The following is a 576716-nucleotide window of genomic DNA, read 5'->3' on the forward strand; positions in this document are numbered from 1 at the left end:
TTAATCATGGAAACTCCAGTGAAGTCTGGAGTTTAGTGAATAGAAATGTATCAGTGTCAGTTTTTTAGTTGTAACAAATATACCACGTTAGCATAGCTGTTAATGTTGGGGGAATCTGAGTAAGAGGTATACAAGAATCTTCTGTACTATCTTTGTAACTTTTTTGTAAATCTAAAATTATTCCAAAATAGAAGGTTTTTTTTAAATGGGTAAAATATTTGAATAAACATTTCACCAGAGAAGATATACTAATGGTCTAACACAAGAAAAGATGCTCAACATTAGGGAGTTAGTTATTAGGGAAACACAAATTAAAACCACAGCTGGATATACTGCACACATATTCAAAGAGCTAAAATTCAAAAAAAAAAGTAACAACACCTAAAGCTGGTAAGGATGCAGAGAAACTGGCACACTCATACGTTACTGGTGGGAATGGTAAAATAGTAAAGCCCCTGCAGAAAACTGTTTGTTTTTTTTATAATATTGAGTATAAATTTACAGTATTATTTAGCAATTCCACTCCTAGTTATCAATCCAAGAGAAATGAAAATATGTTCATGGTAGTATTGTTCATAGCAGCCAAAAAATGGAAACAACTAAATGCCCATCAACAGATGAACTGACACACAAAATATGGGTTATCTATACAGTGGGATATTAGTCAGCCACAAAAAGAAAGAGGTACTGTTACATCCTAAAAGCAGAAGCAGTTTGCTGAATGAAAGAAGACAGACACCAAAACCACATATTGTGATTTCATTTATATGAACTGTCCAGAAAAGGTAAATGTAGAGACACAGTAAATAACTGGTTCCCAGGATTAGGGGTGGGAAATGGGAGTAACTACAAATATGTACACAGTTTCTCTTGGGCATGACAGAAATGCTCTAAAGAGGATTGTGACGATGATGGTATAATATTTGTAAATTTATTTTAAACCATTCAATTGTTCTCTTAAAATATACGGATTTGTTTCATAGAATTTATACATCAATAAAACTGAAAAAGCATGATTTTTGTATAAAATTTAGATTCTGAAAAAAAGCATAAAGAGAAAATACTCATTACTGATAATTCTATCACTTAAAAAATGTATTTTGGTATGTATCCCTGCAGTTTTATTGTTTCTGATTAATTTTAATTTTAAGCCAAGGCAAGTCTTAAAGAAATTTATTTTCTCAGTTGATGTATATTAACTTGAGAGTTAACAAGTTAGTTTATATCCTGGGAATTCTGTTTACAGAATACAACCATCCCTTTATACCACCTGGTTTAGTCCTCAGTGATGTGACTGCCAGGTGGCACTGACTGCTGGTCAAACCGGCCTGGAAAGTCTCACTGCATCTTGCTCTCCAGTAAAGCAGGAGCCATAGCTGCTCTTCTAATCCAATTAGAAACAAAAAGCTCTATTCCCAAAAAACCAATTTAGGAGATCAGGAAGGTTGTACACTTGATTTTGGCTTTTCAGAACAGGAGGGAGAGGGCACTTTTCTTGTCACAGGAAGAGATGAGGATGGCAGACACTGTCTGAGACATTTGGTGGCCATGCTGCGCAGGCAGCTGCCTGCAGGTCTAAGAATGTTCAAACTGAAACCAACAAGGTTGTTCGGGAGATTTTTTGCTTTGTTTCATTTTCTTCTTTTTTATTGTTTTTGTTTTTCCAAGCGGAAAGAGAAAGCTCAGATATTTCTAAAATGAATAATAAGATCTTTTATCCCAGAGTAAATAACCATCCAAAATACTTTTTAGCTGATCCTGAACCAAATTTTTAAGCATATCCCATAGATGCAACTAGCTTTATTTTACCCTGTGCCTAAAAGATACAAGAACAAGTTTGCAGAACAAAAGGACCTTGCAGGAAACCTACACACACAAATGTGACTTTAATTATTTCATTCAAATCACCTGCCCTCCTACACGGACTGTTTTCTCAGATAGGATAGTATAGGTAAGTCTCTGCCCTAACAGATAAAGTAAATGAAATTAGAATATCCCAACAAATCTATATATTTTTACTCTTTGTCAACAAGCAAGAAACACTCATAAAATTTCTCTTACTGTCTGGGTCTTGATTTTTTCTGTCTGCTGTGAAACTATGCAAAGGCATCTTTCTATAAGTCATTAACTTAATTCCACACGCCCTAATTAGAAGATGCGAAGCACCATTAGAAACATGCCCACAAGCACTAGAGGGCAATGCTGGACAAACATTTCTGAGAGCCGAGGAAACACAAGAGAGGATGACTGGATACTCAACTGATTTCACATGAACCGAACTTCAGATGCAATGGTGAATATTCTAACTCTATGAGCAGGACGCAGTTTCCAGATATTGCCTTCCAACCTGATTACAGGAACAGACAAAGAAGGTAGGGTTTTCTTGGTAGCAATCAAGTCAGCTTCCTGGCTGCATAAGGGCATTTTACTCATATTGAGACTAGGCCAGTGAAAGAGCAGGTTGGCAGAGTGAGGAGATAATGGCCTATGTAAAATCCAAGAAAGTTTCTGGAATCAGAAATCAGAATCAAAGCCTGGAATATGCAGGAAAGAAAAAAAAAAAAGGAAAAAAGTGCTCTCCACTCAGTCGTCTCTCACCATCTCATATGATGTAATGAGGCCCAAGGAGCTATGAGAGAGTGAGAATTGTTTATATAAGCTAAAAAAATTTTTTGATTAAAATCTAGAAAACAACTTGCAAAACCGTAAGATGATATTTTGTGACAGGAGATGCAGTGGTGGCTGCTGGCTGCAGCAACAATGCAGGATTAAACTCTCCAGCTTATTTTTCATTTCTCTTCTGCTGTATCCGTGTGCTGTAGAATCATAGTGCTGCTCAATATTTGGATAAAACCCCCCTAGTACAGATTCAGCAAGAGCTGTGGTTTTCAAAGTGTGGTCCTTGGAGCTGCAGCATCAGCCGTATCCAGGAACTTCCTAGAAACCGAAATTCTTAGACATGACCCCCAGGCCCCCTGAGTGAGAATTTCTGGGGTGAGGCCCAAAAATATGCATTTCAATAGGATCCATGTGAAAGCTGGAGAACCACTGGACTAGAGTGAGGACAGAACCGGCTGTATTTAGGAAACAATAACTATTATAACTTATACATTACAATCATGCAGTATGTTATCTACTACTCTTTTACACTTGCTTCAGATCATATATGCAAAAAATATTTACATGATAAAAATTATTTGCCAGAATACATAATTTTTATGCCACTGAAGATGTATTTTACATAGAATTGATATAAATATTGATGGCTATATTCTAAAACTAGCCCAGGAATTCTTCTTAAATTTCTAATAGTAGTGCTGATGGCAGCACATACGAATGTGTAATACATTACAAAATAGTCTTCAAATAAAGGATATAATAGACTTAAATAACTTGCTGAAGGGCATGCAATTAGCATTGAGTAGAGGGCCAAGCATGATTTGAATCCAGAACTTGTAACACAAAGATCAGTGTTCCTTCCATGATGTCTGTAAATTAAGTACTTCAATGACAGAAAAGTGACACTGTCACCATAGTATGATTAGGCAAAATGTTATTTTCTTAAAATGTGCTGGTAGTTGAGGAAAACCACGTTTCATGAGAGAGAAAGAAATAGATGGTGTTTTCTGGAGAGTGGAAGGCAACTTTTGGATAACTTGCAAGAAATAAAGAGGGAATCCAAGTGCGGAAAAGAGCCTGTGTGGATAAATCTAACTGAGCACTATGCTGTGAAAATTAAAATCAGGGGGGCATGGAGTGAGTGCCCAGCCCACCTGCAGGGGAAGAAAGGAAACCACGGGATATGTTTCAGTCAGGAAGCTAGTTGTTATGAGAGATGGAGGATTTAGCACCACTGAGATTGAGCAAGACATGAGAAAGTGGGACTTGCTTGTGACAAATCAAAGTTTATTGAGAAGCAACTACCTGCCAGGTACTGTCCCAGGACTAGGATGACGTGAGTGAGGAAACTGCTTTGGATTCACAAAATCCAAGAGAGCACAGAAAACACTCGGCAATCCAAGACAAATAATATTTAAATGCAATACTTTTAAAATCACAATAAACACAAGAAATCCATGATGAAGAAAATGGCAAAATTCCCAATAAAGATGGAATCCACTTAATTTTTTCCTTCTGTTTGAGCTTGTCTTTATTTACAATTTTGATACTTTGGGTATCTTGGGTATTTTTGTGTATTAATTCTGATTTTGAAAGATATTGCTGGAAAATATTATTTACATTGGTTATTAAGTTTTTAACACTTAAATTTTGTACCAGATGCCTCTAGCCCTGGCCCTACACTGTGCTGAAATCTTTACATTAATTATTTCGAGGAATCATCACAACTCGTAAAATACACAATTTGTTAGATATGCATATTCAGTGTTTTTTTAATGCAGGAAATAACTTTGTGTTTGAAAATATATACAAGCATACAAAAATACACCCTGACACATAAACATCCTATTCTATTTGAGAGATAGCATGTATCAACTAAATTTCACATGCCAATTTCTATTTGTAAAAGGAATAGTGCACAAACTCACAATTCCATGTGTTTGACTCACTTGTTATGTCTTTTGGAATTACTGTCCTAATTTTGTATGTGAAACATGCTCAGATTTTATTAGTCCTATAAATTATAGGAACCATTGAACCACCACTGAAAGAAATGCTTCTCAAAATCTATACCTCAAAATTCTAACCAAAGATTTATACTGGCTGCTTCCTGGGATAGAGAGATCATCTGAGTGAAGGGATGGGGGGAGTGGGACCAGGTAAAAGGAATATGAGAAAGAAGATATGGCAGAAGCACTAAAAAGAAACACAGTCCCCGCTCAAGTAGTTCTTGACTTTCCCCCCTTTATCTCAGAATCACCTAAAGCCTAAGATCTTCTCCCCTGAGTTTCAGATTCAGCTTGTCTGGGTTGGAGCCCCAGTATCTCAGAGAACGCTACTGCGCAGCGAAGCTTGAGAACCACTACGCTAGGGAGCCCAGGGACTCAGCCTAGATTGAGTCAGTGTGAGTGGGACTCTCCAAGGTTCTGATGTTTAGTGTTGGCATCTCCTGTGCTCTTGTTGGGTTGTGAATGGGTTTGTAAACTGAGGGAACTGAACTATTTTAAAAGAGGTGTGTGGTCACACAAGGCGAAGTGAAGTTGAGAGAGCTGAGAAAGGGGTTTTCAACACTTCTGTGGTGTGTACTGCGGTATATCAGTCCTCCTCTCCACGTACCACGTAATCTTCAGCAAAACATTTATTTCTCATGCTGGCCTTTGGCAAAGGCTATAGGAGTTGATGTTAAATGGTTAAGGACTTTCCAAGAATGGAGAGGTACAAGAACAGGGACCAACCACAAGAGATCTTTGACTCTTCAGTTACAAAGTTTAATAAGGAAAGAACAAGGAAGGAACCCTGGAAACCAAAGGCTAGAGGATCCCAGCTCCTGAACTTGGAGGGGACCCTGTGCTACCATCCTCTCTAAATGACCTGGAATTTCACAGGAATGGTGACTGGAAAGCATTTCTGGAATCACACTGTGGATGGGATCTGTACTTAAGGTCCTGGGTATTGGGCTGTTACTACCTATTACATTCTTTTCATAACCTCTTGCTGAGGTGCTCCCTCAGTGTGAAAAACGTGAGGAGTTGGTGTGTTATCTTTTTCAAGTTGATCTCAACAATATGAGTCATCACAACCCCTGCCCGCTCACGTCCAGCTCCTGTGAGGCTTACACACATCTGCCCTTGATCATTTTCTCTCACAAGCAGAGTTAAATGGAATGCATTATAAAAGAATTCTGTGAAATGCCAGCCTCATGAGCATCTTAAGGGCAAGGACAACAGTTACTGTTTTAAGACGGTGTAGCCCAGACATTTGGAGGCAGAACTGACATTCCATAGCTGTATCAGCTTCATTTCTGACCTTAGATAAGAGATCTAGACTTCTGTGCTCAATTAAAGCCATTTTCCCAGTTTTACATATTAAATAAAAAGAGATCCCGTGGCATCTGAAAAAAACAGTCACAGCAACATTTCTCTTTCACAGGCTGTCTTCCAAAAACTTCTTACATTATTTATTCCTCTCTCCTTGAACCTGGGCATGCTCGTGACTTTTTAGACAAAAGTTTGGCAGAGCTGATGTTATGAGACTTCCCAGACTAGGACACTACTGCTCTCTGGCTGATACATAAGATATTTGGTTGCCCTCAAGCTGCCAGGATGAAGAGATCATATGGAGAGAGCCCACAAAGACAGAGAGATGCCTGAGGAGCCTCAGCTATTCCAGAGTCTTCCCAGATCAGATACTAGGTACATGAATGACTGAGTGAGCTTTGGAAGATCCCACCCCCAACCTAGGAGCTGCCTCATCTGACACGAAGTGGAGCAAAAAGGAGCCGTCCAGCAGATGATGCACAAACTACAGGTTCATGAGCAAAATACTGTCATCGTTTCAAGACATGTTTTAGGATGGTTTGTTACACAGCATTAGATAACAGAACAGAGGCAGAAAATCTACTGGTGACAATAAATGCCACCAATGAAAGGACTATTTCCTGACTATCTATTATCAAATAGTAACCCTCACCTGCCACTCTTTCTACCTCTTACATATTTTATTTCTCTCCATAGTAATTAACACTATCATATATTCACTTTATTGCTTATTTATTTCCCTTTATTTACAATAATAATTAGGTTCTACTTGGGCAAAAAGGGACTTTGGTTGTTCACTTTTGAGAACCTAGAATGTTTTAACACATATGTATAGTACTATAGTTAGAATGAGTGAAAGATACTTTATGCAGTAAACATTCCTATCAGAATAGTTAGAAAATATTTTTTATCTATATTTATTTCATACTACTTATGAGATCTGGGTCAAATATTTGACTTGAATATAATATTGTTCAACAAACTTACTTTCATTTTAGCAGAAATGGCTGAATTAAGTTTTCAAGTATTTTCCCACCACCTCAACACCAGGAGAGACAAAAGCAGCATTTGAAATGTTGTTTCCCCCCTTTCTTAAAGAAGACTGATGAGCTATGAAACATAGGTATGCCCAAACTTTTCAAGAACCTAATGAATGAAATCTGTACGAAATGGTTAAAGAAATTAAACTTAAGGTGAGATTTATATCATATTTGTAAGGGCTCTATAACATGACAGTTGATGCTTCCAGAACATTAATCACAACAAATGGTTCAGAGCATTATTCAAGTCTGAAACTCATGGACATAAATCAGCATAATGTATCATTGTGGAAAGATAAAAAAAACTCTAAACAGTATACAACCTAATTCAATGTGGACACAAATCCAACTCTGGTTTGTTTTTTTTTTTTGGTTCTAATTTCAGATTTCTCAATTTTAAACTCCACATTATCAGGTGTTTGCTGAAAAGAATCTAGTAAGTAATGCTATTAAACAGGAAAGGAAAGGCTACTTTGTGTGTTTGTGTGATCCAAATGAGTTGTTTTTAAGCTCCACCCAGAGAGAGTAAATGAAAGGGTCAGGGCTTGATGCAAAGGGTCAGATTTTAAACTTGAGCTCTAAAAAGATTAAAAGTGTGGGGATATTTTAATAGAAATAGTTACTTTACTAGAATAGTCTATGACAGCTTCCTAGTGTGTTACTATAAAAACTTTCTTAATTTTTCCATATTGGGATCTAGCATTACTTAGTAAAACAGTTATAGGAATTGTGTCAGAGAGCATTGAGCATCATACATGTAAACCTTGAAGAAACTAGCATCTTTTAGACACTGTAATTTGATAGCAGAAAACAAACAGAATTAACTCTGTTTTCCAGCCATAGAACCATGACCCATCCCTGCTTTCCATTAGGAGGTTTTAGGAACACAAACCATCCATCTCCTTAAATGCTGAAACAGCAAAACCAGCTCCTTCATGTGGGATATTAACAACAACAATACAATAAACAACAACAAAAGCTTCAATGAACAATTAATACATAGAGTCATCTTCAGTCAAATTAATTCCTTAAGGGAAATGAAATTGCTGAATCAATAATTAACATTCTTAAATTCTCATGTGTATTTTCATATTTCTTTTCCGAAAAGCACTGTGCACTGATATTCTATTATCATGATGTTGGAGTATTTACCCAACTCTGCTTTCATCACTATTGAGCATCATGATTTTTAAATCTTTGTCTATTTGCTAAGTGAATAATTTCAATTTCTTTGCTTAATAGTAAGGCTCAGTATTTTAACCTATTGGCCCCAAATTACTTTTTTATTGTGGTAAAATATATATATAACATAAAATGTACTGTTTTACTCATTTTTGAGCATACAGGTCAGTGGTATTAAGTATATTCACAACGTAGTAGGGGAAGTAATTTTTCCACCTTTCTGAATTCTTGGCTGAGTCTGCTATAATAAAGACAGATTAATAAGAGAAAAATAAACAGAGTTTAACATGTATACCTCATGTATACACGGGAGAGACCCAGGGAAAAATGAGTAAATCACCCAGGTGGCTTAGAATGCAGACTTAAAACACCGTCCAAACATGGAAAGAGGAGAAGGGTGGAGGGGCTACATAGACCTTTAAGAGGAGAGTAAATGATTTTATGAAAAATGAATGGGTGCTTATTAGAAGAGGAGGTGGGAAATATCATAGTTTGTGAAAATTTGTCTGAGTATGATGTCAACCCCGAGTCTCCTCCTGTGATAAAAGTCAAAGTTCCCAGGTTGATGAAGCTGCCAGGGAGGGGATTAATTACTGAATTCCTTTTGAAGGATCTTCCTCTAGGCAGATAGGGGAAATTCAAAGAAAGCCTCTCCCCACAGCTCAACAAAAAGCCAGTATGCCAAAGTGGCGTATTTTAGGGTGGCGTATTCTACCACTCTCCAACAACGCAGCCATCACCACAATTCAACTGCTGAATTACTTCACTGGCCCCAATATAGGCTCTGTACCGTTAAATAATAACTCTCCACTCCTCCTTTCTCCCAGCCCCTAGTAACCTCTCTTCTACTCTCTGTCCCTAGGGATTTGTTTCCTCGAGATACTTCATATTAGCAAAATCATACAATATTTGTCCTTTTGTGACTGGTTTATTTCACCTGCATGTTTTTAAAGTTCATCTATGTTATAGCATATATCAGAATTTCATTCCTATTTAAGATGGAATGACATCCCATTGTGCATATAAACATATATATCATATTTTGTTTATCCATAAGCCAAGGTACATCTCATGAGAGGAGAAAGGTTGCTTCCAAGAAGTAAGGAGGAAAATGAACAAAGCAGACCATCTTAGGAGCAGAGAAAGCAAGAGAAACAGGGAAGGCTGGTACCAACATATGGTGAAAGACAAGGTAAATGTCCTGGTTAAAGGATAACCAGTGGGCATTTTATGAATGTGGATATCCAACATTCATTTTTAACTTGACTACCTGTAATGAAATGCCTCTTCCAACTTATTTCCATATCCTCACTAACAGATTCAACACATTACAATCAAAAGTGCACAGGAGGAGTGATGCTATTCACTCATTTATTTATTTATGATTTATTTGTTTTCTGGCATCAATTGAGGATGAACTGAATTCTATGACTGGTTCTGAAGAACGATTCAGAATCGACCAAAAATGATTAAGTTCCTAGGAACCCACTGAAACATTGGAGAGGGCTTTAAACTCTCGTTGGGCAAGCATGAACGTCTAACCAATGACATCAAAATTTCAAGGGGCCTAGGCATTCGTTCTATCAGAGAACTGGTCTGGGTATACTTCACTGCATTTTCACTTGATGAAATGCATGAAAATGCAGTGAAGTACACCTAGAACAGTTTAATGGAGAAGTTTGAAAAATTATTCCACCAACCAGACTGAACAACTACCATTCCGTGATGGTGGCAGTAGCGTGGTACTACCTCCACATCAGTCCTCAGCTCCCCATCAGTCACATCATCATGAGAGTGAACAACTGACACACTTAAACAATGATTTGGTACCTAGAACAGGCATTCTGGTTTTCACTTTCAGTACAGAATCTCATAAATTATATGAGTGTTTCAATACTTTATCATAAAATAGGCTTTGTGTTAGATGACGTTGCCCAACTATAGGCTAATGTAGGTATTCTGAGCATGTTTAAGGTAGGCTAGGCTAAGCTATGATGTATTAAATGTATTTTGACTTAAGGTATTTTCAATGTGTGATGGGTTTATCAAGATGTAACCCCACTGCTAGGAAGATCTGTATTTTAAAAAAGCTTTCACCTTAACTCTCAGAAAAAAAAAATTCTCCTGTTGGTGTTTATAATCTTTCAATTGAGGTATGAGGCCTTCCATTCAATTTCTCTTTGTGCATTTCAATTCCCATCCCCACTCCCCCCACCCCCAGTCCCAGCACATAGAGTTCACTGTCATTCTCTAAACTTTTTGGCTACTTCGTGCTATGAGTATTCTCAAGTTAGATAATCTTCCTCGTAACATTCCTCTTTTTTGAACAGGGAAAAGAAAATCTGTGAAGATATTGATTTGGACATCATTAACAAGCAGTGGTGGCTTCAGTGACTGATACATTTGCTATAATATGTGAATCCTTATCAGCAATCAGCCTGATGAAGGAAAAAGTCACTAGGACAAATAAACGAAGGGCCTCATGACACTATGAGGAAATAGGTTTTCAAGCTCTACTCCCAGCAGGTTTATTACAGGGCCATGTCCCATATTATGTTCATCATTTGCTACTCTGGAATCACTGATTTGGGTTGATGTCACTCCTGCCCTCCCAGACATATCTCTGAATTACAAGAAAGATAAACGGATCAGATAGAGTAATCAAACTCTTTGTCTAGTGTAATTACTTGAACTCATTTTACAGGTATTCTTGTTCATATGACCTTGTTTAATTCCCAGTATACAACGTGATGTACCTTTTAATGACATGCACACTGAAGAATTCTAGCACAGGGACTCATGCACACTGCTTGACACTGTGCCTTCTCACTTTCTGCACTGCCTTCTGATACCATGTGGTGAGACAGAGATGAGAGAAGGCAGATTCAAAAAGGCTCAGATCTGCCTTATTTATGTAAATCAAACTTCTGAAAGTGAAATTAATAAATAATTCTCAGTGGGATAGTTTGTTTCTTCTTTTCCTCGTTCAACCAACAAACTAGCCATTCTAAAAATTATCCAGCACATTTCCTGCCCTTGAGTATACTTTTCAGGAAGGACTGACATTTACATGAATACTACAAACAACATGAGTGGAAAAGTGCTATGACCGAAAGCCTACGCAAAATGCTTCCAGGGCTAGGAGTTGAAGCTGAGCCAATTAAAAAAATTCTTCAAATAGACAAGTTCATCTTTCTACATGTCATTCCTATTTACCTTTTTGTTTTATAGCTCTTTATATTTATTATATTCATGACTATAAATATAATGCTGAACAAGACAGACATGGTTTCTCCCAACATGGAGTTTATAACCCAAAGATTACCATACTTTGTCTTAGAGGGACTTTGTGTTTATTAATAATTTCATCAACAACAAAATAGCAGTTCTAAATAATAATAATAGCTAATATTTCTTTGACAATTGGTATGGGCCCTGGCACTGTTCCAAGTGTCACAAACGTTATTTAATTCTCACAGCAACTCTGATTCTTATTATCAGTCTTTTTTATACACGAGAACAAAGACATTAAATAATGTGGTTGTGGTCATGTAACTAGTAAATGGGAGAGTCACGCTGTAAAATGAAACTGCCTTACACCAGACAGTGTTCTGCACTACCTTGCTTGCAAATGTCGGGTGCTAGTGTTACCCTTGAACCCAAGTTCTTGATTTTTCTCCAAGTTCTCTTCTCCCTGAAGGAGAGTAAGGGCAAGTGGAGCCAGTAAGAAGTCTGTAAACTGAGAGAACAAAGAGGGTCTTGGGAGGACTAGGAACTCTCAGTACATAAAACAATGCAAGAGGGAAAAGGTGAAGAAGGGGACATTAGGAGAGATTTGAATTTAGACAAAAATCGAAAGATATTCTGCTGTATCTTTAAGCAGTTAATGAAGAACATACATACTCCAAACTTTTCTCCATAAATCAGGGATAACATTATGAACAGTGACAAATTTATCAAGGATAATCTTAGTTATGTAAAAGTTGGAGGCATTTAATTTCTTATAAACAAGTAGAGGTCTTGAATCCATTGAAAGCATTTTCTATCACTTTCTTTTATACAGGTTTCCCTGTTACCAGTTTGTCCTCCTTGTAGTAGAACTTCCTCTAGCATTTCCAAACATCTTAATTATGGTAAGCTGGTAGGCACGTTTTTAGAAATATATCTAAAATTCTGTGACAAGATGGAGCTGGAGCTTGTTCTCCAGTCAATGCATCCTAGTCTGGTCATCACTCATAACTGTATGGCCATCAGGTGCAATTGATATGGATCAAGATGAATGGCTATCATTGGAGGAAGCAATGAATCCACCCTGAAATTATTCAGAAAAAAAAATTCAATTTTGACTATGAATGTGTGTTAAAGCAGAAAGTTGATGCATTTTAAAATATAGGTCATTATTTTCCACTTCTGGGGTGGTTAAGTTGGTTTCTTTTTACTTGCCAAATTTGATGCAAAATTAGAAGCTTTGTGGAGAGTGGGTTGAAAAGAAATATGAGGCAAGAATACATGAAGATCAATTTGCAATGTCTGCAATAGTTTCTGGAAGGGGTAGCGAGTGTATGTGTGTGCGCGCGTGCGTGTGCATGTGCACGTGGTATTTGCTAAGCCAATTCCGTATCACCATTTCAAAAGAAACGCCCAGCCAAAATATGTTTATGGACAGAAATGGGAAACAGCACACATTCTGTCCTGCTTCTGTGTCAGAGATGGGAGGACAAATGAAACTGAACATTTATCAAGATGTTTGAGGAGTTAGAAAATTTCAAAATGGTTTCTTTGTGCCCTAACTTGCTTATCTCTGAGGCTGAATAAGCATATGGTTTCTTGGTTACTTAGGAAGTCCTCATGGAAGTGAAATTTAGCCTTTTTTTGGTAGTGGCAGCCGAATCAATAACTGGAATCTATGACTATTCTAAGTATTTTGTTTCTAGATTTTTAAGATTAAATGCACATAACGAGTTATCTCAGCTCCCTAAGGAGCCATAGAAAACACAACAAAAGCATTAAAATAACTAAAACTTTCATAAGGAAGCCCACATTACAAGTCCTATAAAAAGCCAAATAGTAATGCTTGAAGAACTAAAAAGCAATGAGCAAATATACCTGAATCTTGTTTAGATGTTGGAGCATTATCAAAAAGAAATAAAAAAAAAACTTGACAGTGTGATTTCAACAATTTCCATTTTATATCACTTCTTTTTACCCACAGAAGACTCTCATTTTCTTGAAAACCCAAAAGGCTTAAAATATGCTGACTTAATGCCTAGGTGAAGAGTGACTGTGGATGTAATTGTGACATTTCTCCAGATCTCTGGCATTTTGTCCATTTGTATATCATCACCATGGCTACTGTGATAACATTTAAAATAATTCCAATGTAAATCTGACAGCACCTCATTAGATTTTCTTAGAATTGTGTAATTAGGTAAGAGAAGACCACTGATTGAGGTTAGAGATTGGATTACATTTCACGATTAACAATCACAACATTCCTTCTCAAAAGCCCTCCTTAATTTTAGCAGATGCTCCTTTCAGCTGGGATTCAGGAGACAGTGGTTTTAAAACTTAAAGGTTTAGTGAAGGGAAAAAACAATAACATTGGGAGACCACTTCCTATCTGTGAGGTGTGGCTAACCAGAAAGAGCTGTCACTGCGGTTCTCTTTGCTTTTCAAAGGACTCAGACATGCTTTGATGCCGGCTTCAGAATAGCTTAGAAGCCTATAAAGGTTAAGTCCCTGGATCTTAATATCATGATTTCCCATATTTATTTTTCTCTACAAATTGAATATAATTAAGGAAGGTAAAAGTGCCATTAAATCAAGGTTCTCTCAGGATGAAAAGCTGCCTACCAATAGAAATGACACAAATCTGATTCATTTGCTTAATAATCTTTAAATCTATGGCTTAGTCCTGGGCTCAGAGGTGAAGTTGAAGTTAAGCATAATTTTTAAACAAACACAATCTCTGTTCTGTAGAAGTGAAAGCTATTTTAACTGCCACCATAGACGCCTTGTCTGCAGAAAGGCATCATAAAGGCTCAGTTTGACATTCTTCACGGTTTTAACTGGGGGAGAATGTTTACACTCTTGAAATTTTCTATAATGAGGAAGAATTTAGACTAATTAGCAAATCTAATAGGAGAGCTGATTAGTTCGTACAAATAGCTCAACTGCATTATTTGACACAGACTGCACAACTGTGGCCTTTCTTAAGAGAGCTCTTCTCAATTTTATAACAGAGAGGGGAAAACAATGCAGACAAAATCAATTTGTTATTGTTTTCAAAAGTGTTGCTGTCCACCATGGAATTGACTTATAAAATTTGTGCTAAGAATCAAATTATCCAATCTGAGAGAGGAATCTATGTAGACGCACGTACCATACCAAATAAGCGAGTAGGGAGACAGCGGTCCAGAAGTAAACTCCAGGGCAGAGCACCTGCACAATATTGGTTATCATGTGGTGCTGGTGTAAAACTGATGTTAACAGAGAATGGAATCCTCGCCTATAATATTATGTTATTCTCTCTGCTCTTCCTTAAAATGGAGTATTCCCAACTATTCACCAAATTTAGAAAAGTAAAGGTTGACAACTTTAGCAGTTTACCATTTCATCTGACTTTAAATCAGTGATTACCAATTGGGAAGAGGAACATTTGAATTTCTGAAGACACATTTGGTTGTCACAACTGAATGTTGTGCTACTGGCATCTAAGGGATAGAGGCCTGGGATGCTGCTAAACATTCTGCGATGCACTGGATGGATCAAAACATGAACAGTTCAAAATGTCAGTGATGCTGAGGATCAAAAAACCTCCTTAAATAGACTCACTGATTATTTTTTCCTTAACATAGTGAATAACTAAACATTTCTTTAAAAATCATTCATCGTTCAGCATTCCAAATTTGTTCATTCAGTCTCTTTATGAAAGAGGAGATGCTGATGGGCCTGCAATATGTAAAGAACTTTAAGTCTTTCAAAGCAGTTAACTCTTTTTGTTCCAGAAACAGAGCTTATCATACAGGATGTGACATTTTCTTGTGAAACCACAGGATAGACTCTCTTCACTTTGCTGTTTAACACACATGCCCAAAGGTGGCCTTATAATCTGAAACTCTGGGAGGAATCAGCAATCTTCCAGCCAAGGATGTTCCTTAGAAAAAGTAGTTTGTGCCATGGTCAGCTTTACTGCTATCCTGAAAGAGGACATGTGCAAAGCCAGTTCTAGGCTAAAAGCCAGAACAGGGGAAAATTCCTTACAATGGTCAAAGATGGGCCCTTGGGTAAATGCCACCAAAAGTAGTGGAACACACAAAACAAATCCAAAAATGTCCTTATTTTTAGACTGAATGAAAACATTGCTGAAAAAGCGTATCTGAGCTGCCTGCACAATCATTCCTTCTCCAAGACAGAGATGAAACTGATTTAAACAGAAACACTGAGGGAAATTGATGGTGTATGTTTCACAACAAACATTAAGTCAGAACAAAAGTATTCTTTACATAGCAAGTTCTGTACCAGTGATTAAATGTCTGTTGCCACAGGTCACACTGAATTAACATAAATATGCAAGTATTAAGGTATTTCAAACAGCAAGTCAAAAGCTTTTCTAGAAATAGGCTCTTGGATCATATATCTACCTATCTCACCTAACTCCATGACAAAACGGTTTGGAGTCCACAGGAATTATTGCCCCATAGAGAGAAAGCTTATGAAGTAGGTTTTTAAAATTCAAGACTGCAATTAACTTAGCTCAAGTTAATGTTTCAGGATTTATGCCAACACAGAATTCTGGAAAAAGCTGAGATCAGACTGCAGACTGCATTTATTACTCTAGTATATGGGGACAATAATTCTGAAAAGACAAAGCATTCCTCTTCAAGCTATAATCAAAAGGAGATGAATGGTGTGAATCTAGTTGAATTTTGGCGAGATGATTCGATGACATATTGTTGCAAATTCTGCAAAAGATCAAGTGACTTTCAAGTGACTATTAAACTAAAAATTAAACCTGTAGTTTCTGCTATTTAAAAATTAATGGAAAGCCAAAGCTTAGAGATTAGCAAAAGTTTCCAAACTATGCTTTCCATAAGAGTATTCAATTCTCTCAACTTATCTTCACTGGCTTCTCTTGCCACAGCCTCTACAAGTTACGACTTTTCTGATTAAAAAAAAAAAAAAAAAAGGCCAGAATCTTATTGGAAATTTCATTTGGTTAAAGAATTAGCATCCTAAAGATGCATGCAGTCTTGTTTTTATGTATTCCAATTCACTACTCTTTTTAACACAGAATGATTAACAATCATATTTTCTTTACCCATTTATCTGACAATTTCTGGAGCTGTGAGGCAGGTGCCAGTCTGTACATGTAGATAACAAAGAAGAAAAAAGCAAGGGCTTTAAAAAGGAAGGAAAAGATTTCAAAAGCTCTTATAAATCCTACAGCCATCAAAAAATCAAAGGTTTACTCTCTCTTTCTCATCCTATGCCAGAAATACAGAGGAGATTTGACATCCAAATACACATCAGATAGCTTATATTTGTGCTATATAGTGGTTGTTACTCTTTTTCAATGGACTTTATCACTTTAACGGAAAAAAGGTAAAATACTTAGAAGTTGAACAAAAACATTACAGCTTATTTTCCCCCCTCTAACAGACACTACATAGTGCCTGGGTTATCTCACATGATGGGGTCTCTGTGCATTTCACTGTCTTTGAGCTATTTTACAACTCCATAAGCTGTAAAATACTGGTAACAACACAAACACAAATGATTCTTGTCCATAGAAATGCAAATTGTTTCCAGCGGAGAAACAGTAGTTGATTATTATTGCCCTATGGATACTGACTGAATTTACATGAAGTAAGCAAATTCCTTTCAGCAATCCTGATTGCCTATATATGTGTCTGCTCTTTGGATTCTCCTTGGAACTAGCTGGAGCATCTCATTGTTTTCCTTATAAATCAATTAAGTAAAATAGTTTATATGTATTCACTGTATATTTGTATAAGTCATAATTATACTCTTTTTTCAATTATACTTTAACATAACCAATGTTTTAAAGTTGGAAGATAATACCAAAAGTCAAGTTCATCATTTTCTCTTCAAACAAAAAATTCTGGCAATTAAAGGTCGGCGTGTCTTAATGGTCTCAGTTCTGGAGGAGCAGTGTGGGCTCCTTTGGAAGCAGAATGCACACACCTGTTTTCCACAGCCCCTTAGCAATTAAGTTTGCAAACCCTGGTTTTACACATAATCAGGACATTCCATTCCCTTTTTTAAGTTCTATTTATTGTTTACAAGAAATCCTTTGACCTGAAAGTACACAGAATCAAGCTGCTTATTACATTTATCAAATCGTGGCACAACAGTCACCATGACTCCAGCCCCTCTTTTTTCTATTCAATGTACATATGTGTCTCCACTGCCAGTTCCCTCCCCTTGCCAGTGCATCCTCTCTAGTATATTGAAAAATGTTCTTCCAATCCATATTTTATAGATTTATTTAGATATATGGCTCCTCTGAAACATTTATTTAGATCTATGGATTACTGAAAATATACAGTGTTGATCTGTATGTTAAGTTACAAGAATAAGAATTTTACACATATCTGCTTCTTTCTTTAGGGAATTTCACTTCTGAGATCCATACAGCCATGGGTAAGTAAAAGTTCATTAGTTAAGAGGGTTGCAGAGCATTCTATTGCATGTATAAGACATGTCTTCATCCTTTCTCCTGATAATAGAACCAAAGTCACCTCCAACTATCTGCTACCACAACAGTGCAGCAAAGACCATCAATCATCCTAGTACTTGCATCCTGTGGATCTGGGAGCCAGACATGAACTTCCGGGTCTAGCATCCATATACTTGGTTAAGCTCAGCACTGCCACATGGACCACCATTAAATTGCAACTCCTCTCCCACCAGCACTGTGTGAGTCTTCCAGATCCCACAGAACCTCCAATACTAATACAGCCCTTAAAGTTCTGCCAAAGTTCTGGCAGAGTGCTATCTTTGTCCCAAATTATCTTAATTCGCATTTTCTTTCTTATGATTTATTTTTTTCCTCAAGGTGCCCTTAATGTTAAGAAAATCACAGCTACAGAAGAAGAGAGAGAACAAATGAAGAGATAAAAGAATCATATTAAAAAAAATTCCTTTTCCTCCAGTCCACAAGAAATGAAATGAAGAATCACTAATTTCATCTTTTTCAGATCAGATCCTAAAAGATGTGGGCTATTTGATTCAAATATTGAAAAACAGACAGAAAAATACACGTATAATCTTAAAAGGGAAACAAACTGATCAAATTTTAAATTTTTTTTACAACTAGCAATTAAAATTTAGAGATGTCTCCATTTCATATGCTGTGTATACTTATCTAGGATACTATTTATGCCTGTTTCACATGGAGCTGACTTCTTCAGTCACAGTGGACATGGTACTGAGGGCTCACAGTACTTTTAGGGGCCCACAAAACCTTTTTATTATATTTGTTATTCTCTGTTTTTATGACATCCGTTTATATATTACATACTTATGCAATGTAGTCCTGAATGTGCTCAGAACAACAGGTTCACACTTTGAAACTTTAAAGAATGAACACAGGTAATTTTGTCTTTTATTTTTCTTTTTTGGGGCTATTACTAGAAAGATAAATAATACAGGAGCTCTGTGCTGTTCAGTGTGAGAGTAAGGTCATTTATAAAAAATAGACAGTGAATGCACATTGTCATGAGGAAGCCAAAGCAGCCATTCAGAGTAACACTAAATCCATTCCAAGTGTCATCTCAGGATACAAATGAGGCTGGGAGAGCTTCAGCACTCTCTCTCTACCACTTACTTCCTTCTTCCTGTCCTCCGTCTAGACAATGCTCAAACTTCCTCTTTCATCTCAAATAAGATCCTGCATCCATCCTCACCCAGTTACTGCTCTTTCCTGAGCCTTTCTTCTTAAATCTCTCGAAAGAATTGTCTACACTCTCTGTCTCCACTACCGCAAGGTCACTCTTTCCCTTCTTAAGCCACTTCTATCTGGGTTTCCCTTCATTACTCAACTAATATCATGCAAAAGAAGTACAACAAATAGTTTAAGAATTCCTTTACTTTCGGACATTAGATTGTTTCCTATCTCTAGTCATAAAAAAAAAAAAACACTGCTATGAAGATGTTTATAGATTCTCTCCGTGTACATGCTGGGGGTATTTTTCTGAGATGATTTCCTGGAAATGGAATTGATGGGTCCAAAAACAAAAGTTTTAACAGATACTGCCAAAGGGTCTTCCAAAAGGACTGAACCAATTAATAACCCCTCTAACGGATCTCTCTGGAGCAAGTGGCATTAGACTATTTCTTTGCATGAAACTCTCAACCCTTCAGATTCTCAAATTCAAGTGTAGATGAGCATAATTTGGGGAGTGAGTCAAAATGTAGATTCCTGGACCTCACTCTTGACGAGAACTTTTAACAAGCTTCCCAGATAACTGATATAGAAGATAAGAGTTTAAAGAAACTATCCATGTCCCTTGGCCTTCCTCACAACTCTCTGTATTTTCCATGGAGTTTTTCTTCTATGCTCAGCCCTTAAACAGGCTTATCTCCTCTCCCTCCACATAATGTTCTGCAGTGATACTATTCACTCACATGGTTTAAGTTACCACTGACATGCCGGTGAATCCCCAAAACACATCTCCAACTCTGACTTCTCCCGAGGACATCACAGCACATATCCAACAGTTTGTGGGCTATATCCACCTGGACTTTCCACAAATTCAAAGTCACCCAATTCAAAGTGCATCATCATTCCCCATAAATCTACTCTTTCCATTTTCTGTTGGTGATGATCATGTTAGAAATATCTTTATCTGCTACTTCTCACTCATTTCTCATTTCCTATCTATTATCAGGTCTTGCTGATTACACCACTTAGATACTTCTCCAACTCTTCTGCTACCCTCTGTACCTCATTCTTATAATCATTTCTCTCCTAGACTCTTCCAGCAACTTTCTAACTGGTCTCCAGATCTCCCACCTTCCATCTTTACCTTTCTGATCTACTCCCCACTGAGCCAGAACGAGCTGTCACAAAGACAACGTGACCAAGTTACTGTCTTCCCATGGTCCACCATAAAGATGGGTGTCCAAGGGCTTCTCTGGCTCCATTCTCACCAGGCTTCCCCTCTCAGCTCTCCTCATCCTGCACATCATCCCTCATAAGACAAAACTGCGTCTATTTTCATGATGCAATATGCTGCCCATGACTCTATGCTTCCATTATTTCCTTTGCCTAGAAAGCATGTCCCCTTCTTATTTTATTTATTTTGTCCAGAGAATTTTTAGTTTAAGACTTAATTTAGATAAAATTCCTTCTAGGGAGCAGTCGTTGAATTCCGCTCAGATAAAATACATATCCTTTACATTCCATAATCAGCATGTTCATCTTTTCATGTTTCCTTCAACAAATGCTAACAGAGCGATTCTTATGTATAGGGGACATAATAAGCGTTGGGGACACAGTGGAGAAAAAAACAGAACGACTTCTGTTCTCACTGAAATGTCGTAAGACTTATTATATTACAGTAAAATGTGGTTTTATATCTGCCTCTTCAAATAGGCTGTAAGCTCCTAAAGCTAATGACAACATCTAACTATCTTTGTATCCTGTTTCTTTGGAATAGGTCCTCAATTAATACTTTGGGCAAAAATGGACAGTTTTTCACTCAAATGGGATGATTATGACTTAGAAATTACCTGCAACTTCTAATTGGTATTTGAGATGAGCCTTGAGGTCAGTTTTCTAGAATATTGTTTTAATCTGAGATTAGAAAAAAGTCATTTTCCATAAAATTATCTTAGAGACAAACAGGCTAATGAATTCTAAGGAATCCAGAACTATCAAAATCTGAATGTCTTCAGGGCCTTGGGAGAATTTCCACAACTATAAAAATCTACTTTTAAAAGGGATGTTTCACCTCCTTTACTATGTAGTTCAACAGATACTTGTACTTAAAATTTCCTTGTAGAAAAGAAACAATTTAATTAAAATCTACCAGAGGAGATGTGTGTAGTCTGTACTGCTTTACTAGTTTGTAAACTATGGTGGCTTACCAGAGATACCCACAAACATCTCGAATGAAACTGAAAGACCATGAGCTCTATTTGAGTGTCAGCAACTCCCTGGACAATAGAAAGGCTTGGTACTTTCATAGCATTTCATTTAGAGGCTTGAGAAGGGTTTGTAAAGTCAGCTCACAGCTTTATCAGGAATACCAGATGTTTCCTTACTATGACAGTATTCAACTCTTGTAAAAGAATATTTAGCTGAATTAGACTTCTATAACATGAGATTTCAGGAATACGACTTTCGGTTCAGGAAAGCAGTATGTGGTCCTCTTGAGGTTTAATTGTTTTTAAGCATAGGTGTTCCCTAAATTGCAAGACCTACACAGTGTTTTAAAGGTGTCTACATTCCATTCCAAAGTGAAGGCAGAACATACATCATGTCTGTGAATTACAACACTGCTTCACACACTTTTGGCTGAGAGTTTACAATAGTTCTCTAGTTACTAAGAGTGATGTCGCAGACGTTAGCACAAAGGAAAGAGCAAATGAGATGTGAATTACAGGGTGACGAGGCTTGTACAGATCTCATTTGTTTAACCATCTGAATGCTACACTCCAGGTATTAAATGACTTAGATACTACTGAACACAATTTTCTGAATAGCCAGGAAGACGGTTTAATGAACTATGCCCTCGTGAATGTCCTCATAGCATCTTGCCTTTTCAACTAGCCGTAGCTTAGCTAGCTTTCCTCCCCAGGTCTTTTAAAGAAATGCTTTGGATGATTATGACCTTGTCATTCCATTCTGTAGATAATGTAACACCAGGGATTATTATTACATGATTAGTAATTTAATTAGCAGGGGTATTAGCAGAGATTCTTTTGCAAATTAAGAACTTACTCTTAATAACCACTCGACATCAAAGGAGTTGGCAGTTTGAGGTGTGCAAATTTAAATCACACTGCTTCCTCATTCCCACCCTGGCTACTAGAAGCTGTGATAACCCAACTTCCTAAAATGTTACTTGTCTGAAAATAACTTCACAGTTCTCCCTCGGCTTTCAATTGCTTAATGATGTGATCGTATTAGTGATGTAAAGGTATTGGCCCAGGATAGCTTCTCTTTTTTCTCTTTCCTGTCCCTTCTGAAACCAGGGGAAACCACTTATTCTTGAATAGAGAGTGAGACTATAATTTAGTTTGCCAAGAATAATGGATAGTTCTGCCATTCATTTCTCATTCACTGGATGTGTTTCCCTGTTCACAGATGAGAATTCCAGTGAGCTGGTAGGATAAGTTAATTTTAAAGCTCACCCCACAGATCTGCTATTCTCTACCTACTTCTGGGAAATAACTGGATAGGGAGTAACACTTGAAACAGATAATACTTTCATGGCTGCAAAGTCAACAGTTCCAGGAAATTTTTCTGACTTCTAGACAATGTGGGTGTTTTAGTTTTTTTTTTTTTAATGCTCTAATTAAAAGTAATTTGACTTATGCCATAAATGTCGGGGTAGTAAACAATTTTTTTCCGTTTTGTTAACAGTTACATCTGTTTAGGAATGCATAAGCCTTATAGAACCGATGTGAGAAATACAAAATTGATATTTTTTTAAAGATTAATATTAAAATATGGGTGAATCCACATGCTGTACTTTAAGTATTATATCCTGGGACTTGGAGACATATTTCCCCAACATGTACCAATCTATTTTCTGAAATGGAGAATTATCAGTGAAAAAACTCAGGGGTAGAGGACATGATTCACCCTGAATGCCAACTCTGGTCTTGTATGGTGACCACCCAAAGCACTGTGCTGAGGCCAGGCAATGCCATGTGGTGGGAAGAGTCAGAGGGCAGGGCACAGGTGCTATTCTCCCACTCCTCCATGCCTGTGCCATGAATACGACTTTCTTCTCTAATCCAGCTTACTCAACATGACAGTTAATTGTATGTGCCACAGGGTACCCAGATAACTGGTTAGCATTATTCTGGGTGTGTCTGTGTGAGGGTGATTCTGGGTGAGATTAACATTAGAATCAGTAGACTGAGTAAAGCAAACTGAACTCTCCTTTGTGGGTAGGGCTTATCCAGTCCATTGGAGGCCTGAACACAATACAAAAAACTAAATAAAAATAAAAAATAAGAGCGATCAGCTCTCTCTGCTAAGTGTCTTTTGAGCTGGGACATTGGTCTTCACCAATGGACTTGAACTAGAATTTAGCACTCACTGGCTGGACCATCAGCTCCTCTGGTTCTCAGGCCTTTGGACTAGGACTGGCATTGTGCTACTGGCTTTCTTGGGTCTCCAGCTTTTTGATGGCAGACTGTGGAACTTCTCAGACTCCGTAATTATGTATCATATGAGTCAATTCTTTATAATCAATAAATAGATAGACGACATAGATACAGATAAAGACATAGAAACAAACAGATAGAGATATATCCTATTGGTTCTGCTTTTCTGGAGAACTCTGACTAATACACTCATTTATACATTAGTATGGGTGTCCCAGGACTCCTGGGTAGATTATATGAGACGATGTATATAAAGCAGGTTAGCAAAGCATTGAGCATGTTACTTGGTATAATTAAGCTATTACTACTGTTTCATAGAGAACAATGATACTGGCCATGGGCTCAAGGGCACGTGGAGGCAAGTGAGAGGCAAGTGCATAGATGACATGTATTTGTCTTCCTTGATTCAATTTGATAAGACACATGTTGATCATTGTTTGAAAGTTCTTCAACTACTATTTGAACCAGATTCATATTAATTCTGATTCTCAGAAACCTATACTGTTGCAAATAGATAAATGATGTCTAATCATCTCTCTTCTTCACTGCATGTATTATAATTGTAATACATCATATTAAATACACAATACCAATAAATAAACTTTTAAGTAAAAAATAAATGAGACCTCTTATAGCATTGTTTTTCTACAACAATACTGCTTTTCTCACACCAGATGTCCCATTATATTTTCATGACTTTGTATCTAACTGATTTAGTTGATCTTATTTTTTTTTCTTGTTGTTAAATCTATACACTCTAATTTACAATAGAATATTTGCTAACACTGTGTAAATATTTTTGGAAGGGCAAAAATTATTTTAATCAAACTGTGAAACTTTACACTGTGTATAAATCTCACTTTGAAAACCAAACTTTTGTATGAGGCTTTACGCCACAATTTTGTCCTCTTGTTTTGTATCAGCATATCTTGTAGGTCGTTAGGATGGTAGCTGCAGTTGTCACCAATCTATTCAAGTGTGAATCTTACATGTGGTACTTTCTACGGTTGGGTGTAAAAATGCTGTAAAAAGTTGAAGGTCATTCTTACCGTCTGTTCATTTTTAACTGTAGGAAAATGCATATATTTCTTTGAAAACAGTGCTTGTATTCTCTGGAAATTAAGTATTGATAGGTTGGCAGCCCACTAGCTTAGAACAGATGTATCTGAGTTCTAATAATTTCAGTGCTTGATATTATCAATTACAATATTCATATTAGAAATAATCAAACTTGTATAGGATCCTTGCCCATTTGCTTACACTTTACATTTTTGTTCAAATCAACACCAAACTGGGTCATTTTCATTGAGTTCTCCTAGTTTTCAGTGGCACAAGTAAGATCTTTGGTCAGAGGTGGACCTAGATTTCGATCTTAATTTGTGCTACTATGTCATCATTTACCTTTTAAGTTCTGTTTTAACATCTATAAAATGGGAAATTAGTATGTACTGCCAAGGGACTTAGTGAAGCTTGAATGAGAGAATTATTTCTTCATTTACTTAACAAATATTTATGAAGTATCTACTAATCCAACACACTCTTCTAGATGCTGAAGGTATAGCAGCAAGGAGCAGTCTCATTTCGATTATAAAACATGCTACGTGGTGCTTACCATAAAGTGGATCATCAGTGTTGCCTTCTTTCCCTTTTAAAGTCCAAATTATTTTACATTATATGCTCTTATCCACACCAGATTATGTATAATGCCTTATTTTATTAACTTTCCTTTTCAAGTGTTTATGTCCTATGTATCTAATGAGATATTTAAGGACAGGGAGTGTATCTTACAACTTTTTCTGTACTATATAATGCTGGGCAGTTCTATGCATGTAGGTGATAAACAGGAAAGTGCACTGCTGCAATCACCAATGAATGACTGTCATTTCTTCTGAGGAAGATGGAGGGGAGAGGAGGTACAAAGACCAATAGCATCACTCTAGCTCTTAACTTCAAAGGCTTATTCTTTGATGACTTGACTCAACTTCCACATTCTTCTGGATACCGTAAAGTGTGTTTGCTGAAAGACTTACTATTTTTGAGGCATGATTGAGAGAGGAATATCCTCTGTGTCACTGGCATTTCTTTGCACACTCTGGCATTAAATATTAATGTTTTATTTCAGGAAAAAATTAAAAGCCTGAGGAAACACAACTATTTTTTAAGTATCAGTCTCATGTATCTCAACATATTTCATCACCACAGAACTAACTTTTTCTAAATACTTAATTATAAAATTAATTTCCTTTGGATGAGAACTAGAGTAAACTCATTTAAAAATTTTCCTCTCACACTTTCATATGTAAACATTCATGTATACACACACACACATATGAGCACTTTCCCTAGATCATAAAATTGAATACTTATTCTTACATTATTTTATTTTAATCCCAGAGAAAGAGACATTATCTTTGCTCAGTATTGTGTGAACTTTGGTTCTAGAATTTTTTGAGTAGGGCATATGAATTTTCAATATATTATGATTGAACCAGCATTTTGGTAGATATGTAAGAACGTCCTCAAGAATGTACTTAATTGTTTTCATAAATGCAAAAGAACGAATCCTCTATTTCCAAATGTCCTACCATTAAGTTCACGAGAGAATAAAAATTGTTTAAAGGAGAGAATATAAAGGGTCTTCAAAAAAAAGTACTTTCACTTAAACAAAAATGTGACATTCATTTAATTTAAACTCTGTCCATTATGACTACAGAAATCTAATTCCCTATAATGAAAATATACTGGACAAAGGAATTTAATTTATTTCTATAGGCTGAGATGAATGCTTTTTTTCTTGAATAATTTAAGTTTAGAGAGAGGAAAACATGGTTCACTTATAGGACTAACAGGTAGAACTATAAAACACATACATAAATGTATCCAAAATTAGTCTGTTTGAATTACTAGATTTTTGGATTTTCTTTAATGTAATAATCACAAGAAAATAGTCACATTTCATGTAGTTACAAACTAGGTCTTGGAAAACCACACTTGCTCTCAGATGATGTCTTCTATTGTTGATTTACACTTTCAGCTGCCAACAAGACACTGACACTTGGAACATGATTTATCAATTCTTCATCATTGCAACCACATCATTTTTTTTAATTCACTCTTACTGCATAAACTTCAGAAGTTATGTTTGAATCTTTACTTTTTTTTTCCCTATTACTTCTCACTGCCCAACTACTGATTTTTCCTTCATATAATCCTGTCTTTTCCTTGCCATTGTCTGACTGGAATCATCTTACTTGATGCCTGTGTGACAGCCAAAATCTTATAATTGGTCTCATTGGTTTGTATCTTTTTGTTTAAATCCTTCACTGATTTATACCCTCTGTTTATACTCTTACTGATTTATACCCTTCATTCCAATCCATTCTACACAGTGTCACAAAGACTAGATTTTCTAAACAACACTGTAAAAATATCTTTATCTTTTCAATCTGTCTTTGACTTTACAAGGTTATAGAGACCCTCTACAGTGGTTCTAATGTTCTGCTAAGACCTTATTCTCCTATCTCACTGTCCTGGATATACTGAAACAATAAATTAACATTAAATGAATGCTTACTACTTATGCCAGTACTGTTACAAATATTAGTTCCTTAGATCAAAAAAACATTCTTTTACTGACATACTTAGAGAGAAGGGTGTATAACTGAAGAGCTTGATAAATTTTCACATAAAAAGACCCCTGTATAACCTGCATCCAAATTGCATTAGTTCTTTTAACCATTAAAATTATTCTATATGATGTTGTGATCCATCTGTGGGAAGTCAGTTATAAATGAATGAGCTTAAATGTAATCCAATCCCTCAAAATCCAGAGCCTATGCTCTTAAAGCCATTTGTAAGCAGTAACTACATTTGATCCAAACAAATCCATATAATCACTGTCCACCAAAGACATTCTATACTTTTTTGCCTCTATTTTTGTTATTTTTTTATAACCCCCAAACATTCATTTCTCTTTTTTCTCCTTTCTTAACTCTCCCTCCTTCTATCTCCTACTTCGGTTTTAATAATCAGATCAAATCTTACTTATTTCCCAATGTATTTTGTCAGCATGAGGTATAAAACAGAATCCAAGCTTCAAATCCAAATAATTGTGTTCAAATTTCATGTGGGCCCCTTATTAGCATTTATTAAAAGTCTGTGTGCAATTCTTCATGTAAACAGTAGATTTAACAATACCCATATCAGAGTTTTTCTAAAATGAAAAACATCCAACAGGGAATGCTCAGCACAATGCCTGGCAGGTAACAGATACTCTTTAAAAGATAATCTTTAACAGACATAGGAAATAAACTTATAGTTACCAAAGTGGAAAGGAGGGGAAGGGATAAATTTGAAATGTGGAATTAACAAATACATACTACTATATATAAAACACATAAACAACAAGGACCTTCTGTATAGCACAGGGAATTTTATTCAATCCTTGAGATAACCTATAATGAAAAAGACTCTAAAAAAGAATATATTTATATATATAAAAAACTGTATCACTTTGCTGTACACTTGAAACATTGCAAATCAACTATACTGCAATAAAAATTAATAAAATATAATTTTTAATGTTAATAAGCCTTCAGCATCTCACTGTCCCTCCAATAACTGTTTCCACTCATTATGTGACTCTTATCTATGCACAGTGGGTGACTTTCCATATATTTGTCCTAGATTATTATTGATTTCTTTTATTCTAATTCAACTTTATTTGTATATATTCACTGTTTCCAAATAGATCATAAGCTTCTTGCAGGTAGAGAAAGCATTTCATGTTTATGTGTACAATTAATTCAAGACATGTTCTGAAGCCAACCTATATGCATATATTGGTTTATAAACATTTCTGTTCATGGCAACCAATGGGTGAAAAATTCCTACCTGACAGATAAAAATAATGTCTAAAAGCAACTTGCAACAAATTTAGTATTTTCAATAAAATTATTTCCGCAGTTGCATTGATACATACTTATAGGGGAGAAAACAGCTGACATGAATTGTGCTTCTTACTTTAACTTAATTACCTGTGTCATCATAGTTCTGGGAAGAAAAAAAAAGTATAATGCAATTCTAGCTCACTAATTCCATTAAAAGAAAGAAGAATTCAACTCTCTATGAAATAAAACTTCTGCTTTGAAAAATCCACAGGATTCAGTACTATTGTCTTTAAATTAATTATCTATTCCCTTGGCTATAAGTAGTTACCTTACAGGTGTAAAAAGAAACAGAAGCAGCCATGTAGAGAAGAAATAACTGCATACTTGGAATGGAAAGTAATCAGGCTGGAAATGTAAGAAATTAAGCAGGAAATGAAGGAGAATCTTAACAAATCATCAATAAACCGATTCTTGCCAATTGTTTTGAATGTTAAGGCAGGTAGTGAGTGTTATCATTTGGAAAATAATTTCCTTTGAAATTTTTAAAGGAGTAGTAGTGTGAAAGTTGCTTCTATCACAGGGTCAGAGTTTCTAGAAGCTATCCCACTGTTTCTTGCTAATAATAATAAGCCACTGACAGAAGGAAAAGACTAAATTATAAGTGTTTGAAATACCACTCATTGTTTCTGAGAAGGAATCATTCTTGTTCACTTAGTCAGATCCTGAACACTCCTGAGTGGACAGAGTTCAGGTAAGAGGAAATGAAATGAGAAGGGAATTAGCAAGGATATGTGGCTCTATATAATAAAGAACTTATCCAGAGAGTTTAGAGAAGAGGTTGCAAGGAAGACTAAGAAGGAGAGGTTAGGAACTTTGGAACGAAGGAAGGGAAAGATTTAAATCAGCTTCTTTGAGCTTGAGAGCTCATGAAAACAAGAGGGGTGAGGAGAACATTAATTGCTAAAAAGATATGAATATATGACCCCACCTCTTCACCATTTTTGTGAGAGGCAAATATTGTACAAGGGCAGTGGTCAGTGCAAATTTCATGATTTGAGAGCCATACCCTACGTCAGGAAAATAAAAAAAAAAAACTACGTCCTCCTTCTCTCAATACCCCCCTAGCTCTTCTTAGGTATCTGTTTGGGGGTAACTTAGTTTAGTAGCAACAGGAGTCACAACAGCTATTAATATTTATTGAACACTTACAATGTGCCACTGGGAAATAAATGAGAATGAGTCTCAGGGTCATTTTATTTTGTTATCACACAAATATTTTACAGTAAATACTTTTATTATCCACAAATGACAAATAAGAAAACTGAGGATCATAGTAGATAAGTAATTTTCCAATAGCACATATACTCAGCTAGTGGTAGGCGCACCCAAGACTCTAAATCCAGAAGTCTTAACTACTACAACATCCTATAAAACAAAAAAGCGAACTCTGTGATACATTTATTGAGTGCCTTTTCAGTGCATCAGGAAGTATATCTGGCATTTTACACGATTTATCTTTTTAAATGTTTATCAGGAAAACAAAATTTAATTAACGTTCCGAAAAGTATGTTCTTCTAGCCTCAATCATTAATGCAATTTGATACCTAAAATCTGGAGTTTTGATTAAGTGTTCATGAAAGTCTAAACTGTTTAGTGATATAAGTGTTACTAATTTACAGTAAATGGAGCTCTAATTATAAACAAAAACAGGAGGAGAGTGGCCAAGATGGCAGAGTACAAGAAGCCCGAGCTCATCTCCTCCCACCAATACACTAAAATCACAACTAACTGCAGAACAATCATCACTAACAAAGACTGGACGCTACCAGAAAAGATCTTCCATAACTAAAGACATCAAGAAGGAACTACAACAAGATGGGTAGGAGGGGTGGACTCATGATATAACCAAACCCCATACTCCCTCAGTGGGTGACTCACAATCTTTAGAACAATTATTTTGCAGAAGTTTGCAAACAGGTGTGGGAATTTCAAGCCCCGTGTCAAGCTCCCCAGCCCAGAGGCCTGGCACCAGGAAGAGGAGTCCCCAGAATATTTCATTTTGAAGGCCAGTGGGGCATAATTGCAAGAGCTCTACAGGATTCGGGGAAATAGAGACTTCACTCTTAAAGGATGCACATAGAATCTTCTCACGTGCACCAGGACACCTCACTTACATCAAGGAAAAGATCATCCAGACAGAAAATCAATAAGAAAACACAAGCCTTAAATGACACATTAGACAAAATGGATTTAACTGATATTTGGAGAGCGTTTAATCTGAAAGCAGAAGAATACACATTCTTTTCAAGTGTACGTGGAACATTCTACAGGGTAGATCACATGCTGGCCCACAAAGCAAGCCTCAGTAAATTTAACAAAAATTGAATTCATATCAGGCATCTTTTCTAACCATAACACTATGAGATTAGAAATCATCTGTAAGAAAAAAAAATGCAAAAAACACAAACACAAGGAGGCTAAACAATATGCTACTAAACAACCAATGGATCACTGAAGAAATCAAAGAATAAAATAATGAAACCTAGAGATAAGTGAAAACAAAAACATGATGATCCAAAACCTATGAGAAGCAGCAAAAGCTATTCTAAGAGAAAAGTTTATAGTGATTCAGACTTACCTCAGGAAAAATCTGAAAAATCAGAAATAAACAACCTGACCTTTTATCTAAAGCACCCTAGAGAAAGAAGAAAAAACAAAACCCAAATTTAGTAGAAAGAAAAAAATCATAAAGATTAGAGCAGAAACAAATGAAATAGAGACTAATAAAACAGTAGAAAGATCAATGAAACTAAAAGCTAGTTTTTTGAAAAGATAAACAAAATTGATCAACACTTAGCCAGAGTATTTGTCAAAAACCTGCAGACTTACACTAAAAGAATGGCTAAAAGAAATTCTCCAAACAGAAATGTAAGGAAACAAAGAAATAAGCTTGGAACCTCAGGTAGAAAGTAGATGATAATCAAAAGGATGGATAAATATAATAGACTTTCCTTCTTTTCTTGAGTTTTCTAAATTATGTTTGATGCTTCCACAACAAAAAATTGTAACATCATCTGATGTTGTTCAAAATGTAATCAGAAGAAATATTTAATAAAATTATGTTATAAATGTGGGAGATGAAGGGGAAATAAAGGGAAATAAAATGTCTTTGTTTTTACTCTAAATAGTAAACTGATGACACAAGCAGACTGCCATGAGTTATGTGTATATAATGTACCACCTAGAATAACCATTAAAACCTCTGCAAACAAATACACTGAAAAATACTACAAATAAAAATTAAAATACATCTATAAAAATATTTAAGAAACTCACAGGAAGACATAAAAACTGAACAGATTTTTTATATGGCAGGTTTAAGTCCCATTATCCCAATAATTACATTAAATGTAAATGTAAATAGTTTGCATTCACCAATTAAAAGGCAGAGATTGGCAGACTGAATTTAAAAACATGACCCAACAGCCTATTAGAAACTCATTTCCAAAATAGTAACATAGGTAGCTGGAGGTAAGAAAATGCAAAAGATTAATCTAAAGACTGCAGGAGTAGCTATATTAATATCAAGTAAAGTACACTTCACAGCAATGAGTATTACCAGAGACAGGAAAGAACACTGTACAATGTTAGAAGAGTTCCAAAAAACATAATACCCTAAATAAGTATGGAGCAAACAAAAGAGATATAAAACATGTGAAGTAAACACTAGTGGAACTGAAATAAGAAACAGTCAAGTATATAATTACAGTTGTAGACTTCAATGACCCTCCTCAATGAGTGATAAAATAGCAAGCCAAAATATCAGCAAGAATAGAGAAGGACTTAACACCATCAACCAGTAGGGCCTAATCGACAATTATAGAATATGCTGCAGAAGAACAGCAGAATACACATGTTTGCAAAGTCACCATGGACATATACCAGGACAGACTGTATATAGGGCTATAAAACAAATTTCAACAAATTTCAAAGAATTGAAACCATGCAGACTATTTTCTCTATGATGTAATCAAACAAATAAAATAACAGAAAGAGGAAAAAAATCTCCAGACATTTGGAAACTAAACAATACACTTCTAATAATCCATCAGCCAAAGAGAAAATCTAAAATGAAATTTAAAGACACATTGAACTGAATGAAATTGAAAATACAATTATTTCAACACATGTAGGACACAAACAAGTGCTGAGAAAAACATTTATAGCACTAACTGCATATACTAGAAAAGAAAAAGTCTCAAATTAATTGTCCAAGGTCCTGTCATAAGAACCCAGAAAATGAATAGCAAAATAAATCCAAATCAAGCAGAAGAAGGAAAGTAATAAAAGAACAGCTAAAATCAATGAAATTGAAAACAGGAAAATAATTGAGAAAAATCAATGAAGCAAAGAACTAGCTCTTTTCAAAGATCAATAAAATTTGCAAAACTAACAAGACTAACAATAAAAAAGAAAGAAGACACAAATTTCCAATATCAGAAAAAAAAGTTATGACATGTACTTCAAAAATCAAAAGAATAAAAAGTAAATAGTACAGAAAACTCTGCACACATAAATTTGATAATTAATAAGAGATGGACCAATTTCTCCATAAACATCAATATACCACACCACATTTAATATGAAGTAAATCATTTTAATAACTCTATACCTATTAACTAAATTGAATTCATATTTAAAAACCTCACAAAGAAAACTCCATGCCTAGGTGGTTTAACTAAAGAATTCTACAAAATGTTTAAAGAAGAACATCAATTCTAAAAACACAAGAGAAGGAAACATTCCCCAGTTCATTTCATGAAGCTAGTGTTACTGTGATACCAAAAATAGACAAAGAATAATAAAAAAATGACATATCAACATTCCTCATAAACAGACAAAAAATTATTTAAAAGGTTAGCAAGTAGAATTCAGCAATATAAAAAGAGGATTATACACCATGACTAAGTGGTACTTATTCCCTAAATGCAAGGCTATTTCAAAATTTGAAAAACAATCAGTATAATCCATCATATTACTAAGTTAAAGAAGCAAAAATTATCAGACCACATGAATCTATACAGAGAAAGGATTTGACATAATTCAATACTCATTTAAGATACAAACTGTCAGAAAAATAGTAATAGATGGGTGCTACAACAATTAAATAAAAAAGCATCTGCAAAAACCTTCAGCTAACATATTTAAAAGTAAAAGAATAAATTCTTTCCCACTGAAATTGTGGACAAGGTAATAATGCCTGTTCTCACAGCTCTGAACACAGTGTTGAAAGTCTTAGCTAGTGCAATAGGACAAGAAAAGGAAATAAAAGTGTACAAACTAGAAATAAGAAATGGAACTGTTTCTTTTCATTTAACTACATTTGACATAATTGTCTATGTAGAATATTTTTAAAAATCTACAAAAAGAAAAAAGGTAGAACTAATGAGGAAATACAACAAAGTCACAGGATATAGAACAAACATACAAAAGTCAATCATATTTTAATGTATTAAAATTAGCACTTGGGCATAAAATTTTTAAAATATAATACCATTTACAATGACTCAAAGAAATGAAATACTTATGTGTAGGTCTAACAAAGCTTATAGGTTGGAAACTATAACACTAATGAAGGAAATCAATGAAGATGTAAATAAATTGAGAAATATAACATTTCTTGGATCAGAAGATTCAACATGGTAAAGCTGATAATTCTCCCCAAATTCATACACATTGATGCAATTCCTATCAAAATGTGGGTACAATTTTTTTTGTAGATATAGATTTGGTTATTCTATAGTTATATAGAAAGATAAGGGCACTAAAGTAGCTAAAACTGTATAGAAAAAGAGCAGAGTGGAAGGAAATATTTCTTCTAATTTCAAGATTTATTATATATGTATAGTAATACAGACCAAGTGATACTGATGGCAAGATAAATCAATGGAGCAAAATAGAGGATTTGGAAATAGAACTAATTAAATATACAAAATGATTTTTGAGAAAGGTGCAAAGTAATTCAATGAATAAAAGATAGCCTTTTCAATAAATGGTGCTTGAGCAACTGGACAGTCAGAAGTGTTGGAAAAGAACCTCAATCTAAGTCTCATACATTATACAAAAATTAACTCAAAACAATCACAGACTTAAACATTAAATGTAAAACCAAAAAACTGTTAGAAAACATAATAAGAAATCTTCAAGGTGTTAGGCTTATTAAAGAGTTTTTGGACTGGACACTAAAAACTCAATCATAAGCTGGGCTTCATCAAAATTAAAACTTTTACTTTGTAAACAACTCTGTAAAGAGGATGAAATATAACACTGTCAGGAAGAGGGAAAGGCAAGAGAATTCTAAAGGTCACTGTTGCAATATGATATTTTGGAAAATTTTCAATTAAAAAAAAGAAGAAAATAGACATTTTATTACAATCTTTCAGTTGTCTCAAAGCCTAGAAATTAGTATCTTTGCCTTAAAAAACAGCTTCATTCTGTTCAGCTGAACTGCTCAACTTAGAATCATAGAAAAGTAGAACAGGAAATTATTTTAAGTGACTAATCCTTCCTTACAAATAAACCCTGAGGAACAGAGAAGCCAAGTGACTCCCACTTTTTCACTGAGCCAGGACTAGAATCAAGGTTTTCACCTTTCTAATCTGGGGTTCATTCTACAGTAGTACATTGATGTGATCAGTAGAGTATTTACAATACTTCATCTTCAACACTGCTAGAGACTTTCAAATTGAAGGCAGCCCTTTTTAATCTACTAGTCACAGAAGATTCCTACCACAGACTCCAGAGATTTTAAAAGGTGACTCTAAAAGTTATCAGGTGCACAGAATGGGAAAAAATATTCACAAACCACATATCTTGTCAGGGACTAGGATTTAGAATACATAAAGAACTCTCAAAACCCAACAGTAAAAGGACACACCATCCAATTCAAAAATGTGCAAAAGATAATGAAGAGACATTTCCCCAAAGAGGATACAGAGATGGCAGATAAGCACATGAAAAGATGTTCAATATTATTAGCCATTAAGGGAAATGAAAATTAAAAACACAATGAGATATAACTACACTTCTATAAAAAAGGCTAAAATAGTAGTGAGAACAACAAACGCAAGTTGAGGTGAGGAAGAACTGAGTCACTAAAACATTGCTGACGTGTGTGTAAAGTGGTACTACTACTATGGAAAAGTTTGGCATTTTCTTCAAAAATTAAATGTGCAACTGCTCTATGACTTGTAATTGTACTCTTAAGCATTTACGCCAAGGAAATTGAAACTTATGTTCACACAAATTCTGTACATGAATCTTTACAGCAGTTTTATTCATAATGGCCCCAAACTGGAAAAACCCATATATCCTTTAATGGTGGATGGTTAAACAAACAGTGATACATCTATACCCTGAAATTCTACTCAGCAGTAAAAGAGAATGAAGTATTGACACATGTAGCAACTTAGATAAATTTCCAGAGAACTATTCTGAGTGAAAAAAGCTAATTCCCCACAATTATACACTGTATAATTCCACTTAACATTCTTGAAATGGAAAAAAATTCATAGAAATGGAGAAAAGATTTATGGCCACCAGGGATTAAGGGAATGGGTATGGGAAGAAAGTGGCATTGTTATAAAAGTCTACATGAGGAATTTTATTTTAATCACCCCCTCTTCCCGCCATGAATGAAGGACAGATCCATGCCCTAGGATTATGGGGTTGGCCAAACACCCAACACCCAACCCTGGACAAATGAGAGCAAATCAGTGAGCTTATTACTCACATTCACTTCCAGCCCAGGGAAGGACACTGCACCACACTGGACCACATGGGGGTAGCACGTGGGAACAGAGTGAACATCCAGAGGCTGTGAGAAAGAGGCTCTGTATCAAGAGGATGGGGTGATCTTAGCTCCAATGGAAAGATATGGTTGCCTTATTCGAATATATCCACTAGCTGCCAGGGAACTGAAGCTCACTGCTCAGGGATAAGCAGGAACTGTGCTGGCCCCCATGTTAAGGAGGGTTTTTTGGCTAACAGACTTTATCTGCTGGAGTAGAATGGAGAGGGAGCTTATGATTAGGTCACTTGAGGACCTCTGTTTTCCCTGATATAAAACACGATATTGGGCCTTAATTTTAGGACCTATAACACAAATCCTCTGAAAAAGGAATCGTTCTATAGCTTGACTGCATCAATGCTAATAAACTTGTGATGATGTACTACAGTTTTGCTAGATATTACTACCGGAGGAAACAGTGTGAACAGCGGACTGGTGGCTTAAGAGGAGGAAGTATTTTCTATAACCTGGACTTACTCCAGAAAGAGGAGAGTTGGTTCTGAAAAGATTGGTAGGATTTGAACAGACAGCCTCTAGAACAATGTAAGATTGCAAATCTCAAGACTATTAGAGAATTCAACAATTCCTCTTTTTATGAATTCTTATGCTACCTCTATAGTCCATTTTTTTCCCTGCACAATATAGGATGTGCAAAAAAAAGGAATGTGTAAAAGGAAGGAATGGCCTTCACTCCTGGGAAGCTCCAGCTTAGCAGTTTTTAAACATATGAATGGATCAGAGAAAATACAAGATAACACAGTCTGGTGTGGTTCTGGTCAGTACAGTCAAAAGTGCTCACTGAGTGTGAGAGTTTAGGTTTGGATGTACTTATACAGCAGGGAGTGGTAAATGCACTCTCATAATAATACAGTTTGAATATGCAGAAAGAGAAAAGGACAGCCTTTGAAGTGTAAATAAATACAATTTAAAATGCATAAATATATATAGTGTGTGTTCAGCAACAATTAGGTAGCCCAGCCAAAAGAAATTACCTTGCAGAGTATTTCTTGGTAGCTAAGACATCACATTCTCTTATTGAACTTCCTCGTTACAGACATTTTACTTTGGGGGAGTTACCTAACCTCTCCAAGCCACATTTCCTCATCCATGAAAAGGCATAAAAATGCCCTTCTTTATACGATGCCTGTGATGTCTAACAGTGGAAATGGGCACAAAGAGTTTGTCATAGTGCCTCAGAGGTAATATGCACTTGATCATTTTTAATGATAATTTAAAAGTTGCATAGGTATAACTGGGCCAGATAATAAGGGGTTTAAAATTTCTGGATCAGGACTTTCAAGTTGGTGGGTCCAAGAGGCAATGAGGAGCCATGGAAAGTTTTTCAAAAGAGTTTACAACCGTTAAATAACATATATTGATTGGGATGTGTATTAATGTGCCAGAACTCTTCTATGTGCTGCTCTGCACAATCATTCTGTGATACTGGAGCTATCATGTCTGTTTCACAGATGAGGAAAGTGAGGCTGAAAGAGAGTTACTCAAGTACAAACAGCAAGAAAGAGCAGGGCCAGGCTTTCTAACTCCTGATCCAAAGCTCCTTCTGTTGGTCAGTGATTTCCATGGACCTGACCCTCCTATGAAAGTGGTAAGTTCCTCACTGGCAGAGAGAATGAGGGGTACACATGCTAGGAGGTAAGGACGTAGAGTAATTTAAAAGTTTATTATTACAAAGAGTGAAAGTAATCATTTAGAAAAACTAATCTTCTAGTGGAATGAAAGCTGGATAGGGAGAGGCTGAACTGGGTGACCACACTGTCACAATAATCCAAGAATATAACAAAACCTTCTCCCGTGGTGCTGGTAGTTGGAATGGACAAACAGCTGGAACATCTAAAGGAGGCGCCTACAGGGAAATCAATGAGTATTTTGAGGCAGATGTTTTAAATCTTATAACAGTGACCTCTATCCTTTGATATTTTATATTCATTAATTAACCTGTATCCTTTCAAAATGTCCCAAATTAAAAACCATCTTCAATATAATTATGAAGGGACAAAGATCCTAATGTCTTTTTTAAATTGTAATAATTATTGTGAAATGCTACTATTATCTCCCCTTTGGACAGAGGTCCTTGACACATACAATTTTTTTGAGAGGTTTTTTGTTTAATTTTCTAACCACAAATTTACCAAGAGAATGGTAATTATATGGTAAACATTTTGCTTTGCTATTATTGCTAACAGTATTGTAATTTTCTAACAATAAACCTGAAATTTTCCATGAATTATAAACACAATCAGCTGTCAAAGCCCTTTTTTAATTTACGGAGAATTCTAAAACATTATTCTTGGATTTTACTCAAGAATAAAAATTAGCATTGTGATAGCTTTGTTCTTCTTTTCAGTCTTTTAATGAATATTGTCTGTAATTTCCAACTCTGAATATTACTGCATGATCACATTTTTCTTGTGTTTTAATTTATAGGTGAATTCTTTTGTTTGACAATTAGAAACACAATTAACTGTAATTTCAAAGCTTAGCTTTGATTTCTAAGAGGAGCTATGCTAAGATTCAGAATAGTACATGAAGTGAAAGTGAAAACAATGTGATAAAATCTAAAGCAGACTGGAAAACAATTTAAGCCCAAAGACCTAATTTAGTTGTCTAACAATCACAGAACTAGTTCCTCATTCTGACAAAACTTATTTTACTTTAAAATTTCACTGACACATATGCAAAAAAGAATGTGGTTGGTACCTCGGAAATGAAAAATCTAGCCCCAGTGGTGAGAGTTCAGAATTTCTATATATGTAATGGGACACAAATTAATGGGGGAATATTCAGGCTTTCCACCTTCTCCCAGGCCTCCACAGAGGGTCTCATCATTAGCACAACTATCTTCTTTCCCTTCCTAAAGAGCCAATATTCCATTCTGCTGGAGTGAAGCTAGGTCAATCTATGGGATACAGGAATGAACTGAGAGGGAGCATAGGAAAGATATAGAAAGCTCTAGATGTTATGGGAATGGTAGAAATCCTGAAAGATATGTGGAAAAAGAAACTGTGGAACACATAACAGAAGTGGGGAGAAGAGATGCTAGATTCTCCACAGAAAATGCTCCTACATCCCCTTTTAGTAGGGTTATAGAAAGATATAGGATGTTGTGAGATCATAGACAATATTGGTCTCTGCCCACATTCTGGCACAGAACTTCTGAAATTCTTGGAAATCCCCAAGTGACTAGAGCACTAGGAACATCTATTTTTCTAATATGTGGTCTTTGACCCTTATCCTAACTCAAGGCTCCTGAAAAGCTTGTAGATTTCTAAGTGATAAGAGGACAAGGAGCATCTTTTGTTCTCTTAAGCAACTCTGGGTGGGTCCCTGAATGACTGACTCCTAGGAGGGGGAAGGTCACCAGAAAGATGAAATCAAGATTAGAAGCTTGGAGTTTTCAGCCCCACCTCCCATTCCTCAGAGAGGTGCGAAGGGCAGGGAATGAGGTTAATCACTGATCATGCCCACCTGAAGAAGACTCCATAAACAGTCCCCAAAGTACTGGGTTTGGAGAGCTTCCAGGTAGGTGAACACATCTGCAAACTGGGAGGGTGATCCACTCCAATGCTACTGGGACAGAAGTTGCTGTGTTTGGGACCCTCCCAGACCTCACCCTATTTATCTCTTCATCTGGCTGTTCATCTGTATCTTTATCACATCCTTTAATAAACTGGTAAACATAAATGTTTCCCTGAGTTCTGTGAGCAGCTCTAGCAAATTAATGGAACCTGAGGAGGAAGTCACAATAAACTGAGAGCAATCAGAAGCATAGGTGACAACCTAGACTTGCCACTGGCATCTCTAGTGGGGCAGGAGTGGGCTAGTGGTCTTGTGAGACTGAGCCCTTAACCTATGGGAGCTGATGCTATCTTCAGGTAGACAGTATCAGAACTGACCTAAATTGTAGAACTCTCAGCTGGTTCACGAAAATTGCTTGGTGGGGGAATAATCCCCCCAAACGTATTTGATGATGAGAAATATCAGAAGTGACGTGTTCAGTGTGAACGTTACAGACACACAGGAGAGAAAATTGGGTTTTTCCTAATACCAATGTCCACTTAAATTTGAATTTCAAATAAGTAACAAATAATTTCTCAGCATAAGTATTTACTAAATGTTGGGTCATCTGGTACTTTCCAACTTTTTTCTTTTCTTCTTTTCTTTTTTTTCTTCTAAATGTGTCAACCCTGCTTTACATTATCTATTAAGGGATAGATTTTTTTAAAATTACTTTAGCTGTTGGACTAAATGTCTTTGATATGGCCCTATTTTGGGATACATTTAGATGGATTTAGACTTTAATGAGTCACATTTCAAACAATAGGCATCATGGTGTCTTGGGAACTTGTTAGAAGTTAGGTAGGACATGAGTCTGGAATACCTTGAATTTGCTGCACTATACCTTTCACACTGAAAGATCTGAGTGTTTCAGCATGAATAAGAGATTAGTAATAATTTAACAAAACCTCAAAAGTTCACAAAATGTAGTAATATAATCCGTTCCAATAAAATTTTTGTTTCCTAGGGGTTTTACTCCATAATCAAAGCAATCATGGAAAGAATCAGATGTATACAGTAAGGTCAGCTTTACTCTAATTATTCACTATCATATTTTTGGTTGGAATTTTTAAACACAAAATTCATTCCCACAGCAGAAGAGAGAAGACATGTGCTATTGCAATTTCACTTACTTATTTAAAATTTAAATTTGGGGAAGAAATTACATACACAAAGCTGTTATTTGGCTGTCTCTTTGAGTACGCAGAAGTGAGACAGAACTCTTCATGTGATAGAGGGCATTCAATTAGGTGCTATAATTAGTCATAAGTTTTTTCATGGTACTGGAAAGTAAAGCATATCCACACTATAAGCTCTCAGCTTCAGTGGCTTTATTTTATTATTCTAGTAAACAGGTATCTGATGAAAATATAAGTTGAAGGGTTTTTCTCTTCTCTTTCAGTTTTGCTAATGAGTTTCTTCTCTGACCCCCCCTTAAAGTTTCTGCTTTCTAATATTATGCTTATAAACTTTCAACAACCTCTCATAATTTTGGGGTAAGGTTCTATATGCTTTTTATGTCCGACAAGCCCAAGATACACATGGCCCAAGATATCCTCTCTAGCCCCAAACTCCATGATCCTGACATGATGGTCAACTTTTGTGAGATATTCCCCAGCTCCCTCTCGGTTAAGGGACTTTGCACATGGTGGTCCTTCTGGGTGGAAAACACTCTTCTCCACATCTCCACTTCTACCTGACTAACTCCTACTTATTCTCCTTTTATCAGCCAGCTTAGACACCACTTCTGAGAAGTTCTCCTTAATCAAGATTGACTGCGTGACCATTAACAATAGAAAGTATTACACTCGATTTTAAATATTTATTTATTTGTCATACTATACAGAAAGTTCCTTCAGGATTGATTCTTATTTATTACTTTATCCCCAGTACCTATCACATTCTTCTCACAAAATGGGTCCTCCATAATTGTTGCTGAGTGAATGAACAGATAAATGTTTGTGCTGCTAGGAGTTTAATTTTGCTAGGGTAGATTTTCCAATGGCAAACTGGTTGCATTAGCAAAGCAAACAATAGGCATTCCAATGAGAAACCAATGAAAATTGCTGCAATTTGCAAAAACAGGTGGAATGCAGACATCTGCTTTTAGTACAATCCATTCCCTTTGGAAAGCACAGAAAATCAGTTCACTTTAGGTGCAGCCAACTGTGCTCCAATCCTAGGTCACACATCACATCTTTGAAACTGTATTGCTCTCTAGCATTAGTGAATATGAGTGATACTACTCTCTCTTAAATCCTCCCCTTTGGGAAGTCATGTGGATGGCTCACATCCCCATGCAATCCATCAGTTTTTAATTTCAGTCCATTTTTGATTTCAAGTCATATTCTAACAAAGGCCAGGGCTGCACAGTCAATATTTGACCACTTGAAGCTTTAATTGTTTTCCAGGTTGGTAACTATTCAATTGGTCGATTGCGCAGAAAATAATCCCATTGACTGTCTTAATAATTGAAAAACTTGAAGTTATACTCTAAAATGTTTTTAAAACCTTTTGAAGGCTGAATCAAATAAACCAATTAAAACCTGCTCATTTGCTCAACCATCACCCTAACAACATCAGCCTTATATAACCATATAGTTTCAGACAACAGTGGTGAACTAAGATGAAAAATTTGATGATTTATGTGTATTTCTAAAAAAGGGAAGATAGTAGAACTGGAAATGAGAAGGCTCCAATGTTTGAATCAAACAACAAAGCAGAAAAATCAAAAATGTAATTTCAAACTCGCTTTTTAAAACAGAAGAAGAGTATTATTCCTGCCCCTATCCCAATAATGAATAGCTTAGCATACCAGGATAACTTCAAGTATTATATACATACTGGTTAGAAGTAATCCAAGAGTCAGGAGTTACCCTGTAATGCTCTAGTCTAACAGTAGGCATTATACACACAACCATCATTCACGGACAGCTTAGACAATATTGAGCAATTTCAGCAGTTTTCATACTTTACTATATTTGAGGGGTGGGGCAAGATGCAACAGCCAGTGATTACCTTGTATTATTGCTTCTCGAATGATTTGGGATTTAATGCCAGAATGACTTTAAATACCAGCTAGCTACCTTAAAAGTGTCTGGGGAGCTGAAGTAGCTGCATCTCTGAGCATCTGCACCAAAGAGGATCAACCTACTAGATTTGATATAAGCTTTCCAATTTATCCATTTTATTCTGAGTGCTACCCATTTGAAAGCTGTGCCATGTAATTTTAAAGCAGGTTATGAGAAATTTATTAGACACTGATGGAATATGTTGGGCCAGATATAATGGGAAAAAAATACCTAGGCTTCACCTGGGCTATTTTCTTGGATTTTATAAAAGAAATTTAGAATACTTTATGTTGCCTTGGGATTTAGTGTTTCAATCTGAGGAACTCTGGACATAATTGATCCTTACATCTTCATTTGATTTATATTGTCTGCTTTCAGATGAACATGTCTGTTGAGCAAATACCAAGTACTAATTATAATCTCAATTAATTCATAAATATGGCCTCTGAGCCTTCAAATTTTCAGCCATTTTGCTTCCATGAAACAAAATGCTTTCAACTTGCACTGAGAAAGTGTCATCTTTTCAAACATTTATACCATCTCAGACTCTGACAGATGTATAACACAAAGCATTTAAAAGGAAATGTTTTACTTAAGTAAGTTATGATGCCACAAAATACTGTCAAAACCCTGCAGAATACTTCCCTTCCAATAACTGACTCAAGAAATTCTAGGATAGATAATTTCCTAACACATCAACTAATCTTTATTTGGGGCTTATTGGTAATCAACTAGGACATAGCCTTCCTTGGGAGTGATTAAAATCCAAAAGAAAATGACCAAAACCTGGCTGGAGATGATCCATTAATATCTACTTTTATTGCCAGTGCAACACTGGCCTGAAGTATTTGAAATGGGATTTCTCTTAGATATTCCAGCTGGAGAAGAGCTCCAGTCTGGAAACCTAACTTCTTAACTCTCCCCACTTCCATGATTATTACATAAAACAGAACAATCAAATGTAAATAAATTTCTCCAAATGGTCAGGGGTCTTCCTTACTTGGCTGTGAGCATTACTTGTGTTCAGCAACCATAGACTTCACGATTAGAGAAACCTCAAGTCTCCACTTTCTTTCAGGCTCCAAAATGTAGAAATAACTTAAATGGACCCCCAACCACTTTACTTAAAAACGTAACCCTCCCAATCTAACTCAACCCATCTTTGTGCTAGATTTAATTTTCTCCATCGCATGAAGGACCATCCAATTTATTAAATATTTCACTATATATATCTGTCTCCCCCAAACCTGAATGCAAGCTCTAACAGAGAAGGGACTTTGTTTGTTCACTGCTTTATCCCCAGGAATGTACACAAAGGACAGACAGAATAAATGGTTGTTGAATATAAATGAATAAATATATAAACAGATAATAATAAACCACTCATTAATCAAGGCTGTCGAATGGAAAACAAATCTGGACTTAGACAAGGAGAGATTTGATTCAAAAATACTATTGCAACGTGGGGAAGGCAATCACTGCAGTTGAGAAACGGGTTATCACTGTACGAGGGTGAGCTTACAAGCTTACAGGTGGGTGAACACTTGGAGATGCTGGGTGAGTAGCACACTTGGGGAGGGCATGGAAGCTCCAAATCCCTTCCCTCATACCTTGTCCTATGCACCTCTTTCATCTGGATGTCTGTCTGTATCCTCTATCATATTCTTTAACAAACTCGTAAAAAGTGTTTTCTTGAGTTCTGGGAGATGCTCAAGCAAATTAATCAAACTGAAGGAGGGAGTCGCTGGAATCTCCAGCCTAGAGCCAGTTGGTCAGAAGCCTGGGTGATTCCCTGGGCTTTCGAGTGGCAGGAGAGGGGAGCAGTCTTGTAAGACTCAGCCCTTAACCTGTGGGATCTGATGTCATGTCAGAAATGAGACAGATAGTGTCAGAAGTGAGTTGAACTGTAGGACACCCAGCTGGTGTCACAAAGGAATGCTTGGTGTCGGGAAAAACCTCCACACATTTGGTGACTGGAAATGAAGTGTTTTGTATGAGTAGAAAAGGAGACTTGTACAGAGAAGTAACATACAAGTCAGGAAGAACTGGGTTTATTCTCTACACAAGTAAAAAAAAAAATTGAGGTTTTTTTTTTTTTTACTTCCAAGGTGTAGTAAGAGAGTTGCTCAAGCCTTACAAAGGTGACTCTGAATCTAGTAAACTTTCCACTCCTTCATTCAGCCCAGAGGAAAGAAAGTCTCAATGTCGCTAAGATATCTGCTTGAAGGATATTAAAGGATGACCTACAGACAGGAAACAAAATGACCATCCTAATCTTGGTATCCAATCAATGAAAAAGCCTCGGGAAACCAGTAAAGACTGTAAAATGAGGGATGGGTATCTCAGTTTCTGCCCATCAAAAGCTTCTAGAGATGAGGTGAGTCAACTACATGATTTTTTAGTGGATGAGTTCTGTACTTCGAAAGGCAAACATCCTTCTGCAGATTAGCATTCATGGAAATTCTGCTCCTTTCTTTTCCTGGTCTACCGACATTAACAGGTTTTCATTATTTTGTGTTCTCTTACTTTCATCTTTAAACGCTGTTTGCTCTCTCCACAGTACAGTTTAATAATGGTAGAAACTAAGTTTTAAAAAAGCTTCTAAGCACAACATTTAAATGACTACAACTTCTCCAAAAGTAACATTAAAAAAAAAAAGTAACATCCTACTCCCCTATTAACTCCAATAACATTCATTTACTGTACAAAGTGCCAAGCATCTATTCAAAAGTGTTTTTCCCATTTGGGAAAAGGAGCCATGCTCAGAAGCCTTTCCAGAATCTGTCTTTAATTAAACACCTTTAATCTATAATTCAGAGTAATTCTGGCACTAACTGTACTGATTGGCTCAGAAATGGATGCTGAACCTTCACTGATTAACTGGATATAGTTTGGAAACTTTTACTAGAGCTAGGTAGGAAGAGACACTTTCCTCATGACATTTCTGAGCGTTCTTTCCATTTATAATACATATGAAAGTCTGATAGACTTATCAGAACTTTATATTATCAATCTTTGCCTTTCAAGTGAAGAAAAAGAGACAGCGTCCTGACAGGATTTGATCAGCTGGATGCAACCACACCTGAAGCTGTTACACACATTAACCTTATTTTTGGACTATAGCCAGCTTGAACTTAAGTTTTTGGCAGTTGACTAATACACGTGACATTAAACGGCATGAAGATGTGTGCTGTTATTATCCACTACTTAGGATGGATAGTGACACATGGCCCATTTCCTTGAACATATAACTTCAAAAGGCCGAAAAGAATCAACTGAAATTACCACAAAGAAGGGTGAGATTTTTAGGTTAGGAAGTGATCTTCTTTGAAGATCTTCAAATTATGACTGGAAAATGGAGACATTTCGCTCATAATTTTCTTTTACCTAACACTTGAAATAGCCACCTTTCTCTATCTGCCATTTTCATTTTCTATGCTCATATTTAACTGAGTAACTCAAGTTTTAAGTTGATACATCTTAATTGTTTATTTTCTTTTGTGAGACTTCATAGAGACTTTTGTTTTTCTTCACTTTTCACCTATGTCACAAGGGGGAGGAATTTCGTTTTAATTGCTCAATAAGGTCACACATTTTATACCTATCATGTCACTTTCTACACTTTCATTAAAAATCTGAAAAGATAGCTTTACTCACTTTCTAAGGCTTGTGTAAATGGAGATTTTTGTCAAACTTAAGTAATTTATCCAAGGTCAAAGCTCATAAACATCAAAATGAGAACTGAAGCCCAGGTTTCCTGTGTTGGTACTCATACATACTCACTAATAAAAATAGTAATAATAAAAAAAATTATTAAAAATACTTAATTGTACTATGTTTTAAGCATTTTACATAAACTAACAACACTATAAGGTAGATATGATTTTTACCTCCACCTTAAGGATCAGGCTACTGAAGCACAGAGAGGTTAAGTTTCTCTCTCAAGATCACACAGTAAGTGATGACGTTTCCAGTCCATCCTGGTCAGACATCGGGAAACCGTGTTTTTAAATACTCTGCTCTATTGCATCTAATTCAATGATTTTTTTCATTCTTTAGGTCAGGGCAGTGTTTCTCAGGCATATTTTTATTATCCTATCCCTAAGCTCTTCTTGGAGGTAAAATCCTTCCATGGAGAATGCAAGTTCTAGGGTATATGTTCACTGGGAGAATGGACCATGTCTCCTTCATCTGCATTGTTTCTGCTAACCCAAAGGAACCTCTATCCTTCATGATCTATCTTTATCTTTGCTCTGTGGTTCTGCATAGCAGGCACTTGGATACTTGAATAAGCAGTATTCACCCCAAAGCAGAATATATTTCACAGCCTTGGTCAACAGTACATTTTCAGCAGGAAAAAAACAAACAGAAATACCACTTCCCAGCCGCACATCCCTATTTCCTAAAGGTGTAAGAAGTTGGCATTTTTAGTTTAAAGTTGTGATCTACAAAAAGATGTTCCAATGGAGAGCTCGAAAAATTCCTTTTTGGGAACCCTTAACGCAATGGCATTTTCTGGGGAAAAAAATGTATTTCTATTTGTAACGTTGGAATGCAATCTACAATCTAAAGCTTTTCTAAAGAACTTGCTATTGGGCTTTCACAGATTGTGAGAGTGGCCGTTTGTTTGTTTTTGTTTTGTTTTGTTTTTTCCAGACTCTAAAAAATTGCCTCCCAGTTCTCTAAGTAAAAGGAAACTGTTTGAGGGAAGAAGAGTAATTTTTTCTCCACTCACATTTCTTTTCTGCTGTGAAGTTACCTGGTGGTCCTGTGAGAAAACATCTGCTGCTATTTTCTACCTTTGTATCTGTTTTGAAATTAATTTATGACCGACGCAGCCTTTGTTGTGTTTTATGACTACTACTAAAAGATGACTTATGAGTTAATAGGGAATTGTTAATTTCAACACAATCAATAACATCTTTAATAAGTGAGGACTGCCCATAAAGAACCAATAAATTATGCTAAGCATTAATAACTTACACTAAGCTCAATGAGACCAATATAGAAAAAAATATATTGGAAATTTCTCACAAATATCTAGAAATAAACCTATGCTCACCTTAGGTCTGAATTATACTTGTTGACTCCAATCCACATGATAATGAGAGCTATTTTCAAGGCCTTAGGAGAAGGTTTTTATGCCAGAGACGAGAGAGTAAATTTAATTGACACTTCCCTGATATTCAGACTTGCCTCATCTGTATAGCCTTCACATGAATTTTCAATTCAATTTCAACTTCAAATGGAAGCTCCCACAAATCCAAACACCTTGTTGAAGCAGCAGAAAATGCATTATGTGGATAACAATATTTCATCAAGCTCGAAACTCAGCCGTGTTATGTCCAAAGCAGTAAAACTGTATAAATAAATTGCTAAGTCACAGTGAAATTGATGACTTGTGTCTCATGTTTTAAAACCAGGATGACTCGTTAAAAAGAGAGAGAAAGAAAAATCATTCCTTTCACTTGGCACATATTATTTTTATTTTCAAGTTCAAATGAATGTTGGACCAAAAACCTATCCTATTAGACCTAAGTAACTTCAAATTAACAGTAAGTTCTGTGACTTATGTGTGTGCATTGGGACTTGTTTTTTTCACTAAGATTTTCCTACTCAAAGATTTTAAGAAAAAAATTATGTGATTGCACAATCATTGTGCAGGGGAGCAAAATTTGTTACTTCCAAATTTATTTCTTTGTCATGAGGATGAATCTACGCTGATTATCTTTAAGAAACAGAAGACTCATGAAGTTCTTCTTGTTAGCTATCAACTGCTTCAAAGAATTTAGACTGAAGGCCAGTTCCCATAACAGAGGTACCACTAGAGATCTGCAAATACAGGCTAGATCTGACAGGGAAAACTGGGCGGAGCCTAGAGATCACAGTCCACTATGTTTTCCATTATCTCTGCAGGGCCAACCATGCATTTGCTTTTTCATCTCCATGTGAATTGCCTCCCTCTCCTTTGAAGTCTCAAAGCCCTACTCCCAACATCCTCTTTTGTCTTAAGCTGAAGATGGTATTTAAGGTGAGCTTTTCAGCCATTTCGGTGAGTTACTCAGTTTTCCAGGGTCTCTCCCATGGAGACATGTTATTAAATGTTGGTTTAATTTTCTCCTGTTACTCTGTCTCATGTCCATTTAACTCTTAGACCAGCCAGAAGAACTTAGGATAGAGAAAAACTTGTTCTACCCAACAACTATTCTATAATGAGCATATTATTTTCAGCTGCAGGGATTGGAAAGCATTTCCTCGACATTCTTAGGCTGGGTCGGAAAGTTAAATTGACAGACAGATGAACAGGAGAAAAGCATGCAAATGTTATGAATTTTTACATCTACATGGGAACCTTCGCAAGAGAATGGGGGCCTGAAGAAGTGACCAGGGCAGGAAGCTTAACACCTGTTAGATGGAGAAACAATACATTTGTGAAGAACTGACAAAACAAAAGGGTTTGGGCAAAGGGTGGTTGTGGCTAAGAGGTGACCAGGAAGTTAAGGATTAGTTTAACAAGGTTTATTGGTATGGACTTCTCACTCCCGATTCCCAGTCTCTAGTCACAAGAATGGTACATCCTCTCCTGGTACAGAGAGGATGTCTTTCACATGGGGATTCTGTGACTTGTTTCAGGGAAGAAGGGCTTAGGGTGGGTGTGGGTGATCAGAGTGACCTTCCTGCTTCTGCCATTTTCTCAAACTCCTTCTGCTTAAGACATTCAATATGTTACAGTCCCATATTTTCTAGTTGATGGATCCAAATTCTACCACAGTAAACTGTCAATAGAACTTAAAAAAATGTCCATGACTAGAATATCAATTTTGGTACACAGGAGAACGCTGGCAAGTTAGGCTTTCTACCACCTGTCGCACATTTTAAGCACCTCTCCCCAGGCAAATTCAAACATCAGTATGAGGAATTTTTTAAAGGGCCAAAGTCAGAGACCTGTGAACAGCAGCTGGCAAACAAACAAAAATCATACTTAACAAGAGATAATAGTAGCACCATCTCCTTCTCTAAGGACCCTGAAAACAGCTTGAAAAGCAATGGAGAAGGAAGGAGAAAGGTATTAACTGTCCCTCTATCTAGAATCTTCACTGAAGCTACAGCTGGAGTGTTTTGAGTCTGCACTAGAACTCCTACATCCAGAAACTAGAGTGGGTGTATTACATACTACAAGTCTCATTTAGCCAAAGTACTGCCTTTTTAGGTCCCGTGCACCATATTAAAACATTCCCAGAGGAGACAGAGAGAGACAGTGTCAACTACTTTCCCTTGAAGGCTACAAGGAGAGCTGGCCTGGGAAGGTAAGGGTTCTCAGAAGGATGCTGAGATTTGAAAGGTGAGGGAGACTAACTTCTATCAGAGGTAAGAGACTAGTCAGGAACAGTATGGGAAATAACTGTCATTTCCTAAAAAGAGCCAAGAATAGCAAGAGTGGAAAGCTCCCTTTCTGAACTGGAGGGAACTGTTTTCCTTGTTGTTTTAGCAAATTCCATCAAGATCAACATGACCCTTGCTGCTTTGATGCTGGTCTTCATCTAGGCAGCCTTTCCGGCTGGGCTTCGTTGCTCTTAAGTATTAAGGAAGTATTTCTACATTGGGTGGTGCCCAGTACCTGATGATTCTCACCGATTCCTTTATGGACCACACCTACACTAGCCCGTGACCTTCTTATTCAGAGAGGTTATCTATAGCAACATGCTTGTACATACATCCTTATTTAGGATGGATCAGTCCTTCCTATGAAGCTTTACCTTTTTGACAGTCCATAAAATTGGGGGGGATGGGCTGAGGTTAGGGTTAGGTTTGGGTTAGGGTTAGGTTTGGGTTAGGGTTAGGTCCTTCACTCACTTACTATTGGTCTTTGTTTATTCTTTTAGTCATTTCACTGACAACTAGGGATGGTGCACAGAGAGAAGGAAAGGATTTAAGCTACTGTGTTCATTTTACCATCTTTACCCAGAAAACTAGTTGGTTTTTGATTATTTGAAACTGATTCTTTACCATTACATATTTTATTCCTCTTTTAGCTTTTCGACAGAAACTAGAAGTCAAGATAGATAATGTTTTCAGAGACTTGAGATGGTTCTATTTCATTTGGGGATGTAACAATAATAGGTAATATTCATTGAGTGTCTACTATGTGTCAGGAATTGTTCTAAGCTCCAAATATGTATGAATGTAAGTTTACAACAGCTTTGTAAGATAGGTACTATTATTATCCCAACTTTATAGCTGGGACACCCACCTAAGAGACTTGGTTCCTGAGGCCAGGCTTTTATCACCAAAATGCACTGTCTCCAACTAGGGGAAACTGTGACCAGATCCTTCATGTTTAAATAAAATTCATACATAATTCTTTGTTTTCTTCATTCTGTCCAATTTAATATTAAGTAAAAAAACAACAACAACAAAACAAAACTCTGTACCAGTCTTCTACCCTACCTTGCATTTAGAGACTTCATGTTTTCTGAATCATGCCTATTGAAGGTTTTTCCCTTACATGTCAAAGAATGAAACTTGCCAATTTCGATATGCTGCACATCAGGGGCAGAGAAGGCAAGACCCAAAACCTCTATCATATATAAAATGTCTACTCTAAAAATCAAATTTCTCATTTGCAATGATTTCCCTTTCTTTAACCTGTCACCAGTTTGTAGTCCAAGTTTTTCTCCTTCAGGAAATCACACCTTGGCCTTAGAGTGGATGGAAGTCATCAGTCCTCAGGTCAAAGTTCTTTTAACAATTACGTGTACTTATTTTACAGTTCAGTTATCTCTTTCTACATATGCATGTGCTTAGATTCTTTTCCCTGCCACATGTTCACCGTCAAAGGACTAAGTTCAAATGCAAGAGAAAAGTATTTCCTGGGATTAGCTCCGTCAGTATTCAGATAGGAAAGACAAATCTCTCAACATCCTTTTGTTATTCCAGATTGTTTCAATTGAAAGTGTCTCTCTAAAGATTTGTTTTCCCTGGTCTCTAGAATGCTCGCAAAATGTTATCACTCTCACAGTTAAAACCATTCCACGGCAGGTTGACAACTCATGGCTGCCACAAGGTTGACATTAGTGCTATTTGGCTTTGCCATTAATGGCTCATGACTGAAAGTCTTCATTCTATGTCATCTTTGGCTGTCTTACTGACTTTGTGGGCTATTTTGTTGCTGTCATAAATCCCACCTTTTAAGAACTCTTTAGTTGATCATAATTTTTGATAATCACAAATTGGGAGGTTCACTTTTTTTTTTTTTTTTGCTAAGGAGATATTCTACAGTCCTTGCACAAACTCACATAATCCAAGTCTCCCTGAGAGCAGTGCTGGCTGGTTCATGGGCCTCTTGACTCCAGTGCTGCTCTCACATGGCAACAACCTTTGCCCAGTCAATAGGTTACTCAATATGGACATTCTGCAGTTATGAGAAATTTAAAAATTGTAGACTCACTTTTCTTGAATTTTTGAAATACAGTCAGACTTTATTAATATTTTCATGGTACATGCTTTTAAATGTCAGAATCCAAACCAGAACAAATAAAACCATACTGTATTTTATTCTCTCATCTACATTTATGGAGACAAATAAATCTAAATAAAATTGAATTTTGTTCTTGGCTGTACTCTCCACTACCAAAAATGCAATAGTGAGAGAAGTGAGAAAAGACACTTATTCCTAGCACAGTGAATGGACTATAGCTGGGACTAAATAACTAGTTGTAGGAAAAAAATGAATGAATAAATGAATGAATTCTTACTGCCCCATGAAACTATTTTCTTAATGTGCTCTCCCTGGTCATAGAATAAATTTTTATATTTAAAGCCTTTTAAATTTTTATAGGCATCTCTATTTATTTTCTTGGCATTTGAAATGCTTCATTAGATAGATGTTACTTATATCCTTAGTATTATTGATTCCAAATGGAATGAGTGCGAGCTGACTGATGTAGGTGCCAACAAAACCCCTTCTCTCTAAGCCTACGTGGGTAACACTAGTTTTCAGAGCAAAGGGGGACAGGTGGAATCTAGCTTTGCCCCACCCAGCTAGCTTTTTGCCCCACCCAGGCAGCATCTGGCCACAGGGCTCCAAAACTACTGACCTCCATTTCCAGAGCACAAGCCACGCCTGAGGCACTGTGCTAAAGGGGCTGAAAAATTATCCTCTTGATTTCCCCACCCACCTGCATGGAATACCTACCTCTCATGACTATCATCCATTTTACATATCAATACACATAAGATGTTTACCCGGGCTTCTCAGCTAATAAATGACAGAGCTCAGATTGAAACTTGAGCTCAGACTGAAACCCCAATGGCATCTTTAGCCACTTTGCTCCACTGCCTCACGATATAGGCTTTCTCAAAGAAATGATCGGAGTGGGAGGGAAATCAAAACACCATTTTTTGAGTAATCAGTATTACTCTGGGAAATTCGTCTGGATGTTTAAATACATGGGAAGACAGGATAACTATTCTCAACTTTCTGAAAGGCTACCACGCAGTAAAAATTAGCTTAGACTTTTCTATAGAACACCCAGTATTAGATGTTAGGGTTAAAAACGGAAGTTTCAGGGCAAGCAATTCAATCTCAATATATGAGAAACACTAGCAATATCTATACCAAATAAATTACAGGTTGCTTTGGCAGGAAATAAAAGCTTTAACCAGAGGCGTGATAATGACTTTCAAAGATGATAAAGAATGGTTTTGTGGATAAACAGCTGCACCGAATGGCCTTAATGTCCCTCTCAAACTAAAGATTTTATGATTTTGTGATTCAATAGAAGCTAATAAAAGGAAGGAGAAGGGTGGAGAAACATTTACTAGTCTCCTAATTAAGAATGCTATGTATCATCTGAATACTCACCATGAGATCAAGACTGTCTAGAAGGTCAAAATCATCATTTCCATCCTATGTACAAGAAAAAGCTGAAATAATACACTCATCTCACAGACATGAAAACTGAGGTTTAGAGTATATAAATGATATGCCCAACAATCACACTGCTGTACAATAACAAACCTTGGCTTGAACTTCGCATCTTTCTGACTCTAAGCAGAGATACTAAGCAGAAGGAAAAACTGTCAATATATAACTACTAGAAAAGAGAAGGATGACTGTTGTAGAGAAAAGAATATTTAATGATGCTGGTTACAGAGGATAAGGCAGACTTTATTCAAGACCATCGTGATAGGTATGGGGACCGCTGCAATGGGATTTTATAGTTGCGGGGCTAGAGATTGGCCTCAGTGTTGAACACAGCATGGTCAAGTGGGGATGACTAGCCAAGGAGCAAGTGTGGAGGTCAGTAGATGGGAAATTACTAAGAGAAAACTCCAGGGGTAGGAAATTCTGGCTAAACTGACCTAAAAGAAGTCTTGCTGAAGACCAGCCATGGTAATCAGATATTGCTGGTGGAGGGTGAGGAACCTGATCAGATATCAAGGGTGGGAAGGTCTGATTAAACTGATTCAGCACATTCTTGCCAAAACTTGGTTTTACAAGGAAGTGCATAGCCTGACCTAGGAGAAGGTTCAGGAAACTGGCTCAAGTTAGGTCAAGCAAAGAATCTTTGTTAAGACCAAGTGTAAGACAAATTCAAAGAGATAAATGAAGTCTGAAACTGGTGCCGTCCTTGGAGGAGGCAGGAGCTGCAGAACCTGCCCTTGAGGGAAGGGCTGGCAGTCCATGGGAGTGTGGGACGGGAGGAGAAAAGGTATGAGATGGACTGGCAGAAAACCTTGCCAGGAGAGCCTCAGTTTCTCTAAGGACTTAATGTTACTGCTTCAAGTATATTTAGTTTTACATTGAACATAGAGAAATTTGATGTCTCAAAAGAGATTAGAGCTGGGGTAGGAGGATGATGGATAAATACTTCACGTATTTCCAATCTGGGAAATTTACTAGCCACTAGCAAGAAGCACAGTGGCTAGTAAGTGAGTAGTGTTCAAATACTTTGGCTATGATTGACTTCTTATGGGCAACTTGGAAGTCTTAAGGAAAATTTCTGTATATTCATTTCTTCAATGAGGATATTCTAGATGCCCAGTCTCCATCATTGGGAAAAAAGACATAAACCCCTATCCTCATGGAGCTTTCATTTGGGAGGGGAGGAGTGATCACAAATGAATACATTTTCTAGCATACTGAGAGACATGCTATGAAAGAAACAGAGCAAGACCAATGGGTTCAGAGGGAGGGAGGGGGATTTACATTTTTAAATCTAGCTGCTGAGAAACAGGCATTGGAGAAAGGCTGGCAGCAGGGGGAGAAATAAGCTGTGTAGATACTTCAGGACCCATCATTCTAGAGAGAGGAATAGCTAAGACAAAGGCCACAAGGAAGAAAACACACCCAAGTGTTCCAAGAGCAGTGAGGTGTGGAACCGAGGAAAAAGAGATGAGGTCAGGGACGAGCAGGAGAGGAGCTCGTGTAGGACCCTCTGGTTCACTGCCAAGCCATCTGCTTCTCCTCTGCTAGCCCTGGAGAGCCACTAGAAAGTCCTGAGTGCAGGGGCAGCATCACCTAACTTATATTTTTAAATTACAAAAGAGATACCAAATACTCCATCATGTTCTTGAGAGATGGATAGTCCATTAGAGGTGCTATAAGGAGACAAGAGGATTCCTCCTGCCTATCATGTAGAGGAAATTCATTAAGTTCCCTTCACTGAGCTGATCTTCACTCACCCTAAAGACATCATTCTCTCTGCTAGTAACACCATCTCTCTCCCCTCTTCCTGACAAAGCTCCAAAACTCTTGCCTACTGTTCTCAGCTCTTGTTTTCAGCTTCTGTACTTCACTTGGCAAAACAAATGTTCTCTATTTAACTCTACAGCAAACTTTGATTTTCTTCCCCTCAAGCATGCTCCTTGAAAGGATCCACTCCTTAATCCATCCGAACTTAGCAAAATGTTCACCCAAGAAAACCGGGTCCTTCCTTTGGGATAGTTTGGCTGCTAAGAAAATAAAAATTTCTCTATATTGTTACTGTTATGCTGACTATTTTTAAAATACACTAAATGGGGTTTGAAATTTGATTTAGTACACGGACTAAGGTGTGTTTGCCCTCACACTTTATTTCAGAAGAGAATACCATTGTGGGAAGTGGTGAAACAGCAGTACAACACTGAACATACGGTAAAGAAAGGAGGTTTCATTTCCAATTCCAAACTGAAGACTAGAACATTCCTGAAATAGCCATCAACAGATCTGCCCACCAGGGGCTGATTAAGAGACTCATGCTGTGGTGTGACTGGAGGAAGATGATGTTGAGACCCAATATATTCAAAATTATATTCTCCATCAGTTAAAGCCCAGGTTTCAGAAGTAGAGACAGCCTGCAGGGAGGAGGAGGATGGCTGGGTCAGCCAACCAGAAGGAGGAGAGGGAAAGTGCTAAAAGAGGGGGTGGAGGTATGAAAGTCAAGCTTTGCCGTTTGGTCCAAGGCTTTCCCAAATGGAGACCAGAGGCTGTGAAAATCAGCAAACTCAAGTACATCAAGTTCTTTCTCCCACTCTGCAAAGATGGGACCATCCACAGGGATAACAACTTTCAACAAGTCTTCATTATAACAACAGAACATCCTCCACAGGTCAAATTGATGATCACAGACATCCACAGTGCAAGAGATGTCCACTCTTAAACTCTTAATTCCAGATGGGAAGTGACTGACACTAGAAAATTCCCTCATTCACAGTAACTCCAAAAATACAATCTATGCCCCCGAGCCCTGCTACTCAGTATGAAACTCACATCAGCAACTTCAGCATTAGCTGAAAAGTTAAAAAATGCAGAATCTTGGATTGCACCCCAGGCCTACTGAGTCAGAATCTGATTTTAACAACATCCTCAAGTGATTTATATGACCATTAAAATTACAGAAGTAGCGTCTTACAGCAATTACTCTCAAACTGTGCACCTTAGACTCACCTAGAGATATTTTTAAATATCCCTATGTGCAGGTGGTACCTCAATATCATATCCTTCCCTTATTGGTATTTTTTTAAATCCGCAAGTGATGCTGATATGCAGACAAGTTTGAGGATCAAGGTCTTAAAGATGGTAACAATATGTGCATTCAAATGGAATATGACCCAAACTTTGTGCTACTGAATACCACTTAGGTTTTCCTGGTAATTTAGATACGAAAATCATTAATAAATCCTAACACATAAAATTCATGCTTAAATTTCCAAATTCTGATGATTAAATTTAATTTCTAAAATTCTGATGAGATTCATTTTAATTTGCAATAGACCCACAACTGACCAATGGTCAGAGAAATCCAGAAAGACTGCTGAGTCTCTCCACCCAGAAATGTTAATGATTCTCTGTTTTTACGTATTGTTTATAGTTCAGTTTTCAGATGTAATGATTTCCCCTTTCTTATTTCTCAAATCATTACTCAGTAAGAGAGATAAAGAATGCTAACTATGCCCAATATTCAAAGCATGATGATTATAAATGTTTTACAAGTTAGCTTCAGGAGCTGAAAAGATTTCTCAACGGCAAGTGATACTTTTGTTGAATCAACAAGATTGACTGGTCTCATGGTTGATGTTTAGTGAGTCAATCATTTTTTCACCGCACAATGGATGACATTGAGAGAAAATTTGATTTTATTCATTGGAAGGCTGTTTTGTGATATTAAGAATAAAGAAAATCAACTCTGCAGGGAACCAGAGTCAGTCTTCAAAAATGTAACACATCCATTAGGAGAAAAAAAAAGAAGAATGTCAGATGAGAAACAAATTGGCTAAATTGGTTGAAATATCTCTTTAAAATTAAGTTTATGTATTAAAGGAAAGATAAAAAAGAATAAGTACATCATTTTCTAACACACAAATATCTTCTGATTTTCAACTATTTCATATTTCAAATTTTGCCTTCTTACATTTTTAGCACTTTTGTTTATGAGCAGTAGAAAATGAAATTAAATTGAGTTTAAAAGAAAGACGATGAATTTTTTGGGGGTGCACATAACTAAAATATTCAAGGGTATATCTAGCTTCAGGCACGGCTGTATCCAGATGCTCAGAGTACACCAGAGTTAGTCTTTCTCTAGCTCCAGGCCAAACTTTTTATCTGTACTACCTTAATTTTTAGTTAAGTTTTCACTGCATAGTGGGCCATTATAGTCAATAAATTCCCAGTATGTATTTCACTGGCTTTTCTTGCTTCAGTTGAGCATCCCTGAATCAGATTCCTTGGTGAAAGAGATGCTTCTTGGAAATACCTTGGTTCTGTGCTCAATCTATGGAGACAGAGATGCCAACCGTGTTTAAACTACAAAAACTGATTAAGAGAAGGGTGGAGGTTCCCTGAAGGATAACCAAAGGATTGATGTCAGAAAAGTGACCACAAATTCTGGGGAGGTAAAAATAATACTCCATAAAGGTTCTGGTATTATTTGCCTTTAGAACAAATATATGATATGACAATTATATTTAAGAACTCCAGGAGAAATAGGCTTAGAGAATAATCAATTTCTTCACCTTCGTATTATGTGGCACAGGCTTTCAACAGATCTATGTGGCATTAACTTCATGTGAGGAAAAAGTGTCTGATGTTCCCAACCATGAATCCTGGAAGTACCATAGTCCATAAACAGGAAACCAAGGACAAGGGAGGGTGGGGCAATCAGGCACACTATTAATAAGTGTTTCTTTATTTTATTGGTTGCACTGCTACATTGTGAAATTCATCTGTTTTGAGCATGGCAAAGTGCTAATTTTTACATGTACTATCTCCTTTACCCATCTATTGTTGATGTGAAGATACTTACACTCAGGGTTTTTAAGTAACTTGAACAAAGAAAATCAGCTTCCTATGGACAAAGACTCTATTTTCCAAAATGCAATACATTCAGGGATTCAAGGTGGATTCCTAAGATTCAACAGCTATCTGCTCTCTATCAGCATAAACACTAGCTCCCAGAAATTCAGAGTAGATCCAGTCAAACAATAATTAGTATCAAAGCTACAAAGAACAGGAGCTTTATTTCAGGTGGGGTGGGAGTCTTAGGAATTGCAATTCTGGAGATATAAATTCAAGTAAAAGTGAAAGGATGCTCTGGGGAAGAGGAGTCAGGAGCTTGTAAAGGTAAAGCCACAAAGTTGCTGAAGTTATCCTGCAGGAATTATGATTGGCTATGAAGCAAAAAGGAAATATTTGTCCTTAAGGGATAACCTGTCACAAATTATTTAGGATAAGGATCTGAAAAATATCTTGAGTTTCTGCAATATCGTGCGGACATTCTGAGTGCCTGCATTAAGATAATACGTGGCAGTCATATGGAAAACAGTATGGAGATTCCTTAAAAAAACTGAAAAAAAGCCTTACCATATGATCTAGCAATCCCCCTCCTAGACATATATCTGGAGGAAACTTTAATTTGAAAAGATACATGCACCCCAATGTTTACAGGAGCACTATGTCCAATAGCCAAGCTATGGAAGCAACCTAAATGTCTACTGACAGATGACTGGATAAAGGAAGTTTTGATATGTATACATGATGGAATACTATTCAGCCACAGAAAAGAATGAAATAATGCAATTTGCAGCAGCACAGATGGACTCAGAGATTGTCATACTAAGTGAAGTAAGCCAGAAAGAGAAATAAAAATGCTGTATGATACCACTTATATGTGGAATCTAAAAAAAATGACACAAATGAACCTACTTACAAAACCAAAACAGACTCACATAGAAAACAAACTTATGGTTACCAGTGGGGAAACGGTGGGGAGGGATAAATTGGGAATTCAGGATTTGCATATACTAATTATTATATATAAAATGGATAAACAAGAAGATCCTACTATACAGCCCAGGGAACTATATTCAATATTTCATAATAGGCTATAATGAAAATATGAAAAAGACAGTAAGTGATGAAAAGTTCAGATTCCATCTAGGACTGAGACTTGCATAAGTCTCACTTCCTCAATGACCTCCCAGGTCTATTTTAGGGGGTTCTCTTAGCAATACTACCATTTTGATTTTCTTTTCACAATCCAAAGACAGCAGTTGCATGACTAAAACAGAAACCTTATCTATTTCTCAGTCTTACATGGCATGCTTTTTTGTGAGACAAGTATAAAAGGGAAAACATTTAGAAGACTTAAGTGAATTACATAGAGGATTGAAATAGTTAAGAAATACTCAAATATTCTGATGTGGAAAGTACATCTTTTGATGACTTATGGGTGTACAGAGTAACATACTAGATAGATGTCTAAATATCTTGTCTATCTTCTGTCCACCCCACACCAAGAATTAGAGTATTCAGACCTGTCAATGTGTCAACCTAGAAGATTCACAGTGTATTATCGTTCTTAAAACTGGACCACAGTTGCTTTAAAGTACCATCTCACAACCTTAGCACCGTGAACATTTGGAGCCAGACAGCTCACCACTGTGCAGGACACTCTCACGCCCTGGAGCATAATTAGCAGCATCCCTGATTTCTACCTACAAGATGCCAGTAGGAGCCCCCACTCCATTTTTGTAACAACCAAAAGCATCTCAGACATTGCTAAATGTCCCCTGGGCTGCAAAACTGTTTCTGCCTGAGAAATACTGCCTTACAATCTAAAATGAAAAGAGTGAAATGCATAGAATACTTTTTTATCAAGATCATGTGAAAGCTGTAATCCAGCATAGGAGAGAAAAACTTGCCACCTCAAAATGTGTCTCCTTGACGGGAAGATTATTTTAGGCTGTTTATTTTTAAAAAAATGGAGAACTCAGGAGGTCTTTCTTTTTACCTCCTTCGTAACGGCCTATAAGAATTTAGATAAAGGCCCCAGTCCAGGAAAGTACTATCTCCAGAGATATCTACAGAGAATAGGCTAGGTGTGGGTAGAGGGAACTCAGAAGGGTCTGGAGACCAAACTTTGCTCTGTGTCCCATTGTCTCTGGCACAGCAAACATTTGCTTACAATACATTTTATTTCCCATCTCCATGTGAATTGACTTCCTTCCCTTTGAAGTCAAAAACACACACCCTCCTCCTTCTCTCACATGACCTACAAGCCTCAATTGCCAAACTTGTCCTTGGGTCTCATTTTTCTTACAGGGGCCCCATAGGCATGTAATTAAACTTATTTTCTCCTATTAATCTGTCTCATGTCAATTTACTTCTTAGACCAGCCAGAAGAACCTAGAAACAGTAGAGTAAAATGTTTTCCTTCCCCAACACCACCAGAATATAAATACCTTGTCTCTTCTTGTCCCTTAAATTCCAGCATTGTTACAATTATTTCTTTGGAATCATCCACAGACCTATTTTTTAAAAGTTGTGAGAATAAAATCTCAAACTGTAAAAATTAAGCTCCCCTCACCACATTAACCTTCAAAGGTAAAAGTAAAGAGAACTGCTGTTTAAAGCAGTGCCAGATGGACATGCTTGTTTAAATGAAGAGTCCTCCTTTCCACTTCCCTTCTGATTTCTGCTGGTCACTATAGCAACGAGAAGAGGAGCGATTTAGAACCAGGATACATGCATTCCAGCATGACAAGTTCAATTTAAATCTAGATCAGCAACATAACCAAAGCAAAAAGCAAAAACCCCCAAATCTCTGGGAAACATAATGAGTGCACTTATACCACCAAGTTGTTGACACTTTGCTGTGGCAATTCCAAGAGTGACACTCAGTTCAAGAACACCCTTGGGATTGAAAGTGAGAAAAACTCTAACATTTTCATTAAGGCATCACTTTGTCAAATGCTTCCTGGGAGTTTTGGATCCCTTGAATCTCAGGCAAGCTTAACATAGTGTCCTTCCTTAGCACTTGGAGATTTTTTTGTCCATAAGGTAGAATGATGATGTGTCCAATGATAGTGAGTGAAGAGAATTTTGAATATTTAAATATAGGCTGGAATACTCATATGTTCAAAGTAAGGAACTAGCACAATATCACTGAAGAAAAGAAAAACTATTCTCCAAAGGGATTTTTTTTTCTTTTCTATCCTATCAAAGTTTTAAAAATATAGTTAGAATAATGTTTACCGCCAGAAATATCTTGCAAAATTAAAATCCCAGAGTGCAAAACAGAAACAATAAACTATTTCCTAGTGGGATTAAAAGTCATTATTCGGGATATATTATTTCCCAAATTTTATCATTGCAAACTATTAAAGAAAATGATGCTTAAAGCTTTCTTTTCTTAGACTTTGCTATAGCTTGGGAATTGAATTTCTTACTCTCATAAACTCAAAGTTCTAAAGGTGACTTTAATATACCTAACTATGGATTAAGTTTTGTGTAGAACCAAATTTAAGATATTTTAAGCAAGTGATGCCATAATTTTAGAAGAAAAAAGTATTCTAAAAATAAGAAAAAATTTATAATTCACCCATTCCTTTCAAGATGGTAGTTAATTCTTATACCCAATTTAATCCCTCATATGCATCTAAAGACCATTCTTTTCCAGCAAATGAAAGAGGCTATGACTGTGCCTGCCCTGCTATATGATTACCCTTCAAACATGACTCAGAAAGTACTGGAGTTCCTTTTTCTCCAGGTTAGCTTTTATAATTCTAAAAGTATTTCTTAGAATTGGTTTTAAGCTTTAATTTTTTAACTAATTTGCAGTCTTTTGGTTCAGTGTAACTTTGTAAATGTGGATGTACTGAAAAGGAATACAGAGTTTAATAAAAATGCAAAGCAAAGAGAAACTTTTAAATCTGTATTAATGCAATCTGGGTATTATGTTTAAGATTTATATATTAAAATATATATTAAAGGAGTAGCCAGGGTTTAAATGATGGAAGACTCTGGCTACTTCTTTAATGTGCATAGATTCTTTGGAATTCTGACACACAGTTTTTTCCTTAAATTATCTTCATCTACACTGATACAAGTGGTAAGTTAGTTACCCCTTATATGTGATAAAAGCAAGCCCCCTGAGGCCCAAGATCAACAATGACATAGGCAATTTGTGAGAGTTCAGTGGCTGAGGTCTAAGTGTGAAGAGGAATAATTAATGGAACAGAAGGATACTGAAGTATGCTCTTTGATGGAAGAGTAACATAAGCCTGTGGCACTTACCACCAGACAGCAATCTGATGTGAGTTTGAAAAGTTTTTCCCCTGAGGAATTTGTAAAGATAAACTTAACAGAAATTTCAAATTAATTTCCTCTTTCATGTTCAGAATGAAAAAAATGAAAAAGATGGAAGAGTACTTACATTTGTTAATACCTCCCCTTTTATATAAAATTCAGTTATATATACAAAAAAACTCCTGAACATTCAGTTATGTGGAAAATGATGCTTTCTTGTCAAATTACAAGACACATATATTTAGATTAATTTTTAAAAAGCCAAAATATACGTTTATGTATATTTATTTGGTTCCCTATTAACTTTAGTTTAACTTTGGAAACTGCAGTAACTCTAAAGCTAACAACTGGCTTAGATGCATAGCTCAATGATTTAGCAGTTGTTCAGCAGCTTAAAATCAAAATATAAATAAGTAAACAAACAAACAAGAATCCAGAGTCTTACAAAGCATCTAAGGTCAGAATAAATTATCTTGAGAACAACAGAAATTAGCGTTCCAGAATATGCAGACCCATATTTATTTCATAAAGAAAATGATATGCTAGGCCAAATAACCTGTTTGTAAAATTCCTAAGAGAAAAGCATTATATCATTTACAGGAAAGAAATCACTTTTAATCAGAGATTAGTTAATTTATTTTCTTTAATAAAATAACCAATCTGATATTGACATACAGGGTCAGGCATGAGACCCAGGATGAAACTACTGGGTAAAATGATACTTGGTGTCAATCAGTAGATAAACAAGTTTTCCTCCTGGTTAAGTCATGAAGTGTCATATTCTCTCACACAGGGTGAGGCAAGTGAGGCATCTGCCTTGAGTAAAAGTTTAAGAAGATGCCAAAATTGCCAGTAATCAAGATAAACAATGCTTTCATGCAATATTTTTACAAAATCAAAATTGATGCAAAAATCCATGGTGCTGCAAATATCACATATTTAAATAAAGAGAGATTCTGTATTGATTCTAAGTTAATATTGGCAATAGCTGTTAACCATTTGCTGTGTGAAAATTTTTTTTTAAAGATTTCTTTTTCAGATCCACTCTTTCTCCACTCTACATTTGGAGAAAACAGAAATGAGCCTTACATTTTTTTTTTAATTTGGTCTTTATGTTATGTGGTTAACTAGGAAATATTTTCATTTCAGGCTCATCTATGTCAATATGTAACTTAGAAATATGTTGACTTAGAAATATATTGCTCTTTGACAGTATTTTACATGCCAGGAGTAGGAGTCACCAAAGAAAATATCCTGTTTGAAAATATATCAAGGGGGAGTTAGACTTTAAAAGCTTCTCTTGTATTTCAATTATTTTTAATCTTACATGGACTTAAATATGACAACTAAAGTCTTTTCATACAACAATATCAAATATTACTCTTTCTTTTAAATTTCTGAGATATGAGGGTCAGATGCTATCTGTGAAGCTGATGCCAAATTATAAAGCACTATGCAAATTAGCAGTGAAGCTTTAAAAAATAACCTCTAAAGAACTGAGATCATTTGATTAAACAAAAAAACTTTGAATTTTGAAATAAGTGTAGGCTCACAGGAAGTTGTAATAACAGCACAAGGAGTTTCCCTGAATTCTGCCCCTAGCTTCCCTAAAGAACACTTTACGTAACTGTAGCATTAACAGCAAAACCACAAAATTGATATTGATACAATCCAGAAAGCTTATTCAGATTTCACCAGTTTTTATATTTCCCTGTGTGTGTTTCTATGTTACTTTATCACATGTATACATTTGTGTAACATTCTTGACTCTTTTCTTGCCCTTGACCTCATGTTCCAAAAATTGTACCGTTAAGACCCATTTAACCTTTAAAAAATTGAAAAAAAATTTTTGCACCCGCCTTCTGTCTATTCTCACTTCAGCTGCCATAGGTGTCCTATCTGGTCTCTATTTTTAATCTTTCCCTGTTCGAATCCATCCTTCCCATTATCATTTCAGAGATGTCTGCACCAGGCAGCTCCTCTTTAAGCACACTTGATAGTTTCATTTAGGCTAGAGCACAGTTCACCTATCATTCAGACATTCTTGGCTCGAGTCCTTAACTAATCTCTACGTTAGTGTTTACAAATACTCACAGCTGTCTCCTTAAGATCCTGGTAAGAATGCTCTTCTGCTGCTTCTTGAATGAAGGTGAGCCTGTGGGGCTTTTCTGACTAATAAAATGAGTAAAAGTGAAACATGCAATTTGGGAAAAAACTCTTCACGACTCAGTTCTAGATTTATTTTATTTTATTTTTTCTGTTACCAAGGTTTCTCCAATGGAAAGCAATGGAAAATTCAGCGACCCTTTATGTTTATCACTCCTCTCACCTCTGCTCCCCAAGTATCTGCCATTCTATCTTGTATCTCTCTTTGTTGTCTCTTTCAAGGAGGTTGTTAAACAGCATTGCTGAATTTATGTACAGAGTGTCTCTGTCTGTGGGTCCCAGTTATCACTCATCATTTAGAGACACAGGGTCCTGGAACTGCTCATATTTTGAGTGTTGCTATCCAGTAAGAAAGCTATGAAGACACAGACAGTCTTTCTTCAGTTTCCTAACCGTACCCTGTTCTATAACTTGGTTTTCAAGTCATCTTCCCTTTTTTTCTCTTCTAGGGTTTGACTTTTCTCTTTGATTTAAGGATCTGTGTGTTTTTAATGTAAGTGACCTCCAACCTTTTATAGGAGGAAGTTGGTTGTCAGTTACAAAACTAGTGAATCGACTGTTCCTTTCCTACTTTGTTGACTGTCTTATGTATTCCTGAGTCCATTCCACTAATAATCCCCATTCAGTAGCTTCCTTTGCAATCATTCTTTCTCTTACATGCTTTTTAGACTGTACGATGCTGGGGCCAAAATTGATAAGCACAAATGAATTACTCAAAATCAGACATCAGACTTGCACGTACAACTGCAATATGCTGGCTTTGCATGAACTATGATTCCATCTGCATATCAGAATGCCTTAGATATGTGCATTTGCGACTGACTGCTATCCAAAAAATCTCCCAAAAGATGAGCTACTATTTTTGTGTGTCTGCAGCTATTCAAGAACAAATGAAATAAAAGTCCTACAATAATATAAACAATAGTAGTTTCAAAAAACACTTCTCAGATCAGCACTTTCTCTCAATTGACACTTTCAGGTTAAAATGTGTTTAGTGTACCATTTATCCAAGAGTTATGTGGCCAATAAGTTTTAAGAGATCACTAGAGGTTGTGATCCTTAAGAGTAGATACTGTGCCTTCCTGATTTTGGTATCTTATGTAGGGTCCATCCCTGAGCACCTACTCATTCCCTGAACAAACATTTACTCAAGACTTCCCATGGATTGGGTACTGTGACTGCACCTTATATACACCAGGTGCTCAATTGACTAACTACTGAATTGAAAGTTAGGGTAACTGCTCTGGTGGTGTCCACTTTCCATCTTTCTTTGCTAATCCCAGTTATGCACCTAAAGCTTATAATCTTTCCATTTTTTTGAAATGGGCTACAGAATATTGTTTATAATATTTTCTATATAAACCTATATGTTAACAGTAGTTGTCTACAGCTCAGGGGTTGACACGGTTTTCTTTTTTATTTCTTCTTTTATATTTTTATATAATAAATGTGAATTGTAGGTACGTATTTAAAAAAAAAAAGGAAGAGTACTTTGAAATAAATCACAGAACATACTCATACCTAGTGTTTAATTTTAATGAGCCAGGATATTTACCCAAGCCAAAATGTAACATCTCCATCATACTTCTAAATGACTTAGCTTAAAATGTTCTTTGATATTCTCAAAAATAAGAATTATCATGCTAAAGTAGATGGTGTCACCCTGATTTTTTTTCTTTTTAAATTCTTTTCCTTTAATATATACAGAAATTAAGAAGAAAAAATTAGATACCCAATTCATGGAAAGATCCACTATACCTTAGGAATTTATGCTTTTCCAGAGACAGACATTGCCCCTGCTTGTTACTTGGGGGTAAAGAATATTACTACATAGAGGTGTGAGAAATTTATATATATATATATATATTTTTTAATTTATACCCCATTCACCCATTTCTCCCACCCCTTCCAACCCCCACCTATGACAACTAATCTGTACTATCTATGAGCAAGCCCCCCTTTGTTTTTCTTCCAGATTTCATATATAAGAGATCACATGGTATCTGTCTTTTTCTGTCTGACTTATTTCACTTAGCACAATACACTCAAGGTTTATCCATATTGTCACAAATGGCAAGATTTCATTCATTCTTATGGCAGAATTTTATATATACATACGTGTGTGTGTGTGTGTGTGTGTACACATACACATACCACGTTTTATTCATTCATCCATCAATGGATATTTAGAGTGTTTCCGTGCCTTAGCTATTGTAAAGGGTAAAAACCCAAATATGGAATCCTGGATCATATGGTAGTTCTATTTTTCATTTTTTGAGTACACTTACAGTGGCTGTACCAACTTACATTCTCACCAGTTGTGTACAAGGGTTCCCTTTTGTCCATATTCTAACACTTGTTATTTCTTGTCCTTTTGATAATAGCCACTCTGACAGGTATGAGGTAATACCTCATTATGCTTTTGATTTGCAGCTTCCTGACAATTAAGGATGTTACCATCTTTTCACGTTTCTGTTGCCCATCTATGTCTTCTTTGGAAAAATGTTTATTTAGATCTGCCCATTTTTAAATTAGATTGCTTGCTTCTTTACTACTGACTTTTATGAGTTATTTATGTATTTTGGATATTAGCCCCTTACCAGATATATAATTTGCAAACATTTTCTTCCATTCTGTAGGTTGCCTGCTCACTTTGTTGATGGATTCATTTTTAGTATGATACAGTTTCAGTTGTTTATATTTTGCTTTTTTTTTTTTAGCTTTTGGTCTCAGCCTCAAAAAAATCAGTCAAGACCTTTATCAAGGAGTTACCACCTATGTTTTCTTCTAAGAGTTTTATGATTGCATTTCTTACATTCAAGTCTTTAATCCATTTCGAGCTAGTTTCTGTGTATGGTGTAAGACAGTGATCGAATTGCATTCTTTTGCATGTGGCTGCACAGTTTTCCAAATATTATTGAAGACACTGTCTTTTCTCCACTGTATAGTGTTGGATCCTTTGCTATAAATTAAGTTTCCTACATACGTGGGCTTATTTTTGGGCTCTCTATTCATTTCCATTGGTCTATATGTCTTTTTATGACAATATCATACTGTTTTGATTACTATAGCCTTGTACTATAGCTGAAAATCAGGGGGAGTGATGCCTCTGGCTTTGTCCTTTAAGATTGCTTTGGTTATTCAGGATCATTTGTGGTTCCATACAAATTTTAGGATTATTTATTTAATTTCTTTGAAAAATGTCAGTGGAATTTTGATAGGAATTGCACTGAATCTATAGATCACTTCTGGTAGTTCTGACATTTTAAAAATATTTATTCTTCCAATCAGTGAACAGAAAATATCTTTCCATTTATTTGTATCTTGGTTCAATTTTTTTCATGAATGTCTTATAGTTTTCACTATACAGGTCTTTCACCTCCTTGGTTAAATTTATTTCTAGATATATATTTTTTGATGCAATTGTAAAGAGGACTGTTTCTTTACTTCTCTTTCTGATAGCTTGCTATGAGTGTATTGAAACACAACAGATTTCTGTGCATTGATTTTGTATCCTGCAACTTTATTAAATTTGTTTATTAGTTCTAACAGTTTTTTGATAAAGTCTTCAGGATTCTCTATATATAATATCATATCACCTACAAATAGTGACAGTTTTACTTCTTCCTTTCCATTTTATGTACCTTTTCTTTCTCTTTCTTTCCTAATTGCTCTGCTGGAACTTTCAATACAATGTTGAACACAAGTGGAGAGTGGGCATACTTGTCTGGTTTCTGATCTTAGAGGAAAGGCTTCCAGCTTTTGGCTGTTAAGTATGCTAGTGCTCAATTTAGCATGAGCCCCTCTTCTGCTGCAGTGACAGGCTCATGTTCCAGACAGTGGATGTACCATTACCTTCTTTAGATCCCTGAGAAAATTTGAGCCCCTGCAGAACTGAGACTGACCTGTATCATCATCAAAAACAAACCTTACTAGTTTTAAGCCAATAAAGTTTTGCAGTTGTTTGCTAGTACAGCATAACTTTGCCCATCCTGACACAATTCTGTGGTTCTCTCTACACGGAATTTTCTTCTGTGTCTGGTTGGTGAATGCCTATTTAGCCTTTAAAGTCTTGTTCAAATGCTATCACCCTTCTCTGATTTGTCTTTTCTACTGTACAACTAGAATTCTTGTTCCTCTTCCTGTATCTCTTAGAAGTGTGTGTATGTATGTGAGTTTGTCTGTGTTGGGTGCATACCGACACACGCATTATACTATGTTACAAATATCTGTTTATTTAACTATATCCCTTGTTAAACTGTGATACAGTCAAGGACAAATCTACACTGTAGCAGTAAGACTAATTTTCTCTCAGGCTTCCTTTTCATGACTGAACTATCTCCCTTACATTTCAGAAAGATCCAAGCTGTCCAACTAGAGAGTACATTTCTAAAACTTCCTTTAAGCCAGTGTGAATAGGTTGTTACCAAGGGATTGTGAGGATAACTGATACTTGCAACATCTCTCTCACCTCTTTTAAAGAAAATTATCTGCCCTCCGTTTCCTCCTTCCCCCTCTCAATGGGCAAGAACATCAATGTGGTGGGAAGCCAGCATCAACTATGTACAGTAGGACAATATTCTAAAGCATAGGTCGGCAAATTACGGCTCATGAACCAAATCTGGCCTGCGAACTGTTTTGTAAATAAAGTTTTATTAGAACATAGCCACACCCATTCATTTACTATTTACCTATGGGTGCTTTTGTATTAACAACTTCAGAGTTGAGTATTGCATCATAAACTATAAGGACTTCAATGTGTAAAATAATTTACTCTCTGGTCCTTTATGGAAAAAATCTGCCAGCCCCTACACTAGAGGATGGTGGAGTAACAAGAAAGAAATCACCTGGATCCTGAATGGCCTCGGAAGGGAAACTGCCTCTCCCTGCTGGACAATCTGCCTACTTCTATACAGTTATCAGGGAGAGAAGTAATTGCTCGCTTGTCTAAGTCACTGTATTATCAGGACTAGGACACCCTATATTGTATCTTAGGGCACAGGTTAAATAGTTATAACAAATTAATACATGTACCTAACTCATCTTGTGCCACACAGGTTAAGTGTTATGCTGAGCTGAACTTGTTGAAAGAAAAATTTTCCTTACAGTTTGATGATAAGAAGACTATAGACATAGGACCATAATGTAATAGAGCTGAGCACTACGTGAATGAGCATGGATGGGTTTTTATTCATATGTAAGTAAAATTTTACAAAGAAATTAATAATGAATTCTAATCACATACTCTTTGAAATGTGCAATTATTAAATGCAAACTGGAGACAGGAGAGGATGGGTTCAAGTCTGAGGTCAACCTCTACTAGCTACGTGTTGTGAATTATCACATGGGTCATCTCTACCAACCTTTCTGGGTTATTGTGGGGATAAATGAGATAACATAAAATACCTAACAAAAAGTAGGGGATTCTTCAGAAATCACTAGAAACAACATCATGTTTGTACTGAAGTCTGACTGCTCCATCCAAAACAAAGTAAGAGTGGATTAATCAAATACCATGCCAGAAGTAATCTAGGGCTGCACTGGTGGCACTCCACAGTTGAGGGTGCTATAGACTTCTTAATGTTCTGTCAGCTTTGATGGACGGTTTCTGTCCTGTGGTCTGAAGTGGCTGCCCAGATCCTACTGCCATGTTTACCTTTCCAGAACAGGAAGAAGGGGCCATGTTTCTCTGCTTGACGGCATGACTCAGAAGTTGCACCCATGACTTTCTTTCTTAGCCCATTTGGACTGCTATAACAAAACACCACAGGCTGGGAGCTCATATACAACAGAAAACTTATTTCTTACAGTTCTGGAGGCTGGGAAGTCCAAGATCAAGGTGATCAAGTTCTGGTGAGGTCAGGTTCCAGTGAAGGCTTTCTTCCTGGTTCATGGTTAGCACCTTCTCACTGTGTCCTCATAACACTCTCTGTGGGGTCTCTTTTATAAGAACACTAATCCCATTCATGAAGTCTCATGATCTAATAAGCATCTCACAAAGGCCCCACATCCTATAATACCATCATCTTTGGGTCTTAGGATTTCAACATATAAATTTTAGGGGGGAACACAAATATTCAGACCACTTTGTTTTGCAGACCAGAGCCAGCATTTCTTTGTTTGACCATGTCTCTTTGAAAGAGCAGCTAGTAAATATAATGTTTAGCTGGATGGCCCTGTGCCCAATAACAACTTGGGAGTCCTATTACTAAAGGATAGAATGGATATGTGAGGTAACCAGCATTTTCTGCCATAAGCATTAATGTAGGTAAAAATGTGAATTTTACATCAATTGACTGTTGGATATTTCTCCATTATCTTTCTTTCTAGATCACTGAGCCACAAAATTACACGCATATGCTGAGAACTGTATCACACATGAGATGGTTCAGATGTAAAATCCCCATGAGGACAGCCAAAGGCCGAAGTAGTGACTTTCCAGTGAATAGAGCACGGTTGCGATATAAAAATTAACCAATGAATGGCTCCAGCAGAAACTGGTGAATAGGAAACAACTAAGCAGACAACTGTCGATTCAAGGAGAGTGGGCAGAGTGAAAGAAACCTGGTCTGAGGGTATGGGATAGAGAATGTATATACTCTTACCATCAGGCTAGGGTGTGGGGTTCCAAAAAGGAAATGGGGGTAGGGGCCAAGAAGAATGCCTTGAGCTGTGGGAACATGTTGTGACCCCGGAAAACAGAGAAAACACTATTAGGAATTTAAATAGACCTCTTGGAAAACACGAAAAAAAGTAAGTTATCTGTTCTTAAAAAATATGCAGTCTCATTGGTGTTTGCAGAGTTAACACAGGTGAAAGAATAAAACAACAATGTTCAGGGGTAAGATTAAGTACTAAAATCAGCAGTGCTTAATTAAAATATAAGATATTTTTAAAGAATGTCTCTGGCTGATTGATTTGTAAAAAGTGAGCCAGCCAGAACACTGATCAACTATATACTGATTCTTATACTAGGCACTGGTTTTAATGCTATTTAAAAAATTCGTAACATCCTCTAAAATACACAGTCTGGGTATGTGTCCCCAAAGTTCTTATTTTAAACCTTTTAACAAAAATCAATTGATGAACCGTTTGTTGAATACTAAGTAATACAATCTGCTATGTAGTGTGATCGAGATGCAGCTGTGGTATTTGAGATGCTTGTGAAATGGGGCAGAGGGAGGAGGTCGGCTACTACAAAGGTGGCAACACCACACTGTAACTTTTTTCTCACCCTAAGATGCAGCACAAAACAGCATGCTGGACAGAGTTCCCTCTAACTGAGAGCAGATTTCATGGGAAAGGTAGCATTTAAAAAATGTCTTCAAGGAAGCAAAGATTTAAGAATCATTATCAGTGGAATAGAAAGGCAAGAGCTTGTAGTGGCAACACTATGTATCAAAGAAGGGAAGGAAACAGGCCATATGTGAGAAACAGACGCACGTGTTGAGTTCTACACAATGGTGTGGCATCCATTTATTCCGCCAACAATAACATGCCCCAGACTGTATCTCTATTCTGCCTCTTGTTCCATCTACAATGCCAGCACCACAAGCTAAGCATCCAAGACTTTGTCATCTTTTATCTGGCAACCATCATGGCCTCCTGTTGGATTCAACTCTGACCCTTGCAATTCATTCTCCACATGACAGCCAGGCTTCTTTGTAAAAAGCAAATCCTATCCAATCTCTACCCAGCTTAAAACCTTGCAACAGCTTCCTAATGTGAATAGGGGAAAATCTGACATTTTTAACTCAAACTATGAGGCCTCCAAGACTTGGCCTTGTCTGGATGCCCAACAAATCCACCCCAATCTCATCTCTGCTTTTGATGCTCCATTCACCTTGCCCCACTCTGATTTCCTGACTCACAACTCCTGAGCTGTGAGTTTCCACCTCGAGCCTCTAGAATCAATTTTATTGGTCAAATTCTCACTAATCTTTTAGGTGACATCTTAGATGTCACTTTCTCAGGAAAATGTCACCTCCAATCTCAATTGTGTTTCTTTGTTAAAGTCTCTCACTAGTTCCTTATGCCTTGTAGGATGTATCCCAATTTGTAACAGGTGTGATCATTGTCTAATGTTTGTCTTCATTATGGCTGTTAAACTCCACGTGAGTAGAAACCATGCTGATCTTATTAAATGCCTTGTCCTCGGTGACTGCCACTCAAAAGGTATTCACTGAACAAATGCATGCATGAATGAGCAAATAATTAAGGACTTTCACCATAGGTATACCTTAACATTATTTTTAAATCCTCCTGATGTTTTGTCTTTACAATGTATTGAGACCCTTGAAACAATGACATTTCTGTTACAGGGTTTCTAAGGATAAAAGTAAATAAAATTCAGACAGGTAAATGAAAATGCAGATTTTTAAGATTGCGCTGCTGATAAAAAGGTAAAAATAATTACATATAACAATCAAAGCACATACTGTAAGCACTGTCTAAACAAGCTATACATTAACTAATGTATGCCCCATACAATGGCAACTAGTATCATCCCCATTCTGTAGACAGGGAAAGTAAGACACAGAGCTGGGAGGTGATTTTCTCTAGACAGCCCAGCCATGAGGATGTGCAAAGCCTGGAAACCAGAGAGTGGCTCTTGGTCATACTGCCTCTTGGTTAGTTTGTCCATTAAGGAAATATACTAAGCTGACAGCACTCTCTCTGACATTTTAGATTTTTACTGTCCAAAGTAATGATTCTTTTAGCATAATTAAAATATAACCTAATCAGTAATAAAAAAAACATAATTATAGACTTGGAATACACCAAGACAATCAAAGCAAAGTATGGGTTATATGTAAAAATATATCCTCTATCATGTAATTCTTTGAAACCACTAAGAATCCCATTGTTTTGGTTTTCTTTAAAGCTCTTAGTGAATTTCTAATTTTTGAAAGCATTTATGTTCTCATAAAATTATATCATATCTTACCCTGCATAGCAGAACTTAAGACCCCAAATAACAGCACCAGTTTAGAGAGAAAAATATCTGACAGCAGTTTAATAATTGTAACAGATGGATCTTGTTAAATAGAAGAACTTGAAGATTTAACTTTTTTGTAAGGAATATTATGGTAAGATAATTTTATTTTTAATACAGTAACTTGGTATAACTTTCACATTACAAACCATGCTTTTTTTGCCCAATGTATATGAATCTAGAATTTTATAGATAGAATTATCCTCTACTAAATCTTATTCATACTTTTACTTAGGGCAATACTTCCCATATTACTAAAGAATGAAGGCATATACGTTTCGATTCAATTTGTTTTAAAAGAATCCTAATCAATATCTTTTAGGTCTCTAAATACTAATTTTTAATAAATGCATCAACTTGTCTCTTTTGAATGGCAATTTATACACTGGTTTAAGTGACCTAAATGGCAATATATTACTATTTTGAACCTTTCTCTGTTAATTAGTTATGCTTCTTAATAGATGTTGAGAAGAGTGTTCCTAAGTTTGCTATATACACACTTAAAAACTTCTACAAGTTTAAACATGCGAATGTATATTTCAATTAATGCAATATGCATTCCAATGAATATCTACAGCTTAATGGCTAAAATCAAGAGTTTAAATAAAAGTTACCTGCATTGCAAAACCCTGACTCACCATCTATTAACTTTGTGATTCTGTGGCTTAGTAAATTCATTTATAAAATAGGGATAATACAATTGCATATCAGATAGAGCTTTTGTAAAGATTAAATGTGATATGACAAACTTTTAACAGAGGTCTTACTGTAAATGCATTTTCAATAAATGTTAACCACTGCAATATAATTTTAAAACATTTGAGCCCATTATAATAGAACTTTAGAAGTAATTTAATAAAAAGTAAAAAGATTTTCAACCCTGTTATTCTATAGGATTTTTTTTTAAAGCTTTGGTGTATTTATAAAGAGATTTTGTTTTGTACTGAGAGGTTCATTTAAAGTAGTGCTATTTCTCATGTTCTACTGGATCTCTCATTTTGATTCATTTTTATCTTGTGATGTAGAAGGAAAACAACATTCAACACTCAGTGAATATATCTAATCTCAATCCATTACTCACCACTCTTAGAAATCAAAATCATTCTAAGAAAACTATACTTACAATGAAGAGTGATACTTTAAGCCTTCAAGAAGGAAAGATTTAAGCAAAAATACAAATCAGTATTCAGTGAAGGGTCTGAGGTTGGGTTTTACCAATTGGCACTCTTGAGCTGAGATTTCGGCATATGGACTTTTCATTTGAGCAAAAAAAAAAATGCATCTAATTGTGTAATTTGCATCCCTTAATGAATGCATGGAGAAAGCAAGAGTAAATAAAGAACATTTTAATTTTTGAAGTGAAAAATATGATTGGCCTTTGTGAGGCAGTGCCTTCTAAGAATCTTCTTGGCTTAGAGTATATTAATGAAATTGTAGAGGAAATGAGAAAATGGGGTAAGTTGACAATAGATCATTAAAAGCCAAAGAACTTGGAGATACAGATGCCTTAAATAAATATCTGTAATTTATATATTCTTAAAACTACCTCCCCGAATTTATCGTTCACTATTAAGTTTAATTGTTTAATTTTGAATGAAATGATAATGGAATCACAGAGGGATGCTGGAAGGTTTACTAAATTTTTTCATTCATCCAAACCAGGAAAATACAACATTTACATTTCAATAATGTAAAGAATGTAAAAATCCTGTTACTATCACCATCACTCTTACAGCAAAATGGAAAGTATATCTAAAAGTAATGTTCTGATATTTTCACTTCAAGAATTTCATACAAATATATGCAGTTACTTATTTCTGCATAAATATTTATTGAAATTAGTATTACATATCAGGGCATATCAGGCATATATATGCATGCATGTATTTAATAAACTGATATTTCCTCCCTTATTTTTTATGATGAGGCAAAATAATGTAGAAAATAGATTATCTTCACAATAACCATTTTATCCTTCTTCCTTGATTTGACCAATAGCCTACCTTAAAAACTGCATTGCCTTGCATTCACTGCCGACATGCGTGACCATGCAAATAGATTCTAGCCTATGAGATGTAAGAGGAAGTAACTGGATGGAGTCTCTAGAAAAGCTGTTTACAAATAGAGAAGGAATTTATTATGCAAAAGCCTTTGCCCCCCGTCCCAGTCTTGCTACTTACATTCCCTAAGTACCATGAAGACATCTCTATCGAAAGATACAGAAAAACAAGTATCTGGAGCCATGTCTCCTAAAGTTTTTGTGTAACGACTGTATCAGACTTCAGCTTCTGGGCTTGTGACATGGGAGAAAAATACACCCAGTTCTTGTTTAAGTCATTCATATTTAGGTTTTATGTTATGAATATATAAAGACATTCTAAAAATGACATTTGGGGACCTACATTCCCAAATTCATTTTATTAATGAATAGTGTAAGTTATTTAAGTTCTACAAATTCAGTAGGCAGTATAAGATCTTGAAAACATACTATATGTGTGAGAACATCCAAAGCAAACATTATTCTGAATGGTGAGACATTGAAAGTTTTTCTCTTGAGATTAGGAACAAGACAAGGAGTGTTCACCCTTACCACTTCTATCAATACAGTATTGGAAGTTTTAGTCAGAGACTTTAGGTAAGAGACAGTAATTAAAAGGCATCTAAATTGAAAGGCCAAGAGTAAAATTATCTGTCTACAGGTAACATTATCTTGTATGTAGAAAATCCAAAACATTATACGCGCATGTGCACACCACCTACACACACACAGAGGCACAAACTGTTAGAGCTCACAGGCAAATTCAGCAAAGTAGCAGAATGAAAAATGAAAACACAGAAATCAGTTGCATTTTTACACACTATCAATGACCAAGGCAAAAAAAGAAAATCAAGAAAATTCCATTTACAGTAGCATCAAAAAGAATAAAATAATTTGGACTATGTCTAATTACAGAGGCAAAAGAGTTGTACAGTGAAAACTACAAAACACTGCTGAAAGAAATTAAAGACCAAAATACACTCAAAGACACCTAGCATTCATGGATTGGAAGACTTAATATTGCTAAGATGACAATACAACCAAAAACAATCTATAGATTCAATGCAATCTCTATCAAAATTCCATGTTTTTTGCAAAAATAGAAAAACCCATCTGAAAAGTCATATGGAATCTCAAGGAACTCCAAATAGCCAAACAATCTTGAAAAAGAATAACAAAGTTGGAGGACTCACAATTTCTAATTTTAAAACTTACCACAATGCTACAGTAATCAAAATAGTTTTGGCATAAGGACAGACATACAGACCAAAACAATAGAAAAAAATCCCAGAAATAAACTTTCACATATATTGCCAATGATTTACAACAACAGTATCAAGAATAATAAGCGGGAAAATGAACTCTCTTAAACAGTGCTGGGAAAACTGGATATCCACATGCAAAAAAATAAAGTTGAACCTTCCCTAACACGACATGCAAAAATTAATTCCAAGTGGATCAAAGACCTAAACTTAAAAGCTAAAACTATAGAACTTGCAGAGGAACACACAGGGAAATTTTTCATGAGAATGAACTGGGCAATGATTGCTTGAATATGACACCAGAAACACAGATGACAATAGAAAAACTGATAAACTGGACTACATCAAAATTTTAAAACTTTTGTACATCAAAGGAAACTCTATTAAGAGTGTAAAAGGCAACACACCTAATGGGAGAAAATATTTTCAAGTCATGTATCTGATAAGGGATTAATATCTAGAACATATAAAGAATTCCCACAACTCACAACAAGTATAAAATAAACCAAATAATCTAATTCAAAAATGAGCAAAGGACTTGAAGAGACATTTATCCAAAGAAGATTCACAATGACCAACAAGCACATGAAAAGATGCTTAAGATCACTAAGTCATTAAAGACATGCAAACCAAGTCCAAAGAGATATATAATTTCACATTCATTAGGATCGCTATTATCAAAACATAATAATAAATAAATAAAAGATAGAAAACAACAAACGGTGAGGATGTGGAAAAACTGGAATCCTTGTAAGTTGCTGGTAGGAATATAAAATGGTGCAGCCGCTATGGAAAACAGTTTGGTGATTCTTCAAATAGTTAAACAGAATTACCATATGATCCAGCAATTTCACTTCTATGTATATACCCCCAAAAAACTTGAAAACAAGGATTCAATGAGATGTTTGTATTCCAATATTCATTACAATGTTGTTCAAATAGACAACAGGTGGCAGTAACCCAAATGTCTTATTAACAAATGAATGGACAAACAAAATGCAATACATACATACAATGAAATATTACTCAGCCTTAAATAGGAAGGAAATTCTAACACATACTACAACATGGATGAACCTTGGAAATACGCTCCATGAAATAAATCAGAAAGGGACAAATATTGTATGATTCTGCTTATATGCAGTATCTAGAATAAGTAAATGAATAGAGACAGAAAGTGAAATAGAGCTGTTGGGGGCTTGTTGTTTAAAAAATAAAGTTTCTGTTTGGTATGATAAGAAACTTATAGTAACTGATAGTAATGCTGATTGTACAACACAGTGAATGTACTTAAGGCCACTAAATTACACTCTTAAAATGTTTAAAATGATAAAGTTTGTTATCTGTGTTTTATCATGACTTTAAAAATGTACCACAAGGATTCCATAGATTATTTTTCATGGTATAATGCATTAGAACAAGTTCAATAATTTTTAAATGTAAATATATGTTTATTATACTCATCTAGGAAAATCATCCAAAATGTCATAAAAATAAGAGTAATTTTTCACCCAGAATTTTTTAAAGATTGTTATGAAAAAAAATCAATTTAATCTTATTATCATGGCATCCATCCTTATGTATTTTAATATCAAATAAAGAATCCAAAGCCATAGAGATTCTATGGTTAAAATCTACGTGAGCAAATCTAACACTAGTAGATGAGTGATTTCAAACTAAAATGAATCAGTTTCCCCAACAACTCTTGCCACCTGCTACAATTTAGGGTATACAAGTGTAAGATGAAAATCTCAGGTAAGAATCTACACACTAATTATGATGTCCAGCCTTGGATTTGTGAGCTAATATAAAATCTATTTTGAAAATAAAAATTTTTTAAACCCACACTGGATTTTCTTCCTAATTTTAAAAGATCTGTCTTTTGTTTCTTTACGAGTTTTACCTTACAAGAGAGAAAAAGCACAATGGCTTAATGCTTAAAACACAAGCTTTATTTAGCCTCATTATAAAGAATTCTAAAGAGCATCCTATTTTATTTACTTTTTGTAATATGCGTAGGAGGAATACCAGTCATAGCATTTCCAAAATAAAGGAATTAAAAATGTGCAGTGTGACTAATTCTATGATGTACATTCAAAATAATTATTTAAAGATTAAGAATATGGTCACTCTGTTCTGGTGACTTTGAATATTAAGCTTCTTTTCTTTGATGGAAATCTTGCGTTTATCTCTGAATAGCAAAGCACACCTTGCTTTGGGAGACAATGGATGGAGAATGTTTTTTCACAGTAAGATGGGATGGGGCAGAAAGTAATACAAGGATATTTAATCAAAAGTCAGGGGGAAAAATGAATATCCTCAAAATTTTACTTCCCCAATAGTCCAAATCTGCTTTATAATCAAAATCAATTCTGCCAATCTGAACACAAAGTTTCTAAGTCTGAGAACCAAGTGGCCTCACAGTGAAAAAAAAATGTGACAACGAATTTATGTATATTCATGTATAACTGAAAAATTCTGCTCTAGACTAGAATTTGACACAACATTGTAAAATGACTACAACTCAATAAAAAAATGTTAAAAAAAAAAAAAAGCGAGCAAGAGAGAAAAAGCAGCAAGTGGCTAGAAGATGGATACCATGTTCCTTTTCCACACTGGCTCCAGAGAACTGTAGTCCTCAACAGCCAGATTTCCTTAAGCAGCTTCACTTTCAGCTTTTAGAAGACAAGTTAAAAATGAAACGGAACCGTTTCATTTTACCATTTTGGAAACAGAAGAACACGTCTGCTTTATGGATTAGAGTAAATTAGGAATCATTTATTTTTTGGAGAGTGTTAGGCCACTGGCTTTGGGTACAATCCATATTTATCAGAAATTGTTTATAATGCTCTGATAAAAACACATTTTATTCATTCTAGCTCTTGACTTTCAAAGACAAGCCAATTACAAAAGAAAGAAAGATTGGCAAAGAAATATTGCAACATTTTGGCATGCCTTGCATTCTTTCAGTGGATGGATAGTTTTAGATTACATAGTAACAATTTAAAACCCCCAAACTATGATTGTACCACAGACATGGATTAAAAAGTTAAAAACGAATTCCTAGCACTAAGGCAATCATGTTAGTCCCATATATTTGCTTACAGATAGGATAGTTCAGATCAAATGCAGCAAAGTAGTTTCTTCAATAGCTAAGGGTCTGAAACTGAAAACCTATACTATTGGCTCATTCATAAATGCTACCTTCAGAATCCCATCACTGTTTGAAATTGAATCTCAGCCTTATAGTTAGGATATTAGCGTATTAGATACAATATAGCACCTTGACTGACAATAAATGTTTTGATATTTTGGCCTGAAATATTCAGCTTATTTATATGAAAAACTGTTACCAATTGGAGATCTTGGGTTGATAGTTCACTCATGTACCCTTTCAGAGTCCTCTGAGGGTTCCACTTGGGAAAACCAGTTGCTGAATCACCTAAAGTTAATGAAGCCCTAATTGCTACAGCATAAGCTGGTCTGCTTAACTTAGCCAACTTCAGGACAATTACACATCGTTAGTATTATCCACTGATTCACTGATTTATAAAATAAGATATAACACTTCACCCTCAACAACTGTTAGGTATCCAAGAAGAAAGTACGTTATGACAACAATAGCTTCTGGAAAAATTAAATTCATGAGTTAATAAAAAAATAAGAATTCTGATGGCTTTTCAACTAAGTGATGTTCTACATATGAATTCTAAATAACATTCACTGATATTGAGATTCAATATTCAAGCATCAATTTGCATAGGAAGGCAAATTTTGTCAAAATTAAGACTTATTTTTAATCAAACTTAAGTAGCAGCATCATGACAAACTATGTATTAGTGACTTCCACTCAAAAGTAAAATCATTATCAGGATACCAGAGCTCACACCCCAAACAACTAGAACAGTAATGCAGATGATCTGAGCGACACTTTAAACCTAATTTGACATTCATAGATCACTGCACCCAACAAAAAAAAGAATATAATTCTTTGTGAGTCTACAGAGAACATTTGCCAAAATAAAGTATGTGACAAGTCATCAAATAAATTTAAACAAATTGCACATAATTTAATTCATTCAAAATATGGTTTTGGAACATATGGTGATTAATTAATTAGTCCAAGAAAAAAATAGACTATCCTCCAGATTCTTAGAAATTAAGTCAAGAAATAAATCACAAAGAAAATCATGAAATCTATGGAACTAAATGCTAATGAAGGTATAATATATCAAATCTTCTGAGACACAGCTGACCCAGTACTTAGAGGCATGTCTATTGCTTTAAAATGCACATATTAGAAAATAAAAAAGATTGAGAATAAACTAAGCATCCATCTAAACAAACTAGAAAATTATACTGTAAATTAACGCTAAGAAAGTAAAAGGATATAACAAAGAACAAAAGATATATTTGACAATTTAGATGAAAAGTACATATTTCTTGAAAACTACTATTACCAAACCCAACATAAGAAACTCTAAGTCCAGATGGTTTCAGCAGTGTTTCCACACATTGAAGGAAGAAAATGTGAATTTCAAAAAAGAAGGGCCACCACCTCCTTGTCTAATGAGATCAGCATAAATTTGATATAAAACCTGATAAGGGCATTAGAAGAAAGAAAAAGTATAGACAAATCATTTTCACCATATGTGTAAAAATCCCCATAAAATGTTATATCAAATCCAGTTTACATACAGAAATGAATACACCACATCTAAGTGAGGTTTATTCTGTCCATGCAAAGTTGGTTAACATTTGGGGAAAAGTGTAATTTGACACATTAGCCACAAAAAGAGAGGCAAACCGTATGAATGCAAGTAAAGCTTGTGATAAAATTCCACACTCTTCATTAAAAACAAAAATACAAGTACCCTTAGCCAAAGTGGGATAGACAAGAATTTTCTTAATATGATAATGTCTTTTTTAAATGCAGCAAAGATCATACACAATAAATTATTGAATGTTTTCTGCTTGAGACAGAGAATGAAATAAAGATGACAGCTATTAACCCTTCTAGTCAACACTGCACTGAAACTCCTTTACAGTGCAATGAAGGAAGGGGAAAAAAAAGAGTTAGCAAGGAAGAAAACATCTGTATTCACAGACAATATGAGAATACCTGTAGAAAATCAGAAATCATCCATAGATGGAATAAAAAAAAAAGCCAAACTCATCTGTGATAAAAAGTCAGGTTAACAATTACTCCCAGGGAGGTGGAAAGACCATGTAATAATATCTTGTTTCTTGATCTCAGTGCTATCTAAACTGATACGTTCACTTTTCGAAAATGTACTGAGCTATACAGTAAGGTTTGTATACTTTTCTTTAGGTATGTTCAACTACAAAAAAATTTCCATTATATGTTATCAGTAATATTTATCGAAGCACTGAGATAATCACATTTCAAGCATTATGGCATTTAATATTGAAAACAATTTCAGGAGGTAGATCCTGTTTTTATCTTCATCTTATAAAGAATTAAGTTCCTGAAGGTTGATGAAACTACTCAACTCTATACAACATAAAGAATCCAAAAGTTTCAACCCAGATCCTTCGATGAGAAATGCATGTTCTTTATCACTAAATTTAATGTTTTCAACGCTTCTTAGTTCATTTATTTTTCAAACTCTCTTGACAGTTCTTTCTGTTCAAGATTCTGGGCAACAAACACAGGTTACTCTCTAATTTAAAATGATCATGAATGCACAACAGCCATGACCTCAAATAATTACATGCCAAAAAAACCCACGCATGCTTAGGGAGATAATGTTAAGTGCACACTGCATTTTACTTATATTCATGCAAAACTAACTCAACCTGTCAAATGTTTAATCAAACCCAGACTTATGGCCCAAACATATATTAAATCACGTGCACAAATGATTCATAACAAAGGCAATCTACCAGCCTTGCGCTGGCCGCCATGAACAAATCACGGTTATTTCTCGTATATTGTTAATGATGAGATTACAAAGACAGCAAAGCACAGGAGATGAATGGGTGTTCACAAAATATAAGGCACAGTCCCCAGTAAGACCCAAAGTAATTGAAAGAAATTAGATCATGGTGGTTCTTCTTTCTATTCCATCTAGCTTTTGCAATCTCCCAGCATAAGCTGGTATAAGGAAAGGAAATATTTGCTGGTTGATATACAAGGCAGTGAAACCTTCCCACTTTTGTGCAGATGGAAACTAGCTTAATCTGGTTCATATGTTCTAAGCACATCTTAAAATAAAAACTGGGGGCTGATTTTGCACCAAGAAAAACTGTGCATAAAGCTGCAGAGGAAGGCAAGCAATTTACATTTCCAATATGTCACTGCAATTTTTTTTTAACTTCCAAGGGGGTAATAATGCTACCATTTGCACTTCATCATTTGATTCCTTTTGAAACCCACACTTACACTTCAAATATTACGTCTGACCTAATTATTTCAAGAATGTTGAAGTTGCTCTCAAAAATCAATTACAATACCCAGTATGTTTTGTTTCCACTTACAAATTCATTATTTGAACTTGCTGTCAGAATTCATAGCAGTAGAGTTTCCAGTTATAATACATATCTGACATCTGCTATTTTTCTCTTGCAAGTGAAGTCCTGGAAGTACTTTGGCAAACTTTGCTAAGAAAATATACAGTCATCATTTATTATCATCCTACGTAAATGGACAGGGCTTATCTAACAACCACCTTTATAACTTGATTGACTTTTTAAATAATGTGCTACTCTTAACAATATATTCAATTTCTTTTTCCAGAGGAAACAGAAAAGCCAAGCACTAAATTTTAGTGAAGTGTTCTGTTAAAAGGTTGAGTCATTTATTTACTCTTTTACAACTAGTTGGCATGTTTTCCATTTTAGAAAAAAAATAAATATAAAAGAAAGGGCATATTTAAAATAATTTTGTATTTCAATCCTTGTTGAATCCACAAGCTCCACGAAGGCAGGTGCCATGTAGGTCTTAGTCACAAATTTATTCTCAGATTCTAGCACAGTGCCTACTGCATAGTAAGTGTTCAGTAAATATCTACGGAAAGGATGAATGAGTCTGCCATACAAGGTCATCTCTGAAATCTAGGAACAAAGGTACAGAAGATTATACTTCGGTCAAGGGTCCCGAAGTCCACATCCAGGTTCCATGACTTGCTAGGAGGACTCACAGGACTCAACAAACAATCAGTTATGCTTTATTACAATGAAGGCTACAGAGCAGACTCACGGGGTGAAGTCCCTGGGAAAGTGGGCACAAGCTTCCAAAAACCCTTCCCAATGGAGTCATGCAAACATGTTTAATTCCTCAGCAGCTGTGACAATGTACGTGAAATGTGCCTCCCAGGGAAGCTCATCAGACTCACAGCCCAGGGTTTTACTAAGGGCTGGTTGCATATGCAACTGCTGCCTAGCATGTACCAAAATTCCAGACTCCTTGAAGAAAAGCAGATGTTCAGCAAAAATCATTGTTTGCATAAATAGTTTAGGCACAGTGAGCCATCATAACCTCTAGGCAAGGTGGGAACTCTTTCAAAATCCCGGTTCCCAGATGTCAGACAAGAGTTAACATCACAAGCAGCTCTCTCTATGGATAGTGGTCTCAGGATGGCTATGCTACTATATTCTACACAAGATTCATTTCAACTCATCATACAAATACAGTGTTGCTCAACTTTTCTATTTGATTCCTTTCTTCCATTGTAATGGAACCTTGTGGGAAATTCCATTTATCCAATATCATTGATTGTTAGCAAATGTATTTTAACATTAAGCAACATAACTAATAATATGCACCCTCCTTAGTGGAAGTTGTGATGAGAATTATATTACACAGCACAAAACAAATATAAAAAGTTAATTTCCCTATTGGACTTCTATACTGTTATGAGTTATTTTGGTGGGTCCGGGGAGGGGTCATTTTTCCAATTGTGACTCATTTTAAAAGGCAGAGATACCATCTTATTAGTATTTTGTTCCTTAAAGCACTTAGGCTTTCTGTAAATTATCAGCACCACAAATATTTGTTGAATGAATGAATAAATTTATGAACACATATTTACACATGCTCTTTGAAAGATAAATTTTGCTATTGGCGGAAATTTTAATACTCAAAATTCCTTTAAAAAGATTGCTCTGCTGCCTCCTAAGTAATTTGTTCTAGTTAAGGACATAGATTTTTTTTCCTAATGAATTAATGAAAATAAATCTTAGCTTCAAATGGAAAATGTGTGTTTAAGAAGGGAGTGTGAAGTAAGAAAGTACTATCTTCTAATGGGAAAGTAGGAGGATTATGGTTAGTTGCGTTAGTGACACCAATTCTTCACTCTCCGAGGACATGCTATTGCCATTTAACTATGCAGGTCCTCCCAACAAAGGGATGAGTATATTGTTCAATCCTTTGAATCTGGATTTGATCATATGACTTGCTTTGATGAACACTGTGTTATCAGTCATGATGTGAGCAGAAGCTGGAAAATTATTCTTGAGATTGGTTTTAGGCTCTTGTGTTTCTACCACTTCCAAGAGAAGGATGTTCCTGGACTGGCCCATCACTCCCAGGGGAGGATGAGAGACACATGGAGCAGAGCTGAGTGTTTCCGTCCAAAGGCCAGTCTGGAGGGCTGACCTCCTGCCAACTCCTGCATGTCTGAGTAAACCAAGCCAAGACTCGCACTGACACAAGAGAAATCAATGTTTATTTTTGTATGCCACCTGACTGCTAATAAAAGTCACGTAAAAGTCATGGAGGCAAATTATAGGATATCTTTTGCCAAGTCACCACGAGGAGCATTTGTAACACAAAACACTTATAGCTGACTAGAGGCAGATGCCAGGCATTTCCTGGAAATGGTATTTACAGTTTCCAAGGATTTTTTTGGATCAGTTAAAACCAAAACATAAGAAATATTTTACAAGGGCCATTTTAAGATAGGTCTTGAGTCATTCTAAGTCAAGGATTAAACGTTAATTTGGACATTTTATATTCATAGTCTACATAAATCTTGACTCCCTGGTTATACTCTGTTCTTTAATTAAATTTTTATTTAAACCTTGAACCAGTTTCAGTGTACAATACAATCGCAGGGCAGAGTGAACAGAAAGAGAAGTAAACAGGTCTCAAACTATTCTCAAGTTGGCCTTGAGTTTCACCATTAGTAGGGTGAAGAGAAGGAGAAGAAACAAAAGTTGAACGCAAGAATTCTTACCTTCATCTCGTTTTACTTCTCTCTAATCAAGGGGCAAATAAAGGCTGGACATGGGGAAAGGAAGTAAGAGCTGTCTTATGCTGGCCGCAAATTCTCAAATTCCCAAAAGGCTTGACCTGCTCAGACACTCCCGCCAGCTCCTAAAAATAAGGCAACCTGCAGCAACAAGTATTTTCTTACAGACCCTAAAGTCAGTTAGGGCCAAGTTCTATCTGATTATATTAATTAGGATTAGTACTATCTACTGTAACATATTAATCCCCAAATATCAATGGCTTAAAATAGTAAATGTTGATTTATTATTTATGTAACAGTCCAATATGAGACACTTTTGTCTTTGTCATTCTTCAAGGAACCAGGCTGTGTCCATTTTGCGGTTCTACCCTTTCCTAGGGCCTGAGAGTCCAACGCAACCAGCCAAGGCACAGGAAAGAAACAATGAAGAAAGTATACCAACCAGATACTTTAAGGGACCAAAAGTCACATTTTCTCTGATTTTCCACTGGCAAGAACTAGTCACATGGACATGTCATAGGTGAAAACGAGGTTAGGAGATATTCCAGGGTATACAGCAAGCAGGCTAGCAAAAACATCACACAATGGAAGTGTGAGCAGGAATTTGAAGCAGATAAGTAACCATCCCTGCATGCTTATACAACTGTGGTTTGCCCAGGGAGACTGGCACATCCTTTCAATGTAGTAAGTGAGGCAGGCTGGGATCTGGGACCTGGGACCTGGAATTCTCTGCTGCAGTGTCTGCACCTGACAAATGTGTCCTTGAGCAAAAGAATATAAAGAAACTATAAGGGGCTAAAAACAACAGCATACATGTGTAGTTAGGGCAAATTATGAACAAGATACAAAAAGACCAAAAACCCAACTGCCAATTCTGATGTGTCAGGAGCAAAAGCAGGGTACAGAGCATGATCCCTACACCAGCAGGGTGGGTGGACCACCTAAGCCACCCCTCTGGCTGGACCCACGGATCCGCCCCTACCTTCACCCCATTTAAGGGACCAGCTTGCTCCCTTGTTTTTGTTCCCTCCTACTGTAGCAGGAGTCCCAATAAAGGCTTGTCTGAATTTCTCTTCTGGCCTCTTACAGATTTCTATTGATTAAGGGAGCCAAGAGCCTTGGTCAGTAAGACAGGGGCTAAATATATGTTGGTAAAATAAGTGAATTAATGAACTATCTTAACTCATGAACCCATTTTGATCCTGTAGTGTTGATACAGCTGTTATCAGTACATTTATAGGCTTTCATCAAATAATTGCTCCAGGCTGATGGCTAAGCTCATTAACACACTCTTTGAAGTAAGTATTACCAGTATCCCTGTTTTGCTAGGTGTTGAAATCAGAATTTAAGCCTAAGTCTGACTCAACAACTGACACGTTTAAAAGGCATTTAATGACTCCTTCACAGTGCTAGCTCAATCACATGCTGATTTGTAATGTAACATTTTCCATGCACAGACATCTCTTTGCTAGTTATTGCAAGCTCTTGGAGGAGATAATCTAAGTCTTTAATGATTTTTCCCTCATACCCTCCGCTCCCTCACAACTAGCATAAATTTAATCTTATAACAATCCATATTGAAACATAAAAAAAAGTTGAATCATTTGTTCCATGTTGCAAATTGAGTTTATTTTACTACATCTAAAGAATGTATGATAGTGTGTATATTTTATATGTATGTATGTATAATACTGCATACAAACATATTTATATATAAAACAATGTATATAACAGTATTTACACCAGTAGGTAAATACTGTTAAACCAAATCAGTTTCTCATCCTTTCCTGCCCTATAATCTGATTTCAATTTAAGGTTTAAAAAAATAAATGGAAAATATAAATTGAAATAAGATTCCTGTTCTGTTTGGAGGGGAAGAAACAGATCCAAGTGTTTCAGGGCTACAAGGTGAAAGGAGCCATTAATATAGAGCCAACTTAATTATGTTCTGAAGATATACCTGAAACATCAAAATCACAGGTACTGACTGAATCTATCACTGATAAATTGTAGACCTAATTCTTAGCTCCAGCAGTTAGGAGAGCAAACAGTGAAAGGTTTAAGAAACACAGTATCTCCATTTAATTATTTTGATAAAAAGAAAAGTGGTACTAAATTATTAGTTTTATGGAATTAGAAGTATTTATTTCAAGCACCTGAAGGTTTTTTATGTTGAAGTGAGTGAATGAATCTTCCCATCTTTTACCAAAACTTGGATAAATTGTGAAGGCCTTAAACTGTGGCTGGAGAAACCCAGAATAAATAACAAATGTTTGTGAAAATACAGTATTAAATTCTTTGTGAGATCACATTTGAACAGATGTAGTTCTTTACCTATGACAGTTTAGACCAACTTATTCCAAAGATCTTGGGCTGGCAATTTACTAACATTTGTTTTTACCTAACATTTTCAAAGGAATGTTTCCATTTTTGAATGAAGCAAGTAGTTTATCTTCATATAAAAGTTGAAGAGAAATAGGATTCATGATTTATGTTCTCTGTATTGGTGGATAATATTAGCTACCACATCAGACAAAACTCTAAAAACCATAGTGGCTTCTAGATCCTTTCCTCTGACATAATGAGGTCATAAAGTCTAAAGAGGGTTGGGTGGCCTTCTTTATCTTGTAGCTTCTAAGGCTGTAAACTCAGGGATGAAGAAAAAGAGGCAGGAGACACATCCTCTTAACTGTCCCGGCCCCAGCTGACATGTCTTCTGTCCGTAGTCCACTGGATGGAACTAGTCATGTGACCACAGCCTCTAACTACAAGGAAGACTGGGAAATGTAGGGAAACACAGGACTATTTGATAAGCACTGTTTCTGCTACATTCACAGCAAAAACAGGTACCCAACAATCCTGAGAGCTAGTCCAGAGATTTTACCCAGGATTTTAATGCCTGGGCATCCTGTACTGATGGAGCTCTTTTTTCAGCTGTGTTCATCACAGCTATCATTTAAATAAAAAGACATTTCTGAAAGAATTGTGGTGGCAGACATTATCATAACATTCTCAATCTTGTGGCTGTGAGCTTGAATTTCTTAATGTTTACCTAAGAAATTTATTTTCTAAGCTTCAAATGATTCACAGCTGAAACGAGGTTACCTGAAATGTGATGATTTAGTAGGCTTGCACAGTAGTAGAAGTAGGCATGCATATTTGTAGGGGCAGGTTTGATTTACTAAGGTCCTTCTCATAAAGAATGGTATTTTTCTTCTTTGGATATGAATTCTGTTTCTCAAAGTCTTCAACAAAACCAAAGCAGCTTGTGCCAAAAGCTTTCTGCATGTATACACTGCAGGTTTTTTGTTTTCTTGTTTTTTTTTTAAATACTAACTGAAAATATGGAATAAAAGTAATAGCCAGCTATTTTTCTTTTCTTTGATAATACGGATCCTGCAGAAAGCATTACAATAAAATATGGAAATGAATGTTTTTCAGCTTTAAAAGTTTTTTAAATGAATGCCATGCCATGCAAGCTAGACTGGTATTTTCTAGTCCTGTTCCTGAGAAAATAGTGACAGCACTGTAGTTCGTAGTAATTTGTATTTGTTATTCATCATGGATCACTCAAGTATTTTATAAGCAAAATATTATTTTTGCAAAGCAGAGCTCCTCCAACTCTGCTCACATTGATTAGTAAAGATTGCCTAAGGGAGTTTTGTAACTCTCCCTAATGTTCTTGTATGTTAACCCCATTTCATTGTAATGAAATACAGCCTACTGGTCATATGCACTAGTGGACAAGAGAGGTTATTTTAACGTAGTTCTAAATCATGAGCTCTGGAGAAAACATTGTAACCAGTCACCTACACCAGATTATTCCAAGCATTTCTTACTGTGAAATAAGTTTATCAAAAGTTCCATTAGAATGATATTACACTGTACCTTAACTAATGCTTGTTTTTCCTGACTCAAACACCAGATGATGTTATTAATAGTCACAAAATGACCTCAAAAATAATTCTATTTATATATTATTTGGAGTCTACATTTCCTAGACTCTAAGGGAAGATTTTAGGAATTTTGATGTCTTATGTTTTGTCTGTGCCTAAAAGGAGGTTCTAGCTGTCTATTTTGAGCAACCTAGAAAATGAGCAGAATTCCATTTCAAAACAAGAAAGGCCATTTCAAACAGCCCATGACAAGTGGCATTCAGCATGGAGAACCCTCTCTTCTTAAAGTCCTAAATATTAGTAAGTGAACTTCTAATATTTATTGGCTGCAAATATATACAGTGGCAAGTGTTTCAAATACGAAAAATTACAAAAGAAAGTTGTCTGTAAAGTTGAATCATACACACAGTTTACTTAGACAAACTAAAGACCTAAAAGCATGAGAAAGTAAAGGAGAACAAATTTTTAGTTAGAATTGGCAATCCTTCTCACTCTTCCCACTCAATAAATGATATGCTGAAATGGTCAGGGGTTTGAAGAAATGAAGGTACTTGTCCCTTGGTCTCAGTTCTCAGTGGACACCTTTCTAGTGTGAGCATCCTCCTGCCCTAACAAAGACTCTAGTGAAGAAGGTTAAGTACCTGTTTACAGCATGCCCTCCTAAACACCCACCAACATCTTCATCCATTTCTCAACCAACAAATCAGCACTGAAGGGAAAACACACACGTTGAACCTACTGAGGAATAATACGCCTGTACACCATGCTTTATGGGAAATCAAATAGATTTTCAATGGTAATTTTAACAATGCATACTTTTCTCTTTACTATCTAATTAAAGAATTTGAGCATCTGAGAAGTTTGAAGAGAGCATGTTAATTATCACAGTAGGTTTCATATACACATCATTTCTCCCTCCTGGTGGGCAAAAGTATTTGTGGACACCTGGCAGATCCTCTGAGGGTTTCTCCAGAGAATGATGACCAGGAGAGTGAAAACAGTAATCTAGAGATTAACACTGAAAAGACCCAAATCAACTGATTGAGCATGTTTAAAACCCATTGTCATCCGTTGAGATTCAGCCACCTTCTTAGCAAAGCAATTCAATAACTTACGTATAAGACATTCACCTCCACGTGGACAGGGGTAGATAAATCAAAACGAGCACTATTCTCTGATTCAGCCAATATGCAAACAATAGCATGCAAATTACCCACTACCAGGGTGTAAGCCTTGGAGGAAGAGAGGCAGGGGGTCCAAACTCCTTACCTTACACTTAGCACTTGAAAGTTAAATTTGGCAAACTCTTCCTATAAATGCACAGATAAATATTTGTGGGGCATATGGTTTCTGTTGTGAACCCTCCACTCTGATGGAACACAAAAGCAGCCATAGACCATGCAAAAACAGATGGGCGTGGTTGTGCCCTAGTGAAGCTTTATTAGAATGATAGGCAGCAGGTCAGATATGGCCTGAGGGCTGTAGCTTTCCAGCCCCCTGCAAAGGCAGGCCCTAGAAGACATCTTCTACATCTCTGGAAGGCTCCACAAGATCCCAGGGCAGCTGCTGCCTCTGGGGAAAATAAACTAGATGCGTGAAGGATAAGAAACAGATTTACTTTCCATCATCTAACTCTTTATAATCTTGAATTCTGTACAACGTACCACATTTCAATAATAAATGAATTTACCTTTGGAAATAATCATTGTTCCTATGTAGCAACTTCCCAAGGCACCCACTCTATCTTCCATGGAAAAAGGATGTAATACCGCCTCTCCTTCTTCCACAGGGCCACTGTGGAAATTAAATCAAACACTGGATATAAATGCATTTTATATAAACCTGAAGTATCACCTAAAGGTACAGTGCTGCTTTCATGATTTTCTAACCGTTGCTTACGGGAAGGTAGCACAGCTTAGCGGCTAAGACCCCAGGGATGAGAGACAGGCTGGTGAACGCCAACCAGAGTACTTTCAGTTACCTTTTCCTCTCAGTACCTATGTGCTCAAATAGCACCCAATTTCAAATCAGCACTAGACTCAAAGTAATTTAGACAGCAAATGTGGCATACTGAAAATTAATACACAAAAATAAGAGTTCTAACTGGGAACCACACTGTTAATAATTTATACTTACCATTTTCTTAAATTACTAGAATTTACTAAGAAAGGAACTGAGATAAGTAATATGTTTCCTATTTTTTTTTTTTTGACTTTCCAAGTCAATTTTGAAGTCAATCAACTCTGGACCCTGTCCTGTTGACATTCACAGTCTCTGTAACTGTTGTACAACTGGAATTTATCAGGATCAGAATAATAACCCTAGCCACAATAAAATACACGAACATTAGGTAAGATTTAATTATATTATGTAAATATATTATGATAAAGCAAGAAAATAGAAAAACGTATTTTAAAATCACTTTCCACAATAAATCTTAAAACTAAAAGAAACTTCAGGTTAAGTGAGTTAAATGAAACAACCTGTTTTTAGTTAAATATGTATTTACAGAGATTTATTTCAGAGGCAAAGATTTTTGGATTATATCCTCTCTAACGATTGTTTATAATTGCTGGAATAGCTAAAAAAAGAGATGGAAACATTTTAAGAGATGTGAAGAAAAACAAGTAAGATCAACATAATGAAATAAAGCACTCACTATTTATAAAAAATATTAGCATAGCACTTTGGTAGTGTGAAATGTGAACAAACACTAATTGGTAAAAGGTACACTATGTAATTGCATATGAACTATTTAAAAAATTTGAAAAGTTCCTCACTCCTTTAAAGATACTTTAGCTACAGAATTCACAAAGTAATGAAAGCTGGAGCTGAAATGTGGAGTCTTTTGGGTATTTTTTCCAACAATGAATCCAATATTGAAGTGGAAGATGCCATATATGTCATTGAGTCTTAGACCCTGAGGTAAGGGAGCTTTAGCAAAAATATAGGTATGCATAATTCTCAACTCAAGAAGTAATAAACTGGATGGGGAAATGGATTTTGAGTAGCAAATTCTCTAGGCAGCCAAAGATGAAAGACTTTCCTGTTTACAAACAGAGGCACCAGAGCAAAGAAAAGCTTCAGCGATGCGAGAGCTAATTAAATCTTTGAGAAATTGTTCCAAGGCATGGAAGATAGAGAGCGAATATCAAAGGGACTAGTTTAAGAGGACTGCCCTAAGGATAAAGGAAATAACCAAAATGAAAACTTCTTGGGGAAAAAAAATGGAAAGCAAATAGCTATCACTGTGGGCCACATTCTTGCTGGAGTAGGTGGTCGGAGAAGTTGTAATACTGGACATTTCTACTAATAGTGAAGCGATTTATATTCCAGAAACCAAGTATCTGAAACCAAGTACAGTTACAAACTATCTCATGAGTAACAGAGTCTGCTGAAGTGGTCTCACTAGTCCCAACTGGAGGAAAACCTATAGCAAGTGCCTGAAAACAGAGTCATAGAGATGAAAGCATGTACAATTTGGGGCTCCTCAATAAATGATAAAAACTTACTAGTAAAAGCTAGTCCATCGGGGGATGCTTATTTGGAATGACAAAAGAAATCACAACTGATTGTTAAAAAAGCTAATAAATGATACAGACATCATAAAATCCAGAAAAAAACCCTCATAATATTTAATGAATCTTTTTATATTATTTATTTATTTATAACTTTTTAAATAGAGGTACTGGGAATTGAACCAGGACCCTGTACATGCTAATCATGCATTCTACCACTGAGCTATATCCACCCACTGATGAATTTTTGATATAAATCTGACCCTGCACCTTTTTGTCAAGATGTCAGGGAAAGTGGCAGTCAGAATACCATACATAGCTATTCCTAAGTCAGGATGGCTAGCAATAATTTCATAACATAGATACACAGAAGTGACTTTGAGGCACATATTTAGTATATCCCCCCAAGTGAAGCTGAGTGTATCCTCAGATCCACCTCCTTCAGCAGATCCTATATACAGTCATGGCCAAAGTCACTCAACAGGAGAAGAAATGTGATGGGAAGCAATTCAGAGGTGAGAGAGACTGGGTATAAATGACTGAAGTCAAAATGTCTTATTTTTACAAATTTTACAAGAACACATGGTGGTCAACGCATTGTGAACACTTGCCTGGACTATTCCCCGAACCTCATGAAGGCCCTTCACACAGAGTCCTGCAGCTGAGTTCAGCCTCCTTCGCATCATAGCAGGTTTGACGCTGCACATCCACTGGTGCGTCTCAGCTGCGTACTGACGGCCACCAGTAGAGGCAAAAATAGTGCAGGTCAGTGTGGTGTAATTGCCTGACATTAAGTTTTCGGATGCTGAGGTATTCATTTCAAAGATAATCCATCTCAAATAGACGCACTTGCCAAGTGTATAAAACAGTTACTAGCACAACAGCCAGATAAGGAACCAGGCCACTCCCAACCACAAAGTTCTCCTTTTAGGAAGCCCTGCCCTTGGGTGACCTAGATAACTGACCACTTGAGTAAGTGACCCTGCTTTTCCCATCTTGTGCTCCAATTTCCCTCTCTTATGTTTTAAATTTGCCAAAAAAAAAAAAAGAGAGAGAGTGAATCCACAAAATCTTAGGCATTTCACCTTCAGACGCCAGCAAAGGCAGAACCTCAGGTTCTCTCTCTCTTTCTCTCCCTTTCCCTCCTGCCCTCTCCCCTCGCCCCAAACCCATAACCATGCTATGTGACCCCTGATGTGTCCTGACGCCCCAGGACTTGTGAGTAGTCAATCTTGCTCTTTTAAGTCTCCCTGATGGTTGTTGCTGAGCTGTCTTGCAATCATAATAAGAATCGTAAGGGCTGGTCCAGTCACAACACTGGCTCCTGTTGGGAAACGAGTGTGGGGCTGACCACAGGTAGCACAGGTCCAGGTGAGTGCCTTAGGCATTGCTAGCCAATAGCATCTCTATCATCTCTATCGCAGGCTGTGATGGACACAAACCAGCCAGACACTAAGCTTTCATAAAAATGATGGGCAAGATGCAACAGAATTTACTTTCAACTACTCTGCTTCTACTTTTTAGTTGTAAAACTTACCCCAAATGAGAACACTACCAAATCCTCAAAAATATTTAAAGAAAAATTTTGCTTCTTTGAAGAGCCCAGATTCTTTCACAGGAAAAATTTTTCTGCTCAGGAAAAATCCACCCAGGAAGAGGATGAAACCTCTCTCTCAGACACTCATCATTGTAGAATACAAGATAACGATTCAAAGCCATCCCTCCATCAAAATTTAAATTCTTCTCTAGTACAGACTAAGAAATTTTGCCACATTATTAGCCCTCATGAACAATCAGTACATTGTATCAGAGAATCACCAACCATGTGTCCCAAAGAACATTACCCAGGAAAGCTGTGTTCTGAAGGTGTAAGGAAGAACAGAAGTAATGAATTTGGACAGAAAATGCTCCCTTCCAGGGAGGGTGTCTGCTTCTGGAAGACAAGCCATAAGAGGACTTTCAGTAAAGGGTGGACAAGGGAAGCTAGAATTTTTGAAGAGGTAAGAAAAATGGAGAAGGAAGAGGCAGAGTGATGGATGCTGAAGTTAAATAATTTTTCTGTTGTGTAGTTGTGCCAATAGCCTGCTTTGCCCTTAGTGCCTGACAGAGACCAAGGCTGCTCATGTAACACTGTGGGATCAAAACTGTGTGTGTAACTGAAGAGGTCAACAGTCAACTTCAGTGAGTGAGCAGATGACCCCTTTTCATGCCAGAACTTTCATCAGGGGAGGTTTGATAGAGGGTTCTTTCAGGTGACAATCTCATGCCAGCATTTCCCACAAGGAAGCACAGGTCCCACCTCCGGTGCGTCAGGTGATGTAAGTTGAGTGGCCATAGCTACTAGATACTTTCATTTCACACTTCATTTACCTTAATGTGGTAAAGAGAAAATATACATATGTACCCAATGAGTTTACAGAAACTATAAAGTTTCCTTTATATATTAATCACTTAACAAGAAAAAGTGGATCAATTCAGAATAAGTAATATTATTTTAATTAGATGGTACTTAGATGTGACAAGAATTATAAGGGTGGAACGAGATTAAAGGCATCTAGAAAACAGTCGTGTCTAAGTGTCTCCTTTCTTAGGAATCTAGAGAAGAGGCCATGTGGCAAAAGACTAAAAAGAGACAAAACACATTTTTACACTAAGGAGGCCCACCCCTCAAATACCTAAAATTTTACCAAACAGAAATGGATATAGTTAGAAAACCCCAAATGTAGCTAAGTTCTTTAAAATTTTTATTTGAGCAGGGGTCATGCTCCGCATTTTTTCCTATGAAGAGTTTGAGGTACAGTGTAAGTACCTTAATTCCAAAGGTGCGCAGCACTGAGTGAAGGCTGAACACAGGTTTGTTACCTCCAGGTTACACAGTAACCATTACCCTAGCACTAGTTCCAGATGGCATTTTGGAAAAAATTTGATAAGGCAGAAAATCACTGTGGATAGGAAAATGGTAAAGGTCTCAGGTACAACTAGAATATATACTTCACTAGCTATTCCTAGCTGAAATTTAACCAATTCCTAGAGAATTGTTAACACCAAGTCTGCAGTCAAGATGTTCAACCAGAAAAATACTACAAGAATGATGCGTGAAAAAAATTATTTATATGTACATACGTATATGTATGCATAAATACATATACTTCCGTTACATGCATATGTGGCATGGGAGTTCACTGATAAAAATCAACATTCTATTATGCCTTAGTGGTTAAGAATGAGAGATCTGAAGCTTCATTTTTTTTAACAATCAATAAAATTCATTAAACACTTATTATGCTAGGATAAGCAAGCAGTCTTCCCAGAAATATTAAGAGGCTGTTGCTAGTATTATACCCACTTTACAGAAGAGGAAACAAACAGATAAAATCTTTTTTTCCAAAACCACAAGTTGATAAGTGATGGAGTTGAAGCTTTATCTTCAGGACTCAAATCCTGTACCAATTATGTAATTGTGGGCAAGTTTTCCAACTTCTCTAAGCTTCAATTTTCTCAGAACAGAGATAATAATAGTAGTCATCTTACACAGTTGCTGGGAGGATTAAATGAGGAATATACAAAATGTGCTGAAAACTATCGTAGAATAAAATCAATGGTAAAATAATCATGACACTGTTATTCATATGATGATGCAATTTAAAATACACACAAATACGTAAATTGACTCTTAACTCCAGAGTTTATCTTTTTCAATCTCAGATTTACATATTAGATAGAATACTAAAATTATCTTCATACCAACATTTGACACAAAAACTGAAAAAAGTACTGAATTGTTTTAATAATACAGGCACTTACTGTTCTTAAAGAAGACCCTGGCCTGGAAACTTGCTATCACTAGGGGTAAGTAAGGGAGTAAATGTTCTATGTGCCTGAGAACTTTCTTGCTACTTATGCACAATGATCCTATGGTTTATTGGTTTTTTACCAGGACGTATGTAACAAGAGTTGGGGGTGCAGTGGAAGCCCAAGGAGGGGGGCAGCTAGCTCAGTCTGGGATGGAAGTGAGTCTGAATCCTAAAGGATGATTAAGAGTCCACAGGCAAATCGGCCAAGACCAAGACACAGCTCTTCCTGGCATGCGCCCACTGTGTGAAAATGCCCAGAGGTGAGAAGATGCTTCTCAGTCAGAGGACTGCGTGTGGTCTACGATAGTCTGAGCTTCAAGGACAAGACAGGGAAGCTGGAGAGCCTGAGCCTGCTCAGGTTACAATAGGGCCTGGGTGTCATGCTCAGGACTTCAGACTTTATCTCAAAGTTGGGAGCAAGGAGAAGGCTTCAAATGGGAGGATTACATGGTCACCTTTGCTAGAAGGCTACCAGCGTAGGATTTCTTAATCTGGAGTCCATGGACACCTCTAGAAATCCAGTGGGTCTATGAACTGGGATAGCAAAAGTAAAAATAATAATAATAACAACAAAAACAACAACAACATATTTTACGGTGTAATGAGTTATTCAAGAAGCACATATTTCTAAATCACAGATCTATTTATAACATACTGAAATTTTTAGTATCATGGGTTTCCTCTGTAGCCCTTTGCAGTTTATGCTTTTAGAAACTATTCTGAGAAGGGGTTTATGGGCTTCCTCAGACTGCCAAAGGGGCCAATGGCATAAAAAAGGTTAAGAACCCCCAGAAAGGGTTACCCACATATATACAGAGACTCTGAAAGGTTCTTTCTGACACGTGCACAGGAGAAGCCAGGAGTTCAAGTAACAACCATCAATCCTAATAAGGCATTAATTAAACTGGCTTAATTAGAAACCCTTAATACTGATAGCTCTGGTACTTTGCTGTGTTTTCTAGCAAGAAAGCTCACAATATTAGCTTGTCTGTTTCAACACCTGTCACCTGGCAATCCTATATGCACTAACCCTGCACGCTGTTTCTCACTGCTTCTACACATACACAGTGTCACAGTATGTGTTTACTAGAGTTTTCTCCCCGGATCCTTCTCCCTCCTTCTTGCAATAGCGAACAGTTAGGGGGTTCTCTCCAGAAGTAGGGTCTTAGGGATTTTCACATCCACCTACACACACACCAAATCTAAACCAATCACATTCCACCAACCACATAACCTAAACCTGCCCAATCAGAGTAACTCTCAAGATTTTGCAGGGACTAGCAGACAACATTCTAGCTGTTACCATCAGATTTGAACCCGAGGGGTTGTGAGAATGGAGCTCTGGTAACCACTTTTTCCTCAAAGTGGAGAGGCTGACATCAGAGAAAGTAGTTAGCATGCAGACAGCAGAGGCAGGAATTAGGGAGTCACAGTTCTGGTGACATCATTTAACTGCTGAAGACAGAGCTTAACAGTGGATTTTAAAATTCATAAGCCAAGTGGTTTTTTTCATTAATAAAAATAAACTTGGAGTGATTTAAAATTTTATTACTAAAGAAAAAGAATCCTCACTGACATACCCGATGCTCATGAACTTCATGAGAAAATTCTATGTACTTCGTAGTGTAATGTGGAGTCATTTCTCCTCAATTCATTTGTGACTGTATGAAGTTACCACTGTTATAATCATGCTTTGGTGCCGAGGTTGTGCGGATGGTGTTCCGTAAACAGAATTTTGTCAGGTGCACTCTGTGAACCCACGTGCAGCAGGACCATTCGGGTTGTAGGCTAACAGCAGACATTCCTGGGTACAAGGTCAAATGTATTAAATATCTGGGGAAAACTCTGAGGCCAGAGAATATGCATTTTGCTCAGACATCTGGTGATGGTCACACACAGAAGGGTCTAAGACCCTCTTCCTTCATGGTCACTAAGGCTGCAGAGCAGACAGAGCCACACCATAAGGGTCTCTAGCATGACACTGTACTAATTCTTCACTAGATGTTCTCTAGTTTTTGTTCTAAAGTTTCCTATTATTGATTGGATGTTTTGCCCTGTGATTTGTTGTGCTCAAACGGTATCATGTGTCATAATCTCTGAAGATCCTGGTATAAAAGTAGATTCCCAGGACTTAATTCTGGATCCAGTTAAGAATGAATGGAAGGAGCCCTGGAAAATCTGTGTTTTTTAAAACCAGGGTTCCCAGGTAATTCTGACACATCCTGATGTTTAAAAACCATTAAATTGGAAAGATCAAGCAAAAACTGAATTCTGAGCAGAAGAAAAGGAATATTAAGTTTGAAATCTTTGAATTCCCTTTTTACCTGATCAAGCCAGGAGACATGTTCACTTTTCTCTCTTTGCTGTAGGTTTTTCCTTTTTCAGCAGACCTCATCTTCACCTCTACAGAGGTGTGGAACTCATGGTGATCTCTGTGTAGAACAATTCAAGGCACCTGCAGGCCCCTGCCAGTTTTTAATTAGGAATACCCCTAAGGAAAAGACTGAAGCACTCTCGGGAGCTCTGCTGTGCCCACATCTTGCTACTACCCAGTGGGGCTGAATGCTTGATGAATTTTTGGATATTTTTAAAGTAGGAAATTGAGCATACAATTGAAAATGTGGAAACGCTGCTGCATTCATCAAATAAACTCACTGTGTGCTCTGAATTCCATGTTTGGCCCTTAGTCAAATTGAGTTTGGGTTATGCACATATTTCAGGAATAGGAAAACTATTATTTATTTCTTTTTAGATATGGGTTTTGGCATCTTCTTCAAACTAGCTGTAGAAATTGAGTTGCACATAGGTGAGAAGAAATGTTGCCATTTCTTAGCGATTTTTTTTAACAATGGTTTTAGGTAGAAATGAGAAATGAAAGTTTCTACATTATAAACTACCCACTATTAGGAAGAGGAAGGGAGTGGGGGACTGCATTTATAAAAATTTTTCACCCTACCAAATGTACAGAATTGCCTTAATTTGTTAATTCAAGGGCTTTCCCCTATTTTTCTCTGTGTAGAAGATAATAGATTAGAGACTGGCGGGGAGAGAGAGAGCGCAACAGAGAAAGGTTTGCTTAATCAGATGCCTATCTCTATTAGGAAGCCATAAGGAAAACACATTATTTATTATAAGTGTATCTATTATTTCTTTTAATTAATAAATCAGAAGAGGAAGCATCCTTTAATATAATATTTCTACTTCTTTTTCATGGCTGTTTTAAAAAGTTAATGCTTATACATTTTAGTACATGTTTCTCACATGTCACAACAAAAAGGCAAAAGGATCTGATCACTTCCCCTGCCTAAATAAAGGCATTTTAAAAATAAAGTCATTCTCTTGCAGCAACATGGATGGACCTGGAGACGGTCATTCTACGTGAAGTAAGCCAGAAAGGGAAAGAAAAATACCATATAATATCACCCTTATGCAGAATCTACAAAAATAACAAACTTATTTACAGAACAGAAACAGACTCACTGACACAGAAAACAAACTTATGGTTACCAGCGGGGGAAGTGGATGGAAAGGGATAAATTGGGAGTTTGAGATTTGCAGATACTAACTAATATATATAAAACAGATAAGATCATACTGTATAGCACAGGGAACTATATTCGATGTCTTGTAGTAACTTATGATGAAAAAGAATATGAAAACGAATATATGCACGTTCATGTATGACTGAAGCATTATGCTGTACACCAAAAATTGACACAATATTTTAAACTGACTATACTTCAATAAAAATATATTTATTTTAAAAAATAAAGTCATTCTTAACACTGTATAGGGCACAGATACTATCCTTCAAAGGAACTTCCAAATCAAGTCTTGGAAATAAAGCTGCACAAAGCATTTAACTTCCACTTAATCCAAGAAACAAGCAACATGGAACACAAGAAGTGCAGTGTTAGAATTTCCTCTTCCTAGTCACACAGCAGTAATCCATACTAAGATTTGACTCAACATTTGACTGAAGCAAGAGCCTATGTAAACCTCTGTGTTGCTTAATGGCTTATTTTATATAGAGAACCATTAGGTGTTTGTTCTCATTAGGCACTATTACCCAATAGAAAATACTGTACACTTGGTTCAACCCCTTTCACATGTTCCCATCCTTGTGCATGAGTTTAGTCAAATATATCAGTGAGGGTTTGGTCACAGTAGGACCACTATGAGCGATGTATGAGGAGATGGCATTATGCAAATGTGGGAAGTAGTAGGGAGGTCCATGCAAGGCCATGGCTTCTGCATCTGGTTTTGGGTCTCACAAGCTACCAGTCAGACAGGCTGGCCTCTGGCAGGGGAAGCTAGATATGAACTAGAGCATCAATGCTGAAAGGATGAATTACAATCGACCAAGTAACTCTCTTAATTTCATGCTGTGTGACATGTGTGTAACAAAGTGCTCTGCAAATGATAGACAATGCCCACCACGGTACTTTTTCCCCCATGATCAATGATTCTGCTTCAGAACTCTTCTTCACACAGATATCTAGGTAGTCATTTCCAATGAAGTGAAGCTGAATGAAGAAACCTATTTGCCATCTCTAGCATCAACACAGCATTCAAAAAAGGGGTGCCCTCCCCAATGTTCACAGCAGCACTATTTACAATAGCCAAGACGTGGAAACAGCTTAAATGTCCATCAACAGGTGACTGAGTAAAGAAGATGTGGTATATTTATACAATGGAATACTATTCAGCCATAAAAACTGACAACATAACGCCATTAGCAGCAACATGGATGTTCCTGGAGAATGTCATTCTAAGTGAAGTAAGCCAGAGAGAGAAAGAAAAATACCGTATGAGATTGCTCATATGAGGAATCTAAAAACAAAACAGAAATACAAAACAGAAATACAAAACAGAAACAGACTCATAGACATAGAATACAAACTTGTGGTTGCCAGGGGGGCCGGGGGTGGGAAGGGACAGACTGGGATTTTAAAATGCAGACTAGATAAACAAGATTATACTGTATAGCACAGGGAAATATAAACAACATCTTGTTGTAGCTCATAGCGAAAAAAAAATGTGACTGAATATATATATGTTCATATATAACTGAAAAATTGTGCTCTACACTAGAATTTGACACAATATTGTAAAATGACTATTAATAAAAGTTAAAAAAGAAAAAGAAAAAAAAAGGGTGTGCCCTTTTATAAGCGTCCCTTAACCTCTTGATCTCAATCTTCATTGACTTTATGATTTAGAGAGGCTGGGGAAATAATTAATCAAGATTTAAGACATGACATTTAAAGGAAAAATGAATTTCAAGGTTCACTGACCAACTTATGACTGCTATGCTTGGTAGATTCCCTAGAAAAGAGTTTTATTAGCAATAATAATAATAAAACCTACACTTTTAAAGATTACCCACATTTATTTTTATTTGATTAAAACTTTTTCTTTGAGTCCATGTAAACTTTCTCAAAAAATGAGCCATCAGATCTTGACAAGTAAACCAAAGTCAAAAGGGGCCATGTTTTCAAAAGAAACAGACTGGGATGGACCTGGCCACTGCCTTCATCCAGCCTCTGTGGGAACTCTTCTCTAGGGACCGAATTCATAAATTTCACAAGTGTGTGGACTTTAATTTCCTTCTGCTCTTATTCACATTTAGTTTAAATCTGCCTTTCCTTAGCTTCACTCATTTGATCTGAATTCTGTCCAAACTACTTTCCTTCATACAATTTTTCAGCTCTTATTTTCTCCTCGAAACTTCTCCATATCTCAGATCCAGAAATTCCATAAAAACTCCTCTTTTACCATAAAGTGTTATTCTTCACCCATTCATACACTGATTGTTCTTCGCCAGAAGCATTCTGGTTTATTCATACTTCTTCCAGAGTTGTAAGAGTCATACTATATTTAACACAGAATGGAGCCAGATTATTACAACACTTGTTCTGGAATACACACTTCTACAATAGCCTTAGAATTTAAAAGAAATTCCTTCTTATTTTTTTTTCTATCCTTATCATACTACTTCTCATATCGATCTTCTGGTTAACTACACTCCTTAAGGCTTCCCACACAGGGTGTTCTAAACCACAGTGCCATTCTAAATGTCACTGCACAGCTGGAATATTTAGACTCAGTATCTCTCCTCTCTCCCCCCTCCTCCCCCCACATCAGATCATTGTATTTGTCACTGTTATAGTTTACTGGCCTCAAAAATATAAAGGGAGTGAGTTGAGTCATCTGTGAAACTTTTCATTGAAACTACAATCACTTTAAGCAATTGTTACTACCTTTTCTACCCGCTCACAAGTCAACCTTATGCAACATGAGTTTGGATTTTATCTGGTCAAGTGGCAAGTTCACCTGTATACCCTGTACCATGTGTTCAACTTGTTAAGAGCCTACAAGATACACAAGAGTAGGAATTTGTCAGCTGCTTTGTTCACTGATACATCTCTAGCAATAGGCATTCACCTGAATTTGTAGAATGAATAAGTTAATGTAACTGTCCATACACTGAATTACTTAATCTGTTTAGCAGCTCTAAGAGGTAAATACTATTTTTATTCCATTTTACAGATAAGGAAGTGATGCATTTACTTCCAAATTCAGAGAGGATATTGACTGGTAACTGGAAATCAGCTCTAACATGTATCTAGAAAATAAAAAGCTATAGCCCAGGAAAGAGATGGCCAAACTTCCTACAACTAATTAGATTTTCTTTATATACAAAGTCTAGCTATTCATTCACTCGGGCAAATTTTGAGCATGCTTTTTGCACCAAAAACTTTGTTGGGTTCTAGGTGGAATAGGAGATGAAAGACAGCCCCTAGCCTCAAATAACTGTCAATCATGGTCAAAATAGTAGAAAATGTGTACTAAGATGAGAAGAAATAGTGCAGAGATGAGGGACCACTCACATACCCATATAAGTGTCTGAGTGGACTTGATCCAAACTCTCAAACAGGCAATTCAAAAAAAATGACCAAAGGCCCAAATGGGAATCACAATAATGGAATCAGATTTCAAAATGAAATATGACAGGAAGCCCTTCTGAACTGCATAAAAGCTGAGAGGATGGGTGCCACTGTAAGACCCAGACCAGGATTTATACGAAGATGTCATATTAGTAACAAAACCACTGATGGTTTATTGTCTCATTAAGTAAGAGTGTGGCTGACTGTATATGTACAAAATGAAGGTTATTCCTTACTCATGTGGATGGAATTAATTAACTGAAGTCAAGCAAGGTTTTAAACTGGTCTAGCTTGACTAGTTACGATTTGTATCTATTCTCCGTTCTTGATCTCAGAAAAGTTCTTTTGTCACAGGACTTCCCAAATTATAAAGACCTTTTCTGGTTTTTTGTTTGTTTGTTTGTTTTGCATCCAGCCTATTGATTTTCTTTCATCACACATAGCAACAATGTACTCCAACAAATAATCAGTTTAAATAGTTTGGAGCCTGACAGTTCTAAAACTCTGAAATTGTAATAATCTATAAAGCCTGTGTCAAATGCTTAATACACATGGAATTCCAACAGAGTTGGCATCTGTCATTATATACTTATAAACTACTTGCCTTAATTTGACATGTTATACTAAGAATAAGCATATAATATGATAGATTAGACTTAATTTTGGACTGAAGAATACTGGGGAAATGATTTATGAAATGATACAAGCCAGAAAAAATATTCTTTTAGATGATTCTATTTTTTAGATGGCATATTAATCTCACTCTCACTGCTACTTGTAATTCCAGTCAGCAAAGTCATGGTAAAAGCCAATACTTCTTCTCTTAATTTCAGCCAGAAACCTGACTTTTACTCCATTTTTATTTCTATACTTTCTACTGACAGAAGAAGCAATTTGGGCTTCCTAGGTTTCTGATGAGAAGTCCACTATTAAACTTATTGAGAATCTCTTGTACTTCATGAATCCTTGCTGCTTTGATTTGTTTTGTTTTGCAACTTTTTTAAGATTTTATTTTTTTAGAGCAGTTTTAGGTTCACAGCAAAATTAAGAAGGTACAGAGATTTCTCATATACTTCCACACATGCATAGCCTCCCCCATTATCACTCTCCAGATGGTGTATCTGTTACAATCGATGAACCTACAGCGACACATAATTAATTACTCAAAGCCTATAGTTTACTTAGCATTTACTCTTGGTGTTGTATTTGGGTTTGGAGAAAGGTACAATGACATTAAGCCATCATTAAAATATCATAGAGTATTTTCACTATCTTGTGTTTTGCCTATTAAATCCCCCTCCTAACCACCCCTGGGAAACAGTGATCTTTTTACCATTCCTATAGTTCTGACTTTTCCAGAATGTCATAGAGCTGGAATCATACAGTACATAGCCTTTTCTGATTGGTTTATTTAATGTAGTTATGTGTATTTAAGTTTCCTCCATGTGTTTTCATGGTTTTATAGCTCATTTCTTTTCAGTGCTGAATAATAATCTATTATTTGGATGCACCATTGTTAACTTATCCACTCATCTAATGAATAGCATTTGGTTGCTTCCAAGTTTAGACAATTATGAATAAGTTTGCTATATACTTCTATGTGCAAGATTTTTGTGGACTTTGTTTTTGACTTTTGACAATTTCACTATGATGTGTCTAGCTGTTGATCTCTTTGAGTTTATTGCACTTGGAATGTCTTGAGTTTCCTGTATGAATACATCTATGTTCTTCATCAAACTTAGGATTTTTGAGCCATTATTTCTTCAAAATTTCTTCTGCCTCCTTCTCTTTCTCACCTACTCTGGAACTCCATTAATGCATATGTTAGACCACTTGATGATACACCACAGGTCTCTGAGATTTTGTTTTTTTTTTTTCATTTTTGTTTTGTTTTTTTCTCAGACTGGATAATCTCAATTGATCTATCTTTAAGTTCGCTGATTCAGAACTTGCCGACTCAGATCTGCTGTTGAGCCTCTGTTGTATACGTTTCATTTCACTTAATGTAATTTTCAATTCCAGACTTCCTATTTCTTTAAAAAATAATTTTAAGCTCTTATTTGCTGAGGAATTATTTCCTGTAATTTTTTAGACATAGCTTCCTTTACTTCTTTGAACATATTTATGATATCTGATTAATGTCTTTGTTTATTCCAATGTCTAAACTTATAGATATTTTCTATTGACTGCTTTTTTCCTGTTTGGTGGACATATTTCCTTGTTTGTATGTTCTGCAACCTTTTATTAAACAATGAATGATTCAAATAATTTAATGGGACAATTCTGGAAATTACATACTCTCCTCACCAGGGTTTGTTGTTGTTACTATTGCAGCAGCAAACTTACATAAAGTTTGTATTTTTTATCATATGCCACTGAAATCTCAGCTCAATTAGTGGACAGCTAATCAGTGGACAAAGACTTTCTTAACAGCTCTAAATGAGTAAGTCTCTTATCCTTTGCCAAATGACTCTGTGTGTGCTGGGACAAACCTTTAGAAGTTTGGCAGTTTATAATCCTGTTCTGTCTTAGCATTCACTTTCCCCTTGTGCAGAATTTCAATGTCAGACAGAGGTGCAAAATCACGGCTTTCTTTGGTCTTTCCTGAGCCTGTGAACAGCTTAAACATATGTATGGCCTTCTATATTATCCAGAATATATCAGAGCTTTTCAAAGCCTCCTCTGACATATCATTACTCAATTTTCCTTTTTAAGTCTTTTTGGCCATCTTCTTATTTGCACTAACTAGTATCACTGCCTCAGTAAGCTTTAAGGTTAAACAATTGTTCCTAATTATTTTCAGCAAGCACCTTGAGGAAAAAGCTTTTTCTGCTGGGTAAGCTCTAAGTCAGTCCAATAAAGACAAATACTGAAAATTAAGCTTTTCTAGGAGCTGTCAGACAGATCAAATAGTGAAGATTCTCTAGGTGTATGATTTTGGCCGGAGCTCTGAACCCATTCTGCCTGTCCAGTTACTGCCAGGCCACTACTTTCCACATATGTTGTGTTTGCAAGGTTGCTGATTTTCAAGTCTACCAAAGACCTAGGGAAGAGGGGGTATAAAGAGTGCAAACTTAAACGTGTGCTGTTCTTAACAAGATTCAGCTATTTTTTTCTTGGATAAACTCATCCTGTTGTTGGAAGTCTTTGATTAATTTCCTGAGCACTGAAAAAGTTTTTTTTTTTTTAACTATTTTTAAGGTATTTTTATTACCCTTCTGTAGGAGCAAATTTTTAGAGGGCTTTATGGTGCCATTCTAGAAGTGCCTTTACTGGTTTTCTTTTTCATTTTTGTATCAGATTAATTTTTTACATTGTTTTCAGAATATGGCTCTTTATAAGCACCCTATTCAACTAATACTTTCACCATCACTTGATATAGAAGTCAATGAATTCAAACTATTAAAAAAAAACTCCCATGTATATGAATACCATGAAATTTTTATATGACTCTGATAGAGCTTATTATAAACAATTTTTTCTACAGTGATAATGGTAAATACCCAAAAAAGTACCTCACAAAAGAATAATGATAAATCACAGGGTTAAGAACTTTGAAATGTGCAAAATAAAGGTTAGAACATTTTGATCTATCTAAAAGGGTAATATTCATTTTAAAAGAATCATTTAGCTACACAGGAAAAATCACAAAAAGATAAAATAATTACAATGATTCATCATTTTCTCTCAGGGAAATGCACATCAAATGTCATTTTAGTTAAATGGAATTAACCATGCACCAAAGAAAGTGGGAAAAAAAAACTGTGTGGACAATTCTGCTCAACATGCATGAGTTGGGATTGTTAATATGAGTTGGTTCAGGTCTTACAGCTTATAATAATTTAAGTGTCTCATTATGTTGCATCTGATTCTAGTGTTTAAAGATACAGCGCTGGAAAACTACATCTTGCGAGATCATTTTCTTTTGGGTGCACATCATACATGTAAATATTCCTTTTCTCATACAGAGTTATATTTACCTATGATACCACAAGTAGTGAGTTGAATAGGGTTCCCTCAAAATCATGCCCAAGAGAAACCTTAGGACGTGACCTTATTTGGAAACAGCATCTTTGCAAGTATAATTAGTTAATATGAGGTCATATAACATGAGGGTTGGTCCTAAATCCAATGACTGTTATCCACATAAGAAGAGGAAAGGACTCACAGAGATACACAGAGAGAAGGCCATAGGAAGACAAAAGCAGAGTCTGGAGCCATGCAGCGGCAAGCTAAGAAACTCCACAGATTGTTGGAAGCCACTAGAAGCAAGCAAAGGGCCAGGAAAGATTCTTCTCCAGAATCTTCAGAGGGAATGTGGCCTAGAGAAATGTTCATTTTGGACTTCTACCCTCCAGAACTGGGAAAGAATAAATTTCTATTGTTTAAAGCCACCAGTTTGTGACACTTCACCTTAGGAAACTATTACACTAAGTATCCCATACTTGGGGGGAAATATAAGGAATTTTCAATGGTAAATTGAACTAGACACAATTTGGCATTATTTTCACAGCAGGCACTGACTTAGAATTGCTCCCTCATATGAGTTATATGACTCTACAAAGAATGGAATAACTGTAAATGCACAATTTCTTTTGAAACTATTTAAAATATAATATATATGTACTAAAATCCGATCTATATTATTGCTGATGTCATTCAAATGCTGTGGACTTTAGTTTTTTCATTGGTAAAATAGGACTTCATATTTTAGTCTAATCTAATCTATCTATTTTTCTATGGGTGCACAGAAATTTGTGTAAACACCTCTGATGAAATTTAGACTGTTAATTGAGTATGTAAACTCTCTGAGTCTTGAAACCTTATTTTATTGTCTTTTTACACAGAATAGTATCCTTCCTGTTTTCCAAGCACCCAGATATTGCCAATATCATATCAGGCATTCAAAACTTTGTAGAAAGGATACTATTTGCTTAAAAGAAGAATACAAATTAAAAAAATTTTTTTCCTTTCTAGTTTTATTGAGCTATAATTGACATACTACACTGTATACTTTTTTGGGGGAAGGGGGAGGTAATTAGGCTGTATTTACTTATTTTAATGGAGGTACTGGGGACTGAACCCAGGACCCCTGGACCTTGATGCGTACTCTACCACTGAGCTATATCCTTCCACCAGAGGAATACAATATTTTTTAACATTTTTTATTGAGTTATAGTTATTTTACAATGCTGTATCAAATTCCAGTGTAGAGCACAAATTTTCAGTTATACATGAACATATACATATTCATTGTCACATTTTTTTTTTGCTGCTACCACAGGAGCTTGTATACATTTCCTTGTGCTATACAGTATAATCTTGTTTATCTAGTCTACATTTTGAAATCTCAGTCTGTCCCTTCCCATCCCCTGCCCCCTTGACAACCACAAGTTTGTATTCTATGTCTATGAGTCTGTTTCTGTTTTGTATTTCTGTTTTGTTTTGTTTTAGATTCCACATATGAGCGATCTCATATGGTATTTTTCTTTCTCTTTCTGGCTTACTTCATTTAGAATGACATTCTTTAAGAACATCCATGTTGCTGCAAATGGTGTTATGTTGTCGGGTTTTATGGATGAATAGTAGTTCATTGTAGAAATATACACCTTCTTTATCCAGTCATCTGTTGATGGACATTTAGGTTGTTTCCACGTCTTGGCTATTGTAAATAGTGCTGCTATGAACACTGGGGTGCAGGTGTCACTTTGAAGTAGGGTTCCCTCTGGATATAAGCCCAGGAGCGGGATTCCTGGGTCATATGCTAAGTCTATTCCTAGTCTTTTGAGGAATCTCCATACTGTTTTCCACAGTGGCTGCACCAAACTGCATTCCCACCAGCAGTGCAGGAGGGTTCCCTTTTCTCCACAGCCTCTCCAGCATTTGTCATTTGTGGACTTTTGAATGACGGCCATTCTGACTGGTGTGAGGTGATACCTCATTGTAGTTTTGATTTGCATTTCTCTGATAATTAGTGATATTGAGCATTTTTTCATGTGCCTATCGATCATTTAGTTTTATGTCTTCCTTGGAGAATTGCTTGTTAAGGTCTTCTGCCCATTTTTGGATTCAGTTGTTTGTTTTTTTCTTATTAAGTCGTATGAGCTGCTTATATATTCTGGAGATGAAGCCTTTGTCAGTTTCATTTGCAAAACTTTGCTCCCATTCTGCAGGTTGTCATTTTGTTTTACTTATGGTTTCCTTTGCTGTGCAGAAGCTTGTAAGTTTCATTAGGTTCCATTTGTTTATTCTTGCTTTTATTTCTATTGCTTGAGCAGACTGCCCTAGGAGAACATTTTTGAGATATATGTGAGATGATGTTTTGCCTATATTTTCTTCTAGGAGGTATATTGTATCTTGTCTTATGTTTATGTCTTTGATCCATTTTGAGTTTATTTTTTGTGTATGGTGTAAGGGAGTGTTCTAGCTTCACTGATTTACATGCTGACATCCAGTTTTCCCAACACCATTTGCTGAAGAGACTGTCTTTATTCCATTGTATGTTCTTGCCTCCTTTGTTGAAGATTAGTTGACCAAAAGAAGAATACAATTTTTAAGCTAAAGAAGAACCTTAAAAGGACAGTACAACTGGCCAAATCTCAATCTCTCCTTTTGGAAATTGAAGCTCAGAGATATTACAGCTACAGTGAAACTATAACCCAGATTCTCAAACTCCTCCTCTCATAAAAACTGCTGTTCTTATCAACAGAGGTTGCAACAGGAACTCGCACCATGGTTAAGATGGTACGCTTTTGAGGCTGACTTCCAGATACAAATTATGGCTCTACCTCATACTAACTTTGTAACTTCAGCATAATTCCATCTCCCAGGAACTCAGTTTCCTCATCTGTGGAATAAATATAATCATCATACCCCCACATGACAGAGTTATATAGAGAATTAAATGAGTTAAGACATAAAGGCAGATAAGAGCACTATGGTCACAACCAAACCTTGTCTGGGCCTTTGTAAATAGCTGCTACATAACGTTAACGTACCTTGTGGCCTAATTCTGAGTGCATTTGCTTTATTCCCTCATGTAGCCCAGGGTTTCTCAACCTAGGCACTACTAGCATTTTGGGATGGATAATTTTGGGTTGTTGGGGGCTGTCTTTTGCACTGTAGAATGTTTATGGGCATTCCAGATTACTACACACCTGGAGCACATTCCCTCTCCTAGTGTGACAACCAAAAATGTCACCAAACATTGCTAAGTACCCATGGGGGAACATTACTTCTGATTAAGAATTACTGCTCTAGTCTTAAGTTCTTTGAGGGACAGGAGTAGTAGGTCATAGGTCGTTTTTTAACTTCCAACTATCTGGCCTCAAGCCCTTCTATAAATACACACTTTATAATTAATTTGTTATATTATGCAATAATTGATATACAGACTATAGAGAATTAAAATATTAGAGTCTATAATAAAAGAGTTTTTCCACTTTCAATATCCCTTCAACACATATATATCTGGTAGCTACCTGAGTGCTTGGCATATGAAAGGTTATTTCAGGAATGATAGATGAATGAATGTTGGTGGGAGAAATTGTTCCCTTCACTGAGAAGGGTAAACATCTCTCTTAAGCAATGAAACTTTATCATGTATTAGGTACTGTACGTGATACCTTGTACCTTATAACAATTAACCCTTAGTTACCATATGGTGGCAGAATCCCATTTTGTAGATAAGAAAACCAAGATTTGGTTCAAAGTTACACAACTGGTAAAAGACAGAAGCAAAATTCCAGTGTCTATCTTCCTAAATTCTCATCTATATTTTTCATCCTTTTAATATCATGGAGTTAAAACTAAGAGTCCTAGAATGAACAGAAATATACTTACAGTATCAACCTTTTGAATTTGTTCCCTAAGATTATACAGACACAGTAGAAAATTTCATATCTAAATAAATGCAACAGAAATAGAAGCATCTAAGGGTGGTTTTGAAAGAAAATTTTATAGCGTAAGGTTGAGGGAAAGCAAGCAGGCAACTTCCCCAAAGCACTTCTTCATCAGTCATGAGTCCAGACCAACTTATCTTATTTGACAGACATCTCATCACTGCTACTCATGCCTGTACCTCTCATTTCACGATGGTATGTTCACAGAGGAAAGTTAGTCTCAAAAAAATGTGTTATGTCATTAATCCATACTGAATGCCCCAGGGTAAATCAACTACAAACATGCTGAATCTGCCAGTTCCACTGTCTTTAATACTGTTGACCCAAAGTGACTGAGATCTGAGTCTGCTCATTCTGGGGCCTACAGTGTGTACAAATGCAGTTACACCAGCAGAGGCCCACCTCAAAAAATTAAACACTACTGAGTAATGGCTTACCACCTTTCTCAGACATCTTGGATCTCACCATATTTTCATAAATTATAGCCAGTCATGTTATTTTTTAAATGGGGTAAAAAAAAAAATCACATGTAACCCCATGCTGTAGGAATATGAAGACTGATCAATGCATCTTAATGGATTATGCTCCCTTCAAACTTGTGAGGTCTGCAACAAAAGTCAAATAAATCAGATAACAGGCATTTCTGTCTAATGACTGCTGGCCATTACATAAGTTTTATTGTTTTGTGGGCAGAGGGGGAACTTTTGGTTCCTTCAGACATAATACTATAGGTGATGCACTAACAATCATGTATATTCAAGCTTGGTCATTTTAAACTCAGTCTTCAGCTATACTGAATAGGGAACTGCATAGCACTCTTCACATGTGTTTGTTGCTTTTTAGGAATATTTAAGAGTTGCTTAAAGTATACAAAGTGCACAGTAATAAAACAGCTAATTTTTTCCACCTCTCCCCCTTTGAAAGGAAGAGGATTCTAGTTGTTCCTACACTAGCTAGAACCACAACAAAAAATGTGCCAGTAACTTGCAATTTAACTGTTGTAATATCTTAGTAACAATCTTTCAGGTTTATTTCTTAAATTTTATTTTCTTTTGATCAGTTTAGTGTACTGCACTAATTGTTTTAGGTATTTTCATTACATGAAATCTACTATGTGTCAGAGATGATTAATCTAGTTAAGTGTTGAACTGCTAGTGAAACTTGTACATTTACAGTAATTCAGAATTAGCAAGGGAAACAGTTCACCAGTGTTTAGTTTTATATTAATGTGCTCAGGTTGAAATAAAGTGGTACAAAAAGCAAAACCAATCAAGCAAAAACACTAACATATATAAATTTATTCCCCAAATTCCATTCAAATTAAGATTATTTTTGGTCACATATAGTCAATCAGAAATGGTTATAAATAAATTACATCCTAGATACTCAACTTTAAGGCAATTGTATGCTGAAATGCATTTTTCACTTTATCATTATAGGTTCTTTCTATAATCTATACAGCTCTAACTCATAATATATATTATATATAGCTAAACTATACAGCATTATTTCAACTATAATCAACCACTAATTGTATAATTTTTATCAAATATATTTAAAACTTTTGGGAAAAAGACTTCAATTCCTTAATGGTGATAATTCAGTGGTAATACTGGAATCAAGAATTTCACCAGTAACATAATGCAGAAAAATATCATGCTACTGGATATTGAAAAGTTTTGTTACCTTTTTAATTCAGTTCAAACTTATTAAATACCTACTCTATTTTGAACACAGGGATACTACACTCTAGCTGATCACAGCTTAAAACAGGAAGCAAATAAAACTATAAATAATTGCAATAAAGTGAGATAAGAATAACAACAGACTGGATACAAGTTAGAGATTATGTAGAAAGAAGAAGTGGAAGTGGGGATGGGGGCCTAGGGTTTAACAAGGGATTCACTGAAGAGGAGATTTCCAAGATGCATATATAAGGTCACTTAGGTAGAACATACTAAGGGGATTTAACCCAGAAACAAAAGATATGATTTTACTTCCTCATCTGAAATTTGATTAACTCACCTGTAATTCTACCATTTCTCAGATATAACATAATTCTTAGAGAATTTGGTAATTAGATTATATCACACCATAATTATGAGTTATATTATAACTAAATTTTTTTGTTTGTTTTGCATTGTTTGAGTCTGAAGTTCTGAGAAATAACCTTTTGGAATTCACATTTATAATAAGAATAATGGCCAACATCTGAGCACTTACTACAACCCGAGAATTATTCCTACCACTTTACAGATGTTATCTTATTTAATCCTCACAACATGCTTATCAGGTAAACTCTAATTGTTTCCATTTTGTAAATAAGGAAAATGAAGCACAGAGTATTCAATAACTTTCCTAAACTTGGAGGGCCAAGATTTGAACCCAGTCTAATTCTAGACCTAATTTTACCAGAATCTCAGACTATTTCCCAACAACTGAAATAAATAATGTAACTACATTCTACTTTGATGTTTTCCCAGTTGCCATTTTATGTAAGTTCACACATCACATTGCCATTAAGGGGACTTAGCCCAGATGCTTCCATTAAAGTTATCTCTGCTTTGTATCTACTACATAGCCCATGACTCAGGAATCCCACTTTTAGGATTACACCCATTATATCCACACGTTAACACGTTTAATAAAAGGATAGTCAAAAGTCCACAGCAACATCATTCATAACACCTTCATATTAGAAAACAGCAAAATGCCTTTCTGTATTAAAATGGATATATAATCTGTGGTAGACTCATATAATGGAATGCTATACAGCAAGGAGAATAAATGGTCTACAACTACACACAATGTGGATGAATCCACCATATGTTTGTAAAATAAATCAGACACAAAAGAGTATGTACTGTATGAATCCACACATAAATAGAAACAGAGGCAAACCAATCTAAGCTGCTCAGTTAGACTAGTGGTTTCTCCTTGGTCTGCCAGGTGACTAGAACAGAGAATGAGAAGGCTTTTAAGGACACTGAAATGTTCTTTTTAAAAAAAAACTATGGGTGTTAAACACACAGGTGTTTTTATTTTGAGAAAACTCATTGTGTTCTTAACTTATAATATGTACACTTTTTTGTATGTATATTACACTTTGAAATAAATTTTTGAAAAAAATCGAATAATATAATGAACTGACCACTGAAGAGAGTAGCTATTCAACAAATATATATCAAAAGGAGGAAACATAATAATTCAACATTGTCTTATTTCATCAAAAACACTGGTTTGGACACCCAACGTTATATATTTAGCTCTCCAATTATTTAAGTTGACATTTTATAATCTTTCAGTAAAGTAAGCTAAGAATTGCACTTTTCTGGCTTGGATGTGGGAAAAGGGTAGAAAGTACACATGGGCCAGTCTTATCAGTAAACAGGACAATGTTTTGGGGGGATGGGAGCAGTGAGGTGCAGGAAACAGGTATACCAAATGAACATCTGTAAGAAAATTCTGGATCCCATTTACTAATCGGGCTCTCAAGAAATAGAGATAGCTCATTCAGGCATGAGTCTATAAAGGAGTGAAGGAGGCTGTCTTTGCTATGACTGTGGGGTCAAATTCAAGTGTGAAGGGCAGTGATAAAACGTGACACTTGCAGTAAACAGTGACACTTGCAGTAAACAGTGGTTCCAGGCACAAATCCACAGTAACCATCTTAAACATGTTCTGTTCCTGTTGGTCTTTACAACTGCACAAACTATAACTGCCTTTAAAGCCACTGCACAATCTCTGAATATTAAAAATTAGATATATGACTATCCAGGGCCAAGGAGTTACAGGGGTATTTGCTCTGTTCCCCCACTAATGGCTCATAACTAAGTGAGAAAGCACATTAGTCCTTCCATAGAATGGTAATGTAAAATATTTAGAAAGGTCACATGTTCGCAGCTGTTAAGTATGAAAATGTGAATAGTTGTCCTGAAGCACATAAAGCATTATTACAAGTTAGAAAATATTAATAAATTATCAGTTGAATTGTGCAGCCTGTGGTTCCCCTAGATGGTGAAAGTCGAAGGGCTCTTATGTTGGGCTGGCCAGTCACCTACTCACTGGTAGAAGATAAATAAGTAGACTAATCTCCTTTGTGTTTGTGCTCACTTATCTCCTTGTTAATCTGTAATTAATTTAGGGAGAAGCATATATGATTTGGGACTAGAATCAGTTTTATCTCCAACATCAGAATGGTAAATCCCTTCATTAACAGGAACAGGACATCGAACAGGTTCTACTGGATATTTGTTTCAGATTGCAGTTATGCTTGAATGGATATCATATGGTGCTTTGATGACCTTTAGAAATTCTTCTGATTAAATGCTGTTGTACTTCATTATGACATTTCTCTCTCCTTGTACTACCAGATTTGATGTGTACGGCTTAATAATGCAAGTAGACACGAATGTTAATAACTTCACAATTCATTGCTTTGCTATTTTTTAATGCACATGAAATTTAGCACAAGTTTCGCTGGCTGGAGGCTTACATGAATCATATAAATTAGAGGTTAACAAAAGAACATATTAGCATTTGTTAGCCTAGATGCACGAATTTTGTACTAACCATTTTAATATGTACTACAACTTTTCCACCCTCAAGGTAAAAAGCCTTTCAATTTTTCAACCAACATCATAATTGAATTGGCTCTCTTTCTGCCTAAAGATGACAATTTTATACTGATGGAATCTCTATTAGATTCTAAGGATTATACTGATGGTACTGGTTTTTCTAGTTAAACAACTCCACCCAGGGAAAGGGGTATTTCAAAATCATGGTTGGGGTGGGGGGAGTCAAATTTGTCTTTCAAGGGAAAAATGCCTGTTTAATTATTATTTCAAAATAAGCTGAACAGGCACCTGATAACTGATTCTCAGGAGAAATGGCCACACACTAAGAAGGCTGTAAACCTTAAAACTTCATAGAGTAAAACTGGCCCCAAACCATAACTGTATTTCACACTAGGTGGTAGTGTTATTTTCTGATGAGTGCATTTTTAAGTTAGTATCTGAAGTAGAATTTTAGAAGTCATAAGATAGAACTTTTCCTTTTATAGCTGACAATTTTGGTTTGTGTCATCTTGATTTTTTTTTTAAATAGGATTTAAATCAACAACTTCATACGGAGTTTTAAATATGTTGTACTTGATTTTCAAAGTCTGAAAAGTGTATTGACAATGACCTGAAAGAAAAGCATCACATGCTCCAAAATTTAAAAATCTAAAGTTACACCTGGGACATCAGAGATGCCCTAGATAGGTCCTTGTATTTTTGAACAATGAATCTGAAATTTAGGAAAAAATATATATACAGTAAAACCAGGTCATTTTGATGGATCCCTGTGTATTTTATCAGACCTTTCTGTTGCCTTTGGTTTTTGACTTAAATGTAGGAGAAGAGCAAAAACAAGGGTTGCTGATCATACAGGGAGAACTGAGGAATAAACAGTCACTGGAAGGAAAGCAAATTCATGTGACTTACTTGACTGCAAACCACAGGAGACTCCAGCCAATAGGTGCATGGACATGTATACACACACACATACACAAATTGGAAGAAAATAGGATGATTCACATAATCAAAAGAAGAATGACTTCTCCACACAAAAAAAGATAAATCAGGGCAATTCTGGGATTCCAAGTAGTACGAGCTAATGGGCATATGCTTCTCCTTTCCAGCTTTAATGCAATTTTCTTCTGGTAAGTGTACCTAGATTTTTCTCTCAGTATCCAACTCTTTCCTCACTTAGCGCAAGCATAGATCAAGTGAGTCTGGCCTAAGCCAATCAGAGCATCACATTTTCTTAGCCTTGGCAACTGTCCTAAGTATGTGCATGTAACCCAATAAGTAACACCCTTCTGAGACTTCTAAGAAATACTATTATTCTTGCCACTACAAATATAAACCCTAGAAGATGAATTTTCAGGGTTACTGTAGTAATTTATTACCACTGAAAGCAAAATCACTGAAATTTCGCAGAAATTTGAGGGGAATATATAGACATATGGACAACAAAACCATTATGTGATAAAGTAACTAATGTAGCAAAACCAAGTCAGACACTTGCTCATAAGCCTCATAACTAATACAATTTTAATAGAGTGAACGCTCAGTAAATGATGCCTGACACTGCTCAGAAACTAAATTCACAAAAGGTCTTCACTTAAAACTAAGCCCAACCCAGCTAGCTGAAGGCCTCCACTTCCATTACAATCTTGGTGATTCTCTGGAGAGGGTCCCTATTAAGCCTCTTAATTCTTTTATCTTTAGCAAAATTGTTGTTTAATTAAATCTAGGGATGAAATTTAACTAGAATATAAGTAACAAGTTGAGTTCTAAAACACAAGAATTATTAAAGAAGATTTAAATCCCTAAATAAAATAACTATCAATAATACATACAAATGTAAATTCTTCTACAATTGAACTTTGACAATGGGCCAGTCTCTGTTCTAGACTTATTGCATAATTTTCTCACTAAATCTCCACAAGGACTTTTTCAGGTAGGAATAATCCAATCCCATTTTCAAGTCAATAAGCAGAGGTATAGCATTAATTTGCTGGGCTGGATTCAAATCTAAGTCATCTGAGTTAAACCAACATCTTTTTTTCTACCGCCAGCCCTTGTCCTACCTATCGATATATCTTGATTACATTCATATTATTTCAGTTTTCATACTGAGGGTTTTTTAAAAATCTGTAAGCTCAAACTGAATCTCTTTAACATATTTAGAGTTTATTACTGACCTCTCTCATATCAGGTCCCCTCTCCAACAAACAAAAACAGTGTCTAGATCCTACTTTTCTAAAGCATGTGACAGTGTGTCACAAAGGTTTAAAAGTTCTTGTACTGTTTAAAAGAGCAAGGTTAATTCTAGGAATATTTTCTAGATGGTTGAATGTGATCAATTTGTTACATTTCAGTGTAACTTGGAATAGTAAAACATTGGAATGCAACTGAATGTCCAAAGGAGAATTGGGTAAATCAATTATTGCTTCATTACACAATGCAATACTTAGAAGCCATTAAAAATGTTTTCACAGAATAATATATAACAAAATGAAAAATGTCTACAATATACAAAACAAAGCAAGACACTAAACATTGTGTATAATGTGACTCTTCAGTTCTATCTTAATATATACACAGGGAAATTTTCAGTTATCACCGAATAAAAGGATCCTGGGAATTTCTCTGCAAAGGCTGTTGTGATTGCAAGGAGTAGAAAACTACTGGATCTAGCTTAAGTGAAAAAGGTGAATTTATCATAAGGATCCAGGGGCATCTAAATGAAATCAAGGGTAGAAGTACAGTTGGGCTTCAGGAGAGATGGGATTTGAGCACTGGAGAACTGCTGCAAAACAAGGCAATGGCTTGCTTGGAATCTCTCTTTTTCCTCAAGACTTCCTGGTCAATATCTTCTGCTCCTTTGAACATCTGTTTTATTTTCCTCTTTAGACTGGCCTTCTTTGCTTCTGTGTGCACATGGCAGAAGCTGAACACCCCACTTTATCCAAGTTCACATCTTCTCACTTCAAGCAACTAGGGATGGCTGACTAGTCCCCCTGAATTCAAAATAATATGAGCATCTCATTGGTCTACTATGGGTCACATATCTATCCTGGTGCAATGCATGGTAACCAAGGGGACCAAGTCTCAGTGTAGGAATCTGAGTGTTAGTGCCAACTCTAGGGGTTGGGAGTGGGAAGTCAAGGCCTGGGACATTATCCTACATCTTTTCTCTAAGAGGAAATGATATTCTTGATTTTGTGTTTTTATACTTTTCTTGATTTTTCAATGCAAAAGCATGCCTCTTTTGTGCTGAAAACAAAACAAAACAAAACACATGTTCTCTAGGTTGAAAGAGGCAATGAACATACCAGGTGAGTCTTCCCACGAGGGCAGCAGAACCATGGGTTACTTTCACCTCGCTAAAATTCTCATAAAGGGTAGGGGACACTCTAGCTAAGAACTCGATGCTAATCTTCCTTCATCACTACACTCTGCATCTCCAGGTTTCATCAAAGATCCTGAAGGTAAAATAACTAATGGCAGAGAGAAAGCTCAACACAAGTTCCAAGGGGCCAAGACTGCTGAAGGCCTCAGCTTCATCTGAGGGTTGAGAGAAGGTGGGTAAGGAAAAGAAGATATGACGTAAAGTTCACCTCTCCCCAAGAGAGAGGTGTTTCGAGCAGGGTGGTGGGGTGGGTGTCTGTCCCACCTTTAGAAAGTTACTCATATTCTACTGAGTTTTAATTTGGTAAAATGAATGGGCTTGAACTGGGTAATCTATAAATCTAAAAACATGCAGTTCTAAATATTTGGTAAGAGTAGTTCGCATAAAATAATGAGCTTCGTATGTTAACGCGGTTGTTTATGACAGCTAAAGTTTATCTTCAAGCTATTTTGGCCTGTAGACAGGAATTTTCAATATCTGGGGTCTTAGTCATTTATTACAGAATAACCCTTGTCATTCAGGAGTCATCAGGTATGCAATACACTGAAACTTTAATGGGTTTTTAAACCTTCCTTCATGGTTCATTAACATGGATGGACATCACTTCAGAGGTCATAAAGCATAATAGCTTTCCTACACTTAGTTGATAAATAGGTCAATCAGCTTCCTTTACAGAGTCAACAACATCCAAGATAAGCACAAATTGAAACTCATACACAACTAATTGTATATGGGATGACCAAAATGTCAACTCAGAAATAATGTCCACGCATTAAACTACTATCACCTATATGAGACTGTCTACACGTCACAATGTTCCCATTAAGAATGTTTTGACACTTTTGTCATTTTGAGAGACAGAGGGTAAGAAGTCATAGTTTTGCATATCCAACCAGTTGAACCTTCCTCTCAAATATGTTTATTATGGGAGCTAATTCTCAATATGGAACACTCATTTTTCTGCTCTGTTTTCCTACTGCCCCACAGCACAATATTATTTTGGTTTCAAGTTAATGTGGCTCTTTTTTAAAAAGATGTACTACACCACATAAACGTACTTGAATTCCTTCCCTGATAATCAAAAGTCTGTCAAGAGGTTTGCTGGCATTCGACTCTGATATTATACTGTTTGACATCATTCAATAACGTGTTGCACACTGAACAAACAAGTGTTACTATTTAGTGTCTAACACATGTCAAAATGAATGGCTATTTCAGTTCTAGTTTTCACTGAGTGACATTTCTATATGGTGTCATGCTTTTACTTATCGACTTAGCTTCCCGGAATGATGAGCCTCAAGACCGAATATTAGCTCCATTGTTCCCCTGCCTATTTTTAACAAGTTGTCAAACCCAGAGATCCATTCCAAACAATTTCATAAGACAGACTGTCATGCCTCATCTACTAAATTGCTTTATTATCTTCTGCACCACTGGTATTAGACTAGACCCTGTCTTCAAGTTCCTGCTTTTATGAACCTCAGTTTATATTTCTATGTAACTTGTTTTTTTTTCACCATAGCTACAGCTTTCTGAATTGTTAATATACATTGACAAGATTATGTCTGGGGATAACTGAAAATAACTGGGATTATTTAAAAGTTATCCTTGTAAACTGCTTTATAGACAGAGTGGAGGCTTATAAAGGAAGAGATTCAAAACTGAATTATAGATGGATCTATGCCAGGCACTCAACTTCAATGCCAAAGTCTTACAGTGGATAAGTCAAAACTACTTTACCAATTTAGTGTGAATTTCTGTGTTCATTTATTCTCTCTTGGAGTGCACTTTGCAAAAGTTAATATGAAAGATACTCAGTTACATCAAAATTTCCCTTTTTTCCTTTAAGGATTTTATAGTCTCCCTTTTGTTAACATAGGGTCTTTTAGATATTTTAGGTAATGTCTTTGTCTTCCCCATATTTCTTATATATTATTTTTGCAAGTAGGTCAAGGTGTTAAGAGGAGAAAAAGTGGGTATATGAATTCTGGAGAACTTTCTTCAAAAAATCATGTGAAAACAACTCACATGTTAAGAAATCAAAGTATTAAAAATGAAGCTGAGGTGTCCAGCTCTACCACATTCTCCACCCTATCTCCAACCACAAAATCAACCACTTCTAAATATTTGATATTAGGTATTTTAATGATTACTACCAAATCCTGAATAGTACACTTACAATGATATTTCTAGATTTATCGATGTGAGACACTATTAAATACCTAGTTAAAATATGAGGACTCCGTTCCTTTATTCTGCCATTCATCACCTTACCAACATGTAATCAATACTGTAATGAGCATCTCATCGTCACCATCAGGGCCAATAAATTCATTGGTTCATTCACCTGATAAACATGTGTTGAATAACTACTATGTGATCAGACCTTTTAAAAATGCTAGAAATACAGCAGTGCACATAACAAACCCTGCTCTCATTCAACTTCTATTTTAATGGGAAAAAGGAGAAAACAATCACATAATATATCAGGTGCTTGCTGATAACAGCTAAGAATAAAAGGTGAATGCAGAGATCTGTTTAATATGGGATCATTTGAGAAGGCCTTTTAGACCAGGTAACACTTCAGCAGAAACTGGGAAATAATGCAGAAGGGAGCCATGTCAATATCCAAGGGAATATTAGGAACAAGAGCAAATGAATAATAGAGTAACTGGCTTGGAAAGGACTCACAAGAAGCTCAATGCAGATGGACACTGAGCATGGGGAGAGCAGTAGAAGAGGAGAAGGGAAGGCCAGTGGGCAGGGAAGAGGGAGTGCTGCTGTGCATGGAGAATGCTGTCAGCTGATAATAAGGACATATAGGATGTATTGGGTGATGTGAGGTCCCAACAGCTTCATGCATCATGATGAACAGATACAATGTCATCAGCCACTAGGTCTCAGGCCTGGGCCGTGTCAGCACAGCCTGTGTACAACAGAAGCACCTCTAGGTTCTTCTAATAATATAATACTATTCTTAACAATATTACAGAAAACCCGCTAAAGGGACAAAGCAATGTTAAGAATAAATGACAATGAACTTGTGTAAATCTATGTAAGGTGGAAAAAAGCCATGAACGAACACAGTGACGTTAGGTCCAGAAAACAGTAGACACACTTGAAAGAAATTTCGTGAAAGAAATTGGTGGCTACTTAAATGTAAAGTTGAAAAGGAGTCACAGGACGAGAGACTGATTCCAAAGTATCAATATTAGGAAATAAAGAGGTGTAGCTGAGAAATTCAAGATAGGAGGCAGGTTGGCTGAGGTTTAAGAAAGTTTCTTATTGGACATTTTAGGTTTTATGTATGGGTTGGGTATTTGTCTTCATAACTTTAATGTGACAACCATCATTTCAGGGAATGCTTTTTAAAGTTCTTCTTCAGAATTGAGTGTGTATTATTATTTGTTGGAATATTAATTCTCATTTAGCTTTCTGGCATTAAAACTGAGTCATGCATTTTGAAAAGGTGCTAAGGTTAAGGCCAAAGGTTACACATCAACAAATTGACAGAAATTGGCAGAACTGTTCTGGTCATTTAAAAGTCTCTACCCAGGAGGTAAACTGACCTTAATATTCCATATCCTGTTGCTGCATTTTACTCATTCAAAAAATATCTGAGGACCTACAAATTTTCCAGATGTTACACCAGGGAGTAGGAAAAACATGAATAAGACACAGTTTCTACCCTATACTTTTATGACAGCATATTTCTATTAAAATATTATGGAAGGGCCAATCACAGTCCTATTGGCTGCCAAAAAAGCACTTTCAAGCAACACGAGGAGGCCAATTTTAAAATCATCTCAACTTTTTAGTATCACTGAATATGCTTTTCTAAAAATTTTAAATAATCTTTCAATGGGAAGTATTTTTTAATTATTATTTTTTCCTTCTTTCTTTATAACAATCCATATTAACATTTGCAAACGCATGACATCTTCTCTTACCCACCCAAGGGCAGAAATCGCCTGTCTAATGTAGACCTCTTTCCAAATGAATCCTAGCAAAATCTCACAAATACATTCAATGATAGAGCACAAGAGAGGAGCAAACAAGGGTTTATTTTGAGGATATGAAATGTAAACTCATTGTCACCCAAGACTTGAGCAGGCACTTCACAAAAGAGGGTATGAAAATAGCCAACACACCTCTGCAACAAGACTCAACTTCATTAGCCATCAGGGTAGTACAAATTAAAACCACGATGAGAGACTAATGGCTAAAATGCAAAACTCTGACAAAACCAAATGTTGGTGAGGATGCAGAGAAACTGGATCTCTCACTGTAAATTGTTTAGATTGTAAATTTGTTCAACCACTCAGGAAAACTGCTTGACAGTATCAATGAGAGATGAATGTATGTCCTCCTTTCTACCCAGGAATCCACACCTAGGGTCATACCTAAGCAAATGTGTCCATATGTTCTCCAAAAGATATGTGCAAAGTTACTCATAGCAGCATTTTTCAGAACAGTCAAAAAACTGAAAACCCAAATACTCCCCATCATTAAATAAATATTTTACCTGTTTTATTATGCATCACATTTATGTAATACTATACAGTAGTGAGAACAAGCAAACTAAATAATGTGCGAGGATGAAACTCATAAACATAATACTAAATCAAAGAGGCCAGAAACAAAAGAGTATATGATACCAAATTTTGTTTATGCAAAGTTCAAAACACAAAGATCATCTATGGTGTTGGAGGTTAGAATAGTAATTAGCATTGTGACTAGCAGAGTGTCAAGGTCACTAGCAGCTGATGATATTCTAGGTGCTTGTTACATGGCTGGGCTCATTTTATGGAAAATAAACTGAACTACAGGAGATAATCTGTGTACTTTATCTTATGTATGTTGTAATATATTAAAAATTATTTTTTAAAAAATGACAAGCTTTTGGCCATCCTTGAAAACTCAACAATATTGAAGTTTCTACCGTTTCCAGTTTAAAAATCCACTAATTTTGGAATTTTCACCTCACAGGATCATCTATGATTCCAGTGTTAGACACTGCTAAAATCAGTTACAAGGAAGTTGAAAAATAAAACTTCAGCTCCTGAAAAAATAACCCCAGGTTTCCAATAAAATTAATTTTCTTTCTTTCTCTAAATGAGCTTTGTTCATTGTTCTGTTCCCTTGATTTTGTCTTTATGTCAACATTTTATTGCAAATTTTTTTCAAAATAAGTAAGTAAAAAACTGGAATAAAATACTTTAAAAAAACATAAAATCATTAACAGTATGAGTCTGAGCATCTATTAGAGCACTTCATTTCATGAGTGAGTGAAGGGCAAACTAAAAAATAAAAAATACAAGATTCAGGTGCTTTTTATTCTTATTATATAATCTGATCATTTCATACATGTTCCCTATGAGTCATCTAAAACATTTTCTATTTTTATTGATTACTACTTCTTTGGATGACAAATGTAAGCCATGTGTTACAAAATTTATTTGATAAAATCCCAAATATTTTTCCTTCTATAATTTTTGTACATAAACCTGTCAAGTCATCTCACTAGGTATATAACCACAAAGTTAAAAGCTATTAAAAACAGAGAGCATCCCTGACATGATTTGTTTAATTCAGTTGTGGAAACTTCATTCTCTTTGATAATGATTGATGCAGAAAAATAATGGTGATCCCATTTTTGACTAAGGTAACAAGTGGGGAGGGGCTAGTGGGGCTTGGGTAAAGGTTTTTCTCTGCTCAAAAAGAGGCACTAGGAAAAGTGCAGGTTTCCTTTCTCTACCCCAGTATCTGGGCAGCAGCAGCAAATATGAGATCAGTGAAAGCCAAAACTCACAAACTTCATTTGACTATGATAAATAAACTTGTGATTATTCGTGTGTTTACAATTAACTTAATCTGTATTACAGAACAGAGTTTACAGGATTAGAATGATAAGCCTCATGAAAGAAAAGAAAGATGGAACAACCTATGTTGATGATGCTATTGATCTACTGAAACTGTTTCACTTGGAGCTGACATATTACTGGACATATCACTGGAGATGTGGTAATAAATGTCCTTATTTTTTAACCAATTTTTATTAAAGTTATATAAGGAAAAATCAAAGCATGCTAAATAACTTAGAAGGACAAGTCTATTCTCTTTAAGACTTCCCCACGTACTCAATACACTACTCCAGACTTGACAGGTACCTAACAAATAACTTTCTAAATTTGCAATTTGCAATTTTAACTCACAATTTCAGCTCTTTAAACCTATATCTATTAGAGCAGTGTTTCTAAATCTTTTTCACTATCAACTCACCCCTCCACTTCAAGAGAAAAATTTTATCACATTTAAATTTATTTAAAATTGATTAACTTAATTGACTTCAATTGAATTTCTCCCTAAGGTGAGATTGTCCTTTTGAATGCAATTATCTTCACCATTTCCATTAAAAATACATATGCTAGCTAGCCCCTGTGTTCACTGCAGTGTTATTCACAATATCCAAGACATGGAAGCAATCTAAGTGAACAACGAAGGATGAATGGATTAAAAAAAAAAAAAAAACATGGTGTATGTAGACAATGAGATATTATTGACCCATAAAAAAGAATGAAATTTTGTTATTTGTGACAACACAGATGGACCTTGAAGGCATTATGCTAAGTGAAATCAGTCAAAGAAAGACAAATATTCTGTGATCTCACTTATATGTAGAAACAGAGTACAAAGGAGGTTGCCAGGGACTGAGGAGGCAATGAAATTGAGAGATGTTGGTCAAAGAGTGTAAGTTTCTAGTTATAAGAGGACTAAGCTCAAGGCATATAAGGTACAGCAGTTAACAATGCTGTATTATACTCTTGAATATTGCTAAAAAAGTAAACATTAAATGTTCTCACCACACACACAAACACACTATATAACTATATATATGGTAATCATGTGAGGTGATGGAAGTGTTAACTGAGCTTACTGTGGTAATCATTTTGCAATGTATGTGTATTGAATTATCACATTCTACCCCTTAAACTTACATGATGTTACACGCAATTTGTATCTCATTTAAAAAAAGAATACCTGTGCTAGAGGATATCTAATTATGGCTGAATTTTTACCCAGGACAGTGTATGTGGTGGTGGTGTGTGGTGGTGTGTGTTTGGGAGGAAGCGGGGCAAGATGGAGGGAGAAAGAGGATAATACCTCATTTAATTGCTCAGTCGTTTCTGACGTAAAAATGACAAGGACTATGGCTCATTCTCCTAATACTATAAAGTACTGTTTTGCAATACAGAGTAAATAGACTTGCACAAATATAAATATTTACAAGTGTATTTTATCATATACAAGTAACTATGCCTAGATTATAAGCCTTTTTAAATATATATATATATATTTTATTTATGTGTTTACAGAAACACACATTTGTTGCATTTCTTCCTTGGGTGTAGTCATATTTTCTGAAACTTGTTTGAAACATTTTTATAAGATGCATTATACAACACAGCAGCAACTAATGAAGAAGAAATAATGATGACTGTGCACTGGGAAATATATTAGAACAATAATTAGACTATTGCAGAAATGCTTACTGATGTCTTTTAAACACCTGCTTGGTAATTTCTAAGCCTGGGTGTTACTTCATTTAACAATACATGCTTAATTAGGAGACCGAGTTAAGATTAAATAATAAACCCAAGACGGCCAGCATGCTCTATGCTTTTAACTTTCTACCTCATCCACAAAATTTAAGGAATGATAATTCTATTTACAGGGAAAGCCATAGAATAGATTTATCTGTTCCCTCAAGGCAGAGTCTAATGGCAATTATAACTACATTTCAGACAATGGCAGAGCAGATTTAGGGATGAAGAGGGTGAACAGGGATATAGGAAAGACACTATGTGGAGCCGGGAGGGAAAAGCTGGTAATTTCCAGGTATGATTTCTTCTGAGGTCTGAAAGCCCATCTCCCTGTGCTCAACAGAAACAAAGCATCTTTCGGGCTTCCGTCTTGGTGTCCTGCAGTGGGTACCTGGTATGTTATGCACATGCCATCTCACCTGCATACAGACTTCATTTCCCTCTACCTGGACACATGAGTACAGTAGCAGCTTCCATGCTAATAAGCATGACAGCACCCAGCTGGCCACACTTGGTGAGTGGGCTCCTGCTGCTGGAGTGTTCCATGGACCAGGATATTGACTTCATTTGAGAGATCATTAGAAGCCCACAATCTCTTACCCTACCGTAAATCAAAGTCTGAACTTCCAGAAAATCCTCAGATGATTTATTTAAATGCACAGTAATTTCTGACACACGGCCTTAGAGTACCCTATCGCTGACAGCCTATAAGTCAAAACTTTGATACCCTGCAATACTTTTCTGGCACTGTAACCTATACCCTTTGTCTTTTGTCTTTCAGCTAACCTCAGTGGGCTTCCGCTACCTGCTACAAGCAGACCCCAGAAAGCCCCACTTTACCTATTCAATTTTATTTCTTAAAACAAACTTTAATTTCCAAACAATTTCCTTCCTTGAAGTAGAATGAAAATAAACAGTGAGGAATATTCACATTGGGAAACCCTGAAGAATCATTTGTGGAGGTTGAAAGAGTGATTCAGCATCTTAGAAAACAGGTCACTAGTCTTGTTTAGTGGCTGAATTTATTAGCAGGAAAAGCATGTCACTACCTGTAAAGGATGGCTTTAAAAATAATATTGTGCTGATAAAATGTAAGGGAGAAGGAGGACAGAGAGAGAACCCATAGATTAAGAGAGACTTATGGTATTAAAATAAAGAGGCAAGACTAACTGAAGTGTCTAGGCTGCCCATCTGAGTGGTTAAAAAAAACCATTAAAAACATTTACTGTGAAGTCAAGGTAATGGCTACTTATGGGAGAGGCAAGGAGTTGTGATTGGGAAGAAGTACCGGGAAGGAACTGGGGTTGACGGCAAAGTTCTATTTCTTAGCCTGGTGGCAGTTGCCATCAAATACTTCATCAAGGCATACACTTGCTTTGTGTGGATTTTCTGTAAATGTAATTTATTTTACTATAAAAATATATAAACAACAAGGAAAAGTCTGGTAGGAGAGTTTGGTTCTACCCAAGAGCTGAAATATTAGCTTTATTACACACTAGGCTCTTTGCAAACATATCTAAGGCATCTGCTTTACCAGAAAAATATGAAAGTCAAATTAAAAAGAAAAATGAATACATTAATTTAAAAAACAAAGAAAAATAAGTATTGGGTATGTTTTTAGGACTCATCAGTTTGGACTCAACTGTTATTGACTCATTTTTTTAAAGTGGTTCCATTTTCCAATTTTAGCATTGTAGTCACTGTTTAGTGCTTTAACACGGAAGCTCTGGATCCTTGAAGCCCAGATGCTAACAAGACCTCGATGTGTTAATATTTTCCACTGACTCATCCTCATCTGGAGAAGGGGAGTGACCACAGGATCAAGCTTAGAGCTTTCATAAGGATGCAAGCGTTTGTGTTAAATCACTGAGCACCGTGTCTGACTCATCTATGAGATTGAGATCTGTTAATTTCTAGAAGTTGTGAAAAGAGCAGGGCTTACGGAATCTAATGATCTGGACTGAATCCAAATCATTTAAGCAGAGTAACTTTTCTGCCTGATTTCATAACTCGTATAAAGGTTCATTTAAAAAAAGTACATTTGTATGCCATTTTCTTTTGATCTTAACATTTGAAAAATAAGTTATATTCAAATCCTAGGTTTCTGTTTTAGAATACCCTACAGGCTGAAGTGCAGGGTTCAGTTTTTTAACATTGTAAGTCTTTTGATATGTACCATACACTTGTGTCATATCCAAGATTAGGTCATAAAATTTTTAAAAAATGTTTTTGATCAAAATTGCTTTCGAATCTTGATAAATGTTGAATATAGTTAATTGAATATAGAGAGATTTGCTGTATTCATCTCTATTTTTTATGCTTGAAAATTTCTATTAAAAGTACTCAACAAGTTATCTACATTAAATAGGTACATCTTTTTGTATACGAATAATACCTTAATGGAGTAGTTAAAAATATACAGGTAGGAAAAAAGAAATAAAATTGTAAAATATGTATATTTTTATATATATATGTATATTTATTTACACACACACACACACACACACACACACACACACAGCTGTTCTTAAAAATCTCTTCCGGAAGGAAGTATGCTGAAGAAAGTCTGACACGTCATCTTTTTAGAAGTTCAAACCCAGTGAGTTTTTCCAACTGGGTTGAAATAGACCATCTTTTTCTTTAGTTAAGCACCAGGTGATGGAAAGGGCTTGCCAACTTGACAGGCAAAACACTGCATTTTTCTCTTTTAGTTTATATTTCTCAGAACAGTAGTGGAGTTGGCCTTGTTACTTTTACATTTTTTAGTCCTGTGAAAATATTCTATTCATGTCTTTGGCTCATTTTTCAAGAGTCATCTGTCCTGTTATTATTACTAAGAATTCTTTATACATTACAGATATTAACTTTATTGTACAATATATGTGCCAAAGTTTTTCTGGTTTTGTCTAATATTTATCATATTAAAAGATGTTAACCTTTACTAAGGTACATATATATTTTATATAGTTATATATATAACTTTTTCTTTTTTTGTCTTTCTACTTAGGAAAAACTCTTTCCATATATCTGTTACCTATTTACATACATTTCTCTCCTTATTCATGTATTATTAAATACTACATAGTTAAAGTATGTATTTTGTGATTTAGTATTTTTTCCATTTGGCACTTAGATACACTTCATGAAGTAGAAATCTCAACTTGTTTTTTTCCCTCAAGTGGTCGAGTATTATTTATTCTAAAAATAAATCCATCTGTACTAATATACTTGAAGTATCACCTTTATATTATAATAATTACACAAACAAGATGCTTTGTGCATACAGAATCTCTTTGTTACAGCTGATCATTCAAAACTTGAAAACAGGCAGATTTAAGTCTCCATAGCTGGAAATATTATTCATTGTTCACAAAGAGATGTACTTTGAGAATATCAAAGAATGAACCTTCAATGTTCCTTTTTTTTTTTTTTTTAACCAGGACAAGTAGGAAGGAGAGAGGATTTCAACTTTTCTACAGGCAGTTCTGTGGCCCTTCTCTGGTGCATGAAACCTAAGTTTAATGACACTACCATGTCATTATGGAGCACATAATCTTGAAATTCCCATGAGAGGGGCAAAATTTTTCATTTTTACTTTGAAGAGAAGACTTAAAATTTCAATAGCCTTGGAAGAGTCTACATCTTGACTTCAGTGAACTTTTGGTGTGACTGTGATAGGCGTCAACCTTGAGAACAGGTACTGATGAGTGACTGGGGAGTCTTGTGCCTGATAGGACATACTGGATATGAAAAGAAGTTAAAGAGAGAGTATGAAAAGTGGAGGCCTGATATCACTACATCCTCCGTTTCTAGAAAGCCAATCATATCCTAAGTACAGTCAAGCAATTCTTCTCTGGAAGACAGGAAAGTGAGTCCAAGGGAATTCTCTAGGTTGTACATTTCACTTGACCCTTCTAATGAAAACTCTAAACCATAGGTTGATGAGAAAGAAGAGATAAACAAGGAGACTTATAGACTCAAGATTCAAACGATGTATCATAAACACATATCACACCTATCAATCACCCCTGGGCTGTATGGGGAGCAACCTAAATTCCAAAGAGAGAAAAATAATTGTTCCTACAATCTGAGTGGGTGAAGCTTATAATGTCGGGGAGAGCAGGGATAACATTTGGTTGACATAGGTGGTAAGTTCTCCTGACCACAAGGGATGCAATGATTCAGTGGTAAGACATCATAATTTGGGTGTGTATGCAGAGGGAGGAGTTAACCCCTCCCAGAAACACAATGACCTGTACTGACACAAGTTGAATCTATCAGTTCCATATAAAGCTAAGAGGTTAAAACACCTTCAATGCAACAAACTTAGTATTTAACTGAAAGAAATACACAAGAGTATGTTTATCCTTCAGCAACAAAATGATCAAGAGAATATATTTTCCATTACAGAGAAAGAGTACTTTTCTTTTCAATTAATGTTTGCCCTCTTAAATCAACAAATTCCAAGCATTCTCCAATGTGAAATATTCTTTTACAAGACAGTGAAACACAGCCAGTCTGTAATATAACAGCTTGTTTTTTCCCCCCTCTGCCTGATTGTGCTTACTTCCGAATATTATGTTTTCTCATTGATATTGTCCTTCCTTGGAAATTGACTCTGTTTTAGGATATAATAGCAAGTCAGATTTGCACATGACTCAAAGCCAAAATTAGAAACATATTTACAGTCTTTATCTAAGTGCACTGCTCTGTAGATTAAGTGTTAGTGTAGAATTCTTATGAAACAGTATCTCTATGATTGTCCCATTACTGATATTCTTCTACTTTTTATGTGGAGGTTAAATTGGACTGTATAGATATTTCCCCCTACTGATTTAATCTCTTTTTTTTGGTGGTGGTGGTTGTTTTATTGTGTGTGTTTACCAATTTAATGATACTCATTATATGGATAATCACCCAAATCAACATCTCTGAACTGTCTTCTTAATTTGAACAAACACCTCAAACTGCCTGTTGGCTGTTTCCACCACTTCTCACTTTGACCTAAAATCTAGCATGCTGAATGCCAGCTGTGTAATCTCTATCTCCAGTGCATAGACTCCTTTCTTTGCTGGTTACATTATGCACAGCAATGATTGGTAGCAGAGTAAGAATTCAACATTAACAGAATCAACATCTTCTAGTTAAGATGAGGCTTGAAACCCTTTATCGTCTTTGCCTACTTCCCCACACTTCTTCCCCTCACATCCAACTATCTCCTTCATGTGGTTTTCTTTCTGTAACCTCCCCCTTAGTGCACAAAAGAAAGTAAAGACACTGGACAATACAAACTACATCTGTGTCTCCTTCTTAATTGCCAGCTCTGTAAGGTGTTTCACTACTAACAGGGTCTGAGAATGTTCTTGTTCGCTCTGTGGATTCCTAACTTACAGCACAGGTAATGACACTTTTCTGTATAGCTTAGTGTTTCATCTAGCTTTCTTTTACTCCACTCTGAAATGTCAGCTTCTTCTTTTTTTTTTTTAAAGGAGTCATCTTTATTTAAGTCAACACATTTTTGGACCAGATAATGCACACCCAGCACAATAGCAGAAGCGGTGCTCACGTCCAACTAAGGAGCCTGGACAGCGCCTTCCTCTCAGAAACAGAGGAGGGCAGGTTCCTCACTGACACTGCAACACAATAGGTTTATGCTGAGGTTATTCTCACAAAATACCAGCAGCCAAGACTGGTGCACAATCAATCGGCAAGATTAAAAAAAAAAAAAAAAAGAAGAAATGTTTCGGTGATAACTGACAAAAAGGCTATCCTCCCTTAGGGAACAGGAAGATTCCCTAAAGAACACCTAAAATGAGGTAAGAATGAAATAAAATGAAAATTCAAGCGTGGCCCATCAGATTGCAGCTTTCAAGACGCATGACAGAATATTAAAGGGGCAGGAAGAAGAGGACAGGATCAGCGAGGAGTGTGGCTCAAGGTTAAAAGCCCGAGTGTGATTTTTCAGGCCTGACTGGAGATTGCGAGGCTTCCGCTGGCCGATCTCAAGCAGAAAGCTGCCCTCTGGCAGCAGATCTGGGCAGAGCCAATGAGGTCTCCGAAGAAGTGCAGTCAAGGACTCAAGATCCCTGGGTGGTCATGCTCTTTACTTCTAGTCCCAGAGCGTTCATTCCTGGGTCTCTTCAGCTGAGGTCTCGTGCACAAGCCTTCCTCAGGCACCTCGCCTGCCGAGGCCCCATTTTATGGACGGGTCAGCTCCCTGAGACTCAGTCCCCAGCATTTTTCTACTCCCAGATCTTCCCTCTCCCACTCCCCTCAACTGCAGGGTCCATAAAACTGCCAGAGCCTTTGGTTCCAGGCTCCCTCAGCAGGGAGAGGGCCCCCGACCCCTCCTTGGTGCTGATCGCCTGACTTTTCAGGGGTACTCAGCTCCACAAGGAGAAATGGAACAGGGGGAGGGGCTGCTGCCTCTGGTTTTAGGCTTCCACTGTTACTATCACAGAAAGTGATTAAAGGCTTAACGTTTTCATTTTTGTCCTGTTGCTTTAATAGGGAGGAAGGCCCTGCCAAGTCCTTTTGTGCAAATAATAATAATAATTTTAAAAGCCCTCTCTATGGGCAGATAATTACAAGGAAGCTCCTTCTCTGGGCAGATGCCTTCAACAGGTTGCTCTTCCTACAGGCCCATGGGGCCAGGGCTTGGGGCCAGGGCTTGAAGCCAGAGCTCAGGCTGCATTTCACCCTTGTCTAAACTGCAAATCCACAGGGGTGGGCCAGGCCCTCGAGTGACAGTGTTAGCAAAGCACATGGAAGGAGGAGGTGATTTTCTGCAGCAGTAAAGGGGTGATTTTCTGCAGATAGTAAGGCTCTGGGCAGACAACATACAGAGTCCACCTCCAATGCCACAGGCTGAATTCAGCAATGGCTGCATCCAGGGCTGGAATTGGGCCTTTAGTTAAAAGCAGTAACAGAATGTACTCAAAGTGAAGGAGGCAGAACACTCTTCAGTTTCCCTTCAGAAGGCAATAGGTGAACAGGCACGAAGATAGAAATTCACCAAGGCATAACACAATAGAGGTGAACATAGTTATAGGTGAAAAGAAAATTGCTTAAAGGAACAAAGGCTCTTTAAAAACACTCCAGAGTTCTTACACTCATTGTGTAGTTGGACTGCACGATTAATAGCTTGAGATGAGCGTATTTATCCAAAACTTTGTGCTTGTTTGTTTTTTCTCAACAAGTAAAGGCTTGGATCTGTAGCCTTGAACTTTCTATTTCTATTGCTAAGCCATAATTTCTATGCACATACTAAAGAACAGATGAAATATAATTAGAATATCTTTCAAGAAGACAAAGGAATATATAATAGGAGCTTTACATCAAAACAAAGTTTGAGTTTGACCAGGGATCAGTACCAAACACTCTGAACGTTTCTCTGATGCATGTGGTGATGTTTGAATTGGGACCCCTCATTGGATAGAGATGATTCAAGTCTCACTGAATTTAAAAAATGATCTGAAAAACTATATTTATCTTTCTTATTTGAAAAGGATTTGGAATCTAATCTTTACCCTCTAAGTATAATTTTTCAAGTAAGCACCTTTTGAGGACAATATAATGACCCTGAGGTTTTTTTGTAGATATGTCCTTTCCAGGTAGAATAATAATCTGATTTCTAAAGTGCCTTTAAATAGAGCAGTACCATTTTATCTACTTTTAATAATTAATATGAATGTAATCACAGATCTTATTCATTATTACACCTCTAAAATCCATTTTCACTATCCTAAATTTTAACAGTTACAGTGAATACAGTAGACCACTGGCATTCCCAGATTTGTATTTTATGATTTTGACAATTAGCAGTGACTATCAATGTCTATGACATGGAGTAATTTGTAATTTTCTGGAGTTCTGCATTTGAATTGCCTGCCGGGAGGTAGATGCTCAAGAACAAGTCACTTAGATAGTGACTCACTGCCCAGCAGCTGAGTACCTCACAAACGTCTATCTGCGTTAACGTAAACCCTAATCCAAGCTGCTTAAAATTGCCAGAGGTGACCGCACTCTGATATGTGAGGAGTGTGCTTATGATCTCACACAATGACTCTCAAAACTCTGGATGCGTAAGACTCATCCAGGGGACTTAAAACACAAATTTCTGGCCATCTCAATATGTCTAAGTTGGCAACTGAAAATGTGCATTGCTAATGCATTCCAAGAGTTTCAAGGTGATGCCATTGATCTAAAGGATATTATCCATTTTATCACTAAGACAAAAATGTTTAAATTGAATTTTCCCCCAATAGCAGTAGTTTTATCAATACAGCTTGTTATACCAGATAATTACAACTGAGTCAGAGCTGATATTTTGCTGATAACACTATCTATACTTGCTGGCAAAATATAAAAACACTTCTGTACGGGGTGTTAAAGAGTCATTTCACTGAAGCAAGTATAAGTTCTTCCCTTCCCTACATACACTATTCCTTTCAACCTACCCATGAACTTAGCAATCAGATGTTAATACCTAGCAACGCAGAAGACCTCCTCAAACCTTCCAATGGGTTATCACCCTTGGTTTTAGAAAACAAAACGTAACAGGAACCAGAAACTTTCCTTTGTCCAAAACCAATCAGACCTCACCTTCTCAGGAGATAGGTAGGCAACTTGGAGACATACAATGAATTCTTTTTGATTACAGAAGAGTTGGCAAGCTTGTTTATACTTGTTCTGTCATGGCGGCTTTTTACCATGGAATAATTCCAACTATCTGTGAATTCTTGAAGTTCTCAAATAACCCAGGCTTGTTCAATTGTGTCAAAGACCAGAAAGGAATCTAAGAGAACTCCACCATTAGGAGGAGTGCTCCACATTCCAGGGTGCTCTCTGTACCTTTAGAGAGCTGGAGTGGTGACACATTAGGATTCTGATATGGGATGGAGCGATTCAACTAGATGAAAATGTCAATGATAATTTGAAAGTTGTCTCATACATAAACATACGACAAAATCATGAATGCATAAGAATTTATCATCACCATATGTTTTTATATAATCATTGGGTTTCAAGATGTTCTGAAGTAGCACTAAAACAGATATCCAGGGGAATGTCTTAGTCAAATCTTTGACATATTTTCCTCCTGTCTCTGTTGGCTAAGTTCTTCATGTGTAAATTACTCTAGTTTAAATTTAATCACTTTCTTCATTTGGTCCTTAGAGCAACAACTGATGTACCTCAAAGAAAGCTTCCTAAATCTGAAGCTAGTAATCTACACATTTCTATCACCTTCTTTTTTCTTTCTCACTTATTCAAATCATTAAGCACCTATAGCAGAAACTAGGCTGGGAGCCAGAGGTACATTTCATTCTATAGATGAATGAAATGTACCTCTTGTCCTCAGGACCAACACAAAATATGTGGGAAATGACAGGTATCCAGGAGAGGGCATAAGAGTGGGTCAGATTTGAACTGTAGAATCATATGGGGGAAAAAAAAGCATAAGAAAGCCTTGACTTGGGACACTATTTTGTATAATGGAGGTGGGGGGCCACGTGGCTGGGGGAGAGTGGGAAAGGTGGGGGAAGGGAATTGAGGACACAGAATTCATGAGCTTGTGAAGATTTAAGAACAGTAGAAATAATCTGAAGACTTACACATTAGAGGTGTCATGAGCAGTTTCCACGTCTAAAAAGATCTCTTGGGCCACAGTGTGGAGACAACCAACTTTTGAAGTTATTTCATGCCAGACAAGATGGTGGCCTGAGCTAAAATGATGTTAGTGAGTACAGGGAAATGTGCATAGATCTAATGTATATAAAAACGATAATTTTGTGATGATGTGAATATGAGGAATTATGGTAGAGGGAATTATAAGGGTTATGAACAGTGGTGGCCCTTCCTCCACGTTCAGGGACAGGGGAGACCAAGGGTTCATTCTCAGTTTGAGATGCCTATCAGCATTCTCAAGGAGATGTCACTGTTAAGTGGATCTAATTATATGTCTGGAGTTCAGAAAAATTAATCATGTTGGTCATTAATACTGGTAGAAGCAATATAGCATAGTGGTTAGTTTAGGCTTTGGGTTCAAAGGCTTGGGGGGCAGAACCAAAGAGAACCTGAATTCCTAGAAAAAGACTTTGAGCTAGCCTAGGAACTGCATTTTTTTTTTAAATGGCTTTCTGGCTCCAATCCATGAGTATCCACACAATAATAGTAAACTTTATCTTATGGTTGACTTAGTCTTTATCTTGAAAACAAAAGAAACATAATGGATTTCCATTTGACTCTGCTCAGACTGACCAGAGGCTGGATAAAGAGGGTAAACTCAACAGGATCAATAATCAAAACAAACAGTAGCTCTGTCTTGCTCTGGAGAATTCTTTATATATTTTGTTTTTTAACTCTAATTGCTTGGCACCCTAGTTAGTGATTTCTATGGGATTAAACTCTATGACAAATAGCACTGATTCTAGCAACAATCAACTCTGTAATAATTCCTGCACCAATCTGTTTGCTCAGATGTCATCAGCAGAGCTGGTGAGCCCTGTTTCTGAAATATACATTTCATTTCAGGCTGAAGCAATAAGCAAAATTCTCAGAATATTAACTCAGCGCCCAAAAGTATCCATTCTAAGCAAAGAAAATCATTACGTTTCTCATATTTGTATATAGATCTTGCTTTCCCCTGTACCAGCCTGGGAAATTCTCTCCCTTTGCTGAAGGAGAGTTTTATTTCATAGCAAAGTCACATTGAGAAAAGAGTACCTTAATAGAAATTGCTAAATTGGCCATAATTAGTAAAAAAAAAAAAAAAAAGTTTCTCTAACATGTTAATTTTTCTTCTACTTTAATCCCTGATTGGAAGAACTCACTCTGTCTTCTGCCTTGTCACTTGTCAGACCTACACTTCACTGAGAAATTACTTTTTATTTACTACCCATTATGGTACATTCTTTGCAGTGCATTACAACTTAATCCTCAAACACTTTGGTAGGCAAGGTATATCTATATCTACATTCTATATCTACCTATATCTACAGATAGGCATATATATTACTTTTATATTACAAACATACCCAATATACATTTACTTACTTAATTTATTTATTACACTCAAACAAGCTGTTAGTTTATGCTCAAGTGAAATGCTGCAGTTATCCAGCTTATTAGGTAGCAATTCTAAGATTGAACCTTAGAAAGTGTGTTCCTGAGTTGTTCTTTTTTTTAAGCACTATTCATTTATTTCTATTGATATACAGTCAGTTTACAATGTGTCAATTTCTGATGTACAGCATAATAGTTCAGTCATACAAATACATACATGTTTTCATACTCTTTTTCATTATAGGTTACTACAAGATACTGAGTAAGTTCCCTGTGCTATACAGTATAAACTTGTTTATCTATTTTATATATAGTAGTTAATTATCTGCAAATCTCAAACTTTCTTTTTTTTTAAGATTCCACATATAAGTGCTATCATATGGTATTTTTCTTTCTCTTTTTGGCTTACTTCACTTAGAATGACAATCACCAGGTCCATCCATGTTGCTGCAAACAGCATTAGTTTATTCTTTTTATGGCTGAGTAGTATTCCATTGTATAAATATACCACAGCTTCTTTATCTAGTCATCTGTTGATGGACAGTTAGGTTGTTTTCATGTCTTGGCTATTGTAAATACTGCTGCTATGAACATTGGAGTGCATATATCTTTTCAAACTAGAGTTCCCTGTGGATATATGCCCAGGAGTGGGATTGCTGGATCATATGGTAAGTATATTTGTAGTCTTTTGAGGAATCTCCATACTGTTTCCCATAATGGCTGCACCAAACTACATTCCCACCAGCAGTGTAGGAGGGTTCCCTTTTCTCTACACTAGCAATATTCAGCATTTTTTATGTGCCTGTTTGCCATTTGTATGTCTTCACTGGAGAATTACTTGTTTAGGTCTCCTGCCCATTTTTGGATTGGGTTGTTTATTTTTTTCTTATTAAATTGTATGAGTTGTTTATATATTCCGGAAATAAAGCCCTTGTCAGTCTCTTGCAAATATTTTTTTCCCATTCTGTAGGTTTTTTTTGTTGTTCTGCTTATGGTTTCCTTTGCTGTGCAAAAGCTTATAAGTTTAAGTCCCATATGTTTATTTTTGCTTTTATTTCTGTTGCCTGAAAAGACTGCTCTAGGAGAACATGGCTGAGATTTATGAAAGATAATGTTTTGCCTCTGTCTTCTTCTAAGAGGTTTATCGTGTCTTGTCTTATATTTAAGTCTTTAAGCCATTTTGAGCTTATTTTTGTGTATGGTGCGAGGGAGTGTTCTAATTTCATTGATTTACATGCAGCTGTCCTGTTTTCCCAACACCACTTGCTGAAGAGACTGAGTTCTTGACCACGAAAAAGCTAATACTTTGAGAATTCACTTACTTGTGTGATTTCACACTACTCATGGCACTGCATATCTCAGTGAAATTAGAGATTTGAGTTAAATACCAAAAGGTGCAAGACCACCTTCACAAAAGCTTTTGTGTATGATCCTCAGTGTTTTGAGACATACACAGCTGAGTCTTCAAAGAAAGAATCATTTTCTCAGACTAAATCCAATGAAGAATTATAGCCACTTGTTCTGCAGCAGCATTTACTAGCAGTGAAATACTTGTCTTTAAAAATGATCAGTTCTCCCAGACATTCAGTTCATTTTCCAACTGTAAATTATTTAGGAAAGGTATCACCTATGCAGTTCTAATAAATCCTATGGACTGTTTCTCAAGACAGTACATTGATATGAGAATGTGAAAAAATTTCCATCTTCTTCTTTTGAGCCAAAATAAAATATAGCAAAGCCGCTAAAAACTTACATTAAAGTACTGGAATTACGTTTCCAAAAATAGGAAATATTCAAAAAGAGGTTTTTTTGGTATGTAAGTGAAACTGATTAAGAGTCTAACTTACATATTTGTGAGCCGATGGGGATGTTAAACCAATGGTATAAAAGGTTTCAAGTAGGTGTCTACTTATTTTAATCTGAAAACCATACCACTCACTGTATGTCTATTGTTTTAATGCACACGTCTTCCTTAATGAGTTCTAAGTAATAAAAAGAGAATTATACCAAAAACTTCAAGTAGAATTATGTAATGCAATGAACTGGGTTTGTATAAGGTTTCTTTTCTATCCAGGAAGTGAAGTATGTAATTCACTAAAACCCTGGATATTAACAGCTACTATATCTGGACTGAACAGCCTTAGCTACAAATGAAAATTTCACAGAAATATAGTCTAGTTTAAAATGTTGTTCTCAGAAGTTGGAAAAGGGAGAAGATAATATTTTTACTTAGATTTGTTTCTTACCCTATGTGGACAAGCTAAGGATGGTTAGATTTTTTCTTTTTTATGTAAAACACCAGAAATATTGCTAAAGGGTATCATTTATTTTGTCTGACACACAGTGATTTCACCTTCTTCTTGGGAGTCACCTTCCTTTACTTAATCTTGATCCTATGTCCCAAAGTAAGTATCCTGAAACATTTTAAAAGTCCTTCCTTACACCACCTGGAATACTGTCCACTTAAGTTCTAAAGAGCTTCATCTTCAAAGCTCATTCTAGGGACATAGTCTAGCAAAATCTTAATTACTCACATAATCTTTAGATCTTAGGGTGTTGCCGAAGTGAAAAGTGTTATGAGGTAAATCATTTCTCAGATAAATCAGCCAGCAAATCTCAAGTATCAGCACTGTTAAGTGAACCCTATAATTCCACCATGCAGTTCTTTCTAATAAGAAATTGTAGGTATCACTGAAGTGGAAATTAATTTTCAAAAATTTGGGATTTTAAGAGTGTGGTTTATGTGTATTTGTGTGAATGAACTCTGTACATTGTATTGTATTCACGTCTGTAAATTCTGACTTATACTAACATCCACAGAGAAAAAGGAGACTTCAGTACTCGGACAATACTTGGGAAACTTAAACAGAAGATGGTATATTCTAGAATTCAAAATACAAAGGTCCTTTCATTTTGTTTCCAAGATCTGCTGAATGGCCTCACTTTTCTCATGTTTAAATGTTAGCATGGTACTCCCTCCTCAAACAATTCAGGCCTAAACTCATTAGGTGGGGGTGAGCAGGCTAAGTGTCCAGGTGGGGTTCAGGGGACAGATGGGAGGTAACCAGAGAAAAGATGATCAGAGATGAGGAGCGGTCTTCATGAGTGAGTGTGGGATGGGATGGAGGAGGCAGCCTGCTGTAGTGTGTCAGAGTACAGGCAGGGTAATGGCAGGCTACCTGGTGTAGGGTGTGAGAGCCCAGGACGGGTTCAGAGGTCATCCACATGGAAGACTATTTATCACAGAGTTTTATCTGAGCTCAAGCAGAGTGAAGGTGTCATGTATGTGGGAAAGAAGCTTGGCTCAGGGTGTCAGGGCCTTTTCTGGGTGACGAAGGCATCCTTGCAGGGGGAGAACAAGTGAGGTGGTGGAGGGGGGCACTGTGCTCAGTACAAGGTACAGGGACACGGAGGGGGAGAGGAGGTGCAGTGAGTGTTTTAGTTGGCAGTGCTCTCTTGGTTACACTCAGGGAGAGTGGTCAAATAAGTAAATCCTTTAAAGGACATGGAAGCTGGTGTTCTCCTTGTCAGAGAATGGAGACACCAAAATGCCACAGATACGAAGAGGGTGTCCACAGAATCCCTTGTTTGAGAAGGCAATGAGGAAGCACTTGAGAAGTTCTGGTATCTGATTACTCGAGTCAGTGAAACGACACTGTTAGCTGACAGATGAGTCTCAGATGAATCCTTAGACTTTCCTGAGACCCAGTGCATAATTATGTATCATAGGCTTAAAGGCATGAATTAAGGGTCCAATTCACCCACCTGCAGACTGAGGAGCCTTAAACTTGATAATGGTGGGGACAGGAGACGCTTCTCATCCATAAGACATAAAAGAGCAAGTTACCGTGGGTCTCCTGGGACCAGCGCAGGAAAAGGAGGAATGGGTAATACTGGAACCAAGACATTAGCATATGCTGAACTATGATCCATGCTTTATAAGTTTCGTCTCAATTCTCTCAACTCACTATGAATACTGGGACTATGAATATTGTAAGACTATTTTGCAAATGAACAGTGCAAAGCTTCAAATTTAAATATACTGCTAGTTGGGACCTTGAGCAAGGATATTAATGGGTCAAAGATCTTAGTCTGATTTTGAGCCTGTATTTTTAGCTTTTTACTTCCACCTTAAAAAGAAAAGTCCTCTCCCAGATACAGTAGCCTTTCTGATATTGCATCATTCCCAAACTTTAATAAATGTTACAATAAATACCTTATCAGTATACACTAGCCTTGTATATTCTAAGGGGAAATTTGTGATGAAATGTTTATGGCTGTAAGATAATTAAGTGTTTTCTAAGGTAATGATTTATTGATTTTATCCCAATAGTGACAATTTATACATTTTATATGAAAGGTGAGTTTAATTATTGTTTCTCTTATCTCTACTGGCTTTTACTCATGGTGCCTTATTTTCTTATGTGTTTATCGATTTTTTTAACTGCTTGCTACCCATTTTATTTGTAAACTTACATATGAAACTTCTTTGAGCCACAGGTGGGTACCTCCTGGGAGGATCTGCCATCTGGTTCTGGTACAGGTCTTAAATGTACTAGGACATGGGAAACACTTGGATCTAAACTCCTGGCTTGAAGTGTTTTGGGACTGACCACATAGTATGAATTTACATTGTGGACTTGTTCAAATGTCAGCTTCTGCTTACGTTTTTTCAGGTGACATAATTTACTCCTTCAGTCAGTACCAAGTCTGCAGATAGGAAACTTCCTCATTCTCATGTTGCTACACAGCTATTTCTAACTCACCTTTAGATGGACAGTATAGCACCTGTGAGTCCCAGCTGTAAGAAAAGAGGACCCCTGCTTTGACTTTCCCATTTTGGCTCAGCCTTAGGATTTTTTTGGCTGTACTAGCACCTACACCAGTCCTGGGAAATATCAAAAAATGGTACTCAGTAAAACTGTGGTTCGCATGTGCCCTCAAGGTCAAAGCAGGCAGCACTGTGCCAATTATTTTCAATTTCTTGCCTTATTTAGCTATTGCTCTAAATTCTTCACTTTCTTGCTCGACTACATGCACATTTCTTTCTTTACCATTTTGTTTATTGTTCTCAGAAGAAAGATTGGTCCTAAATCCTCATCTGCTACAATGCTAGAAACAGAACCCAGAGAGCAAGATTTTCATTATTTATTCAGTTATTTAAACTTCACAGTTCAAGGATATGTAGTGCTAAAATTCATCTGGAGGAAAAACCTTTTCAGATGACATGGATTATCTCCCAACTTTAAATTTAAAGCAAAAAATTGACATATTTTAATATTCCCCCTGTTACTGGATTGCTTCTCTTTTTATTGAAGATCAATAATTTTCTTTCAATATTTTAAGTGATAATGATTTACTGACGCACCCACAGAGACTTGCACTAGCTTCCATACTAAAAAAGCTGCATTACTTGGTAAGTGACATAATCTCTCTAGACTACAGTTGCAAAGTCAGTAACCTCAAAAGGAAAGTTTTGTGTTTCCTGCAGTACTTAATCATGGACAAGAGTAATACCTGGATGTAAAGATTAAGTCACAAAGGGGCTGTTCTGGGACTAAAATCTCATTTGTAACCATAAGATCCCTGAGTGTGTTGATTTTAAATCAATGTATAATTTCATATCAGACACTCTGTACTTATAATTCTGGTGTCATACGGTCTCACAAGACCTGATCTAAAGTTGGTAATGCTTATTACATTAAAACTTCCTAATGCCACTTGGAAAAATTTAACTATGTTAGTTAATTAAAATATGCAGTATTTAATATGGTGCTTCTAATTATTACAGATTCTTGACAGGTGTACAAGGGCTTCAATGACTTGTCTTAGAATTCAGTGAGTGAAGCTGCTTCTTCTCATCTTATGTACAATCTCTTCACAAGCGAAGCACACTGGAATCTCACAGTTTATTTTTATATCTATTTATTTTTTATGAAATACAGGTTTTTAATAATCACATAGGCAAATTCTCTTGTTTCAGTCCTGATAAAAGTCAGAAACAATTTTCCTCTTGTTAAGTTATGATAAAAACTAGAAGGGATGATGCTTAGCGAATGCACAAATGTTATGAATTTTATGACTGTTGAAGTAGATTCAGCAAAGATGCTCGATTGATTGGTTTTACAACAAAACCCACATGTTAAGTAATCATATCAAAAAACATTGTTTTTAGAATAATAGTGTTACCTGGCACAATGTCTGGTGCAAAGGAGCATTAGCATTTGGTAAAATATGTGTGGGATAAATCAATCACCAAATGAATAAACTGTATAATAGATTTATATATTCAAAATTGCTCATAAATATCTAATATCACGTTATCATTAATCCTATCAACTCGTCAAATAGCTGGTCTAAGTCAGGGCTCTTAGCTCCCTGGATGGACTCAAGAGGGTCCCAGTGCTTTTGGAAATTATGTGCAAAATTATGAGTTAATGGCCTAAATGTATTGTTCCCTCCTGGGGAAAGGATCACTGCTTCCAGAAGATCCTTACACTGTCTAAAATGAAAAAAGGTTCAGTGTCGCTATCTTATACAGAAGTGGATGTATTATTTTGGTTCAAGGTATTTCTCTAATCAACACAATGCTCTTTTAATAGAACAGGAAAAAAAATACTCTGATGTAGCCACATCTTGGGATTTTAAAAGAACAAAAGCATTATTAGGTTCAATCACTGCACTTCCTGATATAACAAAACCTCACAAGAGTGTGAACTCCTTAAGAGAAGGAATTTTTTTTTTTTGCCTTGTGCATTGGATATATTTCTAGAGTGGCACTTGGATTACAAAAGATGGTCAAGGTTTGTTCAATAAATGGGTTAAAATTCAAATAAAAATTGCTTTCTTAAAAAAAGTAGAGATAGACATTGGTTTTATTTCAACAATTTAGTGATCTATCATTATAATTATTAATAAACTCAAAGTAGAGACTGTATCCTCAAAAATACCAAGTTATACACATTTTAAATTTTATGTGAGAGTTCTTTTATGTGCTCAGATTTTGAAAAGGCCCTTATTAATTAAGTTCAGAAATACCTCAAGTTATTTTTAAATGACCTATCATAATTTTTGAAAATCTTGCTGGTGTTTAGTAAAAAATAGGAAGAATGTGGCCAAGTGAACAATTATTTATAGTATCTGTGATATTATATTCAGATTTGAAATCAAAACTTAAATAATAATCTTCTGGTTTGCTCTATGGAATGGTTTCAGATGTGAGAGCCAAGCTGAGTCACACAATTTATTTCATTTATCCATCAAAACCTAGAGTGATAATAGAACACTACTCAGCTGTTAAAAAAAATGAAAAAATGCCATTTGAAAAAATGTCCATATGGATGGACATAGCAATTATCATATTAAGTAAGGCAGACAGAGAAAGACAAATATTATATGATACTACTTATATGTGGAATCTAAAACAAAGATACAAATCTTATCTACAAAGCAAAAATAGATTCACAGACACAGAAAACAAACTGTGGTTACCAAAGGGGAAAGGGCAGGAGAAGGATAAATTAGGAGTTTGGGATTAACAGATACACATTACTATATATAAAATAGACAAACAACAAGGACCTACTGTAAAGCACAGGGAGTTATACTCAATTTCTTGTGGTAACATATAATGGAAAAGAATCTAAAAATATTTATGTATGTGTATAACTGAATCACCTTGCTGTACATCTGAAACTAATGTAAATCAACTATACTTTAATAGAAAAAAAGAAAAAGAAAAAACCTAGGGTGAACTGCAAGCACAATGTGTTGCTGAACAAGCTACATGCCCTTAAAAGCTTTCACTCAAGCACGGGAAAATTAGAGATCCAGCCCTCTGATTTGTGTTTCCTTCTAAAAAGATTAAATCACAAATAATTATATAAGTAAACAAAATAAAACAAAGCAAAAAAAATTAAAAAGCTAACAGTGATTAATACATCATTCAGCATATCCATATTTGCATTATCAATAAAACTTAAACCTAGAAGAGCACTTAGGGATGACCTAATTTCAACATTCATTTGACAGATGAGACACCTAAGACCAAAGAAGTGAACTGGCTTGTCTGGGACTAAAAGAGGCAAGGCAAGAAGTCAGAAGTTGGAATAGACACCTGCGTTTTCTGACAGCCATCTCAGAAGACAATTCCTCACAGAATGAGAACCTACCTGTCCCCCAATACGGTTACTGAATAAGTATTAGCTGGATTCATTAATTAGCTACATTTTAATTTTGCATATAAAAGTACATATTATAACATGTTAAAACCATCCGTGTAGTAAAGAACTAAGATGTAGGTCTTGCATGTACTGATGGGTGAAATATTTATTAACTGATATGCTAGTGATTCAAACTAAGGAACTCCCCTAAGAAAAATTAAACTGTGGGTAAATGGCTATCCTGGTAAAATGTTACTGGGAACATTTTGATACACCATTTTGGTAGGTCATTTGGCAGTATCTTCTATTATTAAATATACTTATCTTTGGAACTTACACTTTCATTTCTACAAGACAAGCCTATAAACATGCACACAAATTAGCCAGGATACTTATAAAAGTGACACTTGTAATAAGAAGGAGAAAAAAGCAAATGGCTAGCTTTACTCCATTTTTAGGATTACACTGAAGTGACCATTCAAAAAGTTTCTCTAAAAATTTTAGTTCCAGAATCTAGGACAGGTTTGATATTCAGCTGACACTTGAATAGCACAAGGGTTGGGACGCCTACCCTCCACCCAGTTGAATATCCATGTATAACCTTTAACCAAATACAGAGGTACTTCTGGATCCTCAGTTTCTCCGAATTTTAGGTTCTGATTCAACCAACCAAGGATCATGTAGTACTGTAATATTTACTATCGAAAAAAAAATCTCTGTATAAATGGATCCCTGCAGTTCAAAACCACGCTGATCTAGGGTCAACTGTATCTAGCAGGAGCAAAATAAAATTCAGTTTAAGGAATTTTTCAAAAGCACAGTACCTGACACAACACCTTGTACAAAGAACTTCAATAAGTGTCCTTGGTCAGTTCATTCTACCCCAAATGTACTCATGCAACCTAGTGGGAAGCACCACAATGTTGTGGCTGAGGGCCAGCACTGGTGGTTTGTGTCAAACTTTCAGATTCTCATCTAGGCTGCAAACTCTTAACCACACCAAACCTGTTTTTCTTTTGTTTCTTTTTGTAAATCAGGGATAATAGCACTAACCTCATTACACTGTTTTAAGCAATTATCCCAACATCAGAGGCATAGTGAATGGTCATCACCATCATCATCTCTATATGCACGTAGGTGTTATATACTCCAAGCATCATATCCTCATCTAAGAAGTAGTTAAAATAGTGTCTCCATTTTATTGGGTTGAAATGAAGCTCAAGGGGAATTTTGCAACAACAGCCTCTGTGTTTCACATAATTATAAAGTAGTATTATTTAATAATTGTATTTTAACAGAAATCCTGAAAATTTTTCATTGAGGTATGTGTCTAATATGATAATTACAGTGGACTGTGACAGGGCTATCTATTAAAGTAGAAAGTCTCTAGTAATAAATCTATTTTTAAAACTATACTAATATATCACATGCTTATTACAGAAAAATTCTGAAATAATATAGAGTTGAAAGGTCAAAATTCCTTCCTTTCCTCCACAAGTATAACCATTTATTAAGCTTGGTGTATTTTTTGAAGTATATCCAACTGCTGACTAAGAGTAGGCTTTATATTTTTAAAAGGGACAGCAGTCCCTGTTTTGCTTTGCAAACTGTGCCTTCTACAGCCCCTCAAATGATATGACAAACATCTTGAATTTAACAAAGTATATAAGGTCAACTAGTATATATTCTTGTGATTACATAGCTTCAAAAACAGACAACTTTATTTAGATAGGAAGTCAGCAATCTTTTCTCTATAGGGCCAGATGATATTTTTAACTTTGAGGGCAATATGGTCTCTGTGGCAATGACTCAGCTCTGCCACTGAAGCATGAAAGGAGCCCAAGGCAATATGTAAACAAATCGGAATGGATGTGTCCCAATAAAACTTTATTTACAAAAACAGGCTGTGGGTCAGACTTCACCTAAGGGTCCTGTCTGCTGAGCCCTGTTTCAGATCACTTTTTAGTATCCAATGCTAGTTCCTGGCCCCCTAACCCAGACAGCATTTACATGAATTTATATAACCTTGTGCAAACTCATGCCAATTGGAGATTTCATGCAGACTTTTAATTTTTAAAGGCATACAACTGTCAAATGATGAGTTAAACACAGTTGTAGGGCAAATGAAAGGCATCTAGAATAGAACTGGTCCCCATGGATAGAAACCCACTGGAGAGAGTTTTAATTTATAAAGAGAGAATAGCACATTAGTTACTCTTCATTAAATGAAAAAACAAAAGCTACTCAGGAAATATTAAAAGCAAGGGGCAATTGAGTGAAAAGAGAAATAGATGAGGTATGGTAGCAAAAAGAACCATTTCAGTGCATTTTATTGATCATTAACCTTTTGCTTTAGGAGACATTTGAAAACAACAGAGAAGTGTGTTATTGGTTTGGCACAAAACTTCTAATGATGCATGAGAAGATATGCTCAAAAATGTCAAAGGTCACTGGAATCACATATTGGCAGACAAAACGTTGTTGATATTGTGGTATGCAGAAGTAAAAGGGCAACAAGCTGACTTTTACTATAGCACCAGCTCTGGGAGCTTTTGTGGTATTTAGTCAAGTTAAAACTGAATGTAGTACAATAGAAGCTGCCCTTTTCCTTTCTAGACACCACCAGATAAAACTATTGCTAAAATGTCAATGTCATGGATATATTTCTTTTCAAGTATGCATTAAAAATGTCAAGGATTTGACCAAAATTGTTACATATAATGGTGGTTCAACAATTAACCAGTGTAGATTTTCTGTCAAAAATTGGAGAATTGACTCATCTATAGACAATCTTAGATAAAGCTTTTCCTCCATTTTACTCTATGATTGCAGATGTCTAAAATATTTCCATGAGTGGCATCATTATTAGCTATTAATATTTTAGAATTAATTTGATGAAGCCTATCTTTTTCTAGAACAAAAATAATCTAAAGAAAACAACAAGGATTTGAAACATCTGCAGTTTTGTTAAATTACATATTTTTTATACATCACCCAGTAAATATCAGTATGCTAAAAAAAATCCTACCATACTCAGAGCATTATATGTGTAGGCCCTCACCTGAATTTATTAAGCTGTTTTGTCTGAAAAATAATTCAACACTATCTTTTAAAATAAACTCAATTTGCAAAATTAAGCTTTGCAGGTGTATTAATTTCACAGAGATTAAAATAAACTTAAGACCAAAAATATTAATGTGTTATAAGGGTAGGGTGGATTTCTTGATTTTTGTTGACAGTGACATGCAATCCATCTGAAGAGAAGACAATATTTATAACATGTGGCATAAATTAAAAGACCAGGTACACATTAAAAGAAAAAAATGTTCATGTATTCTCCTGCAGGGAAATTTTTAATGATCTAAAAGGAGATGGCCTGAGAGTTTAGAAGTTGTTGTAGCTGAAATGGCTCAGAGAGGATGTGTAAGGGACGTGAAGACTACTCAGAGCTGATCTCTGGGAAACACCAGCTTCTAGGAGATAGACTTCAAAAGAGAAGTTCCCCCAAAAGATAGACAAGGAGCAGATAGAGTGGGAGGAGGAGAGGTAAGAGAGTTGAACCAGGACATCAGAAGAGAAGTTTCAGCAAAGATGGAGTGGTCAACAACACCCAATGTGACTAAGAAAAAAAAAAAAGGCTAGAAAGTTCCTGTTGAGTTTGAGCATTCAAAAGTGATTGGTGACCTTCCTTCCTGAGAATATCCTGTGGTGAAGGGCATCCGAGTTGAGGACGGGGGTGAAGTTCTTTAAGTAGTCTTTGCTTTCAGCATAGCATTAGCTGTCCATTCTCCTTGCTTGGCTCTTGCAATAACTCCAAACTCTGACATTTTAGTTTCACCTCACATGAACCTGGATTCCACAACAGTCTCAACTCCTTTTATGGTTAGGAAATTCTCATCCTTTAGTTCTTGGCTGAAATCTCCTCTGTCAGCAAGTCTCCCTTTCCTCCTATTGCCATGATAAGTCCACACACTGTATTTCCACACAGTCTGTAGTCATTCAGCTCATTTCTTGATCACTTGCCTAACGCCTGTTACTTACTACAGAATGGAAGCTTCATGAGGACAAAGGTACTGTTTTTCTTGTTAACACCTAGATCCCAGTGTCTAAAAAGAAGGCCCACTCAGAACAGATAATCAGATACTAATTAATGAATGAGACACACATGAAACATGAATGTTCTGCAGCTTCAAGAATAAAATTATAACAATTTAAGTAAAACACACATACAAGATGTTTTATCATTAAAGCCTCAAGTCCTTACTAGGCATTTCTTGAAAATATTCTAATTACAATAGGAGATTAAATGTGGGTAGACCAGGTAGGAAAATGTTATGGTCAGAACATTTTAAAAACCCTTTTGTTTATGCTAAAAAAGAACAAGAAAGCTTCAAAACAGGATGATTTTGTTTATGCAACTGATTTTCTGTCCCGAAATTCAATAGGAGCCTGACCTGAAGCATCTCTCTATCAAAATGTCAAGTCTCAGTAAATGACAGGTACTTATTGCATTCCTAACTGTACCAGAGTATGCACTGAGCTTTAAGTGTGTCCTAGGTTAATCCTCACAACAACTTTATTGAGATGCTGGGACCACCATCCTCATTTTGCAGAGTAGGGAATTTCAAATCTCTTATCTCAACAGGCGATAGAAATAAGAATATCAAGTCATCTGCAAGGCTTATAGGAAAAAAGGCACTACAGATTTTACCACTGTGCTTAATCATTTATGAATCTTAGTTTAACTTCTGTCTCTTGCTGAAGGATCGAGAGATTGTGGAATGCTCGGTTAATTAAGAGAAAAGACATTTCATGTTTTCCCCCATGGTTCATGCAGAAATATCAGTTATCAGAGACTGGTAAAGGAAGCAACAGGAATGGGAAGATTACATCTGACTTAAAGACAAGAGAGAATGTTCCAGAACTCTTATTAAATTATTTCATGAATTCTTTTATTTATTGATTGTCAATCAATTACCCAGAAAAGTGCTATATGCCCGATATACGAAGACGAATAAATGCATTCCCTGCCTTAGACCCAGTTATTGTCATCTGAGTACAGAAGTAAACCAGTAATGAAACTACAGTGTGATAACTTCTCTAATAGTTGGTATTTATGGAACCTCAAGAGTTAAATATATAGCTAACTTCTGAGTAAATGAAACTGCCAGAGAAGCCAGTGTCAGATACTTTTGAGACAGTAGAGAAACAATGAAATCAAAATTCATTAAATAAATAATTAACTGTATATACACATCTTAGTATATAGACACATAACAGAAAAAATTCTTTCAGGAGAAAATAGAAAAATTCATGTTACTGTGAAATAAGAGAATGTATTTTCTTAATGTTTGTTTATAAACCTATCCCACTCCCCCAAATCATACTGTTCTTTATTTTAGACATAAAGCTGTCAAATTAATGCATGCTCTCATGCAAAACTTCATCCTAGATTGCCTGAAGTTAATTCCTAAGTGCCACTGCCCAACAGATGGTTTCAACTTTTCCATTCTCACAATGAAGAGACCTCAAGTTTACCCTTTTCAAGAAAACTATCTAAATTTGATTTCCAATAATTCTTATGTATAAAATTAGTGTCTAGACAAGATAGCTGTAAAACATGCAGCTTGTCTATGCAATATTTTTGACAGTCAATTGTCTTGCAATCCAAGTGATATTTGTACACCGACAAGTCAAATTGAAAGCATCTTTTCAAATTGACATTGCTGGAAGTATACACACATTATTGTAAACACAAATACTTGACAAAAGCATTTCCATTCATGAAATATTTTTTGTTTTTACTTAAGACATTTACAGTTTATTTCCTTTCTTACCCTTTATTCATATCTATTTCTCTTCTTTACATTTGTGTAACACTAATTATTATATACTCCCACACTTAAAAATTTTAGTCAAATTTTATTATAATCTCTATGTTCAGTTTGCAATATTCTCTTCTTTTCCAGCTATGCTATTTTTGTTATTCTAGATTTTCAGAGATTAAAGTTCTAAAGGTTAAAGAATATACATATTATATAATATGTACATAAGATATATACCATGTATATTATATAATGATATTATGTGTATCTATATATTCTTTAGAGAAAGAAAAGTAAAACAGAAAGGTGTATACAACACTGAGATTTTGTAAAAACACACCTAAGCTCAGGCTGTATCTAGTAACCTTAATTTAATTTCAGAACCTCTTCCCAAGCAAGCAATTCACAACCTTCTCTCACTACTTCTGATTAATCACCCAATCTCTGCATGAGGAACTCCTCCATTCGCCACTTCCCTGCCCCAACTTTGCCTAGAGATGCAAATTTGGCCTGCACTTTATTGTTATTCAGATTCCAAGTCCATCACTGTCCTATTTATTTGGCTCCAAGAGTGATTAAAGGTTAGAAAAGGAAAACTTTCCACTTACATCCTCAAACATTTGTCTGGGTGAATCAAGGAGGAAAACCTGCATTTTAAATCTTAGCTCAGTCCACCTTGCTGGCTCTCAGGACGAGAGAACAGTGGGTGTTCTTCCTTAAGACTCTCGCATGGATTTGCGTTATTGCACCCACTGCCAGTCCTGTAGCCCATAAAAGAATACACGCTCCAGCCACCCTTGATAAGACAATGCTACGGTAACCGAATCTGAAACATAAGTCTGACGTGAGGCCTGAGGACAACAGAAGCCACATTTTAGAGTGTGGTGGTCAACAACCATATGAGACTTGCAAAACAGAATGGGGCAAAACAAGTTTCATGATTCAAACTTCTGACTCAAATACACATAGGAAGTTTGGAGGCGGAAGCAGAGAAAGATCTTTCACAAATAAATAATATAGCTGACTTACAAAGTAAGTTTCAGGTGTACAAACAGTAATTCAGTATTTATATAGAGTACTTTCCATAAAAGTCATTACAAGATTTTCTGAAGAGGGTTTAGGGTCTTACTATCATAACTACTCATTCCCATGAAGTGGAAAGAAAATGATTTCTTCCTCTTTATCTCAGTTTATGAGAGAGGCTCCAAGGAGACCTGGCAGTTGGGCCAGGGAAATGGTAAGAATTTAAACACTAAATTAGCCATAAGGCGTCACAGAATCTTTATTTCCTCCCTGAAATACACAGAGAACTGTATTTGATGCATACTCTTGAGTTGTTTTACTTAAGGCACTAAAATCCCAACCAAATGGAAGAAGTTAACTACTTGAGGACCACGAGCACATAGCCCCCATACTGGCTGGAGCCAGATTATGTTAACCCCTGTGATACCACCTTGTTATAAGACCATCAACCAATCAGAGAATTGTGCACAATTTACCCTATGACTCCTCTCCCTTCACCTTGCTTTTAAAAATGCTGCCCTGAAACCCAATGGGGAGTTCAGGTTTTTAGAGCATGAGCTGCCTGGATGCCTCGTATGGTGCCTACAATAAACACTGCACTTTTCTTCACCACAACCTGGTGCTGGTAGATTGACTTTACTGTGCATGGACAAGTGGACCAAGTTTGGTTTGGTAACATGTTTCCCACACACAACTATGTGAAGGGCAAGTTGTCCAGCCTGCCTTTCTGAGCTGGAATTAAATAAAAGACTTCGCTGATGCATTGGTATAGCTCATAAATCTGGAGTTTGTCAGGTCAGTCAATGCCCAAGTGTTCACAATTACTTGGATAAGATGTGCAGCATGTGAGAGAACACTTGGTGCCTTTAATCCTGTCCCCAGATGCCACCTGGGGAGCCAGCGTAGCTCAGCAAAAACAAGCTGGCAACAGATCCAAAATGTCTAGCGTTACGAGAAATATGGGGGCTTGAAGCTCCTTAGTCAAGGTATTTATTAAGGATTCCTGAGGATGGGGAAGTGGGGGGAAATAATGTCTCCCAAAAACCCAGGAAAGTGACCTCAACAAACTCTTCTTGGACCTTGGGATCCTCACAGCATGCTGTCTGAGGACAGTCATTTCTTAGATGGGAATACATAGGTCCAGGAAACCACAGTGGAAAGTGTCAGTCCTCTTACAGTAAAGGCCCAGAATTGGCCCAGTGTCATGTCTGTTATATTCCACTGGTTAAAACAGTTACCTGCCAATTCAGATGGAAGAGGAAGGGAAAGAGACCCCATTCCTGATGGGGGTGTGTCACAAGTTTGCAGCCATCTTTAATCTGCCCACAGTCAAATTGAGGAAATGAACGCCAAGTAGGTGGTGACACACCAAGTCCCTTCCTGCCTCCTTAGGTTTTTCTCTGATCAGAGACCATGGTTAGTGAGAAAGCAGAGAAAGAAGTTCCAGGGAAAGGAAAGAGAGAAGCTGTGTCCACTTCTTCCTTTGAAGCCGATAGGCTGCAGAAGATAGGAGACAAGAAAGGGGACAATTTTATACTGTTTTGTTTGGATTGATTTAGGCAGGAAAGGTTAATTACTGAACAGAGCATTTAAAAAAAAAAACATGAAAATGACCTGACATGTCATTGGACCTGATATAAATCATATTCAGGAGAAGAGGAAAAAACAGCATCATAAGATACTTAAAAGGGTGATGAGCCTATTAGAACAGCTATCATCAGAAAGATAAGAGATAGCAAATGCTGTGAGGATCTGGAGAAAAGGGAAACTGTTTCATTAGTGGGTTTCCAAACTGGTGCAGCCACTATAGGAAACAGTGCAGAATTTCTTCAAAGAAATAAAAATACGATTTACCATATGATTCAGCAATTTCAATTCTGGTAATAAATCTACAGGAAACAAAAACATTATGTTGCAGAGATGTTCACAGCAGTATTATTCACAGTAGCCAAGATGTAGAAACAACCAAGTGTCCATCAACAGATGAAAGGATAAAAATGTGGTATGTGTATACACACACACAATGAAATATTCAGTTATAAAAAGCGAGGAAATCCTGCCATCTGCAACAACATGGGTGGATCGTGAGGGCATCATGCTATGTGCCGTAAGTCAGAGAAAGACAAATACTGTATGATCTCACTTATATGTAGAATCTAAGAAAAAAAGAAAGGAAGAAAGAGACCAGATTTGTGGTTAGAGAAGATGAAGTATGGGGGTGGGGGAGAGAAATTGGACAAAGGTGGTAAAAAGACACAAACTTCAGGTATAAGATAAATAAGTACTAGGGATGTAAAGTACCACATGATAACTATAGTTAACACTGCTCTATGGTATATATGAACGCTGCTTAGAGTAAATCCTAAGAGTACTCATCATAAGAAACAAATTTTTCTTTTTTTTCGTATTTATATGAGATGATGAATGCTAACTAAACTTGTAATCATTTCATGGAATGAGTCAAATCATTGTGCTGTACCCCTTAAACATACACTGTGTTTTATGTCAATTGTATCTCAACAAAACTGGTAAAAAATACTAAAAAATAGAAAGATGTTAAGACAAGAAGATCCTTTACAGTTGTAACCCCTGAGGCTTGCTTATCCACCACAACTTTACAACACAATTACACAATTTCACCACTTTGTTTTTCACATATACCTCAGCAAATTATAAAGTATGCAATGCATTATTTTAATTAAGGTATCTTAATAGAAATAGCATGGGAAAGGCTATATATACCTCTGACTACAACTCTTAATCCCAGTACTGCCATTTTATTCCAGAAGTAACGACTATCACGGATTCAATGCATTTTCTTCCAGTCCTAGGCTTTTAAAAATGAAGGTATACCCATAAAAAACATAATTTAAATTTCCAAATAAATAGAAACAAATTCATTTTCTCATGTTATATTTGCCTGTAACATTCAAAAACCCGCGTTGGAGGAGGTAATCAAGAAAGAGTGACTGCCAGTTAACTTTCAGCTAGATCCAGGCTGAGCTGTATCCAGGCAATTGCAGGCTCCCGCCTGCCACCTCCTCACCTCCCTGTCCTTTGAGAATGTGTTCAGCTTGCGCTCCCTGCTCTGAGAAGTTGCACCACGGATACAGCCTTCAAAGGGGATGTGGTGTTCAGGCTATCTGGACTGGGTGCGTGACTAAGTCCAGTTAAGGGCTCTATATAAACATTTTCCCTTTGGCTGGTGGGAGTGGAGATACACTCCTCTTGCAGCAGCCCAAGACAACCTTCCTCTAAGCACATTCTCTTGCTCATTAAACCTGCAATCTAGCAACCTGAAGTTGTCTGCCCTTTCCTTAGATCTCTCCTGCCCTCCACTTACAGGAACCTGTTTCAGATCACACCCAGGAAGCTCTTGGGGAGGTTTTGAAGCAACAACCTGTCCTGCATATTTTTTACTTGCAAATTTCTTTTCAAGTACTGCATGCTAATCCCTAGCATCTATTTATCATATTTAATCTTTTCCTCTGGTGGACATTTAAATTGTTCTTAATATTTTTCTCCTTCACAGACAACAATTCCTTCTTATACTACGAACAAAGAATTTTGATGTAAATCTCAGTTTATAAATTCTTAAGTCTAAAAGATGGTGTTTTAATTAGATTCATTCTTTCATAGGTCTTAATCATGATGTCTGATTTTACTTTACACCTTATTTATCTACTAAGGAATGGTTTTGTCCTGCAGCAGTTATTTTTTATTCTTTCATACTTTAGAACATTGGATACGAAATCTGATTGTTCGTTTTAATCAGTTCATCAGATGAAAATCTGTAGATTACTTGCCTCATCCTGAGAGACTCTGAGTCAAGACAGCTGGGGAGAAGCCCAATTTTGATACTTTGGTTTGAAAAACTCTAATCGAGAAAGAAGACCTAAAAACAAACTCCTCCTTCTTCAATTAAATTTTTCTTAAAGAAAATTCTCAGGATACATTATTTCCATGTGTACCCCATGCTGTACCATGGCAGCAGCATCTAGAAAATAACCTGATGTTCCAGTACGGAAAACTGTGAGGCATGCTGGTATCTCTAAAACTCCGTATCAAGATTATCTACAAATCACAAACAGCTGTGCGCAGCGTCTATCTCGGCCTAGGAAACACGATGTTTTCAAGAAAAAGCCAAGAAAAGAATCCCTAGTAGGTATTGAAGGGAAGGCCCTCCAAGATTTTCTATCCCAAGTTTAGTGGCTGAAAAGCTTCCTGGGATTTTTCTGCTCTAAGGAAAGTGACTAACCTTTTAGGAAGCGACAAGTGATTTGTTGATGGAAAAGAAAAATATCCAGCTTAATAGGTTTAATTAAGAGACTTCTTTAAATCACCCAAACTCATTGGTTTTCATGTTAGAGTTTTATTCAAATTCTTAAAAACATCCCATAAACATGACTGAGGCCAAAGATAGTCCAGGACGTCACGCATGTTAAACTCATAAAAATCTGAAGGTATCTAAGAGTCGGGTTTTTTTGTTTTATCTTGGTTTTTTTTTTTTTAAACTTGATAGAAAGGCTTTACGACAACCAAAACACTGAGGTGGAAAACGCTATTAGAGAAGAGGGAAAAAAATTGATATTTTTGAGGTAATTTTTCCCTTAAAAATACCACTCAGTTTCAGGAAAAATAATTGAAGTCGAATGCCTAGTGACACCGGGCCCTCAAATTATTTACATATTGGGAAAGTGTGCTGAACCAGTAGAGGAAAGAAGGCCACTCTTCCCTTTTGGGGCTTCCTTTTGAACGCAAGAAAACGCTACGGTATGTCCTTTCAACATGGCGTTTTCGTCGTCAGTTTTCGCCTTGAGCGGCAAACAAGCCTACAAACGGGATCCATGAACACGATAAAACATGGGATAAAATTTCAAGTATTAAGAAATGAGCACTCACCTCATTCCTGCCGTGTCTGGGACGGGAGAAGAGCAGAGTTTTGGAGTCTGGCGTGTTGAGGGCTTCCTGCCTGAGGTGGCACCTCACCACATTCTATTACTATTTCGCTTAGTTCTCGCCCATGAGCGGGAGGCAGGTCTCCCCTCACCGCCTCAGCTCGCAGCGCCGCGTCGCTCCCTTCCCGCCAGCGGCGCGCACAGCCTGCGGCTCCGCCCCCCCCCCCCCCCCCCCGCCGCTGCCAGAGCCACTTCCGGTTTCCCGCGAAGGTTCTAAGCTCCCGCCTGTCTCCTCAGCAGCTGGGGCTCATGCGCATTGAAACGCAGCTGTTGCCTATTCCTCAGCACGGGCGCCGTAGGCAGAACGCTCGCCACAGAGCTTAACACATCTCTGGGTGCAAGTATAGGTATGTGTGATTTTAAAGAAAATTCTCATTGAGTTATTGAACGATCTTTCAGAGAAAGGTGCATGCCGTGAAAGTAAGTTAAAAATGTTTTCAGTTAGCATTACTTGGAAAATATACCCACCACTGACTCTCCCCTTTGCCCTTTGTTTAGACTCAAATCTTGATCTACATCTACTGTTTTCTCTCTCTTCAAGATTATTTCATTACTACACGATGCATCTCCCGAGCTATGGCATGAGGCAAGTAGAATTTATTGTTTCCCGGTTCTGCCTTGCTTAGCATCTGCTCTTAACAGAAGTGGGGAAACCCAGAGAGTGGCTTTCTTTCCTACTGAAAGGGCCCGGTCCCGGGTTGCAAATGAAGAACAACGTGCTTCCTTCCTGGAGGAAGAAAGCTTTTCTTCACGTGTAGCAATAGCGAGAGAAATCTCCTTTGGCGCTTCCAGCCCCAGCAGGACTTGGATTGTCACTTAGGAGCAGCGGTCGTGGCAGTTGGTGGTAACCTGCTCTAGATAAGAACAATAAACTAAGTACTGTTCTCGAAACGGGGCTCTTGGACACTCTTAACATGGTTTCTTTCCTTTTACTCAACACATTTCTCTCTGCCCAGGCGCTCTAAAAATTCCTCAGCCCCTCATGTTCTTCAGACTAACGTCTAGAACCTTCTCTGTAACCCAGACGAGCTCTACCAAATCAAGGGACACTGGTTTCAACTTAATTACCGTAATTCATGAGGAACAAGTGTGAAGTTATAAATAGGCTATACTGACTTATGGCAGAAGCTGTAAAGCTGTTAGTCTGAGATTTACTATCTTTCTGAATAACATCCTCTGAATAGTATTTCTGGCTTTGATTGCGGTGACGCTCTGAGCTATTTGCCATGTGGATGGATCTTGTTTTGAGAGAATAAGGATTGCAACCAGCAGAGGCTGAGGGCCTTGCATGTGCCCAGTATTGTGCTGCAAGCTCTATAGGCGTGACCTTGGTTCTCACAGTTACTTGAGCATATATTCTAAAACATCTTTTTCATCCTCAAATTACTCTCTAGTCCCTTCCTCTGCTTCACTACTTGCCTCTCAGCTCCTTAAGGGGAGACATCTTGTCTTCTATCTCTTGCCCCAAGATCAGCATCTGAAACTGAATGAATTAATGAACGACCCTTTGAGATTTAATACTATTATTATGTATGTGTATTTTATACATAACCCTTGAAGAATAATTCAGCATTTAAAACATAATAATAATAGTAATTTATTAGACTCTGTTATTGAGTACCCATTAGCCAAACTATGATAAAAGCTTTCTATGATTATATCATGTCCTCTACCATGACAATCTTCCAAGACAGGTCCTTACATGGGTGCCTTGTTAGAGATCAGCACTGTGTCTTATAAGGATTAACCTGCTTGTCCAAGGTTACACTGTTATTTAGGGATATGGCTAGAATTCCAACCCAGATCCATGACTGGGAACAAACATCCTTAACCACTATGCTATACTGTCTTCTTCCCAATACAGATGAACTACTGCTTATGATTATTTCAAACACATTTTGAAATATCCATTATTCTCCTAACTATCGTATCTTAATATCTCTAGAGGCAGCTCAAGAGCAAAAGTAAGCAAGCAAAATAGGAGAGGGTAAGACAAAATGGTGAATAATTCATAGATTTCTTTCGACAAATATGTACTGAACACACAGGAGCCACACAGAGTAAGTGTACTTACTGTGCCAGAGTTCATGGTCCCAATGAGCATTTCCATATGTGATCTTGAAATGTAGTCTTGGAAGGGCAGCCATCCTTGGGATGCTTTGGAAAGGCTAATACCATGATCACCCTGAATGGACCTGTCACTTCCGTATTAGCCAGTCTAGATAGACATTTTACATCAGTATTGTCATTTAGAGTAGTCTCTCCCATTCTACTGTCAGTTGGCAAACTAACTGCTAATTTGCTGTTCTTATCATTTGTTCCTGTTTTGTTTTTTTTTCCCCCTGTTTTTTTCCAGGTAACATCCAATTATACAGGATATAATTCTTTCTCTTCCCCATAGTATTAATGATGATCAGGGTAGAATCATCAGGCTCTAAAATAATTTCAGCAGGCAGGTTAGGAGTAAAGAATAAGAATAAACATTGACAAATAATAGAAGCACCCTTTCTTACAAATTTAAATCTGTATCATTGCATTTATTTCTTGTGTGAGCTCAAGAGGTAATTATCACCAGTATGTAAAGCAAGACATTAAATTAGGGCACAGGGTTCAAATGTAAACAATAGCAGAAAAACCTAACTGTGTAAATGAATCATATTCCTATTTACATATTTTCTTCCAAAAGAATGGTACCATTTACTAATTGCCAAATTTGTAATTGCTGCTGTGATTTTTACCTACAATATTTACTGAAGTGTATCCAAATTATAATGAATAGCAGTACAATTTTCATTTTTGAAAAGGGTAAAATACTTCTGAAAAAAATGAATTCAATTAAGATTAATTTTAAACTTAAAAAGAGATGGCATTATAAGAACATGAAATGGCAGGGGTGATTTTAATTGGAAAAAAAGAACTAGTGACGTTCTAATCATTTTTCTTTTTTTAATTGAATTATACTGTTAGGTTTTCATTGAACATGGTAAAATCACTGAAAATCAACAGAAACCTGGTAACATCACTGAAAATCAACAGAAACCATCTTCAAAGTTAAAAAAAAAGGTATGGTGAAAATCAAGCATAAAGCCTAAAAAATATTTTCAAAACAAATACTTTTATAATTTTTACGTAAAGAACTCTGAAGCTGGGTCAGTTTTAACTTGGAAAGCTTCCCATGTAAGAATTAGAGAGTATCAAAATTTACTATAGCCAAAAGGCTTCTCAGGTGTTTGGGTCTCCAATTTGAATTATGACCAATAATAGAGATAGAACAAATGATACTACAAATTGCCATTAGAGATGCTTATTCACAATCTCTAAGTCTAATGGATCTGATTTTGAGAGGGATTAAAAACCCAATCCTGCCTCAGACTCAGAAGCTGCATCCAGATTGCCTGTGTTAGAATACCCTTTGACTATACCCTTGCTAGGGTGACCTTGTACAGTGTCCTTAATCTTCCTGAGCCTTGGTTTCCTCATCTGTAGAATGGGCTTGATAATAGTACCTAACTAATAACGATTGCTGTGAAGATTAATTTAGCAAAGGCAAAGTGCTTAACTCAGAGTCTGGCACATGGAGGGTCAAGATCAATGTTACATTCCTATGAAACATAATCTGATACCAGGATCATTTTACCCTCTCCTCTAGGAACTTTGAGAATCATTTACCTTTCTTGTTAGTAGAATATGATCAAAGTGGAGCTCTAAACATACAAAGCAAAGCCACCTTCAGATATTGTCTTCTGTTGTCCAGTGTCATATACTTACCTACTGATGGCAAGACTAATGCCAAGAGCAGGGTTCTACGCACTCACACACATCAGCTTATATACTAACTGCCAGTCCTTTAAGTGAGAAGCACCAATTACCTCAATGTCCATAGAAGAGGAAACTTCAGCACAGGGGAGTTTAGCAGTCACTGAAGATCTGACAGCTCTATGAGGGAAATACCACCGTGGTCCCATTCCACAGACAGAGAAACAGAGACTTAAGAGAAGTTATGGAACTTGAGCAAGACCACACGACCACTAATTGGTGAAGGTGCTATTCAGATCAAGGCAGAACATCATTGCTGACCTGATTCTGCCATGTCAAACAGCCCTGGCTCTTGGGGAGAGGACACTGGGCTGGTTTGGGTGGTATAATCAGTTTCCGCGTATTTCCAGCTCTTTGTCCTTCATTAGGGCACACTGCTGCACCTCGTATGACTGTACTTAAATTTCACATTACCCCCACACACACATTCACACCTGCTGGCGCAACCCCTACACACACTTTTCCCACTTAATTCTCCTGCCTCTAAATATATCTGTGAATTTTCATGTAAGAAAATGAATTACTATTTTAGCTCTAATTTTCCTTACACCAACAATAACATTTAAAACTCTTTACAAATTAAAAACTAGTCTTTTTATAGCATATGTTTGCAAATATTTAGACTATATCATACCACAAGGATTGTTTAAAAGCGAGTCTCTAACATTGGTACCAAGGAGAAAGTCAATGAAAGAGTTAAGTCGATATTAATCTTCAGAAAATACGTGTCAAAAATGTGGGAGTAGCCAGAGCAACCAAATAGTCAGAAGAAACTAGATACCATAATTCTATAAAGGGAATTTTCTGCTCCTCTTTCCTGCCCTCCCACTCCCCAGACATGAAATATCTTTAATATAAAGGACATTGCCTCAAACTGCTCATTTTACTCAGTCTTCAGTCAATAGGGTATGAGAAAATCATAGGGTAAGAATTGGAAAGACTAAAAGTAGGCTGAAATATATAAGAAATAATAGCATCAGGAAAACTATGATGGTGCCCTCTTATTTCCCCCTTAAAATATTCTTTTTGACCATAACACAATTAATCATGCATAGGCATTTGATTTTTATACATTTTATTAGAATAATAAAAAAAATACATACAGATAACCATAGGATACACACACAGGAATTTAAAGATAAATTTTATACTTTTCAATATGAAACAAAGTACATATCTCATGGAGATATATTTTTAGAAATGCCATGAAACAATAGAGTAATTGTCTTGAAAATAAAAAGTATAGGAACATATTATAGGAATCACTAAATCATAAAAAGGTACCACTCCATTACATGTAGCATAAAATACAGGTTTTGGAGAAAATGTTTCTCCAATTTTTGACCAGAAATAACAATGGTCATATGAAATCTACTTGTCATTCAGAATTTTTCTATATATATATATACACAGTATGTACAGTCCTTGCAGAGAAAGCTATAAATATTTTTCTCCTTTGTGTCTAATGACTTGATCTTAAAAGTAATCTCTCAATGTAAAGTAACACTTTATGGTGATTATCAGAATTTTGCTAATGTATTCTTCTTTGATATCTGAACTGTTGGTTTCAAATTCAGATATGTTGGCAAAGAAGAACAAGTTCCTGCAAAATGTGAAATTGGGAGTAAAGAGGTTAAAAATGGATTTTGCAATGTCTATAACACTCAATCTGCCAATTTTCATACATTCTTTACATATTGCTATGAAGTCATGTCTTGGGCAACTCTCTGAACAGCACACACGGAGAGAATGAGTCATACATATCGAAGTCAGCAGCATCACCATGGTTCTACTCCAGATATAACTCAGGAACGGAAAAGCCTGCCAGCCTCACTCTGACTGACAGGTGGATTTCATTAAAAACCCATCTCCCCCATCCAAAAAAGAGCCGGTCACTTAATAGAATCAGAAATTGGAAATGAAGGATCATGTGAATTTGGGTTAAGATTCAGGTTGTTCTTTACTTTCTCCACCATCTCTTAATAAAACCTGAATGTTCGTTCATAGGTTTGAAGAAAACTATTCTTTTTTATGTTACTTTCCTTTTTAAAACTTTTGAGAAGGGATAAAACATGATCGTTTCAATGATATAATATCATTGAATGAAAAAGAAAAAGCATTTCCTAGAATGGAGTGGAAACTTTAAAAACGTGGTGATCCTCAGGACTTTTATATTAAATAAACCCATACTATTATTTTGTACAGATTGAGCACACTAGGGGTAACAAAGGAGTTTCACATTTCCTTCTTTAACTTTTAGCAAGTAATTCATGGGGCTGAGGCAGATAAGACCGGTATTATTATGTCCACATTTTATGGACGAATAATTGAGAAGTAGAGGGAGCAAAGTGATTTGTAAAGAACCTCACAATGATTCAGCAGTTTGTCTGAACAAAACGGCCTCTTCCCAACTCCAGTGTAACATCTTCCAACAACACTCTTTTGAATCACATGCACGCTCTCTCAAACAGGGTAATTTTCAAAATGTATTTTTCACCCTTGAGGATTTCAAATGAACATTTCAAAATAATACTCCTTGCGTCTTCCAGTGATGTTATAACGGGAACACAGCATTTAGATTAAATGAGTTTTTCTGCATTAACAAAAAGAAAAGTACATGTGCACGTGTGTGTGAGTGTGTACATGTGGGACCATGTGAGTCTTTATCCATAGGCAGTGCTTAAAACCATAGCTTAAGAATGTCTATATCAAAAATCTGAAGTATGTAATATGTAAATTCCTTTGGTTTATCAAGTAAATATTAAGGCATTTCAGAGTCTCCTAAAAGGATTTATGGGTTTTTAAAATTCTATTCATATTTTACCTATGTAGAAAGTTAAAAATACAGAGTTGGAAAAAAACATGCATAATCACTGCATTTCATGAAAGCACTTTTTTTGTAACCCATTGATTTTCTAGTAAATAATAATAAAAAAAATGTTAGTATCACCACAGGGCGTTTACAATAAAGAACAGTACTACAGAGATATAACTTGACACAGGGTGGACATTGGGGAGGGCGGAAGTGCAACCTCTTGCATCCACATCTGTCAAAGATGATAAACAGCTTGTTAGTAAGGATGGTACCACTTTCAGTAATCAGGGCAAAAGCAACGTTTCTTTATCACCATCAAATCATCTCAAGAGCCTAACCCACTATCTCAAGTTATCATCAGCCCTCATTTTATTTATCAGTGTAGCATATATTATGTGCCAAGAAGGTCTATAAAAACCCTGATGTACTTAGGCTTCTTAAGTAATTCTGGGCCTTGTTCATCTAGTACTATTTAACTTTAATTGAAATAGGAAAAACAACTTAATCATTCTCAGAACAATTATATTCCATTACAGAGAACTCTGAGATAATTCAATGGCTTAATTAAAGAAAGCTTCATTGGAGACGGACTCAGGAGATCTGTGTTTGTTTCTCTTTTGTGCATTTCTAGATACAAATTATTATGCATAATATAACACATCATCCTAAAAAAGCAATCAGTAAAAGCTCCATCTTCCTAGAGGTGGACTTGTCTGCAACAATCTTTGCAAGCTCAGCTAGACGACAGATGTCAGAGGAAAAGGCTACTCTAGATTCAGCAGCCCTCAAATATTAAAATTGTGCCTGCTTCTGCAAAAGCATAGAACTTATTCCTTTTAACAGCTCCATTTTGGCCATATTGTAATGTTAACTCTGTACCTTGCACTACCGCAGGAACAAGACAGCATGTCAATTTTAAAACCTAAATAATAATAATAATAATAATAATAATAATAATAATAATAATAATAATAATGTTTCAATTAACTCCTGGTTTTGCTTTACTGAAGTGCATACAGTTATGTCTGTAGCCCTGAATGGCTGTTATAGATTTTTACATTGTAGTACTCCGTTAGGAGATAACTATTTCCGATTTTCTCCATACAGATACTTTCTAAGTATTGCCGTCTTGACGATTTTACGAAAAGATAAAATTCCCCCAAGTTTCCACATCTCCCCTTCTCTTTACTTGCTAATGATGGCCCTCATTTTGTTTTCCAAGATTACTGATAAAATGTTTAATCTTGACTGCCCAGGACTGTAGACTAGGCCAAGCTCAATGAAAAGAAACAGGAAACAAAGTTATTTAGGTTTTAAATAACCCAAACCAGATATTAGAAATATGAAGACAAGATTGCTTTTGTAGTACTTAAATTGAGGCCCTAAAACTCCAGACTTGAGATTTAAAAGAAAAGATAAAGTTTTTTCTACCAGGGTCACTGATAAAATATGTATGAAAAATCTGTTTCCCTTAACTCTAAAAGTAAAATTTCTATCATGAAATAGGCTTAATTTGGATTTTGAAAGGAAAAGTTACTGTGAACCTGCTTTGAAATCAGAAAATAAGATACATATATTTTACATTTTCTTTTAGTTTGGCCAATTGGGTTATGACCTTCATAGTGTTAAATTTTCTACTTGGTAAAGAATTATTAAGATTCATCTAAAATTTCTAGGAGGCAAACAACTGGAATAGTAGAGATCTTAAAAACAGTTTGTGGGTTCAATACTGCCCTTGAGAAATGCTTAAGGAATTCTGTTTTTATGACAATCTAAAGGCAAATTTATGCATAGCTCAGAAGGAGGAAAAAATAAAATTAATGAAGTTTGCTAAATATTTCTCCATGTGTTTTTGGTCTTTTCAGCTCTTACCAGTCTCCTTATTTTGCACCACTAGTGAGGAATCCCTCCTGCCCTGATCTCTCAGACTCTAGAACCTTCTCAGCATTCAGATGAAAGATATGGTGGGAAAAAAACAGTGGAGGGGGGTCACTGATTGACTCCCTCTTGGGGGCTCATCACACCGATGCTGGGAGTTAAGGAAAGTGTGGACTTCAACCAACTTACTGGTTATTCTTGGAATCCTGATCTGTTCACTACTGGTCCCATCCCCTCCATCCGTTGTGGCCTTAACTTCAATAATGTAGTCCTCTTTAATGGGCAGCAAAAGTTCAGCTGAAGTTTTATTTGTGTTCAGCACTTGCACATTATTTTGACTGCTAGTCCTATAGAAAACCTAAAATGCATGAACAAATAAATTTGTTTTATATCGCCCTTTTATTTTTTCATGGAACTTATTATTCTGATGTTACTTCATGTCTATCATTTGGTTTCCTGTACCCACTAGAATGTATGCTGCATGCATAGCTTTCTCATAGACCTGAGACTAGGCTGGGGATCAGCGCATGGTACAATCGTCAGGTTCTTAAAATCAAGGACATGGGAAAGAGTGAACTTCTTCCACGGAAGGGTTCAGCTGGTTAGAAATTTGTAAGGCTGGAGAGATGGGGCAAGGCCCTACTGTACGGATCCTGAACCAGACTAAAGAATCAGAGCCAATACTGTGAGTTGTTTTTTATGTGGTATACAGGTGAATATTGGAAATCAGAAACTAACATATAGAACAATTTACCAACATTTTGTCTAAAATTCTCACATGAGCAGAATTATTGCAGGTCACTTCAATTTACATTTAAGGCATCAGACATTTTTGAAAAAAACACCCTTTTTGTAAATAGCTTGATATCTGTATGTCAAATGTAGTTTATAGAAACCACGTCATCAGTGTTTAGAGAAGCTGTTCAAATCTAGCTTCCCTTGAAAAGTACTGCCAGAAGTAGGAAAAGAAAGCACTGCAAATGATACAACTTACTTTATATCCTGTTACTTCTGATTCATTCTCCATGGCTTTAACTTGCTCCCAATTAAGTAACACTTTCGTGTCTGTAGCATTCCAAACAACATTTCCTGGTGGCTGACTGGGAGCTTGAGATGCAAAATGAGAAATTAAAACAGATTTGAGCGTGGAGCGATATTTTACATAGAACAGATAAAGGAGGATCATAGAAAGCAGCAGAAATAGAAAAAGGAATCTCTTTGGGAACGCGTAGTCTATAGGCTGAATCAGAAAAAATAACCCAGTAGCTAAATTTGCTTTGAAAAAGGCTTTTCCATTACATTATGAGAATTTATCGTATTCATCACATACATTAGGGCATTTCTTACTTATTACAATGGTTTGGAAAACAAGTTGATAGTGGAGAGAAAGAAATTCCTTTCTCCACCACTAGAGGAATAACTGTTGATGGACCAGGAAAGGAAGGCAGCATGCCCTGTTTTGACACATACAGAGAAATTGCCAACTGAGCAGATCAGAGTGGCAGGAAATGAAGTGTGGATGATTTTTAAGCCAGCCATGTATGATGAGATGAGCAAAATGGGAGGCAGTCAAAAATAAGGATTACTTTGATGTATTCCCATGAAGTAATAGCTACGCACATGAAAAATTGCAGCAGAGAGTCTATATTTTAGTCTTCGTTTTGCAAGTTTAAATCAATTTTTGAGAAAAATCAAGCAAAACACTGAAACGTTAATGAGAATTCCATTAGATAATTAATGAATCCCTCTGAGGTTTAAATACTTGGATTCATGGTTTACTTCTCATGAACACTGGATGCTGGAGGCAGGGGGTTCAATAGCATTTATCAGTAGCAACATCAGACACAGAAAATTCAGTTTCTCATCAATCCCAAAACAACAGACATAATACTATCCATTTGGCAACAGCATTACAATTGCCCAAAACAGTGCTGAAATATGTTGCACTTGCAGAGTTAGCCACAGAATGTGATGTGGCTAACTGAATTGGTAACGGGAAAATGATATTAAAGATTGGCTATGCTGCAAAATTTCTAAACATCATTGACTGTTGCCATGAGGGAAAGACGGCTGGACTTACAGATGGGAAGAGTTTTCAGATAACACTTATGTGACTAATGACACTAAACAAGACTGTGTTCCCTGCAGATTCTTTTGCTCACTGTCTGGTCTTTAACACGATTCTACACTGCCTTTAACATTTGTGATCTGGTATTAACGAGTTTAGGTCAGCTCAAAGCCTTCAAGCTGCAATGCTTTGATAACCAAAAATATATAACAGCCGTTGCTTAGGGGTGAAATACTAATGACCATGTGCTGGTGGCTCAATCCAAATGCTATAAATGCAAAATCGTTAGAACATTGTCCCAAAGTCTGTGATTTCCTGTGGCCTGGCAGCACTATAAAAGGTCAGGTTCCATTTGATGCAGCTCAGATGACATACTTCAGCATGGTTTGTCCTGCCAAAAGATGTGCGCTTGTAGATTATAGAAAATTTGAGTGATTTTGGTTGAATCATTTATTCCAACATTAGTTCCACAGAAGCAGTGACTGCAAGTTTAACACTGGGATTTATTTTGTATGAGTCCCAAAATAGATGAGTTGAATGAGTCCAGCCTGAATTGAATACTTTTAGAACGGACAAAAAGAAAGGAAAAAAAAACTGGAAAAGAGAAAGAAGGGGAAAATAAAAGCTTTGTTCCAGGGGCTGATTATACTCATTTTCCTCATTGGTGTTTCTAAGTATCAGATAGTCATGTCCCATTTTCACCATTTTTCATATTAAAAACAAAATGAGCTGGATTTAGAAACATATATATATATATGTTTTTATATATATGTTTATATATATATATATATATATATACACACACACACAAACATCAACTTTAGTCTTGTCCTAAACACTAATATTCATACAGTCGTGAGCTTGATGTGCTAGTTAACATTCTTATGATACTCTATAATAAATGAAGCATTAAAAATTAAAAATATATATATTTGTGGACCATTCTAAAATCATCCTTTACTACTACTGGTAAAAATAACATCTGGAAAATCCTAGACCAGATAAACCTTCCACATTCAAAATTCTATTATTGTTAGCAACAAATGCTTATTAAAACCTATAATATGTCAGGCATGGTAGAATGTGCTTTTATATAATAGAATTTACTTAATCTTCATTACACTGCATTTATAATGCCCATTTTGGTACATGGGTAATCTAGATGCAGAGTTTAAAAAAAAAGATTGTACACTCATATTCATAGCAGCATCATTCACAATAGACAAAAGGTGGAAGCAACTCAAGGGTCCATCAACAGATGAATGGGTAATCAGAATGTGGTATATCCATACACTGGAACACTATTCAGCCTTAAATAGGAAGGAAATTCTGACACATGCTATACCATGGGTGAACCTTGAGGAAGTTATGCAAAGTGAAATAAGCCAATCATAGAAAGAAAAATTTATATGATTCCACTTATATGAGGTAGCTAGAATAGTCAAAACCATAAAGATAGAAGGTAGAATGGTGGTTGGCAGGGGTAGGGGAGGGGGGATTGGGAAGATGTCATTTAACAGGTACAGAGTTTCAGTTCTGTAAGGTGAAAAGGGTTTTGTTGATTGGCTGCAGAATAATAAATCTTAACACTGTTGAATTTTACATTTAAAAATGGGTAAAATGGAAATATGTCATGTGTATTTTTATCACAGTTAAAAATTAAAAGCAAAGAACATGCTAAGATGTACAACTGGTAAGAGGTATCATGTGGATTCAAACCAGCTCCGGTTACACTGTGCTAACTACCTATGACCTTATTTAACTCTTGAACAGTTGACAACAAATTTGTGCATGTCATAGAAATGAGTAAGAAACAGGTACATCTCAAAGTAAACTCAACTTTCACTTTCCCAGGAATGCTTTTCCTGACTTCTCAAACTAAAGTGCAACAGGGCCTCTTTTCATGTACGAGAGTGGCTGCTGCTTCATTCTGGGTCCTGGAGTGAAGACAGACTAGATCAAACTGAGTCTCACTCGTGATGGACACGAAGTGTGAATGAGAAGGAAACACTCGTAGCTCTCTCCTCTGAGGTTTGGAGGTTTTGGATACTTTGGCCTCTACTCTACTCTAGCCCATGCTGGCCCAATCTGACTGATACAGCTTTTAACCAGCAGCCTAAATAGCTCTTATGCAATACAATACATTTTTATAAAGGCACTGGGTCAAGTACTGGTGTGGAAATGGGCAGGAGAGAGTTGACAACATATCTCTTAGGACTTCCGATTTCATCTTTCATGTTCTATCCTGTTGGAAACCCAACAGGGAACGCTGATTGACTTCCACACTTTATTAGAACTAACTTGATATTTGGTCTACATTGTGAAGTTTTTTGTAAATCATATCTCAACTTTCATACCATATAGATTTTTTTCTCTGTCAACTCAACTTCTACTGTATTGACAGTATGCTAAAACAGAAAAAAAAATGATAAAAACTAATTTAATTCCAGTGGAATAGTGGTATATCACTGTATTAATGGCACAACACTAACTGACAGGCTATAACATTATTTCAACAATTTCAAATGTTATGTGGCAAAAATAATATTACATCAAAGGCTTTTATTATTATTATCATTCTTTCAGCACCTATCCTGATATGCTCTGTGTATTTGATTATAAGACTCCTGAACATCAGCTTTATAGATTCTATGAAGCCCACAGCCACTTGACCGCAAATAAGTGTTTACCCAAAGGCTGTTGATTGGACAAAGCTGGGACTATAAGACATGTCTACTGATAGGAAAATGGCTAAATTACGGTGCATTATCACAACAGAATGTTATATCTACACTAACACATTTATGAAAAATTATTAATAATATTTAATCATGATTAAATGTCATTAGGGAAAGTTTTGACATCAGGTAACTAAATATATGGCATAACCTCCACTGTCTAAGAGAAACATTTTATAGAACATAAATCTAGAAAGAAAGACCAACAATTTTAATGATGGTATTTCTGAATGATAGGATTATGGGCACTTTTTATTTTTTCTTCTATTTGCCCCCCAAAGTTTCAACAATAAACATATTTACCTTTATATATAAAAAATAGAGATTGATAAAATTGAGAATATTACTATCCAGAATTTTCAGTGATGATATCTTCAGAGTGGTGATGGTGAAATTGGCATTTACTTTCAAAATATGGAATTTTAGGAATACATGCTTGCTGTGACTAATTATGCAAAACTCAACAGATTTCTTGACTACATGATGGTAATGAGATGACTCATGTGATAAGTGGTAGCATGAAGGTAGACTTTCCATTTGGACTTCACTTGAGTCAGACATTGGCATTTATAATTAAACTGCTTAAACGTGACACTGTGTAGAAAACAAGTCACCAAAAGCCAATTTCTCCCAAATAATGAGATATATATGTCTTGGCATCACTGTAATTATTATAAGTAAATTAATTAATTATAGGAAATTGACTCAAATTTTTAAAAAACACAGCAAAAAAGCCTGCTTCTTAACTCATCAGAAACTGAGGAAAAGACTGTACTTGAGAGTCTAATCTAGAATGTCAGTGAAAAAAGTCTTTCTTTGCTTTAAGTGCCTGGTAATTTCCTTGACCAAAATCTCTCCTACTTGGGGCAATAAAACTATGAAAATTCATAAACTATAATCAGAACACTTACAAGTTTCTACAGAACTCATGCGCAAGTTGGACAGATTTTCAAAAAAGCGCCAAAGCTCCTACAAGTAAAGTTCATCAGAGTTATACATATGGCAAGAGGAATTACTTGATTCTATATTAGCTGAAACTTCCTGATTGAATTCTGGTCAAATTTAATATTATATTGCTGTCTTGCTTCAGAGCTTACAAAATCAGGAGTTACTTTGTTGAAGCCCATAGACAGGGAAAAAAAACCCTAAATCTAAGAAATGCACATTATTAATAAACAGTGTATTCTAGCGTTGATTGTGTGATTTGTGGCATATCATAGCCAGATAGGAGTAGGTGGCATACATAATGTGATATGTGACACACAGAAAAGGTAAAAAATAACATTCAGTCACCTAGGAAGGAATTCCCTTTCAGTCTTCCCATTAGTTTGAAGCTATAGCTGGATATGGGGGCTACTAGGTCTTTAATATCCCTTCAATGCTAACAGCACGAAGAGGGAGCAGGTTCAGATGTTTGAACAGACAAGACTATGTTGGTAGTATTTAAAATGGAGAATAGCTTATTTTTTCATTGTATTTATTACTGTTGTCATTGTTAACTGTTTACTATTTTGTTAACAGCTATTTATCTCAATGATAATGGTTTCCATACTCTGAAAATCAGTTTCCATTTTTTCTAAGTTGATTTAAGTAAAAGTAGTAAGTTAGCTTTTAAGAAAAAATAAATTAGGTATGTATTACTAGAGAAGGCTCACAGAGATGGCAAAAACTGAGAAGGCAGATCACATAAAATTTGGGAAACCATGCATCGGTATGTATCCTGAGTTATAAGTTAGAGTGGATGATAATTTAATTAAATTGTACATATGAAAAACCTAGAACTTCCAAATTATGTGTTTGAAGCAGGAATATTGATTTTATTGAAAACCTCTGAAATATTCTCTAGTGCTTATTTTACTCACATTTCCTTGTCTTTTCCGGAGGATATGCTTAACTGGTTTCCTTAAACTCAGGTAATTAATGTTGGCTCACCATACATGCATGAGCATTCAATTTGGAAAAGCAAACAATCCAGTGAGAAACTGATTTCACTGTTCAGTATTACTGTTTTCTCAACAGACACACATGTATAATCATATGTGAAGGCACAAAAAAAGATAGGATCCCTTGTTCTAGGGGAGAGTCTTGGCATGGGATTCAGGCCAGGCAAATCAACGTTTTCCACCAACTGGCCATAACAATTGGTTCTGGATGAGCCAAGAACCCTACTTGGCTCTGAGTGGAGTAATCAGGAAGGAGGTGCCCAATTTTCCCAGCAGTTTAGTTGAGAGAAAGAGGCCATGAGGTGCTTCATGGCAATACTGCTACTTGTGAAGACAGAAGCTGGTGAGAACAATGCTGCCAAGGACAGAGCCATGAGATGGCGAGAGTCTTGCTTGCTCAAATAATACTTGTATGGCACCAACTCTGATGACTCAGACACTGAAGACAGAGCTCTGGAGATAGAGTAATGATCAGAAGAGGCAACATCTCTGCCCTAAAGGAGTCTGTCCTCCAGTCAAAGCAGGCTGGTGAGACAACAATAAAATAAATAAGAACATGTTATATAAAGCATATGTGGTGGCTCCAAGTGCAAGGCCCCAGAATAAAGCAGGGAAGGAGACGGAGTGTCGGGAGATGAGGTGTTGTACTTTTAAATATGGCGGTCAGGTGGTGTTGAGGTCATATCTGAGCATGGGGGAGTGTGCCACATGGACGTCTGGAGGAAGACCCTTCTGTGTAGAAGGAACAGCCCAGGTACACACCCTAAAAGGAAAGTGGAATGAAAATAGTAGGAAAGTAGTCTAAGTGGGATTTGGAGGATGGATTGTATAGGCTTTGCTAGGCATTTTAAGGACTTAGCATTTATCTGGAGTGAAATGAGAAGTGACTGGAAGGTTCTGAGCAGAGAAGTGACATCATCAGAACCACTCTGGCCTAAGGGAGGCAAAGGCTGATGGGCTGAAGGATAAAAGGCCACTGACCTGACCCATGTGAGGGTTGTACCAGCTTGTACCAGGGCGACTGCGGTGAATGCTGCAAGAAGAGGGAGATTCTTGGAGAAGTCAGATTATGGATCAGGTGGAGGGTATAAGAGAGAGGAGTTGAGGGTGACCCCAAGATTTTGGGGCCTAAGCAAGTGAAATAATGGGATTAAATTTACTGAGATGGGTTTTAAATGGGGTAGATAAGGCAATCAAGAACTTTAGTCTTAGAAATATTCAATTCAAGATGTTAGATGATTCTTGAGGATGTTGAGTGCTAAATCTATCTATACTGAAAACCAGAATTATCACTTGACTTTTCAGTTATACAAAGCAGAATATTTGCCTTCTACATTCTTTCTTGCAGTCTCCGAACATAAACGTCTCAACATATTTCCTTTTAGAAGCCATCACATTTCGTCATTAAATGCCATCTGCAATTTTTCCTCATCAGTGCCTTTAGATAAAAGATGTTCTTAAGAATTAGCTCTCTTTGGGTTGAAAGTAACAAAAATCCATCTTAGATTATTTCAAGATTATTTCAAGAGGCTAATTAGTGTTTAACTTCGAAATGCTTTAAAAAAAACACAAGTATTTAGATATCAAAAATTAAGTGTTTAATGGAAGCTACAGTACTTAACTTGAGAATCCTTGTATTATTTACATTAATCAAAAATATCACCCAAGATCTGTATGGATGCAAAGACTTGCATACAGAATTTCATGATTATAAGTACATGAAACTGGCGCATTTTAAGCAAGATGGTGAAGGACTACAGTAAGTGTTCTGAATTCACCATGTTCAGTCAAGAGGCAGTACACCTGATTAATACAGTTCTTCAGGCTGGCCTGCTCCTTTAGCTTTCATTCATCCATCTAGCTACCCTCTCAATATTTAATGAGTGGCTCCCAGTGCCATGCTGGGCACAGGGGCTGGGTGAACAAGACACAGAAGAACTTCTTCCCCATAAAGATTATAATCTAGAGGGGAAGAAAGATAGCAAGGAAGAATTCAGAGATGTTATTTTAGGTCTTTATGTCTGAGGCATGACAATAATTCTCTTTGAAGCGATAATCACAAAAGCCTTATCAAAATTCCTAAGTAGGATTTGAAGCTAACACCATGTCAAAAGTTAGGATGACTATTAAGAGCAGCCAGGAAAAATATTAGAAATAACCTTAAAAGACTATCTTACTTGTATTTTGGTATGTTTAAAAAATTATTAAAAATTTAAAAATTAACAATGATCTTTATATACAATGTTTGAATAATTAGGGGTTTTAATTTTTTTTGTGAATTTTCCAATTAATGTAGGAAACCTTTCTTCAGTAACACGTACAGCCCCACATACAGACTCCAGTTAAATCATGGCAAAAGAAATGCATCATTTTCAGGGGGATTTTATTCAATTTTGGGGATTCCCTTCACTCTGGCTCCCTGAGCACAGAGATCCTTTCTGTCTTGAACAACCTTACTAGGTTCCTAAACACAGAGTAAAACCCAGTAAATACTGGTGTTAAATAAAACATGAATATTCTAATTATATGGGTGAAAGTGAGGCTAGTACAGTGGTTCAGACAATGTCTGGGTTTGTACAGCTCTCTTGCTACTTACTCTGTAATCTCAGGGAACTTCCATGTGCCTCAGCATTCTTATCTCTAAAGTGAGACTACTAATAGCTTCCAAGTCATGGTGTTGCTGTGAGAATTAAGAATCAACCTAAATGTCCGTGGACAGATGACTGGATAAAGAAGCTGTGGTATATTTATAAAATGGAATACTATTCAGCCATAAAAAGAAGAAACTAATGCCATTTGCAGCAACATAGATGGCCCTGGAGATGGTCATACTAAGTGAAGTAAGCCAGAAAGAAAAAGAAAAACTCAATGTGGTATCACTTATATGTGGAATCCAAAAACAGAGGACAGAAATGAACTTATTTACAAAACAGAGACAAACTCAGACACAGAAAACAAACTTATGGTTACAGGGGGAAATAGGGTGTGAAGGGATAAATTGGAACTTTGGGATTTGTAAAGACTAACTACTATATGTAAAACAGATAAACAACAAGGTCCTACTGTACAGCACAGGGAACTATATTCAATATCTTGTAGTAACCTATAATGAAAAAGAATACAAAAAAGCTTATATATAAATGAATCACTATGCTATGCACCAGAAATTAACACACTGTATATCAACTATGCCTCAATAAAATTTTTTTAAAAAAGAATCAATACATGAAACATACTTAGAACAGTGACTGGAAATTGCTCCATAAGTATGTTAACCATTAAAATCATCATCATCATCATAACCTCAAATTTCTACTTTAGATTGGGCATTGATATACTATCTCTGAATTATAAAGGGGTTTTGCTACTTTTTAAAATTTTATTTTACTTGACATTACCACGATATTCTCTCCCTTCCACTTAACCAATTCACTGAGTCCTTGACTGATTCCATGATGATGTCACAGGGGCTTCTACAATCATAATTTCCTAGCAAGTAATCACATCAATTATTAAGTCAGAGGAAAAAGCCAGATACACATGTTTGCATATATTTCTGCAATCAGAAATTTTGATTGATGCTGTGCTTTGAATATATAAATAACGATGCATAATTAAATCTTATTAATTCAGAATTGTTACTGGGAATACCAAAGACATTTAGTCAGAAGTTCTAAATACAGAATATTTTCAGTTTATTGCCAAACCTACATGCTGCTTGGTCTAACCCCAACCATGTGTTACGAAAAAGAGACTGGGTCAAGCTTCCTCTACTAATTAGTGAAGGATAGTATCTAATTACCACATTAGTTGGTTGCTTGTAAATGTGTACTACTAAAGGGATTAAAATAGTTTGTTATTAAACGTTTGCTCTGCCAACTTACTACACTAGTAAGTTGGTAACCAAACTCTCTTTTCTATAGATAATGAAAAGGTAAACATGGGAATTTCCCTGATCAAAGTAACACTGGTTAATTAAAATCCAAAATGGTAGAATTATGTTTTATAGAGATTTTAACTTACCCACAACACTAGCCAACAATATTCAATTTCATACTGTTGTTGTTCTTAGGAATTTTACACAGCCAATGTATGTTTTCATAAAAATTCGGGGATTATACACAGAAATAGAAATGCATTAATGAAACTGGAAATCAAGCAAAATTACTGTCTCATTCCCATATAAAGCCGGTTAAGAAAACATTATTATTAAATTAATTTTGAAAATAAGAAGAAAAATTTTCTGCAAGTCAAAGTAATGCATCATTATATTAAAATTAAAGCTAATCCCTTCATGCTCCCACATTCTTCACTTTCAGAAAAGAAGTAAGAATGGTACCTACGTCATGCAGTAGTTATCAAATCTGAATGTAGGAAAACACGTACAGCATATGAGACAGGTATGCTACTAGCTATGATAATGACCATGACAATGCCAGTTCAAATGGCTGCACTGTAAGAAGGCAGCAACACAACACAATGAGTAAATATATACTGGTCCTATCAGTTTCATGGAAATATACGTAACAGACAACAAAATGGCAAATCACTGATTTTTCTTGTAGGCAAATTTAAAAGCCAAGTGAATGTATAGGAGTGCTTAGCTCATAACTGGTGCTTGTGAATTTATCTGTGAATATACAGCGAGCAAAGACTCTGCTTTGAAGGCAACACTGACTGACATCTCTGGTCAGATTTTTTAAAGTATCAATATATTCCTGTGGACAAACATCTTTGGATGGTAACGTTTTATTGTACATTTGTACATGGCCCTCTTTTGAATAACGTAGGAAATAAAAGAAGAAAAAAAAAAAAACCTCTTGATTCATTGGCCTGAACTTTAACTTTCTCATGCTTATCAAAAACTGTCAAAGTTTGGAGAACTAAAAATACACAAAATAAACCAATTAAGTTGATCACATTTAAAAGCCAAGTGGATAGAATTGACTTAAACACCCCACACTAAGATTTTTCAAATGGTGCCCATTTTCACGTGGGGTTTCTACCTAAAAATTCAGAGATGTCGGGAAGATATGTATGTTTGCCTCTGAGTTTATGAGGGTTTGGAGTTGGATTTACATCATTCGTGGGCTTAATGACTGGGTTGCCCACTTAAAATGATAAAAAAGGCCATTATTTTCAATGCAAAGCTTTTTTTTTTCTTTTTGCCATTTAAAATATCAGAATATACATACGAGTTTTCTTGGTGGTTGCGTTAACTGTGGCGCTAAAGGGACCAGCACCAGCGCTGTTGTAAGCCCGGACAGCAGTGAAATAGGCCAAGTTGCTCTTCAAGCTGCGGAGTCTGGCCGACGTCACATTTCCTGCCACTTTCACTTTGCTGGATGATTCCTCTTCTCCTCCATTAGTCCAGTACCGCACCTGGTGGACAGAAAACATAAAAGATGCAAAGGGCTGACAAAATAGCATCCTCTACATTAAGTGATTTTCTTTAAGATGGGCACTGTAATTTTTATTTATCTGATTTCTTCAACAAGTAATTCTTAAGGACCCACTGTGTGCTGGGTGCTACATTAGGCTCTGTGCCACAGAGGTGAAAGAAAATGGACTCCAGGAAAAAAAGAGATAATAAACAAGTATATAAATAAATCAGATGAACTCAAAGAGACTAAGTGCTAAATGCTACTAGACCACGGTCTTCTAAATGGGAAAATGAAGGAGAAATCTGCATATCTAATGAAGTGATCTGCTCCCTCCTTCTCAGATTCTAATCCCGCAGCCCAAGCTCAACTCCAGGAGGCTGGCAGCAATGCTCAAACACCGATGGATCGTGAAGATTCCTCCTGTGAAGAAAGTGAGCTGTCAGAGCAAGGACCATCAAAAAGCCAGCTGGCCACTGGGCTGTCCTACAGCAATGGCCAAGTGTCACCAAGCCCACCTGTGCACGCACAGCTGCTGCAGAGAACAGGAAAGCAGGTAACATGGGTAAATATACCTATATATTGAAATGTTTTATTTGTATTTCATACAAATTGTGCACAATGATCTGAGACTTCTTATAAAGATATATACATACACAGTTTAAAATACAAAAATAAGATAGTATTTGATAATGAAAAGAAATAAGGGTAGAAAAAATGCAATAATAAGACATGTTCACCAATGAACTCCAATTTACGGTATAAAGTTCTGCTACACTTCACTAGAAAGTTTGGATTGTTCATAAAGTAAAAACAGAAACAAAACCAACATGAGCAACAAAACAACCAAACAAAAATGGCTCATGAGAAGTCCAACTGTTCCTTCTGTTGAGACCAGATATCACCATCTGACCATCCAAAACAGGAGTTAGACACTTAACATATATTTTTTACTTTAATAAATAAATAGACATTTTCCTGTTTTCCTGGTAATATGTGCCCTTTTAGTTTGACTTTCTTTTTTTTTTTTTTACTTTTAGCTTTTGGGGGGGGCGGTATTTGGTTTATTTATTTTCAGAGGAAGTACTGGGGATTGAACTCCAGACCTTGTGCATGCTAAGCATATGCTCTACCACTTGAGCTATGCCTTCCCTCTCCACCCTGATTTGACTTTCATTTTTGTATTTTGATAGCAAAATACAAATCAGGAAACCATTTCTATAATTTGTGTTAAGTAAATAGCTGCCTGAGCACAATGAAAATGGCAACCAATCCTTAGCCTTCAGAGTCAGGAAGACCACAGAGACTTGTGGAGACTGTGGCAAAGTAGATGGCCAAGTTTCATCTTAGTAATGGCACCTCTATTCAGCTCTTGTTGATGGCAGGACAGGTGGACCCAGCATTTACAGGTCTTTTTTAAGAAGAAAGAAGAAACCCTGATTTTAATGTGAAATGCCCCAAATTTAGAATTGGTTTCATTTTTTAAAGACAATGTGTGGGCCAAACAAAATGTGTTCATGGGATGCACAAGGTCAACCTGCTTCAGTCATCTGAGAAAAATACACTAGAAATTACTGTTTTCTGGGGAAAATGAGCAACTATAAAATTATTTCTTTAAAAAAATAAGTAGCAAAATGTAAAATCTCAGATTTTTGCATAATGATCTGAAATTAGTGCACTAATATTACACCAGATCAATATTTTCCCTCTATATGTACATATATATGTGTATGCATGTACATTTACATATAGTTATACTTATATATAGGCCCCTTTAAATTCATGCAAAATGCTGGATTCATATATGTGTGGATGTGCATTTTTCCTGGAGGAGAGTTATTAATTTTTTATAAAAACGGATTGGTTTTTATAGAACCTCAAAAGGAGGATGTGAACTCAAATTATTAGGACAAATTAAATATGCAAGCCCTACAGCTTTAAAGCATCAAATTAACACTAAAACTTGATAACATTTTAGCAAAAAAAAAAATCCATATAACTGACAGACTCCATTTACTATTATCAAAAAAACCACATAGATTTTATTCATTAACTAAAGATTAAAATGCCAAATTGTCTTTTATAAAGCCACAGCTGAGCAAATTGTTATTGGATACTGAAAAACTCACATATATATTTTAAATTCACCAGTTGTAAACATGGAATGGGGGTTGTTGCTAGGTTTAGATGACTCAAAAATGATGACACTCTCCCTGCCCTTGAAAGCACTGTCTAGGTATTAACAAAGAATGACACATAATCAATAATTACAATAAAATGTTATAGACAACCTGAAAACTTGTGGCCTGGGATATAGCAGAGATTGGGGAAAAGATCACATCATTACAAGTTATAATAACTGTCACTTAGCAGAGGGAGTGACAGAGGCAGGGGGTACTTAAGTAACTCAGGATCATCTGTGATACACACTGGCCTCTTGCTAGGTTCCAATCCAGGTGTCATTCCTTTTGTATCCAAATCACCTCAATATAAGTTGCCTAAGAAATCATTCCTTAGGAGACTGATTTAAAGAAGAAATAAAAATAACTTTTGATTGGCGTACGGATTATCTTGTATAAATCATTTCACAGAAGGTGCTTGAAGGTTCTTGCTAGCAGTTTGTTTCTGAAGTACTCTAATCAATCTCCATGTATCAGAATGAGAGATTTATTTTTAGCTATCCATTGCTCACAGATATTAAAAGTATGTAAACATAGAGAAAATTTGTGCCAAAATTGAGCATGATGTTACTTAGAATGGATTGTGTAATCTTTTAAAATTACTTTCTTTAAAAAAATTGAATAAATATGCATAAACCTAAAACATAAGGTAACAAAGCAGTGACATGAATAGTTCCAATTTTCTACAAGTAATGAATCAGTTATTTTCTATATGTAATATCAGTTAGGTTCTATAAAATTTTGCTCAAAAATATTTACATAAGGATATTAAAAAAAGATGGAAAAGTTAAGAATAAAAAGACATCATTTTTTCTCTCAGCTGTGCTCTGGGTTTAAATGGTAAAAGTTCCCCACCTGAGAGAACAGAATATAACTCCACACTAATTTGGATTTTATAGGCACAACCACAAAACAAGGATGAAGAAAGGAAATGTGTCTAGACAGAAGGAACAAACTCTGCAAGTATAATTGTGCAGAGAAGAGTTCATTTCACATTGACAGAACATGAAGGCAGCATCTACAAAAGATGAGCAGAGAGAGAAATATTACAAAGCACAAGAAGAACCCCGCTAACAGGAAAGAGTCAGCCGACTGGACCACAGGAGACTAGGTAAAATACACTTATCTGCAACGGATCTTAAAATAAGTCTATTTAAAATGTCCACCTTTACTAAAGGGACTGAATTTATAATGCGAGAATAGGAGATAAAGAAAAAAGATGGGGCGATCCTGAAAAATATCAAGCAGAATTCCGACATGTGAAAAATACAATATTAAAAAATAAGAAACCCGAGATAGAATTAAGGTGAAGGCTGGAAGGGAGAAGAGAGAATTAATAAATCCAGAACATGGAGGAAGACATAAAAATTATGGAAGCCAAGTTAAGAAACACTGAGGATGAAATGAAATTTTCCAACCAGTTCCAGAAGAAGAGGTAACAACAGGATAATAAGAAAAAGGCAACAGTAAAAGTGAAAACGCCTGAGAATTTTCAGAATGGAAGAAACACAGAAATGTTCACGTTGTAGATTCACTCTGAGGTTGGGGTGGGGGGGATAAAATGCAAATCCAAAGGAGAGGGTGATTAAGACTAATTTGTGGCTCTCAACATTTTTCATCTCCTGAAAGGTACAGGCCACTCCCTCCATCAGCAGTGGGTCACTAGGCTTGGTTTGCTAGAGTGGCGGCGGGTGCACCTGTGAAATCAGCTGCATTCCTTGGCCCAGCAGAGAGCAGGAGGGGCAGATGCTAAGGTGGAATCACACCGCTGACGCGGGTCTGTCTTGGTCACCATCAGGGCTCTGCCACTCAGGACAAAGCCTGTACACACTAAGCACCCAGTGCTGCTGAATTCTTGAAGGACTCAAACACACAGTTTAAAAATGTCTCCCTCCTTCCCACCACAGAGGTTCCCTGTGACATAATAAGACACAAATGTTTGGTCTCTGCCAGGGTTTCCTAACATACAGCCCCCACCAAGACCCTGGAATCTTTTGCACGCTAATGAGACATCTGGTGGCTCGGGTTTCTGCGTAGCTTCCGGATGGGGGCTGGTTGCCAGGGTAACCAACCAGGTGATTAGAGGGTTGGAATCTTCAGCTCCACCTTTTGACAAAAGGCTGGAGGTGGATTTAATCAATCCTGCCTATGCAATGAAACCTCCATAGAAAACTCCACCTGGAGAGGTCTGAAGGGCTTCCAAGTAGGTGATTAGGAGAGTGGGGGCGCTGGAGAGGGCATCGAAGCTCTGTGCCCCTTCTCATGTACTTCGCTCTATGCATCTCTTTTGCTTAGCTGCTCTTTAGTTGTATCCTTTATAACAAATGGATAATAGTAAGTAAAGTGCTTGCCTGAGTTTTGTGAGCCATTCTAGTAAGTAATCAAAACCAAGAAGGGGGTTGTGGGAACCTCTGATGTACAGCCAATTGATCGGAGTACGGGAGGCCTGGACTTGTGACTGACATCTGAATTGTGTGTGAGTGTGTGTGTGTGTGCGTGTGCGTGTGCGTGTGCGTGTGGTAGGGAGGCAGTCTTGTGGGACTGAACTCTTAATTTGTAGGATCTGAACTGAACTCCAGGTATAGAGTGTCAGAATTGAACTGAACTTTAGGACACCCACCTGGTGTCCGAGAACTGGTCCGTGTAGAGAAAAAACCCCACAAGTTTGATGTCAAAAGTGTTTTACGGATAGCGTAGAGAGGAAGAAAAATTTTTTTTCCTTTTATTCACCAAGCTGGTTAATCAGGTCATAATATTCTATGTGTCTCTAAAACACTGGAACTCCAATTTCTTGATGAGGTAATATAATTTTCTTTTCTTCAGAACCATAACACCATTTCACAAGCCAGTATATTTTTATCTTGGCAAGTAAACAGAAAACAAACTTGAGGAATGTCAGGATTTAAAATGCTATCTCCATTTCTGCCAGTAACTTGGTTATTCCAAAAACTAATGCCCCTGCTGTGAGGAGTCCTTAATATCACGGCTTCACAGATTTCACTTAACCTTAAAACGTAATGCAGTTTGTAAAAATAGCGTACTGAAAACTGGCACCTTTTTAAGCCATTAAAGTACAGGTATTAAGTCAGAAATGCTATTTTAATAGATGAAAATAATTTCATTTATACTTAGAGGTTTTCAGGGAGGCAAATATTTCACCTTAGCTGCTAGACGAAACACATCTTAATAAACATCAGGCAGGCAAACGCATTCAACGGTGTTTTGGAAAACAACCAGATCTACCTTCTCCTCTTCTTTACTGGGCTCTCATCCCGGGAGGGCTGAGCCGTGTGAACTCCATGCCAGGCTCCCTGATCCTCTGGCTTCACACTGGATGGAGAAGCCAGGAGATGTGCCGGTGGGTGGAGAGAGAGGCTGGGGTATGTCTTGCCCTGTATCCCTCAAAGCTGAGCCATGGTCTGGTGGGGACTATCTTTGCTTAACAACAAACGACATCATTTGGGCAACTCTCACTCACACACATACTCACTGCTGTCTCCAGCAGAACAGATCCTTCCACCTCTAAAAAGCCTGCATTTTATTCACTCAATTCATTTTTACCTGCTTTCTATGTATTTACATGTGCCTGAACTGCCTCTGTCCAATTTTCCTATGTATATGCGACTTGTGGTGGAATGAAGTTAATTCTTTGCCTGAGAGTAAGAATTTTGATTCTCTCTCTCTGTGTCTTTGTCTTTTTCCAGTAGAATTTTCATATTCTCAAAAAGAGTATTCAAATAGTTGACATCTTTTTCCATTCTAACTAAAATGTGAGAAACTACACACATGCTGTACAGCTGTTTAGAACAGGAGGCTGGAAGAAGATACCAATGAAGATGTAGTCTGGCCTCCTGTACACATTTTTTTTCTGCTTTTTTTTTTAATTGAAGTACAGTTAGTTACAATGTGTCACTTTCTGGTGACTGGGACAGCATCATGTCCCAGTCATTCATATATATACATATATATATATAGACACACACACACATACACATATTCATTTTCATATTCTGCTTCCATACACATTTTTAGTTATGTTCCCCTGCCAAACATGAAAAAAAATCCAGAATCCCCCCATATGCTAATTGGTATTATTTCACAAGTACAGATTTTTGTTTCCATCACTTATTAAGGTCATTCTCCTAAGTTTAATTTTCTCAAGACACACAAAGACTTTAAAGAAACTGTATGTCCCATACTAGAACTTTGGAGCTTTAGACTCACTACCCAAGAATTTAAGCCATCTGCAGCCTCTTCATCATGCCTGTATCTCTTGTTCCTATTCAAAGGGCACAAGAAAAGATCTGAGCCTGAGCGTTAATGGCTGAGAAGATGAAATAAATTGGAGCCCAGGGACATGAGCTCCTCGACGACTCCTTGGTCAAATCAGAAAGGAAATTAGTCGAGATGCTAATGATGATGCGTGCTCAGCACGCCACGTGGCACCTGTTCAACCCTCACTGAGATGAGAGAAAAGCAGAAGCTATTAACAATTTTAAAGCCATGTTGGGGAAACTGCAACCCTGAAAGTTAGCCACAAGACTGCGAATTAAATTCTCTGCTCAGTCATTTATTCTTCCAGATTAGTGTTTAAATCATGAAAACATACATTTTTATTTTGGTATAATCATATAAATTATTTCTTAAGATTGCTCCAATTAGCACATCTTTTCTTAATGTTACCAAGGCAAATGCCCCAGAATCATACTCCTGCCCCTCCCCTGAATGGAAACCAACTGCCCTTTTCTGAATTTTAGGCTCAGTCACAAAAGGAGGAAGCTGCAAAGAGACAAGAACGGGTTAGAATTAGCTGAGTCCAAGGTGGCCGAGAACCTGACCTCCAGTAGACCTTGAACCTTATTATAAGCTCGCTGTAATACATTAGCATGCTAAATGACACACCCACCGATGCCTGGTCCCTTGATAGTTGTCATGGCAACAACCAGAAGGGCCCTACAAGGACTGAAAAGGAGTGTTACCTTGTTCTAAGTCCAAACCACACTCCAGTTCTTGGATAAGCCATGAATATTCCTCCTTCTCTTTACTCTTTCCCTCCCTTGTACCTCCACCCTCTTATATATACGGTGTCTCAGCCAGAGGCAGGGTGAGAAGTTGGTTGGTGAACTGAGTTCCCACTTCTCCATTTTTTGGCCATTGAATAAAGCTTGTGCTGTTCCAGTCTGGGGCTCTGGGCTACGACCCTGGTGTGGGGCCAGACTACCAAGTCAGTAATATTCCCTTGTTTTCCTTCTCTTCGTGCTTACAAAGCACTCGTGTAAGAAATTTTCACTAGCTGCTTCCTTTCAATACTGTATTCAGGCTCCCTTTGATGTGAAGTTTGCCACTCCTTACACAGATAGGCAAGATATCATGCATTCCAAACCACAATTAATTTCAAGGAAAGTCCCACTTGCTCACTGCCCCCTCATCTTTTTGCCTCTCACCTAATGGCAACATCAACAGCAACACAAACAAAATGCTGAGTCACATACTCAGATTGTGTTGTTTCTACATTTCTTCACTGGATTTCACAATTTTCCTTCCAACAAAATCTCTTCCCAACGACCAATATTCAAAATAGAGACAAATAGAAGCTCCCAAAGTCTCTCTGGGCCATTTTGACAATGGCTGCCTTATCTCACTTAATTCTCCAGTGATGCTGTGAGTTATTTACTGCTATCATTTTTATTTTAACTGAGCCTTGGAGAGCTTTCAGAACATGCTCAAGGCCACACAGCAGTAAGAAAATGGAGCCAAAGCTGCATTTATTCAATCATGTATTTTTGGCGTGCCTCCAGTGTGCCAGATACTGCTCTTGGCACTGGGGAGACATCAATAAACAAACAGGCAGAGTCCCTGTCCCTGGTGGAGCTTATATTCTATCCTAGTGGATTTGAGGACAGGTTTGTTTAATTCAAAAATGGTGTGGACTAAACTAGACATTATGCTGGCTTAATTCTACTTAGATTCTTTGGTTGTCTCTCTTATTCAATCAACGTCTCTTTCCCAGAGGGGTATAATTCTACTTTCTTAAACAGTATGCTTATGTGGATGACTCCTTATTGGCTTAAACTGGTAAATTCTAAAATCAACATCTACCCGCCCTCGTGTTTTCAAACAATCACCAGTGACTGGCAATCTTCCTGTGGTGCCTGGAACCCACGAAGCCCATTCGTACACAGCCTCTTGTTTATTTCTCTTACCTACGTCACAAGCTACAACCAGGCCAGGAATTATGATCCTGTCACATGGTTTGTAAAGGACCAAGTTATGAGTGGGGGAGAAGCTGATCTCACTCTACTGTCTGAGGAATGCAAAATGTGTTCATTCATTTTTATTCAGTGAATTTGATTTAGCATTAAATTCCATATACTGCTCACCTAATGGGAAAATATGACTTGAGTCACTCCTGGGGCTCCCTTCCCAAAGCCTTGCTGAAGGAATTCACCTTGACACTGATCTAATCCCTTTGGTCTGGGCCGTTCTGCCACACTTGGGGAAGGAGACGTCATTGCTGAGCATAGGAAGCACTGCTGTCCCCATCTGCGGTCTTGCCCCCAACCTGGGCACTGCCAGGGAGAAAGGTGTGGGGTCCATGAGAATTTTGTCAGCCTCAAATCTTTGTTTCCTCCAATGTCACCTGAAGTTTCTCTTTTATTTTTCCCTCTGTGGCCTTTTCTCTGTTCTTACCCTCCAGGATACATGGAACAAACTCCTTAAAGGCTTGAGTTCTGGAAACAAAATGAGGAAGGAAGGGATCCTGCAGATGACTCCCTTTGATAGCTGTCACCAGCTCTTGTGAGGCAAAGGAGCTTGAAGATGAGGAAGTGCTTGAAAATATTTCCTAGGGAGAAATCTGTAAACGAATATCTCAAAAATTCTTTGGAGACACGGCTCACCCTTATTCATTGCTTATTATTATGAGCCAGAAACTGTGAGAAGCACATTAAGTGTCTAATCTCATTCAATCCTTTCAAAATCCTAATTCACTTAGGCCTCTAAGTGTTCCCACTCTGCAGGCGAGGAAAATGAGGCTCACAAAATTGATGTAACTTGTCCAGCACAGTGGGTGGCAGAGTTGAGATGTGGCCTAGGTTTGACTTCAGAACTAGGCTCCTTCACATCTGTGCTCCTCCTATCCCACCTGTGTTTCTCCAGTGACTGGGAAACTGCTATGGGTTGCCTACCATCTTTCATTGCTTTCATTCACTGTCATAGAATTAAAGGCATTTTCCATCCAAATGTGCTTGGCTTCCTTTGAGATGCTGATCAAGTGGCTCTGCTTTATGTATGTGGTGTTTCACTCCTTCAATACCACTTCGCTTTCCTTATGTCTGGACAGCTCTGTCCATGATCAAGTGTCTCTGTGTCAAGACCAGTGCTACCTATACATCAGTGTGCAGGAAGACGTTTCTCTATGGGTACTCGGTGAAAACGTGCATTAACAATACCCATATCTAGATGTTTGGGTTCAGTGGGTCCAGGGAGGATTCTGAGGGCTCATCTTTAGCAAAAATTCAGGTAATTGTGGGGAACGTGGCCCATGGTGCATCCTTTGAGCATCACTGCTCTATCTTATCCTTTCTTTATTTTGTCATTAACATTTATTCAAGTCTCTGCTTATTTGGTTACAAAGACCAGAAACACTCTTAAGTTCAAATGTAAAGAGAGTTGACTGAAAAGGAAGACAAGGTAACATGAAGAACATAGCCAGTCCACTTGAGAATAGGGCAACAGTTGAAGAGCTGTTCTGTTTTGCTCGTTAAGACTCCACGGCCTTGTCTCCTCCATTCTTCAGGGCTGCATGAGAGTATGTCCCCTCCATTCTCATCTCTGCAGACGAGCTTTGTCCTATCCGCCCACAGCCTTTGCTTGAGAAGTCTGAAATGAGTCCTACATTTGACATATAATGGCACTGCACTCACTAAATACACTCTCTATATTGCTTACTTCAACACAACAAACAAGAATCTGACTTGCTCAATTTAACTGTCCATGAGTCAGCTGCCTTTGCTCAAGTGGCCACCCTGGTGCAGTCACTGGGGGTTATGTTGACAAGTGGCGGGGTACAGGGTCCCATGTCGCAAATGTGCCTGTGCAAGCCTGCCACTGAGTCAGGAGGGGAGTTTCCTAAGAACATGGCTGTGGGTGGGGGTGAAATCACACCTCTGGCTACTACAATATCATTATCAGAGGAATCTTCTTAAGACTCTACTTTTCATCTTGTCAGTTCTCAGCTCAACTGCTCCCAGTTCTCTCCAACTGCTCCCTATGAAACATGAGGTCCAGTCAAATGGTTCTTTGTAACATTCAAAGCTGCCTGTGACCTGCCCTGCTGTACCTTTCTGCCGTCACCTCTCCTACAGGAACCACCTTCTGCAGCTGGATTCTACTCCTTCTACTCCTCCAATGTACCATGTCCCATCTGCAATGTTTCCACGTTCTCTACATTTAGTTACTTTTTATTTAAAGTCCTGTTAAGCCTTACTACCCTTATGACATCTTTCAAGATCGCTCATCCTTTTTAACCATTATCTGTGTGACCAATTTTGACCTTCGTTACATTTGGTCTTGTGTTTTCCTGTTTCAGATCTTTCATCTTATTTCACCAAAGAGAATTCTTGGAAGGCAAGAATTACATTAGACACAGCTGACTTCTCCAGAGTCTCGAAGTAACAAGGCCACCAAAAAAATAAGACAAAGCAGGAAGAAAGTGATTTACTATTGGCACTACTGGCAGAAATATCCTAAGAACTGAACTCAGACTTTAGCTAGGATATCATTGTTAAAAAGACTTTTAAGAGACAAGGCATCACAGCAACATAAAAACATGAGTCAATTAATTGTAAAAGAAATTACCTCATAGCCAAGTAAATGTCCATTGCTCAACTTCCAAGGAACGGTGTTCCAGGAAACCTCAATTTCTGAGGAAGACAGGCTATTTGCAGAGACTTGAGACGGAGCTACTGTAGGCTCTATTTGGGAACAGAAAGTGAAATACAATTATAATTTTTACAGTTAATTAAAAAATTTAGTGAAGTTATTGTTTAAAAAAGCATTTTAACAAATTTGAAAGTATTATAAGCTATTCTGTAAAAGTATTTGACATCTTGAACCATGTCTCGGTCACTTTCCATTTCTCAGGAAGAGACGGCATCACAGCCATGAGCGTTTACTTGTGAACAGTCAGAGCAACTCTACTTCCCTCTCCTGCACTTCCTTCTGGGACTCCCACTTTCCCTCTCTTTTCCCCTTTGTTCTTTCCTCCCTATCATTATTTCTCGCCTCTCCTTCCCACAGCCCCATGGGAAATCCTATGCCCACATATGCTACTTTTTTTGTCTTGCCAAACAAAGGTCAAGGTCTACAGAGTTCATTTATTCAATAAGCATTTAGTGATTATCCTGTCTAGCTAGGCCCACAGGAGGGGCAAGGTTAAATGAGATCCTATACTCTTGTGAAGTAGATAATCATGCACACAGCTTTCTGCACAGTAAAAAGATCCCCTTTGCCGGGGAAGGGTATAGCACAGTGGTAGAGTGCATGCCTAGCATGTACAAGGTCCTGGGTTCAGTCCCCAGTGCTTCATTCAATCAATCAATAAATCAATCTAATTACCTTCCCCAAAAACAACAACAACAACAAATTTTAAAAAGATCCCCTTTGTAATGGACAACTCTTGGGGCTCACAGTGATTCTCCCCTCTCAGAGCACTGCTCTGAGCAGAGATGCCTCCTCCCCTATTATCCATCTCTGTGATAAATGATGCCCTGGCCATGGCTGATTGATGCCGGCTCCAAGGATGGGTCTATTAGATTTTTTTTTTTCTCCTGAGAATTTGGCAATTGGTTTGGAGAAACAAGGAAGACTTGGGGCCAGTCAGTCCAGCTCTGGTGCCGTAGAGAGGCCCTAGGTTTCTGAGGGCCCAGAGCTTCTCTGACTAAGGCTCTTCATGAGGTTCGTTGTTTACTTCTCCTTTGATTCAACAAACGGTCTGAATATATTTCCAATAATGCCCTCACTTTTTTCAAAGACAAGTCAAATCATTTTTTGACATTTGGAACAGAAAGACCTTTAACCAACTCATCAGTGGAGGCAGGAATGGCAACAGGAGAAGGAAAGTGCAGGAGGCAAGAAGAGTAAAAGGCTCTGGCTGTCCCTCCCTCCCCCACTGCCAGCCCTCCGCATTGAGGATGCACAGTGAAGGCAGTGCCTGAAAACTCCTTGGTTAATTGCGATCACTCCCCAGACCCCTGAACTGCCCGTGTAATGAAAATCTGACTGGCAACTCTTGCAAATGGGGTCTGGCTATGAATATAAAAGTTCTTTCTTTTGCAAAAATTTTTATAACGCCAGTTCCTTTTTCTCTCAGAACTCAGTGGAAAAAGAATAGAAATAGAGGGAGAGGGTACTAAGGAAAACTGAGTCTCGTTGTTTTTAGGAATGAGAATTGTATGCCAGTGTTTGCAATTTCCTGTAAGGTTTGGAGGGTAGAGGAGATACTGTGAGATCATATTTCATGAGCTCAAATGTGTCAAGAGCAAAGGCCCTGCATTAAAAATACTAGCTCAATATAAGTCTGTATGGATTTTGGCAAGTTCATTAATTTTTTTTCATCAAGCTTCCATTTTCTTTCCGTTTGTGTAAATGGGAAATAACAATAGTATCTCTATGGCACTCCTCCTTGGAAGATTCATATTAGGTAATGTCTGGCTGATCGTAAGCATTCAATACATGTTAGCTCCTGCCATTCTAATTAGGTAGAACCACATGAGATAGCCGATATTCAGCTGCTCTTGAGCTATAAAACGGCAATTTCATAGGATTGTCCTAACATTGTTATCTTATAAAGAAATGCAACATGGATGCACCTGGAGAATGTCATTCTAAGTGAAGTAAGCCAGAAAGAGAAAGAAAAATATCATATGAGATCGCTCATATGTGGAATCGAAAAACAAAAACAAAGCATAAATACAAAACAGAAATAGACTCATAGACATAGAATACAACCTTGTGGTTGCCAAGGGGGCGGAGGATGGGAAGGAATAGACGGGATTTCAAAATTGTAGAATAGATAAACAAGATTATACTGCATAGCACAGGGAAATATGCACAAGATCTTATGGTAGCTCACAGAGAAAAAAATGTCTCAATGAATATATATATGATCATGTATGACTGAAAAATTGTGCTCTACACTGGAATTTGACACAACATTGTAAAATGATTATAAATCAATAAAAATTTTTAAAAAATAAAATAAAATAAAGAAATGCAATATCTGGGAGAGGTATAAAAAAAAGGCTGAGAAATGGAGAGAGTCCAGAGTGGAGTTGGTAGGAATTTACAGCATCTGGAACTGGGGAGACACATTCTCAAACATGCACATTCCACATTCTCCAGTGTCACACTTCTAGTCCTCCCTCTCCATCCTGTTACAACCATTTACTCAGGGATAGAAACCATGATAAAGCTTGAGACTAGGGCACTTCAAAGATATCTTAATCTTATCTCCAAGAAGAAAGCTGTGGAAGGCCATGTTGTCCCTGCTTCACAGGCTGGGACTCAATGTGTTCCTTACAAACAGCTTTTTAACTAATTGTTATGTCAACTATCCACTGAGTCTCAAGCAGGCATGGTTGATCTTCATTACCTGGACAAGGAATCTAGCTATGACTTGATTCTTCTTTTGAAGAAATATATCTGAAGTCACAAAGAACTTCCAAATTGGTTTTTGGAGCCCAATGGGCTTATTAGTTTGGAACTGATATGCAGACCTTCCTCAGCTTATGAAGGGGTTACAGCTCGATAAGCCCATCATAAGTTGGAAATAGCGTAAGTCAAAAATGCTAAAAAATCTAACTTACCAAAACAGCATAGCTTAGCCTAGCTTAACTTACACATGCTCTGAACATTGGCACTGGCCTACAGTGGGGTGAAATCATCCAATACAAGGTTTATTTTACAATAAAGTGTTGAATATCTCCTATAATTTACTGAATACTGCACTGAAGATGAAAAGCAGAATAGCTGAATGATACAGAATGGGCGTAAGTGTATCCATCGTTTACCCTTGTGATTGCCTGCCTGACTCGGAGCTGTGGCTGCTGCTACCAGCATCACGAGAGATTATTTTACTACATATCGCTAGGACAAGATTAAAATTCAAAACTCGAAGTACAGTTTCTTGTGAATGGGTGGGTCACATGCGCATCACTGTAAAGTTGAAAAATCTTAAGTCGAAGACCATCTGTATAATTGTAACGTTTCTGTACCTTCTTCTGCAGAGAATACTGTGGTCACTGGGCTAAATGGTCCTTCACCTTTGTTGTTATAAACACCCACTTTAACTTCATACAGTGAAAAGGGCAGGATGCTTTCATTCCTGAAGACATATCTTGGGGTCTCAGGAGATGTGACCACTGTCTGGATCCAGTTGGTAACTCCAAGTGGGCGGAAAGCAACAACATAACCAAAACCTTCACCATTCTGTAGTTCTTCAGGGACTGGCTGTAAAGCAAAGATATATTAAATCACGCTTACCCCTGAGGAAAGACGAAAATAAATGCAGCTGTAAAACAAAATCTTTTGTAAAAGCCATCAAATAACAGTCTATGTTTTATTAAGTGGTTAGATTAAAAAAAGAGAAACAGGTCAGAGGAATAGTCAGCTGCTTTTAAATAGACACATGACACTCTTTCATAGCCATCCAGATAACTAACTGAAATTCTCCAAAATTATTCAGATTTTTTGAGCATCCTGCAGCCCCCATTTGAGTTGTGAGTAATAAAGATATACTTTCAGTTGAATATATTGCACCTCTAAATCAAATAAAAATCATCTAATCCCTAGTGTTGACTTCATGGGGGAAAAATCACACATTGATATGATGATTAAGTGCAAAAGAGTGAAACTTAAAAAGAGGAAGTAAAAACAATGTATTAAACTCAAAACTGTATTTGCATCACGTCAGAAATTACTACTGACCCACCATCATGATCTATTGATTTTTAAATTTTTTTCCCTGACATCGTCAGATAAAATAGATAAAGCCAGTGCCTTCTGACTGTGTTAATTAACATTCTTTCTAATTATGATGTAAAGCAAGGGCTGAAACAATGGCCAGCAAACAGCACCTGCTGGAAAAGTGGGGTGTACACCATCAGCGGGGGTGCAGCTGCAGGGAGAGCCCTGAGGGCAGCTCCCAAGTAAAGAGCCAGGACTTGACTCTCACCCCACATTTATTATTTACATGAACTTGGGTGAATTATTTAATATCTCTATGCCTTAACGTTTTCATCTAAAAAATGTTGCAAGAATGAAGTGAAAAAAATACGCAAAATGCTGGGAACAGTGATTAACACAGAGTGAACGTTCCAAAATATCAGCCTCTGGTACTACCACCACCATCGGCGCCACTAGCACCAACAGGAAGCCAAGATTGTGGGAAGAGCATCACCCTGAGGGGGAAGACTCTGCCCAGACACTTACATCCCAGGTTATCACCAGTTCAGACCGGCTTCCACCTCCTCCACTGACTTCTGAAGGAGGCACTTCTGGAACTGTATAGGTTAGAGAGAAGAGATGAAACCCGATTTGCATTTGGTAATGCTTGTCTGAAAGAAGACTCAGTGCGGCTTACTTTTAAAATCTGAAGTAATTTGATCATTGGCAGGTTACACATGTGTAAGTGTGTGTGTGCACAGGTACATATATATGCAATATCTATATCTATATCTATATCTCTATCTCTTTAGGGGAGATCATCACATTTCTATTTGCATAAAATTTTTAAATATTCAAAGTATCTCAAATAGTAAGAAAAAAATGACTCAGTATGAAAGTTAATAAAATAAGAAAAAGCGAGTCACCAGAAGTGATGGTAAATCAAGCCAGCACGAACATGTAACTTGTGATTATTCCAAGTAGAGATCTAAATCTCAGAACATTATTGACTATATATAAAAATGACCCAGACTCAAATCTTCAAGACCTGTTATGAGATGTTCTCTATGAATCTTGCAGAGGCATCAGACTTCTCACTGACACTGAGAACTTTATGCTAGGTAAATCCCACGGCACACCTAGAAGACAGGTTCCCTGAAGGCTGGTCTTTGTTGTATTCACAGCTGTATCCACCACACCTAGAAAGTGCTCAGCACACAGCAGATGCTCCCTAAATATGTGTTCTGTGAATAAATGAGCAAAGAACCAAGACAGACATGGTTCTCCAATTTCTCACAATACCTGACATAGGCATTATATGCATGGTCCTGAGTAAAAGCATCACTAAAGTTATTGAAATGTACTCCATAACGCTATCTTGGCTTCATTCCTGAAGTGACGTACTGGCTGTATTTCAAACACAAGTCTAGTCACTTAGTTGATACTACAGATTCTGAAAAGGAAAGTCTTCAGATCTTCTCTGATACCTCAATAATGTGATAGCATGTATACTTTTACTTTTCAATTTTAACATTAGGATATTTTTAGCATTATAAAGAGTCTTATGGTTAATATTAATAGTTGCCCCACATGGAAAGTTTCAACAATGATTCTCTCTTATTTTACTACGTGAGGGGCCAAAATATACCTATTCATCAATCGCTGAAGCTCGTTCACTGTGCTTGGTGGCAGAATGAGATTTCCTAGCAGTAGAACTCCCAAATGTCATTATCCTACCAATCTGTCAATGCTTGTTGTAAATGAAAACAACGCTTCCCCTGTTAACAGGGTGACTATGTCAGAGAGTAATTATAACCTGAAGTGACAAAAACATATTCACTCCACATGCACTAATGAATGCTGATGATGCACTGAACCCCTGCAAATGTCCTGCTACATCAGAATCACTTACATATGAGTCTGTTGACAAATGCCAGATGGCCAGTCTGCCATTAGATGGGTCAGATAATTCCAACAATGGGTCATTCGAGGCTGAACCCCTGCTGACCTGGAGACCAAGGCCAGGGGAAGTGGAAACACATACCCAGGAAAACCTATGAAACCGTTACTCAGGAAACAAAAACACTAACCTGCCTCTTCAGTCCTTACTTTTTCTGAGGGTAAACTGGGTTCTCCACCTCCGATTTTGTTACTGGCCACAATTCGAAATTCGTATTCCACCCACGGATTTAACTCGACCACCGTAGCTGTGTGCGTTTTCCCATCAATGACCTCAGGCACTGCAAAGGAGTATTTCACAGAGGTGAAAGTCTGTATGTCTGAGCACTGACCTGAAATCCGTTTATAGTACCAGTGGCATCTGTATCTCCCCCTTTACCTGTTGAGGCCGTCTGCCAACCCACAGAGAACGGTGTCCGCGCCTGGACAGAATAGGCGATAACCGGGCTATGGTTGTCTGTACCTTCTTTCCAAGATAGTTGAGCTGTTGTATCTGTAATTTCATCTACCTTCACGTTTTCCGGTGGTCCAGGTGAACCTGAGAAAGGTGATAATGCAAACCACGGCGAGCAATGCCATAAATGTCATCCGCTATCAAAGTGGAGAACAAGTCACGTGACACTTTAACATCGCCAATGGATCCCAATTTCAAAAACACTTAGGGAACAAATCCAGATTTAAAGCCAGAGCTCAAAGAAATAAACAAGTGTGTCTGAAATAGTACAGAAAATAAAACCATAGCCTATAGTGTTTAATAAATTTTTTTTTGTACAATTTGATTAATTTTGATAGATGGATACACCAGTGAAACCACCACCACAGTCAAGTTCTGACCTTGGTGAGGGCCACTGGCCACAGCTGTGCAGGGTGCCTGACACAGGGAAGCCTGGCCAGCAGGTGAATGGAGGCTCTTTATCAACATGAGCCAAGAGGAAGAGACTAGGGGAAGCCCTTTCATTAGAATTACACAATGATGTAAAAATAAATTTGAGATTTGTACAGTCTTACTTTTAGGCACTTGAATATAGTGAGAGGAGACTAAAACACAGAAAAAAATACTTAGAAAATAAAGGACATTTACCCTGCAAGAAAGCTACTACTTTTTAACGTTCACATTTCTGTTGTTAGATATTAAACCTGGATGTGAGTCAGGGATTCCAAGATCCTAATACTCTACAATTGCGAATGACATCTGCTTTTTGAGTCCTCTGTTCAGCAGGATTCCTGCACCTTTCCAAATTCAACATGCTTTACTTTTGGCTTGATGCCTTTTGCATTCATCTACTGGTACATCTCTGTAGTTCCTAGTCTGTTATCAAAGCTGTTTTATTCTATGATGCACTCTGGTCATTTTTCAGCCCAGCAGCAAATCAGTACTCTGGACAGGAGCTCAGATTGGCAAATTTTCTCAGGCATGCTGGATGATTCTGGTTTCTTTGGAAGGAGACACACACACACAATATCACTATTCTCCTTCATACTAAACATCGCTGAATTAATGGCATGCTCAAAAACACATCAGCTTGGCAGCAGCTGTGGGATGCTTATTACAGTGTGAGCTATTTGAATGGCAAAGTTGAGATTTTTATTTCTTTGAATTAGCCATCCGTATTGTCACGTCTTCTGGTCTATAGTGGGGGATGGGACTCAAATCAATACTGTAACTCGTATGCTCATAAGCTATCTCATTATAGTCTTTCCTTCCGTAAGAAATGATCAGTTAATATGCAAAATTAAAAAAAAACACATCAAGCCGTTAATATTTACCTCTAACTATGAGGTCGGCGGCAGATGAAACACTGTCTACCCCCGTCTGCACCATACAAACATATTTTCCACTGTGTTTCAACTGAATGTTTCTGATCATTAAATCGCCTGATGAACTCTGTTGGAAAAAACAGGTAATGAACATATCACTATATTGAAAACACAAAAAATCTTGAAGGCTATGGCCAATAACACCATTGGGATACAAGCTATATTTAGAGAGAAGACCAAGGTGGTTATAAGGCAGAAGACTGCAACAATGGAAAGGATAGAAACAGAAACACATTAAAAGCCATACATGACTGCAGACACGGACTTCTGTAGCTAAATAAATGGCACGCTTTCCCCTGGGCATTTATGGTTTCAAAAATAAATAAGGGCAGAGATTACAGTCTCAGAGTCATTTACTTCCACCAGGGTGACAGTTCTTTTTATATCCACTGCTCAGCACCAGCTCGACTTTTTTCTCTGGTTCCAACCTCCTTGCAATTATCTGCCTGAGAAGAAGAGGGAAGCATTTAGGTATCTGCTGGGAGATAAACGCGGCCCGACAAGGGGATTATCATGGTTGAAACACTTTTCTGAACACACTGGAGCATTTAAAAAGACTAATGCTATTTAATTCCTTTGCTATAGAATTTAGGGACAGTCAGTATGAACCCCTGAATAAAAAATAAATTAAAACATTTTAAACCAAAAAATAATAGCTGTCCATAAAGACATTGGTGGGTGCTCCGCGAAGCCAATTAATGAAGCAAATGTATTTCTAAAAGCTCAACTTCAAATGGTCCTCGTTTTAAAAGAATGTAAAATCAAACTCATAAAATGACTAACTGCAGGCCAGTGTCATGCATTAGTAAAAGTATGGATTGAAATAAAATGATGTGGAAAGCAAAGCCCTTGGGAAATGATCACTTACTGGAAAATCTCTAAACTGGTACAGCAGAGGAAGTGATCAGTGATTTGTTTTATTAATTAAAAGGATAGTTTTAATCTTGGGTTTTCCAAGTATTTGTTGAAAGATAGATTCTCCTATCATGCTTTTAGGTCATTTCCTAAGATCTCCTATAGGGTAATTTCTTAAATATTGCTTCCCATCCATAGGATTCTTAATGGGGTATCTATTCTCTGTTGGTTGGATTGTATGGCTTTAGCCTAAACTTCGTGTGTACTGGGAAAAGGCAGATGTGAGGTGATTGATGGCTGTAATTAAATGATAATCCAGAAACTGTTAAGCTTGCACATTTTACTTTCATCAAGTTAAACTTTTTCCTTCCCCTCCCTCTCTTTCTCCTCAGGGCTATTTACAAATTTATCCCCAGGACAAACCCTTCAATGCTCGCTGACCTTTAGAAACTCTTCAGGTTTTATGAGCTCCATATACTCACAGGAGGTTGATTATCATTTCTATAGAAATCTCTTATTTTCAGTGAAGTAAGAACAGTTACTATTAAATTCCATCAAGGCATTGGGGTGAGTTATTATCCTTCCCTGCATTTATTTGCTTATTTTGAAAGCAGCTGGGTAAAAAAGAGAATTGGAACCAGGACTTTCTTTATGTCCTTAGACACATGCATATAGCTTTTAGGCATATAAGCTGGTTTTTGTCTCCTGAAGGGGTAAGGAAGAGATTAATGTTGGACTTGTTATTTCTGTTCACTCTGGTATTGATGGGTGAAGAGAGACATAACTTAGCTACACTGTATAATAACCAAACCATCTTCCTGAAGGAATGCAGCTAGGCTCACCATCAGGGGAAATATAATTTTTAATTATTTTTTACACTGTAGGGTGAAAAAGGAAGCAATGAACATGTAGACAGTAGGAACCACTGATTTTTTTTCTGTACCAACATGAAGTAGAGCGGATCAATACATTTAAGGAAAATAACAAATTAAGATGGAATTTGTCCTTAATTATTGTCTCTCTCAATAGAATACATTCGTGTTGTTTCTCTTCTAAGTGCTTTTTTGCTCTCACCCTATCTACTGCTGTTTAATGGAACAATATATAGAATCAAGATGCATCTTAACAAAAGGTCATTGAACACTTGCCGTATGAGATTCACTTGAGCGTAGAGAAGTGTTTTATACACGATCTCTGCTCTCTCGATGTAAACCCAAGTCAGGGTAATAGATATACATGGGGAACAAGTTATTTTTACAAATTTAAAATAAGTTTATTTAATAAAGGTTAAATAAAGTCGCATGGCACACGCCATATGTATACAATGAAAGAAGCAGGAAATTCCCAGCCCTGATGAGGACATGTAACAACCGAACTCATATCATTCTAATGCCAGTGTAGACTGGCGCAACTACCTTAAAATCTTGTTTAAAAAATACCTACTAAGGCAGGATATGTGTGATCTACAACCTGGCAATTCCATTCCTAAGTATATACTTTGCAGAGATATGTGCATGCATTTATCAAAGACATTTACAAGAACGTTTATAGCAGGACTGTCCATAATAGCTACTGAATAGAAACAGCCTAATGTCCATCACAATAGATTAGTAAGTAGTGGAACACTCACTTAAGGAAATACTGTTAGGCCATGAAAATCAATGTGCTATAACTACATATGTCAACATGGCTAAGTCGCAACATAAAAGATACAAATCAGATAGAAAAGATTACAATGATACTAATCGATTATGTAACAAACCTAGACTGTAGCTACCTTTGGAGGGACAGTGTCCTGCAATGAGGCACCTTGGGAACTTCTGGAATATGGGTCATGTTGCTTCTGATTTAGTGTTGGTCACTTGAGTGTGTTCATTTTGTGAAAATTCACTGGGCTGTAGACTTATGATTTGCGCATTGTTTGGTAGAATATAATGACTCTCAAAATGCAGTCATTATTCTTTACAACTATAGCTCTGACTGCTTCTCTTTAAATAGGACCGCAGGCTGAAGTGATCAAATAACGCGACTGTGGTTATAAACTTCAATTTCTTCCAGAAGAATTAAATGTTTAATAACAATAGAAGTGCTATTAATTAGACCATCCTATAATTTCTTATTAAGATGCAATTGATTATGCCTAGGCATTTAATAAAAGTTAAAAAAATGAAAAGGAAATTCCAGAGGGAATTTTCACTTACATCAAACCAGTTTCTGTCCCCATCAATTTTCACTGTTAAAGGTTAGAAAATAGTTCATTATTGATTAATTATGATAAAGGGGATAGGACAGGAATGTCCAAAGAAAATACAAGTAAAATTAGTCTAAATGTGGTAAACAGTACTTAATAATTTTTCAATACATTTATCAGTAAAACTGCATCTATTCTTTACATATAATTAGAGGCATGCTTGTCATTGTTTAGAGTATAAACAGAATTCACATAAAACAATGTATGGACATTACCAACATGAATAATCTTCGAATAAATTCTTAGGAACACTGATAACTCTGAATAAAAATAGCTTCTACTTTATTGTCCATTAAACTAGTTAGTCTTTGTACTGTTTTCCTACATCCTCCTTTCTCCCTGTTCCCTCAAATACAACAGACTAGAACTGGGAAGACGCAGAAGCAAAGCTTCGTTTTCTGTACTTCCCTGTCTCCCTTTCCCTTAAAAAGTCCCCCTCAAAGTGCAGCAGTGTAATTCCCAGTCTTTCCAGAAAGTAAGGCTTTCTTCTATTCTATGTCTATTCTATTCTATTTCTTTTCACAGAATTATTTGAAAATAGAGCTTTTGGCAGTGGGAGAAGCCTACTCCCACGACTTAAACACAGGTTTAAGAAGAGGAAGACATTCCCTATGTCGTATGAATTTTAGCTCTTTCTCAAAAGTAGTGCTATCTTTTTAAATAGGATCGTTCATTCAAAATTATTTTTTAAGCAACGGCTGTATCTGGGGATACACTGGTGTTGGAAGAAAACCGTCTTTATGTTCATGGATCTTACAGTTGAAAGACAGCCATTAATCAAATGACTACAACAAATCAAAGTAAAATCACAATGTAATGCAAGTTCAGAGTACATAGAGGAATCTATGATTTTCTGGCATCTCAATGTGTTGATAGTTGAGCTAAGATTTGCAATATGGGTATAAGCTACCGAGCAACAGAGTATAAGAAAAAAATGGTCTACACTAGAGGTTCATATTCACATCTTCACAACAGTAATTTTTCTTATATTTGAAAATATTCTTAAGCTTTGCTAGAATTACTTAATTGTCTAATTATTTTTTCATCTAATCATATAGATTTCTCCTAGAAAAGATCACATTTCCAGACCATGTTATAGGTATAAACAGTATATGGATTTGTAAATCAAATCCAGATTTAAAAAAAATGGCAAGAGAAAATCCAGTGTGCATGAAATGAAATAGAAGAGGAGCTTATTAGCTTTTCCCTATATTTTCTTAGGTAATGATGCTAATAGAATTTTTGATGTAATTTAAAAACCACTGTGCGTTGAAAGAAAAACACTACATGATGTGCTAACCCAAGCCAGGTGAAAATCAGTAAGCAGATGGATCATTACTAATTACAGGTAAGCAGAAAGCACACTGTGATATCTACCATATGCTAAAAATCAAGGTATAACTTAAACCCTGGAACCCACAGAAACTTCTTGAACAGTGCAAATGTAGCATGAACTTTCAATATCACAAACCACTGGCAGAAACCAGTTTCCTAGGAAGCACTCTTGATGTAAATGCTGCTGCTGGGCTGCCAAGAAGCATCAATTTTCCAGTTTAAGGGGGGCTGGAGACATTATGACAACTATTTGGAAGGCAATGTAGAATAGAAGCTTCTCCCGTCTTTTTTTTAAAATCACTTTTCACAGCCTGTTATTGTATAGATTCCAATATTAATTATTCATCCCAACACCAGGTTGCCTTCCAAGCCCTGACACTGCATGTAAATCATACACAGCCTTGCAAACAGTTGAACACACAGGTAACTTCTGGAACCTGAGTGGTGTTTTTCTCTGTGAAGGTTCCTGAAGAAACTGGTGGTAGACATGACTCACCTCTGTATTTCTGACCAACCAAGTGAAACCTTGCCCCCCACCAAATGCAAATGGCTGCAACAAGACCACCTATGTTACAAATGTACACAGAGCGCCCAAGCAACAGAAATGACTGGCAACCACTGAAACATGAAAATGGGATCTCACTCCGTGAACAGTTTTAATCTTTCTGACTGATCAATAATTTTATCAAAATTACAATGAGGTATCACCTCACACCAGTCAGAATGGCCATCATTCAAAAGTCCACAAATGACAAATGCTGGAGAGGCTGTGGAGAAAAGGGAACCCTCCTGCACTGCTGGTGGGAATGCAGTTTGGTGCAGCCACTGTGGAAAACAGTATGGAGATTCCTCAAAAGACTAGGAATAGACTTACCATATGACCCAGGAATCCCACTCCTGGGCATATATCCAGAAGGAACCCTACTTCGGGATGACACCTGCACCCCAATGTTCATAGCAGCATTATTTACAATAGCCAAGATATGGAAACAGCCTAAATGCCCATCAACAGAAGACCAGATAAAGAAGATGTGATATATTTATACAATGGAATACTACTCAGCCATAAAAACCGACAACATAATGCCATTTGCAGCAACATGGATGCTCCTGGAGAATGTCATTCTAAGTGAAGTAAGCCAGAGAGAGAAAGAAAAATACCATATGAGATCGCTCATATGTGGAATCTAAAAAAACAAACAAACAAAGCATAAATACAAAACAGAAATAGACTCACAGACATAGAACAGAAACTTATGGTTGCCAATGGGGTGGGGGGTGGGAAGAGACAAACTGGGGTTTCAAAATCGTAGAATAGATAAACAAGATTATACTGTATAGCACAGGGAAATATATACAAGATCTTATGGTAGCTCACAGAGAAAAAAATGTCTCAATGAATATATATATGCTCATGTATGACTGAAAAATTGTGCTGTACACTGGAATTTGACACAACATTGTAAAATGATTATAGATCAATAAAAAATGTTCAAAAAATAATAAGTTTATCTGAAACTGTCTGAGGCCTGGTTGTCCGAACAGGTGATGGCTAACACAGTTTATATGTAACCTGTTCACATCAAAAGTTTTTGACTTTCTTTGATTCCAACAAACTGGAACCACTACAAGATTTAGGGTCCAGCTTGTTTTGCCATAACTGTTTCGAAAGAATGATGCATGAAAGATAAAAACTTGGTCAAAGATCCTTCATGCATATTTAAAATTGTATCAAATGCCCAAGTTACCTTAAAGGTATGAGCTTTTCTATTTTAACATCAAGTTCATATTAACAACTTAGGGATTTATTTTTTTCCAGCCAGTGCAGTGTTTGTGGAGCATCTTACTGGAAGCTGATGATTTCACGATACCCAGTGCTTGTTTCCACAGTGATGCGACCTCAGTGTTTTCTAAACATCAGTCATTAGAGATACACCTCTGTAATTTTTTTTTTTGCTATATTCCAGTACTAAATGCTCTATTTAATTTACTTAATTCTTTCCTAAGCTGATTAACTTTCTTAAACTTAAATTATATGTAAGTCAATACAGAAAATGTGTACTTTTACCTAGCACAGAAAACTGCTAACGGTTAACTGTCAGAATGAATACAGTGAGTAAAAAATAATGCAAATGGACACTGTCCAAAATAATATAAATGGACACTAGCTGGATGCTGTCAAAGTCTCTGAGACTGGGACCTTTGCCTTCTTTTAATTAAAAAAGGAGATTAGCAATAATTAGAGAATCGTTAGTGATAAACCTAACACCATACTGAATTACTCTCCTTGATTTAACCTAAAAGACTGAAACAAAACTGAAAATAGAATAGGTCTCATTCTGCCTTATTTAATACTGCCTATTGAAAAACACAAGGCTACCCAGTTCACTAAACCCAGTAGCTCTGAGTGTTCACTGTACAGTAAATTCAGCTAGAGAGTCTTTAAAAAAACAAACAAACCAGAAATGCCTAGTTTGCTTCACAGAACAATTAAACCAGAATGGACTAGAAAGAGGAGACCCTTTAGCTGATACTAATGATCAATTAGGAATAAAAATCTTTAAACCTTCTGAGATTTTATATTCTTCATCTTCACTCTTGAAAATACAAGGTTCAGGATAATCACTCAGATCTTCCCTAACTCTAAAATTCTGCAGTTAATAAATGCATAACTTTATCATTAAGTTAGGCTGTTTAGTGCTGGCTTTATAAGCTGAGAACAGCACTCCTGTGTATATTTTCATTCTCGAAGATGTGTAAGAAAACTAATATTTGGGAAACAGGTACTACATGTCAAGCACAAGGCTCATTTCCTTGATATTAGACGGCCCTGATGTACTTGTCATTTAAAAACAATAGTTACTGAAATAACTCAACATGGTAATAGATTTCTATAGGTTCATATAGATTCATCATTAGTCAATGTGACTCACCCAAGGGTTATTCTGAATTGATCTAACAATTCTGACATAGAATGAAACTATTTCAAGTCCCAAGAACCTATCCCGAGTAACAATTTAACTCATAGATCAAATGTAATTTTGTTTTGTTTTGTTTTTACCCTCATACTAGAGGTTTAAAATATACCTGGGGTAGATTTGTCCCTTGTAGAATGATAAGGCTAGTATATGAAAAAGAAAGTCCACTGATACAAAGGAATAAAAAGCCTTGTTGAAACTTGACCAAGTTGTCCCAAATGTCTTATGTTTACTTTTAGTCCCAATTACTCTTGGTATGTAACAAATTACTCCAAGACTTCGTAGCTTAAAAAAATGATGATCATTTATTCTGCTCAGGAATGCACAATCTGAGCAGAGCTCAGGGAGAACAGCTCATCTCTGTTGTGAACGTCATCAGCTGGTGCAGCGTGATTTCGGACAAGCCAGCCAATCTACATGAGAGCAGTGTTGGCTATTGGCTGGGAGTTCAGCCACACCTACGGGCTGAGGACCTTAGCTCCTCTGGAGGTAGACCTCTGCACAGTCTACTTGGGCTTCTTCATGTTATGGTGGCTGGATTCGAAGAGAAATTGCACCAGTGGAACAAGGTGGAAGTGCAGGCATTTTTATGAGCTAGCCTCAGCAATCACAGAGCATCACTCCTGCTGGTCTTCACTGGTCAGGGCCCTCACAAAAGCCTACTAGGGTCAAAGGGAGAGGCATACATTTTGCCACTTGATGGAGAAGAGTGTCAGTCATACTGAAAGAAGAGCATGTTGGGTAAAGTGTGTTGTTGCAGCCGTCTTTGGAAAACAGCAGGCGCCACAGCCCTCCAGATCCATCCTGTTCCTGTCACACTGTCTCTTTTGCGGGCAGCTGACCCATATGAACTATACACAATGGGTTTCCTTCCCTTCTATCTTTTCCTCGGGTTCCTCCCATCAGGAGGGAGAGAGGGAGAACAGTCTGCAGTATTTAGTAATCAAGATGCATCTTTGTAGGATCATTTTAAGCTGACTGTGCCAAGAACCCAATGTAGATTTTTAAAAACCCCAATACCTCTGGTCTAGATCACCCTTTCTTTCATACCAGTAGCTTGTATGTGAGCCAGAGAAGGGACACACAAGCAGTCTGAGAGAATAAAATTATACTCTCTCCCAGGAGAGTATAAGCTCCCAAGGAGATCACACTAACTTTATTACAGCTGCAGACCCATGTATTTCAACACTTTTCCTGACATTCCAGAAGCACAGATTTTGTTTTTAAATCTCAAAATCTTATTAAAAGAAGTTGCCAAAAACAGTATGCTGGACATCAAATGTGACTACCATTAGACTATTTTTCTGGTCAAGAGCATGATATAAAATTTTAAAGTCAGCGCTAAAAAATGGTTTACAAAATCAGAGTGTTTACTGTAATAATAATAAAAAATAATAATAGAAGTAATAATAATAATAATAAAAACAGCTGAAATTCGTGAGTTTCAGGTCTAAAATTTTAAATTGTCCTAAATGACCCATTTATTCTTCACTTACTTATTCATGTCCAGCTCAATTAAATGGTGTGATTAAATATCATGTCTTGCAAAGTAAAATAATTTTCTTTCTGAAACTGGAGCATAAAATCTAAGTGACTATGGACAATTACAACTAATAATAAAAAAGGCATATAACCAAGTTAAAAATGGGCCATTCACTCTGACTTCTGGTTTTTGGTCTGTGTTTAAGAATTTTAGCTGTCACCATTCTGTTCTGACAACAAGCAAAAAGCTGAACAAACTGAAAAATAAACGATTCTTCTTAGATCTGACAGAGAAGTGGGATCCCAGAGAAAACCACTGCTTCCAAAATTGGAGAGACAAACAGGTAAACACAGAGGGCCACAGCATACTGGAGCAGAAACCCACCTGCAGAAACTTCCAGGGGAGCCAGTCCAGGGGTAGAGAAACCTGAACTGTGAGCGATGAATTGTTGGAGGCTCAGAGTGGACAAGTCTAAGAGTGAACACTCCAGGGACTTCAGACATAGGTAGCCCCCAACACTTTAGTGAGTTTCACACCCAGCACCTCTACCAGGCCCTCACCATGAATCGTAGATGAAAATCCCCTCATTTTTCTGGCAGGGGACGAGAAAAGGAACCATTATGAAATAAGGCAGAGCATTCTTTTCTTTTTAACAAAGGTTGCCTTCAGGAGAAACTGTTTCACTATTGTCTAACCTGCTGGGGTTTTGTAAGAGCCTAATACTTCTTCCAAGGAAAAATACCCCAATCCAGATCCCTCTAGCTGCACACATGGGTGAAGGAAAACTTACAGCTCCAGTATCTCCAGTCATCCTGTCTCACCAGACTGGTAAGGGGGAGACATGGAAGCATGGGTGAGTTTCACAGTCCAGAGGCAGAGGCTCACCACAACAACGAGACCTCGTTAGTGGACTAGAGAATACTCCCCCACCCCGACACCTTACCACCGTACTAGTAAAGGCCCGTTCTTTTCACCTGGTATGTCCTGTCTATTTTTCAGCAGAAGAATGATAAGGCATACTAAAAGGCAAAAAGCATAGTGTTAAGAGGCTGAATACACATCAGAACAGGCATCAGATATGACAGGAATGATCAGACCAGAAATTTGAAAGAACTATGATTAATAGGCTAAGGGATTTAATGGAAAATGTAGACAATTTACAAAAATAGAGGGTAATGTAAGCAGAGGGATGGAAATTCTAAAGGAAAAAAAAGGTAAATAATGGCTTTGATGGGCTCATTATTAGACTAGACATGCAGAGAAAACAATCTCTTAAGTGTGAACATATGACAATCAAAACTTCCGAAGGTGAAAATCAGAGATGAAAAGACTTAAAGAACAAAATACCTAAGAACTATGTAATAGTGATATGAGAACAAGGAGAAAGAGAAAAAGGGAACCGAAGTATTATCTGAAGCTGTAGTGACCAAGAATTTCTCCAAATTTATATCAGAAATGACACCACAGGTCCAATAAGCTCACAAAAAAAAAAAAAAACCAAGCAGAATAAATGCCATAAAAATTATACCCAGGTACATCACAGTCAAACTTCAAAAAATCTAAGGTAAAGAAAACCTCTTGAAATAAGCCAGAGGTAGGGGATAAAACACCTTACTTATAGAGGAACAAAGATCAGAATTACATTTTACTTCTCAGAAATCATGCAGGATAAAATATTTAAAGTGGTGTGAGAAAAAAACCCCACTAATCTAGAATTCTGTACCCTGAGAAACTGTCCTTCAAAAGTGAAGGAGAAATACACACATTCTTAAAACTTTTAAGGAAATTTGTTTCCAGCAGACATGCCTTGCAAAACATGTTAGAAGTTCTCCAGAGAGAAGCAACATGATATAGGTCAGAAACATGGATGAGCATAAAGAAAGGAAGAGCATCAGAAAATAAATAAGTCAAAGTAAAATAAAAACTTTTATCTTTCTTATTCTTCTAATAAATTACAGTTTGTTTAAAACATCAACAATGTATTTTATTATGTATGTGTGTGTGTGTATGGATACATGTAAATGAAATGAAACACAACAATTATACAAAGGATGAGAGGGAGAAATTAGTAATATTTTGTTATTATGTTGTAGTCACACTACCTGTGGAACAGTACAGGGATATCTGAAAGTGGACTTGGATTAGCTGTAAAAATATACTGTGAACTCTAGGGTAACTACTAAAAAGCTTTAAAAAATGGTATGCTAAGAAAGAAAGAATTACAAAAAAAGGCTCAGTTAAAACCACGAAAGGCTAAATAATGTAGGGAAGCAAAAACAGGAACAAAGAAGGGCAATAAATAAAAAAGAGAAGAAATATGGTAGATATTAATCCAACTACATCAGTAATCATCTTAAATGTCAATGGTAAATACACCAATTAAAAAGAGATTATCATTGTTGATCAGAAAATAAGAACTATATATAATCTACAAAAGACACAAAAAGATATAAAAGCATATATAGATTAAAAGTAAGTGGATGGAGAAAGGTACCATGCTAACAAAAGCAAAAGAAAGTATGAGTAGCTATATTAATTTCAGACAGAGCTGATTGTAAAATAAAGAAAACTATCGAGCATAAAGGAGGCATTATTCAATGATAAAGGGACCTTTTTAGGTCTAAGAAGACATAAAAATCCTTAATGTATACATACCTAACACAAAGTGGCAAAATATGCAAAAAGTAATGAAAGCAAAAATTAACAAGTGGAACTACATCTACGTAAAAAAGTTTCTGCACAGCAAAGGAACCCATCAACAAAATGAAAAGGCAGTTCACTAAATGGGAGCAAATAACTTCAAATCATATCTGATTAGGGGTTAATATCTAAAATATATAAAGAACTCATACAACTCAATAGCAAAAATAAATAAACCACCCAATTAAAAATTAGGCAGAAGATCTGAATAGACATTTTTCCAAAGACATAAAGATGGGCAGTAAGTACATGAAAAGATGCTCAAAATCACTAATCATCAGGGAAATGCAAATATAACCACAATGCGATACAAGTTCACACCTGTTAGAATGGCTATGCTCAAAAAGACAATAAAAAACAGGTGTTGGTGAGGATGTGGAGAAAAGAACACTTGTACACTGTTGGTAGGAATGAAAATTGGTACAGCCACTATGGTAAACAGTATTGAGGTTCCTCAAAAAATTAAAAATAGAACTACCATATGATCCAGCAATTCCACTTTTGGGTATTTTCTCAAAGAAAACAAAAACACTAATTTAAAAAGATATATGCACCCCCACCTTCATTGCAGTATTATTTACAATAGCCAAGATATGTAAACAACCTAAGTGGTCACTGATGGGTAAATGGATACAAAGATGTGGTACACATACAATAGATATTACTCAGCCATAAAAAAAGAATGGAATTTTGCCATTTGTGGACAACATGGACGGATCTAGAGTGTATCATGCTAAGTGAAAGAAGTCAGATCAAGAAAGAAATCATATGATTTCTCTCATATGTGAAATCTAAAAAATAAAACAAATGAACAAACAGAACAAAATATAAATAGACTCATAAATACAGAGAACAGGTGGTTGCCAGAGGGGAGGAGGGTAGTGTGTGGTGGTAAAGGAAATAGATGAGAAAAATTAGAAGGTAAAAACTTCCAGTTATAAAATAAATGAGTCATGGGGATGAAATGTACAGCATGGGGAATATAGTCAAAAATATTGGAATAACTTTGTACGTCAACAGATGGTAACTAGACTTATTATGGTTATCATCTCATAATGTATAGGAGTGTCAAATCACTACGTTGTGCACCTGGAACTAACACAGTGCTGTAGGCCAATTATACTACAATGGAAGAAAAAAGGAAATAAAACTGTCCTTTTTTTCTCAGACAATATGATCATCTACTTAGAAAATCTGAATCAACAAAATAGTTTCTAATGTGATTATAGCAAGGTTGTAGAAGCCAATGGCTTTCCTATATGCCAGCCATAAACAAATGGAATTTGAAATTCAAAACACATTGCTATTTACATTAACATCATCCAAAATGAAATAATTTGATGTAAATCCAACAAAACACATATAAGAACTATATGACAAAACCCCACAAAACTCTGATGAAAGACATCAAAGAAATAAATAAATGGAGAGACAGTCCATATTGATGGATATAATGACTCAGTACTGTCAAGATGTCAGTTCTTCCCAACATGAGGTACAAGAGTCAATGCAATCCCAGTCAAAATTCCAGCAAGTTAGTTCATGAATGTTGACAAACTGAATCTAAAATTTACAAAGAGAGGCAAAAGACCCAGAATATCTAACTCAATACTGAAGGAGAAGAACAAACTTGGACTGGCACTTTCTCACTGAAGATTTACTATAAAGGCATAGTAATCAAGACAGTGTGCTGTTGATGAAAGGACAGACAAACAGGTCAGAATAGAGAGGCCAGAAACATGCAAATCAATATAGTCAACTGACAATGATACAAAAATGATTCAGTGGAACAAAGATGGACTTTTCTACAAATTTTCCTGGAACTAGTCATCACCAAACAAAAAAGAAAAAAAAATCTAGACACAAATTTTACACCCTTCACAAATAATACTTCAAATGGATCACAGGCCAAAGTGTACACAGCAAAATATAAAACTTCTAGAAGATAACATAGGAGAAAACCTGGATGGCCTTGGATACAGCAATGGCTTTTTAGATTACAACATCAAAGGTACATTTCATGAAAGAAACCATTAAAAATGTCTACTCTGTAAAAACCAAGGTCAAGAGACTGAGAAGACATGCCACAGGCTGGGAGAAAACATTTGCAAAAGACACAACTGATAAAGGATTATTATCCAAAATACATAAGGAACTTTTAAAACTCAACAGTAAGAAAATTAATAACCTGACTAGAAATGGACAGAAGACCTGAGCAGACACCTCGTGAAAGAAGATACAAAGCTCACAAGTAAGTAAATGAAAAGTATGTTCAACATCATGTGTCATTAGAGCATTTCAAATTAAAACAATGATGAAATAACTTCACACCTACTAGACTGGCCAAAATCCAAAATGGTGACACCACCAAGTACTTACAAGGATGTGGAACACTAGGAATTCTAATTCACTGCTAGAGGAAAGCAAAATAGTACAATCACATTAGAAGACAGTTTGGTGGTTTCTTACAAAATTAAAAATACTCTAGCCGTACGACCCAGCACCCTCACTCCCTGATATCTACTCAAATTAATTGAAAACATGTCCACACAAAACCTGCACATAGATGTTTACAGTAGCTTTAGTCATCACTGCAAAATATGGGAAATAACCAAAGTGGCCTTCAGTAGGTGAGTGGACAAATTATACTACATCTGGTCAATGGAACAGTTTTCAGCGCTTAAAAAAAACTGAGCTACCAAGTCATTAAAAGATATGGAGGAAACGTAATTGTATAGTTCTAAGTGAATGAAGACAATCTGAAAAGGCTATATGGCCATGTACTACATGATTCCAACTACAGGACATTCTATCTTTACAAGCTATGCAGCTAGTCAAGATAACTGGCTCCCAAGGCTAGGTGGGGGGAGAAGAAATGAATAGGTGGGGTACAGAGGATTTTTAGGGCAGTGAAACTATTCTGTACGATACTGAAATGGTGGATACATGTCATCGTACATTTGTCAAAACCCAATGAACGTACAACACCTAGTGAACCCTAATGTAAACTATGAACCCTGGGTGATAAAGTTGTGTCAGTGTAGGTTCATGGAGTGTAACAAATGTACCACTGAGATGCAGGATGCTATAAGGGGGTAGATTGTGCATGTGTGAAGACAGGGTTTGAATGGGAACAACTTTTTGTACTTTCCACTCAAATTTTCTGTGAGTGTAAAACTCCTCTAAACAGAAAATGCATTAATAAAAATAAGTTAATTAAATACTTACTATGAATAATTAATAACAGATAAAATAAATTAATATAAATTTTAAAAGTCACAAAGGACCACACACTGCATAATTCCATTATATAAAATGTCCAGGTTAAGCAAATACAGAGAGACAGAAAGTGGATTAGTGGTTGCCTATGGCTGGGAGTAGGGGAGGTAGAGGAGTTGGGGGATTATGGCTAATGGGCATGAGGTCTCTTTTTGAAGTAATTAAAATATTTTAAAATTGATGATGTTGATGGATGCATATCTCTTTGAGCCTACTAAAAGCTATTTAATTTTACACTTGAAATAGTTGAATTATGTAAATTATTTCACAATCAAGTTGTTAAAAATTAGCCATCATGAGTAAAAATAATGCTATGATTAGCAGGTACCATTTGCTTCATTTGGTTTGATTGGTTTGTTCATTTATTGGACTTACTAGATTTAAGCCTCTTTTTGACAAGTCCTCTTTTTCAGAATGTATTCATGAGCCTTAGCCCCACCCGCCTTTGCCAAACAAAACAAAACCGAAATTATAAACTGCTAGTTCTTTCCTCCCCCTCCAGAGATGAGATGTTTTAAATCTGCAAATCACAGATGCAGGTAAGTATGTGTTATGGAAATTAATAGTGTGGAGGATCTGAAGGAATTGTAAGCAATATCGAATGAATTATTAGTGACTCTCAGAACTTTCTTTAGAGATTTTTTTTTTCAAGTATCTGTACAAGTAACTGTGGATTTTCTTGTGCTGGTATGCATACAAACATATTGTCAGGTACACAAACATACACGTTAATGTCTCTTTCAAGGTAGCTTACAGTTTTCAACTGGCTAACAGGAGGGTGGCTGCAATGGTGGAATCCCAGCATGTCCTAAGATCAACAGCAAACAACTGACACCCCCACCTCAGGAAAAAAGTCAACTCCTAAGAACTGGAGTGATGTAATTTTATGGAAGTTTTGTGGGAAAAGAAGATGAAATTCATGGCAAAATCTCCCTGAATTTCTCCTTAAATATCTGCATCTCTCCCAAAGTTTCTTTCCCAGTGGTACCAGCCTCTCTAACATTCCCAAATGTTCTTATGTAACCCCCTGGAACACTAGTTCTAAAATCTCCATAACCCTCTTAAAATTCCCACAGCTTGAATATCCCATTCAACCAAAGAAAAGTTATGAAAACTCTTAGGAAAAGAAGATAGATTTTTTTGACTATGTGCAAATGAAAACTTTTATTCTACAAATGATATAATAGACCAGTTAACACGAAAGTGACATATTAAAAGAAGATATTTCCAGCGAATTAACTAAGATATAAATAATAGCTTGACTACATAAAGATCTACTGTAAATCTGTAAAGCAATACAAAGTTCTGAATTCTGATGGAAGAAATGAGCAGAGAATACAAATTTGCATTTAATGGATACGGCCAGTACACAATGTGAATTTGTATGTAAGTGATGGATTTCAAGTTGTGATCTTAAGGAGAATACTGTCCAATGGACAGAAGAAATAGATGAGATGAAAATCTACTATACGTAAATGTAAATTTCATTACGTTGTTTCTAGAAAAAATAAAACAGGTCTTATCTGGCCAATGGCTGTCTTGAAGCTGTGTGTGCTTTGTCACTGAAACTTTTTGAAGTCATTCTCTATTGCCAGATTTAAAATAATTTGTTGAATATCCTTCTGTACAACAATACAGGCAGCTGGGCTTTTGTGAATTTCTCTAGGTAGAAATTAGGCAATTTTTTTCTATTTTCTACAAAAGTAATCTTGCATTTCATAAGTCAGTATTAAGCCCCTAATTTTCTTGATTTGGAGGAGTCAGTTATAATTCTGAATCATTTCTTAAGTATCTAATTTGTTAATAAGCAAAATGGAGAGATTGTCATTTTACTATTAATCTGAGAAATGAGAAACTGGTGATTATGAGATACCACTTCTCAACCATCTGTTTGACAAAGTATTTTAAAAAAAATCATGCGTGGAAAAGAATTCTCCAAAGAAACAGACGCCCTCCTGTTCTGTGGACGGGCACATAAATTGCTGCAGCTTTCCTGGAGAACACTTTAGAAACAACCCTACCACTAGTGACAGTAGGAGTAACAGTAATAATAATATCAACAGAAACAGCAGCAGCTAACTGTGCTGTTCTAATTATTTTATACATACCTCAGAATAAAGTACTGTGATCGTCTCAGTTTTACAGGTAAGAAAACTGAGACAAAGAGATAAACATCAACAGTTCATAAGAGAATGAAATAGCTTTCAAAAGCTGAAATTCTGAGTTCAGATGTTTTAATGCTGCAACTATATGTGTAATTGAAATCTTATCTAGCAATTCCACACCTGAGCAAATATCCCCAGAAAACTCCCTCGGAATTATTGACAAGGTGTCATTATTCTTTTTTCAAAATACTTTTACCTATCCTTTTCCTTACCTGGTTTCTTACTCTAAGCACTCTCAGAACTGTTTGAAGTGGAATCAGATTGTGAGTCATTTTAAAACCATGGAAGAAATCTAAGAAAAATTAAAAGTCTTACAATATACAGCTGTTTTATTTCATTTAGGAGCACTGAATTTTTATAATTCTTTCCCTTTCTCTCTCTCCATCTACCCACCCTTCCATCCATCTTGAGAGTACTGTAGTTGTCTTTATTAAGCCGTACGTACTTGTGCAAATTATTAACATGTATTTTACCTACCTTTTGAGGAATCTTTTTGCCCCATTATACTTTTTTATTGCTTACTTTTGATACATAAATAAGTTATTTCTTTATGTAAATTTATCTTGTACCCAAGCAGTTGTCTTAACTCTGATATTTAAAAAAAAATTTAGAGTTGATACTTCTGGGTTTTGAGTAGCCCCAATATCATTTCATCCTCAAGTAATGGTAATTCTGTTTCCCATTTCTAAAACCAGACTTTTTATTCTCGTTCATACCTTACTGAATTGGCTCAGACACCTCCAAATGGTTTTACCGTAATGGTACTTCTGTGTATCCTGTCTTGTTGCTGATTAAAAATATTCTTGGTATCCCATTTAAAGATATTTTTGAGACATGATGGAAGTAGTTTTCTGTTCCTGCAGTTGGTCATTAATTTTACTGAATGTTTTTTAAGTGCCCAGAGAGAATATAGTGGTCTATTTTATTATATTTATTGGTATGGTGCATGCATATTTCCTAGAATATCACCTAGCACTCATGAAAGATTATCCTTTTAATATGATGCTCAGTCATTTTTGCTAAAATTTCATTTAGGTTTTCATACTATATTCATGATATCGATTTAGATTTACTAATTATTTGCTATCTTGCCAGGTTTTCTCCTCAGGGATATATTAGACTTACAAAATAAGTTAAAATATTTTTAACTTTTTATGTCATCAAATAGTTTATATAACAACTTATTTGTTTCCTAAAAACTTGAAAAATTTTACCAGTAAAATTCTAACCCTAGAATCCTTTTTTGGGGGAAGGTGGTTTGATTTATAGTTTCTCATACTTATGGATCTACTAAGGTTTCCTGATGCTTGTTAATCTTGATAGTTTATTTTAACCCCCAAATTTTCCATTTAATTGAGTTTTCATATATACGACTTGGACATGGTACATTCTTATTTTTTTTGAATTCTTTGTTATCTGTTATACTCTCTTTCTCACTTCTAATTTTAGTTATTTTAACTTTTATTCTTGATTAATATTTCCCAGAGCTTTTCTCTTACTTTTGGACATTCCATCCACCCATCTATTTCTTTTTCCATCTCCTTTCTATATCATTTTTTGTTATTTTTCTTTCCTAAAATTTATAAGAGTGTGAAAAGAATAAAAAAGAAAGGTATTTTCTATTTTTAGGGCAAATTTTTTGTGTGTATCTTTTACTTCCATTACAATATAGTACTAAAATTGTCTTTTTCTAATTTTTGGTAAACTAATCTGTTGATGATTGAAAGAGGAGGTCTCAGACTACATGACAATTTTGTTTCTCATTTTTCTCTGCTTTTGACTTAATATATTTTAATGGTACATCAATTGGAGTATTATGATATATGATTGTTTTACCTTCATGGCAGAGCAAACTTTTCCAAAATAAATTTACCCTTTTTACTTTTGATGTTTGTCTTGAATTAAATTCTTTTAATTAACAATTGTCACTCTTTCTTTTTATTGAATTTGACTGATAAATACTTGCACATCTTTTCATTTACAGCCTCAGTTTTTATTGTAGCTCTGTTGTCTTACGGGTTTTAGTTCAAGTTATGTGTTACTTGGTTTGACTTCTGCTAGTCTTATAAATTTAAAGCTTACAGGGTTTCCATTAGGGGTGGATCTGGTACATTTATCTTAATAAACCTTGTATTTAATAAACACAGCCCTGGGATACCAATCATACTTTAAGTAGAAACTGAGCCTCTCTATGCCTGGCTGAGCAAATAATGAGTTAGGGAAATAAACTCTACTTCAACTACTTTGTGCATTTCCCTTTTTCCAACAGACATTGGAGTATCCTTGTTTTTTTAATCCCCAAATACCTTTTGGGAGGGGCTGGGCTTCAGGGATGTAGGCACAAGATGAATAATAATTCCTCTGGTCTAATCCCTAATTTTTATGGGCTTATTACTGGATATACTCTCTTAATGATCCTTCCAAATCAGTTGGTATTTTGAATTTGGACAAGATATAACATTTGTAAGATACTCTAAGTGGGAGATGTTTAGAAACGTGGCGTATCGCCGCATGTAGTGTTTGGAGAGTGCTTTCACCCCAGATCTGTATTTAAAATGCACATAAAGAACTTTTACAGAATTTTGTGCTGTAAAAATAGCTGTTATTTTCAAACTTTTAGTCCTCATATCCAAATAATTCTATGAAATAAATCCAATCAAAGTGACCAGATTGTATTATTACACACAAACGATTTCTTTCAAAGATATTCTTTTCCACCACAGAGAGCTGGGAAAGACATCAAGCCTCAAGCTCACATGTAGCTGCTGTAGCTGGAGTGAGATTGTGGCCTGTGGGAGATAAATCATGCTGAAGTCAGCCAGTCCAATGAATAGCAGATTGGTTGTCACTGCTAAATCTCTTATTGCTTCCCGTGACTTTTATCCACACACATTCTAATTCATCATAGATCCAATTCCATAAAACGTCTGTGAAGTTGTTCAGCTTGGCTCTATACATGCTTCATTTCTAAAGTATCTGCCCCACATTAGGCTTATCAAAGCATATCCATTTAAACAACCTTACAATATACAGGGAACACCTGATGTGTTTTGGTTCAAAAGTTTTTATCTACACTGACTTTCCATTATATAATATGTCTAAGTCCAAAAGTTAGCTCATCAAGGCAAGTCAAATTATTCCTGAATGTCCTTAAAAGCATACTTCAACTGCCAAGCCCTTAGATCCTCAGGTACCAAATCATAATGTTCTTTCATTTCTCTTGAATTTTGGGCTATTATTTCCTCTTTCCTGTCAGTGGAAGCTTAGGTATATTTAAAAGCAGAGAAAGATGTTATATTGGGTACTGGGTGAGTGATACAATCTCTTTCTCTGTCTCTCTCTCTCTTTTTTTTTTTTTTGGCTGAGTGCATGGAGTGGAATTCTGTCGGTTAAATTAGGCTATGTTAGAATGCCACTGTGTATGTATTATTGGGACTGTGTCACTTCCTATTACTGTGCATGTTTGAAATAAAAGTGCATACATGTAAGTACATACATTCTTACCTACATATGCACAACTATATATGAAGATATCTAGACACAGGCTGAAAGGAAAGAGAATACTGTTCCTGGAAGAGGGACCAGTACGGGCAGAATCTTGTGGTGGCAGGGAACATGGCAAATACTAAAAACTGATGTAAAAAGAAACCAGAAAATGGGGAACAGAAAGTGAAGTGACTCACATGAGGACATCATCTAGCAAGCAAGAGAATCTAGAGCTCATGTGTATCTGAACACAAATCCCCTGCTTCTCTGATTAAACCACACGGTGCCTATAAGCATGATTTGCTTGACAGTAGACCTAAGTGGAAGCCTTTTACTGCTGCCTTATTTAAACAACTTTGATTTGTCCCGTGGAAACCGGCCTATCTTTGACCCACACTTCGCCTCTGTGATGTGTCAATTTGCTTTAGACAGTTGGTTTAATAAGCTTTTCTGAATGTTATGCGTTCTGACTTGGCAGAAACCTGTAACTGCTGTTGAGACAGGAGGGAAAAGGGCAGGACACAACTGTCAGATAAATGAAGAAGGGGCTCAGCCGTGAGGATGTGATAAAAAATGGCTGGAACTGGCTGAAACCAAGAACACTGAGAACAGTCTGGTCATTGACCCTTAGCTCCTTCCACCCTCATTATAATACTAAAAATCACTCCCCCTTATGCCATGACAGCTCCGGGGCGAACCATAAAAGGCCAAAAAGTGGGCAGTGGCCCAATTCCTGAAGATGCTCACCCTTTCCTGAAAGAGCAAGAATATTCCTCCTGCTCCTTAGCGTATGAAATTACTCAGCTCATTAAAACCAACAACCCCATGTCCTGGGGCCACGCCCACTTTATCTAAGAAGGTCTGCATTCACCCCACTTAATGTTTATCTCTCTAAATAAACTTGCTCTCACTTTACCTTGGCTCGCTCTTGAATTCCTTCCTGTGTGAAGCCAAGGCCCCTGACTTGGTGGTGTGCCCCTTGGTAGTGGACTTGCACGGGTCCTGGGATGTGACATTTCCCCCTCCTGTAACACTGCCGCCACACTGCTGGCATGATGTACAGGTCCTCACAATGGATCTTATCTAAATTGTTGGAGCTTCTTGAGCTTTTTGGATTTTCCCCCCAAAACGTTTTTTCAATGAATGAATGAGTACTGAATACGCAGAGTACTCTCAATGACAAGTGGCTGAAACAGTTGAAAGCTGTAAGTCGGATTTTCCATTTTCTGAACTACCCCTCCCCCTTTAAACCTGGCTCTTACACTACCCAGCTTTCTAGGCAACTTGCCCACTTCCTGGCTCCTCCTCACATTTTGCTGCTTTTGAAATCAGGGGCTACATCTATGAACATCCTGGGATAAAAGAAACGCAGACTCTCTAGGTATTAAGTGAATGCTGCAATGAATACACGATCAGAGGATAAGAGTTGTTCTAAGATTCCCTCCTCATGCAACAGAAAACCAATTTACTTAATTGCCTGTGCTTAAGGGTAATGTCATCTTGCATGGCTTACTGTTTCATACTGATGAGAGAATATTGTTACTCATGACACAAGTCAATAAAAAAATTCACAGGCCATGAAACCACATGTTAGAAAAAGAACAGAATTGGCAAGTGACAGGGTTAATTCATGAAATTTCATGTTGCAATATGTGACTTCCGTAGAGATGGCTGACCTTATGTAGAATCTATCAGTAGTGCAGAAGCAGTTAAGTTACATTATAATCTTGAATATTCTTAATTCCAAGATCCTCTTAAAGCAAGCAGCCATCTAGCTCAGTTTTAATTAATGTTTCTTTAAGGATGTTTAATGCATACTAAAATCAAACTACTTTGGGTTTTCAGTCTTTCAACATATATTTCTTTAGCATTAGCTCAGAGGGAGGACATTGTATTGGATTAGATACTATCAAGAATTTAAAATCCAGGAGATAAATGAGACACAGTTATCTACATTTTACAGCAAAGGTAACTAATGTTTCAAATCAAATTCCTTATGGATTAAAGTTGGGACAAGAGCTGGGTTACAGAAGTCTTTCCCCGATGGGATAAGAATCGTTTCTGAAGGTAACGTTCTAGACTTTTCTGCTTTCCCTTGCTTTCTCTCCGAGGAAAGGCAAATGATAAACCCTAAGTCTGGAGAAAAGAGTTGGCTGAGAATACTGGCATATGCCCTCGCCTGTTCTGATAGAAGAAATAAGTGACTTTAAAAAAAAAACCAAACATTTAAAGCGATAGTGAAAGAAATGCTAATGGGTTGTAGCAATGGGTGAAGTTCTTGAAAGCCTTCCATCAGTGAGAACAACACAGAAAACTAGAACTTTGAAAGTGGAATAAGCTGGATGACAGAAAATAGAGCTGGCGCTGAAAGTGCACTTATTTGTGGCTAGGGATCCAAGTGCTTCTATCCTAGTGGAGTTGGGTGCACCACTCATCCAGCACGTAGATGTGTTCACCCAACCGAAAGCTCTCGTGATGAAAAGCTTTCTATTTTGGGGATTTTTACGGAAGATTCATCACAGAGGCCTCATCCGAGTTAACTCAATCTCCAGCTGCTCTCCTCTTCCTGGAGGATGGGGTAGGATGGGGGGTGCTGAAGCCTCCAGGCTCCTAGCTTGGCTTGGTCATTCCCATGAGCATCCTGAAGCTATCCAGGAGCCCAAAGTGTCACTTCATTAGAACAAAAGATATTTTATCACCCAGGAAACTCCAAGGGTTTTAGGAATGCTCTGCCAGGTACCAGAGGCAGAGACTACTAGAGTCTAATATTTCACAACTAGGCATTTGGATTTGAACATATCTTTTGAAGGGACAACATTCAAGTTCCGAAACCACCCTTTTAAGCTGCACACACTCCTTGTACATTGATAGCCCTATGTATACACATACATACATTTAATAAGAAATATGTATCAAATGCATATAGCAGAGTTGACCATCATGCCACTGTGTCCTTAAGAAGAAAACCCAGACTCTCCTGTGATGCACCACTGACATCTTAGCCAACATGAATGAAGCTAACTGCATGAGTGCAAACAGGCCTACAAGGGAAACTGGCCCTGTGATTCTAGAGTCACAGACATGTGACCAGGTCTGAGGCCTACTGTTAGTCTGTGTGGTCACTGAGTGTCACTTCTTAACAGTTCTCCCCAAGGTGTCCACTTTTCTTTGAAATCTGTAACTCTTGCTCACGTGGAACCATCACTAATGAGAAGACAGAATGGAACAATAGGAAGTATTTATTTGAGGACTCACAGATCTCAGTTTGAATGTAAGTTCCATCACTAACTAGCTCAGCAACCCTGGGCAAGTTAACAAACTCTACAAATCCTTAGTTTATGCACATGGAAAATGACAATTCTTACCACTAACATCCTGGGCAATTGTAAGGATTAACTAGGATGAAGGGCCTGGCCTGACACATGGGAGGCACTTAGCAAATGTGGCTTCATTCGACTTCATTAACATGTCATGTTGAAAATAACCACTTGCAGAGAATATTTTCCTTCTATGGAATCCTAACAACAAAAATATTGTGCAAAATAATATTTAATATAAACACAGCAAACATCAATTTTAATTAAAATTGTAATTTATAGGTTGAAGTAAATGTGCTCTTTCTGGTAATTACAATAATAAAATTAGATCACAACAGAATCGAAAACCTCGATTCACTCATAGAACAAATATTACTAGAGTATCACATATGTGCCAGATGTTTCTTTAGGGACAATATATCAAAGACATGTGTGAAAAGCATGAGGAAAGCGTCACAACTTACCCCACCAACTTTCTCAAAGTGAGATCCATCTTTCTTAAAATCTGTGAGGGCACCATTGAAGTACCAGGTAAACATGATGTCTAAAACGGGGTCGTGTTGCACCTGACAGGGCAAAATGACACTTTCGCCCACTGATACATCCATGTTAGATGGTGCCAAAGTTATTCTCGTTGGTTCTATTGGGGAAATAACAAAGTTTTAAGCACAACTTCAGCATTTTTTTATTTTGATGAACGCAATTTTCACAGATTGTTCATCTAAATTACAGTATTTTAAGTTTGTAGAGATATCTATATGTGTATGTGCATATATACCTCTATATAATTAAAGGCCTTCAAGATTAAAAAAGACATTTTGATGCAGACCCATAACATATTTCATTGGATCCACAAATTCTTGTTAAAAGAATTAGGTTATCTAAATTTATGGGATATATAAGTCTAAAACTTGAAGTCACCTGTAAACAAGAGTTATAATACCACTACAAAATCAATTTCATCTTAGTTTTACTGCATCATGAAATACAGGAGTAGAAATAGAATTTTCACCAACTTTGAATGACTGGAAAGTGCATCACTACCAAAATTTAAACAGACTCAGACTTCTGAAAGACTACATGGAAGACGTTTAGAATAGGTACAATGAGAGGAATGGTAAGTTAGAATGTAAATTGACTTGTTTTTTCCCCCAATGCAAATGTCCACGTGCCCATTTGCTGTAGTTCATCCTTTGTGAGTTAAACTTCTCTTGATTCCTCTTCTCCATTGCTACTCCCCATTTCTTTGCTCCATGTTGCAACAAAGGTCTTCAAAAAAAGTCATTTTTTATGTTGTCTACAGTTTCTCTACTTAATTTCTTCTTTAACTTATTCTTGGCAGGCTTTAGTACCCCCATCCCGTCTGCTTTCATCAAGGTCCTCAGTGATCACTTTGCTGCGAAATACAGTGTTAACATGTTTTAACCTCCTCTTACTTTACTGACCTTTTAGCAGCATCTGCTACCGTTTTTCATTATCTTCTCCTTGGTACACTATCTTTGCTTGGTCTCTGGGACACCAAACTCTCTTCAATTTCTCCTACCATGCAGGACTCTCCTTTTCTGTCTCTTCTTGAGTCCCTCTTCTTTTCCTAAATCTCTCAGTGTTGGACTGTCTCAAGCTCAGTCCTTGATTTTTCATATTCTTTAACTTCACTCACTGTCTTGGTGATGTTACTGAGTCTTCAAGTTAAGTACCTAACCATATGCTAACAGCACCCAAATGTATATATCCATCCTGCATTTCTCTCCCCAAATTCAGATTCATTTATCCAACTAGCTACTTGGCACCTTCACTCAGGTGTTATGACAGACCTTACTGTTCACCATTATTCCTTTCAGAGCACACAGTAGGATTAAATTCTCAATGCTTCTGAACTCAGGTATAGCCAAATGCTATGCTTTGGCCAATGAAATGTAAGTAGAGTGCTATTTGGCACTGGTAGGCAGAAGCCTGGAAGGACTAATGGGCAATTTGACACATCTTCTCTCCTCTTCCATGATGAGGCGCAAGGTGCCAGATGGTAGAGGCACTGGGACACTTCTTTCCTGAATAAAGACAGCAGAGTTGATCCCCCATGGACTTGGAGCATTAGCAAAAAGTAAATCTTTGCTATTTCAATCCACTATCTTGGATTTATTTACTATTGCCAAATACTGTGGTCCGAATTACAGATGGAGGCTAATAAAAACTTTACATGCAACACACGCAGACAAATCTGACACTCCTCCTCCTCCCAAACCTGTACAACTTCGGCCTTGCCCATCTCAGTTGTTTTGACTGTTATTCTTCCTGTAGCTCACCAAACACCCTGCAGGCATCCCTCTCTTTCTGTCTCTCTGACCTCACATCCAATTTGTTAGCAACTCCTACTGACTATGCCTGCAGAACAGATGCAGAATCATACACCTTCCCAACAACTGCTCTGCTGCCACCCACATTCAGGCCATTAGCACTCCTGCCTGGGTTACTGCGATGGTCTCCTGAGACCGCCCTGCTTCCACCCTTGACTCTCCACAGTCTCTTCTAAACAGAGCAGCCAGAGTAATCCTTTAAAAATGTATTTCCCATCTTTTCACTCCTCTGCTTAAAACTTGGCACCAGCATCTACTTCAGCTAAAACCTGAAGTCCTAATAAGGTCCACGAAACCTCTACATGACTGTCCCCAAGGAATCTATTAACTCCTCCATGTCTGAGAAGTTTTTGTTCACACCTCTCCTTCTCAACAAGGCTGATTCTCATCACTCTGTTTCATGCTTATGTCTCCCATACACTTCTCTGTATTTTCTAATTATTGGCAATTTTTTCCCTCCTAATAGTTTCCTTGCTTTTTATTCCTACTGCTTATTTTGCTTCTGTCTCTGGTAGAAGGTAAACTTCACGTAGGCAGCATCTTTGCCCCTCTGTTTACTGATTAGCCCAAGTACCTGGCACGTGGTAGGTGATCAATTTCTTTGAATGAATGAATGAACAAAATATATCCACAACTCTAAGTGACTCTTATAGTAGCAAGGATTATTCCATGGGCTTAAACATCTCCAGGAAATAGCAAAGACAAGAAATAAGAAAAAAGTGTACCCAAAAGATGTGACATAAAAGAACAGCATAAGCTAAAAGCAGACCAGCAGCATGTACTATGTGTAATTCTATTGCCCGTTACGCCTGCAGAGGTTCAACTCGTGTGTTCCCTGGTGCACACTGCGGTATATAAAGAAATACCAAGAATCGTCTCTTGACTTTCACTTGTTAAAAATAACACAAGTGTAAATACAAGTCCTACCTTCTTGGCACACTGCATGTTGTGAAAAATATTTTGCTCTGTGATGTTAGGAACATAGCACCCAGTGCATCCCTACATAAGGCAATCTTTAAGAGCTGCACCTACCTGTAACCACCAGGTGTGTTGTGCCATTTGCTTTCCCAAACTGGTTTTCTGCTATGCAGGTATAAATTCCAGCATCAGCTTTGGTCACATTGGTAATTTTGAGTCCTCCATCTTTTATAAAAGAAATCCTAAAGGAAATACAAATGGGGCTAATAAATGTATAGTCATCACTTTTTTTTCAAAATGCATAGAAAAAAATTAACAGAAGTATTGCCTTAAGCTTCTATTTTTAAGGCAAGATAAACCAGCCCTTAGACTTCTTGGGAATAGAGCAAATTAAAAGAAAACTTGTGCACACATGCACATAGATGACTTAAATAAGACGCTTTACCAATTTATTAATGCTTCTTGACATTTTCACACAGCTTTACTTCACAGCATTACTTAACAGTACACCTGATATGGGGGATGCCTTTATCAAATAACTGTGAAATGTCTTCCAAAAGCACATGGTGAAATAGATTACTCATGGGTTAGCCTTATCAATTTGGAGGAAAAAAAAAAAAGCAGATATGACACTGTTTCCCCTAAATCTGAAACAGCATATGAGAAATAAGAAACTCACTGGCCTCTCATTATGAACCAGGGAGTCACATTTAACCTAGCATAAATCCAAAGTTTGCAACAGAACATACGCATGGTCACCCACGAGCTACAGCAAAGAATCTGGGCAACATAAATGCACATCATATTAGAGTTTCTAAACATACATCAAAAGTACTTAAAGCTTTAGCATCTAACTAATTAACTAAGGGGAATACAAATGAGTGTCTTATATGTGCTAGACGCTATGAGAGTCCTTGAGAGCACTGGGTGAGCAAGAAAGTCCCCACCTTCGTGAAAAGGATGGTCTAGTGAGTGGCATTGACAGTAAATGATTAAGTAGGTAAATACAGTAAGTTCAGATTTTTGAGAAGTAATTAGAAGGATACAGACAAAGTAATACAACAAAAGCAAAGGCTACAGGGAGTGCTTCCATGATGAGGTGCTTCAAAAAAGTTGCCTCTTAGAAAAGGTGCCATTTGAACTGAGAAAGAGTTGTCCTGTCCTCAGTCTGATACAGGAATCGTGACTGCCATTCTTGTCTACTCAGCATTATTTCTCTTTTCTTTGAACTCCTAAAATCTTCATTATTCATACCATGCATTTAATGCTTAGGATGCCTTTTATCTTTTATGGTTCATATCTTTGACAGGTGAGTTTAGCATCTATCTAAATGGATGGTAAACTTCTGAAAATGTTTGCAACTCCATGGTCAGCATGACATGACATGTGTCAATAAATGCCTCCAACTTTTGGGCCGTATGGTAGAGGAGACAGAAAAGATGCTGAGGACATCAGAATAGACTTGGAGGATCTCAACTCAGTCTCTAAATACTATCCTATATGCTACAAGATTTTTAGGTGTGTGTCAAAAATGTGACTACTAGTACAAGTTTATGTATCAAAAATACAGAAGATATGAATTCTATGTTACATGTATATGTGTGAATGTGTGTGTGTGTGTGCATGCGTGCAGGTTTTTCATAGCTTGTGATCCATTCACTTTCACATGCATCCTGGTTATATTTCCTTGAGTGAGAAAGTCGCAGTGGAATGAGAGCTAGCACACAGGGACCTGTTCATGATGCTAGACATAGCTATCCGTGAATGTTAGCTGCTCATGTGTGTGTGTTTTTTTTTTTAACATGTCAAAGTATATTTAAAACACAAGGGTTTGAGAACAATGTCCTAGACAGCTAATAAGAAAACACACCACTGTATTTCAACTTGAGGAACTAAGCTGAAGGGTTAAAAAGTCTAAGAACTTTCCTAGGAAGATGTTAAAAAAAAAAAAAAAAGAAAGAAAGGTGTTATGCCTGGTTTCCTTCATGGAACCCTGACTACTTTGTTGGGTGTGAAATGTAATCTGATCACTTTTCACAAATAGATGATCAAAAAAAAAAATCTCTTTAGATCTTACCTTATCAGAGAACAGAGATTTTTCTCTAATCGTGTGTGATGATAAACAGAAGAGGAAAGCCTGCAGAGAGGTGCACATGAATGAGAACTTAGGAGATGAAGACGCTTTTCAGAAACATGGGGAGTTAGTGTAAAGAAACAGAAATCTGATCACTAATCCTGCTCACTCCCTCCTGCCCAGCCTGTGCTTAGACCCTCTTCCCTAGCATCGCACTACCTGGAGGACAAAGCCTGTATCCTAAGCCTTAGCCACATTCTCCCATCAGGACCTTGCCTCTCTAACTACACGAGGTCTCCTGAATTCTACCCTTCGTTTCCTTTTCTCTGATTATACAAGCCTTCTCTTAATTGCTTTTATGCTTCTTCCTATCTTGGGGCCTTTATTAAACCTGTTTTTCTATGTCTACTCAACTTTCAGATTTTGATCACTTCCCTGAACCCCTGGGTTGGATTATGTCTTCCTGAACTGATTATACAACATCGTTGCTTCTGTCATAGCATGTGCCAACTGGCTGATTATGTACCCTATTTTTGCTTGTCTGATAATACTTTTTTCCTCTAGTAAGCTCAGAGACTGTGAACTCTCTGGAAAGGCAGGGAGAGTGTCTGGATAGTGTCTGGATTACTCACCACTATATTCCTAGAGCCTTCAACAGATCCTAGCATAGAGGAGATGCTAAAAAAATTATGCTTGTTGAATGAGTAAATGATCGTACGCCCTAGAGAGTCACTATAGAAGAGATCGGGTTGGTGAAGGAAGGTTGCAAGGCACTTTACAAATTATAAGGAAGTAAATTCAGAAAGTGTGCAGATCACTCTATATTTCCACATGTTTAAATACATATGTACGTTAATATATATGTGGAACAAAGAAAGACGAGGCATTAGAGGACCCGATGAAGAGAATTTAGAAATTCCTAGGATAAGAGGACTGCAAGTACATTTGTACTATTAAGGAAGAAGTCAGTGATGGGGAGGAAATGAAGATAAGGGACAGAGAGAGGAGTGGAGGGAGGGAGGGAAAGAGACTAATAGAGAAAACTGGTTGAGGGAAGTCTCAGAGGAGGAAGGGTACAGACAAGGGCAGAGCTCCTGACCCATTCTGATTGCTAATACTACTTGTAAAATTTTTGGTCCTGATCCCCAAAGAACATAGTCCTTGACCCACAGCATTATTGCTCAGTAAATTTTATCTACCACTACTGTTAAAAAGAAGTGCAGGTTTGCTGGAGGTTTTCATATGTAAAGAAAGCAAGCTGGAAGATGGTAACCAAAGGTCTTGAAGACATTTAAATGGTGAGGCAACCTTATCTGCTCTGCGTTATCAGGTGGAAATAGAATTGGAAACTCCAGGAGGCTGTGCAATCAGCCACTTCTGAGATTAGTAAGCAATAAAACACAGTGAAAATGTCTCTTGTTGACAGAACAAATACTCAGTTTAAGCTCAGAGCTTCTGATCTGGGGGCCACAAAGCAGAAGCGGGCAATTTCAGATATCTTCCCAAGGTATGAATTAGTGTAACAGCTAACCTTTCACTAAAACATAAAACTATTAAGAATGTTGGGAGAACTAGAAATCCTTTAGTGCCTGAAGTTTAATGATTCTAAAAGAGCAGGCCTAACCTCATGACTAAGTTGAGATAAGGCATAAGGCATAAGATAAGTTTCAAAGGCAAAGCTAACACCTCAGGAATCACACAAAGACGCCAAAACAAACATACTGACGCTCAAAGAATGCAAACGCTGTACACTGTAAAATTTTGAGCTAATTGGATATTTTCTTCCTAAATTGGTTCTTCCAGTAAGTTCTAAGATGCCCACAGGGCATTTCACACAACATAAAAATAAACAATATTCAGCAAATGGATGGAGTAATTGTTTCTCAACAGAAAACCTTCAATAACCCATGCTTCCCTACAGAGATCCGAAGTGAAAATTTTATACCACTTCACCATAAATGAAATTGCTTTCTGCACTTTCTGGGAACACGTTCTTCTGCAAATAGGTAGAGCTGAAAATGTAGATAACAATGGGTGACTTTAGTCTTGGCACAAAAAATTACTTGAAGATTTATAAGATTAGCATTCAGAAATGTGGTGCTCCATTTTGCTTTGAGAAATGTGCAATTTTAATCACTGTGGCATTTTAAACTCCTCGATTTGTTGTATAATACACCTTTATATGTACCCTTTTACTGGTTTTGCCTTTTGTAGTAAAAGAGGTTAATTATTTCACTTAACTTTGTGCAGTCTATGGTTAGTTTGGGATAAATAACTTAATTGCTCTAAGCTGCTCTAATGGTCTATGCTGTAATTCAGAGATGGCATTGAATTTACAACTCTTTGCTCAGAAAGTAGACTGTTGTCTAGGCAACATTGACCTGTACTGTATGATGACATTTAAGCATCCATAATAACACAGGCTGTGTTTTAGAATGGGGAAGTGTGGAGTATTATGCATGCAAGGTAGAGTTTCTGAAAACATTGTTTTTCCCCTGCCTATGCCCTGAATATCACAGTAATTTATTCAAGTTTGAATTTTAACAAACACACTGCCAACTCTACATTTTCTCAGGAAGCTCATCTCAGTGGAGATGAGATCACATGAGACTGTAATGATTAAACTGTTCTATAGAAAATAACAAGGCTATTTTGGACTTCACTTTCCGAGTACATATTGTAAGAGATGGATGCTCACAATTAGCTGTAAGAAAAAGTACTCACAATGCATATATTACAGGATAAATAATGATGGTGAAGAAAAGCAAATATAAATTGATGAAAATGCATGAGGAAATAAATGTCAGAGACAAAGAGCATGTATTGTATGTTTTCATTTACAAGCAATCGCCCATATGCTTGGTGAAATAACTTCTCCCCCTTGAGTTCAAAGATAACCTACAAATAGTATTTGGGAAAATAATATCAGAATTTTCATTCTTTCAGCTTTATCATTTTGAACTTTCATCTTATAAATTCAACAGTGTTAGCTTAGTGATTTATTGGTTAGAAAATCTCCAAGGAAAAGAGAGGCAGAGTTAGAGAAGATTCAGCAGTTAATTATCATATCTTTGACTAAGCACCAGGCTAATACTGTGTGGCTCCATTATTTTGTTGGACACAGAATACATGAAACAGGCACCTGAGGTCCTAGAGAAATAGGGTGTGGCTCCACTTTACTGCCAAGATAAATACACATTTTTCATATCAATTAATATTTCCTCATATTCATGAGAATCAACAATAAAGGAACATTTTCATCACATTTATAATACCTTTTCAAATGCATATCCACCATGACAAATATATCTAGAGCTACATTTACTGTTATGACGGGGACTCAACAGTCTTTCCTTCTAAAACAGACTCAAATCTATAGAACAAAAAGGCCCTTAAAAGTAGGTTTCCTGTTTGAATGATTATATAAAACTATTTAAGTAATTCATGAAGCCCAGACAAGCATCCATTTCAAACAGTTAAATCCTCATACAATACAGTATCTGCAAAAATTGTAAGTGTTCAGATGAGTGAGTCAGTAAAACAAACAAGTGAATATGACAAATCAACAATTCTCTGATGGCTCGTGGAGTCAAAGAACTCCTCGAAAGGAATACTTAATAAGATGCAAAGGGGCCTCGCACTTGACACTCTTTTTCTCTGCCTGAGAGATAGACTCACGAGTCAAATCAGTGAAAATCAAAATGCCTGTTCTATTACTTATATTACAGGGAAAGGTGATGCAAAACTGCACAGGTGAAGCAATAATGATTTCCTGACACTTAATCCCAGAATTAGGCAGACCTAAGCCTCCTGGCACAGGTCGACAAGCACAAGCTCCCTTACTGAAAGGCAGAACAGCAGAACACATTCCTTCTCTGTAGGCGGGCAGACATTGAAGAGAAAAAGGGAGAGGGCTGAGCTACAATGCCAAGGTCTTCCAGCCAATTCCAGGAGTCAGACTCTTCCTCCAGGGAGGGGCTGAAGAGAGACACAGTGTTACCCAAATGGGCACCTTCTTCCTAGAGACTAACAGGCCTGGATTGGGGCTCACCTCCAACAATAGCGCTAAATAGCCAGATACTCACTTTGTTTGCAAAAGGAAAATTTCATTCACTCAAGAGATGTAGAAGGTGCTGGATTTTTTTTAGCTGCCCACAATCTACCTCCATTTCTTTGGTACTCAAGATTGACCTTCCTTTGGAGAATTCTCTTGCACTACTGGATGCGGTCTTGGTAAGCATATGAGTCTAGGCCCCCATCCTATCCTAGCCGAGGAGGAAATACGGGACACAGGCCAGTGTTTCTCCAGCTGTTCTGTGCACCAGTTCCCCGGAGGACTCACTTCCTCAAATACCCGTTGCTGGGCCCACCACCAGATTACGTCTGGGATGGGGCCCAAGGACTTACAGTTCTAACAAGTTCCCAGGTGATTCTGATGCCGCTGATATGGAGATTACACTTCGAAAATCAGTAATTAAGCTACGTCCTTTGGATTCTCCCTCTTCAGACTTTGATCAGTGACACAAGGACAGAAATAATGGTTAGTTCATTCATTTCAGCACTTGCCCTGACAAGATGGTGCAATCCTGCTGCTGGGATTCCAGAAGCCCTCCAGTCCCGTCCTTTCCTAAGTCAGTTTCTGCAGCTCATTTAGTAAGTTTGTGCAATATCCTTGAATTGCTTCTCAACGAGAGGGCCCCAATCCCTATAGGATAGAAGCTACTAAAAGCTGGTACCTTGTACATAGTATTTGTTCAATAAATATTTGTTGTCTCAATCAGTATGAAGGGTTCAGAGACAGTTTTCTATATAGAGAGGACAAGGTTTTACTGCAGATCAAGAATGGCCCAATACACACCTGCCCTGATGGTAAAGTCTTGCAAAATAGAATGGTTTGGGGCCCACTACTCCAACCCCAGGTCATCCTCTTTGACAGATGTCTGTCAATATTTAAATGGCTCAATTGCAACCTTAGGCAGTGTTTCTAACTTTTCTGTGCCATGAAGCTCTTTGAATATCTGAAAAGTATGAGGACTATGTGCGCAGAACAAATACACACACAGACACCCATGACAATAACAAGAGATCTGATACGACTCAAGATGAATTATCTAAGGTTCTGTGGACACCAGGTTAGCAACTCCTGCTAGCAATTAACTCATCCGATGACACAGGAGTGCGTCTGGAATCTCACTGTCTTGGATGCTTCAGGGTGAGCCTTTTCAGACATGCTTTATTGAGTTTTCCTTTTATGATGACTGTGTACATTTGATGACCGGCTCCTTAAAAATTATTTTGCACAAAAATTGAGTGTTAATATTGCATAGCTCAAGAATGTAGAGTCTTAGTTGATACATTCATCCATACCCTGGAGTAAGTCCCATGGTTTTCTGAGAAAAAAACTCAGCCCCAATAACATGAACTTTCTTGTCCCATCTCCATGCAAACATGTAATTATCATCATCTATTCAGACACAGAGTCTGGTGATGCACCGCCCCTTTAATAAGATGATACATACTTTAACACTACTTCATTTGACTCTTTAAGCATTTGACTCTGCATTTTCATAACTGTGCCTTCTCTTTACCCCAAATTCTTGACACCGAACATAACCTCAAAATAGTTTCTATTTCCAAGCTTATTAAAACATACATGTGAGAAATAATATTCATGGAAGATTAGCTAAAAACAATGCCTATCTATTCCTCAAGAGTCTTAAGTCTTAAAATTCAAAGTTACCTTTGGATTAAGGGAAAGAATAAAATATTAATACTCATACTTTATTTTAAGGACACTGACTGTTAGCCATCATAAGCAATTGAATTTGGACATACCTATTTGCATACTTTTGCTCAGGAAGAGTTGCACAGCTCTTTATCAAATGGCTTCATTTAGTCTTATAGGCAGTGTGGACTGTGTAAGTAGCAGTATTTTTCTCTGCTCATTTGTTGAAAGCTCTGAACCAAAACTGTGGACAACTAAGTGAATGGATCTGTTGGTGTATGTTTTGTAAAGCAACTTAAGACAATCATTCTACAAGTATTTATGGAACATGTACTATAAACCATGCTCTGTAATAAGCAAAAAGGATTCACTGGTAAGAATTTATTCTGTGCTAATGAAAATTACATTCTAGGCTATTGGAACTCTGGCGTATTTTTTTTTTTTTGCCTCAGTGTTAACCTGGTGTGCGTTTGGTTAACTGTCTTCAAGTTCCTTTTGGAATGAGGCATGATGTAAGTAAATGAAATAAACTAAAAGATACAAGTTATTAAAATGAGGCTAGAGTAATAAGAAAATAATAAATAATACATTTAGCAAGCTATATGGTGTTTCAAGGACTTAAACTAGGAAAATGTGTAATTTATATCAAGCTTCACAAACTATGATTTTCTCAGTTAAGTAAATTAATAAATACTGCAGAACATTAAACACCTAAGAAAATCTTTAAGTTAAAGGTACTTCCTTCTTTAGCATTTGAGTGTAAAAAATCAGAACATCCATTTTTTCCCAAACAAGGTAAGACTTTTATATATTCAACCTCCATTATAGATTTTTTTTTTCAGGATTACAAGACTCATAAAGGACTCTCGTCCCCTAACAGAAACTGTTCTAGCAATGAAAATCTACATTAAGTCAGAATGATAAAATATCACAAATAAGATTAGGAAGTAGAAAACAGGTGAAAGTACAAAATGATTTTTTTTTAGTTTGTTAGGCAGAAAGAAATATAACCCAGTGTACTGACGCATTAGAAAGAATATAACAGATCATAAATTATGAACAATTCCTTTCCACCATCACAATGTGGGAGGCAGCAATCATCACTAGCAATGCACATGTTTATTCCTTTCTCACAGAAGTTCAGTAGCACCTCATCTGACCACCCAGTCAACCATCCATCCATCCATCCACCCCTATTTCTGTTAAAGGCTTCAGGGAGGGTGAAGAATAAACTAAAATACAGCACTTTTCATATATTTTAATAGGAAGCCTCAAGTAGAAATCTATAAAAAAATCAATTTTATACATTTCTAAGAAATTGGTGCAATACATTAAATAAGAAAATTATAGGTACTTGTCAGACACGGAAAACTATCAAAAAAAGAATGAAATTCACTTCCATAAAGATTTGTTGAGTACTTACAATGCACTAACAGTCTTGAAAAATACCAGTATGACTAAGAACTAGCCCTCAACCTTTAGAGACTTAACAGTCTAATGGCCAAGGGGGATTCATATACTTCATGCACAACTCACGATAAAATGTGATGACCTGGTATGGAATTTTGTATCTGGGGTACAAATTCATCCAGCTCTACCTGAAAAGACACAGTATCCTTTTCTCCATTTCATCCACTGTTGCCCTATGTCAAGCTTCCAGCAAATCTGGCCCTAACAACTCCAAGCTGCCTCCTAACCAGATTCATTGCTTTCCTCCTTTCTCTCCTCCACCCCCTAACCACATGACAGTCAAGAGTTATCTTTTAACCAGATTATGTAACACCCTTGCTTTAAAATATCCAATGACTTCTTATTCCATTTAAAAGAAAATCCAACGTTTTTATCCCGATCTTCAAGGACCCCATTTCTGGACTCGGCCCATCTCTAGGACCTCATATTTTATTATGGTCCCTTTCTAAGCATGACACTTCAGTCACATGGGCTTTGCTCCCAATTCTCAAATAAGTCAGTTTTATCCCCATCTCCAAGACCTTGTTCTTACTGGGGCCAAATCCTGGAAGGCACATCTTCCCATTCTTGGCATGACCCCCTGCTTCTTACTATTCAAGTCTCTGTTCAAAAGTTACTTCCTTAATGAGGCCTTCCTTGAAACTCCTTATATAATTATCCTTTTTTTTTTCTTTTGTGGCTAAACAAATTATCTTTTCACTTTATTTGTATTCTGTCTCTCTCTTCTGCAAGCTCCACAAGGAAAGGACCACATCTGTCTGTTCACTGTGGTTTCCTCTGAGCCCAGCATAATGCAGGGCATGTGGAGTGGGGTGTCAGACCACATTTCCCAAGGGTGGCCACAATAAGATTTCCCATCCCAAATGTGCCCCTAGAATCTTGCCACTCTCCCCTTGAGACATAGAGTCAGACTCTCCTCCTCCTGAATCTGGCTGGGTGGGTGATTCACTGGTAAACAAAGAATGCAAGGAAAGTAAGGTTTTGTGTCTTCTGAGTCTAGCATTTCAACTTCCACCTTCCTTGCTTGGATATTTCCTCCTGAAGCCTTTAGCTGCCATATAAGCAATTCAACTCCCCCTGAGGCCACCATGTTTTAAGGGAACCCAAACCATCCCATATGGAGAGACCACATGGAGAGGTCATGGGACTGTCAAAGAGAAAGGAGCGACAGACAGCTCCCAGCTGCTCCAGCCCCAGCACCTGTCTGACTGCAATTACACGAGACACTCTGAGCAAATGGTGCCCAGCCAACCCTCTCCCCAATTCCTGACCCATGGAAACCATGAGAGATAATAAAGTGATTGTTGTTCTACACCGTTAAGTTTAAGGGTGATCTGTTATGCAGAATTGGTCAATGGGAAGAACAGGTGCTGAATCAACATGTGATAACTAAATGAATGGTGAAATAAATACCATGTCTGGAACAGAGACCAAGGCTGCAAAGATCGATACGGTGAGAATCCAGGTCAGATGGCCTTCTGCACAAATAGCCGGAATACACTGTGTTAAATGATAAGAGTTGGGCCTAAAGAAACCACAAGGGCAAAGCAGAAGAAAGAGCAATTAATCTCGCCTGTTGGGCTTGGGGAAGGCTTCCCTCGGTGACTAACAATAAACTGGACCTTGAGTGATCAGTAGGGGTTTTCTTGGTTGAGAAGAAATGGTATTTCGGCCAGAGGAAATCACAAGAGAATAAATGCAGAGCGCAATGAGAATTTGGTTTCGTTCTCCTCTTTTTAAGGAATTATTCAAAAGGCAAAGGTACGTACAGCAGATAATGCTAAGGGAATCAATATTCTTACTTTGAGAGAAAGCTCCTGTTTTTTTCTACCTTCAACATTATTGCCAGAAAAAGTGCAAAGGCAGTGTGTAATGACATCACAAAATCCATAAAAGAATTTTTTTTCTTTGACTTTTCAGTGAGAACAGTGGTACAGAGCATTGATTGGGCTACATGATAATCCACATGGGTTTTTTGGGCTTGAGTGAGAAATTCTATATGATCAAACGGGTGTGGTATGGGGAGCAACATCCAGTAAATAAAACACTGATGTTGAGCGTAGATGTGCATTAATGTCTCTAGTTCTAACACGGAACTGGCTTGAAGTGGATTCCAATGCCCAGCACACTCAAATTCATTAACCTGTTTTCCCTACCAAAATCCTAACACTTTAACAAAACATTTTTAAAGGGGTCTTAACTTTTATAACCCATAAAAAAATCAAATTTAAAATATGCATTTAAGAACCACATGGTCATTTGCAAAATCTAGTTGATTTAATTTTAGAAATCATTCAAAAGCTGCAAATTCTTTAATAATATTTGGGTAGAATTTATTTATTTAAGAAAGTTTAAATAAGGTAAAACTCAATTGATTATCGTAAGAAAGGTCTTTACTCACCTTTCTTTTTAACCCAGTAAAGAGTAAGCAGTCTTGTTACTCTTAATGTATATGAGCAACATGATGAAAGAAATTACAATTCAAAGCAATATGGACAGCAGCAGGTACCTTCTTCTGACAGGCTATGTAGAACCTCCCATAGTAAATGCTTCACACACTTTATTATTTTTACCTTTGCAACTCGGGTCTACTGAGAGAAAGAAAGAGGCATTTCAGAATGTGAAAGAAATGGGACAGGACAGAGATGGAAGGAATTTGTCCAAAGGAAACTTTGTCCTTTCTCTGCCTGTCAGGGAAGACCAGTTTTCTTTCACCAACCTCTTTCTAAGAATTGGCTATGCCACCAAGAAAGACCACCTAACCCTGCAAGGTGAGAATTTCTGGCCCGGTTGCATAAATAAAGAATCCAAGATTCAGGGGCTACGTAACTTGCCTAACATCGCACCTAGATGGTAACTGGCAGAGCCAAGATTTGACCCATCTTTTTAACTTGGATGCTCTGCTCTTTCCATGTGCTAAGATTAAATCAAGAAGTAAATAAAACTTTCATTTAACTTCATCTGACACAGTGAATAAACTGCACAGTAATGAGGATACTGCATGTCCATCCGGTGTAAGTGATGCATGGAAATAATGATACAAATATGCAGAAAATTAAGTGGCCTGTGGTTAAGAGGGGAAGATCTGTACGTATGTGTTGGTGGCTAGAGAATGGAGAATGGAGGAGGAGAAGTGATTATCATGCTCTCCCATGAGCCTGTTTCAAACCCGAAGTCTTGAACTGCATTGACATCTCTCTTGATTATCTTCACTCTTCTCTTAAATATTAGCTGAATCCTCTCACAAGGTGTTGGGATTATGGGGCAAATGCACCCTTTCCTCTTCTCTTTCCAGCCAGAAGCATGAGAGAAATGGAGGCACAGGTAGGGGGGATGCAGATGGAGAAGGCGTCTGTTTTCTCTGAGATTCTTGAGTATTTATCTAGGTATCTCAATCTCCCCTTCAAGGAAAATGATCTTCCTCCAGTGTTCACCTCCTTTAAAGGGGAGAGATGGTTCTCTACCTGGGGAAGAACTCAGGTTAGACACTCTTATTTTCATGATCATATGGGACCTTTACCACGGACACAACCAGAATATATAACCAGTTTCATCTCCTGTCTATGCAATCATTTTGATTAGATGGTGCTTTCCCTACTTTTTTGCTTTGCTTGGTTTCACAGATTCTTCAAAATGCATCTTCTTCACCTTAGGGCTGAGACGGCATCACTTCTCTGTGCTTCTTACTGGTGTATAAACACTTCCATGATAGGACGGCAATGTCCTGTTTCCTTGGGCTGGTCTTGGTTTATACGCGCTGTCTTGGTGGGAGTTACTAATGGTGTCCCCTTTCTCTTTCAAAATATCTCAAATTACAGAATAAATTATATATGGTCACCTTAATCATACTGTCTATCCCAGAGTAATTGATGACTAGGTTTTCCACATTCTAAACAGAATGTGTGGACTCCTTGAGGGCTCCTGCTGTTTCGTATTCATCTACGTATTCCTGGGCACAGTCCCCAGTGTGGAATAAAGATAACAAACCAGTGGACAGCCTGAGTACCTTCCCTGCAGCCAGAAAGTCAGGATATCAATCTCTATGCAACTAATATTCAGGTCCTGAATTTGGCAACATCACACTTACTAAATAAAATTCTCTTTTGTTCTTGTAAATCTACCAGTGAGAGATTAATTTGGAGAGAAGGGTACAGGAGTAGAGGATTAGCTGAGTTCTGGACTGTGTGCCCAAGGGGAGATGAACTGAAACTCTGAGCTTCCATGCCTATCCGATCGTGGCCAGGGGACAGCTGCGGAGACGTGGAGACCACGGAGGACGGAGAAGATAATCCAACCTGGCTTTCTGGTGAAAGGAACAAGGGCAGGCAGGGAGAGAGCAGCAGTTTGAACAGTATGAAGAAAAATCAACTCCACAGTGAGAAGAGAGAGAGAAGCCAAGAAATGTGAGGAAATGGGGAAGGGATGGAGACAGAAACATTTTGGCGAAGGAATCTTTGTTCTTCCTCTAAGAGCTCAAGCCAAGGGAAATACCACCTAACAGATTTGCCGGTTAGCAAGAGTTCCCAGACACATCTTTACAAAGCAAGACTGCGGAGGCTAGCAGCAGCAATGGCAGACATGCCAAGTGGTTCCTGCTCAGACGGAGTTACCCTGTTCACGGGCCAAACTTTAGATTCTGCTTCAAACTACTGTCGTCGAATTACTCAGTGCTCCAGAAGAGGCAAAAATGACCTGTTGGGGGGCATTTCTTGAGCTTTTAAACTCCTCTATGAAGCTACTCATGAAAGTACGAGATGAATGAAAAATTGCATGTAAAATGTTGTTTAAAGAGTTAAGGTATAATTCATAGACAGAATAATTCACATTTCTGGGTACAGTTCTTCGGGTTTTAATAAGTAAATGTAGTCATGTAACCACTGTCATAATTAAGATCTAGAACAATTCTCTCACCCTCCAGAACTCCTCCATGTCCCTAAATAGTCAACTTCTCCACCTACTCCCAGCCCCTAGCAAACAGCGATCAATGTTTTATGCCAGTAAAGCGTGCCTTTATCATGCTTGTTTTTTATTATAAATGGAATCTTTCAGCACACAATGCCTATTGCTCTTTAAAGGCAGCCTCTAACTGTATGCAAAAAAAAATACATTAAGAATTGGTTACTACACTTTAAAAACATCGTCTGGGTTACGACTATTAATATTTGGGAAAAAATCTTTATTTCTTTAAAAAGCATTTAAATTTCTATAGCATTAAATGCTGCATAGAATCTCTGAAACAATTTTAATGTGTTTAATTAGAAGTAATGGGCCATTCTTTGACTCTCTTCTGAATTGAGGCTATTGTAATAAAATATTTACTATTACAAGCAGTAGCATTCCAGTGAAAGCCCCATTTTTAAAGATAATTGGCTAATGCATTTTAAGTACCACTAAGTGTTACAGAAAAGCTAAACATTCTTTAAAATATGCCAACTGCCTTTTTTTTTTTTTTTTTGCATACCATGCCTGACTCCATTGTCTAGGATTTTAAAGAATTTTCCTTGGCTTAAAGGAGACAAAATATCTCATTTTAATTCAAGTCCTTTGAAAACATGTGGGTTTAACTGAATGAATGCAACAGCACTAAAATGTTGACACTTAGTGAAATGCCACTGGATGCTCAAAAGGGTAGAGCATTTCTGTTGAAACAGAAATACCTACTTTCTGCAGGGGAGAAAGCACAATTGTTCTCTACATTCAGTGCCTGATACAAAGATAAAACAAAAAAAGGAAAATAAAAAACCCTTTACTCAACATGAATGCTAGTAATTTCAAAGGTTAAGATATCTGTATTCCAGGTGACTTGAGTTGACTTTTACTTAATAAATCAATTACTTATTCATTGTGACTGTCAGTCACTTAAATGATACTGTACAAAAAGGCACCCTCTACTTATATTTAAGTTTCCATCAGCTTCACAGATAAGATACAGACTTCTTTTTAATTCAATGATTTGGCATTTAATGATATATACCTTCCTAGAGAATTTCATGCACTGTTACGGTTTCAGCTTCCATATATATATACTCATAACACCCACATTACATTTCTATCTGTAGCTCAGGCCTTTCTCCTGATTTCTAGATTCACAGAGTCAACCTCTATATATACACAGATATATCCAGTTGGTTTGTCAACAAGTTCTTCACACTGAAACAATTCCAAACGGAACTGAACATATGTGCCCTGATCCCTGCTCCTTCTGTAATGTTCCCCATCTCACAGGACAGGTCTACCACACTCCTGATGCCTGAACTGGAAATTTAGGATTCTGCCTTGACTTGCATCTTCTCTTCAAATCCTTAATCAACTCTGCCTTACTGATTAAACTTTTTCACAAACCCCTCACTACTTCTCTCCATTCTCATTGCTATTTGTTTTGTTTAGACAATAACCCTCTCTTGTGCAGACTGGGGGTCTTGCCTCAAGTTCCAACCACTCCAATTCATGGGCTCGACTGCCACCATTATGATTTTTTTTTGTTAAACATCAATTTGATCTTTTAACTCTGCTACTTTATTTTGTTGCTTTCCAGCGCCTGTAGAATTAAGTCCAAACTCTTCATTTAATTTGGCTTACCAAGTCATTCACAGTATACCTCTATGGCCGGACTGTCTTAGCAACCATCCCTCCTAAGGTACTTTACACATGGAATGCACTGAACATTTAGTTACTCAAATGCCTGCACTGTCCTTGCCTCTGTGCCCTTGCACATGCTGTTCCTCTGCCTGGAGCTCTCTTTTCCAGTGAATCCTAGTCATCCTTCGAGTCTTGCTATAGATACTACATTCTCTAGAAAGTCTGCTCTGCACCCTAATCTGGAGATGGGGTCTGCTCAGGTAATCATGCAACATCCTGTACTTTGCTAGTGGGGTTTTATTATAACTGTCTTATGTTACCTGTCTGTATACCATGAAAAGCTACAAATAACGGGGTGGGCTTCTCTGATGAAAATTAAATACCTAATACCTAGCACATGGTAGGTGTACAAAATATTTTTAAATGAACGAATGAGCACGTCATTTTAAGAGCTCAGGAATACTGTTTGCATTGGAAGCCCTTGTTATCTCTTCCCAGCAGCTTTCCTAAGACTTTTGTCGGAAAGTAATCCTTTTATTACCTTAGTTTGAAATGCTCTCTCTGCTTGAAAGCAGTAACACTGATGTCTTCAAAACTTTTCTGTAATTGAGGAGTCTCACTGACTTAGAGCCACATGACTATGGCTGATGCAAGATTACAAAACTGTAATTGTGCTGATATAAAAACTTACAAATCAGGTAGACTAAGACCACTCAAATGTATTGTGTGGTTTACATAGTAGACATGTTTATCAACTTACATAATTTTTAAAAGACATATTTAATCTTTGAATTTGTTTTTCTATTTTAGGCTTTGAATGACACTATATAATTTATATAAATATATAAGATATCTATGTATTACATACAGATATCTATGTATTACATCTATATCTATAGCCTACTATACATATAGGCTTAATCAAAAGTGCAACCATCAACAACCCCTATGCTAGGCTAGAGAAAGTTTTCCTGTTTGTCATGTTTCTTATTCAATGACAGACCCACATTGATCTACCAAAAACAAACAAAATAAAACAAAAACCAAAACACAAACAAAAAAAAACTAATGAAAACAATTATAGATTTTAAATCTTGCCATAAATACCCCATGAAAAATGTTTGCCTTCTCCTATGTTTTCAAATGCATCAATGAATTCACTTGTCCCCAAGATGAGATTTGAATCTGCATGTTTTAAGTTGGAATAGCTGATGATTGAACAACCACAATAAACCTATCATTTAAAGTGCTTCCCCAATTTGGCTTAAGCCTGCAGACCAAGAGGGACAGACATGGGGCTTTTGTTGCCAAGTGATGGCTCAGACCCACTCTGATTTCACATGAACTTGGAGAAGATTCAACTCTGTAACTTGTTCCGTAATTGCTTCTAGCAGATTTTCCCCTAAGCATCAAGGCCCTGGCTCATCAGTGCTTTGACTGTCCAAAGAGATAAAAGCAAAATCCAAACCACCATATTCGTGCCATGTACTGAATATCTGAGCCCTCGCAAAATTTATATGTTAAGTCCTAATCCCGCATGTGATGGTATTTGGAGGAAGAGCATTTAGGAAGTGATTAGGTCATGAGGGTAGGACCTTCATGAAGGGAATTAGTGCCTTACAGAAGAGAACCTGGAGAGCTCTCTATCTCTGTTTCTACCATGTAGATAATATAATGAGAAGGCAGTTGTCTGCAACTCAGAAGAGGGCCTTAAGCAGAACTCAGCCATGCTGGCACCCTGATGCCAGGTTTCCAGGATACAGAAGAGCATGAAATAAATTTCTACTGGTTAAACCACGCGGTTTATGGTATTTTGTTATAAAACCTTGAACTAAGATACCTAGGAAGGACTGTAACTCTGCGGACCCTCTCCTTAAATATGCTTTCTCTTCTTAACCCTATTTTTATACTCGAAAGCTTCCTTATTCATAGGGGAGATGTTAGAAATATTTAATACAAAGTAGAGGATCAGTAGGCTTGAAAAGGTTAAAGAAATATCATTTATGAACATGAGACATTTGCTGGAGTAACAACCATTTTTCCCCCTTTCTTCTTAAAACATAATCCCAATTTCTCATTGGGCACATTTTCACCTACGAAAAAAGTCCATATTCCCAACCTCTCTTTCCGCTGAGTTGAGTGGGGAACTAACTAATTTCTGATCAGTAAGGTGTAAGGAAAATCACTGGATGGGACTTCTGGGAAGTTTCTTAAAAGGGAGGAAGTGTACCCTGATTTTTACCTTCCTCCTTCCCGTAATCGGTAGATAACATTGCAGTCATATTGGGAAGGATGTCTTTGCAAGGCTGAAGCCCTAGCAATCATCCTGCTTCATAATGTGAGGACACAGGAGCAGAAAGATAAAAGGGGTCTGTGTCCCTGATGATTGTGGACTCCAGGCAACCTTGACTGCCTACCTTCAGAGAGACCAACCAGCCAATGAGCCATCCAACCAACAGACAAAAAGCTTCTATCTCTTCTAGTCACTGTTACTTCCAACATTTTATGTATAACATAACCTCATTCTTACAGATCAGCATTTCTACAAATATCAGACATCATGTAAATTACTTCACTCATGTAAATTGCTTACTTCATAGCAACTGTAGAAGGTAGGAATTATTATCTCTGTTTCACAGATGAGGAAACTAATGTTCAGAGGGGTTACATAACTGACCTAATGATAACAAGGTAGTAAGTGGCCAAGTCAGAAATCCTTGGTGAGAATCTACAATTTAAATTTTTTTCCTGTATTACCCCACCACTCTCTAATGCGGGAGTAAATCTCTCCTTGTGTGCCTTCACCTAATCTCTTAATCTTTTATCCCCTTTTAAAATTAAGATTAAAAACCTCTGCCTACTATAGGAACTACTGTGAGGCCAAGCGGGCTTATTATTGTGCAAAGCACTGAAGTCCTTGGAACATAATCACTGTTTAATTTACGTATACAAACAAAACTACTTAAAATGTTTTTGACAACAAAGGAGTCAGCAGTTAAATAGGAAGATTTAACTTCCAGCATAGACAAAATTAACTATACTTCTTTAAACTGGCTTCCACAATTAAACTCCAAATCACTGATTTATTTCTTCTTCCAGAAACCTATTCTGTGTGGCCTAGCAGTTTGCTGGATTGTGTTTTGCAACCACTCAGTCCACAACGTTGCGTTGTCACCTTGCTGGGGTTGCCTTTTAAGGAGGTATCTCCTGTACAATTTTGGAGGAATAGATTGTGTTGTTACAAACAACTCATAAAAATAACTTTGGGCCTATAACCTAGAAGCAGTTCAACTGGTTGTCGATCTGCAATAAGACTTTGAAATTTTGGAATAGGAAATCCACATTTCTTGGTCTAAGGTTTTATTGTTTGTTTTGTTTTCCCTCCATCTCCAAAAAGAATAATTTGAATTCCATGACTCCAAAGGCTGAGACCACCCTCAGATTCTAGGCTCCCTGTAAAATGTGGCATTGAAAAAGCTTCATGGTCATGCCCTCGCTATGTGACTAATTCTGGCTATGTGATTTTAGGCAAATTACATAATTCCTCTAAGCTTTAGTTTTCTCATTAGTAAAATGGAGATCATAATATGATCTAAACAACACAGAGTTGTGGAGACCTTTAAAGGAGATAATGTGTGTAAAGCCCTGTGTTAGTTTAATTTTTCTTTAATAACAAATTACTATAAAATTAGTGGCCTAAAATAACACAAATATATTATCTTTCAGATCTGAAGGTCAGAAGTCCAGTATAGGTCTCAATGGGTTGGTATCAAGGTGTAGTCAGGCTTGTGTTTCTTTGGAAGCCTCTAGAATCATTTCCTGCTCCTTCAGGTTGTTGGAAGAATTAGTTCATTGCGGTTACGGGACTGATGTCTCTATTTCCTTGCTGACTGTCAGGTGAAGATTTTTCCACTGTGGAGAGGAGTCTGAAATTCCTTCGCTCACTGGCCCCCTTCCACCACCCTCAAAGCCAGCAATCCAGATCAGGGTCCCCCTCATGCTTGAAATCCCTTCTGCCTCCTCTTTCATTCTCAGACACCTCTTTCAAACACTTCTGTCCTCCTCTTTATCTTCCCCTTCCAAGTGCTCAGGTGATTCTTTCAGTCCCTCCAAATAATCCAGGATAATCTCCCTATTTCAAGGTCAGCTGGGTAGCAATCTCAGTTTCATCTCCAACTTTAATTACCTTTTGTCATGTAACGTAACATGTCATATGTCTCCAGAACAAGGACAGGGACATCTTTGGGGCTATGATTCTGCTTACCATGAGCTCTCAGCTCCCAGCACATGGTAAGTACTCAATAAATAACAAGAACAGCCAATACTTACGTTTACTCTCTGCCAGGTACTGACCTACTGCTGTAGAAGCAGTTATATGTTTTATCCACATACCAACCTTCATCACATGAAGTATGTGCTAGTATCATCATCCTCATTAACAAACGAGGACAGGAAACACACAAAGAGTAAGTGACTTCAGTGAGCTGCAGAAGAATAAAGATTTGAATCTAGGCAGCCTGGCTCCAGAATCTGTGCTTTTAACTGGCCCCATTCTGCTGCTTCATTTTAAATGTTATTATAACAGCCAGGAAATCAAGAAAGCCTTTGCTTAAGCTAATACCAGTAATGCTAAATAATTTCCATAGAGGGCGACGGCAGTGTTGGTATTCATCTGGCAAATGCTGTCATCACATCTTCTCTCTGCCCTGAGATGTTGGGCCACCAGGAGCTGAGGAAGTCCAGGGCTGACTTTCCTTTATCATTCCAGTGGGAGGCTTACCAGGCAAGTGGGGAGGAAAATCTTTCCTCAAATAAAGTATTCTATGTTGGAAGAGGCGAAACATATCCCTATTTTTAATACCATTTTGAGAGTATTACAGAAGAAAAACACTGCTATTGTGGTCTCTGAACACCTTGCCTTTTATTGAAATGCAACTGCATTTTCATTTCATACCGAAAACCTACTTCGGCATCACTATGGAAAGCAAGAGCAAATAAATCACCACCTTTTTGGACAACACAGTACCTTTCATTCTCCTGAACGAGCACATCTCCTCTCTTCCAGGAAGAGAGCGCCCTGGGGGAGGCTCTGGGTTTACAATCCAAGCTGACATTGCTGCCCACCTGCACCTGAATCAACTTTTTCATTGGAGTCTTTGAAAAATCCGGAGCAGAAGCTGAAAGGAAAGAAAGGATAAAGAATGAGAAATAGACATTTTATTTTCTTTAAATTCCCACAAATTTCAAAGGTTGACTTTATAATGATTTTTTTTCTTAAGTTTCTTGACACATAAGGTATCAGTATTTGATTTATTCCATTGACTGGGCACCACATACAGGGCGACTTCAATGCCCAAAAAGTAATCCCTACTTACTGTGTTTTCTGCCAAGTTCTAATTCTCAAGACAATTTATACAGGGATTTAAAAAGTTTACTATGAAGTTTTAAAATAGCTCAATCATGAGTTTATTAAAACTAAAAATATTTATCATAGAATGTTCTTGAAAGTTAGTTCCATGAAGGAATAGTAGAGCCAGGCTCTCTTGTGACTTCTAGGACACCACAGCTGGTACGTGCCTGGCACTCAGTACATGCTCAGTGATGTTTTTAGAATAAAGGCTGAGTATCGAATTCTTATTTGCTTGTATAAAAGTGATCAAGATCTGTTATAAAATTTTCATGTGGTTAGGTTTAACTTCCAAGTTGGCCAAATATATTATAACATGCATTATTACATTGTTACAATATTACCTAAAATATAATATGTAGCAAACATTATGTTTGCTAATAATGCGTGGAACGCTGATCTTGAAACAGTAGTTGATATTCAAGATAAATAATAATGTATGCTTTGAATGAAACTATATATTAACCTGAAAATTATCCTTCTTTTCACTACAAATGTGGAAAAAAGGTAAGAATTAAGTGCATTTCCCCAAATATCTAATCCTCTGTCTTTTGGTATATCCCAGTGAATATATTTTTTTTTTTATCAGTGGAGATCGTACAATGAGTTAGACTACATATGTAATTGAAGATAAAGAAGACATGGTGTCCAGAGGTTGCTGGTCTGAAGAATTAAGATCCTAAGAGAATAATTCTTACTAAAAGAAATATAAAAAAAAGTTCATATATATGTATATTTCAATTTTTTAAATTTTTTAATTGAAATGTAGTTAACTTACAATGTTAGTTTCAGGTGTACAGCAATGTGATTCTGTTATATATATATATATATATATATATATATATATATATATATATACACACACACACACACACACACACACACACACATATGTAAATATACATTTCAGATTATTTTCCATTATGTTATTACAAGAAATTGAATATAGTTCCCTGTGCTATACAGTAGGTCCTTGATGTTTATCTGTTGTATATATAGTAAGGTGTATCTGTTAATCCCCAAAATAGGTTTATATTTGAACAAAATTTTTTTTTAAACGTAAGTCAAATTTTCTCCCATACAAACACCCCATGAAACATGGAGTAGGGATCCATCCATTCTAAAAATTAATAATGGCTTGTAAGGGTAATTTAATACAAGTACAGCAGTGCTTCAACTTAATATATATGCAAATTCCACTTCTCTCGGTCAAAACACCCTACTTCTCTGTCTTGGAAAATACTAATCAGATTTTCAGCCAATGATCTACCCTCCCAAAGGTTCAGTCTTGCTAGTGCAGATGATGTGTCTCTAACTTCCATGCATCAAGAGAGATTTGTTTTTCTTACATCAGTGTTTTCTGATTGGAACACTTGACATTTTGAGCTAGATGGTCATTTGTCCTGAGAGGCTGTCTTTTGCACTGCAGGAAATTTAGCAGCTCCCTGGTATCTGCCCACAAGATGCCAGGAGCACATGCTGGCTTACTCCTTCCCAGTCCTCCCCTTAGACTATCACAGCCAAAAATGTTTCCAGACATTTCCCACTATTTCCTGAGGGCAAAATTGTCCTCAGTTGAGAAACACTGAGTTAGAACAATCAGGGCCTTTCAACCTTCTGGCCATTTGGGTTGGATGAGCCATGGGTATGTGACCCAAATCAGGCTACATGGGACCAATGACACGTAGGACTGTGACTTCTATTTGAGCAAATAAGAAAGCCATCCTTCTTGCACTATGTTGACTGTGGTCATGAAAACTGAAAGTGCTGGGACCATCATGTCACACCTCATGGTGGTGATGATGTTTGAACCCTGGGTCAGGTCAGACTGAAATCCAAATTTTCCATTTTAATTACACTGAGCAATAAATTTCCTCCTCTTCTCTCCTCTTTCCCTCTCTTCTTCCTCTTTCCCTTCCTCCTTCCTTCCTTTCTTCCTTCTTTCTATCCTTCCTCTTTCTTCCTTCCTTCCATCCTTCCTCCCTCCCTCTCTTTCTTTCTTTCTATATATTATGTTATACTCTGACAAATTTTGGTTGGACTTTCAGTCATTTGCTCCTTAAAGTGTTTTTCTGGACAATTGCCCTAAACATGATATAACATTTTCTTTCTTCTCCTATACCTAAAGTACAAGAAGAAGAAAATAATTAATAATTTCAAGGAGTTGACCCTTGGTTAATTAGAGCTTCAGTGTGTCCAGCGCTGGGTGCTTGCAGGGTTATTTAAGACAAAGACAACTCCTTTTGGATCAATAAACTATTGATTTGAATTCTGATATTCGCTTTCATAGACCAGCAAAAGAGAACAGCAGAGTCACTTATTCTCTTAAAAGGTATTGCTTGGTTCGTACTATTGGAGTTGGATGAGGATGTCTTAGGTCAACACTTTCTCCCTATGATTTTTCTACTTCAAACTTTGGGGCTGAATTCTGGCCATAATTCCTGCCTTTCCTTAGGAATCATTCAAATGTATGCCTTGATTAGAAACCTTGCATGATTCTGCTGTAATACTGTAGATGTTATTAGATGTAGGAATCTAATATAAAAAGTAAATATTTCAGCTTCTGGGAAAAGTGGAGGATTTAAGAAAATAAAAAATTAAAAGGAGAAAGTTAGTCTTACCCACAACCTTGAGCTCAGCACTGGAATAGACGAGACCATGTTTGTTTTCTGCTATGCACTGGAACATGCCAGAATCAGTCACATTTAGGTTTGATATTGTAAGGGCTCCATTTTCTATCTGTATTCTCTCCTAGATGATAACAAAAACGTCTTGCATATAAACATACATACCATTTCAGAAGATAAGTGGTAACCACTGAATGTTATTTCAAACATACACAAACCTTCTTAGTTTCCCTCTACATATTAGGCAATCTGACTTAAAATTTAAACTTTTCCCTTATTTGCAACTATGAGACTGATTCTACATAAAAGACATTGGAAATGCTAATAAACACCCTTCAGCCAAAAAGTATATCTGTAAAATAAATAACAAAGCAAGATGTACAATACTGCAACCATTACATTTTTTGCTGTAGATAAATTTGTAGACTTAAAAGAAGATGTACTATGCTTTCCCCACTATGAGCTAGAAAGGGGTTTTCACTGTTTATAAAAATCATGCAAATTAAAGACATTATAAATTTTGTGTATTAAAAAGGGTTCTGGGAAAGACACATTCATTAAGGGTTTGTAGATAGTACGAAAGGTTATGTGTAGAAATTTGAAGGAACATAATTGACTTAGTACACAATTTTTAAAAAGAGCCAAAATCACATGGCTGAAGAAGAGAAGTGATTGAGAAGATAAATACTCAAATAACAAGGTAAACAGGTAATCAATACATGTATCCTCCAGAGGCCATCCAAGCTATCAAACAGGAAAAAGGAAATTACCTTTTAAAATTTAAATTAAAGTAAGGCCTTCTCTAATTTCAAAAAAAAAAAAGTTCAGTTGACCCTTAAACAATACAGGTTCAGACTGATGCTGGGGTCCACTTATTGGCACATATTTTTTCAATAGCAAATACTAAAGTACTACACAGTCCCTGATTGGCAGCATCCAAAGATGCAGAAGAACCCAGGGCACAGAAGACTGACTGTAAATTATATGACAATTAACTCCTGCATTGTTCAAGGGTCAACTGTATATAATTTTATGGACTAAATTCATAAAATCATCTTTTCCCAATGAAATTCAATGATGAAAATATTTCCTCCTTGGCAGACTTATGTCTTTTTCTTCCTTACCACTTCTTAGATGAATGTGGTATGAACTGTTCAGGTGACTGTGTGCAAATGCAACAGTTTACTTTGGCTCTAGGTACTATGGAAGGCATTTATTTACCACAAAGTGGGGAGAGGGAGGCTAAATAAATCAGGCACACTATCTTACCTCCAGCACAAGGGCTTCTCCATTTTTCAACCATCGGTAGGAGGGTTTGGGCTTACCGCTGGCCCGGCATTCCCAATAAAGATTGTCCTCCACTGCTATTTCCACATCTTTTATGAGTTGAACCCAATGAGGCTTTGCTACAATAAAAAAAAAAAAAATCAAACCACTCCACAAATAAAAAACAAATACTTTATCCACATAAATATAAATGGATATGACTATGAGCAATAGATTAATATAAGCATAGTGGCTAAAATTGTATTTAATTCCCTAAACATCTACTAAGTGGATATATGAAACATTTCTAGATTTGAGGATGGATGTTGCAATCTGCCCTTTCCTAAGCCAAACTCATTACATTTTCTCTGTTTTCAAATTTCTGGGCATTGTATTTCATTCTTCAGATGTCTATTAGTAGAGAGGAATGCAGGTACACAAAATAGGTTTTCTTGTCCAAGTGCATTTTTGAAATATAAGATCACAATTGATGATAACCTAATACGTGAATGACAGCAAATACTAGTCTTAATTATGCACTAAAACTTACCATCCATAGAAGAGAAACTTCTATAGCAGAGGAAAAAAATATTTCCTTCAAGTTAGAAATAACTCTTAATTAAATACAAACCAGTGAGCATCTTATAAACCTCTGTGCGAATTAAAATGAAAGTAGCGAAAGATGGATAAATTGGTTCAATTTGAATCATATGATTTTTTATGAAAAAGAAGTAACTCAGGCAACCTTAAATTATGCATGCAAATCAGTTGCATCAAGTAGACTTATCATTTTCACTTACATTTTAGAAGATGCTTGGAAAGTTCTTTTACAGATGAAAGCAACATAGCACTTACAATGAAAGACACTCAAAGCTCGCAGTATATTTGGCCAAATCTCAGCTTGTGTTTTAGATCTGAGACTAGGAGGTGAGATGTCTTCCTGGTTTCACATTGCATTATGCATGTGATGTGTACCGCGGGGCTCACATTTGCATCCTCCATATGGAGAAACAGTTTATCTATTTCTATTTAATTTCAGCCATGGGAAGATTTGTCTTTCCCTTTCTATTTCATAAAATTGCTTTTTTTAAATAAATGAAATTGAAATGAAAATATAGCTATTTAGCTTTTAGAGAAAATACACCCAATTAAGTTTTACCTTATTTTGTTTTTTTAAAAAACATCAGCAACCTGCCCAGTCTGAAGTGTAGTTCAGTCCAAAATCACTTCTCTCTCTATCAAAACAGATTTTCCTCTTTCAGTAATTATCAGCCTAGGTGCAATGAGACCACAAAGAGTCTCACACATGATCCCTTGACTGAAGTTTCTAGCAAAAAATGTCCACTGGCCGGGAAACTTCAACTTGGTGTTACGTATTCTAACCTAATAATGTAACCAGATGGGGAGAGTTACAACACAGAATGACTCATGCTATTAAGCCAGGCCTCCACTTTGTTCCTAACAGATCTTATAAGCTTCCAACAAAATAAGTGTTAATCTAATCAAAGGCAACGCACTCGTAAACTTCACCTTCTTTTGAGGGAGATCATAATAAGCTTTATAATTTTAATATTTGTCTTTGCAAACGTTTTCCTCCCTGCAACATTGATGTATGCTCTTCAAGTTTGCATTGCCAACTACTTCCATTTCCAGTTTCTAAAATAAATAGCAAATGTTGCAATTTGCCTTTCACAAGTGGCCAATTCCCACTTATCTTACAATGTTTCTCATGATGAAACTGCAAATATATATTTACTGGGCTTACATCTTGACATACTTTATAGTACATTTTGTAAAACCATTTATTTATACTTTCTAGATCATGCTTTAAAAACCTAGTTTTTTAAATAAAAGGGATCTGAAAACAAATTTTGAAAGAAGAGGTAATCTAAATTTCCTACAAATAGACTGTAAACAAAGGTAAAGTTATTAATCTATCCTTATCCAAATTGAGCATCCATCAAATAAATATGATTACAAATTAGAGACAGCAGACACAGTACACATACATTATTGGAAAGGAAGAATAACACTGAAGAAGTCAACTGAGCCTGAGTTTATGTGGTTTGTCTAATGCAGTAATTGCAAATTTTCCCAGTAGACAGTTTCCTTCTGCTTAATAAAGATCATAAAGAAAGATACAAAATCCCATTTTCTAGAGGTGTGGGCAGACAGAAAGGAGATCTCTCCTTGATATGGTTAAGTGGGTAAGTGTATTCTTAGAGGGGAAAAAAGTGAAATATTTCATTATCATATGAAACAGCTTAAAATGCAGGAAGAATAGATTATGGCTCCAACTTCACTGTAAAATTGTATTTTTTTTGATTCCTTTTATGATAATTATTTATCTTCATTTAACAAAATGTAGAATAGAACAAGTCAGACATTGGAATTCTGCTAAAAATCTTCTAACCACTTCCCCAACCCCAATAACAATAATTTATAGAGAGCGCCAAAGTAAAAAATCCAATATACCCAAAGTGAAGGCTCACCATAGTAGGTAAGACGCCCCCTGGCGACATTTCTTCCCCGTGAATTCTCAGCGATGCATTCATAGGAACCGGCATCTTCCTGTTGGAAGGTGGGGATTTCAAGCACACCACTGAACTTCCTCAATTTAATTTTACTGGAGAAAGGCAGTCCATCACTTCTTCTCCAATTAATCTGAGGTACAGGACTAAGAAGAAAACTGCCAAGTTATTTGCTCATGTAAACAGATGTCTGGAAGCCTTTTAGGCTTGAAAAAAATGAAACTTTTGTTAGGATGGAGCAAAAAGGGCACAAGTTTTCACATGGAGAACAGTACCTCTACTTGTCTGTTTATTACATAAACCTGATGCAAAGATTTATCTCTTGAAGTTGATATTTTAATAAAATAAACTATGCATTTTCTCGAGTTAATTCATGATTTAGAGAAAGAAGTCTGAATCATACCCACCATATTATAGCACAACAAACGAACAAGCAAACGAAAAACAGCATCAATTTAGTTTATGAAATTAGGCAGGCACAGTCATTTTCTGCAAATTGCCTTTAAAGTTTCAAACTAAATTATATATGTGCATTTCCCCTGTATTTTACTTTTCTTTTGCTTCTAAATGAAAGAAAATTTTAGAAAATAAGGAAAAGAAGAGTCTGTCAAAAGCTATCTTGATCTCTTACGGCAACCTAATATTTCAGCACATTGGAGTAAACGTTATAAAACTTACTTTCCAAGGGCAAAACATTCCAATTTCACAGTTGAACCTTTAGCTGCTGGAAGAGTTTCTGGAAACTGAACTTCTATTTTCGGTTCGTATTCACCCATCACACCTGTAAATCCACAATACAAAATTAATAATTTCAACGTTTCCTTTGGAATTGCTCCATTTTTTTTTAAATAAAACTTTTTTTTCCTTTATTCCATTTTGAACTAGCTCGTCCTATTGATTTAAATTACTAACTACCCATTTGGTAGGTACTTTTAGGAGTAGTGCTACCTTGGGCCAAACATGCAACATTAATAAACATTCAAGAAATTTGGATTCCAGGATTCATAACTTACTGCTTACAGAGCAGTTCTGAGAAAATCACTAAGCCTTTTACATTATATAAAATGGGAGCCTTTTTTATCCTGTATTCAATTTGGACATTTCTAGTCATATTGAAATATACAATGTATTATGACTTCTTAAAATATCCTAAAGAGCAAAAATTATGGGAGGAAATTTACTTAATGGTATCCTGGTAGCACAGACACCAATCTCAAACTTATTAAATGGCTCCCTGGAGACAAGAAATGCTAACTTAATAAATGGGAAAGGACAAATTCAATTACAACTGACTGGAAAGCAGTGCTTAGATACTGTGCATTCATGGCATTGCGTTGTATCAGACATGGTTTTGTGTAAGTGGGACAGTTACCCTGGCTTACAAATATGCTTCCTCTGCAGTTCATGGGCTCCCTTGAAACAGCCATCAAGGGGCTGAAGAAACAGGTATTTTCCCTTTTTCTCCCCTTCCAGCTTTATTGAGATATGAGTGATAAATAAAAATTGCATATATTTAGGTTGTACAATGTGACTTTTTTAGGGTGTACAGTGTGATGATTAAACACACACACACACACATTGTGAAGTGATTACATTAGTCAAGTTAACATATCTGACATCTAATATTGTTACCATTTTTAATTTTTAAATTAAATTTTTTTGTAGTGTGGACACTTAAAATTTATTCTCTAAGCAAGCTTCAAGTATACAACATAGTGTTACTATAATTACCATGCTGGTGGGGGTAGGGGAAAAGGGGAGAATGTTGGTCAAAGTACACAAGCTTTCAATTATAAGATGAATATTTTATTTAGAAATGCTTTATAGCCTATAACAAAATACCCAGAACTTTAATAATCTCAAGCTGGCAAAAGTCAGGACACGTGACTTCATGGGAAGGCAACGAGAACCCCAGAGTCAGAGGGCTTCACACTTGCTTTAATGGCCTATTGCCGCCATCTTGAAATTCTATACTTTTTGAACAAGTGGCTCCTCATTTTCATTTTGCACTGGTTCCTACAAATTACGAAGCCGGTCTTGAGCAAGAATTATGTACATGGACCTATAGTTGATGGAATCATTTTAGTTACCATACTTATAAATATTTTTTGTTCTGAAAAAAATGGTAATTCTTCAGGATATACTTTTCACTTCTCCCTATTTCTTTCTTCGTGTATTCACAACACCATGTCCACTTAGAATTGCCCCTTGAAACATTTCCTACCATCAGAACGTAGCACCAAAGGAGTTGGGGAGCCCAGCACTCTGGCGTTTGTCACTGTACTTGTCACCACACAAGTGTAATTTCCTACATCAGACGGCTCCACCTTCGCTATGTAGAGGTGGCCGGTCTCTTGAGACACAAATCTCCGACTATCTTCTTCCACAAAGGATGGATACTCATTGAAGATCCAAGCGTATGATAGTTCTAATAAAATTTTTAGAGAAAAGAAATTCCATCATGAAGGAAAGTTTTCCACAGTATATTAAAATACACAAAATCACCTTCAGTGCAAAGCAATGCTGGGTGTTTTTATTGCAGGTCATGAAGAGAAATGGCTGTGTGAAATGACTCTGTGTTCATTCTGCATTATTATGGAGGACACTGCTGATTAGCCCTCTTGTGGGAGTAATATTATTACTGTCATCATTATCACTACTCCAGATACCTCCTAACAAGTCTCTCTGGTTTCAGTCTTGCTCCCTTTTAATTTGAATCTCCATACTACATGGTCTACGATCTTTCAAAATTACCAATCTCATCACGTCAACTCCCGACATAACACTTCCAGCAATTCTCTGTAGCCTCTGGAATGATGCAAAACTGCTTAACTTGAAAATGAAACCTTGCGTGGTTAAGCCCCAATTTAAAAGATTTTTGGCATCTGAGAAGCCCAATCCTCTCTTTTGCATCTGGGACTTAGCATATGCTGCTTTTAGAGCTTGCAATGTCCTTTTTACTCTGTCCACTCTTTGGCTTCTTCCCCTTTCAACATCAAACCCCATTCTGTCATAATAACTTCCAAATGTTTCTCAAAGCTTGGTTTCAAAACCAGGAATTACCTCCTCAGAGAAGTCCTTCTTAACCCTGCCTTCTGAGTAAGAGCTTCTATATAAGCAAGTCTACACTTACATTACTTAACATACTTAGCACTTTTTATGTAATGATCCATTTACTTACCTGTCCTCCCACCACTTGGTAAACAAGTGATGTCATTTTTTTTATCCTGCCTGTCTGCCTCTCCCTAAATTAGTAAACTGAAACATCCAAGAACATTTAATAGCCTTAGATAAATATTTATTGAGTTAATTAAGATAAAATTATGCTATCTTCTATGTAAATTCTAATATTAGTGTTTTCTTGAACTTTAGGATCCAAGTAAATCAACTTTCTCCAAAGGAATTGTTGTTCTTCTCCTCTGTGATAATGATGGCTAAGTACGATTATGCTGCTTTGTTCTAGATGCACGTATTTTTCAGGAGCAACTTGTTATTTACATATAGTTACTGTGGTATATTTGATTTCCTCTTTCTGTGGCTCTCTTATTTTTTTTTTACATTTTCAATAATCTTACTGCACTGATTCATCTCATAATGTTTCTCCAAAAGAATTTTTAGAAAACATAGGTAATAAAGATCAATTTAATGAATAACAAGTTCAATACTATACTTAAGGCACAATTCCAATAGTGAAGGGTCTCTCCATTCAGTAGAGGGGGACAGTAAGTCAGTCTCCAAATAACAATGGACAATGTGTCAGGACTGGGTGAGAGTGACTACGGGTTTCAGAGGAAGGAGAGGGGATATTCTCATGACTGAAGAACAAGTCTTAAGGGACAGGAGGTCATTCTGACACACAGGGATGAAAGTACTCCAGGTGGAGTGAAGTGCATGCCAAAGGCAATCAGGGTAAAGAGTATGCTAAGCACCTGGTGGAAATGAAACGTGACTCTTCCTTTCACCTTCAAAGCAAATGTGAATGTCTGATGATTCCAAAGGTTAGCAAGTCCACGGCATATTGTGCAGATGTTCAAAAACATTGATTTGTAATGTCAACCTGATGTTTGTCATGCTTATAAAGGTAGAGTGTTTCATGACATTCCAGTCAGTCATTTGATAGGTTGTGAAGTCTATCAAGTTGCTTGTTGGATGGTATGAAAAATGTGTATCTCAAACATCCACTCCACATGTGGCCTAATGCCTACCCTGATGGTGCAAGAGCACTAGTATTAAATAAAGCACACAGTTAAAGAATGCTGGTATGGAAAGGTTACTTTGTTCTGCAGTTGTTAAAACTGACAGCTATTGAAAAATAGTCCTTCAAGCTAAGGATGACTAAAACTCTAGAAACTCTTATCAGTGAGGAAGACAAGATCTTAAATCTTCACAATCACCTTACCCTGGTTTACTGTACTTTTCCTGATCAGCTCCCACAACAGCCCTCGCACATGGGCCCCCTCCCTCAAACCCAACATTTTCTTGTCTTTAGCTGGAGATGTTATTTAAGGTGGTGCCTTGGGACATTTCAGGGAGTTAAGCTGTTTTCCTGGGTATCTGCTATGTATATATGAGATATAAATGTTATTCAAATTCTGTTTGTTTTTCTCCTGTTAATATGTCTTTGATTACAGGAGAGGTCTCAGCCAAGAGCCTGGAAGGGTAGAGGGAAAATTATTTTTCCTCCTCCACAGACTTCTGACCTGAAAACTGGAAGACAATATTTCTGTGTTGTTTTGAGCCACTAAATTTGAGGTGATTTGTCACAGTGGCAACAGGAAACTAATACAAATGATGATGACAGCTAACACTGAAGGGTTCACTATATGTCAGGTACAAAACTGCAATCTAGCAGGACACTGTGCCTCCCCCCGCCCAAGCGAGTATAAATCCTTTCCACACCCCCCATTTCTTGTTTGTAGGAAATTGGCTTCATTCAGTCTCTTTGACCTTCCCTGAGTTCCAAAGAGCAGATTCAAACAGTGGCTAATCAGGGAAGGGAGGAAATGTATAAACAAAGGAGGAGCAGTCACAAAACAATAGTGCAGCAATGGGACAGGGTCCTGGTTCCTCCTCAAGGAACATACATGACAATACTTTTGAGTTCTTCTGCAGGAACTAAGGCCTCCCATGCAGGTGGAGGATGGCAACTTCAGGCTGAGCACAAGATTCCTGTAGCACCACCCTGTTACCTCACCACCAGCCAATCAGAAGAAAGTCTGCACACAGTGGAGGATAAGGAAGACCCTGACTTTCCCCAAATGATTCTTCCTTTAAAAACTTTCACCAGTGAGCAGAATCATTGGAGCTGGTTTTTGGACATGAGTTGGCTTTCTCCCCAGGTTGCTGGCCTCCTGAATAAAGCAACCTTTTCTTTCCAACCAACAGCAGCCTCTGGGGGTATTGGCTTCTGAGTGGTGAGCAGGCAAACCTGAGTTCAGTAACAGTACTAAATGCTGTAGACACAATTTTCAAAGAAAAACAAACACCCAGAGACAGAAGTGGAGAAAGCCTGCACTTAGAATGCCTAAGGAGGAATCAGATTTTATATAATCTGTTTATCAGATCAATACCGTTTCAGGGAGGGGTAATTCCAAAAGAGATGTCAAACAACAACCAAAACCCCAAAGCAAATGCATCAGCGATTGATTGTTTTGTACAAAAGACTCACGGAAAGAAATCAAACTGTATTTACTATGGTATATGCTGTCATGAGAGGTACACAGAATTTTGTAGTACTGATCTAACTTTCTTTACAGACTTTCTCGTTGAGATGGAACAAAATATAACTTCTACGTATTAGGGAGAGGAGAGAGAAGATTTGCATTATTTCATTTATTGCCTGCATGTCTATGTTAAAATATATACAGCATCACTCTGATTGAAAACATTAGAGAATTATGTGATTTATCACATTCTGAATAAAGTAAAAAATACCTGCTGTAATACTATCAGAGCTTCTTCACCATAAAAATCTGCATTTGCAATAAATGTTAATTGCATACTGCCAAGTAAAATATATATCAAATCAGCATTCTTTGGAGATTTTTCAACATCATTTTATGCACGATGATAGATACAAAGCTATAATAAAATGATAATTTTATATACTCAAACGAGCTAGGCTTTACAAAACCTTTCACAGCCTCTTGTATAAATCACAAGCATATTATGCCAAAATTTCTTCGCTGCTGGGCTTTCTATTAACAATGCTATATGAACATTAAGAATGGGAAATATTTTTTATTAAAGAACAAAGAGGTTTTGCCAATCAAAGCTATAAATTAACAAAATGGAGTCCTGAAACTCTGCTTTCTAAAAAATAACGTTTGATAAATGACATCACTCCTCCAGCCACATCCCTTTCCTGGTCACTTCAGTGGAAGGCCAGTCAATTTAATATGAAATATGTCACTTTAGTGTTTACCTGAAGATACATTAATACACATACCACTGACATTTAAGGGTTGATTTCTAGTTCCATTATAAAATTCTATTATGAGTGAGATTTAATCCTTTCTATAGGCTTTTTCTAGAAGAAATTCTGTCAAAGAAAATAGCAGTTGGGCAAATTTGTGCAAGTAACTTTGGTGACTTTCTGTGGTGCCAAGTGGAAAGTTTGACCTACTTTAAAATGAAACATATTTAAAAGGGTGTGAGAGCTTGCCTGATGTCACTCAAGATTTTTATCACTGATTCACACAGCTGGGAAGGAAGTTTTGCTATGGAGTTTACACATGACACCACGTTGATGGAGGGTCTGGGACACAGTACATATTCAAGTAATGTAGAAAACTGAAGACAATTTAAGTTTTCAAAGAATAACAGATCAATGGTTAAGATTGAAAAGTCTGTACCTCAGAGCACAAAGCATCTATCACCACCTCCAACATTTCAGTGTCTTGTCTTTCAAAAGCTATTTTGTGAGTTGTTGCTTTGGTGACAATATTACTTATGTAAGTTTCCTCGTTTAGCCCATACGTGTCTGCCTAATCTCTCCTGATGCAGAATCCTAACAAGCCTGGCTTGTGAAGGTCCTAAGATTAGGAGACCAGTGATCAGGGAGGGAAAACACTAAGAAGGACATTTATTTCCTCCTATTAGACTTGAGGGGCCAGGGGTCAGCAAGTAATGGTTAGGGGGTCAAGCCCAGCCTGCTGCCTGCTTTGCAAACTACATCTTTTGGGACAGACTCACGCCCATTCAACTGCTCTTGTCTTCGGCCACTTTCATGCTGTAAGAGCAGACTGAGCAGCTGCAACAAAGACTACAGGGCTCAAGAAACCTGAAATGTTTATCTGACCTTTTCAAGAAAAAGTCTGTTGACTCCTGGTCTAGGTTAGTATTATCTCTAGACCGAATTACAAGTTTGGTGATCCCTTAGCCATCTTACTTATTTATACTCTTGTTTATAGGGCCGTCATGCTGTCCTGCCTTTGTGAAAAAATATTTCACAAAGCTTACACGAGCCTGTTAGCCTTCCATACTCCGCATTTCTTTGTTTCTCTCTCTCGCTTTATTCACTACCATTAGGGAGCACATGTGAGCCACTCCCATTGCCTAATAGAAGTGTCCAAGAAATTATGCAGCTCTGTGACCACCGCTTTTGGTTCTACTATTTTCTTTCAGAAACTGGACTGTCTTTAGTGGGCACTTGTATCTTCCATCACATTCAGAATTGACTAGGCACTGCCATCCTTGTCTTCATTTTTAATGCTTCTGCCAGGGCAGCCCCTCCCCTCACAAGTGCCTTCATCTCTTTCCTGCTACCTTGGCTGCTAAAACTGACATGGGGCCAAAGTGAAGCTTTCTTCCGTATTTGTTGATGCAGAAATGCAGAGCGCCCTCTAGAGGTTATGTTGTACTTTCACTAGTATATATGCATTCTTCCTTTTTCTCAAGAAGAACTTTTATTTATTGTTCCAATGAACCTCCCCTCTCCCAATCTTAGTTTCAGTTATTTAATGGGATTGTCTCCTTGCTGCAAGGAAATCTCAGGATGAGGAAATACAGATGGGCACTGATTTCAATGACACTCAATACCCGATGCCCAGCAATGATTTGGGGTAATGGAGGAGGCAGACTAGCAAAAACAATGGCAAGGTATTTACCACCCTACTTCCTTTGCAAGGGGGGTACAGAGCAGAACATTGCCACAGAAAGTGGTTCTGAATTTCATTAGAAAAGATGAGCCCTAATGAGGACAGAATGGAGTTACTGTGATGTTTTATGAAGACATGACAAGAACTTCATGCCACGGACCCAAATGGCAGTTACTCATCCCCCAGTATTGTATATGGACCTGCTGGTGTAGTGATGAGGCTCAGGAAGAGGGCCCCAAAATGGGAGAGTCAGAACTTAAGACAGAAGAGACTTTGGAAATACAACACATTTCTTCTAGGCTTCCTTGTTTTTATTATAAAGATGTACTTTTTCAAAGGAGTTCAGAGACCCTGAAAATGTTAGAAAGGAACTTTCAGATTAGCTCAAAACCCCAATGCAGCCAACACTGGAAGCTTCAATGCCAAGACCTGCATCTAGAAGAAAGTGCTTTGTAACAAGCACATTTTGCACAATGCTATGCTTGATACAATGTACATTTTGGTGCACAGATCTTAAATATATGCCAAATCCCTCTGGCCAGATTTGTACTTCCTTCATCACTTACACAGAATAATGGACCTTTTTTATGACTTCAGTGACAGTAAATAACATTTTCTTTTCAAGTGCAGTCAGGAAAAGATAGAGAATCCTATAGCTCATGGGAGTGCTAATTGGAGCCAATTATAATTTGATTGACCTGCCTTGCTTATTAAAATGATATGCAAAATTTACACTGCCCTTGCAAAATGGAAATTTTCTTCAGTACGAGCTAACTACAGGAGGCCCACCCTTTAATGAATCTAAAGGTGGTGCTTTTGGGTTATACTTCCCACATCAACTCTCAGAAGCTAATTTCAGAAAGGGACTTCACTGAGTTGCAAATGATACAAAAGAAGTCTATGGATGGGGAAAACGTGCAATAAAATACATGAAATAATTAAGGGCTAGTGAATAAAGGAGCAGCATCACAATAAGTCTGTCCATTCCTCATTAGGTCTCATTTGCTTTTTTGAAAATTAAAATTATTTCCTTAAGGAATGTCACTGGGGACTTGATATTTCTCTTCTTGCTATGTGGGTGATTTTCTAAAGCAGAATAAATGTTCATTTTCACTGGTAAATAGAAATGAGGTTATTAGCAGAAGATGAAGTCATCCTATCAAATCACAAGGGTATTCTTACTGGAGACAATAAATGAATTCTCAGGAAGCTGGAGAAATTAATGTTTCTCTCTCTCTGACTCTCAAATACACACTCAAACCCACACTTAATCACACACACACACACAAAGTACTACTACTTACCATTAGTAACACATATAACTATTCATCAAAATAGAGTTAAACATCATTTAAAAACTTCTTTTAAAACAAATCTTTACCCTTTCTGATTTAGCTTTTCTGAACAACAGATTTTAAAAAGGGATGATTTTGTTATAAATTATACTATTAAAATAGCCTAAGTCACCTGACTGAAAAAACAAATCAAATAAATCAAACCAAAATCAAATGAATCCAAATCAAATAAATATTTGGTTATGGCAGGATGTGCAGTTATACCTGAATATCTGAAATAAACATGATAACAAAAAACAATGTCCAAAGAAACTAATCATCAAAAGTAATTCCCTTCCTTCAAATCTGTAGGGCTCTACATGTGCCGATTTCTTTAGGTGCTAAACGATATGCTCTGGAGATTTCATGGCAGCCTCAGGTTCAAGCCAAGTATAGAGAGTAGTTTGCAGGCTTTTTGAAAAGTGATAGATCATAGAGTCAGAAAAATAGCTTTTAGCCTAACTCACATTGCCCTGCTTGCTATGCTAATAACACATATATAAAGGCATACATCGTTTTATTGAGTTTCTCTTTATTTTGCTTCAGAGATACTCCATTTTTTCCAAATTGAAAGTCTGTGGCAACCCTGTCTTGAGTCTACTGGTGCCATTTTTCTAGTAGCATCTCCTCACTTCATGTCTCTGTGTCACATTTCAGTAATTCTTACAACATTTCAAACTTTTTATTACTATTATATTTACTATCATGATCTGTGATCATTGGTGTCATTACTATCATTGTTTTGGGGCACATATATAAGATGACAAACTGTTGGGGCGCAGGGCAGGTCATCCCAAAATACACCTCAATAGCATATTGATTATTTCCAGTTAAAGTTACTTAAATGGCCAAGGCAAGAGGTGTACTCTGGCCCTCCTTTCTTTCTCCTGAAAGCAAGAAATCAATTTCTCATGTGAAAGATACACCCCCTGCATCTGGAGGTAGAAGAACACCCTATCGCTAGAGAGAGGGAAGTCAGGCCAAAAGCCTACATACAGAAACCTTGCGACGTCTTTATTTTACTACCCCAAGCCCAAACTTTGTTTTGATCCTTCATTAATTAACCATCCAAGCCAAAGTTTCTTTGTCCTGTCAATTCCTCACAAACGTATGGTTTCTTTTTCTAAAAAGTATGAAAGCTGCCCACTTTGGCCACTTCTTAGGTCCCATTTAGGTGAGGAGGCTGCAGAAGAAGTCTGAAGGTAGCACAGGTTGTTCCAGGAAGTTTAATAAAAGAAGGTGTCTCCATAGCATGAAAGTACAAAGTGAAGCAGCAAGTGCTGATGTAAAAGTTGCAGCAAGTTCTCCAGAAGATCTCACCAAGATAACGAATGAAGGTGGCTCCACCAAAGAACAGATTTTCAGTGTAGATGAAACAGCCTTGTATTAGAAGAAGATGCCATCTAGGACTTTCACAGTTAGAGAGTGGAACAACAAAGCCTGGATGACAGCACATCTGTTTACAACATGGTTGACTGAATATTTTAAGCCCATGGTTGAGACCTACTGCTCAGAAACAGAGATTCCTTTCAAAATAGTACCACTCATCAACAATACATTCAGGAGCTCTGATGGAGATGGACAACAACAATACATTCAGGAGCTCTGATGGAGATGGACAACGAGATTCAGGTTGTTTTCATGCCTAATAACACAATGTTCATTCTGCAGCCCATGGATCAAGGAGTAATTTAAACTTTCAAGTCTTATTATTTCAGAAATATATTCTGTAATGCTACAGTTTCCATAATAGAGATGTCTCTGATGGATCTGGACAAAGTCCACTGAAAACTTTCTGTAAAGAATTCACCATTTTAGATATCATTAAGAACAGTCATGATTCATGTGAAAAGGTCAAAACATCAACATAAACAAAAGTTGGGAAGACGTGGATCCCAACCTCATGGATGACTTGGAGGGATTCTAGACTTCACTGAAGGAAGTAAGCAGATGTGGTGGAAACAGCAAGAGAACTAGAATTAGAAGTGGAGCTGAACTGCTGTGATCTCATGATAAAGCTTTAACAGCTGGGAAACTTTATCTTAGGGATGAGCAAAGAAAGTGGTTTCTTGAGATGAAATCTACTCCTGGTGAAGATACTGTGAAATTGTTGAAACAACAGCAAAAGATTTAGAATATTATACAAACTTAGTTGATAAAATAATCTTTGAGAAGATTGACTCCAATTTTGAAAGAAGTTCTACTGTGGGTAAAAATGCTATCAAACAGCATTGCATGCTACAGAGAAATCATCTTCGAAAGGAAAAGCCAATCGATGGGGCAAAAGTCATTGCTGCCTTATTTAAAGAAATTGCCACAGCCACCCCAACCCTTAGCAACCACCACTGTAATCAATCAGTAGCCATCAATATCAAGGCAAGACACCCCACCAGCAAAAAGATTGCAGCTTGCTGAAGGTGATGTTGATGGTTAGTATTTTTTTAGCAGTAAAATATTTTAAAATTAAGGTTAAACTTTTTTTTTTAGAAATAATGCTATTGCACGCTTAATAAATGACAGTCTAGTGTAAACATAAATTTTATATGCACTGGGAAACCAAAAAAAAAATGGTGTGATTTGCTTTATTACAATATCTGCTTTACTGTGGTGGTTTGGACCAAACCCACAATATCTCTGAGGTCTGCCTCTATGACAATCTACTGACTGACAGTTGTCCCTAAAATTTAGTAAATTTTATGTTTACTCCTTTAATTTATTTCTTTCCTTTTGCATTTTTTCAAACAATAAACAGTTATAATATAAGCTTTAAGAGTACAGGCTCTTGTTTTTTGGCTACAAATGTATTTGTCCCCGAAAAAATACAAAGAAATGCAAAACAAAGCCACCACCTGCTCACTCTTTCAACCATTTCTCTATAAAGCTCTATAATAAAGGAGATGGGTTTCCTTTTGAAAAATAACAGCAATCACATGAGTATTCTTCAGTCAACATGATGAAAAGCTTTTCTTCCCAAGAAACTAATATGTAGATCTGCAGTATGAAAGCATCAGATCGGGCCCTGATCAAAATCAAGTATAAACTTATGTAGAAATTTTAATCTGTCTGATATAAATGCTCATTGATCCTCTTTCAACAGGAGGGATACTGAACTTCGTTCCTTCAACTTCTAATTCAATATTACATCTTCTATTTATTCTCAGTAACACTATTGCACTTTCATTTTCAGAATAGATTCATATTAAACAAGTTGTCCTGCTGATTTACCCTGCTTATTTTGATTCTGTTCCCTTCACATTACCTGGGGTGATAGAAAGATCTCGTCTGTCAAATACATTTCAGCAGTTAATATTCTGTTATAAGCAAAAGTAATGCATCTATTTTAGCTACCCTGTGGGACTCTAGTCCTCCGCTTCTACACAGTTTTTCTGTCTTTTTTGAGGCCATATGTTGTATAAGGTTCTGGGAATTACTGAAACTGCTCAGATTTGTTTTATGCCACATTTTATTCCAACAACACATCTGGGAAATTTACAAGCATGTTTACTTTTTTCATCCCTTTATTTTATTAATTCAATTAGTTGACCTTCAGCAGGCATGCAAGGAAGGGATTTTCTAGCTTCCCATTTGAATGTGTTAAATCAAAGAGTGTTTAGCGTGCCATGTTTCAGATGGAGCAACCTCACAGCTATATTTTATTTCTGTCACTCACAGACACTATATTTGGGCTCTGGCAGAATTAATACATTTTATCACTTCTCTTTAGAGAAAGATGTTCGAATTCCAGTTAGAGAAGCTGTTTTTGCGCTACTTGTTCACCAAAGGGAATGTAAAAAGGCAGTGAGATCAGTCTTAGCATTACTTCTCACAGTGGTGGTCAGACAGAACATGGAACCTGTTGCACCCTTTCTCCAAATTTCCTTTCAGCCTCTGATATATGAAGATACAAAGAGAAGCTTCTCTACCACTTAACAGGGAGAAACAGCAAAGATAATGTGGATAACAGAAACTAGGAGGGCTTGAAGTACTGTTTAAGGATAGAACAGTGCTGGACCAAGCTCTGCCTGTAAAAACAACCTGGAATAAGCTTTTGGGGGCATCTTTGGAAAGAAGAAGGATTTCTGCACTGGACTCATGGGTTTTGAGATTTAAAGTTGATTCTGTCTCATTCTAGGTATGTGTTTTAGGTAAATTCACTTAAAATCTCTGGTCACAGCTTCTCTTACCTGAAAAATAAGAGAATTGCATAAGATGGCCCTCGTTGCTGACCTGTGGGCTGTATGAGATTGCCCTGGTTGCTAATCTATAGGATATACATTCTCTGGGATTGTGAGATCGCCGTTAAGATTAGAATCCATCTGCGGGCTCTACTTGATGGAGAGACTGTATAATTTATGTTACAAAATATATACACAGGTCCTACTATTTAAAATGTGTGAGCTACACTGTGATGAACAAAACTATATATTCAATTCAAAAGTGTTACTGAATTCACCGTGACTCTTGGACATCATGTATTTTCTCTCTCAAAAATACAAAAAGCAATCAAAACAACTGAGTTCGTACTGTGAGCCAGACACTGATCTCAGCAACTTAAACGTATTACCTGATTTAATACTCACAAAAGTCTATGGGCAGGTGCTATTTTCATACCTTTTACACAGACAAGACAACTAAGACAATTAAGGAAGTCCGAAGTAACAAAAAGTGTGCAAAGGATTGGAATGCAGGCAATGTGGAAAAGAGCCTAACCCATGACACAGGGCTGCCTTCTCTGTAGCTTCTCAATTACGTGAATGATAGTAAAATTTCGACAGTTAAGATGAATCCACAAGTTCAAAACCGTTGAAGAATACTGGTGGTTCAGATTCTTTTATCCCTAAAAATATTGACTCTCTTTTACAAGTTTCACTTCTTAACAAAAGACAGCCTCAGGTAGTGGTTAAAAACAAAAATGACTGGTAAAAAGGAAATAAACATCAACAATCAGCCTTGACTAGGATCCATCCCTGGTCCTGGTACCTACAGTTATGTCACCTCAGGCAAGGTTGTTTTCATGCCTCAGTTTCCTCATTTCTAAAATAAAGATATTAATAGTACCTTCCCCTTAGGTTTGATGTGTGGATTACATAATACATACATGCAAAGTATTTACAGGCATGCATGACAATTAGTGAGTGTTCAGTAAATATTTGTGGTCTGGTCATTGTTTCTGTTGTTTTGCTCTTGTTTGATTGTCCTCTGTGGGGATCCTACAAAGACGCTGAATATGTGAAATGCAGATTTTGTGGAAGAAGCAGAAGCAGGGCTGCATGATACAGACACTGCAGTGAGCCAGCCCACCTTGATTCAAGTAGTAAAGATACACTTTTCACTGGCTGATCTGCGGAGAAGACCAAACCAACTGGAGGAGCTTAAGATGCTGGTAGCGGAGGGCATGGCAAACAGGCGTCAAACAGGTTTCCATGCTTTGTTGACTGTGAGAAGGAATGATGTGCATGAAGACATTTGACTCCTAAAACCAGCTCAGCTGAGTGGTGGGCGATGCTTTTTGACAGGGTTTTGGTGTACTATCAGGAGATACTGAGATATATACTTCTGGATATATAATGACTATTATACATACAAAACAGAAGGGAAACTTGGCAAGAGTATATTTTCATTAAACAAAAACAACTGAGAGAACTGAACAGAGCAGAACAAAATCATAATATAGCACAACTAGGATTAAAATTCTACTCTTATGAGAAAATGTAAGTCAAGAAAAGTGTTCTGAAACAAATCATCTGGTCTCACTTGAACAGAAAGCTAGTAGGACCGAACAATGACTCTGAGAAATATTCAAAATGCAGGCATGACAAAATGCAGCATCCTTCTGGCTAAATTAATCAGATGAGCTGAAGTTTGCACAAAAGCAGGGGTTCACAGTACACGTGGTGCCAAGCATGCTGGGGAGTTGGGTATGAGGCTCCACACAGAGCTGAAAGCTAGCAATGATTTGGAGTTCTATTTCTAACTTGCTCTTGGAAATGTTTCCAAATTGGAATAATCATTTCTAAATGTCATTTGACTATCTGTGATCTTAAGACACAGAAATATCTCCCATATCTCTATGAGGATACTGAGAGAAGGCATTGCCTTTAAAATCAGAAGGGATGTTAATTAAATGCTCACCTCTGTGCCATTGTACTGGGAGGTATACAGATATTAAACGAAAAGAAGAACAGATTCCCATCCCACTTAACTTCTGAACCTTAATGATGACATAATGACAGAGGTAGAAAAAGAAACTTAATTTATATTCAACATTCTAATATCATAGATATAAAATGGAATCCTGGTAATTAAGAATGTTCTCTACTTTTCTTTAGTTGATAAGTTGTCATCCTGGGGTTAAAAGGAGAATGTTTAAACGCAGATGATCAGCCCAAAGTAGCTGTCCTGGCTGATGGCTGAGTCAGAAAGGTTTATTCTAGGCTCCCTGAACAGCCAGAAAATAGTTCATCCCAGGGCCAGGAGTTTGTGATAAAAACCAATTCACTGAATTAAAATTATCATAGTGTTTCTCCAAAGGTGGGCACCTAACAGACTGTAAAAACAAATAATACTGACAAATTTAAAAAGGAATGTGAATCTAAATAAAAGTCGATACTGCAAATATTTATGAAAACTTCACATGTTAGAAGTTTATTAAGTATATAAAGCACCTTGGAAACATAATTCCATAATTTTTATGATCAGATACACTCAAATTCAGCAGCTGTCAAATCATTGATTTTAGAATTTCAAGTTATTTTAAATATGACTCAAAAAATCAGTGCCAGAAAAATTGTAGCATATGAATACTCAGAGATGTTTTGTAATTGTTAAACAAAGCAAAGGTACCCAGAAAATAGTTTTTACAGTTAATAAAAAGTTTATTAAAAACTTTCCTACTCCCCCAAAAGCTATAAAATAAATTTTAATCATCACACTCATTTTGACAAGTATTTCTTGATAAGTTACATTCTAAGGGGCAGCTAAAATCGTCTTTGGATACACAAAGACGTCTACCCATTTTCCCTCACAGAACATCTCACAAAATTGCCCACAGGCCCAAAAGGCAAGAGAAGAGTGTCCCTTCCAACTCAACAAAGAAAGCACTCTTGTAGGCCACGTGGTATAAAGTCCTGGATAAAATCAGGGAAATCAGAGTTTATAAGGCTTTATCCTTTACTTAGACTTACTTCAGAGAAAAGGATGGCAAGTCCAACCCATCTCCTTTTTTTCATCTCTTAGGTTGGTTACCAAGTTTTAATTCAATTACCGAAGCTACTTTCCACTGTTCTCCATTTTAGAGATCACTATATATACTCCAGACATTTGTCCCAAACAACCGAATAGTTTTTTTACTTTGGATTCCCTCTGTCAACATGCAGCTTCAACCAACTTTGCAGGCAAGTTACTGACAGAAGATATGAAGGCATTTAAAATATAATTTTAGTTATTAAAACTAAAGACCCTTATCACTCAAATCCTATAAGTTAGAGTAGATAATTTACAGACAAACTTATGCAGTTACACTGGCTTTCTGTATTTGTAGAAAGACTAAACGACAGCAAATCACCCTGATATTGTCACTGAATTAATAGGTTAGATTAATTTTGGAAATTCACACACTGCTCAATAAAGTAAGGATTTGCAAGCTCCCTGAGAGAAAACAGGTATCACCCCTTTCTCATGGGAAGCATATGCCTGCCTCTTACAAAGTCTATTTAGAAACTTTTTACAAACTCACAGTTATAAATTTTTTAATAGATAAAAATAACTCACAAAAGGACCATGGCATTATTTCTGTGCTTTATGTTCACTTTGAGAAGTATGGTATCTGTGAGAAGAGTATCTTACAATAATTTCAGTCCCATTTTACTGATGGGAGTATTTAGGCCCATAAAGGTTAACTGAGATCTCACATATGTAGGAAGAGAGGAAGCAAAGCTGAATCTAGCCTAGTTCCTAAGTCCTGGCTCTGACCAAGCAGTTTCGACCCCACCAACTCAGACTTGCCATCATTACCGCCTCCCCGCTCTTTAACACAAGATCTGTTCCATATGCTGGAGATAAAAGAGAGAAACTGAAGGCCTAAAATTTAGATCCCAGGCCTAACAACTTGGAAGGAAGCCTTATTATTCTCTCTGAACTAAATAATGAGCTGCTGACAGATATAATTAAGATTCTGGGGAATAAGCATGATAATAACTCGTAGGAGTCCACACCCACCCCTGCCTTTCTTCAATGTCTTGTTTTAAATGGATTCCCCAGCCCCATGTCTCCCTCACCTCTCCCTGTAGCCAAACAGTGCTGGGAATTACATGCCATGATCTTCAAGAAGTACTCTGTGAGGTACTGAGAACAAAACTGTCATTTATTAGCCAGGCAATCTCATTAAGGGGCATTACTCCGCCCGTGGGCTTCGAGCTCTAACAGAGCTGGATTCCCAAATCCTGCAGTATTTGACCTGGGGGGACTGAGACCCAGAACTCCCGCTTTTGTTAACGGCTTTGACTAAATAGAAAAATGCTAAACAGCCCTAAACAGGCGCCGTTTTATACTTTATCTCTCTGCTGAGAGTCTGTTCTTTTTGAAGAAAAGGCTATTTCATGACAGAATAATTGTTTCTGATTCCACAGTTTTCTATGTCAATGTTCTTCCTTCCATGAGGCCCCAGAAAGCTTTGAGCTGCGTTGGGGAAAAAAATAAAAATCAGGAAATAGACTCGGCCCATTCTAGGAGCCCCATAGCCCCATCTGAAAGTTGGGCACATGGGAAGCAAAGCAGAAGTCACAGAAGGAAAGGAGTCCTTCCTCAGAGAACTGCACAGGATCCTTGCAATGATGCAAGCAGCCTAAGCCTGGCAGGCGGCCGGCTCAGCCCAGCCCAAAGCCTCTCCTCCTCATCTACAGCATCCACACACTCACACATTCTTCAGGTACTACTTAGCACCGGCAGATGCTTTCCCAACACAAATTACACCATTATACAGGTGGTAATGGAATAACAATAAAAGTCAGATTTAGGTATTCAGACAAATGGGTAAACGTCACTAAGCAATCAGAGTTATGATACAAAGGTTAATTTAGGCGAAAAGGTAGAATTATAAAGGCACTGTGTATGCTCTGAAAGTATTTTCTCTCCCATTTATTAGTCTCTCTGCCACGACTCTATTTATCAAAGGATAATAAGAACCCATTCATGGTCATGAATTACCGGAGATGGGTCTTACCAGAGGAATTAAACACGTAACAGCCTGTGATATGAATGAAGGTGTTTTAATAACTTTGAGTTTGGCAGCCCAATAAAACATTATGATCATCTTGGGATTTACGCTGAAGTTAGCAGCCCTGCTTAATGGAAACAGGCTCCATGTGAATAATCTACGCTTGCCTAACTGCATGCTTCCTCCTTACCATGATACGGGTTCAGATTAAAGTAGAAAGGAAGGCAGGTCATATCATAGACATAAAACTGCTAAGAAGGCGGACATTCCGTAAACAGTAAATATTTGTTTCCTTGGATGGGAGGCAGTATTAAGTTGTGCTCAAGAGCATCAACGCTGGTCTGACTCTATTGCCCATCAACAACATGACCGTGAGCAAGTTACTTACAGCTCCACTGTCCTCACTGTGAAATGGAGAAAATAATACCCCTGACCTATATGAGGTCCTTGGAAAGATTAAATAAGTTAATATGATCACTGTGGCACATATTAAAAGCTCAATAAATGTTGGTTATCAGTATAGTTTGTTACTTTTATTTTTTTGCATAATCTCATACTTAGATTTGTAAGACAGTGCCTTCTAATTTCAGTGAGGGTCATTATGTGACTTTACTTATGTAAGTAGAGACTGAAGGTGAAATGACAAAGAAAGATGAGAAGGAATGGACAAGGAGATGAAGAATCAGGAAGAGGAAGAGGGGAGTGAAGGAAGGAGAGGAGGGAGGAAAAAGGGCAGAGTCTAAACCAGGGTCTAGGAATAGAGAGTATTAATTAAGGGGGATTCACTAAAGACCATTACCCCAGTAGAGGGGCTACGCTTAGGCAAAGGAGGGTTATTGGTGGAGAGAATTAGAGATGACAAGGCAAAGGAGGAGGTCGAGGGCTCCACTTGTTCTCGACTTCACTTTCCTTCTCCCCCCTCGCCCTCTGCTTCCTTTTCCTCCTTTCTTATTTGTTCTTTCCTTTTTTCCTTTCTGCTTTTATCCTACTCTCCCTCCAACATTTCTTCTCTCCTTCCTTATTTCCTTCCTTCTTTATTCAACAAACATTTATTCAGGAATCATTAAACCCTTAGAACATCATAAAAGTACATTCTACTATATAAACCCCAATGACAAAAGTCAAAAGATTAGATGTCAGGGAGAGAGGATACTGCACAGCTGATCAAGATAGAATTCAGCATGAATATGTGTGAGTGGAGTCACTAACAAGTTAGAGGAATTCTCTGTTCTCAGCAACTCTGTCAGAATAAAATCATTTGATGGGAGCTGCCATGAAGAAAGTGTTAGAAGGATGATGCAGTAGACATGGATTTGAGAGCACTCCATCGCGCAGGGTAGTCAGAAACAGGGCTTATTTCTCTAATTCTAGAATTGAATTGTGAATTAATACACAGAGTGCAACATTTTAAGCACACAACTTGGTGAGTTCTGACATACGTCTATACCTGTGCAAATTATCTATCACCCAGATCAAAGTCTAGAATGTTCCCAGAGATTTGGTTCATGCATTTTACTTTTTCCTAAATGACACTGTGTTACATATTTAATTCTCTTAATTTTTTCACCAGGCACTAATTTAAGACACGTGCTTATTGTACTTTTTACCTATGGCTTCCAACCTCTGCACATACCCTGCAATGTGCATCAACCACATTTTTACTTATCCTCTAATCTAGCAAAGGCTCTAAGGTTGCTTCCAACATCCTAGAGGTCTAAAGAATGCTGAAAGAAACATCCTCAAACATGAATCCTTACTGAGCTATATGACTTCTTTTTTTTCAGTTCACGTGTAGAAGCAGAAAGTCATCATTTGAGTCTATGAGAAAATTAATTTGACTTACAGACTGCTTTCCAGAACGTGCACCACTCTGTGGTCCCCCCAGCAGTGCACTTCTGACTGTTGTTTAAATTTACATGCTCTGACATCTCATATTTCAGAAAATCTTTTCACACAATTCTAACTTCTGAATTTCTTTTTCTTACATTCACTGGTCCTTCCCTCGGCACATTTTTCAAAGTGTATGGCTGTCCCTTTCTTGATGACTTGCAAGAGGAGTGTTAATAAGGAGGTAACACAAGCTGAGATGTGATTAAGAGAAAGGAGCAGACCTTGCAAAGATCAGGGAGTTCCAGGCGGATGGAACAGCCAGGACAGTGGCCCCCAGGCAGGATGGAGGCTGTGTGTAGACCACCAGTGTGGCTGTGACACGGTGGGAAAGCGCGCAGGAGTACAGATGAGGTCAGAGACGGAGGAAGGGCTGGAAACAGCTCTGTGGTTCAAAATCTGCCAGACAGAGCAGAGTCTTCCTGTTCCATCTACAGAATTTTTAACGTTGAACCTGACCTCTTACCAGCCATCAATGAATGGAGAATGACAAGCACAACTGTAGCTGATATGCCTCTGAGAGTTTAACAGTAATAAAAGTAGATCAACAATTGTGATTCAAAGCACTTAGAATATCATAAAAGTACATTCTATAAAAAAACTCAATAACAAAGAGGTAAAAGATTACATACTAGAGGAGAATTTGTGCAGCAGAGTAAGACACATCACTGAGAGAGCTCAGAAGATTGCTTACTCCTCATGGGAAAAACCAAAAGGGATAATAATAGTAATATACTTGTTTCATTAGAACAGTCTGTGGAGATGTTCATCCCAAATTACTATAGAAATGAGTCTACACAAGGTAAGGAATTTTGCAATTTAAATTTAAGGACAAACTGTTTTCATTTATTAAGTAAATAGTCAAAAGGTAGTCAGTTAATAGCTAAAGGAAAGGAATTTTGCAATTTAAATTTAAGGACAAACTGTTTTCATTTACTAAGTAAATAGTGAAAAGGTAGTCAGTTAATAGCTATAAAATAGAAAGAAAGAAAAAAAAAAGCCTGCAACTGATTAAAGGGAACATTATAGAGAGAGTTTTAATAAAATACATAAACTTTTCAGATGTTAATAAAGTATGTAGCAATACAAAAATAATGTGATTCTAAAGCAATATATTTTAAGGCTCTTGGAGAACAGAAATAGAAGACATATTGTTTTAAACCAGTACAGAGCAAAATGACAAAGGATCTCTTGTTTGAGTGGCACCATGGTGTGCATTTGATTGTGACACATGATACCCAACTTCAATTTGTCTGTTTGGCCAACAGTAAAAAGTCATCAAGAAATGATAATGAGTGTGGTTAAAAAAAAAAAAAAGAAAAGTAAACACTGAGGAAAGTGTATTTATATTTATCTAGAGATAAATAAGATTTTTCAAACATTAAAAGGAAAATTAATCTCTCTTTTTAGTCATGATTTGAAAAGATGGTATAGAATAACAAAGCAAGGGTGAAGCTAGTTTCCAAGCTTTTGCAAGAACTGTTAAAATAACCATCACAATTAAGAAAACCTTTGATTCTATTCTGTATCAGTGGCTTCTAATTTCAAAAGAAGTTCTCATTTAAATCACTCCTTGGTACTCGGCTGTGTTGATAAGAAATTTGATATGCATGGAAGGGCTTTGAACTCACGGAAAGAAAGAGTCTGTATATATAGAACTCTCATTCTTTAAAATAAATAAATATATGGAAATGTTTAATGTGCAATGAAAATGAAATATATGTTAACAAAGTATTAAGATAAAAGTGCAAATAATAAAAATTGACACAATGATTAAAACAACTGTAATTCACTGAGTCGCCTGAGAAGCCTAGAGTAGATAGATTTGCTTGCACACACCTATAATGTTCACTGTTTCCCTGAAAACTGTTTATATTCTTTTTTGTTTCTCCTACTGGACTGTAAGCATCTCACAGCAGGAATATAATTTCACCTCTGTGTCTCCAGAGTGTGGGATGGTGTAATAGGTCAGGAAATGTATGAATCCATATACCTGAACCACCGCACCTAATCAGCAACCGTGGGAAACCCACATGCTTCAGCGAATAAAAATCAAGATTTGTAAACAGATCGGGTAGAGGGTCCCCAGAGAAAGAGAATTAGGCATGGCTTTCCTGACATAAGAGAAGCCAATTTTGGCCTCAGCAATTTTGTGATCTAAGTCTGGCCAAAATGCTTGTTCTTGAACAGGTCTCAGTAATAAATGATTTTAAGGGAACAAAAGAATGCAGAAACATTGTCTGTTATCAGGCAGGAAGAGTAAAAATAGCAAATAATACATCAGTTGTAAAGACCTCCAGTTCTGTATCAATGGTAAAGATTAGCTCAACCACTAGATCAAATGGAACCTAAAGGATGATGATGTTGACCTTTTCTGACCCTCGTGATATCACTCAAGTAAAGCTTGGACTCTGTGGACCACCCAAGCCCCTTCATTACTGTGCATGTACCCTTAGCTTAAAATTTTCCATTTTGCTGATGGGGAGATATTGTTTTGAGAAAGAGCCCCAGCGTTCTCCATATTTGCTGCCAATAATAACTCCTCCTTCTCTTGATCACTGGCTTGGTTGTGTCTTTTGGCTCAACATCCATCAAGAGGGAAACCCAGCTTTTGGGTAATAGATTGGCTTGATTCAGCTCATCTGTAACCATCAGTGTGCTAAGTATTCACCATTGCCTGCTATATCTTTACACACATACACACACACACACACACACACACACACACACACAAATTAGAAAAACCCTGAAATTAGAGCAAGACAGACTTGAGTCTCAATCCTAATAAGTACGTATTTATGAAACATTTATGACAGTGTCTGGCATTTACTAAGGTAAATAAATAAATAAATAAATGCTCGATTTATTAAAAACAAAACCCAAAAACCAATCTAGGTCATATCTATGCTAGCTATTACCTTGTCAATCCTGGAAAACTTATTTTACTGCGCTGAGCCTGGGTTTCTTTATCTGAAAAATAGAATACTTCCTGTTTCACAGGGTCTTTGTCAGGAGTAAATGTGAAAATGAATAGAAAAGTATTTAGCACGCAGGTGTTCAAAAAACCTTACTTCATTTTCTCCACTGCTCTGGTCTACACATTTAAAACTGATTTAGCTCAACTGTTTTAATGTGTGTCTCAAACTTTATTCTTAAATAACTTACTTTTGATATAGTAAGTTTTGATGATACAAAGACATACAAAAAGAAAGGTGTGAGAGATTGTTAAGTAAAGGTGAAGTACCTTGCTAACCTGTGGTTCCCACTTGTTTACCCCCAGAGCAGTTTGTATAAGCCTCCATTTATTGCTTATCATATAGCTTATGGCCTACTATGTGCTTCTCCCTCAACAGACTATGAGTAGTATCAATGCAACAGAGATGTCTTATTTATTCTGATATCCTTTGAGCACAGCATGGAGTAAAATAAATGCTTGCTGAGTTAAATGAACAAGTTGCACTGGAAGAATCTCAAAAACTCATGACCAGTCTGCTTATGCCTGGCTGTGTCATATAAATCAAAAAGTTCAACCGCTTTGGATAGAGATGTATAACTGGGCCTTAAATGGTTAAAAATAAATTTCTGAAAGAAGTGTCTAATTAAAATTTGTCAGCAAATTTTACACAAAGAAAAGACTCTCCAAATTAACATAAGGCTCTTCTTTTCTCCTTCAAAGACCCCATTACTTTTTCTTTTAACTCTCCCATTTGTTTATCTTCAAACAGGAGGTGTTCATGATCATCTCCATTTAACAGATGGGAACACTGAAGTTCAGAGCTGCTGTGAAATTGCTTTCTCAAACAAGACCACCATCCCAGTTGGGGTCATGATAGAAGTCCTGCATCCTCCATTACTCTTTCAATTAGAATCTGCTTCCTAGTAATTAACACATTTTCTTTAGCCTGCAAAATAATCATCCTTTGTAGAGCTCCAGTGTGGAAAATTTCTATTTGAGAGAGACTTATTTTGGCAAGTTTTATACGAACTTGCAATTGCAGACCATTGTGAAAATCACCATGCCATTTCAGGTTTAAAAGTGTAATTGTGATCAACAATTCTCTGCAACCATGGCAACACAAATGTGCCCCTTTCTAGCTGTTTACTTTTAAGGAATTAGAGGACTATTTAAGAATTAAGATTACCAGGCAGCCTGTACTGGGTGACCTTTACAAAGGATAAGATAAAAGCTCTGGGTACTCAGCTTGGTTAATGAGCGCTGGTGATTACTTTGGGCAACGTGGGTGTACATGAACATTTCAGCTCCTGGGAACCATTTATGGGAATCCAGCAACAACTATGACATTTTAAGAACTGGTTTGCATACCCAAGGAAACTTTAATGCAGCATTTGTTTCCCTAAGTTTGTGGACCAGTGTTTAATATCAGTAATGAGATCAAAGTGAAGGATTCCCTCTAACTTGAATTTCCAAATAAAAAGACATTCATGACTTTCACTACTTCTTTTAAAGATAAATTAATGATTATGTAAGAAGAGGAGGAAAGAAAAACTCAAGAGGGATTAACTGGTGACCTTGTAATAGAAAAATGCATCTTAACCGACAAGTTATACGTGCAGGAATACGAGGAGACTCAACTTAATTATTAATGAAAATATCAAAAAAAAACAGTTTAATACATTTGGCTTGTGAAATAAAATTCCTATTTTATGACAAGGTAAGAAAAACTTAAACATAAAAAAATTCTCTCTGCCCTTTGGCCTTCTCTGTCCCCTGACTGTGCAGTGTTTATCTGCATTATGCATCAACCAAACCTCCCTCATCAGCAGGGATACCTGCTCAGCCGTAAAGAGCATCATTCTCCCAGCAACCACAAGACAACTCCTTAAAAGATAACAGTCCTTCTTGATCTCGTAAGGGGTCACATGACCCACCAGGATGACGCTTAGATCTGGATTATGTAAACTGTGAATAATACCTCATTTGATGTACAGACCTCTGTCTCAAAAACTTTGCCTTGATTTGTAACCGGCGGAACAGTTCTCAGAGCTTTCTGAGATGCTCTTTCCAGGTTACAATCCTCAAATCTGGCTCAAATAGAAATTTCCATTTCTTTCTTACATGGATTAATTTTTCATCAACAAGTTCTACTATGTAAAAAGATCCAACTTAATTTACTCTTGAAGCTCAATCATTACACAAGACGAGTTTTTCTTTAACCACAACTTCTTAATTGTTCACACTAAAAAAGAGATTCAAACTGTCCTTACTGTCACCAAATTAGTTTTCATAAAAGCATGAACTCAAGATAAAAAAGATAATAGGAAGTCAGTATTTACAGAAACTTCTTTTTTTTTAGCCAATTCACTTCTAAACCGCAGGTCTTCAATCCCTCTAGTTGAATTTGAATGCTTTATTCATACTTTCATGCATCCCTCCCCTCACCACGCCCCTTCCCAGTTATCTGAAACAAATTGATTCAGGGGTCTCGTTAAACATTAAAAAATAGTATTCATAAGAACCATTCTAAAATGTATGACACTTCTATCTCTTAATACATTGTATCTGAGGAACATAATTTAACATTTTCAGCATAAGCAGCATGAGGCAACATAAGTTAATAAACTGATGCCAAGAGATAATCCAGGGAAGCCACAGGGACAAAGATGACGATTCTGTGATGACTGCTCCCCAATCCCTTCTCTCCCTCATTCTGTTCCCTCCACATACCCTAGGTCTCTGCTCCTCAGTGAGTCATTTTTCCAGAACAGCCCAGTCTTCCAACCACCTTCATCTCTCTCCAATAACTAAGCTTTTACAGTGGCAAGATTTTATACCTAGCTTTAAGCAATAGGCTTTGGCTGGGAAGCTCTTAGGAAAGAAGCCCATCTTCTCCTAAGAGTAAACTTTGTAAAAGATACCAGGTCTTTCATGTTTCTTGGACTGGAGGGTATGCTTCCCTGGAGCAGAAGCCTGGGTGCTGAGGATACGTGAGGCCCTGGGGTGCACAGCACACATCTTTCAAGGCCGTTCATTTTACCACGTGCACATGCTATGGGGTAGAAGGCGCCAACTGCAAGAATCTTCAAAGTAACATGTGAAAACTTCAAAGGGTTCTTGGGCTGATAGTTGGTCTCCCATGGTTATGTCCCAGAACCCCAAAGGTCTGTGATTTTTCTCCCCAATTCCCGGGAAAAAAAATACAGAGGCACTGCTGGAGGCATGGATACGGAATTGTATCAAGAATAGATGAAGTTTCTGGTAATCTAGCTGGGTGGGGTTTTTAATGATGACTTTTTACTTTTTTAAATAACAGCGCACCAAAGGAAGCCTCATCTAAGTTCAGAAAAATGTTTGGAACTGACCACTTTCTACGCTGCCTTATTTAGAGCCACGCTTGTTTCTCCTTCTTTTATATCACAAACTGTATCTGGTTAATCTGTGTGATACAAACTTCCTAGAGCACATGACCTTGAATTAGTAGGCAGTAAATAACATTTCCAGTGCCCCAGCAGTATTGGGTACCTGTTTATTGGGGGTGTGCTATATACTAAGCTTTATTCTTGGCTCTGAGGATACAGGGTGAAAAAACTTAGCGAAGTCCTAACTCCCTTGGAAGCAGATTCTCACTGCTTTGACAAAGGGGAAACAATTTTTTAAATATACAAAATAAATGAGCAGTAAAATGGAAGACAATGATAAATGTTATGAAGAAAATAAATCTGGGTGATATGAGAGTGACAGGGAGAGGAGGTTGCTTTAGATGCAATGGTCAGGACAGAGGTCACCTCAGCAAAGTCATCAACAGAAATAAGATGTCAGCCATGAAAAGATTCGGAGGGGAACACTTGAGGCAGACAGGACAGCAGTGCCACTGCCCTAAGTGCTAGGGCTTCTGGGAGGAGCAAGAGGACAACAAGTCTCGGGGAAGGAGAGGCTGGGAGAGTGGAATGAGGGGGGATCCTGAGCTGGGCTGATGCCAGATGCTCTGGGACTCGGGAGCAGGATCAGGAATTTGGATTTGACTTTATCTATGATAAGCAACTGCTAAAGTGCTTTAAGCAAGGGAGTGAGGTGATGGAACATACATTTTAAAGCCATAACTGTCTAGGATGGGGACAATGATTGTAGGGAGAGGCTAGAGTGGAACTGGGAAAGCACCATGATGGGGACCAAATTTAGAGAATTGCAAAACTGTGCGAGAGTTTGCTGAGTGGAACTGCTGACAGAAAACAAAGGAAAGCGAAGAACACAGCATGCCTCACATGCATTCCCACCTGCGCTCCTCCTTACAGCCTGAGGACTCGGGGCACACTTAGTATCAGGATGGAGACCAGAATCTGGACTCCATCCCACAAACTCTGCAATGTCAACTGATTGGTCAGGGAACTCCAGTACTTCAGAAAGCAAGGTGAAACGTCAGAAAGAGGCTGAAGGTTGAATCCGATCTGCCTAACCGGGTGTTTGATGCCCCTCTACAACATCCCCCCACCACAATATTTTTAAAATTTCAGTTTTTTTGTTTGTTTGTTTTCAAGAGTATATACTCATAAAAATGCTACAGGAAACTGGGGGGCCTGTTCAAGGTGATCATGAAACCAAACAGAACTTTCTGGGCATTAAGAAACATTCTGACCTCCTTATCCATTGTGTGGCCATAAAACTCATTAATAAAGGGAGTTAAATTAATTCTCCTCTGATTCTCTTTTCTCTAGATTTATTGATACTCCATGCTCTGCCTCTAGAGGTTTTCTCTGCTGGGAAACTCCTATTTATTATGTAAAACAATCTTTCACAAGCTGCCTCCTCCATGAAGTCCTCCCTTTTCTACGTTTATAATACTTTCATTCATTTGGCTCTTGTGGGATTCACCATTCTCTATTCTTTCCTTATTTAGAGCAAAGACTAGTCCTCCCTCTTACACACTACAAACTGCTTCTGATTTACCTCTTTGATAGAATCCCCACCCCTCGTACAGCAGGTACAAAATAAATCTATACAAAATAAACAATTACCTAAACTGCGAGGCTAAGGTGAACATTCTACTTTAGAAAAAATGCCAAGGAATCAGGGATTTTCTTTTTAATTTCTATTTGGCGAAAGTGAAGTTATAAACATTTGTTAATTTAATAACAATTTATAAGCCTTTCCAATGTGCTAGGGATGTTGTATACATTGGACAAATAGGAGAAAAAGAGTATGGCCAAGTCTTCTCAATGTCCGTTACTCAGGTTTCTCAAACTAGGAGGCCTTGAATATGATAAATCATTTCCATATCTGTCTTTCTTTGACTATAACCTCACCTCTTCTTCCCAACTGAAACTGAAGTCTGCTTCTTTTTAAGAAGAGCTTTAAAAAAGGATTTTCCTTGCAGAACTCAACATATTCTTAAAATAACCTAGAAAATAGCATGCTCTAGTGAAAAGAAGGATTAGAGTTACTAGGAAACCTGGTCTCAGTACAGTCCTGCCATATACCACATGATTTTGCTCAAATCAATTGACTTTGAGGTCTCAGTTTCCTCATCTGTAAAATAAAGAAGTGAAATTAGATTTCTCCAGTGTGTTTCATGCCCAGCACACTACTGCAAAACACTGACACAGTTATAAAACAATGGAGTTTGCCCGAGATACTGATTTTGCTTATTTGTCTGTAGGAACATTTTTAAAGTAGGGGAAAACAACTGAAAAAAAGATGAGTTAGATAAAAGTGGTTCATATTCCAACTACAGAAATTTTATTAATAGCCCTCACTACTTGTTTGTGCTCTTAAAAGAGATTTCAAACAGAGAAAAAACCTTTCACAATAACCCAACAATGAACTGAACTCTACACTCAAAGATATTCATCATAGCATTTTAACAGCATTAGTCCAAGCAATCTAAACGACCAAAGGAAAAAATAATGAAGAATAACGGGGTTCTTCCTTCAACATGATAATGATTATGTATCAGAACTACAGAGAACAGTACCTTTAGTTCCACAAGACCAATGAAATTCTCCTCAGGTGTATTTCAAAAATGGCTCTTGTGATTATATCTTCTGGGAACACTTGAGTGTCACCCAAGAATCTACTGACACTAGAAAACTTGCAAATAAATGTAAAAAACTAGGTATTCTTGTATCCAATCACCATGTTTAAAAAATAATATGTAAATGGCTAAACAGCAACACAATTTAAAAAGATATGTGGAGTTCATTTGTGCAGAAAGAAACAGAAATATACTGCAAAACACCGTGATTCGTAATGCTGAAGATATGTAACATATTTGTAAATCTGAAATCTCAATATTTTAAAGATATCAAGTTTCTCAAAATAACATGCTAATGTCAGATAATTTCAATCAAATTCTTAAATTTTTTTAAAATGTGAAGACTCTGAGTTTTGATGTGCATTTAGAAGAATGAGTGTATTTGAAAAAATACATACTTTTTCTTTTTTGGCAAAATGAGTTGTATAATGGGGGACTTGTCCTACAAATTATTAAAACATTATGGAATTAAACTAGGTATAGCATTTAAAGTATCATAGTGGCACTGTAGGAATAGAAGAATAACATAAGATAAAGAGTTCATAAACTGACCCATGCATGTATATATGTATGCATGTATTTATGTCTATACGAATAAATCTGTATGATTAGTATATGATTGAGGTGGCATTTCAAAGAAGTAGGGAAAGAATGGATTATCCACTCAAGAGTGTTGGGATAACTAGGTATCCATATGACAAAAATGATGTCATATCCCTATCTTGCATTTTACATAAAACTCCAGATGAATTAAAATTAAAATTTAAAAATATCACAGAGATACTAAAAGAAAAATACAGTTGAACATATTTGTAATTGGAGACTTTATTAATAATGACCAGGCAGAAAAGTATATAGAAAAATCAGAGATTTTACTATATAAAATTTTAATTCTCTAATAAGGCAAAATAAACTAACATAAATGAAGTCCACTAAATAAAGTAACAAAAGGTAACAAATTAGAAAACAAATGTGCCATGTATAACAAACAAAATGCTAACCATCTCAAAAATATAAGGAATGATTTAAAGGCACTGTTTTTATAGTTTAAGTTCTTTTTTCTTACAAAAAAGATTATTTCTGGGGTCTTTATAACAGGGAGATGCTTACACTGTAACATTAATAGAAAAAAAAACCAAATCTGTCTGTAGCGTAGCTATCAATTATGAAAAAAAAAAAGAATGAGTAACCAAAAAATCAGGCAGAATACACAGACTAAAATGATGGCTAGTTTGGCAAAGTGGTACTATGGGTGATTCTACCTTTGTGAGTTAAACCTGCTAAGTTTTCTACATGCTCTATAATAAGCATCATTGCTTTTATCATCTGTAAAAAAAAAAAAGCAAAACATCACAAATTCTTTTTTAGTTTAAAGTACCTACAAGGGAAAAGCTTGGCTTCATTTTGAAATCTTAACTTTTTATATGTTCCTCAGTTTAACTATATACAGAGACTGTGTGCCAATAAATACCTCCTTTCTCCATGTGTGCAATTCTCCTATGTCCAAACAGTTGTCCTCCTTAATAAATCTATAATTTTGCCAAAAGCAAAAGAAGCTACACTTGTGCACATATGTGTATTGGAAATAAATTGCTATAATATAACAGCTACATTATTCCTCATTGCTAATAATTATTTGTTTCTGCTAGAGGAAGAAGGCAATAAAGAAAAGATATACAGGAGAATTTCAGCTGTGAACATGTACTTACTTCTTTTCAGGGATAAAATGACAACACCACCTCATTTGTTACACTGTATCTTTAAAACTATACAAAGGACTAAAAGAACAATGAAAGTTCTCTTTCTCAGCATCCAGTTCTTAGACCGGAGGTTTGGAAGAGTGATGTGGCAGAATCGAAGGGGTCCTGTATTCTCCCTGACAAGTGAACACTGAAGTCGTCTTTTGGTTTTAGTATTCAACTGGGATTTGTTGTATTTTTCTATGTAATGTCCAAGAGAAAGCAATGTGGAACTGCAGAGACACAATGAACCGAGGAATACATAATCTTAGTGGTAGTAGAAGAATCATAACTGAGAAAATATGAAGGTGGGAGTGAAATATAAGTGTGGCAAATGTTCTTCGCAGAAGATCCAGCATTTTTTGTTTTGTTTTGTTTTTGCCCCTACAGAAGCATCTTAAACAGCAAGTTTAGAATGTACTGGTAAATAAATACTTGATGGTAAAATATCACACTACATTGCAGGCATGCAATGATACCTCAGTGTGATAAAATATAACACCTTGTTGACATTTCAAGAAACCATTTTCTCTGTCCTGTTTGGAGAAGGCGCATATCACAGAGGCCATATAAACATGGGATGTTCTCCAATGAGGGTTGATGGTTGTGAGCAACATGATGAGCCTCTAGTTAATCTTTATTTGATCAGATATTTTCCAGCTTAGCCAGAACGGTCCAGGCAATCACTGATTTCCTGCAGTCAACTTATAACTTGGGGTAGAAAGGACCTTAAGAGGTCATTAGAAATGCTTGAACAAATTCTGCTCCATGGTGGGAGGCTGCAAACTTCAAGCTCATGTGCTTCAAAGGAAATTAATTTCCCATTGGTCTTGCAACTCTGTGTTGTATAAATCCCTGGATTTAAGACTAGGAATATTTCTGATGTGCTTTTGAAAATCTGATCTAACTGGCGTTTAAACAAAGGGAAACAAAATTCTCCAGAACACAGCACTGTAGGCCTTTAATAAAAGGTTTGTGCTGAGTAAATCTTATCCCTGGATTATCTCCCTAGTACAGTAACTGGTTGGTTTCTAAAAGGTATCACGGAAATAAGAAAGAAAAGAATAGGGCATACTCAGGAGGCAGTACATGTTTTAATTCCTTCAACTGCACTTGGATTTGGAAGCTGTCCCTGTTCTTGGAAAGGACATGACTGAGGCCTGAAGCTGGCTTGCAATTTGAATGTCTCTTGATGTATTTCCAAACTGGACCAGATTGCTGGAGACATTCTCATATTCATTCACACCCAACCCCCTCAATCTTAGCAGAGATCATGCTGAAACTTTGTAAACTGACTTGGAATTCTTCAGAAAATGTCCCCTATTTTCCATGTGGAATCTTTATGCAACTTTGTTCAAGAATTCCTTTCTCTTCTTCAGGAAAATTACCCTGTAATTCCAAAAGAATGTTCATAGAATTCACCTGCCCTTCTGTCTCCCAGTGAAGCCTCCCACTGTTCCAGAGACCATTTGAAGGTTGCTTCCTTAAGTCTTACTAGTATTCTACTAGCACTAAAATAGAATAATGATTGTCTATACACTTATCAACTCTATTATATTTTTTTCAATTCCAAATGGAAAGGTTCTCAAGTCCTCCTGCCAACACACTACACACAGCTTAGAAGCAGCAGTTTTCCATGACACAAATAGTTCAAGAATTTTGCATATGTGTAAGGGTTGTATGTTATGTCTCCTATCAGGATGTCTTATCAAAGCCCTAATAACCCCATTGCTAGCTGTCCCAATTCCTATTAAAATAGATTCAAGGAATCAGTCTCTAATCATGCGCGTAAGACCTGGAGTTTCACAAATGTAATGAAAAGATATACGTAGATCCTGTTCTTTGGGCAGAACCCTCCCACATTTTCAGTTCCACGTTTTCTCTACATAATCCTCTCAACTGAAATTTCCAGCCTGTCTGTTTAAGGCTTGCTTCCTTTGATGAGGAAGTCAATTCTTGACTTGTTTTCAAGTTCTCCCAAGTTGGAGATATCTGCATATCCAGCAAGTCTTGCATTTCATCGACCCCTTTTACTTCCTGGAGATTTCCTCCACTATATTATGATGTTCTGATCATAATGACTTGGTTTTAGCAAGCCAGCATTTCTTTCAATTTAGTTGAGAATTCTTAATGATGTCTCATAGCTTGGAATACATACCTCCAAATATAACTTCATTAAGAATCAGAAAGACGTCATGGATATTTTGATGCCTTTCAACGGCTTTTGGAGATATGGGATTCTGCTTCTGCTATTCTTCAATAATAGAAAGATTAACAAAGCCTTAATTTTACCCTCTGGATGTTACAATTCTCCTTATGTGTTTGTATCTTGTTCTAATAGTCCTTTAACTTTCCTTATTCTCTACTCTGGTACTATAGAGGACAAAATCGTCTCACTGCGTGGCTAAGGACTGTTGAACTTTGATCTCCTGCCTAATCTATGGTGAGGAATCCAAGATTCACAACCACAGTTATGGAAAACCACAAAACAATTTAGCCTGCTTACCTGCACTGGATTAAGAAAACTCATAAAAATTCTGTGTTATAGCCATGGGAAAAACAAAATATATCACATGAGCATCTGTAAGGGGTTGGCAATATTAAGTATGTGCCAAGAATTAACATTTCATGTTTATACCAGATGTCAGGCATACCACTCCTCTCTCTGGGCTGTCAAAAAGCATAATACAGAGAGAAAAGGTCAAAGAATCCTGGGAGATGCTAGTGGTGCTTAAAGGTTATAATGATTGAAAAAGATTGCTTTAAGTCTACATATATCACCACTTCAGCTGTCATTCCACATCTCAAGTGGAAACAGAAGAGGCCTTCTTAAGAGATGTGTGGAATACGATATATTTTGGCAACAGTGTTGAAAGCATACTCTGGATACTATAAGCCAGGCACCATGGGTCCCTTGTCTGAAGATCAATGATTGTAAGCTGATTGATGGACTAGTTTCCTCACCAGAAAACACCAGCCTGTTGTTATTACTATAACAGATGTATTGTGATCCACACATAATTAATTGAATTTATAAAATGCCAGAAGTATATTAACTAGTCAAAGCATCCCTTAATTTTCTTCCCCAGTTTTCATGGTGATATAATGAAGAAACCACTCCCTAACACATCCAGAATTCTACAGCCAAGATGAATCTGAGCAAATTCATGTAAATGACTCCACTTGTTCACTGACAAAATAAGATATACTTGTCCTCTATCTCTTCCCCTTCCTCCCTCCTTCCTTTCCTTCCTTTATCTTTATAATTTGTCAGTACAGAATCCTATCTTTAAAGAATATTCATATAGGATGACAACATTTAAATTATGTAAAAACAGAACTGTTCTACTTGAAGAGAAGTTGGGGAAATTCAAGGTCTGTACACTAAGCTGTCCCCTGTCACAAACTCTTGGACCATATGGTAGACGATTTTTTGAAAATTACTGGTGTGCATGATTTTCAACCTAGGTGAGCATTTCCTGAAGTGTACTTCTCAGAACACTTGGTCCTGCAAGATGAGACAGAGACAAAGGGTCCTCTTGTCAGGTAAATTTGGGAGAAGCTGCACATTAGACCCCTCCTCTAGGATACATAAAACTATTACTGTACTAGTCAAAGCTCTGAGAAATTTAAAAAAAAAAAAAGATGCTTTCTTTTGCTTTACCCAGCATTTTTGAAAAAGTGTTTTGCTTAAAAAACAAAACAAAACAAAACAAAATCTAACTCTTTTGCATGATGCCTATTACTATTTCAAAAGAACACATAGTGAAAAATGTTGCTCAGTGTCACACAAATGGTCTGTGAGTAAAAGTAAAAGGGAAAATCAGGAGTCTGTGGTAGGAACACAGACTTTACCTTCACCAACTATATTTAATGTACCAACCCACGTATTAGCCGGTCTTGGCAGGGAGACAGTGCACAGTAAGGTCCCTTATTGGTGGACGGTGATCATTACTAGGCAGTGCAGAGAGTATGAGGCATGTCGTGTGAAAATCGAAGGGGAAATTAAAAGGAATAAGAGCAGTGGGTTGCAAAATGCATAATACTTCCAAATATAATAATGTCACTGAACACATTAAGATTATGTTAGGAAAATGAGAAAAAAAATCCTTGAATTTCTAGATTTACATAAAAATTTACATTAGGAACAACAAATTATTTACTTACAACTACAATAAAAGAATCGGTTATGTTTCTGTTTAACTACTGTGCTTCCTCTTGGGAATGCGATGCTTCTTCATGGGAGTCGGGCTTTAGCTGACACCTATCACTGACCTTCCGAGTCCATTCTTTTCCAGATAAAATCGAATGCAGTCTCAAAAATGAGGGAGTTTGTACTAACATATAATAAAATCTCACACGTGAGACACTCACATGACTTTGTTGTGTTTAGCTGATTGGTTTACCCCAGCTTTGGGGGCATTAAACATTTGCTAAGAAAAGTAATAATGTAAACTGGACGAGAAAGGGAGCATGCTTAATTACTTCAGAAAACAGATGTAAAATGTATTTTGAAATTGTCTCCAGAAGGATTGAGATGCCACTTTCAAAAACTGCAGGCCTCCAGAAGCCCGCAACTAGCGGCTTTAACTAGGTTTGTTTAGAATTATTTTATGTATTCCTGAACTTAATAAACGTGAACTTTTAAAGGCTATAAACAATACTCTTAACTGTCTCTCAGATTTGTATTCACTTAAACTGTTGAGTGAATGAGCCGTTTTTTTTTTCAGACTAGCATTAAGTAAATGTCCTTGAAGAAGAAATGTCCTTCTAACTATGGCCCACAGGCTAAAGGTCACCCTCAAACCATGTTCTGTTTGACCCACATTGTTAACATTTTGGAAGATTTTGCCAACATGTAGTTTCTAGCTCTTCTTGCTTTCTCCATGGTATAATCAGCAGGGACTGAGTAGCATTTGAACCCTTTAGGTGGTAGCACTTTGGGAGGACCATTTTTCATCATGATATATTGTCGTTCTGATGTTTTCTTGTTGGAAGAGTTGGGATAATATAAACTACTTATTGCATCCAGATTTCTTTCAAAATGGGGAAATCCAAAGAAAGACTACAAAGGCCAAATGGCTAAAGAGAAAAATGAGAGAGAATATAGAGTCAGTCATCTTAATTATTAAGATTCTTTGTTGCTCCTCTCCGTGACAGAATGGTTTCTGGCCATCTGATCAGCGCTGGCCATAATGCATGCTTTGCAAAATAGAATGAAAGCAGAAATGATGTATATACCACCTGTGAAAAGACTGAACGGTTCCGACAATTTCCTTCCTTCCTGCCGTGCAAATGGCATATCCCAGAGAGGGGCTGCTTTTTCCCCAAACAAAGAAGTCATGTGGAATATAGCTGCAGCCAACCCACAGCCTAGAGCCTACCAAATTGGAAATAAATCCTCATTATTATAAGCCATTAAGACTTTGGAGTCATTTGTTACTGCAACAGAACCCAGTAAAATCTGACTGATAAGGAGCAAATTTCATATAAATAGTGAAAAATAGCTCTGTGTGTTTAATATGCAGAATGTGTCTACATCTAATGAGTTTAACTTAAGAGGACAACAGGAAAAAAGCCACAGTAAGAACTGTAACCAGCAAATGGAAAATATGTGTGACAAAACTCTTAATAAACTCAGTAAAGAACTGTATTTTCTATGTTTTAAAAAATGCATACAAAGTAAATGATGCTGTTAAGTGCTTTCACTATGTTACTGGGAGAAAAAATTGCCCAAGTCTCAAAACTGGCCCTGCTCATTTCTCTGAATCACTTGGCTGGCCTCTGCAGACCTCGGAGGAAATGGAAAGGTGATCACTGGGATGAATCCATGGATGCATTTAGAAACGGATTCCTGTAATCTTACTGAAAACTTCAGATGATTCATTTCACAATGTCTTAGTTTTAAATCCTGGTATCATTTCAAAGCCCAACTTCCTAACGTTAATAGGGAAGAGATTTTAAACAAGAGCGAGGCCTCAAAGGGAAAAGAGAAAGTGATGGGTTTTGAAACTCCCATCTACGCGATCCATCTGTGTTTTACTCCAGAGAGGCACACCCTCTTCAGATGAACACACACACAAGCACACAGACACAGTGACAACAATAAACAAGTCCGAACTACTCAGGGATGAGATGGCAAGCAGTGCCCGGGGATTAAAAGCTGTACAAACGTAATCCATGCTCAGTCCCTGTGATTATCCACAAGCCCAGCCGACTGCCAAGAACCCGTCAGACTAACTGCTTGACACCTGGGAGGGTGGGTGAGCACCAGGGAACACTGAGCTGTGCACCTAGGCACACCAGCCACCATGCCCCCTAGGGCAGCTAATGTGAATGAGGAAAAAATTCAGTGGAGATAGGAACTGCCTGGCTCGTAAATAAATGAACATCAATGTCCCACAGAAGCTCAGTTCCACTTCCCTGTTAAAGACCCAAATGTCCTACTTAATAAAATGCAACGCTGAAATATTTGAACACTTCTACTGGCTCCATAATAAGTGACATTCCTCTCTTCCTTGAAACATTTCTTTAACACATTTAAATTTATATCACTTGATGACAGTGTGTATCAAAGTGTGGCTCGAGGCCCAGCTGGGTTGAAAATCCCCTGGTTCATCTATAAAGAGTGTGGATTCCCAGGAAAAAACCCCACACTACAGAACCAGAGTCTCTGAGAGTGAGATTGTGGAACATACTTTTCTAACAAGTCCAGTTGCTCACACACATTGCCCCTTTAGACACACTGTCTATGTCTCCGGTCCTAACGTGCTTGTGCTTATTTTCAAAAGCACAGCTCTACCTAAGCATGGCAGAGTGCGCCAGCTATACTCCCAGTCCATCCCCACTTCTCCCTTGGCACAGAGTGGACCTCCTCTGCTCTTGGTGTGACATGCGACTGACGACCAATCAGCAGAGTGTGCACAAAGGTGACAAGTCCAAGAAAACCACCCGGGTGACTTCTCTCCCCCTTTTTTCTCGATCAGCTTGACTAAGACAGAGGCAGTGACCATGGATTTTAGATGCTGAAATGAAGAGGCGTTTTCATGGATGGAGCCAAGATCTAGGATCAAAAACACTTAGTTTGGACTTTGAGCAAGAAACACAGTTTGGTTTAAGCTAATATATTTTCAGGTTTCTTTGTTACAGTAGCTCATGCAATCTTAATTAAAACTAAGAATATGTAAATGCATTTGTATGGCAAAGCAATGAATGTTTAACTGTTCCTCTTGCTAGTGGAGGAATTGATTCTTAGGTTTCACCTAGTGCTACTATGGTGTTTTGTTTTTTCCCTGACAAAAAGCACCAACTAATAATCATCCTTAATTTCTGCTTAAGATGTTAGGAATCAAAGCCTTTACCACCCTTAATTTGTACTAAATTAACAATGCAATTTTTACTTACAGCAGAAAACATCAGTTAGAGCTCTGCTATGTTTAAGTCAACTCTTGTTGAAGTACTATTGCTGTAACAGTGGATTTAAACTTTCAGCTTACGCATATAAATGTTTTTTTTTTTTTGGATGAGCCTAAGGCTCCTTCTGACTTCTGTCTGCGGGTGGATGGAATCACAGCAAGGAAAACTCGGTGGTCTTTAGAGTGGGAGAAAATGATTTTCTCACCAAACTATGGCAGACCATTTAAGGGATCTGAGGAGAAAATGGAAGGGGTGAGCACGAAGCCACACCGCTGTGATGAAATATTTGTGGAGTGGTCGGTGGTAGCCTTGAAATTCTGGAGTAACTCACACTCCCAGGCTGAATATGTAAGTAGTAATGAATGCACAGTTTCTTCAAATTGTCTTCTGTGACCCTGCCTCCTTGCAGGGCTATTTGTGCTGTGTTCATTGCTGACTCCAATCATAAAAAGATGCCGGAACAGCCCAAGGACACTTGTTGAGACCTGCAGCCTCTGTTCCTTTACTTTTTTATATTAAATTTCCTATTCTCCTTACATCAGTTATGTTACTTACCCCCTGACCCCACCACCCACCCCTACTGGTGTAGCTCTAACAATAAAGTCCTTTGCAGTAGCTATGAGGCTTTGGTTGTTGGAAACAGAAACCACCAGACTCAGTTTAAAATAAAGAAGGTTCCAGAATATACATCCACATCCTAGGGCTGTTGCATAGCACCCAAGGGCAAGAAAACAGCTGCCAAGGGAGAAGGGTGGAGAGCCTGAGGCTGGGCAGTCATCAGTCTTTACTCTCTGCCCGGTCTGTTTTCAGCCTCTGCAGGGCCACTTCTCTGCTCCATGCGCACCAGCTTTCTTGGCATGACAGAAGGAGTCTACCTCAAACTCCCAAACTCAAAAATGTAGCCTGTCACCTCAATTAGCAAATCTCCTGTAGAGAGCATCTCATTGGATGCAGCTCATATCAGGGGCCCTCCTTGGGCCAATCAGCTGAGGCCAGCTGGAACTGCCTACATGTGTGGGTCCCGCCTGTGGAGGGGAGGGATTTTCCCCAAGGACAGACCGTCATTGATGCTTGTACAGGCCGGGCACCTCTATCTCTAAGGGTAACTGTCGTTAACTGTTGTTAAACAAAAAACAGTCAAGTTCTTAAATCCCCAACCACAGATAATTCAACCATTATGGTTGGAGGAAGGAAACCCAAACGTTTTTTAGAATCATGTTGTCTAAAATGGGGTACAAATATTCCAGACAAATGGACAAATTGTACCCTTGGGTACATGAAGAAAATATAATAAACCCTCCTTACAGATTTATTTATGTATTTAAAATTTTTCTACCTAGTAAACATATTAGGAACACATATTTTTATCTATATAAAAATCAAACATTTCAAACCATTCACATATATTACCTTCTTAAATCCTCACAACCATCCTTTAGGGATAAGTTCTGTGCTATTCCCCTTGTTTACACGTAAGAAATAGAGATTCAGAGGTTAGGCAACTTGCCCAAAGTTTGCAGTACTGTCATTTAGAACTGGAACTCAGTCTAGTCCCTAGATGCCTGGCTTATACTCACTATGCCTCCCAGGTATGTTTGAGTGTGTGCACCTGGGTGTGTGTTGGGTGCTGGTGCTTAAAAATGTTTTAATTGTATCAGTGCATCTACCAGAGGATTTCGAGAACACTGTCCTAGAATGCAGAAAATGTGTAAACCAAAAAACTGAAGCCTATAATTTTTGTAAGCACGAGAAAATTTTCCATCAAAAAGCAACAGATCTAGGTCTAACGCCCAAATTTACTGATGCATGCGTGTCTTTGGACAAATTACCTAACCACTCTGAGCCTCAGCTTGTCCAGGTTGAATGAGAATGATACTCCCTTCCTTGATGGTATGAGCAATGAACCCAGTGTCCAGATGAATAACGGCACATACTGCTGAAATCGCAGGGTTAACCAGTCACCTGCAGGCCCACCTTTCTCACTTCCTGTGGGGCCACGCCCCTGAGGACAGAGGGATTCCTAGTTACCTTTCTATTTCCTGCACCCTGAGGGAAGTGCATTTCACTTGGGGAGCACTTTGGGTGGGGTTCAAAACATAATGATTTGAATACATTCCTATCAAGTTTATCAGCAGTGCTCTCAGTTTTTTCTCTATTAAATACTAAGATCATGCAAGTAAAGGGCCATGTTTATATTACAGTGAAATAGAATTATAAGATGTAAAACATCTTCTACACATCAACTGATATTTGATGGATGCATGAGTAAATCAAAACAGGAATACAGTGGGTGGATCAAAGGATGGATGGATGGATGAAAGAAGGAAGCAAGGAAGGAAGGAGGGCAAACTCAACTCAGAAAATATTTTAAATTCATAGTTTCCACATTCAACGACTTTGGAGAAACTTAGAATTCCTCATCTCCATTTCCAACTACAAAATGGATGTTCAACAATTAAGATTATTCACTCCAATAGATACTCCCTTTAGAGATCAAAATATTTTGATGTTATCCACACAGTAGCAGCTGAGGTGTATGTGTCAATTGATTCAGAACATACCTGTCTGAATGCTACTATGAATCTGTTAATATTCTGGAGCCTTGTAAATGTCAACAGTCATATCAGCACCGGCATGTATTCAAAAAAAAAAGTTTTACAATTGTGATATATTATTTACTGAGTCTGTAGATGGATTCTCTAACTCTTTGCCACGACATGTTAACATACCCCTAACTCCTAAGGTCAGGAGCAATAAATTAGGAGCGATAAATTAGGAGCAAAATCCTGTAGTGCAGAGGGATGCTTATTCCTCAGCAACCCACCTGCTTTACCTTTATCTTACAATTTGTGATGATACAAATGCCTGCTACGATGCAAATTTCAGATACTCTGCTTTAGGGAAGGGGAAACCAGTGGTGCAACTATCATGAGAGCCATAAAGCACATTCTGCCCATGAACACATTACGTATTCTTTACTTTGAAGTTTTGTAAAAAGCTACTGTTTTAGGTTTGACCAAATTACAAACGTGAACAGGAGAGGAGTGTAGTTCAAGGAAAAATGAGTGCCTAAGACAAGACGGTACTAAGCTTATACATGATTTGGGGAAATTATCGTTTTGAATAAAAACCACATCCAAGAACACTAGCTAATGTCTCGTCACCTTGACGAAAGGTCTAGCAACTGGACAAGTCTTTCTAGAACATTCCTACTTAGCACCTTTTCTTCAGGTTCCCCCATCTTGGCTACCTGAGATGACTTTTGTTTTTTGGTCTTAGGGAAAGGAAAAAAAAACAAACAAAAAAGATGTTGATACAGTGGGTGTAAATCCCATGCCATCTGGTTATGATGCTAACAGTTCTCACCTCGGTCACACCGGGATTTACAAAGCAATTTTTAGCATGAAGTCGCTTCCTCCTCTATTACCTGCTGTTTGGCCTCTCACATTCTCCTTTTCACATCCCAAAGGCTATGTTGTTCTAAGTGGATGGCTGTGTCCAGGGCTGTCATTGCCAGAAGAGTATGCATAGGAGCTGAGACCAAAGTTGTTGGCTTATGAGGCACTGGGAAACACTAAGGACCATTCTTTATTCAGAGTGAATCTCAGCAGCCATCCTTGGACAAAAACCAATTCCATTATCATGTGTGTCTTCAATAACCTGATTCACTTACGAATCCCTATCTAATTAGTATCTATCACGCAGGGCCCACACACTAGTCTTGTGTCCTTATTTACACGCGGTAATTTTTCTTGTGCACCTTGATTTCTAACGATCTTGTAGTGATGTCACCAACTGTGCGGTAATTACACAAATTCCCAGATTTCCACACTACTGGTAATTCGATTAATAATTAAGCTACAGAGAATCTGTGCCTGGTACCTTATTTTAGGCTTGTCAATTTCTGGTTTCCAGCTAATTTTCAAGAGGATGCTAATTCCTTTTGCGTTAGAGAGGTGCTGGATTATTCTGCAGGGAAGACAATGAAAAGGAAGAGGCAGAAAATGTCACAGAATGAGTGGGAGACAAGACTGCTCTCCAATGACAACAACCTGTGTTGCTTAGGAGTCATTGGGACTCCCAGGAAACATTTCTAATTGTCACCCATCATGAAACAATTTTTCTATTTTACAGCATCAAATAAATGGCGACTGCTCTTAAGCAAAGCAGCCCCAGGTTGCTGCTACTTCCTTATAAATAATCTGCATAGACAAGTTAGTTAAGGGAGTATGGATAACATAGGCAGTTTTCATGCTTGGGACTTCTATATAGGCTCTTTCCTTGCCCGTCCCCCTTGTCACTTATCAGTTCCCTCCCATACTTTTAATTAAAAGAATCTCCTAGCAGATGATTTATTTCTGCCAGCACACTGCTTAGCATCTAAGTAACACTCAATAAATAGAAGGCATTATTATTATTATTTGCTATTATCATTATTATTTTGCCCTTGTGTCTACTCTGTGACTTTGTTCAAAAATTTGCTGGATGAATGACACATGATGGTGTCTTCAATAATCAGAAAATAATCAAAAACAAAATTAAAAATTTCCAACCACTGAGAAGGGACGAAGTAGAACTGGAGAAACGTGACAAAGTGAATAAAAGAAATACAGTGGTGAAGATAGAGAAGGACAGGTCATGTCCTGCAGGGATGGTGGGACTTTGTGAGAAGAGGACAAAACGGATCACAGCATGGGTTGGGAGTGCCACATATCGCATGTACCAATAAACCCTGCAGTCACGGCTTCACCTGCTCTGTGACCCACATCCTCCACTGATTTAAAAGTTCTTCAGTCAACAAGGGGTTGAAGCAGGGTTGGTGCCAGCTGCTGTGGTCAGAGTTCACTGTGATCTGTCAGTGTCTGCACCTGTTTGCTTGGCATCCAGGGCATACTGGCTGTTAAATGCTTCTACCTCCAGAAACAGAGTTTGCAGTGCATTCTCAAAAAGCATTTATAACTGGTCAAATCTAAAAAGGATTCCTTTATTCACTTCATGAATGTGTTCATTTGTTCAACTGATATTTACCGACTGCTTGTTACAAATCAGCTTTGTGCTGGGCACTTGGGTGCAGAGCAAACAGGGACCTAGGCTCTATCCTCAAGAAGCTCCCAAGCCAAGGAGTCAGGGCAGAGGATGTAAATTGTGACTCTCTCTAGGTAGACTTGGATCAATGAGAATCATATCTTCAGCATCTCAGCCTGATGTTCTGGCCCTGATCATTTTCTTGCACAATCTAGCACTAAGGAAAGGATGCTTTTGTTCAGTTATTTGCTCTCCGGTGCATGCACCATGTTCTTAAAAGCTAACGTGCCATATCTGGGGAGATTTCTTCCCTTCTTCACCTATAATTCTACTTGACTTCCATGGTCAACCCATACTATGAGCTTTAAAAATGAAAAGAGAACTATATGAAGTCCCCAAGGGCAGAGGTAGATCAGGATGTCATTACTTAGGAAAGCTGTGATTGGCCAACAGTTCTCCAATTTCATGAGAATAGAAAAGATTAATCTTTTGGAACATGTTTTATCTGACAGCTTTTTAAGCATTCTCACTGTGTGCATGTCCAGTCAACTAAAAGGTCCAGTGAATAAATCTAATCATAAAAATGTTTAAAGAAGATCCCTTAGTCAGACTCTTAAATTGGATCAACATTTTCAAAACTCATCATAGACAAGACTGTCCAGCTATTATTTTGTGTTGATTTATAAAATATTAGTTATTTTGATGCCTCCTACTAGGTGTAGTTCTAACCATTATTAGTTTCTATCTAATATATCACTCCTTCTTTTTTTCCCTCATAATAAAAACCCTTCTTTTCTTTTGGAAACTCCATCTTTCTCATCCCAGTGCTTGTCTATAGATGGAGCTGACTCTGGTCCTTTGCTGCAGGGAAAACCTCATAAGCAAAGCTGATCCAATTAAAATCAGGAGCCACTAAGCAACAGGTCCATTAGGATCTTTAGGATTAAGGACCATAAGAGCCTGGAGTTGCCAGGGGCCACCTGTGCCACCAAAGGAGTCCACAAGACAGTGTAATCAATAAGGAGGGAAGCAGAGCCAAGAAACACCAAGAAAGACCAGTTGCTTATGAAATTGGTTGAACCACTGAGTCCAGTAGATAGGGTTCTCAGGGAGCAAATATTAGAGTTTAGAATCAAAGATTTTATCAATGATCATGATCAAAACCTGTGAAAGCAAGGAGGCAGAAGCAGGATTTGAGACAAAAAAGAAGTCAAAATGTGATGTGATCCAACAAAGCCTTGGTCATCCTGGCAGGAAGCTCTGGACTGAGTACTGTCCACCAGAACTGTCTAGTGTTGGAGAAAAAGGGCTGGCCCCTTATGTCACCACCTTGCTCAGTCACCAGATGTGGGCAGCCCTGGAAGGGTAAGACCACAGGCAAGTGGCTCTCTGCAGCCAAGGCAGATGGGGAAGGAGCTGGGGGCTGCAGGCCACCTTCTGACCCCGTACCCACAGTGAGGCGGCGAGTCCCCCTGGGTGGCACATCTCTGTGTCCACCATACAGCTCTACTAGAAACCACATGATCACCCCAGCTATGTGAGCCTAGAAACTCCCTGTTTTCTTCAAGCCAGTTTGAGCTCAGTTATTTTTATTTCTAATCAAGAGAGTCTATGGTTCCCTTCAAAGTGAAAGTTCCTCTGGAGCTTTAAGATTTCAGCAACACATACACTATTGAAGTAGACTGGGGATCCCAATTTACACCCATACCCACCAGCACGAGGGCAATCATGGCTGATGATCCAGTCCCAGAACTGCAGTGTGCAGCTGGCTCAGACATTCCAAGTGATCAGATACTGAAGATGGGAAATGTTGATTTTACTGGGCTGAGGGCTTTGTGATTAAAACTACCAAGTCTCTGGGGGAAAAGGATTCTGGTTTGTCCAGAGAACAAATAAAGTCCAGCACATTTTCATCTGAATAAACTTTACTATGGTGGGAAGAAAACTCAGTTTCGCCTCTGGTCAGAAGGATCCTCTCTAACCTACTTATCTCTCAGTAATTCTCATCCTTTCCATAACAAAATGATTTTGCTTCTCTGAGAACAGTGATTCGTACACTAATAACACCGCTCTTTGTTCCTACAAGTGACGAAGTTCACAATACTGAGCATGAGAGGAAAATCAAACAAGCACTCCAGGCTCTTCCTGGGGAGTGGCGCTTATTAAATTATTTTCATGTGTGCTGAAGTTCATTTTCACTCTTGGTAGCTATTTTGTTAAGCTTCTGAATTTCCAGCCATATTTTAATTTATACCAATGAGGCACAAAATTTGCAATTCCAACAACTCAATAAAAATGATGGAATATACATACATATATCATTTTCAATATATATTATACATATATCAAGGGATCCAACAGCATATAGCAATAAGCATGTGTAAGATTGTATGTATGAGAGAGGGAGGGGGAGAGAGAGTGAGAGAGAAACCACAAAGACTCCATCCTATGTCATAGCCTACAACTAAATGATAAATGATAACAATGTAAGGATAAGGCATTGTTTAGCACCATTAGGTAATTGAAATGAACTTGAACTTGCCTGCCTTTAGAACCTTCCTTGTTGGAATGGGTAAATTATGTTTATATACTTCTCTGGATAGACAATTTTTTGTAGAGTTTCTCATATTGCAGCTCAGCTGACAGAATCCAATGCTAGGGTTATCAAGTTTCTCGGGGTAATTTATGGAAGCAATAACAGTATATATGCTGTGGCTCTTGCCCTGAAACTTATTTAATAAATACAAAAAGCCAAAAGAGAGCACTTTTTACCTCCAGAGTGTGGTGGGGGGCCGCAGAGCAGGACGACTCCCTGGCCTTCACGGACTGACACTGTACTTCTCATTTTGGTCTTAAAATTTTCAAGATCTGATTCAAAAACAAAACAAAACAGAATTTCAGAAAGGACCACACATTTAAAATGTTCACACAGAGATATTATTTTGTAGAACAATTTTCTTAAAATCCCTTCTCAAGAACTTCAGGGGGAGAATATTCAACATTTGTTTTGAGAAGGAAAAGTAGAATTTTGACTTCTTTATGAAGGCTTCTAGAAATTCAGCAATAGAATAAAAATACATACACACTAATCTGGTAAATTAAGTCTACATATTCTTTTTTATCTGTAGCTGTGAAAAAATACAAACTGCTTTTATTTTTGCCCCCCAAATTTTTTCAAGTGTTTAATAAAGTAATCAAGGCAAACACGATTTTGATCACCGATATTTACTTAAAAAAATTAATTTCTTCCAGTAACAATCCCAGGACAGCTAATTACAATTCACACTCTCCAGCTTAAATTATAGCATGGAGAAAATTCTATTGGCTTCATTTTGAACAAAGCTTAAGACTATGGGGAAAGAAAAAAGAAAAATCTACTGTTTCTCTGAACTTTGATTTAAAAAAAAATACTGTAAGTTCCATAGTTAAAATACTGAGTGGTGTCACTTTCCATATCAGAACAATTGCACTGTCAGTTTGTGAAAGGATATACTCATTTCATAGCTTTTAAGGGTTGATACAAATTGCCTGTAAAAAGCAAAGGCAGTATATGCATTTTAGAAGACAACTTGAAAAATTTCAAGTTTGCTTTGAAAAATGCAAAAACCAAAATCATCATCTTCAGATTCATAAAACTACAAACTGCAGACACAAGAACATTCTAAGCACCATAAATCAATACATCAGAGGGAAATAAGAAGGTCTACATGTTTCATTTTATAGTTACTGAAAAATAGTATTAAATTGTTAGGTTATAAGCATGGAGTAAAAGCAATTCAGCAAAACTCACATATGTGCAACTACAAAAGAAAAAAAGTTGTGCTTATTATTTTATCCACAAGTTACCCGACCAAAATGACACAACATAGCATTATATCATCTTAAATCTGTAACTAAAATGCAACATTATCAAAGCATGAAGGCCCTTGAAGGGCAACTGAGTAGGAACTGCAAACTATATCATCCAAATGTTTCCCAAAGACTAAATGGAGGAGTACATTATATCAGAATGCAGCCCATCCATGGAAAAATTAATTTGAAATTAGTATTTTTTGACAACAAAATACGTATCATAATTACTGATTTCCTATCCAATTCATTGTTTTCTTCCATTACATAACTTAACACCATAGAAGATACTCATCATTGATTTTACCTAGAACATGCAAAAAAAGGATAAAAATAATTTCTAAGGAAACTAATAATGTCTCCTCCCTCCCAAAGATGCAAATCTCTTTTGTCCAAACACTAATATTGTCGGTCACAGGTCTGCCCACTGCTCGAGACACTTGCATTGATACTGTCTCTACAGTACATTAAGGGCAAGGAACATTCTTTTTTGGATATATGATGTGGCCAGTTTGTAGAGCATACGAATCAGGAATAGCAAAGAAAAATCACTGTAGTGGACGTAAGTGTTTTTCAGGGCTTTTTCTGTTGAACACTAAGGACAACAGAGATGAAAGTAGTATCAATATCTAAAAAGTTTCAGATTACCGACATACCCTTGCAGATTATATATGTAACCCAAATTCAAGTCAACACTGCACATGGTCCAATCTTGGCAAGAACTATATTAGAACAAGCCCTGTTTAGGAGTCAAAATAATTAAGAAGTCATTCCAGGTATTATTTGGTAGAAACTTCTCAGATTTTTCTTTCTGTCTCCTCTCTAATTCTTGCAAGCTCTGATATTATTCTGGAACCTCTAATTAGTCAGACGTTAGGAAAAAAAAAACAATGTGATAAAGAGCATCTACAAAGAACTACAACTAGTATCATTTGATGGTGAAAGATTGACTGCATCCCCCCAACATCAGGAATACAGCGATGTTCATTCTTGCCACTGGTACTCAACATCACAACAGAAGTTCTAATCACTGCAATAATGAAAGAAAACAAAATAAGAAGCATACAGTTCTGAAAGGAAGAAAATAAGACTACCCAGATCATTGTTTGCCGATGATATGATGGTTTAAATAGAAAATCAGAGAGAATCTACAAAAAACAAAAAGCAAACAAAAGAACTTCCACTACAAAGTGAGTTAAAAAGGTCACAGGATACAATTCCTAGATAGCAACAAAACATGCAGAAACCAAAATTAAAAACACAAAAGGGGAGGTGCCAGGATGGCGGAGTAGAGACACAGCTCGCCCTCTCCCACAAGTACACCAAGAATTACATCTACAAACCCACTGAATTGCACAGAACACCTACTGAACTCTGGCAGCGTGTCTCTTGCTTCAAAATGCAGGAGGGTCCTCACAAAACCCGGTAAGAGAAAAAAAAGAAAGAAAGAAAGAAAGAAAAAAGAAAAAATCGGTGGGGGATTGGTCCTGCAGGGAGAGAGCAGCGGGTTTTTTGTTCTGTTTCGTTTTTTGGTTTTTTGTAGATACAGACAGGCTTATCCTAAAATTTATAAATAAAAGCACAGACCCTAGAATAGCTAAGATAATCTTGACTAAGAAGAAAAAAGTGGGAGAATCACTCTGCCTAATATTAAGGCTTATTATATAGTCACAGTGAGTGAGACAGCATGGGACTGGCAGAAGGACATACACAGAGATCAATGGAACAAAACAGAGAACCCAGAAACAGCCCCACACAAAAATGCTCAACTGGTTTTTGACAGATGTGCAAAAAGCAATTCAATAGAAGAAAGACAGTCTTTCAAGAAATGGTACTAGAGCAGTTGGGCAACCATAGGCAAAAAAAAAAAAAAAAAAGGAACCCTGTCCTCAACCTCATTCCTATATGAAAATTAACTCAAAAATGGATCATGAACTTATGTGCAAAACATAAAAATAAAGAAATATTATAGAACTTTAAGAGAAAAAGATAGGAGCACATCTTTGGGATCTAGGGTTAGGCAAAAAGTTATTAGGCTTAACAATAATAATTGGACCTCATCAAAATTTAAAACTTTTGCCTTATGAAAGTCCATGGAAGACAATGTAAAGACAGGCAACAGATCAGGAGAAAATATTTTCAACCCACATACCCAGTAAAGGAAGATAATCTGGAATAAATACTCTCAAAACTCAATAGTAAAAACCAAAACTATCCATTTTGAAATTGGGCAAAAAAACAAACAAACAAAAAACAGGCATTTCATTTAAGAAGATACAGAGATGGCAAATTAAGACATGAAAAGACGTTCAATGTCACTAGCCAATAGGGAAATGCAAATTAAAACTGCAACCAGGTATCACTGTACCCCCATTAGAGTAGTTTTTAAAGTAAAATACAGGGACAACACTAAAGCTGGGAAAGGAAGGATGTGGAGAAACAGGGTCACTCACACCTTGTTGGTGGCTGTGGGAGTGTACAGCATTTTACAGCCACTCTGGAAACCAGTTGGGCAGTTTCTTAAAAAGCTAAACACGTGAATACCACCTGACCCAGCAACTGCATGCTTGGGCATGCATCCCAGGGAAATGAAAACATATACTGTCAAGAAAACCTTACAAAAAGTCTGTATAGCTTTATTTGTAATAGCCCTGGACTGGGAACCACCAAGCTGTCCTTCAGTGGATGAACAGTTAACCAACAGTGGAGTTTATATACTGTTGAATGCCACTCAGCAATCAAAAGCAGTGGACTAGTGATACACCCCACAACCTGAGGAGACTGGAAATGATGCTACGTGAAAAAAGCAATCCTGGAAGCTTCCATGCTTCATGACTCCATGTATATAATAGATTTTAAATTACAGAATTTCAGAAATAGAGGATAGATAAATTAGTGGTTGCCAGTGTTTAGGGAAATTGGCAGCAGGCACAGAGGTGTGGTTATAAAAGGGCACTTGGAGGGGTCTTGACCATAGGGTGGATACATGTAATACACTTGTATAGAACTAAATACACACACACACACACACACACACACAAATAAGTACATATACAACTGGGGAAATCTGAATTAAAAAACAAAGATAAAATCCAGCTCTCCATACGCTTTTACTTTCCTTCCTCTTCCTCCACACCCCCTACAGGCAGGAAGTGACTCACCTCTACTGCCCTTCTGGCCACCAGCTATGCTGTGATCCTCTAAGATATCCCAGAACACTAGCCACATCTGGGGGACAGGATTTCCCAAAGTGACATCAAAGAGAGGTATAAAGAGCTAAGAGAGAAATACATTACTCATTCTGACTGTTTTCCCTGTGAACATAAACATGGACCATTCCTGGTGTATAAAACACTCTACCTTGACACTTGTCTGTTGATTTTCCATATTGGGCCAAGTTTCTATGTGCTGTTCAAGCACATCACTTTCAGGTATCAATATCTTAAAAGTCTCAGATTACTGAAATTTCCTGGCAGATTACGTATGTAACCCAAATCCAAGCATGTAACCCCACAGATGGGAAGGCTGTCCTTATAAGTAAACAAGAGTGCAGCACTATTACCTCCCCCGGGGGAAAAATGAGGACAAGAATGCAGCACTGCACACAGAGTAAAGAGACAGGAGACTGATCCCCTCTGATGCTCACGTGCTCAGTTGGGAATGTGATTCCACTGGCTACATATTGCTGGCATTGGTTTCTCCATGTGGATTGATCCAGGTAGGCTATCAAGCAGGGGGTGTGAAATGTCACACAGTACAGCTACTCTGTATGACTTAAAAGTCTACTCTGTATGACTTAAAATCAGCCAAAGAACGACTACTATTTCCCAACAAGTCAGTTTGGGAAACACTGTGTTAAGCTAAGCAAAGTGAGCATCTTTCTGTAGAATAGGCCAGAGACCCAAAATATAACACGTGCTGATAAGGTCTACTAAGGTGGGATGGATGTTCCAAAATGGCCTGAACATCTTTGACCAAAGAATTCTGTGTAGATCATTTTATAAGAAATGCTGGCAATGGGCATATGTTGGATTTGGTACACATGTGCAATTGGGTATGTCATAAATATAAAAAAGATGACAATAAGAGTTTGCAAAGTAAAATAAAAATACACCCCTAAGAGAATTAAAATGGCACACAAAAGTGGCAATAGTTCTGAAACTGTGGTCAGCTGACTAAATGGTCCCAAAGTTTAAAAATTTAGAGCTCAGTCTAAAAACACCTTGAGATCACTTACAATTCGACTGAGGAACTAATAAAATCATTATCACTTAAAATTGCATGTAAGCTTTACTACTTTGGTAACACAACCCTGTTTTATGCTGTGAGGTAATGTGCTACCTTTTCAATTAAAATGCAAAATATTGCCCACTAGTGATAGTAAATATATTGTAAATGGACCCAGAAATAAGCAGTGTAATAGTCTCCCATGCATCATGCCTTAAGTGTCTTTAATGTTTAATGTTAAAATGCTTAGTGGTTTGTAGTTACCAAATTAAATCATTATCCAAATAGTGGTAAATGACAAAACTGACTCTGAACAAATCAGAGAGCTTCCAGGAATAGAAACTTGTGCACTTCTATAAAAAAAAGCTTAGACAAAAACCCCAATGAACACACCTGAAAAGACCATAAAAATCAAGACTGCAGTTTGGTTAAGGTTTTCATCTTAAGCTCCCTCAGACCAGATGTTATAAAAAAAAAAAAAAAAGAATCCCACACAGTGATCCAGCTACCATGATCAAGAGGTAAAATTTCAATTAGTTGGACATTAAAGCATGTCCTACTACAAAAAGAAAACAAAAACAAAACTTTGGTTCAGTGGATGATCATGACTTTTCCTTTTTTCTGACACAGCTGAAGCTTCTGGAAGGTTATCTCGAATTGGAATATAACACATAGCCAGTTGAGTCTTAATCATCTTCAGTATTAGCAAGACTTAAATTTAACTATCATTTCCTGCTCTATATTCCAACCCCCAAATTCAAACTGTCTCCTCTTATTTTGTTCCTTTTCCTACTTAACATGTCAGTCCAATTCTCAAAACATTTAATCAACAATGTAGTTTCTAAGGGAAAGTTCTACCATGGCAGGCAATAGGTGCATCTTAGGAAAATTAGAATGTCCCCTTATGTAAAAACAACGGCTTGTTCAACAAAGGTCAACGGTATCTTAGTTTTTTTTCCCCAAAAGCAGAGCCTCAGAAAGGACTTGGGTGACCTAGTTTATATGGCAGGTGATCTCAGGAGGTAGGAGGGAGGGACTGAGGTGAGTAAAAGAGGGATGGAAGAAAAACCATCATCTGCGTCCATTACTGAAGCTGCTGCTGTGGCCAATGAGGGCTAGACTCTGCATGAACCTCCGATAAGTGTACAGAATCAGCAAAGATGGGACTCTGGGGCATTTGTATCCAGGCTCCCAACCTTAACAGTGGAGGGTTTTCCCTGGAGGCAACAATACCTCCATACTCACCAGTGCCCTGACTGTGAACTTTCCTGGAACTGTGTACCCCCCACTGCACATCAATCAGAGGTGGGCAGAGGGGATATAATAAATTTGGGGGGTACCAAAAATGTCTACTGCAAACAGATTTCCTACTTAAAATCTGGTCTTTTTAGAGGTTTTAAAACAGGTTTGTATTGGAAGCTTCCAAGCAGAGTTAAGTATTCTGTATTTTCTAAAATTATTTAGGAAACAGGGAAGCATTTAGTATGTTAACATCTACAGGAACTGTTTTTTTGTTCTTTAAACACATTTGAAATACGGGTACAACAGGTGACCTCTGAGCATCTAAGCATACTTTACAAGGCCCTTCCACATGAGTAACCCACAGTTCTGCTTCCTCTCTGTCTTCCATCACCCCGTTGCTCTAGCACCCCCAACTCTTAGCCACACACACTCAAACAATAACAAACACTTGGATTTCCTCCAGCACAAAATGCTGGCCCAATCATGCAACAGTGTTCCCACTCCTTCAATGACAATGCACACTCTTATTCATCTTCCAAACCAGCTCCATCCACTTCTCCTTCTTAAAATTCTTGAAATTACCTCCATCCTTTCACATCTGTGTTTTCTATACTTTCATATTTTTCCATTTTTTCTTCTAATCTGAGGGCTCCACCAAGATTACAGCATTGTCATTTCCATCTTTATATTTCTATATTATAGCATATTTTTTGGCATTGCATGGGTCATCAATAGACGTCTGAAATGAGTTAAATTATCTCTGCAACCATCCTATCATTTTCCTTGGAATTTCTACAGTGGGTTTCCCCACCAAAGTTAAATCCTCTGTGCCTGGGTTGCAGATTTCCTCACTTCCTACCAGTGAGATTTAGGAAAAGAACACAGGAATGGGCATACCAGGAGACTCATCTTTGCTCCACAATAATCCAGACCTGCACAAGTGGAGGAGATACCACTTGATTGGTTTGTGCCTCCCTGCTTTTCATTTGGAAAGTGAGGACAACACCTGCCCTCTGAGCCTCACAGGAGTTTCTGAGAGAGGAGCTCTAGCATCACAGATCTACAAGCCCTTTGAAAAATAAGAATTATAGGAGCACAAGGTCCTTTATTTCTTCTGAATCTCTGATTTTACAACTCTCCTTCAGTCTCTCTCATCTTTCCTTTATGGTTTGAAACATGCAGAGATCACCTCATCTAAAAAGTAAAATACAACTTCCAATAACTTGCAGGCTCCACTTTTCTTAAACCAGCATCCCCTCCCCCCGACCACCTCTCTGTTTCACTCCACTTTTTAACTTGGGTTGAGCTCATGTCTCTGTCCTCTGGAGTCAGACAAACCCAGCTACAAATCCCCTTCATGACACTAACTATCAGACACAGGGCAGATACTTCACTTGTTGATCCACAGTTTCATCATCTTTCAATTCAGGATAATAATATCAATTATCTTTGCTACTGTCGTGAGGAAGAAATAAGATAATCTACACCTATTACTTAAAACAGTGTCTAAGCTATAAGTGTTCAATAAACACAGTTATCATTTTTCTTTACATTCTCTCAGAAACCTAGCCAAGTCTGAAGCTTCTACCACTGTGTCTATACCAATGATGTATCCATCAAAATTCTGATTCAATATATGCATTTTCTGCATGCCTTCTGAATGTATTTTGGATTTCCAGTTGCCATTTCATACTCAGTATTTCATTTTCGTACGCTTACAGTGGCCCTTACGAAGCCCTATCACTTCCATTGTTGTGATGTTCATCTCCAAGATTCCCATGTCTAATCTGTCACTTCTCATTCCTGCATTTGTTCATTTCATTCAATTGTATCATGTTAATTGCTTTGCAAAGTTCAGCCTCTCTCTCTCCATTTCTCTCTGATTTCTCACTACCACCATTTTAATTTTACTGGAACAATTTTATGATGCAAATTCGTCTGGCATGTATTAAGCATATGGCTCCAGTATGCTTGTCTGTCTTTATATCTCAGCATCCCCAGTGTCATAAGAATATGCTTTATCAACACTGACTAAATTGATATATGCAGGACTTAATGGATGAATGGATTTGCTAGGCTCTGTGATAGAATTTCCTGGAATTTATCTCATTTAATGTTCATAAAAGCTCTCTTATAGAGGTAATATTTTTTTCCATTTTCCAAGAAAGCTGTGGCTCAATGCAATTATGGACTTTGATAAAAGTGACACAGTAAGTGATGGTGTCAGTTCCACTGATTTCAAGTCCAGCTCTTTTTATCTTTATACTATGTGCTAAGTCCATCCAGCCTTTGGGCTGGTCTCTCCACCTGTGGTCTCCCCACTCCCAACCAATCCATCTATTCTGTACCCATAAAGTTGAGTTCAGTTTTTTTTTTCCATAAAACACACTTCTAGTCTTCAATGCATGATCAAAAATTTACAAGAATTTCTCATTTTCTAGATGATGAAGTCCACTTTCTTGTCCTAACATTGAGTCATTCACTCAACAGCTCTGTATGTATTTGTACATGGACATGCACGTTCATATATATGTGATACATGTACCTATGGTTCCAGGTATTGGGACAAGAGAGTTGGACTGTCATTTTGAGTATTTCTGCTTCTAAAACTTTACTTATGCTTCACCCTTCCCCTTTCAACTTAAGTTTATATATCTCAAGGACTAGTTAAAAATGGTCATCTTTTGTGAAGGAAAAATTCTCCGATAATTCTGAACTGTATGGTCACTGTGTTTTAGATTAGGCTGTATCACAAGACCAAGGCTGAGAGCTGGGCCCACCTCCATCTCCTCTTTTTGCCCTCCACAGACCTCAAAAAACACCTCTCCAGTACAAATGGCTTCAACTCAAGCAGTCCCTCTATAAAAGATGCCATCAGCTTCCAGAGCACCCAGAAAGCTTGTGCCTCATGGCCACTCTCCAGCACCTCCTTCAGCTTCCATCAGTTGAATTCCTTATGTTTGTTAACAGAACTGAACACTCCTGTTACATTTTTTTGTTAAAATTAAATTACTAGAGAAATACTAAAAAAGTTGATGAAATATGTATATGATAAGAAAGAACAGTTGTTTATAAAAGATAAATTTGAAGATTTTTGAAAACCTCAATAAAGGAAATTCACTCTTTCCCCAAAACTAAGGCTAAAATAGGTGGGACAGACAGGGCAACATACCATAAAGGCTTACAAACACAAAAATAAAAATCTCTAGACTATTTCTGTACCAGGTTGCTCCAGAAATATTTTTAAATTATCATTCAAATTAAAAAAAAATATATAATAACCTTCCCTCAAAAAAGAGTGCTTGGCCCTACACTGAAAAACAACAACAACAAAAAAAACACAAAAAGCAGAAGACACATATAGTTTCATATTTGAAGCAAAAATAAAATTCTTAGAATACATAGGTACTTTTTAAAAAAATTATTACCTGTTTTTAGTAAATTTTTCAATGATTATTGCTGGTCCCATCTATTTCAAAAAAAAAATCCCCTTACATATTTGGAAAAAATAAATACAGGATTCAAACAAGGTAAATTAAGAATAAGGTTTCTGATACTGGCAGATTTGCTCTCCTAGCACGTTAAATCTAGGAAAAAGAAACGAACACAAAATCTTCCCATTTGATATTTTCATCTGTAACATTAAATTTTAAAACATGAACTGTTTAATGTAAACTGAAGAGTAATATAAATCTTTCTGAAAACTTTTTCCTCTTATACTTCATGTATATTTAAAAAAAGCTAGTTTTGTCATTAAAACCACATTTAAAAAAATGGATGCGGCAATACTACAAATCATTTTCCTTCTCTTTGAAATTAAGATCTCCAGGTATACCAGAAGTTAGAGATAATTCAGAAAATCCGCATGAAAACCAAATTTTAAAAGTCAATTTGATTTAAATACGGCCATGGAAAGAGCCAGCATTCTTATACCAAATATTACCAAATAAAGAAAATCTTTTTCAAGACTATTTAAGGACATTATATTTCAAAAACTAACCTTCACTAGGTATGTCACAGAGTTCTAATGATGAATTATACAAAGGTATACTTAAGTCTTTTTACTTAGAAACATCTACTTGCCAATTTGGAAATAAAAAGATCACACAAACTGACAATATTCTGGATATGTTAACAAATCATACCACTTCAATGCAGTTATCTTAATTATACTCTCAAACATTTTAAAAAAGCTTTTAAAAATCTAGATTAAAATGTTCCAGTGGCTTCTTGAGCAAAGAATCTGAAGTTAGATTGTAGTGAGAGTACCTGCTTCTAAAACTAGCTCTATGGTTTTCGACAATTTTCTCCGACTCTTTGATATGCAGATTCTTCTGAAAAATGCACATAATATGACTTGCGTCAGAAACCCGCTGAGAGGATTCCATGAGAAAATAAATGCGGCATTCTTGACGGTATTAGGTGCTCAGTAAGTATTGGTAAGCTTTCCTCTCCCCCGGGCAAGGATAAGCTCACATGTCTATCTTCATCTATCTGGAGCTGTGTCATTCAAGACCAGCTGAGTTTTCTTTCTCCTTCGAAGCCTTCAATAACTACTCCAGTTTATTTATATTTAGCCTCTTGCTTTTTATAGACATGTCTCTCTTCCCAGGAACATCATAATTCCTCTTGTTTTCCCCCTGCAATTAGTAGAGTAGTTGCTAAGTAACATTTGTTGAAATTCAACACATGAAGGGCGTTTTCAAAGCCCCTGATATTTGCTACACTGGTTGAGTGTATCAGTCACTGAGGCTGTTTATAAATTTCACAGAAGAGTTGTCACTAAGACACATAATTTTAGCAATGAATATATGGTGTTAACTATATGCTTACTTCTATCTAACGTAGAAATAATGAAAAATAAAAATAAATTAGCATAATGCAATAATCCTCCACACTACAAAAAGAAACACCAAATATTGAATCCTTATCCTTACTTATAAATAGTTTAATTTTAATGACTCACTCAGCAGCACACTTGTAGACTAACAGCCTGGCTCACAGGTGATGAGAACTCCTATGGTCTGGCATTCAAAGATCACCCTTGTCACACAGAAAGAAGCAAATTAGTTTTATTTTTCTTTAATTACATGAGCACTTCATACTGAAATTTTTCATCAAAATATGTGTGTGAAAGACAAAGAGAGATATCAAAGATTATTTATGGATTGCATGAAAAAAATACTTAGCTAATGCAAGTTAAACGGAGATTACTTTCTAAAGGATCAAAATAATTTATTTATGTAAGAACATCTTGAGATTGTCATATTTTATCTCATATGATTCTCAAAAACAATCTGTGAGACAGACTATATATATTAGTAGATATATATTACTATTATTCCTAATTTTAACAAGAGCAAACCAGGTTCACGAGAGGTTAGATTTTGCCCAAAATCACACTGCTAATTAAGTGTCAGAGCCAGGTTGATGACATTCTTTGATTTCTAACTTGGAGAAAAAGGAAAAACATCACATCCAAACTAAAGTTTAAGCTTCTGACACCTTCTCAGTCTTTAGAAATTCTACCTTAGAAAACTGAAACGAATAATTTGCAAGTCATATTTAAGGTATCTGTTCATTCTTTCAATCATTCATTCAATTATTCAACAAATGTTACTAAGTGCCAACAAGGCTGAGTGAGAGGATGTGTTTGCCCTTCTGAAACTTGCCTATGCGTTCCTTAACCACACGGTGCCTTGGCTTCCTCTTTCTCAACAAGGAAGGATAACACCTGCCCAGGAATCCCTTAGGATTTGATATAACGATCAAAGGCAATGATCAGTGAAACAGAGCTTTCAAAGTATACACGACAATACCACATTTAGTCATAAAGGCTCCTATTTGTCATCATTCTCTACAGTTTTATGCAGTTTTACGTTTCTTCCTAGTCATGATTCAATATTGCAGAATGTGTTTACTGTTTATTGATTTAGTACCCACCCACACCCCATCCTCACTAGAAGTAAGCTTCATAAGATTATAGTCTTTCTTCTGCTTCACTCTTACATCCTGGGAACACAGAACACTGTTTTACATACATTATCTGTTAAGTATATAAACAGATGTTACCATGATTTCAGTAAAAGATCACTCTCTTCTGACCCTATATTAACAACACAAAACAACTAATTTCTGTCTTTTGGTGGAAGATTGGTAATATCTTAGATCACTACCTTGTGCACAGTTGATTTCTGTAGTTCTGCTGCAGATCTCTTGAATTATGAACTTAAAGCTTACAAAGCAAAACAGCTATAGAAAAAAAAAATCTCCCACAAAATATAATTGTGAAATCTAAAGAAATGTGTATGAGTGTATTTCTCCCCAACTTTAATACTTGGTGAGACTTACTATGTCATGTACATCAATTTCAAAACTTTTATAAACAATTAAACACATGTAAATAACTTAAAACTAATGGAGAAGAATAAAAGTCTACATTTGTAATCATGACTTCCTGTTAATTTTTATGAGGTCTTTAAAAATATTTAACCCAGAAAAAAAAATCAACCTAAGGTAAAATTATTTAAGAAGATAAACGTGTATATTATTTTGTCATTTTAACACCATACCCTAAAATAAACTACCGTGTAATAGATGGTTATAAATATTATGATATCCTGTTTGTTGCCATGGAAACATCACCATCAGTAGACCTCTGAACATGCATTTGCCTGTGTTTCTCTGGCTAAGAAAATAAGCACAAATCCACACTACTTGTTTTCTTTATAAGTTATATCTGATTTCCTGAATAAGCAAAGAACAAGAGTGCGATTTTGTGCTACAGAAATGCATTACACATGATGCTAGGTGACACGCGGCTCCATTAGTCTTGTAGACTCCCCACACTCCAGTACTTAAAGAGCCTTTGTAAAATGTTTCTTGGTTTAAATTTTTTAAGCACAAGCATGTATACAAATTAGAAAGCAATTAGGGCAAATGTTCTGAGGCAGAGGGTAAAATAAAGTGAAAATGGAACAAATGTAAATATATTATTGTTAGAATAAATGTGCCAACTTATCAAATGGGTTATATTATCCTTTGGACCTGTTTATTCAAAGTGGCAGAACTCATGAAGCTGGTAGGAGACGTACTCCATCAACTCTGCGTATTACACACAACATTGTAAACTGACTATAACACAATAAAAAATGTTAAAAAAAAAGAACTCCACGTATGATGTTTCTTTCCATAAATACATTCTCTTTTGCTTTTAACTGACACAGTAAATTAGGCTACTGTTCTCACAGAAAATACTTCCCCTAAGTATATATTCTATAAGCTTGAATTTTTCAACACAAGACTTCGATACTCCTATTCAATTGCATTTCTTGCTTCATGATTACATAAGCAGGTAGGAGGCTGTGATAGTAAAACAGATGAGTTGGCAAACAGGTCCAAATTAAGACTGTAGAAACTAGATAGAAAGAGAAATTTCAGGAACACCTCTGAGAGGTAAGTTAGGTAATTGATACTGTGTGGAAATACTAAAACCAAAAAAAGTGCTAGAGGAAAACCCAAATTCCTCTGCGTGGCTTCTGTGGGCCAGGGGCACCTGAACCTTGTCGGTCTCCTGCACTGCTGCCCCACTGCCCGCGGCCCACTCCACACTTCAGACAGATGGAATTCCTTTCTCTAAGTGGAAGGTACAAGACTCCTTCCTGATCAAGCCTTCCTTCTACTCCCTCCCCGCGGCTAACTACCATTCACCCCCTCAGTCTCCGCTGAGACGCTGTGCCCTACCCAGGAGGTCTTTGTTACAGGTTCCTTATCATAAGGGTTTGACCTACTATGTACCATGTCAGCTTCAGGAGGGAGGGAACTCTTGGTCAAGACTCAGCACTTAATAGGTGCTGTATTCGTTTTCCAGGGCTGTCCTAACAAATAACACCAACTGGGTGGCTTAAAACCACAGAAACTTATTGTCTCACAGTTGTGGAGGTTTGAAGTCTAAGATCAAAGTGTTGGCAGGGCCATGTTCCCTTTGACATCGGTAGGGGAGTCCTCCCTTGCCTCTTCCTAGCTCTGGCGGCTTGCTGGCAATATTTCTTTTTAAAAAGAATTTTTTTTTATTGAAGTATAGTTGACCTACAGTGTTTCAGTTGTACAGCAAAGTGATTCAGTTACAGACACACACACACACACACACACACACACACACACAGTCACACATGTTCTTTTCTAGATTCTTTTCCATTATTGGTTATTATAAGAGAATGAATATAGTTCCCTGTGCTATACAGTAGGCCCTTGTTTATTGTCTATTTTATATATAGTAGTGTGTATCTGTTAATACCAAATTCCAAATTTATCCCTCCTAACCCTCTTTCCACTTTGGTAAATATAAGTTTATTTTCTATGTCTGTGAGTCTGTTTCTATTTTGTAAATAAACTCATTTGTGTCATTTTTTTAGATTCCACATATAAGTGATATCATATGCTATGTGTCTTTCTCTGTCTGACTTATTTCACTTAGTATGATAATCCCTAGGTCCATCCATGTTGCAGTACATGGCATTATTTAATTCTTTTTTATGGCTGAGTATTCCTTTGTATATATATACCACATCTTCTTTATTGAGTCATCTGTTGGTGGACATTTAGGCTGCTTCCACGTTTTGGCTATCATAAATAGTGCTGCTATGAACTCTGGGGTGCATATATCTTTAAAATCAGAGTTTTCTCCAGAGGTATGCCCAGGAGTGGGATTGCTGGATCATAGGGTAACTCTGTTTTTAGTTTTTAAAGAAACATCCATATTGTTCTTCACAGTTGCTGCACCAGTTTACATTCGCACCAACAGCGTAGGAGGTTTCCTTTCCTCCACATTCTCTCTAGCACTTATTACTGTGGACTTTTTGATAATGGATATTCTGACTGGTGTGAAGTGATACCTCATTGTGGATTTGATTAGCATTTCTTTAATAACTAGTGATGCTGAGCATCTTTTCATGTTCCTAATGGCCATCTGTGGCATTTCTTGGCTTGTACACACATCACTCCAATCTCTACCTTTGTTGTCACATGCACTCTCCCTGTGTGTCTCCATCTTTACATGGACGTCTTCTTATAAGTACACTGCTCACATTGGATTAGGGGCCTACTCTACTCCAACATGACCCCATCTTAACTATTTACACCTACAACGACCCTATTTCCACAAAAGGGCATATTCTGAAGTACTGGGTTAGGGCTTTCACATGTCATTTTTGGGAGGACACAATTCAACCCACAACAGGTAGTGAATAATAGTATGAATAAAGCAAGTGAAAGTGTCATGTCTGGGGCAAAAGGCGGATTTAAGAATACGGACTCAAGCATTTCTCACACCACCTACATGGGTGACAGAATGCTGAGCAGCATCCTACTGAAAGTCACACTTCCTACATCTTGTTCCAGAAATTTTCACCTCCAGACAACTGAGCCTGTTTATTCACATGCAAGATCATGACATATTTCTTTAGATTCTTCTTGCATCCAGCAGAGATACATCTGAGTTTTCAGTAAATATTCTTTTTCTTGGTGTCACCTACTACCAACCCAATGGGCATTTTAAAACTAAATGCGTCATGTTGTCTCTTAAATTATTTTTAATTACCACTTTAACTAAATCTTGATATACTTCTAAGAAAACCATTTTAATTCAGGTACTTTTAGCAAAAAAATAAATTTTCTCAATTATAATATATATATATTCATATATATAAAACCTGTGAAGAACTAGCTGGATATGACCTGTTTCTTTACTGCTCAATTAAGGGACACTGCCAACATAAAAAAATTAATCTTAATTGAAATCCACAAATGGTTAAAACTAGGTAATGTTGAACATAAATTATTCTGAATATTTTTACATACTACCAAGATATCTTACTCATGATGCCACATAGGCTAACACAGAAAGATGATAGAAAACTACACACAGAAGGAATTAAATACAGTTATCTTTCCTGAAGTTGGCAAACAGAATAGCTTCAATAAAGTATGTAGTGTCTAAATGTCTACTGCATTATTACTCCATGATAAATACTGCCTTTCAGCATGCTTGATGCCACAAACGGCATTCATAATATTTAATGCACTAATGATATATGTTAGTTACGAGGTTAACTGATGTTTGCAATGCAACACTTTATAGAATGTCACAGTCTTCTGACAGTAACATATGAGAACATTAAAAACTACTCTTGTTTTATGAGTGCCTTCTACTAGGCTCAATGAAATTAAAGAGAAATGCTTTAATAAGATATGTATTTAACTATGACAGTAAGCAAAAGTAGCGCTAGCAAGGCATGCATTTGGAAAGCAGTACATTTTATGCAGCTTCTTAATGTGTTACTGCCAAAGCAAGGGTACCAAAAAATGAGGAAAGCTCGTGGAGAAAGATGTGCTCCCTGCCATTAGGAATCACAGGACAAGACAGGGCCTCTGTGATGGCATCAGCATATATTCTTCACGTAGGTTAGAAAAAAACAGGAGAGAGTTTAGTAATTTGCCTATGCTTATTGGTCCGGGGCCCATATGGACCTGAAGTCAGGGCTGCCACCTATGCCACCTATGGTTGTGTACTGTGTAACTCAAGTGAGCATCTTTCACATGGATATGATGTGAATGGCACCCTGAGGGTGTGTGCTGGGCTCAACTGTCAATCACACAAAGAAGTTCTGCTTAAATGCCAGGTCTCCATGGTCCTGATCTTTACACCACACTGCACCAACTCACAATGCTGTGGCCTAGGGCAAAGGCAAGTAAATGCCAGATCTGAATTTCTCTCCTTCCTACTGTCAACCCCTATGGGTCAACCCCCGCCCCTCCCTGTCAGACCTGTAGGACTCATATCTCTGACTTCTAGTGCATTGGTTTTAGAGCCAGAAGGACTGGATATGAATCCATGATCTGTTACTTAACAGCTCTGTACCTCTGGGCTAGCTGCTTATTCTTTCTGTGACTCAGTTTCCTCATCTGTAGAATAGGAATTCTCACCTGGACTACTTCAGAAAGTCTGTATGACAACCAGCAACAAAAATAACATATATGAAGTTTTACCATGCACCAGGCACTGCTCTAAGTGTTTCACAAGCATGAACTAATGCAATCCAATACCATAGCCACTCCCCACATGTGGCTACTGCACCTTAGAAATGTGACTGCTCTGGATCGGAATGTGCTGCAACTGGATTTCAAAGACTTGATGTAAAAAATGTAAAATATTTCACTAATAATTTTTATACTGAAGACATGTTGAAAACAAAACTTAGGATATTCCATGTTAAATAAAATGTTATTAAAATTAATTTCACCTTTTGTTTTTATAAATGTGGCTATCAGAACATTTTAAACTACAAATGTGACATAAGTTATATTTTTACTGGATGGTGTTGTCTTAAGAGTATTTTGCCTCTGGAAGCCAAAATTCTAGTACATACCTTTCCAGAGACTGGGGGTCAGAAGGTATGGTTTTGACCTTTAGACAGAAAGATTTGCATTATAGGGCATGCTGATAAATTTCACTCTAATATCTTCTGTACAAATATCCCATACCAGGTCATATTATAAGTGAATATAATTCAAGGAGTTAGAAAGTTCCAAAGACATTTTTTTCCTTCATTTGTTCCATTTACAATTATTTCATAAATGTGTATTTACAAGGCTTCTAGCAGGACGCAGGTGGCACACCTCAGTGGGGTAACTGGAGGAGAGAATGACAAAGAGCAGGGGACAAGGAAGCCAACAAAGGATGGAGCAGGACTATGGGGCTAGTGACAGTGGGGAACCAGAATGTACTTGGGCCTGAAGGGTGAGGGGACAGGAGGTTTCCAGAACCCAGAGAAGGGAGCTATTAAGGAGAGGGTGCTGTCAGGAGTGGTGGCCTGTGGTAGGAGGACTCCCAGACAACATCGTGATCTGGAAGGCAGAGAGCTGGGCAAGTAAATTCCCTGACCTTTCCTCTTCCCACTCCACAACCGCCTACCATTGCCTCTCATTGCCAAAACCACCCAAAAGCCAGACGGCAAGAGAATCCTCGGACGCGCTCCATGTGGGTCTCTGGGGGCCGAACAACATGGTGGAAGGCAGATCTGGAAGGACAGATGGAAGACATCGAGCACAGCTTATCTTTTTCATTGTTTTCTTGTCAATGAAGTGAATAAAGGGATCAGTAATTACATGGAAAAGAAGACATACTAAGAAACTTCCCCATTTTTAACTGAATTTAGTTGAAGGAGCTGGCACTTTTGTCTCCAGTGATGTCATAATATTCTCACCATCTGTCCTATGTTCAAGTTCCAGATTTACCATCGACTTTCTCTTTCAGAATGAATGATCTGGTTTATGGACGTTATTATCCCTTAGGTGAAGATTTCATAAGACATTACACAGCTCCAAGTTTCTCAAAGCAAGAGAATGGATGTTTTGGACCCCAAATTAAATTGCTCTATTTGAAAAACATGAACCCTTTTAAAATGAAGAGGTGAAAATAATCTCTATCGGTGAATTTTTTCAGCTCCCTGGGGAATAACTCATTCTGGCAGATCTGTCAGGACACAGCCCAGCTTAAAACTCAATGATCCACTATAGCCGGCTGCCTGATCTCATTTTAGGGATAAGGCGTTCAGCTGGGAATACCTGCATTAAGCCTCGTCTTTGATGCTATATGGGACAGAACTCTAGAGTTTTTAACCAACTTCATTAACCACATGCTTAATATGATTCATCGATCTTCTATGGACAGAGAACCTTTGTATGCTATTTCAGGAATTCCATCATACACATCCACACTGAAGCGCGTTAGCCCAGTATCTAGGTGAGAATAAGAGGGAACTTCGTCTTCCTTCCTTGTTTATATGCCTTCCAAACCCACATTTTTGCTGTGTACATGGCCATGAAAGACAAATAAGCAGATAGGCTTCTTTTAACCAACAACACAGAATAACCACACAACCACTAGATACTAGTTTCATCTCAAGACACTAGATAAGCGGATTAAGACATTTGCCTTGACCTAGAAAATTAAAGACTGTGATAATGTAACTACTAACTCTCTAGTCATCCATTTTGTCCCTCCTGTGCAATTTATTATGTTAGTTTAGGGCATCAGCAAGCAAACCACGTGGACGAATCTGACAAGTATGAAAGTATAAAATGTAATAACAGGCTCTGAAGTCAAGGTGCCACTTGCTGACCTGAGCAACTCAAGTTGCTTAACTTTCCTATACACACTTAAGGTTCTCAGCTGTAAAACAAGGAATACATTTCTGGATTTTCTGGTGAAGATTAAATGAGATACCAAACACAGGGGCAGGACAAACATAAATACTACAGGTTATTATAAGGTATCAGACCAACCAGAAGTGTCTTTCATGGCTACATTTAATGAAAGGCCCTCAGAGTCTACCAGAATGGTACACAAACATTTCTCTCTATCTTTTGCAAAACATTCCTCATTTTCTTTGTTTTGCAATATCCATCCACTAGACATCCACATTCATCCTTGCTCATTTAGTTCAAGGAAAAAATGTAGCCTCTTCTGATCATCATATGTAAATTCTATACCAAAGATGAAAAATTTATAAACCAACATGCTTCATTTGGTTGTAGCTATCAGGATACTTCCCAGCTGTTAGAATCAACATCTCCCTGGTGCCTCTAATTCTTTTAAATGGCCTCCTTCAATTTTTATCTGTGACTGTCCTATGTCATATTAATTTCCTTCTGTAAGCCAATTCAAGTCTTTTCAGAAGCCATTAAGTATAAATCATAAAGAAATATCTATGTATTATACAATAAAATCTAATGGAGATTCACTGTGGCTTCTTATTGTGCCTGCTCTGGGGCCATTTCGTTGCCAGCTGACATCCTACCACAAGAAAGACAAAGTAAGAGAAAAGGGCTGAAAATTAAATTAATCATTTTAGATGAGGTTCTGAGTCTTAAGTAAATCACACCATTACAGTAAAGAGTTTAAATCTGAATTATTTATATGCTCTTTTAGAACACTAATCTCTTTAGTCATCTTTGCTCAATTAAAAAGAAAGCCAGCCATCATTTTTAATAGCGAGAAGAATAAAATCCACTTTGGTTTGTAAATCAGCAGGGAAGCACATTTAAAGTGAAGATTTCTACGCCCCAACTCTAAAGATTCTGATTCTGCAGGTGGGAGAAGGGCTTTGGATTTATTAGATATGAAACACACATAAAATACAAATATAGAATAGATAAGTCTGGCTAATGATCTGAGGCCTACACATTTTAATATTTCGCACCAAGGGGTAGTCTATCTGATAGGCCGAAAAACCATCTGACATACTTTATCCTTCATTAAAAGGTAAGCTTGTGTTGACTGAAGTCATTTTGATTCTAACATTTACCAAAAGCCATTTGGCATTAATTGGTCTTTTCCCAAATATTCAGGAGAATAGCTGCCCACTCCATTACAGAGTAAGTAAAAAAATATTTACCCAGGACCCTAAGATCCAGAGGAATATCCTTGGAAAATTGTCATTAAACAAGAGAAGTAGTTTGAAAATTCTGGACATAAGGCAATATAATTTCATGTTTCTGAAAAGAGCATGCAAAAGTACATTTGCTATTTTTATAATAATTTTTTGTGATCATATGTAGTTACATAATCATTTAGTGCCAAGAGAATGAATGAATTACACTGAGTCTATTCCCCTCACCCCTTATCTAAAAGATGAAAATAGTCCTTTGCTTGCAAGCTCATGAAAATTGAGTGACCCAAGTTTCTAAAACATAGTACAGACTTTTAGTAAATAGTAGCTATAAGCATCTTGTGCTTTGGTAGGGAGGGTTTTATATTATGCTTTGTAATTATTTGAAATACAGTTTACATATATACAGTTTTTTGAAACAGTTAAAAACAAAGGCTTTGAATCTTCCAGTTATAAGAATATAGACATACCCCAGGTATTCAATTTTCTGAGCACACCAGGGACTTAATATTTTAGACTAATTACACACATATGCAGCCTATAAATTATCCTGAATGTGAGGACTTGCTCATTCTAAGTAGCTCAGTTCCAAGTTGGTTTGACTGGAGAACCCAGAACACAAAATACTTAACTTTAAACTTATTATTCTTAAGCAACTGTCTCTACCTCCACTGCTTTGCGAGTGCTAGATGCCTAATAGATCTTGATCAGCCCTTGTTTTAGTTGTCCACTACTGCGTAACAACCAACCCCAATAAATTAGTGGCTTAAAATGAAAACAATATATTTTTCTTCACAAATATGCAATGCAGGCAGAGCTCAGCAGGGAAATCTAATCTCCGTTCCAGGTGACATCAGGTGGAGTGGCTACTTGGGACTGGAAGGTTTTCTTCCAAGAGAGTAAGTTGCGGCCGACTGTCAGCAGGGAGCACAGCCAGAGCTGAGAGCCAGCAGCCTTGGTTCTCTCAATGGGTGGCTTAGGCTTCCTCTTGCCATAGTTGCTGGGTTCCAAGAGGGGGTTTCAAATGAAGATCAGGAATATTGCCTCTCATGGCCTCATCTTTGGAAATTATATCGAGTCCCTTCTGCCATAGTTATGGGCCTGCCCAGATTCAAGAAGGGAGCACAGACCCCCACCTCTCTATGGGAGGATTGTCAACATCACATTGTAAGATGGCCATCCTGAAAAACACAACCTACTGCAGCCCCCTTTTAATTCTCTCCTACTGTAATCACCTACCTACCTCCAGGATCATTTCTGCCCAGTCTTTTTTGAAGGTTTTTTCTCCCTGACAGATCCTCAATCTAGTCTTCTCTGCCATCCACTTCTTACCAACATTAATTTTTAAAAGCTACAAAAAATAGAAGAAATCAAGAAACATCACTTCAGGAATACTACAGAAAGTCTCACATAACACTGATGGAACAGTTAAATTGGTATAACTTGAGAAAGCAGTCTGACAAATTTCCATCAATCTCCTTATAAGGTCTATATACAAAGATCTTCACTGCAGCACTACTTATAAAAGAAAAAGGTTAGAAGAAAATCTAAATGATTCTTAACAGACATGATTATAAAGAAGATGGTTTCATCTGAAGCCCTGATTCTCAAGCTACAGTGGACATCAGAATCACCTAAGATCTTTGTTTAAACACTGGTTCTTAGGTCCCACCCAAAAGTGTATCATGCAGTAGGTCTGAGGTAGGGCCTAAGAATCTGGATTTGTACTAAGTTCCCAGGTGAAGCTGATGCTACTGATTTTAAGTAACCACCCTTGGAATCTTCTGCTCTAGGGCATGGACACACACAGCTGTGGGGGAGAAAAAAGAGATACATATTCTGAGATGGAACAATGTCCGAAATACGATGAATGGGAATTGTAAGGTGCCGAACAGCCTGTTTGGTGTTACTGCTTTAAAGACTCTACCTACCTATACATGCTTGACTAGTAAATAGGACTTGCTGCCTGGCAACCGAGTGAATGGGGGCGGGAAGGACACATCCTCTTCATTATGCATCTTTGAAGACTTACATGCACATATACTATTTTTTACATTGGTCTTGGTAATATTTTTTCTTCCATCAATTATTTTTTTATTTTTGATTTACATATAATCAGTTTAAAATGTATAAATTTCTGGTGTACAGCATAATGTTTCAGTCATACATATACATACATATATTTCTTTTCATATTCTTTTTCATTATAAGTTACTACAAGATACTGAATATATTCCCTGTGCTATACAGTATGAACTTGTTGTTTAACTATTTTATATATATATATACGTTAGTATTTGTAAATCTTGAACTCCCAATTTATCTCTTACCATCCCCTTCACCCTCCCCTGTAACCATAAGTTTGTCTTCCTTGTCTGTGAGTCGGTTTCCATTTTTATATGCATATATACCATTTTTTAAACGAAAATCTATTTACTGAACAAAAAGCAACTTAACAATGTTCAACTTTAATTACTTCTCAGCTGACTTACAAACCCCACATCACCTTCCCTGCCCAGGAGCGTCTTACTTCAAAAGTACTGCAGTAGCATAAAATTTGAAATCTAGAGAATCCTAAAGCCAGCTCCACTTATACATTTTCTTGGCAACGTATTAGAATCATGTTGCATTAATGGGCTCAGAATGAGGGGTATGAATATGAAAAATGATGTGTTTCTTTTAGAGCAGTAAAACACAATACTAAAATAGTAACACAATGTCAGCATGTAGGAACAGATGAAAACACAGAAAGAGATAATCTGCTCATTTACCATTAGGCGGTATGTGCTGGTAAAAGCACCTGATATTCATACAGGTTTCAGAGGTGGAAAGTAAATTGTCAAAAACAGTTGGGTTATTGAACATTTCTCTAAAAGGAAGCCAACGACTGGTAGGAAGTTTCATTGTAGGTAATTTTGCATTGGCAATTTAAAGAAACACAAAACTTTCCGAATTTTCCTTGTTACGACTTAGGTTAAACTCTTCTGGCAGATGAACACGTGGTGTTCATTTCTAGCTGAGAGTTTAAAATGTTCCTTTTGTGTTGAAATAGCAAATTACTCAGAGTACATGCAAAGGAAAAATAAAATGTACCAAGAAATTTTTGTATGTACTTTGCATACTACATAAATAGAGCAAATAATTGTTAGGGCCAATAAACACAAAAGTTATAAAACTCCTTCTACAAACATGTTACATGTTAGTGACAGAATTTGTTTAAATGTTATTAAATACTGTATTTTGTAAATTCCTATGATGACATTAATATTCCAGGAGGTAATAATCTATTTAATTTTATGATTATTAAAATCTGATTATTTTGTAGAAGCCTGTGATAAACAAGATTATATAATTCACTTAGGCGGAAAAAAAGTCATCATTTAACGTAAGAGTGAAAAAATTAAAAAGTGTTTTGATTGTTTGCAAATGTTTAATGTATTCCAAACGGGTAATAGTTTTCAGAAAATAACTCGGCATTAGGACAGAATTTTACAAGTCAGATATGCATAGATTAACAGACTTTCATTTACAGGTAAGTAGCCAAGGTTTGCATTTCTACTTCATCATCAACTGTGTGCCTAAGGCAGATCACCTAAACTCTTTTGAGTCTCAGTATTCTCATCAGTAAAACAGGAATAATAGAATAATATCATTTACTTCAACCAAATTAAGTAAGATACCCGTCCCAGAAACAACCCCAACCAAAAACAACAACAACAACAAAAAAAAACACCTACTATTCAAATTTAAAACATTATTTGCAGCATAGAGGGTAAGAGATGTTGTGGAATTATTCCTACTACCCTTTTAAAATAATTAGGTTAATTAAAAAACATTGCTCCTTTTACTCATTATTAAAAACAATAAATCTTTTACTTTCAATGTTTATAAAGAAAGTCTGATAGAACATAAAATTCATTAACTTTTTAATACCTTGCGCCTTGTTTAAGAAAACATTTTGCAAGACTCAGAAGGGCAGATAAAACATGACAACATGCAAACCAGAAGGATCTAAGAAACTTAAAAAGTAAAAGCAGTGATATACAACATATAAAATAGAGCCAGGAACTGCTATGAAGTTCCACTTCCTTAAACTAGAGTCTTAAATTTCATTCTGAGCTTTCTAAAAATCATCAAGAAGACAAACATTTGGCTGGACACACTCAATAGACACTCAATGCACACTCAATACAGCACAGCTTTGTCTCTTACCACTACTGTTTTCTAACAGCTGGAAGCTACTGACCAGCTGAAAATCTCCTGTCTCAATTCAGGTATCTTTCAATACAGGAGCTGTATTTCATTCAGCTCAAGATTGCTAAACTCATCTGCCTTTTGTGAAGATGAGTGAAAGCCTTTCTCCACTTGACTGACCTAATGCTCCATAAATCCTACACTGACTGGGCTCCTCAGGGCTCCTTGGATCATCAGCTTGTATCAGGATGCTTGTGCAAAGTTTCCTCCAGGGTGCTGGCTGTCTTTACTCCCTGTTGTCTCTTCATGCTCTCCTTGCTCTCCCAGACCCAGAAGGATCTCACTAGCATGGCTGACTCGCCCTTCTAACAATCTATCAAAAAGTTGTGATAGTTCTATCTCTAAATACCTCCTGAGCCTTTCCTCTTCATTTCCAGGGCTAAGATCCTTATGTAGGCCACCATGATCAATGCTTTCTACCAAAGAGTCCCCACAATCATCCAAGGGCAAATCTCACTCCCCTAATGCCCAGCTTAAATCATTCCAATTTCTTCTCACTGACCTGACTTTTTGACAAGGCTTGCAAGATTTCTACCTGCCTGCTTCCTCAGCCTCATCTTTTCCACTAATCTCTGTAAATAATAGGGTTCAACCATCAAACTTCCCTTGTGTCCTTGAATGTCCTATGCTTGCCGCTTTCACAACCACTAAACCTTTACACGTGCTGCTCCCTCTGCTGTGACTCTTCTTCACCTTTTCACTTTCCTCTTCCAGCCCCTACTCATCCATGAGTTCTCACTTTAAAGCTGTCTTTAACCTTGAAAGTAGCTTGCCTGAATGTTCCCGAACATAATTATACCTGTCTTTCACTACTTCCAATCAGACTTTTAGTAGGTTTTATAAATTCTACTTTTATATTTTTTCTGTAGTACTTTAAAGCAAATCCAAACAGCTCATTATTTTACTTTAAATAAAGTCAGCCCTCTGTATCCATGGGATCTGCATCCTGGAATCCAACCAAGCACAGATGAAGAATATTTAAAAAAAAAAAAAAAAAAGAAGTTCTACAAAGTTCCAAAAAGCAAAACTTGAAGTTGCCTCGAGCTGGCAACTATTTACATAGCATTTTATACTGTATTAGGTATTATAAGTAATCTAGAGGTGATTTAAAGTATGCAAGAGGGTGTGCATAGGTTATACCCAAATACTACCCTGTTTTATATAAGAGACTTGAGCATTTGGGTTGGAAAGGGGGTATTTTGGTGTTTGGGGTAGTGTCTTGGAAACAGTCCCCTTGGGATACAGAGGGACAATAGAACTGCAGTGTTATTTCTGATAGCTAGGACCTTTTTTAAATTCACTTAACAAAACAGCTTTGCCACTACCACACAGTGTTTGCAATGTTCTCTTCCAGTCTGTAGGATATCTTTTCATCCTCTTCCCATGTTGTTTCATGGAGCAAAAAAAACCAAATTTTTTTTCTTAATTTTGATGAGGCCGAATTTATAGATTTTTCCCTTTTATGAATAATACTTCTGGGGTCCAGTCTAGGGACACTTTATCTAGTCCTAGGTCTCATGAATTTTTTCCTAGTTTTTAGAAGTTTTAGTTTCACATTTCACATTTAAGTTCATGATTAATTTTGAGTCAACTTCTGTATAATGTATGAGGTTCAGGTCAAGATCCATTGTTTTTCTTACGCATATCCAATTGCTCTAACACCATTTGTTGAAAAAGCTATCCTCTCTCTCTTGAATTGCCTCTGCATCTTGGTCAAAAATCAGTTTAGAATATATGTGTGGGTCTATATCTGTATCTTCTATTCTATTCCTTGATCTTTGAGTCTATCCATCCTCCAATGTAACAGTCTTCATTACTATAGCTAAACAGTAATCCTCAATATCAGGTACAGTGGTTCCTCACACTTTATTCTTCTATGTCAAGATTACTTTACATACTTTAGAGTCTGTGCCTAGTATAACAAAACAAACCAAAGTAAACCTTGTTGGGATTTTGTTTGGAATTACATTAAACCTATCAATTTGAGGAGAACTGACATCTTCATAATGTTGGTATTCCAGTTTACGAACATGGTAAGTCACTCCATTAATTTAGGTATTCTTTGTTTTCTTTCATCAACTTTCACCATAAAGGTGATGAATACATTTTGTAGAGTGTATACCATAGGATTTCATTTTCTTTGGGGCACCTGCAACTGATACTGTGTTTGTAATTTTGGTTTCAGTGAGTTCACTTGTTATCATGTAAAAACATTATTATTTTTGGGAAAGACTTGTTTTCTCTGATCTTGCTGAACTTAGTTCTAAGATTTTTAGAGATTCCTTCAGATTTTAGATATATCTGCAAATACAGTTTTTTCTTTTTACTTTCCAATATGTATACCTTTTATTTCTTTTCCATGCCTTATTGCAGTGGCTACATTTCCAGTACTATGTTGAATAAGAAAGGTGAGAATGGACATTTTTGCCTTATTTCTGATTTTATGGAGAAAGCATAGAGTCTCACCATTAAATATAATGTTACCTATTAGTGAGGTAATACCCTTGTATTCTTGAGATTTTTATTTTGTATGACTTGAGATTTTATCATGTATAAGTGCTATATTTGTTTTAAATGCTTTTTCTGTGTCAATTGACACGGCCATATGATTTTTCTTCTGTAGCATGTAGGTATGATGTACTATACTGATTGGTTTCACCCCTTCCACCATATAAGGATGTAAGGAGAAGTCTGTGACCCAGAAATGAGCCCTCATCTTACCATGCCAGCTCTCAGATCTTCAACTTTCAGCCACCAGAACTGTGAGAAATAAATATCTGTTGTTTACAAGCTCCCAGTCTGTGATATTTGCTATCACAACCCAAATTGACCCAAATGGACCAAGACAACAAGCTTTTTGTTTCCAAAAAAAAAACCAAAAAACAAAAACTGATGTTATTTTTCCTACTCTTCCTACTCCTTCTCTTTTTTCATGTCATTTATTTGTTGAATAAAATCAGTCATTTGTGCTGTTGAATTGATTACAATATGAACTAACCACATCTCTGTGGTTTTTTAAATTTGAACTTTTATCTCCTAAACTGGAGTTTGCCTTATATACTTGATTAAAGTTATTATTTATTTATTTATTTATTTACATTAACCATTGTTCATAGGTGTTGCTGTATATTTTCTATGGCATCAAATCAAGAGGCATCTAATTCTGGTTGCCTCTTTCTTGGTGATGTTAAAATTGACTACCAGGTTGAGGTATTATGTTTCCCCACCTGGGCACATTAAGCTCCATTAATTTGGAGTTTTGGTAAAACTGCAATTTCACTTTTCAATTTATTTGCCTCTAACTTGCATCAAATTATTGGATACTTAAATTATCAATCACTGAGATGGCTTGACAAAAAAAATTAGGAGTGGGCATAGTTGACACTAGGGATATTACTAAGGAGGGATATTTCAATGTGAAATGCTTTTATAAATGGTCAATTCATTAATGAATATTTTCTTGTCAAAAATCACTTTGCTACCCAATTGTACTTCACAACTATAAGGAATCAGATAATGACTACTTGTATATTAAGAAGGCATCTTATCCCTTAAATGACCTATCTCCCATGCCCCTCCATTATAATTCATCCTTCTAATTTAGAATATACTGAGGCAGGCAACAACGTGTCCTTTCCTTATACTACATGTAAACTTTTCTCTCCCCTAGTACATAACAACTAAAATATTGGCTGTTGAATAAGATAGTAAACTTCTCAAAGAACAAAACCCTTTTTAACCCAGTCTTCTCTATCACAGCACTATTCAATCTTATCGAAGGCTAAGAATTAAAATTTTAAAAAAAAGCTAAGAATCATTTTCAGAGTTATCTTGCTTATTTATTCATTACCCAAGTCTACTCGAGACTATGTTGAACATGTTTATCCTTTTCCTATTGCCTCTATCCACATCCTCTAATTAGCTTTTCTTTTTCTAATTACTTCCCATCCAAACCATCATACAATCCTGCCAGATTAAACATCCTGAAACACAAATCTAGTCACCATGTCAACTCTGACTTTTAATATCTCTCCATACCCCAGAAGGTAGGTTTCTAATTCCACACAGTATCATATGAGACCTATGTCATCCAATCTTATTTCTCACCATTCTCCTCTGTGTACTCAACAAAAAAAACTATTCCTTTGTAGCCATATGTCTTTATTTTGTTTAAAAGGACGACTGCCTAGAATATCATCTCTAAAAATTGAAAACAGTGTCAATATTCAAAGTTTTTGATGAGCTGTATGACATGGGTACCAACAAATAGACTATCAGCCGATAAATCTTACTGGTTGGTACAGGTTTTACAGCAGTCCTATTACAAAGCCTTAGCTTTCTTTTGAAAAGTATGTACTAGGCTCCTTCCTTTGCAATATTTCTATTGATTCCTCTGCACTCCAGTAGTCCTGTTTAGATGTTAAAGTAAGGATCAAATCAGTTCCTTTTCAATAGTAATAGCATATGTCATTTCCCCTTTTAGTCTGTAAACTTCCTGAGGTCAAGAGCTCCCAGGTTCATCTTTAATGTCCTTACTCTACCTAGAATAAAGCCATTCTTTTATTCATCTAAGTAAGACCTATAAGTTTTTGAAGTTCAAGAGTAACTGGCATCTCCAAAGTACAATTTTCCATATCCTTCCTGAAGTTGTTAATCTAATCTCTCCCTACCTTGCACTTCAATGATTTCTTCAAATTGTTATCTGTAAATCAGTCTGTCTTTCCTGGTAAGCTGTGGGTCAATTAAAGGCATGGGAGCATGTCTTTATGTCCCTCCATATTTAGCACAAAGACTGGCACGTAGAACTTGCTAATAAAGAATATTAATTTAAATAAAGCATCAAATCTGCTCAAGTAATCACTGGTTCAATGAAGATCTGTAAAAGCTTTGATCCGTTAAGTGTTTGATTCTACGATGTCTAGACTCGGCTAGTTTGCATTTTGTGTATGTCTCTTTTCTGCAAAAGGCTGGAAACCACATGAGCCTGTCCCTCTTTTCTCTCCCATAATGCTTAATAGCTACGAATATCTGCAAATAATTGATAACATCAATATGAATAGACACAAATTTAGTTAGTAAGTAAAAGTAGACGGTTAAAAGCTCGCTATGTAGGATTCTGGGCAGCCTGGAGAGGGAGTGAGGCATACCTACTCTAGTCTCCTGCTGTTAGAATCCATGGTTCTTTCTCTCATTATGAAGCCGACTCCCTTCGTGAATGCCACGATGAGGAACTAATTGGTTTTCTGGATTCCAGATTTCCTACACAAGATGTCAAATGAGTTTGCACCTCGTGCAGACATATCTCACAGCAGGGACCAGACTACCTCAGAAACATTACATGTTTTCAGTTTAACACTGTTCTGGCTGGTTTCCTGGTCGATCATTTAGGGAAACCTGAAAAACATGTCTTAAGTTGTTGTTCTGTTCTCAGGTCAACATCTCCTGGAGAGCCAGCGCATCTAACTTACACCATTCACTTTCTCTCAAATGAAATGATGCTGTTGTCTAAATAATCTTCTGTCATGTCCATCAGCATCTTTAAATCATTCCATATTACACAACTGTTGAGTCTAAAACCAAAAATCCACAGGGACATGAAACAGTGGTTCCCAGCCAAGGGTGTATGTGTCTGGTTTTTTTTGTTTTTATTACATTTGATCCAATTGAAATTTGTAAATAAGCATTCTCTAAGAATCCCTTGACAATGTCAGTTTCCCATTAAATCTACCTGGGCCTTAAATGTTTTCCATAATTCTTTTCCTCTAGAGTCAAAATCTAAGTAGTGGTTAAAGCATGGACTTTGGATGAAAATATTAGGCTTCAGTGTGCGTGAAGCTGTGTGACTTCATGGAACTGTTATAAAGATTAAATGAGATGACTACATATATGACTTTATTAGCACTGTGGAGGTCCATAATAAATGCTTAACAGATAGTATTTATCATTTCTAGATCTCAAATATATACATGCAAAAAATCATAAAATCTGCGCTTCTTTTAAGCAGCACTTAAAATTCTCAGGTGAATGTATTGACCTCCAGATAAACTTGGTTATAGGACCCAAGCTAATGCATTCTGATTTCTTCTTTGGTGAAATACTTGACAGTATATGCAGATATAAGAGCAAGAGTGTAGAAAAACACTGCTAAGACATGACCTAAGAAGAGGGATTTAAAGGAGAGAATGCTGACAGCTTAAAAACTAGCTGCCAAAGGCCATAGTACTTACATCCCAGTCCAGAGGAGGCCTATCAAAAACACTTACTGAAGAGCTACTGAACCCAGGGGACAGCATGTGAAATGTGCCAACTCAGGGAAAAAAAACTATTTTATATAGTAAATCCATATTATACAACTGTTGCATTTGAAAACAAAATCCACAAAGAAAAGAAATGGTGATTTCCAGCCAAGACTATAGGTAACAGGTTTTACTGTTTTATTACATGTGATTCTGTAATTCACATGAAATTAGTAAACAGATATTCTCTAAGAATCCCCTGACAATCTCAGTTACCTATTAAACCTAGTTGATCCTTAAATGCTTTCCAAAATACTCAGGAAAGCAGCTGGTATATAGGAGGCCGTAGGTAATAGCTAGCTACCAAAAATATTTTCTGTCACGCACTGTGTACCATTCTGGGGACAGAAAGTATATAAAATGATCCCACAAAGGGTGCTAGGTACTGTGCATATAGACAAAAAGCACAAAAAATAAAGGTCATTAACATTATTATTAGGCTCACAAGTCAGTTAAGGGGGATGGTGATTGGTACACCATTTAAGAAAGAAAAAAAATAACCAGATAGTAAAAAGTTGTAATAGTAAAAAAATAAAAGCAAACAGTTGGACCACAACCTCAATTAACCAACTACCTCTGAAATGGTTTCCCCTGCTGCTTCTCTAAAAGAAAGAATCTAGAAAGCACTGTAAAGTAGCGATTGTTTCCAAGGGCATTAAATACTTCCTTATCCTTGTCCAGGAGTCATCTTTGCACACACAAAATATATTTCTCTGGCCAAGAAAATGGTTACAGTGGAATACTCATTTTTGTCCAGGTAGGATCCATCACTTTTGGTAACAGAAACTTTAATTTCCTTTCAGGTCATTTAACCTTGCCCAACACCCCTCAGTGTAAAAAGACTGAATGAAGCTTATCAATTGCTGTATTCCAGCTACTTGGTCAGAGTTGATCCAGGAAAGGTAAGTCTCCTATACCAGGTGGTAAGGCTTACACCTGGGAGCCATGTCTGAGCCCTAAAGGAGAAGCAAGTTCCTTTCTCCTGAGATTGCTAAGCTTGGGATTTTGGCAGTGATCCTGATATGGAGCAGGCAGAGGATGACCCAGAGTAAGGCCGACAGAGAGGAGAATAGGGATCAGAGAAACCAAGGCCTGGGGCATGACTGGAACCCTTGGATACAGTCTTGACTATAGTCAGTTTACCTAGGACCTTTCAGCTGCAGGAGCTAAAAATTCTCTTTGGAGCTTAAGCCAGTTCTTTTTTGAGTTGCTATCACTTGTCACTGAAAGAGTCCAAACTAAAAGAAGTGGGGCCTGCACAGATACAGAAAGATGCTACCAGCAGGAAAGAAAGATGAACGCCAGGGAGCTTGGTGGGAGGGCGAGTGACTCCCAGCTGGAGCAGAGGCCAGGTAGGAGGTAGTAAAAGAAATGGGAGAAGATAAAAATGTTAGGTGGCATAATATTAGTCTTACTGGACACTGAATTCATTGCTAAGGAACTCAGGGCATGGTCGAGACAAAAGGATTTTGAATTGCTGACAGCAACAAAACAGTCTTAGGAAAAAAAATGATTAAAATATTAATAACAAAGCTATTCATAGTCAAAAAAGAAAGAAAAATAATGAAATTGAGATCAATTCCTAAAACTTGTGCTGTAAAACTATTATTATGCATTAGGAGACATAACTATTTTGATAGTAAGAAAAGTAAGAATATGCATAATTATATGCCTTATCATTAATATCTATTCTAATAGGAGCTTGAAGCCTAGTTGTCACGGAGAAAAATTTGTCTACAAACTCTGCGTTGAGTGAGACATTTTATTAATAAGTTGTCTACTGGACAACCTGGAGCTAAAGATAGATTTTTAGGAAACATTTCCAGTGTACACATTAAAACAAACTTAATAATTTGAGAAGGCAGTTACCACAAAAAAAAGTGAATTTGATCATCAAAGTCATAATCAAGATATTAGGATAAAAAAAGAAATGTGAAAGAAATAAATGTTGTCTATTGATTTAAAATCATTATATAAGTGTTTTTGAGAAGAAAGGAATACAAATTCAGTGGGAAAGTGACAACATTGTTAGTTATAGTCTGTACATATATAGAAGAAAAACTGATTAATGTTCATGGTACGAAATTTTCATCATTAAGTTTACCAAATCAAATAACCAAAGTAATGAAATATTCTATTTTATAAAGCACTGTCCTTTGAGATTTTGAAATTGAAGTTCTGAAGAATAATTTATAATAAAAAAGAATTTTTAAAAAAAGACATACTGTACTCTTGAGTAGCAAATTCTTGGCTTTATCACAGAAGGATTAGGGCAGACAATTCACAAAAGGAAAAGAAAAGGTAGTATTCATATGTCTTTTGCAAATCACATCATTCTAAAACTGACAAACATGAGATACCTTGCCAAATGTAGAACTATGAAAAGATGTACAGTGTGTATGTGAAAATATGTAAAGCATATAAAAGCTATTTTGATTTTTAAAGCCATAACTCCAAATTGAACACAAATAAGGGAGAGGGGGAAGAAGAGAGAGAGAGAAAAAAATCCTCCGAAAGAGATCATTACTCTGAAAATTACAGGATTTCAGGTATGATTTTAAAGACATTTTCCAACATTCGCAAAATAGAATCACTGCTGTATAATGGATGAGCTTTAAACCAGGACTCAATTAAATAGATGCTCCCGTAGAAGAAATTACAGAATATTTTTAGCATGCTGCAGCAGGAGAACACAACAGCCTAAAAATTATGGTACACGATACACTATAAAATACCATACGTATACTAGTGCCTTAGCCTAAATTAAAGGGTTGAGTTCAATTCCAGCCTTTTCACAGGCCATTTGGTTTTAACTTTAAATATACCACCCAAGCAGCTGCTTCCTTCACCAGGCAACACTTTCTTTCACAGACAAGCCATAACAGTTCTCCTATAGACAAGAAATTGCTTTTAGAGTTCTTAAGAAGAAATGATAAAAAAAAAAAATCCCAGGAGAGCAGCAATAAAGGAACACTCCTACAGTGACCAAAGAGGGAAAGTAAAACAAAACAACAGGCAGATGATTTCAAGGCAAGATTTCAACTTCAAGGAAATAAAACTGATCTATCCTGAGAAGTATCCAATCTACTACTGTAATGGCATTATATTGGAAAAGAAGAAAATCCATATAGAAGAACGCCAGTTAATCAAAGGGCCAAAAAAGGCTGATGATGTTGCCAACTTTGGGAAATTTTCAAGTCTCAGACACTGGATTTTGATTAGACAGGATTTCGTGTGCATTATATATGTATACAACTGCATTCAAATTGAAAGCAGTCAGAATCAGTTTCATAAAAGAATAAGCAGCATTTTTTTACTTTTTGGGGGGGGTAGGTAATTACGTTTATTCATTTATTTTTAGAGGAGGTACTGGGGGTTGAACCTAGGGCCTCATGTATGCTAAGCATGTGCTCTACCACTTGAGCTATATCCTCCCTCAGCACTTTTCTTTGATCCCTACAATGATATATACATGTTTTGTATTAAAGAATATTTATAGGAAGTTAATAAGATATTATTACTACTCAAGTGAAATCTTGGGTCTAGAAGTTTCCCATGACTGCTAACTGACAGAAAAGGGAAGGGAGCCAAGGTTTAACATCAAAGGAGATCTAATTTTTTTTTTAATGAAATGGAGTAAACACTAAAATGTACATGTAATTAATAGATCAGAAATCTTTTAGATGCTCAGACCTGAGACACACTGTCATCATTACCAAAGAGTCTAACTTAATGAATTTCATATAATACCCTGTGTTTGGCCCATATTGATGGAGATGACTCCATTCTAATACCAACATATCTGAGTGAGATGCCCTAATTGAATTCTTCAAATTAATCAATTTTAATGATAGAATTAGCCAAGCCTAATTGGATAACACAAACTACAGCCAGATAAAAAGCAAAATGAATAAATACATAAACAAACAAAAAAACCTCAAAAAACCAAAAACAAACAAACAAACAAACAAACACATTAACAATTAACTGGGTTTCCATGAATGCTACCACATTTCAACACTGGAATAGGGAGGCTTCTAGACTCTCCAGAGTAACAATCGTGTGGTTATAGCAAACGAGAGCCACTTTCAGTGATCACCATCCATGTGACAGATGAACCTCTTTCAGATGACAGATTTTGGAGGAGTTTTTACTCTCCAAACTGAATTACATCATTTTCTAGAAACAGAATTTATAAACCTATCATTTAGTTGTTAGTTTCAACAAGTACTCCCTTGAAGAGAAAAAGGTGAGAGGATTCTAAGGACCATTGTACTCTGATATCTGGAGAATTTTCAGCAAAAACAAAAGGGGAAATATTCCATCCAAAGCTCTTAATTGTTTCAAAGTCTTGAAGTTAGGATCTTTGCCTTGAAAGGAAACCTAGGTTCATTCAATTCAGCTTTATTTTTAAACTTAGAATAATACAATGGTAAAAAGGAGAGTATTTTCATCTGCAGTATTTTATTTTAACCCTGCTAATTGACTCTCAGCCTTTTCAGCCTACTAATCACAGATTTCTACCACTGACCCCACAGATTTAAAGAGGTGATTCAAAAACTCATCTGACAGAATGTTAGGAAACATTTGCATGTATCTGGCAAAGGACTTGTATCTAGACTGTATAAAGAATTCTTACAACTTAATCAAAAAAAGACAAATAACCTAAATAGAAAATGAGCAAAGGATATAAACAGACCTTTCTCTCAAGCAGAGAGAAAAATAGTCGATAAATACTTCAAAGCATGTTCAACATCATTAGCCATCAGGGAGATGCAAATCAAAACCACAATGAGATATCACTGCATACCCACTAGGATGGTTGTAATCAAAAGGACAAATAATAACAAATGTTGTCTAACAAGGGAAAAATTTGAACCCTCATGTACTGCTGGTGGAACTGTTAAGTGCTGCAGTGACTTTGTAAAACAGTATGGCATTTCCTCAAAAAGTTAAATATAGAGTTCTCACATAACCCAGCAATTTCAGTCTTAGGTATAAACCCAGCAGAAATGAAAACCTAGGTCTACGTGAACACTTGTACACAAATGTTCATAGCAGCATTATTCATGATAGTCAAAAAGTGAAAACAACCCTAATGATCATCGACTAATGAAGAAATAAACAGCACTTGGTATAACCATATAATGGAATATTATTCAGCAATAAAAAAGGAATGAAATATTGATATATGACAATATAGATGAATCTCCAAAACATTATGCAAAATAAGTCAATCAAAAATGGCTATATATTATCTTATTCCACTTATATGAAATGTTCAAAACAGAAAAACCCATGGAGATAGAAACTGTATTACTGATTTCCAGTAGCTGAGGTGAGGGGACGCCTGGGAGGAAATGGAGAATGACTGCTAATGGGGTAGAGTTTCTTCGGGGGATGATGAAAATGTTCTAAAATTGTCTGTGCTGGTGGTGGAGTTGTAAATTATATGCAGTATACAAGAGTGCATTTGTATACTTACAACTCTGTGAATATAGTATAAATCACTGAGTTATATTCTTTACATGGGGAATCATATGGTAATGTGCATTATATCTCAATCAAGCTGTCATAAAAGAATATCATCTGAACCTGTCCCTTGTCTCGACTCACTATGCCCCTAGTTATTGGCAGAACCATTGTTAGCACATATAGTGCCTGTGTGAAAATTATACAAAGCCGCTTTCTCTGGGCAAGAAAATTAGAAAGTCACCTCTTTCTCCATGCCGACCCAGCCAGAACCAGGGCAGGCTGCATCACTGGAAAAAGAACCCTTGGCTGGAACTCATCAAGGAGCCTGAACAAACATGCATGGTGGTGCTGACTGATATATCCCTCTGTTATTAACAAACCAGATGGAAGAGATGCTTTTCAGGTTACTTATATATGATGTCATCAGATTAGTCTGCTTAATAACAAATACATGATTTCCATGGAGCCGACAACTCCTCCTATCAACCCCTACCCTACAAAATATACTGGTCCTCTAATGTTGCTTATCTTCATGAACTGTTCTACCCTCCATTCACGTCTATGAGAAAAATATTCCACAGTCCCCACGTCCAACTGCTTACCAAGTTATATTATTTTTGTCTCAAGTTTTCAAAATGTTATCTCCCCTTTAATACTCATCAGCTGTCTAAACACAGGGACTCGTTTCCTATGGGTCTCCTTGTTTGCATTCTTGATACCCTTTGATCTACTGCCATAGAACAGCCAGCCATTTGATCCTTATAAATCAAAACATGTCACCCTGTTTATCGGCCTCTAATGCTTGAACTAGGATAGTTTACATGAACTTGAACGATCTAGCCTGTGAATACTTCTGTGCATCATCTCATGCCATTCTTCCCTTCACTGGCTACACTGAACTGACCTTCATTCAAGTCTAGATCATACTGAGCTCTTTCCCACCTTATGTTCTTTGAAGCTAAAGAATGAAGACTGAAGTGGAGAATTTCAGGTAACAAACAAAGATTATGGGAAAAGGTAGGCTTTTGTTTTCCTTCATATTAGGTGGTTAGTACATATTTTTGCATTAATTTGATGACATTCTATTCTCCACGAGACCCTCAGTTCCATTTAAATAAGATCTTTCCCTGAATGCCCAGCCTCCTGTAAAATGTCTCATTAACAGCAAATACTCAATAAATGCTTAATGAATAAATGAAGGAACTCCAGCTGTGGAGTCTGTTACCTCTTTTGGTGACTGACTCTTACCATGATAAACTTTACAGTGAAAAAGCTTTGTTTATATTTGGAAACTATGTTATCATGATTGGGCCAACTAATTGAATCATGGTATGCTTATACAATAAAGATCTTGATGACGAAGATTTCAACTGCAACTCAACCTCAAAGGTGAAGATAATACTGTACTATCCAGTATTCCAACACAATGGAATGTCCTGGGATGGAAATTCATATCAATATGTTTTTAGGAGAAAGTGGACAGGGAAACATTTTGATTAAATCCGATATGTTTGTCATATGTGTTCTGCCAGTTCCATCCCACCATTCACATATAAACATTTCAAAAACAAGAAAATCAGTGGGTAAACACAGCAAACTCAATGGAAATTTAGACTAAGATACTTGTCAATGGAATCTCCACCATCAACTTTTTCCCCAAAAGGCAGAGATAAAATAATATTGTCATATAATGAATATCTTAAGATAATTGCAGACATTTTACAAACTAAAACATTTTTATGATTCAAAAGGCAAGCAACAAATACATTCCACTTATACTGAAAAGCAAAAAACACACATACTGAGAAGTTACTAAAACAATGTTGTCTTCTAAAGAATCTTAGCTTTAAATATCACAACCTTCTTATGTGACTGGGTTAAAAAAGTATTGTGTTTGACTGAAAAGTTTGGTTTTGTTTTTCAAATTTATACGGAATGAATAGTATACTGATAAAGTTATAAGCTTTTGTTTGAAAGTCAACTTGTTTTTAGACCATCAGAGCAAAGCAGCTTTGAACTTCATCAAAGTCAATATATTCAAAGATGAAATTTGTGGTTTTAGCTATATTATTTAGTTATGAGAAACAGCACTGCCTATAACTCACAGCAAACTAAGCTCCTACTAATTATAAGACAACAATTTTAGTTAATTAGTCTTTAACATTTTTCTTCTCAGATACAACCAGCCACTCTGGGATTCATCCAAAGAAATTTCTGTATTTCTTTAATCTTTCTTCAAACTTATTTTTCTAAGTCTCTATGTTCTTTTAAAGATTATAATCTAATTAAAGTGAATAATGTTCTACCCCCTCTGCTGGTAAAGGAGGGAGTAACCCTTTGTAGGGGCAACATGGTCAACCTCTGCTTTACATGAAGATTGCAAATGGACAGCAGCAAAAAAGGAAGGAACGAAAAAGGAAAAAGCAACCTTGGGCTTAACAGATGTGCTGCCTTACATATCTTTTTTGAGAGAAGGAGGTAGGACCATTCATATCCAATGAAATCCTTTTAAATTCATAGTCTATGTGCTCTCAACATCTAGGTTAGAGGTCACTAATGATGACCCATGGGTGATACCTGGCCTTCAGACTTGTTTGATGCCAACAGGGTTGGCCCACACAGTGTTTTCATAAAAATTAAATTTAGTAAAAAAGTCAAGACATTGCACATAAAGAATGGATTTTGGTTTATCCTGAAAGTGATTAGCTTTAGCTTTGGTAACACTACTCCTGAATTTTCTCATTCATCATTTCACTCATTGAATAACTACTGAAACAGTGAACAGCACAGTCTATCAGTTGCATAAGAGAGACACAAGTAAAAATATACAAGTAAAAAGATGTAAAATGTCAGGTAAGGACCAAGGCTACGGGAAAGATACAGAGGATAGTGATCTGCTTCTCACTTGTCTTTTTTAGGACTTCATTAAAGCAGTGACCTGGATGAAGTAAGCAAGCTGTACAGATCTGACAGAAGGCCCCAAGGTGAAGGCCTTCCTCGCATAGTGAGGAAAGGCCAGGTCAGTGGGGCTGGTGGTGAGGAAAGAGGAAGGCGAAGTGTGAGGAGACCATGTACGGGAGGCAGGACAGGGAGAGAACCAGGAGCCAATGTAATGAGTGAGATTTGTTCTTATTCTTATGGAAACCACTGGAGGTTTTGAGCAGAAAGGGACTGATTTGGCAAGTATAAAATTCAAGGAATCATTCTGCTTGTTGAGTGGAGAACAGAAAATTGTGGGCAGTGCCAGGGAGAGGAGGAGAAAGGTGGGGAGTGACACTAGGAAAAGAGATGAATTAAAAGTCTATGTTATAGAAAACAAACTTATGGTTACCAAAGGGGATAAGGGGGGAGGGGTAAATTAGGAATTTGGGATTAGCATATACAAACTACTGTATATAAATCAGAGACATAACAAGGTCCTCCTGTATAGTGCAAGGAACTATATTCAGTATCTTATAATAACCTATAGTGAAAAAGAATATGAAAAATAATCTATATATGTATAATTGAATCACTACACTATACATCAGAAACTAACAGAACATTGTAAATCAACTACACTTCAACACAAATGAAAAATAAAAGAAATAAATTTTAAAAAGGCTATGTTGGGGAGATGGTATAGCTCAGTGGTAGAGTGCATGCTTAGCATGCGTGAGGTCCTGTGTTCCATCCCCAGTACCTCCATTGAAAAAAAAAAAAGGCTACATTAGGCTGTTGCAGTATGTGAGATGAGGCGTGAACGCGATTCCCATTCAAATGGTAGCAGTGGAGGGGCTGAGAACAGATCTGCTTCTTGGTACATTTGGAAGGTGGAACGAACAGGACTGACTGGTGGATAGACGTAGGGGGTGAATATGAGAGAGACTGCGTTCAAGGATGCCTCTGGAGAGAAGCAGGTTTACGGGGAAAATTAAGATCATGGTTTGGAAATCTAAATGTGAGATGTCTACTGATATCCAGAGGAGAACTAGCAGGTGGTTATTTGAACCTTAAGTTTCGGGGATAGCTCAAAGCTGCAAGAGTGACTTCTAGGAGTAAATATTGGGCACTTGAGAGTGGGTGCCCCCTACAGGAAGATCATGCCATCCATCTGGTCCACCCCAGATCTCACTGCTCCTTACGGCTTACGCAGAGTGGCTTTGCTTATTAACGTTATCTTCCTAAGTAATCAAACCAAATAGAAATATAAAGAAGCACAAGAAATGGTAGGAGACTTCTAGTGCTACAAATTGTTCTGCAATGTTGGTTAAAATACAAATTAAGTTGAATGCATAGCTAAGCAAGCAAAGTAAGCTGAAAAGCAGAGCAATAATTCTAGAGCTGGTGCTGCAGCTGCTGGGGTAGCAGAATGAGGGCATAGGGAATGGGAGAATCAGTCTCGGCAATCTGGTAGCTGAGGCTGAATTGTCCACGTGGAAGCAGGAGATGATGAGGAACTCAGGAACTGGCATTTAGAAATGAGCCCTTTTGCACCCCGCTGCATGCCTGAAGGGCTGCACTCACATTTAAACCCACCCATGGACCCAGGGAGAGGACTAGGGAGTAACCTGTCCATCTTTTCCTCCTTGGACTGAGGTTGTGGTGAAGCCAGGGGGCTTCGAGGGAGCAGATATTTTAATAAAGGATTCACTAGGTGGGGTCTATACTTCACAGGATTTGGGGCTTCACATGTATTTAACAAATAATTGATCTTCATTATTTGTGAATTTATTTGTGAATTTACCTACTCCCTAAACTATTTGTAAAGCACCAAATCCATATATGGGGCACATAAAAGGTCATTTTCAGATACGCTCAAAGTGGTGAAAAATTTGACTCAATCCACGCACATGTTCCCAGCTGAAGTTGAATAAAGCAATGCTCTGCCTTCTTGTTTCAGCTCTCAGACTGTAAATTATGGTCCTTTTTGCCATATATTTAGTGCTTTTTGTTGCTGTTGCATTTTTGTGCTTTTTGTGAACTTCGCTATTTAAAGCAGACCCCAAGCATAGAAATGCTATCTAATTTTCTCAGGCACCAGGAAGCTGTGCCTTCTGAAGAAAACATGTGTTAGATAAGCTTCGTTCAGGTATAATTTTGAGAGCTCTTGACTATTAGTTTAATGTTAGTGAATCAACAATGTATATTACATAAGCTGCCTTTAAATAGAAACATTCATAAAACAAGGTTATGTACCAGCTGGTTGACAAAGACGTTACGACCAAAGGTTTGTAGGAATCTAACCCTGTATTTTCTAGAAGTGATGGTGCAGTATTTGCTAATTCAGGTTTATCAGTGACTTTATAGAAGATAATGACCATGAATAATAAAAATTGGCTATACACAGTGGGCTACATTAAGCCAATACATTAACACAAAACAGCTCCCAAGTTGGGTATATCCCTGAGATTCCAGGCAAAAGCAATGAAAACTGCTGGGTATGGGCATTTCTTAAACCAAGGCTAACAAGAATCTTATGTTGGCATGGGAGGGGGAAATTCTCCAAAAGATCAAATTCACCTGAAAAATTACCCCCCAAAAAAGGTAATACTTACTACAAATGAGAGCCAACAGATCAACAAATGATAGGTTAACATCAACAATATCCTGAGCTAACAGAACAGCATTATGAAAGAATATCTCAATACTGAAGACTTTAAACAATTAAAGTTTTTTTTTAAATGTGGTTGGGTGTCAAACCATCAGAAAAAATAGGATGCTCTGAAGTGAGAACAGGAATACATGAAAAAAGAACCAGCGAGAATGTCTAGACATGAAAAAATAGTCAATGGAATTAACAATGTAAAGGATAGTTTAATAGTAAATGAGACGGAGATGAAACGAGATTAGTGAATTACAGACTAGAACTAAGTAAGTGGAGACAGAAAACATGACAGACAGGTTGACAGAGATCGTGAGAATGAGACATTTAAAAATACATGCAGAAGTAGTAAACAGCAGGCATGGGGATAAACAACCCTGGAAGAGGTAACAGCTGTAAAATTTTCAGAATTTCCATAAGATGTGTATTTCAAGACTTAGGAATAATATCCTAGAATGGTTTAATAAAAGATAACAGCTTATCCTTGCACAGCACACACTGTGTACCAGGCACTGGTCCAGATGCTTGACGTGTTTTAGCTCATTTGATTCTCACATCTGATGAAGTAAGTTCGACTGTTATCTTTGCTTTACAGATGAAGAGTTGGAAACAAAGAGAGGTTCAGGATTTGTCCAAAGTCATATGGCTGCTAAGTGGTGGAGCTGGGGTTCAAACCCAGGCAGCCTGGCTCGAGTCTCTGTGTCTTGAACGGTACATTTTACAGCAGAATTATTTTTTGAAGAATAAGGGCAAGTAACACACTCTCAGATCAAAGGAGAAAAGAGAAGAAAAACAAAACAGTACTGACTATAAAGAAAAACTTACTAAATGGATTTCTAAAAGATGCAGATCTCCAACCTCGGACAGGATTCAAGAATGAGGGTGCACAAAGGAAACAGTAAACATGTAGATAAATCTGAAAAAATACTGATTATATGAAATAAGAGTAAGTCTCCTAGGCAAAACACACACATATACTTTTTCTCTTTCTATGAGATGTTCCCCAAACTAAGACTTGCTTGCAGTAAACAGATACTTTTTGAGACACAAACCCATGAAGACAGGAAAACAGAAAAAGCCAAGTGCAATAAAATTTTGGAAGCTAGAAAACTTGAGGACATAGTACTTTAAAACAACGAACATCAAGATAGAAGAGGTGGAGGTGGAATACTGCTGAAGGGAGATCCTGCGAAGACAGTTTTGCCCCCGATGTTCAGGAAAATCAGTGTAAACTGAAACATACAAAAACTTTCAAGACAGATTTCTCCCAGAAGGTAAAACTGACAGAACATCTGACACCTCTCACAATTTGAGAGGACATCAAGAAAACTGGCCAAAATTTTGGCTGACATAAGATCACAGAAAATTAAGAAATCAAAAAACAAGATTACTGAATTGCAGGAAAAGAAAAATTAGGCAAAGAAGGAAAAAAACAATCATTATTATAGTCTGCCACAAAGTCAGCTCTGAATATAATTTACAAAGTCATAATAATGTAAACACTGAATGTTGACCTAATTCAAATTTTGACCCAATAAAATCCTGCAATAACATGCCCAGAATTAATGCATATTCAAATATTAATCAATTGGCAACTGGCTTCTTCCCAGCCCCCCAGTGTCAAACAGAGGCAGGTGAAAATGTTTATTCTCTGTGGAGGTTTGGATGGGGACAGGGTTGGGAAACTAATTGGCTTGTGATCACTTGGACTCTATCCAGAGTACAAGAAGTGAAAATATAGTGGGGACTTCTCTATTTTTAATTTTATGCTTTTGTAAGAGCTATGACTAAAAATGCTTTTTTTTTTTCATAAACCTCATAAAAAGGCAACCTCACATTTCTGAGGTGCCAAGGGTACCAGAATGTTTGATGGCCAACAGTAATGCTTAAAACAGAAAAATCAAGCAGCAGCAGTATAAGCAAGTAATTAAAAAAACACACACACAAAAAATGCTGAGATAAATATCAAGAGCCAGTCCAAAAGTTGGAAGTTGTTTCCTCTAGGAAAGGAGAAGTAAAAAGGATTGAGCAGAAGTCTTGAAAACTTTTTCTAAAAACAAACAAAAAACCCCAAAACTATGTAGAACTTTGCATATGTTTACATTATTTTATATATAAAAGGAAAACTAGAAAATTAAAGGAACAGTGGCAATAATACCTAATACATGGTGTTAAAAAATTCAACAAAATTACTGGACAACAATAGCACAGTATCCTGGAGGAGGGAAAAAAGTTTAAAATATTGCAAAGTCCTCTACTAACTTTAGACTTTGTTAAAGATGTGTACTAAAATTTCTAGGGCAATTAATATAAGAAAATAAATAGAGTGTATAACTTTCAATGTTACTGAGGTGGAAATAAATTTTCAATCAGTCCAAAGAGAAGAACACAAATACAAACTTTTTATATTACTATATTAATATCCAAACAGTAAGGCAAAATGCTTTATTAGAGACAGGGTGTCACCTCATATTGACCAAAAGTATACCCACTATCAATTCTTAGATATCAATAATTTACTAATTATAAATAATTTGTAATTGGTAAATTAATAAAGAAAATTAGTCAAAAATACCAGGATAAACTGAGAAATTCACCATCACCATGACAGAAATTGATAGGTTAATTGGACAAAGTTTCATTAATGAAATATATGATGTGACCAACACAGTTACCAACCTTGACCCAAAGAACATATGGAGGACACCTCTCTGGTCATTGGACCACTAGGTTAGAAATCAGTAACAAAAGATGACTAGAAAAATTCCGATGTTTGGAAATTTTAGAAACAAATTTTGGTAACTCATGGGTCCAAGAGAAAATTATGATGAAATCATAATATTTATAGAACTGAACCATAATAAATATACTCTATGTCAAAACCCTGGTTTATAGCTAAAACTGTGCTTTTGAGGAAATTTAAAGCCATACATATTTAAATTAGAACAGAAGAAAGGTCGAAAGGTAATGAGTTGACCATACAACTAAGTGGTTAAAAACAGAACAAGAAAATAATCCAAGAAGCTGGAAAGAACAATAAACATAAGAGTAAAATGAATGAAATATAATACAAAGATTCAAAAGTAAGGAATAACAACATCAAGTCCTGACAAGTTTGATACTAAAATAAAACTTAGAATGAAACAGGAATGTACGTGTAGATAAAGCACAGACAAGAAGGATAATAAAAGAAAATGTTCTGAAACTATTTTCTGCTAATGCATTAGAAAACATAAACAAAATGGATGGAATTCCTAAAAAAAATAAAATTGATCATAAAGAAGGAGTCAATTTGGTTAGCTTATAATGATTCAAATTATTCAATCACTATTTAAAATACTTCCCTACTGAAAACTCCAGGTCCAGTTTTATTTGTAAGTGTTACTTCTTATTCAAGGAGTAGATAATTCCAATATTTCTCAAAATTTTATAGATTTTATAGGGAATATAAAAATAAAGAGTACTCTCCATCTTATTTATAGAGATGAATATAACTTTGATACTAAAGTCAAAAAAAGGATAGTATGAGAACAGAAAATAAAATCCTCTATATTGATATACATGCAAAATGCTAAAAAACTGACAGATAACATCCAAGTATTAAAAAACTTACATAAAAGCCAAGTTGAAACTAATTCAGGACTAGAAAGTTGGCTAATACTAAGAATTGTTCACGGCATTAACAGATTCAAGGAGAAAAACAGCATGACCATCCCACTAAAAGTACAAAAATAAAGTATTCGTGATACAAACTAACTTAGAGAAGAACTACCTTAACTTGTTTAAAAATATCTATAAAATCTATAGAAAACATCATATCAAATGGTGAAATGTTAATCTTATTCATTCTTTAAAATCAGGAGCAAGATAGGGATGAAGTTATCCAAGCTCAAAACACCTATTCAACACTATATTGGAAAAGAGAAAGTGCGCTCATACAGAAGATTCTAAAGGAGCAAACAAAACTCTCATTGTTTGCGGATAATACGATTCTCCAAACACAAAAGCCCAAAGAAACCAGAGGTGATGATCAGACACCGCATTTTGGCTGCTTGATAATTGGCCTCCATACAATTGAGCTAGTAGAGTTGACTTCCCATCCTGGGATAAAATAAATGGGTACCTCTACCTCACATGATATACAAAGTCAATTCCAGGTAATTAGAGACTTACATGTAAACAGGAGAATATTAAGTTTTTATAAGCACATTTAGGAGAATGTCTTTACCATTCAGGACAAGGAAGAAAAAAACTTTAAACAACTCATGAGAGAACATAAGCTACAAAAAAATCAATACTTTATGTAAAATTAAGAACATCTGTTCATCATTTGACAGCATCAGGAAAAAAAGTAGCCACTAAAAAGAAAATATTCATATATCTGACAGGATTAATTCAGAGTATACAAAGAACTGTAAGTTTAAAAAAAAAAAAAAGACTACCATACAGTGAAAAGTATATAGATAACAGAAGCATAAATGGTCAACAAATATATGAAAAAGAAAAAAGAGCTTAATTTCACTATAATTATAGAAATGCAAATTAAAACCAAAATTAAATTTTAAGTTAAAAATGAACATGCAAATTAAAAAGTAAAATACAACTTGAAATTCACCAGATTTGCACAAATTAAAATACAGAACAATAACAAGGGTTGGCAAGTATGCAGATCAACAGATACAAATATAATGTTGAGGGAAAAAAGTTGTAGATGTAGGAGTACAGTATGATGCCATTATATAAAAGTTTAAGAAATTAAGAAGGTAAACCAGGTTTCCACATTGTATAGAAGCACATACATATGTATTCAAAGGATAAAGAAAACACATTCAGTTCCGAACAGTGAATACCTAATGCAGAGGGGACTTAAGAGAGAAGGACAAGTCATCAGGTGACTTACCAGGTAGGTTTAATTATACTTTGAATCTTTAAATCTTAAGTCGTGGCTGCACAGACAGACTTTCCTCCAAAACCATTTGTATGTCTAATTTATGATGAAAAATATACTGTACCTCAAAAATGGTTAAAAGAAAAAATTTTTATAAAGACTGACAGGAAATTCAAGAATAAGAAAAGTAAAACTAAGTATTAATTAAGCAAAAATACTTGGGGTTTTGGAGGTACTATCCTGATCTTTTGGGGTTAGAATTAAGAATCTAAAAAAAAGATTTTCAAATGTATTAAACAAGCTTCAAAAATTATACACATGTAACATAACAGCAAATAATTGTGAAAATGTCTGCAACTCAAACACTGCATCGTTTTACGTATTTTTCCCCTCCCTAAGTTTTGTGACTGCTCCACAAAGAATCTATTAAAAAAAATAGAGAATACCTACCGAAAGCAGGCTTCTTAAATTACAAATAGGCTTTCACTTTCATTTTATTACAAATATTATTTTTAACCAACTTGAAAATTAACATAAAATTTCATTGTGTTTTCACTAGCGTTAAAAGTGGTGCGTTTGGGAGTTCGAGATTTACAAATGTTAGTTAGCCACGATATATAAAAATAGATTTAAAAAAAAAGTGGTGCATTGAGAATACTATCATTTACTCATTTCTCCAGGAAGCACATTTTTAGTACTTTCTGCATGGCTGACAGAAAAAAATTAGTATTACTAAGCATGTAAACATACAATATAGTCAAGAGGAGATGTAACTATAGTGAATAATCAGAACATTTTTCAGTGACAACACTTTATTGACCATTTACCTGCGGCAAAGGCAGTAACGATTCCCCTGAACTGGATTCAAGAGCATCATAGGACTTGCACGTAGTAGTACAAGGGTCTCCTTATTAGCTAACCCCTTCTTTCAGTTACTGTATTACTTCCCTTCACGGCTGTCAAGTAAAAGCAATGCTCTCTTATACCTAGTAATTTGGAATCCCTGATGTATTAAATATCCTCCACTTCTGTCAACTTCTTTGGTTTCTTTACCAGAAACCTTTATCTCAACCATATGAATTCAAAAGTTCATTTTTTACCTTTCTAGTCCAATGTGGCATCAAGTTAAGAACACCCCATATTGCTTTTTGTAACTTCCAAAAACCACTTAACACAACACCAAAAAAAAAAAAAAAAGACAAACAAAACAATAGAATCTCACTGTCATCAAGACAGGAAAAGCAATCTAACAGCAAGCACAGGAGTAAATAAAACTTATCAGGCCAATGTGGATAGACTGTGGGGAAACCCAAGGGACTAAATGGTACATTCTAGGTTTTCCTTATGAAAGAGAAAATTTACAGCAAAGGTAGGAAGATATTGTGTACCTTACCCACCACATGTATCCTCATAGGGTGCACCCAATGTAGAAACTCAAGGACAGTACCATAAAAACAAAAAACAAAACTTGTTGGGAGAGGCAATCCACTCACTATGTGCTCTTAGCTTCTTTGTAAGTTTTTGCTGGGTGTGCCAAGAACGAAAGGCCCAGTGATTCTCAGGGATGTGTTTTCAGAGAGCAACCAGGAGGGATAAGACAAACTCTCCCACTAGGACAAAGAGCAGGCTTGCTTACTGCTTGCTAGAAAAGAGGTGGATTCTCTAATCTCAGTGTTCCTCAGCTGCAGTTGCAGCATCTGTCCTGCCCAAATCGTATCACCTCCATGGGACTCGGGGTTGACATAAACTAGAGCACACTGCTTGCTGTGCTGTGAATAATAAAGCTCTTTGTTACTGACCCAGAAATATCACATCATCTGCCACTATCCATTGAATAGTAGCAGGCTAGCTTATTAGCTTGAAAGTACAGTACAATAAAATCCCAGACTTAATAATTTTCTCCTAGTTTGCTGATAAAGTACTGGCCAGGGAGTAGAGGCAGACTGCAAGAGACATGATATAATTTTAGAAGTGTTTCCAAACAAGCCACACTCTTTAGGAAGGATGGACTGTACAGGGGGAAAAACTTGTAAGTCAATAATACTTCTTCAGCTATTATGGGGTATCAAGAACCTGCAGTAGAAAAATATTAAGAGGAATAATGTGTTTTGTGAAAGACTCCTGGCAATAGGGAATTAGACTGGGAACTGCGTATTCCCCTGTAGATCAGAGAAGAGAATCTGGTCACTGCATGTGGCAAAGACAGCAGAGCCAGGGCAGTCCATTAACATCTGTTGATAAAGCCTTAGACTGGACAAAATTTGCTTCACAGCCTATTCAAGATATTAAGCCTAAGAATGGAAACATCAAATGGAAGTACAAGAGAAGACTGCCTCTAAGATCCAAAACAGCATTTCAGAACACTGACTCTATCCTCAGAATAATATAATAAATCAGAAACAGAAATTCATAGGAAAGCACAGCCTGAAATAAAAAGTATTTCAAGAAATGGGACAAAAAAATAAATCCTTTAAAAATACAATCAAATCAAACATACAACTAAAAGATAAAGGAAAATTTCCTGAATTGTGTATAAGATGTGTAAGAATAATAATAATTTTTTCAAGTTCTAAGTAAAGTAAATTAAAAGAGATCTAAACCTAGCTATATGCTGGAGATATATATATATATACACACACATATACAAACACATATATGTATTTGTTTTTTAACTAAAAGGATGGAGAAAAAATTATCTCATTGATAAAACCAATTGAAACAAAAAATACAACCAGCTGAAACAAACAAAAAAAATAACAACAAAAAAGGAGACAACAGTAAGTTCCCAAGAAACAGAAAATAGTCCTGGACTTCTGTTCAGTAACACAAATTCCAGAAGGCAACAGAACAACACACTTAGAATTCTCTGATAAACAGTTTTTAGATCCAACATTTGTACCAATCAGGTGTCTTCATATTTAAAGCAATATAATAAAATTCTTTAAAATGCAATAGGATGAAATATAGTTATGTTTTTCAATGTAATTTATGAAATATTCCAAATATGTAAAAATTGAGAAATTCAGAAAAGACAGGAAAATCTTGCGGCTGACACTGCAGCCAGGTAAAACATAGATGTATCATAAATTTTGGCAAAATCCTAGTTAAAGATAATATATACATATAAAATTATTTGTAAGGAGAATATTATTTATATTTACTATATATAAACACATATTTGCATATATAAATAGTATCATATTTGTTCACACAGATTATATATATATTAAAATGACATCATACCAATGTAAATCAGTAATATGTGAGTCACTGTGAGTGTAAAGTGTACAGTAGGACAAAAAAAGGAACTAAACTCATTGTTCAAAAGGAGGAGACTCTGAAAAAATAATTTAAATTTAAAATTCTGGCTACTAGAAAAGGAAACTTTTATAAACTAAAAGGTACTTCCATAAATTAAAAGGTAAACTTAACCTTATGTAATATAAATATGATATATAGCTTTTAAAATACTTGGAAAATTCAGGGTAAAAAAAAATGTTCATAGAGGGGGAAAAAAGAAAAAAAACAGAGAATCAAAAGAAAGAGCAAGGAAGTATGAAAGGCAGAACACACAGAATATAATGGCAGGAATAAAACCAACCATTGCCATTATCAAAAACAGAAAGCAATAGAATAAGCCATGCATTAAATGACACCTCATCAATTTATAAATGGTTTGTGGCAATGGTGGGGGGAGACTGCTACCATTATAAGAACACATGCAATCTAATTTTAGAATTATTGAGGTGTAAACAACTAAAAGAAATTGCAGAACCAAGGTAACGCTGATATTCACTGTATATGAAATACGCACCAAAAAATAAAGGAAGAGAGACTAGAGAGAAGAAACAAAACGTACAAAATAGGAAGACAAACACTAAATGCAATCTCTGGTCCCAATTCTAAATTCCCTGCTGAAAGCATGTGATTTTCTCAGGTTGGGACATGGGTTCACCCTGCTCCAATTAACATGGTACAAACTTGGCTCCCAGAGCCAGGCCTCCATGGGGTTTGTGCTGAAGGTCATCCTGAGCCAGGCAATGGAGGTCAAAGATTTGTCACATTCTTTTCTTTCTCACACTCTCTGTCCCTTAATATTTTCAGATTTGTTAGATGTAATTCTCTAATCTTCATGCTCTTCCTGAGCAAAGGTCATGCCTGACAATTCGTATTCTTTTCAGTTCCAACACAGAACAAAGCACAGAGTAACTAATGAATAAACACATCCTTAACTATATTCTTCCTCCTCCCCTCAACAGAATCCTTACAAAATAGTAAAACAGAAAACATGCACACACACATACACCCACCCGCACATACATACACACATTTTAAGCTCTGATTTGCACAGTCGTTAGAGTTCCAAAAAATCATACTGAATTGTTTTCTCAACTTACTTAATAAAATCTACGTCTAGTTTCTGAAATCCAAAATGACTCTAAAGTCAGTAATATATTTTTAAATCTTGGACTGGCTAGATGTGTGAACATAACACTTACAGGCAAACTGGAGTTTAGCTTCTCTGCTGACAATTGTTCCAAGTGAATTTGTTGCAAAACATTGATAACTTCCTGTATCCCAATTTCTGTTGGGGTTAATGACCACAAGATTTCCTCCGTTTAACTTGTAACGATACTCCATACTCAGGTTAATATCGCTTCCATTCAGCTGCCATCTGTAAAACAAATATCCAGGATTTTTCCCCTTTTTAGTATATTAAAACATTTTTATCTATTTTAAACATCAGCTCTCTTATCAATGAAAGGCAACGAATATATCACTTAATTGTTACATAACTGAAGATCAAACATGCCCAAGTTTTTTTTAACAGAAACAAAAGGTTAAATTATAGTAGAAAGCAGAACAGAAGAGCATCTAAAAGTTAAAGATTTTCTGAAGAGGTGAGAATAATTCAGTTTGTTCACTAGGGGAAAAATTAGGCTAGGTCTGTATAGGCGAAGTAGAAAATTGAGGTAATTATCTCATGCACTTCAGGCCAATCTCATATTGCCGATCAAGGTGAGAAAAACCTCATTTCTTTGATTTATCCAGACTGACTGAGCACATTTAATAAATTAATTGGCTAAGTGCTCAACTATTCATTTCAATTTGTCTGGGTAAATACCTGTCCCAGAGGCACTTTCCACTCTTCTAAGCCATCACAGTGTTATTTCCTAAATGGTACACTGTGGTAAAAGACCCTAAATGCCACCTAGGGGGCCTGAAACAGTAAAGACACTAACCCCAGAGCCATATTTATCACTGGGAAGCCAAAAGAAAAAAAAGAAAAAAAAAAAGAAAGCTGGTTTTTAAATGGAAAAATCAGAATTTTTTAAATAGAAAGTACACCTGACATCAAAGTAGGTATCGCCTTTAAAAACTTATTAAATATCCCAAAATATCAAGAACACATCCACTGTATAAATCAAGCCAGCTACCTCCCAGAAGATTTGGTTTTTATATTAAAATTACACTGCTATCAGTTCTATAAACTTTAGGGTATTGTGACTGCTCTTTATAGTAAGTTTGAGACAATAAGTAATAAAATGCCCATTTTATAGATGAGGATGTCAACTCTTCCCAAACTATTAATTGCTGGATCAGAAACAGTATCCATTTGAATTCTAGTCCAGAGATCTTTCATCCTGTCATGGGCCATATAAAAATTGTTGTATTCATATATCAAATATTTAACCTGGAAATGGTATACACTGTGAAAGCATACAAAGAGAGGAAATGTGAGCATTATTACAAATGAAAGTGCGTACAGTTAAATGAAATATTATATAGCTGTGAAAATGTATGAACTTTTGTAAACATGGAAAAATCTTACCAATAATGATAAAAACATTTTTAAATGCAGTTTGATACTGTGTATAAAAGTTTAAAACACATAAAGCAGTATTAGGAATGTATTAAACATCTTTTAAAATGTATGAAAATATAAAAGCCTCAAGTTTAAGAGACTTTAAAGCTTGCATGGAGAGGAAAGAGGGATACATTTTGGGGCAAACATTGGGAAATTTAGCTTTCTTGGTTTTATTAAAGTGAGTAGTGGGTATATGGATGTTCGTCATTATACTTGATTATATGTTTACTTCATTTTCTATATTTGAAATAATGCATAACAAAATTGTAATGACAGAGGCCACAGAAAATGAATAAATTTAGAAGTCCAGTTCCTATTGCTTAAAGTAATATTTTATCATTTGCTCATTTTCAAAATCAAGACTTTTTTGAGTTTTTTCCATCTTCCCATACAAGTCTCCCAGATCTAAAGCAACATTTCTTCTGAGAAACCAAAATAAAATTAAGAGGAAAAACTGGAGGCCTCATGTCTTTTCTTTTGAACTTAAAAGAGCAAAATTACAAAGAAATAGAAAAGGCTGTAACTGTTTTCTCACTTGTGGCAGATTTCAGCTATTGGTTTGATTTTGCTTTGTTTGTAGAGTAACCTTTTTTTGATCCTTCTCAGGGCAAGTGCATATTTGCATGTGCAGTTGAGGTCACTTTCTCCTGTTCAGACTTTAATCTTGCCCTTGGAGTTTGTTAAGTCGAAACATGAACACTTATTAAGACTCCTTCATCCTATTCCTGCTCAAATCCTAGAACTACAGAAGTTCACAAAAGGCAATGAAATCAAGGACAACTGTCCATCAACATCCTGTTTGAATACTCTGCACTCCTGATACACGAGGTGGTCTGCAGACCAAGATCATCCTCCTCATCATCTGAGAGTTCGCTGGGAATGCAGAATCCTGGGCTCTAGCCAAGATCTACTGAACCAGAATCAGCATCTTAAAATAGATCTGCAAGTGCTTAATATGCACATTCAAATTTGAGAAGAACTGGTCTATATACTATCCCCAAGAAGCAACCATAGAGGCACAGCAGATAAGAATTCCCCACTCTTGATTTAGCGTATTTTATATTCAACAATTAGAATTAGAAAAGTCAACCTACTTTCCTTCCTTCCTTCCTCCCTTCCTCTCTTCCTGCCTTCCTTGTGGGGAAAAAAAAAATTTATTGAGTCCCTAAATGTCAAGCAATTTTCTAGGTTCTAAGGATATGGAGAAAAAGGTTCCTGCCTTCATGGACCTTACTTTTTTGTGAAGACATTTTTACTGTTTCTTAGGTCTTGTCCCTGCATCCTTGTCTAGTCTCCGGGTGCTAGCCAATCCTACCATGTAACAGCAGAATGAACAGAAATGAGATTCAGAACCAAGTGCTCCTTGGTGAGTGGGTTGGACTCATCTCTCACCAGCAGGGTGACCAGGAGCCAACTGTTTAACTCCTTTAGACCTAAGTTTTTAACATGCAAAATAAAGAGAATGCCATCTTTCCCACTGGGCTTTTCTATCAAGTTATTCAGACACTGTATGGAAAGCTTGCAGCTTGCAGCTTATGGCAGCCATCAAACAAATGGGTGAGCACCACTGTTAGTGTGGGAAGAGACTCCATAAAGGCTGCAGACCTGTCTGCTTTGTTTTCCTTCCATCCTCTTCAAGTAGATGTTGGTTATACGTAACCTATTTGACTCAGTGCTTTTGGTCATCTCTCATGTGGAACGGACTGTGTCTTCCACAAATGGTCTGTCTGCATTCGTACCTGCCTGAGAAGTCAGTGGAACATGGGACGAGACACATGCTGGGCTTGACCTTCAAAGGATGAATCTGACAATAATTCACAAGTGGGTGGATTGAATTTTTAAGCTGCAAAGGGTTTGTCAGTTACTAAGTGACTTAATGCTTGCCTGGGGGGAAAACACCTCTAAATGCAAAGGAGGAAAGATGCTGTGACTTTCACGTTCTTTTTGAATAAAAGACTCTCATGACAAAGGGTCCTTGTGGCTTTGTTACCTACAAAGAACAGTTCATATGGGAAGAAAAGATTTCAGTTCTGGAATCTGGAATGTTTATGGCCTGACAAGGCATGACTGATGGCTTCATTTGAAAATTCTGTTTTTGTATTTAACTGATGAATAATACAGGTACAATGGCTATCTGGAAAATTGTAAAGATAAATAAAAATATGGAGAAGCACTTCTTCTTGCCTATTTAATAGCTGGAGAGATTTAAGAGACCATAAAGTATGTGGGAAAATCCCTTATTTCAGTAAGCATCTAAGATCTAAAAGCTTTCATCTCAAAGTTCTGACTGAAGACTCAAAAGTGGAAAAGATTTCTATCATGCATAAATGTTTCTTATTTCTTTTAGCTCAGTCTTTGTCATACAGACACAATCTCGAGATTATTTCACTATGCGAAGAAGCAAAAATTATTCTCTTTTACACTTGTCTGCTATACCAAAAGTATGAGTGCATTTGTTTTAGCAAACTCTTCAGAGCAAAGATACACTTGAGATACAGTGAAGAATGTTTTGTCAAAGCAATATAATTATTTCTCTCCTTCTTTAACACTATTCATCATTAAATGGAACTCATCCCCAAGTGATATAAAATTTCTTAATATCTTACTAAATATTGATTGTTCTCCCTTTTGCTGAAAATACATGAATTCAGAAGGGTTGTCTTGGTTTATACTCAGCAATGTGTAAGCAATGTCTGGGCCTAAGCATCCAAACGTGATTTTACCCTGAGAAAAGTGTGTAGTTGAGCTCCTAATGCAAAATATTCACATTTGGGCCTGATTTTTAAATATTTACAATATTTTCTTCAGTGTAAGAAATATTCAGAAAAACTGAAGGCATACACACATACTCCTTCCATGAAGAATGGGTCCAGTAAATTTACAAATTAGACTAATTTCCTTTGCAGTAACTTGTAATCCCACTATTCAGAGTTCATGAACAGACTGCATAGTAGTATGACTGTGACATGTAAATGGCACATTCAGGTCATAAATTCAGGAAGCTTTTAGAAGTAGACACTGCCTTTTAGTTTTGCACATTTACAATCCTTTGTAAAAGTTATAGATGTCTACTCTTAAGAAGAAATTCTGAAATTCTTGAGGAACTCTCATGTCTCAGGATGAAATCTTTTTGCAATATGGAAATTTTGAAAACTTCATAAAAGTAACATTTGCATACCCAAATTCCATTCCAAAAAGGCTTAATGCAGTGATCTGGAGCAAAAGAAGACAGCCCTGTAGCTCTTGGGGCTACATACACCAGCATTTCAATCATATAACATTTACGTTGCACTCTAGAAACAGACTAAGCTTGTAGCTTTAGGTTAGTGGTAAATGTCAGAAGATTAAGCACCTCTGCATAATCACCATCTTGTAACACTCTTGAATGATCTTGTAAGTTCACTGTCAGCTTTCAGTGTTCAAACGTTCATTCTACATGAATTAGGATTTGCTTTCAGAATCCCCAAGTGAGAAACGGTTCATTATTCACGTTTCACAAGTCAGATTCTCCGGCAATGAGCTCTCATCCTCTCTAACTGCTTGGTGTGGAGGCTATATGTGAGTTGGTTTCTAGGCCAATAACTAGAGGATGGGGTGTAGGAAACAGTCCTGGGCTGCTCAGTCTGCTGGGTGACCCGAGGCAGCAATCTGATCAATCCACTTCTAAACCTCCTTTACACCTTCTACAGAACAGGACACTGGTTTGAACCTCACTGGAGAGAGGCTAGGCAGGTAAAGTGGCTGAGAAAAACCAGGCCAACCCCACCACAACAGAATGGTGAAGTCTATGGCAATCTTCCCCTAAAAAAATTTGAATACAGTTTCTTTAAAATATTGTGCAGGCCCTCAGGTTAACAGTTTTTGAATCTTGAACAGAAAGTATAAGGTGCCTGACATGAGAGATATTTCAACTGGTAGTTATTCTAAATGATGAAAACTATCATTGTTTTCAGTAATTAAGAGTATATGCATCACTGCCTTCCAATACAAAGAACAAACTCTGTATATGATCATGTGTGTGTGTCTCTGGGTAAACACAAATTTATAAAATAATGAGTTAAATCCATTTTAAAAGCTTATATCCTCAGTGTTGAAAGGTGCTTTTTAAAACATAAAAAGCGCTGGATGATGACTGTTTCAATCACTGTTGAATTCCCACCATCAGCTATAATACAGGACGCATGGTAGGTACTCATAGAAGTTTCCTGAATAATTTTATTTTAGCCTCTAATCTAGCTATCATTAACCTCCATATAGTCATCCTTAACCCTAACCCTAACCCCAACCCTCCATGTTATTAACAAGCATCTCAAAGATGGGGAATAAATGCATAAATATTTTCATTTACCATACCAGCTATAATTTATCGACCATATTAGCTATTACTGGATATGATGTTCTCGCACGCAAAATGGCACTAGAATGGAATGGGAATAATGAAGATAAACATAGATATATCGTGTTGTCAGTATAATTAAGGCACCCAGTCCTAAACTGGGTCTTCCACTAGAATTCTTTAACAAGGTTAGGGAATGTCACCTTTTGAAGTTGAAACTAACAAAACTGAGTGACAATAAATTGAGTGACATCAGGTTGTCTCAAAATAATCCCAGGATGTAATTCACTTCATGGTTGATTGTACAAAGTTATTTTTCTTCAAGATAGCTAAAATCTGGTCAGGAAAATGGAAATATAAACAATATTCTGAAGAAAAACAAATGTCATGTGTTAGACTTTGATACAAAACCAAGCAAAAGAACAAAATAATTGACTAAAATCTTTAGGGGGATGGGCCAGGGTTTGGAAAACATGCTCATACTAAATATTTGTTAAATCAATAGGCAATACTTTACTTGGGGTCTGACAGGAAAATTAGGAATTTAATCACAGAAGCAATTTGTGGTTTTAGATGCAGCTTTCAAGTTAATAAGCAAATACATTTGTGTTCAAATGCAATGTTTGTTAATATGTTTACTGAAGTGATGAGAATAATTGCAGCCCTTGAAAGAATGAATGTCTGAATTTGCATATTCAATACTTTATCCAAAAATAACTAGTTAGGCTTCAGCAATAATTGCTGAAGATACAAATGAGTTAAATTGTGATGCTATGTTTTTAGAAATCAAGTTTTTTTAATGTGTTTTATTACACAGATTCCCATTTTTCACTCACTGATGAATTTTAAGCGTATATATTAAAAAAAAAGAAACAGAGGATAGAGCTACACTGGCATTAAAAACTACTGTTCAGTTTACATTGTTATAGCCTAGTCCAGATTGATCTGTGATTGTCTCAAAATCATTCTGAGGAGCATCATAGAAGACGGATACTATTTCTGCCTTCCCTGCACCCATTTTAGCTTTTTCCGGTACTGTCTTTCTCATCCTCCTTTGAACAGGGCATCCCTCCCAGGACCCAGGCCTGGCCATTGAGAACAGTCCATGTCTCAGGGCTTAGTGATTGGTTAAGAGCACAACTGTGACCCAATTTATTTATCTTGTGTCTGATCAGTATGTGTTCTCCTTCCTCCTTACTCTACTGCAAAAATATTAGAAGGACAACAACAACCAAAAGGTGCTCATTTTTATTAAACTGCCATCTTTAATATCGCAGCTGTAACCTCTACATTTCACCTGGGTTTTGATTGCTGGCAGTATTCGCTATTTTTCATTTCATGTTTTTCTGACACCATTCAGAGCTTTTGATGACGTGAATAGGAAAGATGCCCTCTTTCTCCAGGTAATATTCTGGGGAGGATATAAGTGGACCTGGCATTCTAAGCAGTCATCTTTGTCACCTCAAGGGCAATCTGTCTTGAAATAAGAGCCAAAAAAGGGGACTCAATCCAAACTCAAGAATAACTTATAGAATAAACACTGGATCACTTTTGATCCCAAGATCCTTCATGACACTCCTGACTCCCGAATCATGTTCTAATCTCAGATTTCCTCTGTTTGAATTTCCCCTCTGTTAACTTCAGTCCATTTTTTTTCATGTCACCAATTCAGCTTTCACTAAGCATTTTGCTTTTTGCTAAGCATTTTGAATGTATCCTTTATGGGACTTACATCTGACCAGGGCAGTCACGCTTCACTGTGAGAAGCATTCAGGAAGGCATGGGTGCAATGAGCAGTACATGGTTGGAGGACGGAATCAGCACTGAGGATACTAAGAAGCCTCTGGGAGAGACAGCAGCACAGCCAAGTCTAAAATGCCCTGTAAGAGCTGTTGTCTGCCTCTACTTGCCCCAGGCACTATAGAGATTCTTTCTTTTTTATAGTTTGCAATCATTCCAACTATGTAAACATTTCATTGCTCTCGATGGCTCACTGTGGAAGTGGGGACCACAGCTCATCAGCTAGAAAAGTCAGGGTGTTAAACAGAGTTGAATTTGAGGATAAACAGAGAGAACTGGGCCTAGTAATCTAGCAGAATGGACTATATTTCCTTAGGGCCAAGAGAATTTTGCTCCTTGAATAAATGGTGAGCAGAAATTGGTCAATTATTTTTTCCTGTTTCTTATACTGAATGAATTTAGTGAACTTTGAGTAAATTAAACATGTAGGATGTAACTCCATGATAGGAAAGCATACTTAAAAGGGAGAATAGTCACCAGGAGAGAGCCGCATTTTGCAAAGATATCTAGTCCTTACAATGTGTATATCCAAGATGCTGGACACTGAACTTTATTAAAATTGTTTACTTGTTATATAAAGCTGGGAGAGAATGATGTTCTGCTTGCTTCCTTGTAATGAGAAAAACAAAAAACAGAAAAACAGAAGAGCATTTATAGAAAAGAGCATTATAGAAAAGAGTTGTGGATCCAAGGGTCAGAGTAGAGCAGTGCTGTCCAAGAGAATTTCCTGCAAGCACAGAACTGTTCATCTGTGCTGTCCAATGTGGTAGCTGCCAGCTACATGCGGCTATGAGCACTTGAAATGAGGCTGCTTTGACGGAGGAAGTGAAGTTTTAATTGAACTCATTTAAACGTACATGGTCACATTTGGCTATTGGCTACCATACTGGACAAGCACAAGTAAATCTGGAGCCAGACAAAACGTTGAAAACCCAAAGCCCACATGGGTCAGGCCACATGCACCTTTAAGATTTATCTCCTTTAGCCTACATTATGTTTAAAAAAAAACCAAAAAACAAAAACAGAGTCAACCCGAGAAATACAGAGATACCAAAAAGAAAATTTCTCAACTTTAAACATCTCTTGAAAAGGTTTTGTAATACGAGACCAGGAGTCCTGGCTGGTGACAACTGGCCAGTGCTGAGATGCAGTCGTGATCACTGGATGTAACTAAGCTGCATGTGGGACAGTTTTCAGGAATTATTGAATGTGTCCACATGTTTGTAAGGGCCACCTTTTTCAGTTTTGTTATTTGCCCAGTGCCCACTGGTATTTGCATATTATGCCCTAGTCTAGTCCAAATATGTGGTCTCTTGTAAGGCTGAACAGCAGCAGTAGAAGCGACCAGGGAACCTCCGATTTGGGGATCTTTCATCTTAGCAAATGCTGGGCATTTCTAACCCTATGAAAAGTCAGAGGAAATCCTTCCCATTTAAAAAAAGTTATTAATACTTCCTCAGGGTAACCTCTTTTAGCATCATCAGCAATTACGATGAGACTAAATATTAATTAACCTTTAAATACAGGCTTTGGGGCTCAGGCAGGGAGATGCAAAAGAAAGAATAAAATTCTCAGTTAAATCCTAAGACGTGTTATTTCTCTTGAGAATTTCTGAACTTTTGGATTTCTAATACGGCCAATTAAGAGTTCTTTTTACCCAGTGGGATAATAACAAAGACAAGATCTCTCATCAGACGAGTTTGCCTCAGTCTACAAGACAGGCTCTGGGCTTTCAAAGAACATACTTTTACAAGACTCTTCAACTTTAATCTGTATCTTGAGAAATATGTTTGGATTGCTTTTAACTTACAGATTCACACGGACTGTTAATTTTTCTCCTTGTTGTCCTTTTCTTTTCTTTCTTTCTTTCTTTCACCTGCTTAACTATTTATCTGTCCACTTATGTTTAAAAATACTTATAAAAACATATTCTTCCTCAGACTTAATTTTTTTAATTATGTTATTTTTTATGTCAGCAATGTAACTACATACTTACACTATATGCAAATTTTAAGTGAGAGCAAGACAAATAAGAATAAACAAGCCTAGTTTCTTCTAGAACATTTAAAGAATAATGTGGAATATTACCTGGTTGACTATTAAAGTCAAAAGCTATGGAAAAAAATCAGGCCACAAATGAAGATGTTGTCTAAGTAGGTAGTTATGGTCACAACTCACATGAGTCTATACCCTCACTTACTCCATCACCATCATCCATCACTTACACAGATAACACGGACAACGGGGAGTTGTTTCTTATTATAGGAAAGCCTAATATTTTCACAATGAAAAGAGGTTTCCTCGTGCTTTTACAAGGTCTCAATTTCTAGTCACTATAAAGTGACATTTTACGCTAGTTAGGAGTCTTAACTTTAGAAAATCTTTGGAGCTATAGTGAAAGCATCTGCTCTATTTGGCTACAAACCAAATACTTTGAAACAATACCTAGCGTGTTAAATTTTTTCATTTATCAGAACTAAAAGGGGTAAATCAACTTAATTCACACAACTCTCAGTCTCAGGTACAGATTTTTGTAAAAATTGCGACATACACTATATCAGGACACAAAATAAAATATAGGAACTACTCTACAAATTGCAGAACTTTATCAAAATGTTATACAGGTTATCAGTATGTTTAAACACATACATTGTGTTTATAAAATGGTACTGTGTAAATATCTGGCATTATTTTAAATGTATTACTCTAGTATTAAAGTAAGTACCTGATATATAAAGAAATAATTACAACAAAAAGCTATTTCTGGATTTCTAAGCTCACGACTTCCTGCTGTTTAATTAAACCCTACAAACATAATTAATCTATTCATTTAGATACACAGTCCTGTATGACTGTATCTTGCATCTTGACAGTTTTTCAGCTAAACACATTTATCACCAAATTATTCACAAGATAAATGCCAGGAAATAAACTTACTGACAGCAACAACAAAAAAAGCAGCCCACCCATGAGTCATTCACATGGATTCTTCATAATTATTTACAGTAATATGTAAAAGGATAATTTTCCATTTCAGGGAGAAACAAACAGATGCACTAAGAAAGTGTGAGAAAGTCCTACAAAAATGCTGGGAAAATAAATGTTTACAAAATAACATCTTTTTAAGTTTATCTGTTCCTCTTTCTCCAAAAGGAGAAAATATTTCCAAACGTTGTATGTGTTAATATCTGATTAATTTGAACAGGCTAATAAAACGTAGGTTTTAGTCTTTTTTTTTTTTTAATCATGTTATAGTCTTCTTATTTCTATGGGGTGAGGAAGAGGCAGAGAGAAAACTTTCTATCACCTGTGCCAATTCTGACCAGTAACCTGGAATCATTACATTTATTTTGCTGAAAACACACAGCAGGTGTTCAATAAATATGTTGTTGAATAACGTTGAAAGAGATAGACCTTGATGACTTCTAGATGCAAAAATACAAAGGTCTACCTTCTTACCTAAAACTGACTCAATTTAACTGACTGTTGGCTTCTATATCTGCACGGGTTAAGAGAACAACAGAAGTTCAATAAGATCTACATCGCTACATCGAAAAATTTAGAATGTCATTAATAACAGGCTAAAGTCGGCTTGTTCTGCAAGTTATAGAGAAGGTTTTGCCAAGCGAACTAATATTGTAAACAGAGTTTTCGAGACAAATGCTCACAGTACTCAATAGAGCATGTTGCCTTCAAGGTACTTCAAGTACTTTCTCATCACCATTTATATGAAAGCAGCATATGCTATTTATAAATAATTCATCTTTTCATTTAAGTGGGTCTCCTAAGCACCCCAAAGAGTAAAAAAAAATGTTAATCTTGTATTATTTAATAAAGTAAATATCTATCCTATCCAAATAATCCACCATCCTCCTCCAAATGCTAATTTTTTTAAGGTGATAGGAGTCGAGGTATTTTTTTTTCTTTCTTCTTTATACCTCTCTGTGTTGTCTGAAGGTTTTCAGTGAACAAGTATTATTTATATAACCTGAAAATTACATACCTTTATGTGAAAAAAATATAATACATTTATTTTCTCTTCAAGAATAATTAAAATGACTTTAGTAAGAATGTATTTTATTATTCTATATTTAATGAACCTTCTAACATGTACCCAGTAAAATAAAAAAGGAAGGACAGATGCTGAAGTACCTTTTTCTAAAACTATGATTTCTACATACCTTTACAACAAATGTAATTTCATCCCCACAATGGATATGTTCTCAATGAATGCATGTAAATCCAAGTTTATACATTAAGTTCTACCACAAAACAATGAAAAAACATTGCTTAAGAGACTCTACTACGTTTTTCATTAATCAATAAACCTTCCTGTAAAGTGAATAATCAAACATACACAATATGGATCCAAATGTGTACAGATTAGCTCTGTTGAATATAGCAGACAACTATAGCTTCATGTATTACTCCTTACTGATGGTATAAATACACTGAAGCAAAAAAAAATTCACAATTGCCATATCGTTTTTTCTTAATTTGGATTTTCAAACTTTCCACTGTACCTGTAATGAGGTGAAGGGTTGCCTCGTGCTTCACAATTTAAAGTTATTTTTTTATCCTCTGAATCAACAGGAAAAATGCTGTTGCTGGGCTCTTTGATAAACACTGGGCCTTGTAAGAGCAGCTCACCTATATGGGTGGGAGACATCCAAAAAATAACCATCATAAGTGAAAGGTACTGCATAAGCTGTACTCTAGAATTGAAGAATAAAAGCAAGCAACTAGTGTCTGCTCTTAAAGAAAAAAAAGAAAGGGAAAGAAAAAGCAGCATTGCTTCTTCCCTTGTCCACAGAGATGCTCCGTAGATCCTGCTTTGTTTATGAGCATCAATTAAGCTGTCCTTACAGCCTAGTAACACTTCTCAGAGAATGAAAATTACTATCAAAACCACTGCCATATTAATAAGATTACTTAAAAGAACAAATAAGGCTGTACTAATTACATTTTATAACATAAGCTCTACCAAAATTATCACTGGTGAATTATCTACTCCAGGAAGTCCTTCTGTCCTAAGTCTCTTTACAAAACCAGAGCTGTAAAATCAGTGGAAACCCTGAGTACTGTCTTTCTCATAAAATCTGCCATGCCTACAAATCTGAAGGCTGACAATGTTATTTTGTCTTTTGACCCCAAAACGCTCAATAGTTGGTGGGATTTCTATTTTATTACTAGCAAATTGAAGAGAAGGATATAGCACTGAATAAATGTCTTTTAGAAAGTGTTTGTACTTTGATTAAGAGAACTTGAACGTTCTGAGAATTTCCACATATGCACACAAAAAACTAAAAACTGTGTCTTTGTACTACAAATGTAAAAAGGAATGAGATAATGCCATCACCAACTGCTTAAGCTACTGCAATTGTATAATCATTGCCATAGCATTTCGGAAAACAAACACATTCACAGGGGAAAAAAAAAAACACCTCTTTACTCTCCCATCTTGAAATGCTGAGTAAAATTGCATGAATAACCAGACTAAGACACAAGGAGGAACGATGAACAGATGACAAAGAAAATGACATGGAAAAGCACCCCAAAAGCCCAGAAACTATCCTGGCTACTGAAGTAGTAATAACATTATAACATTAATAAAAAATATTTCCCATAGTAATAGGGCAGACACAATACTGAGAATAATCATTGAAATGATGAGAAATGCAACAGCTAAAGCCACCACGTGAATCCTACGTGCCCACATCTGTTCTCTAATCTTCATTGCCCTGGGAGGTAAGTACCATAACTATTCCCAATGTGCAAAAGTGAAGTATTGAGTCTAAGAGCTGTGAGGTGACGTGATCAAGTTCACAGAGCATTTTAGAATGTTGTTCATTCTGAAATGGATACGCTGTAGATGATTTGGCTCTAGGGGCCAGACACCCTACGGCTTTTTGCCCAATGAACTTGGCCTTGCCACTGATCTGGCCTTTGATGGGTAATCTGTGTCCAGCCTGACAGGTAATTTGTTTACTGGGAGGACTGCCACCCTGGGTCTGATGGTGGGACTGTCAACACCTGATCAGCTTGGATGGGGGCTGTCCACACCAGAAAGATCAACCACCTGACTGACAGCGGGAGATCTGGGTCACATGGTACGAGCTGACTTGGAAACTGAGCTCAGCCATGTGTGCACTCAGTCCACCATGACTGATAATGAAGCATCAGGAAAACTCTGGACGCTGAGGCGTGATGAGCTTTCTGGTTGGCGACACTACTCATGTATCATCACATGTCAACACCAGAAGGGAAGTACATCCAAAGAACAATAAAAGCTTAGCATTTAGGACTCTTCCAGATTCTGCCCTATGCTTCTCTTCCGTTGGATGATATTAAAATGGCTCTTTTCCCTGTAATAAACCATAATCATGAGTATAACAGCTTCCAGTGACTACTGTCAGTCCTTCCAGTGAATTGTCAAACCCAGAACTTGCAGTTCGTGTTAGAAATGAGGGCAGTCTGGGAATGTGCACTCAAACTTCAATGTTTGGCTAACTCTGGGCACTTTCCACTAACACATCGCCACTCAATTAACCCTTAACTGCCGATCATGATTTAAGAAAGCAGCGTGATATCCTCCATCATCCCTGGTTTTTATTTACCTACAAGGCGAAAATGTCACAAGGAAAAAAATCTCACTTTTCCTTTGCTAAAAAGGACAACCTCTGGGAGAAAGGGATTTTGAAATAGCTACTAATCAAACAGCCCCTAATGAAAAAGAAACAATTTTGTCATTTTCTTGAATTTTTTCCCTTCGAATAGTTTACTGCATAAAAATAAATACAAAAACAGCAGTGTTTCATTAATCAAATTTATTATCTTAGAAATATGAATATACTTCTAATGTCTGTTTGTAAACACTGGCTAAGAGGGTGGATATTTCATTGCATTCTTCCTAGTGCTATGGCTTCTGATTTATTTTGAGTGACTTAAACATATTTCATTCATTTATGAGATGGTATAGCATCACTGTCCTGACAAACTGATGTATGTAGCACTTGAAAGCAATAATATAATAGCATAATGGTATATGTTTGAAAATAACAGGTAAGTTGGAGAAAGAAACAACAGAAGAAAATTAGGTCTACATTAGAAGAGAATGATTTCAATAAAAAAGACTCAGAGAGGTGTTTTGAAAACTTTCTTACAAGTGACCACCATGAAAACTCAAATATCCATCATCATCTAAGAAAAGTGAAATCCCAAATGCTGTTCTAACTCTTCTCTAGAGACCACTATTAATTTCAGATGCCACTATTAAAAAGCTAGAAGCACATTTTTCTGAGACCCTTTTGAGTGATGATAATAGCTAATTTGCTAACATTTATGTACCAGGCACTATAGTGAGCCATTTACAAGCCTTTCTTCCCTTATTCCCAAGCTGCCTCTGACCCAGCCCCTACCTTCTGAGGTCCAGCTGCACCACTGTCCTTGACTCTCAGACATGCTGAGTTTTGGGCTGACTTCCTTGATATTCTTGTGGTCTTGTTTCCTTTTGTCATTCAGAACTCAGCATAAATGTCACCTTCTCAGCTTAAATGTGACTTCCCCTCCCACCATCTAAAATCATTACCCCTCACTTTCACAAGTCACAGATATATCAAAGCACATCTCACTGTAACTTGCTATCAATAAACATTATACATGTTTATATATATGTTTGTTATTTATTTCTATCTAATGCACTGCTGCATCCTCAACTCCTGGAACAAGGCAGATATTCAATATCTGTCTGCTGAATGGATGATTAAGATGAATGAAAAAATTCTCACAGTAATTCAATATAAAGGCAGATACTACACTACAGCTGGTGATTGATAAAGGTATGATTTTAATTTCAGAGCTTATATTATTACCTTGTAGTTGTCTGGCCTCCCCAGAAGAAATGAGACCCAGAGAAGTTAAATAACCAACCATACTAAAACCGTTTTTTCGTGAGAGACCAAAAACTTTTGGGATCAGACCCTGTTGCTCATATTCTTGGTTTGTTTCCCTTTCCATTAAACCACGCTGTTCTAAATATGATCAAAGGTGAAAATTAACCATCAGCTTGTTTTTTTCAACTTCAGTATTTCCTGATGACACTGGAGTTAACAGCCTGTGAGACATATACCCACCATTTCTGAAATTTAAGGCTCCTAAAGGCTTTTCAGAACATCAGCAGCCATTCGACTCTTAAAATATAAGTACGAATTAATAATCAAACATGACAGGTTGATCCATGCTTCCTCCTTAGAAAAAGGGACAAAGGCCGCTCAATCTTGTTTCCCTGGAATGAAACAGGTGATGAGAGATTCTGGGGTATAAAATTCTAGTCTCCTGCTAGCAATATAAGCTTAAAAGGAAAAAATTCTGAAGTCTTCACTAATGTAAAGGAAATTATCCAACAGTTTCTTCAAAACGCATTTTGATCCTCCAAAGGACAAAACCTTTACTATTCACAAAGATATTCATAACTAGTGAAAAAGCAGCTTGGCAGAAAACAGAAGGGGATACGCTTAACTAAATGGATTCAATGTAACATTTAGATTGATGCTAAACTTTACTTTTTGTGACAGGGGTATTTTTTTGATATGCTGGCCTGGCTCCCGAGCTCCATTTTAAGTTTACAACCTAAAATAAAGGGCATATAACATTTCCGAACAGGATTAATAAGTCCAAAAGTCCAATCCTGAGGTGATTTTCCCCCTCCAAACACCCAGAGGCTACTAGGAGTAACTGCCTGGGAATGTAAGTACAAGCTTTATGAGCTCCTAAGGTAATGTCACTTAAAGATCAAACTGTGGCCAATCAATTCTAATGGTCGTACTCTATACAATTTTTATGAAGAATGACAAAGAGAAACAGACAAAGGATTACAGGCAGTTGCGTTACTTTTACTAAAAGAAATGAAATTCCTAAAAGACAACGTTATCTCTGAAATTCCTACAGCAAAGGAAAGCATATCCCATTTTCCCTTGCTGATTTACATCCTATCTACAAGACACAAAACAGGAGTAGATTTTAAAACGAAGAAGGTAAATCCCAAAAGACAGCTAAGGTGGGCAGCACTATTTCAGCCAGAACTGAAGAGAAGGTGAAATCTAGAAAGAGATACTCAACGTTCTCTCAATGTATTTAATTAAGAGATATCCAATCCAAACAGAATGATCTCTAGCTCAGGGCCAGAGAACATAAAATAGCATGTCGCTGATGAGGTGAGATCTGTATTCTAGGCTGTATTACTCCACAGGAAAGACAATTTAAGATGGAAACATTTTGAAGCAGTGGGACATCATCTTCTTTTTTTTTTTTTTTCTTCTGTTTTGGCATTGATGGTTTACAGCTAGAAAATGCTAAAAGAGACAAGGTATAGCTAAAATAAAATTCCATTTATATTCCTCCAAAGTCAGGAGAGGCTGAAGAATTCAATCTTAAGATAATTCATTTCTTTAACAGATATTTGAATGCCAGACACATGCAGCATGTGAAAAATAAGCCCTGGCAGACACTGCTGGTTGTCTGCTCAACAGTTCTTCTGATTGTTCGCCTTGCCTTCAGAACTTGCCTCTCACCAGAGGTACTGAAAGCACCAGATGTATTACCCTTCGAGAACTCTTTGTTAAAGGGTTTTTACTGGGCAGTAGTGTAGCCAGGGGAGCCTGGGTTATGAGACCAACCACACCCAAAGACAAGTGTTTTAGTTTGCTAGCTCTGCCACAATGGAATACGACAAACTGGGCTGTTCTAGCAACAGAACCTAACTTGTCTCACAGTTTGGGAGCTAGAATTCTCTAAACAAGGTGTGGGCGTGGCTGATTTCTCCTGAGGGCTCTGAGGTAAGGATCTATTCCAGGCTTGTCTCCCTAACTTGTAAATGGCTGTCTTCTCCCTGTGTCTCTTCACCTCATCCACCTTCTACGTGAGTCTTTATGTCCAAGTTTCCCCTTTTAATGAGGACACTGCCCTAATGACCTCATCTGAACTAATTACATCTGCAATGACCCCATGTCCAAACAAGGTCACAATCTGAGGTCCTGGGGATTGGGACACTGAAACACAAATATCGAGGAGATACAATTCAACTCATTACAAGAAGCATGGGAAAATCTGCTAGGAGCTTCTGGGAAAGAGCCTCTACCTGGATTTCAGGGGGAAAATGAAGGAAATGTTGATCTTGCTTCTATTCCTTTATGATATGGAAATTGTCATGTGAAGAAGAAAGGAATGCTGGGACCTACTGGGGTCATCTAGACACCATGAGATGGAATAAATATACAGGTATACATACACACACATATATACATACACACATGTCACAGAAAAGCAAGCCCAGAGCCCTCACATCCTTGAGTTCTTAAATCAACATTAACTACATTAACTACATTAACTCTAAACATCATATGTTAGAAAAATACCCTCTAATACATTGTTGTTACCTGCAGCTGAATCTACCGTAACCTACATGCTAAAAAAGGGAAAAGACAATATAGCATACTTTAGATGAGAAAAAAATAAAATGCTTACCAGGAATAACTAATTTATCCATTTCCCGCATTTGGAAATCTTATCAAGCCATGAGGTTAAAAGAAAAAGTGTTGGAGTGTGACAAACACCTCTGTCAAAGCATGACAAAGGCCCATAAAAAGTGATAAAAATTCTTTCAGTTGCTAAATTGATAGTCCACTACATGATTTGCTCCATCTTTACTTCATACTTTGTCCATAAATAGAAATAGAGTAACTTCATAGAAAGAAATATTCAATAGCTAGGGAATTAGACCAGAAAGGGTCTGTTTAAGTTTTCAGGTGCTAGAAATAAATGTTCACATAAATAAATGCTCCTCCCTGGAGTGGCAGAGCTCTTTCGAAGCATGATCATTTTTTTTTACCAAGAATTCTATTTTTCCTCTCATTGTAACCTGCTTAAAAAAAGCACAAGAATGCTCACACCCATACACACGTATGCACACAACATTCGTGTCTATGGTTGTATCTCTGGATTTTAGCACTTTGGTAAACCAATTACAGATTTTGATAAAAGTTATCATTTACTTAACTGGATTGATTAATATTTAATTTGTACTACAGCTGAGTAAAATAAGAAAACTTGGGAGTAATTCTGAGGGTGCCTAATATATCGTCTTGGTGTGTTTAATCCAACAGCTGTATTTCTTATTTGTGAAATATTCTTTACAATTGAATATGTTTAACCAATTTACATATTGCAGGAAATAACGTACTGGAGGGAAAACAAACCGAGAGGAGATGGGTTGAAGTTTTGTAGATTAAAACATTTTCATAATACCTTGTCAATTTCTTTATTTAAACCCATGTTATTGTCTTTTTATGAAGGTGAGTTCTATCTAGTGCTTTTGAACCTGCCTGACATCTTTCCATACCATAATTCCCAGCCCGTAACATTACCTTTCTTCCTAGATGGTTTAATAGCAACTCCACATGATTAAAAAAAATATTACAATGCTATTGCTAGATGCAGTGTGCAGTGCTACAATACAATCCAACCCATGACATTTATTTGAAAAAAAAAAACACCTAACATCCTCACTTTCCATTCTACCAACTTTCACTGAACATCTTTGAAGGGTGTAAATTCACAAGGTTCTCACCAATCATACTGAATTGAAAAGACTTCATTAATCCACTCTTTTAAAAACATTTCTTTAGCATTTCTTCTCTCAAAGATTTTAATAGAGTTGATTATATTTGTGGTTTCTATTCTTTACCAAAGAGACTGGGTCAAGGTTTTCTGGGGCTCAGGCATGATTCCCTTCGTGTATTTTCATAAGAGTATTTTCTATCAAACTCTAGTTGAAGGCTATTGTTTCTATGAAAAAAAATTATACAATAAAGAATTCCTATTATAAAATGGTTGTAATGGAGAAGCTATTAAGAAATAATGTGAACTGGTGATAGCGTTTTGTCATGATTTTGTAGCTGTAATCTCATAATGTAGAAGAGAGCATAATCTTTTCCTGCCTGCACCTCGGTAAGCAGAAGCCAGCATTGTGTTTGTAGATACCTGAGTATATAAGATACCATCTAGCTCCCTCTTCCCACTTTTCCCAAATAAGGATCCTGCTTTTATATCTCTAGACCACTGAAGGGAACTAAGCTGGGTTGTGGGGTAGGTATGCAGGTCAGAGGAAATAGAACAAAGAACAACCACTCCCCAAACTGTATCTGGAACTATGAAGTGTGGATGGGGGAGTTTCAGAGCTGCAGAAACTTGAATAGTTAAAAAATTTTTTTAATTGTTTTTCATTTGATCCACAATTAAGATTTATTTTCCCCATGATCTATTGTAGACACAGTGTGCACACTCACACATACAACTGATTAAAAATTCTTACAGCATGCTGAATCATAACATTTTTCTTTTCTATTCTATTCTATTTTATTCTATTCTATTCCATTCCATTCAATCTGTTTTGTCCTACTCACTTTTGCAAATGTAAGCATAAACTATTCTATTAATATCATTACCCATCAATGATTTTCTACCTCTAATTTGATAATCCATGGTCTAGTAGCATCCTTTCTTGATCCCGATGTCTTAGATTATTATTTTTTGAAGAGGGGTAGAACTGCAAGGAATGCAAGGTATTTCTTTCATTTCCTTCACTTAGCAATAATACCAACCTTGGCAATGAAGAAGAAGAACCAACCATATTCAAAATAGAAAGAGTATTTGTGGTCCCAAGATCTACTGATGACAAGAGAGCCATCCCCAAATCAGATGAACTGCTATATCCTCTGTAGTCTTGGGGAGAACAAATAATACTGTGTACTACTTGTAGCTTTGGCAATTAAGGAAACATTTTCTTTTATTCTGAAAAACACTGTTCCCCAGTTCTGTACAGTATGGAGCAACATCACTCATTATACATACTTCACAAACACATGCACAGTCTCAAATGTCAACTCAGAAAAAATAAACATTCACTACCAGGCCCTGTACTAGACGCTACGCATCCACCAAGTCAGTTAGTTCTAAGTGAATATTAAAACTGAATAAAAAACAGTACTCATTTGAATGGTACTGCTTTAGCTAATACTGGCACATGTTAAAAATAATAATCCTCAGGACTAGTGAGGATGAGTTACAGTGGATGCTCTCTCTATATGTTTGGTACCACCATTCTGGAGAACTTTTTGGTGGTATATAAGAGAAGCTATAGTCATGCTGGAAGTCTAAAGAAACTCTGGTAGATTATTTCATTAGTTCTTCCTCTATATAACCATTTAGTAGCAATCTTTCCCCATTCTGAATTCTTAAAACAATTTTTGTATATTATACATTATCTTTACTTGTTTTTAACTGATACCTTCTTCATCCCCAGTCTTTAAACTTATAGAAGACAGTGACTATATGTAACACACATTTCTACCCCTTAGGCATACCTCTCTTACTGTATATACTAGAAAACTTGGTACATTAACATTTGAATGGAAATGCATGCATTCATGCTTCACTGCAAATGATTTTAATTCACAAAATCTTACAGCTGATCAAAAGAAAAAAATTGGTCATTTCAGAACACCATAAGCAGATATTCTATCTCCAACTGGAATATGTATGTCCAATGACAAAATCATTTATTATATGAATATATGAACGTATAGAAGCTAACTGAATAACTGCATCTATGACTAACAATACCCTGCTGTGTTCTCACAGTAGAGGTATTTGCTATCATTTGGGGGCTGTTTCTATCTGGGTAATTTGCAGGAGCTTGGCCACTACACTTCAGCCACACTCTCTGGCCACTGAAAATACAGGTACTATACAGGAGTTGCTTCCCTAAAGCCACATATGAACAGCACTTTTGAAAAGCAACAGTGCTTTATTAGTAGTCTCTTGCATAACTTCTGAGCGCTGAAGCCAAGCCCCATTTCTGGATTTTAATGACTTGCTTGAATGTAACAGCCACCAAAGTCATTCAAAAAAAAAAGTTGAGCTTTTGGTGGGCTGCTTACTAAACAGACCTTTAAGGAAGTTGACTGGGCTCAAAGTTATCTTTGAGAGGGTTTTCAAGAGGGTTTCAAAACATCAGCAATTGCACAGGTCTTACCATTACATGGAATGGCTCTGTTTGCAAAATATCCCCAAATCATGATAAATCATTTATGTGAACCATGAATTTACTTACCAATGTAACCAGCGTGCAATTCTTACTTTAGTCTAAATCTTCTAAGGTTAGGCTGTAACGTTAGGATGTGTCAGGCACCTGTTGACTGCCTGAACTCTTTATCACAGGATTTGAGCTCTACTTAGGACGCTGTGTTCACTTTTCAGACAGAACCTGAACTAGGCTGTCTTTCTAGGACTGTGAAAAGAGATTCTTAAATCATATGAAACATGTATGATGTGACCTATCATATATATTTGGAAACTCTGGTTTGGCCTCATTTGAAAATCCAAATGTACTAGCCATAAAGTGAAATTTCACCTTTAAAAAACCATTAAGTCTAGCAATACTGAGCTTTCTTTCCCCCTGGCAATCCTTCATCTGGGCACCATCATACAGAGAGAGCACATTCTTAGTTTTCCCAGAAGGCAGCCCTACAGGGAGTGACACTGCAGGGCTGTCAGTAAGAACTTCACCCGTAATTATGTACGAAATAACTGTTTGCCAGATAAGTTCCCTCGAATTGACTGATGCCATTCTTCTTCCTGGAAGGCTTTCCCAGTTGATCTTTCAAGACATATGAGTCTCTTTTGATAGTCTAGCCAAAATGAATTCCCACTTTCTCAGCAATTCAGTTTAGGGCATGATTGTACCTCTCCCAAAGCATCTGCATTTCAGTAATTTGTGTGTATGTTTCCTCTTTTTCCTTCAACCTCTGGCCTTTTTTGATTTCCATACAGCACACTGAAAAAGACCTTACACATGATAGCATGATAAGGGTTTGATAAAACATGATCTAAAAAAAACCCTTATTTATGCTGTAGGACAGGAATCATAGAACTATGGCCCATGGGCCAAATTCGACTAACACCTGTTTTTGTATGACCCATGAATCAAAAACATATTATTCCATGACACATGAAAATTATATGAAATTCAAATTTCAGTGTCCATGAATAAAGTTCCATTAGAACACAATCAATCTCACTTGTTAATGTATTGTCCATGGCTGCTTTAGCATCACAATGGCAGAGATGGGTAGTTATGACAGAGACCATATGGGAGGCCAAGCAAAAAACATTTACTATCTGAATACTTTATGGAAAAGTTTGCTGATTGCTGCTTTAGGAAGAAGCATGCCTACTAGCAGAACAATGACTCTGCCTTGTGATGAACAAGATTTTTTCTCTAATACCTTCACCAAGCTTTAGGCAAGTCATTTAGGCTCTCAGAGCCCCTGAGTTCTCTACTGTTATATGGAAATGATACCAACACTATACATACAGTTTTTGATACAAGGATAGGCAAAAAAATTTTAATACAGCAGCAGTGCCATAAATGGCATTATTATTGCATATTTTTGCTTTGCCCTTGTATCAAACTTTTAATTACATGTGACTGAGGACTAGTAATTTATGAGAAGGTAGTCTAATTAATGACTTCATTCATTAGAACCTCATATCCACATGGCATGAAAAATAGGACGGAACTGTCCTTATCTTCATGGTGGTTGTGAACACTGACACCTGTGTTCACTTATCTGGTCTGAGCAAATAATTTCAAGTATTATGTCTAAGACAAAAGGTGCTAATTAATCTGTGGAGGGTGATAACTTCAAATAGCTAAAAAAAAGGGGGGGTCTTCTCTACCGTCCACTCAGCTCTTTACGGAAACAATTCTCCAACAAGTATTTACTCTCCACTCTCTCTTCCAATAATTACTCACCAAAGCAGTATCAATGGAAAACTCAAAATAAGCAGCAAAGAGCTTTCAAAAACCCCATGAAGCAGAAAAAACATGAGATTCTTTTATACCGTCATTAGCTCAATGTTTATTTTCCCTATTCTCCCGTAATAGGAATAATGGCCAGAGCACTGAGGATTCTCAATTTACTCTGCTGTGTAATCAAGCACACACAAAAAGGCATTTGCAGCATTGTGTATGCTGCAGTAAATATTATTTCTTAACTAAAAGATGGATGGTCACCCAGAAACCCATGTGGTACATCATTCAACAGCCAATACTTCATAATTCTCTACACAATTATGCTCTGAATATGACCACTTCTCTATATTTCCAGTACATATGTTCCAGTTTAAACACCATGCACAAGTATGTGTGGGAGTGCACACAAACACACACACACATACTCGTGGGATTAGAACGAAAAACTGTTTTCCTATGGTCTAAAATCATACAAAGTATTTTAAAATCCTACAAAAGACCACTTAGTAGTGAAAAATCTTACCCAGAGACTAAAATTCCAGGAGCCCTGCTACAAAAACCTAAGGCTAATATAAAAACACACAAAAGACACGCAAATTGCCATCTGTCCTAAAAATCCCTGGGTGGCACATCAGATTGGCCCTTAAGTTGTACAGGTTCTCAGAACAAGAGAGTGTATGATGCCACCATGAACAAGGTAGAACAGGGAAACCCTATTCATGAACCAGAATTCAAGTGTCCCTTGAATAGCTGCTGCAACTTGCTAGTGTCAGGTTCATGGGTGACACCAATCAATGTCACAATGGCAGCACCCGATCCCAGAGTTGCCTGGAGGTGTTAAGTCCAGGCAATGGCAGCCTTCACCATCCCTCCGTGGTTGGAATAAACAATGAATAAGTCACCAGAACCATTGAAAATGGCAGCCTACAAATTCCACCCTCTCAGGTCAACAGATACCACAAAGATGTTCATGTTAAAAAAAAAAACTGAGTAGTTATAGATTTAAAGAACATGGATTTGTGAGTCACTACATCATCACACACCATCCCTTAAGTTTTCTTTCTTGACTATCTTCCACAACCAACGATAGATTTTTCCATGACTATTCAATAGGTCCAAGAAAAGAGCTGCTTCTTCCTTGAAACTGTCTCCCAAGGTCACCTGTCACAAGCTGGGTCTCAGGTCTACCTGAATCAGTATGCCTTTTTTTTTTTTACCTGTTTTTTTAGTTAAAAGGAGCAAATTGCCTCCTGTTTAAGTGACAGGTGGGAATATTACCTTTGTCTCCAGCAGTCTTATAAATAAGACAAGTAAACCCAAGTTGTATAAAGAGAGAGTAATAAGTCAAATACCAAGATAAGAGCTTAATTACTCAGCTGCCAAGCAGAAGTTGAAAGAGGAAGCACTTGGATAAATCCAGTGGCCAGGTAGGGGTACAGGTTTTTGTCTTTTTTTTGCTGAGATAAAGTTGGTTGTTTTTCTTCTTTTTAAGCAATAAATGCCAATGATGCAGTATGGCCAAAAAGCAGTGTTCACACTCAAAAGATGCTTTTCACAATGAACACAATGTTGAGTAAACATTCTATTATCAGCGATATTTGAATCTTAACCATCTAACATGGAATTTTATAAGTAGTAGTATCACCATGATGCAAAATTGCACAATTGAATTTCTAATGCAGTGGTGCTTATTTCAGGCTCCAAATATTATGTCATTGATTTGAAAGACAAAAAATATAATAAATAAAATGTTGGATAATTTTCATTTATGTATTTATTTACTGATAGACAAATGAATTCTAACATGTCATCTCTTTGTAGAAGTCATGTGCCTTTTCATTTTCTCCGACACACTTCAAAGAAATTAATATGGAGTTTCTTGTGGGCACTATTAGTTAGGCTTCAGAAGAAAACAAAAGAAAACTGCCAATCACTGGACAACTAATAACCATAGTAAAATACCTTGGCTAAATCTCTCCTTGCCATGGTTAGCAAATAAAAACCCTGAAAGTTGTTCAATAATGTGATACTGCTTTAAAATTAAGGAAAGCCATATCACAACAGAGAAAATGACTATCTTCTCCTAGTTTCTTCAAATTAGACACACAGATACTTATATATGTAATGACGCATACATAATTTGACTATTCCCTATTGCATGTTATTCTCATAAAATAATTTTAAATTTAAAATATCTTTCTCTCAAATAGCATCCAGTGTTGCGTATCTAATCTCAGAGTTCTGTCACTTGTCATTGTCTCAACCTTAAAGGCTGGGTTAATGTTCAAAAAAAGCAACATGCAGAAGTGAATGCAAATTGTACCTGCATGTCTCACTTATGTGGAAGAAAAAGGCACGTGGCACCTTCGGGCTCACTAGCAAAATAAGAAGAGGGAGCCCTGCCACTTCTCAAATTAACATATGCAGCCATTCTCAAGTAAGAGTTTCCCTTTGAAAGTCATATGGATGCTGAAATGGCCCTTGTGAATGGACATTTTCCTATGTCTCAGCTGTGAATTTGCAGAAATGGAGACCAGGGTACGGAATGAGAGAGGCTTGAAACACACAATTCCTTACAGGAAAGCACTTTTCAGTCCTCAAGAGGGAAAGACAAAGCAGATAAACACAGATGCTAGGACTAGAATTTACCAAATACCAAGCCCATTGTACTATGAATGGAAATCTGATCCCTAAGCCACTTGGTTCACCAAGGTAATTTCGAGCCAGTTAATACCAACTGAACCTCACATTTTTTGACTTAGGGGCGGCTTTATCTCACAGGAACCACTTTCCTTGCAGGAGTCTAGCCTCCCTGGGACAATGATTTATGCACATTCACTTGAGGCTATTCACCTGGAGAGCAAGTAGAAGAAGTTGAAAACACATGAAGATGTTCTCAGTACACAACTCCTGTCAGTGCACACCCAGCCTCATACACACCTGTCTCTCAAACATTGGTAAGGATCACAATTGTCCCTTACCTAGCCTCAAGGAGGAACCATCTGGTTCTTTTCTGTAAAAGGATCTACAACCCATCATACTCAGCAAAGTCTCAGTTTAGCTGGAGGCTCCACAGACAGAAATTCAGGCACTCCCTTGGCCAGCAACTCAATAACCGGCTGTGTGACAGTGAGCAAGTCCCAGAAATGCTCTAAACCACCCTGTTCTCATTTATGATGTGAGGAAAGTCTGAAATACATAAGAATATGTACAAAAGCATATGGATGTGCATGTGCATAAAATACAACTCAGTTTTACCAAAGATGACCGTTATCAGTGTATTTTCTTCCTTTCTTACCAAAGATTACTTCCTTCACAATTTGCACTTCCTGTTCACAAGCCTCAGGAGTTTTTCCTCAGACCACATCTGCTTCCCCCTCTCCTTTTCCCTGAAATGCTTCCTCAATGTTCACCATATCCTGCTGGCTTGGAGAACCTTACACATCTCCGCTCTGCCTTCACCTGTCACACCCCGGCCCTGGGTGCAGGTCTACCCACTTGCATTGAACTCTCCACGTTTTATCCTTGAACAGTCTCACTGGGTGGTATCACTCTGAAGACACCTCCCCTTAATCTTGATCTCTTGCTCTGAAACCTACCTCAGCCCCACACACTGAGTTCTAATCCTTTGGTTTCAACAGACTACCGGCTCATACCATCCAGACGCTCTTCAAACACCTCAAAACTCCGTATGCCCCAAACACCAAAATCCCTGCCTCCTTCTATGTTTCTTATTTCTGTTAATTGCCTCATTATCTTCCAACTCAAATTCAGAAGCCTGAAAGTCCCTGTTCACAATCTCCTCTCTCTCACCTGTCACACCCACCATCCTTTCAATCATGGATCTGTCATTTCTCTCATCTCCAGTCTTTCTTTTGGGGGGTAGGGGTAGGTAATTAGATTTTTATTTATTTATTTATTTTTAGAAGAGGTACTGGGGATTGAACCCAGGACCTCGGGCATGCTAAGTATGTGCTCTACCACTGAACTATACCTGCCCCTCTTCTCATCTCCAATCTTACCTTTTTTTACTCCCATTGCCCTAGTTTGAGCATAAGTTATCCCTCACTTGATGTATTACAATAGCCTCCAAGCAGATCTTCTTTCTTTGTTTTTCTTCCTTCCAATCTACCCTACAAACCTCCTATGGGCGTAAAGGTCTTATACAGCAAAACTAAGATGCCAACATTCCTCACTTAACAACCTCTAGACACAACCTTTTTTTCCCCTAGTCTTCTCCCTACAACTTGTCTTCAAGTGCATGACAGGCATATAGTTTAGACCTGTAATTTCCAATGGAACTAAAACTATAGTTTATAACACTGTATTGTACAAGGGAAGTCTGCTAAGAGAGTAGAACTTACATGTTCTCACAAAATAAAGATACACAACACATACATAAGTCTACATTTTCTAGTAATAAAAAAGGAAGATGAAGCAGGTAAAATTAATCTATTCATATATTGTGTATATCCCAATATCAAAATATTATTCTAATATGCAATCAATATAACTATAAATGGAATATTTTCTGTCCTTTCTTATGCCTTTGTAATCCAGTGTATATTTTAAACTTATGACAACTCTTGCCTTGGATTAGCCATGCTTCAAGCGATCAACAGGTACATGTAGCCACCAGACTGGATAGTGCACATCTAGAGAAATACAGGCTGGGTTTGAAACCTGGCTCCACTTAACTGCCTGTGACTTTAAGCAAAGTAATAATCTCTCTGTACCTCAGTTTCCTCATGTAAATTAACATCTAAAGTTATTGGGATAATTATATTAAATAAATTAACACAAATAGATTGCTCAAGCTGGGGTTGACATTATCAAAGCTATTCCATGCATGCCATATATATATAAATATAAATAAAACTAGGAACCAACTCTATGTTACACTTTTCTCTAAATTTGAATGACTGCTCCTGTCTGTTATAGACTGAATGTTTGTGTCCCCCACAAAACTCCTATGTTAAAGCTTCAACCCCCAACATGATGAGAATAAGAGGAAGGGCCTTTGGGAGGTAATTAGGATTAAATGAAATCATGAAGGTGCAGTCCTCGTGTTGGGATTAGAGCCCTTATAAGAAGAGACCAGACAGCTTGCTTTTCCTCTTTTTCCTGCCACATGAGGACACAGCAAGAAGACAGCCATCTGAAAATTATGAAGGGTGTCCCCTCCAGGAACCAAATCAGTCAGCACCTTGACCTTGGACTTTTCAGTCTCCAGAATTATAAGAAATAAATTTCTGTTGTTTAAGCCACCCAGTCAATGGTATTTTGTTATAGCAATCTGAGCAGACTAAAACCTGCTTCTCTTGATTATGTTCTCTTAGATTATGTCCAATTTTAACAAAATGGTTATTTCCATGGGCAGTGGAGTGAGGCTGTTTTAAATACTGCTGTTTGAATTCCCTTATTAACTGTGTGAATTTTAGAAAATTCCTTAACCTGTCAGGACCTCCGGCCCTCATTTATAAAATAGGGGTCACAATAACACAAGGCTCAGAGGACAGAATTCAGGCAAGGCCCTTAGCTCTGTGCTTCGTATAAAGTAAGCACTCACTGCATGTTCACTTTAATTATTATTATTTTAAGACTCGGCTCAAATGTGCTTCTTGCCACAAATATTTTCTATCTTCCTTTCTATAAGATCTCTCTTAGAACTTAATGCCAGTCTTTTCATATTTTTCTTACATAGTATCTTAAATCTTAGCCTTTTTCTTCCTGCCATTGTTTGCACATGCCCTCTTTCCTTCCTAGACAGACAGCTGATTCATCCTGGACTCCTCCATGGCACTTATGGCATACCTCACACAAAGCAGATGCTCTGTAAATGCCTGCTGAATGGCTGCTCAAAAAGAGAACTCTGGTTGCAACATATGAGATGCACTGCAGAGAGGAAGGAAGAGCAGGCAGAGGGAGGAGGAGCAAGGCTGGGGCACAAGTGGAGATAAGAGATACTAAAGACCTGAGCTGCCTATGGAATGGTATTCTGGAAGTGGGAACAGGGATGGGGTGAGAATAGGGGACAATGACGAGGAAGTATAAACCATAACAGTGTAACTACTGCCTTCTCCTTGCTTACAAGAGTATTTGCAAAGTACATATTAGCATGTATTAAATATACGTTGCATGCAAAACACATGTAAAATTTATGTTGATGACTAGCATCAAGGTTCCTTTTGTTGTGGCTTGAATAAATGCATGCATAAATGTGTGTGTGTGTATCTTATACTCAAAAGTTCACCATGAGTCATGAGTTAATACTTAGGAATGCACCCTTACATACCAAGAACCCAGTCCATTTAGCTCTGCTACCACAATTCGTGGGAAGACATAATTGCACAGGGGTACTTAAAAACACTTTTATATGATGAGTGCTTTAAGACCGCTGAACACTTAGGCAATAGTCAATGAAACTGGTTTGAATGAGCACCTTATTTGCAGGAGTCAGTGAACTGATCAACAGATACTTTTGAGACAATAATAGCTATTTTAAGAGCTAAATAAAATTGTGGGTTTTATTTACCTTTATATTTTTGTTGAACTCTAACAGCATTTCCAATACATACTATTTTTTAAGTCCCCCAAAAGCCTTCTTAGTCACCATCAAGCTTAGAAAAATCGAATATGAGGAGATCAAGGTTATAGGAACAAAATACACTAACAATGTTTGCTTTTATCCCCCCCTGAGTTTTACATGCATACTCTGATAAACTGTCAAGATTTAAATGGAATAAATGAAAAGCAATTCAAGATTTAGGGTGTTGCAATTGAGGGAATGATTTGAAATAAGTTTACTGGTAAAAACATGGAGGATGTCAAGATTTATAAGGAGAGATCAGCAACATCTCCATTTCACCAGTATGAATGTTATCAAATCATATCACACTGCACACAAATACCACAGAAAAAATGACAGTCATTTGAGTTTATGGCAACCATTTACTTCAAGTGCCACATCCAATGCCACAAACTCATTTTCTCAGTGATTATAAGGGTGGCAGGATTAAAATCAATTGAAAAATATTCCTCAATTATCTCAGGGAGAACTTGGGAAGTTTATTTTGCTTTCAAAGCTTTCCTTAATCACTATTTGGATGAAAGCCTAACATGGAAAGCTATTCACATTAAGATGACAAAATATAGGACAGAGCCTATAATGGAAGGCACTCGAAGGTGCAGTAGTAGGTTTGGTTCTATTCGCACACAAACTAATGGGTTTAAAACAAGCAGAGTTTATGATTTGCAAATGCAGCCCAAGCAAGTGTTTCTGTTTGTCCATGTTGTCTATCACTAAATCTGCACTGTTAAAGGAAGCCAAGGTTCATGTTTGGTGATCACACATTTTATCCTTAATTATAATACTAAGAATTTTTAAATGATTTTATCAAGGTGATCTAAATCATCTCCTAAAGCTGACCTGTGGTCACGGTTATAATACATTTAGAGATACCTATGAGAGGACACAGCACTTTACTGGCCTGGTAACTTCCCAAAGAGGCAAAGGTAAATTTCATAGGTCACTGAAGCTCTCTGGAATAAGGATGACAAGTCACAGGAGCTACAGGTGGGGTATTTACTGCTTTCGAAGAGTTTAAGCCAGAAGGGGGCCGTGTCAACATGACATCAGGGAGGAGCTGGTGTCTTCTTATTTCTCTGACCTGAACGCACTGAATCAGCTTTTCCCTCAGGCTAGCTTCCCTGATGATTGTAGGCTGGCCACCTACAGCAACCAGGGTTCTGAGATTCCTCATTCAGATATACTAGGAGAAAGGACATTTTCCACAAAGTTTGAACAAAAGTCCTTGAATCAATCAAATCTTAAGGCAAAAAAAAAAAAAAACAAAAAAAACCCTATGAGCTCACTGGCTTAGGCCAATCACTGGGACAAAGGAGATGAATCCACCTGTGGAGCTCTGCCCAGGATCAGCCTCTCTCAGGCCTCATGGCTGCTTCATGGCTGCGGTAAACTGTAGACACTGGAGATACCAACACAATATACACAAAAAGAAAGTTAAGGACAACTAAGAATCATCTTCCCTCTGAGGACTAATCCCCTCCAAAATTAATGGCTACCTACTTTCACAAGTAATTTCTAAGTACTACCAAAATAACAATAGATTCCAATATGTTGATTGTTCACTACAACTTTAAGAAAATAATTTGATAAAATAAGAAAACCTTAGAACTTTTACAGAAGTAGGATATTTTCCATGATGATGTTTTTAACCAGGCTTTGACAACCATTTTAGCTATCCAAAGAAATTAATCTTTCCAAAAGACTTACATTTACATTGCTGGTACCACCAAAAGATTAAAACTAAAACCAAAACAGAATATTCTTCACAAAGTTCAGAATCTCCACTTGCACTGATCGAGAATTTGTCAACATTCATTAAGCAATGATGCCTGAAACATGAACTCATCTGACACAGGAGTCAGGATTTGCTGCTAATACACATTCAGGAAATATTTACAAATTTTCATATGAAATCAAAAAGTTCTCATTAGCTTCCACAATTTGGATCCCCTTTGGGCTATTAAATATTAGAAAACCTCTGCAAAATTATCAGCTTTCTATTTTATAAATATCTAGAGTCATGCTACCCAAGAGAAATATAATCCAAGTCACACATATATTTTAAAAATTCTAGTAACTATGTTAAAAAAGGTTAAAAGAAACAAGCAAAATTAATTTAAACATTTTTACTTGAACAAACGTAACTAAATTCTTATCAGTGCAGCATCTAATCAATATAAAATTACTGAGATATTTAAATAATTTGTTTAAACTCAATATTTTTGGTAACTTCTTTAAAATTCTCTGTGCATTTTACAATTACAGCACATCTCAACTAGGACTAGCTGCATTCCAAACACTCCACAGCCACGTGTGGCTAGTGGCTCCCATATAGGATAGTGAACATCTAAAGTATCGAATGCAGTTAAGCAACGAACTGATAGGTAATTAAGAAGCAAGATGACAATCTCCTTGGATCCCTGATGACTTTTAGCCCATGGCCTATACCTCTGACTTTATTCCAGAAGAGAAACCATTGAAGTGGTAAATACTAGTGACTAGGGAGCTCTACTTTGATTTTAGAGATAAACAGACATTTTGAGACGACTAAATAGACTAGACAAATTACTTAAACTCTTAGAGACAGTTTCCTTGTCTGCAAAATAGAAATGATATATATCTCATTGTATTTTTGTTAATTAGGTGACCTAAGTAAAGCATTTTCATAGTGCCTGGTATACAGTGAATGAGCTACCATTTATTAATATTGCTAGTATTATTAATTTTACTGTTATCATTATTGTTTTCCTCATTTGAGTGTCCCTTCTTTTTCTGGTTTCTTCTCAGAATTCTGGAGGGTTCTTGTCTCTAGCTCTCTATTCTCTACCTAGGTCGGTGGCTCTTAAACTTTTTTCACAGCAGCTCAGTAAGAAATGTATGTAAGATCACGACACAATACACATGTATTGAAAGGACAGCTCATGCGGCCTGGGACATTGTTTTGTTCACTGCTATATCCCAAATGCGCAGAAGTGCCCAGCAGACAATATTTACCAAGCGGGCAGTGCATGCTGATATAGTATACTCTATTCTTATTTTAATTTTAATTCATTTATTCTAATAAAAATGCTGGTTATGATCCACAGAATTGATTTTTTAATCCACTATTTGGTAGTGAACTTCAGTTTGGAAAACTCTCATCCCTTTTTTGTGCTGAGTTTTCATTTCACACACAAGGGTGATGCATACACAAGGTGACACAGAGCCTTGAGGTGATCCTTGACCCTTCCTTCTCTCTCATACCCCACATACATCACACACATTCCATCCACAAATCCTCATGGATCTACCTTCAAAATAATGACCCAAATTTGACCACCATCCCTGCTTGCCCCCTGGAGTCGTCACCATGAGCCCTTGCCTGAGTACTACATTGACTTCTCACAGGTGCCCCTGCCTGCTCACCTGCCCCTTTACAATCAATCCACAACATGATATCCAGTGAGATTCTTGAGGGAAAAACCAATGCTCCTGAAGACATTCAGGGTATAAGCTCTAAATATTTTCAGTGATACACAAGGCCTTCCATTCTTCACTGCAACCAACTCCATCTTATCTCTTGGCTTTCATCTACTACTTCTTTCCTATAATACTTCCCTGTCCAACCATGCTAACTTTTCTGCTGTTTCTAGAAATACTCAGCATGTCACGTATTAAAACCTTGCATGGATTGCCAACTCTGTCTGGAGCTCTCTTCCCTAAATAGCCACAAGATCAACTCATTCGCCTGTAAGTCTTTGCTCAAATGTCACCTTCTCGATGAAGATGAACTGGATGACATCATTTAAAATGGTAACCCCCCACACTCTCATCTTATTCTGTTTTTCCCCTTTTTTTTCCTTCATAACACTATCATTTCTATATCAACTAACTCTAAGTCATTTTCAACCCAACATGATGGAATTTAAATACCATAAAGACACAGGTCCCTGTCCATTTTCTTCATCGGAAACGACGCATGACACATAATAGATGCTTAATAAATATTTTTTAAAGAATGAATGAATCTTAGTTTTTTTTTTGAGGAAAAACAAAATCAAGTTCATCTTAGGAAAAGCTCCCAGCCAAAAATGACTATTTGCCTCTCTGTTGAAGAGAGAACCATTCAGAGACACAACAACAGAAGAGCATGGAGAAAAATGCACAGAATAATGAATAACAAAAACCTTAAACTTGAGAAAACAGAAAACACAAATTATCAAGCATTTACTGCATTTATTGAGTTTACGTCTGTGGCTAAACTCAAAGCAAGTGAATTCAAACAATGTGTTTTTACTTGGCATTTATTTATAGATCTTCCTTATATTATGAACAGATTTTTAACTTTACTTAAAAATGACCCAATATTGGGTAACAGAATATAACATTTACAAGCGGATCTTTTAATCTAAATTTGATATCAATCCAAAAGCAGTACCAACATTCAGTATATGAAGAATTGTATACAATTAATACTCCTTAGCAAATTGACTAGAGCCAAATTCTTTTCCATACTTAACTTGTAAAGATGACCAAATCTCTAAGTAATATCCTACATATAGTTTATCATATATCAATTAATCCAATTCTCCTTTATCAACCCTTACAGCTTTTTCACCAACATATCCAGAAAATCAGGTTGACCTTTACAATTTTTAATAATGTCTTAACATTTTAGAAAAATGGATACTGCTTTTTCCATAAGTCTGTTCATTAATATGTAGAGCATTTCTAATAAATGCTGAAAAACAATCAACACAATTTGCACATAGTGTAAAATTACAACTTAAAATTTTAAACTTTTGAAAAACTAATCTCATTTTCTTTAGCTGCATTTCTACTTTCTGAGTGTTTCTCCCTGTTTCCAATTAATTGGAAAATTTCAGGGTTGTTTCTATGAAAATTGGTATTGTGAATAATAATACTGCTGTAGTATATTCTCTTCATTTTGCTCCTTGTACAACAAAACTCAAATTTAAAATTTTGTAAATGAATAAAATAAACCAAGAAAAACAAATGTATTTTGATATCCATATTGGTCTTTCTACAAGACTATTTAAAAAAAGCAGGCATTTATAAATAATTACTCCTTTTTCCCTCAGTGCTAGGTTAGTAGCAAAGAAAATATTTTAGGAAACAAAACTGAGGCATCACAGGGGAAAACCTGTTTCAAAAAACTTTATTTTAAAAGTTGGAGGTTTTTTTCCAACTGCTTATCGAGTGAGTCTTTCTGTGTTAGATTGTTCCCCAGAAACAAACTTCATCGTGATATTACTGTGATACTCTTTACAGACGTGTAATTTCAAGAGTACTGTCATTAAATAATTTTTCATGTTTTTTAACTTCAAAAAACAGTTGGCGGTTTTAATATCATTTAAATATTTGAAGACTGTTTAAAGTTTGACTTAAGGGCTTAGACGTCTACTCCAATATAAACATGTCTTCAAATAACATATGTTTTACCTGACAGTGTATTTGGCCTTATTCGACACCAATTTCCTCCTCATATAAAGAAAAATGACAGGCCACATTTTTTGTTAATTTTCTTATGTATCATAAATTAGAACTCATGATTATCTAGAACACTGGTCTTCTCAGGAGATGGATGCTGAAATTTTTAGGGGTAAAAGATGATAACTTCTATAATGTACTTTCAAATGGTATAGTCAATCAATCAAAAACAATACATACCCATATGTAAATAGACAGAACAAATGTAGTAAAACTGTACAATAGTTAAATCTAAATGGTGCATATGTGAATATTCATTGTGCTATTCTTTCAACTTTTTAGGTGCCAGAGAATTTTTAAAATAAACAGAAAGAAAACAATAAGATAAAATAAACTATTTCATTTATAAGAATCCTTATCTTACTCTTCCACTCCTCCAGGAAACAGAACAAAATGAACAAAAGGAAATACATCAAATAATTTTTTAGAGTTGCTTTTGTATGATGGATATGCGAGAATTATTCCTTTATCTTTGTTTTGTTCTAAACTTCAAATTTTCAAATTAAAAAAAAATCCTATCTTTACTTTTGGTCCCTTAAATAAATTATTTGCTTAAAGGAAAATAGTATTGTTTTTAAGATTAGATACGAAAATATCAACATTCTTTAAAATTTATATTTTCCATTTACACTAAGGATTACAACATTTAGCCATTTTGGAAAAAAGTCACAGATTAACATTCTTAAATTCTGATTAATTGTTATATTCATAATACTACAGAAGTTCTGTAATATTAAGTTCCATTATATTTGCTATGAAAATAAAATGGCTTGCAAAAATTTAGGAGTGAAATGAGAATCCAATTAGCAGAAGAGAACACTAGAATTTTCTTTCTGGGAAAAAATTGTCTCTGCTACTGGTAGAGTATAACTTCAACATTTAAAAATTACTTAACATATGACTCAAGTATAGTTCTAACCTCAACTTAGAAAATACAGCCTATTGTTACCTCCTAGGCAGCCAATGAATGAAAGCAGGATCAGCTGTTTCCATGACAACATCATCTTTAATTGCCAAAAGCAAGAGTAACTCTTGTCCAGTCTCTGATGAATAGACTGCTTTGTCTTCAGGTAAATCCTTTAATCTGTAAAATATATTTACAAAGAAGTCAGACTTGAAAAAACAAACTGCTTTAAAAAGTAGATTGTGTTCTTTTCATAAACTACCATTCACAGCCACTCAAAACCCTCAAAGTGAATATTTTTGATGCAAAAAGGATGTATGAAATGTACACACTTTAAAAAATGCTTTATGTAACTAATATGCAGGTGGAAGCAACTTCACAAAATCAGAAATGTTGAACAATACTAAAATACTCAATATTAGTATATTAAATAATGAAGTACTGCTAGATAGTAATTACAACAAATAAAACATTACCCTGAAATTCTAACTTTTCTCATTTCCTCTCATGATAACATTTTAATAAAACTAAAAGGGTCAAATCAGCAGGTATCTTGAAGCATCGCTTTTCATAGTCTCTGAATCCCTCATAAGGCATATAAACAATAAACAGCATTATCAATGTTCATCTTAAACCTATTTTTTCAGAGACAAATTGCAGAAAGCATCCAATTACATATGCTGCATCAAACAGATAAAAAATGCTAATGATGAAACTGTGCAGTCTGAGAATCTTGCAAATGAAACTATTTTGTTTTTTGCTTTCTTGAGTTTTCATCGACTTGAATGAGTAAATAATTGTGTGAATATTCTGTGTCATTTTCAGTGGCCATTTGAAACTAGTTAAACTGTAAGGTTAGTAATCAAAGTAGGCTAGATGCACACACCTAAAATCATAGAATCTTTTTTTGATTGCTGGTTCCACACAGGGGATTAACGACTTTACCATCAGCCATTTTGGCAGAGAAGGTGTCAGTCAGCAGCTGCTGTGGACTAGGCTGTCTTACCTGTCCTTGAGCAAAGGAAAGAAATCTCAGTGGTTCTCAGCTATGGGGTCCTGTCATGTGATGTGAGGTATTAAATTAGAATTAAGTGTGTCCCACATAATAATAATTTCAAGAGTGAAAATGCAACATCTTGCAAACTAAGTACCTAATATATTAAATCAGTTATTCTTACAGTAATGTTGTTCCTGTTCACTTGCAATATAATATGTTTTTGTCAAGGGGAGGAGTAAGAGATGGAATTGCAGCAGAATTCCAGGATTTAGGCATAACTTGGACTTGGTCGATGGGAATCTGGAACAGGTGGAAATACAATTGAGAACTACTCCTCTAAGAACTGCAGCTTAGCAACTTGCACCACCAAGGGGTCTGCGACCATTTCTCACTAGCCACATTACTACAAATTGCATGTGTCTTAGTTTGGGTTCCCCTTAATGCAAATACAGCAAAATGAATTCAAGTGAAAGCAGGTTATTTGAGAGATGAACAAACAAAACAAAACACAGGGTGTGGGGAGGTGAGAGGGAGAAAGGAAGGCAGCCAATAAAGGGTAAGATATAAATCCATCAACCCCTGTGTGTACGCAGAACTTACTCCTGCTGGGAAAACCCTGGAAGTCCAGTCTGTGTGGCAGGTATGCCTCAGGGTGATCCTTGAGTTATCCTTGAGTTGTCTGCTTACCCTTACCAAGAGGTAAGGGAGCTGGAGTATTCATATATCAACTTCCATTGGTCATTGTTTGGAGGCTTTTTTCAGTGAATATTAATTACCCAGTGCTTCTAGCCTCTCACTGGGGCAACAAAGTGTCTCCAGAGGCCAAAATTGCATATGGTGACAATTGCTTCAATTGTGCACTGAAGTAATAAAGGCAAGAGGATATGAATGAGGCGCATGTAGTGTTTGTTACACTGTGCATATGAAACTGAGACTTTTTGAAGTTATTTCAATAGCATCAGGTCCCAGGAGACTTATGGCCAGAATCGTGAAATGCTTTAAGTATACAAGGGAGGACACATCTTCTGCCTCATTCAATCATTATACTTCTCAAGCCTTCCCAGTACGTGATTTCCTCCACTTGGACCAAAGGCTTCAGATACCTAGACTTCCTTGCTGTATTTCCGCTCAATCTGTGAGATATTTTGTGTCCATAATTATTTTCAACTAGTAACTTGAATGATAACTGAAATCACTCTGATTAAACTTAAATCTGACAGCCATAACCACCATAACTTCCCTCTAATCATGCATGTGAGGAAACAGAAATCATGAGAATGACATACACACACACACAACACACACACATAGTAGAAAAGCAAACATTTAAAAAAAACTTCCCAAATAAAATACAATGACAATTAGTCATAAAAGGCACTGGAAGCATCAAATGCAATGGTATGATACACGAAGTGTCCAATATTCATGAAAAGTTAAGAAGGTATATTAAAGTCTGAAGACATTGGGTGAGTCTCAAACACAGGAAAGGCTTGAGGAGTCTAACACTGATCGAACTGGCATCTCTTTCTTTGAGGAGTAAAAGCAACCCAGTTTATACATTAAATATACTTGGAAAGCATTTGGTAGTAACAAAATAATAAACTTAAAAAGAACAGGTTGTTGGAATTTTCAGGTAAAAAGGACAAACTTTAGCAAAAGGTCCATTAGTCACATCATCACAATCATTAAAAAGCACACAAATAAATACGTGAGAGGCTTTGCTCTATGCCATACAGAAGGCAAAATAAACGGTCTATGTTCCAATACTGCAAGAGGGAAAAAAATATTATAAACACAAATAGGATAAGGAGAAAATTACTAGACCGATATACCTCTGAAGGTGGGACCACATCTTCTCCATCACTGGTTGCTCCAATGTTCCCAACACTCTGTACATAATTTTAGGCTTTCAAGTAATTTTTCTTACTGAGCTTTAAGAACAGGAATAAGTCAATTTGGGAAGTTAAATGATTTCATTGGACATCAAGCGAGTGAGAAGCATTTCTAGTGCAAAGAAAAGATAAGTCATAGCATGATATCCAGCCACCATTTGAAAATTATTTCAGGAAAATGTGTAAGAAGGCGTTAAGAATATGACAACTTAAAAAATGTTGTCTTCACAACAATGCATTCTCAAAGTAACATGCCTATCAGTTACACTTACAAAGTGTAAAGGTGTTCAAAGAAGTTCTAAAGTCTTTTTGACCTGATTCGCAATGAACATTCAAATCAGACATATTACAATCTGTATTAGGCTTAAAAGGATGAAGAGGCAACACATTTTGCAATATACTAATTCCGTTCTTGCCTTCAAATTCACAGAAACCAGAGGTTTGACAATATTAACCAAACTATCTGATTTAAGAGAATATGTCCATTCTAATATTCTTCTGTATGCACACACACAGGAATACACTGTCTAAAGTTTGAAGATAAAAGGAAACCACATTCAGGAATGCTATTTTTAAAAATCATGCTGCTTATTTTTAATCCATGCTAAAGTAAAGCACTGACTTTACAAATGGTGAAAGTAATTAATACAATCATGACCTGACTTCTCAGCACTGCCAAGTATTGTTACAGAGTGAAGGGACACATAAACGCTCACCCCACTTCTGAAATCACCAAGCTAAAATAAATACAAAGGAAGCTACTGAAACAAGACAAATACAAATCAAAATGTCATCTGCTACAATAAAAATATCCTACTATTCACAGAAAACGTTTTAAATCAAAGAAAAACTACATGCCCTTTAGAATTTTCTCTGCTAATAGACGTTTGCATTTGGGGGCTAAAGCTTAATATATTCACAGCACGTTTCTCATGGCTATTCTTTAAATAGCCCCCAAATTTAGTACATATTGGCAACTGTACTATCTATTCTTAATGTCAGCTGAACTAAAAAAATGTTAGACCTCAGACTCAAAACCAAAAATGCTGTAAATAGTTGTTCCTGGTTGCTTTCTAAAAGAAGAGACCATTTGTGGCTTTTGTCATATACTTTCCAAAATTGCGGATCATGAAATATTGATATATGTTTATAATATTAAATGTTTATAGACAACTTTGAATGTAGTCTTGGCAAATGCTCAGAGTTAAGTTTCTTCACGCAGAGGAAAATTTAGATGTGAGAATAATTTGGCTTCATTTCTATCAGAGTAACAAGTACCAAACGAGCATTCCCTTTTTTGAAGAGACAAACCCTACAGCAACTTTGTTGAGCAGGATGGGTTAACACATCTCTCACATCCAAAAAAAGTCACCCCCAACTTCGATATCTGAGCAACAAATCCTACTCATGAATATACTTTGTTCCCAATCCCTACCAAAAGTCCCCATGAAAAAACTTGAACAGATTAGAGACTTCCAGTATAGTAAAATTTGTAATCATTAAAGCATGAAAGTTCAATGCCTACGGGTATTGTATTTTGAGTCTTCTGGAGCTTATATTAACTCACCATCATGCAACCAAAATACCATGGTAGTCAATGAATAAATGAGTTGAATGGCTTGATGAGACTGCACATCCTGCCAGTTCAGAAATCAGGCATCATATACCCACTGTTTTCAGTCATATCATAATCATAATCATTCCTTCATTCAGGATCTGCACATCTTCCAGAAATGGAGCTGATCCACTCTGCATACTAAACCTGTTCCTTTCCTGCTGAAACTGAATGGGCAGGGGATGAAATTTATATGAACACTGGGCTTGACAGCTCCACACACATCCTTCCTACAGTTTACAAGTGTTCGGCAGCTAAGAAGAGGGAGGAATGTAATATGCCCTGTTTGATGTGATCTTCACACCAACAGTTCAGTGTTTACAGCAGCACAGTCAGCAAATAAGGCAAATGCCAGCTAGCAGTCATCTCACGCTCCTGCGGACACCTACAGCCCTTCCTCATCCTTCCTCCGACCCTCAACACTTTCAACACCTTTCATTATGGTTATTTAGACCATGGCATTTCTCTCCAACTTGACTACAATCTGCAAAAGCAAAACAAAACAGAGATTCATAACCCTTCAGGGGCTGAGGTCCCTTTTGAGAATCTGCCAAATCTATAGACCCACTTACCTGTCTACTCCAAAATACACAGAGTGACATAAGCTAACTTCTTTCTTGTATACGATTTGTTTTATTACACTGCAAAATAATTTTTTATGTTGATATTATATATATTTGTGTGTATATTATATATATGTGTGTGTTTATATATATGCATCTGTTTGTGTATTTGGAGATTTATTTCTTCTTTTTTTCATGCAGAAATTAATGAGAACTTCATCAAGATGGAATTAAATATAAATTATGCAGATTGAAAAGAAAAATAATTCTGTTAAATAAATAAATTTATTTAAAAAAAAAAATGTTCCTGAGAAGGCTACTGTTGAAAGACCTGACAAAGAAGTTGAAACTATGAGACTGTTTTTGGTATGGGGAGGAATGTCATTTCTGACATCTAGCTAGGTTTTTTCTTTTGATCTTTTAGCAAGTAGTGTACACAGGCAGCAGCAAAGAGAATGGGAGCTGTCGGTGGGTATACGTGGCAGTTGTTGAATCAGCCACATAAACATATTGCCAGAACTCTCTGAGATGCCTTCTGAGAGAGCATCTGCCAGAACTTCTCTGAGATGGATTTCAGAGCCTCTTTTACTTGGTCCTCAACTCAAAGAGGTCATCTCTGGTAACTTAAGAGCTCTCTCTGTCCTCAATTCAAAGACATTTTCACTGAAACCACCTCAGAAAAAAATGACAATTCCATTTTTTCAATTGGTTCCCCTAGTTCCATCCAAGTACAAGCTGGAGAGAAAAGACACAGCTACCAAAGCACACCAACTTATTTCCTGCTTCAGAATATTAGACAAAATGTCAGTACTTTAAGTATATTTGACAGAGGGTTTACTTCCGTTTTCTTGCCTTACTTTAAGCCTCAAACTAAATGTGTCCATTTCCAGGGCACAATGTTTTACAAACACCTCTCCAATCATGCAGTAATGGCCCTTGTAGCAGGTTGTGTTTTGAAGCAAGTCCAAGTTTCAGTAAACTTACAGGATCTTCTAACGGATCTTCATCCCTAAAAAAGACTGGCAGTGTCTAATGTTTTTCCGAGGTGGCGAGAGCGGAAGTGCTTTTTTTTTTTTTCTTTTTTAAATGCTTCTAGTGAAAAGAACCTTGCCCTAAGTAAGGTTTTTAAGACTTTTAGGTCCTACAACATTTAATGACAAGAGGAAAACTAAATGATAAGCAAGATCTGTGTCACACACTTATCCTTGACATTTCCTAAATTAAACAAAGAACACAATGAACAAATTTCTATAATTATAAATGCTGCATGGGTTTTCCTTCCTTCTTACCAAATGGGAAATGACTGCAGACCTCATGCCATGGTGAGGACAAGCAATGTACCTTTCCTAAGTCTGCATCACAACAGTCCTTGCCACTACAGTTTATTTAGAATTTTTTTAAAAAGCTTAAAAAAAAAAAAAGCTTAATCCATATGATGAAAATCTTTTCTTACAAAGACAATTTTCTGAATATTAGTAGGGAAAATGAATCATGATATACTAATCATGCCTGCTACTGAGTGTTTATTTGCCGGGTACTGCTTCATACATTAACCCACTTCATCCTCACAACAAACCACGAGGCTCACCCCATTATCACCCCCCCCTTCAGATACAGAAACTGAGATGCACATGGGGTAAAACATTTATCCAAGAGAAATAAAGACAGAAGCTCTGTATTTTCACTGTTTTTTCACACAGTATGTGCCAAGTGGGATGCTTAAGCAGTCAGACTGTTAGGGAACCATATAGTATAACCTGATCTTTTATAGATTTGTAAAGGTTTGTATTCATATAGTTGGCAATTGAAACTAGTTATAGCAGTGATAATGCACTGAATTTCACTACATTTTAAACAAATTAAACTTCTTTTATAAAGGGAAAGTCCTGGATTATTTAAATAAATAACTGTCCTGCTGGATTTCAAGCATATACATTGTGATAACACACTACCTCTCGTAGGCAGGAATTAGGAAGAATGAACCAACTCTACTTGGGATTAAATCAAGATATCTCAAAGACTAACCCACAAAGCTAAGGTCCAACACAATGTGTGAAGTGTGATGCTTTTTGTGTGGAGACAAAAAAGAAACAGACACCTATATACATTTACCAGTGCACAGAGTTGTCTGAAAGAATACACAAGAACTGGAGAAAGCCGTTGTCTCTGGGGAGAAGAACTGTGCTCTTAGGAACAGAAAATTGAGATAAAACACTTTTCTCTCTACATTCTTTTCTATATTTTCAATTTTCTACAATGTACACATATTGATTTTTCTTATTACCAATGCTTTGAAAAAGGAAAAAAAGTCCCACTTCATTGCTAACAGGATCATAGGTTCAAAAACATGTAAATAATTGTGCTGTGAGAGTCAAGCAGAACAGGCCAAAGAGGTTGAAAAATGCTAAAAAGTGCTTTTCAGCCTGGATTAAACAGGACTCAGCAGGAAGACTAGCTTCGCACACTAAGCAAGGCCATTCTGGTTTTTTTTTTTTTTTTTTAACCTTGTAATTTTGGATGAAGGAGAATGATCCTGGTGAGAAAACTCCCATCACTGAGCGCCTACGGCACGCCAGGTACAGGCACAGAGAGAATATTTTAAAATAAATCATCATCTTTGACCTCCAGGTACTTACACTCTCAAGAAGCATTCTGACCCAGAAACATTGTAATACAAGATTCCAGACGGGAGGAGAGAGGTCTGTAACAGGGTGTTAATATGAAGTTCCTTCTTCAGCCACAAGACACAGCAGGTGTTATATCCTAAAGGGAAGGGAAGTGCCGGAACAGAAAGGAACACATTTTCAAAGGAGAGACCGCAAAACCATTTGTCTGCCTCTGAGACCCTTGCTCACATCAGAGGTGTCTGGAACCTGAGCAGAGGATTTGAGAAAAGCTTCTTTTTGGAGAAAATTCTGCTGACTTCCACCCACTCGGGGAGGAAGGTAGATATTTCTTGAAACCCCTGGGTGAGCGTGGGCTTTAAGGAGCCCCCGGAGAGCTGTATTTAGAGGGGTGTGGTGGTCTAGGACCACACTAAGGAAATAGAGTAGGCTGAGCAGAATAGAAGACTGCAATTTATGAAGGGAATGGATCCTCAGAGGTGTTAGAAGCACAGAATTCATAGTGTTTCAGACACACCCTGAGGAGTGCCTAGGGGAACGCAACTGTCAAATACCCAGAGCAGGAGAACCACCAGGCTGGGGCAGGGGACGACTTTGCAGAGAAAAGGGAGAGTATCTAATGAACCCATGAAAGAACCGCTGAAAGAAAATACCACTTCTAACACTCCTGGTAAGATCAAAGTGCCATGATCCTAAATCACTACAATGGAACTAACCACGTAAAACTTGCTGGCCCCTCTCTTCTCTTCCTGTGCAACACGGTCGCTGAACTGGAAATAGCCAACTAGCGGGAAGAGGTGTAGACATGCTAAGCAGAAAAAAAGCCAAGATACCCTTTCTCTGATTGCAGACTTCCCCGCTGCAGCAGCTTAGCACTGGGGAGGGAGACTTGTCTTCTCTTTAAATCAAGTTCTAATTTTAAACTATTACACAGGACAGAGTATTTTAATTTTTTGATTGAAATGAGATTGGATTTGATGACCTAAGTATCATCAAATATGCAGTGGACAGGGCTACTTGGGTTTTCTTCCAGGGGCAGGAGAGGACTAAGAGAACAAATTCACAGAAAGAATACAAAGGGGCAAAGAGAGGCAACGACATTGCCTGAGGGTCACAGCTCAAGAGCTTCATCTCTTTAATGTACAGTTGAAGACAAGAAGCATGAACAGTGGTTAGAAAATGGGGAGACTCCATTGAACATTCTAGTACAGATGGCATCCGGGGTAATTCTTAAAAGCGGAAGATGTACCCAGGAGAAAACAAAGGCGCCAACAATACTGGCAAAATCTAGCATCACAGGTGATTCATGGGAGTGAGTGAAATGACTCACAGAAAGTCCAGAGAGCCCTGCGCTGAGACAGAAGGATGGAGAAGCCCAGTGTCTAGGGTGTGAGCAAAGGAAGATCCATTCCTTGAGGATGACAGAAAATGAACATGCCTAGGGGTCCAGTGCCACTCATGTGTGACCAGGTTATGAAAAGTAAGGGTACATGTAGAGGGTTTAGTCTTGCAAGGGGGTGATGGAGACTACTTGGGGCTGGGAGTGGGAATGGGGAGTGACTGAACATGGGCAGGAGGGTTCTTTCTAGGTGATTGAAGTATTCTAAAATTGGGCTGTGAGGATGGTTGCACAACTCTGCAAACTTACTGAAATCGCTGAGTTGTACACTAATAGGAAGGTATTTCATGTTATGTAAATTTTACCTCAAGAGAGCTACCTTTTTAAAAAGGCAGAAATAAAGAGAGAAAGAAGGAAGAAGAGAAGGAGAGCAACAAAGAACAAGTAGGAGAGAAAGAAAAAAAAAGAAAGACAGACTGTAAATTAAGGCGTGCAAATGCCTTTGGTGATGTCATCATGCCGTTTCAGTGGAGTTGCTGAGAGGCATCAGCCTCACTGTGGTGGGTGGAAGTGTGAATAGAGGGTGAGGAAGTGGGAACAGCTAGAGTCAGATACTCTTTCAATAATTCAGAATGAGAGTGATGGGATCGTGGTTAGAGATGGGTGGATGGTCGATACAGAGTCAATGAAGGGTATTTTTAAGTTGGAAACTTCTTGGGCATATTTATAGACTGAAGGGAAGAACTCAAACTACAGGAAACAAAAGGTATATTTTAATAGAGGAGAGAATGTTCCTGGAGGGAACTCGTATGGTAATGACTATGCCTCAGGCAAAACCACAGGAGCAAGATTAAAAGTATGAGCTGAAAAGGAAAGAGCTGTGATTCACAATGTAAAAGAGAAAAGATGGATTCTGCGGGTGGAGACCTTTTCTGGAATACTCTCAGGCTGGTCTCTTTCTGGAGTATTTCAGACTGGTCTCTGTGGCTCCTTCTGAGTGTCTCCAGCGGATCACAGAAACATTGATACCTGGCCAGGGACCAGAGGCTCAGCATGTCCTGTTTGCCTGTTTTATTTTTATTTTCAGAGCTAAATTAATTTAGAAACCATGATTTCATCTTATGGAGTCACTCCATTTTGAGGAGCTCTGGAATCCACCACACTTTCTCCTTTTAAATCTGGAACTATTTGGAGGGAACTCTAATTCAAAAAGATACATGTACCCTAATGTTCATAGAAGCACTATATACAATAGCTAAGACCTGGAAGCAAACTAAATGTCTACTGACAGATGACTAGATAAAACTGCTGTGGTATATTTATACAATGGAATATTCAGCCATAAAAAAGAATAAAATAATGTCATTTGTGGCAACATGGATGGCCCTAGAGACCATCATCTTAAGTGAAGTAAGCTCAAAAAGAGAAATAAAAATGCCATATGATATCACTCATATGTGGAATCTAAAAAAAGAAAAAAGTGGACACTAATGAACTCATTTACAAAACAGACACAGACTCATAGACATAGTAAACAATCTTATGGTTACCGGAGAAAAGTGGGTGGGAGGGGATAAATTTGGGAGTTTGAGATTTGTAAATGTTAGTCACTATATGTAAAAATAGATTTTTAAAAACTTCTTCTGCATAGCACAGGGAATTATATTCAATATCTTACAATAACCTTTAATGAAAAAGACTATGAAAATGAATATATGTATGTATATGCATGACGGGGACATTGTGCTGTGGACCAGAAATTGACACACTGTAACTAACCATACTTCGATAAAAAAAAATGTGGAATTACTCCATCAGCATACTCAAGACTAGACATTCTCAAAGCACTCAGATACATTGAGAACACTAATAACTAAACATGATACTAATATAGTACTTCAGAGAACCCCTGTATCCCTCAAGTATCCAAATCACAAATCCGGCACAACAGGTTCTAGGTAGGTTATAACAGCAAAACCTGAGTACTTAATGTGTGCCAGGCAAGATTTGAAGTGCTTTATAAATACAAACCCATGCAATGTCCCAAAAAAGGTAATGCCACCATCCCCATTTTTCAGCATTACACATGCAGTAACTAAAGTAGATAAAAGTTAACCAACGTACCCAATTTCACACAGGTGACCCTCCCTGAGTCTGGTATTTCTAAGTCAGTCCCTAGTTATGATTATTCTGCCTGATCTAGCCTTCATTTACCCTAAAACACAAGCAGAATGTACTTCTCTGAAGCCCATATCTCTGTTCAAAGCTTAGCTAGAATTAACACACAAGGTGAGGTAATGTACACAGGCTCGAGGGCAGTGGTTCTCAACCAGGAGAGATTCTGCTCCCCAGGGGACATGTGTCCATGTCTGAGGAGGTTTTTGGTAGTCACAACTGGGGAGGAAAGGGGCGTGGATGTACCAGTGGCATCTAGAGAATGGAGGCGGGTGGGGGTGGTGCACTACAATTCTACAATGCACAGCACATTCGCCCACAACAAAGAATTATCCACCCCTGAATGTCAATTGTGTTGAAGTAGGAAACCTGACTTCAGAGCAATTTGGAATCAGAAGATTCTAAAAGCAGCTCCTGTCTGTGTAGGCTACTTATTGTCCACAACCTCACAGAAGAAAGGCCACACTTCAGCCTTCACATGTCCTGCTCTCAGACAACCCCAGCCTTGTGGGAAAAAAAGAACAAAAGATCATGGTGGCCCTCCTACTTTTTAAAAATAACTTTTTGTTACAAAAAATTCCAATCACAGACAAAGTGAACAGAACAAGATAATGGTCTCCCATATCTCTGCCACTGACTTCAGCAGATATCAAATATCTGCCATTCTTGTTTTTTTTATAGCTCCATTTATCCCACTTCCCACCTGATTATTATTTTTTAATTATTTAAGGTATAATTTGCATACATGAAAACCACTGTGTAATTTTTAATACAAAATTTTGAAAAATCATTTTTATTGTAAAACAAAGATCTTTCTATTGTAAGGAAGACATGAATACAAAGACAAAGGTATGTCTTCATCAATTTCTGGACAGCCAATGCCCTTGTGTTGTGGTCTCATTTTGGAAGTACCTCGCCTCCTCAGTCTCTCCCACACGCTCCACCAGAAATGGTTTCTCTGACATCCAGCTTCTAAGTCAGTTTTTCACACTTCAGGTTGTGCCCTATTCAGAGGGCTATGCATAGGGTTTTTTTTTTAATTTATTTGTGTTTAGGGGGGCAAGTGAAATAACAGAATAGAACAGAATGAAATCAAATAGAATAGAAATGATCAAAATGTACCAATTTAATTGAGGTTTAGTACTGGTTTCTATGATGATACTATAGAAGTGCTAACATATTAAGTATTAAGCCCTGAAATAACTAGTATTTTTTACTATGAAAAGTGGGCAAAAATAGTTTAAAAACATGAGAAGTAGAATGAACTGTGGTTAAACATGGTATATATGTATATGAAGCATCTGCACACTTATATATGTGGCATAAACATATAGGTACATGTATACACACACACAGTTGTATCTCCTTGGGGAAGTTACTTGTTACTTAAATCCCTTTTACCCTTGAATTCTGCATCTGTAAAATGGGGCTGCTAAGTGTATATGCAATTCATTGACTGTAAGAATTTAGTATGATTGTGATTATTTGATGAGCTAACTCCCTGGTATCCAGGACACGACAGTTACTATTATTTCAAAAAAATTCATAAACCAAAGACCTAAGTACTAACTCAAACATGCATCTCTAACTCATTTTAAAGAGACATTAACAGCTCAGAGACTGCTTACATCTTTTTTTAAAATAAAACACTTGTTCTGCTTAACTGTGTTTTTGAAAGTTGCTTTATCACAATGAATGGGAGCGATTTTGACACCCTTTGGAAATGTTAATCGTGGCTATGAATAGTTATCTGCTTCGCATTCACACCTATTAGGAGCTGTATCTAGGTGTATAAAACATTCACTCTATCAACACAGAAGTGTAAATCTAAATTGAGGCAAACTGTGATAGCAGCTTGAATTTATATCCACAGTATAAAATTCAACGGAGAAGACAGAGAGAGAAAAGTACCATGGGTCCCCTCCCCTACTGCAACAAACCTCTGTTTTTCATACAAATATATAATGGTTCAGACAAAGCCCGTAATCCACAATGGTGGTGGCGGCGGACATCAAACTGCCTGCCTGTACGGAATACTCTGAAATGTACGGATACAGAACTACATGGAGGCCTGGAGCCTGATAACAGCAGCCTGTCTGCCCATCTAACAGCCTTTGGGGCTTGTCCACATGATGCTCTGAGAGCCCTGGACCAACAGAGTTTGAGATGGGATCTCCTAGCTTTCACATGTTAGCAAGCCACTATTTAAAACCACAACATCAAAACATTTGTGTGGACCAAACAAAATATGCCTGCAATTTAGATACAATCCATCTTGAAACCACTGACCAAAATGCATCCTCCTGCTTAAAATTCTGAAAAGCGTAACTGATCACTCTGTTGCTCCTAGAGAAATTGGCAACATTGCATACTAAAACCACTTCAGTAACTTTTCTAATCAGGAATACAATTTTTTCAAATTTTGTTTCATCTTTCCATTGGGGGAAGGGTAACAGTGGAGGAGAGGATGCATCCCCTCTACTTTTCATCAGAGGAGATCTTTATTAGGTAGAAGTTACTCCATTTTATTCAATGAAATAGTCCTCATTCATCCACTAATGAGCTCATGCCTAAGAACCAAAACTTTTCAAGCCAAGTTCAGAGGGTTCCAAAGACTGTGCCCAGATTGGAGATTTCCTCAGCTCTGTGTACACAGGCTGCTTTGCGCCACAAGGAGCCTCCTGTCTCTACCCAGGCACATCATACTGATATTAACATCTCTGTGCACGCCATCCAGGTGCGAAATATTAGGAGAGCATTTGTAACTACTGGCAGAAGAAGTTTGAAGACCTTAATGAAGACTTTGAGGTGCAGCTACGAGCTGATACATTTCAGTTCACACAACAGTAATCAATTTGGTTTCACTTCTTCATAGTTAGACTGATTTAGGGGATGAAAGTGAATTTACCAAAAAGCTATCTGCAGATTTGTAGGTAAAGGTCCTATTCTAAATACCAGGGCTGCTTCTCCAGCACCTAGAACTTTGCCTGGATGAACACATTTATGATATATATGCTTCTGGGAATGGACTTCTGAGATTTCTGGCCTGTTCAGAGCACAGATTCTGCTTACTTCCTCCTGCTCTAGACTGTCAAGACAAAGTAACACTTGAAGACATACTTCATTTTGTAGATCCAGAATAAGTTCTGATCGTTGGACCTTCACATTTCAAAATAACAAAAACAAGTGATAGTTTTTTGCGAACAGTCACATGCTTCATGAATACATACACAGTATGTATTTCTTAATACACTCAGAATAGGAGGATATTAAAGAACCAAGCAGATATTATACCAAGAGTGCCAGGTGGGGATTGCATGGCACTGCAGAATGGCTCTCCTATCAAAAGGGACAGCAACTTCTCCATTTTAGAAAATTAAAAGTTGTTAGTATGTCTTTTTGTTTTTCATGTTGGCAATTCTTTTTTTTTTTTAAACACAGGGCTGGCCTAACAAAACTTGCCTGCGGACACAATGTAGCCTATGGGCCAGGAATTTGAGGTCTCTGAATATATACGTACAAATGAGAAACAGCAGAACAATAACAATAACAAAAATCCTCTTAAGGGAGATACTCTTCTTCAAATAGACATAAGCTCTGCTGCTGTGCTCACTTTCTGCCTAGACATTTCCGTGCACATCTCCACTATATGCCCAAAAGCCTACTGTGGTGCTCAGCGCACAGTTGACACTCAAAACAATATGTGTGGAATTAATGAATATCAGATTTAGGGCAATAGCTGCCACACTTGGCTCCACAGAAGACCATCTGGGGGAGCAATGCAGAAACACTGATCCCCTGGCCTCACTGCATCAGAACTTTCAGGCACCAAGCCCAGAATTGTTCCTTGTTTTTTTTTTTTTAACTTTCCAAAGTAATTCTGCTGCAGAGTCATTGATGCATATAGGAACCGCTGGCTAGGACACAGTGAGCCTCCAAATTCTAGTCCCAGCTGTCGGTGACAAGCCTAAAGGCATCTTCACCTCTGTGGCTTTTTTTTTTTTAAACATTTTTAACTTGGTTAAGTTTTCCCTGAATATTCCCCTTTTGCTAGCTCTGTGATTCCTTGTAACAGGGAAGGACGAGGCAGAATGGAAAGTTAAAGTTATTCCCCTAATGAGCTGCTTCCAAAAGCACAGGTTGTTTCCAAGAAAACACTGAGGAGATTGAACAAAGGCCTCAGCTGGAAACAGATTAACAGAGAAGGGTCTGGATGTCCAGAGGGGTGACTAGACTGAAGAGAAGAATGGTTACCTAGAGTTCTCAGGGAGATGGACTTGGAACAGATTCCAAGAAACAGAAGCCAGGACAGGTAGCCTGACTGGAAGGGCACATGGATAGAGATAATCTGGATGGATAAATGATCTGTGATCCATCCCTCCAAGCCTTGCTGATTACCACTTGCTTTACAATTCACAGGCTCTGTGAAGACTCTGGGAAATAAAATAGGACATGAGGAGGCAGAAAGAAGATTTGCCATAAAAAACAAACAAACAAACAAACAAAAAGATCTAAGCAAAGTTACAGAAGTATAGGAATCGGAATTCCTTGTGCCATCTGAATGTGGGAAGGGTCCCAATTCCACCCCCTAACCCCCATTTACAGTAAGGCTTTTTATGTAAACTTGGAGGTGATACTTAGTTGAAAGGATCTTGTGCAGATTAATTAGTAACTGTGAAACACTTTGGCGGGTACAATAAGAATGTTCCCTATTTTGGTTACATAATCTACAAATTTTGCACTTTGAAAGCTGACTGATGAAGGTTTTATCGCAAGAAAGCCGAGAATGCTGAACTTCAGTGAAAAATTGTCTCCCCATGAATTTCTCCTGAGCCCAATTAATTGTAGGGTCAGACATCAATTATTTTATTTAGCAAAACTGGTGCTTTGAAATGTATTTTCAAGAAACAACAAAAAAGACCGATTCTGGTTTATCATAATGAAAATCTTCCTGTTTAATGTTCATTTGAGAGATGCTCTATTTTATTAGAGCATGTGTATTTGAATAGATAGTTTATTGTCATCTGGGCATTTTGAAAACTTCATATTTTATGATATAGAGGATACAAAGGACATGTGGATATTCAGGTCCTTGGGAGGTGGTGTGTTTTTTGTGAGATACACTTCCTTGGTGCAGGAACAGAGGAAAGAAATCAAAAACAAAGCCGCTGGCTCTGTAGGGACTAACTACTAAAAGGTGGGAAATGGCTGAAGATTTGCAGCCACAACCCAAATTCTCTTAGCCACACTCAAGGTTGATACTTAGTTCAAGTGTACATGGCAGAGCCAGGGCATTATGCACAGCGGTCATCCATTCTGATTGGGCAATGCTGTGTCCTTCCTAATATTTTGACGATCACCCTTGGTACCTTGAGAATAATACATCAGTGGATTTTTTCACATTATACAGGAGTTTATAAATGACCTTTTTTTCTAGTGCTTTAAAAAGAAAGCTGCCCATTAATTTCAATGTGTGCTAAGATATCTTCCTCTCAGCACGTGGTCTCCTGTGGACACAGGTATGACATAAAAGAACACATATCTAGCACAGGATGGATGATGGCAATGAGATCCAACTATTTAATGTGCCCCTGGGGGAAGGACTGTTACTTTGAAACTTCAGGATTTGATTTACTGCAAGTATTTAGTACCGAACAGTGGTGCTCAGAAATGTTTCTAAGTATTAAGGGCAAATAGTAATGGTAATTCCTGTCATTTACTGACTGCCTTGTGCCTGGCGCTGAGCTTATCAAATCCTCCCAACAGCCCTCTGAGGGAAGTACTCTGACTATTCCCATTTCTGGAGAAGGAAACTAAGGCTTAAAAAAGTGAAGTAATATGTCATCACCCAGCTACTGAACAGTGGTTTAGAGTTCATTTCATGCAAAGTCCCTCACAACAGTCTGAACATCAAGGCTTCACTCCCCACATCTACACTGGATTTGTTCAGAAAGTAGGCTCTGTGTGCTGTAAGAGATGACAGAATGACCTGGCAGAGAGCCTTCCAGAACCACACACATAAAATTCAGACCTGCATGGCCTGTCATGCAAGCACATTCTATTACGGTAGCTCATCTTCTACAAGGTTACCACTCCAGGGGATGATGTTTCTAAGAACTAGGGAAGTGCACGGCTAGCAAAACACTTCCCTCTTGGAGGGCTGGCAGCCATCCATGTTCAAAGCAGTATATTCTTGAAATAGAAAGCCAGGTCTCTGAACATCGTGATTCCTCTCTGGTTTCTATTTCTGTTTATACTTTTATTGCTTTCTTTATTATTTTACTGAAATATTGTTGCTTTACAGTACTGTGCTAGTTTCTGTGTATAGTGTAGTGATTCAGTTATACATTTATATATAATCTTTTTCATGTTCTTTTTCATTATGCGTTATTACAAGCTATTGAATATAGTTCCTTGTGCTATAAAGTAGGACCTTGTTGTTTGTTTATTTTTGTTTATACTTTTTTTCTCAGATTTTCTTCATAGATTCCCCTCGTCTGTTCTTCAATAAAAGGGGTAGGGAATGTGGAGAAGTATGGATAGACACATAATAAGGAACAGTTTTACATGCTCAGGTTTGGGGGATTTCCCACATGTACTGCTTATCGGTCAGTATTTCTATCCTTAAAACAAGACAAGTTTATGTGAACATTGATTTGATTATAAATGATGCACTGGACTGACTTTGGCATTTAGCACATGTTTCCTATATTGCTATTTTTTTTTCTGTAGTCCTGTTTCTCCAAGCAGATGGCTACTCAAGTTTGCTGAGCACTTATTAAATGCCATGTTCTATACATAGTGTTTTACATGGGTTATACCAACTAAACTTCACACAAACACAGAGTGTAGGCACTGATCTTACACTAAGGAATTTGAGTTTGTGTTTTGAGGAATTTGAGTTGGAGAGATGAAGCTGTTTTCACTTAACTAAGTAGTGACATGGTGGATAGAAGACCCCTCAATCTCTACGTCCCTACCCCCACTCCGCTATACTGCCTCCTACCTGCTAGACTTTCTTCTGCTTCTCACTACCCAAACTACATCATTAATTTCTAAGTCAACAAATATACAAAAAAAGAAAAATGACACTTCCAAGTGGTCTCACTGAACCAAGTAATTTTAACTAAGCAATCATTCATTGATTTTCTACATATATATACATGTATACACACATACACACAGCTGGTGTATTTTATTTACATGTTTGCAATCATACATACACATTGTTCTACAGTCTATTTTTTACATTCAAATTTTATAAACTTTTGATTTAATTTAATAAGTAATATACATTTACTGTGTAAAGTACAAAAAGTCAAAAAGAAGAGTATCAAACATTACCAAAAATCACATAATCTAGATAAAACCACGGGCTAAAATTATGAAGTTGGAGAGTATCAAGTGTCGGTAAGCTGATGAAACAAAAAGAACTCTTATACCCTGACTGTGGGAGTGAAGGTACATACTGACCACTCTGGACAATAAGGAGACATCATTTGGTAAATCGAAGGACAGAAGTTCCTCTCCTGGGTGTAAATGCTATAGACACTCCTGTGAGCATACACCATTCAAGATGTACAAAGATGATTCCAGTAGCATTATGGGTGATAGCAAAAACATAAAACAAACCAATGTCCTTCAACAAGTATTGGATAAATGAACAATGGTAGATTTAATCGATGGAATACTCCAGGGCAGAGAGAATTAATTGAAGTATACTTACACACATCCACATAACCAAATCTCAACAATATAATGAATTTTTGAAAAAGCACACTGCAGAAGACTAGAGTAGAATTCCATGTATGTGAAATCAAAAAAAATTTAACAATTGTACAGAGGTACATGAATACCTAGTAAAACTAAAAAGGCAAGAACATGATAAATGCAAAATTCAAATGGTGCCAACCTCTAAAATAAGGAGAGGCTGGGTTAAAATAGCCTTAAATAGCCTAAAATAGTTTGAAATAGCCTTCAAAGCCACTGATAATGTTCTATTTCTTAAGTTGTGTAGTGAGCCCACGAGAGTTTATTTTGTCCTTTATAAATTGTATATATATATATATATATATATATATATGCAACATATACTCTTTTTTATGTGTGAAATGTCTCACTATAAAAGCAAACAGTATAGGGTTTTTTTTTTTTTCCCTAAGTACTATAAAGAGGGAGACAAGAACAAAGAGTTCAGGCAGAATATGATGGCAAATTGGTTTTACTTTACATGTCAGCTCACTGGTTGTAGCTTCCTGAAAAACTATGTTAAATAAGTGTGCTCAGACCAAACTGAGTTCACCTGGAAGGAATATCATGCTTGACTGCCAATGCCCATCATAGGTTCAAAAGGAACCCACATTGACTCTAGTGCTTTGTGATACGGACTTCTGGTGCAGGATGTAAGTTAGAATTAAGGCTGTTTTTGTAGCATGCCCCAGCCTTCTGTAGGGTGATGAGTACTTAATGAGACACTAAAAGATGTGAATTTCATTTTAGAAATATGAGGAAGCATCAGGCTTTGGAATAAAGATGTATGTAAAGAAGTGATGTAGGGAAATTTACCTGGTAGCAACTTGCAAAATTATAATAAGATAAACCAGATTATTAAAAACAGTGGATTACTATGAGGGAGAGTTTTCAAAACCTGTGTGTCTTTGCTCTATCCAAGAAAAATCTGAGGCTTGGGAATGTACATATTTGAAAAAGTTCTTAATGTAATTTGATCCACACAGCTATTTGAGAATCACTAAGTAAGTCATTAATTATTCCTCTAAAATGCACTAAGTAGTATTAGATAGCCAGATGAATCAGAAACAATGATTGTTCCAATCTGACGTGAATCAGCAGTAATCACACAGCCTTGACTATAGTTAACAGCATAAATTTGTCAATCATACATATTGTCTAAACAGTGTTCAAAGTATGCACTAAGTTTGATTCTGTTTATATATTTCTACTTTACAATCAAAAAGTTATCTCATGACTTTATTTATTTTCTTTATAACATAAAAAGTACTGATAAAAAGAATACAGTTCCAGGGTTACCCAAAGTGACCTAATAGTTAAAAATAGTGTGTTAAGTTTCAGAGTATTCAATAGGCAGAAAATACATGGAATGTGTGGAAAACTGGAACACAGTCTTCAAGATAAAAGAGAATAGATGGGCATTTAAGAAGATAATATGACCAGAGAAAAGGTTTAAAATTAGCATATATATTTTACTGCTTGGGAACAATAATCTCTGGTGGTAACAGATCTTCTAAGAACATTTCAAAAAAGATGTAGCGAAGCTAAGGCTTTTTGGATTAAATGCTCCTGGCAGAGTGTTGGTTTATGACACATTGTTTTTCTACAAAAAGGATATTAAAATGATTATACTCTGAGATCCAAAATGTAGAAAAATAAAAATATTCATTCATAGAAAATGTGAATTAGTATGAATAAGCTAAAGTATTTTCCAGGTCTAATGATATAAATTAATTCAGCAGAATGTCACAGGTACCACATATTAGACCTTTAATACTGTTACCTAATGTTATCTACAACATATTTTTAACAGTCATATCTTATGCAGAGATACTAATTTTTCTCCTCCACCTTCTCTCAAAACAAAACAACAGAGGGACACTTTCATCATAGCAACTGCACAAGCATGGGCAATATAGAGTCAAATTTGTGAGTGGACCATAGACATAAACTTGACAGCCCCACTTTTCCAATCAGATGATTACAAAAATGCCGAAGTTGGGCAGAATAACTGAGACAGTATGGAAAATGAAACTGGACAGGCCAGCTATGTGGTAATCATCCAACCAAGTCCTCAAATTAAGAGTTTTTCCGTTGGAAAGGAAGGTCAAGTACAAAGATAGCTCAAAGAACACAAAAGAACATTATCACTTCTTTGAAAATGGTTTTTTATCATATTTGACTGACAAGTTCAAGTTAAACTTTCAATTTGCAGTGGTGGATTTTGTAGAGTCATTGAGGACATTTATCAGCAACTCCAGGAATGTGAGAATCAGAAAGAACAACAGCTGATTTTTCTATATTGATCACAGACCACAAGGTAGGAAATAAATTGGAGACACTGACATGGAGGTCAGGCTGGCATGGAAAGGGGAAAAGTATTATGAGAATTTCTTCTTCATAAATTATAATATGAACTCACAACCTTATGATATAACAATATACATTGACTAGTTCAAGAGCATAACTTGGCTGACTTCGAGAAACTTGGTCGTTTAAAGAAGTCTTTATCTATTTCCAGATCATTTTTTCAGATCATTCTTCACTGGACATATGTCAGAATGTTTGGTTCCAATCTAACATTTGCAGTACAGTTTCATGAGCACTAAAAGTTATTTAATGATAAATAGTTATCTTCATTTTGTCTAAGAACTGCTATTTAAAAGTCCATAACAAACTTCCTAAAGTTTAAAGGATGAATACAGACAATATTCTACTCTAAAATAAAGCCTCTACGAGTGCTAGAAAGATATGGCTTGAACCATCTCCTCCAGAATCCTGTGGGTGCTTATTTTAAAAAGCAATTATACAGCCAGCTCCCTACTCTTAGATTAATTGAAGGAAGACACCAATGTGAGATCAAGAGAAGCATATTTTATACATATAGCCTAGATGATTCTCTGGTACAATGCGGTTGAGAAGTAATGGAAAACTCAATCTTCTAAAAACAATTTTACGTAAAGAACAAGCAATCTTAAAAACCTCAACATTTTTCCAAAACACCATATACAATATGATGAAAGTTCCAAGAGAAGTGTTGGGTTGTCTGTCCTGCAGGGCTACTGTTTCAAATATCCACTAGTTAACTCATAGCAATTAGTGGCTATTACCCCAAACTAAAACTAGAATGCCTATTATTTGCTATAAATTTTCTGAACAGCAAGCTGTCCTAAACATTTATCTACTCTCTGATGGGCTTTCAGTTTAGACTCTTCAATCTTGTCAAAGTAATTTTCTGAAGATGTGGATGCTATCTGACCACCGCCATCCTCAGTTGAGGCTTTGTGAAAACCATCCTTTTGGAATCCCCTCTATCCTATTTCAATAACTTGAAATCTACTTGGTATCAGTTTAACCAGATTCAAATGCCACCAGCACATCTGAAGTGTCCATAAAACCCTACCTGTCTATTCAGAGGCACCAATGTAATTATTTTATTTATACATTCACAGATTTGATAGCTGTATTAATTTATACTACAAATTCATTAAGCTCAAGGGAAAGCTCTTTTATTTAAATTGCATTTCAAGGTCAAGTTTTTTATTTTTCTTTTTTCCTGACAAAACATATAGAACCTTTAAACATGAAATTCAACTCTTTAGGGATACCAAGTGATAAAGCAAATAAATATAAATTCAGGGTGTGATCTGCCACCAAAAAAACCCTGATAACCAAAAATAAACAAACAAAAAAGAACCACTTAAATCACAATATCAGTAAAGCTGTCTTGATTTTACTGTAGCCTATACTTTACACACCATTCACAGGAGGTAAAGGACAGAGTTGAGAACTGGGTCCAATCTCTGCCCTTAATCACTCAACTGCTCTGCCTCTTAGTAAAGTTCTTCTTGATCTGGTTTTATTCCTTGATACTTCAAGCAGTCAGTCAATAAATATCTACATTCACAGGCATCCAAAACAATTTTAAAATTTCTGTTTATTCTGTTTTATTTTATTTTATTTGTTTAAATTTTGTTAATTTAATAAAATTACATTTTCTTTCATTACTTCTTTTCTCCATTTCACTCCTTTCTTGAGCCACACACATAACTCTGTCATTCCCACCTCACTACTTTCAGGTTAAAAGCCAGCAAAACAGGTATTCTTCCATAGTTTCCCTCATATTTATTAATTTAATTATATTTAAACAGACATGTATACATTCAGATATACATATTTATGCACACATATATACTTACACATAAAGCATTTGTCATTGATTTGTAAAATTTATGTTGTTTTTTCCTCAACTTGCTATTCTTACTAACACCTCATAAAAATTTCTCCAAGTCAGTGGCATAGCTCTAACACATCATTTTTAATAGCTATGTAGTATACAATGAGGAGATGTATCAAAATGTTTTCAACCCTTTTCCACACTTTGAGAGCCCTCATGTAACACACCCACAGGCACGCACTTTCATTTACATGAAATAGATCACCAAAAATAAAAATACATGTAAAATGTAATTTAAAAAATTTTAATAGGCAATACCAGATTGCTTTACTAAAAGTGTGAAAAAATCCATAATTCTACCAGGCAAGCAAATGCTGTCACTTTTTCACTTCTGACCTCTCATGAATTTAAGCATCTTTTTATATATTTGCCAGCTCCTTGGTTTTACTATTCAATGCATTGCGGGTTTGTTTCTTTGTTCATTTTTCTATTGAACTGCTTATAAAGACATAAAATTTACAAATGTCAATTTGTAGGAACCCTTTGTGTATCATGGACATTAACCCGTTGTGCCTGTCATCTACTTTGGAAATTTTCTTCAATATATTTTCCACTGATTCTCTTTATGCTAATATTTTCCATGGAGTTAGTTTCCACTAAGTTATACACAGAAAATATGTCCATATTTTACTCATATTTTCTGGGTTGCTATCTTGATTTAGAATAGTTTTTTCACCACTAAATTAAGTATGTTGCCTCTTAAACGTCCTTCTAAAATTTCATTTGTTCACATTTCAATCCTAAATCCATATAGAAACCATATATACAGTTATTTAGATAGAGTAAGGGAAGGGCCCCACCTTAATTTTACTCCACATGAATATTCATTTGTGTCAGCACCACTTCTTAAATGAATTATCCATTTACCATTAAATTGAAATGCCATCTTTGGTACACATTAAGTTCCTACACATAGTAGAATATATTTCTGCTTCTATATTCTAGTCTGCCAATCTATTTGTCTATTCTTACACCAGATCATGTAGATTTGGTTATAACATGTTTTTGGAAATAATGGCATGTTCATCTATTCCTTAGTTTAATATTAGTGGTTGGCCATTTAGCCTAACACATGTGGCTTTGATAGTTTTTGCTACACAGATCGTATCATATCTAAATACTCTGTTGCTGTTTTATCTATGTATTAAATGAAAAATAGCAACTGAACCCGATCAGACGGTCTTTCAGTGTGTATTTACTTATGGTCATATGGTTTTTCCAAAATGACTTGTTGACTCTGATGACATAGTAAAATACTCAATTCCTGGGCACAAACCTTTCTTGGTCAAGATTATTATCCTCTTAATACACTCCTGAATGCCAACTGTTAATATTTTAGTTAAATTTTTACATTTTAGTTAGAATTATTTTTCTTAAAATCACATGTATATTGGTCATTTCCTTTTTATATACTATATCAGCTTTTGACATTAAACTTATGTAGGATTCATAATATGAATTGTTGAGCTTTCTATATTTTTCTAGGGCATTTGCTTGGGATAGACAACAGTACACATTTATGGCCTTGCCCTGAGGACACGGCAACTTCCACTCATTGATACGATATAATTTCAAGGGAACCAGACAGTGTGTACACTCTGCAGAAGATGATGCTATAGTAATAACATCATGTTAATCAGACCAAATGAGCAAGATAGTATATCAAGGATTTTAGAAGGCCTGATATGATACATGTGTTCCAGAAGGTGGGAGGAAAATCCAACCAACATCCACTGGTCTGCCTCATAGCTGAACTTTTTTTTTTTTTAATGGTCTCATGACTAGGGGCAGATGGGGACATACTTACCAAAGTGAAGGACAAACTACTGCACATTATACCTCCCACCACCACTTAGGCTTCTTCTTTTTCTGAATACTTCCCTGGGCTGTTCATCATGTGGTACAAAGGCTGCCAGTGTTGAGTGGGTCCAGAGCAGGAAAAGACTCTGCAGCAGACCAAGGCGGGAATGCAAGTGGCCTTTCTCCTAGGGCCATATGACCAGGCAGATCCTAGGGTTTTAGAGGTTTCAGTGGTGGGTAAAATTTCTGGCAATTTCCAATAAGAGAATCACAGAGACCCCCTCAGGGTTCTGGAGCAAGTACATGCCTCTGCAGAGAAGTATACCACTTCAAAAACAGCCTCTGTAGTGCTACTGAACCCTGGTAAAGGGAGATGCCTAACATTATATGGGGCATTATATGACCATCCAGACAGAACCATCCATCATAACCCAGGTTCAGTCAGACCTTCCAAATCATATGATCAGGCAGGCCTCAGAAATCCATCGTAACATGAAAATGGTATTTCTGGGATCAGGCATGAGCAGGGCCAGAGTAGCCAGCCGTGTATGTGGGTGTAAATCAAAAATAAACCACTGTACCACATCTTCAGAGGTGACCCTGAGAGACAGCAGTGCAAGTAAACCTTCACAATGGCCAGAGTATCAGTTTTCTGTTACAACAGAAGTATCCCAAGACAAGAATAAATAAACGGACTGACGGGTGGCAGTAAATAGCTTGGCTAGTTGGTCAAGAGCCTAAAATAAGAAAGACTGGTAGATCAGGGACAGGGTAACCTGGGGAACAGGCATGTACCTGTACAGGAATACGTACCTGAACATTCCTGAACAGGGATACAGGAGTGAGAACACAATGCAAAGACCTTAGTATTACAAGTTAACACATACCAGACAGGCATCAAATAATCAAGTCAGTTGCCTTCGTGTTTTGGCAGTTATTAATAAAGCTGCCATAAACATCCACGCACAGGTGTTTGTGTGGCCATAAGTTTTCAAGTCCTTTGGGTAAAGACCAAGGAGTATGGTTGCTAGATAGTATGGTAAGAGTATGCTTATTTTTGTAATAAACTGTCAAAGTGGCTCCCAACTGTACAGCATTTTGTATGCCCACTAGGAATAAATAAGAGTTATTATTGTCCCACATCCTGACCAGTATTTGTTGTTAGTGTTCTGGATTTTCACCATTCTGCTAGGTGTGGAGTGGTATTTCATTATTTTTATTTGCATTTCCCTGATGACATACCATCTGGAACATCTTTTTATATCCTTATTTGCCGTCTGTATATCTCCTTTGGTGAGGTATCTGTTAAGATCTTTGGCTCATTTTTCAATCAGATTTTTTGTTTTCTTATTGTTGAATTTTAAGAGCTCTTTGTATATTTTGGGTAACAGTCCTTTATCAGAAATGTCTTTTATAAATATTTTCTCCAAGTCTGTGGCTTATCTTCTAATTATCTCGAGTATGTTTTCATGTGCTTAGTGGACATTTCTATATCTTTAGAGAAATGTCCGTTCAAGTCTTTGCCCACTTAAAAAACTGGGTTATTTGTCTTCTTATTGTTGCCTTCTAAAAGTTATTTACATATGGATACATGTCTCTTATCAGGCACGTGACTTTAAAATATTTTATCTCATTCTATTGGCTGTCTTTTCACTTTCTCACTGGTGTCCTTTGAAGCCCAAATATGCATCATTTTGACAAAGTCCAATTTGTGACTCTTTTTTTTGACGCTTAGATGATGTATCTAATAAACCATTGCCTAGTTCAAAGTCACAAAGATTTATAATTTTCTTCTAGGAGTCTTATAATTTAAGCTCTTATAGTTATGCATATCACCTATTTTGAAATAACTTGGCCTGTTGTGAGAGGAAGTGGTCTAACTTCTTTTGCGTGTGGATACCCAGCTATCCCAGCATTGTAATGACATTTCAAAGGAATAGTGAGGCATCATCTCGGAGAGGATTCCCTGTAAGAATGAGGTACCCATCTCTAACGCATAGAACATACCCTCAACTAATGACCAAGTAGAACACATACTTTTAGGAACCAGGAAGTAACAGTAGAAGTGGCCTCACTTATGACTCTCATTGATCTGCACTGCAAATTTCTCCTTTATATTTGCTGAAACTGTTAATTCAATATTTGTTCCCAGAGACAGAACATTTCCACCAGGGGACACAGCCAGAGTCCCACTGAACTTCAAGTTATAGTGTGTACCTTGTCTGTCACTCCAGGGTCCTCACGCTAGAAGAGCAATAAACAAATAAAGAGGGAAAGGAAGTTCCAGCCAAAGAGAATCTAGAATGGATAAGTAAAGTAGAAAGACAGTAAGTGTTGTTACAAACACTTATTTATACAGTATTTTTTATATGCTATCTGTATAATGATATACAGATTTTGCACCTGGAGACCAAATGCAGAGGTGAATAACATATCTTGTCCTATTACCTATTAGGGGACAGCTAATAGGACAAAATATTTTGGTAAGTTTCTCAAAAAGATAAAAAGAGAGAGAGAAAGAGACCAATGAGAATCTTGGAGAAGCTGTTTCCAAAACCTATTATACAAAGCAAGTAGATGTGTTCAACACAAGGGCTGGATTGCAGTGATCCCTTCAGAATGAGGCATTCATGACCCCACCTGCTGGACATGTAGTTGACTGAGTCCTCTTACAGGAACTGCCTTCAGCTTAAAAGAATCACCTTATTCAAAGCTGTTCCTCCCTCCTTAGGGACAGCTTGAAAGATCCAGTCTCATGCCTTTATGGAGCCAAAGAGGCAATCATTAAGGGCCAGCCCAGCCCAGATCTCCCCATAAGAGGGGCTGGGCCTTTGATGTAACTGCATCACAGCTGAATGCCTTCCTTGGTCCAGTCCTCTTTCTTTTACTCTCTCACCAGAGTTGATCCTGAGAGAACTCTAAAATGAACTTCCTATATGCAGCACTCTGTCTCAAAGTTGGTCTCCCAAAGAATACAATCTAAGATACCTTCCACTTTTAGGAATGAATCTTTGCAACACTCCTCAACAACTGTTCATGAGACATCCGTGTATCCCTAGGCCATATATTAAAAATGATAATCAGTGGCATGCAGAGCCCTCATGCTTAAAAAAAATACATATCATATCAAGAGTCAAATGAAGAAAAGAACAGCATAGAGACGATATGCAGTCTCCTGTATGATGCACTTGGATGTGAGTACTTGATCTTCTATGTAAATACTTAACATCTCATATATATACTATCTTCTTCATCTGCCATATGGGTTTAAGTAATAGGAACTGTGTTTGGTGAGTCATCTTAAGAACTAAATAACCTAAGGCACAAAAAGTCAAGCACAGAGCTAAACAAACAGTAGCTATTATTTTCATAATTGAAACTACTAGGAAAAAAAACTCATACAAGTGGGTTGAAGCCTCAGTTCTGACACTGCTAAAACTTTACCAAGTTTCCCTGACTAGCCTACACCTCAGTTTCCTCACCAGCAAAATGAATAAAGCAGGTGAAAAGTGGCTAAGTTGATTTTTGCTCAAAAAAACCTGGTTCTTTAGATACAGGGACCCAAATGATTTGCACCAGTGGGTTTTCTGGTATTAACAACCCCAGGGATGCTTCTGATTCCTTGGCAGCGAGGAGAGGCACTGGCCACCCCTGCTCCTCTGGGGCCTCATTAGAGCCCTGCTCCCCAGCAGCTCCGAGAATTCCATGTTATCAGGGACTTCGGTGTGTGGCTGACGCTGTGGGTACCTTGTGTGGTTGTTACACAGCCTATCTCAACCAGCAGGAAGCTTTGTGGCTGGCAGTCAGTCCTGACAGAACTGGAGGGTAAACACAGAAGACTGAAATAAACAAAGAAACTCACAACCAACCTGGACCGGGGTGGGGGGAATCAACACAGCAATATTTTAGCACTTGTGCAGCGCTCGAAGGAGCATAAAGAAGAGGAAGAACAAAGTCTGCCTCCTTAGAGAAAGTGAAGGTGCAGCAACCCTATCTCACTTCGATTTTTTCCTTCTCTTTAGATGGCTTCCTGACCACACTACACAATTGCTTAATATAATAATACACAGACTCTGTGGCTCCCCAAAGTGGATTTCAGGGACCCATTACCAGAATCATGGAGCCAACTGCTCAGTTCTGAGGGAATTTAATGTCTGAGACACCGGGGCACTAGAATTATCTGTAAGTCCAAACTAATTCTCCTAGTCCAGAACATGTATCTCCAAGGAGAGTAAGATTTCGTATCATTCATTCAAAGAGAGACAACTCAACAGGCATGTTATTTTTCTTGTCACCCAAGTGGACTGGATGCCAGGACACAGTGTCAGCACCACCCAGGCTCTGAAGCCGGAAAACCTGGGGTACAAATCCCAGCAGTGCCCTCACTGGCCAGCTACCATCAGTTCCTCCTCTAGAACAGGAAAAATCACAAAAGTATTAACTGGTTCATCTTTCGAATTAGACAGTCTAGTACCTACAAAGCACTAAACACAGTGGCTAGCAAAGGGTGACTGTCTCATAAGGGTTACTGCTTATTATGGATGATGTTATGATAACCTCAACAGAACTCAGATACTATTTATACATGACTCACATGCCTTATTTTCCTATTAATGCCTTACAATCTAAAATTTTACATTTGAAACAATATTTACAATGAGATTTATATGTGTATACACACATTTATGTGTATACTTACATGCAAACACACATTTATTGAAACTGAGAAATAATCTATCAGTGCCTCTCATCTCCAGGCTCTCTATCACCCCAGTCCAAACTATCTTCATCTCTTAACAGGATTACTGAAATTGACATTTAACTAGTCAGCTTCTACCCTCAACCTCCTCCTTCTCATTTTCTTCCCAGGAGCCAAAGTCCACAACCTAAATCAATACCTCGTCCCCTGTTTAAACCCACTAATGGTTTCCCATTGTCCATGGAATAAAATCCAGACTCCTCATCATGGGCCACAAGCCTTCCACGTCTGGTTCCTCTCTCTCCCTCTCACCTCTTCTTCTTTGACCCTCAGGCTCCTGCACTGTACTCCAGTCACAGTGGCCTCCTTTCTGTTCTTTTAATAAATCCAGTTTATCCCTACCTCAGGGGATTTGCACTTGCCAAAGGTGGTCTGCAAATCTTCCTTCTGCCCCAACCTCCCATGGCTGGCTTTTCTTCTCATGTTTCTGGTCTTTACTCAGGAGAACCCTCCTTACAGGAAGAGTTCTCCTTCCCTCACCTCGCCCGTTATGAAGCCTTGTTGTACTGTCTTCATATCCATTTTCACTCCCTGGATTTATGATCTTCATTTATTTTTACATTTAGTGCCCATCTGCTTCCCACCAGCCTGAGAGCTCCATGAGAAAGGGGTTGGGCACAGCCATCACATCCTTGGCACGTTCTACAAGACTTCAGGTGCAGTTAAAACTCACTAGGTACTTCGTAAATGAATCATTTCTTCCTTTATTTTTGGAAATGAATGATTTGAAATCATTTTTTTTTACAGAAGAAATGAATTCTCATGTGCCAGGAGAACATATAATCATATTTTTTATAGAAGTACATTTCATTGTTATTTCTACTGACCACACATTTCACGAATAAGAAAGATTGAACTGGATTTAGCATTCAAAATGTCGCTCTGCATGATCCTTAGAGAACAGTCCCAGAAGATACAAAATAGCTATTTTCACAAACCTGACTCATCCAGGACAGTAATTCACCAAAACCCATGGGACTGAGATCCTATAAGCCTCTTGGCATTTTCCCCATATTTCTACCAGCTACATCATTTTTTATTCTCATTCCCAGCAGAAACGACTGACACACAAAACAAAAAAATGGTTAACATATTTGCAGGTAATGGATTCTAGCATATATGACTAGCTGTGAAAATAAACACATTCAGAGTTTTACAGTCAGATCCAAGTAAAAGTAAATTAAGACCTGCTTTTGTTGTATCTGGTGTTATTTTCATAACTTCCCCAAATAATACTGTTTTCTTTCCTTTTAAATGTTTCATTTTTGTGTGTTTTCTTCCCCTTCTAAATCTTTCTTTCAGTGTCTAAAGGGAAAGCACACACCTCATTGTTATTTCTTCTCTATTTGCCAAAGAATTAGATGCTATGGCAACAGCAGCCAGAAAATGATTATTGACAATAATTAGGACTTAGGCACTAATGCAAATTATATCCAGGTAATAAACTCAAAACGGAAAACGATGGGCCTGTGAAGGTAAAGCCTTTTGCTTAGAAATGAGTTCAAGGTAAGCTGGTGAAGGCACCTATGCTCTTGGAAACACTGGCTGCACATGGTTTTTCCTCTCTGTCTCTCCCTTTGCAACCCCATCTCAGCAATGAACTTGGCCTGGACGGTCTAAGTGAACACAGTCTCAGAGCACTGTCACTCATGTCACCCGGAGTACCTCGCCCTCTTGGACACTTTTCCAACCCTCTCCTTCAAAGCAGTTTAGAGAAAGGAAAGGAGAGGGGGAAAATTTACTATATTTGACCTCAAAGCTGATCACTTGAATTTCAGTGCAACTAAAAGCAGTCAAAATGTAAACCCCACAGTGAGCTTCTATTAGAACGGCTAGGAGACAAGGAGGCATCCCGGGCACGCAAAGAGGGAATGTGCATTTGAGAATAAGGATAAAGCGGCTGCAGATGTTCAGTCAATTAGATTGCCTGATTAGCTCCACGTTCCAATGCATCATGCAACTCAATAACCGGCTGCCCCCCTGTTCCTTTTCTGGGGGAATGTCTTTAAACAGCACACCCACTACATCTGCTGGGTACCCAACGATTCGTTTCTACACATTCCACTACTCAGCCCACCTCTTCCTCCTGCTTCTTTTGGTTGCCAAGTTGCAGATGTTTCTGCCTTCTCATTTCCCCTCTTCAAAATACCTTTTTCATTTGAAACCAAATAAACTCAATGAGGAAAAAAGAAATCCACATTAGCTCCTTAAATTGTGGGAGCTAAAAAGACATATCACTGCCTACTGAAAAGGTTACATCTGCAAGCGCCAAGTTCCCTGATGCTACTGCTAAGTAATAATGGAATCTATTTTACAGTCACCCTCACGTTCCTATCACAGCAGGGAGTGGCAGGGGGAGTGGACTTTTGCTCTTTGGTCTGGGCAGCCACCATCCTCATCCCCTACATGAGTACTCCCTCCAAATTCTGAGGCAAAATCTCCCAGTTACAAGAAACCTTTCTTCCCATGCTCCCTTGCAGCTATAAGGCAGCCCAACAGCTAGGCTCTGACAAGTAAATGCACCCTCCTCAGACTTTGGGACGCTTACAGCACAGACTCCCAGGGACTGACAGCATTCAGCTCGGAGGAGAGGAACAGCAACGGTGACAATGCCATTCGTTTCCCAGAGGACACACAGAGTGACTCTAGCACTTGGATCTTATGTTGGCCATGGTATTCATGACACAAGCTGTGAGGTCCATCATGGTTTTGGTATTCTTGGCTGTATAAATTCTGGGCTTGGCTCTCTGACCTTCATAGGTATTTTCTCCTTGATTTATTAAACATTTTTAAAATAAATGCCCTCTCTGATGAAACAGATAGAGTCAGTTTCTATTTCTTACAAATTAAGAGTCCTCACAAATACGGCCAGAACAGAACAATGATACGTGACTGTTATAGGCTGGAACAAAGGAACACATCATACAGTGACCCAAATAAGACAGGAGCTAATTTTTCTCTTGCTTAATAATCTAGACTTGGATCTAGGTTCCTTGGAGCTTCTTCCATTGTCCTCTTCTGCAAGGTCCAATTTAGCATCCCCATTTTCACATTTCAACTCAGAGGAAAAAGAAACAGTTGAGTGGAGTACAAGCAGTTTTCTTTTTGCATTTTTCCTACTGCTGCTGTAGTTAAAAAAAAAAATCCACAAGCTTTGTGGCTTAAAACATTATAAATTTATTATCTTGCAATTCTGGAGGTCAGATCCACGTCTAAAGTGGATCTTATGAGCTAAAATCAAGGTGTCCAAAGTGTTTCTTTTGGAGGCTCTAGGGGGGAATTTTTTTTCCATGCTTTTTCCAGTTTCTGGAGACTGCCTTCATTCCTTGGCTTATAGCCCCTTCCTCCACCTTCAAAGCCAACACTCTAATCTTTGCCTCCATCAACACATCTCCATGACCCTGATTCTCTGCCTCCCACTTAGAGGGATTTTTGTCGTTACACTGGGACCACCTGGATAATCCAGAATGCCATTGAAAGATCCTAAAATTAATTGGCTATAGAAAGTCTCTTTTGCCACAGAAGGTAACACACACATTCATGGGTTCCAGTGATGAAGACATGGACATACATGAGGGACCATCATTCAATCAGCCACAGAATGGAACCCAGAAGCAGAACCTATCATTTTCACTCATGTCTCACCAACCTGAAATTAACCACATAGCTACCCAAGCCACAAGGGAGCCTGGGAATTTCAGACAACCTTGTGAACATGTGCTTGGCCAAAACTCAAAGACAATGGTAAAGGACAAAGTTTTCTGTAACTGAAAGGAAGACGAGAAGAATGGAAACTGGGGGTGTCCATTAGGGCTGCCCCATCAGGAAACAGATGGCACATTCAAACGGGGTAGCTGAGGTGAGTTCAATAAAGGGACTATTCACAAAATGTATCCACGAGGTTAAGGGAAATTATCATCAGATATTATCTTAAATTATCAGCAGCTGAGAGCTCTGACCACTCATAGGCCCAGAGGGGCAGGGGGAGTTATATCTGTCTCCTACCGTTGCCATAACAAAGTACCATGAACCAGGTGACTTAAAACAAATTTATCCTGTCAATGTTTTGGAGGAGAGAAGTCTAAAATGATGGTGATGGCAGGGCCAGCCTCCCTCCAAAGGCTCCTCCCTTGCCTCTTCCGGCTTCTGCTTGCTGCTGGCAATCCTTGGCCTTCTTTGGTTTGTGGCAGCCTAACTGCAATCCCTGCCTCCACTTTCACCAGGTCCTCTTTCCTGCGTCTCCTCTGGCCTTTAAATCTCTCTCTGTCCTTATAAGGACACTGGACGTCAGCTACCAGGTTTATTTAGGGCCCACCCTAACCCAGTATGACCTCATCTTAACTTGATTCTGCAAAGATCCTATTTCCTAATAAGGTCACATTCACAGATACAGGGAATGAGGACTTTAATATACCTTTCAGGGGAACATAATCCAACCCACAACATAAGGAGAGGTTGCCAGGCACTGGACAGGGGTTCTAGCTTAAGAGAGGACTGCTTATGAGAAGCTGGGGCCTCCAGTACCAACCCACTGGCAATTTACGACAACCCAGCTTGGAAGCAGCTGATGGAATAACTACTGTGATTGCAGGCTCCTCACCCTCAGACATCCTGCCATCCACTGGCTGATCTCAACTAGAATTGGGGGCTGAGCAGCAAGCAAGTCTATTATAGAAATCTACAGAAGTCAGCCTCCTATGGTACAGAGCAGGCCGGATGGAGAGTGCTGGAGAATTGACGTGGAAATGAAAACAGAATCCACACTAGGGAGAACTTAATGTCCCTGCCACAGGGATCCTCATGAACATGACACCTCAACTGGCTTCTGAATCCTTGATAGATGAACATCAGACAGGAGAAATCAATTCAACATGTCTGAGTTCCTGTTGTGCAATACATACCAGGTTGAGCACTAGGGCAACCACAAAATCTGAAATACGGCACCTACAGTGACTTAGCTGGTGCGGAACAGAAGGCACCCGCGTTATCTTCAAAGAGGGAGGACCTTCTTAATCTCGAGAAGATAAAGGGTGAAGGCCTCTTTCACATGATCATTTCCTTTGCTGACAACCTGATGACTGCTTCTGGGTATTTGTTTTCAAGACGCTCAGAGTTGTACAGAGGAAACACATAGCTAAACAAAAACAATTTCATGAGAGTTTTAAGAGTGTGTAAAAGAGCTAAGAGAATACAAACAAGGGAGCAGTTAGCTGGGCTCAATACACTGTTGTTTACAATTTCCCGGGTTCCTTCTCCTTGAAAAATTAGTAATCTATGAAAAATAACTACAGGAATATCTGAGTTAGTGAGACTGGAACAACTGTGGATTGTTCTCTGTAAACTGGGTTACAAAGTGAGGTCCACTTGGAGATTATTTTCAAAAACATTCCTAATGGCAGTCCCTAAAGTTCCTAATCCAGAATAGAAAGAAATTCTTAAGCATTTTAGAAGTCATCAATGTCGACTGCCTACTTTTGAAAGATAACATTATACTAGTGCTGTTCAAGTAGAAACTCATGTGTTTAATAACTTCTTAAAAATTGCATATGACATTTGAGCAAGGATTCCTAAATGATTTAATGAAGGTAAATGGAAATGTTCTCATTTGTATGTAAAGAAAGCTTAATGCCGACTCTAAATACATGTGTTTGCACTTGAATGTGAGCATGTGTATATGTGTTTGGAGAAAACAATTTCCTTTACTCCTTCCATGTGGACAAAATCTCTTTAGCTTAGGACTGCACCTTCTTCTTCCTCTCCTCCAGGGGATGTGGGAGGACTAACTCCCTGGTCCAGTTGGAAACAATGAACTGCACCCACCAGCCACACTTCTCTGCCTTGATTCTAAGCTTGCTCCACTGCTCTTTTGGAACAGAGATTGTACAGTGAGGCCTACCTTGTGCATCTCTGCCTGTAAGAGGGTATACGCACCTGCTAATTCTAGAGTTCAGCTTTAACAAGTCCACTTAGCCAACAGAACTAAAACTCTCCTCTTGAACTTGGCCTCTACCAGTAACAAAGGTAACAATTTGGCTTCCACAGCCTCTTCTCTGCTTTATTTTCCATTGATTTAGAATGTAAGTGGGCAAAGGGGTTCTATTGATTTGGTGCCCTCTCAAAGGCTTTAAGCTTTAGTGAGCCATCTCATGGTGTATGAAATACACACTAAAGTGTCAAAACTGGTGAAACAAATGGTGCTCTTATCACACTAAGATCTGTGGCTTCTAGTCCTGAACTTCAGTGTGTGGGCAAAGGAAATGAATGGTGACAGTTAGATAAACCTTACATGAGGCCAGGAGGGTTTAACAGCCCTGCCTCGAGCAAGAGGATTCAAGCCTGGGGCCATCATATCCTGAACTTGGAGGACAAAAGTCTCATTAGTAGTGACTACTGTTGTTATTCCACCAAAGTCCATGGGGATCCATTTGACAGGTTCCGTGTGTCTGGCTCCCAGTTTATATACGCTTAGCATCTAAACATTCATACCTGTTACCTGTAACCTCTATTAAAGGTCTGTCTTGTATGACGGGAGATGCATCACCTTTACAAGCACAAAACAGAAAATGCCTGGAACTACATTTCCTGGTGTCACCCACACCCAACAGCTGAATGGTGCAGGAGGATGAAAGATCAGCTCCCTTCCCTTAAAGTGGAACAGAACCGGGGGGTAATTTACATTCCAGAGCTGCCTGCAGGATCAAGATCAGCCAGCACTTGGCCCGAATCTGCCCACTGCTCAGCTTCTTCCTCTTTCCTGTCCTGCTCCTGCTTTCCTACCAGTCTCTCCTAAGACCGCTTCCTCGAGGACTCCCTAGCACAAAGGTCCCCCCTCCTCAGGGGACCCCATGGGAGAATCCAACCCAAGAGAGAGACACTAGAGCTCTGCCCCAAGTGAGAAGCTGTTTTTACAGAGACAGGAACTAAAGCACAACTCGGGCCTGAAGCACAAGGGAAAAGGCAGGGAAGCCCAAGCCAGGCAGGAGTGAAGGGGCTGAGGAGGATGCAGGACAACTCCAACCAGGTCAAGGATCGGCTGCTGCAGTTGACTAAGGAGACACCGCTGTTCCTGGGCAGACAAGACTAGTGACAAGATTTTGTTGCAGAGAAAGAGAGCATTTGTAGGCTTTGGTAGGCATAAGCATTTTTGCTGCTTTTAATAGCGTTTCTCCTCTTGCCACTCAGAACTGGAGCACCAGGTCTAAGAAAGCCCAGTCAAGAGCCCTAGGAGCAATTCTACCTTCCAGGTTACAGGCAGGAAGATGAGGTTAGGCTAATGCTGAAGTCCTTTTGCTTGTCCATGGGTTCAATATTGGAAAGCTCAGAAATTACTCAGCGACTTTAAAGTATGATCTGAAAGGCAGGGGAATAGGGGAATGGGCCCTGAGGGAACATGATGGGGAAATAAACTGAGTTCAAATGAGTCTTAAAACAGAAGCACTGGTCTTCAATAGTTCCTGGGACAGAAGCTTCAGTCACACTAACAGCAGCCTCCAGTCCCAGGATGAACCAAGAGGGAGTTTGCAGCTGAAGCACAGGAGACGGTGTGGGAGAAACATTCCCCAGGAGACAAAGAGGGAGCAGGACGGCTGTTGGGGCACAGAAGTGAAAATGTCCAGTGCCAGGAGAGGTGCTGCCTCAGAAGAGAAAGCCCACGCTCAACTCAGAGCTGGATGGAGTAAAAATGGAAAGGGAGCTACCGGACAAGATAGAAAAATAACTTAAATAAGACCTGCTAATTAGAGCTATGCCCATTGCAGTTTTTTTAGTTTTGCATATTAATTTTTTTGTTGCTGTATAACAAATTACTACAGACTCAATGGTGAAAACCACACACATTTACGCTCTCACAGTTTCTGTGGGCCAGGAGCCTGGGCACATCTTGGCTGCATCCTCTGCTCAGTCTCACTGGGTGGACATCAAGTCATCAGCGGGGGAGTTGATCTCATTTGAGACTCAAGGTCTTCTTCCACGGTGACTCGGGTTATTGGCAGAATTTGGCTCCTTGAAGCTGTTGGACTGGGTCCACATTATCTTAGAGTTCAGACGCATGTCCTTACCACACAGGCACCCAAGGCAGTCCACAACTCTGAAGCCAAAGGAAACTCATCCCTCCAACATCCTCCTCTGCAACCAGAGGGGAAAACGCTCTGCTTTTAGAGGTCTTATCTGATTAAATCAGCCTCCCTGGATAATCTCTTTTGTCATCTAAGGTACCAGTATCAGTGGAGTGAGATCTCATTACATGCACAGAGTTCCACTCATATTCAGTTAGATTAAATAAGACATGTATACCAGGAGCTCAGCAGTCTTGGGGCCACCATACAATCCTGCTTGCCATGCTCAGCAGAGCAACAGTGCTACCTCAAATACCATTCTCTGAGTTAGAAAAACAGTAATGCAAAGGTGGATTTTTCTACCAGGCAACTGGCCAGTGTCAGCTTGAACGTCTCATTAAGAGACAGAGCTTCTCTTCATGGGGAGGATTGTGCAAGTGAAGCTGAAATCAAGATGACCTGTATCAACTCCCCTTGGTCTATAGCACTGGGTCTCTGGCAACATTAAATGCTTGGTTCTGCGAATGCAATACTGCCTGGGACAACTGCTCTGGAGACTAAAAACAGGCTTAAAAAAAACAAACAACAACAAAACTCAGATTATGTTGTAGTGGAGCCAATGTTGTGTGATAATCCTGTGTCCTATTAACTCTTTGGCTCTTTAAAAGCAAAAGGCATCAGAGTCTTGGCCTCAATTTCTGAGGTCTTTCTTAGACGGCAGGGGCTCCAGCATCACCACCAATTCCTGAGGCATCACTTGGAATAAACTGGAGGGAACAGACTTCTACTGCTACTTAAACTTCTGAAGTTGTAATGGAAAGACAAGGAATTGGACAGCAGGCTTTAATTTCTTTGAGCTTGAATGTATTTGCTAGTTAACTTCCGAGGAGAAATCTACTTTTTAGACTGTATATTTTCCTTGGGTATACAATAATGGACCATTCATTATTCATATTTAGTTTAAGGCATTTCTAACATAATACAATACAGAACACAACAGAACAGAAACATCATAGTGTGTCACATCTGCCTAGATAAGTGCTTTTACATGAAACTGTAATTTCTGAATTACATGTGTCTGTATATTTGTACTTGGTTACAATATAAAATATATTTCAAACTGTAGATTGCCATAAAAGCAGCTTGAAAACCATTTCACATATTGGAAGTGTTTAATGTGGTCTTTGGCACATGATAAATATCACTGTATTTTAAACAGTGTTCCTATCATCAGTAGCTCTCACCCTGGGTTGAATACTGGATCATCTGGGGAATACTAAACAATCTGAGGATGCTTACCTCCTCACCCCAACCCCACATGCCCAGATACTAAAGTGATCAGCCTGGGATGAGGCCTGGGCTTTTATGAAGATGGTGATTAGTTTAGTGATACAGACCTACAACTCGGTCTTTCACTGTTGTGTCACCCTGGACAAGTCACTTCACTTTTCAGGACTTCAGCCCCCCACATCTGTAATATGGGAATTATTTTATTGCCTGCTTTCATAGGATTACTAAGAGGCTTCAATGGCTCAGTATATGTAAAGCACTTAGCCAAGTGCCTGTCCTAATTGTTCACAAAGTGGTAGCTATTATTCAGACATATTAAAACCCTACAACAACAGGAAACATGGACTCATATGTTTATTGATTGTTTTTGTCAAAATAATCGTGTCATTTATCTAGATAACATTTCTTAGAAACCATCATTTTACACTCTGAAACTAGGAAACAAAACTTAGAATTTGAGGTCTGTCTTTGATTAACATCAGTTATGAACTGCATGTTAACATATTTTGTAACATTCTTCCTGTTCAACTATTAGTTGCCAAAGCTCACCTTTTCTCTTTTTGGCTTTGCAATCTTTCACAGCTGTCAATTAGGGTATAATATCAGATGTTTCATTGGTGGCTTTTGGTCACATACTGACCTTCGTCTTAACTGTCCCACCATCTGCCCTCCACCTGCCACAGGCTCCAAGCCTTTGCAGATCTTCTCGTCAGCTTCTTCTATGTTTCTGAGTTACTTCTGAATAAAATAAAGCAGCCTGCCTTGCTTTTCTACCCTCACTAAGAACTGCTTACACTCAAAAGTCATCAGTGTGTGCACATAACACATTTCAGTTCTCTGGGTCTTCAAGGATGAGTAAGTTAAAATAAAAATGAATGCCACTCTTGACCCATCAGGTTAACAAACACTGTAAAACCTGATAACATCAAACATTGGTAGAAAGTAGGCAAATGAGTACTCTCCTGTACTGCTGGAGGGAATGAAATTAGTGCTACCACTTTGGAAGGCAACTGGAAATTATCAACACTTAAAATGGACTTATCTTGGGGCTCCATACGCTTACTGATGAACCGACAATTAACACTGAATATCTGATTTGGACGAAATCTTCCCACGTTTGAAGAAGGAGGCATAGCCCATGCTATTCACTGCAGCCTTGTCTAATAACAAAAATCTGGGACCAATAAAAACATTTATCAGAAGGGGAAAGGCTAATCAAACTGTGATATCCCACCATGGGATAAAAAAAGAGTTTAATCTATTTACAACAAAAAGTTAAGTGATAAAAAGATGATGCAAAATCATACATTACAATATTACTTTTGTAAAACAATACGCAACACTTTCTGTGTGTGTGTGTGTGTAAAGGGCCCACAACACACAATTGAAACTCTTAAATTTGACTCTCTCTAGAATAGTGGGAAATCTTACCTATACTATTTGCATTTTATTGAAGGATACATTTATTAATTACTTATGCAATTAAATATTTGTTTATAAAATTCCAATTTCTAAAATAAGAAGAGCTGAACTCTATTTTGCTCCTCCCCTTGCAGCAGACAACCTGGTAATAAATAAAAGTTTTACAAGAAACCAGCAGAAGCCCTGCCTGCCTGCATGGGAGGATAACTGTAATCTAGAAAATGAGGAAGGTCTGAATTCACCCACCTTTCATGTAGTTCTATGCGAGTACCTGAAGGGACCGCAAGTGCCATCTTTAATTCAGCATGTTGCGATCCAGTTAGTGATTGTATGCGGTGAAGACAATGGAAGTCACTTTTTTATCTTCAAAGCCAGTGCAACTGAAGCAAGTGGGATGGCAGTTTCCACAGGGCACCTGATGCCCTGCCTAAATGTCCAAAGCCCAGAGCTGCATGCCTTGTACCCAAATCAACAGAAGGGATCAACATGATCCCAGTGAGGTGGGAAGGACATACTCAACTTGAAGGACACCGCAAGCCTCAGGGGAAGGAAATAGACTGTCTCAGCAGACTGTGTCTCTGTATGGCATGAGATGGGGTGAGAGATGGCACAGGTTTAAGAAAGGAAAGACTCTTTGTGCCAGCCTCATGAGCACCAGCGCCAAAACACCAGGCAGCCAGAGAGTAAACTCAATGCATTTTTTCTGCATTCATATTTCAGAATCTATATGATAATTCACAATCACCACTGGTATTCTGATCATAGAAAGTAAGTTACTGTAGGGGTGAAAGTTTAGAGAAGTCAGTGTTCTATATAATCATATTAAAGCCAAGGAGTCATGGTCTACCTATATATGAAAACATTTTCAAAGGTTCAGGACACATTAAAATTATACCCAACCCAAATATCCAACCACTAGGAACTGATATGGTATGCCTACTTCTGGATCACGCTCCTATTAAAGGGGTAGTGCAGAAATACCTTGCTCAACATAGAAAACCACCCAACAGAGGCAAGAAGGGGTGACCTGGAGCATACATTCTGGGATTGAGCCTAGGATGTATCATTTGTGATCTGTGGAAGCTTTAGCACGACTGCTACCAAGACTCTTAGCTAAGACTTTAGCAAGGCTTTTAAGCTGTGTCTCAGTACTATAAAGCATCTGACTTATAGGGGTTTGTGAGAATTAAATTTATACATACATACACACATACACACACACACACCCCCCTTGAAAGGGTACTTGGGACTTAGTGAGTGCTCAATAAACAACAACAGTTTTTATTAATATTACCATTATTCAAGAACTGCCATTAAATGGCAGAAAAAGCTCAAGTCAGTGGAACATTTTCCAATTTTGAAAATGTAGACTTATACATAATCTATGCTGATACAGAAATAGCTCATATACACAAAACCATATATGTATGTATGCATCAAAATTCAACAATAGAGAAACAATGGAAAAGATAAACCAACTACTGTTATTGCGTACTCTTTATTTCCTCCCTTTGCTTATTTGAATAGTACAGTTGTTAGGAGCATGGACTTTCAAGCCAGATCATTAATGTTCAATCTCTGGCTTGGCTACTTTTTAGCTATGTGACTTTGGGAAATTTATTTAATTTCTCTGTACCTCAGTTTTCCTCATCTGTCAAATGGTAATAATGTTTATATCTACATTAAATGAGAATAAAATATTTATCTTACTTAAAATATCATGCTATTTACTATGTCACATGGATCACTGAATAGCAAATGGTTTGAATATATGTGACAGATATATTTTAACACCATTTAATTCACTATTTTAAAATATACAATTCAGTGGGTTTCAGTATATTCAAAAAGTTGTGCAACTGTCACTACTATACAATTCCAGAATATTTTAATCACCCTAAAAGAAAAGAAACTACTTAGAACATTTTTTTTTAAAAATTAAATTGAACTTCTTCAATCTCTGACTATGCCTCATTATGACTAAACCAAAGCCATTTAGGTTTGCTTTCAAATTTAAGGATTTTCCCATAGAATTCATGTTATTTTTTCTAACAAGCTTTTTTTTTTCCCCCACTGTCATACCTATGTTTTCAATTCTTCAAATGGCACCGATCACCTTTGGAATAAGATGTTACCAAACTGAATTAATCTATCTTTGTAAGATTCTTGGAAAAATAGCTTCTATCAGATATTTCCTTAAGGATCTATATTACCTCCTTATACTTTGTCCTACCCCTGAAAACATTAAACCTGTTGGTGAGAAAGTGAATATAAGATTTAAGAGCATACTGCTCATTGTGATGGAAAAGAAAATACATGCTTTTCTCAAAAAATAAAATGATTGATTTTTAAGATATATAATTGTGATTCACTGATTCTTCAGTCTCTGCCACAACACATACACAAACACACACACACAATGTTTCAAAATGTATAACCAAATCTTTTGTGGTTCCCTGATTTAGGGAGGCATATCTCAACATCTGGCTTTTCCCCCCTCAATCTCATTCATTTTTGGGTATCCCTATCTAAAATCACGTGAAATCCTTCTGAGAGGTTTCTCAGCTCATTGAGTTACTATGGAAATATGGAAGAGGTTCTGGGAACCCAGCACCTCTACTTTTTCAGAGACAAGCCTGGGTAAACTGTTCCTAGTTGCCCACTCTAGTATCCAAGGCTCAACTTCCCTAGGTCCCCCATACATCCTCCTGCCCAGCCAAACCTTCCCCACTGCCCAGGAAGATTCTACCACCTGTGGAGGGTTGCCCGCAGACACTGCTCCTTCCAGCATCCCAGACCTTCACCTCCTTCTAATGTTCTTTTTTTTTTTTTTTTTTTTGGCTTCTTATCAACATATTCCCCTCCCTCCTCATCCCTCTTCCATTCTTCTTTTCTTCTCTCAAATTTAGAGTCTGAAATATTGCCTGGAAGATAGTACAAAGGAATATAGTAGGAAATCACACAGATTTATATCTTCAGAAACTCTCCTATCATGCATTCATGTGAAAACAAATACAGGTTCTTTTATCTGAGCATATTAAATAAACTTCCAATATTTTTATCGATAGAAGAAAGAAGTTGGAGGGCTACTCTCCCTAGCCCCTTTCTTTCCATTACAAAAGAAAAAAATTTATATATAATATGTCCAGTTAAAATGGGACAAGAGAAATTCACTCCCCAAACCTGACGAGGCTACACACAATTTCTTGTGTAGATAAAAATAATCCTTAACCTAGTCACAAGCATGGAGGAAATAATTTCAGAAATCGATAAAAATTGAAATTACATTAATCATTTATCTGTAAACTAGAAAAGAAGTTCTTTTTATGGCTGAGATAAAAATCAGAGTGATCGCACATTATTCTTTTAAAAAATAACCTTAAATTGTATCTATTCTTTAGAAAAGTTACTATGTTTCTCATATTATAATTTAAAAATTATACTAAGTGAAAAATGGGGGATGGAACACATACCCTGATGCCCAATAATTTTTTTTCTATTTAGAGAAGACAAGAAGTACTCCTATGTACTTAAAAAAAAAAAAGTGCATGTTCTTAGAGAAACAAATTCAAAGAAAGCCTTAAATCCTAGTTCCCTACTGGAAACATTCAGTGTTTATTTTCTGGACTCACATTTCCACTTTTAAGCTGATTTTACTTCTCAAATTAATCAATGATTCCTGAAGAATCTTAGTGATCACTCTTGGCCTTCTAAGGAAACACAGCAGAGAATTTATAAGCAGTTTTTCTACTATATCTGAGTAATGTTAATAAACACCTCCCCAGAGTTTATGGTATCTGTGCTTCATTCAGGAAAGAAAACAAAACATACACCTCTCCCTAGAGAATGATCCAGTTTCTATACCCAGATACAAAGTCAAGTCCTCAAGATCTAAAGTCAGGGGAAACGCTGCTCAGGGAGCCATGCCAAAAATGTTTTAGATGAATGGATAAACTAAAATCAAATGAGTATCAAATGCTTTCATGTGCTATAAAAATGAAGATATACTTCACTAAAACAGGTCATTAATCCAAATGATATCAGCAGTTTCTTTCCTGAAAGTTGTGATTTCTAACTGCTCAAACTTCCCAAGTGATTGCATTAAAATGCATCTGGCTTCATTCCTCGATTGGCTTCACAGCATTACTTATTCTATTATACGTTTTCAAGAGTGAAGGAAAAAAAAAAAGAATGATAGTACGTGTATGTTACTGAAATGACCTCAAATCCAAATAGCATAGTTCTCTCTCATTTAACCGGTGCATATTTCATTTTTACTACCACACAAGATATCAAGTTATTCTAAATTATTCATGATCACTCCTTCCCAGTAACATCCATATGTTCTCACTCACCCAAAAAAGAAAAGCCATTTCCATTCTTGATTAGTAGCATTTGCAACCTATCACCTTTATTTAAAATGAAAGAAGGTTGAGTATTTCAAAAAATAATCATTGTAATATTGGCAAAAGCTAAAAAGTTGAGTCACATACTAGCATTAATTTTAGCCAAAAGTTTTTTCTTGAAACAATGATGGATATTACTGACAGAAACCTATGATTAGATACTTTAATATTAATTACATTACTGATACATATGCAGTTTGCAGAATCTTGAAACGTGTCTGGCACAAGGCAGGCATTCTATACATACTTGTTAAATGAACTCATGAATGTCTAACTGATGGAAACTTCATTTTAGATTTTAAAGAAAGGTGTATTTATTCTAAATGTTCCATATTTCCATTACAATAAACTTCTGTTAATTACTTACCAATTTGCAAATTAAACACTGAAAATATCGACTTGCTTACAAGGTTAAGTTAATGTTTTTTATTAACTCCCTATTAAAGAAAGCTTAAATGACTATACTTAGAATTATCTTTTTTTAAAATAAGTTATCAACAGAGGTGGAATATTAAACAACCCTGGAACCAGACTCCGGTTTTAAACTGTAAAAGAAAAAGTTGAAACTATAAAAACACTACAGTAAAGAGTGCATAAAATAAAATCTAGCAATATACTAACAGATGCCACAGTCAAGAGTTTCTCCATTGTTAGAAATTCATGTAAAAAAATTATAAATAACACAAAACTTAAGGAGATCTTCATGCAGTGCATCACTTCCATTAGTGAGTTAATAAAATCATGTTCTGTGAAATACTGCCAGATCACCTAGAGTTAAATAAATGGACTGCTCTTCCATACAGTGAAATATGGACATCTGTTCTCGACAAGCCCGTGCTGCAAATTCATTTACAAGTACATTCATTAACCCTTAGAGTATTCCATCAAGAAATCAAGAATCATGAACAATTTATAGTTGGCTAAAGTGGCATGTTCCAGAAAGGCTGAAGTGACATAAACAGCTCCATGACTTATTACATTTACCATGTGTTCTGGAAAGGATGTAGGGAAGGGGACAAAATCACAATGTTTTAATCACTAGTTACAAAAGACTTACAAGTTTTGCCTGGCTTTAACTGAAAAATCCCACGTTTGTTGATTATTTTGAATAAGTAAATAAAAATTAAAACAATGAACTTGTTCCCTTCATCAGCAGGGGTCAAGAGTGAAGTCATGTATATCAATATGTGACACTTGTACCTTAACACATCAACAGCTGAATTAAAGGTAAACAGACTACTTGCTGCAATTAAGAGGCAGAGACTATCAACTAAATTTAAAAAAAGCAACTATACACTCCCTATGAGAAATACACTTTAAATACAGGTAATAGGTTGAAAGGAAATAGGTTAAAAAATATTTACCATGCAAACTCTAAATGTACGAAAGCTAGTGTTATATACCAATAGCAAACAAAATAGACTTTAAGTCAAAGAACATGACTCAAAATAGAAAGAACATTTTCATAATGATAGAAGGATGATATCATTAGAAATAGATAACAATCCTAAATATATAAACATTTAACAACAGAGGTTCAAACTACAAAAAAGCACAAATTGACAAATCAAAGAGAAATAGAAAAATCTATAATAATAGTTGAAGATTTTAAATGCACTTTCTCAGTTATGGATACAACAAGTAGACCCTGCCATAACCACCCCCACCGCCCTGCTCCAAATTCTGTAGAGATACAGAATATTTGAAAACCAGAATCAGCCCATTGTACCTAACCAGCATGTATATACCACTAATAAAATAACAACAGAAAACACATTATTTTCAAGAGCACTTTGAACATTTATGGAGACAGACTACATGTTGCTCTGTAAAGTAAGTTTTGAAAACATCAAAGAATTGAAATAATACATAGTATCTTCTTTGAAAATTAAAGTATTAAACTAGAAATTGATATAACAAAGGACAAATTGATAAATCCAGACCCTAGAAAAAACAATACACTTTTAAAGAAATCAAACATTAAATAAGAAATTAAATATAAATAAAAAATATTTTGAAATAAAAATGAAAACCAACCTATTAAAATTGTGCATTGCACAGAATGCAGTTCTTATAAGTTAACAGTTTTAAATCTGATTAGAGAAGAAGAAAGGTTTAAAATTAATGATCTGAGATCCTACTTTAAGAAGCAAAAATAGAGGAGCAATTGAAGTTCAAAATAAATGTAGCAAAAGTATTTTTAAAAGAGAACAAACAGAAGAAATTTTAAAGCATAAACAAATGGAAACATCAACAAACTTAAGTGTTATTTCTTTAAATATATTAATAAAATTGATCAACCAGTAACAATTCTGCACAGGGGAAAAAAAGAGAAAATACAAAATCTAACATCAGGAAATGAAAAGAACAGATTACAGTAGACACAGCAAACATTAAAATGATAATAAGAAAATGTACTGTATATTCACGTATGACTGAAGCATTGTGCTGTACACCAGAAATTGACACATTGTAAACTGACTGTACGTCCATAAAAAAGTAAAAATACATATATATAGTGTATGTGTATATATATATATATAGTAAACAACATTAATGCCATAAATTCATAGAATTTGATGAAATTTGATGAAAAGGGCACACTGCTTCAAAAACAGAAATTACCATAGTTGATGCAAGGTGAAGTGGAAAATCAAAGTTACCCTATATGTATTAAAGAAACCGAACTTGAAATCAAAACCCTTCCCATAAAGTAGGCTTCAAGCCTGATGGTAACTTCATTAGTGAATTCCAATATCAAGAAAATAATACTTATTTTACACAAACTGTTTAAGAATATAGGGGAAGATTATTATGAGGCAGCATTATCATGATACTATTATTATATTATCATTTTGAGGCAGCATTATCATGATACTAAAAATATCTGATAAATATTACAAGAAATTACAGACCAACATTTTCTCATGAAAAAATTAAAAATCACTTAAAATCCTAATAAAAAAATCCTTAAAAGTATTAGTAAGTCAAAGAAACCAAAACATAAAAAATGTAATACATCATAAAAATTGGTTTATATCAGAATATAAGGATTGGTTTCACATTCAAAATACCAATCAGTGTAATATGTCCTGTTAACAAAACATAAGAGAATGAAAACATAATCATTCTGAATATATGAAGAAAATGCATATGACAAGAGTCATGACCTTCATGTTAAACTCTCAACAAAGTAGGAATACAAAGAAACTGCTTCAACATGCTAAGAAGTATCAACAACAAAAAAATCCAATAGCTAACATCTTTCTTAATGGTAAAAAGTAAACCTATTCCCAGTACCATCAGGGAGAAGGCAAGGAAGTCCTGTCACTACTTCTATTCGCCATTGTACTAGAGATCCTGGACAGTGTAATAAGGCAAGCAGAGAAAATAAAAAATAAAGGGCATTCACATGGAAAAAATTCACAGATGATATGATTATGTATTATAAAACTCCATAAAATCTACCAAAAAAAAATCACACACAACTGCTTAGATTATAACGTGAATTAGCAATGTTGCAGAATACAAGATCAATACAGTAAAATCAGTTGAATTTCTAAATATAACAATGACAAATTCGAAATGAAAGTTTAAAATTATACTTATGATAGCATGTAAAAACATAAAATGTCTGGGAAGAAATCTAACAAGTATGTGCACTATTTCTACACTGGAAACCACAATATCGGTGAGTTAACTAAAGATGACCTAAATAAAAGGCTATGCAATGCTCACTAATTCAAAGATTCAATATCATTAAGAGGTCCATTCATTCTAAATTGCCTTATAGATTCAATGCAATTCCTTTCAAAATTCCAGCAGGCCCTTTTGAAGAAATAGATAAGATGACCCTAAAATTTACACAGAACTGCAAAGGATCTAGAAGTGTCAAAATAAATTTGAAAGAACACATTTAAAAGACGCTAATTGATTTCAACCTACAACAATTAAGATAGTGTTGGATTTGCAGAGATAGTAGACAAACAGATCATTGGAACAGAAGATAGAGTTCAGAAATAGACAGCAAATATTATGTCAATGTTTTTGTTTTTTGTTTTTATTTATTTTTTTAAATTTACTGAGTTATAGTCAGTTTACAATGCTGTGTCAATGTCTGGTGTACATGTTTTTTGTTTTAAACCAAGGCACCAAGGTGGTTCATGGGGGGGTAAGTGTTTTTAATAAATGTTACTGTAAATCTGGATAACTACATATTAAAAAAAAATCCCCAATACCTATGTAAAAATATCAACAAACACTTATTTGACATGGCTTATAGACCTAAATGTAAAATAGCAAACCAGAAAACTTCCAGAAGATCATATAGAATATTTTTTATTACCGTAAGCAAGACACACAAAATATTTGACAAGTTCAAAAAATGATAAACTGAATCTCTCCAAAATTAAAAATTTCTCATCAAAAGTATCATTAAGAATATAAATAGACAAGCCTGTCTAGGAAAACTATTAACAGTACACTTGAATGTTGAATCTGAAGTAAACAATATAAAGCTATAAAAATGGGCAAAAGACTTGAACAAACACATCCCAAAAGAAGATGTATAAATGATAAATTAAGATATGAAAAGAGGCTTAGCTGCATTAGTCATGCAAATTAAAACCATATTACTATACACTTTCTCATTTACTAGAATGGCTAAAATAAGATAAACAAGCTTATACTGTATGGCACAGGGAAATATATTCAATATCTTGTAGTAGCTCACAGTGAAAAAGAATATGAAAATGAATATATGTATATTCATGTATGACTGAAAAATTGTGCTGTACCCCCAAAATTGACACATTGTGAACTGATTATACCTTAACTTTTAAAAATTGCCTTAAAATAAAAAAGACTGACAAATGTTGGCAGAGATATCTCCACACAAGAACTGTAAAGAAACCTCCAAACATTGCTGGTGGGAATGTAAAATGGTACAGCCACTTTAGATAACTACTGTGTGTGTGTTTGTGTGTGTGTGTGTGTGTGTGTGTGTGTGTGTGTGTATGACCCTAGGATACAGAAGCTGTATTCTTAGGCATTTAGCCCAGAGAAGTAAAAGCATGTCCATAAGATGAATGGTAAACAAATGGTTATATAATCCATATTGAGAATTGTCTCATCTGTACCTGTGGGATTTAAACCATGGAGGTGATTGAGTGATGACATAGAAAGGGTAACACTACTGAAAAGGGAGTCACTGCTCGCATTCCTAAGAGAAGGGGGCATGCCATGCCAGCCACACAGGGCCACATGGGGAAGCACAGTTGGGGAGACGAAGCAGAAGCAGGAGGGAGGGGAAGGCATAAGCCAAAGCCTTTACTGGAGAAAAGGCAAGGCAGGGCTGCATAAACAGCATCGGGGTGGCTGGTGTGAATAATTACAGAGGGCTCTGGAGCATAAGGGCTTTTCCCAGCTGTCTGGTCCCTGGTTCTGGATTGATCTAGGGCAGGGGAAACACTGGCTTGGTGTGTGAGAGGGAGATAACGGAGCTGGTTCAGAGTACGGACTCCAGATCACAGGAGAGATGAAAACAACTCTAGCCAGTAGTTTGGCCCTGTAATTAATGGATGCCAAAGAGACAAATACAGAATCTAAGAAAACACAATTAGAATAAGAACAGCCCAAGAGTGGAAAACAACCCAAATGTCCGTCAGGAGACAAATGAATAAAACATCTGTGGTATATCCCTGTAATAAAAGAATACTTCCTAGCAATTAAAAAAAAAGGGGGATTAGAAGTGGCTGCTTTGGGGGTTAGGGGGCTGGGATTGACTGGAAAAGGCCAGGAGGGAAATTTCCAGGGGAATGGAAATGTTTTACAGATTGTTGTGGGTGCCCATCTGAGGCTATCTGGTAATCAATTGTCAAAATGCATCAAACTGAACATGTATCTGTGCATTCACTTGTACATTAACTATACTTCAACTTTTTACAATGAAAAAGATGTTAAGGAAGATTATACATGTGAAGCACAGAAATGCTATTTTTATTTTTTCTGTTCGCTTTTCACATTTATCCTTTACTCAAGAGTCCAATAAGAGACAATTGACGATTAATTAGTCATTCTAAGCACAGGTTCTACAGACAGTCCTAACTTACAGTCCTATCTCTTGTCCTTGGTTCTCATCCCAAAATCCTTGTGACTTTTTTACCCAGGTACTTATCCTCTCAAAGCCTCAACTTTTTCACCTGAAAAAAAATGGGGCTAACAATACCTACTTCTTACAAACTTTCTGGCAACATCACAATATAGGTGAGCCATGTATCCATAACAGTAATCACAGCAAAACTAAAATGAATGATTCTATGGTTAAAATCTACATCAAACAGGTCTCCAAGATGGACAATTATATGTAATATAATTGTAACATATAATTATTATATGTAATATGTAAATTTTTTCATTTTATTCTTTACAATAAAATGTGATATCTCATACAGTTGTTGACACCCAAGTGAGATAATATATAGGAAATTAACATGTCATTATATAATCCTTTTTCTCAAAAGGTGTGAACTGTGGCATTGCACTTACAATGTGCTCTACATATATTATTGCGTATGATCCTCACTGCATGCCTATTAAATAGATACTATTATTACTCCCACTTGACAGCTGAGGAAATTTAGGCTTAGACAAGCACCAAGTTCAAAGATGGCAGATGAATAAGGCGTAGAGCCAGGATTTCAACCTAATCATTGAGAACTCTGGTTCTTTCCATCGTTCCATCCTGATGGCCTCAGTAAATCAGCTAATCCCCTCCTGACTACAAGAAGGTCTTCCTTGATCAGGCATCACATCTATAGAGAGTCCAAAGTCCAGGAGGAAGAAGGAGGGTCCTTCTGCTTTGTCCCTTTTTAATCCAACAAGTTGAATAACTGATATAAGGAGTGTTTCTTCTCTTTTAAAATTTCTTTGAAAAAAAAGGACGAAGTGACATATCTTGCTTTAATGAAAAATTGTAGCCGAGATTTTTACAGGCATGGAGAGTCATTAGACTGAAGGATTCTGATGGGTCAGTATTCACAAGTCACAAGCGGGGACCTGTGCAAATGAATCCAAGCTAGAGAGACTGGGAGAATCAAATCAGAAGTTGTAAATTCCAGACTTCTTTTATGTATGATTGAAACAGAAGCTGCAGTATCTAATTCACATGACTTTCAATGCTAAAGAATAATGGTATGTAAGTTTAAACTCTATGGATTTTCTGCAAAAGAACTGTGGGAATCTAGTCCTTGCAAACTACAGAATTAATCATTTACTGACATTTGTGGGTTTAAATTGCATTAGATTTCTTATTTTGAAATCAGGTTTTAGACAAGAAGAACACTACAAATAACTGAACATCCTTTATAGTATAATAAACTGAATTAAATGTTGTATATGCAATTGACCCAAAGTCTCTTATGGAAAAATATTGCCTTTTTGTAGAACATACGAAAAAAATTTCATGCTAACTTGATCATTAAATATTAAGTATAGGTACATTTTAAAGCACATTGGAAAATTAAAACCCTAAACCTTGCAAAATCTTTGAATCTATCATCTTGAAATATGAAATGGCTATCTTAACAAAATCTAATGGTTGTATCCTTTCAAATAAACAACATTAAAAATGTAATTTTAATGTCAGATAAACACAGATTAAAAAGGAATCTATTGTGTCCATTTAAGAGTCTCCTTAGCTGTCAAAATGAGATACAGGAGAACAAATGGGAATTGCATTCTATTTTATTTCACCTTTCTACAGAGGCACAGTATGAAATTCTTTTCTTGTAACTTCCTTGTTAAAATTACAATGTATCAAGTAGAATACCGACCCACTGGGATAATGGTAAAATTACTGTCTTGGTATTCAGACTTCATTTCCTCAAAGATTTTGGGAGTTGTGACAAGCTGCTAGATGTCTTCAAACTACAAAGAAAAGCAAAATATCCTTATCTTGGCTGGCAAAGGACAAGACAGCAAACAAAGTAGGGCGTGTAGCCTTGGGCTATGATTTCTCTATAGAGATTCCAGATCTGAGAAAAGCACTTACCAAAATATTTGTTCTTCTACAGTGATAGAGGAGGTTTTCAATCAAACACATAATGGGTATTTCATCAAGAAAACACACAAAGTCATTAATAAAGTGGGAGACTGGAGGGAGAATGCTAAAATATATCCCCCCATTGACTTCCTCACCTGGACTTCACCTGGACTGACAGCCAGCAACAGTCTCCTGGTTCTTGAGGAATTAACATCCCTTCCCTGTCTGTCAACCCACATTACCAGTGAGGGGTATACTGTGCAGTGAGAAGCAAAACGTATTAAGAAAATATATCAAGTGACTTCTTGGTAAATACTTATCAGCTAGAGCACAGGGCTGGATCAGATGGATTCAAATCCCTGACACAAAACTCTGTAGTCCTGAGAAGTCGGCTGCATTACTTCACTTCTCTGAGCCTTTTCCTTCCCCTCTGATTAAATGGGTTAATAATAGTGTCTATTTGATGGGGTGTGTGTGGGATTCAAATAATTCATATGTGTAAGGCATTTAAAAAGTACATGATACATACTGCAATAAATATTACAATACAGGTTACTTAATAATAATAATAGTATAATTATATTATAAATGAATGAATGAATAAAGAAACAACTCAAGCAAGATGCTCTTAAATACTCCCTATGGCATACAAGAAAAGTACTAGGTCTCTTTTCTCAAGTAGTGTCTCATCTAATAGGGAACATAGGAGTGTCTGTGACATCTGCTTGCCTCTGCCTCACATCTGTTCTGCCTTGAGTTGACTGGGAGGAACTACCCTGCTCAGCTATGCTCCCCTCACATAATTCAGGTGGGCATTTCGCACTCCTCCCTGTTCTCTCAAAGATTCAAGGATACGTACATGGCCCAGACCTGGACTAAAAAAATCAATTTCAGAACTGGGTCTCTATTAGCAAGAAAATGATCTCTTTTTCCATGGAGGAATCAAAAAGCATTAAACACATAATCATGGAGTCAGGTAAAGCACAGGGGAGGGGGCATGGGTGCTGGGATAGTGCTGGCAGATAATGATGACACAAAGGAAACCCAAGTGTGTTCAACATCAGGGCTCATTTGTTCAAAGATGTCATGTTTCTCCTTTCAGTTCAGGCAGAGGATAGGACTCATCCCTCTATGGACACGAGGTTGGCCACCTGACTGTTTCTGGTCAATGAGATGTGAGCGGAAGTGACTTGTATCTCCTGTGGGCAGAAGCTCGGAGACAACGACACATTTCGCCGTGTTTGATTTTCCACATCACTGCGAGAATGGAGTCGCCCGTCAAAACCTGGGTCCCTGAACAACTAGGATGAGCAGACTCTACCCGCCACATAGGTTTGATCTGTAGCATGAGCAAGAAATAAGCTGTAATTGTATTAAGCTACAGTGATTTTGAGGTCTTAGCCTGCCCGACCGATACACGAGCAAAAAGAAAAGAGGAAGATACAGGCAGAGCTGGCCAATAACCACTGATGAACTAGTCTCACTCTGCCCAGTGAAACTCTCCTGGACTTTTCAGTAAAGAGAGCCAATGCACTTAGGTGGAGAGGAGGAGAGAGGCTTGAGCCAGTTTGAGTTGCATATCTGACATATGAAACCAAAAGTATACCTTCCACTACAAAAAGGGTTAATACTCATGCAGGGAAAAAATGAACATATACAACTACAATACAGCTGCTAAGTTACCACAGGGTACTTTTAAGCAGATGGAAATCAGAGTGCAAGCTTGAGCCATAGATTCTAGTTTGAGAAACAACCAGATGAATTTGGACTTTCCCGGGGAGAAGAAGGGTGTGAACAGTTAAGGGGAGTGCACAGCACAGAGGCAGTCATGCCTGTGCAGCGCTCATAGCAGTGGCTCTTGGAGCTGTCCCCTGCCCTACTGTGTGGACACCGGGGGAAATATCTGGGGACATGTTACTTTGCTCACAGGGGAATAGCAGCGTCTTTAGAAAGCAGAGGCCATGGAGGCTCGATTTCCTGCAATGCAATTCCCGCAATTCCCGCAGGGCTTTCAACTGGGAAGGTTAAGTTAGGAAAAAATCCATTTATCATTATCTGAGATCACAAACAATTACCTGCATGGTCTTAATATAAAAGGATGCAACTCTTATGCAAATCTAAGGGAGACTAAACTTGCAATGAATGTTCAGATGATACCATGAGCTGTCCATCTTGTCAGAAAAATCACATCACCACTGGCGACACCCATAATGAGAATCCGGCCAACAATCTTAACTCACAGGAAACTGGTCTGCAGCCATAGCCACCACATCCACAGTGATTTTATGAATATATTCACATAGACATGCTTCACTAACATGTTCAATGTCAAACAGAAGAAAACTGATTCTAATGTTTAGTTAACTACCGTCCAATTTCCCTTTGATCCAAACTTAATTATCTTAAGTATATATAAGCACAAGCAAACTCATCTTCTGGGATGGTCATAACTAAGCATTAAAAGATTAAAACAACCTATTAAATTATGAATTAATTTCCTTGTAGTTCTCCCTTTATTATACTTAAGGTCTTATGTGGGTCTTTTTGAAATCATGTGAATAATTTTGTTGCATTAATGATACATGACATTTCAGTATATAAAGGGGACGTTACAAAATACTAGTTTATATGCATGATCTTCAAGAACCGCTGACTTTGAGGAGTGTGACTGAGAGAATAACACTACTGTTAAAAGGTAGGAAGCCTTGAATGCCAGGTTAACAGCTTTAAAAAAAAAGTTCCTATGAGCAGCAGGAAGACTTAAAGTCATGCAGTAAGAAAGCTGTGTTTGAAGCTAACTGATGTGGTACCATGAGGGGGCAGGAGGAAAGGAGAAATGGGGAAGTGGCAGCCGTGGCCACGGTAACATGATACCTAGGCCTGAACCAGGCCAGTGGCTGGGGAGATGGACCTGAGGAGCAATGCAAAGAAGATGCCAGCGTGGGAAGTGCCTGGTTTGGGATGTGAGGAAATAATCAGCAAGAACTCCAAGAGTTCAGCTTCCCCTGACAGGGAAGGCTGATGGTCCAGAGATAGCAACAGGGAAGTGGAAGTCAAGAAGCCATACCCAAGGGTTCAAGTTCAGACATACTCGAATTTCAACCAACAGTAAGATATTCAGATGGAAATGGTGGAGAGCGGTTGGCAAACTAGGACTAGTCTGACAAGTTACATAGTCAGGACTCAGGAGTAACAGAGTTCTAGAAAGGATGGAGGAACCCTCTAATGGAAGAAAGAGGGCAAGAAAAAGAAAAGACAGTCAAGGGCTGCAGCTCAAAAAACATCTATACTCCAGTAAGGGGAGAAGGATCATAATCAGCCAGACAGAGCAGATATATAAGAGAACCCCAGAAGTTCAGTGGTATGAAGGTCAAATGGGGTAAACTGATGGTGGAGAGCGGCAGCAAAGATCATTAAGAGCTTAGGAAAAAGGCCTGAGACACAACCACTGAACTTGACCTGAGGAAGCTGCTTGTGATCTCAGGAATGCCACTTATACAGGGGTGAGATCAGGCAGGCAGGAAGGCCACCCAAACCAAGAGAGGACATGAAATCAAGGGGGCAGGTATAGGCCATCTGTTGGAGAAGCTCAGCCACGGAAGAGAGGGCAACAGTTAGAAACCGCATGTCACTGACTACTGACTCCTCTACGGAACATGAAAAGATACCTTGATTCGTACAAACAGGGATTTTAAACTAGAATTGAGAGCTGGGGAAAAGTATGTATCTACTCCACAACACATTACTTGGCAAAAAGAAAAACAAAATTATATACGTGTGTGTGTGTGTGTGTGTGTGTACTGCATCCAATGATTCTTACTTTAAGAAATTAAAGAAAGTAACACACATACTTTCTCTAAGTCCCTAGACTTCAGAGTGTGGCCATCCCATGTAGCTTGGCTATGAAGCTGATGTGCTGGGTCACTGTTTTCCCAAATGAAAATGAAGATAAACCACAGATTCTTAATATAAATTTTCTTCACAACAAATGACTGTGGGTCACATCTAACTGGAGATTCACCTCTAGTGTTCTTAATCAACTTATTTTTTAAGGACCTTAAGCAAAACTCTGGATCTCTATGTCTCACTGATAATAATTCTCTCCAGGAAATCTCCTTTTTCGGTAAGATTACAGAATAAAATATGTACAATTTACTAAGGCAACAATTGTTACCTTTGATTACCTCCTAAAACTAGCAGCCATTGAGTGGCTAGTATGTTTTTGGTACAAATATAGCTTTAAAATAAATTTAACTTCCTAAAATGTATATAAACATGTAAACTGATTCAAATTCTAACATTTATCATTAGATGCTGAGTTTCTGTTTTCATTTTTTTTTTTTAGAAGATGTTGCACAAATTCTGACTAACAAATCAGCTGAAAGTTTTATAGCTTGGCAAATTTGTTTTCACTTTAGAACAATTTATGATAAGGAGCCTAAAACGCATTGTGGCTAATTAATGACTTTTCTGTGGTCTGACATGCATAATACATGAGCTCTGTGATAGCTTCACCTCAGATTCTACTGAATCATCTCTCTCAAATTGCAATGCAAGTAAGTGGTTGAAAGAATAGAAACTGTATTTTCTCTTCTTTTTTGTAATAACTTTCTGGTGCAAAGGAGATTTGCTATTGAACATCAAATATATACATGGAAGGTTGAAAGATTACTATATGTGACTTTAAATTTCCAAAAATACATCATCCTAGCCTAGAATCCACAATAGTGTTATAAAGTCTACGTGCTCACAGGAAGAGAAAATATTTTCATAAAGGCTAAGAAAGCACTACTGCTATTTGCGAAAAATAATTACAACTACCAATGACTGAGTATCTCTGTGCCAGAAACTATTATTTTTGATTTTGACAAGTTGACTTTATACATGAGAAAACAAGCTCAGTTTAACTTGCAATGTGTGTATGTATGTAGTTATGTGTATATATATATATAAAATACATTGGGTTTTTGTTTTTGTGTGTGTGTATATGTTATATGTGTATATGTTATATGTGATGTGTGTGTGTGTGTGTGTGTGAAGCTATGTAAAAACCTCACTTTAGCCCTGTTCACTGGTTGGTCTTGTTTTTAAAATGGGATTGATATTAGCTGCTGCTTCTGTGATTTTAGCATCTGCTAAGAAGCCCTTGAGAGTAAGGGACATATCACTGAACTAAAAATTCTTATAGAATAGAATGATCAAATATACATCTCTTCTCCCAAACCCCTCCCACCACCAAGCCACAGTGTAGCTGAGTAACTTGGAAGAGAATGGCTGACAACTCACTCTCTAGAGGAGGCAGAGAGATGACACTTTGACTGGAAGAGAGAGAAGACCTACAGAACCTGTAAGAGGAGAGATGAAACTCCAAAGGGAACATTTTATTCTCCAGGTTACATGTCCAGTGGATGAGGGTGAGCTGAGCGAGTAGGCAGATTCTCAGTAGTCGGTAAACAGCCAGTTTGTTGGAAATTTCCTAGTGCACTCCAACATAGGGCTGTTTGCAGGGGACAATTCCATCAGTCCTTGCACTTACATTAAACACATAGCATTACAGTTACATATTCCAAACAGCATTTCCTATTTCCTATTAAACAATGTATACAAAACCAGAAACAAACCATAATGTATTACCATTGAAATCTATGGATCTTATTCCCTGAGCAAATCAACGAGTGTAAAATAAAAAAGTGTGACGGACTTGCGCACCAAGGGTCCTTCTAGTTGGAAAGGGTATAATTCTGTCACTAGAGGGTATTAAGGTTTGTGAGGTAGAGTTCCAATGTCTTCAGCATGGCATCAACATGTACCTTGAGGACAGCAAATGAGCTGGGATTAATCTTTTTCCCTTAGAGTGAAGCATGACCATTGTTGCCCTGGAACTGAGCTCCCTCCCAACCTCCTGAGTACACTGGCAGGAGAAGCAAGCAATTTCAATACACCATCCACTCCATTTACATAAGGATGTAAGGCACCAAAGTAATGGGAATGGGTAAAGGGTTCCATCCACCATTCCATCAGTTCAGAGGTTTGACACAGGAATCCGTCAATGTAGATTGATTGTAGACAAGCTTCCGTAAATCAGACTTATAGACTAGGTTTGATCCTTAACCAGAAAACCACCCTTTATAATCATTTCAGAAAGAAAGACTTTATCATTATCCTTGGAAGAATGATTTCATTAGATATTTAAACCTCTTTGTATGACTTAATACCATATATGAAAAATCTCTGTACTCTTAAGCAAAAATCTTTCTAGAGCTACATTTATCAGGGAGATTTTTTTTTTATGAATAAGGAATAATCCAGACTTTGTTCCTCCTAGCAACTGAACTGTGGCTTTGTGAAATGGAATTTACAATTACTAAAAAGAAAACAGCCCCAAATCCCACAACTCCTTTCACTTAATTATTCATGACATTGATCAGCACGTTTATTTTTAAAAACAGATAAAGTTAGAGCAGCACTCAGAGGGGAAGAAAACTTCTTGCAAACGTGCATTCCTGTGGACCTGGGAGTTTCTTTTTCAAGGATTTGTTCTTGGCATATGTAAATTTTAAAGCCAATCAAATATCATCACAACCTGTTTAAAACATGCTTACAATGCTAAAAGCCATCCTTGCAGGTGACACTTTTCAGACTAATTCACTCATTAGCATTAATTTGTTTATTGTTCTTAATCATAAAAATTAGATACCTCTAGCAATATTAAAAATAAATGTAGTAATGATGAGGAAAACAGGATGGATAAGTCATTTAGGAGTTTTAGAAATTACTTCAAGTTTTACAAATCATGTTAACTATTAGTAAATCACAAGACATTAGATTTAACAGAATAGACTTCCTACTCCTCATATCAATTAAGGGTATCCTGGAAACCTCAAAAGAAAACTTCTAAAATATACAGCTCCCTTAGAGTGGAAGAGTGTAAATAAAGCAGTCAACAATCCCTCTTCCTGCTGTCCAGCATGCTGCTTCCTCCCATCAAGTCTGTTTCCCCAACACCTGATTCCGGACTGGCCTTATGACACGCGGAATTTCCCCAACAGGACGCAGCAGAGGGAGTGTCTGTCAGTTGCAGGCTTAGACTCTCATGGACTGTGAAGGACGGAAAGTGGAGCAAGCCCAGTTTACCGGACAATCACAAGTGAGAGAGGGCACCTTCCCCGTTGCACTCACGCCAGTAACCGCAGCAGAGGCCCAAGCTTGTGAGTGAAGGTGTCTCCGACTTTTCCAGGTTCAGTCAAGCCATCCCAGCCAACACCACATGGATTAAAGATGTGCTGCCCCTGAAGGGCCCTGTTCAAATTCCTAACCCACACCCACAGAACTGTAAATGATAAAATGAATGTTTTAAACCATTGAATTTGGGGATGGTTTGTTACCCTACAAAAAGTAACCAACACATTCACAGTTGAACTCAATGTCATGTGGTCTCCATAGTTATACAACTTTCCTTAATACTGTAAGCAACTCGGATTAATCCTATAAAAATTCCATGAACAAATACTTCCTTCCAGGGAGGCATCTACTAGTTGTAAGGCACAGAGATAAAATTACTAATAGTAAGATCAACAGTTTAACTTGAGTTTAAGCATGATTATTAATTCATCAAATGAATATAGAATGCCTACTAAGATACAGGTAGTATGCTAGGTACAGGTGACCAGCACTCAGAAAAAACTGTACAGTTTAGAGGCGGTATAAAGGTAAGTAAAAGGCAATTACAATATAGTATAATAACTACTATCATAACAAAGAGTTAAAAATCTAGATGTGGAATTTTTTTCTAAATCTAGAAATTAATCTGTCAAAACAGTATGAGAAGCATCATAAGAAAGTAGCTCACTGCAAATGATGCCATTTACAGCAACATGGACAGACCTGGAGATCATTCTAAGTGAAGTAAGCCAGAGGAGAAAGAAAAAATGCCATAGGATATCACTCATATGTGGAATCTACAAAAAAAGGGCACAAATGAACTTACCTACAAAACAGAAACAGACTCACAGACATAGAGAACAAGATTATGGTTACCAGGGGATAAAGAGGGTGAGAAGGGATAAATTGCGAATTGCATCACTTGGGGGAATGATGGAATGTTAGCTATCTTGATTGTGGTGGTGGTTTCATGGATGTGTACTTCTATCAAAATTCATCAAATTGTACACCTAAAATATGTGTAGTTTACTGTACAGGAACCATACTATAATAAAGGTGTTAAATTTTTTTAAAAATCTTGTTGAATCTCCAGGGGAAAAAAAAAAAGAAAGAAAGTAGCTGCACTGCTCGTTTGTGTCAGGATTCAGTGAAGTGGTCAACACAGCACTTAGCACACAATTAATCCACATTAAATGATGTTGAAAAACTTCAACCATACAAAGAGTTAACAAGAATTCAAACAGGGAAAGCTCATGAGTGCTTTGCAGATTTTGAGGGGAGATTTTATCTAATTGGTTCAATGTATTTGAAACCCTGCTCTCTGCCAGGTGGTGGGGCTACAACAGGAGGAGTCAAGAAAGACAAGTTTCCTTCCCTCAACTACTCAATCTGGAAAACAGACGTCAAATAAGAATGATGAAAGATATGGAAAGGTAGAGCAAAAGACTGTCATCTGTTCAGGAAGTGCTGTTTAACCCTTGTAAGAGGAGCAGGAGTGAGCCAGACCATGGCTGCTGGGTGAATGTGCGTATGAACGTGTGCATGACAGGGGTGGGGGAGTGCACCCCAGCCAGGGGTCACAGCATATGCAAAGTCCTGCTCAAGGAAGATGTTCATCATTGCTAGAATCAGAAAACACAGGTAGGTGTTCCCCATGGGGAGGCCACTGAGGGCAGTGGGGATGAGACCACAGAGAGCCCTTAGGAGCCATGTCAAGTAACCTGAACTTGACTCTACGGTCAACTGAAATTTACTCAAGTTTTGTAATGATTTCAACAGGGTTGCATATTTAAAAGAAAACACTGGCTGCAGAGTGGAAATAGAATTGAAATAGTCAAGAATAGATATCACAGACAGAAGAAACCAGACTGGATGCTTCTATAATAATTGAGAAAAACAGTGACGGTGGTTTAGTTGAAGCCATTGGAATTAAAGGCAGAGAGAACTGGGCAGTTTCAGCAGATATTTTGGATGTAGGAAAGACAAGACTTGTTCCTAATTCAATATGGACCTGAAAGGAAGAAGTCAGCAAGAAATCTCAGGTTTATGGGTTGAGGAACTGATTTGGTCCTGGTGTTGCCTTCTTGTGGAGAGAGTGGAGAATGCTGGTAGAAAGGTAACTTTGGCAAAGATGTTGATGAGGTCTGTTCTATCCATATTAAAGCTGAAGGGCTTTGAAACAACCAAGGAGAAGGTATATATTGGTCAGCATAAGCCAGATTATGCAGTATGAAATAACAACTTGTAACTCTCTGGGGATGGAGACAATGAAGTTTACCTCACATTCATTATCTGATGTCTACTGCAAGTCAACAGAGGGTTCTGCTCACGTCAGCGACTCAGGTCCCAGGCTCATGGCAACTCCATTTTAACATGGGCTTCTGCAGCTGCAGAAGCAGATGAGAACACACAGAACCATGTAATGGCTCCTAGAGCCCCAGCAGGAAGAGACTAAATGTGAAATGCTCACATTCCAGTGGCCAAAGCAAATCAAATGACCAAGCCTGCCATCAACAATGGGATGGGAAAGAATCACCCTCTCCCAAGGAGGGGTAGTTTCTGAACAGTAATAAAGTGGAAAAAAAAAGGACCAACAGGTTTAGATCTTTGAAGAAAGCTGTCTAGATTTAAAGAGAGAAAAGAGGTGTTCAGTTGAATTTTTTAAAAGATGGGTATGATTTTGACAGATGTGAAGAAAAACCACTGAGAGGATCCCAGATGTTAACATGGGACAAGGAAAAGGAAAGCAACGCTGGTAGATGGAAGTTTGTTGTGAGATTCTGTGTTCCTCTTTTTGAGATGAAGAGGAAAACAAGGCAAAAATGAATAATGATTCATAGGAGGGAGAAGGCAAATTAGCCAGTTAAAGACTCCATGACCAAAAGAGCAGAGTGGGGACAACCGTGCAAAGAAGGGAAGAGAGAGGGTTAAGCTGGGAAGGGAAGCTGAAAGAGGTTCTGAAAAGTAATCGTTTCAGTCCTAGAGATGAAATCCTATATATATATAGAGAGAGAAAAATGGGTCCACTTGGGGTCTGAGATGAGTAGAAAAGTTCACTCACAATCACTATGGAAGACAAGGCAATAGCTCCCATTTACAGTTATATAAATTTTTTCTTATAAGTGGAGGTTGTTCTGGAGTGAAAAAATGTATTGCTTCCAGACATGGGAAATACTCTTTCCATTTCTGGTTAGGTCATTAACCTGTTATTTGACCTAAGGTATTCTATGAATCTTTTTAGCCTCACCAGTAGAATGTACTCTAAGATGCTACGCTTTATAAGGATTTTTGGACAAAAAATAAAAGCTACTTATAGAAAGATTTTACCTAGGTCCACACCATCTTCGGTCTCCTATTACCTTAGATTCACAACAGGACACGGCCTCCAATCTACCTCGATGTTCTAAATCTGACACCCCGCCCAAAGCAAGGTCTTTTATTGTCACAACGGGCCACTTGTCAAGTAACCCCTCAACATGCTCTCACCTAGAACAAGCATGGAAATGACTCACTGGTTCAAGAACTTGCCAGGGCAGCTCTTATCAACCAGAAATCCTGTGCTTTGACTTCTGCCCTCCAAGCACTGAAGATTCAGTTCAATCCTAGATTCACATGAAGCCTTCCCTGATCATCTTCTGAGTTTCCTCAGTTTCCTTTTCTTCTCAACCCTCTCATCTTTTAGCATATATCACTATCTCCACTATTCTATGAATATATGTAAAATGTAATAGTGAGTAATAAGGACACCCAACACTAATATGAACACAAACATCAATAGGTAGCAAAACTATTGAGTTTTCCTAAGGGCCTGGCCTCACTTCATGCACGTATTACAACAAATCTACACAGTAGGAACCATTACTCCAACTTTACAGAAGAAACTGAGGCTAAAGAAAGTCAATTAATGTAGCCAAGGCCACAAACTATTATGGGGTAGACAAAGTGTGCCGGATTAAAAAGCACAGACTTGACGACTAGGCACAACTTCATAGTATTGTTCACTAGGTTTCTAAACCCCTGTCAGTTCTTCCCATCGTACTACTGTACATTTGCTGAGAGCTTTCATTATATTTTCTGTCTCTCTGGATTACTGGGCCTCCTATAAGACTCCTCCACTTAGGCAGCAATTAGAGAGTTATAATTCATTCAAAGGCAATAACGTGACATTTACATTTCCTGTTTCTTATTTGAAAGGCAACTAAAATCTAGAGAGCATTTACAATGCTTAATGGATATGGGGTCTTGTGGTATGACAGACTGCATCATTGGCCCAAATTCTTCACCCCTTCCTGTAACTATGCCCTTGGCCATGTGACTTTACAGTTCCTCTCACTAAAGTGGCATTGGATAGTTCCCCTCTCCTGACTTTGAATTTGGCCATGGTTCTTGTTATGGCCCACAGAATGCTACACAGAAGTGATACCATGACAGGTGCAAGCCAAGATCATAACAGGCCTTTAAAGTTTCCACTTATCCTTTTGCACCAGTGCAACTGGCATAAGAAGAGTTTCCACCCAGGAGCTTCTCCTTCAGCCTACACCCCAGAACACAAGGTGGAAATACCTGAGCCAGACAGACCTGCAGCTTGAGCAAAGCACCCCAGCCAAGCCCAGTCAAGAGCTGCCAACTCAGTTCACCCAGCCGAGCTCAGCAGTTACGCGAGTAGATCTGTAATAGCGAGAACTAGAGAAATTCCTCTTGTTTGAGGCTCTTGAAAATTTCTAGTTGCTTTCTTTGTAGAAGCACTGTGGTAACAGCTAAATCCTACAGATAATCTGTATTCTTATTCACAAATATTTCTCCTTCACCCCCAGACCTACACACAGACTACGTTTCTGCCCACCGTCTTGGGCGCACAGCTTGCCAACAGTGGACCGAGATACCAGACATATGCCAGGACCTGGCAGAAACTATAACGTGCTAGTAATGGCTTGGTTCAGCTTTCGGCCCTTTGGCCATGAGATGTTGAGGTTTTAATGTTCTTGGAAAAAAACCGGTACAAAGAAGTGTTAAAAAAAAAAAAAAGGCATGGACAGGAAGACGGGGACCCTGAAACTTAAAAGTAGTTGTAACTGAGATATCAGTTTGTCTTAAAGGGCTTTTGGGGCTGGAATGACCCTTCAGAGTTGTCCTAAATTAAGGCCAGGGGACCAAGTTTCTTTGCCACGTATCAGCCAGTCACTGGCCTGAGCCACCCCCAAGGAAAGGTATAACCTTGGCTGAGACAGTTCCCTACACAAAAGGAAATTCTCAGGTGAGGGATGAACCTACGGGCCATAGGCAGCTGAGATTCCACACGGACATGGGTAGATACGTCAGCCCTAAATTAGTGGAGCTAGATGGAGCTACAGAATCCACTACACAGCTGTGCTTTCCACCTGGATCCTAGAATGACAAGTCACATGCAGCAGGTGCACAGTCAATTCACAGCATGGACGGGAACCATCCTGTCCCAGAGTCAAGCCTGGGCTTGCAGGTAATACAGTTGAAGATAATCTGTCGTTAGGAGTCCCTGAGATTTTCAGATTGTTTGTTACCAAAGAAAAGCTTACTAATATAGTTACAAAATAACAAAAAAAGATGTAAGACCTCACATTTTAAAAATATTTACTTATACTCTTTAAAATACACCTTTTAAATTAGAATATGTGTTTGTGTGTGTTACTGCTCCATAAACTACCCCTAAATGGAACCACTTAACCACCATTTATTTGCTGATGAGTCTGCATTTGACCTGAGCTCAGCTGAGCAGTTTATTTGCCAATTCTGCCTGGGGTCACTCTTGTATTCTCAGTCTTCTGATGGCTTAACTGATACTGGATGGCCTCACTCACATGACTACCAGTTCTGGCTATTGGCTGGCTTTGGTTTTGTCTCTGTCTTTACCTGGCCTCTCACTCTCAAAAAGGCTTGCCTGGGCTTCTTTATGTGCTGGTCTCAGGGCAGGATGAGTATAAGAATGGAACCTCTCCAGTGGCTTAAGGCTAAGTCTCAGCATTCACAACACTGCTTCGATCCATCCATATTTTAATGCTCAAATTCCATAGGCTAGCCTAGATTCCCAGGGAAACAGATTCATTGCTTAAAGGGAAGAAAGAGCAAGTTACTGGGCAGAGCACCAAGAACGGTGTTCTTACAGCCATCTTTGCAATCAGTCTCCCACTGAGCTGATGTGTGCTTTACCTTTACTTGAAGTTTTTTTTCTCTGAAGATCAAACCTGATACATTTTTAGAGCTGCCTTTCCCACCCCTGGAGGAGGTTGAGGGGAAGAACCCTGCAAACAAGTATGTGTAATCTTTTCAATTAGAGGCAATTGAAAACATTTACCCACTAGGGGTCAGTACAGAAGAGTCAATTCAAAAATATGACCCTAAAGCAAGAAAGAAAACTAAGAAAAGGAAGAGGAAAGAGGAAGAAGAGAGATAAAACAGAGCAGGAGGTGGAAGAAGAAACTAACTTTAAATAACAGGAGCAGGGGGGAGGGTATAGCTCAATGGTAGGGTGCATGCTTAGTATGCACAAGGTCCTGGGGTCAGTCCCCAGTACCTCCATTAAAAAATTAAGAAGTTAAATAAATAAACCTAATTACTTCCATCTCAAAAAAATTTTTTAAAATAACAGGAGCATGTTAATTCTATCTCCAATTGCAAATGCCTCCCCATCATTTGATTGTATTCTCTTCTGCTTCAATGCTTATAAAATGTCTGTACTCCTTACCCTATAAATTTTATGGTTTGGTTTTAATTCTGTTCCCTATTTTAATCTCTCTTGGGTACTGTGTTTTGTGTGTGTGTGTAAGAATGAGGGAGAGATCAAAGTGGGTGGGAAGAATAACAAAGGAATAGTCAGATTATTAATAATCAGATGGAAGAATAAAAAATCAAGATTCAGGAGGAAAACCTCAAAGAAATTTCTAGAAAAATGACAAAAGTTATTTCTAAGCAAATCATAATGCCAAATTATTTACAGCAACAGACAATTATGACCCTATTAGATTAAAAAGATAATGCTTATATTCTAGAATTTTCTATTAGATGGAAATATGCCCTCCACTTTATAAGCATCTTCACAGAATACGTGGTTTGTTTCATGATATAACAAAACCTATATATTGAGACACTTTTTTTTTAACTAATATTGCTACTAAGTACTAAAGAACCAAATCCTCAGGGGCAATTACTGCTTACTATTGGTAAAATAACTGTCCAGTAAATTAGTACTAAATATAAACATGTATATCTTCCCACTGCATATGAGAAAATTTTTAAGTAATGGTATAAGAAAACCTTTGACCCACAAGGCTCAAATTTCCAAATTGCACAGCAGATACACACAGTTCTTAGCTGGTCTTCCTCAGCAAAATTAAAACAAGTCCTACTAAAGCATCACTAAGAAGAGCTGAGAAAAACAACAAATTGTCTAATATATACAAATGTAAAAAATCCTTTGTAGTTAGAGGGAATGGGCAGGGGTAAGGTAGGTACTGTCTACCGTTGCATGTACCGATTTCAGTACAAATGTGCCTTATCTGCATTCAGAGCCTCCAGAACAATCATCGGAATTAGTAACAAGGAATGGTAATCAGCAACTTTCTGCTGCTTTACATTCACAGAGGCGGCCAGCCCAATTGAGTAGCAGGCATCAGATTAGATCACTAGCTATATTGTTCGGGATGATTTTAATCGCCTGAAACGGGTCATTACCGTCTTCTGCAATGTGTTAAGTTATTTTAAAGAGTGACTATTTCTATGTAAGAAATAAAACTGGACTATGATTCAGTTAGAAAATACAAGGAAGTATTCAGTTGAGTCTTTGTCCTGGTGTCATAAAAATACTGCAGAAGACTGATTACACTGATAAACAAATGCTTACCTGCAGAACTTTTTAAAAGTAGTATGGAAAGTCAACATGGTTTCCCAAGCTGATGACCACAGAGAATTACCCAAATGTCAAATCCTGGTTTATAAAATGCCAAGACTTGCATTTCCAGAGCAACTTTTACATACAGGTAACTCCAAAGTAAAGAAGGGCATGATATTTAAGAACAAGACAAAGATTTGCAGGAAAAAAGGTCTATGGAAATGGAACTTCTGAAACCTCAAAGACACTTGCAAAAATATTACATCAGTGTATGCTTACAAGGAAACTAAAGCTCTCAGGATAATTGTTCTTTAAATTAAAAATCTAAACATATGGATCTATATATGCAATAAAACGACATGGAACTATACACATATTCTTGCAATCAGGTTAAAAAAAAAAAAACAGTGACACCCTAATAAGATCTGTTGTCTAGTTAAGTCATGCTCCAGGATCAATTTCCTGGTTGTGGAATTATACTACAGCTATATGCAATGTCACTATCGGGGAAGGCTGGATGAAGGGTATACAGAACTCTCTCTACTATTTTTGTAACTTCCGGTGAGTATAATTATTTTTAAACAAAAATTTTTTTAAATGTAAGTTACTAAGTCTCACTCTCACAGATAACTCAGCAAGTCCTATAAGGGCCAAGGAATTTCCATTATTTCAAGAGAATTGTTCATATTTGTAGAAAAATCATAAATTGCAAATCAGTGAAAGAGAAATAGAGTATTTTCAGCACTATAAGAGGGGCTTTCTGTTTGAAGAATGGTTGGTAAAATTGTTTAATGCCCATAAGGCTTTCCTCCATTTTTAAGTAATTATTTGTAGTTTAGGAATATGTGCTTTTAATTTGCTGTGATAGAGTCATTCACTTATTTCTTTAATATGCCAATGTTTTATTCTAATAAAATGATGAATTTTGAGAATTCCAAATTACCCTCCTTGCACTAAAAAAAAAAAAAAAAAGATTACAACAAAGATGGATCCTTGATACTGACAACCTTTAGCTTATGCTTCTTTTAGGGCATAGGTCTGTCACAGAATTTTCTAAATTCAGATTATATCAAGATATTCATTTGTTATCAATGAATGATTTGTCACCCAGAAGCTATGCAAAATAAAATAAAATCTTTAAATATACACTAAAACAATTTTAAGTCCAAAAAAGAAACCCAACATAACTAGGTGGAATTTCATGTGAATAAAAGAGATCAGACTATCTTTTATTCCACAAACTTTGACCAAAATCCTAATACCTGTGTTTCACTCCACCTGGACACTATCAGGAAAGGCAGATACTAAACAACTGTACAGTATTAATTTAATTCTAATCCATTCTCCCTCTAAAGAAAGAGACAGCTTGGGGCTCAAACCTAGTCTGGGAGGACAATAAAGGCTTCTTGGAGGAATAGAAGCATGGGTATCAATGGACAAATGGAAGTAAAGAGCTTTCCTGGCAGAAGCAACAGCTAATTAAGGGTGGAGCTGCGCTAAAATAGGACTGGGGATTTGGGGTGGAAGCCATGGGTGCAAGGACCTTGAAGCTGTAAGTGTCATACAAAGTTGTCAAGAAAGTTAAAGATGGCACCTGTAGGAGAATTAGGAGGAAGAAGTCTTACACAGATAGGCTGCATCAGTGGCACTTTTTCTTTAGCCAGTGGGTATTCAGTGACCCAAAATGTCTGGCTCATGGATTAATACAGCACCATGTGTTAGAAAGACTGGGATAAGAAAGGGAGTGGAGGGAGGAAGACCATTTCTTAATCTGCCACATTTAGGTAAGAAGTGTAAAGGGGATAAAGTGCTTGAACCCTAAGCTGGTGCATAATAACCCGAATCAACGTTCTTGTATTTCTAATCAGTTGACTGGTTATACGGACAAAGAAAGAGGATGGTGCCAAAGACCACCGGTGCCACACGCCTTGAGGATCACAATGAGAGTCAAAGAAAGAAGAGATCACCTAAGCCAGAACCAGCTTGGGAGAAAAATGATGAACCCCATTTTGATAAATTAGGTTTGAAGCAGCAGATATTCAAGCAATCTAAGGGACTGTGGGGAATCCAACAGGAAGGGCACTCTGCGAAGTCAGCTGCAGACTTCTGCTGAACAGAGCATTCCTGACGGGAATTTCTGGTCACAAGGGTGCTCAGTCACATATTGCAAACTCAGCACCCCCAAAAGCATAGTTCTCATGGGTGTACAAAACTCCACTGCAAACCAGGTACTGGGATAGGAGCTGCTTTGCAGTAGTGAGCAAAACAGATGTGGTAACTGCTTACAAGATGGCTTAGAGAATAATAAACAAGGAATCAAATAAGGAAATAATTCCAAGGTATGGTAAATGCTTTGGAAGATATGAACAAAAAAGAGCCTCACGGAGGTGCCCTAATTTAGAGGAGAAAGGAAATGAGAGCCATCCCTCTCTTAGTAAATCATATTTAAAATATCAACTAAGCAATGAACAGCAGTCAACATTTGTGTGTGTGTCTGTAAGCAGATGCGCACAAGCTTGTGCCTGTATGTATGTGTGTTTGGGGGTAAAGAGTGAAGGGAGCTACCAAGCAAAGGGACAGAATAAGCCCTAAGGTAGGAAAGAGGTTAACCATACCATAGACATGAAAAAAAGCCTAGTAAGTTCTTGTTCCCAAAAGCATGACATGAAATGATGCTAGAGTAAAAGGTAGGGTTTAAATCTTACATGGCTGTCCAGGTAATATTTAATAGTTCTGAATGCAACATAAAGCCATTTAAGTGCTTTGATGGGAGGAGTACTAACTTAACCTACATTAAAGAAAAGAAAAATACTGCCCTGACTGCTGTGCAGAGAATGATTTGGGGAAAGAAACAAGAAAGGAGGCAGGGAAGCCAGTGCCGTGGTCCCAGGAGAGAAGATGGTGACCCGGAGTAGGATGATGTCAGTGGATTTGGAGAGAAGTGGGCAAATGTGACAAACATTCCAGAGTCAGAATCAAAAGGACACATGAAATACGAGTTGCACTAGTTCCCCAAATAAGAGTTTTTGAAGTATTATAATGAGCCCAAGAATTCTTTATCCTATTAAAAATAGTATTCTGTCAGGCTCATTTATCAGCAATATAATCAAAGACGTTTTGGAATGACAGAGCTCATCACTTAACATATGAAAGGCACTCAAAGTCAAGATAGAAAAACAAACGGGGCAAATTCATTCTCTTGTTTTAGAACATAGAAAATTTACAGTCTGTGTTCCAAAGGCACCTAAGAGAGTGCTATGGAATTGCTGTACCATACATAATCTATTTCTTAAAATGTCAATATGTTTGCAATAAGTAATACTCATACCTTCTGAATTATTTTATCCTACTTAACAAAATAGTCATTTTTTTCTCACTTTTTTGCAAGGCAGCTTCTTGCACAGTAAAGATTCTACAAATATTTACATTCCAAGTAGCAGAGCTGTTTGAGATGCTATAAAGTTCTGCCAGCACTTCTATTACAAACCTTTATTTCTTGTTTATAACATGTACATAAAAAGGGGGGAAATAAAACCGTACTATGGATTGAAACTTGGCATACAAAGTTTCAACAAGAAAGTGCATTTCTCCTACAGCAAATTTCCAAAGGGAATGTCCCATAGTGTTCAGGAGACAGACAGTGGTGGGGAAGGGTGCTTGGGGGAAGGACACTTGAGGGGAAGGGACACAAAAACCATTTAGTACACATGATCCATTCTGAATTTTTTATATAAATTAGCTCTCTTCTCTGTCCTCTTTGAGATATGTAATCCGTCAACTTCAAAGAAATGTTTTATCTTAAAATATTCTGCGGCCCCAACATGCTAATTATTGCCTAACATCTTTGCAAAAAGGGTATTATCTAATGCACTATTACATAGCATAAGAAAGGAAACAGCCCACCAGCACAAACTGACTAACAAATGCTAATTAAAACCATAGGAGAGCCTGAGAGAAGCTCACCTTCAGAGAGACAAAGCAACTCCTTAAGATCAAAAAGCTTATTAAAGCCTTTTGGTGGTGATGGCTAAATCAGAGATGGCAAGATCATGCACAGTATCAATAAATCCCCCTGCCATCTGAACATCTCCCAGTGCATAAAATCAACATTATTTTACAGCTAACAACTTACTAAACAGTGACTGGAAAACACAGAACATTGAACCAGTCATATGCTTCTCTGGTGGCACTGCAAAAATATAGTGATATATACAGACCTGGCAGTTTGAAAGGGGCAATTATATTTATGTACTATTTCAGCACAAAACATATTAAGAGTTAATGAGAACTTCAACTTGGACACTTAAATTATGCAGTAAAAACAAAGCTGGAAGATGTGTACTGAATGTATGAAGAATTAGGAACTTATAAAAGAGAAAGACATATTTTGCTAGCAGAGCAAAGAGGCTATTAGTTTGTAATAACTAGGCATATATGAAATGTGACAGTGATAAAACTGAGCATAAATCAGCAATGGAAAGGCTGCAGCTTGTCCACGGCTAATCTTTGCACCAGTTGAAATTGCTCAGCACTTTGGTCCTATTAAATGTTTTGTTGTCATTTTAAGGAACACTTGGGCTATCTGGCTGTGTTGAAAAGGATATTTCAAAGTTAGAGTTCTCCTGGAGAAATAAACTTAATGCCTTCGTGTCTTCAGGTTGACATTAATGACATCCAGACAGCAAGTAGGACATGGAGCTGAATGTTATTGTCTGAGGCAGCCACTGCCTGAATCTATTCCCCTGAAAATCAATTAGCCACTCAGTGCCTCCCTCTGATATCCCATCTTTAGACAGGAGGGCCACACATGTGTATTCAGCCTCACCATTCATCTAAAACAACGTGCACCAAATTGCTCTGTTTCCCTAGTGGATATGGATCCTTTCCGGGATACTCAAACCACATGTTGGCTCTCAACTAACTTCAAGCAAGCATTCAAACACCAGTAATTCCTGAAGCCACTATTTTTATAATTTGCATAGTCTCTTCATGAAGGAGGTGGAATCCTATCAGACATGTTTTATGAACAAGACTTACAAGAACCCGTCTTACTGCACCCAGTGACTGGAGCACATTAGGCACCTTGCTGATGCTGCTCAACTGGATATGAATATTACCCTGCAGTCAATTTCTTCCCTACTACTATGGCCCACAAAGGGTTAAAACCACAGAGTCAGATGCCAGGTTATCCCAGCCAAAGTCCTGTTACAGTTAGTAAACACAGTTAACAAGGCAAAAGTAACATATTTGACTTCAATATTGAGACGTAATAGCTCTTTCAAAAGCAATTACTCCCCCTTTCAATCTCTGAAGGGCTCTGACTCATTGTTCTGGTTAATTCCCATTTTTAATCTATTTACAGATCAAGATTCTTTTTCAACTGGTGTGATATTCATCTCTGTGGGGGCAGACAGAAACAGCAACACGTAGTCTTCCCACTTTTTTTTTTCAGTTATTCTTGCTTAATCATTTTAAAATTATTTCTGGATTTACGTAGTCTTCATAGGAACTGGGGTTTCTGACCTCCCTCCCCACACATCACACATCTCTTGTCCGTTGCTTTCTCTAGCTCTGCTTCCCCACATCTTGGTTTGAGGTGAACACACTGGCTACCCCTTTCGCAGACCTCTGTTCCCCTCCCTTTGGCTCAGAACAGAGATTTGCTCTCCTCACCACAGCGGGCACCGTTTGTTATTAAATCATTCCTCTGGGCGCATCTCCGTGCTGTAAATCAGTAAGCAAATGCAATACAGGGAAGGACACAAGGACTGGCGAGCCGTGGGGAGCTCCGCACAAGCAGAGACCAGAAGCTGATCGTTCATTTCAAGCAAACCAAAAAATATTCTCCAAGGTGCTGTAACTTGGAGTGCCCAGTTGTCACTTTTGGTTTTCTGATCTCAACATTCTGGTACCTGCTTGGTTAGTTTTTCAGGGCTCCTTAGAGAACCAAGAAGCAGCCAAGACTAGGGTCCGGCGATTTCAATAAACCTGGACCACAGCCCATCAGATAAAATCCTGGCAAATAAACGCAACCAGGGATTTCATCCAAGAATGCAGGTTTGAAAGTGGAGAGAAAATGCAGCTCGGAAAACTTGATCGCTAATCTAAGCATCCTCTACATTGGCTTCCTCAGAGCTGAGGGCAGGAAAGAGGTTTCTGACAAAACATTTTAAAAAATAAAAGCTATCCCATTTCCACCTTCAGCACCACAGACCTGGGATTCTTCCTCTATACCCTTGCAGTTCACAACTTTCCTCCCCGCCCCCCTCCCCCAACTTTCATTGCACAAATCCGCTGCGCTAAGGACAAGCCAGCGAAACCCACCTCGCATTTCTCCACGCTTCTACCGAGGATGTGGAGCCTCCCCACCCAGAAGCCAATCCTTGCCCGTGAAGGGAAAAAAATAATCTTCCCGAAGCAAATCGACCCGGAAAGGCAGTTTTTATTCTCCACCCTTCGGGTGCATTTACCTGCAAACAAACTTTGGGGCTGAGGAGCCGTGAAGCCACTGCAGAAAGTTTGCCCTGGCAGATGGCTTATCCCAGTAACCGGGCCAGCGCGACAAGCCAGACATCCCCGACCTACCTGGTCCCTGTAGCGAGCTCACCAAGTGCCCACTCCACCGGCCGGCCAGCCCCTGATCGCCGGGACTCGCGGGGCAGCCGTGCGCACCCGCGCGAGCCGCCGCGTCCACAGCGTCCTGGTCCGCGCCGTTCCCGGCCGAGCCTGCGACGCCCGCCCGCCGGCCAGCCGCCGCCGCCGCCGCGCGCCAAGCTGCTGTGGCCGCTGCCGGCGCCGAGCGAGCGATGCCTGCGCCTCTGCCGCTCCCGCGCGGGCACCGGAGGGAGGGGAGGCGGGCGGGCTGAAGGGAGGGGCGGAGAGCGCGACGGAGCAGCCAACAGGGCTCTGCGCCTCGCGCCTCGGCCGCCCCCCGCGCCTCCGCGCCCGGCCGGACCCCGCGTCGCCCTGCGCTCAGGCCGCGTGCGCCCACGTGCGTCCGGCCTCCGCAGGGCCCCGGGCGCGGCGCCAGAGTGGGGCGGCGGTCAGCGTGTCACCGCTGGGTGGCCTCGTGCGCGCACAGTTGGCCCCCGGGGAGCACGGGGTTAAAGGTAGGGATTTCACTTCTAGGAAAGCTTCCTGCACCTGCGCTCCTACAAGTGCGCAAAGATAGACAATTTTCATATTAAAGCTGGTATTTATTAAGGGTTCGCTATGTGCAGGTAGTGGACTGCGCAATTTAAGTGAATTAGTTCTTGGTTGTCCCCAGAGCACCCCGGATCTCTTATTATTCCCTGATTTAGTGACGAAGAAATCAATTTGCCTAAGGCCTCAATGAGTCAGGTATGAGAATAATCATATTTTTTTTCTTTTTACAAGGACCCTATGAGGTAGATCTTATCACCTTTATTTTCTTAAATACATACAGGCAATGGTTGGTTGGAGAAGCTGGCCTTGAATGAAAGCCTTTTGAAATCCTAACTCCATGCTTTGAATACGTCGGCTAGACTTCCTTCCCCTACCTTGCAAAGGTTTTTCAATGAGCCTTTATTTCTAATCGAAAAACAATTGGAAACAGTCTATCTGTCCATCATTAGGAGAGTAGATGATTAAAATATGGTGGAGACATACGGTGGAACATAATGCAGCCGCTACAGAGAGGGAGGACATCTACTAGCATTGGCATGAAATGACCTTCAAGAGGTATTATCAGAAGAAAGAAAATTCAGGAAAAGCATTTATAGTTTTTGTGCTTGTATACATGTGTGCATGCAGATTTATGCATTCACCATTTCTAGAACGATGTCCAAGGATACTGTTAACGATAGTCCTTGTGAGTAAAACTGAAATTTGGACTGCATTTTATAATTTTTTGACACTGTTTTTAGAATGTAGCATAAGTTTGCTTTCCCTTTATAGTGAAAAACTACTCATGTTTGTTTAATTAGACTTCAACAAGTGTTTCAGACCTGCCCCCTCTTCTCTTTCCTCTCTCTAATCCCTACTGTCAGAGGTACACAACCTCATCTGCCTCATCTGGGGCAGCATCCTGGACCGAAAAGACCTGAAAGGGAGTTTAAGGGAAATGACTGTTCTTTCTCATTTTTGCTCATTTTTCCCAGAAATAAGTTCACCTGCTTAGTCTCCTACATCTCAGAATGGAATTTAAACTTTTGAAAAAACTCCCCTTCAGGGGGTTTAAAAGACCACAGGTAGAATCCAGGCCAATAAGAGGCAGGGCTCTGCTCCCTATGGTGAAGCCCACATATAGGGCCCCAGTCTGTCCTGCTGGCAGAAAGAAACTGCTTCAAAGGTTCAGGTGAGGAAGGGTTCCCACCGGAACTATTTCAGCAGTGATGCCTTCTTTTCCCAGAAGCACAGGGCAGGGGCCTGGCTTACATGCTGGGTAAATGTCTCATCTTGGCCACTTTCGTCCCTGTCTCCCATTTTATCAGGAAACTGTTCTTCCCTGTAAAAGTAATTGCTGGATTAAAAAAAAAAAAGCTGGGGTTATTTATGTTTTAAAAGGGGGGAGACAAGGATAGATAGAGCTCACTACTTTAAATAAAAATAATGTGCTTTTCCCCACCAGAATTAAATTGCAGTAAATTTGAGCTCCTTACAGTCTCTCTACTTAGCAAAAAAAAAAAAAAAAAAAAAAAAAAAAAAAAAAAAACAGGTAGGAAAAGTTGTTTATGATCGTTTCCATTGTTATTGGTTACTGTAAATATTCTTTTTGCTTGCAATCTGGGAACATGTTGGCAAACCCCCTGAGTGTGACAAAATGTTTTATTGGGTAGAACTGTTGTATTCTGGAAGGAGCTGAGAAAACTTTCCATGCAAATTATGCATATGCCTTGCACCTAGCAGGTGCAATTACTGCCAGGCCCACATCCATCACAGGAGTGCCTCTTCTCTTAATACTTTCAGGTTGATGTCTCATAATGTATGCTCCTTCTAATACACACATACATATAGACCCTGTGTAATGGGAAGGGAAAGAGCATTTTCATTGAGGAGGGGGAGCCAGCCCCAGGCAGCAAAATGACAGGGAAAAGACAGGAGAGAAGTTTCTTTAAATTAGAGGGAGAGAAATCTTAACCTGAACCTCCCACTGCCATCTCCAAATAATTAGTCATTTTAAAACTCAGATTACATTGCCCATGCTGGCAAAAGCTGATTAGTGCTGGAAAGGGATTTAATGGAATTTTGAATCTATGGTTGCAGCAGAAGGGGGGACATCCTAAATTTGTAGGAGTAATGATGAGACTTTAGTGTGAGCCCCAGTTTCCTAGAACAGGTAAGAGCTGTGTAAATATATGTATATGGAGAGATATGCTTCATTTTATTTTCTCCCTTTGCTCCAAATGTAAAGCATAATGTGAGTCAACTGAAAACCTGATATTTACTGAAAGTTGATACACAAGAGCAGGTTTAAATAAAATTTCCATCCAATTTCTGGGCCGGAAGCCCAGGAAATTAAAAAAAAAAATTAAAGGCACATGTGGGTCTTCTCAGTGTGAATGCCGGATGGAGTTTTTATTGAATTTGGCCTCAACTGATTGTAGCATTATAAGCAATTCTGCAGTTAAGTTGCAGCAGCCATTTAGATGGCAAATCCTTTTTTTTTTTTTAGGGTATTATAACTAAGAAGAATAACTTCCTCTTTATATGGCACCTTTTATATCAAAGCACTTTAAAGTGTGAGATCATCTTCCCATTATTAAGATACCCCATCTGTGTTGGAATATAGAAGCTATTTCATGCCACTGACACCACATAACAGTTATTTGTTTGCCTGTTTATTGTGTAGCAGAAGGAAATGGAGAAAAATACCTGCTAAACCCACAGACTGACATTCTTAGGTTAAAGTATAAATTGGACTGTAGCCAAGTTACTAAGTTAAACATATCCATTTCTAGGAAAAGGCTTTGGTGAGGAGTCTTGTAGTTCCTGTGGGTGGAAAGACAAGTCCTAATGGACTTTGCTGTGTTACCATCCCCGAGTGTGTATCTAGCTGTAGAGATTGCAGAATGGTCATCTCTCCTGATGGGGTGGGTGGTTCTGAGGGGTTCCGTGAGTCTGACTAAGGCGTAATAGTAAGGTTTCAGCATCCAAACTGGAGTAAAAATTGAGATTTTTATATAAACTGGATAATAGAGGCAAAAATTCTTCCATGAAACTTACCGTAAATGTCTGTCCATTGAATACCCTATTCAAGCAAGTTCTCCATTTTTCTAGTAAGAGGGTCAGACTGGAGGATTCTGGAAACATGAAGGCATACGAAATGCTTAGCACTGTGCCTGGAACTTAGCTTTGGGTTCCAATCAACTATAACTAAATCAGGCGTCTACTCACTTGTTTTCTCCTCTGAAGATGACTGCCAAACTTTCTGCCTGGAATAGCTCTGCTGTCATTCTCTTTACTTCACAGATGTGATACTTCCCTATGTGATACTTTTTTAACATGTTTTTTGTTGCCAGAATCTCTCACTAGAATGTAAGCTTCAGGAAACTAGGGACATTTTTTGCTTGTTTGTTTACTGCTGCATTCACAGCCCCTAGCACATATCTGACCCACACATGATACCTGTACTGTTAATGGTTGTTTAATGATTGAAAGAGCTTCCATTTCAATGTGTCAGGCACCGTGTTCATTGCTTATACCCAGTACTCTGCAACTCTTAAAACTACTCTACAAGGTAACTATTGTCTTACCATCTTTTTATAGATGAAGGAACTAAGACACAGAGAAGTGAACTCAGCTATTTGGAAGCTCTACTCTGACAGAAACGGTAAGAGCAAGGCTTGGTCTTGAATTCAGGGTCTAATGTTGGACTCTGCTCTCTGTACATCCTCTGTGAGGTTAAGTGGACTTTGCTCCCTAGGTAGTCCAGCACTTGTAAAACTTTAATGTGCCTGCAACTGGGAATGTGGTTAAAATGTAGATTCTGATTTAGCAGCTCTGGGGTGAGGCTCTGCATCTCTAGCAAGCTCCCAGATGATGCTGGCTGGTGCTGCTGGTCCAGAAATCAGACTTGGAAGAGCTATGTTTTCATGCTAACATACAATCCAGCTGGCACATTCCAAACTTCAGGGATGGAAATTAATGGAAGTTAAAAACAATATTGGAATCACTTATACAGTTACGAAATCATAGAATTCGACTTAGAATTATTTCTTCTATGTTTATAGTGACTAGTCCAAGGTAACATCTTAATATTAATTTCCTCTACAAAAGAAGAAACTGAGGCACAGAAAGATTATATAACTTTTCCCAGTTAATTGGTGTTAGAGCTGAGATGGTGACCACCTGATACCTGTCCTCTTTTTGATCAGAAAGCACTGGCTCCTATTGATCAGTGTTTTAAAAGTAGATTTCATGGAAATTTGAAATGGCAACAGACTGACAAGGTTAAGAGAGTTGGTAAACAGGGTATGCCCATGTGTAGTTAGCAACTGAACTTTGATAGGGATGAGCCTGTTGCAAACTGAGGAAGAAATGAGGCCTTTTGAAGTTCAGAGCTCTTGAATTAAGAACCTATTACATAGCATGCTAAAGACTATTGTGTATAACAGTCCTTCCCCCAGGTATGTGACTATATACACAAGCACTGGAAGTTTCCCATTCAGTAATTCTATTTATGGGATTTTTTTTTGCCCCAATATAAATGAGACTAACACTGTCTTTCCTACTTAAATATGATCATGTTTTGGAAAAAAGGTTATATACATACATTACTTCATTGAAAATATGGGCTTTTGCACAAAGTGACTGCCTTCCATTAAGTTACCTCAACAATTTTTTTTTTTACTTTTGGTTTCAACAAATATGTTATCAGTCTGTCTTTCTAAAATGTTTCCCCCAAGACTGCCAAAATTTCTTGGGAAAAAAATGAAGATTACTTTATTTAATATAAAATATTCTTTATATATTTATATTTTAATTCTGCTCATATTGTTATAAGGATGCAAATTTTTTGACAGTAGTAAATATATTGTTGTTAAAATTGAGCTTCTGCTCTGTGTGTGTCTTTGAAATGCTTTATGTATCTAAAAAAAATCTTAGCCAATATGTTGAGGCAAAAGGTGTTTTTCTAAACTGAAGGCAAAATAAAGTTCTTCACAGGGGAGTTTGAGAATGAAAAACAAAAGCTGTTTCTTTATGAATAGAGGATGACTAGTATTAGCTGAAAAAGTATCTTGGATGAGGGATAAAGAATGAAAAGAAAGATTGGTTTAGTCAGCTCTGGCTGCTAAAACAAATTACCATAGACTGGCTGGCTTAAGCAACTGACATTTATTTCTTAGACTTCTGGATGCTGGAAATGTGAGATGAGTGTGCCAGCACGGCTAGACTGGTTAGCTTCTGGTGAAAGCCCTCTTTGTGGTTTGCAGATAAAGATGCATATCTTTATATGGAAGAGAGCAGAGAAAGAGAGAGCAAGTTCCTGGTCTGTTCTTACAGGGACACAAATCCCATTCATGAGAGTGCCACCCTCATGACCTAAGCACCTCCCAAAGGCTCTACCTCTTAATACTGTTGAATTTAATCATATTATAGCCAGTTATTTTACCAATGAAAGTGAGTTTATTCAGGAGTAGCCAGAGGAACTGTAATTCAGGATATGCAAACTATGATGGAGCATAGGCATGTCCAGAGAACAAGGAAGGAGGACTTGCTTTTATGGGGCAGGGCTGGGGTGGTGGTGGTGTGGGTTTGGTTCTAGGGGCTGTAATAACCAAAGAGCCCACTGAAGGAAGCTGAGAGTACAAAGCATGGAGGTTTCTCACTGGTTGAGCTGCTGCAGTCTGATTGGCTGGGCTGTCATAGGGCAGACTAATGTTTTCTCCACCCTGCTCGTAGATAATAAAGTAGGCAAGGCCTTCCTGTCTGAGATGAGATGTCTCTTCCTATTTGTAGTAAATGACTTTGCATGGCAGACGTGAGAGCTACCCCAACAGGCCTGCCCAGACACCAATTTTAGCTGAGGTTGCTTTAGTTCCACAATACCATCACATTGGGGGTTAGGATTTCAACATATGAATTTTGGGGGGACACATTCAGTCCATAACAATGACACAAAGTAAGTTGAGGTAAATACTATGCTAGATAAAAATCATTGAAAGGAAGACCAAGAGACAAGAAAGGAGAACAAGTTCGTTGGTTTGATTGCCATCATCAGATCCTAATGAGTCTACAAGGTAGTATGATGAAAAATATTTTCACAAGATTTATAGACATCTCTACCAAATGGATCTTTTAGTTATGAAAAAGGAAACATAAGAAATAGTTTTACATTTTACCCAGTTTACCCCACTGAAATGCTTTATTTAAAATAACTTAATGTAGCATTAATACAGGTAACCATAGGTATAAATCAGCACTAATTAATTCTGTCCCAATTGTGGAACGTCTCACTGTAGCCACTTGAGCTATAAAAATAAAAAGAGACCTGTTTCCACTATTTGCTAATAACCTAGCAGTGTCTTAGGGAAGGAATAATTTCTATACTTGGTCACAACTGGCTGAAACACAAAGAACCATTTCTTTCCTCCAGAGGTTGGAGGAAAAGCAGCTGATTTCTAACATTCTAATGACCACATTTGGACCTCTCACATGGCTCACCACACAGCATAGAGTAAAATCTTCATTGAATGAGTATGTGTTAAGTGGTAAATTTCTAAAATTCTTCTTGATTACATGCTATTTATTTTGATGACCTCTTTTCGATTTTTTTTTATTTTTGTCAATATGATTAAAGGGAAAGAGATTTTCCTCATTGAAACACACACTTCATTATGCTAAAATGTACTTTCCAGAAACTGATAACTACAGTCTTTTAGCCTAGTGGTTCTGAGACTTTTGCTACATATTATAATCACTTAGGGAACTTAAAATCTGGGTGCCCTGGTTTCACCTTTTAGTGATTAGTTTGAAATCTCTGGGGTGCAATACCCAGGTATCAGTATTTCTTTAACCGCCCACATAATTCAACTGTGCAGCCAAGTCTGAGAAGTATTGTGGGTTGAAATGTGTCCCCTGAAAAGATGTGTTGAAGTCCTAACCCCAGGTACCTGTGAATATGACCTTATTTGGAAACAGGTTTTTTTTTGCAAAGGGAATTAGTTAAATTAAAAGGAGGTTTAACAGAATTAGGGTGGGCCCTAATCCAATGACTGGTGTCCTTTTACGAGGAGGGGTATTTAGACATACAGGGACAGGAGAATGCCCTGAAAAGACACAGAGACAGACAAGCACAGAGGGAAGACAGCCATGTGAAGGTGGAGGCTGAGATTGGCATTGTATAGCTGTAAGCCATGAAACACCAAGGATTTCCAGAAACCACAGGAAGTAAGAAGAGAGGCTTGGGACAGTTGCTCCATCTGAGCCACCAAGAAGGAACCGACACTGCTGATAACTGCGATTTTGGACAGTTAGCCTCCTGAACTGTGAGAGAATACATTTCTATTGTTTTAAGCTACTGAGGTTGTAGTAATTTCGCGGCCCTAGCAAATGAATACAGCGCTTCTTAGTGGATCCAAGGACGAGGCTGGCTTGCAGTTTGTGATTCCTCCTTTTCATCTCACTTAGTCATCCAGCTGAATTGGTGGGCGGGTTCTAAATGGAGAGGCGTTTTCACTGACTGTGCCAGAGCAGATATTCTGCCTCCTCCTGTTCCCCCCTCACGCCCCACCTTGGCCATTAAGCCAGGCAGGAAAATTCAAAGCACTTATTTGGATGAAACATCGTTTCTTTGGATCATTATAGTTTTAGGGATTAGGCTTTGCCACTTGTTAGTCCAGGCATTTGTTTGCTTACACGCTTTCTAACACGGTCCATAAAATACTGTGTGAGTCAACTGACTCCAGTGTCTTCTCTTTTAGCCAAGTCCAGGGTTGCAGGATTCCATCAGTATAACCAAAACATTTTATAATTCGAAAACTATGGAAAGGAAATGGCTTTCTTCTTCTAGAATCTTTTGGCCAAGGTGACAGGTTCCCAAATATAGTTTCCCATAAAATCATCTCTTCTAATTGTTCATTCATTAATTATGAAATGACCCTACACCACAAACTATTTTAAAGATGTGATTCAAAGAGACTTTAGCTGACTTGCAATCATTTTCAAACTATTATCACAATTATCTCAATCATGGGGAAGATAAGTATAGGCATGTTTTGGACATGAGTGCAAACAACCTAGTAATTAAAAGCTGATAAAGCAACCATCTTCCCACTCAGCTGTTCTAGATGATTAAATAAGTAACTGCCAGTGTGACTCCTGCTAATGAGTTGATATTCTGGTTATAGCATGAATGTGTGTAAAACTTCAGAGCAGGTCTGGAAGCTTATAAATTATAATCCCTAAGATGATTGTTATGTATCTGACACCCGGCCAACACAAACTAGATCTACAAATGCAGTTATGCAATTACAAAAGCATTGGGAGAGTTATCAAGTGAGATATTTTATGAGAGTTAAATACACAAAATAGAGGTAACTTAACAATTAAGGGTTGGTGAGTCCCATGAATAGAAATACCGCTGGTGGAGAGAGAGGGCTCCTAACTTCTGTTACCAAAGATTGCAAGTTTCTTGAAATAAGCATTCCTGGTATTTCGGCTAGTCCTATTTTGACCACTAGGCAAATTTCTCTGGGGCTATTTCTGGCTTTTACATCCTCAGGATCCTTAGCAGGGAAAACATGCATAATAAAAGGAAGGCGGAAGATTTCAGTAATACTACTCACATGACTGGAGAGGAGAAAGATCTCTCTCCCTGTGACCGCTGATGTATTTTATACTGAGCTGATGGCCTACAAAATAATTTGTGGCACCCAGTGTGAAGTAAAACTGTGGGACCCCTTGTTCAAAACACAGGAAAAAAGTGTTGTCGTGATGTTTTTTTATTTGCTGTTTAATGTTCTAAGTAAAGGAGAATTAAAAATGTTAAATTTTAGCATGAATTTTACCATGCATATTTATGTTGTGTAATGCTGATTTTAAATGCAAATATAAGAGCATTTAACTCATATGTGGTATCACCGAAATTACACAATTTGTATTTTGTAGCTTCTACTTGCGTATGTATTTTGTTCTTCCCAGCACAATGGAAATGCTGGAGAAAGCCAGCTCAGCTGTTGTTAGTATATCTGATATGCACGCGTTCTACCAATACTGTCTATTTTGGGCTTATTGATGAATGAGGAAGGACTGGAAGGAAAAGGAAACATGGATTGCTCTTTCAGTTTCCTTCTGTGCCATAATTTTCACATTCATGGTGGACTAGTCCACAGAATAACAGTGAATAAGAAAGGATGTAATAGGGTTCTTTGGTTGTTACTATTTCTCAGCATGCCATTGCCCTCTTTCTGCATTGGAAGCAAAATTCTGATTGCAATGGAAAATGTGGCCTCTCAGGGCTATCAACACCTTGCTTACTCAGTTGTGGATGTAACCAGCTTACTTTTTACTCAGTTTGAATCTTGCTGAATTCCCAGGCAGGATGAGTGCACCGGAAGTCTGTGCTGATAGACCTTCCAGAACACTCTTTATGAATGGCACAAGGACTGTCAGATGCGAGGACTGTACTTGTCTCCCCTGCTTAAGCACGTACTCTGTTGTCCAATGGATTTCATCAACAATACACAAGTCCAAAGATAAAATTATTGTTAAGAATTTCAAAGCAAGCATGACATAGCATTAAACCAAGAGCAGGACAACTACACAGGTCACATCACCACAAAACCCCCTGGGCAAAGCTATTATTAAGTCTATAATTATAATTGTCAAATTTAACTGTGTCCTTCCACTAGCATATAACATTCTGGATTTATATGTAAGTTTGGGGTAGTAGCTAAAGACATTTAATCCAATAGGTTACGTGAGCTGTATTAAAAAATAAGAGTTTTCATTTTTTAGCTCTCCTATTGAAATTTAGACTCATTAAAAATCGATTATTTCCTTGTATGAAATAGCTAAGCACTAGGTCCCTGAGTATATTCTTTCCTTCCTCCCTTCCTCCTTCCCTCCCTCTGTTTTTCTTTATTTTGCGAATGTCCTTTCCTGGACTCATGTTGGAAATTTGCTACTGGGAACTACCCACACTCAATACTCTGGAGCTCCAAAGTGATCTAACAAGGCACAGGCAGGTAGTATTTAGTAGAGAACAATGTAATTCCACAAGCAGTCACACCCTTCCTCTTCTGCACACATTTATATGTATTGAGATTTTGGGTTTTTTAAAATTAGTATAATCATTGATTCTGGTGTCTTTTTCTTAGGGAATAACTTTTATTCCTCCATGTTTAATAAGTGATGATAGATTTCTTAGTTGTGTGGCTTTGTGATTCATTGGTAGAGCCTTTGAGGGTAAATCTGCGTTTTCTGCATTGTTCATCTATTTTTGCCACCACTCCTTTTTAGAGAGTTCTTGCATTTAAAATTTAGATCATTAACTTTAAGCAAGAAATAGCAGAATCTCAAAACTGGCATACGTTACAGGAAAGCAGCCTGGGGGCTACACATACTCTTCCAAGTTTTAATACTCCCAGGTGCTGCTTTTGTTGAAAACACTCCAACTCTATGTTGTATTTGGTATGCTGGCCTGCTTACCAAGAGTGCAAATCTACTGTAAACCTTATTCTTAATAAGGCTACAAGGATCAGAGCCAATCAAAAAAGGAACAGCCTTCATAAATATTCACACTTCACCAGAGACTGAGCTGTAACAAGTAATGAATAGTCATAGGGAATCTCATCATTGACTGAGACCCATCAATGCAAAAACAAAACCCCCTTTCCAAAAACAAAATAAATGAAACATGTCTGTAAAATACAGCTAAGAGTAGTATTATGAGAACAATTATTTCAGTTTAGAGATGTCTCTGTTATATTCCATATATCACTTATTTTCTCCCTTCCTGATTAAATATCGATTTTTAAATATATATTTATCTGTTTTAAACACCTATTTTCCCCATATACCATTGTTTTCTCTTCTACTTGGATAATTGTGTGTTCAGATATCCACAGACAGCAGTAAGATACATGCATTTTCTCTGTATAGCACATCTGTTGGCTTGCAGGACTCATGGGAAGGCAGTAGGTGATTTTTTTAAGTGTTTTCTGGCTTGTGGTAAACATTTCATCCTAAAAACTGGAAAACCACTTGGTTCAACTACCCTCAATTTGAGAATAAACTATTTGGACTTAAAATATAGAGTGGGTAGAGGCATATGGGCTACAATGAGTCAGAAAGTATCCTGGACATTAAATCTGGGAAAGCGGGGGGGAAATGTGTCTCTCCTTCCTTATTTCTCCCTTTACTGCATGTTAAATAGAATTGTCCAAGCCTCCAACCTCCTGCATCTGTTGCAGTGTTTTGTAGATTAGATATTTGGAAAGCAGTGTTGTGTTTCTGAATCTGTCTTAAATGTGATCAGCTCTCTGTTCTGAAACCCATGCAAATATAAACGATTTTGTAGGTATGTACTACGAACAGGGCACCTCTGCTTGTGTGATGTACTTGTCCTCTCCACACATGCCATGTATCTGCAGGATTAAACTCTAAGAGAGACTCAGAAGAATCTAAGTATTTTAATGTATATGTGAAGTAAGCCCATGGACTATTTAACACTCTTATTATCCACCTCTCTTTCTTTTTTTTTTTTAATAAACTGACTTAGAGCAAATTAATTTCATAATCTGTCATCTTTTCCTCAACCATCTCTACCTTCAAGAAACTTGCAACTGCCTACTAAATTAAATATAAATTCCTCAACTTTACGTCCTGCTTCTTCTCATTGGTACTCTCTACCATGCTTTGGGTACCAAATAACAGATACTCAAATGAAAAGGAAAATATGTTTGTTCATAGAACTAAAAAATCCAGGGCTAGCTTTAGACTAAGCTAGATCCAGAGCCTTAAATCATCTCCCCAGCACTCAGGCTCTCGGTTTCCTTTGGCCTATACTATCCTTAGCATTAAATTCAGTGTCAAACCTGTTTTCACCATTTGGCGATTCCTGGCAGCTCCAGGCCTACATCCTTACAGTTTGAGTCCATCTGAATACAACCGCTCTTCATCCTAACAGTTACAAAAGAACTGTTGTTGTGTGCAAGCCCTAGATAGAATGAAGTCTCACTGCCCTTACTGGCCTAGCTTAGGTTTCTTGCTTATCCTTAATCCAGTCTCTGGACCAGAGGAGATGATGCTCTGATTGATGGGCTTGAGTTGTATTCCCACCCTTGGAACTAGACAGTGTCAGCTCCCCTCAACCACATGGATTGTGATTCTCATAGGAGAAGTAAGGTCCTGTAGATAAATGAATGGAGAATTGAGTCTGGGCACGAACTAACAATAGGCATTTATCAGAAACCACAGCCTACATTTCTTATCTTCATCTATTTCCTTAAAACAACATGTTGTGGAGACCTTCCTGGTTGTCTCAGCTACTGCAGAGGGGGATGGCAGTGGAGATTCTTTGTCTCACTGGAGGTCATGAGTACCAGGCATGGTCTTAGGAAGCTATAGTCTTCTTCCCAAGAGGCTGCAGTCAGCCATATAAGATTTCCAGGAAATCTTTCTACCAGTTCTTAATCTAAAACCTAGCCTTGAAACCATGCCTCGTTCCCAAATTGGGTCTCTGTTAAGACAAAGGTTTAAATTCGGCTCAGAGTTTTCATGGTGGTAACCTCTTTGAGATGTTTAATTATACAGTCAATATAGGTTGAGTCATTTACTGCACATTGCATAGCGAGGATGGTAGGTTAATTGTTCAGACACCTGGGACCTCCAAAATTGAATTAAGCCCCTCAGACTCTCACAGTAGTGTAGTGGTCAAATTATCATCTCAGTGAATCCCTCCAGTTACCTCCCCATTGGTCTATCCAGAGGCCATTTCTGATAGGTGTAAGTCTGCTAGGCAGTAGATCCCCAATAGAAAATAGGATACAAAGACGTTAAAACATAAAAAAATTACCACAAATTTTGTAACCTACTTTTGGCATTACATTTTTTTTAATATCCTGGGAGCCTCAAAAAAGGGAAGCAGCCTCTGGCCTTCTGTTCCAAACACCTTTAAAATTATACACTCTTTTTATATAAACTTTCCAGATGCCACTTTCCTCTAAACCCTCATAGCAAGTTCTAAACTTTTCACTGAGTCTTCATATCTCTGCTTTGAATTAGTTGTTGTGTCCAAGCCCTAGGTAGTAACCTTTTGAGTTCAAGGCCTGTTTGTACCTTGCCTATGCGATATTTATATTTTTTATGATGTACTTATTCAAGTCTTCCAATAGTGTCATGGTCACCTGGAGGACAGAACCTGTGTTCCATTTATGTATGTACCTAGTAAGAGCCTGGCACAGGACTCTGTATACAGAGTCAGTATACAATTCATAGTCATTGAGATGCCATGCATCTCAGTCCACATTTACATTAGAAAGGTCTCTATCTGCTTGTATCCTTATGGTCTAGATTGTAGCTGGTAATGAAATCCATATTTGTCTTACTCCTGTGAATTTATAAAGGGTTGTCCCTCTGAGAAGTAGTTCTTACCGACACTGCTAACTCTCAGATCAGACAGAACTGATCACTTACCTTTGGCTCATTCCGTAGATCTTCCACTTCACCATATGTTTGCTTCTCTCATGTTGCATGTATTAGTTGATGTGCTTGTCTCACTTTCTTATTCTGTGAGCCCTTCAAAAGACAAGAACTATGGTTTTTTTTTTTCATTTCTGTATCCTCAGCACCTAAATCATAAGTTTTGGTCTATAATTATTTTTCATGTTATATTAAATAGGATGACCTAATGAACATAACACAATTAAGATAATTCCTTCAGAGGTGTAACAGTTAACTGTCGCCATGATAACACTTCATAACAAACTATCCCAAGATTTGGTGGCTTATGATAACAGTCATTTATTCCTGCCCATGTGTCTGTGGTTTGGCTGATCTATCTGTGCTTCCAAGTGTGGGTCCAGCTGGACTAGGCTCCTCACCACAGACTGGGCTCAGTCTATACCACATATGCTGACCCAGGGAAACCCTTCTCCTGGTGCCGGCAGTAGTGCAGGGGAACAAGTCCTACTGCGTAATCATTCCAAACCTTTGCTTGCATCATGATACTGATACCAAGTTGGTAATAGTAAGAAACAAGGATATATTGTACAGCATTGGGAAATATAGCCATTATTTTGTAATAACATTAAATGGAGTATAATCTTTAAAAATATTGAATCACTATATTGTACACCTGAGACTAATGTAATATTGTAAATCATTTATACTTCAATTAAAAATAATAGTATCACGTTGGTTAAAAAAAAAAAAAAAGAAATGGCAAAGCCTAAAGCCAATGGGTGAGTGAGTACACTTTGACTCTACGAGAAGAACTGAACAATCTTGGAGCAAGGGGCATAAGTAAGTACAGGCAGGGGTGAAGAACTGTGGCCAACATTTCCATCTGGCATCTCAGGTTATAAAGAAGATTCATGAAAGAAATACCCTAGAGTGGATAGTTTAATGTAGCCATTGCTGTTCTGGGATTTATCTATGGTCGCCATCCAAGATACCGAAGGATGATTCTCCTTTAAGTCACATTTGAAGATCTCCTGAGTTGAGCGTAGGGTTGTCTTTACTGCATTCACAATACAAATTGTCTACATTTATGGATATCAGAATGTTGCTGTCCTGTGCCTACTAAATCGAAGGTTAGTTTCTATCATGACTAGATTTTTGTCCTTATTATGACCTTCGTTTTGAAGTTTTGAAATCCACCCCCACCTCAGTGAAGTCACCTCCTTAATGATTACTAACAATCATGACCCTCTCTTCAGAGAGACAGTGTTATTTAATTGCTTTCCTCCTCATAATCAAGTCAGACTCCATTAACAGTTAAGGATTTATTTGAATTTGTAAGTGAGTATGATTTTAATACAAGTTTATGCAGTAGTTCCAAGGTTTAATATTTTGCACCCTCTGCTGGGGGAAAAAAATCACAAAGAGAATTATAGCAGATGTGGAAAAGCAAGTGATTTAGAACATGAAGTAAAAGCCTTGGATTAGAAGAACCCTTGGCCCATAAAAGTCTTTCATTTTGTAATTAGTTTGAGAATATGTTTCTATAACTTTCCTTGCATAAACAATATATTATGAAATTTAAATTCATGAACATTAACCTAAAAATATCCAAGCTTATGATTTATGGGATGCAGAGATCTGAAAAAAATCCCTTTCAAGCCTTCCCTATGGGTGCATTTTGGAATATATTGAGGTTAAATCCCATTGATAAAAGCCCAAACTATCAAGAAAAGGAAATACTAAATATCTGAAAAACTGAGACTTAAATGGTACTTTCCATTAAGAAATCCACAAGCTAGTAATTTTCTGTTCTGCATTCCACAAAAGAGGTTGTCAGCTTATGCAGTACTTGAATTATAAGGAAACAAATACCTTTTTGTTTCAGAAATAAGTTTAAATGCTGTAACCTCTTACAGTGAATTACTAAGAATGCTAATGGCAATATCCACCGGCATGAACTTTAATTTAAAGGTCTCCACATAATGGCAAAGACAGCCTAAAATTTCTTCTTGTTAGTTTCAAACATAAAATAAATCTGAACTTCATAAAGTCTTTCATAAGATGGAAGAAAGTAGCTATGTCTGAACCATTCGCCACCTCTTATTCTTAACAGGTGAACAGTTTCATCAGAGTGAAATGATCACTTAGAATGACAAATATTTTAAATGGAAAAATATGAGATTCTGACAGATCTATTTCTTTCTAAAGCCTTATACCTGTACACACATCTGTGTGACTCTCCCAGTTTATGCTGAATGCACTAATGTATTGTTGAAAGTGGTCAGAACTATCCATTTCCCACCCTTTTATAATTCACTCTTGAAAGAATATTTCAGCTGACACGGCTGTCTCAGTAGCCTCTGGAGCAACACAAACCTGGTATTTTCTAATCTGAGGTTATTTTTTTGGTCATCAATTCTATTTCCAAACATCTGACAGTCCTTGGTGTTCTTAATTAGAATGGTAGCACATCTATTGATCATTATCTTTATGACTTCAATTTTCGCCTCAACTTGTAACAAGTTCGTAAGCAGGTTTTCACAGACCTTGTCTATTGCTCTCTGAATCACATCTACTAGCACTTACTAAGCCAGTCTGACATCATTTGATAAGTAAAACATGTATTCTTAGATTGTAAATCAAAAATAGAATGGTTTACTTCCTGGGAAGCGACCTTGAAGGCAAAATGGTAAATTCTGATCACAGTCTTTCTCTTCCTTTCTCTCTCTCTTGTTTCTCTCTCCATCTCTCTATTTCTGTCTTTTTCATAAAGCCACACACTTACAAAAAAATTGAAATCATATATCAAAATGTAAAATAGTAATATGAATAAAATGACAAGTCCTGATTTTGTTGCTAGTCTTTAAGTGGTACAGGAGGCATACAAGTAACCTTTGTAAATACAGCCCTTCTAAACTGTGCCATGTATGGGAATACAGGGAAAAGAAGCTAAAAGTTCACTTAATTGTATTTTCCACAGGTTGATGTTATGTAAAGATTTCATATAACCCAGTCTTTCCTTTTCAGCTTTCTCTTTCATGTTTTGCAACATAATGCTGTTTTAGTAGACCCTGTGCCTTTAATAGCATTTTCAAAATGCTATCCTTGTTCACTTATTCATGTGTTATAACCTTTCCAGAGTATCTTCCCTTTTCATTTCTACTTCTTCACATTATCTCCAGCTTATCTACAATAATTAACCATAAAAAATATTTTTCAAAAATGTCAGCATAAAGTGATATTTTTTCCTAAGGCTAGGACTAATCTAATTAATTATTTAATGAATTCCAATTAATTAATTATGTCACATATATGTCCTTTCAACACAAATTTGGATAGAGCTGATGAACCTTTATGCTTTTGGATCCAGATCCCCACTGCAGTTTTCTCCTGAGGTGGGGAAAACACTTTGGTCCATCAGTAACATTCATTGTGTGGATTTCTCAATTCATTTTCTTACCACGTAGAGAAAGACTTTAGAGTCTGTCTCATCTTCATTCTTGCACTAGTGCTTTCCCATGAACACTCCCACCCCCTGTGATAGGACTCTTTCAGTTGCATGTAACAGAAAACACAATCAAACTAGATCAAGACAAAAAAAAAAAAAAGGAGTTGATTTATTCATGATGTAGCAGGGAATGATACAGAGTAGTTCTCAGAATGAGAGGAAGAGATCTAAGGACTTAGGTACTGAAAACGAATCTCAGTGCTTCCCAGATACTGTCTGTATGTGTATCTTCCATATCTGCATCTCTCTATATGGGCCTCTTCCTGTATAGCTCAGCAAAGCTCTTTCCATGTAGTGAAGATCATGGCTGCTTAAAACACCAATTTCAAAACCAGCAAAGATCCAAGTTCTCACTGTCTGGTCATCTGGGGAAGGCATCGATGGGCCCTGCTTTGATTCACATGTTCACCTCTTGAACTAATCACAGTTGCCTGAGTTTAAAAAACTATGAATCACATATAATTTCTGTTTCTGTGGGTTCTAAATAGTCAAGTATGGGCAGTTTCTTATGGTTCAACTGAACAAGGATCAGGCCAGGGTCACAGGCTACCCTTGGGGCGAGATGGGCTTTTACAGTGAACTGAAGAAGGATAAGAAAATGGCCAGAGAGCTGAAAAATCAGTTACTATGTAGCTCCAATAAAATATTTTATATATTTCAACAACTTAAGGCCAGTAATATAATCTTTATTATATGAGGACTTGAACCATGGAAATACACGTGGAGCAACACAAACCTGATCTTTTCAAATCTGATCTTTTCAAATCTGAAGTTATTTTGCAGGTCACCAGTTCTATTTCCAAGCATCTGAAAGGCTCTGGTAGTCTTAATTAGAATGGTAGAGGCAGTTCTATGTGTGTGTTTATATATGTATATATAAATGATGTTCATGCTGCTGGCTGTGCTGTGAGTAAATTCATATATATATAAATTTATATATATATTTTTTTCTTATACTAAAGTGGATTTTACTCTTAATGATCATGTTTCATATGCTAAATTTCTTAACATATTAAGCATTTCATACCCAGTTCTTAACTAATTGAGAACCATATTCTGAAATGTTTTATATCTTCTTATACAAAGTCACTATTCTGTATTAGAAAATGAGTGTTTATTTATTTAGGAGCCTATAAAAGGATATATCTTCAGAAGTCTTTTAAATTGAGGGATATGGAAGAAATATGGGCCAACCAATTGAAATAGAGAGGTGAGGAGTGTATTCTCAGAGGTTACATTTAGGCTGTGACCTGAATGATGAAAGGGAGATATTCAGAGATTTAAGAGAAGAACATTCCACCAAAAAAAAAAAAAAAGAATGTACAAAGACCCTGAATAAGAAGTTAAAAACATCAAGATGTAGTGAATGGAAGCCAGAATGGCTGGAGTGGAATGCAGTGAGCAGGGACATTGGGGAGAGCAACTAATGTTATGAGGATAAAGATTAGGCTTGTTTTTACCAAGAAGAGTTTTCTTTCTCTTCCTTGATTCTTCTTTATTATCAGATCTGTGTTTGAGGAGGCCTAGCCTCCTTGGGCCTCTTGATCTCCTCTGTTTCTGGCTGGCTGTGCAAAAACTACAAGCTTTTACAGCCCTTCTCAGGTATTTCTCAGTGTTATTTATTCAGCCAGTAACCTTGAGAGATGAGGTTGCATCTTGTCTGGACAAAGAGCAGGCTTGCTTATAGTTTGCTATAAAAATGACGGATTTCCCCAGCACTCAGCTGTGACACAGACCCACTGTGTGTGTAGCATCAAACACAATGCCCCCTGCAGGACTTGGGAGCAGGGGTAACTAAGGCAGATATGTTGATGTTCATGCTGCTGGCTGTCCTGTGAGCAATAAAGTAATCTGTCTCTGGGCCAGGAAGCTTGTGTCTTACCCAGCATCCAGGAACAGTAACAGGGTCACACTAGCTTGTAAGCAGTGTAAAAATCAATTCCCAGACCTAACACTATGTTTTTTAACTCCTCAACAATTCGGAGGAAATAATAGAAAAATTATGATTTCGTCTTTTAAAGAGTTTAAGCTAGAGATTTGACTGAATACAGTCACATTAACTTTTAGTGTGATTTTTGATGAGGAAGAACATATGAGAATATTATTAATGTTTGGTTACCATCTGTGACTAGGTGCAAAAATATCATTTGATTACTTTCATAGGGATAATAATACATTACTTTGCAAAAAAAGAACTTCTATTCTATGTGAGTGGATTTTCATCTTGAATTTACAGTGTTAAAATCAAATAAACTCTAGTTTTATTATATACTACTGGGGAAGCTTTCTCTGTTTTGCCATAGAGAAGTACAGATGCCAAGTATCTCTATCATAAATGCATTTTTTCTAAGATATTCCAATTCCTCTAGTTTCTATTTTTCATAGTAATGCTATATTAAAATACATAGAGATCTAAGGACTCATTTCAATAATATGAAATATTGGACATTATGACATTTTATTTCTTTAAAAAGATGTCATTTTTAATAATCTGTTTTGAACTCTCAAAATTCTCTGAGACTTAACACTGTAAGGGCATGGGATTTTATTCAGGTCATGGCAACAGGAACTCCCTGGAAGGAAGGAAGTATCTCCTAAAACCTGGGGAATCAGAGGGATTTTGCAGGGGAAAGGGCCAAAAACAGCAGCACACTTGCTGCAATTTGGTGGGCTTTGGTAAGGCAAATGCTTCAACTGTGCGTGAAAGGAGAGGACTGTTTTGTGTGTGTGTGTGTGTGTAATTTGACCCACATCAGTCCTTCACATTCTGTTCCTGGAACTTTTGACTTAAAGAGGGAATTTAGAAGGAGGTAGTTTGTTTATTAATATGAAATCACAACTGAGCTAATTTTTCCCAAAATGTGCACTTCTGTGTAAGATTCTTTAGAAGACTGACTAAAGGGCCAACATCATTTTTTCTTAAATGTATCCTTTAATATTACAGATGTTGTAGCCAGATTGCCAATAAACTCATTTTAAAAAAAATAGATGAAACTTCTAAATATATGTAGTTATTTAATATTCTGCAAGATATGTTTTGAACCTCCCCTTGTGAAATCTTACATGAACGAACATTTCACTGATTAACTGTGGAACAATGATTTATTCTACCCCAAACCTAGAGTCTAAATATAATCATTTCATTACTGGTAACAAATCACCTTAAGAGTGGTTACAGCTAGAATGTTTCCTCACATCTGGAATGAAATGTTGAATGCAACTTTCAGTTCTATCTCCCTTTATCATGCTGCAATGAACCTGAAGGTTAATTTAGTTCCCATCTGCCTTTATTTCTTATTCTGTCGATCTTACACTTTTTCCCTTTTTTCTTTCATGAGAATATATTCTGTTTCAATCTCTTTTTTTTTTCCACTAGCAGAATTGGGGAGCTGATTTTCAGTAAGATACCATACAAAAGGATCATATTTTCATTAGCATAATGTAAACACTTTCTTCCAATTAATCATAAGATTTAGTAATGAATTTTTGAAGCAACTTTTTTCTTAATTTTCTCCTACAGAAAAATAGCACTTTGAAAGTTATTAAAAAACAACAAATACTATTAGTCCTGTCAAAATGAGTCATTCTGAATGATATTCACATAACTTAGGCATATTTTTTAATAATGGAATTATCACTCTTTTCTCCCTTTAGACTTTGTCAATACTAACTAGTAATGACACAATATCCGCATCTAAATCTATTCAAGGGGAGAGGCAGTTTAATAACATCACTTTTACATTTCAGCTGGAGTCATGATCAATGAAGAATGACTTGGATAGTCTCATAGGATGTGTGCTGGGTTTGTATGATGGTTTGGTCATCCTCCATCACGTCGTAGGTGTTGTGGTACAATGGTTAATGACACAGTTTTGTGTCTCACCAGGTGACCCTAATCTTAACTGTTTAATTCCTGCATCTGTGAGCTTGGGCAAGTATCTAAGCCTCATTTTCTCATCTTTAAAATGTGGACCATAACCTTGATCAGAGAGTTGCTCTAATGATATATATTCATTGCTTAATACATTTTTTTCTTTACCATTACTATTACTGATACTAATGCAGGGCCACCATAATGAGAATATTCACTGGCCAATCTCAGATGCCTGTTCTGGAACAGCAGGACAATTATTTAGCATCTACCTATTATAAACACAACTCCTTAATTACCCTACTTGAACCTTAATAATAAGTCTAAATAGATATGTTATCTTGGCCTCAGTTTAGGTTACTGGGGCATATGGATTATGAACTTTGACATTTTTAAGTCGTCCATCTTAATTAATGCATCAAATATTTTCAACCTTTTTTTTTAATTGAGTTATAGTCAGTTTACAGTGTTGTGTCAATTTCTGGTCAACCTTTTCGTTTTAAATCTTTTACTGTGTAGTTTTGTTGTTATTGTTCTTTAACTGTTCTTCAAACCTGACATCAGGGCCTTACAATAATATGTAAGTTTTTGGCATTTTGTTATCACACTTATGAGGAAAGGCTTCATAGTCTTACTTTTTATGTTTTCTGCCTACTTTCAAGTATTACATTGTTATAAAATGTTTTCTTCATTTTAAAAGCCTGAATAGTGAAGGTGGCAACATAGAGTCATGGGAAAAGATGATACGTTGCAGTTTGAATCTTGGAATCACAGTCCAGTTTCTCTGCTCATTGGTCACAAAGTCTTGGGTTAGTTAGTTATACTGAAGAATGTCAGTTTCCTTGTTTATAACCTGAGGATAGTAATATACCCATAGATTTATAGTGAAGATTTAAAGAAGGAAAAAATAATAATATTGTAAATAGTAGAACATACCTAGATGTAAATTGTTACCATGAAAATGACTCACATCTCACCAACTTGCTGGTAAAAAACAGAAAAATAACAAGCATTGGTAAAGATGTATAGAAGTTATCACCCTTGTGCACTGTTGGGGAATGTAAATGGTCCAGCTGCTATGGAAAACAGTATGATATTTCCTCAAAAAGATTAAACAGAATTACCATATGATCTAGCAAACCCACTTCTGGGTGTATATTTAAAATAATTGAAAACTGGGTCTCAAAGAGGTATTTGTACATCCATGTTCATAGAAGCATTATTCACAATAGCCAAAAGGTGGAAGCAACCTAAGTGTCCACTGACAAATGAATGGATAAATAAAATTAAATATATATGTACAATGGGATATCATTCAGCCTTAAAAAGAAAAGAAATTCTGACACATGCTACAACATAGATGAAGCCTGAGCACATAATGCTAAGTGAAATAAATCAATCACAAAAAGGTAAGTACTGCTTGATTTCACTTATGTGAGGTAGCTAAGGTAGTCAGATTTATAGAGACATGAGGTAGAATAGAGGTTTCTACAGACTTAGGGTAGGAGGCAGTGGGCAGACATTTTTCAGTGAGTATCGCATTTCAGTTTTTCAAGATGAGAAGAGTTCTAGAGGTTGACTGCGTAACAATGTGAATGTACTTCACACTACTAAACTGTACACTTATGCATGGTTAAGATGGTAAATTTTTTGTTATGTGTGTTTTGTTTTATCACAATTTTCTTAAAAAGGTCAAATTGTTTTTGACCATTCTAAAGCTATATAAAGTTGAAAAGCATAGCATAGTATTTAAAAGTGCTGACAGGGGTGTCAGACAAACCTTGCTCAATTACTTACCCCAGGGCACTCCTAACTCTGGAGTAAGTAACTCTAAACTTGAGTTACTGCATCTATAAATCGGGTGGGATCAATGCATCTACTTCAGTCGTGCTGTTTTGATGTTTAAAAGAGATCTTGTTCTTCAAGCACAGCAGGGTATCTGTATTCATTTGCTAGGGCTGTCATAACAAAATAACAAAGACTGGGAAGCTTAAAAAAAACTTATTTTCTCAGAGTTCTAGAGGCTAGAAGTCCAAGATCAAGGTGTTGGCAATTTTGGGTTTTTTTCTGAGGCCTCCCTCCATGGCTTATAGATGCCACCTTCTTCCTGTGTCCTCATGTGGTTTTTCTTCTGTGCACAGGTCTTTGTCCAGATTTCCTCTTCTTCTAAGGATATGAGTCATGAAAGAGCCCACCCTTTTAAATACCTCATTTAATTTAATTACATCTTGAAATACCTTACCTCCAAATAAGGTTACATTCTGAGGTACCGGGAGTTAAGGCTTCAAAAGATGAACGTGAGGGGCCACACTTTAGCCTAGAACAATATCTCATATGATCTTAAATGTAGACTAAATGTAAACTGGTGTGTATTTTCTGTTTTCATAGATAGGTGCTTTTAGTGTGCATATAAAGTATGATATTCTTCTCATGATATGTTTTGGAAATGCAATGTGATATGGACAAGGTTATTCATTTAGCAAAATGTGATTCATCAATCAATTGAATAGATAGGGGCTTACTGTAAAATAGGGAATTAAAACACGGTTCATGTTTCCTAAAAACTCAAAATGATTGTTATTATTTTAATCATAATATTTATATAGCATTCTGTATTTTATATGATTCTTTTATACACTGTCCAATTTAATGCTCATTAAATACCTTGTGAGGAGGATGTGGGCCTATGTTTCATATGTTTAATATTATGTATTTCTTTCTATTACATCTGTTTCTGGGAATGAATTGTAATGGTTTTAAAATGATACCCATTGTATCATTCAGAAACAGAAGTAAGTGAGGCAATCTTGGCAATAATCCCAGGGTGAAAATATACGCAAAATACTGAGAAATTTGGATTCAGATGACAAGATGAACATGTGTCTCTAACATTCCCTTCTGTTCCAAATCCCTTGAAATAAGAGAAAAATATGTCTGTATGTGTATGTGCATGTGTATATATTTATATACACACACATATATAGCATGTTCTGCTCCTTTCTCCAGACTGCCAAGGGCACACACTTGTAATCACAGTCAGCTTCTCAGTTACAGTGTGATAACAGACAATTTTCACGTATCTAAGGAAAACTCACACAAGGGGAGAGAGCCACTAGCGCTGGGCTGAGGGGTTTCGGGGGAAGAGTTAGCAGAGGATTCAGGAAGTGCTTTATATTAAGTGGTCTCTGAGTCATCAGGGAGGATTAGCATCCTAATCTCAACCACAGGCTGGAAAAGTAACCTATTGAAGACTTTAAAAATTTTTTTAAGAAACTCTTGTGAAATGATTAATAATAATAAAGTTTTGCTGAATATGAATGGACACAACTACAGAGGAAATTTAGGAAATTTAGAAAAGGAAGCCCACAGATTTTCAGACTGCAAAAGATGGAAGAGATGGGTAGCAAGGACTAAAAGGTAATAGGAATGAGAGGATGCATCTGGAAGCTTCCATGAGATGAAGAGATGATGAGAGAAAATAATGAAGGAAAAATTCCTTAACGGGCAGCAAACAGAATGAATGAAACAAAAAACAATTCATTTTTCAGCCACTTCAGTGAAATTCCAAGGAGGAAAAAAAGGCACACAATGAGTAATAAAAACAGTACAGAGTAGAACAAATTACCTACAAGTAAATGAAAATTCAGATGACATCAGGGTTATTTTCAGTAACAATGAATGTAAGAGAACAGTGAGAAGAAAATAATTTAAAACCCAGAATTTCCTCTGGATTCAAGTGTATAATCATTTTTATCTTGGAAGGACTTTGAATTTTATCTTTATGTCTTTGTGTAAAAGAATTACTCAGGATATGTTAACACCAATAAATAGATAGATAAAAGAAAAAAAGAAGAAGAAAATAGATGCTTGGTTACAGGAAATTGTGATAGGCAAAGAGCCCAGTAAAAACTTCCTTACAGTTAAATCTAAATATTGCTGCACAGGAAAAATTTTACATACATGTGAACATAAAAGTCAGGTCTGAGATAGAAAAAGAAGAAAAGATAGGAATAAAAAACAGGAAGGAAATGGGGGACACAAATTGTATAGACGAGACGTAAAAATAAGTGAATGCTATCTAGCCAAAATACACAAGTTTCCAGACAATATTTTGGGGAAGAAAAAGGCAAAGGCCACAGATAAGAAAATGTGATGTAAGGTTTCTGTCGTTTGTTTAAAGAGACACCACCCTAAAATATAATCCCTGGGCATATTGAATATTTTAAGTTGAACGAGTCTGAGAAAATGGCAGAAGTAGGAAGTTTGCTTTGACCTCTCTGCCACCCATCTCCCTTGAAACAGGCCATCAAACTCTCATATGAGAGCTACCCTCCCTATACCCAGAAGAAAGGAGCATCCTTATCTTTGAAGACAAATGGACACCAAGAAGAACTCTAATAAGCAGGCCTTTGCTGTTTCACCTGTTTACTACACGTAACCTTACACTCTTTTACCTGTCATGTTCCGCCACAACTTCATCAAACCTACTCAGGTCCAACTGTTACTTAGGATCTTAATTTCCTATTGAAGGCTCTCATGTCACATAACACTTATATTAAATAAATGCAGACATTTTACAATAAGATGGTCTCTATATATGAATACAAACTAAGATTAAGTCACTGAAAAAATAGCATTTTCAATTTATATTTTAAATTAATTGCATACACATAATTAAATATACATAGAAAGTTAAATTCATACATGTCAATAGCATTGATTATCTCAGAGGAGGAGAAAAGGTGGTATATGTGTGAGTGTGTGTATTAAGGAGATGGGTTAGAAGATTAGGTAGAATTGAGACATTCACATTAGAATCTGTTATATTTCTATGTTTTGTTAATGCTTTAGAATCAGAATCTGTATATACATCAAGAGAGGTAAAACCTACTGAGCTAGTCACTGATGGGGCACATCAGTGAGGATACCATCACAGTTCCTCCAAGACAGATCCTTGTTTCCAGATATGACGATACCACCTTAAATGTCCTGCTCTTTGCTTGTTTGTGGCAGTTTTTTTTTTTTTTTTTGGCAGCAGAGATGTTATTCTTGAAATTCACTATCATTTAAAACTTTACAGATGTTACTGCATGACATTTATTGGTGAAATCTGTTGGTTTGTCAACCTGGATAGACAGGCTGTTGTTTCTCAGTTTATTAAACACAGCTCTTCAGCATCAAAAAAAATGTTTTTTCTTACTTTGTAATGAAAACATACTTAAATTAATAAGATAAAAGGGAGTTCATTTCATTTTCAAACAAAGAAGGTGCTGAGTCTTGGGCTTAACAAGGTCTTTGCTAACTCAAGAACCTGGAATATCACCTGAACTCAAGCCCAGGTTTTGGGAACTTATTACCTCTCCACTTTAAAATGATGTACTTATTTCTAACTTTTATGTTATTTTTATTTCATTTTATGTGCATTACATATTACATGTGAGGAAATTCTGATGACAAAGCTACTATGCACACATACTTCATATATTAATTGCAAAAAAAGCACAAAGATCACTCACTATTTCATTTACAGGTAGCTAATATTAAAAATTATTAGGTATAGTCTTTTAGAGATATTTTAAAAATTAAAGTTATATATACATATTTATATATTTCTTGTTCTTACATATGAGTATGTATATGTTTACAAAATAAAGGTCATAATATACATTATGGCTTTTTGATCATACTGTATAAAAATTTTTCCCAAGCCATCACAGGAATTTTTGCAGTATATATATATCTGAGCATTTTTTTATAGCAAATCCTTAGAAGTGAAATTTCTTGGTAAGAACTCATATTTTGAAGGATTTTGATAGATTTTGTAGAACTGCCTTCCAGAAAGTTTTCACCATGCCAGTTTAATAAGGAAAGTATTTTCTCTTACCCCAGATAAAACTAGGTGATTAAAATAAATTTCATTATCATTAAAGGTTCCCCAAATGATGGGTGCAAAATGATATCCTTCTGTCTCTCAGATTCCACATTTAGTGCCACTTGAAGTGCCTGACAGAATACTCTGGGCAAATTTTTACTGTAAAAAGCAAGTAGATTTTCAAACTTTCATAGTATCCATTTACAAGTAGGTCATTCAGGAAAAATTCCAGAGTGCTGGTTATGTTCTAGGTATAACCCAGATAACAACTAAGGTCACTCACTGTGTCCTTTGAGATGCAAATAAAATTAGTTCAAATCTCCCTTGCTGTCTCTGGGAAATGTAACATTCCCTCTGAGCTGTCTGAAACTCAAGGAACACAGCTTTCTGGTTACTCTTCTATTCTGATTTCTTGCTCCATCCACACTTCTCCCTCTCACACTGCACCTGTGGACTCCCATCCCTGTGACCACACTCCTGACATCATTCTTACAGTTCAGTGCTGTGTGTAACAGGAACATTGTGGGAGGGAATTAGAGTTTCCACCCCAGTTCTGCCTAGCAAGTGACATTTATAAATTATGAATTTATGAACTGAATAAGAAATTAACTATGAACCATCCCCATTTTTAAGTTGCTACACGCCAGGCACGTCTCATTGCCTTGCTTTCTCCTGCTGATGTGCTTCTTAGACCCGCAGTTCTTCTCTCTCTATGCTGGAGTCTCATTTCTTCTATTTCTCCTCACTCACGCCCCCACTAACCCAAACCTTCTTAGTCTTTTGTGGAGAACATTTACTGATCACTTTTTCTACCTCAAAGCTGTCCAGCCAGAACCCAGGAGACTTCCCTTCTTAAGTAATTGTACCCATTCGGGAATGTTTCTGGGCAAAGATAGTTTTCTCCCAGATATGCATATTATCATGGGCACTTAAAAGAACATATTCATCCCCTTACTGTTTCAAAGACACAATGCTAAGAAGGCTCGGTCATACCAACCGAAACAAAATCTGATTCCTACTCTTCAGGCTCTCCTAATACAGGCTCTGTCTTCTAGCCTTACTCAGGACCCAGATATTTTTGCAAAGCCTCTGACCAGTGAATGCCTACTTTTTGCTGTGCCATCTGCAGGGTCATCGTCAATAGTAACTCTCTCCTGTTACCATCCTTGACTCATGATGCCAGAGAATTTCTGTGCCAAGCCAATATATATTGAGTTCATCCAACTTGAGTTCTGTCTTTTTCCTACTTAGCATTCAGAATGAGTATATATTATTTAGGATACTTTCCTTAGTGACAGACCTAACTCAAATTATCTTAAGTAAAAACAAAAAAAGAATTTATTGATTAATGTCTTGGGAAGCCCAGTGGTAGAACTGACTTCCTTTCTCTGTGTCAATGAGATTGTTAGAATAAAGAAAGCATCAAAAATGAGATATTAAATGAATCCACCTCAGAGAGGTCATTTGTTTTTTCCACCTCCTAGTTTTCAGGTAAGTTTCTGAAAAACACTTTGATTAAAAAGCAGGGAACAAATAGAGATGTTCACGTCTTCAGGAATATAGGATATTGCTGAAAGATTAAGGAAAGTGAGATATAACTTGAATATATTAGTTTGAAACTTCTTAAATTCACTTGCTTTGTGGTTTAAACCCCCCCCCCACAACACACACACTTTTTTTGATGGAAACATCAGAAGTGAATGTTTCTTTTTATCAGAATCAAGACTGATGGCATCTTTTGGATGATCAATTCCTTTTCCTCCAGAAAACCCAATCTTTCTTTTTTCTGTGTGCCCAGACTGTTTTTTAAAAAATAGATTCCAAATCACAATAAAAGTCACCTGAAAACAATGAGGGGATAAAAAGCAAAACAAAACAAACAAAACAGGAATCCAGCTACACAATTTAGCATCAGAAAAAAGGTAGGGATGGGTACCCTTCCTCAGGGTCTGTGTTTTACCACACTTAGCTGGTTCCCTAGCAAAGGCCAACCTCTTATTGTTATGGTAGTAAACTTTTTATGTAGGACATATATGACAAGAGCAATCATTTTTACTTTCACTGCCAAGCAGTATTTTAGAATAAGATTTAAAGAATGGCCATAAAGAAAAAACATAAACTCTTCTCTCTCCAACAACATATTGCAACTTATTGGTGCAATATACTAGATGGAGGATTTTTATTTTCTGAAAATATTTTCATGTATTTTCCATTACTTTTTGTGATGGTTCCCTTCTGAATATTTTGAGTGTGATATAATGAGAGAGTAGAGTGGCAGTGATTAGGGTGGCTTAAAGCAGAGGATTTTTTGCTGGCATATTTGAGAAATGTTCTCAGAAATCCATCATTCTTTTGAACTCTACTGGACTGCTGTGCATAGTGAATGTATGTTTTTAAAAGTGAATATATTCATCTAATAAAGCATATTTTATTTGATATATTCCATAGGAAGACATTACCTAGTGTGGTTAGTCTTGTCATGACTGACATTTCTCTAAATGTTACCTAAATGAGATTGATCACATTTTAACCAGGTTCCTACTCCATCAAGAGATTTTTACCACTCTAGGGGGTATTTCTTCATCTTTGAAATGTTGCTATGATAAGAGATGGGGTACTTGGAAGCAATTAAAAACAGTGTTCAAGATTAGGCTGAATCTTCTTAAGGCAAAATACAATCTTATTAGAGTAACATACAAGCAACTTTGAAGTGTTTTTGAAGCTAGATATAAATATATACTTTCAAATATATTAGTGAATTTGACAGAATGAAAGTATATTGTATTGTATAGTGTTATGGATATTTAGATACAGATTTTAACAGTAAAAATATGTTATCATACAATGTCCCTTATGGTTTTAAAGGAAACTAGTTTCATTTACTTTTTTCTACTTTATAATATTGAATTCTTAAATAGTTTTCTGGAAAACTTTTCAAATTTAAACCTGTTTCCATGTGTACCTAACAAACAGATGATTATCAGAATAATATGGAAATTAATTTTATTTCTCCATTTATTCATTAAAAGTATAATTTTCTTCAAGTCAAAAGAATTTATTGATTCTGAATTCATCTTTGAGAAGACGGCATCATATACTATTAGTGGTATTATACTCCATTGGAGTTTTTAAGTATCTTTTTTCAACTAACATTTCTATATTTGCTTTACCAGAAAGGGTATTCTTTATTTTGTCTAAGCAGTAAAATGTCCCAAGTTTTGATCAGCTGTCAGTTATGCAGGCAAATTAATTTCTTCCATATTATAATTTTCCACATTATAATCCTCCCAATTGATTATGTACTTATTATTTTCTAAGGGGTGAATTTTATAGTAAGTCTTCAGAAAGACTGTTACTTATTTTCACTAATGTTTAATAGCACACTGTACTTATCATCTATAAAGGAAGGCAATGGTTGACACTATTTCCAGTCATTGGGTAGCATTTGTGTTTCTATTTCTATGTCACGTTCTCTAATATTTTCCATCTGGAATTTTATTTTTAACTATTTAAAGTTAACTTACTGAGCTGAAACTGGTAACATATAGGAAGCTGCTTTTACAGGCTTTGACTATGCTTTAAATAGATAAAAACAAGCAAACACTTTGGAGATTGTGGTGGTTGATTCTTTTCCATTCTACCCAAAACTTTTCTCTGTGAGTATAACCACTGAAGTAATTTGGTTTTCAAGTATTGATTCTAGATCAATCCCAGGCTTCAGTGAAAATACCAAGAAAGAGGACTGATTATAGTAAAACTTCTGTGTTTAGCAACCTTAAAAACACATCAATATTTTAAAGTACATCAATTACAGAATCAGCATGAAAAACTGGAAAATTTTTATTTCAAAAAGTTTAAAGCCTCCCGCATAATAGAAGTTGGAGGTCTATGTGGTGTCATTACCCTTTGATTGTTGAGCCTTTCTTTTTCAGGAGGGATACTGTGATTAGAAGCAGAGGCTTTGATGTCAGATATAATTAAGTTTGGGTCCTGTGTCCCCCTCCTTCTAGCCTTGATCAATGTCCTGATTTATAGAATGGAGACAGTAATAGCTACTCCATAGGGCTGTTGTAAGGATTAAATGACGAATATATCCAAGCCCTTAGTATACTGTCTGGCTAAAAATCAGGGAACAGTTAATGGTACTGCTGTTACTGTGTTGTAGTTGTTATTGTTGTTGTCTCCTCCTGGTAAGATGATTTCTTAATCAGGGAATGACACCATTTTGATCTTTTAAGATATTAATAATTAGTTATCTGTGAATGCCTGGTGGAAGCTAGTAAGAACAAAGTATATTAGCAGATTTTCATTTTTATAACCAAATTCTAAATCCCAACCTCCAGTAGAACTCGCTGGCATTTTCTTAAGCACAGAAAATGAGACTGGGTGGGGGCGATGGGGGAAGGTAGCATTTGCTGTTATTTTAACCACCTGGACTCTGATAGAGTAGCTCCCAACCCATCAGTGGAGCTCCACACACAGACTTTAGATGTGAAAGACATCTGACTCCAATGAAGTACTCAAACCTATTTGTATTATATACATGCCATGGGGACTGAGACCATATCTGTTCCGTTTTCCACTGAATCTCTAGTATCTAGCATAGAGTCCAGAATATAATAAACACTAAATATATATTTACTGAATTAAAAAAAAAATATATATATATATATATATATATATCAGAGAGGACATTAAATCACTAGGCCATTGTGAAGCTTCTGCTCCCCTCTTCTTTTCTTAACATTCTGAGAAACACTAGCAAATCTTTTTTCTAATTTATTTCTCAGTGATTGTTTTCCTCATTGCAGACATATAAACCTGTGCTCCTTGGTATTAATTATTATTTTTAGGGTAGAAAGAGGAGAGTCTATTAGAAAGTTACTAGCTTAACTCACTGAATCCAAAGGCGGGAAAATCGACAAGGAAGGACAAGAATAAGACCAACTTCAAGAGCTTCCACATAATGATTTAGCTGCCAATAGTGCCCAGTCTCTCTGTCTTTAAATTTTCAGGAAGGAGAATCTAGTTAGCCCAGTTTGGATTTGTTATCTCCCTTTGGACCAATCAGCCATAGCCAAAGGTAGTATCACTCATTAGTAGCATGTTTGCTAAGAGTCTACCCCGGTGGGTAGCTTAAGTGGTTCACAGCAGCTGAAAGAGCTGGAAGACCACCTACATTTATCAGGAAAAGCTAAGTGATGCAGTGGTAACAACTCCAAAGTCCCAGTGACGCAAACAAGACTTGCTTCTTGCTTTCATCACATCCATTGCTGACTGCCTAAAGGCTCTGCTCTGCATTGTCCCAGCTCTAGGGTCCAAGTTGAGAACACTCAATACTTAGCAATTTGCTGGGCAATATAATACCGTTTGGCCATATGTGTCTGTTTAACTTTAAATTTGTTAAAGTAAAATAAAATGAAACAAAATAAAATAAAGTATATAGCTCCTCAGTAACACCACCCGTGTTTCAAGTACTCAGTAGCCCAGTGTACTGTGGCTAATGGGTAATATATTGGACAATACAGAGAACATTTCCATCTTGGCAAAAAATTTTGCTAGACAGTACTGATCTATTGCTGATCACTATGGCAGAAGAAAAGAGAGCTCTGAGGTGTCTTAAGCTGGCAATTAAATGCTTTAACTGAGAAGTGGCATACATCAATCTCTGCCAACAATAATGACCCTACCAAATTTCATGGTCCCACCCAGCCTCAAGAGGGCCAGGAGATGTAAGACTGCTCTGATGGCTAGTTTTATGTCAGTTTGACTGGGCCATAGGATGCCCAAATATATGGTTAAACATTATGTCTGGGTATGTCTGTGAGGGTGTTTCTGGAAGAAATTAGCATTTCAATTGGTGGACTGAGTAAAGCACAGAGCTCTCCCCAGTGTGGGAGGGCCTCATACAATCCACAGAGGGCCTGAATAAAACAGCAAGGTAGTAGAGGTAGGCTGAATTTTCCCTCTACCTGACCACACTGGTCTTCTCTTGCCGTTGGTGCTCCTGGCTCTCAGGCCTTCAGTTCTGGACTGGAATCTACCCTCCGCTCTCTGGTCCTCAAGCCTTATGCTACACCACTGGCTTTCCTGGGGCTCCAATTTGCAGAAGGCAGATTTCAGGACTTCTTTTATAATCATGTGAGTCAATACCTTATAATAAATATTCTTCTGTACATGTATATTTATGTTTTTTTATAAATGTATCTATATGTCTTACTGATTCTGTTTCTCTAGAGAACAGTGACTAATAAACGTACTATATGATTAGAAGTAGAAACCAAGAAATATTTGGTGAACTAGACTAATGACAGCCACACCAACCAACAGGCCTTTTCTATGAAAGCAAAATTAAAAATCGTGTAATAGTTAAAATGTTTTCCCCTTGGTAAAAGTAAAATCTTTGTGATTTCTCCTTTTTTCTTGGACATAAAAATCATCATTTTTGATCTGGAATGGTCACACCATCCAAGAAGGTAACAAACTTTTCTTGTGTGTGTGCATGTATGTGAGAAAGACAGATAGAAACAATGGTGGGGTGGCAGGGGGTTGGTGACAAGAATTGGTGGGCTTTGTTACTTGTGCGTAACTTTACATGAGGACAGTAAATGATTTGTTTTTGCTCTCAGAACACTGATTTCTTATGACAATAACAGTTTGATAAGATAAAAGGAAAAATAATCTGGTCTTAGGAAGACAAGGGGGACAATAATGTTGTTGAGGAAAAAGACTTGATTTTTTAAACTCTGACAACAGCTATACTAACAATAGTTGAGAATGCTCTATATATGCCTGGTCTGCTAGTAAGTCTGTTATAATTAAATTATTTATTTTTCATCACATCAGAATTTTACAGATAGAGTTGTTAAATAGATGGCTGAAGATCATAAGGCTAGAAGGTGGTGGACATGAATGAGGCTGAAATCATGTCTGTCTCACCGTCTGAATTCCAAGTCCATGTACTTGGTGACTTCAGAATACTGTTCTTCATTGCTTCCTTATGTTTTCCCTTCTAGGCACTAAGCTAATGGCTATAATTAAGGAGGAAATTTTTAGAAAGTGAGATATACTGAAGACCTTTAATCTCTTTCTGAATAACATCTTACAGATGGAACAGGACGGCTACATGAGGTTAAGGCTGTTGATTAAGGTCACACAGGTAGCTATTAGCAGTGGCTGGATGGAGACCCAGGCCTGCTGAGCACTGGCTGTTTACATTTACAGGGGCAGGGGAAAGGATGATGATTCTACAGCTACCTGATATATTTTCATTCATTTATTCACACATTAATTTGCTCAGCATATAGTGGAGAATATGCTACATTTCTAGTCCTTGGATAGGTCATAAGGACATGAGTCTAACCAGATATGGTCTCAACACTTATAGAGTGTTATTAACTGCGGCATAAATTTCCTTTTTAAAACTTTGACACATTTTCTATCCTTCAAGCTTTGGAGACTTTAAAATAAATGCTAGTTGATGCTAGCACCTTTCTACTATAAAATTGTTTTTTTTTCTCTCTGTGCTCAGAAGACCACAAATGCTTCTTTAGGATGGACAGTGTCACTACAGTTTTGTTAGGCTGCTTAACATTTTACTCTCAGCAAGTCTTCTGAGACCCTCTGCCCATTTCTGTGTTGTTGGGTTTTCTGGACGTGAACCACTAACACAGAAGTGATATAATTTATATTCTATATCTGACCCAGTTACAGTCTCTGACACCTCCTCTTTTTCTCCAAAGGGTTGATTTATTATTGCACAACAGATCTGTACACATTTCTTCAGTCACAAGATTTGCACTGGTGGCTGTTCATGCACTTGTTGTTTGAAGACCTTGCTTTCTGAATTCTTTTAATGAGGAGCCATCTATCTTGAATGCTCGGTTTAAGCAAACTTGACTCCCTTTTACTATCATATACCCTATTTATAAGGGTAATTTCATGCCATTTACACAGGAAAAGCATGGCATTTGCTTTTCACATAAAGAATTACATATTGTTCTTAGTGCTCCAGAGATTGTGAAAATGTACCCTATTGCTTTGGAGGCTTTTTCTCTGGAAATCGTTAAATCTTAATCTACTTTCTAAGATGCTGTCTTATTATTTTGACCATAGCTATTCAAAATAGATATCTGCCTGTCTTCCGCAAGGTTAAAAAAAAACAGCAAACTATTCTCCAAACTAAAATCTATGTTTTTTTGAAAAAACAGACAAAGGAAAGGAAGGCTCTTATTAATGTGTAGTATATCAAGCATATCCCTTCTTTAGTTTTGAAACCATGCATCAATGACGTTTTAAAAGCACATGCACAATAGCCATTATAATCTTGTATATGGACTGTAATTTATTCTTCATAAATATTTGGTCATTTGAATGGAGAGGTAAGGTATACAATGTAATAGACACTGTTGGTTCCCCTCCCAGATCCTGCTTTTCCAGCCCAGTATGGCCATTCATCAGCTGTTGTGAATGACGGCAGCTAGTGGCTTGCTACTCCCAGGAACTGGCACCCCTTCTTCAAAGAGTTATCTTCAGCTGAAAGGAGACATGTCACCCAAAAAGTCACACAGTGAATCACTGAACTTGGGGTCTCATGGACCATCACCTTACCTCAAGGTGATTCATCTCTGTGGTGCAACTTATGTTCCCAAGTCCCCTGTGAATCAGGCAAGGTTAGACTTAAATAAAGCAATATCCCACATCCTTGCTTATCTCCTTTCTCTGCCCTATTCTTGCTTCTCTCCTTTACATATCTTACCCATATTAGAGATGCAAGGCTTTAAGGAAGGTTTTCCTTTATAATTGATCTTAGAAGGCAATAAATAATCTGGAGGAGGGTGACATGATAGATTTTTTTGTTCAGGTTCTTGAGGACAGAGAGCTGAGTGGAAAATCTGCTCAATGGCTAAATGATGGAAAGGGCTACTTCAAGAGCAAGGCCAAATTTCCAAATTGATCCTAGTGATGGATCAGATTTATATATTCATGACCAATAATGATTTCCTCTTCTATTGTCTTGATTTCTCTCATTCTCTTTCAGATGTAAATGAAGCATTCTTTAAAAATGAGAAATCTTCCTTGCAGAAGAATTTTATATAATATATATAGATATTCTCCCTTTCAGGAAGGAGAAATTAATTCTCCTTCACTTGAGTACAGACTAGACTTAGTGTCTTACCTCCAAAGAATAGGGTATGGACAGGGAAAAAGAATACCTTTGCAGTGGAGAAACTTAGCAGATGCGACCTTGACCAAGGTTAACATCTTTCCTGACAACTCATGTTGTTATCACATACCCCTTGATTTGGTGTCATGTGTAGGGCATGTCACTTCTCTGTTATTCTCCCCTCAAACCCATAACCCTAGACTAATCGTGACAAGACATCAGACAAACCAAATTGAAGAACATACTACAACATACCTGATCAGTATCTTTAAAAAAATATCAAGGCCATGGAAAAGAGAACAGACTGACAAATGATCACAGATCAAAGAATAACAAGGCAATGTGGTATTCTGGATTGGATCCTAGTGCACAAAGAGGGTATTCATGAAAACACTATGACATCTAAGTAATGGATGTTATTCAGTTAATAGTGTTGAACCAACGTTAAGGCTCAATGTTGAACCTTAGTTTTGACAAGTGCACCAAGGTTACGAGAGATGGTCTTGGGGAAACAGGACAAAGGGTGTATGGGAATTCTCTGTACTATCTTTGCAACTTTCCTGTAAATCTAAAATTATTCCAACATAAAAAAGTTTTATTAAATAAAGAGAGAAACATTGCCTCAGGGCAGACACTTTTATATCCAAAAGTCAATGATTAACTGAAAGTAGCAGAACCAATGTAATGGAATAATCCTAGATACAATTGGCTCACTTTAGTCTAGATGCTCCAAAATGAGAAATACTAGATTAACTGGGAAATTAAGTGAAAAAAACTTTTAAAATCTTTTAATCATACAAAATAATTTTTGAGGCCCCACTTTGTGTCAGGAGCTAGAAATAAATAGCCATACACCTACATTATATATAGTATGTGCTCTAGAGACTGGATATCTGAGCTCAAATAATCAATTTTCTTCAAATAATTGAACTATTTTTGTACCTTAGCTTATTTCACTGTAAAATGTGCATGATAAGAATAGTAATTAACTTTATAGAGTTGTGGAAAGTAAGGTGACAGTTTACATTCAACAGTCGGCACACAGCCATGAGCCACATGATGAAACACATGTTAGGTATTATGTTGTTATTATAAGGATCAGACACATCAATTTGGTATTATTAGCACTACTACAACTACCCTTGCATTAATTATATCAACTGTAAATTTTAACATATATTCACATATGTGTACATATATATAACTTCGGTCTCATAACCTTTATATTTCAAAATAAATAAATTTCAGTTTGTCTTTCTGCAGAGGTGAAACTTTGGGATATCTGAGGAAAAATGTTGCATGGTTCTGCCAGTGTACAAATCATTTAACAGTGTGATCATTTGCTAGAACATAAATCATTAAGAAGAGTAATATATTTTGGATCTTGAAATCATAACGATTTAAAGTTCCATGGTAATTATTTGTAATACCAGTTTGGGGATGTTTATTATGACCATCTTAAAGAGAAATTGAGGCCATGTGTGAAAACTACATTTAAAGACATTAAAATAGATGGACAAATTATTATGAGATTATATAAACAGATTACATTTAAACTAAGGAGCTGAGAGCACACTGGCACACAATCAAAGAATCAAAGGCAGTTCTCTCTTGCTGGCTGCAATACAGAAAAGACTGTTTTCCCAGTCTTGCCTCTTGCATGTCACCCTTAACAGCCGGAACCAGATAAAACTACTTTGGGCCATTTGTTTACTGACATTAAAGTGGATTTACTGAGACTGAAAGCTTTTCTATTGTCCCTTCTGGGCTGAATCAACTTTATTTAAATGGTAATTCCCTCATATATTTCTAATCCCCGTCAAAGGCTTTCTTTGTTTATAACAACCAAAGATATTGAGGATTTAGAAAAACAGTTTGCAAATATTATTGAACATACTGGATAATAGAAGTCTCGTACTGATACTTAGTAAATTAGACTCCTAAAGAAAATGAAATATTTCCATTTTCAAACTAAAGATTTAACATATTAGACAAAGGATTTAAACATAATCCTATATGTATAATTAATCACTAATTCTGGTAGATAGTTAATAACTACTCCAAGAAAATAGAGTCTGTTATCATAACTTCCCAAAAGTCATTTCTATTGTGTTACCCCAACCATTACCTTTTCCTCTTACTTAAAACTTTTCCACTGGCAATAACTTGATTCTTTTCTATTCGCTCTTCATTTGGGTCTCTTACCTTGTGCTGTTTTAGTTTATTAAAATCTTTTTCTGTTTTCTTTTTTAATAAAATCCTTAGAGTTTAGTTTGACAACTGTTCTATTCATTTGACTTACACACTTTGTAGTTTGGTGAGTGTTTTCTATTCTTTTAAAAAAATGTTTTGAAGTTTTTATGTGCTTGCACTTCATAGTGACACCTATGAAACCATAGTGTAAAATCAACCCCAATTTATATTTACACATTAGTGATATCTTCTTAACAGCTGCAAAGACTGCTAAGTTGACATGTAAATATGGTCAGAAAAGGTGGAGAATGTACAGGCAACTGGATGTAGTCTTGGCATATTTTTATACATTTACCAAAATTTGATTACAGGGATCGCAACTTTTAAATTTTGTTTGGTTCAAAATGTTATGGTCTAACACTCCCAATTAAAAATCTGGTATTCTCTGACTTGATGAAAAAGCAAGATTCAACTCTGTGCTGTTTATAAGAAACAGACTTTACATATAATAAAACAGGATTTGAACAAAAATAACTATCAGTATAATATCATGGACCTATACTAAAACTGTTGTGTTGAGTGCAAGAAGTTAGACCCCCCTCCCCCACCAATTATGTGAGTGATTCCGTTTATAAGAAGCCAAGGGCAGGCAATTATACATTTATATATCAATTTAAAAACAAACAAACAAACAAAATCACCCACTGTACTCCCTGCATCACAATTACCTGAAGTGCTTGTTAATTTACCAAGCTATATCAGGTATTTTGAGTTAGACTATTTTGGGAGTAGAGCCCGAAAAATCTCTATTTTGAACAAGTGACGCTTTAGTGGTCTGAAATTTAAGAAAGAAGGAGTGCTAAACAGTAGACAGACAAATAGAAGTACACAGAGGCTAGATGACTTATCCAAGGTCACACACTGAATGAGTTGTAATGACTCTCTCTTGACTCTCAATCCATGGCCATTCCTATTATATAACACATGATTCTTAGTTTAGATGTGAGGTCAATTAAGTGGATCTGTGGAACACATTGTGATGCTTACATCACAAGTGGCCTTAACCCATGGCTACCTCTACTTTGAATCCTAGGAGTAATCTCACCATCATGCATTTCCAGGCTTGTAGGACACATGACATTCAGTAGCACATGGAGAAGTTGATATGGGATTTATTAGAGGAGAGTGCTTATCAGAGGGAAGCAGGCTGCTGTTTAGGAGAGAAGAAGAGAAAGATGGTAGATATAAGCAGCAGAAGAGGAGAGAAAATAGACTTAAACCTCTATGGCAAAAATAAAAAAACAAATCTTTTAATTATATTAAAAGATGATTCTTTTTTATTTCAGAATTAATCTTTTAATTTCTAGTTAAATAGATCTGTATCAGGTAATAATTTATGGGCATAAGTCTATTGATATATTTACTGAATGGAAATTTAAACTAAATATAGTACCATCAGGAAAGACAGTTAAAATTAAAGCTTTGTTTGCAAACATTTCAAGGAGTCTTCTTGTCATTAAGGTAGATGATATACCCAGAAGAACATTAACATCACATTCCTTTCATTCTTATAGGAAAGAAATACTGCTTTTTAAGTTGAGGGCAATATAAAAATAAGGCTACAAAGTTTTGGGGAGATCATAAATTTTGATCCTTGATTCTTATAGAAAAATATTACTTTATTTTAACATACTCCTTTTTATGAATCTAGTTACTTGACATTAATAAGTTTAAATTTAGTTTTTTTCTAATTGCCATAAGGAATATTCATATACATATTAAAACAATAATTGTCAGTCTATTTTATTAACATATATACCTGTAATTTAGGTACAAATTAAAAATATAACTTCAGTTATTTCTCAGAAGCAAACTGAAGTCTATGAAGAGGAACAAGGTATAATTCATTAAATTTAATCAATTCAACTTGTTGAATCCACTGAATTCATTAAAACACATGAACCACTTTTCATCAATGCCTTTGAAATCACCACTGCTCAAATCCATAATTTGAATATAACCCTTAGAATGCCTTTAAACATGAGTGTGTTAAAATAGGAGACTGAGAGATAGCTAGTCCATTTTTTATTTTTTTGGAGTGAGGTAAAAGTTGGCAACAGGTGTGTGAACAGAAGCACAAATTTGAAGATTATTCAGATTTTAAAGTCAATATCAACAGCCAAATCAAATCCCTAAGTTCTGAAAATAGTTAATAGAGTGCTCCGTAATTTACACAGTACCTTCAGTCATTAGGACAAATCACCTCAACAAAAACCATGACATAAGAGGAACAAGTCTGATAAACACATGACTGCTGAAGTTACTAAGGCTTAGCTTGTCATGATGGGGAAAAACAATGTAGGGCTTTCAGATACTTAGCAGTTATTAACTATTTTCCTCATTTAATAGCTGGGGAAATTAAGGGATACAGAGTAGAAGGAGCCATGGGGTAAGGTCACTTGTGATGTAAGCATCACAATGTATTCCACAGATCCACTTAATTGACCCACATCTAAACTAAGAATCCTGTGTTAAATAATGGCAATGGCCATAGATGGGGAGTCAAGAGATATGTATTGTAACTCATTTGGTGTTTGGCCTTGGATAAGAAGAGAAATGATTTGTAGATGAACACAGGCTAGAGGTCCTGGAGACTGGACTGGAACCCAGGTATTGCTGTCTGGTCAAGGTCACCTTCCACAGGAAGGCACTGACTTTGGCTGACTATAATGGTCACATTGAGAGGACCAACATCTGATCATTTCACTTTGTACCTTATGGGTATAGCCACAGAATTCAACTCCTACTTTTTTTTTTTTATTCTAATTGTACCCAATATTCCACCCTCATAGTCTTCTCTTCTCTGAGTGGCTTCTTTCTTTGTCTTTGATTAATGTGTCACAGAGAGATGACTGAGATCATAAAGTTGCTGATAGTAGCACAGATGAGAATGACAGCATATTCTAAAAGAAAAATATATAAATTGTATTTAGGAAGTATGGGGGTTTCTCTCCTGTCCACCATTAATCACCTTTATTAACAGGAAAGAGGCTCTACATGGAAGGGTTCTTGCAATATCTGTATTATTTCCTTCATAGGATAAGAACAAAAGGAAACTGTATGTTAATAGAGTTTATAAAAATAAAATGCCCTACACATGCGATTTATCTCTGTAAGATTCCACTCCTATTAGACTTTGAATAACTAAATTGAGAGACAAATAACTTCTCTTAGGTACATGCTGATTTATAAATATCATCTCTGTTAGCATCACCAAAAACAAGGTTTGGAAGGAGCCTTAAATTATTTTAGTCCAACCATCCCATTGTTGCTTAGATTATTCAGCATAAATGGAAATTATATAACTAATGAAGGTATTTGAACTTATAACCAGATATAGCATCCTAAGGGAAGTCTAATTGTTTTTACACAGTAGTGACATACTATGATGGAAGTTTTGGAATCATGGAAATTATGAATATATGTACAGTGGAGCTACAGCTTACTTAGGGAGTAAGTTAGCACTAAATAACTGAATGGCTAGGACCAGGGCTGTCAAGGTTTAAGAATTGTAAAGTAGCTTGTTGTGTTTCTCTGCATTTACGATCTGGGTTATTGGAGGCTAACATGTGCCCTGAGGAAGAGGTTGAAGGTGGTAGGTGCAGGTGGCAAATAAAGGAATTGTTCCTTGTTTTTGCTGACTTCTTCAGGTTTAATTTGCTTATGTTATATGTGTGTATTCTTGGACTCAGCTGGACCTAAATTTATGTCTGATATTGTTAAAAATCATTAACTATAACACTGCAACCTGTTTGTTGCAGCCTCAGTAAGCACACATGTCCATGTTCACATACCTTCCATGCTTCTCTGAATTTTCTTTAATATGGATCACTTTTGTAAGACTTCAGCAACATCATTTTAATATGGCATGACTGAATGTTTTAATATCCTAAACTTGGTTCTGAAAACCTTCCAAATTAGGGCTAGCGCATTTTCCTTTATCCTTGATGGCACTGACCTTTAATTCTCAAGACTTAGTAGAGATCATAGCACTGATGGTGCGTGTGTGAAGTCAGAGGTATAAAGCAAATTCGAACAAAAGAACACTGGCCCTGTTTCTTACAGAGTGACAGTGCCTGGAGGTCTGAATGATGGTTTGGTATTTGTGGGAGGATCAAGTGCTGTGAGCTGTGGTTCATGTTTTAGTCATGTTTGCTAACTCATTTCCTGTTTACAAAATCCAGACTTAAGATTTTGGCAGCTAAAAGTCAATGATTTCTTTGACATCTCTTCAGGAGTTCTGGATAGATAATTCCCAGATAAGAAGTCAAAATTTCAAGTTATTTTTATTCGTATGCCTATGTTATTGTGCATGAATGTGCATCTGTAGAACAAACTCGCTGTTTTTTTCCTTTACTCTCATACTTAAACGCTTCTGACACCAGATGTGTGGGTTTTCGAGATCAAGCAATTCTGACATTTACTGCCTGAAGTTAGGGTAGACCCCACAATTAAGGATCAGTCCCACAAGACTGCCCCCTACTTCAGACACCAGTCATAAGTAGCAGGTCCCAGGGTCACCCACAATTTCTGTCTGACTTGGCAGCAAATGGGAGGTCCCCCAACCCCCTCCTAAAGTTTGATAATTTGTTAGAGCAGCTCACGGAACCCAGGAAATACAGTTTACTTATATATTGCTGACTTATTACAAAAGGTGTTTTAAAGGACACAAATCAACAGCCTGATAAAGAGGTATGTGGGGCAAGGTCTAGAAGGGTCCAAGCACCAGAGCCTCTATCCTCTCAGAGTTGAGGAGCAACAGCCTCCCAGAGATGGATGCGTTCACCAACCTGGAAGCCTTCTGGACTTCCTAGCTCAGGGATTTTTTGGAGGCTTCATCACATAAGTATGATTGATAATTCAATCTCCATTTCCTCCCCAGAGGATGGGGGATGAAACTTGAAGTTCCAAGCTTCTAATCGTGGCTTGGGCTTTTTGGTGACCAGCTTGCATTCTAAATCTACCCAGGAGCTCACCAAGGGTTGCCCCATTAGAACAAAATATGTTCCTACCACCAAGGAAATTCCAAGGGATTTAGGAGCTCTGTGTCAGAAATTGGGGTCAAAGATGAAATACTAGAACAAAAGCAGCTTTCAGCACCTTTATCACCTAGGAAATTATAAAGATTTTAGGAACTCTGGTCAGGAGTTGGTGATGAACACCAAAATATGTATTTTGTATTATATCACAATATCACAATGAATATGTATATCTATATATATTTAAATAATACATTTTTATGTCTCTATCTCCGTAAATGGACATTCATTAACTCACACTATCTGCTCTCCATTGACTTTGTGCTACTTTTATTAGTTAGCAAGGTGCCCCTGGAGTCTTTTTTGCCTGCAATTTTCCCCAAACTGTTATTCCCTAGATGTGTGATTTAGAACAAATTACATAACCTTTCTGAAATTTCATTCTTGCCATCTGTAAAATGGAGACAGTAATTACACTGATCTCATAGGATTTCTGAGAGATGTTGAGTGCCTAGTACAGGACTGACATCATGTAAACAGTCATTACATATTAACTCTTAAAGAAAATGTAGTGTATACACACACACACACACACACACACACACACATATATGTATAATTTGGCCATAAGAAAGAAGGAAATCCTGCCATTTGCATCAAGGGTGGGCCTTGAGGACCTTATGCTAAGTGAAATAAGTCAGACAGAGAAATATAAATATGGTATGATCTCACTTTTATATAGAATGTAGACCATTTAACTCATATAAACAGAGTAGAATGGTGGTTGCCAAAGACTGAAGGGTGATGCTGGTCAAAGAGTACAAATTTTCAGTTAAAAGCTGAAGAAGGTCCAGGGATCTAATGGATAGCATGGTGACTACAGGTAACAATACTGTATTGTGCACTTGAAAGTTGCCATGGGAGTACAGTTTTAATGTTTTCACCATAGCAACAAAACAGCAAATTGGCAATTATATGAGGTAAAGAATGTGTTAACTAATCTCATTGTGGTAAATATTTCACAAAAGGTAACGTGAATCAAACCGTCACATTATTTATCTTCAACTTACACAATGTTGTATGTTAATTATATCTGAATAAAGCTGGAAAAATAAGTATTAGCTTGTATTACTCTCCTTTTAGGGTTGTTTTTGTTTTATCAGTTGTGTACTCATTTAATTTCCTCATCTATATTGTAAGCCTTCTAAGGAACAAAGGTTTTATCTCACCTACATTTGTTTTCTAATGACTATTAGCATTTAGAATTAATGAGGCTTTGTGGTCAGAAAGACATGGGTTCACATATAAATTCAAATCTAGGTTCTGATACTTAAGAATAAGCTCCATTTTTTTCATGTATACTTTTCGAGTAATAAAAATACCAAGATCATAGACAACTATTGGGTTTCATAATAAAATATATGAAGAACTTAGCTTAGTACCTGGTACATAGTACAATATCTATTAGTGTGGTGATTCTCTTATTATTACTTGGAAACAAAATAAAAATTTATGTAAGTTTTGAAAATTATCAAAATTACTAGAGAGGAGATTTATAAGAATATGAACTGACTACATATAATCTGCTAAAATCCTTTGCCATGCATACAGTGAAATTAGTTGCACTTTTTAAAATGGGGTAGAGTCATAGTCAAGACTGTAGCATTTCAGAGACAACAAATTTTCCCCTCGATCAAGTAGGTCAGAGAATGGAGGTGCAGGAAGCAGAATTAGTTTGTAAAAGAGAACACACATCTTTAATGATGCATTCTTGATGACCTCGTTTAATATTCCTTGGCCTTCATTTCCTCCAATGGTAATCTCTAACCAACATAAAAGTAGTAATTGAGAAAAGACTTCTAACTCACCTTATCTGCTCTCCCATGCTTTTTATTCTTTCCTTCATATCTGGGACAAGAGATCTAGCTCATCATTTAATTTGAGCTTCAAAATATCCCTGTGTGGTATATAGGACAGGTATAATTATAGTCAACTTAAAAATGAGAACTAGCCTGAGATAGGTTAAGTTAACTGTCCAAGGTCATTCAGCTATAGTCACCTGTAAGGAGGGTAGGAACCTTGTCCTTGGACTCCAAATTCAGTGTACTTCCTACCACATCAGCTGGTTGTGACTTTCAAGACTGCTTGGCCAGGCCATTGTGCAATGAATAGTTTTTAACTTGGGATGAAAAGTGTGCCTTTTGCCATCAACTCTCCAGTCAGTTGACAAGTGTTAACTTTGTCGTAAGCATAACAGTGCTTTATAATACTGGGAGACAGGAACAATTCAAATCCCAAAACAAATGTAGCAAAAGCAGAAAAATGTTCCTATATAGGAAACAATATCAAAATAATATGCTCTGCTGATACAGCAAAATGAAAGTCCTGTATATGGTTAGTTTCCTGTCTATTTGGTTCCTCTTTGGAATTCCTAACACAATGTGGAATATTTGGTTAGGAAACACATGCTTTTAATGATAAACACAATTTTAAAAGTGCAAATCTTCCAGTAGAAATCAGTCTATAAAGACACTATTCACTTGTATGAGATACCAGGGGTTTTGATGTGCAATTATGCTTTGAGCCCATTCCTGAGAATATAAATATCTCAGAATTCTTATTTTTATTTTTGATTTCTCTCCATAATCCTGAATGTAAGCATTAAGTTCTTATACATTAAAAAAAACTGAGAAAATATTATTCACTGACTTACAGCAGATAAACCTTCTAGAACAAAAACACCTCCCAGTTTCTTGAAAGGGCTGGAGCCAATTATTCATCTCTGTGTAGACACAGTGAAAAGCAACTCTCACCACAGCTGCCTGCTTCCGCTCTGAGTGGTGATTGATGGCAGAGGAAGTAGGCAGAGAATGCTCTTAAGGATTTCTTGCTGGCAGGGTTCTTAACCTCAAGTTCATGGACAACTTGGGGCTTCAGTGATGAACTTTATAAGGTCTAATAGTGTGTAAATATACCTACACACCTTTATATACCCTGACTGAAACTACTTAGTCCCTTGTTAATAATCTCTGGTGTCAACCACCAATGTATCTAACTCAGGGGAATAGAGATCACAAGTCACAGAATTCTGTAGCCCACTGCTTCTTTTATAGAATCACAGGGAATAGCTGAAATGTTGAATCATTGCTATTGTGACTTCACTTCGCCAGTATCTGTGGATTATGGTTAAGGCAGACTATTGTGATAATGTGCTTTGGCCATAACTTTCAAATGGAAGTTGCAAAGGTAAATAAGATTATATTGCCTACTTCTGGTAAGTGTCCAAAAATACCCCATTACATTCACCATAAGTGATACCCATGAAAAATGTGGACTGAACAGCTATATCGGGAATGATAAAGTGCTGAAAGAGCTGAGAATCTGAGGGGACAATAAACTAGGTATGTTAGGAGTAGAACAGGTCTCCAGAGAAGGGAACAGGGTGGAAACTTGTATCGCGGTTATTAAGATTGTAATTTATTAAATGTTAGACTTCTTAATGTTCCAGAAGATACTGATTTATTTCCAAAAAATTTATCTTCTGTATTGTATTATTTAGTAAACTTGAGATTTACTATCTGCTTCCATCACACTTCCTTCTCTTCTTTTCTCACCATTGAATTACCTTTTGATTTTCCTGAATTCTGTTACATTGCAAGCTCCACCAAATATATTTATTTTGTCATCTCCTACATATATATGTATGTAATTTTTCTATATATAAACATCTGAGTTGAAAAGAAGTCGATAAGAGAGAGTATCAGCTTCTATGCTGAATGTCAGTAGGTATCTCTTTCCTGCTGATTTTCAAACCTACAACTATCTTTTGTATTTTTTTTCATTGTCCCTATTAAATGCATGTGATTTATAGTGAAATCTGCAGAGGTAAATCAGTATCACAAAATAGAGTGTACTGTAAATGCCATGGTTCTATGATAAACAGAGTAAGTCATATTTGCTGTTTTGGCAAAAAATTTCTTTATTTCTGCTCTGGAAAGATAATAGTTGTCAGTTACTTGGAATACCTTTTTGTGTTAGTGGATTCAACCTATGATTTATATTGAATTTCTGAAGAGAAAAATGCAGATTTCACTTGATTATGACAAAGAATGTAGGGAAATTACAGAAATGCCAACTGTGGACAATTGTCAAATCAGGGCAGCCAACTCTATTGATAGTGCTTTTTTGTAGATTTGACACTATCTTTTCCTAATGATGAGATTTTTATAGGCCACAGGATATACTGTAATAGAGGGTCAGTGCTTTGTTGTAGAAGCTAGAAGGAAGAGAATTACCCCAGATATCAAGCCGAGGATAATCTATAAAACAACTATATTAATTTATGCACACACTTGCCATTGCTATAATTAGAGGTGAGAATCATCTTCTTAGCAATGAGCCTGTTCAACCCCATAATTATCAGTGTCCTTGAAGGGTAGTATTTATTGCAGTTTTTTAAAAAATTGTAGTAAGTGGTTAGAGTTATGGATTTTTTTGAACTTGTTGTGCTTTGGAGTTCTGTGCATGAGAATTAATCTTTGTGTAGGAAGCCAAACAAAGTGTAAGCTTAGCGAATATATAAACATTTTTCTCTTTGACAGGTTTAAATGTACGTAAACAGATTATATTGATATAATAAAAATACCCTGTTTATGTAACAGAGGACCTGAGCTGTTATGAATAATCTGTTATGGATAATAGTAGGTAAGTTTTGTGGTTTTATTACATTCAATAAAAATAGTGTTGACTGGGGGAAAAACGCACAATGTAAGAGCTGTGAGCTGAGTTTATTCAGTATCTTACTGAGGACTAAAGCGTGGGAGACAGCCTCTCAGATAGCTCTGAGGAACTGTTCCAAAAGGGTGAGGGGCAGTATTCATGTGGTACTGGCAAAGGGGTATCTGCAATCAAGCATACTCTTGGTAGACGTTTACTGTCAGTCAGGAGGAACAGATATCTCAGCTCATGGTTTTAGTGCTTTTTCTAAGTATAAGAAGATGCAAGAATTTGGGTTCATAAAAATTTCTGCTAAAAAACTATTTGAGGGTCTGTTGTGTCTGTTTTCCCAAAATACGGAGTGCCTCATTATTGATCTTTGCCCTTGGGGTCCTTTCAGGGTGTACTGCAGGTTAGTGACTGCAGTAACTTGTAGAACCAGATGGTGAACAACGTTCTTCAGTTTCTAATAGTTAGTTTTAATTTGATGCATGTTTCTAAATTAGTAATGAAGGAGTTTAATTAGGATAAAGGTTTCAACTATTTGACTTCAAACTTCAGATTATTCAAAGTTTCGATTATATTCAAGTCTGTTGATGCTTTTCAAATAATAGAACACTTAGTTAAAATTTGGACAGTTATATAATTTTTTAATATAAAATAAGCAGACTTCTTCCTAGGCCTGATGAAAGAGGAGTAACAACAGTTAAACTCTCAAATGACAGTAAACCGGGTAAATGTAGTTCTTTACAAAATATATTGATGTTATGGTGGGACAGGAATAGCTGACTGGGTCATTTCTATGTTGGCAAGTAAATGGTTTTAGTTTGAATCGTCTAGGTTCAGTGTGTTGTGCTTTTTAAATGTGTCATCAGTTAAAATACCCTCTATTGCCTGAAAACCACCAGAGGCGTTTCATCTTAATGAACATAATAGTTTCTAGTACACTATGAGCGGTTAGTCAAACTGTGGGAGAAACAAATGCGTTTTTTCCAGTTGCTTATTTCATATTATTTTTCTTAATAGATCTAATTTCCATATTGAAATGGTGCACATAACTTGTCAAAATTTTAGACTTCATTTTGCATCTGGCTTATTCAGCTGCTGTGCAGGCTTCCCACCGAATCCCTTCCCTCCCCCTCTTCCTAATTTCCTTCCTTTCTTTTCATTAGAAATTGGAGAAAAACATCTGATACAGTCTTTCTTTCTATGATTATTTGTATGTTAGGGCTGGAGCTTGGCTTTCAGATCCCACTTTGGGTAACTTTCTCAGTAGTAAAACTCTTAAGATGTTAATTGACTCTCAGAGCCTTCTTCACCAAGGCAGCATCTATCACAATAAGGTGTTGCGATCAAAAGGGGATGATTGTTGCAGATGTCTTCTTTTCCCCCCAAGTAGGAAGAACATATCTGATTCATTACTTTCTAATGATGCAATCTTACCCAATTTTATTTTCTTAAATGAGTCATAAATAATTCTGGTTAATCTAAATATTCAATTCTAGTATTAATTTACAAAAGATTTATGGAAAAATTTTTTAAAGCTGAGAGTTGGAAATGAGGGGAGTTTGCACTTTCTGTTCAGCAATCAAGCCCTTTTCTCAGCACTTTAACCTCCTGGGGGACCTGATGTTTCCCCCCTCTTGCCTTTCTTGCTTAAATCCTATGACTTCTTTTCCCTTCCTCAACCATTCCTTAAGATCCTCCTCAACCATCTAATGCCTGGAATGCTCTTACCAAGAATCTACGGGGCTAACTCCCTCACCACCTTCCAGTATGTCTTCAAAGACCCACCCTGACCAATTACTGAATTCTAGAACACACATTCCCGCCCCAACTGCAAACTCCTAGTTCCTCTCATACTAGTTGTCTTTTTCTTTTACCCATAGCACTCATCACCCTATACCCTAGATTATTTACTTATTTATTATACTTCCTCTATATTTCTTTAACTCCCGTGCTAGAGTGTAACCCCTATAAGGACAGGAATATTTTTCTGAATGCCTCATGGATGTATTTTAATTACCTAGAACAGTGCTCGGGATACAGTAGGAGCTGAATAAATGTTTGCTGAATGAGTGAATGATTTTACATGACCTATTTGATCTGTTAGATTTGTCTCCATTGCAAAGCAGTACCATAAAAGATACCCAAAATATTCCTAATTATTCTTAAAAGTTAGGGTGTAAAGCGTAGACTCTGGCAAAGAGGGTAAAACAATTACTGAGGACTATGGTTAGTTACTGAAAATGTGATGTGATAGTTCAGTTTCTGTTGTTAGCTTCAAATCATAAGAAAATTCGAAACACCTGCTTTATTCTTTGGAGAGAATACTATTAGAGAATTGTATTTATTGGAGTAAAAACATTCTAACATTTTAACATCAGTAAAATTGTAGATCATTGAAACACTTTCTGAGCAGAACCAGAAATGTTGTGAAAGTTTTATAATGATACATATCTGAAATAAATGGCAGATTTTGATTCCTTAAAGAATAGTGGGACTCTTTCAACCAGAGTAGCAAATAACTTTTGTTTTCTATATTGGAGTATTTTGTCTAAATTACAGAAGCCATTTAAAAATGAATTAAAAAAATTTAATCTCTTTTAAATTGTACTCCAGTTTATATTCAAATAAAATCTAAATAAATGTAAACTTTTAATCTGAAGATAAAGTTTATAGAATATCTTTTGATATTTTCACACAGTCATTTTCACACTAAAGACATGATAAGCATTCATCCAATAAATGCAGCTCTTTGTCAGGCTCTATATTTGCTGATTGAAAAAAAGAATATTAGAGAACTATTGACTGAGAAGAAAGGTTCAATAGCAGTCTCAAGTTTACCTTATGAAGAGAAAAAAAATTGTTTTCTTTAGAGAGTAGGGGAGATTTAATTAAACATAAAATAAGAAAAAGGTAACTTTCTATTAACATTTAAAAGGTTAAGAAAGTGACACCATTTTTTCAAATTCTCACTTCATTTGCATCATACAAAGCAGATAATCATGCACTGCCACTCTTCCACCCCCAATCAAGTGGGTAACAGAGATATGTTTATAACATTAAAGAACATCTGTTAGTAGGTCTCTCCTGAAAAAAAGTGGGTAGGGCAAAAGCTTACTTCTTTCAGAATTACTTTGATAATGGGAGCTCTCTTTGAAATTTCAGATGGCTCAACACAGAATAGCACAGAATGTCGAAGCGTAGAGGGAATTTCCAATGTAAATTAATAGGTTGATGGTAATAAGTAGATGCAGTGCTAATTCCTCCTTTACTAATTGCTAATATAATCATAATATGGTGAGACAATATGGGAACATATGAGTAAAAAAAGAAAAAAGACTTGTCTGTTTATTATTAATTATGTCAGTATGAGATACAGCAGTAAATTCAGGCATCAGGGAAAACTCAGTTACTGTTTTCATCATCCTTCCTTTGAGGGAATTGCTCTATTTCTGAAAATGAGTTTTTAAAAATGGAAAACCACAGCCTGTACTTTGAAATCAGGTACAATTATCCTATTAGCAATTGAAACCCTCCCCAAATTACAAGAGGCTTAATTTGAACTTCTTAGGTCCAAGGTAACTGGATTGACTACTCACTAGTAACTAGAATACATTTACTGGGATGGTCAGTCATGTCTGCGGTCTTATGAGCGTAATCTCCAATTCAGAATCATCAGGGAACATCTATGGAAAATTTCTGGCTTGAGATTATTTTGTGAAATTTAAATAAGGCCTTAAGAGAACCTAAAAGATTCTCTGAGTTCCCTTAGCATGATGGTGGGAGTTAAGGGGTTCTCTTGATAGAAATATTCTTTTCATAAGGAATTTTTATTATCATATATAATTATCTCAAATAAAACAGACAGTTAATACATGTTATTGGAGGATAATGGGAGGCAATAAGGAGAGGGAGTAGAAACATTATGTTTTTGCATATTGCGTTGTTATTTATTCATAAGCTGCTCAACGCCCCACTTTTCAACTAATTATAAAGAAGAAAGAACCCATAAACTAAATCATATTGAAATATCAGTGACTAATATTATACAACAAATTTTGTATTATTCTTTCCAAGGTTGTTTCCATCTTCAAACACAATGTCTAAAAGTGGGGATATTTTCATTTAAACAAAGCATCTCTAGATAGTAGTACAAGTGGGAGATGTATTTGGATGAATGCTATCTTTCAACTCAAATATCGAAGGACAATTTCTGTTATGCTTATACTGAGTATCCTGGTTGCATATTAAAATGAAATTTAGTGGGCCCTAGCTATGGATAATACAGAATAACGACACTCTACCGTTATTTGGGTCTCAGTGTCTCCTATTGATGGTAACTGTAAAACCTGGACAGCACACATGACTCATGAGTTATTTGAGGTCTTTTAAAAGTAAACATATTTACAATAGCCAAAAGGTGGAAAAAGCCCAAATTACCATTGATGGATGAATGGATAAACATACATGCAATGGAATATTGCTCAGCTTTAAAAAGGAAGATTATTCTGACATGTGCTATGCTGTAACATGGATGAATCTTGAAGACATTATGTTAAGTGAAATTAGTCAGTTACAGAAAGTCATGGGATTCTACTTAAATAAATTATCCAGAATAATCAAATTCATAGAGGCAGAAAACTGTCAAGGGGAGAACAGGGAGTTATTATTAGATGGGTGCAGAATTTCAGCTTTGCAAGATGAAAAGCGTTCTGGAGATGGATGGTTGTGATGATTTTAAAACAATTAAAATGCACTTAACACTATGTTACAGTAGAGTTAAATTTGGTTATAATGGTATGATAGACTGAATTATGCTCTCCTCCATTCACACGTTGAAGTCCTAATCACCAGTACCTTACAATATGACTGTATTAAATGATAGGGTCTTTAAAAAAAGAAGTTTGAGTTAAATGGGGCCCTAATCCAATAGGACTGGTGTCCTTATAAAAAGAACAGACTCCAGAGTTGTGTGTGTACACAGAAAAAGCCAAATGAAGACAGAGCCACGGAAAAGGCCTCCAGAGAAACCAAATGTGCTGACGTGTTGATCTTGGATCTCCAGCCTCCATGCAGTCTGTAGTATTTATGGTAGCCCCCACAGACTAATGCAGATGGTAAATTATGTGTGTATTTTACCACGCTGTTAAATAAAAGGTAAATGTACTGGGCAGATTGGGAAAGAAGAACAGTTACTATCTTTCCCCTTTCTGGTATCTCTCTCACTTGAACTCCATGAAGCTCAACCCAAAATAAGCATTGATAGAGTGAGACAGAGCTCTAGGAGAAGTTCTCTAGTTCTGGCTCAAGGAGCAGAAAAGGGAAATCCTAACTCTCAAAGCAAGGAAAATCTCCATGTTTATTCTTTGTCTCTGATGTATACGTTCAACCCCTAAACAATCCTATGAGCCCACAAAAGCAATAGCAGCAGCAGGAGGCCTGCAGGAGTCAAAACTCTGAAGGATGGTAATATCTCTCTTTAATCTGAGGAAATGGTGCCTCAAGAGGTGGGGAGACCTCTGTTGATTCTCCTTTTTTCTCACTCCCTTCCCATTGCTTGGCCTGATGTAAGAATTGTCAACACATGGTAGAGTAAGATAACTGAAAACCCAAGTTTTTGCTGACAAGATCAAAAAGGACTCGTGGAACCTGGAAGCATTACAGAGATTACAAAGAGAGAAGAAATTGGGAAAGCAAAGTCTTAAACTTGTTTGTGGACTCTTGCATTCATCCTTAAGCGTGGAGGTCTGGGTTTGACCCTACAGAGCATACACAGAGTTTGAAATCTTATCTATGTGGTAGATCGCTACACAGATCCCAGAATGAATGCTCATTAGTGCAGACACGGACAGATCCAAATAGCACAACAAAAGCTTTGAAAGCAAAACTGACGCTGGAACCACATCCTAAAGAAGGCTCTTTGGAAATTGAAAACTGAACCTGACCAGGTACATTACCTTTCAAAAGAAAATTATAAACATTCTCCATTGGATTTATGCAACACCCAGAGTCTCATACTATATATTAAAAATGTCCAGGATATAATCCAGTGTGTCATGTGAAGAATGAGAAAAATTTCAACTCATTTGGAAAAGAAAATTAATAAATGCTGATGACAAGAAGACACATGTTGATATTATCTGACAAAGATTTTAAATCAGCTGTTATAAAAATATTCCAACAGTTGATCGTGAATACTTTTAAGAGAAATCAAATGACAGTGTCAGTTAGAAAATAAAGGATATGAAAAAAACAAACTGAAATTTTAAAAATGAAAAAATATAACAGAAAGATTTAAAACTTACTAAATAGGCCCCAAAACATAATATAAATGCCAGAGAAAATAATCATTGAACTTTAAGATAGATCAATAAGATGATCCAATCTGAACAATAGAGAGAAAATATAAATATTTCTAAAAAATTGAGCCAATCCTCAGAATCTTGTAAGATTGTATTAAAGAGACTAGATGTACATGTCATTGTTGTTACATAAGGAGATTAGAAAGAGTGTGGCAGAGAGAAAAAAAGATTAAAAAACTAAAACTTCCAAAATGTGGTGACATAATCCTACAGAAGTACAAACATACTTCAAACAGGATAAACCCAAATAAATCTTCTTCCAAATGTATAAAAATCTAAGTATTAATTAAATTAGTTAACTATTAAAATTATTGAATAGTTGGAGAAAGCAAGCTGATAAATGACACACTGCTTGCAGTATAACTATAATTTGCTGAGTTCCCATCAAAAACTATGGAGGCATACCATATTTAAGGTGTTGAAAGGAAAGAACTGTCAAGACAGAATGCTATATCCAGCCAAAGTATCCTTCAGGAATGATGGTGAAATACAGACATTCTCAGTTGATGGAAAATAGAACTTCTCAGCAGATCTGTTCCCCCCAAAATTGCTAAAGTAAATTTATCAGACAAAAGAAAAATAATACAAGATTGAGGAAAGAAGAAAATAAATGGTGCATATCTAAGTAAATGTAATAGACAGTTATTCGATTATCACAGTCTCTAAAATATATTAGATGGCTGGAAAGAAAATAAGATTTTCTGATGAAATTTTCAATATTTGTAGACAAAATACATAACAAAACTACAATATAAAAGGGATAAAAATAAAGACACTTATATCATGGCAAGGTTTGTATACTTTCTCTGGAAGGGGCAAACTATTGATTAGAAGGAAACTATGGAAAGTTAAGTAACCACTTAACAAAATAGATATATTAAGATGACATAGCAAAATATGTTCAAACAACCCAAAAGATGGCAGGAAAAAAAAAAAAGGGAAACAAAAACAGAGAGAGCCATCAAAAACTAATAATGGTAGAGATAGATCCAAATACATCAGCAATTACATAATATATAAACGTTCTAAACACAATAATTAAAAACCACAGAATATATAAAACACATGACCTAAGTATATGCTGCCCACAAGAAATTCACTTTAAATATAGTTATATAGATTAATTAAAAGTAAAAAGATATACCATGCAAGCAGAAATCAAAGGAAGCTCAACTGACTGATTATAGTGCTTTGAAGTTACTTTAGAGCAAAAATAATTTGCAGAGATAATGATAAAGTTCAATTTATTATTCACTAAGAAGATATAGCATTCTAAATATATGTGCACCAAACAATGGTATATTAAAACATACAAAGCAAAAACTTAACAACTGAAAGGAGGAACAAAAATGTTTGTAGATTTTAATTTTTTTCTCATTAATCAATAAAGCTAGTAGACAAAAGATTACAAAGTTAGAGAACAACTAGAAAACAGCATCAATCAGCTGGATCTAGTTAACATGCCTAATTTATATCATCAGCTGAATGCAAATTCTTTTGAAGTATACACTGTAACATTCACCAAGATAGCCCTAATCATGGATCATAAAGCAAATTTAAAATAATCAAAATAGACTATATCTACAAAATCTGTATATTAATCATAATGGAATTAGACTAGACATCATTAGGAGAAAGAAAATAGGAAAACTCTTAATCCACAAGAAAACTGAACAATACGCTTCCTAATATATTGCCCACGGGTCAAACAGGAAGTTTCAAGGGAATTTAGAAAATATTTCAAAGTGAATGGAAATTGAAGCACCATATATCACAATTTTGTGTTATGCAGCTACTACTGTGCTTGGTGGAAAATTTATAGCATTAATTGCTTATATTACAAAAGAAAAAGATTTCAGTTCAACACTGTAGGATTCCACCATAAGGGACTAGGAAATAAAAAGTAAAATAAATCAACACAAGCAGAACACAAGCAGAAATAAATGAAATTTAAAATAGGAGAATAATAGAGAATAATCAATAAACAAACTATGACTCTTTGAAACGATCAATGACATTAATAAAGCTCTCCCAAGACTATAAAAGGAGAAAAGACACAAAATAGTAATATCAGGAAAGACCATCCCTACAGACATAAAAATGATAATAGGGAATACTTCAAAAATACTATGAACATTAATTTTCCAACTTGAATAAAATTGTTCCATTTCTTAAAAATCACAAACTACCAAAATTTACCCCAGATGGGTTTGGTAACCTTAGTACTGCTAGATGTATTAGAGAAGCTGAATTTGTTGCTATTACCTTTAAAAAAAGAAATAACCATGCTCAAACAACTTTACTGGTGAATTCTACCAAACAGTTCAAGAAGAAATAACACCAATTCTATACAATCTCTTTCAGAAAATAGAACATGCAGAACACATCCAATTTGTGTTTTGAGGCTGGCATTACCCTGATTCCAAAGCCAAACAAAAAAAATATGGAGGAAGAAAACTACAGACCTATATTCCTCATGAGCCTGGAATTAAAACTCCTTCCCATTAGCAAATTAAATCCAACAACATAAAATGAATACTATGCCATGACCAAGTGAGATTTATCCTAGAATTTCAAGTCTTTGAAATATTAGAACAGCAATCAATAAAATTAATCATACTGTAATAGTCAAAAGAAGAAAAGCTACATGAGTATTTCAGTTGATGCAGAAAAAGCAACTGACAAAATTCAGTATGCATTTAAAAGAAACTCTCAGCAAACTAAGAATATTCTTATAACTTCTGTTGAGTAAGATCCAGTGTTATGTGCTGCCTTGACTTCTGGTGAAACTGGGAGGGCCTTGAGTAGCCTAAGCACAAGTTTCCTTCTCTCCTTTGCTTTTCTGGACAAAGTCCCCCAGCCAAATATTTGTCTTTATCAAGGGGATTAGGGACATTTCTTGCTTATCCCTGAGCAATGAGTTTTAATTCCTTGCCAGTTCATGGAATTATTCAAACAAGGCAGTCTTATCTTCAAGGGAACCATTCTTCCGTCCCTCCACCCTCTTGTTACTACAAACCCTGTTTCCCACTGCCTCTTCTTGATTATACTGTTTCCAAGCTCCAATTCCTGTGGCCCTGCATGGTGTACAGTGTCCTTCTCCCTGATGCTGTGAATATACGTGACTAATAAACTGCCCTTGATCTCATTGTCCATTGTTGACTATCCTATGTTCAGCTATCCTCATAACCCAAGGGCAGGAATCCCTCCCTCACCAGTGGGATGAAAAGGATGCAATTAGAACAATATTCTCATCGTAACAAAAGGAATCTAAATCAAACCTACAGCAAATATCTTAATGTTGAAAGACTTAAAGCTTTCACTCTAAGATTAAGGGAGAGGCAAGGATTTTGTGGTAGGCAGAATTTGGAGACGGTCCCAAAATTGCCACCCTGTGGTGTAAATATCCTATATGAGATCCATTCATTGAGGATGGGCAGGAGTTGTGAACATAGTTAGGTAGTCACTCTCTTGATTAGGTTAATGTTAAAGGTTAATTGTAACTTCCAAAATAATAGTAGAGTATATGAGAGTCTGTCTTAAAAGCTGCACCGAGATCATCCTGTTGGCTTTGATGAAGTATGCTGCCGTGCCAGTGGCTTCTAGTTTCTGAGAGCAACCCCAGCCATCAGCTAGCAGGAAGATGGGGACCTACTCTGAATCCTACAAGGGCAAAGAACTGAATTTTGCCAATAATTTGTATGAACTTAGAAGAGCATCCTCACATTTTCAGAAGAGAACACAGCTGACATCTTGATTTCAGACTTGTGAGACCCTTGTAGAGAACCTAGTTAAGCCATGCTTAGACTCGTGACACACAGAAACGTAGCAGGTTATTAGTTTGTAGCAATTTGTTTGTTGCAATATACAATTAATATAGTTGTCCACTCACCACTACTGATCTACGCTGTACTGGAATCCCTGGCCAGTGAAAAGACATGCTGGGACATAATATTTACTATAAAACATATTATCATTAAATGTGAGTTTAAATAAGAATGAAACATAGTATACCATCAATTTTAACTATATGGAGATGGAAAACTTTGGAAAGCTTTTTGATATAAAGAGAGAATTAGAAATGTATTAATTGTATCATCAATAAAAATTTGTTTCTGTAAAAACAGGATCAAAATTTCCAATTGTGTTTATTAACAGAATTAGGGATTTTTTTCAATTGATATTGATGTTTAGATGTATCTATTTAAATTTTATGTTCAGTTGGCTAAACAAAGAATAATCAAACCTTTTTATCAAAATTGAGTTTTGCCATAGGTTTGCTTTTCTCTTTCATAAAATATGGATTGCATAATTTCAACTTAAAAATTCATAAAGTTAACCTATACAAATTGACACTCTTAGAGTCAACAGAGATACAGAGGTTAAAACATTCTCTGAAATGTTGACCCAACAAAGCTGGATATAGTAACATTCTGATTAAAAGATTCTTTCCATCTTGGCATCTGTTTTGGAAGATTCAGTTTATGCCAATATGGACGTGGATATGTGAGAGAATAGTTATGATGCTATTTCACCTATGTGATGCCATCAGACACCTAAGATTTTCCTAACTGAACGCCCTTTTTGTCTAACCCTAATCCAGGTATCTAAAATTGATGCCAACAACTACTTTGCAGAATTGCCGTAAAGACCAGAAATACACACGCATCAAGAATTGGGCACAATGCATGTAGTAGACAGCTCAGCACACAGGGACTTACCATCTTACGCATTCATTTACAAGCTAAGTTTTACTGTTTGCTAATACCATAAGTTGAATTTGACTTTTTTTTCCCTAAATATGTCTCACCAACACAAGGTCTCAGTAATGACTTATTCTTTATAGGAAAGTGGAATATTGGCTATTATGCATAGATTTTCTAACTAGCTATATGACAGGTTGTTCTTTATGTTTTTCTGTTTTGAAACAGAAACAATATTATCTGTTTACCTGAGTAATAAAGGTAGACAGTAAAGTTATAAGACACTACTTGCAAATAACTTTCAAAAATAAAACATATTTAAAACTATCTGCTTTGCACATTTTATCAGAGATTACAGATTGTTGGCCCTTGGACTAATTGAGCCCTAAAACATTTTATTTGTCTTTGTATGTGATTTCTTTTAGAAAGAGCCTGGGCCTTCCAGCTTATCATATTCTTCACAATTGCTATGTTCCTATTGACCCATTTTATTAATTTGCATTTCCTGCAAATATTTGAGTTGCTACCACAGCTCTTAAGAGTTGAAAAATGAAAGGTTATTTTTGTGGGAACATTAGAAACTTCTAGTCATTTCTTTGTTAAAACAAGTTTGGGTTAGAACATCCTCAGGGTTCTTTTAGCAATATTTATCAATGTCATATGGTTACTAAAAAACAAGAATTCTCATCCAGTGGTCCTGGATAGAACTCAGGAGGTTCATGAATTTGAGTGGGAAAATATAATCTATTGCATCTTTGCTTTTAGCATGTCCTTTAATTATGATTGTAGGGAACAAACCACTCTAGTATTAGTATTAACTAATAGAAATTATAGATAATTTTTGTATCATTTTACATGTTTTGTAGATATCTTGAAATTTTGCTCTTTACTTCGAAATTATGGTAATTGTTAAACCCACTGCTAGACTGTGTTATTTACTATGTTATTAAAGAAGTGCATGTATTGGTATATTCCAAATATGTGCTATTAACATTTTGATAATTGTATTTCAGAATAATGTATTTTCTTTGTAATTCTGTATATTTTAGTTCATGAGGTTAACAAATTATTCTGAAAGCCATCTTGGTGAAAGAAAAAGGAAACAAGAAATAAAAACTACAAATATTACTCTAGAACAATGTACTTTTATCTAAAGAAAGTACTTATTAGTTCAAAACAATGTACATGTCAATATTATGCTGTCATATAATCTTTTAATTTTAGTGGAAGAAAATATATTGGAAATAGTTATCTTCCAATTGCAAAATTATTCCTCTAGTCAATGTTTCTTTTCTTAAAAACACCCTTCTCACAAACAAAATTGTATGCACACTTTATTTTTTATCACACTTAGCTAAAAGGAGCACAAAACAGTTTAAAATTATGTATTAAGAATTTATTACACCCACCAATATATTTACATAGACTTGCAAATAGGAAAATAGCATTGTATAAATCACACACAATAGGAGTTTTCAAAACTTGGATAAAACATTCAATTGTAAGATTTTAAATACAATATCCAGATTTTCAGAGTCTATTACTTCAATAAAAGATAGTTGCTATTTGCTGCAACTGTCCAATTTATGTCTTCTATATGTTGGAGTACCAGGAAGGCAGCATTTTAATCTTAATGTCAGCTCTGAGTTTGTGTAAAAATGCAAGCATGCCAGATATACTAGATGCTTCTCTGAGTCTTTGGAACTATCAGTGTAATGATATTTTGTACTAATGTAGCTTTCATCAGATCAGAGAATGAATATGAAGGATTATGTTCCTGCTGAACAAATTATGTTTTTTCTTACCTGCCTCCCTGAGAAATGATTATCAGAATTCTGACTTTCAAGAGACCAGTACGGCATTAGAAAATATCTAAGATATTAAAATATAGGTCAAAATATCAAAGGAATTTATTTAACACTATTGTAACATCCTTGTCCTCCACCCCAGCAAAACAAAACAAGAAAATGGGAGAAAAGAAAAAAAAATTAAAGCCAATATGGAGAAAATATGCAGATACATTATAAATTTATATCCCAATCCTTGTTTCTTCCTTCAACTCCTGACTCTATTAGTGTCTAAGAGAATAGTAGTGTTTTGTACATTAATAATAATTTCCACTATTCACTGTAGATTGTAAACTCTACCTTGTGACCTTTCTTTTGGCCCATTATTCCAATGCAGGATGCTTTGGAATGCTTTCTTAGTGAAGTGATCATAGGGGCAAGAGGAATTGAGACAATAAAGGGAAGAAAGCCAATAAGTAGGTGCAGTGGCTCATTACCTCTGGAAAACTCTGGAAGAAAAGGTGGGTAACAGCCCAGAAGCTTGAATAATTATTCTCTAGCTCTCATCTGTCATTGACCTTGGGCTGCTTTGGAGGCATTAATGCCTCTGCACTTTCCAATTTTTGTTAATCTCATGCACAGCTCAACAGGACAAGAAGTAGCCCTCAGGTAGAGAGTCTCACTGATCATAGGATATAGCCTTCCATACCCAAAGACTGATGAACACAAAGATCTACTGGGGAGACCAACTGTGCTAACTGCAACTGTCATATCAGGACATGGTTAAGATGAGTTTTGTATGATTCATAAAAAGGAAGTTATATGAAGCTAGGAGGGAAGATCTCATAGAAATTCTAAGAAAACAAGACTAAAAATAAACAAAAATCATCTTCCAGTGCTTCTTACATTTTTGCTGTTATCATAATCATTTAGATTTTCTTCAACAGAAGTGTGTATGTCCGTTAAAAAAAAATTAGGGAGAAGGTAGGTGGAAGGTACTGGCTAAGTACATGTAATGAAGAAAGAAAGAGTAAAATTGCAGTAGTGAAAGAAAGCAAAATGTGCTCAGTCTCCCACAGTATTTCAGCACAGTATTTCAGCTCAGTCTCCCACAGTATTTCAGTATGAAGCAAGAACCAAGGGCAAATTCTCATTCTTTACTCCCACCAGGCAGAACTTGTACTGTGAAAATTAACAGTCTTTTGCTTCATCAGAATTAAAATCATATACAGTTTGCAGACTTGCACTCACGCTTGAAATTATATATATATGTATGTCTTTTTATTTTGGAAAGAAATGATTCATTTTACAGTATCCGTTGGAAAATGCCTCAGAATTATGGGCTGCTTCTCAATATGAGGTAAGTTTGTTTTAATTATTTTCCTCTAACCAGAAAATAAACTCTGTGAAATCAGGAACTATATGTGTTTTTCACCGTCTCCTAACACAATTCCTGGTACATAGTGTTCATTCTATATGTAGTTGGATGAGTGAATTTCATTGGGTACATTAAATTAAGTCATTTCTATAATTCATTGGTTTTAAAAGGAGATAATAGGAGATGATTTTGTTTTTCCATGTCCTGCCCTCCCTGGGTCATTTGTCAATGTCTAGAGAGATTTTTAGTTGTCACAACAGGATGGAGGGTGCTACAGGCATCCAGTGGGCAGAGGTCAGGGATGCTTCTAAACATCTTACAATCTCAAAATGTCAACAGTGGCAAGGCTCTCTAACCCTGCTGTAATACCTAGCAGTGTTTGGTCATTCACATATTCTATTTACGCTTTATAAAATGCCCTTTTACTCATTAACCACCAAGTTGGGGATTTTAATTTGTTTTTTAGTGTGGCTGTCTCACACATAAAGTTCTGTGATTCATTCTAGAGTTAATGTCTGCCTTGAATTTGGGTTTCACTAGAAGCCAGTCCAACACCAGCAAGGAGTCCTATACAAGTAGTTTAATTGGGAGGTGACCTCTGAGACACCAGTAGGAAGAAGGGGATTGAGGTAGGGAAAATAGGAAGTCAGTCAGTGGTGTAGCATCCTCAAAATATTTACCACTGTGGGCAACTTGAGCTAAATACTTCTAGAGAGACGGGGTAGAGTACAGCTCCAAGTCATTCTGACTGAGGGGTAAGGATGCTGGGGTAAATATCCACTGACTCCCTTTTGTCACTGGCTGAAGGCTTTTTGCAGGGGTCTTAACTCTCAAGGATTTCTGGCTTGTCTTCCACACAGGCTGAGTATAGACAAAGACCTTAGGCTGAGAGTTCTGGGTGTTAATATTAAGAAGCTTGGAGTGACAAGGTAACTGTTGAGAGTCTATGGCACCCAAAGACAGAGCTACTGCATTCTGATATGGCAGGTTTATGACCAAATATGAGTTCACGTGGGGAAACTGCATAACAAAAATTGTTTACAGTGAGTTTTTTTTTTAACCAAACTCTTCCTTTTCTTTTTGGCGACTTAGTACTCTTTGGCCCTTAATCATATTATTATCCTCGTGATATTTTAGAATCTTTGATTGATGAAGCCTTTCAGTGTATCTCACCAGCTTCCTCCATAACTTGAACAAATGGATGTTCAGCTTCTGTTTCAGCATTTATGTCCTACTACTGTCTAACTACTTAATTAATTAAACTGATACTGAATGAGAAATAGTCTGTTTTCCTTCGTGTTTTCACTTTTCATTATGGACTAAGTAATGTCAGACTCTCCATGATATCTACATCTATTTTTAGAAATTCCTTGACATTAATACTTGATTTATTATTGGGGAGAGATATTAAAATCAAAAGAATTGGCAAAATTTTATGTAGAAAATGGTGGCTGTTTGAAGGTCTTTGTATTTTATTGTACACTTATAGTTTAAATATTAATGCAGACTTTCCATTAAATACTCATTCCAATATGTGTGTGATACTAATTTATAAGGAATCACAAAATTAGTTTTATAGAAACTTCTAAAACTAGTATAAATCAACCCTCTATGTAATATTCATCTCTGTCCACACATTATATTAAAGTGTGCTAAAATGTGTAAATTTAACCCTGAAACATACGGGTTCAAAGCTCTTCTGCATGATTTATGGAATCACTGAAAGATTTATTTCTACTCCTCAGTCATTTTTCTACCATCATCTCAAGATTTATATTATCCAATCAGGTAAAGACCACTTTCTACCCTATTTGAATAACTGCTGATAGGTTATAACTTTTCTAGAAAGGTATATCAGATATTTTAGTGATGTCCTTTGATTTGACAAATCTTGAACAGGAAAAGTCTGGCTGCTGAGATTTTCAACATCAATGCACTTTTTGTGTTCTTACAGGCCTTTTTTTTTTTCAGTCTCAAAAAACAAAAATAAACTGTCTACAACAACTTCTCAAAAACCATTACCAAAAAAGCCCCAAAAGCAAAAAATAAACAAACAAACAAAAAACAAAAAAACCCCACTTCGATTCATTTTAAACTTAATTTTAGGAAAGAATATCAATGTGAATGATTGTATGATAGTTACAACAGTTTACTGCCATGCCATAAATTATTTTTCACTTAAATTTATTTTTCTTCAAACTCTGATTAGATGCAATACAAATTTTGTGCAGCTACATTTATCTCACATTTTATTGACTACTGTTAGTTATATCACTCTGTAGAGAGTTAACAAAGGGCAAGAACACTGAAGACTTTTTGCACATTTTAGATGCTATTTTATAAATATTTTATAGACGGATGATCTAAAATGAAAAGTTTGGTACCATTAAACACATAGAAAATGCTACTTAAATCCTTTAGATCATGCTACTGGAACTATTTTTCAAATGGTTTATGAAAATCATGTTGTAGAAGAGATTTTAACACTGTGAAAGACACTGGTTTTAATGGTGTTTTACAGAAAGATATTTCTTGAAGAATTAATTTATATATTTACAGTGAATCTGGAATGAGTTTGCCCTAGTTCCATTTTGATATATGAATTTCATTTGTTATCTTTGACAAAGTGCTATAGCAATCAACCTGGTTTTTATTTAGCGTGTGAAAGGACAATCAGCCAAATTCTAATCTCAAATGTGTGAACTTATCACATGTTTCATAAAAATATGCTGCTTTGCAGTATCAAAAATGGATCTGAGACATTTATGGCAAAGCACAGTACATGAGAGGCACAGGAGGGTGGATGAATTCATTTTCAAGGAATGAACCTGGGCTTTACTTGTGCCTTCAAGAATACAAGACTTTTATTTTTCTCTTCAGGTTCCAGTCAGCTCAGGAAACTCGTAATTTATCAGTAGGCAGAACAGAGAGGCTAACCACTCCAGGTGGGAAGAAAGGAGGGCGGCAGAATTTGGTCTTGGATTATCTGAGAGCTACTTAGTGCACAAAATGTTTGTGTTTTCCTTCAATGATCCCTGACTGAACTAGTCACTGACTGTTTGCATTCTCCTGCACAGATTTTCATAAATTGCAGTTTTGCTTCCTTTTATATTGGGCTGATACACTGCCAAATATGAACACAATTTTTTCTTTAATATAGTCTTTTTTGATTTGATTCTTTCTTCTCACTCTCTGCACCTCAGAATGAGTAAAGTTACAGCAGTATTAGAAAGTGGCAAAGAACCTTCAAAATTTTATACACTTAAATCAAATCTTCTAAACTTCTGATCATCCATGAAAGAAAGGCAGTCCAGAATGTTTCACCCTTTGGTGCTTGTCCTTTGAATTTCAAAGTGCAACTTAGTTGTATCATTAAAAAAATAGTTACTGCAGGAACTCACGTTTTGTACATTTTAAGTTATATTTTGTATCCTGATCATCTGTTCTGTACAACATATTTCCTGTGTACTGTATGTAATTATGTTCAGTCGATTGCAGTTTTTTGACAAGTTCCAATGAAACACTCACTTGTCAATTTTTAGTTTTCTTTACTGGAGCTAAGGCTCTTAAACATTATTATTTAATATAACTAATTATACCACTTTTGGCTGTAGGCAACATTTTGATAAAACGCAGCTATTCTGAAGGAGGTAGCTTTATTTTTAAACATGCTATTCAATTGAAACTGACATTATGCAGTTCAAAATATATATATTTAGTCTCCTTTCGCTTTGAGGAATTACAATACTGGAATGCATTTCTTTCCATTGTTAATAACCACTGTGCTTCAAGACAAAGTCCTAAAGGCAAATCATGTGCCAAACTTCACCACATACTGCCTCTTTCAAGGATAATTTAAAACAACTCAAGTATGCTTCCCTCTTAGACACTGTTTGAGTGTCTTACCTGAAACAGAGTCTAAAGCATAAATATTTGGTGTCTTCTATTTCAACTAGCCCATTTCACTGTTCAATAACACACTCTTTGCATCATATAATAAATACTCTTTGCAAATCCAGATGACGGTATAAGCAGGAGGGATCAACATTACCTTCTAAGTGGCTATGGAGAAGATTGGGAATCTTGAGCCTTGGGAATCTTTGATATGTAACAGAGTCTTGGGAATCTTTTATGTGTAATAGAGAAAATTGTGTAATTACTAATTGCAAAATTTTATAAAGAGGTCTTATATCTTTTAAGAATGTTTAGAGTTATAATGTAATAGTTTTACACTTTTCTGAGTCATGTTGCCTATAAACATTGAAAAAAAAAACTTAATGTGCTGGCCAGGCTAAACTCATTTCTGGAGCTGTTGTTATGGTTTTTGTTTTACTATTGTTGCAGGAGGTTCAATACATAGCTACATATACTCTTTTAAATAGAATTTTTGCTTCCCTGCCATTTAACACCATACAAAGTAATTCTCTGAATATGAAACATAGTTACTTAAGAGTTTATAATGTAAAAATCCAATGTGCACAAAATTAATCTGAACAATAAGGTTGGATCCTTCCTTCAACCCTTGGTAAGGGAGAGAGAAAAAAAAAAAAGGCTGTTGCTTTGGCCTTCCTGAGTCTCAAGGAAAAAGGGGAAAAACTGGTATTTTGATGTCATGAATTATGGGAAAGGCGGGAGGGAGGTGCTGGGTAGGAAACCAATCAGTTGGAAAAACTGGCAGATACCAGATGGTGCATCTGAACGTCCTTTGAGTTGGAATCACTCCAGTATGGTGGCTGGGGGGGTCCCCACTGTAATTGGATGATTCAGTAGTGGAGATTCAGACTTTGTCAAAATCTAGTCTAGATACTGAATTTTTGATAAAGTTACATGTTTAATATCTTGGTTTCATTGATGAATCCTGTTTTCTCTAAATCAAGTCTTAATTTGGTCAACTAAAAAAATATTTAGCATAGCATTTCAATAAACTATGATAATTTGTTTATAAAGATACCAGGAAGACACCATTACTGACCTCAGAACTTCTTATTCAAATAATCACAATCTATAATATAAGAGTCATGATGAAGGAATAAAAAAGGAAAGCAGTAATGGCACAACTGTGAATTCCAATAAAGAACAAATCATCAAAATCCTTTGTGATCCTTTTTTTCCAACACATATTTCTTGAGTACTTACCATATACCAGGTCTTATCCAAAACACTGGAGATATGCCAATGAACAAAGAGATAAAATTCCTCTCCTGGTGAGGCTAACATGCTAGTGGGAGAAAAGAAAAGTAAATTGAAAGTATCATAAATAAGTAAATTATGCAGTATGCAATACTTGATTATCCATTTTCCCTCTTCAAAGCAAATAAACTTACATCCTGGTAAAGGGATATATTTGGGACAATTAAAAATATTTAACTCAAATTATTCATGTTGAATATTCAAGTATATTAGAAAAATATGAAATAATTTCTAGGTTGACTTCCCCAAATTTCACATCTTACTGCTGCTAAGATACACATATATTTACATAGTTCGTGACTCTAAAAAGGGAGTGTATCAGTTAATAGGATGTGACAATCATTGTCAAAGGGCAGCAGGTGGAATGCAAATTGTCACGTGCTCTACACGCACCAACCTGAATTGCATTCATGATGACATGATGGTAAAACAACTCTCCCTTGACCTTTCCATTAACACACCATGTGAGAACACATTAAAGAAAGAATATGATTGCTAGTTGTGGTCTGACACCTTCAATTAATTCTTTGTGAAAAGTCAAGAAAGTGCTGAATACAAACTTACAGAAATATGTCAGAAGCTTAGAAGGAAAAACTGGAGACAACAGGGGAGCAGTCTTTTGAGAAACGCTGTATCACCAAGGCCATCGATGGCACAGGGGATGATACTGTGGGAATAAAAAAGAACATGGACATAGATATGACTCTGAGTGAAAAAAGAACTCAGGAGAATGGTGCTTTGAATATGAAAATGTTTTGAGAGCACTCTATACAATTTATTTGGTTTATATTTCCCTTTTTATGTATACTCACAGTAATGTTAAAGATGTTAGCTAAGTCTAAAACATCTCTGCAGTATTTTTAAATAGAAATTTCAGGTTGTTTGAATGTATAATTCATCAAATTGGCAACTTCTTTCTTTTTTTCTGTGGAACATAAGTTATTGGTTTATCTTACTATTAATGGTGTCAAATTTTATCAGATATAACAATTGTATAATCAATAGCTGGATTTTCACTTTAATTCATGGAAGTAATTATTCTCAAATGAGGAAAAAATTTTCCTTATATTTGAAAACTATCACAGAAAAGATCATCTCTTTGGATGTTTACACATGAACATTCCATGATCAGCAGGTAAAAAAGACTGAGACCATCTGCTGCAATTAAACATGGAAGGTTTCATTCAAATGACTGAATAATCCGTATAAACTCTCAGCAGGAAAATCAAAAGCCAATGTATTAGCTCTTTTTGACATTCAGAATATTCAGTCAGGTTTTTGACGATCAGGATATTTCAAAAGATGCATTTTAGCATAAATTAGAATTTTTTCATCTCTACCCCTCTGATTTTTTAAAAATGTATTCAAGTTGATTTATAACAATGATGCAGTATTCTTTGTAAATTCAATTATGTGTGTATAGCTGTTGCTCTGTTGTGCATACCTAGCAGGGAGCCTCAGATTTTTCAACCACTATTATCATGAGGATTAAGCACAATTGATTGTCTAACAGTATGCTTGGAGATAAATGGCAAGGTGGTACAGAATTGAGTGCACACCTCAATTCCTGTTTGGTAAATATCACAATTTCAATCTCTCTTCAACCTTTTGGGTTCCTGGTCTTCGGTTATTACCCTACTTCCTCCTTTTGTTCCATGCCAAGTCATGTACACAGTGAGTAATATGTTTTTATCTGAAAAACAAAATAGTAGGGAACAGCCAGGTTTTTGCTGTACATTTTTTGGTATGCTGGGATTCTTCCTGATGCTCCTCACATAATGCCCAGTGGCTACTATTTTTAGAGAGTTTTGATCAATTCTGGTGAAAAAGAAAGTTTAGCTATTGACAGATGGTAAGTCATTTAAAACATCAGATAAAATCTTGACTTTCCATTACTGTTTTTTGATTTAAGAATGTAGTACTTTTCTGCTTTGGGAGCTAATGTCATTTTAGGAAATGTATGAGAATCTATCATTTATGTACATTATTGTGTTAAAAATATCATTGATAAAATATATGGTCTACATACCATATGGTAAGATATCACTAACATTTCCACTGTAATTTCTTTCTAAAGTTATTGATAGACATTTCTCATTTTAAATTACATAATTTCCTTTTGTCACTGAGGATATTGGTGAAATTATAGAAAATCTAAATGATGCAATATGAGACCCATATCTCAGCAACAAGATTATACTGTGATGTATTAGTTCTTTGGTGTGCCAAATTTACGAGGTATTGTAGAAAAATGAAAGTTTAGATGAATGAGCATTTTCTCTTTATTTGGCATAACCGTAGATTTTATCCACTTGGATGCTTTTTTTTTTTTCTTTAAATGCAGTATATTCTGGTCTACTTTAAGACATAGAATATACTTAACTTTATTTGACAGGACCCAAAAATCGGTCATCTTTAGTAACACTGATTCCTGAATGGCAATTATAATTGAATTTAAGGGGAAGCTAATTAGCATATAAAAATACTTTTATTAATTTTTTTCTGCTTATGACCATCTCTTTCACCTCTTTTATATTCAAGTCATTTTTTCCTAGTCTCTCTACATCTCCACTGGCCAGGACTATCAGATTTATTACATCCATTGTTTTTTTTCCCTATTTTTGTCTTTTTTTTCCTTTCTCCATCTTTTTTTCTTTTATCTTTGTTACTTATTTTTTTCCAGATTCTGGCTTTCATACATTCCATATTGGACTGATAGCTATCAACAAAAGCAAATTCTTGCTTGGATTAACATCCTTTCTTTAGTTCTTCTTGGCTAAATTTATTGGTAGGGTTTTCTATTCCTTCTTTTTTGAAACCATGTCAGAATACTGGCAATGCCTGCTGTCCAAGTGCTGAATACACACATTGTTCCTGTAATAAAAATGAGAGCCTCTGGATACCAACTTTATTAGCTTACCAAAATGCAAATTCTCTATTCCAATTTTACATAACATGGCACTTGGACACATAACAATATTTTATGAAGGATACTATATGTTGTTGCCAAAGTTTGTATCTGATCTAATGTCTGAGACTGCTGTGCCAAGAATATGGCTAATGAGTAGATTAAAAAAAATCAAATCTGACATTCATCTGGAAAGTAAATGGTTAGTTATTATAGATTATAATTTACATGATTCCTTGAGATAAGAAGTTGGAATTGAAAGCACTTTCTTAAAAATTTGAAATTTATCTTCTGTGTGATTGACACATCTCTGTACTATCCCAATCTATTTGGGTGAAGTCAGCAAAATAATAAAAAAAGTCCATAACTTAGAGGTTTTACCATTAGTGTCTAATATAACAAGGACCCAGGTTTCATGGTGAAGTGTATTCTGGCCAAATAACGTCACCAAGTCGATGCATCTTTTGTTTAAGCTTTACCTGTTGTGTAATTGCTAAAGTATGCCTTTCTTCCCAATTATGCATTTATTTCCCAGTTAAAACATAATTTTTGGAATCTCCTAATTATGAGATGTGAAAATATGTAAAACAATGTTATGAATCAGGCCTGTGTCTCTCTTTTTGTGACTTCCCATCTCCTACAAAATTTCAAAGCACTTATATGTTTAAAGCAAGAGACAATGTTATGGGATATATGAGCTCTTTCAAATAGCAGTATAATGAAAGGCTAAAAGGCTGACTCTGGAGTTACACTAACTTAGGTCAAGCCTCAGTGCCTTTGCCTTTAATTGTGGGTCGCAGGGCAACTCAAGCTTAATTCCTGGATTTCATTTTCCTCATCTATAAAATGAGAGGGGTTGGGGATATTTATAGACCTTCGGAGAAGATTGAATGAGGAAATGCATTTAAAGCACTTAAATATACCTGGCCTATAGGAAACACTTGATAAATGTTTAGATCTTATACATATATTTTCTGAGTAGCTATGTTATATTTACATATGAAATGTAGGAATGAAAAGGAATTTACAGATGTATTTTTTGGAGAAGTCAGGATTACATGTCAGAATCCCAAGTGAAAAAACCAGCATGATCTTTTCTTTTATATATATTTCTCTGAATAATCCATCTTCCACACTATGCAAACTAACTTAGTCTCATATGGAAAAGTCTTCAGAATGTAGCCAGGAGGCTTAGGTTTTGTTTCTCTGAGTATTGCCACTGTGCTGGAGAAAAAACTGGGAGTGATACTGAATGGATTTGATTTTTTACTATCTAGAAACTTACTGTCTAAAATGAATTTGTATGAACAAAAGTTTATCTTTTAGAACTTAAAATGATGCATAGAGCAGGGTTCAGTTACATGCAGGGAAATCATTACTTCTGATTACTACATGTAACCCACTTTAATTTTAACATAATATTTTTAAATCTCTTACCTGCTCTGACATATGCTGTCTAATATCAAAGATAATATACAGGACATTTTGAAAGCTAAAAAGTAATAGAACTTTCAATGCCTGTTGGTATCCTTAAACACAAAACCAAAAAGCAGTACAGGCTTTGAGGCTGTTTTCCAGAAATGACTGTTTTAAGTTATTAATAATTCAGTTGTCAAATCTAAAATAGAGTATTTTTTCACATGCTTCTACATTTTTCTCTCTCCTTTAAAAGTGAGTTGAAGTATTTTGTGAGTTTGAGGTGAACGGTATTTAGTAATTCATTTTGTAGTAATGCATTATTCTAGTACAATAAGATAATGACTCATTTAATCAATGGGGTACTAAAATATAGGTACTTTGATCCATGCCTCAATTAATCAGTCATCCAAAAATGTACTCAGGGAATTTAGAAATTATAGGGAATTCTGAAAAGTGTAATAAATATTTTCAAGGAGTTTACAGCTTGAATGGGAGGGCAATAGTATATGCATATGGCATAAATAAAAACATAACGAAAAATAGTACACATGCTATTTTTCAAGAACTCTAAAATAACAGACAAATGTACAGTGTGGTCAGCATTTCATGTGAGTCATGACACTTTACAGTGCAGCACAGCATCACCAGAAGAGCTATAGAAACTGGCTTAATATTTGAAGTTTTTCCACTGCACCAGCCAGGTCATGCCATGTCACTGCAGCTCACAATTGTCCACTCTACATGGGTAGAGATTGCTTCAACAGTGAATGTGTGAATACCCTATTTTGGAAGGCTTCATGGGATATACAATGCTTTTTATATTCTATACAGCGTCTGCATAAAGTTGTAGTATTGCCAAGGGAAATGTGAAGGCAATGTAGAGCATAGTAGCCCGTATAAAGGAGAATGGAGAATCAGCAGTCATTAGTGGATCATTCCCTATTTCAAAACGCTGATGATATGGACATAGTCACCATATGTGGTTGTTCAAGTTGTGCACTGCACAACTCTAATGGATACCATTTACATTATGATCTCTGGAGAATGTTGTGCACATGAAGAATTCTACAACCATATGCAGTGGCCTTGTATGTGTTAGTAACTGTCATTTGCTTACTTAACTCAGGAAAGCTTTTTTCCTTACAAATATTTGATTAAGAACAGGGATGAATCCCCAGAGCAAAGTGCAGATTCAGTACAAAGTAAATCAGTAGGCTTTTCAAAATGAGTGACTGTCAGTACAAGTGGTGATGATGTGTGTGTACCATCAGTTGCTTGCATATCCTTTAGGATCCATGTAGCATCCATGTAGCAGGATTCTGACATTAACTTTTTGAAGGGCTAAGAAAATATTTTATTTTCAATTTCTCTTGTTTGCTTAGGTTCTATATCAATTGCTTTTGAGAATTGAATTGGTGAAAAGAACCTTATGTTTTTGTGTGTCTGGATTGTTGAAAGATCTTCAGTGAAGCTGCAAGCAAATCTCTCTGCACAAAATGTAACAATTAAATATTAGCTTAAACTCTTCTATCACCTCCTGAGTCTTTACCATCCAACAGCAAACTAACTCAATAGGACATTTCTAATAACTGGAGATGAAAATGCTTACTTTATTTGTACATTCTGGATAAATGCATAGAAGTGTACAGTATATTTGGATATACATCACAGGCTGAAGAACTGTGAACAGAGAAAAGAGTGTGCAAGTGTACTAATATATGCTGTGTGCAGATTCAGCTGCTGTGCCTTTCCTTTGCTACGTTTCTGCATAGAGGAGGGACACACAGATGGGACTAGTGTCTTGAAAAGGTGAAATAGAAGAAAGTCTTTCCTGAATTACATCTTACCTCTTATCAGTTGAAATCATTTAACTTGATTAAAATGAAGATGAGAGATGCCTGGTGTTTTATGGACATTGCAAACTCAGGTCCCTGATCTATAATAGTGACAAAAAACAATAGTGGTGGAATAGCGCTGGGTGTCGGGTGGGGCATTGATTGGGAAGGGATAGACAGGACTTTCAGAGGTGATGGGCATACTATGTCTTGAATTGATGGGAGTTACATGAATGCATATATATGCCAAAACTCGCTAATTGTACATATATAATGGGAGCATTAAATTGTATGTAATTTATATTTCAATAAAAGTGATTTTGAAATACTACCTGCTTATACGCAGAAGGAACATTTCTATATCCAAAATACAAAGTTGGTGTATGTTTTGAAGAAACAGTAGTACATCTATGTATTTGAGAACAAAAGAAGTCTTGTTAAGAATTAATTCCTACAAGCTTCTGCACAGCAAAGGAAACCAGAAGTAAAACAAGAAGAAAACCTACGGAATGGGAGAAAATTTTTGCAAGTGAAACCGACAAAGGCTTGATCTCCAGAATATATAAGCAGCTCATACGACTCAATAAGAAAAAAATAAACAACCCAATCCAAAAATGGGCAGAAGACCTAAACAAGCAATTCTCCAAGGAAGACATACAAATGATCAAAAAGCACATGAAAAAATGCTCAATATCACTAATTATCAGAGAAATGCAAATCAAAACTATGAGGTATCACCTCACACCAGTCAGAATTGCCGTCATTCAAAAATCCACAAATGACAAATGCTGGAGAGACTGTGGAGAAAGGGGAACCCTCCTACACTGCTGGTGGGAATGCAGTTTGGTGCAGCCACTGTGGAAAACAGTGTGGAGATTCCTCAAAAGACTAGGAATAGATTTACCATATGACCCAGGAATCCCACTCCTGGGCTTGTATCCAGAAGGAAATCTACTTCAGGATGACACCTGCACCCCAATGTTCATAGAAGCACTATTTACAATAGCCAAAACATGGAAACAGCCTAAATGTCCATCAACAGGTGACTGGATAAAGAAGAGGTGGTATATTTATACAATGGAATACTACTCAGCCATAAAAACTGACAACATAACGCCATTTGCAGCAACATGGATGCTCCTAGAGAATGTCATTCTAAGTGAAGTAAGCCAGAAAGAGAAAGAAAAATACCATATGAGATCGCTCATATGTGGAATCTAAAAAACAAAAACAAAAACAATCAAACAAACAAAAACAAAGCATAAATACAGGACAGAAATAGACTCATGGACAAAGAATACAGACTTGTGGTTACCAGGGGGGCAGAGGGTGGGAAGGGATAGACTGGGATTTCAAAATTGTAGAAAAGATAAACAAGATTACACTGTATAGCACAGGGAAATATACATAAAATGTTATGATAACTCACAGAGAAAAAAATGTGACAATGAGTGTGTATATGTCCATGAATGACTGAAAAATTGTGCTGAACACTGGAATTTGACACAACATTGTAAAATGATTATAAATCAATAAAAAATGTTAAAAAAAGAATTAATTCCTGAAGAACTGTGAAATTAACTGAAAGTAAAATATGACAGCATTGTTTAAAAGTGTTCCAAGTCATTAAATTTCAGTGATTACATGTGAGTGTGTGAGTATGTGTGTGAGTGAAGAAATAATTATCCTTATTTCTAAGTAATCTAAAAATGTATAATCTGTTTGCTATAAACATTGAAAAGCTCCCTTTCTTACAAATTTTAATATTGATACAAATAAGTACAATCTCTTAGAAATATTTAACAGTACAAAATACTTGTGTTCCTTTCTTATCCGTCCTTGCCTCCTAATATCCACTGCTCAAATAAGACTTCACAATTGGAAGCTCACACTTATACTTTGCTGTGTATCATTTCAGATATTATTCATTCATCTACTGAAGATTTTGGGTATAAATGAGTAAATTTACAAAGTAGATACACACACACGAAATTTGCAACTTGATCTTCACTTAAGTATTTTAGACATATTTGAAACATCAGTAAGACTATGCCCAGATCCAAATTCACTTGGCCAATTTTAAAGCATATGTCTCATCCAAAGTATATTCCAGAGGGATTTTTAAGTAGTTAACATTTTAAAGTTGTTGATTTCAAAGGGATGTTAGAGCAAAGCAAATATTTTAAACATTTTAAACTTATGTATAAATCACAAAGCATATATTTTAAATTCAGTGGATCTCAACAAATGCATACACATGTAATCCACAGTCCTATCTAGACACAGAATTTTCTCAACTTCTTAGAAACTTCCCTTATGACCTTTCTCAGTGAATACCTGTGGCAACTGTTCTTATTTCTTTTACCATAGGTTAGTTTTGTCTGTTCTAAGACTTCATACAGACTCAAACTGTTTGCACACCATATCTAGTCTCTTTGGCTTACCAACATGTTTTTGAACTTCTACACATATCAGTACTACATTTCTTTTTATTGCTGACTAATATTTGATTGTCAGACTATATTATAATTTGTTTCTCCATTCCCCCTTTGATGGATATTTGGGTTAGTTCTAATTTGGGGTTATTATGAATAAGTGTTTATAATCATTTTTATATAAGTCATTTTTGTTCCTGTATGCTTTATCTATTGGAAGGGGATAAATACTTAAAAAGAAGGTTGCAATGTCTTATAGAGTTAGTGTCTAGTAAATTTTTTGAAAATTCACTGGGCTCACTTCTAAAGTGGTTATATCATTTTACACTCCCACCAGCAGTGCATGCTAGTCTGGTTAACAGCCTGTGTATTAAAGCTATTAACTTCAAAGGGATTTTGGTACCCAATATTTTAAAAGAACCATGAGTCTAAATGGACAATTTGACCACTACCATCAGGGAGCAACTTTTAGCTCTAATGGGGCATTTTGTAGGGCAAGAGTTAAATGTCAGAAAGCAAAGGACACGTTAAACTTCTGCTAATTGGAAGGCGTGGTAAGAAAAAGTCCTTGACTTTTCAATCGTCTTTGGAAGATTTTACATCCACCACATGTGCTTTAATATTACACACATTTTGAAATAGCATATAAATTAGCAGTTACTTAAAACAGAACATAATTTTCTGTGTTTTCCCTCTTAAACGCTGGTACAAGCCACAATTTCTTACTGACTTAATTGTGCATGATCTAGCCCAGAAATAAACACACCCTCAATTTTGTCCCAAATCTCTGAGTTCGCACCAACCTTGACATTCTTTAACATTTTAAGTCTTCCAATGGGGAGTTTAAAGTCATATAGACATCAGATTCTAACTCTGCTTCTTACTTGCTTTAGAATTTGGGTTAGTTAACAGAGAAGGGGTCAAATGAAGTAATGCAGGTAAAGCACTTAATTAATAAATGATGTCAGGAATTTGTAGCTATCAGATACCACAGTAGCAGGAATATCTTTCCTGAACCTCATGCCATCGACAAAGTTCAGTACTTCATGTTTTCTAGATGCATCCTGTCCTCTCTGAAGTGCTTTTATCCATACTATTCCTATCTTCTGGGAAGGTCTCTCTTCCCTATTTTAGAAGTCTAGTTTTCAGCTGAAAGGCCACCACTTTATCTGAAACTCTCCAAACTTCCTCCCCAAAAAGAAACAAACAGTTTCATGTGAAGTCTAACTGTCCTTTAAAAACAAAGCAATTGTATTTTCTTTGCAACTTGTCACCATTTTCATGCTATTAGAGAGTAAGTTATAGTGAAAATAGAGGTTGTTTGGTTTTGTCTGTATCTTCCTCTTTGAGAGGTAGAAAGAGTACCATACTACATCATATTGCCATCTTTACCATCACCACAGAGCTAACATTAATTAAGCACTTCCTACATGCCAGACTCAGGGCTAAGCATTGACATTATTAAATGAATGAGTCAAATGTGCTTGGGAATTTTTTTAAATGTCGTATTAGCTTCCTTCCTCCAAAGTTTCTTTTGAATGCTAGTTTCCTTTAATCTATACCTGAGACTTAGGGTGGACATTACATGAAAAATCAGTACACAGAATGCTACATTCACCTTGAGTTGTGACAGATTAAAAATCAACATACAGTAGTAATGTCTAATTTCCACTGTTTTTTAAAGTGTTATTTCTCCCTCCCTCACTTTTTTTCTCTCTTTTAACACCAGCCCATATATGAATTTCAGCATTAACATTCATAAATTGGACTATGATAAGGATGAATCACTGAAATATTATATAAACTCTTTAAATACATATCTGCAGTATAGGATTGAACATGTCAATCTACTGGAAAGTGCATCTATCTTTAGCATTGAACTTTTGTAGGTCATCTAAGAAGACAAGGCAGTTTTTCAGGCATCAAAGAGATAAATTTGTATCGAAATTTTCCTCCATGTCCTGGAAACTCTCTGATTTAATAAAAAATGAGTTGTCTGTATAGTAACTCATGATTGAAATATAATTTGTTTACCCACTTCATTGTAATTTTAGACACTGAATAATATTTTTTAACAACCTCAGTAAGGTGCAATTTATATACAATAAAATGAACCTATCTAATTATATAGATAGCTTAATGACATTTGTCATATGTGTGCCCTTATTAATTTACCATGAATAAAGGTATAAACCATCTCCATCACTTTACAACGTTTTCTGGTACCCGTTTGCAGCCAGCTTCTCTTGTTTCCACCTCCAGCCAGCCACTTATTTGGATTCTGACACTGATGAGTATTGCCTCTTTTACAGCTTCACATAAATGGAATCACACAGTCTGTACTCTTGCATCTGGCTTATTTAGCTCTCCATAATATTTTTGACATTCAGCCAAATTCACTTTTTTATATGATTTAGAAGCTATCATAAAATTATCTTTGTATAGAAAGGATATGAAGTGAAATATGTTGATTTTTTTCTCATGTGGATATTCAGTTATTCCAGAATCATTTGTTAAAAAAGTTTCTCCCTTTTCACACTAAACTAGATTGGCACCTTTGTCAAAATTTCAGTTGGCTGTATACTATGGGTCTATTTCAGGATTCTCTGTTCTATTCCTTTGATTTAATTGTCTACTCTCCTGACAAAACTACACTGTCTCGATTACTATAGCTTTATAGAAGGTCTTGCAGTCAAGTGTGATTTTTGCTCTTCTTTTGAACTTGACTTTTTTTCCAAAATTTTTGACTATTCTAGATCTTTGATATTTCCATATAAATTTTAGCAATAATTTATCAAGTTGTACTAAAAATGATGGGAACACTTTGAAAATGACTGCACTGAAACTAGACATCAATTTGGGAAAAACTGCTATCTTAATATTACTGAGTCTTCTAAAACATGAGAAGTATATCTATGTACATATATATATATATATATATTTAGGTCTTTAATTTCTTTAAAAATTGCAGTTTTCATTGTAGAGATATTGCTCAATTTCCATTACATTCATTCCCAGGAAGTTGGTCTTTTTTAATGCATATATAAATGATATTCAAAAATCTATTTTCTAATAGTTCCTTGATAAGACATTAAAGTTTGATTTTTCGGTATACTGATCTTGTATCTGGCAGCTATACTGAATTTACTTATTATTTCTAGTAGTATGAATTTTTTGTGTTTATTCTTTCAAGTTTTCTATGAACATAATCATATCTTCTGGGAAAAATGACATTTTTGTTTCCTTTTTCAACCTTTCTAGTCTATAAACATTTTTTTTCTTGTGTTCTTGCAGTGACGAGGACTTTTAGTACAATGTTGACTGGAAGTGAAGATAGTAGACTTCTGGCATTGTTATTCTGGCTAGAGATTCTAGTACAATGTTGAATAGAAGCACAGGCATACTTTAGAGGTACTTCAGTCTTCGTTCCAGAACACTGCAATAAAGTGATTATTGCAATAAAGGGAGTCACGCAAAAAATTTTTTTTTGGTTTCACAGTGCATATAAAAGTTATGTTTACACTATACTGCAGTCTGTTAAGTTATGTTTATACCAAACTGCAGTCTAACTGTGCAATAGCATTATGACTGCAAAACACAACATACATATTTTAATTAAAAATACTTCGTTTCTTAAAATGCTAACCATAATCTTCCAAAGTCATTGTTAACACAAACTTTTCATTTGTGAAATACACATTATCTGTGAAACACCATAAAGTGAAGTGCAATAGAGCAGAGCATGATATATGAGGAATACCTGCAATGATTTTTGTCTTAGATTCTTTTTTTGTTTGATATTAATATCGCTACTCTTTCTTTTGATTACTGTTTACATGGAATATCTTTTCCTTTGATTTACTTCCGGCATATTTATGTTTTGAATCTAAAGTGAACCTCTTGTAGACAGCATATAGTTGTATCATTATTTTATACCTATCATCTTAATTTCTGCTTTTTAATCAGTTAGTTTAATTCGTGTACATTTAACGTAATTACTGATAAGGAAGGACTTCTGCTATTTTGTTACTTGTTTTCTATAAGTCTTAGATATTTTTGTTTCTCAGTTCTTTCACTACTGCCTTTTTTTGTGTAAAATAGTTATTTTGTAGTGTACCATTTTAATTCTATTATCATTTCTTGCACCATATTTTTAGTTACTTTCTTAATGGTTGTCTGAGGATTGTAACTGACATCTTAATTTATAACGTTCTAGTGGAGACAAATACAAACTTAGTTCAATAGTATACAAAATCAGCTCTTATGGTTCTGTTTCTCATCGTTTTTATACTGTTACTGCTACAAATTTAATCTTTACATATTTTGTGTTCATCAATATATAGTTATATTTATTTATGCAGTTGTGTTTTAAATCATTTTAAATAAAAAATATGAGTTACAGACAGAACGCATTAATACTGCCTTTCATGTATACCTAGATAGTTAGATACATGGTCTCTATAGTTTCTGATAAATATTTGTTGTTAATCTGAGGATTCCTTTTATAGAGGAATTGTTTCCCTCTTGCTTTGCTCAGCATTCTGTCATTGTCCTTGATTTTCGACAATTTGATTATAATGTGTCTCAGTGTGGACTCTTTGAGTTTAATTTACTTGGGTTTTGTTGAATCTGCTCATGTGTATCTATTTTCATCAAATTTTGGAATTTTTGGTCATTATTTCTTCAAATATTCTTTCTTTCACCTTATTTTTCTCTCCTGGTGCTCCTGTTAATGTGTAGCTTGGTATACTTAATTGTGTCCACTGGTCTCTTTGGCTCTGTTCATTTATCTTTAATCTTTATCTCTTTTGTTCCTCAAACTGAATAATTTCAGTCAATCCATCTTCAAGTTTGCTGATTCTTTTGTCTCCTCAGAAATGCTTTTGAGTCCTTCTAGTGAATTTTTCATCTCAGTTATTACACTTTTCAATCCTAGAATTTCTATGTGTTTTCTTTTTCAAATTTCAATCTCTTTATTGATACTCTCTATTTAATGAGCTGTAATTCTCATGCCTTCAGTCCTTTTGACATAGTTTCCTTAGCTTTTTGAAAGTGTTCTAAATAGCTGATTTAAACTATTTGTCTCGTAAGTACAACATCTGGATTTTCTCAAGGAGTTTCTGTTGATTACTTTTTTCCTGTGCATGGGCTATACTTTCTAGGTACTTTACAAGCTTCAATGTTTTTTTTGTTGAAAACTGAACATTTTGAACATTATAAGGTGGTAATTCTTGAAATAAGTTTGTTCCCCCTTCCCAAAATTTGTTGTCACTTCTGGTTGGTGGAGTTTGTTTTAGTGACTAATCTGAATTTTTAAAGTCTTTGTTTTTTGCTCTTTGTAGCTAATCAAGTCTGTTCTGTTACCCTGCCAGTTAGCTAATGTTTGGAGAGGGATTTCTTTAAATTCCTGGTGTCAAAAAAACTTCCAGTTTTGCAGATCTGCTCCATATGTGTAAGGGCACGTCTTGAACACTCAGGCAGTTTCCAATTCTGTATTAACATTAAGTTCCTGCTTGTGCAGTTCCTGAACATCATCCAGACATGAGACTTAAGGCTTTTTCGGGCCTTCTCTGAATGTGCACCCAGCCCTAAAAATGCATTTGGTCTCCCTGTTGCCTCAAATTTTCAGGGCCCTTCTTCTGCAAACATCTCATTTCCCAGCTTTTCTTCATGTTATGTTTAGGTAGTTAGTTGTTTCTCTGTCTCACTGTTATCTTTTGCTTCAGGCAACAAATATTAAAACATTTACCAGAAATTTTTCCACAGATGCCTTCTGGATGGCTTTAGCATTGAGCAAGTTCTGAGTAAAGTAAGATAAAACAGACCTTTGAGACAGTCTCCCAGGAAGCCACCAGACAGATCAACCAAGGACCAATCTTTGCAAATGAAGTAAGTTTTGCTCTTTGGAACATTCTAGTACCTAGAATGCAAGCTGATATTTTTAAGGTTACTACTGAGCTGGGGCACTGGGGTAGTTTTGCGGGATGCAGTGGTAGGTGGGAATAGGGTAAATTAAAACATTACAAAGTTGACTGTTCTTATTGAAATTCACTGAGTTAAATAAGCACTCCTGAATAAACTGCAAGCATTTCATCCACTTTGAGAGTTCTGAAAAAAAAGCTGATTTTGACAGCTTTTGCCAGTTTTCGTTGTTGTTGTTGCTTTTACACAGGGGCAAATATTTGAAGTTCCTTACTTTTTTTTCGCTGACGTTACCCCAAAAGCCTTGCTTGTCTGTTTCTGCATGTTGTTCACTTTTCCAGTAGAGCCCTTGACATATTAATCACAGTATTTTAAATTTATCCTCTGATAATTCCAACATGTGTGTTGTATTTGAGTCTCATTCTGTTGTTTGCTTTGTCTATTCAGACTGTGTTTTCCTTTTTGCATATCTGTAGTTTTTTGTTGAATACTGGATATGTTTTATCATATAATAAGAAGTGAGGTAAACAGATTTTTTTCATGTGTAACAATTTTTTCTTTCAGTTTTATTTAGATATAATTGACATATAGCACTATGTAAGCTTAAGGTTTACAGCATAAAGACTTGTCTTACATATATTGCAAAATGATCACCACAACAAATTTAATTAAATTCCATCATTTTGTATAGATACCAAAAAAACATTTAAAAAAGATAAGCAGGCTTTTAATGTGTATTTATTTTCATCTGGCTAGGACATGGGCTGTGTTTAATGTTACCTGAAGCTGTAGATTATACAGGGTTCAAATTTCTCCACTGCTATTTTTGACTCCTTTGTTATCTGGCTTTTCTACATACTACTCAGAGACGCTGTGTCTTTCTGTTCTTTCTACTGTAATCCAGTTATTATATGGAGCCCTGCTGATGTGGTTGTAATGTGGGGGGAGGGGAAGCATTGTATAATCTTACGATTAAATGTGTCTTGTAGTGGACCTGTGTTTCTGGGTTGAACTTTGACCTTCAAAAGTGTTTCTCCAGTGGTATAGCCTTTTTCCTCCCTTTAGAGGGATGCAGGAAGACTAGAGGGGGCCAGAATGACTTTCTACCAGCTAGGAGACTCTGATAAGGTCTTTTCACTTGGCGACCAGCATTTGTTATGAAGAATGCTCTAGGCACATTTTACAGTGATTTATCTTTCCTTCTGCTTTTCAGAACTATGAGAGAGTCTTTCTCTGATCTTCACCAGTTGGGTTCCTGAAGGTAAAGCCCAATGAAGTATCAGGGATCCCTGAGTAAGGCCCCAGCAGTTTCTCCAACAATTCTTTAAATGTATCACTTAAGTGTTCCTACTAGGTTATGTCTTCTGCCTCAGTTAAATCTTGGCTGTGATTCCTATTACTCTCCTTTTTCTCTAGATTAAGGAGTAGTAGTTTGTTCTCAAGCTTGGTTAACTGATGAGTCCAAGAAAATTCACTGATTTTCAGTTTTTAGCTTTTCCTAATTATAAGGACATGAATGATGAGCTCCAAGCTCTTTATATGTCAGAACTGAAACAAAGTCTGTGCATTTATTTTTTAGTCTTTTTCTTTCTGTATTTTTATTTAGGTAGTTTCTATGATTTTAACTTCAAGTCTGTTTATCTCTTCTTTAGTATTTTATATGATGTTAAGCCAACCTATGCTTTATTTATTTATTTATTTATTTATTTTTATATTTAAATACATTATTTAATTGTTCATAGTACATATAAAGACACAGGTATTCAGAACTGGTTCAGTTGAGGAATAACATGTTATCCAACACTTTTGTTTTTCTATTTTCATATTATTTTTCATCATAGGTTACTACAAGATATTGAATATAGTTCCCTGTGCTATACAGTATAAACTTGTTATTTACCTATTTCATTTTAAATACACAATAGTGTGTTTTTCTGCAGAATCTGCAGAATTTCCATTTGGTTCTTTATTATACCTTCTCTTTTTTTCCTCATTATGGTAATACTTTTATTTACATCCTTCAGCATATTTAGGATACTTTATTTATTTTTATTTATTTATTTATTTATTGCATTTTTTAATTGAGTTATAGTCAGTTTACAATGTTGTGTCAATTTCTGGTGTACAGCACAATTTTTCAGTCATACATGAATATACATATATTCATTTTCATATTCTTTTTCACATGAGCTACTACAAGATCTTGAATATATTTCCCTGAGCTATACAGGCTACTTTAAATTGCTGTTTCAAATTCCTTCTCTGCTGTTTCCATTTTCTTTGCCATTTGGTGGTTTATTTTTATTGACTGTTTTCCTTGTGAACAGGTCATGATGTATGTTACTCTTTTGTACATCTACTACAGAAGTTTCTTTAGTCAAGCAGTTCAGTTATTTACTGGCCAGCTTATCTTTTTCCTTGTACTTCTTAAAAGCCTTCTTTTTAAGCTTTGTTAGAGCATATTTACAGTAACCTTTACACTAAGGCTAGTTTGGTCTTACTACTTAGGTGGCACCTCTATTGATTGCTTCAGTGTTCAAGATCTCATTTCCAGTGAGTTTTGGAAGTTTCCACATTTAGAATTCCAGTTTTGTTTGTTTTGTTTCAGCTGATGAAATACTTCCCTTTGAAAATGATTAGTATTCAGCTGAAAACTCATCAAACTCTATGCAGACTATTGGAGCCTCCTCCTTTAAAATTTTTTTAAATAGCTCCCTCCCATTCAGTACTCTGTCCCACAAATTACAACTGATTCAGTTCCCCAAACTCCAATTAGTGTCTCTTCATCTTATCAAGATCTCTGTTCTCTGCTCAAGTTTGTCCTTCCAGTGCCATTGTTCTGCAATTTGCTCCTGGTTAGAAGCTGTGGCAGTTTTTAAAGTGCACAACTTCTTTCTCTTTCTTCAGGGATCACAGTCCTGCACTGCTTGTTCAAATGTATGGAACCAGTTGTTTCCTACATGCAGCCAAATTTTCTAAATATTTATTTCAAGAAGGCAAGTTTCACACCAGCTGCTCTTTCATAGTCAGAAGCAAACGTTCTGAATTACACTTCCATGTCATTGAATTTCTGTCATATAAACTACCAAATTATTGGAGACTCTAGGATCACAAAATAACCTTAATTTTATAGGGTTTTATTAGATAAGTTGTAAAGAAGTTTCGTTTCCTTTCAATGTTGTTCTTGAAGGTATTTTCTTAATTCTGTGCACATTAAAGTAATAATACTGTTTTTTTAAACTATTCAATTACTTGGCAATGGATCAATTTCTTTCCCCCAAATTTCTCAGCATACATTCAAAATTAACAAAAAAAAATAAATTGAGGTTAACTGGGATAACACTAACATTAGCTAATATTTATAGGGCCCTAAATATGTGTCAGGTGCTGAGCTAGATTGTTTATATAGTTTACTTTTTGAAACTAAAGTGTCTTTAAAGGCAGGTGTTATTATTGTACTGATATTACTGATGAGAAGACAAAAAATGTAGGTAGTATCATCATACTCACTTTACATAAGGATCTAAATGCTTAGAAAGATTATATGCTTACAAGGATATGAACCAGAAAAGTACAAATAAATGCTACTTTCTCTTTAAAAAGAATTGTGAATTTAATATGTATGATTTAGGATATTCCTGAAAGAGTAACGTTAAAAGCTAAAGCTAGAGGCTTATTTGGGAGTGTGAAAAACATTTCTCTGTTAAAATTACTTTCAGTGTCCATTTGAGATTTCAAAGGCTCATATTAGAAATAGGAAGTTTACCTCACAATCTTTTATTTATTTTCACTTTCATAGTTACTGACATCATCATTTTGTGGGGACAGATATTTTCCCTGTTTCTAATTCTTTTGTATATCAGTATTTCTTTGTAATCAAGATCACCACCATTTCTATTTCTCCAAAGATCTTTCTACTGTTGCAAGCTGTTCTGTTTTACTCTAGACATGGATTTATTTATATTCTAGCACCTCCCAATGCACTTTGCACATACTGTAGTGGTATTCATTATGCATTTGTTGAATAAGCGAGTAAATGCAATAAATAAGTAATGAAAGCCTGAAGTCCCATGTCTGCTCTTCCAAGTTCCCTATGCCAATTACTTACTCTTTTTGCTCGCCACAGAATTCTGCATCTCTAAATCACTAACAGTGTGAGCAAGTTATTGCTCTTCCATAGAGAGTCTAAATTCTAACACCTGATTCATTCTTTCCTCCCTTTTTCCCTTTACCCTTATCTCTCTGAGTAGTAGATGTGCACATACATACAAAACACAGGCACACATGCAGCACTCACACATACATTTTACTCATACAGTTTACTTATAATTGTGTTATAACTTTCATTTACTCTTTCACTAATGGAAAACTCCTCATAGACAGGAAACATAATTTTTCTCTTCCAACACTTTATTCCTAGGTTGCAATGAGTAGAATCAATGCATTTATCAAAGACTGCCCACTCCCAAGGAAAATGCTATCTGGTATTTTTTTTTTTTGGCTTACTAGAGCACTATATGCCACCAATTTGGTCCTATTTTTATATATACATATATATATACATATACATATACAAATACATATATATACATGTATATGTATGTGTGTGTGTGTATGTGTATATATATATATATATATACACTGCCCAAACCAAATACTGTCTGCATATAGCATATTATATACTAATTTTATTTCACAGCATAAGTAAGCAGACACAATCCTAATTTATAGAAATATACATTATAATATGAAAAGCTTTTCAAAAAGTTTAACCCAGGCATAATGATAGAAAGGATATTTAAAATAATATTCACAGAGTCAAAGTAATGTGATTGAAATGGATTAAAATTAGGAAAAGTTATAAATTATCCTGTGAATGATGTGTGTGTGTGTGTGTGTGTATATATATATAGTTAATTATTATATATTTCATATACACATGAAAGGTTGACACTGGAACAGTATGGGGGTTAGGAGCACTGACCCTCCATGCAGCCTAAAAATCCATGTATAACTTATATCTGGCCCTTCGTATACGTGATTCCTCATATCCAAAGATTCAACAAACCTTGGATCTTGTCTACTATAATATTTATATTGAAAAAAATCCATGAGTGAACACATTCAGTTCAAACATGTGTTGTTCAAAGGTCAACTGTATATCTTTTGGGGAAGTATAAAACTAGAAATTCAGAAGAAAATATAAGATAAGATTAAGGACACTGATTTAGGGATCAGCTCTGGGTTTTAATGTTAGCTCTGGACATACAAACTGTAGGGTCTTAGGGGAGTTACAGAAATTCTCTGACCCTCAGAGATAACAGCTGCTTCATTATGGCACTATTTTGATGACTGAGTGGTAAAAAACAGTTTCTCTCAAATATTATTTTCCCCTGTATACTTTTAAAATTGTTGCCATATTTACATATCACCTATTACTTACTTAATGCTTCTATAAATGTACCCATATTTTGACCTTTGTATTTAAAAAGAAATCTACAAATAGAAGCAGTATTTTTCTATTTCACATGAAAATAAATGCATACATATTAATATACAAATGTTTATGTATCTTCAATGATACACATACTATTGTACTTGGGGAAACCCTGAGATAATACTAAATTGTGCTGGCTTGGAAGAGAATGGGGTACCTAGCCACTGTTCAGGAAATTAAAACTGTAATTATTGCTCATAACTAAGTGAGTACAATTTTAACTGTCGATGCCCACCTCTGGAGTAAAGACAACTCTGAGATGAATGTGGATTTCTCATTCAAGGAAAAAAAGTTGATATTTAGGTTCTATTTATAAATATACATATGCAATTTTGAAATTAAAAATAAAACTTGCATATGATAAAGCAAAACATATTCAGGTAGATCATAATGATACTAAAAATATATATAATATACCATCCTTGAGGTAACCACTTTTAATTTTTTCAGTTTGAGCAATTATTTTTAAAAAATTTTAAAAACCTAAATAGATTGAAACAGATATTCAGATATTCATCTTTTCTGCAACATTCCTTAAAAGATTATTTTCTTTAAAAAAAGAATTTGGAACTTTGTCAACAGTCAGTTGGCAAAATATGTGTGGATAGCTTCATACTCTCTATTTTGTTTCATGTATATATTTACCTATACTTAAAACCAATACAATGCTGTCTTCATTATTGTAGCTTTATACACAGTCTTGAAATAAGATAGTAAAAGCTTTCAACTTTATTTTTCTCTTTCAAGATACTTTAAGTATAGTAGATTGTTGGCATTTCATTTTAAATTTTAGAACCAGTTTGTCTGTTTCTCTAAAAATTCTGTTAGGATATTGATTGAGATTTAGTTCCACCAATTATTGGTTTGGGTGAGAGGAGATATTTATGTCTTCTAATCCATATCATGGTACATTTTTCCATTTATTTAGATAATCTTGGTTTCTCTCAACACTGTTCTTTAGTTTTTATTGTAAAGAACTTATCCTGTTTATCCCTAGGTATTTGGTATTTTGTCATGCAAATGGTTTTGTTAAAATTTTACTTTCCCACTGTTCATTAACAAGATACAGAAGTAGGACTGAATTTTGGTTATTGACTTTATATTCTTTGGCTCTCCAAAATTCACTAATTCTAGTGTATTTTTTAAAAATTATTAATATTTTCTATATATACGTCATCAAGAAAACATAAAAATTTTAATTTCTCATTCCACTATATATGCTTTTTCTTTTTTTGTTATTGTTTCTTGTTTAAGTGTTTAAGTGATTAAGACTTCTAGTACAATGTTGAATAGAAATGGTGGGAGAAAGTATCCTTATCTCATTTGTTATGCAGGGGCAAAGCCTTCAACATTTCATCATTAAGTACTAGTTTAGGGGTTTTTATATCAGTGTTTTTTTTTTTATCAGATCAAAGAAGTTTCCTTCTGTTTCTAGTCTGCTAAAGGCTTTTATTATCCAGTTATTAGAATGATGGTATATTTTTCGTTCTCCTTTTATCTGTAAACATTCTAATATTGGCTGATTTTCTAATGTTAAATTAACCTTACATTCCTGGGATAAGGTCTACATGCTTATGATTTATTATCTTTTTATATATTGTTAGATATTGTTTGCTATTATTGCCTTATCCAGTCATATGTCCATGGACATTTAGGTTGTTTCTATGTCTTGGCTATTGTAAATAGTATTGCTATAAACATTGGGGTGCATGTATCTTTCAGAATTAAGGTTCCCTCTGGATATATGCCCAAGAGTGGGATTGCTAAATCATATGGTAAGTCTATTTTCAGTCTTTTGAGGAGACTCTCCATACTGTTTTCCGTAACGGTTGCACCAAACTACCTTCCCACCAACAGTGTAGGGGGGTTCCCTTTTCTCCACAGCCTCTCCAGCATTTCTCATTTGTGGACGTTTGAATGATGGCCATTCTGACTGGTGTGAGTTGATACCTCATGGTAGTATTGATTTGCATTTCTCTGATCATTAGTGATACTGAGCATTTTTTCATGTGCCTATTGGCCATTTGTTTGTCTTCATCAGAGAATTGCTTGTTTAGGTCTTCTGCCCATTTTTGGATTGGGTTGTTTGGTTTTTGTTATTAAGTTATATGAGCTGTTTATATATTGTGGAAATTAAGCTTTTGTCAGTCACATCATTTGCAAATATTTTCTCCCATACCATAGGTTGTATTTTTGTTTTGCTTATGGTTTCCTTTGCTATGCAAGAGGTTATAAATTTAATTAGGTCCCATATGTTTACATTTGCTTTTATTTCTATTGCCTGGGTAGACTGCCCTAGGAGAACATTGCTAAAGCTTATTCAGAAAATGTTTTTCCTATGTTTTCTTCTAAGGAGTTTTTAGTGTCTTCTCTTATATTTAAGTCTTTAAGCCATTTTGAGTTTACTTTTATGTACTAATGAACTTATCTACAAAACAGAAACAGAGTCACAAAGTAAACATACTTACGGTTACTGGAGAGAAACAGGGTGGGAAGGGATAAATTGGGAGTTTGAGATTTGCAAATATTAACTTCTATATATAAAATAAATAAACAGCAAGTTTCTTCTCTATAGCACAGGGAACTGTATTCAATATCTTGTAGTAAACCATAATGAAAAAGAGTATGAACAACAAGTTCATACTGTATAGCATAGGGAACTATACTCAATATCTTGTAGTAACTTATGGTGAAAAAGAATATGAAAACAAATATATGTATGTTCATGTATGGCTGAAGCATTGTGCTGTACACCAGAAATTGACACTTTGTAAACTGACTATACTTCAATAAAAAAAAGAAAGATAAAATGCATCCCAAACCACACACACACACACACACAAAACAAAAGAGCATTGCTGCCAAGAGCATGGGACGAAGGAACTTTGGAGAGGAGAAAAGACGAAATGCTGTTTTTCAAACAAAATATTGCACTGTAATATGAGGATATGTACTCACTCCCAAATCTCAGTAAAGGCCATAAAATTTGCAAAAACAATCTGACATCTTTAGACTTCTTGTGGAAGCTACTGAAGGGACTGCATTCCATGTCTTAGTCCATGTGAGGGCAAACCAGACTCAGTCTGGGCAGGTGAGAAGGCTGACATGTCTGTGATATTGGAAATTGCTGTTTAATTAACATACAACACATCCTTAATCAGTTTTGTGATGAAAATGTTTGGAGGACAAAATTGCAAATTCCTTTTCTTTCTTCTGACTCCTTTCCTAGCTATAAATTAGGTTAGCTCAGTGACACACTGTATTTTTGTAAATATGTGACTCGTTCTTGTACTTCTTAAAGGCTTAACTGCAGGAACAATTTGCTGCTGAAAGCAGAGTTTCGAAAATGTTGATTTTATTTTATTAAAAAGTATTTCTGAATATTTACAAAATTAAGAAAACTGCATAAAATAAAATAGTACTCATCCATATTTTCCATTGCTGTGAAAGTCTAAGCCTCTTTGCTTGCCTTCTTTACCTCCATTCTTCTTCTCTTCATCCTTATCCCCCAACCCTCCTCCTCCTCTTCTTCTTCTCTCTCTCCCTCTCTTTCTACCTCTCTCTCATTCTCTGTCTCTCTCAACTTCTTACTCTACTGATTTTGTTAGAATTATACTTGCATAGAATAAATAATGAAATAATGCAACAATTATAAAGTTATTGTTAAGACCAAAAAAAGGCAATAAAATAAACTCTAAAGCCCACCCATCACTATAAATGGTAGGTGATTATCATTTCCTAAATACATGTGGTAGAAGGGTAAATAGAATGATAGGTAGGTAGACACACAGACATATAAAAAGAGGTCAGATAATTACTGCTATTTTAAAATTTGATACTATTAAATTTAATTTTTGAATTAAATTTACCTGAATGAACATCAAGTAAATATTTCTTTGTTTTCAAGAAATATTTCATAAATGACCTTTAGTTTCAAAAAAGTGATTATAAAATGCACTAGGTTGCTGGATTCATATTCTTTAGCTTGGATTTCTCTATCATGAACAGTTCAAATATGAGCATTCTCGCAGGTCTCCTCCCCAACCACATGTTTGTTTTTATTTTTGTTTTAAGTAACTGATAGACATTTCCAATGTGGATAATATTCTCAATTTATATTTTTTTCTCTCAGACATTAGTAGATGTCAGTTATATTCTGGCATTGAACCTTGCCACGGAGGTAAGGACTGCCAGTGTGTGGTATTTCTCCTGTGCAAGTTCTCTGTTTTTCTTTCGTGGTGTTTAAATAATTTCTTCTTTATCTTTGAGGTACGAACTAGGTTATTTTTATGTGTGGAAGGTCTACATCAACTTTTATTTTGGAAACAGGATAGGTATTTCAACCTGTAGTTTTCCTTCATTTAAAGGAAAATATTTAATTCTATCACACTTCTGGCTTGTTTTGTTTTATATCAAGTCAGGTCTGTATAATTTTAACCCTTTTGACTTTTTCATTTGGATTCACTTTGCTTGTCTTAAGTCTTCCTTTTATATCAGCAAGTCAGTTTTTAGTGTGGCTTCTATTTGGTCCCTTCTAATTTTTTAACTTATTTCTTAGCTCTGTAGTAATGATGCCATTTTGTCTTTCAATGTGTTTTTTTGGGGGGGGTCTCCAATCTGATTTTCATTTCATACTATTATTTATTTTATTGTTGTTTTGTGTTGTTTTTATCAAATTCTTGTTCTTATTGATTTCCCTCTGTTGTGAAAAGCAGTTGAGGAATTATATTCTTTTCCTTCACATTTTAATTTTTTCTGATTTGAATGTCTTGTTTTCCTGTTACACCTTACTTCCCCTCTTTCTTTTTTATTTCTCTCTCCCTCTTCCCTTCTTCTATCCCTTCCTTTCCTTCTCCCCTGCTTCCTTCTTTCCCCCCTTTGCAGTATATCTGCATCACTGTCATGTTGTTTCTTTCATCTTGGTTAAGCTTAGGCTATTCTGCCTATAAGTTCTTTTGCTTGCGTATAGAGTGAATGAATCCTGACTCTCCTCTTGACACTAGTTTGTTTTCCCTTCCAAGGTAGAGGTAGGGGCTGAGGATTGTATACATTAACCACGTTTCTGCAGATTGAGATGGGATGGTAGGATGAAGAATGTGAAGGAGAGGCGCATGAAAACTTAGTGGAGTTCTCACACTGTTGAGCTTCTGGTTAAGGTCTCGGAGCAGGTTTCACTCTGTCTAATTTGAGGGCTGATATTTTTCTCATGGCGGGGATTTCTGGCTTACCCTTGGGCTTTTTCCTCAACCTAATATGTAGTCCTGGAGACTTTAGTTGATTGAGTCATTTCTTTTGTTATATTCCTTCTATTTACCTTCAGACTCTGACACTCCTCAGTATAAAAAGGAAAAAATAAGGGGGATATTGACTCAGTTGCTTCATTCCAGATTTTTGGAGTCATTAAGAGCGAGTAATAATGGGATTTTGTTAATTCATTAGTAATGCTTCTAGAAGATGAGATCAGTGTTAGGAAGCAAGTGGTTTGTCTCTTGTAGCCACTATTAATTGCCAAAGAATATTAATACATGAACCAATTAAACTTTGTTTCTGTGTCACATAATATCTTAATTTGGGTTCCCCTAGAAGAATTTGAGACAAGAGTTGACTGCAGATAGTTTATTGGAGAGGTAACTCCAGGTGCAGAAGAGGAGAAATCAGCAAAGAAAGACATTATCAGTGCTCCCTTTTCAAGGCAGATATTCACATTATTAGTTGGAGAAGCTCTGAAAGCCACTCCTCAGCTACACCACCTGAGAAAGGAGAGAGCAGGGGGTATTTATACCTGAAACAGCTGCCAGTTATTGTTCTGAGTGCTATTCCTGAGGTTGTTAATCCTCGGCACTTTTACCTGTTGCACAGTCAGAAAAGCAGGCTTCTTTCTGCCAGAGAAAACCTTCATGTATAGGTGCTGGAAGTTGGAAGATGCACCAGTGAACACTGAATTAGTAGTGGTGAAATGGGCAGGGCCCTGGACAGCATCTATTACAGGCAGATTAATTTTCCACTGATTTGCTGTCATGTGCAATGGTGATACAGTAATATGGTAGCCAAAGAAAAAAATAAATAGTTTTAAAATTATATGTTAAAGCATATCATTATACTATATCTCAGGAAAGAATAAAATTTTCTAATGCCCACATAATTTATAGTAAACCCCAGTACATTCTAAAAAAAACCTACTAATTTATAAATAATAAGGGTTTACCAATTTTACTCAAGTATTTGGCTTAATGTGTGCTTTTATTTCTCTCAAGTGACACTTAAAATGCAAAGGTTATATATAACAAACTACTCAAGAGTAATGTGTAACAACAATATGATAAAGCACATTCCAGAAATCACAGCCAATGATACAGAAAGAAGAAATTCAGCTATAACATTACAAAAGGGATGAAAATTTACTGAACATATTAACTTAAGTTTAGCTTCTAGCGCAATTTTGGAGGTTGGGATACGTATCGTTTACTTTTCTTTCCTCAGAGATCCCATTATGTTCATGGTGTTGAAGTGCAGCTAATTATAAACCCAGAATGACAAAAAGAATTAACACATGTGAGATCTGAACACATTTCTGGAAGCTATAAAGTCTGTTGTTTGAACAATCAATGTATTTCAGATTCTTGGAAGCTGTTGCCCAGAATATGGCCCTAGAGAACTCTTGCGGAGGTAGGATTTGGTATGCAAAATAAAACTTCAGAAATATGCTCAAATTGGCATTGGAAGAAAGGAAAGAGAGAAGTCATGAGAATGAAAGTAGGATTTGGGGGATTAACTGATGATCTGTAAAGGAAAGATTCGTGCCATCTGTTCTCAACTAGGAAAGAATTAACCCACTATAAACAGCTACTACCAACACAAGAGGATCTTCTATAAAGAAATCAGATAGGTTGGTCTCTTGGGAGAACTAATACATTTGGTTCATGTTATGGTGCCTTGGAATAAAACCTTAATTCTGTCCTTTAATAGAACCATGGTTGGCCTGATAGCATTTTCTTGCCTGATCATCTTAAAATGAAGCTTTGTAATTAACAGTAGACTTCTTAATCTGGCTTGCCACTCTGAGAAAAAATCTACTAGAAAAAAAGCCAAATTTATTAAAAAAAAAAAAAAAAAACTCTTGCTAGCTTCCTAAGATAGTCATCTCAGCTCTTTATTCTTAAATAAGAAATGGTTGTTAAATATCACCTGAATTATGAAGAAAGCTATCAGTATGAAAAAGATAAGCCTAAACTGAAGAAAAGCTGACTCCCCCTTAAGATACAGAAATAAATCTTTAAAATTATCTCTTAAAAATAAAACAGATATCTTCAAAACAGAATAAAACAAAACCAGAAAACCAAATTTACCCTTCCTGAGTGGTAAATGATTGCATTCATAAAATTCATGAAGAGTAAGCTATGTGATATAAAGCATTATGGAGTATGAAAGTAACTGCTATAAATTTAAAATATGATTACAAAAAACTTTTTAAATCGGCTGAAGATTTGGAAATTAATGTAAATAAAATATCCCAGGATGAAGAGCAAAAAAATCAGACTTTGAAAATATCTGAAAAAACTTGCAGAACAAGTTAACTAGTATAGAACAATCATCATCAGAATTATAGCCCTGGAAAAGGAGTTAAGAAAACAGAGAAGAGAAAATAGTTAAAGAAATTACACAAGAAAATCGTCTGCAGTGGAAGGGAACTATGAATCTTTAAAATGAAAGGATTCATTGATGAACATGAAAAGAGCTACACCTTGTCACATTTATGTGAGATCATAAATGATGAGAAGATCCTGAAACTAAGTTGAAAACTACTAAAACACAAGATAGGATATGTAAAAAGTAAAGATAAGCAGACAGGTATCAGTAACATGGAGTGATAAAAGTTAATGAGGCAATGCCTTTAAAGTTCTGAGAAAAAATATTAAACCCACAATTCTGTATTCATCCAAAATATCAATCAATTCAAGCATATCAAATGTTCCAGACTCTCAACATTTACCATTTGTGTATCTTTTCTTAGGATTTCTTGAAATACTCTACCAACAATAGGAAGAAAACCAAGAAAAAAAGAAGCTTATGAGATCCAGTAAAGTACAGCTATAACATAGGAGATTGGAGAAGTTCTAGGTTAACAGCTTTTGACCAGGTTACTCAAAGATTGGACAAGATGGTAACACTTTAGAATTTGTATATTTGGAGGAAAAGACCTTATATAATATATGATATTATTATCAACAGGTATGTGATAATTTGGAGTTATGGTGAAGCTTTTTGTTGTTTTAGTTTTTGGTCAAGAATAAAAAGGAAAAGGAATTAGATTGTTCAGGAAAAATCAAATTTTATATAGGAAAATCATGATCCAAATATGAAGCAAACTAATACATGAAATGCTTTGAAGCAAAGGAATAAAAGAAAAATTACTTTATTTGGCTTACTCCTTGGAGCTACTCAAGGATCAAAACAAGATACAGTAAAGTAAAAAGTTATCAATCTGGCAAAGGCTTATATGAGATTAAGACATTCATAATAATATTGATAAAGCCTATTGATTTTCAACTTTATTAATAAATCTGTAAACAAGCTCAGCTAAATTTAAGAATATAGGATATAATGTTAATTTTAACCTTAAAAATATGCAAACAATGAAATATTTGAGGAAAAGCAGAAGGTGAAAAGTAGTGGCAGAAGATGGAATGGAAGGGCAAAGGTGATGATGTCTCCATCTTGCCTTCACAGAACTATTATACTGACTTAGGATAATGACACAAGAAATAGAGCTATAAAAATGTTATTCAAATTTACCAAAAAATGATATAAATCGTGTAGTTTGGAGGGTGGTTGTTTTTCATTATACATTTTATGTACTCTTTAATTTTGTCATTTCCCTGTATTACTACAATGAACACATTAATTTATGTATGATATGGAGAAGCAGTTGCTTGCTTTTTATGTTACTTTATCTGCTATGTGACACTTTATTCAAAAGCAACATTTTTCTAGGCATCATTATTTCATGATAGGTGGCGGATGGCTCCATTTATAATTGCTCAAAATTTTTAATCCATTTTATTATCAAAAGAAATAATGAAAGGGTAAAGGGAAAAACCAAGGCAGACTTAAACTCTAAAACTCATTGTGAAAAATATTTAAAGGCAAGGGGAAATGACTGAATAAGTTTATAACAAATGTGAATTCCCAGGCTGCCAATAAATCTGTTAATTATTAGGCAATTCACTGTGAAATATTTAACTTATTTAGAAGAAAAGTAAAATTTCAACAATACTTTACTGTATATTACTAAAGTAAACAACTTTAATAACAGATGGTTTTCACGCTGTAGTTACAAATCTTATCTTTGCTGCTGTCTTATTTATGATCTCTTTTCAAATGTACTGTTTAAGATAATTTCCTATTAAAAATTAAATTATTGGAATAATCTATACTTCCTAATATATGAGTCTGCAAAGTCAGTTGTAGTTGTATTATGACAGAGCTTTCTACATATTTGTAATAATGTTTATAGACTTATTCAGATAGTGATATCAAACATTTGTAATATTTAGGCAAAAATATTTTAGGGATATAATGTGAAAAACTGAAGGAATCTAACCTACTGTGTTTCATTCTGGTATGCTGGCTGTTATTAGGTACTATGTGACATGCTTTGAGCTCTACAGCTTAACAAAAGATATGAAGAAAATAGAGAGTCAATGAAAAGGATTAAAGAATTGGCAAGATAATGGTTGGGTATAGAAACTGGGATTTAGTTTGGCAAAAATCATTTTTAGAGGAAAAACCAGTCATTTGTGCCATTTTAATACGGTGACATTGTGTAAATCACATTGGGAGATTTGGGGGGGGTATAGTTTCTCCATTCGTGAAATTAAGGGACTATTTTAGAATATCTGTAAGATCTCTTCCACATCTAAATTGTGTAATTCTAGGAAACATTAGGACAGAGAAGGTATTAGCTTAAAATAGCTTAAATTGAAAAAAGAAAAAGGCTACACATTGCAAAGCAAAAAAAAAAAAAAGATAACTCAGTTATATTCTTCTGAAATAATTTCTTTATGGATTTTTTTAACAATAGGAAGCTAATTTGTGTGGGAGAAAATATTTGTCTCAGATGTTGGGAGAGAATGGACTAAATCCATTAAAAAACTGATAACCAATCTTATAAATCTAAGTCCTGAATAAACGAAAGCCAGACAATAGCTTTAGTCACGGTACCATTTACTCTAACTAGTCCAGACCCACAGACCTCCTCCTGATCCTATATATTCTTCATCGACCCTCTCATCTTTACAGGATATTTGCACATGCTATTGCGTCCATTTAGAAAACTTTTCCATCACCTTTTATGTCTACTTATCCTGAAGATCTCAATTCAAGTATCATTCCCTCTTTGTACATTCCTTAACTCTCATTACATCAAATTGCCCTGTGATGAACTCTTTTAGCAGCAAAATATCTCCCTTACAAAGTACATGTCAGAGTTGGAATTTTCATATCATTTGTGTACATACTTGGATGTGTTCTGTCTCCTTCTGTTAACTCTGTAAGGACAGAGACTAATTAGGGTTTGATCTTAGTTGCATTTCCAGTGTTCTGACACCAACCCTGGCACGAAGAAGGCACAGAACATACATCTGCTGAATGAAGGAATAGATATTTTGAAACCTCCATCCATAATCTTGGAGGCCCTAGCTCTCTTTGAAATATCATTATTATTCTAGACTTCTTATTTTAAGGATCAAGTTCTTTATAAACTCATACTATCTGCCTGCACTTTTATTCTCATATGGTAGGTAATTAATATTCAGGAAATGAACTTTTAGGATTCTGAGGCAGTTGAAGGGCAATGCCATCTAATGTATATATATTAAAAAAAAAATACTAGATGTTAACAAGACATGGATTCTAGTCCAAAATCTGACTTACGAACTTTGTCCTTTGTTCCCTGTTTATTTATCTTTAAAATGGAACTAATAATATTTGCCTTGCCTGCCATGCTGGATGGTTTTATGTATAAAACAAAATACTTTCAAGTTCTGTTGTTTTTGTTATCTGTTAAACTTGTTTATCTACCTATATATAGCCAGGGAAAAATAATAAACAAATCATGAACAATTATGTATTATGTATTATTAGAGCTCTTTCAATTGTAAGTAATGCAAATGAAGTTCAAATAGGCTTGAGAAAAAAGCGACTATATTAGCTGCCACAAACTGAAAAGTTCAAAAGAAATTCAAGTGCAACCAGATTCAAAGGCTTAAACATCATGAGCTCTAAGTCTTCACCTTTACTCTGCTTCCATTTAGCCTCAGGTAGGCCCACCACATATGCTGGCCAAGATGGCCATATGCAAATCCATTTCCTACCAGGGTAGCATCCCCAGCTAGAAAAAAAAAAAATCCTTAATTGCTCCCTCAAATGGCCCAGCAATCATTGGCCTGTCTTGCCTCATGTACTGTTCCCTGAATCAATCATTTCGAGATTTGATTAGTTAGGCCTGAGACAAGCACATTATTTTTTTTTTTTTTAGTAAAGGGTAGGAAAAGTCAGACTCACACTTGGATTGAATTGCAGAGAAGAGACTGGAGCTTCCTAGAAGAAAAATGGTGGGCTCTCTGGGAGAATGGAATACTAAGAAAGCAAAATAAAATATGCCTTCTGCAACATACTTTTTATCTTGTTACTAGGATTTCCTATACTCTGTTATCTACTTTTTGCTTCTCTGTATTTCTCAATAATTTTACAATTATATATTGTACTGTGTGGGCAATAACAAAAATATAAATGAGGTACTATATACAATAGTGTACCGTAAACTCTAGGGAGCTATATAATGAAAGGGATTATTAAGATGACTAGATTTCTTGTTTCAAATGGAAGAAATACAATAAGCAAAAATCTCAACCAAAACACCTTTAATCCCCAGCATTTTAGAGTTTTGAGAATGATTATGCAATTTTTTTAAATGTGCATGATCCAAGAAAAAAAACGTGAGATGGTTTTTCCAGCATAAATCTGTCATTGCCTCTTAAGGAAGATTTGGTCTGTTTGCTGTGAATGCCAGTGAATAACTATGGTTCCTTATGATAACTCAACACCCATTTCTCTACACATTTTATGGCTTAAGAAAGCATTTTCTCATTTTTTCATACATTTCTAATTGTGTTCTATTATTTTATCTTTGGCACTGCAGACTGGTGGTAGACGGAACTGATACATGGATCTTAGAGTTGGTAAATCCTGGATGGAAAGTGGGTCTCAGCACTGTCATTTGCCTTTCAACTGGGTTCCATGAATATGTTTTATTTAGCCAGTCACAGTGAGAGAAACAACCTAAATAATTATATTCAACTGAAAGTTACTGTGATGTTTGTTCTTTTCTCACCCCTCATCTTTCACAGTTTGTCTTTGTTTTTGTTTTTGTTTTTTGTTTTCTGGGGTTTTTTCCCAAAGGACTCAACTATAGAAGGGTTCTGTGTATGGTAAATTCTCTTAGGTCAGGTTGCCCAGGAAACAGACTAGGAGATAGAGGTTTGCACGCACAAGGTTTGTTGGGGAGTGCCTTTCAAACAGCATCTACAAGGGAGGGATGAAGTAAGATCATGCAGAGAGAAATTGGGTACTGTCATGTGGTGAGAACAAAGGCTGATTCTGTGAGAAGCTGTGGAGCTGCAATGACCTTTCAGACTTGTCCTGAATTGGGCAAGGCAGTTGGACTTTTATGTCCAATACAGACCAGTCATTGATTGTGGGGGCCCCTGGGAAAGAGACTCAATGAGGATAAGGGAGCTCCCTGTGAATGAGGACGACTCACATCTTTCCTGTGAGCCTTTAGTAGCCAACAAGTCCTGGCAAATGAGGAAATGAGTACTTTTGTCCTAAAAGGAAGCATCAGGGTAGCACAACACAGCTTCTACTACATGTATCTAGTGAATTGATGGTTTCATTTATAATTGAAATTAAAATAACATTTGATTAATCTCAATAATTAGGGGCAAAAATTTACTTTAAGGCTTTGATATTTGTATCTAGCTATCAAAGTCAGAGTGTCCAATTCTTTTTTTTATATACATTTTGCTACAATTTTCTCAGTCATTCATTCATCCCTGGAGTAACTGTTTTCTCCAGTATTATTTTCCATCAGCCTTAAAAAGTTCTTTAAATTTTTTATTGCACTTTAGCTTGGCTGGCAACAAACTGTTGTTCCTTGATTTGACAATGTCTTTATTTCTCTTTCTTTCCTTAAGGATATCTTTGCTAGATATATAATCTGAGTTGAAAGTTCTTATGTTTTTGTTTTTCCTGTCAGCACTTTAAAGACATTTTTTCACTAACTACTCTTCTTCATGGATTTCTGATGAGAAACCCAGTGAGTGTTAACCCTTCTGTATTTAACATTTTTGTTTGTAATGCCTTTGTTTTTTTGCAGTTTGATTATTATGTATCTATGTATGGTTTTCTTAGAATTTATCCTATTTGGAATTTACTGAGCTTCTAGAGTCTATTAATTTATGTATCTCACCAAATTTAGCATATTTTCAAATGTTATTTCTTCAAATACACTTCTGCCCTAATCTCTTTATCCTTTCCTTCTGGGACAACAATGCAACTTATTTTAGACTTTTCACTATTGTTGCACAAATTCCTAAGTCTTGTTCAGTCTTTATCAATGTTTTTTTCTTTTCTGTTCTTAAGACTGATTAATTTCTATTGATCTATATTCAAGATTACTGACTCTCTCCTCTGTTATATATATTATTATTGAGACTATCTAGTGAACATTTTTGGTAAGATATTTTACTTTCTCACTTTTAAAATTTTCACTTATTTTTATAGTTTTATTTCTCTGTTGATATTTCCCATCTTTATGTTCATTTCAGTGTATTTGTTATGAAAGTTATAACAAATAGTAATAGTTACAATAGCTGCTATAAAGCTCTTGTCTGATAATTATAAAATCTGGGTCATCTTGAACTTGGCATCTGTTGTCTTTTCACTTATAAAGAGTCACATTTTCCTAAGTCTTTCCATGTCAATTTTGGGTTGTATGTTGGTCATTATTAATGTTATATGTTATACATTCTAGTTTCTATATAATCCTCTTGGGAGTGTGGATGGATTTGTTTTAGGAGACTATCAATCTGAATACATCTGGACTGTAAGATATGGTCTTATCTTTTGTTAGTGGTGGTTTAAATTTCAGCTCAGTTCTTTCAACTTTTGCTATGCTGCTTTGGTTGTGTTTTGTGCATACATGTTTCAGAGGTAAAGCTGAGCATGATTTAATTAGAGCATCTTGCTTTATTCTCAATAAGTTACACTCATGAATTGCATTTTTCCTTATCATCAAGCAGTATCATAAATTACCAGTTAAAGACTGACATATCTCAGCTAAAATTTTTGGGTATCAGTGAACTGATTCTACATTAGGAAGACCTTGTCTCTTAGATTTATTAGAGAGGATAATATTTTTTGAAAGCTGGTCCATTAACTTCCATAAACATTTATCTTTTAAGAGAAATTCTGTTTCTAGCAGTGACTAACTAGGTTTCAAAATGGCCTTTTTGCTGAGAACAATGAATAAAAGCTAGGAAAATGTTTAGAAGAATATCGATTTTAAGATATGAAATTAGTTATAACCACAAAACTTTAATTCATGCGCTCAGAAATTGTGACAAGATGGAGAATTTTAGTAGAAAACTGAAAGATTTTTAAAAACAGAAATTCTAGAACTTAAGAATAAATAAGTGGTTAAATGTCAACAGTGGAGATTTTATTAAATTAAGTGGTTGGTTTCATCACATATCAGATGCAGCTGAAGAAAGAATTTGGAAAATAGGTCAAAAGAAAATATTCAAACTGAAGTAACGAGCTCCAAAAGGATAGAGAATATTGAGAATATAATGGATATTTAGACTATAGTACAAATATCTAACAAATACGAAACTGGAATCTTAAAAGTGGACCAAAGAATCAATTGAGCAGAAGCAATAGTTGAGAATATTGCAAGTAAGAATGTTAAAAAACTAATTAGAAAATTCAAGGCAGAGTATCAAGAGGTAATGTAAAATCCAAGAAGCACAGATAGAAGAAAAATGTACTGAGATATATTATGTTGCTGAAAACAAAAGATAAATAATAAATCATAAAAGCAGTCAGAAATCTGCTCAGTCCCAATCAAAAGTCCAGCAATAATTTTTGAAGAAATTCATGAACTTATTCTGAAATTAGAATGCAATTGCAAAGGATGCACACACACACACACACACACACACACACACATATCTTAATGAACAAAGTTGAAAGACATACATTAGTTCCTTTTGAGAACCACTATAAAGCTGCATTAAGAATGTAGTATTGGTATAAGGAATGGCAAATAGATCAGTAAGACAAAACTGAGTTGAGATATAGACCTATATATTCATCCAACTATTTGAAACCAAGATGCTAAATGAAATCCATGGGAAAGGAAAGTCTTTTTAAACAAGTAATGCTGAAACAACTCCATATCCCACTCCAAAATTAAATTAATTCAAGACAGATCAAAGGCCTACATATAAAATCTACAACCATAATAAATCTTCCATAGGAAAATGTCTTTTTCATTTTCAGTAGGCAAAGATTTACTGGACAAAACACAAAAAAGCACTTGTCATTACAAAAATTGATAATATGGACTTTATCAATATTAAAAATAAAATTTCTACTTATCAAAAAAAAATAGGAAAATGAATAGGCAAGCCACAGACTGAAACAAGATATTTACAACGCATAAATCTGACAAAGGACTTTTTTCTAGAATATATAAAGAACTTCTACTCATAAGTGTTATAAAGACAAGTGACTCAATAAAAAAGGGTAAAACTTTTGAACATACATCCCACAAGGAGATATAAGAATGGCCAATAAACACAAGCATGTAAAAAAGTTCAACACCATTAATCATTAGAGAAATGCAAATTAAAATCACAATCATATATCATTTTTACACCTACTACAGTGGATAAAATTAAGAGTGACAGTGCTAATTGTTGGCAAAGATCTGAAGCTACTATAACTCTTAAATACTGGTAAGAATGTTAACTTGTACAAATACTTTGAATAACTGTTTGTCTGGCATTTCCTTGTAAAATTTAAACATACATTCTATCCCACACCCTGAAAATTCCATTCTAGGTATTTACCCAAAATAAATAAAAACCTATGTCCACAGAAAGATTTGGAAAATGTTCATTGTAACCTAATTTGAAATAACTCAAATGCTCATTACCAGGAGAATGGAATAAACAATCTGTGGTATATTCATACAATGCAATATTGCTTGACAATAAAAAGGAAATTAATAATATTGACACATGCCCTGATGAATGTTATAAACACAATGTTGAACACACAATGTTGAACATACAACATTGAGCAAAAGAAGTCAGACATAAGTGATTATATGCTGTAGGATTTTACTTATTTTAAGTCCAGGAAGAGAACTATAGTGATAGAAATCAGGACAGTGATACTTCAGGTGGGAGTATGGAACTGAATGGAAAAAGGCAAGAGAATACCTCCTGGGATGATGAAAATGTCCCATACTGTATTTTGCTCTGGGTAGTAGTTGTATGGGTAAACAAATTTGTCAAAACCCATTGACACTTAAGATACGTGCATTTTGTTGCATGTATAGTATATCTGAATAAAAAAGAAACTCAATAAGATGTTACTACATATAAAAATGGCTAAAATTAAAAACGAAGTTAACGTGGTAATACTAAGTACTGAGGGTTTATGAACCCACAGAAACATCCAAGCAGTGCTTGCAATCAGATAAATTAGCACTACAAGTTTGGAAAACTAAAGGATGAGATTCACAAAGCTTTGACCCAGCAATTCCACTCCTAGGTGTATTCCAAAAGTAAATGAGTAGAAAAGGCTGGTCCAGTCTATTTATAACAGTACTATTTTAATGGCAAAACTTGTGATCTATAACATTACAGCAATGAAAATTACCATTATATGTAACAACACGGAAAAAATTCTCATAATCATAATATTTTGTAAAAGAAACCCAAAGAAACGAATACATATGTGTGAGTCCTTTTTCATAAGCTTCAAAAATGATTATAAATTTATCTGTGCATTTTTCTGTTTGTATGTTTTATTTCAACTTCAGAAAGTGCATTATAACCTAGAGATGTTACAGGTTGTCCTGTGGATTTGAGATTAAGAGGAAAAGGAGGCTTGGACAAGAAGAATGGACTTTATATTTAATCTCCATTTCCATTATCAGAAAAGTAGAGTATCTTCTTCATACTTCAGTTCATTGATAAAGAATAAAGTCACAAATCTTTAGCCCACCAAAATTTTTTTTCTCTTTCATATACACTCTGCAATACACTTTTTAAAGTTGACCAATGCCATATTACCTTATTGCTGAACATTTTATGCATAGGCACTTCCTTCTGTATTTGCTTTCACAACTTTGCAGGTTTTTCATTAACTTCCAAATGTTACCCTCCTGCACTTCTTTCTGTATTTGCTTTCACAACTCTGCAGGTTTTTCATTGACTTCCAAATGCTAGCTTTCTGGGGAGGCTAATAACTTTCTCAAGTCTGTTAGACCCCATCAGCTTTTGTAAAGTACGCTGACCTTTATGATTGCACTGTTAAACAGCATGGTTAACATATACATTTTCAAAATTAGGACATAAACAGGCTCTTAAAAAGCCATAATTTAAGTAGATTATTAGTCTGTTTCCTTTATGCATATTATTTACTCATAAAGGCACCATTGCCTCAAATTGTTGCTCAAATCCAATTTTGTTCTATGCCATTTGATAATTTCAGTGTGAATAATTGCTTTATAATAAATTACCAGATTAAGAGGATGAGTCAATTAGATATTTACATGATTCTAAGTATTTTTCTTCTGAAACTCCAGTATTTAAAACAAGACAACAATATAGGATTCTGAAAAATCAAGACTTTTCCTTTTATAGATTGTTTCACGTATTTTTTGGGGGGGAAAATTAATTTCCATTTACAGAGAAATGCAAATGTAATTAGCAAACAAATGTAAAATGTGTTTATAGAAAATACAGCAACTATAATTTAACTAGTACCTACTGTATTATGGTGGCACATTGATAATTTTCATATATTATTTTATACTGACTGTAATTTTCAGTGCAAATCTCTGTAGTGTATTTCTTCAAAATTTCTGCCTGATAAACATATCATAGTAGAGTTTTTATTACGTTTTGAGCATTTGTAAAAAATACTTTGTGTTTGTGACTATTCTCTACAGTAACCCATCTCTAAATGGCTTAAGCAAAAAATGAATTTATTAATTTCAACTAACTGAAAAGTTATGATAAGTCTTCCATTATGTAGCAATTCACTCTTGGAATTAAATGGTACCATTTGGGATTTGTCTTTCTGAGTCCTCTAACGGCTCTCTGTGGTGATTGTACTCTCAGACAGACTTTGCCTTTTTGGAGCAAGTATGCTTAATGCTTCAGGGTTACCTGTGAGCAGCTGGGCATCCTCAGTGGAAAGAGACTGCATCTCTTCTAAGAGTTGTAAAGAAAGACCTGGGGTTCTTGAGTCCAGCTGGTTTCTTGATCCCATGCTGACTGCTAGAACAGATCACCACCTCATGCTGACACAATCTTCTCCTTGGATGGATGCTTGGTAGGGGGAAAAAAAAACATACAATGAACACAGTGTATTTTCAAACAAGTCTTAAGGCAGTTGTATCAAGATGTATGTAACCTTAGGATTAGTGAAAGCATTTCTATTTGCATTTTAGCAGTTTCAGCAACAGAGAACTGACATTTCAGTAGTGGAATTTACAGATAGGAAGGCTGATGAAAATGCTCTTTTGGAGTAGATGGAGTTTAGAGTGGGGGGCAATTTTCTGTAAGTGGAGCAGCATGTAGCAATGAATGAATTGTTCTTAGTATGATTTTAACTTGGAGATATGATTTTCTCACCCACATTGCAATCCTGTTTTTCTTGTCAACAGCTTTCTTGTGCTGATTTTAAAATATTCTAAGGATTGTAGTTTGTTTTGCTTTTCTGGTAGCCATATGGTTTCTTTACAACCAAAAATGTGTTCTTCCTTTGAGGGGGATTATATTCTGTTCAGGCTTGGGGTGAACACTTCTTGCACATTTTCAAATTCATGTCTTTACTCTTGAATTTGTTGAAAATATGAAAATTCTTAAGATTTGTGTGGCCAACAGTGAAACATGGTGCACAATGAAACATGACTAGTTTATTTAAATAGCACAAGTGAAATGTCTACTGCAGCTTGCAAACCATTAGATATACTTCTCAGTGGTATACCTTAATGCCTAAAACATTGCATGTAACTGCTAAAAATTTGATCAGGGATTCCCTGTGCAGTCTAGAGTTCAAGATAAAGGATCAGGACTTGATTTTCAAATCTAAAATATCCTCTTCCCATCCAATCAGATGAAGTTGGAGTAATCAGTCTGTGTGTAGAAAACAGAAATACTATCCCTAGAGTTTAATTCAGAATCAGGGAAAATACTGTATGCTCTGTGGTTAAGCAAATAGCCTTCTTTATTGAAAGTGGGTCATTCAGAGCCCAAGCTGCTTAAGAAAAGCAGATGAAATACAATAATTCCAAGTATGGACCAATAAAGGCCGAGTACCCAGTTAATCTTTCAAAGGACAAGTCTCTCAGTAGCCACATTGTGCTGTGAATGCCTGTTAAGGGTTGAATGTGTCTAAATTATATATGACTGCAGGGTCAATATGATTTAGTGGGAAGGAAACAAGATATGGTTTGTATAAACCAATGCAAGGGAGACTGTTAAGGAAGCTTTTAAAGTTTAAGATTTTAAGGAAACTTTTCAAGAAAGAAGTCGTGTCACAGCCTTCAACTGACAAATTGTCCCAAATAGAGCAAATGTAGAGATTCCAGTTCTTTAACTCCCCCTTTTTTTTAAAAGGCTTAAAGAGAAATAGTACAAAGTAAGATGCCCTAAAGCAGGCAAGGACACTCCTGGTATTACTGGGTGAACTCTCAATTGTTCTAGAGCAGCTTGCCTGGTAAACAGTTCATTTACACTTCAGCATCTTCAAAGGTCAGTTTGAGGTGTGGTATGATGTTCTTATTATGGCATTAGAAATTCAATGTGGATGTAATAGGGAAGAACAAATCTGACTCCATATTAGGTCTATTCCTTCAGCTTTAATCCTGTGCTCTATTTTCTGTGCTTAGTAAGGCTATTTCTGCATCTTTTGTAAAAGAATGTTGTGTATAGCCTGAAATAGACAGGATAGCCCATTTTCAACGCTCTGACCTTTGAGGAGATAATACTTTTCCATACATATAGAGATAAAAATTGAAAAACAGAGAATAACATTTGTCTTGTTGGAGGTTTACAAGAACATCATGACCTGACCTACGTAGACAGCTGCAAGAACAAAGGATTCTGACAGCAACCACATCCCCTCCTCTTTTTAGTATATAAGGAGCCTAAATGCTGACTTAGGTAAGATGGCTGTCTAGGACATTAGTCCCCTATCTTCATGGTCTGCTGACCTTCTGAATAAAGTCATCATTCCTTGCCCCAACACCTTGTCTGCCAATTTACTGGCCTGTCCTGCAGTGAGCAGGAGTTTGGGCTTGGTAACATGTATTTGTAAAAGATTAGTTTCCTTCCTGGTGATTTAAAAAAATGGGAGAAAAATTTCAGGGTTTAGGAATTTTTATTTACATACTTCAAGGAGTATGTCATGTATATGCCATGTTCTAGAACACAGGTTGAGAGCTCTTTCTGTAAAGGACTACATAGTAAATATTTTCAACCTCTGGGGAGAAACAGTCCCTGTAGCAATTGTTTAACTCTGCCATTGCTGTGCAAAAACAGTGATAACCAATATGCATTATGTGCCTGGCTGTGTTATGTTCTAATAAAACTTTGTTTAGAAAAACAGGAAGCAGCCTGAATTTGACCCATAGACCATCATTTGCTAACCATCATTATAGAAAATTGTTTAGTTTAGTGGAAACTTAATGACTGACTATAAAGGTTGTTGGGTTGCAGGCATATGAACAACCAAGTTTCAAATGTCTGGTTAGTGATGTCCCAGTATGAGTTGGAATAATTCTGGTATCACTAGTAAGTAACTGGTATAACTAGTAATTTTTATATAACTAGTAGAAGTTGTGGATGGTTCTCCTGTTCTGATTGTTAACGTTTTGGGGAACACTAAGTTCTACTTTTCTGTGTATACACACACATACATCCATACATATACACATATATTATGAAAATCATTTTTGGAACACCATTCTATTTTGGAAGTAAGGTAAGTGAGTTATTTAAAACACTATGATACTGATTATGTCACAGATCTGTTCTGGACATTGTTAGTAAACTAAATTCTATTGTACTCTTTTGTTGTTACAAACAACCTTTGTTTTTTGAAACCACATAATGAAGTTATTTTACTTTGCAGCTCCTATTTTCTTCTACTTTCTGAAAATAAGATATCAAGTTAGTTCTTACGGAAGCAGCATAGTGGTTAAGACTCTTAACATGAACTGGGAAATGAGATAAATCCATATTGTATTTTAGCTCAGCCTCTTACTAGCTTTTGGGATTCTGGGCAAATGACAACTTCTTTGAGCCTCTGTTTCTTCATCTGTATGTAAGATAAAGTAGACAATCCTTATAAAACATTTAGTACAATCCCTGCTGTATAGGAAATGCTCAATAATTTGCAGCTATTATTATATTATCCTTAGTTAGATGGGGAAACCACTCAGTACTCACCATTATGTCTTTACTACTATTATCTTTCTTGATAAGGTGGATGGCTACTAATTTTTGCTTGCCAAGTATTCATTCTCTATTTTTACAGTAATTTTACTGGATTTTCCTTGAGGTTTCTAGGTGCTTAGGAGTGAGGCTGCCCTCATCTTTGGTTTGAAGCATAGGCATATGACCTATCTTGGCCATGGGACTGATTCAGATATGATACATGGCCATTTTTGGCCAATGAAGTTTAATTCTAGGGCTTTTTTCAGAAAGAGAAGTTGAGAGTATGTAAGCCTAGAGCTGCTGGCAAAAAAATATCTGCCTGAAGCCATACTATACATGAACTTTGCATTTGTATGAGTCATTAACTTTTGTTGTTGTTGTTTGCTTTATCCTTTTTAAAAAAGATTTCTGTCACTTGTAACTGAATGAGTCCTAACCAGTACAACTAATTATTTTACGTTTGCTAGCAGTACAAATTCTATTAGCTAATCAATGGCTGAACTTTTTTTTTCAGTTGTTTTTTAAGACTAGCACATATGATTAATCTTCCTCCCTTCTTTCCTTCCTCCCTTTTATCCTTTCCTCTCTTTCTTTCTTACTTTTTGACCCTAGAGATCAAAATTCAGAGTAATCGAGTGACAAGACCTAAACCTTTTATAAAGATCAAACATTTTATTTTGCCAGCTGAGATAATGGATTTCTTGATAAGACTTTCTTTGAGAACAAAAAGCAGAGGGTGTTAACTCTGGGGAGAATGTTAAAGATCAGCAGCCCCCTTTTCCCATAGGGGAACACTTTGTCTTAAGAGATTTGTCCTAATGAGATCTGCCTAAAGAGATCAGGTTTCCTATCCATACTGGACTTCCCTTTTGATGTGCTTTTGTATGTTTAGCAGGCCAGCTTGTCTGTGTTACATGAGTCTAAATGAGTAAAATTTCTTGGATTAAAAACAAGGGATAGATACAGATGTATTTGTTTTGTACACACAACCTAATGGTACCATAAAAATAATAGCATCTGTTTAAATGCAGTAGTAGCTTAACATAGCTGTCAAAACTTGTTAGTGGTTACAAGGACTTGGAGTGCTTTGGATGGCTCTATAGCTACTACTCTAACATATGTATTGCTTAAAGCTTTACATTGGGTATCTTTGGACTCAGACTAAAAGTAAATAGGAGATGACTTTGGAATAACAACAGAGTGAACTTGGGAAGTTACTAACCTCAGTGAGCCTCAGTTTCCTCATCTGCAAAGTATTTATATTAGTAACTTTAGCTTGATAATGTAAGTAAAGATGAAATGAGACAAAATCTGTGAAGTATGTAGCACTGGGCCTGGCACATAGTTTCTTAGTCTGCTCGGGTGTGGCTTAAACAACAGAAATTTATTTCTCTCAGTTCTACAGGCTGGAAAGTCCAATATCAAGATGCCAGTCAGACTGGTTTCTGGTGAAAGCTTTCTTCCTGGCTTAAAGATGGCCGCCTTCTCACTCTGTCCTCACATGGCCTTTCCTCCATGCGTCTGTAGAGAGAAAGAACACACGTGTGTGTGCGTGTGTGTGTGTGTGTGTGTGCGAGAGAGAGAGAGAGAGAGATCTTCTCATTATACCACTAATTCCATTATGAGACTCCCACCCTATTAAAGACAAAAATTATTATGACACTTGTTAAAGGGGTAAGGAAGACTTTTTTCAGGACTATCAGATAGGTATAGGGGCTACTGCAATGGGGTTCTTGAAGTAAGAGAGACTGGGCTCAAATCCAAATATGGCAAGGAATGGTGGAAATTTGTAGTGAAGGATCAGGATGAGGGTCAGAGGATGGGAAATTGCTAAGAAACATCAGGGGTAAGAGGGGATTCTAATTAAATCAACAAAACAAGTATTCTTGCTGAAGGGGCCCAGGAGATCAGCTATCACCTGCGGGGAGAGGGGGATAAGGAACCCAATTAGATATTGAGGGTGACCAGATATTGTGGGTGGGGAATTCTGGCCAAATTGACTTAGCAGGACTCTTGCCATGCAGAGGGCGAAAGCGTAGGACAAAAGTTGAGGTCTAGTTGGGAAGAGGACTCAGAGGAGCCTGACTAAAGTGTGATCAAGGAGAGGCACTTTGTCAAATCTCATGACCTAGTCTAACCCTAATATCTCCCAAAAGCACTATTCTAATACTGTTACATTGAAGTTTAGGGCTTCAACATATGAATTTTGAGAGGATACAAACATTCAGTCCTTAATGATTAGTAAGTGTTCATTATAGATTAGTGTTCATTTTAAGATTATCATCAGTTTGTTATTATATTCTCTCTTTAGCTCAGAATTAAATCTTAGCCTAGGTTAGCTATTTAGAAGTTTTTTTTTCCTGTCCTAACATATGCTGTAATGCTTTGTCTACAAGTCTATGAGTTTGGTAAGCTTCCTCAGGTATTTTGTCATGTAACAGACTGTGCAATAAAAGTGGAGTGGAGTGCATGTCTGAAATGGGTAACAACCACAAGTTGATCTATTTTTATGATAATAGTACAGTTAAAAATAAATAGGCAACCATACTCCTGAAAAATAGAACTACCATTTCAGGAAGTCAGTGAGTTCATTAGTTTCTTTTAACGATCCGACAAATAACATTTCATACGTTATAGCCTTCCACTGGGAACCCTAAAAAAAAAATTCAGTGTTTGTGTCACAGCCTGTATTCTATTGGTATGGTATGCAGCAATCCTGCTCACAACAGTAAGACATTAGTGAGGGATAGAACAGGGGACTGGATGGGAAGGGAAGACAGCGCGGGGATACCTCGAAATCATGCTTGCAAAGAACTGTAAGGCAATCTTTTTTTTCTCAATGTAAAGTATTTGATTGGAACGAGGTGGTGTGCATATTTCACTGAGTTCCTAAAGGGATTTGAGGAGATGTCATGAAATTGATGTCCAAATTGGTACTTGGTAATATCCCCATCTTTTCAGTCATTCTCTATATTGGAATTTTCTCGGTGCTTTTTGCCCCTTTCAGAGTAGCGAATTATTAATTGGATTCCATTTAAAAGGTCAGTTAATTTTTAGAATTATACTTCTTAGACTTTAATATGCATATAGGTCATCTAAGAATCATCTTCAAATGCAGGCTGGGACTTGACATTGTGCATTTCTAACTAGCTCTCAAGGAATGTCCACTGTACTATGGTCTGCAGACCACACTTTGAGCAGCTCTGCTAATAGAACTTTCTGTGACAGTGGATATTCTATACCTATGCTGTCTAATAGGTAACTATCAGCAACATGTGGCTACTACTATACACTTGAAATGTAGTTAGTGTGATTGAGGAATTGAACTTCTAATTTTATTATGTTTAAATGTAAATAACCACATGTGGCTAGTGGTTACCCTACTGGACAGTATAGCTCTAGCATCAGTAGGACTTATCTCAACTATAACCCTGCCAGTGTCCTCTCCCCTATTAAACTCTATGCATTTGTAGAGTGAAGGCAGAGTTAGTCTACAAGACTCAGCTGCTGCCTCTCTAGCATCTCACAATCTGCTCCCCCTGCCCTGTCACCATCACATCATGGGCTTTGTGAATTATTCCTTTTCTTTCCTTGCTCCTTTCCATCCACGTGATTTATGACATCATTTGCCTTTTGCCTGGAACACCACCTCCTCTCCCCTTCTTCCTTAATTCATTTATGCTTAGCTTTGGGTTTCAGTTCAGAGATGCTTTCCTTGAAATTCCTGGCAAGGCCAAATGTCCATATTTCTGAACTTCTCTCCATCATTGCCCTTGTCCCAGTTCGGAGTCTGTATTTGTTTGTGTGGTCATTTAGTAATATCTGGCTGTTACTAGGCTGAAATTCTGTGAGGACAGAGATTATATCTTTTTCTGTTTATCACTATATTCCCAGGAATCAGCATAGGAAATGGCACAGAGTAGGTGCTGAACATTTGTTTGCTGAGTAATGTTTGATGTACATGTCAATACACACACGGATTACCTGGGGTAC

General features: G+C 36.6%; 1 protein-coding gene and 2 long non-coding RNA genes across 7 annotated transcripts; 2 read left to right on the top strand and 1 right to left on the bottom strand.

Annotated features, from left to right (window-relative positions):
* The first annotated feature begins 159661 nt into the window (after positions 1–159661).
* On the top strand, positions 159662–168278 carry LOC140686805 (uncharacterized). Its single transcript, XR_012060737.1, has 3 exons — positions 159662–159720; positions 162341–162436; positions 167870–168278. It is a non-coding gene; the product is annotated as an uncharacterized lncRNA (long non-coding RNA).
* Positions 164261–463539, bottom strand: CNTN3 (contactin 3). 5 transcript variants are annotated; one of them, XM_072941732.1, is made up of 23 exons: positions 463110–463523; positions 388585–388719; positions 364209–364335; positions 352180–352355; positions 300188–300283; positions 255939–256142; positions 254393–254495; positions 253676–253860; positions 251187–251323; positions 249912–250041; positions 246910–247060; positions 226150–226277; positions 223228–223403; positions 198864–198981; positions 197476–197634; positions 197228–197377; positions 195684–195754; positions 194468–194702; positions 191052–191167; positions 179827–180013; positions 168877–168989; positions 168072–168240; positions 164261–166236 (listed from the first exon to the last, which is right to left on the bottom strand). In XM_072941732.1, the coding sequence occupies exons 2-23, from the start codon at positions 388637–388639 to the stop codon at positions 166136–166138; spliced, it is 3087 nt and encodes a 1028-aa protein (XP_072797833.1). In that variant the 5' UTR covers positions 388640–388719; positions 463110–463523; the 3' UTR covers positions 164261–166135. The 5 variants fall into 5 exon arrangements, with proteins under 5 accessions (XP_072797833.1, XP_072797832.1, XP_072797834.1 ...); XM_072941731.1 differs by lacking the exon at positions 164261–166236 and having other exon boundaries at positions 166289–168240; positions 463110–463524; XM_072941733.1 differs by lacking the exons at positions 164261–166236; positions 364209–364335 and having other exon boundaries at positions 166289–168240; positions 253676–253872; positions 463110–463539.
* Positions 463540–509952: 46413 nt separating this feature from the next.
* Positions 509953–522876, top strand: LOC140686601 (uncharacterized). The gene is made up of 3 exons (XR_012060437.1): positions 509953–510036; positions 511364–511466; positions 522450–522876. It is a non-coding gene; the product is annotated as an uncharacterized lncRNA (long non-coding RNA).
* Positions 522877–576716: the final 53840 nt, after the last annotated feature.

This window comes from Vicugna pacos, chromosome 17 (genome assembly GCF_048564905.1).
Source record: "Vicugna pacos chromosome 17, VicPac4, whole genome shotgun sequence".
Classification (NCBI taxonomy): domain Eukaryota; kingdom Metazoa; phylum Chordata; class Mammalia; order Artiodactyla; family Camelidae; genus Vicugna; species Vicugna pacos.

Coding starts and splice junctions, on each gene's coding strand:
- CNTN3 (XM_072941731.1), bottom strand. CDS start 388,639: ATGATGTTGTCATGGAAACAGCTGATCCTGCTTTCATTCATTGGCTGC. Junction 251,324..253,675: donor GGGGCGTCTTACCTACTATG/GTGAGCCTTCAC, acceptor TTTTTATTGTAG/CAAAGCCTCATTGGGTTCAA. Junction 168,241..168,876: donor CAGAAGTAACAGGATATAAA/GTAAGTTGTATC, acceptor CATGCATTTTAG/GTTTTCTATAGGACTAGCAG.